The sequence below is a fragment of the Ctenopharyngodon idella genome, chromosome 20 (assembly GCF_019924925.1).
Source record: "Ctenopharyngodon idella isolate HZGC_01 chromosome 20, HZGC01, whole genome shotgun sequence".
NCBI lineage: Eukaryota > Metazoa > Chordata > Actinopteri > Cypriniformes > Xenocyprididae > Ctenopharyngodon > Ctenopharyngodon idella.
The window spans coordinates 27,222,303-27,799,018 of record NC_067239.1 but is presented as its reverse complement, the minus strand read 5'-3'; the positions used below and the strand labels follow the sequence as shown (position 1 = coordinate 27,799,018).

Here is a 576,716-nt window from a genome sequence, read left to right as displayed (position 1 = left end):
TTGAATCGTTTCCTTCCTGTACAGACAATGCTCTAATTTGGACCGTCCCATGACACCCTAAAGGCTGTCTGTCCTGGTACTGCTGCTGTCTGCCGCTCTGTTCTGAGATTTAAAGTTTGTTTAATCTGTCATTTAAAAGTGCATCATTAATAAGGAGAAAGAGCAGTGAATTCCAAAAGAATTGGTATTTTTAATGAGGAGGTATGGTCATTTTTAGTTTGTATTAGGTTGTAACTATTAGAACGGTCTGACCTCAATAATTAAAGCTTGAACCCACCCAAAGGAAGTCAGAACAAAGGCTGAGACTTAAAAAGTCCATATTATTTTAATGTAATTACATAACAGTTGAGAAAATAAGCAAGGTAAAAAATATATTTTGTCTTCCTTTTTTTAATGTATCACAGTATCCACTAAAATATTAATCAGCACAACTGTTTTCAGAATTGATGATAATCAGAAATGTTTCTTAAGCAGCAAATCAGCATATTAGATTTCTGAAGGATCATGTGACACTGAAGACTGGAGTAATGATGCTGAAATTCAGCTTCACCATGTATCACTATGTATTTTACAATAGTACTGTTTTTGCTCTAGATGTTGCCTTGGTGAGCATATTTCAAAAATATTTAAAAATCTTACAGACTTCAAACTTTTGAACTTTAGTGTATTTTCTACATTATTCTCTCTCTTTTTTTTTTGTTGTAGATAAAATGCCATATAATATAATATAATATATATATATATATATATATATATATAAATTTTTTTTTTTTTTTTTTTTTTTTTTTTTTTTTTTTGCATAATTATGATTTCCCTTGTCAGTTTTTTTTTCTCCATTTCAAAAAAAAAAAAAAAAAAAATACTGTTGCTGCGTCCCAATTCGCATACTATCTGTCCTAAATAGTATTTGAAATTAGAATTAGTATGTCCCAAATCGTAGTATGTTGAAATGAGTATTCCAAAAATACCCGGATGGTCTACTTTTTCCAGTTAGAATCCGAAGTGCAGATCCGTGCACACTCTAACGGCTAATATTGCCCATAACCCATTGCGCTGTGGACGAGGATTCGTTTAGAACTACAAATACGAATAAAAAGTGTTAAAAAAAAAAAGATGAAGGGGTTTGAGTGATTAATAATCAGTATCTAACCTGACAAAAAGATATTTATTAAATGTTATCCACATTATATTTCATCTGCAACAGCATTGAACTTTTATAAGGATGCGTTTGGTCATCAACTTTTAAATGCATGAGATGAGGAGAGTTCTCCACATGAAAGACCCATGACTGGCAGATCAACATGCGACTACATTTCTCTCTGAAACAGGTAGGAAATTAAATTTGGAGGATTTTAACTGTGACAAGATGATTGACAGGGCAGTTTAAATGGTTACAGGTTGCTTAACTATAAGCGACAGAACGTCCGTTAAAGACGCAGTTATGACAAAGTAGTATGTCTCAAAGCTTGCATACTCTTCTGCTACACACTCAAAAGAATGTACTTTTTCTTCACAAAAACATTGCAAACTTTTAGGGCGTAGTATAAGTAGGCGAATTGGGATGCAGCTTGTGACTTGTGCTACCGATGTCAACCACTAGGGGAGGAATTGGGGACAAAAAGGACAGCACAATAAACTACACTCTGGCTGCATCCGAAATCACATACTTTCTTGAGTAGTTACTTATTTTCAATAAGTACTTACTTTGTGAGTGCTCTTAAAAAAAGTATGTTCTATGAATGTGTGTAGTATGAATGTAATCTGGTTGTACTAAATTTGCCATGTTGTCACTATCACGTGACCTACCAGCGTCAGTTTCGTCGCTTCACTGCCATTCACAAATCCTCTCCCGTGGCTTCATGGGATAGTAAAGTGTCTATGGTATGCACTCTTCAGAATCTCGCTGAAAGTAGTAGGTCATCTGCCTGCTCTTTAGAGTACTGTTAATTCAGACAGACTACTCTTGTCACATATTTTTTTTCGCCTACTATATAGTAGAGAAGTATGCGATTTTAGATGCAGCCCCAGTTTTTCCTGAAATTCATAAAGTGAGTCCATCAAAAATCGCTTTAACAAAATGTAAGCTATGATGTTTTACCTCAATACAACCTGAAGATAATATATAAAGAATGGACATTTATGAGCTGTAAAATTGTAAAGTCTGCCTGGGAAACATGTTTAGTTTCTAAAGTTGTCAGCAAGATTTAGATGTACTTCAGTCAATAATGTTCAAGACCACCTCAGAGTGACTGAACCAACGTACTGTGTAATTATTTCACTGAGAGTAAAACATACTACTTCTATTACAGCCTGTTTAATAATGATGATACTACTAATGACAATTAAATTATGATTACAATTATCATTATTTGTGTTTTTTTCTAATTGCAGGTTAGATTCAGTGAAGCAGTGGAAATTCCAGCAGTAGCTATCGTTTTCATTTTCCAGGTACAAAAAATGTCTGATTACGTCATTTTGTCATATTAATATACCGACATTTCCATTTCAAAACCAAATGAATGATTCTTCCTCATCTTAAATTAGCATGAGATGGTTATACGATATAAAATGTCTTCTGCATTTCCAAATCCACTAAAAAAACTGAACTCTGCCAGGACGTGGCTCTTTTACAAGAAAATGCAGCAACCGCAAATTGCGCTCAACAATTCCAGTGCTCCTGGTGCTGACCACTTTAAAAACGTCCTGCTTCAAGATTATAAATGCTGTTTGATGGCTCCTTCATTACATCCCGAATAGAGGGGGCGTAGTCAGCAGGCGGGTGTCCGCCATCTTGTGGGGTCAGGAAGGGTTGGGGATCTTTTTGATGTGGGCGGGGACTTTAAGCCCCCATCACTACAAGGTTCTGAGGTCTACTACAGGAAGTACACAAGGGAGCAGGGATAATAAAAAGACAATCGCATTACTCAGTGTGCAGTCAGAATCTAAAACATTAAACAGGGTTTGAATTTGAATCAGTTTGAATTTGAATCAGTATAACAGCAAGTGAAATGTACTAATTCAGCAGTGTTGCAAAAGAGAAGAATTTCACTAGTCCAACATACACTAAAAAAAAAAATTGGTGTAGAAACAATTTTTACTCAGTAATTGCTAGTAAACTTAAGAATTAATTACAAAGAAACTGCAAGTAACACTAAATTAAACATGAAATTTTAAAGTAGAAAGACTGAAATTGTATTTTCTTGTAAAACGTATATATACGTAAATATTTGTTTTAAAAAAAATTTGTACAGTGTATAACAGAAATTTTCACTATTTGTGCTTATTTATTTAAGGATATGTTTATATGTTTTATTATTTCTTGATGTGTAGAATACATGATCGGTTTCCTGAGCTGATTAGACATATTTTTACTACTTAAACTAAGTTCAATACTGTCAAAACAAAACTGTTTTTAATTTTGCCATACAGCACGACAAGATGTCTTCTTTCAGATCACTGTATGAAAATAATTATTATCATAAAAAATTGAGTCTATTAATTAACAAATTGGAACATTCTGGGAAACTAAGGCTCCTTCACCCTGATACATATAATGACAGTCGATTTATGAAATAAAATGAATTTTATAGTAAATATATTTATATGATAAATATATGCAGTACACATAAATACATAAACTAAACACACACACATATGTACACACATATATGACATATTTATGGGTAATTAATACTAAAAAAGTGAAATGTGGTTTTAAAAACAGTTGATGAATTTCATTCAATTTTGCTTGTACTTAAATTCAAATCTGAACTACATTTGCTGACTCAATTCACATTTAATTCAAATTCAGTTCTGAATGACACACAGCCCTGCTGTAAACATGCTCTCATGTCACACGTGACGATCAACACCATTGACATAAACGGATGACTAAATAATTTCTATTATGTAGTATGGATTGCTCACCAAACATGTACAAAGAGCCCATTGTCAGCACCTCTCATACGAGTGTAAACACTCTAAACATAGAGATGTGCTGCTGTAATCAAACTCAGTTATCATCACGCTCTGACATGAGCCACGTGTTTAATAATCGTTTGATCACATGATATCTATAGTGATGATTCTCCAACTTGCCACTCTTTCCATGGCATCAGTGTGTTTCGATGCTCTGACCCCTGGATCTCAGTCAAATGCGTGGGATCAGTAGGTCAGAGGAGGTCCTGTGGGAATGACGGTTGTCTCTTAGACTTTTATTGTCTGCTGTGAGACATGCTTCCAGTAAACAGGGCTTTTAGTTTGGTAAGTGGGTTATGAGGTCAACATTGGCCAGCTCAGAATAGACGGCATACAGCACCCACTCAGGTTCAGTTCAGTGCTCTGTGTCACTCCTGCTATTTGCTGTTTGGATGATTCAGTTGACTAAGCATTTTCCCTTCACTCTCATGTCTAAATAACAGCTCTCTTGCTTTTCAATCATAGATTGCTGCCATATGCGAGTCCGTTTGCCCATTTTTCTTTAATGCCGTTTTTTTTTTCTCTACATTTCTCTGGGCAATTATATTTGACAAATCATTTAGTCACTCTCTTGTTACCACTCTCTTATACCAAATGCAAACCAAAATCTGGTGTGCAAAATAGCCCAAAGCAAATACATAAATAGACGAATAAGTGGTAATTAAGATCAAGACCTAGAACTACAGCTGTCAATTAGGATTTTTGTAGTCATTTCTGTGATTGGTTGACATAAATATATAATCATCATCATAAGATCTCATATAATATATTAATATTATATTAATATATAATAATAAGAGCCCATTAAACTGCTCCGTTTCACGTTGTGGCCGCATTACCACCTCGAGTGTGCATTATGTCCTATTAATTCAACAGTCATCAATTAAGCCGCTTATACTACCGTTACCACAGTTCAAGACGCTGTTTAGATGTTGTATTTCAAGGCATTTGTCAGATTTTTGTCCTTAAAGGGTTAGTTCACCCAAAAATGAAAATTCTGTCTAGATCTGCACGATTCTGGATAAAATGAGAATCACGATTTCTTTGGTTTCAAACAGAGATCACGATTCTCCCACGATTCTGAATATACAACCAAACAAAATAACTTGTAATTTACTAGAGGTTCTGACAAAATATAAATTGCTGACTCTAATTGCTGGAAAATGTTTGAATGAATTATTTAAAAATACATTTTTGAAAAAATGTATTAATTTTTGAATTTTTGGAAGTAATTCAATGACTCATTAATAAATACTTGTTTCATTGCTGGATGAATCAGGTGTTTTTGAACAAATCTTTTGAATGAACGATTCAATGACAAATACATTTTTTAACAATCAGTTGTCGCCACCTAGTGGAATTAGATGTAATTGATACAACCGTTATTTGACGTGCCAAGTTCGTTTTAAAAGGTAGTTTGCTCTATTTTGATCGCTATCGTAGACATCGGTGTTTAAATACTAACTTAAAACTTATATCTCAGTACTTCTGTGATAATGTGAATATTTGAAACACGGAAATAACTGTGTGATTCAAAACGGCTCTCTTTGGCTCTGGCAGCACAAACACAGATTTGAACGTTCCGGTATGATTTTGTCAAAGGTTTAACAGACGCGGGAGAATCGTTGTCATTAATAAAGTAGGATCGCGTGGGTGCTTGAATCGAGATTGCAATCTTTTTATGATTAATCGTGCAGCTCTAATTCTGTCATTAATTACTCACCCTCATGTCGTTCCACACCCGTAAGACCTTCATTCATCTTCAGAGCACAAATTAAGATATTTTTGATAAAATCTGATGGCTTAGTGAGACCTGCATTGACAGCAAGTTAATTTACACTTTCAAACGCCCAGAAAGCTACTAAAGACACATTTAAAACAGTTCATGTGACTACAGTGGTTCAACCTTAATGTTATAAAGCGATGGGAATACTTTTTGTGCGCCAACAAAACAAAATAACGACTTTATTCAACAATATCTAGTGATGGGCAATTTCAAAACACTGCTTGCTGTCAATGCAGGCCTTACTGAGCCATCGGATTTTATCAAAAATATCTTAATTTGTGCTCCGAAGATGAACGAAGGTCTTACGGGTGTAGAACGACATGAGGGTGAGTAATTAATGACAGAATTTTCATTTTTGAGTGAACTAACCCTTTAAAACGCTTGTTTGTAGGACTAATTTCTTAGACATCTCATCCCACGCCTCTGTTGCTAATTCCAAAACCTCATTTTAGAGATAGTAACGGAGGCTTGAGCCATTGATAGCCGACTAATGCAGTTATTAATGCACTTATTAGAGAGAGAGAGAGAGATTAAGCGTGTGTGAATTACCTGAGTCTGTGCATCTCTCAACAGTGTTCGGCAGCAGCATCTCTAATAGCGAAACTGTAAGTTTATCTGCTTCAAGAACAGTCCGTTATTACCTCGCTATCAGAAATGTCCTGTAGCTTTTAAGCTACTAATCTTTTTACTGATAAAATTGTCAGAGCAGCGCTGACAACACGTTTCTGTGTGAGTGTGTGAGATATGTGTTTTGTGAGTATGTGCTTTCTGTACATAATAAAACAATTTTGTTGCAAAAAACATGGAAATAATTTGTCATTTTCATCCTATTGTTTACTATATTTATTTGCTTGGTCAGTGTCATTGTGGGTTTTGGTTCTTTTGCGGTTGTAGGCTGTAAGGACCTTTGAAATAACTGAAATCATTTGATGAAGTGATATGGAACTGTAATCCGGTCAAGACCTGCCTGGAACTACTTTAGCTGTGCGTTTCCCTGAAAATAATTGCACACCTTAGAACGTTTGTCAGCCAATCAGATTCAAGCATTTAACAGCCCTGTAGTATAATAAATGTTAAACAATTCATCTCAAAGATGAATGCACATTAACTTGAGCAATCCTACTTGGAACACATTAGACTGATAGAAAGTCCTAAATTGTTCAGGAGGAGATGGGGTGGTTCCTCATGAATTGCATAACCTTTGTGATTTACTGCAAAGTCTGAGAGAAGTAATTCCGCTATAAATCTGTTAAAATATATGTGGGCTGGAACCTTAATAATAGATGATTATCCACTACATTGCATCAGTGAAAATCCAGCCCCCCTTCCTCAAAAACTCAGGGACAAAGGGACTTTTTTCCTTTTTTTCCCTTCCTAAATGTTCCCATGTGAAGCAGCACACAGAGCCAGTAAGTAAATGAAGGGTTTTGCGTGGAGATCTGAAAGAGCCTACAGCAGTGATTGATGGGCCACAGGAGGGTGGGGAGGTTCTGCTCCTGACAGAGAGAGCTCATCCAGGCTCTGCTGGAGATCACAGGGGCCAGAGCGGCTCTCCTTGCCCCACATGGCCGCACGTGGTGTGGGAGAGAGCGAGCGAGATGTGCCTCATATTCAGTCATTTATCCCCACCCAGAGAAACTCAAGGCTCTCCAATTTATAATGAGTATCTGGAGAGCAGACGAGACCACAGAAGAGAACCTCAGCTAGCACAGCAGGAAACACCTTGAGAGGTGAATTCTGGGAAAGATAGTAGAAATAGTGCACAGACTTAAACTTCCTATTTAATGATTTTGTGGCACTATAGCTGGGTGTCTTTATCCTCTTTACAAATGAACCCATCTTCTGTAGTCTGGGTCGTATATTCTTTACTTTGTATAGTTTTGTTAATTTATTTATTTATTTATTTATTTTTTTTTGATGATGTCACATTCATGTTGTCATCAGTGTTATTTTAGTATATATACTACTATTGTAGTTATTGCAGATAATATTTTGAATTAGATTTTTTTATATTTTCTGTTATAATTTTTTTAAATTAAAGTTTTAGTAAGTTTGTTGTTTTTGTCTTTTTATTCATTTTAAATATCTCCATATTCAGTAGTTTTTAAGTTCTAAGTTTTAGTTATTTTAGTACTTTAACTTAAACTAAACGAAAATGAGATGTAGCTGAAATGCAATAAGTTTATATATGATATTTCAGGTAATGTTTATTTTATTTCAAGTAATGAAATTTTGGATTTTTTTATTTATTTTAGTTTTAGCTTTAGTTTTAGTTAATGATAACCCTGGTTGACATTTACTTAATTTGCCTAACATCTTCTAACTTTTTTTTTTATCTTTTAGCCGACTAGATTTGGTTGTATAGTTAGTTGCTTTTTCTTGTTGCCAATGGCATTTATCATTACTATAGAATCAGTATTTCTATTTATCACCATATAACTTCATAGAATGGGGCACTTCTGTCAGCTATAAAGTTTGTTTGTCAAGGACACAATAGTGTGAAACGACCCCTTTGAACGAGCAACCATCCAATTATCATCTCTGACCCTTAACCACTATGCCGCACCACACCATGAACCGTAGAATTAGAACTGTGCAGTTACAGAACTGTGTATTTTGCTTTTTACAGGTCTTGTTTGACATAGAGGGAAGAACTTGGGCAGCAGATTTATTTATTTTAGGTAGTTTAATGTCTGAGATTGTTGTCTCTGGCCTTTAATTGCTCTTTCCAGCAAAGGGTCAGTGAGTCAACTGATCATTTATGTACAGACTCAGAGATTTTATCTTGACACCTTCTAAATTCATGTTCAACACAATTTCACCCAAAAATGGACGTAGAGGAAACTATACTTGGGTTGTAAGGGTTGTGACAAACATATGTGTGTAATATAAATATATATAATGTGTTTTAAAATGTGTGTGTCTAACGGTTCTGTATATCACTACACAACACCCTTAGCAACCAGTCTTAGCAACGTAAACTGTATGTTCTCAATTGATATTGTTCATTGAAACGTACTGTATTATGTAGAAGAGTATTGTGAGAAAGAGATTAAGTGAGCGAGTTTATTACCTGCATTCAGATTTAGTGTTTTCCTTCAGATCAGTCCTATGTTCATAATAGAATATCTTTTAAATGTCCGATGTATTATCTTGTCCTTTTAACAGTTAAGGGATTTTCCCATGACTGACAGCATTTGTCAGTTGCGTCTTGTTCCGTGTTCACAACAATTCAGTCTTTTCAATATAAAAGTCTTCACTACTGACTGGCACACTCATAAAGACAGTCTTTGCCGCCATCTAATGGCGTAATAATGTAACTTCTGTTGCTGTTCACGGTCAGGGATTATTTTTTCCGGTGGAAGGAAGGCTGCTACCCTGCTGCTGCTGCCGCTTGAGCTATGGTTGTTTCTGCTAATTGCTCTGAAAATGCTCATAAAATTAAGGGAAACATGCTCCTGCTGCTGCTTCTAGAGAGAGGGTGACATCTCGTAGCAGATCTAGGCAGGTGGTGCTGGGGAGGCGGAAGGGCTGTGTGTGTGTGTAGGTATGTATATGTATGTCTTCATAAACACATTTTATATGTATATAGACTTTGATTTGGCAGGCAAAATATAAAAAAGTTGTATTTTAAAGCAAAATTTCTTCACTTTTATTAAGACCTTTTTCTTTTGTACAATCTCCAGGACATTGACACCACATTCTGTCCATTTATTATATATACGTGACTCAGTTTTGTCTAATAATATCTGTTTTTATATATTTTTTTAATGTATTTTTTTTCTTAATTTCCCTCATGATTCATTTGAGGTTTTTCAGCCTGAGGACATGACACTGCCCTGCACTTGCTTTTGTTGATTCAGTCATAATTTAAAGCCAAATGTCCAGCTCTTTGAGTAGGCGTCCCTCAGAATTAGACCACTATTTATTACATAAGACAAATGGTTGCTTTGATGTGGGTGAAAAGAACTCCCGTGTCTGGTCTGAGCAGGTCAGACAGAAGGTCAGCTCTCCCTCAGGGTCTCCATGACCCTCACGGCTGCCAAAAGCGCACAGGTAAGCAAAGAGGAAGTCCTTACAGTCATTGGAACGCGTCCATGAACATGTGAGGCCCAGCTGTGTGTGTGTGTGTGTTTCCACCTGGACAAAGACTGCACACGCTGTTAAAACTCCCACTCAAACTTCCAGTTCCTGCTTTTAAGGAAATTCCTGGTCTGGTGTTACTTATAACTCTAAAGATTTATTTCATTTTCAGAAAGCAGACCCAATGTTCTTTGAAAGAGCTGGCATCACGTTCCGGTGAGGTATGAATTTGCTTTTATTAATTTATCATTAGAATTCATTTGCTTTTATTAATTATTTTTAAAGTAAGCATCACATACAGTGCACTCCAAACAATCAAAGCAAAAGTGGACAATATCAGCATAAACTGGACAATATCTGTTTTAGGGGTTGACCGATATGTGTTTTTCAGGGCTGATGCTGATACTGATTATTACAGCTCAAGTAGACCGATAACTGATGTTTTGAATCTATCTATCTATCTATCTATCTATATATATGTCTGATGTAAAAATGAAAATTAATGTCAAAATTAAGAATAACAAGGGCTCTGACTTTTAAACATTATGAGAACTGATGATAATAACATGAATATTAATAATAATAATAATAATAATAATATTAAAAGTGTAGGGAGCACCCAGCAGCATTCTGTAAACATTTTGTAAAACTTAAAGAAATAAACAACCACAAGCAACGAATAAGTTCTGTCAGAGGTGGCTGCATCAGAGCCAAATAGCGCTTTTCAATATTAAATTATTTTAACGGCAAATCTGTTTTGAAAATGGCTGATACCGATAGCCATAAAAATGCTTAATATCGGCGCCGATAATCGGACGACCCCTAATCTGTTTGTGTACTAACTTTAAAGGGTTAGTTCACCCAAAAATGAAAATTCTGTCATTAATTACTCACCCTCATGCCGTTTTACACCCGTAAGACCTTCGTTGATCTTCGGAACACAAATTAAGATATTTTTGTTTAAATCCGATGGCTCCGTGAGGCCTACATAGGGAGCAATGACATTTCCTCTTTCAAGATACATAAAAGTACTAAAAACATATTTAAATCAGTTCATGTGAGTACAGTGGCTCAATATTAATATTATAAAGCGACGAGAATATTTTTGGTGTGCCAAAAAAAAACAAAATAACGACTTATTTAGTGATGGCCGATTTCAAAACACTGCTTCAGGAAGATTCGGAGCGTAATGAATCAGTGTGTCGAATCATGATTCGGATCGCGTGTCAAACCGCCAAACTGCTGAAATCACATGACTTTGGCGCTCCGACTTTGGCTGCTAGCATTCTGATTGGAGGATCTCAAAACATTGCCCACAACCTATCTAAAGTATCCAGACAGAAATTTGTTGTTCATTCTCAATGGGAAATTTCCCAAGCAACATTGCTCGGCAACACTGCTCAAAAAGTTGCCCCAAGTATCATCACCTTAACCCTAATTGTATACTAAGTGCATGTTGTTATTTACTATTATTCAGTACTTAAATGTATAATTACAATATATCAAGAGCACCTTAAAATAAAGTGTAACTGAAAATCTTTATTCCTGGTCTTTAATGGTAATTGCAACATACTTTAATGCATTAAAGAAATAATATGCACACCAAGAAATAATAAGGATTTATGCTAATATTTTCCAAAACCCCATGTTGAAATGCAGGGTGTTTCCAAACTTTTGGAGGCCACTGTAGGCTCTTTCGACTTGGGCCAATAAGTAACCACCTAGCAACCACCCAGAATACCTTAGCAGCCGCATACGTAGCAATGCCCTGGAAACTACCCAGAACACCCTAGCACCATGGCAGTGAGTTTTGCATGGGCAATAAATGTAAAAATCTACTTCACATAATAATGTAACCCACACGTCAAAGTTACAGCACTCTAAATTTAATTTAATATGACCGATTTTTACTCAGTAGATCAAATGAAAAATGATGAATATGTTAAATGAAAAGTTGAGGAAAACCAGTCTAGAAAACAAATCTGTATCATGTGTTTCACATCATTTGGTTATTATTGTTTTTTTGTCCGTTTGTTACCCACAAAATTTAATTTAATTTCTCAAAATGTAGGATTTTCTGTGTGGTAATTTACAGTACAGTTGGCATCGGCTTACAAGCACCAACCCAAACATACTAGAGACACTTATGTAAACATGATTTTTCCATGGAAGTTCTAAATTAAATCATTCAAGTATTGACTAGTATATGTATATTGACAAAAAAAAAGAACTTATCCAGATGATGCCAAATGTGTCACTTTCAGATTTCACGCAATTTTGGACCACTTGTTTGAGCACGAAACACAATGCCCTATACGCTTGCCAGACACAAGTCAATTAACTTCTTAGGTTACCCTTCTTCTGCTTTTCTTTCAGCCGATGTACTTGGAAGCGCTCTGTATAATAAAGTCAAGAAGGTTTATTCTTTTGGGAATTTCATCTGGTTTCAGGGATTTAATTTTAGCGGCTGCAGACGTTTGCTGTGAGGCTGCATGCAGTATCTTACTTATTACCGAGGGGCCGAAGCCACGCACAGACTCAAAGGCTCCTGGGCATTAGAAGGGCGGTGTGCAATCCTCCGAGCGCCACCGTAATCCAGCTGCCATCATCCATTCTGGCGTGGTTTAAGATGAAACGTCCCAGCTGTCATCGGCTCTTTGAGGTTTCATTTTTGTATTTGTTGTTTTTCCCACCTGTTCTCATTTTTTTCCCGATGCGTGCATTGATAATAATTTTACAGCAAAGGATGTTATTTCCAAAAGCATCACTCTGCATCACTGTAACGTTTTGTGGTTACGCCGCTGATTGAATGTGGCACCCAAAATTACCTTGGCCTGGCTGAGGTCATTACGTACGCCGCCATCATTTAGGGGCATGACTGCGCAGCGAAATCTAACTCGCACAGAAAGTATTGTTTTTGTTTCGGCATGGGAAATTAGCAACAAAACCTTGTTCTGCGATTTCAGCAAGGCTCAAAATGTGCATTTTCTTCTTTTGTTAAAAATCAGTCAGACCGTGTTTAGTTTTGTACAAATGTAAAGTAAATGACGGCATGGAAGAACTATTATAACTGAACAGGAAGTCAATGAATGGATCATTTCATGCTAGTGCAGTGTGAAGATGTCAAACCATAACTTTTATGAAGATTTAAAGATTAAAACGAGACATTAAAAATACTTTCTGGTAACTTGTTTTAAAATTTTGCCTATGCAAACCATATCCAAAACTTTAAAACAAGTTTTCTTCTTTTTTTTTATCTTTTAAGGCCTTTATGTTGTCATATACCTAAACTTGCAAACCAGATGTGCATATTTCATATGGAAATCATTACAGCAAGTGATAAAAGTTCACACCTTATGTACTTTTATTGTTAAATACAGGGGTAGTTGATGCATAACAGGTCTATGAGCTGTTTTAAAATCAACATTAAGATTTAAGGTTAAAATTTGCATGAACGTATCAAAATGTATATTTTGTATATGCTGTAAGTATATTTTAAATTCTGTAACTGTTCTGTTGTCATCATTTTAGTCACCTTTTTGCCTCTTAGTTTGTTTTAAATGGCCTGCCTGTGGAGTGACAAATGGGATTTTACAAGTCCAAATATAGTCTCTCAATTAATGAACTGTGTTTGTTATAACTCTGCAAAAGCAATATGCTATTTGATATAGTTTTAGATGGAGTTTAGTATGTCACATCACAGGACGTCAACTTCCCAGAAGTCAAGTTCCCAAATTAAAGCCCTTTTTCTACTGTGATCATTGCTGGAGAGTAACTAACTGAAAGTAGTGACACTGCTAAGTAAATGTTTTTTGCGTGACAGTAGTTTAATTGGTTTAAAAACTTTTCCAATGACAACAAGTGAGCTTAGGCAATAATATGATTATTGGACTTTCTGTGCGATATACAGTACATTACGGTTTTTTTAATATTTTTGAAAGAAGTCTCTTCTGCTCACCAAGGCTGCATTTATTTGATCAAAAATACAGTAAAAAACTGTAATATTGTGAAATATTATGACTTTTTAAAAGAACTCTTTTCTATTTTCTAACTGTATATGCTAAAATGTAATTTATTCCTGTGATCAAAGCTGAATTGTCAACATCATTACTCCAGTCTTCAGTGTCACATGATCCTTCAGAAATCATTCTAATATGCTGATTTGCTGCTCAATAAACATTTCTGATTATTATCAGTGTTGGAAAACAGTTGTGCTGCTTCACATTTTTGTGGAAACTGAATTTATTTAATGTACCTTTGCTGAACTAAAGTATTATTTAATTTCAGTCAGGACCACTTCTGAGAATAGTAAATTTATTGACAATCTGAATTTGGCGAAAGGCTTAGGCATCAAGGGGCTCAGCTGCCATACTAGACAGTTAAGATACATCCTTAGCCATAAATCCCCCAGCCTGACAGTAACCAAATATTTCTTAGCTATATACAATGCAGAAGAGATACAACAGTTACAAATGATTGACAATGTTCTAAGAAGATCCAACGCTGTATAATGGAGGTACTAGGAGGTGAAGGGGTGGTGGTGGGAGCAAATGTCTGTGTGACAGACTGAAAAGCGTACGTTTGACTGGGCTTAAATACGATTGATTAGAGTAGGTGGAGTAATTGATCAGCTGAGCGTCAGCTGATGTAGTTAGCAATCAGTGGTCTGCCTGAGCTACGCTTGAATTCCATTCGGTCACTCAAGCTCCATTTCTTTCTTTTCAAAAAAAAAAAAAAAAACTTTTTTTTTTTTTTTTTTACTTAACCCAAACTTTTGAATGGCAGTGTATCATGATTTCCAAAAAAAAAAAAAAAAAAAAGTTTTCAACATTGATTATAATAAGAAATAATCTTAGAATGATTTCTGAAGGATCATGTGACACTGAAGACTGGAGTAATGATGCTGAAAATTCATCACAGGAATAAATTACATTTTAACATATATTCACAAAGGAAAAAAAAATCTTTTAAATGGTAACAATATTTCACAATATTACTGCTTTTACTGTATTTTTGCTCAAATAAATGCAATCTTGGTGAACAGAAGAGACTTCTTTCAAAAACATAAAAAGACAAACACAAAAAATGACCACAAAAATGATCATTTTTGTGAATCAGTTCATTTGGACAATTAATGTAACTATACCAAAAAGTATTTACACAATATTTTAGCTCTTAAATACAGTATATATGGTTCATTACTTTTTCAGCTGTATTTTTTTTTTTTTGTAGTTATATTTAGTGTATCTTTAAGTTTATTGCTCTCTCCCTAATGTATTTACTGATTAATCCATTGAAACTTTTTTTTTCTCTCAAAAATACACAGCTCTGATTATATTAGTTTTTTTTTTAACTGATTACACACATTTTCAAAACTTTGCCTCCTTTTTTCAAAACTTTACACACAATTCCAAGAATTGCACACACAAAATGCAAAATGCCTCTTGCAAAATGAAGCACTGCATTCAAAATACACATCATATACACACAGTTATTCAAAACCTAAAGCTCTTCTTTCATGAGCTCCTATGTACATTTCTGTACAAGATTGAAAGTCATTGGCAGAGAGATGTTGAAAATTCAAGGTAAACATGAAAGTAAGATTGAAACCAAACTATTATTTTTTTTTTTTACTGTAAGAATTTGTGGTTGTGAATACAGTATTACACAGTACGAAAGAAAAGAAATACATTAACAGTGTGTAGTTGGACAGAAACATTGGTTGAAAAAGGAAATCAAGATACTTCCTGTTAGATTTTTGTGTGTTACATAGAGAATTGTGTGTTGTGTTCTGCAAAAAGTGTTTTATGAAATTGAAAGTCGAAGGCCAAGAATTAGTGTTTGGTTTTGCAGATTTGGTGTGTGGTTCTGGTGTTTGAGTGTCAGGTTTCAGAAATTCTGTGACGAAGTTTTTGTGTGTAAGCAGTTGAAAAAAAACTGTAAATGATAGCAGGCCTATATACAAGATATATCCCACTGCTAGTTACCTGCTGTTTGTTAGTAGTTCGTAGTGTAGTGAACTAACTTTTCCAAAGGTTGACTGTAGTTTAGCTAATTTAAATATTGTGAAACTTGTAACTTGGCAAGATAAAGTTTCAAAGTAGCTTTCCAACACCTCAAATGCCACTGGGAATAAACTGGTTAAATTAAATGACTTTTATACCTAATTTAATTTGAACAAACACTCTCAATTATTTTAGACTAACTGTTTATCTCAATTTGTGTGCAGGTGGTTTTCAGGAGCCACATTGTGATCTGCAACCTCCTCTGACCTCACAGAACATAAGAAAGTGTCATTTCCATCTCACACGGCTTCACCGCGCTCAAGTAGAGAAGACGGGAGTGCTTGTTCTCTGCTAGTGTTGCGTTAAACCAGTGGAGAAAACTTTTCATGCACTGCTTCTGTTGCTTGAGAGAACTTATAAGCTCTCAGGGACTCACCGAGACCAAAGGTGATTCAAACTAGTTAAAATAACATCGCCACCCTTAATAAGGACTTTTTGTGCTAATATTTTTACTCGGACGGGAGAAAAAAGGCTCAGTCAGAGTGCTGATATGTTTTGGTCTCCGTTCAATAATTTATCATTTTTCATTGCACATCTAAATTTTCCGTTTCCCAGCGACACGGATCCCTGCTGGAAATCAGATGGTCATTTATGGCGTCGCTAATTTGATTTAAAAATATTTTAACACGCTCTGAAAATACAAAACCGGTGCAAATTGACACAAATTTATGGGGAATATTTTATGGTAATACACACACACATACACATACAGTAAGTCTGATCTGAAAATATTTGGGTCCACTGCACTGTTACACAGATAAAATCACAAACCTATTGGTTAAATATCAAACAATATTTTGACATGCGAATGGAATTTTCCATGTTTTGGTAGTTTCAAACTACAAGGTTTGTTTTTCCACCTAATAAAAACCGAATCGCACTAAAGACACACAAAGGAGCAGCTTTTAAATCACGAGTCCTGACCAGATTCTGCTCGAATTAATGCAGCAATCATATGGAAGCAATCTTTATGAACCCCAGTAAGACAAAAAACAGGAGTTAAATGAGGACCATCTTCTCTCTCAAGACCTCTCATTTGTTTGTATTGCTTATTAACTGAAACGCCTCATTTATCAATGTCAGCGTTCGCACAAAATGATAGCTGTCCTCATGTAAATGAGTAAATCTGACGAATGGTTCAGAATTAAGTGGCTGCGTTCTCATGAAATGCGCACTCTGTCGGTGGACTGACCCCGGTAAACCACCCACGACCAGGGTTTTTTTTCTGTCGGCATTTGAGGTGGAAAACTGTCTGAGAACGGTGTGAAACTGGACGGATCTGGCACAGGACGGGCCCCGTTCCGCACCGCGTAATGCAGCACAGAGTTGAGGTGGTTAGGACTGACTCTAAGTGAAACCCGTTGGTTTGTGTTGCTATGTAGTCTAATTACTGTCGGCCTGGACCTTCTTTGTGTTAAACAGATTAACAGAACAGAGAGCCAAACCACTGCTCTCCACAGAGTAAGTGATGTAATGAGATGACCTGACTATTAAGATAAAGCCCAAAACATGCACTGAATCATGCTGAATAAATCAGAGATTTTTTTTTGGTTCATTTAAATCCCAAAGCTTCATATGAGAGAGAGAGAGGATGTTTTAGGAGAGCATATTTCACAAAAGTGATATTTTGAAGATATTTTGAGGATACGTGTCCATAAAAGGAAAGTCGGAAGTCAATGGAGTCCAATATTTAGTGCACCCCATAGACATTCAGAGTATCATCTTTTGTGTTCCACAGAAGTCATGCAGGTTGGGAAAAATATGACGGTGAGTTAATAATGACAGAATTTTCATTTGAGTGAACATAACATTTTCCAGTAGCATAACAGTATATCAGCTGTTATCAAAAACGTTTTGAGCTACTTTTGCCTAGTGTAGCGTCACAAAATGTTACTTAAAATCGAAAGCATTCTTCTAAAATTTCCACACTCATTAGGAAGGCTAAGTCATTTTAATGAATCGCTTGTTTTGAGAAATGATTCACTCATTTGTTCAATGAATGAATTTTGTCTTTTTTTTTTTGCAGCAATACTCAATATTGTAATATTTATTAAAATAATTTAATGAAATTATTTTTAACTAAAATAATTTAGTTACATTCTGCTGCCCACCCCCCAATTGAAATATGAAGCATTTGGAAGTCTGATTCATTTTAATGAATCGCTTGTTCGGATGTTTCATTTAAATGAACGATTCACTGAATTGTTTAGTGTAGCATTTTATGCTTTTTTTTTTTTTTCTTTTTTTTCTGCACAAATAATACTATAATATTTATTTAAATAATTTTACAAAAATTAATATGTAGTTACATTCTGCTGCCTACCTCCAAACTGAAAAATTAATTTATTTTTAATCTACTTTTTATTAGTAAATAGCCATTTAGCTAAAAACTTTTTTCAAAATTGTCAAAGACTGTAAATTATTAATAAATTGCGAAGTAGCAGGGACAACATAAGATTAGACTAAGAACCGAAAATCATTTAATGCAACATTATTATTATTATATAAACAATTATCCATGAATTTAGAAAAATTACACAAAGTTTGTTAAATACTTCAGCTTGTGATTTTTAAAAGTTTGTAAAAACAAACACACAAAAATGTACTGCATAAATGCTGTTTAATACGGAGCCCCGCACATGACATGCAGGAAAAAATAGTAGGCTAAATCATGCGCACGCTTTACTAAGTCGTTCCCTTGAATTATAAATCGTGCGCACAATTTACTTATTCGTTCCCTCAATTTATAAATCATACGCATGCTTCACTAAGTCGTTCCCTCGATTTACTAAATTGTTTGCACGCTTTACTAAGTCGTTCCCTCGATTTATAAATCATGTGCACGACTTGCTAATTCGTTCCCTCGATTTACTAAATTGTGCACACGATTTACTAAGTCGTTCCCTCGATTTATAAATCATGCGCATGACTTGCTAATTCGTTCACTCGATTTATAAATCATGCGCACGACTTACTAATTTGTTACCTCGAGAGAACAAAATAGTAAATCGTGTGCACAATTTAGTAAATAGAGGGAACGAATTAGCAAGTCGTGCGCACGATTTATAAATCGAGGAAACAACTTAGTAAAGCATGCCCACGATTTACTTTTTTCCCAGTGCATGTCATGTGCGGGGCTCCATAGGTTAACATTTTCATGAATAATTTGATTTTTTTTTTTTTTTTTTCTCATAAGAAATGCGAACCACATATGAATGCCGTTTTGTAGCATGTGTTGATATCTGTTTAGGCTTACAACCGTCACAAAAACACACCACCAACTTTGAGGACCTTTTTTTTTTTTTTTTTCTAAATTGAAATTGTGAACAATAGCATGATTGTGGTCTCTTCCTCTTCTGTTACAGAAGGTTAAGACTTTTTCTCCCTGTATTTGTTATTCCCACTAAAGCTAGCAAGCTGCATAAATGGCCTTAGACTCCCTGAACCGGCCCTACAGGGCCAGGAAAAACCCAAAGGAGCCAGACAAATAAAAAGCAAAGAGCTAAGACGCCGCCGCTCGGCTCTGAATCTGGTTCCTGTCAGGGTACATCAAGGGAACACCCGCAACGCAATCTCCAAATGCTGCCTCCCCGTAACCATACGTGTCTCGCTGACAAGACGACTGAACCATCGCCAGCTCTCCAAAAAGGATGGCTTTTTTTCCCCCTTCTTCTTCCACCCCTTTATTTATTCCTTTTCACCCTCCCTCTTTTCTTGGAACTGACCCACTGAAGATCAATTCTGGATGATCTGATAATTATGCTGTCAGTTCCAATTGCCATGTGATGAAGTGAGAAATCGGACAGAGAGTAAATACTAAAAGGATTTCAAGCTTTCTGTACGTGTGTGGGTCCCATATTCACAAGCAAACGAAAGTTGTCTTACTTGTTTAAGACCTGTTTCGTAAGCTGATAAATCACCATTTAACAGATGACATCTGCTAGAACATTGATTTCTTTGCCATTTCCATTCATTAAATGACACATCATTAATAACTGTTTTTTAAAGTTATGGTTGTAGACTTATAATTAGAGATCCTGATATGTGATTTAACCACTAACCCAGGCTATTATATGATTATAGGTTCAATCCAAGAAGGTCTGTGATACCTGGAAAGAGTTATCCGTTAGCATTCCTATTCATCTCAATGGCAGTTCCTCTGCTGGTGCAGGACCCTCGAGAGTACACAATTAAATATTGATGTGAACAGCGAACTGATGCCAGGTAGTTTGAGCCATAAATGAGGTAACAAACTAATGTTTGAAGGATGGATGGATGGATGGATAGATGGAAGGAAGGATGGATGGATGGTACAGAAATACAGAAGATGGATGGATGGTTGGATGGATGGTACAGAAATACAGAAGATGGATGGATGGATTGATGGATGGATGGATGGATGGTACAGACAGAAAGAAGTACAGAACATGGGTGGATGTAAAAATGTTTAAAGTAATGTTTGATGGATGGATGGATGGTACAGACAGACAGAAATACAGAAGATGGATGGATGGTACAGAAATACAGAAGATGGATGGATGGATGGATGGATGGATGGATGGAACAGAAATACAGAAGATGGATGGATGGTGCAGACAGAAAGAAGTACAGAACATGGGTGGATGTAAAAATGTTTAAAGTAATGTTGGATGGATGGATGGATGGATGGATAGATGGTACAGACAGAAATACAGAAGATGGATGGATGGATGGATGGATAGATGGTACAGACAGAAATACAGAAGATGGATGGATGGATGGATAGATGGTACAGACAGAAATACAGAAGATGGATGGATGGATGGTACAGAAATACAGAAGATGGATGGATGGATGGATGGATGGATGGAACAGAAATACAGGAGATGGATGGATGGATGGATGGATGGTACAGACAGACAGAAATACAGAAGATGGATGGATGGAGGTATGGATGGAACAGAAATACAGAAGATGGATGAATGGATGGTACAGACAGAAAAAAGTACAGAACATGGGTGGATGTAAAAATGTTTAAGTAATGTTTGATGGATGGATGGATGTATGGATGGATGGATGGTACAGAAATACAGAAGATGCATGGATGGATGGATGGATGGACTGACAGACGGCACAGACAGACAGAAATGCAGAAGATGGATGGATGGATGGATGGTACAGAAATACAGAAGATGGATGGATGGATGGATGGATGGATGGATGGATGGATGGACTGACGGACGGACGGCACAGACAGACAGACAGAAATGCAGAAGATGGATGGATGGTACAGAAATACAGAAGATGGATGGATGGATGGATGGATGGATGGACTGACGGACAGCACAGACAGACAGAAATGCAGAAGATGAATGGATGGATGGATGGACTGACGGACGGACGGACGGCACAGACAGACAGAAATGCAGAAGATGGATGGATGATACAGAAATACAGAAGATGGATGGATGGATGGATTGATGGATGGATGGATGGTACAGACAGAAAGAAGTACAGAACATGGGTGGATGTAAAAATGTTTAAAGTAATGTTTGATGGATGGACTGACGGACGGACGGCACAGACAGATACAGAAGATGGATGGATGGATGGATGGATAGATAGATAGATAGATAGATAGATGGAAAGATAGATAGATGGAAAGATGGAAAGAAAAGGAAGCCAGTTATGAATTCTGAATTTTAAGAAGTCACTTGAGAAACATCAGCATTAATATATATTGCTTGCATAAATGTATTTGATCAAAATACACAACTACTTTTAAAATAATTTTTTGGGGACAGGAGTAGTAGTTACGGCATCTACCAGCAGGGGCTAACTGGACCATGCTAACCATCCCAGGTAAAGATCTCACACACGCTGTCTATTCTGTTCAAATAGTTTGCTGTATAGGAATATGTAAATTAGATTGCACTGGCTTGCAGGTGGTTAGAGAATAAGACGCAGGTTTTTGTGCTGGAATCCTGTTCATAAAACTGGCACAACTATATAGAGAATTCACTCCTTAGCCTCAGGGTTTACTTAAGAGACTGTCCTTCCAATTAATGAACTGAATGTTCTCTTGGAAGAATATGCCAGTATGACAAGTAACAAAACAAAATCTGTACTAGAACATGCTGTTCAGTCAGTTGCAGCTGTAGAAAAACAGGCAGAGTGGATGTACACAGTAGCCAGTGTGAGCGCATTGGTGTTGGACTGATCTATGGCCTGTACGCTGGCTGGATTTGTTTAACCCTGAATGTCAACCGGTGCTGTCTGGAGCATGTGTGCAGGTAATATGTACCAGATGACTAGAGTAGCAGCCCAGGCAGACTGAATACAAAGCGAGTGTGGAGAAGAGGGTTTTTTTTTTTTTTTTTTTTTTTTTTTTAAACCTGACAGCAGGTCAAATCTCTATTCAGTGAGGCTGAAGTAGCATGTAATGGACGATGTGAATTGCTGCTTGAGTTTTCAAAGATTTAAAAAATATGCTAAGTATAAGAGTTGTAATAATTATGAAACAATTAATTCCATGTTTACAGTATAATAATTGGCTATTTAATCTTACAAAAATCGTCATGTTGGACATGTAACATAATAATCTCATCATATAAATGTTACAGGTATAGTCCACAATTTTTTTGCAGTTCACATACATATGCATCTACATGCAAATACCATAGTATTTTTGGATGCCATCAATGTACCATATTAAAAACAAATTTATTAGGCTACAAAACTTTTTTTTTCTTCTGAATATTAAACATTATTGACATCTTCGGCATATTTTTGTGCTGCGCTCAGAAAGGGTGATTATACCCTTGGATTGGCGAATAAATGTTTGCCCACTAAACTGAGAGTGGGTAGGGTGTGCCAACACACCTTGGTCATCCATGTATGCCAGCCAGTGTCTGAGCAGACCAACCACAGTCTGGACGGATGAACGACCTGCTGTTAGCAGGATGTGCTAAAGAGGATTGCCCTTTCCATTTTGCATATTCATCCTGAATACAAATAAATAAATCTCAGAATCCAAACATTCAAGGGGCATCTTTGGCAGTCTAGGCGACCACCCAGACAGCCACGGGGTTGGGTTTTGAAACCCTCACAAACATCCAAACAAAAATAGCAAACAAGCGTAGATCCTCATGACGCTTTGAGCTAACGAAATGCGATAGAAATAGTAATGAGAAAAGTTTGTCTTTAACAGGATGAACAGCCCCCATTGGTCTATCTCTGGCTAAAGCTGCTCTATGAAGTGTTTTTTAGATGTTCATTCAAAATGTCATACCTCATATTCTAGACATTGTGCATATTTGTTTAAAAAACGATTGCATACAATGCCATACCAATTTAAAGGGATAGTTCACCCAAAAATGAAAATGATCACATAGTTTACTCACCCTCAAGCCATCCTAGATGTATATGTCTTCTTTCAGATGAACACAATTGGAGTTTTATTAAAAAATATCCTGGCTCTTCCAAGCTTTATAATGGTAGTGAATAGGGCTTGAGATTTTAAAGCGCTAAAAAGTGAATCCATCCATCATAAAAGTAATCCATACGACTACATGGGGTTAATAAAGGCCTTCTGAAGTGAAGCGATGGGGTTTTTGTAAGACAAATATTCATATTTGGCGAAAGAGTGACCTCTGACCCTACATTTGACGTAGAATAGCGTAAGCTTAGGTGAGAGTAGACGCCTCTCACGGTTCAAACAAATAGGGTTGAGTAACAAACTCAAGCTACTCTTCTCTTATATCGAAACCTTCCTGATATTTCTCTTTAAAAAATTGCATTTTAGACTTCTAATTCATGACCAGTGTTTTGCTCTTTCCTCTGCGCTTCCACGTTCGTCAATATGTCAGGATGGATGGATGCGTCAGGTCAAAAGTTACTCTTCCGCTGGAACTCGACTAGTGTACGGCTGTTGCTGAAAGTCAGTTATTATAGTTTATAAAGTTTTAAATATGGATATTTTTCTTACGAAAACCCATTGCTTCACTTCAGAAGGCCTTTATTAACCCACTGGAGTCGTATGGATTACTTCTATGATGGATGGATTCACTTTTTTGGGCTTTAAAATCTCAAGCCCCATTCACTACCATTATATAATACCATTTAATATAACTCTGATTGTGTTTGTCTGAAGGAAGATAGTCATATACACCCAAGATGGCTTGAGAGTGAGTAAATTATGGGATAATTTTCATTTTTGAGTGAACTATCCCTTTAATCTTTATTTTATATCACTAACTATTTTTGGTTTCTCCTTTTTTAATTGCAATCAATACATGAACTGAATAAATTATAGATAATAATGCTTAATTACATATTCATCGTAGTGACTGTTTTAGGGTGCACATTTGATAACATCATCAAAGTTAACAAACTTTAGATTAACAAATTCATCAACCAAACTGTCTTTACAGTTCATAAGTGTGTGTTGATGACTAAATGTAATTTGTATACTATAGTTCATCACAGTACTACAGTATGTTCAAAATACAAAAGACCAGAACTTTTCCCTTTTTAATTAATTCTTATATATTAATATTAGAAATTTCATTGATGCTTAAGTTTAATTTTTAATGTTGGCATGAAACTGAAGTCTTGATTGTCCTTGGAATTGATTGGATGGTTGTGGTTTGCTATTAGTGGATCTCATGTGAGTGACAGGTTGCCCCGCCCTTGCGTCAGTAAACACGTCATCAGAGAAGAGAAGAGATGTCGCTGCAAGAGGGAGGGGGGAGTTATTTTGATTAAAAATTATGAGGGCACACGAATTTAAAAAAATAAATATGTGCACAGATAAATCATTTATAATAAATACTGCAATATTGCTTTAAAAACAAGAATTGTCAATGTTGATTTCATGGTGACTTTAAGAAATCAGGTCAACTGTTTGACTAATATCTGCATTCAGTGGCATACATTTGTGAGTGCTAGACAGAAATGAGTCTGAGAGTTTCTCGAGATTGCTCCAAATGGTTCTCTTATTGCTTTAGTCCTCCCAAGTGAGTTGCATTTCAATATTACCGTCAATAAATTTGCAGCCAACAAAAAGGAATTAAACTCAGTAAAACGCCTAGCGCTATTAGTTTGAAGAGATAGAATACAGCTCTTCCAAGCAGTCCATACAGCACATCATCTCCTGTGGGTCAAATAAATCTCTACGCCATGCTTTCCACTCAGTAAAACGATTTAACTTTACAGGCGAATGTAGCATAAGAAAGAATGAAAAAACAAGTGGAAAATTCAAGAGGCAGAAAAGTCAAAGTCGAAAGGAGCACAGTCTTCAGAGGCACTTTACAACCCAACTACTTGTAATCAAAAAGAGTCTTAGCAGTGCATGTTTTACGTGAACATTTAAATGCATTAATCATGAGCAAAGGCACGAGGGACCTCACTCCATCACCCGCTGTAATTTACAGTGCTGGCCCCCCAAGAAGGAGGAGAAAAAGAAAACACAAACTAGGCCCATGGGTTTGATAAAGATGTTAGGTGATGAAAACTGACTTAAAACTGACTTGGCCAACTTTTGCACCTGGCTCCAAAGGAGCAGCTAAGCAAACTTCCTTTTCCCGTTGTGACGTCTTTTTTCATACACGTTTCAGCCTGTAAATGGACAGGACAGCTACAAGTGCTCGGCTACATTTGGTCAAACCACCACGACTCGATCAACAGAACCGCTGTTTTTGCTGATCACGAAACTTTGCATAGTAATTTGACATACGCACCTCAGTGAACACAGAGGCCGTGCGCCATCTGTGAAAGCGCTACGAGTTTGCTTGATTTCATTTACACTGTCATTTTTGTCTCGTAATGTAATTTGATGGAGACACTGCCTTCTCTGGTCCTTAAAAGCGTGTCAAGGGAATTTATTTTCCTGTAAAAACAATTTCCTCATTGTGTTGGTTCTAATGACTGAAAGACTTCCATAAAGCAAATTCGACTTCGACTTAATGAGCTGAATTTGTTTCCTCTGAGTTGCTCTGCTAAAACGGCAAAGTATCATAATTAGTTTTTCTGATTATTTGTCATGTTGGTAAAACTACTTTATGTGGCAGGATGCTTATACAATCTGTACATTATGGCTTAGTTTTTTCTTTTAAATCATGTCGCTTTTCCGTTGCAAAGCTGTTTTATTGATTATATTTTCCCTGATAATATGCTATGTTTCATTATGCATTCATATGTTCCTACTTAATCCTAATTACAGTTTACAATGTTTGAGTGATTTTTATCTGAATATAATTTAATACAATTTTATATTTCTCTCTTTCACTTACTGACGAAGGCAGAACCCTTTTAACAGTCATACAACATAATGAAGAGTTATAGATGTATATATTACGTGTAATAAATGTTTCTATGTATTTTATCAAATCGAAGTCCCGTTTTCTACTTGAAAATACAACTTTATGGTGGCATTAATGTGCGTTCAACTCATATTCCAACATAACTTGAACAATCAAGCATGAGTCAGTTTCGAATCAGAGCTACCCTTTTCCAATTCAACTGAATTTTTTTTTTTTTTTTTTTTTGAATCAGCTCAATTCAGTGATTCATTCTGAAGTATTTGAACAGCTCACTTTCAGACTAAAATGTTCAGAGCGGTTTTTCACTAAATGTGTAAAAAACAAAAAGTGTGTTGGATGAGGTTGACATTTGACATTTACATACAATTAAAATTAAACCTGCAAATGCATTATATCATTTGCCAGTGATAAAGAAAGTTTTTTTTTGTTTTTTTGTTTTTTGTTTTTTTTGGAGTTCAACACCTGCATGTGAAGCAAAAGGTAAACACATTTTCTGAGAAAAAGATAGCACTATACAAGATAGCACTATACAACGAAGCATTTAAAGTACCAAACTGTGCCATAATTTGACTTTTGCTTTAAAAGGTTAGTTCACCCAAAAATTAATTACTCACCCTCATGTCGTTCCACACCCGTAAGACCTTTGTTCATCTTCGGAACACAAATTAAGATATTTTTGATCAAATCTGATGGCTCAGTGACGCCTCTATTGTCAGCAAGATAATTAACACTTTCAGATGCCCAGAAAGGAACTAAAGACATATTTAAAACAGTTCATGTGACTACAGTGGTTCAATCTTAATGTAATGAACCGACTAAAATACTTTTTGTTCACCAAAAGAACCCCCAAAATAAGGACTTTATTCAACAATATCTAGTGACGGGTGATTTGAAAACACTGCTTCATGAAGCTTCAAAGCTCTTTTGTTTCGAATCAGTGGTTTGGAGCATGAATCAAACTGCCAAAGTCACAATTTCATTAAACGAGGCTTCGTTACATCATGTCTTTCGAAATTTCAATGGTTCACCACCGGGGGGCGTAACTTTGGCAGTTTGAAACACATTCCGAACCAATGATTTGAAACAAAACCCTTTAATAGTACAGGCTTGTAAAAACCTGAATACATGAATATAGTAATAATTCAGTTCCAAATTCATGCTATAGTGAGTAAACACTTTTTTTTTTTCTAAACATTGCATTGTTTTTCCCCCTAATGAACACATAATTTTAAAATATATTATCAATATACTCATTATATATTAACTTGCCAGCCACCACCAGCATTTCTGATAATTATCACAAAAATTTCATGTCCCCCAGAATATTTTGTTGTATGAATATCTGAACATGCAATATATCAAAAGAAAGAACAAAATCAATTTTAAATTAGCTTCATTTATCAACACTTGAATATGGGTAAGTTTCATGAAAAAAGCAACATCTTGAACAAAAAGCTGAGAAAATCTACAACGTGCATAAGCAATGCTTTTATTGCTTGTTTCTGCTCATTTTTTGCCTGTGTTTTGATTCGGATATTCTTTACTCTTTCAGAAGATGTGTAATAGTGCCCCCTACCATATAACAGTGAAAGCACAGAAAGCCAGAAATTTGGTGGGGAAGCTGATTTTTAATATTTCATAATTACAAAACTATATTATTTTAATTAAAAGTATTAGTTCACTTCAGAATTAAAAATTCCTGATAATTTACTCACCGCCCCCCATGTCATCCAAGATGTTTGTCTTTCGTTCTTCAGTTGAAAAGAAATGAAGGTTTTTGAGGAAAACATTCCAGGATTTTTCTCCATATAGTGGACTTCACTGGGGTTCAACGGGTTGAAGGTCCAAATTGCAGTTTCAGTGCAGCTTTAAAGGGCTCTACATGATCCCAGACGAATAATAAGGGTCTTATCTAGCGAAACGATTGGTCGTTTTCAAATTAAAATTTATATACTTTTTAACCACAAATGCTCATCTTGCACTGCGATGCGGCATGCATTACGTAATCTTGTTGGAAAGGTCACGCGTGACGTAGGCGGAAGTACCGATCCAATGTCTACAAACGCCTTTTACAAAAAAAGGTAAAATTTTGAAGTTGAAGGAGAAAATGAAATGGAGTTTTTCGCCCTACCGTGGTACTTCCGCCTACCTCACGTGTGACCTTTCCAACGTGATTACGTAATGCGTGGCAGATCACAGAGCAGAGCAAGACGAGCATTTGTGTTTAAAAAGTGTGTATATATATATATATATATATATATATATATATTTTTATTATTTTTTTTTTTTTTTTAGAAAATGAACAATCATTTCACTAGATAAGAGCCTTATTTCTCATCTGGGATTATGTCGAGACCTTTGAAGCTGCACTAATTTTGACCTTCAACCCATTGAACCCCAGTGAAGTCCACTATATAGACAAGAATCAGGGAATGTTTTCCTCAAAAACCTTAATTTCTTTTCGACTGAAGAAAGAAAGACATGAACATCTTGGATGACATAGGGGTGAGTAAATTATCAGGAAAATTTAACTCTGAAGTGAACTAATCCTTTAAATTCTTAAATTATACAATGAACAAGTTTAAATGTAGCACACTACTTTTGCCATGTTACTTGTAGTGTAACTACTGAAACATTAGCTTTCAATTTAGCTTGAATAATATTTCTGTAGTGTATTATTTAGCTTCGAGATTTTAGCTTTTAGATAACTTTTTTTTAAGTTAGCTTGCCCTGAACAGTATGCTATGATTCTATCAACTGTTATGCATTTCACAACACGTCTCTGATCTTCAATAGCAACACTGGTAATTGCAGTGTTAGTTCACATTAATCAAAGTGTCAGCGGCAGAGAACTACAGGCTTTGTTTTGAGAAGGGCCTCCACCTAGCTTCCACCAGAGTGCATCTATTAAGGGGTTAAATAAACACTATTTGCTAATATGGCCTTTATTGCAGCTTGAGTGGAAGGAAACGGAGTCACCGAGTGTTTGCAGTGCAGGTATGGAAGCAATCTCTTGAAAAAACGCAAACATTGTGGACTGTCCACAGTGTTTGTGTGAGTGTGTCTGTGAAAAAGACAGATAGAGGGAGAGTTGATCACTGAAAAGCTTCTGCAGATGCTGCTGTGCGCACTGTCAGGTTGAGGGCTGGGGATGATTGCCACATCTGGAGTGAATTTATCGTATAATTCGGCGTATTACTGGTGCAGTCTCCATATAAGTAGCATGACCACGTTTACAGTCCAGTCCGTAAGCCTCCAAGTGCCCTCTGCCCTACGCTAATTTATACTTGTACAGGGTGGAGAGAGCACAGAATTTATTATAGTCTCTAAAGTACTTGAGTGAATCATTCAAAAACATGCTATATTTCACCCGCAGAATCAAAACAAAAACAAAATATGGTTATTCTCCTTACTGCAATACCATATATTTAGACTTTAATACTTAATATAATGTTTTATTTGTTTAAATTTGCATCAGTTAAAGGCAGTACAACAAATACTTAAAGGGATAGTTCACCCAAAAATGAAAATTCTGTCATCATTTACTCACCCTCATGACGTTCCAAACTTGTATGAGATTCTTCTGTTGAACACAAAAGAAGATATTTTGAAGCATGTTGGTAACCAGACACTTGACTGTAACGGGTAGCCATTGACTTTCATAGTATTTTTTTGTATGTACTTCCGTAGTATTTAGTCAATGGGTGCCGTCAACTGTCTGGTTTCCAACATTCCTCAAAGTATCTTCTTTTTAGTTCAACAGAACTAAAAAGAACAACATAATGGTGAATAAATGATGACAGAATTTTCATTTTTGGGTGAACTATCCCTTTAAATATAAATAAATACTATAAATATAGATAACTATAGTATAATATACTATAAATATAGCATTTATATACTATAAATACTATAAAACTATACTGTATAAATACTTTTTATTTTACATTTAAAATACTTTTTCAATTAAATTAATTTATTATTAATATATCAAAATGATATTCTTTCACATTACAGTAATGAGAATTTGAGGGAAAAATGGCTTAATATTTATGAAAATAATGTCACAATGTGGAGGGGAAAAAAACGTAATGGATAAAACACTCTCTAGATTTCTCCACAATAAAGTCATCCGGCTGATACTTTTATCCTGCACCAATAAAACCTGTCTAATTCTGTCATTAATGCCCGCATATTTCCAGACATGCAATGATTGTAATCAAAACTCCAAATGTCTGATTGGTTTTCTTTGGCGTGTCAGTATTTGTTTTGACTGGTGAGATTCTTTGTGGTTAAACTCCATGTTCTCTATCATCCAATATCTATTTTATCAGTTAATTGTTTTTGATACACATCCTTTTATCACATTGTGTGCTTACAGGGAGAAAAATGGATGATTTCCAGGCCTGGATGGAAAACTCCACAGGTTTCATTCAGTTCTACACAACCACCGCCGTTTGTGTGTTTATTAAATATTTTGGCTTTAATTTAAGCTATGAATACATGTGTATTACCCTCGGCTAACTTAAACACATTTTAACACTTTATTTTTTTCCGCAGATTTACCTTCCAAAAACCGTTCCTGCAGATTCTGCCTGTGCCTGTAGATCTCAAAGTCTGTTTATACTGCTAACCAAAGAGTGCTGTATCATCTGATCCATTTCATCCTTATAACAAACAAAAAGGAGGCCCGTCTGTGCCTGGACTTCTTTGATGAGACGCTGTTGTGTCTGGCTGATGAGGTAATAATGAGGGTCTTATAATGTTGACATATTAACACAAGTTCATTCCTGCACGCGGCAGCTTGTTTCTGCCAACATTCAAAGCAGCCAATGTTGTGACGGGGTTATGAGTTCTCTGTGGAACGTGGCGGGGCAGATCTCCCCTGGAGATTATGTGTTATATTCTCCTCCAAAAACACTCTGACGTGTATAAATGAAGATGGATTTTGCAGACTATTATTATTATTATTGTTTACTATGAATTATTATTTACCATGTCAACTGAACATGGTGCTAATGACCCTTTTTGGCATCTTCTAGCATGTCATTTGTATTAAAATGTAATATCAGGTGATGTTCTGATGCATCAGACATCAGGAATGTTGACAAGGCCCATGGGCTAATTTGACAGACTAATTTGCCACAGCAAAAACACATACTCAGACATAAAAGGTAGAGCTTCATTCAGTGGGATAGGCAAAAGTCTCGGCATGCCCAGATGTGATTCTGCGAGAGGCAAGGGGAAAACAGTTACCTTGCAAAAAACATTGGCACGCTGTAAAAGTTGATCATATTTAATGAAAAATACAAAACTTGCACATAAGGAGAATGAAAAATCTCTCACTAACTTTATTCAGAGTGGATAAAGTGCAAAATCCAAAACTGCCCCAAAGTGAAAACTCACTTTTCATTACTTTTTGAGCGCACACACCTGAAATTTTTGGACTTTTTGATCCCTGGATAGGTATTTGGCACAGATATTCTTTTCTTTTTTGTCATTTTAATGGGAAAATAATATGAAAATCAGTGTTTGATGTATGCCTTACTAAAAAAAAAAAAGTAAAGTATGGGATTACTCTGAATTTTTCTGTAATTTAATTACAGTTACTTCTGATGTAATTGCATTAAATACTGTATAGGGGTCATTGACGAATAAGGTTTTTAAAAGTGTAAAAAAAAAACATAATGGAGATATAATTAATTCTGAAGTTTTATTAAGTGTTAACAATGGGATTGTGGTTTTTGTAATCAATTAACACTGCTTTTGTCATTTTTTTTTTACAAGATGGACAAAATTTGTCACCAAAAAAGTCATTCGGTTTAAGCAAAATTTCAGTTTTACTGAATGACACTTTTGGTTATACCGACTGACGATATTTTCAAACATTGCTAACAGGCTGATATCTTGCTAGTTAGCTAGCAAAAGGACAATCAAACATTTTATATTTAGTACAAGTTTTTAAAATATTCCAACATTTTCCATGTTTTATAGCGGTTGTACCGAATGACCTGATGTTTCAGGACGTGCGTATGAGCAAGTGAAAACATGAAAGAAAGTTAGTTACTAACTTTCATGAGAGAAAGTTAGTTACTTTGCTTCACGACCATGTGATCCTTTGCAGGTGTCTGAATGATGTCACATCCTGTCACATGATATTGACTGTATGACTTGAACCAAAATGGTCCCTTTATATTGGTTACTCCAAATGACATCAATGAAATTAATTTTTCCGGACATTCTTTCTCATAACAAAGCAACGACTTCTACACATAATTTTAATACCTTTTTGCACTGTTAATATATGATGTTATAAAATCATGCCAGAATAAAAAATATATACATTTATTACATTTTAAGATATTTTAATCACAAAAGAAATGGCTGTATTGGCCTTTGGAAGGTTAAACCGATTGACCTTTTGACACTTCAAAATCTTTAAAATACCTTTATATGTAGCAAAATATAATTAAAACCTTTTGGATTCAATAAAACAGATCTTGTTGTACTACCTTACATACTTTGGATGTCATATCTTGGTTTTTTTATTGTTATTAAGGCCTTTGGACAAAAAAAAAAAAAAAAATGACGCGTCACGTCATTGGCCCATAGACTATAGAACAATATGTAAAATAATAGTGGATTTAACATCAAAATTTAACATTTAATTTGATAAAATTTATGTTTATAATGTAACCTTCTCCCTTTACACACTTTGGTCAATTCAAGAATAATTTATGCAATTTTATATTATTTATTTGAAAGAATTAAAAGAGCAGTTTCATCTATCCTTGTATTGTTCAACTGGTCAATGTTGATATGGGATTTAGAAAGTAATTAGTAATAAGTAATGCAATACATTTTAGAGAGATTAATTAGTACAGTAATCTAATTAGACCATTGAAGATGTAATTAGTAGCTAGTAATTAATTACATTTTTACAGTAACTTACCCAACACTGATGAAAATACAGGAAAAAATGGTTAAACTTCAATTTTTGGACCATATGTGCATCCATCCATCCATGAAAATTTTTGTCCTCTATTTTACCTTTTTAGGTACATATCAGATTTTAGAATTTCATATAGTTTGGTAACAATCAGCTTGTGAACTATATAAAGGCACAAAAATGCAGTTTTTACAATGAATATCTGGCAACCACTGTTGCCATCTAAGCTGGTATAATGGAAGTGGTTTGTGAAAGGACTGTCCTGTTTAATTGATGTTACTTCTAAAAGTGTTTCCAGGCACATGGACATGGATGTGATTGCGTAAGAAGAAAAAGATTTTCCAGTTTTCCTTAAATAGGAAAATAGTCATTTAAAACAATGGTTTGCCAGCCATCTAGCAGGTGATGAATTGTTTCCTGACAAACTGAAGATGCAGAAAACCACATTTAAAGACACTCATATAGGGTTTAATTAGAGACCTTCAAAATAAGGCAAAAAACAATATGTCATTAAATGGCGGTTTCTTAGTGCACAGCATTTAACAACCATTCTTAAAAAGACAAAAGTAATTTAATGTGAATATATGCACAAATCAGCCAGGATGTGAACCAGCCACCAAAGAAGAACTTTAAAGTCTTTTTCTTGTTTTGCATGTTTCGTCGCCTCCATCTGACTTTGACTTCACAACATGTACTGTAAAAGTGCATTGTTCTGTTTCTTTTTCTCCATTGTAAAAGCAACATAACACATCCAGCAAACTTGTAAAAGCCTTTTAACTTGCCGTAAATAAGAGAAAAGGGAAGAGTTAATTGGGAATGTTTTTTGACCTTTAAATGCATGTTAAGATCTAAGACATTCTTTACGCTTCAAAAAAAAAAATGAATTGAGAAAAAACAATACACATCTCTCAGGGAATAATAAAAGACGAAAGAAAAAGTAAATATATCCAGTTGAATCTATTCTGAGCTGAATTTAAAATCCATGCAGGAATTTGAATTAAGAGTAATAAAATAAGGCAGGCAAACCGGAAAAGCACACAAGTTTTCATGCATATTGTTCGTTTGTTATCCTTACGGGTAGCTTTTTTTTTTGAAGTAGCTTCTTGGTTAAGGAAATATTCACACACAGGTGTGGAAATTAACCATGCATGCCACCCACACGCCGCCTCTCTGCGCTGCCCAGCGGTCGGATACTTGCTTTGGTGTGTTATGGCGGCAGTATGGTCGTGTTTATCCTCCGTGTCTGGTCTTTTCCAGTGACTTTTCCCTCTCCACTCAAAACGCTCTTAATATTAAAACACTTCAGACCATTTTACAGAGTCAAACATTACGAGATTTGTCTTTCAGGACGCAGGAGAGACCCAATGTGAGCCAATTAAGATAAACACAGAAGTGGTGACTATGCGGAATCGCTGGAAAACTGTAGAAATGGTCTGACTCACTTCTCTTCCCTGTGAAATGAAGCGTTTCGAGAAAATGAGCATCAAAATATACATTGCCGCCTTTGAAACGAACACTAACCCGTTCTCGGGCTACATAACTCAGCTGGTGGTCATGTTCAAACCTAACGCGGGTGTGTGTGGAACAACTGAACATGCTGTAAATCTGAGTATGTGTTCCGCGACTCCAAACACCGTCAGCTAAAACTGCACTCGGTTTACATTTATTTCCATCTGAGAGAGAACCTTTATGGAAATAATAGCTGTTCAGGGGTTCTGTACAGAATCTTTGGTTCAGTACAGACACTTACTGTTATCATCAACAATCATTTTTGGCTCCTTTTTGGGGTTTGAACTATAAGGTTCTTTAGAGATTAAAAAAATATTTGTGTTACATTATAGGTTTTTCAGACCATTATATTGGTTTCTGGGTTCTTTAAAGCACCAGAACATGTTTTTTTCTACTAGAAAATAAAGAACTAGAGAATAAATGTTTATGTGGAACTTAAGAAGGCTGTAAAACCCTTTTTGATTCTAATTGGAACCTTTTTTGGAACATGTAAAATTACACTCTTAATGCACAATCCAATTCACGTTACAACAGCGGTTTTCAACCTTTTTGGCTCCAAGGCCCCCCATCATCCACAACAATATTCAAAGACCCGACTTTCCTAGTTTCTGTCAATTAAAATTCAGGATCTCATAAATTTTAAGAGCTGAATGCTGAATGGATCCCGCTCTGTTTAACCAATGGATTTATATGAGTTCTCCATTTGTATGTGATCTACTGGGAAAAGTATTCAATTATTTTCTACCCGATTAAAATGTTTTAAATCTTCACTGTAAACCCTAACGCTCAAAATACTTCATTGGTTTGAGTAGGACAAACTTAAATTAAACAAATTAGTTCAGTTAAATAAAGTGTTATATAATGTTTTTTGTGCAAGATTAATGGCAAGGGAGATTTATTAGTGATTAATGTTTTGTTATGCTAATTTAGAAAAGTTTCTGTTTTTGGAGAGTTACCATCATAGTGACAAGTGGCGCATGCTGCTTGGTTTGAGAGCAGGTAAATTACATGTTTTTATGTTGCTGTAATCATTCAGTAAGTGCTATCCCATGCTATTGTTAACATGTTAGCAAATTAGCAAGTTGGCATTTTCTGAATTAGTTTGTTATAGCTAGCAAAATATTTACGTTGAGATAACCTGATAATTTCAAGTTAAATGTATAAATTAGTGTACTCAAATATTTCAAGTTAAGATTAATAAAAAGATTCTTACTGTAATTTAAAAAATTCTCATTCAACTTTTTTGAGTTCTGACAACTTATTAGGGTTTACAGTGAAGTAAATAACCCATTTGATTTGCAAGAACTCAAAATAAAAGTTAATTAACTAAATCTTTTATGTTAATTGCTATCAAAATGTATGAGTTGGCTAACTCAGTACTTCAAGGTAGGAGCAATTAACATGCATAAGTACTACAAATTCAAAACTTGATAGTTCTGCTTGCTTAAAATTAACACCATCATAACTCAAAAAATGTATTGTAACTGATTACCTCAAATTTTTAAGTTAGCCTAACTTATTCGGGTTTACAGTGTTGGCATAACAAAAAAAAAACAAAAAAAAAACAAAACAAAAAAAAATCGTTATAAAAATATGACTTTTCCAAGTTTAGAAATCGCAGTTTTAAAATTAGGTCATCTTATATATCCAGATTTTCCAAGACTGAGAAACCTGCTTCTTTATAGTAAAGAAAAAAAGAAGAAAAAGAAAAAACATTGTTAAAGTGACCACTATTAATTAGAATTTTTTTTGATTTTACTGAAGTTGTTTTAGCTTATTTTAATGCTTGTTTTGTGTTATTTTATCTTATATTTTTGGAGTTTTACTGAGGCCCCCTAGTGGGCCCTGGACTACTGGTTGAGAGACTGAATTCATTAGAGACTGAAATCATTTTTAAATGAACTATAGAAGCTGTTTTTTCACATTTTGATACAGTTTTAACTTTGCAGTAAGACCATATTCAATTTTGCAGAGATGCATAAACCAAATAAACTTAAAGGGATAGTTCACCCAAAAAAAATGAAGATTCGCCCTCCTGGCATTCCAAGTATGACTTTTTTCTGTGAAACAAAAAAAAAGATGATTTTGTTTGTTTGTTTTTTCTCCATACTATGAAAGAAAATGGGGTTGAGTGTTATTTGGACCCTAAATATCTTTTTGTTTTTTGCAGAAGAAAGTTTGGAATGACATGAGAGTGAGTAAATGTTGACAACATTTTCATTTTTGGGTGAACTATCCCTTTAAGATGAGCAAATCGACACATCATTGCATGTCTATAAAGCTGAATATACAGAGGATCTCCATATGTTATGGCCTCTGGCTGTTCACACATCATGTTGGGCGTTCGACATTGAGTACATATGGTGTTCTGAGACTGTTTCTTTTGATGCTGCACATACACAAACCCTCCCACTCTGGTTTATAGATCAAACTGTTAACGTTGGATGTGTCATGCCACACTGCTCAGCAACAGAGATGTTTTGGATGTATTTGTTTTCTGTGATCTTGAAGGAGTTCATCAGTAGATGATACAGTTGTTCGTTTAAAACGCACAGTGTAATTTTAATCAAGGCATCATGATCAATGTTGTATCTGGACCGTAGAGGTCTGGAGGGCCGAGACGCCAGTGAAAAACACTTGTAAGCTATAATTTGTGTTCGTAAAGGATGTTAATCATAGTCCAAGTGTGCTGTTATGTGCCATCAACGCACGATGAATGACTTTGTATCAATAAATGGTGTTTTTTGGCAGATTTTTGTAGTAGCCAGTGAGTGGTAAGCCTCACGGAGTTCTGGAGACTTTGCCAGTGTTTTGTCTATGGAGGAAAGCCCCGTAATTCATAACAGTTTTGTGAATTTCTCCATTTGTTAGTCTGTGTGGCTTTTGATCTGGCACAGCTACGCACAAACAGGCTTTGACTACAATCATTCGTTTGTCTTGCAGTGAAACACAAGAAGCCGAGAACAGCACCGAAAATGCAAAGGCCTGTTTATAGTCTGTACTGTATTTATGAGAGCAAGCTGATGACACTGATTTGATTTAAAAGGCAGACAACCTAAGGAATTATAGGAAATGAAAAAAAAAATGCATTTAACCCTCTGGTGCTGTTTGGCCATTTTTGACGAAAAAATTGTTACATTTTGTTATTTTGTAGAATTTTAACCATGGACATGATTCAAAAAGGTTAAATGGTCCTAAAAAAAGTCACACTTGTATTGTTCGCGGTCAGAAATGGCCGCATTGGAAATGGGAGACGAATTTCATCTATTGGAAACATTTGGTACTGCGCCCCAAAAAAAACTTACTGAAAGCTCATTTTTTGAGATATCAACCTTAAATTTGGAACGCAGCTTGTTTAGATTTATGGCTTTGATTTTCTCACAGTTGTAGAGTAAAACGTGTTTTGGAAAATATATATTTCATATAAAAATTAAAAATTTTTATGCATTTTTCATAACAACAAATGTAAAATTTTATAACTTTTTTTCAAGTTCACTTTTTAAAATGTTTTTTTTCACTTAATCTGCCAAGTGTTGTCTTTAAAAAGAGACCAAACTTAAGTCTGTGCTCGAGATTTATGACTCAAAAAGAAAATAAATGGATTATAACTTCTGCATAAATATGATTTGGTACCAAAAAATCCCCTAAACATACAAAATATGAATTAAAAAACATTATCAAACTAAAATATACAGTAGTACAATCATTTCATTGAAATAATAAAATAAAAAAAAAGGTCATTTTTGACAGACACGCAAACAGTACCAGAGGATAATATAAACAGGGTAACATACTTTTTTTTTTTTTTTTTTTTTGATGCACAATATTATATTGTGTTAATATTGTCTAAATGTATGTATGTGCTACACACATTTAATATTTTATTTTATTAGTGTATATTTTATACATTTCTTGTATTCAAATACTACAAATACTAAAGATATAATTTTTATATATATATATATATATATATATATATATATATATATATATATATATCATATGAATATATTGTTATGGCTACTGTATTTGTCTTTTAACATGAAGAAATATTAAAAAATATATTTTTTTTTTACCTATTAAGATTCTTCTCACATAAGCTGTTTAATCTAATTGAGACATTTTTTCAATGCTTTTGAATATACTGACCTGAAAAAAACAACTATTTTCTATTTTATTTATTTACCATTAGTTTTGAGACCTCTTCACCCAGTGATAATAAATGCAGTGTCTGCAGTATGAAGACTTTTTGTTCAGTAGAAAAATCACTTATTGCTTTGCTATGGTTATTGCAAAGTGTTCCTCCACCATCATAATCAGACAAAAGCTTGCGGTCTCCAGGGATCTTCATCCAGTGCTCTCCATAATTATTGTCCGGATTGCATGCCGTCTTGATGGGATGAAAAATCTAAACTGTAACCAACAGGAAAAAATTGCATGCGAATCATCTGAAGTAGAGTATTGTATGCCTGCCCTATATTACTTACAAATCACTGGCTGCCTGCTGCATTGCCGTTCTACATCTTCTGGTGATTTATCGGTTCAAACTTCAGCTATCTATTGAAAACATGTGTCTCATATTAAAGTCTTCCCCTCCACTTCAAATAAATCAAGCATACTTGACACTCAAGTTTATTGAAGCCATATTACTCAGAGCCAAGCAGAGACGGCTGCCTCTTAAACATTTACATATTTGGGATGACAGAATTTTTAGAAATACAAAATTATACACATTTAAATTAGTTCCATGAAGCCAGATAGATTCAGTTGCAATTAAAGTGACACTGATCAGGAGTGCAGCCACAGTACGAACAAGACGCCGTGCAGTTGGCTGATGCCGTATTTCCACTGAGTTGACAGAAACGAGCACAACAAACAAAGCGTAACTGCCAAAGCAGACCTGCGGTCTCTCCACAATGACAACGGCTGGAGTAACGCTGCCTCTTTGAACCGCTGTGCTCTCGCTTTGCATTATTATTAATGGGCTAATACGATTATGGGGCTTTCAGCGTATGAACGCCTCACCTCATTAAAAAGCTTCCTGTGCAAATGTCTACGGTCCAAATCAAAGCGTGTCATCACCTTATGTTCATTTGTTATTTTCACCCTGCTCCAAATTCAGACAATCCAACTGCATGAATTCAATAGGCTACATTCACTGCAGGCAAAATATCTTTTACATTTACTATAATATAGTATATTACTATAACATATTTACATATGTACTATAATAGTGTGATGGGCGCAATACAATGCTGGAGATTAGGGTCCCAACATGGACCACAGCATGATTTTTTAAAAATATTTATTTTTTCTTTTACTATTTGAGGGTTTATTTTGCCGTTGCTGCTTTTGTTTGTAGTTTTTTTTTTAAACCTCCTGTCACCATTCTTGTGTGATGAAAGTTAATGGTAACACTTTATTTCTATGGTCTACTTTAGACATTCCAACCCAATCTCACGGCAATTCGTATGTATTTTATGAGGTGGCTAATTTGTATGAATTTGTACGTTTTCGCTCATACGAATTTATAAGTTTTTTGCTACATCGTACGTATTTTACAAGTTGCCAAATTTGTATGAATTCATACAAATAACCTACCCCTAACCCCGCCCCTAAACCTACCCATCACTGGGGTTTAGACAAATCATATGAATTTGTACAAATTTGTCACCTCGTAAAATACGTACGAATTAGTCGTGAGATAGCTTTGGACATTCTAACTATGCTGGGTAATGACTGATTATATATACTCTGAATTACATAATCAGATTCCAAAAATTTAATAATTAGATTATATTCCTAATAAATACTCATAATCAGAATACAGTTACCTTTTTATTGATTACATGATTACTTAATATTCACAAAATGGCAGTAAATTATTCAGAATTCATTGATTCATTGATCTTAATTATACTTTTCTATCTATAAAATTTTCAATTTTTCAAACTTTTTCTCAAAAGTTTTATGGATTTGCACACAGACTGGCTACTAGTCAGGCAACTATATTTACATGAAAAATTGAGACAGCATAAAGAAATAAATTATTTTTGTAATAAATGTAATGTACACTTCAGGTTGTTGTTAAAAAAAGTCAATCGTTTTTCTTTCTCTTTTATCAATATGGTAAAAGATTATACTATTCAAATCCACGTAATAAACATTTAAGTTAAAAGTAATCAAAAAATAGTCTGATTATATTACCTAATATGTAATGTACCTATAATGTAAAAGATTGTTACTAACTACAATTTTTGTCAAGTCATTTGTATTCAGTAATGGACTACAATTAGTAAATAATCGACCCAGCACTGACTATACAAGTAACTTCGCAACTACATGTCAACTTATTATACTAACCCGAACCCTAACACCTAACCTTAACCTCTACAGACAGTCTACTAATACTCTAATGAGAGTTAGTCAGTTTACTTTAATGCTATTTTACATATTTTATGACTTCAGGTGAAACATTTTACACCATTATGCTACAGTGCAGTGTTTATTATTTTATTTTATTTTATTTTATTGTTTAATTTGCTGTGTTATGGAAGAAAATGCCAGAGCATTTCCAGTAAAATACTGCATGCCCTATTTTATTATTTTCCCCTAGAATTTTTTAATTTATTATGATTGATATAAGCTAACAGCCTGACAATGGTAATCTTGGTTCATATTAGTGACGATGGAGGCCTTTTGAAGTTTCTCCTGTTTGGTGCCATTCCATTAAATATTATGAAGGCTGTCAGTTAACGCTGAAATACCATAGATACGCTCTGTCCAGATAAATAAACACAGATAGCTCCTAGTGGCGGACGTGAACGGGTTATTTTGTTCGCTTCACCGGCCGGCTCCAGTTATATAGAAATACTGCTTATTTTGGTATGTTTCAGAATATCAAACTCATGTCTGTTAATATTAAAAACAGACATCAGAGCTGCACGCCATGCTGTTTTTCTTTGGCACTGCTTACGATTGTGGAGAAAAAGGGGCAAAAGATGTATTTAAAATTCCTTTAGAAAATGTAAACTGCTTGATTTATATTTTACACTGGACTTGTTGAAGTTCAAGAGGCCTTGGATGTGAGCTGCAGAGATAAGTAGTTGAAAACCCAACTCTTGAGTAAGCCCACCCCAAAATAGAATGGTACATTCCAAACCAATATAACAGTGGCAATACACCATCACACGACCACAGTAAATGGTAAAATTGTTGTGCGTCCATTCTAAGGCACGCCTAAAAAAGACCACTTCATCCACACGCGCTACCGCAAGCATCAGATAGCACTTAAAAAAAAAATCCCTCTTCCTAATGTATGACTAAACATGCTGGCCAGCTCCAACAGGACAGTGCGTACCGTATGAGTTTACCCTGTCTCAACGCAGCAAAGCTGCCATCCCTTCAATAACAGGATATGGTCACAGTTTGCAATGCTTGAAATGCACTTAAATGGCATTTTAATGTTTTTCTGCCCACTTTCAATGGCATTTTGGAATTTGAACTTCGTTTACTGTTTAGCCAAGTTTGCTATGCCGATCCATTCAGCCGAGCTGAAATGTGATTTAAAAAGGAAGAGGTTCTTATTACAGGCGAAGAGAAAACTCAATTAATACCGCCATTAGATTACTTCCAAGCAAGAGGAAAAGGACCGACCTCAATAGGTCATGGTTTAATGCTGTTAATCGTCTGCTCTATAGCATGGCCTTGATCTGCATACTTCTGGTGAGGTTCTTGGGAGTGTCTAACCCACAGCAAAACCAGAAATATATCTGCACCACAGTTGGTCTTCAAACCACCCACTTAAAACTTCCTTTAAGGACAAAGAGAACCAAAATGACATTCGCACACCAAGCAGAAATGAGCACATATCTTGTGCCAGTGTTTTGATTTATTTCTGTTTTGTTTTTGTTTTGTTTTTGCCTTTTACCTAGCATTGGCTAATTATCTCAGACCCATTTTTTTTTTAGAAAAAATTGCGTGATGCGTGATGTCTTTGTAAATCTAACTATAGATGCTTACACGCAAAGTTATGCTTTATGGGGGTTTATTTTTATTTTATTTTCTGCTGACCAATATTGGTGTTTTTATATATATGTATATATGGATGAACAAAATCTTTTTCCACTGAATATTCCTTTTCACTCAAGAATATGTCATATTAAAAGTTAAATGTGTTGTGAATTCTGTTTCATGTTGTTTTCAAAACCTAATTTAAACAACTGTCAAAGTGTTTTAATGTCTTTTAATCTGGTTTGGGATTTGGCACATGGAGATGGCCCTGCATTTAAGGCTGGCAGTGGCCCACCCTCACAAAACAAACAAGAACGACAGACTGTTTTTCTTACAGTTACTCCTGATCTGGCTGACATAGTAGAATCTTATATTAGCAGTTACAGTATTAAAGTTATGTTGTAATTAAACTCATTTGTAAACAAAATATACACTACCATTCACATATTTGGTGTCGGTATTTCTTAAACTATTTTTGAAAGAAGTCTCTTATTATCAAGGCTGAATTTGTTTTCTTCTTAAAAAAAACAGTAATATTGTGAAATAATATTACACTTTGTACATTACTGAGACTGTACAGCATCACACCACCACTGTCATCCAGACACTAGATTCAGTTCTTTAAAATGCTGAAAGTCCACTTGACTACACCACACACACGGTAGAACCAAAAATACTATGTATATGTATAACATGAGAAATCAAGTTATACATTATCCCATCATAGGCCCCGCCCACTGACATTCAGTTGCTTAACAGCTGACAAATATAACCCATTATAATCACTGACGCTTTCTACACTGCATACAGTATACAGATGCGTGTTCAGTTTCTGACATACTCCACACACTTAAGGACAAATGGAAGAGTAAAGGAACGTTCGCTTTGACGCGTCCAGCTTGTTTGCATCTCTGTACAGACTTCAGAAGGATCCCATTGTCGGAAACAAGTGGATGGTTTATTTTAATGGCGTCCCGGTTCACGTCAGAGGATTATATGTTTGTTCTGAGCATTTTGTTTTGTAATGGAGGCACAGTGTAATGAGTATTCACAAAGAAACGTTTGTTGACAGGTGAAGCAGTCAGCTGTATTGAATCTGACAGCATCACAAATCCCAAGTAAATGATTTCATAATGCTTTGTTTTGGATAATATTATCAAAACACTTACGTGCAATACTGCACTGATGTTAGCCAATAATAAGTGGCCATTACTGACAAGCCTTAAAGGAGCTGCCCCTTAAAAATAAAAATTTCAGACAGAGGGTCAGAATGAAGTTTGAAAATAATCGTTTTTCTGCATATATATTTGTTTTTGTTTTTTTTTTGTGCAAAAACTTTATTAACAGTCGCACTTTAGTTTATGGTCCAATTCTCACCATTAACTAACTATTAACTATGACATTTGCATCAGTAAGCCCCTAAACTGCTTGTTAATAGTTAGTAAGGTAGTTTTTAAGTTTAGGTATAGGGTATGATTAAAGGATGTAGAATAAGATAATTGGAATAAGGCATTGATAAGTGCTTTATAAGTACTAATAAACAGCCAATATCCTAGTAATATGCAAGCTAATAAACAACTAGTTAATAGTGAGAACTGGACCCTAAACTAAAGTGTTACCTTATTAAAATTATAAGTGAACTTGAAGGAACATATTAAAATAATTAAAAAAAAATCAATTTCATGACCCCTTTAATAAATAAAAATAACTTTTTGTATATTTCTCTTCAGGTGTATTTCTCTGGCAGAAGCAGAACCCTACTGAGCATGTGCACAGTGCGTGTCATCAGTCCAGCTTATTTCTGATTGAAGTAATTGAGTGATTCAATTGCTCCCAGTCCCCCCTGCACCCACTACGGAGTTAAAACGAGCGGTAAGCCAGCAGTCCATGTACTCATAAAACAAAGCTGACGGTAGATTTATTTCACAGACGTGATTAACTGCACAGGAAAACTGCACATTCAGTGACTAAATGTTGAAATGGGCATTTTCGAGAGTCCAAAGTGAAGAATTGGGCCGTCGAGTATTATCGTCACTGTATTTCATAGTACAAACGTGTTCCATTCAGCAATTCTTCATTAGCCTCACGCCAACATTAATTACACCGTCTGCATTTAACTTGAGTAATATATTGTTAGTCTGCGCCATTAAACACACATCTGTAAATCACGACCGATGATGCCGAGTGAGGACCTCGAATGGCTGGTGAGACGATCTTTGAGATACCATGTGGATGGATGTTGGACCAGGAGTCGCTCCCTGTTGCCTGTTCCTGATTACTCAGATTTGCCAATGACTTTGTGGGCTTACTGAGATACCGGCGTCTCTCATCAGCTCTCAGTTCACTACTGACTGCTGACAGCATTCAAACCATATGTGAGGTGAAGACATAGAGGGGGTGTTATTGACTGAGGAATCACCTTGAATCACTGTAAGTGTTACTGGAGCATTAGAGCTGAGTCTAGGTAGTCTCTCAGAGCCAGACGGTACAAGGCTGTCTATTTTACAGCTTATTTTGGCCATTTATTCTCTTAGAAAAAAGGTTCATTGGGGCTCTATATAGAATCGTAAGGTTCTTGATTCAATTTTAAAGAATATAAATGAAGTTACAAGTTCCCAGCCAAAGGGAACACTGATCATCATAATGGTGACAAACAAAACCATTTTGGGAAATCAACACCAATTTATGAAGTCAACTTATGTGATGTTCTCTCAAAATGTTCTATTGTATTGACAATTCAACATTCAAGATGATTTTGGAAAAAGAGTGAATGCAACTAAGGAGAAAGATAACTGCAGAAGTGGAGGGAATGAGTGAACATTTTATTGAGAATAGCCCCGCCTTTTTTGCTTGACAAAATGCTACTCAAACCAATCAATGAATCTTAACTTGGGTTTTCTAAGTAACAAAGGCATAGTATGTGAATAGTATAGGTTACTAGATTTTTACAATTAAGGCATTAAGTAAAGTTGTTACTAACTTCACCGATTTTCAACTCGCTTTGTATTGTTACAATACTGGTAGTATATGTAAATTACCAATATTTACTTGTTCTCCGTGTTACCTGGACAAAGAAATTCATGTTTATTTGTCAGCTCCAGGTCTTTCGTGAAAACTACCGATTATACTTCCGCATTTTTGTATTCCCGCCTACGGACAGTCAGAAAGGGTGGACAAAATTTGCATTTTTTTTATTTTTTGTCGGTTTGATACTCAGTCATCTACACAGCAGTGCAACATATTAAATAGACTATACTTCCATCACATACTTCATGTATGTCAAATTAATTGCACCGTCTTCCCTGACTATAGTCTAGTCTGCTTTGCTTGTTTGTTTGTATACAGGATATCAGGTTGTGTAATCCTTTTGAGTTAAGTAACAGGACAGAGATGTGAGGAAAGAGAGCATCATATATTGATCAGAGACGGAAACAAGCTTCCTTCTTCCAGTTTCCTTTCAATCTCTCCATCTCTCTTAATTCAGTCTTAGCGACCACATTACCGCAGAGTGTTTACTGATCAATTCAAGATTTGATTTACCACAAAACCAACAAATCTGTAGATTCACGTAAATGTTATTAGTGCCACTCAAGTTTGCAGTTAGAGTCTCATTCGCTTTTATTCGTCCTCGATTAGATTTGACAATGCGCTAGCTGCGCTAGTCCATTAGCACGGTGTAAACAAAACAAGTGCTTCATTGTGAGTGCAGCTCTTTCCCAGAAAATAATGCTGAATTATACAAAAGTCTTTTTGTAGAAAAAGTTTTATTTGGTGATATGGATATTGAGGGGGGAAATGGGATTGTGAAAATAAATGGGTGATTCTTTAGCTTTGGCCACTTTTAATGTGTCTTAGGGTTGATTATTTATTTTATAGATTTTTTTTTATATAAAATATAATACAAAATAAAAAAATTGTCATGAAACTGTGAATTATAACATTTAAGAAATTTATGATAACCTAAAAATATTAATAACATGGTGGGAATGTTCATGATGTTTCAGAAAAATTACAGAATTTTCTTGTAATATAATGTATGTGTAGATAGCTGTTTTACATTGTTAATGAACAAATGAAACTATGTGAAGTGTGTTTTAAAAGAGTTTATTTTCTGAAAGGGACAAAATCGCCAATAGTTCAAGAAACACCAAAATATGGCACTATATCCAGTGTTAAACAGATTAAATGGACAAACAGAGTTTTCAAGACATCACCAAGTACAAATCTAGTGAAGCGCATGAAGATTTTATTGCAGAAGTCTTACAGCTCCCTTAACATTACTACAAACGTCTGTTGAGTATGACCAAATGACTGAGACCTGTAATACAATCATGGAGGGAAATTAGTATTCTCCTGACTACTGAAAGAGAAATTAAAGCAAAAAGGAAAACCTGAAGTAATAAATTTTCATACAATCAGACTATTTTAAAAGTCAAATGGCCCTCATTATGACCACCCAAGAACTAGGTGTCATTTCGACTTACTATGGACCTTACTGAAGATTTTCACAGAAGCATATGAGTTCTGCCTTATTGACCACACAAGTAAGTGTAATCGTAAAACAGGGAAGATATTAAAAGGAATAAAATAACACATTTCCTTGAAAGGTTAGCAATAATGGAAGGTTCTTTTGAAATGAACACTGTATCCGGAGTCTGCAGCCCTCCAAGGTTTGCCCTCACACTTCCAAAGCAAGCAATCCAGGAATATCAGATCCGTGCTCAATTCTTTCCCAACAAAGAAAGATCCATTTCAGCAACATTAAATGTGACATGCAGACAAACTTTAGAAAGAAAAAGAAAGGCGCTCAGGTTCAGTGTTGTCGTAGTCTTTTGTTTGTCAGGTCAAGTTGATTTCTGTGTTTCCTGGTGAGATGCTTCAGAGAAAACCATTCTGCATTGTAAAAATGTGGTGAAAAGGTTATGAGAACGTTTTTATCCTATGGACTTAATACAGAAGATGTCAGGTTCTAAATTAAATACATATTTGTAAGGGATAATACATGACTAGCTGTGCATTAAACCTTTTTAATTCACGATGTGAAGGAGGGGTGGTTGCCTCCGTGGGGCAGCGTTCATAACAAGTTGCTGTGCTGCTGAATGTTTCTGTATGTTCTCAGCGCAATCTCTGATCTCTGATCCATCCATCCATCCATTCATCCATCCATTCATCCACCCATTCGTCTATTTATTTGTCTATTTCCATCCATCCATCCATCTATCTGTTCATCTATCTATATATCCATCTATTCTTCCATCTGTATAGCCATTTGTTTATCTATCCATATATCCATCTATCTGTATATCCATCATCCATCCATCCATCCATCCATCTGTATATCCGTTTGTTTGTCCGTTCATCCATCCATCCATCCATCCATCCATCCATCCATTCGTCTGTCTGTTCGTCTCTATATATATTATCCATCTGTATATCCATCAGTTCATCCATCCATCCATCATCCATCTGTTTGCCCGTTTATTCATCATCCATCCATCCATCCATCCATCTGTTCATCTATCTGTTCATCTATCTATATATCCATCCTTCCATCTGTATAGCCATTTGTTTATCTATCTCATCCATTCATCCGTTCATCCATGCATCCATCCATCCATCCACCCATTCGTCTATTAATTTGTCTATCTCCATCCATCATCTGTATATCCATCTATCTATCATCCATCCATTCATCAATCGATCCATCCATCCATCTGTTTATCTATCCATCCATCTGTATATCCATCAGTTCATCCATCCATCTATTCATCCATCCATCCATCCATCCATCTGTTCGTCTATCTATATATTATCCATCTGTCCACCTGTATATCCATCAGTTCATCCATCCATCCATCCATTATTCATCTTTGTCCGTTTATTCATCCATCCATCCATCCATCCATCTGTTTATCTATCTGTTTATCTATCTATATATCTATCTATATATCCATCCATTCTCCCATCTGTGTAGCCATTTGTTTATCTATCCATCTATCTGTATATTCATCATCCATCCATCTGTATGATATACATATTACATCCATCCATCTGTATGATATACATATTACATAGATATACATATTACATTATTTAAAAACCTACATATAATACCACTGAAACATTCCAGTTTGGTCTGGTTTAGTTAAAACATGATATATTTATGTTTTTAGATACACTTACTTGCAAGATCAAATGTTTTGGTTACATTATACCTTAAATGCAATGTAAGTCTCTTTGGACAAGTGTCTGCCTAATACATAAATGTAAATGTATTTTTTAATTTTGTGGTTAGTAGAACATTTGGTAACACTTTATTTTAGGGTATTTTAACTAGTTGCTTATTTGCATGTATATTACTAGAATATTAGCTGCTTATTAGTAATTAATAAGCAAATATTAATGCCTTATTCTGCATGACCTTATTCTACATTCTTAATCCTACCCAATACCTAAACTTAACAACTAACTTACTGACTATTAATAAGCAGGAAATTAGGAGTTTATTGAGGGAAAAGTCGTAGTTAATAGTGAATACATGTTCCCTATACTAAAGTTACCGAACATTTTTAAAACTTTGTGCTGTGATGGAAGCTGATTGAAACAACCAAAACGAAGATCTTGTAATGAGGCGTGATGTGTGAAAAAACAAGGAGAAATTAGAGTAAAAATCACTCTTTTATCATAATGTCATAAATGTAAATGTGTTATTTTAATTTTACAGTAGGTGTAGAGCATTTTTAAAACTTTGTGCTTTGACGGTGCCGGATTCAAACCAAAATGCAATGTTGTGAAAACGTTTTGTGCTTGCTGCGGTAACTACTGTCTAAATTTGGAAAATGTTCTTCACCCATTGTTTCCTTACCAATGAAGCCTAGTAATACTAACAGAAAGGTGTAAATTATGCGTGAAACTGTGAACTCTTGAAAAGCTGGGTTTTATTACAGGAACTATAATATTTTGTGAGACATGAGCTGGTCAGATTCAGCATCTTGCTTGAAGTTAACCAAACCAAGAAATTCCCCTAAGCTTATTTTTAGTGGAGCTTGGTACATTTTGCATGCCTAAATAAAAACACTAGTTTTTTTCCTCGTCATGCTTTTCTAAATGTCAAGATGAGGAAAAATACTTTTATTTGTAGTTAAAATTAAGTCTGGGTTGAAAGAAGACATTCGAGGGGAAGGAGAGAAACTTGCATATGGTCATTTGCACAGGGTCAGTCATTTGAGGAATGGTCAGCAAACAGTCAAGCAAATATATATGTTGGATCCAGCCTTAAAGCTTTTTGCTTCTCAAAACCCAAATGAGCATCTCATTAAATCAGTAGCAGGTTCATAACAAAATTGCCATAATCATGAATCCATTTTCTCAAAATTGCATGTTAATATAATAAACCATAATGGCATTCAAATTAATTAAAGTTCCAATGAATTTTAGTACTGAAATCCCAAATCCAGTCATCTGTGATTATCATCAGGCTTTACTCCACAGGCTGCCTTCCTTACCCACAATCCAACACTAGCTGAAGGGGTGTCAGGGTTACTGTTGAATCATGATCTCTCAGGGCGATAAAACCGTCCGTTAGTATCTGAACTCCGTGGATTGAACAGACCACCAGAATGGAGGATTGTTGGCACCGAGGCAGACTCTTTGGTGAGGCCATTAAATCATCTTTGCCTGGTTCCATCTCAATATAGCAGCAGAGTAAATATTTGAGTAATACTTACTGAAGGTACAGCTCTGGGCCCAGGCCAAAATCACCACTACAGGCAAAATGACTGAATAGGGAGCATTCAGTATAGCCACCGATCATCACAGAATTCAACATCTCTGTATCCCTGGAGTAAACCAGGAATAAAATGATGCTGGTTTGAGCCTGAGGGTGACAAACTAATCAGAGGAAGGCCGTAAGCCATTCTTTGATGAAGAATGGGTAGTGAGGTGAAAATGTAGTGAATATGAGTGGTGTTCCTCTCACGCTAGATCAATTGTGCCTTCATTTACACTTGGGCTAATAAATATCATTTTGAAACTCTTGATGAAAACTGGAAAATGTATATGTTCTATAAGTGTGGCTTTTGGTTTTAGCTCATGTTCAGAGATGGGAGTAACTAAGAAAAAGTAGTGTGGCAGTAGCCCTGTTGCCCCAGTAATGCCATTTTAAAGGGATAGTTCACACAAAAATGAAAATTCTGTCATTACTCACCCTCATGTCGCTCCAAACCCGTAAGACTTTCGTTCATCTTCAGAAGACAAATTAAGATATTTTTGATGAAATTTGAGACATTTCTGTCCATCCATTGACAGCTATGTAACTACCACTTTGATGCTTAAAAAATGTTCATAAAGAGATCGTAAAATTAATCCATATGAATCGAGTGGTTTAGTCCAAATTTTCTGAAGAGACTCGATCGCTTTATAGAATGAACAGATTTAATTTAGGCTTTATTCACATACTAAACTAAACACAAACTAAACTCTTCCAGGCCTCAGCTACAGTGTTTGAGGGTGGGTCAAAGTAGACGTCATTCACGGGCAGCCAATGAAGACCATAGTTCTGGCATTATGCAAATTTGTTACAAACCTACATAGATTCAAGCATGAAGTGAGACTGGAATTACTGACGACTCATTTCAGGCAGTTCAGAATCGGTTCTTTCTTTTGGGAAACTATAACTTTATTTGTCATGCACTTTGATCTTTGAAACAGACCTTTTACATTCACAAACAGCTGTATTACACATTACATTAAATATAATATCCGGAAAAAAAGCATGATACCGGCACTTTTTCCAAATTACCACAACCACAATGTCTGATTAATTTCAGTGAATCCGTCACTGAATCAGATTAATCATCCCTCAATAGTGTTCACCACAATCACAGCATTTTAACTTTTTATGTAGCACAATAAATATATAGTTAAAGGCTCCTGTTCATTACTACAATTTCAATGAAGTGTTTTTAGCTTTATTCTTTTGAATTTTTTAATTTAATGACAACTTTACTGAGATCATCGTTTTTTTTATTTTTAATTATATAGTTATCTAATATATATACAGTATCTCAAAAAAGTGAGTACACCCCTCACATTTCAGCAACCATTTTATTATATATTCTCAAGGTATATTATATAATTCTATTATAGAAATGAAAATTGTATATACATTGTATATACAAAATTGTAAATATTGTAGTCAGTGTGCAGCTTGTATAGCAGTACAGATTTACTGTCCTCTAAAAATAAGTCAACATACAGCCATTAATGTCTAAATAACTGGCAACAAAAGTGAGTACACCATAAGTGAACATGTCAAAACCGTCCAAAGTGTCAATATTTTGTGTGTCATTGTTATCTAGCACTTCCTTAATCCTCCTGGGCATGGAATGGAAACCTGGGCTGCACAGGTTGTTGCTGGGATCCTCTTCCACTCCTCCATAATGACATCGTGGAGCTGCTGGATGTTAGACACATGGCACTTCTCCACCTTTCGCTTGAGGATGCCCCACAGGTGCTCAATAGGGTTCAGGTCTGGAGACATACTTGGCCACTCCATCACCTTCAACTTCCTCAGCAAGGCAGTTGTCATCTTGGCGGTGTGTTTGGGGTCATTATCATGCTGTTCGGCCCAGTTTCTGAAGGGAGGGCATCATGTTCTGCTTCAGAATGTCACAGTACATGTTGGAATCCATGTTTCCCTCAATGAAGCAAAGCTCCCCAGTACCAGCAGCAATCATGCAGCCCCAGACCATGATGCTACCACCACCATGTTTGACTGTAGGCAATTTTCTTGGTACTCCTCACCAGGGCGTCGCCACACAGGCTGGACACCATCTGAGCCAAACAAGTTTATCTTTGTCTCATCAGACCACAGGACATGGTTCCAGTAATTCATGCTCTTGGACAGGTTGTCTTCAGCAAACTGTTTGTGGGCTTTCTTCTGAACCAGCTTCAGAAGAGGCTTCCTTCTGGGGCGACGGCCATGCAAACCGACTTTTTGCAGTGTGCGGCGTATGGTCTGAGCACTGACCAGCTGACCTTCCACTTCTAAAGCAATGCTGGCAGCACTCATGCGTCTGTTTTTTGAAGCCAGCTTCTGCACCTGATGCACAGCACAAGGACTCACCTTCTTTGATCAACCCTTGCTAGACCTGTTCCGAGTGTAACCCGTCTTGAAAAACCTCTGTATGACCCTGGCCACTGTACTGTAACTCAGTTTCAGAGTGTTACCGATCTTCTTATAGCCTAGGCCATCTTTGTGGAGAGCAACATTTCTAATTCTCAAATCCTCAGAGAGTTCTTTGCCATGAGGTGCCATGTTGAACATCTAGTGGTCAGTATGAGAGAATTGTACTCAAAGCACCAAATTTTAACTGTTCTAATACAAGATACGCAGTTTTGTATGGTCCTATCAAGCAGACAAAAACATGAACATGATGAATAGGACATGTAGCTTTGCATGGTTAAACGACATACAGCTGTTATCACTTAGGGTGTACTCACTTTTGTTGCCAGCTATTTTGACAATAATGGCTGTATGTTGAGTTATTTTTAGAGGACAGTAAATCTGTACTACTATACAAGCAGCACATTGACTACTCTAAAATATATCCAAGTTTCATTTCTATAGTATTGTCCCTTTAGAATATATACTAAAATGGTTGCTGAAATGTGAGGGGTGTACTCATTTTTGTGAGGTACTGTACATATGTTGTCCACTTTGTATTTGGCTACATTTTGTTAGTAGCTTGTAGCTTAGTTTCTGATTTTTTTTTTTTTTTGGATAGTGCTTTCTGTCTGTTTTTCGTCTAATATTTGTACAACTCATTATTGAAATAGTTGTGCAAAGGTTTTAAGTATGTTCAGCAAACTCTTTACTCTTGTACACAAGTATGCTGAAAAAGCACATTTTGACTCAGACCACCTCAAGCTATCTATTTCATCAACATGTTTCATGACAAACGTGTCTGAACTTCAACCTCAAATCTGCTATTTTTAGGTGCAAAGTGTTTATAGCCTTGCATTTCTGTCACACAACGCAGCACAGTGCATTAGTAACTATTATGGCTGGAATTACTATACATTTATATATCAATGTTTAGGATTGACTTGACACGATGTTTCCTTTTAATAATCTGTTGTCTGTGGATATAATTCAGAATTTGAAAATTGTCTCAAATTTCTATCCATGATAGAATTGGCCAAGAGTAACAAGAATATTCAACCCAACTCAAAGATCAAAACAGAGATCAGAAAGGTGACTTGGCCCTGTGACTGGCACTAAGAGTCAGACAGGACTTTAACTCTTAAAGTTAGAGTTGCGTGAGGATCTTCTGTCACATTATGACACCGTCATCCAGTCTCTGTTAAAAGGCTCTTTGAGCAGACAGAGATGTTTTTGTTCACATTATTGTTTACTGCACAGTGTAGATCACAGTGACATAAGGCTTGTTTCTCTGTCAAAGTGAGCTCTTTCAATGAAATACTGTGTGTGGCCCTGCTCACATCACAAGATCTGTCTGTCTGTCTATTTATATATCTATCCATTCGTCCATTCCTCTGTCTATCTGTCTGTCCGTTTTCTATATCACAATATTATATTAGATCAAATACATGCAATCTTGGTGAGCATAAGAGACTTCTTTCAAAAACAAACTTTTTAATGATAGTGTATATATAATTATTTTGAAAACGTTTGCTAGAATGATGTTTCCTTGTAAAAGTATTCTACTTTCTTCATTATTTGACGACTGGGGGAAAAGTTAAAGCTGAAGTGCCTTCTAAAAATTACTGTTTTCAAACAGTTTTCATTCACTTTTCTAGCCTTTTCATTCCTTTTTTCTGTATGTGTCATAACATTTTGTTGTCTCTTGCTATTGATTTCTTAGAGAGTTCATAAATCCAATGTAAAGAGATTCATAAATTACAAAGAAAGGAGTATAGATGGATGTACATAGGTATAGCCCTTAATGCCTTCCAACAAGTAATTAGACTTGTGAAGGAAACTTTGGAAATCATCGCTGAAGTTCCCCAGAGACTCTGGCGTTTTGAACTGCTGTGTAGGTAGATTCATGTTTATCCTGGATAGGATTCTTGATTAAAATGGCAGAGAGTAAGAAATTGGCTGAGTTTGCAGTGGTTAGGCCACCAAACTAAAATATCTTCTTTAGCAAAATAATGTTGTTTCGCTGTTTCTTGACTCTTTTTTCCTTCTTTCGTTCAAAATTTTTGATTTAATTTCAGTTCTAGGAGTTATTTTTAATGCATGTTGTACTTGTAAGAGAGCCATTCGATATTAAACATCCCCTCTGCCCACCCAAACCCCCCCATCCTACGCTGAGGGCGATTTTTATTTTCCTTCCAAGCTGCAACTCCAAAAACAGTCGAGCAGACACCACAAGAAAGGCCCTCTAGGTCACTGGAAGATGTAGACTCACCATTGGACGGCAAAAGAAAAATATCTACTTTCATTCAAATTATACCTTACAGACCATACCGAACAATTCACATCAAATATAAACATCCTTTTGGAAATATTACTTCACATATTGAGTTTCTCTCTCCTTGGATGCGTCGTGGACTTTCTAGAGGGCGAACAATATGTTAAGAGTCCCTCTTCACTGTAATACGGAGGATCTTCTTAATATAGTAGATCCCCACCTTCAACGATGCCCAGTATTTGTATTTGTAGCTCCTGCCAACAGGAACTGCTTGCAAGTGGTGTTTGTTTCCTATAAAAGCATGTTAATTCAGAGGCGGCCACAGTGTAAACTAGCCTGGCGTTTTACAGATGTAGCCTGTTAAACTAAATCACTGTACCTGCCTGTTCGTTTCATATGGCTAAGGCAGGATGTCGAGCCAAGTCTTAACGTGTGTGTGTATATATGATCTCTGTTATTGCAAATTTATTTTTAACATTTTGAAAACATTCTGCCTGCCAAATTGGTCCTTCATTATGTGGTGTTCATTTGGAGATTCTTAAATATTACATCTAAAATTAACTTTGTGGACGGGTGCGGGTTTGGAAAAAAAAAATCAATCAAATTACAAATTCAATGTTAATTCATGCGTTGCATAAAATAGAGGAAGCAGTGCATGTGAAGCAGTTAGTTATTTTACATTTTTCTTTACATTTATTATATGTAAGTATATTCATTTTTCATTACAGTTTATTTTTTAAATGTCATTTTTTTGAGTACACTACCTTTCAAAAGTTTGAGATCAGTACTTTTTTTTTTTTTAAGGAATTAATACTTTTATTTAGCAAGGATGTGTTAAATTTATCAAAAGTGACAGTAATTGTCATAATGTTTCAAAAGATTTCTATTTATTAGTAAATGCTGTTCTTTTGAACTTTTTAATTACCAAGAATCCTGTTTTCATCATTGATAATAATAATAAATGCAGTATGATTTCTGAAGGATCATGTGACACTGAAGACTGGAGTAATAATGCTGAAAATTCAGCTTTGCATCACAGGAATAAATTACATTTTGATATTAAAATAGAAAACATTTCTTTTAAATTATAATCATATTTCACAATATTACAGTTTTTACTGTATTTTTGATGAGCAAAAAATGCTCTTTTTTCAAACGCATCTTACTGACTCCAAACTTTTGAGCGGTAATGTGTGTTACTGTACTTACTGTAATTTATTCATGATCAATTATTTGGTGATAATATTAAGGGCTGTTGTACTACCAAAAGTGGCAGATTTTCATATTTAGATTCATTGAGTTATAAGAGACAATACTAATACTTAAATGTGTGTGATGCATTTGTGATGTGGGTGTGAAGATAGAAAAAATATTTACACTAGAATTGGTAATGAGCTTTGAGCCGCTGGGTATGCCACGATAACGCTTATTGCTTTTCATAATTAACAGACAGCAAAAACAAGCCATAAATTAAACATGTTATTCAAACTGTATGATGCATTTCGCTTTCTGAAGCATTTAAATGTTCAATTAAAAGTCCTTTAAGGTATATTGTGATAATATAGATGTTTTTTAACATATGTCACATTATTTTGTGTATGTAATACAATGGCATTGTTTAGCAACCTTACCAAATTATATTCAGAGATATAGCTACAAGCTATTCTGTTCAACTGCAGTTAATACCTTTTTAAAGTAGCTTGATAAAATTACACTGAAGACATTTAAGAGGGCAAGAACTTTTTGAATATATATATATATATATATATATACTACAACTATTATATGACATAATTTTTTTTTTTTTTTTTTTTTTTTCTCCATTTATCTGGCTCAATTAAGGTGACAACATTAAACTTGAACAGATAAATGTATATGAACAGCAGAAATTGCTTTTAGAAACACAGTATCGCACAGGAAATGTGCTAATTCTTTTTTATACTAGTTCACTGAGCATCAGTTCACTTGTTTCTAAAGCTAAATTGCACAAAACAATATGACACATTATTCAACAATGTCTCATTTTGTCATGTAGCCACTACTTGTTGTGAAAAAAAAAAAAAAAAAAAGGTTGTTAGTGGATAGTGTATATGTTTAATTAGTTACTCCCTTCACTGTGTTCAACTAGGTTAAACTTGAAATAAAATATCTAACACATTCCATACATTCCAGACTTTTGATACATTCTAACTACAGCATTCTTTATCTGTTTAAACAAATACCTACTAGCAGGATCACAAAGCAGCCCAAAGCCACTGCCAGGCAAACGTTTGCGTGCCGTGTGAAACCAGTGAGTCACCGAGCGTGATAGTGGTTTGTCACATTTTTGGGAGGCATCCCTTCTTCACACACCCGGCTGTCAGGTACAGAATAATGTATTGCCTCTTACAGGAATTGCTCATTTGGAGAACAGAGAGGCCGACTCGTTCACACACGCATACTGAGATAGATGCACCAAACCAGACATATGTTGTGTCTTTATGAGTAAGAAACTGAATGAGGTTCCTAGTGAAAAAAAAAAAAAAAAATGTATTCGAAATACATTTATTTTGTGCTAAGTATACTACAAATACATTTATATATTTATGCGCTACATAAAAATACCCTGCAGTTGTATTTTTGGTATACTAAACTGGTATGCTTAAAGTCTGATAATTTTGGACTTAAGTATATTTGATTGTGTTAAAGTGGAATTATTGCAAGTATACTTTAGGTACAGTTTAAATATCTTGCATTTAAAGGATTAGTTCACTTCAGAATTAAAATTTCCTGATAATTTACTCACCCCCATGTCATCCAAGATGTTTATGTCTTTCTTCAGTTAAAAAGAAATTGTTTTTGAGGAAAATATTTCAGGATTCTTCTCCATATAGTAGACTTCAATGGCTACCAACAGGTTGAAGATACAAATTGCAGTTTCAGTGCAGCTTCGAAGGGCTCTACACAATCCCAGACGAGGAATAAGGGTCTTATCTAGCAAAATGATTGGTCATTTTTTTTAAAAGGTAAAAATTGATACTTTTTAACAGCAAATGCTCATCTTGCACTGCTCTGCAATGCGCCACGCATTACATAATCATGTTGAAAAGGTCACGCGTGACTTATATTATACAAAGATCATACAATCCTTATTAATAGTGATATTAAAACACTTTTTAGGCATAATATTAAGAAATGTGCATTGTGCAATAAAGAAATACTCCAAATAAAGTTTAATTATAATTTTATATCTGTAAGTCCTAAGTGATGTGTCAATAAATATGTTAATAGATTTGAAGTAAACCTAATATGAAATAAATGTATTTTAAATATATATTGGTATAGGGTTTTTTACTGGGGTGAAGGGCCTCCACAGTATTATTTATGTTTATTTTATTATTTGTGAATATGTACATTTTTATTTTGATTAGTTATTTTGGTAACACTTTACAATAAGGTTCATTAGTTAACATGAACTAATAATGAACTGCACTTCTACAGCATTTATTAATCTTTGTTAATGTTAATTTCAACATTTACTAATACATTATTAAAATCTTGTTAACATGAGTTAATGCACTGTGAACTAACATGAACAAACAATGAGCAACTGTATTTTCATTAACTAGCATTAACGGAGATTAGTAAATACAGTAACAAATGTATTGCTCGTGTTAAGTTCATGTTAGTTAATACATGAACTAATGTTTAACTAATGAACCTTATTGTAAAGTGTTACCGTTATTTTTATATAATCAGATTCTGTATTTTATTTTTATTTTTTTAAATATGTATTTTTTTCCTCAGTCATTGATTAGGGTGTACACTACATTTGGAGTCTGTTTGGAAATTTTTAAAAATGAAATGAATACTTTTATTCAGCAGTGATGCATTGAAATTGATCAAAAGTTACAGTATAGACATTTATAATGTTACAAAGGATTTCTATGTCAAGTAAATGCTGTTCTTATGAACTTTCTATTAATCAGAGATTCGCGTTTTCCACAAAAAAAAACAAAAAAAAAAAAACTTTTCAACATTGCTAATAAGAAATGTTTCTTGAGCATCAAATCAACATATTAGAATGATTTTCGAAGGATCGTGTGACACTGAAGACTGGAGTAATGATGCTGAAAATTCAGCTTTGATCACAAATATTCAAATAGAGAACAATTATTTTAAATAGTAATAGTATTTCACATTGTTGCTGTTTTTACTGTATTTTTCATCAAATAAATGCAGCCTTGGTGAGCAGAAGAGACTTCTTTCAAAAGCAAAAATCTTACAGACCCCAAACTTTTGAATGGCCGTGTATGTTACTGTAGTTGAATGACATCAGGTGATAATGAGGGTGGTTGTACTACCAAAAAAGTGTCATATTTAGATGCATTGTATTCTAAGACACAGTCCTTCCACATTATAAGCAGCTCTCCTCACATCACCTCAGGGTCAGCAGAGACAGGCTACGGCACGCCAACCAGCTAAGAAGGATGGAGAGGTAGAAAGAGAGCAGGAGGGAAAGAAGTACGCACACATGTCGAGGGAGAAGGCTGAGCATTCACGCCCCCCTTCGAAGCCTCATGACTCATGAGTAGCAGCATCACACCCACCCCTTCCCTCTCCGGAGTGCCAGGAAGAGCCGGCGAACCACGCGTCTTCAGAAGAAGGAAAACAGAGGAAGGCAGCGGAGGAAGGGAGCAAAAAAGTTGGCCCGCACGACTCCAGTGATGTCACAAGCATGTGACCCTGCTTCTCCAGTGACAGTGTTCTGAGGGAAAGAAAAAAGATTTTTTAAAGGCTCGTGCCTCTTTGGGTTTGTGTGAAGGCTCTGCTCACCTCCCGAGCAACCACAGAACCGCAGAAAAGTTCGGCTCTGGATTTTTGCATGAGGCTGCCGGCGGCGCGTAAATGGTTAATTGTCGCCGGTCAACTTCAGGTTTGAGGACCGCACCAACCAGTAAGTACGCTTCAACCGCACTATCCTCTGCAGTGAGCTTGGCTCCGTCCTGTCCAATAGGGCGACAGATTTTTGCATTTTTTTCCTAAACCAGACCTGGTTATTACTTGTGGTCATGAAAATAGTTGATACAAAAACGCATTTCTTTGTGGATGTTTTTTCCTTTTTTGCATCTTCCCCTGGCACGCTGCACACTCCTAACCTAAAAGGCGTCAAGGGTCACCGAAAACCGCAGAGAAGCGAAATTTGGGACCAACGGTGGCGACCATGGCATCTAACAGCCTCTTTAGCTCTGTGACCTCATGTCAGCAGAACTTCTTCTGGGGTAAGTGCCCAAGGATTTCACCCTGCTTTTGACCGTTCCACGCGGTAGACTGTATAATAAGGAACTGTGTTTTGAGAAGCAACAATCATGTGTTGATGTTTACAAACATTCGGCTAGGCCATGCCATCGTAAAGCCTGACTGCATGTAGGGAAGCTCAGGTGCTGAAGTGTAATTTTAAACGTAATGCATGCTTTTTGGGATATGCTTCAAAAAGCAGGAGAATGAAATCCAATATTAAGGCAAATAAGTGAATGTTTGATATAGACTGTTAGGTTAGTGGGTGTGTATAAGCTGAAAGCCCTGAAGGGTTACAGATGCGAAAGTCACCTTAAAGTCTTCAAAAATTGAGAAATGCACTAGATATTCTTTGCAAAATGTATTTAATTAAGAATACAGTGTGCACATCTTTAGTAAGCTTCTTTCTCAGACTGCTTGGCTGTTGGTGTGTGTATATATATATATATATATATATATATATATATATGCACACACACTGTAAAAAAGAATTGTTGGTTTAACTTAAAGTAAGTTACCTGGTTGCCTTAAAATTTTGAGTTCATTGAAATCGTATTTGAGTTAATACAATGAAGGCCATTTGATTTAATCAACAAAAACTCAAAATATGTTATATGAACCACATTAAAGTAAAGTAGCTTCTGTAGTGTTCAAGTTTAGGTATTGGTAAGGATTAAGGGATGTAGAATATGGTCATTCAGAATATGGCATTAATATGTGCTTTGAAGGTACTAATAAATAGCCAATATACTAGTAATATGCATGCTAATAAGCAACTAGTTAAAAGTGAAAATTAAACCCTAAAATAAAGTGTTACCATATGTATGTATGTGTGTGTGTGTATGTGTGTATATATATATATATATATATATATATATATATATATATATATATATATACACACACACATATATGAGCATATATTTGAAATATGAGCATATATTTGAAATATTGGAAAATAAAGCTTTTTTTAGTGATGCTCACTGAAAATCCTACTCATTTATAATTTATTATGTTTGTTGACACCTGATGCTGAGCAGCAATATACAAAAAGAGTGTCTGAAATTGTAGGAAATATAAAAACATTAAATACACAAGAATAACAGGCAAGCACAAATCCATATTGTGCATAAAAAAAAATGACTTTCCCATGTCACGGAGGAGAAGTAAGGGAGCCCATTCATTCTGATCTATGGGTTTTGCCGATTCCTCCAAGAGAAATGTTGTAAAGCCGTTTTCGAGTCTGAATGTCTGCTTTCCAAACACAGCTGTGCGAGGCCTGCTCCCTCAGCACGCGTGCTGTTCTCTGCCGTGTGCGAACGGGGAACCGAGAGCCACTTGCAGCAATCAGCGCCATCTATTAGCATGTTAACCTCTGACCCTCTGCATGCTCTCAGGGGTGAGAGTAGACCAGGATGAGAACAGGACGGGGGGAAAAGTTTAGCGCCTGCTAAAGGAGAGCATGTCTTGATTGTGGCTAGTGCAGATATGTGCAGATGTACAGTAAAAGACCACCTGAGACCCTCACTCTCCTCAGTTTATGTGTGGTTTTATTTTATGCAGAGAGATTTTAAATAGCTATACTTTATATTTAATTGAGAGTAGCATTACCTTAACATGCTTTAAATTTCCTTCATGGAAGAAGTTACTTCTGTGTGAGATGTTAGAGAACCCAGATATAAAACATTTATAAACATGGGGGGGGGGGGGGGGGGGGGGGGGGGTACTCTGAAAGTACAAGTCGACTTTGTGACTCAAGATTAAATCTGATTAATAGATTTTGATCAGTTTTGATGGACATATTATTAAAAGAATTTGATGGGAAAAAAAGATTAATTTTATTAATAGATAAAAGGTTAGTATTATTATTTTACACATACAGCATTGAGGTATCTGTAAAGTTTTTGTGTCTGTGGCTGTAAAACTCTTTGTGTCTGTAGTAGACAAGGGCGCCGAATTTTGATCGGTTTGACTTGCATTCCACATTTTATATATTTGCAAATATATTTAATAAGTGCATTTATATATTTAGCAACATTCTTAACTGAGATACTTTTAAACTTTTCTTGTGAACTGATAAATGTCATGACCAGTGAAGAAGAAGAAAAAGAAGAAGGGAAAAAAAGAAACCAGACCCAAACAGACACATTATATTTCATTCAGGCTCCACTATTGAGAGATTTGGATTTAATTAAGTAGAAAACATTCTCTGTAACGCTGCCTAATGGCAGATGGGTGTGGAGTAATTGTCTACATGTGTGGCATGAGACAGCCTCGCTAGGTTCCTCCAGGGCATATTTTGTTGCTCGTTATCAAAACCGAGCTACGATATTGACAATTATCCCATGGTAGCAATTATCATCTAGCGAGAATGCAAGAGAGATATTTTAAAAATATAGACTGATGAAAGAAAAGAAGACGGTTTAGTGACTCTCAGTCCATGAGCATTCCAGAGAATCTCAAATAATTTGAGACAAGTATTAAAAGACAGCTTCTGTTGCATGCATCGTCTGCTCAGATCCCGCCGCCCGCCGTCATTCCTGAGACATCTTAAAAGCAAACCAGACTTGCTTTTTCCGCAGCAGTGCCAGAGCAGGGAAGCCCTCTCATCAATAGGTAATTGAAGTGAGGGGAAAATCTCTGACCCTGAGCTGCAGCTTCTGTGAAAGAGAGAGGATCATCTAAAAATATCATCAAAGCCATATTCATTTAGAGCTATTTAATTGTAGCTGGCGAGCAAACATGTAATTTCGACAGCAATTTTTAGATATTGAATGGTCCTTGGGGTGTATTCATTCGCTAATAGTCAGGTAGAGTTTTGTGTGCACACTACGCCTTTTGTGAAAGGACTTTGAGGTTATAGTCTCCTCGATCACTGTTGCCCAATTCTATAACTAAAATAACATATAAATTATAAATTAAAATTTTATTGACAAATATAATTACATTTATGAAAGTGAGGCTGGTTTGCTTTTGAGATGTCATATGATAGCCGGTGGTAAAATCTGAGCAGTTGCCTTTTAATACTAATAATTAAATTAATTAATTTGTTTTTCACTTTGTTTGCTCTGTTCCCGTTTGCCTGTGTTCCTAATTAGTTTCCTTAGTTTATTTTTTCTGCTGTAGTTTGTTTCTACGGTGAAGGCCCCGAAATACTCATGGCGAAGTTCTTTTTTATTCTTCGTTTCACGAGTTCACACTTACAAATAAGTCAGATAAAATAAATGGTAAACATATTTGGCGTGCTGTCCGGGGAGAGGGCTCCGAGCTCGGTATTTGGCCCGAACACAGAGTACCCCCCCAGTACTTCCACCCCCCTATTTAGGTTAGGAAGTAACCAAGTGAGTGTGAGGAGACGGGGTGGTTTCGAGGATTCATGGGTGAGTTGACTGTGGTTATATATATGCCTGTACTCATTCTGATTGGGTAGATATGTTGATTACTGATTGTTGACAGTTGGTTGAGATGATGTGATAATTAGATAGCTTATTTGACTTTGTTCCTCCCGAACTACGTTAATAAAACATCATTTAGAGGTAAAACGAAGTTCGAAATACGTGAGTATAGCGATATATACTGTTATCTGACCCCGCCCACACTGCTGACAGCGACGTTTAGATTAATATGTAAATATGTACTGCGCACTTTCCTCTTAGTAACAAAATTAACACAACGAAAATGAGAAAACGGCAAGTATTTTTTGTAGAAAGCCTAAGAAAAGCATCTGATCAACAACATGTATGTTAGCACCTGCAAATTAGCACTCCAGTAAAGTCACATCGCGTTTATTTATATGACATTTTATTCAATAGATCGCTTAAAAGCAAGCAGCTTTACAGTATCAAACATGAAAAACACATGTCAGTGCCTCATTTCATCAGAAGCACAACTTCATTTTCTCCTATAAAGCGACTCTCCAGTGTGTTCATGTTTTCACTCGCGGAGATCTTACCTCGACGGACTCATCAGATGAAATGAGTCAGAAGAGTTCCACATGAAAGAAGGAGGAGCCTCAGCGCACACCTCCTATCACGTTATCATCACGGACCAATGGTAGTATGAAGGTGTTTTGCAGCCAGAGTGAACTTTTCCTGAGAGTTCGCTTTGGAGAGTTTCCGTTTCAAAGGTAGAGGTACTGATCCAGAAAAGCTTAGGCCGAAAAGGTGTGATGTCAGCAAAACACTAGGTTGAGCCTTCGTTCTCCATTGCGCCATTGAAAAGTCATGTGATCGCGATTGGTGTCCAAAGACTATAAAATAAAACAAGACGCATCACTTGTATTGTTTTGAATGGGAGTAAGTGCACCGTGCAATATGGCGGAATAAGTCCCGCCTTCTTAATAAGAGCCAATCACTGATTGGTAAAGTCGTCGCGTCACTGCAGCAGCCGTTAGAAGCTCCGGTTCCTATAGTCAGATGCACGCTTCCTATAGAGACACGCACTTAGGACTGCGCATGCGCATTAGCTTGATCCGGCCTGAAAAAATACAGGTTTTTTTGTCATGATTCGAGCGTTTCGAAACAAAATTTATGAGACAGTTGTTGTCAGATTTCATTGGTGAAATCAAATATGAAATTTAATTGAAAGCTTTGCAAACAGCTTTGAAGAATTTAATGTTTCCCCATTCAAAGAGATAGGAGCTGCACTTGCATGCCTGGGTGGCATTTCAAAGATGGCCGTCGAGTGAAATGACTTGTCTTAAAGGGTCTTTGGTTGACGTCATTCGCCACTGTAGCTTTTTCAGTGACGTACGACTCGCATTGACAGGGGAATATCTGATCCACATATGAATGAGGCCTGAAATTGATCTGTGAATATCGGAATCCATGTGCTTTTTCCCTACTTACACGTTCATGGATCATATCTGATCTGTGCCACATGGGAGGGAATAAAATCATAACTGGGTCACTTGAATAATATAATGTAAATGCGGCCATGGAGATCCAACATTTTTACTTTTGTGTTTTGAAGAAAGAGGGTCATACAAGTTTGGAACATAAATTTCCTTTCAGAAGTCCACTGAAATTAGTCCAAGCTAAAATTATATGCAATAGTGCCCTAATAGTAGGTTTTTATGAGATAAATAGGTAAATAAATAATGAATTAGATAGATAAATAATAAATAAAGTCTGTTAAATTTTGATTAAAGAGTTACTCTACACTTTGGGTGAGATGTATTATAGTGTCCGACACCGGCCTTTGATCTTCCCGATGAAGCTGGTAGGAACTGATGAATGAGAAAAGGAAGAGGTAATTTGATTAATGCACTTAGTCATACAGTTGAAGAGCATGAAATCGATCCCTTTTGTCATGGTCAGAACATATGCACAGACTGAGCTCCGGAAATTACAAAGGTTGGACATATAGCGTCACGATGCAACAGGTACCATCTCTTTAATTTGGTTCAATTACCAGCCGACACACCCCCTTAAGGGTAGAGGTGTTAAATGGATCAGTTGCACACCTGAAGAGTAGTTTGTTGGCAGTGGGACACCAGTACTGGCAGCAGACGCCCACACAAGCCTAATGCTGTAATCTGAGTGGACCAGTGACACGAACAGGAAGAAGTAAAAAAGGCAGGGATCACCTTGCGCCTCTGAGCTGGTGCAGCAGTATGTCACAAGAGACAAACGGCTAGATCAGACACCACCCATCTGCTTCGGTGGAGGCCTTTGTGTTGTCTTCACCGCCGTCGTCTTGTTTCCTCCCACACGTTTAAACGCGATAGCTCAATCACACTCGGCACAAAAGGCCCTATCTGTTGTAAAAACCCCCTTGAATCACTGACATGCCACCTGCGCTGTGTCCTGCACCGGACACAAAGGTTTCTGGGAGGCGTTCCCGCCCACAGCAGCCCACACACACTTTCACAAAGGCCGAAATGAAATATGTGCGCGGCACAAAGCCCAGAGAGGGAGAGCACACACCTTGGCACTGTGTTCGGTAATTGCCTTTGATGTCACACTAACAGTGTTTGAGGTGTCTTGAGGGATGCTGGGAAATCCATGCATGGGGAACGAAGGGGCTGGGCTCTCTATTCACTTTTACTCAACACGTATTCAGACAGGACAGAGAGAGAGAAAGCCTCCAAAACAGCACTTTAAACTTCAGTCACTCATGAGGAACATTCGTGTTTGCCTAAATAGGTCTGTTACACTTCAGCAAATCTTGTGTATGTCCTCCTGTGTTTTATTTTAGATGCTCTTTAATGTTCTTTGAATAGTAGGGGTAAATATGCACAAGCAGCAAATACTATACTCTTCAAAGCAGTAACATATAATTACAGCACATTAGTTGATTTGTTGGTGGCGTGCGTGCCTCTGTGTTGTTTTGATGTGTATGTGGGAAATGGAATTGTCTGTTCTCTTAGGCGAGAGAATGGCAAAACACTGATTTAACAAGAAAGTTCCCAGAGGATTTAAAGCATATTGTGAATTTTTTTTTTCTTTTTTTTTTTTTTTTTTTTTTTCCACATTGGCTCTCTTCCAAAACTTAGTGAGCTGCCTCACTGCCTGCTGGCTACATAGATGGCATTCTAACCATCAAACTTCATAAGTGGATATTTTCTAACATTCTGCATAGGTAGAAACTCATGGGATACCATTAAAAAGTTTGGGGTTGGAAAGATTTTAAAAGAAGTCTCTTATGCTCACCAATGCTGCATTTATTTGATCAAAATATAGTAAAAACTGTAATATTGTGAAATATTATTGCAATTTAAAATAACTGCCTTCTATGGAAGTTTGTTTCCACCACTAAATAAAATAATAAAAAAGGTAATTGCGAAATTTTCTCTCACAGTTCTGACTTGTTTCTCGCAATTGCGAGTTTGCATCTTACAATTCTGACTTTTCTAAGAATTGCGAGATTTTTTTTTATGACACAATTCTGACTTTATAACTCACAATTCTAACATTATAACTCACAATTCTGACTTTATAACTCACAATTCTGACTTTTTTTCCTCAGAATTGTTTATATCTCACAATTCTGACTTTATAACTCACAATTCTGACTTTATAACTCACAATTCTGACTTTTTTTTCCTCAGAATTGTTTATATCTCACAATTCTGACTTTATATCACACAATTCTGACTTTATAACTCACAATTCTGACTTTTTTTTTTCTCAGAATTTTTTATATCTTGCCATTCTGACTTTATAACTCACAATTCTGGCGTTATAACTCACAATTCTGACTTTATATCACACAATTCTGACTTTAAATCGCAATTCTGACTTTATTTCCTCAGAATTGTTTATATCTCACAATTCTGACTTTATAACTCACAATTCTGACTTTATAACTCACAATTCTGACTTTTTTTTCCTCAGAATTGTTTATATCTCACAATTCTGACTTTATATCACACAATTCTGACTTTATAACTCACAATTCTGACTTTTTTTTTTCTCAGAATTTTTTATATCTTGCCATTCTGACTTTATAACTCACAATTCTGGCGTTATAACTCACAATTCTGACTTTATATCACACAATTCTGACTTTAAATCGCAATTCTGACTTTATTTCACACAATTCTGACTTTTTTATCACACAATTCTGACTTTATAACTCGCAGTTGTTAGTTTATATCTCGGGAATCAGAATTGTGAGATATAAACTCGCAATTGCGAGGAAAAAAGTAAGAATTGTGAGATAAAAAGTCGCAATTACCTTTTTTTTTTTTTTTTTTTTTCATGGTGGAAACAAGCTTCCATAGTTTTCTGTTTCTGTATTTTAAAATGTAATTTATTCCTGTGATCAAAGCTGAATTTTCAGCATCATTACTCCAGTCTTCAGTGTCACATGATCCTTCAGAAATCATTCTAATATACTGATTTGCTGCTCAAGAAACATTTCTTATTATCATTAATATGAATATTTTGTGGAAACCGTGATAATTTTTTTTCCAGGATTCTTTGATGCATAGGACAGCATTTGTTTGAAATAGAACTCTTTTGTAACATTATAAATTACTGCCACTTTTGATGAATTTAAAGGTACACAACTTTTTTTAAAACAAAATGTATATAATGAGTGAGTACATCATGAATCCATCTTCCAAACCATGTTTTGTCTTATCCTGAATCATTGCGGTATGCCTATAATAAGTGTTTATATCCGGACTATTTTAACCGCTGCGGAGTAGCCCAGTACCTGCGTGACTCGTCATAGACGTAAACAGAGAGAAGTAGCTCTGGCTACAGTTTTCTTCCGCAAGACGCATGCAGTTTTGTTTATTAACCATTAGAGTGTGACCAGAAACATGTGAACAGAAACTCGGCTATTTTCCTCGAACTCTTAGTGACGACAGATACTCTCTGTGAGAAAATGCGCTTCATGTGTTTTTCTTCTTAATGTCTTTTTTTTTGTTCTTTAGAAGAAAGACAATATTGTCTTGGGAGGATTATTCTTGACATGCATAAATATGCTTTCTCCAGTCATATTTTGGTCTCTCAATTGTTATGTGCCACAGTTCAAATTAATCACAACTTAAAAAAAAACAATAATCTATGGGAACAGTGTATTAAAAGTGGTAATTGTTGTTAGTATAAGATAAAAAAAAATGACTGCCAAAGACTGTCAAGACATAAATTTGTCACCAAATATTGTCCCTCCTAAAGATGCTCACAACTTTATATGTTTGATCTTACTGACATCATGTTGGTTTGCAATTTAACAAGATCAGAAATTTCTTTAAATCACAAACGAACAGAAGACCCTCTGTGGAAACAAAGCAGCTTGTTCTCATCTGAATTCAAATAGTCCTTAAAACAGTCCCACATATATGTGAACACGCTCTAGCCACATGTTCATACCAGCCTACACTTGACCACCGGTATACACACTCAGCCCACGCACTGCCCATGACCTTCCCCTACAGGCACAGTGGAATTTATCTCTCTGGTAAACAGCAACCAAATGGCCGCTGGGACACTCCTCGGGGCTTCAAAATTACAGTACGGTTAACCCAAGTCTAACGAAGCCAGCTCTTTACTGCTATTTGCCTTCACCTCGACCCTGTGGCGACGTTTCGTCATGCTGTGTGCAGTTCTTTTTGTGTTTGGGTCTACATACTGTAGCTATTGATTCCTTGTCAAGTAATTACGTTCAAACTAGGGCTGTCAAATCGATTAATCGCATCTAACATAAAAGTTTGTGTTTACATATTATGTGTGTGTGTGTGTATATGAGTGTGTATATATATATATAGATGCTTATTTATTTATGTGACACATTTATTACATAAACTTTTGTTAGATGCAATTAATCGCGATTAATCGATTTGACAGCACATCTGACATAAGTTTGTTTACATATTGTGTGTATTCATATATATAAATAATATATATAAATATTATATGTATAATCACATATTATGTAAACAAACTTTTATGTTAGATGCAATTAATCAAGTGCTGTCAAATCGATTAATCCTGATAATCGCATCTAACATAAGTTTTACATATCATATGTGTGCGTGTATTCATATATATAAATAATATATATAAATATAATATATATATAAGCACATTACGTAAACAAACTTTTGTTAGATGTGATTAATCACTATTAATTGATTTGACAGCACTCGATTAATCGCATCTAACATAAGTTTGTTTACATATGTGTGTGTATTTATATAAATAATATATATAAATACAATAATATATATAAACACATATTATGTAAACACAAACTTATGTTAGATGTGATTAATCGCGATTAAATGATTTGACAACTCTCGATTAATCACATCTAACATAAAAGTTTGTTTACATATTGTGTGTGTTATATAAATAATATATATATAAATACAATAATATATAAACACATATATTACGTAAACAAACTTTTATGAGATGCGATTAATCGCTATTAATTGTTTTGACAGCACTCGATTAATCGCATCTAACAAAAGTTTGTTTACATATTATGTGTGTGTGTGTGTATGTATATATATATATATATATATATATATATATACATACACATATTATGTAAACAAACTTTTATGTTAGATGCGATTAATCGCGATTAATCGTTTTGACGGCACTAGTTCAAACATTATAGCTTTCCTCAACTGGTTTTGATTCAGGGCTTAAGATAGTGTAGAAGCAAACTTGTTTTAAAAATGTACATGAGATACTAAATAAGAAAAGTTGCATATCATTTGCATTTAGTGTTTTATTTTTGCTGTCATCAGCAAACCAATCAGAACAAACCTGCACTTGTTGTGTCGAGAACATTTACACACTGATTTCACTGGTTGTGAACCACTGATTTATAGTTCCTCGAGGGGAAGTTCATAGGAGGCTACTGTTTAATGTTTAGGTACAGAAAGTTATCACCCTATTCTGTTTTGTTGTCTGATTTATTTTCAGTTAATTGGTGAAAATGATGTTTTTATAAAGATCAGACAGTCTGGCCCTAGAGCTCGTTACATAATAACATGTATAATTAGTGTGATTGGATCGCCTCCAGGGCTTTTAATCAGCAAAGTAGCTGATTTAATTAGACTTAGATGTGTTGCACATCTAGATCAAGATCTTAATATCTTCAAGAGATCTTCAAGAGGATAATTAAAACAATTATTTTTTTCTAGTCACAACATCTCTTGTATTTTAAGATGCTCATATTTTTAACACATCAAATGTATTTTTATCCTTTCATATTAATAATGTTAATTAAATTATCATGATGTGTAGAGAACGAACATATGATCCTGTAAGACTGAGCAAATTTTTATAATTCAGAAGTTTTATTGTTGTTTAACCCCCCCAGTTTAGGAGTTAAATAAAACTAGTAACACAACACAGTGAATTTGAGACATCTGAGATCCCTGCAGTTAAATGCCAAAGAGTCATTTTGTTCAATTCTGAAAATGTCTAGATTGCACTGGTATGTCGCAGGCAAACCACAGGCGTATCACTCCTAAAGTGCTGCGATTACCAATAATATAAATTCTCCCGATGGGATTCGGGAAGTCAGTCAAATGTTCCTTCACGAGTTAAAATTCTTCTGAGTTTGGTTCAACACCCTAAATTAGATATCATTTGGATTTCAAAATGTGGCGCACATTTTGGCTGCTACAGAAAAATCGCTCAAACTTTTGTATGAAGCAAAGACTTTTGTTTCAGTATAACTGCACAAAAACAGCTGCAAAAGTAATTAATCATTTCAATCTATTGGAACCCGTTCACTTGTATATTATCTTCAGGGGTGCTTCAAGAATATCTGGATGTCATTTTTGTGTGGACAGAGAATGGGCAACCAAAACTTTTTATCATGCTCTGGATATAGAAAGAGATGTCTATATACTATGTTTCTTTTTTGGGACTTCTAACAGGGAGAGAGTTCAAAGAGGTTGAATATAATCTGTTCAGACTGGAGTCGGTTTCCGAAAGAAAATATTCCCAAACCCTAAAGTCATTGTGGCAGTATCATTACCCTATACTTGCAGTAGCATTTTCTCTCAATTACCTCCCTGCTATCACATTTAGCCTGTTGCAGTAACCATCACGAGAGTCGGAGACTGAGAAGACTAATTTTTTTCCTTAGGTTTTTGGGTTGTATTACCTTTTTCCCTTAAGCACTGGGAACGACCAACTCTAGTTGAAATGTCTTGAAAGAATAGAGAGCTGGACAGGTTCGCTCCCCATGAGAATGATTCGATTTCGAGCAAACAATGGCAGCCTTATTTTTATGCATAAGAAATATCAGACTAGTAGCCAAGCAAATCACCTGGTTCCACAGATTTTTGACGTCCTGGAATAATTCATTTAATCCACTGCTGTGCACATATGGCCAGGTTATATTTTACCCCCTTCCTAAGGTTTACGTTCAAGAGAAAGCAACTTTTTGCAGCTGCGGTAATATCCCAACTTTCCCTTTTTTCCCTTTCATCCAGACTTTTTCTTTTTTAAACACCTGAGCACAAGCCCTCCTGCATCCAAACAGGGAAATAAAGCCAGTGCTGTACAGCAGTGAGGTGATAGGTGATAGCTCCCTTGCGAGTTGCTTTCTGGATACCTGCCTGTTTGGGTTGTCCTCTAGTTACTCAATCCATCAGTAGTTCACATTATACAGCCAATAAATCATCCTCAATCTACTGCGGGATGAGGTGAAATCCCCCCACATAAATCTGTTATTAGTTTTACCTTGCACACAAAATAGAACTAACTGACTGTGGATACATGAGAACAGTGTAATAACTATAAATATTTTTCAACTATAACCAGGCCGTTTCAGAGAGGAAGTAGACCCGTGCAATCCACAGCGGAAGGGGAAAGTGTGAGGTGGAATTCTGAAGGTTAATCTGGTCCAAAATAAGCACGCTCTTGTACAGAAGTGATACCCGACCCTCGTCCAGGAGTGCCTCGTGTGAGGGTCTGCTTTAGACTGATCCCTTGATTATTCCTCCGACTCTGCTGAATAAATCACTAATCCACACTCGCTCAATTACACAGCAGATATCAGGTGGAAATGCAACCTAACCTAAGCATGTAAAAGGAAGACCCTTTTTGTAGGCTGAATGTTTCTTTTTTTATATATGAAATTACATATAGTTCCCACCAAAAGTGTTTGAAGAAAATATCAAAACAAATAGCATTGCAAAGCTTTGTTTTTTATTTTATTATTTTATTTTACTTGTTACATTTATTTATATATTTTGCTGTTGTGCTGCACCAAATAGTTAGAAACAAAGCCTTGGCATAATTAACTGTTTTGCATCCCAAGCAACACACAGTAAGGCCGTGTGTCCACCAAAGCATTTTTAGCCGAAAACACTAGGCGCTCTGCTGAAAACTCCTAGTTGTGGGCGCTTGAGAGCGCTTCAGCAGTGCAGCATTTTTTTTTTAGTTGAGACACTTTGCTTGCTAAGTGTTACTAGTATCTCATTTCACAGATAGTTTCTATATAAAAATGTCGATACAATGTAAAGTGTTTGCTCTGGCTCTTGCTTTAGATTATTTTGTTCCGTTATTAGGCCGTGTGTCCACCAAAGCATTTTTAGCCAGCTGAAAACGCTAGGCACTCTGCTGAAAACGCCCAGCTGTGAGCGTTTGAGAGCGCTTCAGCAGTGCAGCATTTATTTCAGTTGAGACGCTTGGAATATCCACGGCACTGTTACTTGTAACTGATTTCGCAGATAATTTATTTCAGACTAAAAATGTCGACACAATGTAGAGTACTTGCTATGTATGTTCGGAGACCAGCAATATTAATTACTCATCCATTTTTTTCATTTTTCTGCTTGTTGATGACGTTGTACAACAAGAATGTTGTGACAGTTGGTCGCTTTTGTATTTGTCCCGCCCCTCCTCCACTCTGATTGGACGGCTGGCTAAAAAGTGACAGTGATGAGTGCAGCGTTTTACTCAAAGTTGAACATTCTTCAATTCAAGGCGACCGGTAGAAAACGCTGAGCGCTCAGCGCTTGAGCGTGTAAAAGACACTCGGCGCCTCGTTACGCTCCTGGTGTTTAAAAAACGCGGCGCTCTCATTGAAAACAATTGGAAAAGTATGTTAGCCGCTGGAAAAAAAACTCTTTGGTGGACACACGGCCTTATGCTTGTTGTTATCATCTGTTACCGTAGTACAAGCAGTATGTAGCGGTTGGTCGGTGTGGTATTTGTCCCGCCCCTCCTCCACTGTGATTGGAGTGACAGTGATGAGCGTTGCGTTTTACCCAAAGTTGAACATTCTTCATCTCTCAGCAACTGGTAAAAAACGGCCAGCGCTCAGTGCACAGCATGAAATAGACACTCAGCGCCTCATCACGCTGCTGGCGTTTTAAAAACACAGTGCTCCCATTGAAAACAATTGGAAGAACACGCTATCCTCGAGAAAAAATGCTTTGGTGGACATGCGGCCTAACGGTGTGGTTGAATGAACCAGTCTTTTGCACAAATCGGTTGATTGAATGATTCAATGACTCACTCATAAAACGGTCACTTTTGTTCCTGAATGAATCCGTGATTTGAACAAATTGTTTGAGTGATTCAATGACTCATAAAGTGACATAAAAACTATCTGAAATCGCATACTCTCTTGAGTAGATGCTTATTTTGAATAAGTGACTACTTTGTGACCACTACAAAAAGTGTTCTATACAGTGTAGTATGTATTTGTGTAGTATAAATGTAATCTGGACGTACCACATTCTCCATGTTATCACTGTCATGTGATCTACCAACGTCAGTTGCGTCGCTACAATGCCATTCATAAATCCTGTCTTGTGGCCTTGAGGGATAGTAAAGTGTCCAACGAATGCACACTTCAGAATCTCTCCAGAAGTAGTAGGTTATTCGGGTACTTTTTGCCTGCTCTTTTATTAGTACTGTGAATTCAGAGTTTAAAATATCTTGAATCCATTTTTTATTTTTTAGAAATCTTTAATGTATGTTTTGTGATATAACATTGTTAAATGACAATAGTTATGTTTTTGTCAAAAAAAAAAAAAAAAAAATGATCAAACAGCCTACTGTTGCTTTGGTTAACTGGTCATGTGAAGACGTTTGCAAGCAGCAGGTGAAAATACATGCTCAAGCTCAGTTTATATATACATAATATTTTTTGTTTCAATATTTATAAAGAATGTATTTTTACCTGCCCCAAGTTCCCATTATAAAGTAGGCCTCAATGGAATGTCAGTGTGGCAAGATTCTCAACACACAGTTCACTGTGGGGAACTGAACTGATACACAACTAGTCGCATGCTTGCTTTAAGTCGGGGAGGATAATAAATCTCCGAGCTGTCACCATAGCAACGGCCCTCAATCTCTTATACTTAAGTGTTACGGGTATTTTAATGGGAGCCTTTGTCACATATTACCAGCCTTTTTATTCCGCTTTTCCCCCTCACAAGCCGCAAAAGTTCCTTTTCTGTTCCTATTTTTATGTACAAGTGATCTCAATTAAGGACCTCCATGAAGGCTAGAGGCGGCAGACAGTCATGCCAATGAGAGCAAAAAGGAAATTGTCTTTGTAGCCTGCAACCCCCCCCCCCCAACCCAAAACCAGCCCCCACTTCTCCATCACCACCACAGGCCCCCCACTCCACTTTCCATAACGAACACAGCGCACATCCAAAAAAACGTTGTGTTCCTGAAATTCGTGACCAAAACACGGCTCCAATTTGCACTCTGAGCCAGTTCTTGTGCCTCACTGGCAACTCAAATACTGAAGATCTCGTCTGCAGTGATGATGTCACTGACCAGTCAATGACAAAACGGCAATTATAGGCTCAGATTAAATCTGGGGGTTGAAAGGATGTTGAGAAGGTCTTCCTGATGAGGTAAGGCCATGAATTCTGCGTACGAATCATCACCGTCCCGCTCGCGCGCGCGTATGTTCTCGTGAAGCGTGCCAAGGATGGAAAGTAACTATTTAAAATTGGAAGCCGCCATAGCCCCATCAAATTGCTCCCCACATAAAGCCATAATTAAGTGTCTCAAAAAATGCACCACTGTGAAATGGAGCCCTGATCCAGGGACTTAAGTGGCTGTACTTTTCCTCTCAACCGTCGAAAGAATGCAGGACGAGAAAGAAGCGGAGAAAAACACTCATGTAGCACGTTACATAATTCCAGGGCTGTATGAATCTGAATTGGAGTCATTTGGATATCATTAAAGCCCTGGAGCTCAGTGTCTCTTCGTGTTTACATTACCAGTCAACAATGGTTTCTTTGTCTCGTGTCATCACTTATAATTCGCCGTGAGGGGGGCAAGTGTTGCTGCCGGATTTTTTTGCATGACTACTTGTCTGGTTGTGTTGAAACCGGCCTCTTGCAGCCGTTTCTGATGAGCAACCCGCGCTGGATTACGCTGTCAGCTCGGCGTATCACGACATCAGCAGATAAGGGTTCGGTTACGTTCGGCTTATCACATCATCAGCGTTTGAGCTGGTTCAAATCCAGCTCGAGTGTCTGGTGACGAGCAGCTCGGAATAGCGCGCGCGTGGTAATCCCGGGTTCTTGCTCGGTGGATGCCTTCTAACCCCTCATCTTTGTAGCACATCATAGCCAGCTGTGTGGGCTCCGTTTGGCTCATTAGGAGATCAAACGAGACGCCCAAAAAGAAGTGGGCAGAGCTCTCGAGGCACTCAAATCACGTGCGTTCGCTCCACGCTGATATTGCTGGCAGATGGCGGCCATACTGTACCGGCAAAGTGGATTCAGATGTGATAAATGCTCTTTGATATCTCGTGGTGTATATGATTTAACACGCCTCTCTGTTTAGACATGTTGACAGTTGCTTTATTTCTCTTATTAAGTTTTATTTGCATCATTGTTTCATTGATAGCCATGAATCTCACATGCAGGGACTGTTTGGCATCCATCTACGAGGAATTATTAATCAATTTTCATCAAGATTGATTTTATTTCCCAAACAAATCAGTGATTGAGATTTGAACAAAAATCAGGCAAACTGTTGGAATAATACCTTTGTGAATTCAATTATATCTACTCTGATTTATCTTTTTGGGAATTGAAAATTGATCTTTAATAACGTTGGGCAATCTTGAACACATTTTTGGTGCTCAGGGCAAACGGAGAGGCATGTAATTCAATCGCAACTTGTATAACTCAACCAATTTTTTCTCTGTCTTAACGATGTGCCAGATGCATGTCAGTGCTTCCTGAAGCTTTTTCTATGCCTCCCACATACAAAAGACTCGCAATGTACCCAAGAGACCATCGCCACCCCCACTCATGCCACCCTGCAAGACTTTCATACAGTTTATGCGAGCAATACTAAGCTACTTTACCTTGTTTTCTAGCTGTAGTTATGAATATGTATTCCTAAACAAGCAGTCATCACTTTTGATTTTGTTAGTTTTGCAGTTGCTTTCGGTTGGTTTGTTGTTGTTTTTCATGACAAAATGGCAAATAGGATCTGAAGGTGTTTGCTGGAGGATACTATATTGTAAATGTCTTGGTTGTTCTTTATGTTCTTTCACATTTTTTCTTCTCTTCAGGAACATGTTTAAAGCATATGCTTTTCCGTACTACTGAAATATTAGGTTAAGCTGAAGGAGGTCCCAAGACAAACATTCAGCAAAATTTTGATTGACGGCTGTCACCGAGTGAGCCAGTTTGATTTCTCTTGCAGGGTTCTGCCAAGGATAATTAGATGCTTTGTTTATATCCTATTTTGTTTATTGGCTGTGTCTGTGTTTCCATCAAAATTATGGACCTATTATTCCAATGATTTTTTAAATGTGTGAAACATATTGCAACACTTATGACTTGAGTTAATCACAATCCGTGAGCCTGTCGAGTCAGAGGGAGAGATTGCCATCTACAGTATCACTGAGAGATGAAGAGTTAGGGTTATTAGATGACATGTATTTTAGTTGCACTGCCAGAACGTGGAAGACTGTGTGTGGATACTTTGAGAAACTCAAAGGGTGTTAAAACTGCAGCCTATTTAGTCTGTGCTTTATGGGGTAGAAGTGTGTGTTGAAAGTGTATAATATGATTCAGAAAATATTCTGCCATTATGGCTCACTCAAATTATCCCAGCATGTTGCTCTGTGAGTCACACTTTCTTAGACTGAGATATGAGACGTTTTCAGTTAAACTCCATTTCAGTTTCTTTAATTAAATGCTGTTCTTTATGGATAGGATTTTTTTTTTTTTATAAGATGTCACGTGTTTTAAATGTTATACATTTAATAATTATAGTATTTGTCAGCCAAAACAATAATTTGATATTTTATGTTCATTTTTACGGTTAAATAAATTGTTTTACTGTTAAATTTTGATTTAAAAAAAAAAAGCTTAGAATATTAATGGCAGGATCCGTTGTGACAATATAGTTATTGGGGCATGTTGTCACAAAAAGGTCAACGTGTTTTTCATGGGCTATAATAGTGAAGACATTAAATTATGTGCCTTTATTAAGACATGTGACAGCAGATTACCAATACAGATATAGATATAGCCTATAAAGTGAAATCGGTAGCTTACTTTCTAAAATTCTAAATCTACATTTGAAAATTTCCAATTAGCCTTTTTCCAGTGTCTGAAAAAACTCAACATACTCAATATAAGTCAATATTGTGAAGTTCTTCTTAATCATCATGTGTGGTTTTTCATTTTTGCATGCATATTCCATTGCCACTGTGCATAAAAGTACCTAATGTCCTTTCTGCGAGTGATTTCGTGGAAAACAAAATTATATGATATGTTCATAATTCAGTAATTGAATCTATTCAGGACCCACAGGGACAATTTCCCGTTTCATTTCAGACAGAAGTGATAATAGCAATGCAGTTTTAATCTTTCACATGCAGGCAAAGTTATAGACTAAAGATATGCATGATCATACTGTTGAGTTGACTTCAGTTGAATTTTTTTGATGTGATCGGGACATCACGTGTTTGAGTGGCATCACTCTAATGATTGCATGATGCTGGAACTATATGAACCACACAAAAGAGAAATCCCTGTCTTCAAAGACCAACCACATTGGAAGCAACAAACATTTCGCCTCCTGAGCTCTTTTCATCCTCAAAGCTTAATTTGATCCTGCGCTCTCCAGGGAGCGCTATTAGAGAGAACTTCACTGATCCTACACACCAGAGACAAAACATCACCTTATATTTATTATTATCGAGGCTAATATAACACATATTGTTTATATGAGATGAAATCCGACTGTCTGTATACATCTTTATCCGGAGTAAAAGCGATTGCGTGATTACGCGCTCTAGTGACGCGGATAACACCCACGTTTTCTGTTATTTTTTTTGTTTTTTTTTAGACAATTTGTCTAATCCACTATGATAAGATTCATACAATCTTAAAACTTTTTTTCAGAGACCTGACTAAACCGTACACATTCACCTTGTGGCGGTGAATTAAGCGCCTTTTAATACAGGAAACGTAGTTAATGACGACTGCGCGCAAAGCGCCAATTGAAGTCTGGTTGAGTGTGTGTAACCCGCAGCACTTCCCAAACTCATCAGACTGCAGCGCTGAGCGCACGGAGAGGGACTGACGGCGCTCCATATACGCAAACAGAGGACATAAGTTAGTCTTCGGCTAATTTAGACTGTTGTGATGCGCATTCCCGTAGATCCCAGCGCCGGCCGGAGGTTCAGTCCGCCGGTGTCGGTGAAGATGAATGATGTGAACTCGAGCGCAGGACAGCAGCAGCAACAGCAGCATGACAGCGCGGTGGTGCCAAGACTCCGCGCGCAAGAGAACCGCTCCATGGCCGAGATCATCGCCGACCACCCCGCCGAACTGGTTCGGACCGACAGTCCAAACTTTCTCTGCTCGGTTTTGCCTTCTCATTGGAGGTGTAATAAAACCCTACCGGTTGCGTTTAAGGTAAGAACTTGTTTTAAAATATTCCTCTTGGAAAATGCGTTAGTCTTTATGACTACATAAATTGTAGTAGCTAATTTATTAGAGTGACTTTATATGTCATAGTTATGTGCTAGCTATAATGTAAAGTGTTTCGGCGATTATTGTGTGTTAGTTTTTAGGTTGGCATAACTTTGTCAAGTGAAAAATGTGAAGCTTGTGCTTGTCAAATTTTCCATGTTTTAACACTTCTGACTGCACTGAGAAATAAGAATAGAATTACAATAATATAATGTCTTAATTTAATAAAACATATTTAAACATTATTAATAATACATAATAGTGTAGCATGTGCTAGGAATTGAGATTACTTGTATATTTTTGTTATTATTTATAATACTAATTTCTTTGCTATCCCTAAGGCTTAAATTTAAACAAAAAGTACTTCATATAATTGTATTAATTTCAGTCAGTTTTGCTGAATGTGTCTATTTTGTCATGGATAGTTAGTGTGTCAGTCGACTGAATTGTGCCTTTGTACCATTTATACTCTAGTAAGAGTGTGTGAACAGAATTTTTTTCTTTATAAGCAGAGGAGACTTTACTGGAACAAAGCTTCATTTAATAAGAAATAATGACACTGCTCTGGCATTATTCACTGTTTGATGTGCAATTCTGGCCTGTGGCAGAATCATTGCTCTTGGCTCATGTTTATGGTCAGGCCTGTGCAGGTGTGGTTAGCTATTATGTAATTGCCAGATTAGTAGCTAGATTAGTAATGATGAAATAGAATTTCAAGCTCATATGCAAATATATCGCTTTAGGTGCAATATGCTGACTCATGTACCCACTGTACTAATGCAGTCTGATTCAATTTTAAAATGTTAAATAACAATAATGATAGAAAGTCAGACGGCATAGACATGCAATAAATTATTTAATAAATTATTATTTTTATGTCAACACTGTGAAAAAGAATTGTTGGTTTAACTTAATAAAGTAAGTTACCTGGTCACCTTAAAATTTTGAGTTCAGTGAAATTAAAAATTTGAGTTAATACAACAGAAACTCAAAATATTATGTTATCTGAACCACATAAATTATCTAAGTTGATTTGATGAAAGAAAAAATGTTGTGATAACAAATCATGAAAATTATTTTTTTTTTTACAGTGAACACCTTCAATCATGCATTGAAACCCAAATGCATTAAAAGTTAAAACTTTAAACAAAAAAAATTCTTTCCATGTTAAATCTGCATAAATACAAACAATCTTCAATTGTTTGCATGTAATCCTGCTATTAAATAATAATCAGAAGTCACAGGATCTGTCTGAAGAAGCTCTTGCATATGCGCACATGCACTGTTTGAAGCGTTGCATCATGGTCCTGTCCGCAGGTGGTGGCCCTGGGAGAGGTTCCTGATGGGACGGTGGTCACAGTGATGGCTGGGAATGATGAGAATTATTCAGCTGAGCTCAGGAATGCCTCAGGAGTTATGAAGAACCAGGTGGCCCGCTTCAATGACCTGCGCTTTGTGGGTCGAAGCGGAAGAGGTCAGTCCACTTTTTGAGAAATATTTAGATAGTTTTCTGATTGTTGAAATTATTTAAGTCCTTTATCATGCAGGTTACATTGGGAATGTATTTATATCCAGGGTGGTTTGCATTTGTGCAGAAAATCAAAATGAGCTTAACTGTCACTCAAAAATTTGGCCACACCTTTTTTATTATTACTGCTTTCGTGTTAGAATATTGATTGCTATCAAATCATGAAATATCCAAAGTGTTGGAATGATGTATGGTAAACTTCATAAAGTAAGTTACCTGGTTGCCTTAAAAAATTTGAGTTAATACAATGAAGGTGATTGGTTTAATCAACAGAAACCCAAGATATTGTGTTATCTGAACCACATTAATTATCTAAGTTGATTTGACAAAAGAAAAAATGTGATTACAATTGTGATAACAAATTATGAAAATAATTTTTACAGTGTATTTATCTACAAAAGTATTTTGCATAAACTTTTACATCATAAGGTTTTGAACATCATGAGGAACTTCAGTCAAGCATGTTCAAACAATGAACAAGTTTACTTCTGTTTAAACAGGCTTACCATATTCCAGATTACATTATCTCAACCGTGCGTTTTTCTATTAAGAGTAATCATTTTGTGTTTATCTACACTTGCGCAATGTCATGTGGAGAAATCCTCCAGGGAGATTTGGTAACGGAGGCACGCGGTCACACCGGGACACATGACATTCTTAGAATAATTATAGTCAGTCTGTGTACTGAGCTATCAGTTACGAGCCAACACCGTTGTGAAACCACATCACCGCATTGGCGGTAAGAATGCACTCATTAAATTACAGGTCTGTGTGCGTTCTGCACTAAGGTTTCTCATACCATCGACGGCAACTTAGGTGCCTGTGTAGCAGTCTTTTGTGTGTTGGATAATTTTACATATTGCTTAGATCATTTTTTGGGGGTAAAGCGTTAAATTCTGTGCTTTTAGAATCACTGCACGAAATAAAAAAAAATTAAAAAAACGATTTTTCCAGTCTGCCATATAGAGCAACATTCGGGTTTCAGAAATAAAAACTCCAATTGTTTTCTCCATAGAGAAATTTATAAACAAACCCTGAGCTATGAGGTTGTTAATCAATGGTATTTGTTTCAGTTGAAGCCGTCAGCCTGTCAACTAATTTTTAAAATAATCGTGTTTAACAGCGGAATTTGTGGTGGAAAAACTACATTAGCCATGATGCTGTACAGAAAATTTCACCAATCAGAGAGTCGCCACAAGCAAAACACGCCAAAAGAGCTCCTAGCTCCACCTACTCTCACGTGAATGGTGTAACTGAGCCTTCCTTCTCCCTCAAAATACTTAAATATTTGTGTGTGTGTGTGTGTGTGTGTGTGGGTGTATATATATATATATATATATATATATATACACACAAATATTTAAGTATTTGAATGCCAAATTTGAGTATTTGAATGAATATATATATATATATATATATATATACATATACATATACATATACATACATATATATATATATATATATATATATATATATATATATATATATATATAACTTAAAATATATTGTTTTTAAATATATAATCAACATTTTTAAATGATGAGTACTTTCATATTTATGTACCATTTTTTTTATCTGGTTATGCTGTTCGCAATGCTTCATGGGATTGTAGTTTTTCCCCTCACTAAAGCCGTTAACAGTCTTGTACCTTTGTATTTTTGTCTGATTTTCAAATACTTTGTTGCTTTAAAATTGAAGTTTGTAATGTATGGAAGCTTGTTTCCGCCGTGAAATAAAAAATAAAAAAGGTAATTGTGACTTTTTATCTCACAATTCTGACTTTTTGTCTTGCAATTGCAATTATGACCTTTTTTCTCAGAATTGCGTGATATAATGTCAGAATTGCGTGATATAAAGTCAGAATTGTGTGATATAAAGTCAGAATTGTGAGATATAAACTCACAATTGCGTGTTGTGTCCAATTGATAGGGAAAAAAGACTGACGTTTTTTCTCAGAATTGTGAGTTTATATAATGCAGTTCTGACTTTATAACTCATAATTGTGTTTATATCTCGCAATTCAGAGAAAAAAAGTCAGAATTGTGAGATATAAAGTCATAATGGCGTGATGTAGTCACACAAGTCACAAAAAACTTGCAATTTTGACTCAATTCGGACTTTATAACTCGCAATTCTGACTTTATAACTCGCAATTGCAAGTTTAAATCTCAATTTTTTTTATTCAGTGGCGGAAACAAGCTTCAATAGTTATGATTTACCTCATAGCTGGTTGGCTTGGTTCATGGCTTAAAACGCTTTAACAAAGACTTTTTTCAAATCCATATGGGAGAAATAAATGGAAAAAATATTTCCGGAACAGCGCAGCTGAAAGTCAAACAGATAGCCACGCCCCCAAACTTTGGTTGAGCCAAATTGAAAACACTTTTTGAGACAGACCAACCTGCAAATAGCTTATTTATTGTTGTCCCTGCATGGGGAAAAGTGAAGAATTACACGCAAGAATTAAATAGCAACAGGAATCTTTTGGCTCCTTGATTCTTAAAGCTTCATGATTTTTGACACTTGAGATTTATTTGATTTTCAGAAGATTCCAGGGCAAGATGACATGCCATATATTGTATTACCAATATGTTCAAATTATTTTTACATTATGAGAGCCATTTGGTCGTATTTAATTATATTTTATGATCATAAGTCTTATGAAATCAGTGTCAGCAGATCTGTGCTTCTGTGTGGTGCTGAGATTCCACGCGTCTTGCCAGCTGTTTCCCAGCCTTGCCAAAGTATTCCACCCACTACTTCCTGTCTCCCCAGCAAACCAGGGGCATTCATGAGTAGGAACCATTGGAGCGTCACGTTAATACCTTGTTCCCCCGTGTTAAACCACCAGAGAGCACAAATTGTCTGGAAACAGTGTTTAGGGAAGTGAGCTGTCTAGATTGCTGATGATGCCACAGTGTAGCGTTGCACAATTTCCCAGCAGCCCACTGTCCTGTTTATGATCTCCTTTGTGAGAGCATTAAAATAAAACATACAGTTATGCTGAAGTCATTATCGCTAATAGCAAAATCTTTAAATATCCCCTGAATTATAAGCTCAAGGAGCTCAGTCTTGCTTTGACACCGAGTAAAGCCCTTAAATGTTTCTGTGTTTGCACAGGGAAGAGCTTCACCCTGACGATTACAGTATTCACAAACCCACCGCAAGTGGCCACTTACCACAGAGCCATTAAGGTCACGGTGGACGGACCGCGGGAGCCCAGGAGTGAGTACACCTTATATTACATACGGCTGTGACTAACCACATCCATGAGGCCTGTCATCACGTTCACCTCTCTGTTGGGCCGCAATCGCACCTCATCAAAGGCTTGCGGTCATTCGGTGCATGTGCTAGTGATTGATTTATTTATTTTTTGATTTCTGCCTCAATCGGTTTGTCATGAAATCATTGCCGAAGAAATTCTCTCTGAGTAAGACAGATTGATGACTTTAATTTTGCTTTGAACAGACTGGAGACTTGGTTTCAGGATTGCTCTTACTGTAATGGGGACTAAAAGTATAGTTATGATTTTTCAGTTTTATGTTTAAAAATATGAAAACGTACCACAATCCCTTCCATGACTAATGCTGAATTCATTGGATATATATACTATAATTTCTGAGAGCGAAAAGGGATATTCAGTGGAATAATTTTGCAAAGTTGTATGTGACGAGAGAGGAAAAACTTCACGTGGCTTGTGTTCATGAACGGATCACTAGATTTGGTTCTTTTCAATGAATCAGTTGAGCCAGTTGGTGAATCAAACACTGGAGTCATTGGACTGAATCTGTCAGACAACTCACTTCCTCATTGAATCGTTAGTCTAACTTACTGAACTGCAGATGATCATGTCCTACTTCAAATGAGTTGAGAGATATTACTGTGATGTGTACTTTTAGAAAGCTAAAAGTAGGTTAGTGAAACCGAAATCAGGTTATTCTGATTAGTTGTTGACATGACATGTGGCATAGTTAAAGATACATATACATAACAGACATTTAGAGTCTTGTTGTAATAATTATAAAGTCAACATGAATCAAAATTGGTATTAATATTTTATATGAATATTATTATAGGTATTAATATAGATATTAAGGTATTAATATTCTAGGTATTAATATTTTTCATCAGTGCATGTATTTCCAGTTATTATTATTTTTTGGTGTGTTGAATCTTCAAATATTATATATATATATATATATGATGAAGAATATTAATACCAGTTTTATCATTTAATATGAATATATAAATATATAAAAATATATTTTATATTCACACATATATATATATATATATATATATATATATATATATGTATATATGTATGTATGTATATGTGTGTGTGTGTGTGTGTGTGTGTGTATATATATATAACATGTATTTCCAGTTATTATTAATTTTTTGGTCTTTGTAATCTTTAAATTAATAAATTTATATATAAAATATTTGAAGATTTTATATATATATATATATTTAAGATTTGAAGATTACATATATTTTTAAATATGTAATCCTTTTATATAAATATTAATGTTTAAATTAACATTTAAATGTTATTTTAATAATATATAAAATATTAATATTTACTATGACTTTACATTTGAAATTATAACATTTAGGTATTTTATTTAGAATATTTTAAGTATTTTTTTGTGATATTTTATTTTTATATTTTATATATTAAAAAAAAAAATCCTCCAACATAAACTCCTGTGGGAAACACTGCAATGAACTGTGCACAGTAAGACCATAAATATGCATCTACAAAATAAAGAGTTCATTTTGAATTTTAAATTGACTATAGAAAATTCATACTTTTCCAAGTTGTTTCTGGTAGCCGGCTGGTCTGTCAGTGTTATCTTAATCAGCTGTCTGTCTGAGCGTTAGGTTAGTGTCTGCACAGAGGTTCTACCACGGTAACATTGTGCTTGCATCAGCTTGTTTTAATGGCACTTATAAAACAGCGGAAAAAAATCTACTACATCTGTCAGTGCCAACTGGTCTGGCAAGCAGCTGTTTTACTTTATTATGAAAAATATATACTTTCGTCTTGGCTTAGAAATCAAGCCTATCACATCCCTAACAACATTTCTGCCTCTCTTTTTCTCTCTGAATTTCAGACTATTCTCAATGAACACATATGGTACGAGTATTTAGAGGCACTTAGACACAACGGCTGTATATGGTCTTGATTCTTCATTGTATTACAATGGCCTCTAGCAACTACAGGCCTCGTCTTTGATGTTGAAGACTTCCTCTATTTCTGCCTTATCTATAAGTGAAGTTTTTGAAAGGCTTGCAGGCCGTGTTATTGTGCGTAGGAACAGATGAAAGGGTCGGTGTACCAGAGGTCTTTTACAGGGGGCTTTTTTGTGTAGTGCTGATCTGATATTGTAAAGCTCCTGTCTCGGCTTACAATATGCTGTCAGATTGCAATTAAGAATACCACGTCTGTGACAAACCGAAAGATTTCACATTCTACAGTTTTAAAGTTTAGTTCATAAATTCCACAGTATTGTCTGTATACTGCTTATTGTTTTTTAAAAGGAGAATGTGAAAGAGTATGCAGTGTTAAATATTTCAAACACTAGTATGCTACATGACCTCATTGTGTTTTATATTTAATTCAGTATTACCATATACACACTGCAGATAAATTCGGTTGTCAATTCACCTTTTAGTGCTTAAAGAGGTAGTTCACCCAAAAAAAATTATCCCATAACTTACTCACCCTCAAGCCACTCTAGGTGTAAATGACTTTCTTCTTTCAGACAAACACAATCAGAGTTATATTAAAAAATATACTGGCTCTTCCCAGCTTTATAATGTTAGTGAATGGGGCTCAAGATATTGAAGCCCAAAAAAGTGAATCTATCCATCATAAAAGTAATCCATACAGCTCCAGGGGGATAAAAAGGCCTTCTGAAGCAAAGTGATGCACTTTTGTAAGAAAAATATCTATATTTAAAACTTTATAAACTATAATCACTGACTTCCTCACTCTTCCACCGGAACTAGACTTGCGTACAGCCGTTACCGGAAGTGATTATTGGGATATTAAAAATGCATCGCTTCGCTTCAGAAGGCCTTTATTAAAGGATTACTACACTTTCAAATAAAAATTTCCTGATAATTTACTTACCCCCATGTCATCCAAGATGTTCATGTCCTCCTTTCTTCAGTCAAAAAGAAATTAAGGTTTTTGGTGAAAACATTCCAGGATTATTCTCCTTATAGTGGATTTCAATGGACTCCAAACGGTTGAATGTCAAAATTAGTTTTAGTGCAGCTTCAAAGGGCTTTAAATGATACCAGATGAGGAATAAGGGTCTTATCTAGTGAAACGATCGGTCATTTTCTTTAAAAAAATACAAATGTATATGCTTTATAAACACACATGATCGCCTTGCAAGTGCTTCGCCATTCCGCCTTCCGTATTCTTCAAAAAGCTTATGCTGTATGTCCTAAGCCTTCCCTATTCTACTCACGGAAAAAACGGAACTGGCGCGCGCTCGTTCCGTAAGTTGAATAGGATCCGGATGAATATTGTTGGTGTTACAGGGCTTGAATTGCGGGGTGGGATTGCACGTATTTCACATAATTTTACTCATTCCCGCAGATTTTGTTCATACCCAAAGTGTGTGCACTTAAAGCCGCCTCTCAGTACTAAATTGAGTTCTTTTTCGCTGCTTATTGCACTTAAACAGTCACAAAATAGCGAGTATTGAGAAAGTATTGAGAAAGAAACGCATGTGTAACAGAATAATATGTCCGAAGTAACTGTAATAAAATTGACTATTCATTGTGAGGTGTAAAATACTGTAATTTCTTTCTTACGTTGCAATCTAGCGGTTATTTTTCTTAAATGAGATTGCCTCGATAATGTATGCAGCCTTCAAAGGGTGCAGCCCCTGAATTGGGACACAGCCATTGTTGAAAAATCTCTCGGCTTCCGTATCCCAAACAAAACGCATTGGTGGGCGTGCTCTTTCTCTTGTTCTGGGTGATGTGTGTGTGCACGCTTATCAGGAAGAAGTGCCTATACAAGGAATTCCGCTCTGTTTTGACGTCATACAGGCCATACTCGAAAAAAACTCTCCGAAACCAGAAGTAGTGTATTTGGCACAGAAATACTCCGTCATACGTCCAACTCATGTTTTGAAACTTTGGCCATGTCTAGCATGAGAATGCAACTCTTTAACAGTGTAAATAAGTCAGAATGCATGAAATAGCATTACACCCCCCCTTTAATAAGTAACTACCTGTAGATAAGACAATTTGGTGTGTCTGTCCAGTGTACTTGTAGAACAAAACGTCAAAGCATTGTCAAGTTATGTTTACTGCAGGCTTTATTTTACTCATAAATCGAAAACCCCATTTTAAAACTCCATAAGAAAATCTCAAAGGAACCAGCGACGAATTAGACTTTCGGGTTCTGACGTCATACCTGCATCACTCTATGATCGTGTCACATCCTGTCTACTGAGATACTTTAATCTGATGGATTTTTGAAGGCAGTATAGATGTGTCCTTCGCTGCCTTCGATATCCCACAATCCTGTGTGTTCCATTCCATGACAGTTGAGCTAAAAAATAAATATGGCATCTAAATATTGAGAATGGTGTCCAGTTTGTGTGTAAAATTTAAATACCAAAGTCTTGAAGCATCTACAAGAACTTTGCAGCTGTTTGGAAATATTCTGAACACTTACTGCAATTAAAACGAGTCTTAAAGAGAGCAGTCATGCAACAAATGCAGCTATTGCATCAATTAAACAGAGACAAGAGGGAAATAAACGAACCCAGAAATAAATGAGCAGACTCAGACATCACCTGCGTCTGAGCATGTGCAGATGTCCATGCCATCCTTCTGGGACTAATCACGTGCCCTCTTAATAATTTCACATTTCTCACTCCGCACTGATTTTATCGAAGAACGCCTCATTTACAATTCTGCCTCATTAAACCTCAAATTGGTGTTAATGAGTATGGTAATTTGGGAAGAGGCCCGTCTCGCACGTTCAGACAATGCCTACAGTGTGCCGTCAGAATGTCCTGATGGAACATCTCTATGTGTTTATATTTTTTGAGAATCATAGAAATAACTGTAACATGTTTTTGTACATAAAATTGTTATTATTTCAGTCAAAATATCCTCATTATGTCTAGTACAGGTGGCTGTAATGTTCGTTTGGGTCGTGTTTTTCCTCGTTCACCACACAGGCCTCATTCTGAGGCTGATATCCAGTACAGGAAGTGTATTAATGTGTTTGTGTATTTAATAGATCTTGATGGGTGCCATATGAACTGTGAATCAATAGGGCCAGGAAAGCGCTAGACAATGAGAGCGTTGAGTATTTCTCTGTGACAGACGTCTCTCAGTGAGTTTGCTTCTTGATTGGCTCACACATGGGGTTTTCTCTTAGCCAGTACATACACCTGTTTTTTATTGCAGTTGTATCATAACAGTGCTGGCCTGCTGTCTTAACATTTGAATCAAATTATGGAGAGAGTGTTTTGTTATTTTAAAGGTTATTTCAAGAATGAGAGTCACGGATATGTCGCAGCTACTTGTTGTTAAATGGCTGCCGTACTGTAAGCTGACGAACATCTGAATGGAATAAACAATGCTGATATTTTGTTTTGTTTTGTTTTATTATTATCGTTTTTTAAGATTCAAGGTCATTGTTACTACATGTATTAATTTGCTGGACAACTTTGTACTTTATTTCTTTCCATTATATTTTTTATATATGAAATAACTCCATTAATAAAAGTAAACAAAGTTTATATATACACTACCGTTCAAGAGTTTGGGGTTGGTAAGAGTTTTTGATGATTTTTGATGCTCAACAAGGCTGCATTTACTGGATCAAAAATACAGTAAAAACAGCAATATTTCACAGTAGTGGTATTGAGTAATATTATTAGAATTTAAATAACTGTTTTATATTTTATAATGAAATTTATACCTGTGATCAAAGCTAAAATTTCACCATAATTACTCCAGTCTTCAGTGTCACATGATCCTTCAGAAATTATTCTAATATGCTGATTTGCTGCTCAAGAATCATTTCTTATTATTATCAATGATGAAAACAGTGAAATTGTGATATTTTTTTCTTTTTGATGAATTTAAAAGTTTAAAAGAACTAAGCTGCGACATCAGTATAAATTTCTTTAAAAAAAATCTAACTGACCCTAAACTTTTGAGTGGTAGTGTATATATTTTTAATATTTTTAAAATAGTCCTTTTTTTAAAGTATCAATTTGTCCTGTAATTAAAGTCATGTCTATTTTGAACTGATATATTTATACATTTGAAACTATATGTACAATTTGATTACATAAATATTATTCATTTACCCTTCAATGTTGTGCTAAAACATCAAAACTGTACTTTCCATAGAACATAAATGCTTTTATGTCATATTTTTCAATTTACTGTAATTAAATGTTATTTTATATTTTTTTAATATATTATATCGGTAACACTTTACAAAAACGTTCATTAGTTAAACATTAGTTAATATATGAACTAACATGAACTAACCATGAGCAATACATTTGTTACTGTATTTACTAATCTTCATTAACGTTTGTTAATGAAAATACAGTTGTTCATTGTTTGTTCATGTTAGTTCACAGTGCATTAACTAATATTAACAAGATTTTAATAATGTATTAATAAATGTTGAAATTAACATCAACAAAGATTAAAGGGTTAGTTCACCCAAAAATGAAAATTCTGTCATTTATTACTGACGCTCATGCCGTTCCACACCCGTAAGACCTTCGTTAATCTTCAGAACGCAAATTGAGATATTTTTGTTTAAATCAGATGGCTCCATGAGGCCTACATAGGGAGCAATGACATTTCCTCTCTCAAGATCCATAAAGGTACTAAAAACATATTTAAATCAGTTCACGTGAGTACAGTGGTTCAATATTAATATTATAAAGCGACGAGAATATTTTTGTTGCGCCAAAAAAAACAAAATAACGAATTATTTAGTGATGGCCGATTTCAAAACACTGCTTCAGGAAGCTTCGGAGCATTATGAATCAGCATGTCGAATCTGCAGTTCGGAGCGCCAAAGTCACGTGATTTCAGCAGTTTGGCAGTTTGACACGCGATCCGAATCATGATTCGACACGCTGATTCATAACGCTCCGAATCTTCCTGAAGCAGTGTTTTGAATTCGGCCATCACTATAATAAGTCGTTTTTTTTTTTTTTTTTTGGCGCACCAAAAATATTCTCGTCGCTTTATAATATTAATATTGAACCACTGTACTCACATGAACTGATTTAAATATGTTTTTAGTTCCTTTATGGATCTTGAGAGAGGAAATGTTATTGCTCCCTATGCAGGCCTCACGGAGCCATCGGATTTAAACAAAAATATCTTAATTTGTGTTCCGAAGATTAACGAAGGTCTTACGGGTGTAAAACGGCACGAGGGTGAGTAATTAATGACAGAATTTTCATTTTTGGGTGAACTAACCCTTTAATAAATGCTGCAGAAGTGCAGTTCATTATTAGTTCATGTTAACTAATGTTGTTTACTAATGTTAACTAATGAACCTTATTGTAAAGTGTTACCATTATATTTTATATATACGTGACTCGTGCTGGCAAAATGAGTCACAATGAGCAAATTTTCAAAAATGAGTTATTGTCATTCTCACATTCTCTATTAAAATCCGACAAAAAATGACTGAGCTACACCTGTTTGAAGTCGATAGAGTCAGCAAAGTCAATTTTGAGAAAAATCGAGGTTCCAAAACAAAATCACCTAGCAACCATACCTTAAAATCCCTGGTAATACCACCAAATTTAGCACAAACCAACTCAAAAGCCATATCTATAGGAAAAAAATATATACATATTAAAATTGTTTCCCATGATTCCACAATTGTTTGATTAATGAAACAGACAGCCTATATATTAAGACCTACTGTACCAAAAGGATCTAATATATTGTTACACATCAGAAGCTTTTCCCCAACAGTTAACCAAATGTTCACTTAAGACATAACAGATCATTTTTGCATGAATACTCGCCAAGACAGATTTTTTGAAATACTGTAATTCTGTGTATATATCGGGATTGCACGCTGTCTGAGACGTCTTTGTGTGTGCGCTTCGGATCTGTCAGTCAGTGTGAGTAAGATTGTTTTGTTTACATCAGCATTAGTTTGAAAATCACATTTCATTGCTTCAGACTCATGATATTGAGAAATTGCTATAAAGTTGGAATGCTGCACTTTAAAATGATACCAAACTTGTGCTGAGGGAAACGCCAGTCGTCGAGAAGCGAGCAGAGAAAAACTGCATTTTTCATGGTCAAAGGAAAGGTACCCCTCTCAGAAAACATACAAATAGATACGTTTAGATATTTAATTGCTATTTGGAGCATTGGGATCACTAGGCAAGGGCTTAATGAACTAATTTTTGTGAAAACCTCAATTTCGACCAAAATTGACATTTTCACTTGTTTTGCCTGCTGCTCGAAATTAGCCTGTGTGCATTCAGACTCATTTTGCCAGCACGGGTCACATATGATATTTCTTTAACTTGTCAGCAGTGCCAATAAATAAGAAATAGAAGTGTGATTTCAAAAGCACTTCAGCATGTGTGTTCCTTGTACGGGTGACTCCAGGAAAAATAGGGGTCAAATGTCATGTAACTTAAAAACAGCATTTTATTGGTTACGTTAAACTATGCCTTAATAAATCCAACAATGCAATATAATGTGTATATTTGCAAAACATTGTGCTTTTCTATCTTTTGCCAAATGAAATGTCTGTTCTCTCAGAATCAAATCCATGGCGTTGATATTGTTAGTTCCTGGCTCTAGAAGAAAATTCCTTGTGCTTGTGGGGAAATTATTTGGTCCCCATGAGGAAAACAGCTTATAAATCATACTAAGTGATGTTTTTTGAAAATGTAAAAATGCAGAAAGTTTTCTGTGATGGGTAGGTTTAGGGGTAGAGGATAGAATATACAGTTGTACAGTATAAAAAATCATTATGCCTATGGAACATCCCCATAAAACATAGAAACTCAACGTGTGTGTGTGTGTGTGTGTGTGTGTGTGTGTGTGTGTGTGTGTGTCTAATAGCACTCATTAAGCGTCATTTGATCTAATAGTCGGGGTGGAGTTGGTTAAACTAACATACCTGTGTAATTATGGATTCAGTGTTAGACTGTCACTCTGTGTAACACCTATAGGAAGTGCTCTATGCATCTTTGTCTTTCCACAGCTCAATCACAGCAGTCAAACGGCACGACTGTTAGAAGTACCAGAGACCGCAAGTAAATCTGCTCAAAATCCCCTTTCAAGCGCATTTGCTTGAAGCTAAAATCCCAAATCTGACACATGAGTCTCATTGTTTTGACAATCTCACACATCAACAAGTTGAAAGAGGATAATAATTTAGCCTTAGCAATAACAGCAGCTGATATTACAGCACAAAAAAATGCCAGATTTGGCCCGTCACAAGGCGCTCCTTTCAAAACAGACCACACAAGACTGATAGACATTATTTAAGCTTACAATGAATGTAAAAAGAAGTCGGTTTCACTTAGCAGAGGCGTCACTTTGGGGCGAGTTAAGTTTACAATGGGAACTGCTCACATAAAACCAACCAAAACAAGAGAGGAGAAGAAGAGAAAAGCAGAACCGCAGGCTCGATCCGTTCAGCCTGCGTGTGAAGGTGCCAACCACCGAGGTCGCGGGCTCAGGCTGTGCGTGTTTGCATCTGATTTGGATAGTTGCTGCGTACATCAGTGCTGCTTCATTAGAAGTCGAGGAACGCTGATGGCGCCCTGTTCCGAGTCACATTGCTTTCATATCCGCATGGAGGTGATGAAGAAGTGTGCCTGCGGTTTGAAAAGGGCTGAGGGCCTTGTGCGTCTTGTGAGTGTGTGTCTGTACCCCTTCCCTGCTTGGCTTGCCTCCTAAATGCTGAAATGTAAAGACCACACAGACACCTGGCAACACTCCACAATAGCCTGGCTTTTTCCTCCCACTTTCCTTTTTCTCCTTCCCCTCACTCTTTCTCTGATTTTCTTTTCCAGTTTATTCCGTTCTTCCGCTGACTTTCTCAAAAACCCTGTTGATGACGGCCGGTGATGAATTTCCATAATTTCCGGGCCGCCCCAACTAGTGCATGTGCGTTGTCCAGACGTCAGTTCGATGCGAAAGATCTGTAAGATGTCTCTAAAACATTCCCTGTCGAATGTTAGAATGACGTTCAGCAGATGTTTTTGTGACATTTGCAGTGGCTTCGCCCACAGGTAGTGATGTCATATACGAATATTTGTTTTGGTTGAAATAGCATCCCTGACAGCAGAAGCTGATTTTACCAAATGCAACATGTTCCTGGATCAACATTCCAATCAACCGATCGGATTTGAGGGACAAGTTTACAGTTTATGTCAAGTTTAGGCTTACAACCAGGGTTTGGTGCTTCAGTGTTATTCATCTATCATTTCCCTCTGATTTTAGGGATAACTTATGGGGAAGGTTAGGTTTAGGGGTAGGGATATGGTTATGATTAAATTTTCGGATAGGAATGTTGTTGCAGGATCAACAAAATATGTTGACACAGGAACGCATCTAACTCTGCAAAATCAGGACGTGCGACGGAGACAGATGGTGAAAATGTTTTGGGTTATTTTAGACTTCACTCAAATACTAATTTTCTTTATTTTGACTTTTTTCATGCTGAAATATTACGCCTGACACAGAAAACATGAAAGAGAAGCCATTCCACAGCAAAAATACTAGAAAAAATATATAAAAAATGTCAATATTTTTTGGTTTATATATATATATATATATAATTTTTAACTTTTAAATTGTATTTATTTAGTAGACATTTGGCATTTTGATTTCATCTTCCTGCAAGTCACAGTTTAATTGACACTGACTGTGGCCTAAATTCATCAGTTCCTGTGTCCATTGCTCATTACCATCGGAATTCGTTATCGGATTATCAGTGTTTGTTTAGATTTCCTTGTCCAAACAGCCTTTCATGCTGTTCTTCGAATCGTCCAAAAGCCCTCGGATCATATATTTCACACTCATTTCATTTTTTTCATCCATTGTTCTTGGATCAGTTGATATGGCCATACAGACTCCCCTGTCATCAAAGGAAGCCTGAAAACAGGAATTACTCCATTATAATTCTTTTTGCTCTGTGATTCTCAACCTGAGATAAGATCTGTGTCAGCTGGAGACTGGGCCACATCCCACAGGGCCATTTAAACATCTGGAATGAATGTGTTAGCGCTTCCGCTCTGTGATTGGACAGGGAAGTGCTAGCTATCGAAAATCTCACTCCTCTGGCTGGGGGATGACAGGAATTTTTGGGACTTTCCCTCCAGCAGTGATTTCATCTGGTTTCCTGGCTCTCTTAAATACATCTCCTCATACAGATGATGTCCTTGTGCTCATTCCTTTACTGTATGTCACTAAGATATTTCGAGATCCTTAAAATGTCATGAAGCCCAAATTTCAGCAGGGGTAAGTTCTCAATACAATTTTGAAAAATGCACCAAAAAAGTAGACATGGAAATCTGTGGTCCAGCCACTAATTATCAAGTTAAAACAGCAACAAATCCACAAGAATACACATATATCAATTCATATCTCTAAGTTTGTATTCTGCATTGCTTTTCCTGGATAATTTTGACATTATTATAATATTGATTTAATTCACAATCACAAGTAGTGTTGTCACGGTACCAAAATGTCAGTAGTCGGTACCAATACCAGTAAAATTTTGCAGTTCTCTGTACCAATTTCGGTAACAGAGCAAAAACTTTAAAATATTTTGTCCCATTTTGTCTCATCCATTGGTTATCACTGTTTATCATCGAAGTTTCTGATTCAATCGCACATTTAAATATGGTTGTCAATCCAGACACTTGCAGTGTACATAGCAGCATTAAAAACTAAACTTGTATTCAGATAAATGGGTAATAAACAGAAAGAAAGAGAAGAGCCTTAGTTTATAATCACTAAGGCAGTAATTCTCTGTCATTAAAACTCCCGTTATAATAAAAAAGCTGTCCTAACTGTACAATGAATCCCTTATTTGCATCGTGTTTGCACTTTGTTGGTTATAATGAAAGGATTTGCGAGCGTGTGACTCGCACTGAACAAAACAAAACTTTGTGCGTTTTATTTTTGACAGTTTCCTTTATTATGTTAGGATAGCATAGAGTCGACAGGAAGCAAGGTGGGAGAGAGAGAGGGGGACGGGATCGGGAAAGGTCCGTGAGCTAGGATTTGAACTCAGGTTACCTGAAGCGCAACAACGCTATATGTCGGCATGCTGCCCACGAGGCTATCGGCGCAGACATCTTATGTGTTTTTATGCAGTCTCTTAGCACTACAGACTAGCAGCTCTGATGGGCCATTGCATTCACACCCTCAACAGATATGATTGTGATTGGCTACAATGCTCAACTCTTGTAAAAAAAACAAAACAAAAAAACACTGTAAAAAAAAAACCTTTGACGGTCAGAAAGCACTCAAACAAACATGAAAGAAAACAGCGTCTATCAGCAGGCACCGAATATACCTGGTACTACCGGCACTGCAGAAATGCTGGTACCATCAACTTTTTTTTTTTTTTTTTTTAGTACTGGTACATTTGACAACCCTACTCACAAGTAATTTGTAATGTCGAGACTATCGCCGTCAGAACGGGAGACAAACCCAGAAAGAAGCAAATCTTCCATCATGCATAACTATTAATGTCTCAAAATCATGCGTTAGTGCTTAATTGTCATTTTAAACCTAGCCATTATCTTTTTTCACTTTTTTCTAATTTTTTTTGATTGAAAAATAGAGAGAGGACAGGAAGTGATGGGAAGAAGAGGAAGAAACAAAAGCAGGAAATGTTGCAAACCAGACACAACATCCTTTAACCACAAGTCCAAAACTCCAGCCAACAATTTTTCTCAAAAAAAGAATAAATATAAATGATATACTGTCATAGCTTTTCACATAATTGTGAGGGAGAGACCATTATTGAGTTATGAATTATATTTTATCAGATGTTCTTTATTCAAAACTGACTTCCAGTGTCAGCTACCCTGAGGCAACCTGTTGGGCTCAACAGCACAAAGGTGCTTGTGATCTCTCTAACACTCGTTCCTGGTTTTGTATTTTATCCACACCATTGGGATTGAACCTAAAACCTTTGTGTTAGCAGCCCAGATTGTTAACCACTTGGCTGCCCCCACCCCCGAGAGATACTTCTTGGGCGAGCAAATGTAACCAGATACATTATCCAAACTGAGGTGGCTACAAATTCTCCATGGACAGAATCAAAAACAAGCCACTTAACATTCCAGATGTCTTGCTGAAAATTCCCATTGTTTTGCAAATTTATCTCTAGCATACCTATTACCTGTATGTGGTCTGCTCCGGTGATTCTCAAAAATGTATATATCACCCCTTGCAAGTCTTCAGGGAGGCTTTTGCAGACTGGATCAGATTCAGTACGGATGCACACTGAACACTCTAAATTTATTGGTGATTAGAGTCCGCTGTCTCTCGGAGCACAGAACATTGTGTTTTATATGAATCACTGTAAAATAAAGCCGCACAAAGCACATCTTTGTCCATTTTATTTCCCCTAGCAGGATTTATGTCAGTATCACTGTCTGGATTTAGCTTGTCACAAAAAATTCTAGTAGACAAATTGGCTTTGTGTGAAAAGGTATGGTTTGCTCAAATGCTGTACTTCCTGGGAGGTTGAATTATGCTAGCTTTTAACTTTTACATATGTCACATTGCTTGCAAGTTCAAAGGCGGAGTGCAATGCAGCAATGTCCTGAAGTTACACTCAGAGTCAAACTAATGATTTTTCCATTAGCTGTAACGTTTTCATTGTGGTGAAATACTTTATTATTGTGTCTCTATAGTATTTCATGCTTCTACAGAAGACGTGCGTGATATTAAAGGTGAAGTGTGTAATTTCTGCACCATTTGGGGAACCAAATAGAAGTAATGAATGAATGTTTTTAGACAGGTTTTTCCAAACACTTTTTGTGCATTTGGTTTGTAAATCACACTGCAAAAAATTATTTTCTTACTCTATTTTTGTGTTGTTTTCCAGTACAAAAAAATATTTTAAAGCGAGATACATTTGTTTGAGAAGCAAAATGACTTAAAGGGGTGGTTGATTATGATTTCACTTTTTTAACTTTAGTTAGTGTGTAATGTTGCTGTTTGAGCATAAACAACACCTGCAAAATCACTAACTCTAAAATTTACATAAACCCTGCCCCCGTGAACATGCAGCAAAGGGGGTGAGGCCATGTTGGGCTGCTTTAGAGAAGAGGAAGAGTTGTTGTAGTAGAGTGTTGTTGCCATGCCATCATTTTACGCTGGACTGCTTCACAAACGAGGGTCAATTCAACGCTGGATTTGCACAAAAGATTAACATGACGGCACATGCTAGTCGATGAGTTGAATCAACTCCACAGCAACTACATAAATTTATCCACTAACAGTTCAGAAAGTCCAGTTTCATTCTAAAAGTTGTGACTTCTTCCTGAGTCTCTCCATCAGTGTCCGACTCCGGTTTGAACAATGTAAGGCTGAACACCGTTACTGACAATCCTCCTTTTGGTTGTGTGAGATTCTCCAGCTTTGTTGTTGTTGAGCAACCGAAGCGCGAGCTGTTAAATCTCCACCCTCTTTTGGAAAGTGGCCAGGAGCAGCAGCTCATTTGCATTTAAAGGAACACACAAAAACGGTGTGTTTTTGCTTACACCCAAATAGGGGCAAATTTGACAAGCTTTAATAAATGATCTGTGGGGTATTTTGAGCTGAAACTTCAGACACATTCTGGGGCATTACAGGTCCCCTTTAAGATATTAAGTCCTGTTTTTTTAAATGAATGTATCAGAATTAGGTGAGTTTATGCATAAAAACAAGTAAAAACATCTGTCAATGGGGTAAGAAAAATCAATTTAATTCAAAGGGAAAATCATATTTTTGCAGATAGTCCCACCCCCCCCAAAATGGCATTGTAAGTTGAGAATTTAGAGTGAAATAACTCCAGATAACTCACTGCAGACAGTGAACGTGAAGAGAAATAACATAATCACAGATTTTTGAAGGTGCTGACAGTTAAGCACAGATTTTTTAGAGTAGCTGAGATGAAAGATTGCCCCTCTAAATAGAGTTACTTAGAGTTGTCTTTGTATATTAAGATAGGAGAAAGTATTTTAAGATTTAAACTGAACATACTTCACCTTTAAATACAGGTTCATATATTCTAGACATACTAAAGTACTTTAATGATTTGATTATGAAAATTTTCTGAGTGTGTTTGCTGCTTCTCTTTGTTCTCCTGGCACAGGTCGGTTAGTCAAGATATAGAGGTAGCTCGTTCTTTTGCTGCCAACTGGAGCGCTGCCAACTCCAGCAATAGTTTTTCTCTTTCTCCTGTTTGATATTTACTTTACGGCCTTCTCAGAAAAAACTGCTGCAGTCTGAGGGAGACACTGGGCCATTTTAATGTGGAAAAAGGGGCTAGTTGTGTATTGGGCCGCGCTGCTGTCTTATCCCTCCTCTAATTTGCCGAGAATAGACTTGAGGCTATAGACTCTTAAACGCTCCTGTTATAGCTTTCCAGAAAGGTGCTGGCCAGTGTCATCATGCATCCTACACAGAGAAAGCACATACGGTCTTGTATTATAAGGGTTTCGTCTTGTCTGGGAAGGTTGAGTGTTTAATGTGTGCCAACAGAATGTTGTTATATGCCAAGCATAGCACTTCATTGTCAAAGCCAAATCCCCGCCCTGATGGGACAGATTAATAGATGGTATTTTAAGAACATGGAATATGTAATATTTGACTTTTTTATGGAAATGAAATTAGATTCGGTTTGATTCCATATGGCAGAGTCACGGTAGATTGTGGCTTGAAAGACTCAAATGCCATGGGGCATAATGAAAGCTCTTATAAAGAGGGGAAATGGAACACCTGTCTCATAGTGAAACCTATGCCATACATATACATCATAGATTGGCTAAGTTTTTCTACTAGGAGATATAATCAAGACCCACCAAAAACTTTTTTGAGTGCAGGCTGATTGGTCTTTAACATGCAGTCTGCAAGCAATCACATTATTACCGCAAGGCACAAGCTGATTGGCCTCTGCTGATCCTGCAGCCAATGAGATTGCTCGCTCAACATTTAAATTGTCTGGTTCATTGTTTGCTGTAAGCTAGGACTAGCTAGAGTTGTTCTGAAACCCTCCACCTCCCCCAGCTCCACCTGCCTTGATCTGCTGTGGATTTATGCGTCTATTTATGCAGCAGCATCATATCTTACATCCTCACAGCAGCAATAATCAACAGCAGCAGCAATAACATATTCAATATTAAATATTATACTGACTTTTAACACTTACGCAATGTCATTTAAAGATTGTTGTGAATACATTTAGGATAAGAGTAAATGCGGTTAATTAATTTCTCAAATTATCTTTATCCGTAGTTTGTGAATCTTTTTGAATGATTCAAAAGAACTCGTTCATAAGAATCATTTGTTTGTGAAATGGACTACATGATGTAGTTTTGATTTTACATGCAGCCTGTGAGGAGCAGAAGTGCGAGTAACAGTGCTGTAATATGCGACGCACTTATGGTGTATCTTGTGAGAAATATGTAAATACAACTGATGATGTGGTCAGCAGTTTTATTAATGGCAGTATGTTGATTGCAGGGCACAGGCCAAAGTTGGATGACTCACCGAAGGCCGGACTGTTCTCCGACCGTCTCAGTGAACTGGAGCGTATCCGGCAGACCACCATGCGGGTTACTGTGCCAACGCAAACTCCACGGCCCTCGCTTAGCAGCCCCAACTCCTTCACACCTCAGGGGCAGACACAGATAACAGGTATGAGATAGAAACGCACTGCGTATACTATTCTATTCAGAAAGGTCCACATTTAATGGTAGGGTAGGCTATTTCGGAGTGGCTAGCAATATCAAGCTAGCTTTGAAAGCATGAGATCCCACCCTCCCTTCAGAGCGTCTCAAAAGCCACGCCTCCTCCAAAACACATGAACGCACAGAGCAGACTCTGCAAAGGCATTAAATTATCTCACGTCTCAAAGCACATAACATTACAATAATAATGAACGTAAACAACTTACAGAGCTCTAGTTGTACCACCTGACTGCTGCAGATTCATTTCGGTGTTGATAGTGTTGACATAGAAACGCAGAAATCCGAGTCTGAGGTTCTGAACAGTGGTAGAACTTCATGGGTTGCCATCTCAAAATTCCGGTTATGACATGGCGTGAACGCAGCAAAAGATCATTGAGCTGATGACGTGTGATGTCTGAGCGAGCAGGGTGTGCGGAGGTATGGAAATACATATGCTGATAGGCAGGTAGGACATCCTATCATTGCATTTGGACCGAATGCAATGATTGTATGAACATTTTTTGGTCCCGAGACTTCCACAGAAGATATATATACATGTTTTAAAATTTAGACCATTTCTATTATTGATTGTTTAAAGAAGTGACAGCAAAAAAAAAAAAAAAAAAATTACAGTATATTCATTTTATTAAAAGTAAAAAAAAAAATATATATATATATATATATATATATATATATATATATATATGTGTATATGTGTGTGTGTGTGTGTGTCTGTGTGTGTAAACATACATATTCAAAATACATATATGTATGTATGTGTGTGTGTGTATCATATTTAATTACATTGTGATAGGCTACACCATCCATGGTTTGGAGAATGGATGAATGTATATCATATTTAATTATTTACATTTATGCATTTGACAGATTATTTGTATGATCTGCACAAAAAACCACATGAATGAACCAAATGATCCTTTAAGTCACCACTAACCTGTCAGTCACAATTTTTGTTTCCTTCAAGTCAAGTCATCACTTGCAGCGATTATATTTACTCATCCACCCAAGCATTTCAGCATATGTGGTGTGTGTGTGTGTGTGTCACTGTTAGTTGTCTATCCGTCTCAGCACAAAGTGGTTTATCTAAGCTGAAATCGCACACTGCAACATGATGGACAAGTGGAAACCGAGTGCGGACAGCCTAGGGCAGTGCGTTGTGTCACTGTGAGAGAACAGGATATCACCTGTCCTTAATTACTGCTCGGAGAGCGCATGTCCTGTACTCTGGGTCCTGTTACTGTACTGCTCCAAACTCTGTATGTACAAGCCAAGTGACTGAATCTGAGAAGGAATGCACTGCACCTTGTTGACTTTAGCAATTATATGCTTGCTTTTAAACTGATACTTGGCATGACAGAGTGGTTGAATTATGAGGCATGAAATATGTCAGCTCAGACAAATATTTGTGAGCGCATTCATTTAAATGATTTACCCAAGGGATCATATTGTATTTGCTAAGCACACAAGGCAGAAAGACAAATATAAATAGATCAAAGAATGCAAACAATTAAATTTTCAGTTTAATTAATGTCATGATATAATGATTATTTAATTGCATATATCAGTGTTTGAGATAATTCAAATACAGTGGTGTGCGGTAGTGTTTAAAATGAGGAGGCAAAGTCCTCACAGTTTTTTATCAAATGTAAATATATGTCCTTCTTACGCTTAATTTTACTGGTTAAATAAATATAACATAAAAAAGAGAGACCAAATACAATTCTATTTTGTATTTTTACACTAAATATGCAATGTTCTCTTTATTAAAACCAGGTATAATTTTCATCAAGTTGGTGTTTTTACGCATTTTTGCATTTATTCCAAAATTCCATAAGTCGTCATGTTTTCAGGCCATTTAATGTTTGATTTTGACGTGACATAAAGCAGTAATATCTAAGTGGCTGAGGTGCTTACTTACTTTTTTAATTAGTCTTCCCATTAATGCAATCATTGTCTTCAAAAAACAAGAGGCGGGATTTATCTCACTAAACAATCATGTCCAATCATAACCGATTATATCCAGTCATAGCACGATGGAGGCATTGCCGCCTCTCACGTAACTTTGCCCCATTCATTCTCACTTACCCCCCATCAAACTCACTGCACGCTTTAGGGGGTCTGTTAAAAGTCAATGGGATCAGCGAAGGCAAGCCTCCCGCTGTAACTTTACCTGCGGGTGTTGCTGTTGGACAGTGATACTTTATAAAAATGAGTGACTTTTACACTTCTTATAATGTCACATTTTGTAATATTTGCATTGTTTGTGCCTTTAGATCCACGCCAGGCTCAATCTTCCCCACCTTGGTCATATGACCAGACGTACCCATCATACCTGAGTCCCATGGCCTCCCCCTCTGTGCACTCCACCACTCCACTCTCGTCCAGCCGGGCCACGGGGCTGCCCTCCATCAGCGATGTGCCCAGACGCCTTCCAGGTAACCTCCAGCCTCAGACCTACAGCAGGTGCGCCCCCTACCCCTCGCGTCCGACACTGCAGTGGGCAGGGGGGTGGGCACGTGTTTTATGGTGATTTGCACATGTAGAAAATTTGGGGTTTGTGTGATTAATGAATCTTTGATTAAGCACCTTTTGAAAGATATTTGAAAATTAAGGTGTGCATTTACTAAAAAAAAATTAATATTTTAATGACACATTTTATAAGAAATTTTTAAAAATCTTAAATTTCACTTTTTTTAAAAACAAAAATATCTCTTAAACTACATTTACCACCTATCATCAGACAAATGGCTCTAAATTTTGTGAATGATCCACATTTGAGCCTCATTTGCATAAAAATAAACAAAGAATTACAGTAATGCAGTCATGGTGCTATTTGCTATTATAGTTTGTATTAATATTTTGAACTAACTTTTGTTTTTATATTTTAATTTCAATTTTAAGTTATTTTGTTATGTGCTTTTGTCATTTTTTTTTAGTGAAAAAGATGCAGGTTTTTGCACTGAAATGTACACAAATGTGTTGCAAATATTTGGTAAATTCGCTCCTAAATGTGTTGGATGAAAGTTTAATCAGATTAATGAGAAACACACATGAACCTAAAAAAAACAAAAAAAAAAAACAAGTGTGGCTTCATTTTGGAAGGGCTATTTTGTGAAATTATCATTTTTCTGTAATGGTCTGTCAATCATATTAAACAAATCATAGCTTTAAATTTCAGAGTCATAATTCGTTAGAAACACAATCTCAAATTCGCTCAAATTTTATTAGGTAATGGTCCTGTAGATTTGTAAACGGAGCCGGTTTTAAAATTGGACTGCGCCATGAGTGTATTTTTAAAACTCGGGGGAAGGAAAAAAGGTTTCCTTTGCTCCTCTTTCCATAGCTTTGATCCTGCATAGTATATCGTTAATAACAGACCAAGACATAATAACAGGCCAGTGGCGGGCAAATAAAGCCGCTTTATAGCGTTACGCTTCCCAGAGAACCTTTGGGGAATGGAAGGCCACTCAGTGCCCGAGTTGCACCCCATAAGATAATTTGACCTTGTGTGCCCTACAACACACCTATATACCCTTTAAAGAATAAATGTAGACAGACAAGTTTCTATTTCCAAACACCTGTTTGAGTCAGTGCCAGGTAAGTGTTTTCATCCTCTGTCATTTACCGCCATACTACACCCTCGCCCATTCCTGAGAACCTGGACAGGCTTAAAGTGATTAAACAAGAATTTCCCTCACCTGAGCACTGGCTGGCAGGTTCTGGATGCCTGCCACCTGCCTGTCGTGTTTAATTAATTTAGGTATATCATCCTTTCATGTGATGCTGGCGTATGTGAGCTTTTGTTAATAATAGCTTTGATGTCAGATAAGGACACAGCTCTTTGATGTTTCCCACCACTTGACTGTAAGATTAACAGTGCAAAAATTCATTGTTGATGTCTTCTGTAAGATATAAAACACTTCAGGAATATTAGTCTTTTAACACTGCAAGTGTGTGTTTGTGTTGCAGTAGCGGTAATATACTTTCGTACTCAAGGGGGCGATAGAGTTACCTTCATATGTGACATTAAAGGCACAATATGTATGATTTTTGCATACCAAAAATACTAGAACAATGTTATATTTTGTTGACTTGTGTACTTAACATTATTCCAAATGTTTCCAACAATGTTTAATTCCAGAGAAATACGCAATTTTAACCAGTCTAAAGGCCCGTGTCAGTGCGTCGCATGTCAATGACGTCATATCCATGTTACTCTCAATTTCTGGTTTTACTTTTGTAGAAACCATGGTAACACCAAAGACGATTTAATATATTATGTGTTTTATTAGACAGGTGAGCAACTGCTTGGAGACCTTTTTATCAACATTGTTATATTGCTCAACACCAGGGTTGCCAGGTTTTCACAACAAAACCCGCCCAATTGCTACTCAAAACTAGCCCAATCGCGTTCTGGGGGTAAAATCTGCGTTTTTGGCGGGATTGCCCTGGTAAAATTCACATTCCAGGGTCTAAATATCATGTTAGTTGGGGTCGCTTCAACCCACGGACATGAAAAACAACCCACGGCAACAGTGATAAAGTAGGAAAACCGCGGACTTGGCAACACTGCTCAACACTGTTAGTGTGAATTGTTTGAATCTCTTGTTTTCTTGATTTACCACAAGTAATGCAATTCACCACAATGTTTGTACATTGCACCAGAGACAACAATATTTTGTCAAGTGGCTAACATAGCAAAATTAGAAAGAGCTTTGTTTGTAGTAACAGTAATACAGCATTTTCTTCTCCATACAAAATATTTTAAAATTAATTGCATGCCATTTAGCAACACAAGTCATCCAGCTTTTATTAATATGATATTTTAATATCAATCTAGCTTACTGCAATGTGCAACAAGTAGAGTAATAACATAACTTTCAACACGCTCAAATGTATTTTTAGTATGATTGTTTTGACCAAAGTCAAGTCAAATAAGTTTTAATAAAGTCAAATAAAGTGACCTGTATGAGTAGTAATTCAGCACTTTGCGGCTATTTCATTAGAATGAAATAAAATAATGTGATTTTAAGTGATCAAACGTAACTGTGACAAAGTTCAAGTTCAGGGAAGAAGGAGGCGGAAACCGGCAAATGTTAAGCGTAACTTTAGTCGCAAAATAAACATAAACAACAAAACAAAAGGAGCGGCAGCTGCCGACTGTGGCATATAAACATAATAAAAGCTCCAGAGCTCCTTCATGGGACTCGAGACCGGTGTGTCGCGCAGGTATGTGTCTTACGTTAGCATTCACTCCATCAGCCTCAATCCGCTCCCGCGGCTCTTGGAACCACCCTGCTCTATATCACAATACCGTTAAAAAAACTTAAATGCATTAGCACGTCCATGAACATGAGTCCCATCAGCTGTGGAGGTGAAGATGACAACTCCCATGATTCCACGCTCATCCACGCCATCATCAAGATACGTCTTTATTGTTTTGAATAAGCGACCTAGCAGCGAAGCTTACATACTTTAAACTTGGGTTATTGTGTTATTATTTAAATCATTAGCTATAAGCATTTTAAAGGTAAAGTGTGTAATTTTTTGTGCCACAAGTGTGCAAAAATAACTGTTTTCAGACAGGTTTCTGGAAAACTGCCATTAATTTTAAGGGAAATCAGTCTACCAATGTCTTGCGTATTGTCTCCAGTCTCCACATATTAAACTGAGAGTTATTTTTACACACTTTAACATTTACTTTAAACTAACTTTTTTTTCTTTCTTTTTTTAACTGCTGCATGACAGTACCTGAAAGACAAAATTTGTAAATGATAACAGATTATGCTAACATCTGCTAGAGCAGCACTTGACACAAGCACAATGCAAAAAAACTTGTTGCATTCAGTGTTATTTTAGTATTATTTATATACTGTTGCAGTTTTTATTAATATTTTAAATGAGCTTTTATTTTTATATTTAATATTTGATTTGATTTTTTTTTTTTGTTACAACATTTTTTTTTTTACATTTCTAAATAGTTTTAATTTTAGTTTTATTTAAGTTAGTAATTGTACTACTTCAACTTAACCTTATCAGACAGTTAGTAAGGCAGCATTTCAATTTTTTGTTAAGCTTTTATTTTATTTCAGCTTTGTTTCAATAGAAAAAGAAAAAGTTTTTAATAGTTTTAGTTAATGATAACAACACTAGTTACATTATGAATTGAGGTCTGATTCATTTCAGAAAATAATAATGCATGAAATCGATCTCGAAGCATGTGTGTCCATATACTGTCAAATTTAGGAAGTTAGAGGCTTAGCTTTTATAAAGGGTAATAATAGGGTAAAAACTACTGCACTGTGTTGTATGGTGACATCATACCTCATGTAGACGTGACTTAAACTTGTAAACTACCCATAATTGTTTGGTTCACCTGAAACTAATCACTCTTGCCAAATAAATCATTAGCTTTACAGGCATAGCATCTGTTTTCAAGACCAGCGCCATCTCGTCTATGGATTTTTGGTGACTAGCACCAGAGAATGTATGTAAATAACTTTTTTTGCTTTTATCATATGGCCTTTTATTCAGAGCACAGGCTCTCTGTGTAGCCCGGGGCAAGAGAACTATTATCGTCAGCCGCTCAAACCAAAGATTTTGAATATAAAAGAAAAAGGGGTTGGGGTGTAGAGGAGAAAGGAGACACTGCTAGCATTAGCGACAAGCCTTGTCTCCGCAAATCGCCCACATTTAACCATGCCACCCAGTCGGCCCACAGGCGCAGACATGGTGACAAGAAAGACGCCGTGTGATTTATGAAAACAGCTCCGCGCCAGGGAGGCGAGGCCGTTTCTTTTTGTTCCTTTCACCCCTTGGCACTAGCGTTATAGCTACAGACCATTAGTGGTTTTTGATTTTTGGAGGGAAATAAAGAATATGTTAAGGACAGAAGGGCAGATGGACAGTTTTTGCCTGGGTTTATAATGCTGAAGATACCAGAAGCCCACAACAGTGCAGACGTCTGTCTCTCTCGCTACGATGCTGTTTCGCGCCCCTCTAAATGTTTCCAAATGTGTGACCGATTATGCATCCTGGTTGTGTTTTATGTGCGGCAGCCAAGTGATGCAGAAACACACACACACACACACACACACACACACACACAAACACACGTACACTTTTGTATGCACAGAAACAATTTAAACATGCACACAGAATACAGAGGCATATAAATAGCCCGGAGACACAAATGAACTGAGACATATAACCGCACACATGAATACACATACACATGAACTTGTCTGTGACAAAGAGGAAAAACCACAATGAAGTTAAACCAACTAATCGATAAACTGTTCTTCTCTGTGTGTAATTTAAAGTTAATGGTTGTTTTTTAATAGCTACATTCTGTCATTTAAATTCAGTTTTACCTTTTATTTAAATGTAGAGTGTTTTATTATTTAAATAAATTTGTCATATATATATATATATATATATATATATATATATATATATATATATATATATATATGTAATACATTAAAAACAGTAATATTGTGAAGTATTGTCGCAATTTAAAAGAACTGTTTTCTATTTGAGTCTGTTGACTTAAGTCTTCATTGTCACATGTTTAGTTAGAAATCATTCTAATATTCTGATTTGGTGCTCAATTATTATCCATTAGTATTGCCACTCGATTATTAATAATGGTTCTTATTATTATCAGTGTTGATAAAACAGTTTTTTTTGCTCAATATTTTTGTGGAAACAGTGATACTTTCTTTTCGGGATTCTTTGATGAAAGAGCAGCATTTCTTTGAAATATAAATCTTTTGTAACATTATAAATGTCTTTACTGTAACTTTTGATCAATTTAATGCCTCCTTGCTGAATAAAAGTATTAAAATCATACATAACCCAAATTTTTAAGTAGTACATCGCCATTTCCACAGAAATATTAAACCACAAAAACTGTTTTCACTATTGATAATAATAGGATCATGTGACACTTAAGACTAGAATAATGATGCTGAAAATGGCTGCTTCAGGAATAAATTACATTATTATTTAGTGCATTTTTCAAAAAAAAAAAAAAAAAGGAGCCTTGGTGAGCATAAGAAACTTATTTTAAAAACAATTTATATACAGTAGATACATGTCAGTGTATGTGTATGCATACAGTGTGTGTATGTATGTGTGTGTGTATATATATATGTGTGTGTGTGTGTGTGTGTGTGTGTGTGTGTGTGTGACCCTGGACCACAAAACCAGTAATAAAGGTACATTTTTTAAAATTGAGCTTTATATATCATCTGAAAGCTGAATAAATAAGCTTTGCATTGATGAATAGTTTGTTAGGATAGGACAATATTAGGCCAAAAATCTGGAATTTGAGGGTGCAAAAAAATCCTTAGCAATGCATATCCACTCACAAAAAGTCCTTAGCAATGCATATCCACTCACAAAAATAAATTTTAGATATATTTATGGTAGGAAATTTACAAAATATCTTTATGGAACATGATCTTTATTTAATATCCTAATGATTTTTGGCATTAAAGAAAAATCGATAATTTTGACCCATACAATGTATTGTTGGCTATTGCTACAAATATACCTGTGCGACTTATGACTGGTTTTGTGGTCCAGGGTCACATATATATATACATATATATACATTATTATGTATACATATATATATATATATATTATTATTGTGTCATCATGTTGTTCAATTCTGTCACTTCTGTAGTAGTAGTAGTATTTCAATCCTTCCATCCTGCTTTGAAAGTAACCTCAACATTTGTTTCCTGTAGGTTCGACAGATTTGAGTCCTTTTCCTGGCCAGTTTGAACGTCAGTTCCCCGGTTTCTCCTCACTCACTGAGAGCCGATTTTCCAGTCCCAGAATGCACTACCCGGCGACCTTCACGTACACGCCCACCCCGGTCACCACGGGAATGTCTCTCGGCAGCGCTCATTACCACACCTACCTACCACCGCCGTACCCCGGCTCCACCCAGAGCCAAAGCGGACCCTTCCAGAGCAGCAGCACACCCTATCTCTACTACGGCGCCTCCTCTGGCTCCTACCAGTTCTCCATGGTTCCAGGAGGGGACCGATCGCCCACCCGGATGATGCCGCCTTGTACTAGCGCATCCACGGGAACCAGCCTGGTCAATCCGAACCTCCCGGTCCAGGCTGACGGAGGCGGGGGGGTGGAGGGAGACGGTAGTCATAGCAACTCCCCCACTCTGCTTAATCCTGCTGGTAGAATGGACGAAGGCGTGTGGCGGCCGTATTGATCGGAGCGTGGAACAAACGGCATGGTTTTAAAGCACAAACCTTACTAGGATTTTCATCCTATCTCGCTGAGCTACTTTCCCTCGCTATCATGAGTATTTATGAGCCTGTTGAAAGGGAAGTATTTTTTACATTACATTGAACTTTGTTGTTGTAATAACATTGCTCTGGACTTTTTGACCTCTGGGATTCATTGTCACAGGCAGGAGAATTTGGAATTGAAGGAATAGAGATGGATCGAGTATTTCATTACCATCATGTTATTATTTACTTGTCTTGGCATGTTTTTAATATATCATTTAAAGCACTGAACAACATCTGTATGACAGTTTGTGATCAAAATCTCTTTTTTGTGCTTTTTTAACTTAAGCATTTAAGTTATACGTATTTGATAAAAGGATTTAAAGTAACTTATAAAGCCATAGATTAATTAATGTATTTGGAACTTGAGTCATAGAGGGAATATTTTTGTAAAGCATCTATGTTCAAGTTAATGCAACTAATTTAGGGTAATTTAAATTTATGTGCCTTAATTGATCACACAGAGTTGTATGTTTAAGTCTAATGCGTTTAAAACGAAATGGGGTCTCTGTGTCTAAGTACACTACATTTGTAAGCAGTTAATATTGCTTGGTACCAAATGCTCTTTCACTGTTTGAAAGCTTTAAACCAAAGAAACAGCCATGGATGCTCAAAAGTGTTTGCCAATGTGCTAGATCAAGCTTTCTTTGAGTAACGTGCATGTGCTGGGATAATTTATTTAGCTTTTATGTTGCTTCGTCAAAAGTGGCTGCGGTTTCCAATGAGGGGAATATTGAAGTTTCTGGATATATATTGTACACAGATATTCTTTTCCCAATAACTGGAGTGGTTCATATGCTCAAAAAAGAGGGGGTAGTACACTTATGGCACTATATTACCCATTACAACAATGCAGCGGGAGTAAATCCCAGTGTTTTTTTATTTTATTTTATTTGGTATGTATTTTTAATATAGGTTAAATTTACACTACCATTCAAAGCTTGGGTTCTGTGAGATTATTTTTAAAGAAATTAATACTTTATTCAGCAAGGATGCATTTAATTGATCAAAAGAGACAGATTTCGATATCAAATAAATGCTGTTCTTTTGAACTTTCTATTCTTTAAAAAAATTCAGATAAAAGAAATGTATCACAGTTTCCACAAAAACAACTGTTTTCAACATTGATATTATTATGAACTGTTTCTTGAGCAACAAATCAGCATATTATATATACAAAGATGGCACACTCATATTACTATGAATGGGAGAAAGTGCAAAGCGCAATATGGCGGAATAGTCCCGCCTTCTACATTAAAGAGCTAATCAGCAGTTGCTAAAGTAATTTTTTGTCATTATTTGAGCATTTAGAAACAAAATTTATGAGATAGATTGCATTGGTGATTTCAAATATGAAATTCAATCATAAGCTTGGTAAACAGCTTTGGAGAATTTGATGTTTCCCCATTCAAAGAGATAAGAGCTGTACTTGCATGACTAAAATGGCTGCCTGAGAGGCGTTTCAAAGATGGCCGCCACTTTGATCAGAATGATTTCTGAAGGATTATGTGAAAATCTTACCGACCCCAATCTTTTGAATGGTAATGTAGCTAAATTCTATTCCATGGATGGTACATTGTCAATTTTTCCAATGAAAATGTTCATTATCAGGTTATAAGTGCACAAACTAGCTTCATAATTTCAGATTATTAGTATTCCGTTAGTTTATCCATCATCGACAGATTAACGTACCCAACTGCAATAGTGTACCAGAGTTATATTTATCTAGTGCCTTACAGTTGGAACTATACAGACCTCAACAAAGAACTGAAAGCTTTCCTCAAAGCAGTGCTTTAAATAAAATATGGCTTGTAAAGCCCATATTTAAGCAATTAAAAAACCAAAAGCTCTTAGCTTGAGCAGGATGTGTTTTTGTCCTTATTTTCCTGAACATTGGTCCAGTATTGCATCTCTGGTAGGACTGGTCATGGTTCATTTTCCAGGCCCGGTTCAGCATTCCTGGTTCCTCCGTCATCCCGACGGAGACACTGCTTCAAATCAGGGCGTCTGCCTATAAATTTAAATAGCTGTGAGTGTGTACGAAATGTTTACATCCTTCAGAGACCATGTTGTATATTACAGGAGGTAAATACACCACCCTAGTTTTGTTGAATTATTATCTCATTTCTTCTTTTGTAAATTAGTATTTATCTGACAGGTTAACCGAGGGCAATTTGTAGCAAATTTGTCTCTGGTTCTTGCATGCTTTGTTTCCTTTGCACATCTGTGTTTAAATTATCTTGCTTTTCTTCCCTGTGAAGCCTGTTCTCTTTTATCCACGGATAGAAAAAGGGTTTAAGGGGAAATTATCATGACAACAGTGAAAGAAATTGGCTTTTTTTGATTGTTGTATGTTGATTATAATAGTTTTCTTTGTAAGAGAAATAAAAAGAGATTTTGCAATGATCTCGTCGGTCTCAAAAGTAGTATTCTATCATAGTTTCCTGGCATTACTCTGTTCCTCTTTAAATATATCATCTCCGTCATTAAACTTTCTCCTCTGTCTCTTTTCCCCAGTTTGACGTTGATTAAAAGTCACATTGGGGCTTTAGGGAAGACTAATGGCCAGAAGTCCATGCGCTGGGTTGTTCCATTTACATACAGTTTCATTGCCTTATCAATGAACCTTGAAGATACCTGGCCGGAGATGAAAGCTGGGAAGCAGCTCAGGGTTTGTGCACTACTGTAGAACGCACTGACTTGGAACAAAGTCTGGATCAACATTTGCTTTGGATGGTCCTGGAAGCGCACGGCTGGTCTCAGTGCTGCGTTTGTCTCTCTGGTAGTGATGTCTGTTAAATTGGGGCTGTTACACATTACTTGAAGACATAACAGGCATAATCAGAGAGTGATCCATCTCCATTTAAACCAGGAGCCTTCCTGGGATTTCCATGAATACGAACTGAGTGGGAAAAGCACGTTTTAGGTTCACACTTCAGATACATCCAGTAATTAATGAGCCAGAGAGCACAAGGTCCTTTATCTGCAACAAAGAAGTTGTTGAGAATGTTTTAAATGTACCCAAATTAGATTTTAAATCCCAGATTTTCAATGTGCTCCAGACTTTTGGACCCTGCTGTATATTATTATTAAATACAGTGCAGTGAAATCTGAAGTAGTGTTGGGTGTGTTGAGTATTAGAGAATGTGCTGTACTGTACCTGATACCATATTGTTCTTGGTCAAGCAAAATTCCCCCAGATTTTCACTTTGATATCAATCTTTCAATTACTGTCTACTAAGTAAGAAACAAGGAGAAAGAGAGACATTCCACCCACAAAGCAGTCAGCACCTCTGTGTCAAACAACCGAAAGTCTGTAAACGGTCTGTGTTTGAAAGGGCCCACTAAATATATTGCATTCTACTAATATGCCCACCAATGCTGCAAAAAATTAATTCTCTTAATCGGTACTTCTGTCTTTGCATTAAAAAATGTCTAAAAATCTTTAAATAACTTTAAACAAATAGTTTAAACATACACTACCACTGAAAATTTTGGAATAAACATTACTCCAGTCTTCAGTGTCACATGATCCTTCAGAAATCATTCTAATATGCTGATTTTCTGCTCAAGAAACATGACTATTATTAATATTGAAAACCGTTGTGCGGTCTAATATTTTTGTGGAAACCGTGATACATTACCATTTAAAAGTGAAAAGAAATTAATTTTTTTATTCAGCAAGGACTTGATCAAAAAGAACAATACAGACAATAATGTTATAAAAGATTTCAGTTTCAAATAAATGTTGTTCATTTGAACTTTCTCAAAGAATCCAGAAAAAAAGTATCATCTTAAAATATTAAGCAGCAAAAACAACACTGAAGTCCATCAATTCAACAGTGATGATAATAAAAACCATTATTAATAATTGAGCACCAAATCAGCATATTAGAATGGTTTCTGAAGGATCATGTGACCCTGAAGACTGGAGTAATGATGCTAAAAATTCAGCTTTGCATCACAGAAATAAATTACATTTATATTTTACATTACATTACAAAACAATTTTCACAATATTACTGTTTTTACTGTGTTTTTAATCAAATAAATGCAGCCTTGGTGAGTATAAGAGACTTCTATTAATGACTTATTAATTATTCCAAAACTTTGGCCGGTAGTATATTTCAGGTAAATTTACCTGAAAATCAAAATAAGATATTAAGTTAATATATTCATTTTCCTGTTTCCTATTACCTAGTCATTTTTAAAGTTTTAAGCACAAATTTGGCACAATTTAGTGACATTTATGCTTAAAACATGATTGAAAATCTATAGATAAATATTAATTTAATAATCCTTCTACCTGAAACTCTTAAATTTAGTTTTGTTGGTGTAACCTAATATATTTAGGTTGATTCAGTGATGTCAAATAATACTGCCTTTATTCTTTTTTTTTTTTTTTTCCCCCAGAGTAAAACAGCTAGACACTATTGTAACATCATCTCTAAGATGATTCTTAGCCAACACTTGTGTGAAACAATCGTCTCTGTTAGTGTTGTTTTTAATAATCAGATTTAACACTCTGAAGAGGTCCAGATACAGTCAGCTGCGCCATCTAGTGCTTTAATTTCACTGCTGTATTCCAATTTTGCCTTTTGGAGAAATTGAGCCATTGCTCAGCATGAGCTCTGTGTTGTTCTTGTGCAAATACTAATTCATATAATCTTACATGAGAGGGTAAAGGCTCCTAAATAATCCATGATCATTGCATAAAAGATAAAGTACATTTATTTATTGAGCATGACCTCTATAAAGTTGTTTTCAGACAGTTCCAAGGTCAAAGTGCTTTTAAATATGACATATTTAAGAAACTTCTGAGCAGTTTTGGTAAAAGTACACTCAAACCCACCATATGATAATCAAGGTAGTGGTGGACCAATCGGCTCTGATATCAGTACCATGGACAGCTACCAGATGAACAATAGATCTCATTGTTAAATCTATATGTTTGTGCCAGGAGGCTTGAGTTATCTTTCATCTAACTTGTCGAAGGCCGCTCAATACAAGTGAGCGTCTCAGTGAAGATCGACTTGCATATGATGGACAGAGTTCAGCCACATGCCAAATATTCATGCAAAACAGCCTTTTTCCATAGGATTGAGCCAAACACTAAAATGTGAAATATTTGGAAAGAAACTCCATCTTGAGTCTCGGCCAGTCACAGAGGAGCAAAGACATGTTTCTCGTCAAAGAAACGGCCCTATAAACCTTTTGAGGTGACTGAGTGTTAATTGAGAACTAATGAACTGGTAATGCAAACCGGTCAAATCACGTTTCCAGAGATCTCGCATGATGAGTGACATATAGTCCCGGTGACATTATACCTATTATTTCTGATACTGTATTTTGGAAAACGCTGGAGCTGATGTTGCAAGCCAAACCGTTTTATCGATGCCCAGGTCTGGTACTCATTTAGCCCTGTCTCCAAATATCCCAATGCATGTTATTATATTAATGACAGATTTTATGGTTTATGACTGGAAAGTCAAACTTTCTCGATTTCCTGTGGAGCTTGTGATGATTTATATGGCTGAATGATAAAACGAATTCTCTTGACAGCCGAGGACTTGCTAGAGCTTCTGTGGGTAAAGCCGGGCTCAGGAACAGCAGATTGAGCTCTTATGTGGAGAGATATATCGCATGATGGAGCACCGAGAAGAAAACTCGGCTGTCCTGGTTTCGTATGCAGGCACCAAGTCATGTCTTAAATGAATTAGGGTCCTCTCAAGCGCAACTGTCTCCGCAAGCAGCCACATCCTGCCACTACAGGAAGAGCAACATTTCCATACTTAAATGAAAAACTGAAATGACAATCTGTTTTTACTGAGGCTGTAATCACCCTTTCTGCTCACCATATGATTCCATGTTAAAAGCTAATGAAGAAAATCTCTTTTACAGCTCTGGCTTTGATCAATCAGTTTTGAGGAAAATAATAATACAGCAGACTCCATTATTCAAAATGAAATATATCTGAGTAATAAATGTCTCATCTGGAAATTGTACAAAAAAAAAAAAAAAAAGGAGAATAAAAAACTATACTGACAAAAGGGGTTATTCTATGAAACAGGTGCCTTTTTCAGTTTGACAAAGTGAATTTAAAAGTACGATTCTGTAGGATTTTCAACATATAGCTACAAAATAAATAATGTGTTTATGTGTTAGTTTGCTAACACATAAACACGTGGGAATTTAATATATTTTAAAACAACGTAATGCTGGAATTTCTGAGAATTTTCACTTTTCAAATATCAGTTTCTTACTATACAAAACCCTTGTTATTAGCGACACCGGTGGCCGTTAAATGAACTGCAGCTAGCAACGTATTGCTCGTGCTCGTGAGTCGTGCACAGAAGTAACTGAACGTGATTAGGCCCCGATATACTGACGGCAAATTTCTTTTTTGTTCTTCGCTTAGAAGTAGCGGTTAGAAGTGAAAAGAAATACCTTTGCAGCGATAACCAACATGAAGACGCCATCCATGCTGCTGAGAGCGACGTTTAGATGAATATCGGCGAGAAAACACTGCAGCAGTTAAGAAAGCATTTGATTATAGCGATGTGGATATGTTTGCAGAAGCTCTGTAATTTACCGGCATCATGTCGACAATGAGGTAATTAAAATTACACTGTTATGATTATTTGAGACTATAGACTATATAGATATGACTGTGTGAGATTGAAATAATCCATTTTCTTTGCATAACAGTACACAATGGTCCTTTCAGCATCAGTGTAGCCTGATTGAACAGAAGAAATTCTCTGGAGAGAGCGCGTAAACGTCATATCCCTTTGATTTTCCCGGCAAAAACGTCCCGAGTCTTTCACATAAAAATCAGTCTACAGGCTTTCATAGACAACCTAGGAAGTCGGGGAAGGTCTCGTTTTTTAAGTTTAGCTACAAGCTGTTCACGTATTGCCAATAAAAATGCAATTAATACTTGAAAATACATTAAAAAGGGGACAAATATGATAAACTCAGGGTTACAACTTTTTTAATAACAAATAATACAAATTAAATACATAAAATGTAACACATATTATAAAATAATAATGCAGCAGACTCCATTATTCAAAATGAAATATATTGAAATAAATGTCTCATCTGGAAATTGTACAAAAAAAAAGGACAATAAAAACTCAGTACTGGAAAAAAGGGGTCGTTGATGTATGATTCTAAGTTTGATAAAGTGAATTTAAAAGTACGATTCTGTAGGATTTTCAACATATACAAGATAAATAATGTGCTTATGTGCTAATGAAATGCATTGTGCCATCTTAAAATAAATACATACACTCTTAGAAGAAAAGGTTTAATAGAGTTCAAAATAGAACCCTAGGGTTCTCGACTCAATTTTAACAAAGGAACGAGAGGGATACAAATGACACCCGTTTTGTAGAATAACCCCAAAAGTATCTGATTTCTCTGTGTTTGTGGATCTGGAGCAGTTCTGTATGACAGGGTGAGTACTAAACCCCACTGCTCTGCTTTGATGTCCAGTTCGTCTGCCAGACTGGAGCTCTGCAGAGCCAGAAATCCCTCTGGTTAGGTCGTCAGCTTTCTACTGAAGCCACAGGCGTGTGCCTGTCAGATCAACCATCTCCATCAAATCCCACTGCATGTCAGTCACATGGCAACTTCATTACGATTGTGAGGAAAAACCTGATATTTTGTTTCTCCAAGAAAAACCTGGATTTATGTTTCTTCCACTTTGTCCTAATAAAAATGATATAATGCATTTATGTCAGAATTCTGGAGACCAGTTCATTCTACTAGACCACAAATCAACAGTAAACTTTCATGTGATCCTAAAAACTAAATATTACTGAAATCCAGAGAGGAACTGCAAACATACAACCAAAATGAGGCTAAATAGGGTGACTTGCAAGAGTCTTAGAAGTTCAGCAATAATATATGGTTTTGTATACTCAATAAATCTGGCGATATCCATTTTTTACTGTTGCGAGCTTTAGAACTGACTGTTGTTTATACGGTCAAGTCACTCAGACACTACCAGACGCTCATTCAAACATTGATTCATTCTCAACTGTCACTGATTGTGGTAATTTAATACTTTGTTCATCTGGTTCACAGTCAAACCTTTGTTTGAACACACTAGTGTACAGTTTAAGATGTGTGTCTGCTGTGCCACAGACACATTGGTCAAAATGTGATTAGAATGTTGTAAAGCTGTAATACCTCCATCTGCTGGACATGTTTTGCAACGGCTAAATAATAATTAAAAAAATAAATAAATAAAACGAGGGTGATGAAATAATGACATGAAATGATTTCTTTCCTTCTTTACTAGAATTAGTAAATTAGAATTAGAATTTCTTATACTAAGTGTCAAATGTAGGCTAATAGCAACAGAAAGAGCAAAAAGCTGCAAGAAAAACCAGAAAGGCCTAGCTTACCTTAAAGTCCCCCTTAAGTTTTTGAATATGTTAGCCTTAATGTTATGAATAAGCCGGTGTGTTCCAAAACAATGACAAAATTCCCATTTATGAGATATAAGCATTCAAAACTTACAGTCTCTCACTTCCTCTGAAATGGATCACGGATTTCCATGACATCACATCACACTTCAGCTTCTCATTAAATCTTCTGTCCAATCAAATGCTTTCTAGAATCTGAAGTCCTGCCTCCTCCTACACTATCAACAGACACTGAAGCTGCGGGTGAAATCGGTCATTTGTTCACACATTTACTAGTTTCTACATGGTGAATGGCACATAGTGCAATATATAGAGAATAGGAACTGATTCAGACAGTGTAAATATGCTTTCCATAGACACGAATGAAGTCCGTTTGTGTGTTAGTATAACGTGAACCGCCGCAGCGCGAGCACAGTCTGCTCTGGCCCAGAGACACAAGAGCACAGAGCAGATCATATCCGCGAGTCGGCTCAGACCACGAAAGGTATCGGACCCATCTGAAAGAGGAGATTAGGAGGATAAACGGTTAGATATTAAAAGGAAACAGAGATTTTACTGAGTTTAACCGCTCTGGCCGAGCTGTGATATAAACGAAACGCTATTGGCTATTTTAAAAAAGGGGCGGGGCTGTTCGATATATCGCCCTGTCTTCCTGTTTCAGTTGAAATTACGTCAACACATTGAATAATACTGCGCGTTCCAAGACACTTCAGCGGGCCTTTAAGCTAGGTTTTAAACTTGGCATAGGGAAGTGACTAGTTTGCTGTTACAATACCTTGTACAGTTCATACTTTTAAGAAAATGTAGCTGTTAAGACTGTTGTAGAAAATCCTTTGGCATTTGGTAAAAACTAAAATGTGTAAATATCTAATAGTTCACACCAGGGTTCACGACACTCAGGATCACGTGACCATGGCATAAATAAAAAAGTTGCTTCCATGAAGAAATGACTGTGGTACAGGTAAGTTATGTACACTTCGCTAGCAGGCTAAGGCTAGAGTTTTTCACTTGTTAAAGACACATTATCATTTAAAATTTAATCGAGCATTTAATTTCGAATTAAAAACAAAACACATATTTGAGAGAGACTTTACAGTGAAATAACGAATGTAAATGATGTAAATTTGATCTGTTTTTCACACAAAACTATCACAATATACAGTATCTCACAGAAGTGAGTACACCCTCACATTTTTGTAAATATTTTATTATATTTTTTAATGTGACAACACTGAAGAAATTACACTTTGCTACAATGTAAAGTAGTGAGTGTACAGCTTGTATAACTGTGTAAATTTGCTGTCCCCTCAAAATAACTCAACACACAGCCATTAATGTCTAAACCGCTGGCCACAAAAGTGAGTACACCCCTAAGTGAAAATGTCCAAATTGGGCCCAAAGTGTCAATATTTTGTGTGGCCACCATTATTTTCCAGCACTGCCTTAACCCTCTTGGGCATGGAGTTCACCAGAGCTTCACAGGTTGCCACTGGAGTCCTCTTCCACTCCTCCATGATGACATCACGGAGCTGGTGGATGTTAGAGACCTTGCGCTCTTCCACCTTCCGTTTGAGGATGCCCCACAGATGCTCAGTCCATCACCGTTTACCCTCAGCTTCTTTAGCAAGGCAGTGGTTGTCTTGGAGGTGTGTTTGGGGTCGTTATCATGTTGGAATACTGCCTTGCGGCCCAGTCTCCAAAGGGAGGGGATCATGCTCTGCTTCAGTATGTCACAGTACATGTTGGCATTCATGGTTCCCTCAACGAACTGTAGCTCCCCAGTGCCGGCAGCATTCATGCAGCCCCAGACCATGACACTCCCACCACCATGCTTGACTGTAGGCAAGACACACTTGTCTTTTTATTCCTCACCTGGTTGCCGCCACACACGCTTGACACCATCTGAACCAAATAAGTTTATCTTGGTCTCATCAGACCACAGAATATGGTTCCAGTAATCCATGTCCTTAGTCTGCTTGTCTTCAGCAAACTGTTTGCGGGTTTTCTTGTGCATCATCTTTAGAAGAGGCTTCCTTCTGGGACGACAGCCATGCAGACCAATTTGATGCAGTGTGCGGCATATGGTCTGAGCACTGACAGGCTGACTCCCCACCCCTTCAACCTCTGCAGCAATGCTGGCAGCACTCATACGTCTATTTCCCAAACACAACCTCTGGATATGACGCTGAGCGTGTGCACTCAACTTCTTTGGTTGACCATGGCGCGGCCTGTTCTGAGTGGAACCTGTCCTGTTAAACCGCTGTATGGTCTTGGCCACCGTGCTCAGTTTCAGGGTCTTGGCAATCTTCTTATAGCCTACGCCATCTTTATGTAGAGCAACAATTATTTTTTTCAGATCCTCTGAGAGTTCTTTGCCATGAGGTGCCATGTTGAACTTCCAGTGACAAGTATGAGAGAGTGAGAGCGATAACACCAAATTTAACACATCTGCTCCCCATTCACACCTGAGACCTTGTAACACTAACGAGTCACATGACACCGGGGAGAGAAAATGGCTAATTTGTCCCAGTTTGGACATTTTCACTTAGGGGTGTACTCACTTTTGTGGCCAGCGGTTTAGACATTAATGGCTGTGTGTTGGTTTTTTTGAGGGGACAGCAAATTTACAAGTTGTTATACAACTTATTTACACTGTTATACAAGCTGTACACTCACTACTTTACATTGTAGCAAAGCGTCATTTCTTCAGTGTTGTCACATGAAAAGATATAATAAAATATTTACAAAAATGTGAGGGGTGTACTCACTTCTGTGAGATACTGTAGTTAAATAAAGATGTATGAAGCTCTGCTCACACAAAAGTCACTTTCAAACCAAGTAGTTTTATGTTTGTCAGCGCGGCGAATTCGCGTAACCAACTTGAACATGATGAGTGAAATCTGACTGGACAAATTTCACAGAGTAACGGTAAATGTAGCCGCACATTCATTATGTAGACAAGAGCAGCAGAGCTACTGGTACAATCCTTCTAAGTTTTCTCTTAAAAAAAAATAAAGGTTCCAAAAGAGGGTTTTTGCAAACATTTTGGGTTACCCTAAAAATCTTTCAGTGAACAGTTCATAAAAGAACCTTTTTTTTCTCTCAGTGTGAAGTACATTTAAATAATCTAAAGAACATTTTTCCAATATAAAGAATCTTTTGTGCAATGCACAATATATTTTCTTCAACAATAGATGCCCTTAAAGAAAATACATTTTCTTTAAGAGCGTAGAAAAAAATAAAACTCAATTTGAATGACAACATTTTTATTTTTAGTTTAATTAAAAAGTAGCTAATTGACAAATCCAAGCATCTACTCTAGAGACAGTGAGCCACTGTCTCTGTAGGGTCTCCTCCTTGAGGACTTGTGAATCACTTGAGTCTGTACAAACAGATTAGAGTTACAGCTCTGAACCAGAGTGAGACATGTTTGACATTAATGCCGCATTGTATATTATCAGAAACGCTGAATGTGGACGCAGAGATCCAAGGCGGAGAATGTTTAAGAACTAATTACGAACCAGCGAGGCACAAGTCCTATAGCATATTTTCTTACTTGTGTGGAAAAATATAGCAGGCTCCATTTATTTTTCTGCACTGTTATTTCTGGATGGCTCCTACTTCGGGTAAATAGTCCCGTTCCCTATTGTAAATCTGACGGGCACAGGTCTTGGGAGACTTTTGAGGCTCTTTTAAGGAAAAATAGAGACAGGCTTGGATGGCTTTTGGCCATAATGAGAGAGTGGAAGTAAAGGGAGAGCTTTGATCCATGGCCTGAAAGCTCATGTTTAAATCTGTTAGCAGACATCACTCATCTTTGCCCAAGGATGAAACGACCAGATCAAAGTAGGTTTCTTTGCATTTAATGGACAATGAAACCCAGTTTAGATGTCTGTGACATACCATCAGCTAACGTAATGGCTCTATCATCACGTTAAGTAAATATACAGTATATACCTTATATATATATATATATATATATATATATCATCTTCATAAATGTATCTAGGCAGATAGACAGATAGATCTAGTTCAATGACATCCAAATACATTTTCTGAGTGGCTTAAGTGTCCAAACACACTCAGAATGATCTAGAAACCTAACCGCAAAATTAGCACTCATCATTCAATTACAATAAATATCCATTTCCTTAGAAACGGCTCCATAAAACGGTATCAATTAGCAAAAACGTGTGCGCAGGGAAAAAGAAATAATGCAAGTCAAACTGTGAAAATATTATTTTATTCATAGAGCTTCATTCGGAATAGGCCTCTCTGGCGCCACACTCTCATTTCATATCAAACGCTTGTCCAAACCACACAAGAGCAGGAGCTCCACAAGGACCTATCATGGGCCCTATGATATTCCAGCAGTGTTAAGTGGAGAGGAGGAGACCTGGACGGACGCCCGATCAGATTTCCTTATTCTCCATTTCGGTGGACCGCTGTGTGTCGTGAATCTCCTTTCCACCTCAGCTCATTAATTTCCCATAAACGGGGTTGTGAATAAATATTTAAGTATGATATATCCAGCGTTGATTGATGTTAAACACTTTGAGATAAGACAAAATGATATGAGTTCTGAGAAATAACAGAGGAAAGTCTGAACAACTTGTACTTTACAAAGAAATTACATGAGGCAGTGAAGAATTGAGAATTTTTTGTAAACCGTTTACGGAAACTCTGTTAGTGGCTTTTAATAAGTAATAAAAGAGCAGGATATTTAGCTAGAAATGATCATTAACAGCATTAATATGCTGTATTTGCCACACTGCATTTCTTCTAATGAAGGCACATATTAAATTAGATCCTCATTAAATCATTCATTTAGTGCGCATTCAGAAAACAAAAACCTATGAAACACGTACAAAAACCAGAAATCATATTTGATTAGTTTTAGAAGCTGCTTAGGACAGACCAACTTTTCTGCTTTAAGTTTATCCTGCAGCTCACATTAGATCTTTGCATGCATTATACACAAATAATAATAACAACATAACGGAATGCAATATTAGAAGTGAAAGTGAGCAAGCTTGTTCAACTGTCATGTACGTATGACTGATAAAAAAATCAGAGAGGTTATGTAATGCTCTGATCCTTGAGTACTGGGACAAGGCAGGTTAAACACAAAAAAGTTTACACTAACATTTACAAGTTTGAGATTAGTAAGTTTTTTAAAAGAGAAATTAATACTTTCATTCACCATTAAATTGATCAAAAGTGACAGCAAAGACTTTTACATTGTTAAAAAGCATTTCTTTTTCAAATAAATCCTTTTGAACTTTCCATCCATCAATCCAGAAAAAATGTATCACAGTTTCCTTAAAAATATGAAGCAGCACAACTGTTTTCAACATTGATAATAATAAGAAATGTTTCCTGAGCAGCAAATCAGCCTATTAGAATGATTTCTGAAGGATCATGTGACACTGAAGACTGGAGTAATGATGCCAGAAATTCAGCTCTGCAATTACAGCATTTTAAAATATAATAAAATAGAAAAAAAGTTATTATATATGGTAATAATATTTCACGATATTACTGCTTTTACTGTATTAACAATTGCAGCCTTGGTGAGCATAAAAACATTTTTTTTTTTTTAAATCTTACCAACTTCAACATTTTGAGCGGCAGTTTATGTATCAAAAATATTTTGGATCAATTAGTGATCATATTTGATTCATTCTGATGCAGTGGAACATGTTTTGTCCCATATCTCAAGAATCAGTGCATGATATGATAAATAGAAGGAAACAAGAAGAACTGTTGTCTATGCTGAAAAAAAGAACAGAAAAAAGTAATGTGAAGTCTCTTTAAATAGAGACAACAGCAAAGTTGCTTAGGACGATATTTATATGAGCAACAGATAAATGAGAGCTGGTAAGTATGGGCTGATATTTTGGATTCACATCTGAGTCGCAGTTCTCACAGACAGGCAAATGAGGTGTTTCATAATTACTGTATATCAGAGCACCAGTCCTTAATTCAATGGATGATTGATTATCAGGGCCCTGGATGAAAGAAACTACTAACTTGTAGTTTGGGATCAATAGTTTTGAATTACATGGAAAACATCATCTTTTCCCAAAGAAAATATCTACCCCAAGTCTGGTTGAGTCAAATTTGTTGATCCGTTTACTTCTTCAGCCTCTTAGCCACATCCTGATATGCCATTTCGATCTCGTTGTCTGCGGCACAAGTGTTGGTGAACTCTTCTTGTGCATACGCGCTGTTCAGATAACGCCACACTCCTGTCAAATCGCTGGAAATGTCATAGTTACGATATTTCTTGGCAACGACCTGCAAAAAAATGGATGGAAAAATAGAGCAATGAAAATAATTCAGTTTAAAAAGAAATGTAACCTACATTTGAAGATGCTTTTAATTTGACTTCTGTTTATGCACCGCTGTATCTATACGCTGAGAGGCCTTTTCACACCAAGAAGAGATACACAGCTTTCTTTTTAAGAGTGTAACATGCATTATTATGGATGGAGGTTTTGCTGATAGCATAGCCCCCTGCTGGTAAATGCTATAACTACACCATATGGCAGCAAACAGCATCTTTTCTATTGACTGTCCTCCATGAGTCCAAATTTCCACCAAAATTGCCATTGTGATGAATGAGATGCTAACGGATAACTCTCTCCAGGTATTGCAGACCTCCTTGGTTACCCCCCAAACACTGCAGGCCATCTGCTAGTGACAAGTCCCCTTCAGCGGTTCAGCTCACCTTCACTATGTGGAGCTTTGGCAGCAGGTTGCAGTCTGCCAGAGTCAGATCGTTCCCGTCCAGGAACTTGCGGTTGGAGACCTTCTCCTCCTCCATGCTGTCGGCATCTACCTCATCAGGCAAGGCACTGTTCAGGTAGTCGTCCAGCTTCTTGAGTGCCTTTGTCAAACCCTTCTCCAGAGCTAACAAAACATCACACTTCTTTTTAATTACCAGTGTTTTTGCACAGTATTTGATTGTAAAATCAGTTGCCAAGAATTCTGAAAACATAACATGTAGGAAGACATATCATGGCCATATTCCAGGATGACAAAGCCAAAATTCATCAGGCTCAAATTGTGAAAGAATGGTTGGGAGGGAGCATGAAGAATCATTTTCACACATGAATTGAGTCCAGACCTTAAATTCATTGAAAGTCTTTGGCATGTGCTGGAGTAGACTTTACAGAGTGCTCACCTCTTGCATTGTCAATACAAGATCTTAACCAAAAAAATGATGCACCTCTTGATGGAAATAACATCACAACATTTATTTCCATCAAGAGGTGCATCAATTTTTGAGTAAAAATTTGTAAAATTGCGTGAAATGATTGTGTGAAAATGATTCTTCATGCTCCCTCCTAACCATTCTTTCACATTTTGAGCCTGATGAATCTTGACATTGTCATCCTGGAATATGGCCATGATGTGTCTTCCTACATGGTTGTTTAAGAAATGTAAAGCTACACACTCCATCAATTAGGGTTAGAAGAACTGTTCCCAAACATATAACATGCTAGAAACATAATAATCACTGTAATAATGATCCAATCATAGACTTTAAATCCAAACAGCGACTTTTTTCTTTTTGGCTGGGCAGTAAATATATTGGTGACCATATGAGATTTGGTCAATATTAATGTTTTTAAATATTGGTGTTATTCTGATTAGTTTGATATTGGAAGCACGTGTTTTTTTCAATGTTATAATATTAATACAATATATAATATTTAATATTATATACACTATCATTCAAAAGTTTCTGTAAAATGTTTTGGGTTTTTTTTATGTTTTTGAAAAAGATTTATTTTATGCTCATGAAGGCTCCATTTATTTGTTAAAAATACAGTAAAAACAGTAATAATGTGAAATATTATTATAATTTAAAATAACTCTTTTCTATTTTAATATATTTTAAAATGTAATTTATTCATTTCTTATTATCAATATAGAAAACAGTTCTGCTTAATATTTTTGTGGAAATCATTCAGGATTCTTTGAATAGAAAGTTCAAGAACAGCATTTATTTGAAATAGAAATCTTTTGTAACTTTATAAATGTCTTTATACTGTCACTTTTTATCTATTTAATGCATCTTGCTGAAAGAAGTATTATTTTCTTTAAAAAAATGTTCTGGCCCCAAACATTTGAAAGGTAGTGTAAATATTAAATATTTCTATACAATAAATTCGTTTTTTTTTTATTATTATTATTATTATTATTAAAAAGTATTTTCTTTGTCTGCCAGGTTTCATATGTACATTGTTTAAATTCTGGCAAAACTGCAAATATTTATAATATCAGCCATCATAGGTTATTGCCTATTGACCACAACAAAAATTCTAGTTATCATATCAGCCAAAATGTCAATATTGGCAGATCCCTACTGAAAACATGACCACTAGTCAGAATTTAGTGGTAAAATACGTAGGTATGTTTACAGCACAATGGATTCCATATAGAGTTAACCGAATTTAACTTTGCCCTGTTTCAGTGTACTGACCAAAACACAATATATCCATTCATTCATTCAATCAGTTTGATCCAGTTTGACATGCATACCTTCATTCGCATCTGGCTTTGTGTTTTTTATGAAAGCTGAGAACTTTGCAAATATGTCATTCCCAGCTGTGTTTGACTCCCTGTTCCTGGCTGCAAGTTTGGGGTACCTTGGACACAAGGAAAGGTACATAGAAAAACATGTGTCAGTATTCTTTACAGTTCTAGTTCACAGTGGTTTAATGTGATGTTTAATACAATATACATTACAAAGGGGGAAAAAAATCCTTAGAGCTGCGGTTCTTAACGGGTGGGTTGTGACCTAAAAATGGGTCGTAGGCCATGGACAATGGTAGGCAATGGTAAAAAAAAAAAAAAAAAAAAAGATTAATAAAATAATAAAATAGATAATAAAAAAATTAAAATTAAATTTTGATAACTTGTCCTATTCATTTTCACAGGCTGTGATGCTTGCTAGCTACGCCATTCTTAGTAATATAAATAGATTTAAAGGTTTGATGTTTGTTTACTTTTGTATGCTAAACAATTTTGGTGCTGTGTTTGGGTCCTGAAGCAAAACCAGTTGAGAACCGCAGGTTTAGAGTTTCTATACAGCCATCTCAAGTGTATTTGTAAAAATGAGCTTACTTTGGTGGTGCCAAAACCTCCTCCAGGAACTCCTCGATCTTGTTAATGTCTGTCTTCACCTCACCGTTATAGGTCAGGAAAGGAGGGTGAGTGCCTGGAGCCAAATTGTGCAAATCAGCTGGTTTCCTGAACAAAAAAAAAATTATATATTTTATGAATCTCTTCATTTTATTAGTATTACTCAACCAGCTCTTGCACTACAGAAAAATGTAGATAGATTCTTTTTAAATTAGATTAGATTCTTTTTCTTTTAACTTCACTTTTTCCATTCTTTTTATTTTTCATTTTCATATTTGCAATGAATACAATTTTGAACTATATTTTCTGGATTAAAAATGGATTATTATATTTTAACAATATCAATGTTTAATAACCTAGAACTGTCTGCATATACATATACTACTTTTTTTTTTTTTTTTAGGTTTTTCCATTTTAATGTCCAATCAAAATGTTATTGAATAACATAAACGTGGCATTTGTTACTGATATTTACTATGCAGATTTCATGTCATTAGATCTCAGATTAATAAAGTTCTCACCTCTTGAGGTCGACAGTGGTGACGTTGAAGACCACACCTTTGAGCCAGAGGATCATGAAGAGGCGTTGGGAGAACGGACAGTTTCCGATGCTCTCGCCATCACAACCAGCCTACAAACACAAAGATACATCTTTACATATATATCACCTCCTGCTATCAGTAAGTCTTCATTTATCTTAATGTCAGGTAACATGTTTGAGACCAGTCCTTATGTTCTAGAGGGAAGAGAGTGAATTGAGAATAATGATAAAGTGTCATAGCGCCCCCTGCTGCTGCTTTAATGTTTTGATAGACATTGAGAAAAGAGTTTACCTGAAGTCAAACTACAAGGAAATTTTTAAGTAAATTTGTAAAAAGCCTTTATTTAGTCATGGCTTAGGCAATTAAAATCAGTTAACCACACATCAATGCCCTATGGGTAACACTTTACTTAAAGCCTTTATATGTAATGCATTATAAAGGTATTTTTGATGCCTTGTAATGCACCTTATAATGCATCGTATGTTCTCATGAATAATTGTAACCACAATTATAATACCTATAATTATAATTGAACACCTTTAGAAAGTATAATGCATTAAAACACATGACAAACAGACAATTTCAGATGTAACAAGGAATTTGCAAATATTATAATGCATTTTAAGTTTGGTTACATTTATTCATGAGAACATACAATGCATTATAATGTACATTATGAATACCTTTATAATGCATTATACATAAAAGCTTTAAGTAAAGTGTAAAAGGGACAGTTCACTCAAACCTGTAAGACTTTTGTTTATCTTCGGAACACAATTGCAGATCTTTTTGATGAAATCTGAGAGATTTCTGTCCCTCTATAGACAGCTATGCAACTGACACTTTGACACTTCGAAAAGTTCATAAAGAGATTGTAAAACTAATCCATATGTATTGAGCAGTTTAGTCCAAATTTTCTGAAGAGACTTGAATGCTTCATATGATAAACAGATTTAATTTAGGGTTTTATTCACATATAAACATTGATCAGTGAACATAAACCGACACTGCTTGACACACGAAAACAAACCTCTTCCAGAAGGTCAAATGTGCTGCATAACACGAGAACGAACCTCATTGGTTCTCACACGTCAATCAAACATGATTGAGCTTCCGTTTACCACAACTGATGTGTGAGTTGGTGAATGTTTAAATGTGATTAAAAGCCTAAATTCAATCTGTTCATCATATAAAGCGATTGTGTCTCTTCAAAAAATGTGGACTAAACCACTCAATTCATATGGATTAGTTTTATAATTTCTTTATGAACTTTTTAAAGAGTCAAAGTGGTAGTTATGTAGCTGTCTATGGAGGGACAGAAATCTCTCAGATTTCATCAAAAAGATCTTCATTTGTGTTCCGTAGATGAACGAAAGTCTTACGGGTCTGGAACGACATGAGGGTGAGTAATTAATGACAATTTCCATTTTTGGGTGAACTAACCCTTTAACAATCTATGTTCTGTATTAAAGGTACAGTAAGTGATTTCTGAAAAATACTGTTGATATTTGAAATCAACCCAAACAAATACACCCCTCCCTTCATTGCTCCGCCCCCAAAATGCACAAACACGCAATGCAAGATTAGATGTCTTAATGGATGGATGTCTGAAGCAGAGCAAAATAATGTTTTGTGAAAAATAAAGCGAAGACGATGAACAAATGACAAGGAAGAGCAAAAAATGAACATACAGTACACAAGAGAATATAAAAGTGAGAATGCACACCAACTCCAGCCAAACAATGACACTCAAAACTGTCCTGTTACTATAGCTAACATCACAACAACAGTTTCTGTGAAACACTGCAAAACCAATGTTACTCATGTATAGAGCAGAATAAACTCAACCTTGGCACCCGTTTTCAGGCCTTCCCGCTTAGGTCTCTCCAGCGCTGGAAAGCTTTTCAAATATTACTGCAAAATATACTGACATTTTCTCTTTTGTAATGTCTCTCAGCCATCTCTTTTTCTTCAAATCTCCCTCTTGCTCACTCTCTCTCCTCCCACATTATAAGTGGACACGCCCCCTACTGCTGATTGCTACAAGTATGTTGTAGTGCTTGGGTCCGACCCACTTTCAATAGCATTTTTCAGAAATGTGTATTTGTAATTCAGAAATCACTTACTACATGTAAATATATGAATACCTAATCTCAGAAGACATACGAGAGGTTTTCCAATAATTGAAATGTATTGCAGGTGAGCTGTGTTCCTTGAAATGATAAAAATATGTTGTTGTTATTATTATTATTATTATTATTATTTCTTGTGTTTTGCTTAGATACAAACAATTTCACTCAAAAACTCATAGTGTTTTGTTTTGTACATTATTTTGTACAATGGTACAAATTATACCTGTGGTTTGGTGGGATTTTGTTAAAACCTACAAAACAGTTTTAACCATAAAATTATTAGGGCTAAATAATTCATCCTTATTCATAATTTCGTGAAGTAAATGCCTTAACACATTGTTACTTTTTTTTTAATTCAGGAACAAAAAAAATATAATTTAGTTTATTTACAATTAAACATTTTTTTTAAGTTAATATTGTACTTTTGTTTAACACATTTTATTTATTTATTTATTTATTTTTTACAAAAACTCTTTTTAGATCATTAGATTGGCAGACCCCTGCAGTACCGCCATTCACCCCATAGAGGTCGCAGTCTCCCTTTTAAAAAACTCTGCCTTTAGGCTAGACGCTACTAAATTGGGACAAGCACCAGGAACAATTGTGCTTATGCTCATTTTAAAATCAATTTAAATGTGAAATTTTTGGTTTTTTTAATTACTCAAAAATTTGTATTACAAATATACAAATTATACAGTTACTCTAATTGAGCTTATTCTGTGATAAACACTAAAGTCCCTCATTATGGAGAGTATAAATGACCCCAATGCAAATGTCATTCACACTGCTACTGTACATCTCTGCAGTAGAATAGATCAGGTGTCCCAAAACAGTGGCAACGCTAGTATGAGACCAGCTATAGCTTACACTGTGACATAATACCCAGCACAATATGAATTATGCACACTGCATTCATTAACCACAGTCCTGGATGTGAGAAGAACATGAGGAGCGTACTGTCAAATATATAATAGGTATACCAAAACCGCTAGTGAAAATACTTTTGTTGCATCTTTTCTAATTTAATACAGTTTATTTTATTACAAGGTTTGAAAGGAATCAAAAGAGACAATGCATTGCATAACACAGTCAGATAAATGAGGCAGATGGTATGTGAAAGGTCAGGACACTTCCAGTTCCACTCATCTGTCCATTCTGGCAAATTCAGAGCAGACAGAGGACTGGAAGCAGAACAATGAGCAGCTACAATCTAGAATGTGCAGGACAATAGGCCGGTTTGCTATAGGACCGGTTGCTCTGTTGGACGGCAGTTCAGGGCTGTAAACAGACCGGGGTGTGACTGACTGACAATGCCTTGTGTTCAGTATTTATGCTGTTAAATACAAAGATTAGTGCCTGTATGAGGATTGTTTGTTTCAAACATTTTCTTTTTTATTTAATTATTTAAGTTGCTTCAGTATAGCTGCCATTGGCACATGAGATGCATCCTCCAATTTAATCAAATGACTTTCATCATAATTGCTTTGTCAGTGTATGCATATGTTTGCTTTCTCATAAGTGAATTTGCAGAAGCTATCAATGATAGCCGCCTACAAATATTATTATACATTGCTGACATTTCACATATTGTTCAGATCTAATACATTTGTTGCATTATTTGCAATGATGGAGATTACTTTTAAAAACTATATTTATTTTATATTTGTGTGTGATGAAAACAAATTGTAGTCTAATAATGGTTGCAGATCTTATGTCTACCTTTTTTGTGTTGGGCCCACTAAGGGTTAAAAACAAAGACAAAATCTAGGTGTGCATGATATATATTGGTACCATATTGGTTATTGGACAATATTATTGTATTTAATAATATTTTTATAGTCAGTATTTTTTATTTAAATTTATAGGTGTTAGTATTAAAAATGTATTGACCAATTTTGAATATTTAATTCTGCATGCTTATTTCCTTCATAAAGTTATCTTAAATCTTTAAAAACACCAATAATTAAATTTAATAAGACTGTTAAATGAAATCTTTAGCAAATCCATTTTTCATACTGTACATTATATATGTTGTGTCACTTTTAGCATTTGAAATGCCAGATTTTAGTTTTCAGTGTTTTATTTTTAATTAGTATAAAATAGTATGTTTTATTTGGACAAAACAGTATTATTTTCAGCCATTTATCAGTTATTAGCCACAACATAAATAGAATTATTAGCTTATTGGTATGGGCCAAATTTGTAATATCATTGCATCTCTGAAAAAAAAAAAAAAATCAGAATGCGAAGTATATTAGGGTATATTAATCTGTAAACCAATGTGCGAGAACTACTGGCATTCAAACATCACTCTACTTACAACCTGGTCATGGCCCTAGTCAAATATGCACATGTTACTCTAGAACAACTATTGAGTTACACTGACATCACAAGAGCTTCAGAACTCCATAAAAATGCCTTTACTTCTGCGTACTCTAATGCTAGATTTTTCCTTACCTTGACAAATAACTCAATATCAGGTTCTTGACCGTCTCCCATTGTAGACACTTTTGATTCAGGTACCTCTTGTGATCTGTCACCTACATCCTCCCAGCAGTATTTTGCAGATATTTTGGGGTAAATGTCAACATTTACCCTCGCTCACTTAAATTCTGTTTGTTCTGTTCTTGACGGGCAGCCAATGGCACTAGGTGTTGTGATGTTAGCTCAAACCCAGATGAAAGGTGAATCTAGCTCTCTCCCAAATAGGGATGATGTAAAAGAGAAGGAATAGGTGAGAGGCTTTAGTTGGGGGTGGAGCTTTACTTTGCCCCGCCCCTGCCACAAATAGCTCTGATGAGCTTGAGTGACAGATGAGAATACACCAGAACTATGATGTTGAGAGATGACCTTGAAACATCTATGGAGATTTACATTTTAAAACGGGCACTCGATTCAGTATATTTAGTTCATGCATATATATTACATGTAAACACAGACAATTCATGAATTTCTCATCAAAAAGATAAATAAGCTCCTTGTAAATAAGCTTCTTGTTTAGAGTCTCGCCACTAAACTCGTGCGCCATCTTGTCCCTGTATAACTATGTGACATGTTCATGGCCCAGAAACTCAAGAGTAGAGGAATGAGCCGCATGCATTTTTAATGCAGTCCAAGTCACAGGCAGCACGCTGGCAGGCAACGGCAGGTTATATTTGATCATCATGTGGTGCCCAGGAGAATAAGATTCCCTGTTAAATATTTTATGAGCTGGCTTTGGTTTATAGCGCGAATTTGCGTTCAAAGTTTTCGGACGTGACTGATATGAACCTGTGAAATGAAGAATACTCATTTGGCTTCTTAAAATATAGCCGACTATCCTAGATATGAGTGAAAATGATATGTGAATACTCAACAAGTAAACCACCATTACTATGTGTGGCCCATTTTTTTAGCTTCAGAATTTTAGCAGTGACTGTGGTTAAACTTTTACATGCGTAGTGCATTACAGTGCAACTTCTCTCCAATATTGCATGCACCTCTAGTGATACTGTGACATTTTCAGGTAACACACATACTGACAAAACGTTCAATCTTGAATGTTCTGAAAGCCGTTTTGGATAAATATGTTGCCAAATGATAAAATAAAAATGTAATAGACAATATGCAGTTAAAGGAATGGTTCACTTTCAAGTGAAAATTGCCCCAAGCTTGACTCACCCTCAAGCCATCCTAGGTGTATATGACTTTCTTCTTTCTTGATGAACACAATCAGAGTTATATTAATAAATATCCTGACGCATCCAAGCTTTATAATGGCAGTGAACGGGATTGACGAGCATGAGCTGAAGAAAGTGCCTCCATCTACATCTATCTATCATAAACATACTCCACACAGCTCCGGGGGGTTAATAAAGGCCTTCTGAAGCTAAGAGAAGCTTGAGGTAATTTTCATTTGAAAGTGAACTAATTCTTTAAGATAGACTATTGACACCTGTTGGTATTATATAATACAACATTAGTCAGTAATTAACTGCTTAGAGGCTGCAGTCTTTAGCCTCCTTGTTAGCGCACCCACCTCCCACACTGGAGACCCGGGTTTGAAGCCCGCACAGAGCAGGGCGGGAGATTTAGGGGGGTGAGTGTAACAGAGGCCAGCTAGTAAGAGCTGTGCAGATAAACCTCACTCCCCTTGCCTCAAGAGGCGCACTAGCAACTGACATTAGAGGCTGCAGTCTTTAGCCTCCTTGTTAATGTGCCCACAGAGCCTGAGCTTGATCCCAATCTAACATCTCTGGAGAAACCTGAAAATGTCTGTCCACCGAAGGTATCCATGCAACCTGACTGAGCTTGAGAGGATCTGAGGAGAAGAATATAGCAAAGTTTCTCAGGGGAGCGTGAAACATTTGCGAGGGAACACAAAGGTTTTGCGAGCAAACGCAAAGTTTCTCTGGAAAACAAAACATTTGCGAGAGAACACAAAAGCATTGACTTACTATTTTTCCTCCCATCTCATATTTCCACCACCATCTACTTAAGGATGAGTAGTGATTAGAAACAACACACTACAACTGCTGTGTCTTATTAAAATGATCCTGCTAAATGGTCTGTCTTAAATCTCATTATATTATGCTTTTACATCTTATTAAGGGCCCTAGTAATAAAGTCGTTGAATATGAATTGAATATGGACATTATTAACATCATCACACTCTAGGAAAAGAATGTGTGAGCTAAAAGCAGAAAGATGCATTGGCATTTTATCAAAGTCAGCTAAACAGCCCTCTCTACTGGAAGAAATTACAATATTCATGGTACAATGTAGGATGCAGTTTTAAGCGGTAAATTATTTTCCTCCTTTTTTAAAATATACTGTCTATATATACTGTAAATATATGCATGACTATTCATAGCAAGTAACAATGATTCACTGTTGTTGTAAATTAAACCGGACACAGGAAAGACTAACAGTGGCTTAACATACAGTAAATTCCCAGTAAAATATATTTTGTTAATCACTTTTTGATGTAAAAGCAAATAGATTTAATTTACTAGTTATTCAAACGCCCTATAACCTCAGGTTACTTCACTGATGTGTCCAAGTGCATTATAAGATCACCTTTCACCTTAGATGCGTTGGAATAGGAGTTAATTAATGCCAGTGAATGAAGAGATTCAGAGTGACTCCAATGAAATATTCTCAGTAACAGAGATACCCTTAGCATGAGTCTCAAACTGAGCCACCTTTTTTTCCATGGCTCAGTTCCCAACAGGATCAGTGTAATCACTGCAGTGAATATTTAACTTCTGCATGGTACACATTTGCTGGAGTGTTTTGGCTGAGCCAAGTTGTTTTCTTTATGGCCTATATAAGGCCCTTTCACACCAAGAACTGATAACTATAAAGATAACTATAATCATAACTATATTAGCGTCCACACTAATGGACAATATTGTTCTGTTTATTATAAGTGCGTGCTGCAGTTTTGTCGGCTGCCGCTTTAAATGCTCAAGCTGTTTAAAGCCTCAAGCTCTTTAAAGGAGGAGGGATTCTGATTGGCTGTCAATGATATCATTCATCAGCTGGAAAAAAGGTCGTTCTAAAAGTGATTCCAACGATATTGTTTCTCTGTGCCGTTATCTTTATAGTTGTGGTGTGGACTCTGGCCGTTATCGTCCTTGGTGTAAACGGGCCCTTAAAGGGTTAGTTCACCAAAAAATAAAAATTCTGTCATTAATTACACACCCTCATGTCGTTCCAAACCCGTAAGACCTTTGTTCATCTTCGGAACACAAATTAAGATATTTTTGATGAAATCCGATGGCTCAGTGAGTCCTCCATTCTCAGCAAGACAATTAACACTTTCAGATGCCCAGAAAGCTACTAAAGACATATTTAAAACAGTTCATGTGACTACAGTGGTTCAACCTTAATATTGTCACCATTATGTTCTGTTTATGGACTTTCTGTTTGTTGTCATTCCTGTCTCGTGTTCCCTGTTCCACATTGCCACCACTCATCAGTCACCATGGACACTAACAATCTTCACAGCTGTCTGTCATTTACCTTTGTGTATTTAAGTTCCAGCCTGAGTTCAGTTCATTGTCCAGTATTGTCAAATATTTGCTGTCGCCTGTCTGGGATTTATATTAAACTTTGTTGTATTGAACTTGAATCTTCTGCCTTCGTCTGAATCCCTGCAAGTATGTGACAAATATTATGAAGCGATGTGAATACTTTTTGTGCGCTAAACAATATCTAATGATGGGCGATTTCGAAACAAAAGATTTGTAAAGGAATGAAGCAGTGTTTTGAAATCGCCCAGTCACTAGATATTGTTGAATAAAGTCGTTATTTTGTTTTTTTGGCGCACAAAAAGTATCCTTGTCACTTCATAACATTAAGGCTGAACCAGTGTAGTCACATGAACTGTTTTAAATTTCTGGGCATTGAAAGTGTTAATTATCTTGCTGGTAATGGAGGCCACACTAAGACATCGGATTTTATTAAAAATATCTTAATTTGTCTTCCGAAGATGAATGAAGGTCTTACGGGTGTGGAACAACATGAGGGTGAGTAATTAATGACAGCGTTTTCATTTTTCATTAAAGTGGTTTCAGTGAGACTCAGGAAACAATACTGATGCAACTGTACCCTTTTTAATAACAAGAGTAGACAAACTGTAAACATAAGAAGTTTTAATTATGTCAATATTGAATCTAATCATTAACCACCAATATCTGTAACATTTAAAGGTGGCTATGTCAATTTAAATCATAATCATCTGCCTTCAGCAGGTCATTGTGGTGTTTAAGCACAGCCAATAAGATTAAACTCATAACCAAGGCCAATATTTACTTGACAAATGCTGTTTTGTTAGCAATCATTTATGTGAGTTCTCTTTCAGACTTTGTAACGAAAGCGGTCTGATGTTGTGCTACTCAACAACAACTTACACTCTTTTATTCCTTCTTTTTTATGACTATATGTGGCAATAAAATAGTTATGTAATGTTTGAATTGTTCCTAAGGGTTTCTTAAGGACAAAACCTTTATCATGCTATGTTCACTGGTGCATCCATGTCAGTGTATCTCATTTTCAATCATGAACCGATAAAAATAAAATTCTTTTTGATGCCATTGTTGGTGTGATATGTTTGTCATGGAATGTGATATAAGCATGAACATGAGCCTGAATCACAGTTGCTCAGTCGGCTGAGTGACCGTGTCATGTACACAGATTAAATTGTTCCTCAAGTCAGGAGTTCATCCTGGTTTCCATGACTGTACGGAACCCCAAGTTAATGATTATTCATATTGCCTGTCACAGTGAACCTTTCAAAGAAAAATGAACGGTGACGCAATCAGTTCAGGAGGTCTAACTACTGACATACACAGGCTGTGAACAAGCACAGAAACTTTTGAAAGCTCTGTTGAAGTTAATGATCAAGAGGAAAATGGTATCTGAATGAATCAAACCAATCTTTTCTGTAAGTTTTAGGCCATTGTGCTTAACATTGATTTTTATCTACCGAATCATTAACTGCTTGAGATATTTACATCCATAACTTCTTTTAAGAGCATTTCAGTCTTTTTTTTTTTTTTTTTGCGTCATATAATGCCACCTTTACAAGATGTAAAATAAGTCTCTGGTGTCCCCAGAGTGTGTATGTGAAGTTTTAGCTCAAAATACCCCACAGATCATTTTTTATAGCATGTTAAATTTGTCACTTTGAGGGTGAGCAAAAACGCTGTTTTGGTGTGTGTTCCTTTAAATGCAAATGAGCTGCTGCCCTCAATAAGAGGACGGAGTTTCAAGAGCTGCGTTAGCAGCGCCGATTACCTCACACAGACCAGCCTGGTCTCATTGTTAATACGTAGGTATTAATACGTAACTTTCAAAGACACAAAACGTACATTTTTGTACGTTTAGAAAGGTGCTAAAACGTACAATATTGACGTAATTATGGCACTAAAACGTAAAAATACTTACGCTTTTACAGCGAAAAAACGTAAAATATTTACGTATCTTTCATGTCATAAAGATATATGTATAATTTCCATTTTATCGTTTTGTAGATAAATGTAAGATCCCTAAACCCCATCCCGAACCTAAACCTACCCATTTTATACAGAATGTTAAAAGAATAAAACATAAAGAACAGAAATGTGTAGGAAAATGACCATTTTAGTAAAAATATAACATTAAAACGATATTTTGAGCCACTAATCCTACACCTACCCCTAAACCTACCCATAACCATTTCTTTAAACTACCTACTGTTATAAATAAAAGAATGACAGATAAACAAGCGTAATCACAATAATTTATTTTTTGGGTATAGGGTATAGGGTACAGAGCAGAATTTAACTTATTAATCCATGAAAATATGATAAATTCGGCTTCTCTCCGTGAAGGCGCGCACTCATTTCAAATGTCAATTCACTGAAACACGGCATTTCGCAATCTGTGACGAAGCAGGTGAGAACCAATGAGCGTTCGATATCAGTGCCGTAAACCATGTCGTAACGCTTCTCGAGGGTGGCGCTACTTTCAAAATTGAATCATAACGAGCGCGAGCTTTGACGGTCGCTTTTGCTGAGAATGAAGATGAAGATTGATGGATAAAGGGCTGAATTTGGATCTGTTCCTTACAAACATATGGCTTCTAAAGATTTTGAGAACAGTGAACAAATAAAATGGATGTGATTTGTGAATTTATGTTGTGCTTTGGTGTATCTTATGGTTGTATTGTCAGTCGCTGCATAGGAGAAAACGCCTTCTGTGTCTCACAGCAAACAAACTAAATATTACAAAATGGTTAAACAATTACAGAAATTTTATTCATAAGGTTTCAAATTGTAGTCTTGTTTAACATTATGTAATCCTCCGAAACGAGCAGCACAAGTCACGAACAGAAATGTTATTTCATATTATGTAGATGAGTAAACTGCTTTCAATAAATTCGACTAAAAACATCGTTAAATCATTAAAGCCACGATTTTAATATTAATACATAGGAATTAATATACATTCACACTTTACGTTACATGATTTACGTTTTTTTTTTTTTTGCTGTTAATACGTAAGTATTTTTACGTTTTAGTGCTATAAATACGTCAATGTTGTACGTTTTTGTGTGTATGAAAACGTAAGTAAATGTACGTGTGGTAGAACCACACTTTACGTAAAAATACACACGTTTTCTCATGAGATTAAGTTGCAGCGACTCACTGAAAATGTCAGAAACTGTTCAGCCTTTTATGTTCAAACCGGAGTCGGACAATGATGGAGACACTCAAGAAGAAGTGACAACATGTAGAATGCAACAGGACGTTTCTAAATGGTTAGTTGAATTTATGTAGCTGATGTGGAGTTAACTATCTTAAAGTCATTGATTAGCATATTCTGTCATCTATAAATCGCTCATGTGGGAACTGTAGTAAGATGCCTATAGAGCCAGAGAATATATGCTGCATGAAGATAGAACAGTAGTTTAGTTTAATTACGGTTATAACTTATGCTGTCATCTTGCTTTTATGACATGCTATTGCATTTGTCTTACATACTGTATTGCAATAACATGGCCTCACCCCTTTGTTTGCGTGTTCTCGGGGGCAGGGTTTATGCAAATTTTTAGGGTTAGTGATGTCACTAACCCAGGAAGAAGCTCGTTGTAGTCCCTACCAGCCCTTTGTTGTAGTCCTTAAACAGAGAATTCTTTAAAAGAAAATATCTCCCTTTGCATTGAACTTTGAGCGTCATAACTTTGCAGATGTTGTTTATGCTCAAACAGCAACATTACACACTAACTAAAGTTAAAAAAGTGAAATCATAATCAACCACCCCTTTAATGTCAAAACCGTTTTTAATTTAGATAATAATATAGTATGAATTCATGATGCAAAGAACCACTAGCCACTGTTTCCCAGATGAGGTGTGAGAGATATTGTGATTGAAATGACAATGCCACATAAAATTTAAGAAAAATTAACAAATAACAAACTAATTTCAATTTGATTAACAAATTGTGTTGTGATTATGATAATTATGAATATTATAATGTGTTATAATTTGTAATATTATTTTTTAAAAAGACTAATTTGTCTATCTTAATAATAATAGGCTAATAATAATGTGATAAAATATGAAATAAAGTGCCTAGAAGAATTTTGAGTGTGGATCACAGCTGTATTCATGTATCTTAAAAAATAAAATTAAAAACTAAATTACGCTTTATTTAATTATGTAAATATGCTTAAAAATGTATAACAAACATAAATTAAATCTAATCAAATGTCATTTAATTTGTTGTTTTGTTGTCCCAAAATATATTAATTTTATTTAATTTGGCATAAAATAAAATATAGAATTATAAGTATTTAACATCTGAGTTTATATACTAAAATTGAATTTGTTATGCGTTATTAAAAGATATAAGATTAGAGTAACCTATAATAATTTAGTAGGTAAAATAGGGTTTCAGCATAAAAATGATCAAGTGAATAATTGACATTCATTTTGTCTTCACACCGTCTTATATGGTCAAAGGTAAGCAGAAATATGACAAACCACATCACTATCACAAACCACACCCAACTGACCTTTAGACTCTAAAATATATTAACGCCAACTTTAATACTTTCTTTAAAATAAGCTAAAAAAGTTCTGGTTATGTTATGCAGTTGTCATAAATGCAGCCCTAAATAAACCAACAGCCTTTACCTTGACAAAAAGCGCGATTTCAGGCTGGGTAGGGTCGGTAACCGCAGTGGTCTCCTCCACGTCGCTGTTCTCCACGTTCTTCAAGCTGTAGTCAACTACCTCCTCAGGTTCTGGAGATGTGTCTTCTGGGAGACTGTAAGCCATAAGCAGGTCTTCGTGGACCAGTGAGGGCTGGTCATCACAAGGGTCTCCAGTTCCCTCTAAAGATGAAGACCTTCCAGACCCGTATCCATCTCCATTCTGCAGAGACGCCACCATTATCTCGCTTTCGAGCTGCTCTCCTCGTTCACTGGAGGGTGAAAGCTGAGCGTCTTCCTCAGTTGTTTCTCTCATATCCATGTAGTCTGGAGTGCTGTAGATCGGTTCCTCATGCGCGTCTTGATTCTCATATTTCGGCTCTGTGTCACTGTTTATATTCTCATACGGCTTCTCATATGGCTTCTCATATATGTTTTCGGTCCTCTCGTTGATTTGTTCATATATGTTTTCTTGGACGTTTGTGGCCATGATTAAAGCTCGTCCAGAACTTTGGAGAAGTGCGAGGACGTCTGGAGAAATGGGAAAGTCAAACCTCAGCGCTCACCTGTTGCAGCGGAAGATGACAGATCACTTATAAATGAACTTTGCTCGATGACTGTCATAAAATGTGAGCAGTAAATAAGTGGCTCCCCGCTGGGTCTTCATATCCTCTTGAGATACCAAAAAATGTTGGCTTTTTTTCATATATATTAGCTACATTTTTATTTACTTTATGTATATAAGTTCAACACTAGGCCACAAATCATAATGGCCACACCCTAAACGTTTTGTATGACACAAAATCTTATCCAGCAGAGATTAAAAAAGCGGCATATCATGTGATATTAAAGAAATATGTCATAATAAACCAAAAAGAATTTCTGAATCTCAATGGTTGCTTTTTGTTTTCTAAGGTTTTGCTTTAAAATTCACCTTCTTCACCACGCATAACAGTCATGTCAGCGTAATATCACACAAGTAATTCTCTGGTAGTTATGAGTCATTTCTGAGCGAAGTCCAGGGAATAGTTTATGTTTAAACACAGATGCGTTTATTCTCCATGTTCTGTTTTTGCTTCAGTACATGACAGTCTTACCTGTTTTAACGCAGTTTGTGTGTGTGTTGTTTTTCATTCTCCCTGGTTTTATTTATTTGCTAAACAACAAAACCAAAAGCCATCAAAACTTTCTTTGAACGTCTGGAAACGACAATTTCCAAACCTCTCCGAACATTAGGATCTCCTACACATAGCTGTTTAGATCTAGATTTACTATTTGATTAATTATTATTTGTTGTAGAAAGTATTTGAGGGTATTTCTATATATAAAAAAATATATTTTTATATATATAAAAAAAATAAAATAAATTCCCTCCACCTAGCTGACATACAGTAAAATACAACCTCAAAGGGAAATGCTCAGTTATGACCACTAGGCGGCAGTAAGTGATCAGGAATAGTGAAATGAAAAAAAAAAAAAAAAAACATCTCACACTATAACAGTTGTAACAGTCATCAGGTGAGATGATGTTAATTGCATTTTAAAGATGCTGGGAAAATATCCAAGAGGCTTGTATTTTCATATATATATATATATATATTAGATTCACAACATTATTACTTTTTTTGACATTTGGATCATTTGAATGTCTTTAAATAAATTCAAATTTTTCATTTTGTATGTTTGAACTGTTTATATCCTCAAATAATATTTCATCAGGGAAATTCTAACAAAACCTCTGACCCCTCATGGTTTATTATCCATATGACCTTTTTGCAGGGGGTCTTTTGGCCATTAAAAGTATAGTTCATCCAAAAAATGAAAATTATGTAATCATTTACTCACCCTCAAGTTGTTCTAAACATGTATGAATTTCTTTCTTCTGCTGAACACAAAAGAAGATATTTTGAAGAATATGGTTAACCAAATAGTTGATGGGCCCTAAAAAAAATACTATCGATGTCAGTGGGGCTCATCATCTGTTTGGTTACTGACATTCTTCAAAATACTTGAGGGTGAGTAAATGTTGACAGAATTGTCTTTTTTTGGGTGAACTATCCCTTTAAATCTTGCACGCCATCATATCAGCCAAGTAGTAACACATTGGATGCTGTATTAAGTGTGAGTGTTTGAGATTTGCAAATTCACTTCCCTAGAAGTGGATGTTTATTTACCTTTTCTGTGATCATGTGAGAGAATTCTGTTAACTTTTGTTGTACACTCTGCTGAGACCTGAAAGTGGTCACATTCACTATCACTGTACAAATCTGTTTACCATATTGTCTTTAGTTTAGTTTCTTTCTGTGTAAATAAAGCGAGGTGGCCACACAGGAAGTGCACAGCTAAAGGTGCGGCTCATCCTCTCTCATGTCAGAAACACAAAACACAGCAAAATAGCCTTTGCGGGTATGTCATGTGTATGCGTTTGTGTGCAGACACCATTTGCTATGCAGCATGAGAGTTTTTCCCTTTTAAAAAAAAACCCTAATTAAGCTCTAAAAGTGCTTGTTAACCTTGTACAAAAGAAACCTCAGTCAAAAAAAAAAAAAAAAAAAAAAAACACTTTAATCTAGTTATGAGTACATGACCACATAAGATAGATAGATAGCAAATAGATTAATATAAGTATATAAATAGTTAATATAAATTATAAAGTACTATTATAGTGATTTTCATATTTATTTACCACCATACATTTACATTATACTCAAATGTACTACATGTTCAAAAACATGGTAAAACATTATCTGACATTTTCTAAACTATTAAATGTTATATGTGTTTTCCACATTCCTGCATGCTCATGGTCACGGACTTCACTGGATGAGCGATCTGAGCATGAACCATTGAGGTACCACTGAGTTATTTTGCCGGGTTTTTGTGCGACAGGTACATTTTTCTCCTTAGTAATCACCCCAGCAACAACAAACAGCGCCGCGCCGGCCAATGAGCTTGTGCAGCCGCCTCTGTCCTCACTTCCTCCGGCTGCGCTGCGCTGGGTTTGGCTTGGCACCATCAGCCAGCACGCAGCCATCTTGGACTGAGCTCTATCTGGACTGGCAAACCCACACTTCGGGATGGGAGGAATTTAATCAACCTGGAGTGATTTAGAGCAGATTGTCTGGAGCTAGGGGACGAGACTGCGCATTCGGAAAGCTTACATCAAGATCCAGAACCGGTTTTAAGCGGACGCCCCCCTCCCCTTTTCCTTGTCTGAAAGCTGTGTGCAGTTTCTGAGGGGCCTGTGAACTGTTTGTGCTTGAGTTTACAATAGGCACTTTTTTCAAAGTTTTTTAAAGTAATACAGTGCAGCATATTGGTTATGACCTGTTGGTTGCCAGATCTTTGTGGAGAGTTGCTCCTTTGTGTCACCGGTGACCTGTTGTGCCGTTATGCGTCTGGATAAATTATTGCATTAATCTGGATCTTTTATTCGTGCTGGAATTTGGTTTTGATGTCGATCGAATCCATGATCTTCATCAGCTGGTGCCCGGCAGCTGTCCACCCTGCAAACTGAAGGTTGATGTGATCAGACAGACTTGGACTGCAAGATCCACTTTGGAGATAAAGACACATTAAAATGTCAACTAGAACACCACTACCTACTGTCAATGAGAAAGATACAGAAAACGTGAGTATGAAAAGCCCTATTAATAACATTGAGGTTCGCTGGGATTTGTGTGTAGTATTTCACAGCCTTCATTTGATTGGTTGCAAATTCCTATTCACTTCTAAACTTTGGAGCGTGCATACGCGCGCTACATGTGTTGATGAAACTATCAGCATGATTGTGAACGTATTTCCTACAGTTGTGACATTCTCTAATAGATGTTTTTACATCGCTCCATAGGCAAGTAGTCTGATCCGTCGATGTGACAGTTTTAAAAGAATAAACATCGAGACGCATGACGTTGTGACTCACGCGCAGCTTTACTCCGCAAAAGAACTGTCAAGTCACCCTCACGCGACTTCCTGTAACAATATTTCCGATACACTGATGCAGACTAACGATAATGTTTCCTCTAGAGTGATACAGTGTAGCAAAATTTCTGCTAGAGTGACAGTTACACTGTAAAATGATACATTGTAATGATGAATGATATATTGTAACGATTCCACTAAAATGATACATTGTAACGGTTTTCGCTACAGAGGTGCAGTGTAACAGTGTTTCCTGTAGTGCGAAACATTGTTTCAACTCCGTTGTAACCTTTTTTTGCTACCGTAATACAGCAACAATATTTCTGCTACAATGTAACACTGCTACAGTGTAACAATATTTCCGATACACTGATGCAGACTAACAGTGTTTCCTCTAGAGTGATACAGTGTAGCGGAATTTCAAAGTGATAGTTACACACTGTATTTTCACTAAAATAATACATTGTAACAATGTTTTCGCTACAGAGGTAGTGTAACAATGTTTCCGATAGTGTGAAACATTGTTTCAACTCCATTATAACTTTTTACTACCGTGATACAGTAACAATATTTCCGCTACAATGTAACACTGATACAGTGTAACAATATTTCCACTACAATTTTACAGAGTAACAATTAACAATTGTTTTCCACTATAATGATATTTAAAAGTATTTCCAATACATCATAACAGTGTTTCCACTACACTGATAGAATGTAACATTGTTTTCTGCTGCATATTGATACAGTGTGGCAGTATTTCTGCTAGTGATATTGTTACACTGTATTTTTCACTACAGTGAGTAATACAATATTTCCGCTACAGTACAATGTAATAGTGTTTCTTGTAGTGTGAAACACTGTTTTTGCTCCTGTGTAACGGTTTTGTTAACTACTGTGACAGTGTAACAGTATTTCCACTACATTTGTAACGTGTAACAGTATTTGTAACCATGTTTCCATTACACTGATACAATGTAAAAAAAATTCTGCTACATATTGATACAATGTAGTGTTATTTCTGCTAGAGTGATATTGTTACACTGTATTTCAACTGCAATGATAACTATTTACGGTTACACTTTATTTTACGATGTCCTTGTTACTGTGTAATTATAAATTTAAGTACAGAGTAATATTAATTAACAACATATACTAGGGTTATGGTTTTTCCGATACATTGTAACAGTATTCCTTTGCACTATAAATTTACAGAGTAGCAAAATTTCATCCATAATGATATTTGAAAATATTTCCAATTCAGCGTGAGCGTAACAGTGTCTCCACTGCACTGACACAATGTAACATTTTTCTGCTACACTTGTGTGTTCCACACAGCATAGCACATGCACTGGAGGAAACTGGCATCTTCTTTTTAAGTGTAAAGAGAATTCTCAGGTTTAAATTTGTATGAAAGTATAAAGGTGTATAAGTGCAGGTTATGTGACTGGTCACTTTTTAAGTTTTTGTTTTAGCTGTAACTTTTCGCAGCTCACGTAGATAATCCTGCGTTATTTATTTAAAAGTGGTAAATATTTAAAAGTACAAATATTTAATATTTAATGTACTGTCATTGCTTGACATGTCACATAAACTACCCATTAACATTTGGTAATGTAGTGTTTAAATTGCATCCATAATATAACAAAACTGGAAATAGAATATTGAATGCCCCACTTATTTTTAAAGCACTTTGAGTTACAGTATAAATTAAGTTTATTGTGCTGGAGCTGTAGCTCTTGTACGTCATTGGTAGAAAAGGGACACACAGATAAGCAAGAAGACCTTACCTGCCTTATCATGCAGTCTCACCACTGGTTAGTCCTTGAGTGACGACTATTCCCTTCTTTGGTACCCAGAGAGAGTTAAAGAGCGAGAGAGAGAAAGCTCAAATCATCTGCACCCGTCGGACCTCTAACGACAAGTGTCGGAAATGTTTTCATGCTCCTCTGAGCATCGGTTTGTGCCAGTCGATCAATGAGCTGTCTGCATCACAAAAACAGACCGATTGTCAGTTTTGATGCCATTCAGATTGCCAATGCTAGAATGAAGGGCTCCCACTCTGTCAAGAGGCACCGCATAACTATAGTAAGTGCTAATTATTAATTTTAATTAGGCTGATTAAATTTAGGATAGAGGGAAAAGGCTGTTAGTAATGAATCTTTTGTAATGTGCAAAGCCATTCAGAGTCAGAGAGGAAGCAGATTTGTTGACACAGGAAGGTTTTAATGTATAATGCACTTGAAACCCGTCCAGGCTGTGAGGTTTTAGAGCATATTTGGGAAATGTTTAATCAGAATTACAGTAAATATTGTGATTAGCCCCCTTTAAAAGGTGTAAAAACGGACTGATTGCATTGTAACACTTTGGCTGAATGCTGCTTTGACTGAAGCTGTATTGAGACATTTAAAGTGAAACTATGTTGAGATCTTATCAGCAGCAATAATGTTTTATGGGTGGCTTGCATGTTGCGATAGAGAAATATCACTCTGTGCTCTAGAATGTCCTAGATGAGAGCATTTGTCCTAGAGGGAGAATTTAGGACAGTCTTTTTAAGGATCTCTCGTGGTCCTAAATAATGATTTTAAATGGTTTTGCTCTGTAAACGTCAGTTAACATAGTTTCAGACTTGGCGCTTGATGTTTTTTGTTAATGCAGTCATTAATGCATGTAAGATTTAAGTGTTTAATGTCTTATTAGCCAAGAAAAACAACAGACTCAACACCTGCTTTTCTACAAATCATCAGACCTTTTTCTAAGATGGCAAAAATGTGTTCTTATTTCATCTAATCAAGTTAACCAGTTTCTATTTACTGTGTTATTCATCGAATGAGTCTGCTGTTTTTAGTTACAAACAATAGGTGCCATATTACTTAAAGCTCAGATGAATCACATAAATTACAGGGTGGCACAATGCTCTCATAATACAATTTAAAATGTGCTTTCCAGAGCTTCTTAACATATTAATGCATAGCTTTTTTACCATATTGGTTGGTTTAAAATATCAGTGTGATTTACGACATACTTTTTTGCTGTTATATTCACTGTGTAATGTGACATATTTCTGAGTGGGAAGAAAAAAAAAAAATTCGTTGGAATAGCATTGGTGGATTAAGACCAGAAAAATATGTTAACAAAGTAATTGGCTCACTATTAGTTTATTGTAATAATGTTAATTGTTGTGGCTTGAGGATCTGTAATGGGAACTGATACTGTGTTCCCCATATTGTGCATTTGTTTGTAAGCAGTTCCTGTAATTGCTTTTGATTTCATCCTTATTCCTGTTACCAGTATTCTTAGGACATGGGTAACTTAATAACCAACAGCATAATGAGTCAGGTAGCTTAAAATTGGATGCATCATCATATAGAATGATGGTGTAATGATTTAAATTACTCACAGATCGGTTTTAGGGTCACGGTTTCGGTTCCATCTCCGCAGTAGTGGATGCGTCTAAATGCACGCTTACGGATTACATAACCTGAGAATATTTGTTTTTCAGCTGAATTGGTTCATTTAAAAGTAGACATTTCGTTAGATATATTTTTCATGTCTGTGAGGCAAGTTTACATGGAGTTCGGTTCTTTTTTTCGGCACACTCAAGTTCACAGAGAGAGACAGCCATAAAGTTGCTACTAACATGTTTCAGACATATTTGAGCTCGATTAATGTAAGGCGAGCGTTTGGATGTCCTGCCCGATGTACTGTAATTACCACATAAACCAGCTGTTAACGATCTGTCTGTCACAGACTGCGTGACTTTGCCACTTTCTGTGAATTTTTTTTCCTGCGACTAAGCGACAAATAAAATTTTGGTCGACTAAGCCTCTTCTCGTCGACTAACAGTTAGTTGACTATTAGGGGGCAGCCCTATATACAATAGAGCAAAGATACAAATAAAAAAGGTTTTCAGGTTTTTCAGGTAGGTCTAACAGTAGTTTTCAGGTACATAAATTGAATAAAGTAATCAAATGTAAAATAACACTCATATAATCATCACTGTATAAATTAAATAAAGATTAATCCTTATTAAAGTTATTCAGTCAAGAGCAGTGAGTGATTTCATTGTCTTTTGTTGTTTGATTAACTGCTGCTGTCACTTTAAGACACAATGCATGGATCCACTATACTGATACCGTACACATGCGTTGTCTTTCTCTACTGTTTATGTTCACTTAAGACATATCCGACTATGTTTGCTAGCATATTCACCAAGACGGGCAGATTGACATAATTTTGTGTGAATTTGTCCATTCGAGTGCAAGAAGAGAGCTCAATTTAGTATTCGCACACTGCCTGAGATGCAGCTTTCCGAATGTGTGCGCGCACAAAACTTCTCACACAGCGCGCACAAGTTTTCTTTCGTGTCTTCTTGCATTTGAATGTTTAAATCGGCAAGGCTTAAAAACGTGCAAATGATAATCTTTTGTGACGACGCAGTCCTTATTGTCAAGCCCTGCCCAGCGCTTTCGTTATTGTTTTGTGTCTGTCCAAATTAGCACTGAGTGCCTGTTTAAACACAGAAGGCAATGTGTGCTGTTTCAGTGTCACCTGCCCTCGCACGACACGCTATTAAAGGGTTAGTTCACCCAAAAATGAAAATAATGTCATTTATTACTCACCCTCATGCCGTTCCACACCTGTAAGACCTTCGTTAATCTTCGGAACACAAATTGAGATATTTTTGTTGAAATCCGATGGCTCCGTGAGGCCTGCATAGGGAGCAATGACATTTTTTTCTCTTAAGATCCATAAAGGTACTAAAAACATATTTAAATCAGTTCATGTGAGTACAGTGGTTCAATATTAATATTATAAAGCGACAAGAATATTTTTGGTGCGCCAAAAAAAACAAAATAACGATTTATTTAGTGATGGCCGTCAGGAAGCTTCGGAGCATAATGAATAAATGACAGTATTTTCATTTTTGGGTGAACTAACCCTTTAACACCCTGGTGATGACGGCGTAAAGGAATGGTCATATTAAAGCACATGGCACTCAAAGGGTGACTGTTTTGTCCACGTTTTTTGACCGCTGCTGTAACGTATTGGGAAGCCAGAATGTTCACAGACAGGACATTTACAAACCCAATTCCAAAAAAGTTGGGACACTGTACAAATTGTGAATAAAAAAGGAATGCAATAATTTACAAATCTCATAAACTTATATTTTATTCACAATAGAATATAGATAACATATCAAATGTTGAAAGTGAGACATTTTGAAATGTCATGCCAAATATTGGCTCATTTTGGATTTCATGAGAGCTACACATTCCAAAAAAGTTGGGACAGGTAGCAATAAGAGGCTGGAAAGTTAAATGTACATATAAGGAACAGCTGGAGGACCAATTTGCAACTTATTAGGTAAATTGTCAACATGATTGGGTATACAAAGAGAGTCTCAGAGTGGCAGTGTCTCTCATAAGTCAAGATGGGCAGAGGATCACCAATTCCCCCAATGCTGTGGCGAAAAATAGTGGAGCAATATCAGAAAGGAGTTTCTCAGAGAAAAATTGCAAAGAGTTTGAAGTTATCATCATCTACAGTGCATAATATCATCCAAAGATTCAGAGAATCTGGAACAATCTCTGTGCGTAAGGGTCAAGGCCAGAAAACCATACTGGATGCCCGTGATCTTCGGGCCCTTAGACGGCACTGCATCACATACAGGAATGCTACTGTAATGGAAATCACAACATGGGCTCAGGAATACTTCCAGAAAACATTGTCGGTGAACACAATCCACCGTGCCATTCGCCGTTGCCGGCTAAAACTCTATAGGTCAAAAAAGAAGCCATATCTAAACATGATCCAGAAGCGCAGGCGTTTTCTCTGGGCCAAGGCTCATTTAAAATGGACTGTGGCAAAGTGGAAAACTGTTTTGTTGTCAGACGAATCAAAATTTGAAGTTCTTTTTGGAAAACTGGGACGCCATGTCATCCGGACTAAAGAGGACAAGGACAACCCAAGCCTGCATCTCTGATGGGATGGGGTTGCATGAGAGCGTGTGGCATGGGCAGCTTACACATCTGGAAAGGCACCATCAATGCTAAAAGGTATATCCAAGTTCTAGAACAACATATGCTCCCATCCAGACGTCGTCTCTTTCAGGGAAGACCTTGCATTTTCCAACATGACAATGCCAGACCACATACTGCATCAATTACAACATCATGGCTGCGTAGAAGAAGGATCTGGGTACTGAAATGGCCAGCCTGCAGTCCAGATCTTTCACCCATAGAAAACATTTGGCGCATCATAAAGAGGAAGATGCGACAAAGAAGACCTAAGACAGTTGAGCAACTAGAAGCCTGTATTAGACAAGAATGGGACAACATTCCTATTCCTAAACTTGAGCAACTTGTCTCCTCAGTCCCCAGACGTTTGCGGACTGTTATAAAAAGAAGAGGGGATGCCACACAGTGGTAAACATGGCCTTGTCCCAACTTTTTTGAGATGTGTTGATGCCATGAAATTTAAAATCAACTTATTTTTCCCTTAAAATGATACATTTTCTCAGTTTAAACATGTGATATGTCATCTATGTTGTATTCTGAATAAAATATTGAAATTTGAAACTTCCACATCATTGCATTCCTTTTTTATTCACAATTTGTACAGTGTCCCAACTTTTTTGGAATCGGGTTTGTATATGATGCTATGCTATCAGGCTTGTCTCCTTCACTTGCCATGCTTATATAATGTTTTCAGCATTGATAAGATGTATATAATATATTTTGAAAGTTATGATATAAAATGAATAAAAATATTTAAGATTCTGCTCTATTTAGGTCATGAATCAAATAAATAAACATGAATCAACAGTGACCAGTACAAAGTGAAGCACAAATGCTGTTTGCAACATTTTGGCACCTGCCTTTCCTTTTCTAAACTGTGGTAATACAACTAAATGGGTATTGATTTTGAAAAACAGCTGATCTTTCTATAGAGTTATTGATGTCATGTGAATCATTGCTGGATGGTGCTGATGCTTTCATCGTTGTTTCAGTGCAGCTTTTATGAGCTTCTGTTATCTAGTTTGGACTCTAAATCTCATTCTGTAGTTTAAAGGAGTAGTTCAACCCAAAATGTAAGTTCTGTGATCATTTACTAACCCTCATATTGTTTTAAACCTGTCTTCTGTGGAGCATAATAGGTGATTTTTCAACGATTCCTTTATTTGTAGAGCAAAATAGATTAAGTAGTGCTCTGCATGACTAATGGTCATGTCTAAATTAATAGTAGAACTAAAACCTATGCAGTTCGAATGTCAAACGTAAGTAATATTGACCCATATCTACTAGTACTACCCAACTATAACCCCAGAGCTCTTTTCATAGCATGACTCAGTGATGCAGGCAACATCTTGTCGATCTGTCTCCTCTCAGGTATTGTTTCAATCTCCAGCCACGTCATACCTCATTTCCTGCAGCCCGTATTTAGAGACCTTGTTCATTTTTCTTTATCCCGACAGCACGTGTGCTGTGGTCTGTTCATCTACATTGGATATTATTAAGATGTCTGATAATTTAAGTCCCTCTGTTCCAGATGGACCGGCATTCTGCTTGAAAACGTATCATAGATGATTCCTCACTGTGCGAGCCAATGGTGTCATCGCTGCCTTTTGTTTGCTCAGTGATGCTGACATGTTTAATAGATTTTTACAACCATGGCCACTAATTATCATCGCTCATCCATTACAGTTATTGATTCAGTGAGGAAGCTGGGTGTTTTTTGTCTTTAGAGCAATGCCGTTTGAGATGTTAACATCTTCATCAGTGGAGCCGAACTCACTATTTTACATTCTTATAACTTTACATTAAATTTACATTACATGACTGTCACTTATAACTTTTGTTCACATAAAAACTGGTCTAGCACTGGTGTACATTTCTAGAAATTAGTTATACTTGACTGGCAGGAAGAAAAAAAATCATCAAAAACAATCATTTTGTAAAAGCACCATTTCTAAAAGGATGCAGCTTCAGTATTTTTCAGCGAAAGAGGAAGTCAAAGCAGAAATCCAGGATATCGTCTGACATTTTGTCCAGATTACTTTATTTACATGTCTCCCTTCCTATGAGGGGAAACTTTTTAGGCACCACAAACAGATGTAGACTGGAACTCTTTGACTGGCACGGTTCACAGATATATATCCTTGTAGGGAGGAAATGAAGATATTTCCCCTGGTGAAGCTCCTCTTTGAGGTTGTCGGGTTCAAAATATCTTCATGCAATCAGCATTTGACATTCCCTGTATTTTCATTTGGCTGGCATTTAACGGTTGTCAGACTACCAAAACAAATGCGGTTATACAGAGATCTCCGAAGTGATTAGAATTTTAATCAAACCTTTCTGACACATTCTGAGAATTTATCTAATCTAAAGCTGTTGAGCTGTATGGAAGTCAATCATTCAAAAGTTTGGGATCGGTAAGAATTTGTAAATGCTTTTGAAAGTCTCTTATTCTCACCAAGGCTGCACCTATTTGACCAGAATTACCATAAAAATAGTAATATTGTGAAAAAAATTGAATTGAATCTGTGATCAAAATTGAATTTTCAGCATCATTACTCCAGTCTTCAGTGTCACATGATCCTTCAGAAATCATTCTAATATACTGATTTGCTTGTTTGAAGATATGAAACTTTTAAACAGTAGTGTAGTTGTCTTTACTAATCATCTTTTTTTTTTTTTCTTCATCTGTCTCCAGCACACATCACACACAGATGGGCGAAATGAAGTGGCGTCCCGACCCGGGCGGTCAGGGGCCCGCTGTCGGAACTCCATTGCCTCCTGTGCTGATGAACAGCCACATATTGGCAACTATAGGCTCCTCAAAACCATCGGCAAGGGCAACTTTGCCAAGGTCAAATTGGCACGACACATTCTTACAGGACGAGAGGTGAGCTTTATCAAGATATGAATGGAGAAACTGGTTGGTTATAAAGTTTTTCAGTGTCATAGTAGCACTTTATGTAGAGGTAATTTTATATATATATATATATATATATATATATATAATAGTCAAACCAAAATTTATTCAGACACCTTGAACATTTCATTCATTATTTCAGTTTATTCACTATAGTTTAAAAAATGGTAATAAAATATGACAAGATCTCAGAGTTAAACTGTGTCAGAAAAAAAATCATCATAATTATGTCAGATAACAGTTAAGCAAAACATGGTCAGGTCAAAGTGTCTGAATAATTTTTGGTCCCAAATTTTTATCAATTTGACTGGTAGTCCACTGTATGAAGAATTTTTGGGTATAATATGTCACAGTTTACTTTATTTACTTTATGTGTCTGAATAATATTTGGTTTGACTGTATATATAATGCAAGAAAATGCTATTTTGTAAGTATAATCAAACCTTTTTTACATTAAAAATGTCACTATGGAAAAAAATATGTATGTATGTATATGTATTTTTTTTTTCTTTTGATATTGGGCTAAAATAAATGGAGCCCTGTACATCATGCGGGAAAAAAATATGAATAGCATGGCAATGAATTAACAATTTGTTCCCACAAATTAATAATACATCAGCACGTTTTGCTAATTCGATCCCTCGCTTTAAGTAAATCGTGTGCACGATATAATGATTCATTCCCTTGTTTAATAAATTGTGGCCACATTGTAATAATTTCTTCCCTTGTTTTAGTTCAATCAAAACAAGGGAACAAATTATTACAACATAGCCACGATTTACTAAAACAAGGGAACAAATTATTATATCTTGGCATGATTTAGTAAAACGAGGAAACTAATTATTATATTGTGCGCATGATTTATTTAAAAGGAGGGAGCGAATTCTTAATTCGTGGCCACGTTTATATATATATATATATACATTTTTTAATTTATTTTTTTATTTATTTTTTGTCCGCAAGTCATGTGCAGGGCTCCGTAGAAATATGAGCCGGATTTGTTCCTGACTGCTTTTGTGGGATTCACTCTGATGTTAAGTTGAGCTGTAGAGATAAAACCTTCAAATTGATGCTCTTTTACTGGCTTCTTGTCAGACCTCATTGAACAAAGCAGTAAAATGTGTTTTTTTTCTCTCTTCTCTCTTTTACCTGCAGGTGGCCATAAAAATAATTGATAAGACACAACTTAATCCTACCAGCCTTCAAAAGGTAAACATTTTAGGATTTCTGCTGAACTATAAAAATCCTGTCCCCCGTTCATTCTCAATCTCCCTTATCCTTCTCTCTTTTGCTGGTTTAAGGACAAGAGTGTGGAAGAATGGTTCTTGTAGAGCGAATTAAACATTAACCAGATATGTAGATAGCATTGCTGTACTTCTTTGCAAGTTAGAGGGACAGCTGGCTTTGGAACACTGTTTTTTTATTGCCTATTTTTATAATCATCATAGTTATCGTTTTGATTTGGCATGAGTTGAGTTGACATGTTCATTTTCATCAGCACAAGATGCAGACCACAAATCAAAGGGACTTCTGTTCAGAGTGGTGCATGATGGGAGAGCAGTAGCTGATGGAGGAACCCTCAGTGGACTTGGATTTCAGAGGCAGCTAATTATAGCATAAGCCGAGAAATCAGAATGAGAGGCTCGAATAATAACTACACATTTGCAGAGTGCTTAGATGGGACACTTTCTTTGCTTAGCTTAGGTCTCCTGGAGTTTGTTGCTTCTGATGTCATATTTCGTGCCAAAAATTGTGACCAACCTCTTTTTTTTTTTCTCTGGATGGATCATATAGATCACATTGTCACATTGAGGCCAATGTGAGGTGTTGATGTTCTCTTCGACTGTCTGCCCTTTTCCCTATAATTAGCTGGCACTTGTTTTTCCAGGCCATTGATTTAGGCCGTTTTCCATTTGTGAGCCGATTGACAGTCCATGGCTCAGGTTGTGTCTCTGGAGGGGAGGTGATGATTAGTTTGGGGCATAAGGGGCAAAGACTGGGTATGACCCAGTCCCAGTGCAACCCACTGCTACCCTCAGTATGTATTTCTAATTAAGAAAGTAGGGGTATGACCCCAGCATCCTGGCCAAATTTGCCCATTGGCCTCTGTCCATGATCATGGCCTCATAATCATCCCCATAGATAAATATACTGATTGGCTTCATCACCCTGTCTCCTCTCCACCAATAAGCTGGTGTGTGGTGGGCATTCTGGTGCAATATGGCTGCCGTTGCATCATCCAAGTGGATGCTGCACATTGGTGGTGGTTGAGGAGATTCCCCACTTCCATATGTAAAGCGCTTTGAGTGCCGAGAAAAGAGCTATATAAACGTAACAAATAATTATTATTATTATTATTATTATTATTAAGATCTCAATTGCTGTAATAACTTGAGTTTATTAATGAGGTCCTGTGACCTGTCAGTAAAAAGCATCTTGTCATAGTTTGTTTCATTTTACAGTCTGTTCTTGATTGAAGGCATGAAACACGTAACTCATTTTCCTTTAAATTAGTAGTGGAACAAAAATTTAAGACCATATGTGACCCCGGACCACAAAACCAGTCATAAGGCTTAATTTTGATTTATACATCAGCTGAATAAATAAGCTTGATGTATGGTTTGTTAGGATAGGACAATATTTGGCCGAGATACAACTATTTGAAAACCTGGAATCTGAGGGTGCAAAAAAATCAAAATATTAAGAAAATCACCTTTAAAGTTGTCCAAATGAAGTCCTTAGCAATGCATATCCACTCACAAAAATAAAGTTTTGATATATTTACGGTGGGAAATTTACGAAATATCTTCATGGAACATGATCTTTACTTAATATCCTAATGATTTTTGGCATACATTTTTTTTTAATAATTTTTAAATATTTTTACAAATATACCTGTGTGACTTATGACTGGTTTTGTGTTCCAGGGTCACATATGGAATGGCAAATGATTTACTAGATGAAGTTTTCGGAAGTTGTAGGCTGATATGGGTTTTTCAATGGCTGTGTTGTGTTGGCATATAAGACCAAGACATATGTGTGGTATTAATATTTGATTTTCACAAATTGGTCTCATTAGTATCAGTTAAGTTATATTTTATTTAGATTTTTATATATATATTTTTTTTTAAATTAATGACACATTTATTTAAAAAATAATACACTAATTTGTGGAAATAAACATTTATAAAACATTTACTTGAAATTCACTAAAACGATTTTTTAAATGAGCAAAAAATGTGGGAACATCTGTTAATTTTGCATATAATACCTCAATTTTTCTCACTAATTTTAAATATGGCTGATATACACTACAGTTCAAAAGTTTGAGGTCAGTAAGAGTCTTTTTTTAATAAATTAATACTTTTATTCAGCAAGAATGCATTCACTTGATCAAAATTTACTGTAGAGATGTTTATAATGCTACAAAAGATTTCTATTTGAAATAAACATTTCTTTCTATTCTGCAAATAATTTTGAATCTTGAACACAATAATTTTCAGCATTGATTAATAAAAAGAAGTGTTTCTTGAGCATCAAATCAGCATATTAGAATGATTTCTGAAGGATCATGTGACACTGAAGACCGGAATAATGATGCTGAAAATCAAGCTTTGCCATCACAGAAATAAATTGCATATTAAAATATAATAAATAGAAAACAGTTTGTAATAATATTTCACTTAAATACAGCCTTGGTGAGCACAAGAGACTTCTTTCAAAAACCTAAACTTTTGAACAGTAGTGTACGTTTTAACACGACGAGACTATAAGCAATATGACTAGTTTGGTCTAAATGCCTTGGTTAATGAAAATTCAAAAGTCAATTCTTTGGTGTCAAAGTGTTTCGTTGTTGTTCCATCATAGTATACTTTTTTTGTTTGGATTATTTCTCTCACCCTCTGCAAAGATGTTTGCCATCTCTGCTTATAACTCATGTCAGCGGGAGTGTGTAATGACTGCCCGTCTGTTCTCCATAGTCCTGGGCAGGAGGCTGAGTCATTATCATTGCTGATTCAGACCCTGCAGCCGTAACTCACTTTCACTGCTTGACATTTCATAGCTCTGATATCTCATGTCTGATCTTTCGTATCATAACGGGGAAAGGGGATGTTGGGGTAGTGGTAGTCTCAGCCTCAGATGTCATGCCACGGACCGTTGGCTGATAGTCTGATGCATAAGGTACACAAAATGGGAAACACTTCAGGAATTTTGAAGTCCTCATCTGAGTGGTTGAATTCTTCAGGATTTCCAGGAGACATCTGTGTCACGTTCTTTTATGGTCCGCCTGGAAACAAAGCCGTTGTGACACCAAACCTCCTTAATGGAAGAAAGCCATCATGTTTACAACCGTGACAATTAGGGGTTAAACGAATCGTAGCTGATTCGTGATCCGTACAGACCAGGCCCCACGATTTGGCACGCATATGTTTTGTGGATTAAATGCTAAGGCCCTGTTTCCACCTGGTATTAAGATGCATTTTGGTCTATCGGATCACAAGTGGACGAGGGAGACACAGAACCATTTACACCTGGTTTTTTAATCCGTCTCTTTTGTCTACTTTCAACCACTTCTGTCCTGATTTCTTCGAGGGGTGGGTCTATGGACAGTTAAATGTATGGGCTTTTTCAGATCTTTCGATCTAATGGTGAGACAACATTGTGCTTGATACGATTTGTCTTCAAACCAAACTTGGGTCTTCAGTCGACAAAGTTTAAATCCCGCGCTTCTCATAATGTTTATGCATTAGTTCAGTAGGCAGAGAGTAGGTGGTTTTTTTGTGGCTGTTCAAACACATTCGACCCCCTGAGCATTTACACTACAAAAGCAATCCAGTCGAATGCGTTTTCTTTACCTCTGGAAGTGCTCGAAAGTGGACAAGCTCAAAACCTTTCACACCCCGTTTACATCTGTATTTAGCGTCGCCCACTTGTGATCCGATCGACCAAAACGCATCTTAATACCAGGTGTAAACAGGGCCTATGTTTCACCATCAATTCGGTACTCGCATGCTGTTATCTGTGTGCATAGTCGAACACACACACACACAGAGAGGTGATTCCTCTTTCGCATTTTCATGCGCTTGAACGGACACACACACACAAAATTGTCAAAATACCTGTCTCGGCAAGTATTCTTGTAAACGCAGTCGGTTATTTCTTAAGTGAGTGTAAACAGTTCTGAAAGAAATAGGGTGTGTATCATTATATTGGATCCGTGCATTCACACTTAAAGTGACAGCAACCTATAAATACCTGCTGCTGTCTTGTTATTAATGTTAATCAAACAACAAAACACAATTTTAACAAAGAATCTGTTTTTAATTTATATAGTGAACACTGTAGACTTAAATTAGTTAGGCTTGTGGTTTTTGCTGTGTTATCGAAGTACTTAAAGTGTGCTTTAAGTAATAAATGGATCCCCAATTGCCAATTTCTTTTTTTTTTAAAAAGTGATCCGTTCCGTGAATCAAAAACTGTAGTATGACCCGAGCGTGAGTTTTGTGATCCATTGAACCACTAGTGTCAATGAGCATTTATCAGGATCAACTAAACACTGGATTTTCAAAAGGATGTGAAGTTCACAGGGCCATTGTTAGCAGTAAACTTGCACAACATTCTTGAATGAATAACTTATTAGATGCATGCTGGCCTGTTATTGTAGGCACATCGACTTTACATTTTCATGCCCCTAAACATGATGGTGAATAAATCAAACTGTGATTGGTTGCTTTACATTTCGGTCAGACATCCTCCCCTGGGCGTTCCTTGGCTAATGAAAGCTGTGATAGAGTCCAGACCTTCTGCTGCCAGTCTGAAGATCTGGCTATACTGGACTAGGGTAGTGGTAGCCTAATGGGTAAGACAATGGTTTGGATGGCAGTGCTAGAATTTGTTTAAATGTCTGACCTGCAGATGGGTGCAGTTGAAGAGAGACTTTCCTTTTTCTTGTTACAAGGTGCCTAGACTCCTCCTTGTGTACTTTATTTAAACACCAGGGTTTCTCAAGAAAAACTGGGTCACAGATTGCTTGATAAAGATTCATTCTTGAAATATTTTCTTTAAGGCGATAAATACTGAAACGTTTTTTCTTCTAATTGACTAGAAGAATTTCTGAATTCAGCTTTATCCTTCGGTCTTATCATATTTTTCACTTAAGCATTAGATTCAGCATCAGTTGCAAAAACAATCTTTTATAATGGCAGTTTATCTTTGTAGGGATCTTGAGTGTTGTTTGTTGTGTAAGTGGATTGTTGTTTTCTTCTCTGGACTTGCTAATGAGGCCCACATGTGGGAGTGAATAGGAAGCAATGACCCCGTTTGGTTAAATAATAATATTGTCAGTAGTGGATGTCAGTACTGGACTGCCACAGACAATGGTATGGATGGCAGTGCTAGAATTTGTCTAAATGTCTGACCCATATTGCCATAGTCCATATTAATCCCTGCCAAATAAAGATATTAATATCATATTAATGCTATAGAAACATTTATTAAAGGGATATTTCACTCCAAAATGAGGTCATCATTTACTGTAGGACTTTCCTATCTTTTGTGGAATACAAAAGAATATATATTTTGAAAAAAATGCCTCAAAAGTCAGTGGGGTACAATGCTGTTTTGGTCTTCAATGTTCTGCATACAGGTTTGGAACGACATGAGGTTGAGTAAATGAAGACAGAACTTTAATTTTAGGGTGAACTGTCCCTTTAATTATGTTTCATGGTTGGTTTCGGATGTTTTTAGCTGTTAATATATTTACAAATAAAGACCGCACCAAATCACAATTGGAGTTTTGTGGCGTGTAGTTCATCGCTGCTTGCTTTCAAGTCATCTCTATGCTAGTGTACTCCTAAACATTGACAAAATAACCTTTTGCATGTGGTTAAAATGTATAGTCTTTGTCTTCTGGGACAATGGAGCAAAATTATTAATGATACACCTTGAATTTGAGGGCATATACGTTTTTTATTTTATTTATCTAGCATCTAATACCACATTATTATTATTATGTATAATAATAAATGTATGTATTTAATTGGGGAGTATATATATTTTCTATGTAACATCTCATACCACACCATTATTATTATGATTTTAATGTATTTTTATTTACTTGTTTGTTTGTTTGTTAGAGTCTTTAAACCCCAATTAAAAAAATCAAGTGGCATGTTCATATTCAGGATACTTGTGATACTTATCAACACTTTGCGGTTTATCACTAAGCAAAAGGCACTCTGAGATCATATTGCTGCTTACAGTGCAATTTAAAAAAACATGCAATGAATACTAGATATAGAGGAAAATTGCTATGCTTAATACTGAGTCAGTTTTTACACGTCTTGGAGCTGTTTCATTTGGCACGCAGCGCTTTGCCGTTAACCTTAATATTTAAATACAGCATCCACCCACACACCTCAGGCCCTCTCACAGACAATGACCACTTCTGTGCTTCCCAGAGCTTTTTCTTCTTCGTCTCTCACCGATGCCGTTTTTATTTGCGTTGGTGCGACCTCTTACGCAACCGACGAGAGTGGGAAGACAGCCTCTGGTGCTAGTTCCATCTCCTCGTTTAAAATTAACCTCTTTTTATGTACGAATATCAGTTGGAATCAGCGATAGCGATCCGATCGAGTCAAGGTTGAGAGCACGGAAGCACGCCGAGCTTTCAATAGCTGAAAGAAGCGGGTGAACGTCATCGCTGCGTGTCTTCAGATCGTGCATGTGGGCGTACGTGGGTGTTGATGTAAAGGAGAAGTTCCGTTCAGCGATCCCAGATGATTTTTTTCTGCCATCGGTATCCTAGAAACTCACATACAGCTTTCTTTCTCGCAGCTAGTGAATGAGGAACATCTGAGATCAGGAGATGTGAATGAAAATGGGATGAGTCACCATTTCTCTGGTAAAGAGAAGACCTTAAGTTAAATCTGAAGTTCAGTCTTGATCACATCACTCTGATTTGGCCTAAATCAAAACCGGCCAACGCCTGTTCAAATATGTTTATTTCTGGTGTGGTGCACAGATGGTTCAGCCTCTCCTTTGTCTGTGGTCGTGAGGAAAGGGAAGGTGCCTAGGGGTATTTTTTAAAGTACAGGTGCTGTTCTGGATGGGTACTAGGACTGCATGATCTATAAAAAATCAAATTGATATAACAGTAGAACAATTGTCAAATCGCGCAGGCTGTGATTTAATTAAATAAATATATGTGAAATACTGCATGCATGTAAATGAACAAACAGTGTTACGCTTCATTCTGAAACCAGCAGCACATATTTTTATTTGCCGGCAACCCGTCAAAATAAAAGCTTGATGGTTTACTGTTAGAAAATGAAGAAATTAAGACATTTATTTAGTGAAATGCTCCCATTTATAGTTCTCTAGTGAACTAACATGCCGTGGACACTAAATGACTTGCCTGAGGTAAGTGTAATGCTATTATTCTCAAGCTGTTTTATTGATGTCTTTCCGCGGTTTAAACACTGGTTGAGAGATTACACGTAAACATATCTATGCATGGATCGTCTGTCCTTCTTCTGCACTTTTTCCTGTTGTTGCAGGTTAGCAAACAGTGTTGCATTACCGCACGCGCCCCCTTCTGGATTGGAGTGTTGATCACCTATGACTGACTGTATTCTGTGATCTGTCTGTATGCACCGAACCATGATTGTTCGACCCCTAGTATTGTAATTTTACCGTACAGTTTTGTTTAATGTTTGTATTTAATTATAATCACAATCAAATCATAATAATTATAGCTGCGTTCGTGCCATGTCGTAATTATGAGATTTTACGTGTAAAAAAACTTTCACGTCCTTGTAGAGCTCGAAATTACAATTTATAAGCAGGGGATTTTCTGTGAGCTCCTACTTGTAGCACATGACCGCTGTACCACCTGATTACCGCAGATTCATTTAGGCGTTGATACTATTGCCATAGAAACGCGTAATTCCCAGTCCGAGGACATGAACAGCTTCGAGTAGAACGTCACATGTTGTCATCTTGAAATTATGGTAATTACGACATAGCGTGACGCAGCTATTATCATTTAATAGTCATATTGTATTTGTCAAAAACAGTGGGAATGCGGCCAATGAAAACTCTTTTTTAAAAACTCTTCACTTCATGGTTACTCAAAGAGGTTTGAGTTGGTTTGTGGGAAAAGCATACCCAAGTATTCAGGTTTTTCCTGAATCATTTAACCCTACAAGGATTTTGCACTCAAATAAAAGTAAATAAAAGTAAAAGTCATATTTCATAAAAAATACTATATTTTAGTTTTTATGCAGATGCACTTCTCCAAAAAACCAACCCACTCACTCTAGAATGATTAATTCCCTATCCCTATATTTTTTCATATCACGATAAATATCGCAAAAAAACAAAATATATATTTTTTTTCCAATATTGTGCAGCACTAATGGCAAAGCAAAGGAAAGGGAATGTTTACAAACCCACAAAACCACTGCAGTCTGGCTGCGTTTTGCGGGGCTTTCGTCCCGCTGGCATTGACCTAATTTGTGCTTGCATCATCCAGAAAGCAATGCATCTGTGCAGGTCCATGTGTTACTTGTTTGACTTATCATGTCTGGATTTGACCTGAGATTTTGTAACATCTGGATTGGTTATTATTCCTGTCCCCTTTTGGTTTGTCAACTGAAAATATGTATTAAAATAAAGAGCATGTTTAAGTGAATTACTTTTTATTAAGGATGTAAAATGTACAAATGTGGTAGCAAAAATCCACAAGCACAAAGGCAAGAATTTTTGGGTCACGCCTCTAGCCAGACATGCAAATCTTCAAGTGGCTACTTTGTTCTTTTTTAATTCAAGGTTTGCCAACTGCTGATATCCTGGACTTCCCATTTCCTGTTTTTATTCCATCAACCAGATTTGACTTTTTATCGTGAGTTTCACTGGTGTGCCTTCCTCTTACAGCGGCACATAGAAATTGTATTTAAGCAAATTCTCACTGCAGTTTTTAAAAACTAGTCATATAAAAAAGAATGAAGTACACAGGACATCTTTTCTACCTGAGGCAAGGCACTTGTGTCTGATGTTTCACTTTTTACGAAAAGAACATGCATGAATTTAAAAATAAAGTGCAGGACATACTTGATGTTAAACAGAGTTATTAAGCACAATAAGGCATGAAAAAGATCTCAATGTGCTATCGCAATGACTGACACACACCCGAAGCACTCACACAGAAAGACTCCTCTCTCAGACAGCGTGCAATCCTGAATTCACTTGAATGTTCAAAAACACAAAGAATTATTTCAAAATATTTGTCTTAGTGAGTATTCATGTAAACATTGTCAGTTATGTATTAAGTGAATATAAACAGTTGGGGGAAAATTTTGATGTGTAACATTATATTAGATCCATGTATTAGGTCTTAATATAATAAACCTGTTGCTGTCTGTGTCATTAATATTAATTAAACAACAAAAGAAAAGAGGGAATCACTCACTGATCTTGACTGAAGAACTTTTGTAGCTTTAATAATACATTTGATTATTCAATTTCTGTATTTTTTTCTTATCTCTTACGTTATCTCTTACAAAAATTACTATATTGTGATAATTAATATAGTAATTATTATTAATAAAAGAATTTACAGGAAAAGATACATTGTGACGCATCGAGAATCATTCTATAATTAAATCATTTTATAATCAAATATTACTCTTTGGATCATGAGGCAAGTAAAGATTCACACCTAATTATTTTTCGCATTCTGATAGGATATTGACAGTCAGATTCATCCATTTATTCTTCATTCTTTATAATTTCTTTGTTTATTTAATGTTTTTTTCTGGTTTATTTTGAGTTGAAGTTCTGTTCACATCCCCTGATTTTCATGAGATTCACACAGGCACTTTATTGTAAGTGAAGGAAAGGTATAAAATCATGTCTTGTCAACTGTGATCTACGCTTGTTTCACAGAAATATTTATCATAAATGTAATCCCAAATAACCAAAAGTTTAATCCCATGTGTCAGGGATATGTTGAAGTCACATTAGGACACTCTTTCAGGTCTACACACACACACACACACACACCGGGATGGCCTGAATGCATTTGTCCCATATTCGTTTAATCATCATGTCTACCCGTGTTTGAAGAGAAAAGGGGCAAAGGTGTCAGGATTATGCAGGGGTCGGTCAGACCACATCGCATCCTGTCCAGTGCAACACCACCCAGATGGGCTGAAAGCCCTCTTCTTCTCTTATCCGTTGGTGTCTATCCTCTTCTTGTTATTGTTCTGTTTGTGTGTCGAGGATGGAATATTTTCTTCATTTTGTCTGCCTCTCGCTCTGTGGGAAATTGTTATTAGATGCCAGACATTACAGGGCACAGGTTGTGTTTCCTAGGTTGTAACTCCAGCTGCTCAGACACATTTGAGTTATTGTCTCTGATGCTTACTATTTAGATGAGATTTGTTTTTTTAAACCACATTTGAATTACAGTTTACAACATAAGACGATACATGCATGCAGTGCATATGGACTGGAGTGAAATCTGTAGTTATTTCTAAGATAGGAGTGTATAGTCCTGGATGTGAGCGTTACGCAACATATGCTCTGGATGTGTGCATAAATGTGATTAATTGTGTCATTTTACTTATATGTACACATATTTTGATGGACTGTGATGTCTTAAACTCCTTTAGGACTCTTACTTTTCACTTCAGTCTTATGAAAAGATCTTTAATGTAGCGAGACCAGGTTTAGTTTTAGATTTTTTTTTTTTTTTTTTTTTTTTTTTTTTTAAAGATAATGCTTAATATTTTTTCTTACCTTTTTATTTGTTTTATATATATTTTATTGATATACTTTATTATTATATATTATTGTTATTATTATTATATATTTGTATATTTTTATTTACTTTTTCCATTTTTCACTTTTTTCCCACCATAAATGTAGTTGTTTTAGCTGGTATGGCGTTAAATTATAAACAATCAATCAGCCATTATGCACACTACCCTTTAAAAAGATTGGGGCCATTCAGAATTTTTGTTTTTTTTAATACTTAAATTTATTATTTTTTTAATAACAAATTAATACTTTTATTCAGCAAGGATGCATTTAATTGATCAAAAGGTGACAGTAAACATTCATAATGTTACAAAAGATTTCTATTTAAATAAAATGCTGTTCTTTTGAACTTTATATTCATCAAGAATAATGATAATGCAACACAAGTAGTGTACATAAGTGATTTATAAAATGATGTAAGGAATTAATTACCAACACCTGTAGATCAATTGGCTCTATTAGAACCACCAGTAGTATATATTTTTTTTTAACCCAGAATGTTGGAAAAAAGGTCCTAATAAAGGTGCACCAGGCAGCAAAACACATTATTCAGCCACGGTGTATTTAGCTTGAAGCTTTAGTTACGGTATTCGACGAAAGTTAGGAGAAGCATTGTGAAAAGATTAATATACCACAATCACAGACATTCCTATTTGTGTGGGATTAGATTTCCCCAGAGTTAACTGAACAACAGTAGATAATTTGCGCCTTAATTTTACCAAGGTTGTGCGAGGGAAAAACACAGCCTTGTTTGATTCAGACAGGATTAAAATCACAAATTTTGTCTGTGAAACTCAAATTTACCTAATTTCGTCATGGCAAATGAGTCGTGTCCAGCTAAAGCTATGTCCCATTGTTAACCAGAATTGTGGCTTTCCTCATTTGATTGACATCTTTTAACTCTTTCAAAGTCATTTTCTACTGTACATTGTTATAAAACTATGCTTGAGCGTACAGTATTTCTTTGAAATGTGCCTTTCATTTCAGCTCAGACGTGTAATGTCTTTGATCTTTGTTTAGATTCAGGTTGTTGTTTCGGCTGGTATTTAGTCTATCTTTTGGTTATTTTCGTCTTGTGTGTGCGTCTGATGGAATGAATGACTTGTGAACAGTTGGTTGTGATCAAAGCAGACCGATTCTCCAGCATTGCTACACAGTGTTCAAAACAAACAACTCAACATCTATTCTACACCTAGAAGCTCCATACTTTTACAACGAAGGAACATCTAAATATTTAGATCTTGAAGTTTCTATTTTGAGTCCCTGAAGTTTTTTTTTTTTCTAGCATGTCTGCATTTGCTGTCATAAAAACTGCCTAATGTAATTATTCATCTTTTTCTGTTTAAGCCTCTAATATGCTGACACGCTCTTTGTTGTTAAAAAGTGAGAAAGAGAACTTTGTGCCTCCTCAGAGAACAAATTTAGACTTGTCATTTTTTGTGTTTATTTAGTGGTGGTGCTAAGGCAGGAATCATTGTTACCAATGAGGGGTTTGGATGAACAAAACCTTAACATTAAATATTAAAGAGACAGTTCACCCAAAAAATGAAAATTCTGTCATTAATTACTCACCTTCATGTTGTTTCAAACCCGTAAGACTTTCCTTCATCTTCGGAACACAAATGAAGATCTTTTTGATGAAATCTGAGAGCTTTCTGTCTGTCCATAGACAGGTACACTTCAAAAAGTTCATAAAGAGATCGTAAAACTAATCCAAATGAATTGAGCGGTTTAGTGCAAATTTTCTGAAGAGACTCGATCGCTTTTTATGATGAACAGATTAAATTTAGGCTTTTATTGTTTATGAATGTTTATATGTGAATAAAAGCCTAAATTTGTTTGGGTTTTTGTATGTCTGTTTGCTCTTTGATGTTATTGTACGTGTCTGTATTATTTGAAAATCAATAATTTTAAAATGTAATAATATTTCACACTTTACTATATTTTTGATCGAATAAATGCAGCCTGGGTGAGCAGAAACGACTTCTTTCATTAAAACAGATCTTACCGACCCCAAACATTTGAACACTAGTGGTGTATATACTAAAAAAAACACTCAGAACACGTTAGCAACCACAAAGCAATGTTCTGGCAACCACTCAGAACAAGCACCACTCACTTTTCCTTAAGAAAAATATACAATGTAATTATTGCCTCTGTTTCTTTTATGGCTCTTTTCTAAAAGATCCTAAAACAGGCACTTAATGAAGCGCTAAAATGTAATCAGGAATATGTCATGACAACCAAGCAGGCATTCTGTTTTTGCCGCCAAGCATTCCAAGCACTTGTTTTAACTCTTTTCATGAGCCATTTGAGAGTGTTTCATGTTCTCAGAAGTGGAGCAGTATGAGGAACGGTAACTGCTGTTTGCATGCACCTTAAACGGGGAAATGAGCCATAGAGGAAGTTAAAGACACAAACACGTTAACATGCTGGTGAGGGAAGGTGGGCTCTTGTCCAATTAGGCCAGCCGAGAGATCCCTCTGAGCGAATCTTCTAATGTTCTGTAATTATAATGTTCAGTAATTGTGATGGAGGTCTGTGTTCATTCACCCATTAGTGTGTCCAAACTTGTATATGCTGCCCAAACTTGTTTTATATTACTTTTTAAGTGTCCCTTTTCATGCTGTTATTCCCATAAGCTGTTTGATTATCAGGTGATGGTAAATCTTGACTCTCTTCTTCTTCTTCTTCTTTTTATGGGAAGCTCTTTATAACTTGCCCCAATAACCTGGTTGGCAGCCTGGATTTATCATAGGAGGGAAAGAAAATTAAATGTTTTAGGAAATAAATATCACCCTGGCAATTCAGTGAGCTCTTAAAGCTGCCTCATATCCTTCATCTGTGGATTATTTTCTTTACCTAAATGTGGGTGCGTGTGTCCCTTTTTTTTTACACTATCCTCTTCTAAATGTACAAAAGTCATCTGAATTGGGTGGACAGTGTTTTTTCTTCTGCTCGAGAAGGAACTACATGAGATTTGAGCTCTGAATGTCTACTAAAGTGGGAAATATAGTTTGAGTCATATGTTTGTGTGTTGTGTAGCACGTGCGTATTAAGTTTGACTTCCTGTTGCGGTTTGTGGTTTAGGGCCATTCTGTTTGATAGATCATAAAGTCATAGTGCTCAAAGAGAGATGTTCCTCTTTTTTAAAGTAAACAAAGTTGGGTTTTATGTATTGTTTATGTTAAAGCGTCCCTGTTTTGTTTCAAAAGTGCAGGGAAAATTCATTTGGCATGAAATGTCCCTTTTAATGTAGTGTGTTTGTTCTTGTGTACACTTGCATAATGAGTTATTGTACATTTATCTGTCCCTTAATAGGCTCTGACACTGTACATACTCTTGAATCGTTCTGTACAATAGGGGTTTTAGCACCAAGGAGCCTTTTCATAGTTCCTAGAACTAATGGCGGAAGTACCTGCTTTTTGCCGTGTTCGCACCACAGGAACTGGGAATGATTTTAGTTCAAGGAATGCCTTTTGGGGGAACTAAATTAGCTCCTACTTCAGAGTACGGTCTAACCCAGCACTACAGGAACTACTAGTGACGGAAATGTACGCTGATTGGCCGAACGTGTTGCCAAGTCTGCGTTTTTCCCCGTTTTTCTTTATCCTTGGGTTGAAGCAACCCCAAATAGCATTATATTTAGCCCCTGGAATGCAAATTTTACTAGTGGAACCCCGCCAAAAACGCAAATTTTACCCCCGGAACGCATAGCAATTGGGCGGGTTTTGTTGTGAAATCCTGGCAACCCTGTCAAACAAACGCGAACCAGTGCCATTTTTAAAAAAAGATGTGTACACACACAGATTATAGCCTGTATATTTACTCCACTAACTAACTCTACGAACATGGAAAACGGTGATAGATGGACCTCTCGCGTTGGAGAAAATCCAACGGGACTTTGAGGGGACCAAGCAAAACATGGTTATGTATTTCTGCTCAGCTAGCGACATTGGGCATCAGCCACACGGCAAACACTAATACTTTTTCATATACTGTCTACTTTCATTGTATAACAGTTCTGTCTAATAACGTATTCTGTTAAACAGATCATAAACTAATAAAGACAGAGAAAGGGAGCGCTGTGTGCTCAGGCTCTGCCATTCTCAGTGCCGTCAAAATGAGTGGCCGCGGCGTCAAAATAAAAGTCACAACAACAAGCGCGGCTTACGTCATTTCAGAGTTCCTACTGCCGGTGCGAATGCAACCAGGAAAATGGCCCAAGGGCAGGGTTGCCAGGTCTGTGCAACAAAATTAGCCTAATGGCCAGTCAAAAGTAGCCCAAAATATAGCCCAATGCGATTTTCTCCATGCGGGCAGCTGAATTCTCCACTGAATTTGTATGTCTGGGTGGTGATTTGGGGCTGTTGAAGCACCAAAATCGTACGTACAGGGGTGGAAATCAACCCTTGGAATTTTTTTTACCCGCGGCAAACAACGGACTTGGCAGCACTGCCCTAGGGGAACACTCTGGGAACCACCCTGGTGGCTAGTTCCTATAACTTCCCAGTGTAAAAGCCTCTTATGTAGTCAGTGTGTGTATATGGACAGTATTGTTGGGATTTTTGACCAACATATGGATTTATTGTGGAGTGAGGGGGACTAAAATAGCCTGTAGCTATGTTTATAGTGTTTATAATGTTTGTAAACATTTAGCTTTATTTACTGGTATTTTACATTTCTGAATGTATTAATAAAGTGACTTATACTTAACTTATCTGTTTTTTTTTCTCTCAAAAACGCATATTTTTTGACCATGCAGCAAATGTTTTAAAATATCTTGAAAAAATACTTAATACCTGTTAACGTTTAACCAGTTAATTATGAGCATCCCTACCCAGCACTGTTTGTGCTACCCACAATTTGTGAATTATTGGCTGCAGAGTGCTTGAAACTATTGAAATTTCAGATATTTACACCCCAAAATTGTCCATTTTCCTATTCAGTCTAATTATTTATCATTGTGTCTATGCAGTTCATAATAATTTAAATCAGTGTTGTGATGTGAACCGCTTATCTATATTACCGCAGCAGCTCATGCGCTACAGATGTGTATTTGTAGTGGTAAAAACTCTTTGTGCAGTGTGGACGGCCCCTCTCTTTCTAGGTCGGTACAAATGACTACATCTCTGTGAGCTACTTCCTGTTTATGAGATGTGCTGAGAGAGGAGGGGAATGTGGGGTGATTGTTGAGGGACTGCTGAAGTGTTTCCTGTTTCTCCACTGCCAGTTGCCTACTGCTATCCAGAGTGACCAGTGTGCGATTGGTGTTTGTACAGTGGTGGGCGGGGCTATTTTACTAACCTCAGGAAATTAGCTTGCATTTTTGCTTTTCCTTCAGAGGCCCATCATCACAGCATCCTTTATCACTTGATAGTCTATGGTAACTAAAACCTTTGTTTCCAAAATGTGGTTAAATAATTATGCTACAAATACACTATCGTTCAAAAGTTTGGGGGCAGTTTTTTTGAAAGAAATTAGTACTACTATTTAGCAAGAATGCATTAAATTGATCAAAAGTGACAGTAAAAACATTTATAATGTTGCAGAAGATTTCTATTTCAAATAAACTTTCTATTAACCAAAGAATTACGAAAAAATGTGTCACGGTTTCTCAAAAATATTAAGATTGATAATTATAAAAAATATTTCTTGAGCAGCAAATCTGCATATTATGATTTCTGAAGAATCATGTGACACTGAAGAGTGATGATGCTCAAAAATGTGCTTTGCCACCAAAGAAATAAATTACATTTTAAAATATATTCAAATAGAACATTTGCATTGTAATAATATTTCTCATTATTACTGTTTTTTACAGTGTTTTTGATCAAATAAATGCAGCCTTGGTGAGCAGAAGTGTTTAAATGATAGTGTATATGGATTTTTCTTATGGATTTTTTTTTTTTTACCCCAAATTGTATTCTGGAGAAATGTATCAGGCCAAAAATAGCTTATTTTTGCATTCAAACTGATTCTTTGTTGGAAGTAAAAGCATGAATTGGACTTCCCGGTCTGCTGTCTTTGAAGTCACAGCTCAGTATAGTTGTTAGTAAGGAGTTTGTTATTGTGCACATTCCATCAGCCAATCAAACGTTGTCATAATGTTATTTCTCCAGAGTGGTTAGTCACATGGCATTTACTACTCAGGTGATTAATTCAAGTACTTCACTTGGTCTGATGGTAGGAAAATTCCTTACAAATATTATTTTATAATTAATTGCGATAGTGTATTAAATTGACAGGCCTACATTTAATGCTTAAAACCTGATTATGCAAATCTTTTTGGCTTTTAAGCGAATAGACCAGCACAGACAGAAACCTCTTCCTGTCACTTCAGAAGATCTGAGTAGAGATGAGCTGTTTTCTGTGGTTTCCCAAACTAGCCTGTTTGTGCTTATAAGACTCAACATGCATCTGTGGCCCTTTTCATGGGTTCTTAATCTCACTTCACTGTTTTTTTTTTGTTTTTTTTTTTGAAGTTGTAAATAAAACAAAGATTATTGCAGTGTATATACCAAAAAAAAATACTATTTCAGTCTTTCTCAAAGTTGATGATAAAACAAAGATTATCAGAGTACATTTTACAAGAAAATACTATTTCTAGTCTTTCTACTTCAAGATTTTGGTTACTCTGAGATTCCTAGATGGCATCAACCAATGAACAAACAGACATTTGGCCTTAAAATACTACCAACCTGACTCATTCTGCCTCCTCATGACTGTGTCTGATGAATTGACAACATTCATGCAACTTTATCTTGGTTTTTCCCAGGCGTAGCACCGTGGGCAAAGGCAGAGGGTCTTCAATGATTGCAAAGAGAAGCATCATCACTTTGTGAAACTCTGAATTATTCAGCAGTGCTGTTGTTTTTTCCCACAGAACATCATTGAGAGTATTCATTGTGAAACACAGGAAGTAGCTGCCACCTCAGGGCATGAGAAAACCCACACATTTTTAGAGAGATGCGCATATGGACAAAAGTGCATGCTGCAATTGCGCTTTAATGCCACAATAATGAACATGTGCATGGTAACGCACATGCATGTGAGCGCTTTTCAAAAATACTGCGCTAATTGCTTGTAGGCGTGTTACAGACAAGATTGCATCCATTTACAAAAGTGCATGCATGCGTCTTAGAGAAAGCTTTCCTCTGCAGGCAATCTCAGTGCAACTGCACACCTACACACCCAGCATTAAGCACTTGATGTTGAAGAGCATGACATCTACACCATGTGTTATTTACAGGAGAACGTTCAGTCCACCTAGAATTTAATGAAGTAGATGGGTAGGTTGTCACCTTCATCTCATTCCAACACTATACTGGTCATTTTTCCCCTATTATAAGTGATTATAATTCATGTGGGACTGGAGATTTCAAGCTTCAAAAAGGATGTATCATAGAAGTCTGTAGATTCTGAAGCCACGTGATGTGTGAGGAACAGATGAAAATTTAAGTTATGGTATAAACAATTCATTCTTCGGTCACACTTTATAGATTAGAGTCCAATTCTCACCATTAACTAACTATTAACTATGACTTTTGCCTCAGTAAACTCCTTAATTACTGTTTATTAATAGTTAGTAAGGTAGTTATTAAGTTTAGGTATTGGGAAGAATTATGGGATGTATAATATGGTCGTGCAGAATATGGTCATGCTTTATAAGTGCTAATAAACAGTTATCCTAGTAATATGTATGTTAATAAGCAATGTTAATAGTGAGAATTGGACCCTAAACTAAGGTTACCCATTCTTCTTGTCTTATCTGATTGATGCAAACACTTTATTTATTTATTTATTGAAATTATTTTGGTATTTTCATAAGTTAAAATTTAAGTCATTATTCACTGAAAACAAGCCATTCTTCTAGTCTGATCTGATTGATACTACACATATGCTTTAATTATTTTATTTTATTTTTTATTACATTGTTTTAATATTTTCACAAGTTGAAATTTAAGTCCTTATTCATTAAAAACAAATTGCTCTATTCTGATCAAATTGATATTACACATGCTACATTATATTCATTTATTAAGCTGTTCCTGTATTAAGTTTTATTATTTTCAGAAGTTAAAATTTATGTCATTATTCACTGAAAAAAAATCATACTTCAAGTCTGATATGAATGATACTATGCATACGCTACATTTTATTGATTTATATATTTAACTTATTATTGTTTTGAGTTTTATTTTCATGAATTGAAATTTAAGGATTAGGGTTTATGACAAACCTTTTCCTAATAGAAAATATAAATTATGTTTTGTATATTTAGCTTATTGTAATCTCAATTATTATTTTGCATTTAAGTAGATCATAATAACATCATTTTTAATAGTGTTTTATAAGTTCTTTTTATTGTGAGACAATAGTTTGAACTACTTGGGTAGCATGATTAAAACTTTTAAATCACTTTTTAGGATTTCAAAAAAAATAATGCCATGAATAATTAGTTAATTTTAATTCTTATCGTACATAGTGATTCTTATTTTATATTTTTCTCATATTTTTTTCTCCTAAACACCTAAATGTGTCAGCGATGAGTGTTTGTTTTACACTCCCAGCAATGTGCTGTGTTGACATCTAAACAGGAAGCTCTGGGTGGCCTTTCGCAGTTTGTCATTCCCATCTCCAATACTACTGATGACTCATCGCTTATGATCCGCTGATGATGTTAAACAGCTGATGTTCCACCTCAGAGCAGCTCCGTTCTAGACGCCATGCCTGTCTACGTCTGGATGGCTTCCGCTCATTAGCGAAGACCTCGCTCTCTTTAATTAGCGTTCTGTAATTTGTGGCTGCGGGCTGAAACTACTGCTGTGCGGTCTTTTCTACAACATGTGCTCCCAGCATCTCGCTTTCTGCATGTCATAAGGAAAAGCCCTAGACCGTGGTCTCGGTAATCTGTTTTGCCAGTTTAAACACCATCAGCCTGTTATCATTTCTTTCTTTTTTTCTTTTTTTTTTTTTGCTACTTTAATATGTTTTAAAGATTTAGGCCTGGTTTCACAGACAGGGCTTAGATTAAGCCAGGATTAGGCCTTAGTTTAATTAGGGCATTTTAGTAGCTTTTATAAATGTGCCTGGTGTGCATCTTGAGACAAAAAAATGGCACTGACATAATTTAAGATATATCAGTACAAGTTACTTTTAGTTAAGACAGCTCAAATATGCATTTTAGTCTGGGACTAGCTTAATCCTTGTCTGTGAAACCGAGGGTTAGTGTTTTAAATTTAATTAAATATTTCAATATTGTTGTCATATCATCCAGTCAGTGTTAATACTGTTCAAAACTCTTAAATACACAAAAGAATTCTTGTTTTATTCTTGAGTCAGACAAAATTAAATTCAGTCAAATTTAGTGAGTTCATTCGGGAAAGAATTAGCAAGTCTAATTCAAACAGAAACTGATGAGTTTGTGAATTTTTATGACTCATTTGTTAAAGGCATAGTTCACCTAAAAATTATCCCACTCACCCTCAAGCCATCCTAGTTGTATATGACTTTCTTCTTTCAGCCAAACACAATCAGAGTAAATAATATCCTGGCTCTTCCCAGATTTGTAATGGCATTGAATAGAGCCCGAGTTTTTGAAGCTCCAAAAAGTGCATCCGTCCATCATAAAAGTAATCCATACAACTCCGGTGGGTTAATAAATGCCTTCTGAAGTGAAGCGATGGGTTTTTGTAAGAAAAATATCCACATTTAGCTCCTCTTCTCATATATCGAAGATTTCTTTAAAACGTCTAATTTTAGACTTCTAATTTTTGACCGGCATTTTGTTTTGCTCTGTCCTAAGTCATACGTTAGGTCAGAGGTCACCCTTCCTCCGAAACTCGACTCTCTTTTGAACGCACATACGGCCGTTGCCGAAAGCCAGTGATTATAGTTTATAAAGTTTTAAATATGGATATTTTTCTTACAAAAACCCATCGCATTTATTAACCCACTTGAGTTGAATGGATTACTTTTATGATGGATGGATGCACTTTTTGGAGCTTCAAAATCTCGGACACTATTCAATGCCATTACAAAGCTGGGAAGACGCCAGGATATTATTTAAAGTAACTCCAATTGTGTTTGGCTGAAAGAAGAAAGTCATATACACCTAGGATGGTTTGAGGGAGAGTAAACTATGGGGTGATTTTCATTTTTGTGTGACTATTCCTTTACTTCAGTAAAGGGTTAAACATGCTGATTCGAACAGAAACTGATAAGTTTGTGAGTCTTTTTGACTTATTCATTACCACTTTGATAATTTAGTGAAGGACTCATACTGACTCTCATTAAACTCACGAGTTCTGGGGTCTTTTTAGCGGATTCACCATTTTGATAGATTTGGGGAGTTAATTCAGTGGAGGGTAATCATACTGATTCAAACATACATTTGTGAGTCTTTTTGGACAATTCATTACTGCTCTAATAAATACAGGGAGTTCAGTGAAGTATTCGTCAGGCTGATCAAACGAATAACTCATGAATTTCTGAGTCTTTTGGCTGATTCATTTCAAGAACCGGCTCATGAATTGTAATATTGTATCACACTAATTTTTCTGTACGGCTGTTTTGAGAGCAGCCAACGAAGACATTGTAATGTGTTACAGACATGTTATGTTGCCTTTATTTACTTATTTTGTCTCATCACATATTCAGTGAAGTCTGCATATTTGAGTAAAATATGATTTCTTTTGCTGTGGCGCTGTAGATTCAGCAGCAGCAGTAAAGCGGAGCTATCTGTGTGGAAAATAAACTGCACAACGGCTGTATGAACAGATTGTGTTACCACTTTTCATGCTTAAAGTCACAGGCTGTGTATACTGCTAAATTTAGTCTTTTACGCTCTGGCCTATTTAAATGAGATGCCATTATTTAGATCTGCCGTGCTCGGGGCGGCTACTGTACTGCGGCGCTGGGGTTCAACGGCCACAAACGTACACTTTGATGTCAGCTCAGGTTATTCTAGAGTGCCTGACCGTGTCCACATGTTCTGATGTGTGAGAAAGCATGTTTGTACTAGTGCTTTAGTATAGATTGCTGGGTTCAGAACATTGCTGGCTGACTAAGAGCCTAATTAGCCCTGCACTCAGAGGCGGGTATTGATTTTCGGTAGTTTCTTTTTGTGCAATGACTACTGACTATTGAACTCTGTGAAATGGACACACAACGTTTTGTACCTTTCACTCTTTCTCATGCTTTCAGTCTTTTCGTATGTGACTGCACGCGTCAGAGTGACGCACTGGACTTTTGAAAATAAATGGGGATGAAAGAATCAGAAGACTGGAGTAAACAGATATGTGGCGATAACATAAAGAGAGAAAGATGGAATAGGAATAGTATTCTCAGTCAATTCTGAATGGTGCACAAGCTTTGAAGTGGTTCCCACCAGGGAGCCTCAACAAACTTCCAAAGAGGCATCAAGATGACTTAAATTTATTTAAAATGAGACAAAACAGGCATTAAAATAAGTTAAAACAACTGAAAATCAAGCTATTGTTTAGTATTTGGTTACTTTTTTTAACAAAAATACATATTTCTATTTATGCTATGCTCTAAAATATTTTATTGGGTAGAGTTGGGGAGCCTTCAAATATTGTTTTGGACAATGGGTATGGAAAATTATTTTTCGCTGAATCGAACAACGAGTGTACTATACCTTTTCTTAATGTTTCCACATATTATTTTTGCCTGCTGAACGATAAACCAAAAATCCCATAGACTTACTTTAAAGGGAGGATGTTGAGCTGTTTTTAGATACCAGAAATTCAGAATATCAGAGACTTGGTGGTGAGCTCTTTTGACCCAGTAAGAAACTACCTAGCAACCACATAGAACACCTTAGCAACTGCCTACACTACCATTCAAATTTTTAGGGTCAATAAGACTTTTCAATGTTTTTGAATGAAGTCTTGCTCACCAAGGATGCATTTATTTGATCAAAAATACCATAAAACAGAAATATTGTCACATGATCCTTCAGAAATCATTCTAATATTCTGATTTGGTGCCCAAGAAACTTTTCTTTTTTATCAATGTCAAAAACAGTTGTGCTTAAAGGGATAGTTCACCCAAAAATGAAAATTCTGTCATTTATTACTCACCCTCATGTCGTTTCACACCCGTAAGACCCTCATTCGTCTTCGGAACCCAAATTAAGATATTTTTGATGAAATCTGAGAGGTATATGACTTCAAACTTAATTTTATGAAGCAACGAGAATACTTTTTTGCGCAAAAACAAAACAAAAATAACGACTTTATTCAACAATATCTTCTCTTCTGTGTCATTCTCATACATTGTTTACATCCAGCGCTTCCAGGTTCTACATCAGAACGCCGACTCATTATTGGCCGGCTCCTGCATCAGCATCACACGCATACGTCGTGCTGCTCACGTGATCTGCTTTGGCCAATACTGAGGCCAATACGCTTCATAAAATTAAGGTTGAACCACTGCAGTCACGACTGTTTTAGCAATGTCTTTACTACCTTTCTGGACTTTGAAAGTGGTGGTTATAGTGCTGTCTATGGACGAGTCAGACACCTCTCGGATTTTATCAAAAATATCTGTGTTTCGAAGGGTGTTATGGTTGTGGGACGACATGAGGGTGAGTAATTAATGACAGAATTTTCATTTCTGGGTGAACTAAGCCTTTAATATTTTTGTGGAAACCATGTAACGTTTCTTTTAAGATTCTCTGATTATTAGAAAGCTCAAAATAACATCATTTATTTGAAATAGAAAACTTTTGTATTATTATAAAAATCTTTCCTGTCACTTTTGATCATTTTAATGCGTCCTTGCTTAACAAAACTATTTATTTCTTTCAAAACAAATCTTATAGACCCCCAAACTTTTGAAAGGTAGTATACATCACCCTAGAATTGGGACTGAGTTTTGCACACCACTTTTCATCAGTGAATGTAAAAAAAAAAAAAATCTAGCTCATCCTCATAATTTTTCTTTTTCTTTTCTTTTGCAGCTCTTCAGGGAAGTAAGAATAATGAAGATTCTAAATCATCCAAATATTGGTGAGTTGTCCTACAGTAATCTGTTTTTAGAAGCTCGCTCTCTCTCTCTCTGTAGAGGGGTTTGGGAATGTGGCACACAAAGCGGACTGTAGTGGAGGCCTCTCTAATCCCCTGTGCAGGAACTCCCTCTGCTTTTCCCAGAGCCGCCACACCGCTCCTATTCAGACAGCCGACCGGCTCCTCCCGGCAGCACAAAAGCACTCCTGTATGCCTCTGTGTGTTCCATTGTTGAGCATCCATCATCTGACGGACTGCACATGCCTCTCCTCCCCCCTCCTGTCTCATGATGTCATCTCTGTGTGGCCCCTCACTCACCCCAATACCTTTATTGCCCCTCAGCGACCCCCATCTGCCATTCCCGGACATGAGCAGGTGTTTGTGTTCATGAAAGACCCTTGTTTCCTATTTTAATATATGTAGTTTTAGCTCTGGATGCTGACTCTTCACTAAATCTTGTAGCACCAAGCCAGTAAGATAAAAAAAAATAAATAAGGAAATTAATACTTTTATTCAGTAAGGATGCATTAAATTGATTAAAAATGACAGTAAAACATCATGGTTTCCACAAAATATTAAGCAGCACAACTGTTTTCAACATGGATGATAATACGAAATTTTTCTTGAGCACCAAATCAGCATATTAGAATGATTTCTGAAGGATCATGTGACACTGAAGACTGGAGTAATGATGCTGAAAATTCAGCTTTGCATCACAGGAATAAATTACATCTTAAAATATATTAAAATAGAGAACAGTTATTTTATTTCACAATGTGACTGTTATTATAAAATTTTTAAATATTGATCAAATAATTGCTTTTGTGAGCATAAGAGACTTCTTTCAAAAACATTTTCTGAAAGAAAACATCTTACCAGCCCCAAAATAGTAATGACAAAAATAGTAAGTGTGCTATTAAACATTGTTAAATTAAATAATATGCAAAATTAAATAAGTGGCTTTTCTTTTGCCACTATATTTTATACAAATTAAAATATGATTTAATAAATTCTTTTTTTTATTTCATTAATGGCATTACTTTTCTTTACTTAGAATTAAAAATAATTCTGTCGCAAAACTGTATGCAGAACAGAATCTTGTCTGTAGAATAATAGAATAAATAGAATAATTGTTGCAGCCCATTTGAAAACCCCTGTTTGCTTCATTATAAAACGGTGACCACATAATAAAGATATATATTTTCAATCAAACGTTATATGCTCCAATCACACAAGGCTTTGAGCCTGCAGAATGCCAAGCTAGACAACTTCTAAGTTTGTCCAAAAGTTTAGGCTGTGACCTTTTAATTGTTTGTTGATCAGGTGAATTTGCAGGTTAGAGTTCACACAAATGGTTTGGTATTGCATTGGATAACAATGTCTTAGCTTACGTTTACAGTTAACCTTGTTTGCATGTGCTTCAATCTAAATGGATTATGAAACCAATGGAAGGTTTGCAGGAACTCTTCTTTCACTGTGACTTCACAAAATACCTTATCGTTTCGCATACAAATCACTGTTTTAAATCATTTTGTTAAAAATCTTGTGTATAGTGTTTGTGAGACTGGGAGAACTTTGTTTGGCAACACATTTGATGAGATCTATTTTTCAAAAAGCAGTATTTAACTAAATATTTATTTCACTACAAAAAAGGACCTCTGGGAACAATACAGTACAAATTGTTTCTTTCAACCACTTCACTGAAACAAACCATCCAAACGAACTGATCTGCAAAAAATGAATCAGATTCCCAGCACAGGTGAAAGTGTTTGACGCATTGTCGGGAAGATAACGTGTTACCAGCGAGTAGGAGGGAAGGTAATTGTTAACTCCCAGCTACGGCCCACGCACTTCCTAACCTTTCTCCCTTCATTCAGATTTTACCTCTGTCAGCCTCCTCACATAACCTCTGTATCTCAAAGACAGCCTTTCTCCTCACTCGCCCCTCATTTGATCGTCTTTCATTTTCGTTCAATGAATGTAGAGCATCTTTCCAGGAATTGGGAAATGCAGGGGTTGTCATGACAATGCTTGCTTCCGCTTACACATGCGATGCCCTTTGCTATTATCAGCACGGACTGTGGCGGTACATGCTCGGGTATCGTCTCCTCCTGCCTGTCCTTGGGCTGTCGAGAGTACGCTGTCTGGTCACGCGTTATCACTGCCCCAGGGATGACCTACTTTTTTTCCTACTCTCGCAAATGAGGGAAAAAGGCGGAGTGGTTTGCCAGAAGTGGATGTGGGTGGCGTTGATGTGGATCTGGTTGTGTCAAACGGGGAGCCTGGCACAATCAGGGCAGAGCTAAATGAAAGCGCTCGCCCTTCTGTTGTTCCCAACCGGCATAGTTATTTTTGGTCCGTTGAAAAATTTCTGTAGACATATTTGAAGAATTGTTATGCAGTTCTTGTAATCTATCAATCATGCCTGACAAGCTCCAAAAAAAAAAAAAAACCTCCCATTAAAGTTGACCATACTTTTTTTCTCACTTTATTAAGTCTTCATAAGTGTTCAGAAGCCATTCAATAGCTTTTTGTGAGAAACAACTGAAATTAAAGTCTTTATTCACTGATGCGCTTAGTCATGCCAACAGTACACTTTTTCAGCAGCCTTGGTTTCAGAAGTATTTTTCCATTCATTTGTCCATGAACTCGTGAACAAGACCCTGAGGTACTTGAACTCCTTCACTTGGGGCAAGGACTCATTCCCTACTCGGAGCAGGCACATGGTTTCCTGCTGAGAACCATGGCCTCAGATTTAGAGGTGCTAATCCTCATCCCAGCCGCTTCACACTCAGCTGAGAACCGATCCAGTGAGTGTTGCAGGTCTTGGACCGATGATGCCATCAGGACCACATCATCTGTAAAAAGCAGTGATGAGATCCCCAGCCCACCAAAGGGGACAATGGAGCGGGAGATTGGCTGGAGAATCGGAGCAGCGGTGGCGGTACTATAGTCGCTTTACCGCACCATTGTGATGAAAAGAGAGCTGAGTCGTAAGGCAAAGCTCTCGATCTACCGGTCAATTTTTGTTTCTACCCTCACCTATGGTCATGAAGGCTGGGAAAAAAAGAACTAGATTGCGGGTACAAGCAGCCGAAATGGGTTTCCTCAGGAGGGTGGCTGGCCACTCCCTTAGAGATAGGGTGAGAAGTTCGGCCATTCGTGAGGAGCCGCTGCTTCTTTGCGTTGAAAGGAGCCAGTTGAGGTGGTTCGGGCATCTGGTAAGGATGCCCCCTGGGCGCCTCCCTAGGGAGGTGTTCCAGGCACGTCCAGCTGGGAGGAGGCCTCGGGGAAGACCCAGGACTAGGTGGAGAGATTATATCTCCACATTGGTCTGGGAACGCCTCGGGATCCCCCAGTCAGAGTTAGTTAATGTGGCTCGGGAAAGGGAATTTTGGGGTCCCCTGCTGGAGCTGCTGCCCCCGCGACCCGATCTCGGATAAGCGGTTGAAGATGGATGGATTTTTCCCTATAGGGATTCCTGAAAAATCTTTATTAAAGAATTATCAGCCATGAACCAAACCAACCAGCTATGAGGTGAATTACATTAATACAAACTTTGATATGAATCAAAAAATATTTGGAAATCGGACAAAAAGACAAGACTGTGTACTTATGTAAGTATGTTTTTAAAAGAAGCCTCGTCTGCTCACCAATGCTGCATTTATTTGACTAAAAATACCAAAAAAAATCCAGTAATATTGTGAAATATTATTACAATTTAAAATAACTGTTTTCTATTTGAATATATTTTAAAATGTGTGATTTATTCCTGTTATGATTCTTCAACATCATCCATCACATGATCCTTCAGAAACATTCTAATATGCTGATTTGATGCTCAAGAAACATTTATTATTATCAATGTTGAAAACAGTTGTGTAAAAAAAATTCAGGATTCTTTGATGAATAGAATGTTCAAAAGAACAGCATTTATCTGAAATAGAATCTTTTGTAACATTATAAATGTTTTTACCTCACTTTTGATCAATTTAATGCATCCTTGCTTGATAAAAGTATTAATTTCTTTCCAAAAAAATTAAAGAATTTCTTACTGACCCCAAACTTTTGAACGGTAGTGTATAATGTTACAAAAGCTTTCTGTAGTTTATATAATATATAACATAACCTGACAGATTTATGGTGACCTATTTTCAGAATAGATGAAGTTTTGTTACCGGATCACTAAAGCTTTAGTGCGTGTTTGTGTAGAGTCGGAAGTCAATCATCGCTGTCACAGAAGCAGAGCGCTGCCTTCACTGGCATTTACAGTGTTACTAAATTTAGTGTGCATGTTGGGAGTACATGTTTGATGTTGTGTGTCGTCGGGTACTGTTACTTAAACCTGGCCCGTCACTCACATTTCAAACAGCGTTCAGTTACTGTAACGTTTTCATGGCATATGTCTGTGCAGTTGTAGCTCTGCAGGCACACTGTGAACTGAATTATATTTCAGCTCATTTATATGCTTTAAGAGAAACAATGATTAAAATGTTGAATCAAAAGGTTTTAGAAAATACTATATTTTAGGAAGAAATGTCCAGGTTATATTCCAACCTAAAATCAAAAGAATAAAGTTAACAGTTAAATTTGTTAATTCATTAGGTGTAATGAACTGCATTTATTAATGCAAGTTAATGTTAATTTCTACAATTTGACATTCTTAACATTGCAAACTGTATAAAAGAACGTTAGTTTATTATGAGCAAACATGAATTTAACAGTGAACAATAGCATATTTATAAATTAACATGACTGTTGAAAAGCAATATTTAAAAAAAAAAAAAAAAAAAAAATTATTTAGCAAGGATGCAACTTCCTATTCATTATTGTTTCCACAAAAATATTAAGCAGCACAACCGGTTTCAACATTGATAAAAATAAGAAATGATTCTTGAGCAGCAAATCAGCATATTAGAATGATTTCTGAAGGATCATGTGACACTGAAGACTGGAGTAAAGAAAAGTCTGAACATCAGTAACCAAAATCTTTTACTGCGCTGCATCCACAAAGACAGACAGCTGTCATATTGGCCTGCAATACAAACAAAAATGTATTTTGTGCACTCAAGTCAGAACAATAAAACCAGCAGGATAATGATCATTGATTTTAATGATCAATGTCTCTTTCTCTGTCTCTTTCTACAGTAAAACTCTTTGAGGTCATAGAAACAGACAAGACACTTTATCTGGTGATGGAGTACGCCAGCGGTGGTGAGTTTGATGAAGCTAATGTGACTGCTTCTTATGTTATGTAATCTTGTGCAGACAAGCCCGTAATTCTACATAATGAAGCATATGAAACTGAGAATGTGCGTCTCTTCTCTCCACAGGGGAGGTGTTTGACTACCTCGTAGCACATGGACGCATGAAGGAGAAGGAGGCCAGAGCTAAATTTAGACAGGTACAGTACTGCAGTGTGCTCAATACAACCCTGTCCCGCCCTCTCGCTCTCACCCGGGCCGCCCTGCCCATTCACATGGCTCTTGGTTGCCATGGAAATGGCAAGCTGTGAGCTGCAATTGGTTGACGCTTGTGTGATTGGCGGTTGATCCTGTGTGAAGGGTTTCCCAGTGGGTTGAATGTGTCCCATATACTCGACTTTTGGTTTGGGGTCAAAAACTAATTATGGTTTGAACAGTTTAAGAACCACTTGTGGAAAACCACAAGCCCTCGTCAAAACTAATTTGCTGACATTACAGTAGTGTCAGAATCTGAGAATTTCGGAGTGTTTGAAATGGGATAATGCAATTTTTTCATTATATTTACTGGGCATATTGTGCATGTTTTCTCTATGCATAGGATAGGATACCAAATTTCGACAAAGTCCTCGGTATTCAGCAAGAAACCCCTAAACCAGACAACAATGCATTGCACTCAACTTGATTTCAAGTGTGACCAATCAAATGTATCTATAATAACAGCAATTTGATAACATCCAGGGTTTTTCCTGGGTCAAAAATGGTCTTCGGTGGTGACAGACATGGTCATCCACACAAACAGTAAAAAGTGCCCTACCCACGTGATCTGCGAGCCCAATACTGACAATAAAGTACCCGTCACTCTCACTGTAATTCTTTCTTGCTAATCTGTGATTTCATAGCTTTGTAAGAGAAGATGCTTCTTTGCTAGACCTGAAAATTATTTTGGGATGTATAATAATAATAATTAATAATCAGTATTAAAAAGTAGCATTAAAAAGTTACTTTAACTAATAATATAATTTTCTACCATATACAATTGAATGCACCTAGCTAACAACAACTTGCTTTGTTCTGGTTTCACCTCACTCCAGTCTAAACTAACTGATTTTATAGGTAGGCCTAATTTACTACACATTGTCATTTAAATAACCTGAAAATACTGTGGATTATTAAGGCTAATTTTACTAACCACTCTTGCTAAATGGGGTAAGCACACTTATGTTCTCATTTCAGAGTTGTTCGAGTAAATGATTCGTTATAGACCGTGTGGACAGATCAGTTGTTTTCATGATTCATTCATGAAATGAGTCATTAGGTCGCAAATCAGACGTGGACGCGTTGCGTGCGAATCACGACTGTTATTAGGACATCGCAAAAGATTTGTCAACACAGAAAACACTTCATCACTGGATAGGATTTTCTTTTTGTTTACTGAAAGTGTGGTTTATGTCAGCTGCATGTGCGGGACGCCTGTCAGAGAAGATGAGGTGATGTTCTTTAGAGGACTATTCACACCCAGCGGTTATTCAGGAAAAACATTCTCCGAATGCGCCTCGTGAAACATGAATTCGGTCTTCCGAACTTTTAGCATCGTGTTAGTTGATTTCGATTATTATGTGCGAGGTAGAGAGAGAGCAAAAACCGTGCTTACTTTGAAGACAGAGAGAGTTCGTGCGCACGAGGGAGGAGCTCTCTGCTCGTTCTGTCCGTCATCTGCATCACTAATAAACAACTCTCAATAACTGATCAAATAAGGCTTTGGCAGAACAAAAATTTGTTTTGGCGGCCGCCAAAAAATTTTCAATGTAGGAAAAACCCTGACATCTCTTTCTTGACTCATTATTTGACTAGAAATTTGAAATTTATGGCATTTGTACACAAATTTAAATGAGATGTTATTCTATTAAAATAAATATCCCTATATATTTTCATTATAATGATCTGAAGCTACTTCCTAAGTTAAACACTCAACATAATGAGACAACAATGTGGCTAATAGCTGCTTTAAAGTGCCTCTATTATGCTTTTTCAAATATTACTTTCATGCAGTGTGTAATATAGCTGTTTGTGAAAGTGTTAAAGACCTACATGACAATGTAACAAATCTGCATAATGCCAGCCTGTTGTCTTCATTGGCTGCCCACGAACACTGTAGTTGTAGCTGAGGCCTGGAAGAGTTTGGTTCGTGCTGTCTCTGTTTTCAGTGCTGCAAATCCACTTTGCTGCACTTTAAAAGGATGAGGTCTCATGCTGTAATTGATATAGTAAAACCGACGCCATCGTTACTGTTCATATCACTGTGTATCAAGCGCTGAGGAATCCTACGGAGCTGAGATGGTCCTCACTCATCTAGATCCAACTCCTCCCACTTTACGTATCCCTAAACCTACCCGTCTCCACACCCTGGTTCTAGATCCAATTCCTCCCACTTTACATATACCTTAACCTACCTGACTCCGCCCCCTGGATCTCGAATGTTCTGCAGTGAGGGACTACTGACAGATTGGGCCACTTGACCAATCAGAGCAGAGTAGACTAATCACAACAGACTGGGCCATCTGACCAATCAGAGCAGAGATGTTTTTGTCATTTTAATTATTTTTAAAAAAATATATGTACATAGTTTTGATTAAGTTATTATTATCATTATTATTAACCAAAAAAAAATTATTATTATTTATGTGAGTTGAAGCCGTTATCAATGTCCTAGATTATTTATATTGTTCTACATAAAGGTGGTCACGTTTTATGGTTAAGATCACTTGACCAGCCGAATACTCACTTTATTCGTAATAATCCCATAAACGTTTGGTTGTGGAATAAATTAATCATGGTTGATAAATACATACAGTGATATTAGTAGCTGTAAGCTTTTACTTTAGCATTTACTCAAATGTGCCATCAACAAAAAACATCTCCAGGTGTTTAGTGCAGTGAGAGAGCTCTAATGAGACGGTCACCCACTGACAGCATCATTTGCTCCTTTTAATTACCCGAAGACCCCTCTCAACCTCCCTCCTTCCCAATGCGACCCATTGGTCTAATGGACGGGTACGGTGGGTTAGCCTGCAGCTGATGCAGACATCTGTAGTCATAGAGATGGGGTCTCCCTCTGGCTCCCTCCCTCCCATCCTCCTCTCCTCCATCTGAGCCCTCTGCTGCTGTGGAGACAGCTTATCTGGGTCAGGCATGAAGCACCGCTGAGATTTTTGAGCGGAGCAGAAAACGAACAGATTCTTCCACCAGCCAGAGAAAGAAATGGTAATCTGCCCCTCTATCTGATGTCTGGGACACTATCCATGGATAGAGCTGCATGAATATTAAACAGTATCAAGAATGTTATGAGAAGAGAAAACCACAATGATAATGAGCTATAATTTGGGAGCATTACACAATATAAAAAGTAACATATATATATATATATATATATATATGTATATGTGTATATATATATATATATATATATATATATATATATATGTTTCTTTTGGGGGAACTAAATTATCTCCTACTTTAGAGTAGGGTCTAAACCAGCACTATAGGAACTATCAGTGACATAAGTGTACGTTTATTGGTCAAACGCATGTCAAACACCGGCACCCAGCATTTTTAAAAAGCCGTAAAAACATATTTACTTCACACACATGGAAAACAGCGATAATGGCATTTACCTGCTGTCTGCGGGGTTGTGTTCTTTTCTCAGCCTCGATGATATGTAATACTGAAAGTTGTCATAGGAAATTTCGTCTCTTAGCCCTACTTTTTGCTCTTTCAGTCGCATAAATTAATGCGTTTACATTCCATCTCTGTTATCACGAAATCCACGACACAACAAACAGAGCTCCGTTCACGGCATCTTCCATCCAAATGCTGCGCTTAAAGACGTCGCTGTCAGCCGCTTCAGAGTTCCTATTGCCGGTGCGAATGCAACCTGGAGCATGGCCCGTGGGAGAAATTAGTTCTCAGGGAACTATCCTAGTGGCTAGTTCCTATAACTGAGTTCCTAGAATTATTCAGTGCGAAAGCCCCTTATAAAATAGATTTTTTTCTTAAAACTTAAACTTTAAAACAATCTTCACATAAACCCATACTAATAAATGTCACATTTACCTGTGTCCTTCAGTATATCTGGGCTCAATTTTTTCTGTTGGCCCAGTCAGACCGGTTCAGATTTTTACTTGCCCTGTAAAAATGCACAAACGTTATTGTTTGCATTGTTTTTGACCCATATAACCTTGGAAAAGATTTTCAGGTAGGTCAAAAAACTGAATACTCAAACAATGCACAGTCTTCACTGCATAAATTATAACTTAAATATAGATTAATCCTTATTAGGGATGTAACAATATCAAAATCTCACGATACGATAATATCTTGATATGAAGTCCATGATACAATATTTATTGCAATATTTAAAAAAAAAAAAAAAAAAAGATAAATGAAGACTTTGTCAGTTTGACTAATAACATTAACTAAAAATGAACTGCATTTCTACACCATTCATTAATCTTTAACGTTAATTTCAACATTTACTAATACATCATTAGTTGTATTTGTTAACATGAGTTAATGCACTGTAAACTAACATGAACAATATGAACAGCTGTATTTTTATTAACTAACATTAACAAAGACTAACAAGTACAGTAACATGTATTGCTCATGGTTAGTTCATGTTATTTAATACATTAACTAATGTTAACAAATGAACCTTATTGTAAAGTGTTACCACAAATTCAACACAAATTGGATTCATAAAGATGTCACTGTTTCTGAAAGAATGATTCAGTGATACAGTTTTAACAGTAATTTGTTGCCACCTAGTGGCGTAACAATGCAATCGATATATTAGTAGAAGCATTTTCAAAAGGTGATTTATTCTGTTTGATCGGTAACGTAGACAACCGCGTTTATCTGAATAATACACCTTTGTATACTTCTGTGATAATTGGAATATTTGTACCAGAAATGATACTGTGTGTTTGAAAAGATTGTTTGTGAAGCTGTTTATATCTAAATATGACAACTGTTCTCTAGATCAGATTTGAATCTCGCAATTTTATTTTTGTCAAAGGTTTAATATAGCCTACACGGGCGAATCGTTGTCATTTAGGAATTAGATCATGGGTGATGAAATCAAGAACGCGATCTTTTAAAGATTAAGAGTGCAGCTTTGTGCACCTCTCTCTCTCTCTGCATTGATATCTGACGTAAATGAGTAGCGCAAGGGCTTTTCAGTGCATTCATTGTTATAATATTCATGAGGTGAGACATCCCTATTAAAGTATACGCTCCTTGCACTTTGTTCTGGATAAGAACCGGTTCTCGGTTCCCAACCCCTTTACCACTTCCCTCTGTTCTGCTCCAGTGGGCTTAAAAAAAAAAACTACACTTTTTGCCTGGAAGACATATTGTTTCATACAGTCGTGTGACCACGATGATATCGAGACAATTTTGCTATCAAGATACCACGATATTGATAATACCGTTACATCCCTAATTCTTATTAAAGCTGCAAAAGTTATTCAGTCAAAAGGAGTGAGTGATTTTCTCTTTTTCTTTTGTTATTTGATTAACATTAATGACAGACAGCAACACGTTTATTAGGCTGCTGTCACTTTAAGACCTGCCACACACCTGGTGCGGATCTGACACGCATCCCATTTTCTCACAACTCTTTAGGTTCATTTAAGTCTGCATTTATCTAATTTAAGACTGCTTACAAGGATACAAGGATACTCGAAAAAACAGGCCTTGCATTTTGGCATAATTTTGTGTGTTTTTGTCCTTTCAAACACTGTCTGAAGCGGCTTTCTGTGCAAGTCGTTTATTGCATGCATTAACGCATTAATTTTGACAGCCCTAATATATATATATATATATATATATATATATATATATATATATATATATATATATATATATATATTAATTTTGACAGCCCTAATATATATATATACATACACACACACACATTCAGGATTCTTTGTTCAAAAGAATAATTATTTTAAATCGAAATCTTTTGTAACATTATAAATCTTTACTGTCACTTTTGATCAATTTAATGCTTTCTTGCTGAATAAAAGTATTAATGAAAAAAAAAAATCACTGACCCCAAACTTTTAAATGGTAGTGTTTGTTAAATTTTGATTTATTGCTGTATTTAAGAAGAAACAAGGTCCCTCAATCTCACACCCAGATTCTGAAGCGTCAGGCATGCAGCTGAGCAGTCAGTTTCAGCAAGCCTCTCTCTCGCCCCTCATTTATCATCCTGGACCATGTGTCAGAACCCACAGCGCACATGCTCCCCCGTCCAATCAATGGCATTCTGGGAAAAAGCGATGATGCCAGTTAATGTGGCGTATTGGCTGTTACACCACACCCTGTCTGTCATCCAATCAGTTCTGTCTCTCTCTCTCTCTCCACATTCTAAAACTCCTTTGTCTCCTTTTCTTCTTCAGATTGTTTCAGCGGTTCAGTATTGCCATCAAAAACACATTGTCCACAGAGATCTCAAGGTAAGGTCACTTGAGTGTGATTGTTTCATCTTTCTGCCCCAACAAACACTGCTATTCTGTCAAAAGCCCTACACGTAGATGCTCCTTTTGTACCAAAATGGGATTTAAGTCAGTGCTTTGGTACAGAACAAATGATCAAATCAATTAGTGGCCATGTCTCTGAACAGGACAGAACATAAGCAAGAACCCCTGCTGATCCTGCTTCCTCTTTCCCGTCTCCCTTGCGTCTGCTTTCCCCCTCCAAGTGTCCATGCTCCATTACACACTTTGTTTCCAGACTGATGCTCTGTAAATGATGCATGAGGCCAGTGTCAGAGTGAAGCGTTTAAATGACTCGTGTGAAGGAAGCCAGGTGGAAATGTGGGTCTTACTTGACTTACTTGTGTTGTGTGCTGCCACTTTCACTCTCTGTACCTGTCTGTGTTTATGTAGGTTAGTAAGGAGTAACTGTAAGGAGCCTCTTAGAGAAATGACATTTACTTTATGCATACAGTGAGGTCTAAAGCTGGGATTCAAAATCAAATTTAAGCCTGGAAATAAGCAGCAGATTTCAGGATTTTTTCATAACAAAGAAACATTATGATGTAAAATAGTGCTGTCAAATTATTAATCGCATTCAAAATAAAAGTCTGTGTTTACATAATATGTGTGTGTACTGTGTGTATTTATTATGTATATATAAATACACACACATGCATGTATTTATTTAAGAAATATTTACATATATATTTATATTATATTATATATAAATATAATATATTTTTGTTAAATAGATACATGCGTGTTTATTTATATATATATATACATAATATACACAGTACATACACGTATATTATGTAAACACAGACTTTTATTTTGCATGCGATTAATCGTTTGACAGCACTAAAGATTAATAAGAAATTTTTAAGATATTTAAGAAACTTCTTTCTTTCTTTCTTTCTTTCTTGAGAAATTCCCATTATTATTAGTTATCTTTTTATATTGTCATCACTATTTATTTATTTGTTTGTTTGTTTGTTTAAAAAATAAAAATAATATAACAAAAAATTTATCTTCAAGCAGTTTATATTTTAAATGTGTATAAGACAATATATGTGTGTATATATACTTGAAATATTTTTAATTTGAAATAAAATATTTTTAATTTGAAATAAAATGTAAATAATGTATTACTTTAAAAAAAAAACATTCTGGTTCTTAATAACAATGCAACAAATTTTAATGGCCCTAAAATTATTATTTACTATAAATTCATTATTATTTATTACTATTTAAAATGTAATTTAATTAATAAGTTAGTTTAATTATCATTATTATTTCTTCCTTTTGATATTGCATTTTTAAATATGACGCAGACATGTTCTTCACAGTTTTCATAAGATATAAGAATCTAATTGCATTTCATTAATCATAAACTCCCACCGAACAAACACAATATATTCAAAAAGAGATTCCTTCAAATTCTCACTCTTTCTGTTGCTCTTTCATGCAGGCAGAAAACCTACTGCTGGATGCAGATATGAACATTAAGATTGCAGACTTCGGTTTCAGTAATGAATTTACTATTGGGAACAAACTAGACACGTTTTGTGGCAGCCCGCCGTATGCGGCTCCTGAACTTTTCCAGGGCAAAAAGTATGACGGGCCGGAGGTGGATGTGTGGAGTCTGGGGGTCATACTCTACACACTGGTCAGTGGATCACTGCCCTTTGATGGACAGAATCTAAAGGTTAGTGTGCTCATCCCTGAAAGGTCACTTTTGCCCTCTCAAACCTTCACAGAGAATCATACAACTGAGAAGCCTGTGGATTTGTGTAGTGACTCATGAAAAATGCTGCATGAAATCAGAGATTTATTAAAGCATTTAAGCCATAAGAGGTTATGCATTATAGTGGTTTTAAGCACAATGCAAAGGAGAATGTAAAATCATGCAACCTCTCGTGGCTCATTACTTTTTTGAAATAGCAGTTATAGTTAAATTATGACTTCTAATAAATATGCGGTCATGATGTGCAGTCACAAGTGTGCATATATAGGCTATTTGACTTCAGATCTCATCCAATCAGATTTTACAGCCGAAATTATCTTTTTACCTGTAGGAACTTCGTGAGCGGGTGTTGAGGGGCAAATATCGAATTCCCTTCTACATGTCGACCGACTGTGAGAACCTCCTGAAACGCTTCCTGGTGCTGAACCCTGTGAAACGGGGCACACTCGAGGTGAGAGAAATGAAAGTTTCACAAATGAAGTAAAAAGAGGTGCGTTATCTTCAAAAAATGCTTGTGACTAAATAGAATTTAAATCCAATTTGTGTGATTTTTTTTTTTTTTTTTTTTTTTTTTTTTTTTTTTCCTAACTATAAATATGGGCCATTATATATATATATATATATATATATATATATATATATATATATATATATATATATATATATATAATCTTACAGAAGCCCAGGGAAATGGCACCCCTATTGTTTGAGGACTGTAAGTGAAGGTTATTTGCGGTTCACACCAGTGATGCACATGCAGAATTATAGGTCTATTACAGGAAACTCAGACTTGAAATGACGTCCGCTAATGAATAATTGAGGATTTTAGAGACGTCTCTGTGCACTCAAGCATGTGTTGTACCACTCCCTGATAGTTATGTGGCTTTAATATGGGCCACTTTATTCAACACTGCAATGAAAGTGATGAAAACTGATGAGGAATTAGACATATATATGTGTGTATATTTATGCATATACATGCACAGATCTAAGATTTAAATTTGTATATTTAAAGTCCCCCTGTAGTCAGTAATTTTATACCTTTAAACTGATCACCAAAATGACATTTAAACGTTTTTTCCTTGAAAAAAAAATTTCTTCATGCCATAAATTAACTTAAATGTAACTCTATGCCTCATTTAGTGTACGCAGTTATATGAATATGCAAATTAGCCCCACCTCCATTCACTCACACCAGTTCAGACATCCACTTGTCGACTATCATTTTGACGTGATTGGTTACAGAGTAGTTTGTGATGTCAGAAACACCAGCGATTTCAAACCACGGGTTTGAGACTGTCTTTGGTTCACTGCAGTTTTAAAGAGAAAATACTCAGCAAGGGTGTTGACTTATGAATTTGCACATGGTTTGTCTTAAAGCATATTAAAAACACCACATAGACATATAAACAACATTAAAAACTTGATTTTCACCACAGGGGGACTTCATAGAGTACTGCTTTGTACAGCAGTGTTATTGCAAAAAAAATCTGTCACATCTTTAGGGAGCAGATTGTATTTTGTGTCAGCAATCTTCCAGTTGACCCACTTTAAAACATGTATTTGGTTTCCTGCATAATCATGCATATTCATGATCTAGCAGCACCTCTCACACAGCCCTGTGAATGTCTGTTTCAGCAAATCATGAAGGATCGATGGATCAACGCAGGCTGTGAGGAGGACGAGCTCAAACCGTTTGTGGAGCCGGAGCTCGACATCTCGGATCAGAAGAGAATTGGTATGAAAATCAACACTCTTAAATGCAATTATTTGTAGAAAATAAGCATAAAACTGTAGGACAGGGGTGTTCAAAAGTCCAAAATGTGACATTTTTATTTAATTTATATTCTGAACTTGACATACATAAAGAAAAAGCTTTATTTAAGATTATTCTGTTGCTTCAGGGTGATTGTGCCAGTAATGAGTTCCTACTGCTCTCCTATGGCTACAAGCTGCTGATGATCACATGTTCCTGACTGTGGTTTCCGCAAAATTGTTTTGAATTACAAAGCAGAACTCTTGGTTTTAAATGTGAAACTTGGCAGTTTTTTCAGAAAGTAGGAGAAAGGTCATTAGTTTATGAAACATACTCAACGCAAGTATGTGAACGTAACTCTCCTAGCTACACAAACTTGATTTCATGCATCATTGAATTCTGTCAGACCGCAATGCATAACCCATTACAAGCACATATTGCATTTTGCTATTAGCATCACTTGTCTTTAGAGTCAGTTTTCTGTCAGGTCAACAGTTTGAAGAGAATCTTGCTCAACAAGTTAGTTAAAGTTAGTGAAGCTGTTGACATGTTTATAGTTAGCTACTCTACAGTTTAAAAGTAAGAATAGGTAAGATTTTTCTAATAATAATAATAATTAATTCGTTACATTTATATAGCGCTTTTCTGGGTACTCAAAGCGCTTTACAAATGTTTTTAAAAGAAGCATCTTAAGCTCACCAAGGCTGCATTTATTTGATCAAAAATACAGTAAAACAGTAATATTTTGAAATACTATTACAATTTAAAATAAATGTTTTCTAATTTAATATTTTTAAAATGTAATTTATTCCTGTAATGGCAAAGCTGAATTTTCAGCATCATTACTCCAGTCTTCAGTGTCACATTATCCTTTAGAAATCATTCTAAAATGCTGATTTGCTGCTCAAGAAACATTCCTTATTATTATCAATGTTGAAAACAGTTGTGCTGCTTGATATTTGTGTAGAAACTGTGATCTTTGTTTTTGAAAGTTCAAAAGATCAGCATTTATTTGAAATATAAATCTTTTGCAACATTATAATTGTCCTTACTGTCACTTTTTATCAGTTTAATGCATCCTTGCTGAATGAAAGTTTTATTTTCTTTCAAAAAAACAAACAAACTTGAACATGTATCTAGTAATGTCCAGTTTAATTGCACATTTGAAGGCAACTCTATTGCCCCCTTGAGTACAGAGTTTTGTTACTGCCACACTAAGACAATCGTTTATGTACTTGCTTACTTTCTGTTTTTAGCTGGATAGACAAAACAGAATCCAAATTTACAGACATAATAACATCTTTCCCGCCCACTCATCATTTATTTTTATTAGTGAGTTTTTGTGGGAGTGAGTCAGGGCTTTATGGCTCACGAGTGCCATCAGGGGAGATATTTGGGTTCCCTGCATTGCATAACGTCCTACGAGCACCCTTTTTTTTTTTGCTCGGCAGAAGCTGTTAGTCTGGCATGCTTCATTCAACGTGACGCTGATAGTGGCTTGTGTGCCTCTGGGTTTGAGCAGAGTGCAGGGGTCGATGGTAGCTGAGGTCAGACCGGCCCCGTTCTTTCCACTGCTTCTGCTGCTGCAGGCCCGTCTGCCTTTCAAACCCTCCATTGATCTCTGAGCCCTAGTTTTGTGTCCCTAACAGCATTTACTGCTAGTGCAGGAACAGTTCAATTGAGCCGAGGCCGTCACATTTAGTCTAGCACATGAAACTGTGATGACAATGGCATTGATTGAGAGTGCTTTTTTCCAGGTAAAACTAAAATGATACCCGAAATCACTCTTTTTTTTAATTTGTGAAGGACACTCACGCTGAGAGACAAAGTAACCAGACATCATTCATGAAGAATCTGGAATAAAACTTATTTTTGATGTTCAAGGTTGGCTAAAGCACACAGCTTTCAGCTACATTGCTCTTTATATATCAGTTATGTTTCTGCGCAAATATGGAAAGAGTCAAGATGCACAGGTTTTATCAGTCTACTTAAAAAATAAATAAATAAATAAATATATATATATATATATATATATTACAAGGTACCACACTGTTACAATGAGCTTTGGCCATTGAAAAAGTCCTCCTCCTCCCACAATATGCTGGCTATACGTATCCCGATCTTCAAGCAGAAGGAGCTGGATGGTATCATCAATCCACAGTCTGACTTGTGATGCAGCCTGGAATAATTTGCACCATGTTTGTTCATTTGGCCATAGGAGAACTGAATTGTTGAATTGTTTTTAATAACCTGTCGGTACTGTATATGGTTTGTTGCAGATATTATGGTGGGAATGGGCTACTCACGGGAGGAGATCCACGAATCTCTAACCAGGATGAAGTACGATGAAATCACGGCTACCTACCTGCTATTAGGCAGGAAGTCCACTGAGGTGAGTTAGTTTACATGACGTTTTAGAGCTGTTTGGTTGCGCAGTTGGGGGTTAAAAATTTAGCATGCTAAAGGAGAGCATACACTACCGTTCAAAAGTTTTGAGGTTTTAATATTTTTAAAAGAATGTTCACCAAGACTGCATTTATTTGATCAAAAATACAGTAAAAAAACGTATAATTTAAGTAATTTATTCATGTGATGTCAAAGCTGAATTTTCAGCATCATTACTCCAGTCTTCAGTGTCACATGATCCTTCAGAAATTATTCTAATATGCTGATTTGATGCTCAAGAAACATTTCTTATTATCAATGTTGTACTGATATTTTTGTAGAAACTGTGATAGATTTTTTTTAGGATTCTTTGATTAAGGAAAGCTCAAAAGAACATTTTTTTTTTTTTATATATATTTTGTAACATTTTAATGTCACTTTTGGTTAATTTAATGCATCATCGCTGAATAAATCTTACTGACTGCAAATATCTTATGTAAGATATGTTTTAGGGTAATTTGGCACAACTAAATACTGTTCAACAACTACAGAGTGTTTCTGAGGACGAATTAGTATCTGGATGGAATCTTTGAAAGCTATGCAGGAGTTTTGGTTTGTTTGCAGAATTATAGTCTTTACTTTTGGAGATTTTTACCAGAAAAAAGTACCTATTTTTTCCTCATTTATATGATATTATCTATACAGCCTGTCATGGAAATCCTTTTTTTTCCCAGTGAGTAACCACTTAGTTGCACTCTGCTCTATTATTAATTTGGTGTCATCGATTTTAGATTTATCCACCCATAAAGGTCATGTTGGTCAGACAACCCTTTCCTGCCTAAGTGGACAGAATAAACAGTATGAGCTGCAGTGTGTGCTAGTCTTTATGCCCATAGTCAACCATCTGGCTATATCTGATTATGGATGTTTTAGACTTCTAGCATGTCAACTGGCATTCTAAACCCATTTCACTGGTTATTCTTATCAAGCTGGATTAGCGAATTATATTCGCTCCTTTCCCACTGCGTACTAATCCTGCATTTGCTAGATGTCAGTGCTGACATCCAGACATAAGAAAAAGAGTCTGTCTCACACAGTTTATACATTTTGTTTTGTCTGATCACAGTTGGAGGTGAGTGATTCCAGCTCCAGCAGTAACCTCTCTCTAGCCAAGGCCAGACCCAACAGCGAGCACAACAACGGCCAGTCACCATCTCACCTCAAAGTCCAAAAGAACGTCTCCTCCAACCAGAAACAGCGTCGTTACAGTGACCAGGGTGAACGTGCTTTTTGATCTTTACGTATTGGCTTTTGTAAAGCTGCTTTATATCTAAATCGAATTTGTTTCATAACTGATGAATTTTAATAATAATTCCTTACATTTATATAGCGCTTTATAGCGCTTTTCTGGGTACTCAAAGCGCTTGCTGCAATTTTGCTGCATCTTTATTATTGAACTGGACTGAATCAACATTAAACTGAATTGGGCTGAATAACAACACTATTGTCTTCTGTAGAGTTGCTTTATCACTGAATTGAACTTATTTCATAATTGATGGTTTACACCATTAATGAACGGAATATTTGATTAAGTTTGCATCATTGATTCTGTTATTTCCATTTATAACTGCAAAGCTGCTTTGAAACACATGGAAGATTGTTTCCGCCACTGAATAACAAAAATAAAAAAGGTAATTGTGACTTTTTATCTCACGATTCTGACTTTACATCTCTCAATTCTGACTTCTTTTGTCAGAATTGTGAGTTATAATGTCAGAATTGCGAGATATAAACTTAAAATTGTGAGAAATAAAGTCAGAATTGCAAGTTATAAAGTCACAATTGCAAGTTATGAAGTCACAATTGCGGGATATAAACTCGCAATTGTGATAAAAAAAAAAAAGTCAGAATTGAGAGATAAAAAGTCACAATTACCTTTTTTATTTTTTATTACTTTTTTATTTTTTTATTTAGTGACGGAAACAAGCTTCCATAGATATAAACTGGCAATTGCAAGTTATAAAGTCCAATTATGAGGAAAAGTAGTAGTTTATGTAGTTTATATCTCACAATTCTGACTATATAACTCACAATTCTGACTTTATAACTCACAATTGCGTGTTATAAAGTCAAAATTGCAAGATATAAATTCACAATCCTGAGAGAGAATAAAAGTAAACTCAAAATTCTGATTTCATAACATGCAATTGCGACTTTATGTCACAGTTCTGACTTTATAACTCGCAAATAATCGCAATTTTTTTATTCAGTGGCGGAGACAAGCTTCCATAGAAACAATTTATATTGTATAAAGAGGTAAATAAATATAGGTGACTTGACTTGGCCTGACATAGTGCCTGCTTTGAGGTCTTTGTCTTTCTAATCTCCATTCTTCTCCATTCACAGCTGGTCCAACCATTCCCTCGGTGGGTTACCCCAAGAGAAGTCAGACCACTTCTGCAGAAAGTGACCATAAAGAGGAGGGCAGTGCACAGGCACGTAAGTCCAGCTCATCTGGAAGCCGTGGCATGGCTCCACCCAGCCCCATGCTGGGCAACGCCAACAACCCAAACAAGGCCGACATTCCTGACCGCAAAAAGAGCGCTGGTGCCCCTGGGGTAAGTTACTACCACCCAAGATCTTTTGTAATGTTATTGTTTGTATGATAAAATCAATTTGAATTTAATCCAACAAGTTGGAACAGCGTGTTGCTCATATACATATATCCATTTACATTTATGCATTTGGCAGATGCTCTTATCCAAAGCGACTTACATTGCATTATATCAATTCAAACATTCCCAGGGAATTGAACCCATAACTTTGCCGTTGTTTGTGCCTGCTTTACAGTTTGAGCTACAGAAATTCTTTAGTTATTAGTTATCATTTAGTTATTTTATTAATCATTAAAACTCACATTACAACAATATCCAGCAGTATTATCAGTTTGACTGCACTGACACTATAGGATGAGAAAACTTGAACTGAATTGAATGATGTCTTCTGCTTTATAAATGAATAAAAATATATATATATATATATATATATATATAGAAATTGATGAAATTTGAAAAATTATTGAACTGAACTGAATCAACATTGAACTGACTTGAACTGTTTAATGACATTACTGTTTCAGGTAGAGCTGCTTATATCAGTGTTTCCCAACCCTGTTCCTGGAGGCACAAAAACACTATTTTCCACATTTTCCAACTTTTCCTTATCAAACACACCTGAATCAACTCATCAGCTTATAGTAGAGACTCCAAGAACAGAAATAGAGGGGTCAAATAAGGGAGACATCCAAAATGTATACTGTTGGTGTGCCTCCAGAAACAGGGTTAGGAAACAGCTAAATGGCTTACAGCTAAATGGAACTTTTTTAATAATGAATGAACTTTACACAGTTATTGAACTGAATTGAATCAATACTGAACTGAATGAATCCAAATAATGACTAATAATAATGACGAATAATAATGAATCTGATGTCTTGTGTAGAGCTGCTTTACAGCAGAATTTGAATGTGTCTCATATTTGATTGTTTTTTTTCCCTGTTAATACTGTGATGCTGCTTTGAAACCATTTATATTGTATAAAATGCTATAAAAAAAAAAAATAAAGCTTACTTGACTTGACAACATGTGTTTCTGCAGAGCAATTCTGTGTCTAGCAGTATGACCAGGAGAAACACGTACGTGTGTAGTGAGAGGACTGCCACAGACCGCCACGCCGTCATCCAGAACGGCAAAGAGAACAGGTGAGTCCCTGAGACCTCTCATTTTTAGGTCAAATGTTATAAATCTCTCTCTTCCCTTTAACAACAACAACGGATTACAGGAAATGCCTCCGAGTTAATCAAAACAATGAATGACAACAAGAAACATCTTGCATCTTTTCATCCTCAAACGACCAGATATTTTTGATTGTCAAAATTTGTTGTCATCTACAGGTTTCTTGGTTTTTGTGGAGCTTAATCTGTTTTTTTCCTTATGCAGTATTTGAAGATGGAGCTTTGTTTTAATACTTTACATTACTTTATCATGTAGACCTTAGACTTAATTGCTGAATTTTACTGCTGTAACTTCTAGGGCTGTATAATTAATCAAATGAAAATATAAAAATTGCAATATGGTATCCACTTACTAATTTACAAAAGGCTGTGATTTTAATTAAATAGTTTTTTTGTGTTTTTTTGAATACCCTTGACACTGTTTAACATGAAAGCCACTGTTTTTGTGCCTTTTTCTTCTTGTAGCCTTGATATCTCAGCAGAAGCAATATGAGATAAATGCTTATCAAATCACAGTTGAAATTTTTCAAAATATTCATAACATACTTCATAATTACAAAATTATATAATATTGTGTAATATTGTTGTGTATGTATATGTGTGTGTGTATATATATATATATATATATATATATATATATGTAATATTTATAATGTTTAACCTAATTGTGCTGCCCTAGTATCTACCTAATATTCCATAATTTATTGGACATATTATAAGAAAAATGAAATGACAATGCTTTATATTAAAATATGACAATATTTTTTCACTAATCGCCAATCTGTCCTCCAGGCTTAAATATACGCAGTGCAAATTATAGTGGTCAGAAACACTTAATGAGAAAGAATTATTATTATGGTCCATAGTGTTGCAATTGTGTTGTCTAAGCATTTTTGAATATATTGATGAATATTCTGGTGGAAGGTATGTGGAAAAAACTTATCAACATGGAACATGGTCCCTCCTGGTTGATTTGGGATGTTTGCATCAGACTTTTCAGTTCACAAAGAGGCCTCTGTCCTGCTGACTCAGGCCAATGACGTGCCACAAAACACAACAGTCAACCTTGCTGTGCCAGTCTGCCATGCTGAACCCGCTTAGAGAGAGAAAGAGAAACCATGTGCTAAATCCCATATAAGGGATACGTAAAATTACATGTTTTTAGAATTGAGTCGCTGGGTTGCCTGAACACCTAATCGACCAGTCTTAAAGTGATAGTTCACTCAAAAATGAAAGATTTATCATCACTTACTCAACCTCATGTAATTCCAAACCTTTATTTGCTTCTGTTCAAAAGTTTTGTTTTGGGAAATATTGATCAGCACAACTGATTTCAACATTGATAATAAAAAGAAATGTTTCTTAAGCATCAAATCAGCATATAAGAATGATTTCTGAAGGATCATGTGTCACTGAAGACTGGAGTAATGATGCTGAAAATGTAGCTTTGCATCACAGGAATAAATTACATTTTAAAATATATTAAATTAGAAAAGGGTTATTTTAAATTGTAATAATATTTCATAATATAAACGTAAAATATTTACTGTGTTTTTGATCAAATAAATGCATCCTTGGTGACCAGAAGAGAAAACATTGTCAGAAAACATTACAAAATATTATCGACCTCTAACTTTTGAATGGTAGTTTTCATTTCTTTTTTCTGTTGAACACAAAAGAAAATATTTTGAAGAATGTCTCAGTGTTGTTTTGGACACCATTGACTTTCATTATTTGAACAAAAACAGTTGAAACATTTTTCAAAATATCTTCATACAGGTATGCAACAACATGAGGGTGATTAAATGATGACAGAATTGTAATTTTTTTAGTGAAATATCGTTTTAAGGAATCCCTGTGTAATCAGATGCATTTTCTGATGGGGCGTTTACATCAGACACATTCATGTTGACTTGTCAGTTTTTGGACGACTAGTCGGCCATCCGTATCCTATATTACTCTCTCTTTATGCTTTTCTCTACTCACGGTTTTTCTCATTTGCTCTGCTCTGTTCGTACGTATATGTCTGATCCATCCCAATGCTGTTTATTTGCCCGTCTGCCTTTGGCCAGTCTGAGTGAAATGTCGGGATGTGTCAGCACGAGTCCGACGGCTTACGCTGTGGCTCTCGCCACCTCATCGGCCTCGGTCCGTCTGCGCCACCAAAAGGCCACGTCCCTCTCTGCCTCCGGTCACACCTGCCGCGTCACCTTGCCGCCCGACGGCACCTCTGACCTCTTCAGGCCCAAGTAAAAACGAGTTTAGCGTCTGTCTCTAATCTTAGTGTGTCTCTTCATCGCCTGACCCCTCTTCCTCCTCCTCCTCCTCTCTAACGCCCTCTGACCTCTCTGCTGTCTGCGTCTTTGATTTCCCGTCACCCTTGTCTCATACCTCTAGTGTTTCAACCAATCAGGGAGGACTCGTCATGGAGCTTCCGGTGCGTTTTAACATTTGAGGAGTTTACGCATCTTCCCACTCAAACCGTTAGCTAACTTCCTTGTGTCTAAACCCACTAATATAGGATATAAACTCCATTAACCTAGTAAAAGACTAGTGGAAAGACTGCTGATATGTTTGTTTTGATCATTATATGTTCAAAAAGCATCTGTACACAGATTATGAATTTTGATGAGCATAGATTACTAGGATTAAAATATGGTCAAGTCACTATTATTGATGTTTGTTAGTTTGAAATAGTAACAATTTACAAGGTTTCGTTTGTTAACAGTTAATATATGAACTAACAGTGAGTTTTGTTCATGTTAGTTCACAGTGCATTAACTAATGTTCACAAATACAACTTTGATTTTAAAAATGTATTAGTAAATGCTGAAATTAACATTAACTAATAAATACTGTAGAAGTATTGTTCATTCTTTGTTCATGTAAACTAATGTAGATAACTAATGTTAACAAATGAAACCTTATTGTAAAGTGTTCGAAATTTTAAACTAACTTATATAGTGTTATATATGTCACTTTAAAATTTCACACTAATAAAAATCTATAATAGTGGCTTGAACATATTTTAAAATAAAGATAAAATGTATTGAAACGTTAGTAGGATATATTCGTAGTTAATGTGATGAACTAAACCTGTGGTTACTCTGTTAGCACACCTGTGTGAATTTAAGGAGAACTGACTTCATACATCCACTAAAAATCACCAAAACACTGGTTTATTTTTTCTGAAAAAGATGTACCATCATTTGTTTGCAGATTAATTGTACTGGTTTGATATTTTGCTACATTCTCATTATATTCAATGACATTTTTAACTTTGCCTTAAAGGGATAGTTACTCTAAAATGAAACTTCTGTCATCATTTCAGTTTTATATTTATCTTTTATTTTAATAATTTGATGTGCTTTTGTCTTTTTTATTAGCTTTTTATATATATATTTTTGTTTGTTTTAATTTAATTTTATTTTTAGTGATTCTAGTACCAAGGCAACATTTACATTTTCTTTTAAAAAAATTTAAAGTTTTTTTAATCAAATATTTATATTTGATTTTAGCTTTATTTCAATGAACAAAAACGTTTTTTAGTAGTTTTAGCTGAAACAATGCTGCATCACTTACTTGCCCTCATGTCATTACTCGCTGATTTTCCTATATCGTCATATTGTGACCCTGAATTTTCTCTCTTTAGTACGAGCGCGGCTCAGACGACTCAGCGGAACCCTGGTTCCTCCACCCACAGTATTAGTAGCGCGACTCCCCCGGACCGCCTGCGTTTCCCACGAGGCACGCTGAGCCGCAGCACTTTCCACGGAGGCCAGCTGAGGGAGCGACGCACAGCTACCTATAATGGACCCCCTGCCTCTCCAACCTTATCGCATGACGCCACGCCACTCTCACAGTCCCGGAGCCGTGGATCAACAAACCTCTTCACGAAGCTCACATCCAAGCTCACACGCAGGTAAATGAACGCTTCATGCTCTCAATACACAACAAACTTTCCAATGCACCTTTGAGAAGTAACTATTACCTATGGAAGTCAGTTTTCAGTGGAATAAGAAGAAAAGTGTTCATTTGGAGTTTGGGAATTTGAAATATGCAAGCATTAGAACGCAACAGTTTGATAAGTGCTTCGCGTAGCATGGAAAAAGTGGTTCATAACTGGAAAAGATACACTATTTTGTAAACAGCTACTATAAAGTCCCCCTGCAGTCAATAATTTTATCTCTTGAAAGTCATCTTTGATAATCAAATTAAAATGTTTTTTCATTTGAAAATAATTTCTTCATTCCTTAAAACAGCTTGAATGTAACTCTACACCCTTGCTTTATTTAGTATATGCAGATCTATGAATATGCAAATTAGCCCCGCCTCCACTCACTCACACCAGCTCGAACTACTGTAGTAAAGTCTACACAGTGGCATGTGGAAGTATTGGTTTAATTCAGCCATAAATGTTTGAACCAGAAACTGATTCAGAAGAAGAAGTGGAAGAATCAATTATACAGTTTCATCTAGTCAATGTATCAGAATGGTAATGTGCTTTATGTATCGCTCTCTACAACATCGGACACATAACGGTAACTGATATGATTAGACTTTGGACTGACTGTTATGAAACGGCTAATAATGTGTTGCTAATGTTACACAAACCATGTTTCCGTTTGCCATCTCAGCGTCAGACAGCTGTCTTCTAAAAATCAGTATACTTAGAAATGCTTTGAACATCATGGAAAGTCAATGGAGAAAAGCCCCGCCCCGCACGGTGATGGGATTGGTTTGTGGCGGTAGGAAATGGGCGGTTTCAAAACATGTTTTTGAGACTATCTTTGGTGCACTGCCGTTTTAAGGAGAAAATACTCAGCAAGTGTGTTGACTGATGAATTTGCACATGGTTTGTCTTAAAGGCACAATATGTAAGATCTTTGGATTATTAATATCCAATTAAAATCAGTAAAACCACTAGAACAATGGTATATATTTTTGTGTACTTACTTGTGTACTTACATTATCCCAAATGTTTCCAAGAATGTTTAAATCCAGACAAATAAGCAATTTTAACCAGGACACGGACCATGTCCGTGCGTCGCCTATCAATGACATCATACCCACGTTACCCTTGATTTCCTTGATTTTATTTTGTAGAAATCACGGAAACACCAAACACACTTCAATATATTATGTGTTTAATTAGACAGGTGAGCAACTGTTTGGATACATTCATTGACAGAAAACTAATCATGTTATATAGCTCAACACAGCAAGTCTTATTGTTTAAATCTCGTTTTCTTGATTTACCCTGAGTACCATGTTTTACCATGACTAATATCGATCTAGCTTACTGCAGTGTGCAACAAGTGTCTCATTGTAGCTGCTGAGCGAAGTAGCATTATAACAACTTTCAACACACAAATGTATCTAATATGATCAAACAGTGCTGCGTTACTCCACATACCCATGACCGGAAGAAGCGAAAGCACTCGTCTGCACTCGATTCCACGAAATCAAGGCGTTATCAAGCTACACCTTTGTTTTGAATTGCGAAATTTACATATTGTGCCTTTAAAGCATATTAAAACACCACATAAACATATAAACAACATTAAAAACTTGATTTTCACCACAGGGGGACTTTAAAAATGTAGTTAAGTTAGTAGCTTTGCAAAATTTTAAGTTACTTCCCAACACTGGATGTTACACAATACTTTTGGCATGTCAGAACTATATACGACGTTATCAGCTTCATCAGATTCCCCCTATATGTCCTCAAGAGACAACACATCTACTCCAGATGTTGATCGATGTCTCTGTTTTCTGTTTCTTTTGTAGAAATATGTCATTCAGGTTTACCAAAAGGTAGGACCCTCGATGGGCTGTGTGCAGTTAACCAGAGCTGAAATATGCAGTTTAACTCTTAACCCTACCGTGAAGATGTTTTTCGATTAATTGCTTGTCACTCACCTTTGACACACTGTCTCTTAATCGGAGTGCAACTGAGCATGCCTGAGACTTCTGCTGTTTTCTGATGAACAGCACCTGAAGACAATACTAATCACCCATGCATGCCTGTTCATAGGATACAGCTGAGCACAATAGATTCATTAGTCTCCTTACAGTTTTATACATTAGAGCCTCATTTTCCATTCACGCCTTTTGTCCTCGAGGAAGGTTGTGTGTTTTTTGCATTGTTAGATAACCTACAGCGTACAGTAGTTCAGTGACAGCATTCTTCAGTCAGCTATGAAATATCCAAACCTCTGAACTTAAATAATGATGTTTTTCTCTTTGTTTATATACGTATAACTGAATTTCATGAAAACATGCCTGGGTCACATTTAACCTTAAAATTAAGAGAAATTGTATTATTACCTTTTTTGGACCATATACAGTCAAACCAAAAATTATTCAGACATTTTTTTATATTTTTGATTATATTTTTACTAGTGGGTGCAGGACACTATAATTCATTTATGTAAGTGAGGGTAGCAAAATAAAGTAAACTGTGACATATTATACCCAAAAATTCTTCATACAGTGGACTACCAGTAAAATTGATAAAAAATTTGGAACCAAAAATTATTCAGACACTTTGACCTGACCATGTTTTGCTTAAGTGTTATCTGACATAATTAAGATTATATAATATAGAATTTTTAGTATAATATAATTATACTAAAATATACTATAATTTTTAGTATAATATAATTATATATATATATATATATATATATATATATAATTTTAGCACATTTTCCCCCAAATACTCACTACTATAATGCATCTGGAGTCTTATTACAGTGATGCATCTCTTTTTTTGTGTGTGTGCATAATTTCCATTATTCTTATTATTTTTATATATATTAAAAATACATTTCAATTGTAATATATGATTTTTCTTTAAATCTGCTTAAATTTATAGTTTAATCATATAACACTATAAATAGTATTATAAATTAAATCACTTTTTGATAATTAAATCACTTTTTGCCTTACAGTAATGAGAATACATTTTTACTTTATTACAGTTATCAGTATTTAGCAGGAAAACTTGAAAATATTGTGCAAAAAATCATTATGGTCCTAAAATAGGCTCCATTTTCTTTTATACAAAAATATTATTTATTATTCCTTACTTTTGTTGTGAAATTTGATGTGAAATACTGTGGGGATGTTCTTGACAGGTTTCGGCAGAGATTTATATAGGTCATCGTGAATGTGTACTGTGTTATATCCCTCAGAGATTCACCTTTAAATATTAATCTTTTCTGAAGATGAGGAAATGAAAGCATTAATACATCTCCTACGACACGGTAACAGACTTGCTCTTGGTTGTGTAATTCAGGCCACCCTGCTGGGCTCTTAATTTAGCAGCTGACAGATGTGGCGATTGAGAGGTGTTCTTTACAAGATTTCTGGAGTTAAGGTACCAATATTTCCTGTTGTGACAACCACCCTTTCCTTGTTTCAGCCCTCATGCTCCAGAATCCACCTCTAGAAGTAGCAGGATTTTCTGATTCTGATTTTCCAGCTCTTCCTTTTTGACCTACCCAGATGAATTGTTCCTCTAGGTGGTCTCTCAATCCCAGCGCTTTTATTCCCGCCGGTCCTGTTATGACTTCAACTGATAACAGTTTGCTTTTCGATGGAGAACTTCTGATTTGTGTAATCCAGAAGTTGGTCAGATGTCCCTTTAAAATGACAGCAAATAAAGACTTTGTAAGCTCCTGTTCTTTATAAGTGAGAGAACTTGGATTATTTTATTTGCAGCATGTTTATTAAAGATGTATATAAATAAGTTAATATAAAATAAATATTAAAAAAAAATCCAGGACATATACAAGGTAAACTCTACTGACAGCATCTGTGGCCAATTGTCAATTAACACAGAAAATAAATTGTACTCATTCCTCAGTTTGTAAAAAAGTATAACAAATGTGTTTAGTGCTGGCAAAACTGTGAATAAAATTATTTAAAATCACTGCATATTTTAAATATTATTTATATTTTATTAAAATAATATTTAAATTATTTATATTTTTTTTTTTTTAAATATGGGAAATATGCATTCTCTGCACATTTTTAATATTTAAAATATGTAGGGATTATAGTGTGTAGTTATAGCATCTACAAGCAGGGTTTTTCTTTTTCTTTTTTTTTTTTGTCACAGATGCTATCAAGAGATCTAAAGTTGTATTTAACCCGTAATATTCCTTTCAGAAGTGGCATGATGCTGCAAGGAAGCTGTCACAGTGGATGTTGATCTGTTTCACAGTTTACCTCTAATTGTTGCCCCATACGAGTACTTCTCAGCCACCGTCCTCTGCTGCACACTGCCCAGGCCGCTGCATGACCTCTCCTAATCTCTTTTTCATGTTCTACTCTGTAGAATGGATTATAAATGTCCTCTTATAACTGAATATATCTGTATTTAATGTGTTTTGTATTATGTAGTATTAATGTCATAAAAAAAAGAGAGGGTTCAGATGTGTCAGTGTCACCATACATTTAGAAACAGCCCATCATATACAGATGCCTATGAGAAAATAAGCATTTTTATTCTAAAAAAAAATAATAATAATTTGTGCATGTTTAAAACAAATTTGTCCATATCTAAACTGATATATCACATACCATTCAAAAGTTTGAGGTCGGTAAGATTTTTAAATATTTTTGAACGAAGTTGCTTATGCTCACCAAGTCTGTATTTTTTTTAATATACAGTAAAAACTGTAATATTGTAAAATATTATTACAATTTAAAATAAGTTTTTTTATTTAAATATATTCATGTGATCAAAGCTGAATTTTCAGCATCATTACTCCAGTCTTCAGTGTCACATGATCCTTCAGAAATCATTCTAATATGCAGATTTGGTGCATTTATTTGAAATTAAAATCTTTTGTAACATTATAAATGTCTTTACTGTCAATTTTGATCAATTTAATGCATCCTTGCTGAATGAAAGTATTAATTTAAAAATAATAATTATAATAATAATAATACTGACCCCAAATTTTTGAACGGTAGTGTACATGTTGGTGATGAATTATTAAATAAAAAGCAACTTTCCCAAAAAGTAAAGTGTGTCATGTGGTTGAGGTAAGTTGTGCCAGCGGCAGCTTTCAGCTTTATTCTCATTTCAGTTGAGAGCAGATATCCTGAAATATTCATTAATATGCTAAAAAATAATGAATATTAAATATTAATAATTAGCGATATTAATTTCACAGCAGTCTCATTTCTCCCTGCCTTGAAGAGAGCTTGAGAAAAAATTGGCACATCTTACCCCACTCTGCCCCACATTTTCTCTTTTAAGCAATTGTGCATTTTTTTTAAATTAATTGCGAGAAACCCCTTTCTTTTAAATCTTTCTTTCCAGGCAGAATGAGTTCAGTTGTGTCTACTGCATGGAAACTATTTAGAACAGGAAGTTGAATCATAGGGTACAGGAAGGGTATCTGTAATACCCTCTATCTGTCCACGAAGGTCAACTTTAAGTGCATGTCCAATATTCCTCTCCACTTACACAGGAAATTGTATCTGTTGGTGGCGTTTTCTCCTTACTGTCTTTGGTTTTCTATCTCTCTTTTCTCCTAGGATGTCTGAAATGCTATTGTTTTCTTATCTTTCTTTCCTTTATCAGTGAGTCTCAGATTTTCTTGCCTCTAAACTATTTTTCTCTTTTTCATCCTGGTCTTTAAAGAGTGCCGGCAGAATGCGATAGAAATGGGAGGTATGAGGACTCAAGGTGAGACAGGACATCTGGTTTTACAGTTCTGAATTTACACCATCATTTCCCATTTTTTGTTTGCGTTCTGGAGATTTAGTCCAGTTAAAGCCTGACATTATTCCACAGACTTAACCCCATTATGTTCATTAATTCTCTACAAACACTAGCATCTGACTTCCCTAAGAATTCCCTAAGATCGAGTGCATTGAGTTTAACCAGTGAAGCTTATGTGAGTCTCAAAAGAACCAATAAACTCAAAATCTGTTCTGTGAATATCAATATATTCTGATGTCACACAGTCAATAAGCATTTGGTTGCATTGGCAGATAGTTATATTGCTCTGCCCCCTTGTGGCAAGAAAAAGGAAGTACAACTGGATTATTAGGGCTGTTTGCTAAGGTCATAGCAATGTTGCTCATATTTAGAGATATCACTATATACTAACACTATATAGCATCCTATAGTGGATTTTGTGGATCTGAGCTTGGAAATGTGACCAGTTAAATGCATATTTTTTCCTTTATATCCTTATTTTTGCACCCTTGAGTTGCTCACTGCACTGCTTCTGTATCTCTGCATGGTTATTTTTGTGTTCACTGCATGTCACATGCACCCGAGTGGTTCAGTGCATGACGTGTTGTTACTGAAAACAGTGAAAATTTGTACAGGAACTTGTTTTTGTTATGTTTATGTACACACACCAGTATCTTCACCTGAAGGCCTGAAACGTATGTGAACGCAAACACTACGCACGCTGCGCAATCTCGCTGCGCTGCGCTGCGCAATCTCAGCTTTAATGCCGTTGTTTCAAAAAGTGACCAAATACATTTTGTAATGCAACACAAGTACATTATATTCTCATTGGCATTCTTAACAAAATGGCAGGAATTGACATAAACTGTCAGATTGTTATAGCCACTGTAATGCAAGAATGCACACAAAAAAAAAGCAATATTTTTTCCATTAATTAAAAAAAAAAGAAATGCATTTATTTGATTAAAAATACAGTAAAAACATATTGTAAAATATTATTACCATGTAAAATATTTTAAAATATAATTTATTCCTGTAATGGCAAAGCTGAATTTTCAGCATCATTACTCCAGTTGTCAGTGTCACATGATCCCAGTGTTGGAGAAATTTACTTTTAAAAGTAGTGTGTTACAATATTGCATTACTCCCTAAAAAAAGTAACTAAGTTACTTTTCATGGAAAGTAACTTTACTTTTGTATTACTTTTTCTCACCTGGACTGGTTTTCAATAACAAAAATTATTTTGCCAAATGTAAAGGCCCTTCAACACCAAAAGTAAAATGAATAAGCCTCAGGCTGAAGTAAATGAAGAAAAATTCACGCCTGTACAGTAGAGGGCGCAGCTCAAACAAACCTTTCAGCTGTGCTGCTATTCTGGATTGAAAGAGAACAATTGGTTCATCAAAGGTCAGCAGCAAAGACACTGGTTAATAAAGTGAGATTAAATACATAAAGTATATTTGTGTTATTTAACATATTTAATCATTGCAGGTTTGAGTAATATTCTGAGTTTGCATTTCACTGTTTTTATTCTTTCTATAACTTGCGTTACTTATTTGAAAAAGTAACTACTACTTTAACTACTTTAAAAGTAATGCTTTACTCGTTACTTGAAAAAAGTAATCTGATTACATAACGATCCTTTAGAAACTATTCTAATATGCTGATTTTCTGCCATCGAAAGTTCAAAAAACAGCATTTACTTGAAGTTGAAATCTTTTGTAACATTGTCTTTAATGTCACTTTTAAGCACTTCAGTGTATCCTTACTGAAAAATATTTATTTCTTCAAGAAATAAACTAGTGTAGATGATTGTAAACTAAATAAAACTGTAACTGTACATTTAAAATACATTAACATTTTTCAAATGAACAAACAAAAATGAAAACTATAAATGATTAAAATGAAACTGAAATTAACAATCAAAATACAAAAAAACTAGTGAAAACTAAAAATTCCCTGCAAAGGGATCAGTGCATTAGCCAAGCATTCACATGTGCGTTTGTCTACTTGCATACGTCTCTGGCCTTAAAGGGTTAGTTCACCCAAAAATAAAAATTCTGTCATTAATTACTCACCCTCATGTCGCTCCAAACCTGTAAGACCTTCGTTCATCTTCGGAGCACAAATTAAGATATTTTTGATGCCTCTCTGATGCCTCCATAGACAGCAATTTAATTACCACTTTCAAGGTCCAGAAAGTTACTAAAGACATCGTTAAAATAGTCAATGTGACTACAATGGTTCAACTTTAATTTCATGAAGCGACAAGAATACTTTTCAAAACAAAAATAACTTTAAAAAATAACAATTTCATCTCTTCCCTGTCATTATCCTACGCTGTTTATGTTGTAAACACAGTGCAGCACTTCCAGGTTCTACGTCAGAACGCCGGCTCAGTATTGACTGTTTTAACGATGTCTTTACTACCTTTCTGGGCCTTGAAAGTGGTAATTAAATTGCTTTCTATGGAGGGACAGAAAGCTCTCAGATTTCATCAAAAATATCTTTAATTTGCGTTCCAAAGATGAACGAAGGTCTTACGGGTTTGGAAGGACATGAGGGTAAGTAATTAATGACAGAATTTTCATTTTTGTGTGAACTATCCCTTTAATGTTGTCATTTTCACACACACATCTACATACATTCACAGACCAACCAAATGCATATTTCTCTGATTGTTCTCTCTTCTCTCCTGCAGTCGAAATGTGTCTGGGGAGCAGAAAGAAGAACATAAAGACGCCAAACCCCGCTCGCTACGCTTCACCTGGAGCATGAAGACCACCTCCTCCATGGAGCCCACAGAGATGATGCGTGAGATCCGCAAAGTCCTGGACGCCAACAACTGCGATTACGAGCAGCGTGAGCGCTTCCTGCTTCTATGCGTCCACGGCGACGGCCACGCCGAGAGCTTGGTCCAATGGGAGATGGAGGTGTGCAAACTGCCCCGCCTCTCGCTAAACGGCGTCCGCTTCAAGCGGATATCAGGAACATCCATCGCTTTCAAAAACATCGCCTCAAAAATTGCCAACGAACTAAAGCTGTAAGGGAAAAAAAAAGTTGAAAATGTGAAAAGGCAGCAAAAAGGACTAAGGCACAAAACTAGAGTAATCAAGCTGTACATTCTTTTTGAACAAGTAGCAGATACAAGGATTGTTTTCCTCAAACACTTACAAAGTATGTACTGAAGATATTGTATAGAATCATGCCTTAGGCAATAATTTCCTGCATCTTTGAAGCATTATTAATATTATTATTGTTGTTATTGTTATTGTGTATTATTATTTCAAACTGTAGGAAAACAAAATGACAGTTTTATTTCTTTTCTTTTCTTTCGGTTTGTTTATGCACTACTGCAGTAGGTGCCCCGTGGGGCCAAAAGATTAACAGCCGTGACTGAAAACATGTATTCTAACCAGACAGACAGAAGAGGGATGGTTAATCGCTCCAGTATTTCTCTTTATCTTTCCGGCCCTCCTCCCAATATCCTTCTTGATTGCCAAAACAAATGGTTAATGTTGATTTAGATAAGAAACTTATTTGCACATTTTCCCTCAAAAGCACCACATGTGCTATTCATCCATTCCTCCGCTTTTCCAACCATTTTTTCCTCCTCAACCCACATCCCGCTTCAGGATATTCCCACCTGTTTTCTAGTGCTACACATGGCTGAAGATGGCCTCCACTGTGGGTCAGGATCGACGGGCTACTGCAATGGAACGTCAAGAACGAGATCGGGAATGTTTTCCTTCCTGGTCCGTTAAAGTATTAACAAAGTGTTTTTTTAAACGTCTGAGGCGATGACGAAACGCTCTCAGGTGTTGTTGTAATGTCTTTGCTTTGGCTCCGGCCCCCAGGGTGCACCATAGAGTCAGATGTGCTGAATCATTCTGGGACACGGTCCAGTTCAGAACTTTAACTTGCCATTTCTAGGCTTCAGTATTCACTCCCATCCCCAAGAACCATCGGCACTGTTGTTATTATTATTTTGTTTCAATGTTTCTGTTTGTTTTTTGGAATGTAAATAATGTACCTTAGTTTTGCAGCAACAGCATATTGATAAACTTTTTCTTTTTCTTTTCTAAGACTGGCTGTGAGTCGGAAACTATGGAAATTAATGTAACCCATCACAGAATAAGGTTAATCAGTGTCTCCATTAAAACAACTGAAAATCAGTGATTTGCAGAGTGGCTTTTGTTGGACTGGTTTTACAAGGCTCAATTCAGACATATAAATGTTAATTATCAGTGAAATCACAGGTGGAACATTTCATTTCTTTTAACGGCTCAATGACTACATAAATATATAACCAAAAACATAACCAAAGACTACCTCTACATGATAAACCCCAAAACCATGACGGTCATTGCATACTTGGTCCTCTATTGCCCTTTAAATGCAGTCATATTTAGGAGGTTTTATTGGAAGTGAAATGTCCTGTGATTTAAAACATTTAAGTCATGATGTTGTGGCCTTAATCTGGATCTTATTACTCACAGTTTCCAAGCATAAAGTCTTGGTCTGGATCTGGGTCTTTGTTTAAGGTCTCAAGCAAGTCTATTTCTGGAAAATAGATGATAATTACCTCAACCACAGGTCAGCAAGGTTGTCATTTACAGAGAATTTGCAAGAATCCCATAGCTCTAAATTGCAACTTGGCTACTGTAAAAATGAGCTCATGGATTCAAATGAATGCTGCAATAAATTCATTAAAATCGACATCTTGTTTCAAAGCTGGATCTTTTGTAAAGATATTCATGTGTAGGCAAGTAGGCACAATTTATATGCCAAACAAATAATTTAAAAGATCAACAATGCAGTCAAATGTGTCCAAACTTTATATTATTATTAGTTATATTCTCCAAAATATATTTGGAAACACAGGAATAGGTGTATAAATCTGTCTAGGGCAAAAAAATAATAAATTGCTATTTTTGAAGATTATGTTAGTCTGTCACACATATCTTTGCAAGCTGCCTGTCTCCTCATATATCACCTGATTCCTTATATAATTTCCAGCATCTTATCTATTATATAACAGCTCTTCAAACTCATCAACGCTTTTCCCAGAAAAGCATAGAGCCCTGAACATCCATGCATCTGTCTACAGTTGAGTGAACTCATGCAGATCATCATTCCCCTGCCTGTGCGATCCACGAATACAGTTGTAATTATAACGCAGTCGTGTGATTAAACTCTGACATTTCCATCCATGATCCGACTAGCCACGCCCCATTTTCTACGAGTGATTCCTTTTCGCGAATCGGTTCAAATGAACAGTTCATTTCAAAGAACCTGTTCAAAATGAATTCATTTACATCATGGCGTATTACGTCAAGGGCGTCCTGACAGACAAGCGTTTTTATTATTAAGTTTTATGTTATTTATTAAAATCACTACTATGTAAAGTGTTTTAATAAAACTGTCGGAAGTCCTCTGTTCATATGTTCGACAGAGTCGGTTCTCGGTTCAATGAGTTGTTAACTCGAGAAACGCTCGTTTCGGTAAATATCGTTCAGTTCGATTCAGCATTTCAGTCCGAATGCTGAATTAATTGCTCAGTCAGACTAAACACTTCAACCCTCTCTTGTGAACCTATTCAACCGATGTGTTAAAAAGATTCTACTCAAAAGAACGATTCGAATCGAGCATCGCTATGGTTGTGACCACGCCCCCATTGTTTCTCACCCATCAGGGGGAGTTTTGCCAGAAGGATCGAGCGTTGTTGTTGTAGCTGCTGTTTTTGACAGAGGAGACTCATCTCGTTTCTTTTTCTCGATGTTTCTTCAAAGCACCGAGAACGACATGCGTTTCAAACCGTCTCGAGAGCGACTGTACAGCGCGCGCTGCTGCGGCTGCTGTCACGTGCGGACTGGAACCATTATCCTGGGTACCTGGTACATGGTACGAAGCTTAAAACACTCATTAAACGTCGTCTTGTAGATTTTAACACAACTGAAATATATCAGTAGTTATCCCCCCGTCTTTTAGAGGCGTGTCTGTGTTTTAAAGTGCGACTGTGTGGATGTTTTTGGCTGGCTCAACCATTTTAGCTCGATGTTTACGACTGCTAGGCTAACTCAGTGTTTTGAATTGGAACTATCAACAAACAAGACACGTAAACGGAATTAGAAGTATTGAGTTTTTATTAAACAAATCATAAGGATCTTACCTGTATATTGAAGTAGGACAATGTGATGTGGAGATAATATTTAAGTGTTAATTTATATTATATTTGTAGATAGCTAACAAGCTAACCGCTAGCTGAGGCCTGAGGTTGCATTTACTTCACTGTCATTGGTTTGAAATTCTGTGCGTTGATCATTTACACTAAATGTGTTTAAAGTAAATTATTTATAATTATATAGCTATTATATATAAGAGGGTAAGTTATTTAATTTTTGTTTCAAATAGCTCTATATTGTATGTTGGGTGTCAAGTAGATTGTAAACAAACAAAACTAATAAACGATAATGAAGTGTTGCTTGGCAAGTTTATGAATACTTTTGGTTAAAAATGGTACTGTTGATGAAAAAGAAAAATCGTTCTGCCACTGTCAGTGGTAAATGTCATTGTAAGTCATTGTGTCAAAGTCTGGGTGTTTCCAGAAAAAAAACAGACCAAAGGTTTTTATTGAAGATTGACTGGTTTTTAATATAACATATATATATATATATATATATATATATATATATAACATAACATTAATATTTTTTTTTTTTTTTTTTTAAGTTATACATATATTATTAGTAAAAAGTGCAAGGCATATGTTTCAAGACCTTGGCCTCTTTTTCTTGTTGAATAACAATTACCAAATATACAGGAAGTAACATGACAGTGAATCATCTGACTTTCTGTCATATTAGACTCGCTGTCATTTTTGATTTCAATGTTATGTCTTACTATCTACGTCATCAGTACTTTCTTTGCTAATATAATCTCTGTCCAAAGGTGGTAAACCTGTTGATGGGTATTCTGTTAACTGTGGCAGTAACTCACCCTGAGAATGTCCCAACTGTTGACCTGCAGTATGAGGTTATCGAGCATTACTTTGCCTCAGACAGGATGTCAGGTATGTTATGAAATTTAAGTCATTAAATGCCGTAATACAAATACAGTATTGTGTAATGCTGTATTTTTTTGTGCCACGTATTTATATTTAAGTATTTATTTGTATTTAAATGTAAAGTTATAAAATCTAATTATTTGTTTGTATTTTGTAAAAAATTTTTATATTTCTTCTATTTATATACAACATGTCTTTTACCCCTGTAGAGAATGCCTGCGTGGGCTTTGCCATCTCTCTCCTGATGCTCACCATTAGTGCCATGATGGTGTATGGAGCCATTACTGTAAGTTTATATGATTAGTATGCCTTTAATATTTGATGTTGAGCAAAATAAAATATATTCTTTGGCGCTGTTAAAAGAGATGTCATGATGCACATATACTAGGGAGTTAAACATAGTAAACATTCTCTGAATTTTAAAGGCAATACACTAAATTTCCTCCATTATCACTGTCGATGCGGAGTAAGTTTGATGGGTTAATGTATTGTGAGAATAATGCATTTCACCATTGTGTTCGTCTGTACTTCACAGTCTTGCTTGATGTCATCTTTAAAAAACAGGTTGGATCTGTGAACGTTTGTTTGTATAGTAGTTTCTGCTATGAAATCATGAGTTCACTGCAGTCAGTGCACATTTGCCATACCTGAGCTTATTACCTCGAGTGAACATTGAGCTTTAACCGTGTTTTAGACCCTGAGTATCCTCTGACCGCAAATTTTAGACATTATAGGCAGTGAAATGCTGTTCCGGTAGAGTCACGTCCTTGTCAGATCTGCTAATAGCTCCCTTTCCATAATAGGCATTCTCAGAACTTAGTTATTCAGCACAGCTCCTTTTATTTGCTCAAAACTGGATGATTCATTATTCCCTGGAGTTTTACAGGTTTGCATCAGCATTAAAACGGTGAGGAAACAGTCTAAAAACGTAAGAGGAAAAAAGCCCACCTTATGACTATGACTGTTATTTTCTCCTCTCTCACAGAATCGTGATGGCTGGCTCATCCCGTTCTTTTGCTACCAGCTGTTTGACTTTGCACTGAGCTGCCTGGTGGCCATCAGCTCCCTCACGTACCTGCCCAGAATCAAGGACTACCTGGACCAGCTGGTCAGTCTGCCCTCTACTGCCCTGTCTCTCACGAGCCTCTGACACTAGAAGTTAATTTAAAAATGTTTAACCTAAAATCTCTGTCTCTTTTAGCCGGACTTCCCCTACAAAGACAACCTGCTCTCTCTGGACTCCAGCTGTCTCCTGCTGTTTGTGCTGATCTTCTTTGCCATTCTCATCGTCCTCAAGGTAGATATATGATCCTCGCCTGATGTTTCCAACACTGAATCTGTACATATTTTATTTATAAGATCCAGATTACAGAGACTACTAATGTGTTTTGTTTTTTCAGGCCTATTTGATCAACTGTGTGTGGAACTGCTATAAGTACATAAACAACAGGAACACTCCAGAGATTGCCGTTTATCCTGCTTTTGAGACCCCACCTCAGGTATGTCTATCTTAACACGGTTCTCAGTCTGAACCTAGGCTACTTTGAGTTCAGTAGATGATATTAGATTAGATACTTTATTGATCCCTCAAAGGGGAAATTCACATATTACAGCAGCACAATATAAATTATAATACATAAAGAACAATGTAAATTTATATATTTATATATTTTATATATATATACACGTATATACTATACCAACAATACATTGTATGGGTCAAAATTATCTATTTTTCTTTTATGCCAAAAATCATTAGGATATTAATTAAAGATCATGTTCATTTTTGTGAGTGGATATGCATTGCTAAGGACTTCATTTAGACAACTTTAAAGGCGATTTTCTCAATATTTAGATTTTTTTGCACCCTCAGATTCAAGATTTTCAAATAGTTGTATCTCCACCAAATATTGTCCTATGCTAAAAAAAAAAAAAACATACATCAATGGAAAGCTTATTTATTCATTAAATTTCAATTTTAAAAAATTGACCCTTATGACTGGTTTTGTGGTCCAGGGTCACATATAATGCCCACTTTTTTGCAATCCAATCCTCTCTGTAAACAAATTCCGCTTTTTTCTGTCAATTTTGCCATTTCATTAACAGCATTTTGTTCTTGTTTATTAGAATATTATCTTTTGAATGCAAAACTTTAATATCTGTGTTGTTTTAGTATTGTTTATCTGCTATATAAATAATAATTTGTACAGTATATAAACTGCATTTATATAATATTTTGAATTAGCTTTTTTTAAATATATTTTTAGTTTTCATTTTCATTCAGCTTTTGTCATTTTTATTAGTTTATTTATTTATTTATATATAGCTTTAATATATTTTTATTTCAGTTTTAGGTTCAGTAATTTTAGTACTTATTTCACTTAGTTGTCAAGGCAACATTTCTAATTTTCATGTAAGTTTTTCATCTGATATGTATATTTTATTTCAATTACCAAAAACAATTTTAATAGTTTAAGTTAATAATAATACTGCTCTGTACAGTGATTTCTCTTTTGTTGGTCTTTCATTCTTAAAAAGGAGAGCATCCTAATAACCTCTCTCATTAGTAACAATGTAGCCCCTTTAAATACACCATTACACACTGTGACAGTAGATGGCGCTCTTTCCCTCTGAAAGAGCTTTCAAGCAATGTTTTTTTCTAGACTCCTTAACAGACTGGCAGCTGTATAGTTTTTTGCTTGTTGTTACCAAAGGACAGTGTGCTGTGTTGTTTTGTTCAGGTAAATGACTTCAGACTGGCTTTATTTTAATGTTGTATTCTTTTTATCATAGTACATCCTTCCCACCTATGAAATGGCCATGACAATGCCAGCGAAGGAGCCACCTCCTCCTTACATGCCAGCTTGAATTCCCCCAACTGGTTTTCGTCAGTAAAAGCCAGTGCAGACACCCATCTTTGCCTTTTGATCCTGCCTTCCATTCCAACACATGGAGGGCGTTTAGACTCCCAGCATCCACTCATCACATCAGCAGCTTACATATTCGCATAGACTTACCCATGACTATTTCTTTCGCATGACTCTCGTAACAGCTCGTCACTGCAGATCTATTTTTGTAAAACTATAAGAAAACAGTTGAAGCGGTACGGTGTTGGGGAAGAGATCGGTTGTGGCAGGATTTATTTTTAATTACTTAGTGTTGTATCTGAGATATGAAATGCCATTCTCTTTTGTGGACATCATGACTCGGGCTCTGCAATAAATTGTGCTTATGACAGAATTATATAGTTAATTCATAGTCAATTACTAATGAAATGATTCTGAGATGGAGCAGATAATCTGTCGCGTGATGTTTTTACCAATGAAAGCTTTCACTTTACCTGCCATCTTGAGATGTTTATTTTTCCATGCTTTTCAATGCTATATTTTGTTCCTGATGTCTTACTAGAGGATGTATTGTGAAAATCAACATTGCCCTACAACTTGAGTGGGCACTTGCATTTAAAATCACCACCCTTGGCTAATAAATCTGTTTTGCTAGATTAAAAATATGTTTAGACAATCCAGTGTGATGGTTAAAATATATATTTTTTCCATTGTGTACTTTAGTAGTGGACTTAGGACTTTCATTCTTTCAAAAGTGAAAGAGCTCAAAGCACTTTTTATCTTGTTTAAATAATTAGTGTGTGTGTGTGTGTGCGTGTGTGTGTGTGTGTGTTTTCCATCCATTGAACCATTGTGCACCATCATGTTAGCAGCTGTCACAGTGATCCGTTGTCATTGTAACTGCTGGGAAATTCTGGTTAACACACAAGAGGAAACTTTCCTCACATGATTGACAATGATATAGAGTTAAAAAAGGAAACTGCTAGTGCTGTATAAATCAATGGATGCATGTTATTTTATTTTGTGGTCTGTTTCTTTTCTTGTATATGTTCTGTAATCTAATTACTTCAATAAACATTTTAAAACATTGAATCTGCCATCAGACTTTTTTTCCCACAGTGAACATTTGGTTCATTAGTATTAGCCTAATCAGTAGGGCTGGGTATTGACAAATTTCATGATTCAATTCGATTTCAATTCACAAGCTTGCGATTCAATATCACTTATTTTGGATATATATCAGGTGTACAGTACATGACAAATTTTCTCAAAGAAAAAAAATCTATCAACTAATGCTGTAAACTATACATGGGAGTCAGTTTGGTTATTATTGAAGATTAAAATTAACAAACACTTAAATTACACTCAAGGGAGTTTTTGGTCACTTAATATGGTTTTCCTGAGGTAAGTGTGACGTTACGTGACATTGTTTACAAGCTGTTATACTGACGTCTTTCCGCGGTTGAAATACTGATTGAGTGATTACACGAGACATGATACTGATTTCGGTAAGTTGTACTCTGTCTTTACCTTCAGATGTTCATTCATGTTTATTTAGCGCTAAGTTGTATTAAAGCGGAGGGGATTTACGTGCGCTTCGCGCTGCCGCTCATCTTGAAATGAGGCGATACAGCGATTCGTCACGCCACATTAAAGAGCGCCAAAACGGTTTATTTTTTGAATTTTGTAATAAAATGGACAGAATTTCTTATCGAAAGTCACAAAGCTTATTGCGATTTATTGGATGGCAGCTCTACATCCGTTCATTCATCACAGGACAGAATAATCGATTCTAGGGATTTAAGAATCAATATCAGTTCGTAAAAATGAGAATCAAGAAATCGATATTTTTTACCCAGCCCTATTATTCAGTTTGCCCTCTTACATGTGTAACTGTAAAATATGTGATTAAAATAACTGCCTGGCTATTACATCCTTTATGAGGTCTATTGTGCAATATAATTTGCACAATTCAGATTTGAGGTGGGGCTCCCCCTCCTAAATTTGGATTGGACAGAAATCTGACACGTTTTTTCTCAGCCCTTTAAATGTGCAGTCTAGGATGCTGTCAGAAGCATACTGGTGTCAGACAAACCTGAAGCAGACTTGAGAAGAACGCAAAAACAATGAAGTCCTTCATTGGGAGTTTGGTATATTGCTTCTCCCTTCTGTTGGTGGATCTCTGTGAATCCTATGACCTTAACAATCCATCCTACCTTTTGGCCCAAAGTTATGCTCAAAGAAGAAATCATGCACTTCCACACCGGACACTGAGCCCAGCAGGTAGGTTTCTGAACTTATACCACTATGTTAAGTCCAACTGACATGTTGACTAAGTAATTGTGTATTATTTACATTTTCAGTGTTTGCATTGTATCTTCAACTGCATCACTGCAATGGAACATTTATGGTTTCATTATTTTACTTGATGCATTACAAAAATTATTTGTTGACTTTGTGCATGATGTAACAGCAATATGAATGCAACGTACCGGTAATTTATAGTGAAATGCACAATGTTAGAAATATGTTTAGTGCATTTATAATAGAATATGTGAAAATAAAATACATCCACATTTAAGCATTGAAGGGCTAGTTCACCCAAAAAATAAAAATTGTCTTCATTTACTCAACCTGTATGACTTTCTTTCATCTGTGAAACACGAGAAAATATTCTGAAAATTGTCTTGCTGTTCTATTGTCTAAACAATAAAAGTTAATAGTATCCAATGTTGTTCAGACCCCAACATTCTTCAAAAAATCTTCTTTTTTTGTTTCACATAAGAAAGAAATACATACAGGTTTAGAACCACATGAGCGTGAGTAAATGATGACAGAGTATTTTTTGTGCAAACTATCCCTTGTGTATGAATGCTACGAAAAAAAGAGTTTGTGGGATATCTGAGTGGCATGTATTTTAAAATGTTTAACAATGAGGAATTGGGGCATGTATTGCAAACAATGCCAATTGTATTTGTTTGACTGATTGCCTAATTTCCTGTTCCTCTTCAACCTTCCGATGGTCCGTAGTATACAGGACTAAATACTGGTTAGATGGACCTGATCACCCTCACAAACAGAGGAGGAGGATTTTGCACCATCTTATCCCAGTAGCTTATCCAGGACCCACAGCTCCTTCTCAGCTCAAAGTTTATGACTGGCTCAAAGACATACCAACCACAAAAGTTCATAATACAAATAAAGACCAATCTTCACCTGTGGCACACAAACAGCTGAAAGGTGAATGGGCACCAATAGTTTGTCGAAAAGTTCAAGATCCAGAAAAAACAGTTGTAGTTACAGGAGAATCAGGGGAAAGGACAGGCGTGTCAGTGGTGGTGTCAAATCAACCACTTGTTGTTCCACAAAAACTGTATTCAGGTCCAGAAAAATCTGTGGTTCAATCAACAGATAACCAGCCATCCTTTTCGACAGTTGCTCCTGAAACAGATTTTCACCCATCAAAGCAATCAATGATGCATTCCTTGACTTTGGGAGTCTCGCAATCTTTAAATCTCTCCCTGCCTCAGAAATCCATGCCACAGTCCTTGTCAAAATTGGCACAAGATCCATATTCACAAGGCATTTCACCCCAATCCCTTCCAACCACTACCTTGACACCAGAGGCATATCCTTTCTTCGAATCCCTGCCAACATCCACCCCTACACCAGAGACATACTCCCAGAGCACTTTATCCCAACCCTTGCCAAAGTTCACCTATACTCAAGAGCCGTATCCTCAAAGAATCCCACCCCAATCAGCATTAAATTTTACTGACACACAAGAGCCGTATGCCCAAAGTGCCTTCCCCGAATCCCTGTCAACATCCACACTGACACCAGAGACCAATCCCCAAAGCGATTCACCCCAGCCTGTGCCAATATCCACTCATAGATCAGGGCCATATTATCAAAAGATCTCATCCCAATCTCTGTCAACATCCAATCTGACACAAGAGGCACATCTTCAGACCGTCCCACAAGAATCATTACCAGAGGCACCAGGCAGGATTATTACCCATGGCAGGATAGCCATCACAGGGTCAACAGGTATAATTCCATGAATACTCTACTGCTTGGTTTAACCCTCCATCTATTCATGCAGGGGTGTCCAATCCTGCTCCTGGAGGAACAATGTCCTGCCATTTTTATCCAACCTGCCCCAACATACTTGCCTGGAAGTTTTTAGTAATCGACCTTGTAATAGATCTTGATTAGCTGGTTCAGGTGATAATAAGGATTGGAGCTAAATTCTACAGGACAATAGCCCTCCAGGAGCAGGATTGGACACCTTTTACGTAAAAGCAGTAGGGATCTTAAGGTTTCTTTGTTTCAAAGGTGGATGAAGCAAAATGACATTAAAAGGATAGTTCACCCAAAAATGAAAATTATCCCATGATTTACTCACCGTCAAGCCATCCCAGGTGTATATGACTGTCTTTCTTCAGACAAACACAATCAGAGTTATATTTTAAAAATATCCTGGCTCATCCAAGTTTTATAATGATAGTGAATGGCGCTCCTGATTTTGAAGTCCAAAAAAGTGCATCCATCCATCATAAAAGTAATCTCCAGGGGGTTAATAAAGGCCTTCTGAAGCGAAGCGATGGGTTTTTGTAAGAAAATATCCATATTTAAAACCTTATAAACTAAAATAACTAGCTTCTGGCAGGCCTATGCAAATCGACTTGCACCAAAAGAGTAACTTCTGACGCGATGTATGACGTGGGATGTAGGAGTATCGTAAGCTTAGACACCTCTTGCGGTTCAAACAAATACGGCTGGGCAACAAACTCAAGCTCCTCTTCTCGTATATCCAAATATCCAAATCCTCCAGCATTTCTCTTTACAAATTCTTGTTTTAGACTTTTAATTCGTGACCGGTGTTTTGCTTTGCTCTATCCTTTGCGCTTCCACAATGCGTCAGGTCAGAGATTACTCTTTTGGCAGAAGTCGATTTGTGTAGGCCGTCTGCCGGAAGCTAGTTATTTTAGTTTATAAAGATTTAAATATCGATATTTCTCTTACAAAAACCCATCGCTTCAGAAGACCTTTATTAAGCCCCTGGAGCCATGTGGATTACTTTTATGATGGATGGATGCGCTTTTTTTGGACTTCAAAATCATGAGCACTATTCACAAACATTATATAGCTTGGAAGAGCCAGGATATTTTATAATATAACTCTGATTGTGTTCATCTGAAAGAAGAAAGTCATACACCTAGGATGGCTTGAGGGTGAGTAAATCATGGGATAATTTTCATTTTTGGGTGAACTATTCCTTTAAGGGCCCAATTATTTGTTCCTTATTCCTTTCTTATTCCTGTTGTAGGGCACCTTACAGATCAGTAAATGTGACCTTTCATATTCCAGAAGCATTCTAGTATTCCAGTGTGTTGAAGTATGTCATTTTGCCGAGGTCCAATGGTATTTGTTTTAGAAGTAATTTTAAAAGCGACCACACTCAATATTAGTTAATTGACTAATCTGATCTAATCTAATCTAATCTAATCTAATCTAACTAACCCTTTTGTTTGCATGCAAAGTATATGCTTTACTCACTTTTACCATTGCACTGCGTCAAACCATATACCATCAACTCTAAATCTGGTTGTTTTACTAATCCTTTAATGGACTAAAACACCAGTCTTTATTATATCATATAGACATTGAGTAACACAACTTCTAAAGTGCTTAATTTCTACTGAACCTCTCAGCAACAGATTCACAGTGTAGGAGCCGCCCGTTGGACCTGGTCTTCATCATTGACAGCTCACGTAGCGTGCGTCCAGGTGAGTTCGAGAAGGTCAAGATCTTCCTGGCTGACATGGTGGACACTCTTGATGTTGGCCCCGATGCCACACGTGTTGCAGTAGTGAACTACGCCAGCACGGTCAAAATCGAGTTCCTGCTGAAAAACCATCTTACGAAAGACTCTATAAAGCAAGCCATCAACCGCATCGAACCCTTGGCAGCAGGCACCATGACTGGTATGGCCATCAAGAAAGCCATGGATGAAGCCTTTACTGAAAAGTCAGGTGCGCGGCCTAAATCAAAGAACATCTCAAAGGTTGCCATCATTGTCACCGACGGACGTCCTCAAGACCAAGTCGAGGAGGTGTCGGCTGCAGCACGGGCGTCAGGGATTGAGATTTACGCCGTTGGAGTGGACAGGGCTGACATGCGGTCACTGAAGCTCATGGCCAGCAATCCACTTGAGGACCATGTGTTCTACGTGGAGACCTACGGTGTTATTGAGAAGCTCACCTCGAAGTTTCGGGAGACATTGTGTGGTAGGGTTAATGCAAAAAAAGGGGAGATGGGGTTCTATGTCCTTCCTTTTTACAGGCTATATCTCAATCCTTGGGAGTGGGTGATGATTCATTCTCTGGAAACCAGCTGGGTCTGAACACCAAATTTAAAAAAGTAATTTTCATCAGACATGAAAACAGTTCAAAATACATTGTGATCATTTGGCATTATTGTGTTTTCCAGAAGTTTGAATCGTCGGATCGCAACACATTCTGAAGGAAATCTTTCTTCAGTATGTGAATGCTGATAAAGTCCACCGATCATTCGAAGAAGCATTCTTCTACGTTTGGCTCATTTGAATGCTTTGAATCAGCTAATATATCTGCTTTGCATCCAATTTTTGTGGAATGAAGGTCTTGGAATGGAATGCTTTTCAAATTTAATATTGTCAATGTCTTTTCACATTTGTTGTTAGACTAGTGTACTTCAAGTATGTTTTTCATAGAAACCTCAGATAATTGAAAGCTTTGAATATCTGACTGACTGTTTGTGGATAATTAAAACTGTTTGTCTTTTTCAGGACGAGAGTCGATCTTTTGGACAATAAAATTGCTCAATCAAGTGCTGCGCTAGAAAAGTGCTTGCTAGTTACGCCTTCAAAGTGTACAAACAATTACAAACAACTGCCTAGTGCAGCTGTCAGCTAGTCACCATAACATATTGATATAAATGCTAAATGCTATGCAAACTAAGGGCTTCAAATTTGCTGAATAATTTTAGAGCCAATAAAAGTCCCATAAAGTTTCTAGTGTGTCTTTAAGGGGCTTTACAGATATTTTGAACAACCCCCCCCCCTAAAATAAAAGCAAGATGTAATGAAATCCAGGCAGTTGCTTGCCCATGAACTTACTCTTGCTAGAGTGGCCTCATCACTCCAGTCGAGTAATGAAAACTTGTTCCAGGTATGGACGCCTGTGCCATGGGACATGACTGTGAGCACATATGTGTCAGCAGTGGCTCCTCCTTTTACTGCAAGTGTCGGAAGGGCTATATTTTGAACGAAGACCAGAAAACATGTTCCCTAAAACGTAAGAGCCAGCAGATTATGCTAACTGCTTTACTTTAGATTTTGAAGACATACTTAGTACAAACATATCTGATTTGATCTAACAGCGACTAATTTAAGCTCAATAATAGAGAATGCTTACATTGCAACAACACTTGCAATTCTATTTGACTAACCTGTATAGCTAGCAATTGCTTGCCAGCTTTTTACAAGTGTTCTGATTGTATTACTTGATATCATATAATGGCAAGTCTATGATTCATTCATCTTATTGTGTGTTTGCTAAGTTACAGGTTACATGAATATGTTCCAAAACTTAGTGAGCTGCCTTGCTGTTTACTGCCTACATAGGCAACTGCCTTCCCAGGCAACATTCTAGAGAATTATGTTAACATGCTAAGCTAACAATGCAAATCTCCAATAAGCATAATGTTTGTTAAAGTTGTCTATTTTTTTCTACATGTATTGAATGGGCTGCTGCCTTAGATGTAGGTGAAAATTATGTATTTTAGAAGGCAGCACAATCTTGTGGCTGATATGTGATTTGTGCCTTAAAATGCTTTGAGCAGCTCACTAGGTTTTGGAACAGAGCTGTAATTTAGCTATGTGTGTGCAATGTAACATTATTTTTCTCACTAGCAGCTGAACTCTAGCCACTGATTCAACCCATGCAAAATCACTGTTGAATTACCATGGACTTTCCTGTTCTGCACTGTTCCATTGCCAAAACAGTACAGCAGTAACATCAATGTCAGTGTTTCTGTAAATCTGAGACAGATGACAAACCAGAGGCAGATTGTATTTCTGGGGCAAATGGAGCAGATTGCATAGAGGTGTATTGGTTATATCTTGGTTTGAAAATGCCTGGAAAATTTGCATAAGATTTTTTACCTTTTCAGCTAAACAAGGCAAATTTACTTGAAAAACAATATTGCATAAAATATTAAGACTTGTTTTCATAGGTTGTTTCTTGAATATAAGTGTAATTTGTCTTACTGCACTTTTACTTAAAATGAGTAGGGGGGGAAATCTGCCAGTACAGTAAGGCAAAATGCACTCGTATCAAAGATACAGTCTTTGAAAATAAGTCTTTATAAAAATGCAATCTTGCTTCTCAAATAATTTTTGTTATTTATATTAACTAACCTGAAAAGAAATTAAGAATAGGATTGTTTGCAGCGTGAAGTTCAAAGCTTTTATTTTTCTGATAATTTCCGATGATTTCATTGAAGAAGTTAGTATTGAATTAGTTTATTGCTTAGAATGAGACGGTAAGCTTGGCAATGCTATAATCAGCGGTCCACATAACGAGTGCGCATGCGTGGTAAAAATAAACGATGCGCAGCAGAAACCGTGGAGGGAAGTGCTTTTGAGTACCGACATTTTTGGGGACAGGGACACGTTTACTTATTGGAGTACGATTTTTCTCCATCTCTGGTAAGATAGCAATCATGATGATAAGGGTGTTCATTAATTATTAGGGGTGCAACGAATCGTAGTTGATCCGTATGGCCCATGCGCATGGGATTCGCGGATTAACTGCTAAGTTTAACCATAATAGAGTGAAAGTTTATCATTTGGACGTGTTTTTTTCTTGCCACTTCACACATTTAAATGATTTTAAACGCGGAAGAAGAGGCGAAAATCGGGACTCTCGCGCTGTTATCTGTGCGCACAGCCGCACACAGAAAGAGAGAGAGGGAGGCGCTCCAACACCGAATTGATTCCTCTTTCGCGTTTACTTGCGCTTAAAAAGACACATACATACAAAATTATGTAAAAATTAACCGTCTCTGCAAGTATTCTCTCGGTTATGTCATAAGTGAACAGTTGAGAAAGAAACCGAATATGTGTCAGTATATGCATTCGGTCTTAAAGTGACAGCAGCCTAATATTCCTGCTGTTGTCTGTGTCATTAAAGGAACACTCCACTTTTTTTGAAAATAGGCTCATTTTCCAACTCCCCTAGAGTTAAACAGTTGAGTTTTACCGTTTTCGAATCCATTCAGCCGATCTCTGGGTCTGGCGGTACCACTTTTAGCATAGCTAAGCATAGTTCATTGAATCTGATTAGACCGTTAGCATCTCGCTCAAAAATGACCAAACAGTTTCAATATTTTTCCTATTTAAAACTTGACTCTTCTGTAGTTACATGGTGTACTAAGACCGACGGAAAATGAAAAGTTTTGATTTTCTAGGCCGATATGGCTAGGAACTATACTCTCATTCCGGCGTAATAATCAAGGAACTTTGCTGCCGTACAATGGGTGCAGCAGGCGCAATGATATTATGCAGCGTCTGTGACCCCTGTGCTTGCACAAGGGAGCGTGCCTTGTAACCATGGAGACATTTGTGAGAGGCGCTGCGTAATATCATTGCGCCTGCTGCAGCCATGGTACGGCAGCAAAGTTCCTTGATCATTACGCTGGAATGACAGTATAGTTCCTAGTCATATCGGCCTAGAAAATCGCAACATTTAATTTTCCTTCGGTCTTAGTACACGATGTAACTACAAAAGAGTCAAGTTTTAAATAGGAAAAATATTGAAACACTTTGGTCATTTTTTAACGAGATGCTAACGGTCTAATCAGATTCAATGAACTATGCTAAGCTATGCTAAAAGTGGTACTGCCAGACCCGGAGATCGGCTGAATGGATTCGAAAACGGTAAAACTCAACTGTTTAACTCTAGGGGAGCTGGAAAATGAGCCTATTTTCAAAAAAAGTGGAGTGTTCCTTTAATATTAATAAAATAAAAAATACAGCTTTAACAAAGATGAACCTATATTTAATTTCTACAGTGAACAAATAGTGTTATTTTAAATTTAGGCAGCTTGTAGGATAAGTGTGCCGCGTAAAGTGCGAGTACCAAGCAGCATCTCTAGGTGCTCCCTTGAGAACCAGACCAAAAAAAGTGATGTGCACCCCTGGCTATAATGACATTTCCACATTTTCATTTTTTGAATGCCCAAAACCTACAATGGAAAAAATCCTTGATGTTTCACTTGTTTGTTTTTAAAGAAATTACTGCGTGTACAGCATTGTCAGTGTTAATGTCCTATGGCTTGTTCCAGATATGGACGCCTGTGAAATAGGACACAGCTGTCAACACATTTGTGTGAGCAGTGGCGACTCTTATCACTGCAAGTGCCGCTCAGGCTTTGTCTTGAATGATGACATGCAAACATGCTCCATTAGAGACGCTGGTGCTTACGGGAGTGGCGACAGTGTACACAGAAACAGAAAGAATGATGGCGACCAAAATGGTGAAGGTAGTGCTAGTGAGTTACAATCAGAAATGGCTATGACTTTATTCATGCCATTTCGAGATCTGAAAATCATATAAAACTCCATCAAAGGATTAGAACTAGTTTGTGATCTGACTGCTATTGGATATTATTATTGTTTTAACAAAAAGTTCTTAAAATGTTAACTTTGAATGTGTCCCAGTGACTATTCTAGAAGTAGAAAAAAATAATCACAGACCTATTGGCCATCACTACGGCTTATTTCAGGTGCGGATGCCTGTGCGTTGGGCCACGACTGCCAACACACTTGCGTCTCCAGCGGTTCTTCATATTACTGCTCGTGTCCCCCTGGCTTTGTCTTGATGCAGGACAAGAGATCATGCTTTAAAGCCAGTGATGCTGATGGTGATGGTAGTGCCAGTGAGTTTTCTGTTTTAGACCTTCATAAATGGTATTTTTATCATACCATTTTATGATAGGTTTCTTTAGCCAGCTGAGGATTATGTAAATATGTTTGTTGTTAAAAATGTAATATTCTTTGAATGAGAATCTCACATACCGGTGAATAGTTCTATATTCTTGTATGTGTTGCTGAGGTTTGTTAGCTTCAGGGCTCTAGAGTTTTAACTGATTGCAGGTCTGGACTACTGTGCGCTGGGTCATGAATGTGAACACATTTGCGTCAACGACGATTCTTCCTATCACTGTGAGTGCCGGCAGGGTTTTGTGTTGCAAGAAGACAAGAAAACATGTTCCAAAAAACGTAAGAGCTCAACCATGTGTCTTTCTATGCAATAGACAGAGAAAATAGCAGGAATAAAGCACCACTAAAAACATTATTCTCTGTGTGGTGGTGCATTATATGGTTTTGAAATAAGCGGTGGGCAATGCCTTACACACACTACTGGTCAAAAGTTTGGAATAATTCACAATTTGTTTCTTATGCTCACTAAACCTACATTTATTTGATCAGAAATACAGCAAAAACAGTCATATTGTGAATTAATACTACAGTTTAAATAACTGTTTTCTATTTGAATGAATTTTAAAAAGTAATTTATTCCTGTTGATGGCAACGCAGAATTTTCAGCATCATTGCTCCAGTCTTCAGTGTCACATGATCCTTCAGAAATTGGGATCACTAGGGAAAGCTTCATCTGTCAATGTCTTGTAATTTCTGACATGTTGAGTCAGTTGAACGCTGATTCAACATCGATGTAAACTCATAATATGTAACACTCTCACAATGTTGTGAGAAATTCAGAAATGAACAACATTGGATGTTACATAGTTATTTATGAAATAACTTTCACTTCGGAGTTGGGGGGTAGATGATTTGATCTGTAATTATTACCCTAAATTCAAATCACCCTTTGCGAGGCTGTGATATTTCTTGTTTGACTGTGATGTGAAGAGGTGAAGGTGGAGATTGTTCAGGACCCTTGCATGTGTGAGGCCCGACTGGCTTTCCAGAGGCAGACACAAACCTCCCTACAGGACCTCAACGCCAAACATATCCTTTCTGTCTTAGTGGAACTACATTTCCCATAATGCATTCCTCTTAAATGAATAATTCACCCATTTACTCAGCTTTTTGACTTCCATGTTTATTTCTGGAAATGTTGCCATTTAAACCCTTTAACCTTAACAGCCGTTATACTTGCTGCTGTCATAAGAAAGGTTGAGCAAATGGAAAACATGCTGGGACACATGTAACGGAGCAACTATTTGTGAGTAGGGATTCTCTGATATGATTTTTTATTGGACGTTATATTAAAAACAGTCTTACTTTACTTCTCTTCATCAGGGTCCACACGTTCAGTGAGCTTTCAGCAGTCATCAGCCAAGCTTAATCACAAGCCACAGTGATCTCAAGAACCTCTTTACGGCTTCAAAACACCTGGAAAACAGCTTCACATATGTTCACAGATCACTGTCAAGTCCCAGAAATTAATATTAATTGTATTCACATATAAATGAGAGCTTAAATAATTGATTGTGTATGATGAGTAATGATGTGCTTTTGCTCTCCAGAAATGGTCAGTAGAAATCTTTTCATTTAAAAAGACTAAATTATGCAATCTATTGTAATCTGTTTTGCTTCGGATCATTATCTAAGGTGTACTTTTTATTGCTCATGTCAAAAAAGTTCAATATTATTATTGTTTAATCTTATGTAGACTCTCAAATATAAATAAAGACATACTGTAATGTACAATATTTATAATCAAGCAGTTTAATCAGTAATATTCATTACATTAAAACTTGAAATACCTTAATAAACAGTCTCAAAGTCTCTTTGTCCGGTTCATAATATTTGCCTTGATTTCAAAGCACATGGTGTATTGAAACAGTACAGACGTCCCTATAGAAATCATTATCGCATAGTTCAGCTAGACAGACTATAGGTTTAACAGTAAGATGTCAAAAAGTCTGTCTGTCTGCAACCAATGTGAGATGTGCCTAAATCAATATCTCAAATATTACAGACCAACTGTAGACCTTCAGTCTAGCCATAGACTAAACAAGGGTGAACTGCACGAAAACGTGTTCTTGACAAGCTTTGTGAGATTGTTACTATTTAATCCCACATATATGTTATACAAACATTTGAACATCCCACAATATCGGACAGATTGAGAACATCAAGGTCCCTCTCTCACCCCAAATGAATCCTATCTAAAATCGATTCACAACTCCCTGGCATTGGAGCGTTTTCAGTATCACATCAACTGATATTTCTCCATCACATGTGAAAGCAAACAGAGAAAGTATTCATCTGGTTGCACGGAGATGGTATGAAAGAGATTTTTTGAAGAGGAATGATCAGTGCCCATCTGACTGCTCAAGGCTTTGCTCACATTAGATTTAAGTGACACGTGTTAATTCTCACAGCAAACACCAATATTTGTGTCAAAAGTGTGAGCAAAGATCATTCGGTTCAGTGCAAAATCCATCTACCAGAATATGAGGTCTCGAAGTTAACCGAGATCTGGGTGAAGGTGCACTAGGCGCCATTGGTGCATTTCAAACTGCTCAACTTCTATGATTGCAATGTGAGACATTCACAACCGTTTTGAAGTACACAGCGGCCAGTATTTCTGCTGTCTGAACCTTGACTGGCACACTTTGTTGGTCATAAATTCCCTTCAAAGCATTCCCTGTGTACACATATTCCTTCCACTTGCCCCTCAAAACATCTTTTCTGTCAAAGACTGGGTGAAAAACAAGTCTGCTAAAGATTTTCACATCCTAACCTCACGGGTAAGCATGGAGCTGAGAAATTCCCCAGCAAATCACGAGTTAAAAAGGTTAGGTATAAAAATGTTATCCTAAAAGACAGTATATATTGACATAACCAGAGGTGAATTTCTGTGCACAGTTGTTTTTTGTAATTGTGAAGACATTCGTAGAAATGCTAGACACCTCACAGGAATATTTGCAAATGCATTTCTTAGAAGTAAAATTAACAGTATTAGTCAAAAATGTGGCACTTTGGAAGTTCACTCAATTTATATTAGTGGTCAAACATGCAGTTTTAAGAGCGCTAATTATTACACTCCAGCTCAGAAGGGGACGCTCGCATACCGCCAGTGCACAGAAACATCCAATCAGATTGCAGCAAACGATCTATCGCTCATGAATATTAAGTACGTTCAGTGACTGGACGTTCCAGGAAAAAGTAAAACAACGTTAGTAACGCACTAATTAATATTCATAAGTTGACTGCCGACAGTAGCGCGTCTCATGGAGGACAGCGAACTCATAATCCTACAAAAAGCACATGATGAGTTCAACAGTAAGAATTTTAAACGAGCAGAGGAATTATACACAAAGTTCATCGAGTCCTGCACCAATTCCAGGTATCAATGACTATAATTTTATGTGAATAAATTATTTAGGAAGACACTGCCAGTGTAAACATTAGCAGCATAGACTACATATAAACTGTGAAGTACAGACATAAAACACTATGATAGCTTGCCATTCACTAATAATCACATGTTTCATATATATATCTCTAGAAAATGTAATGCTCATGATTTGGCCATCGCCTATAATAATCGAGGGCAGGTGAAGTATCTCAGGGTGGATTTCTATGAAGCTATGGATGACTATACTTCGGCCATACAGATCAACAGCCAGTTTGAAGTGCCACTTTATAACAGAGGATTGATACGTTACAGATTAGGTAGGTACAAAGTTTAACCATAAGGCTGTAGATTAAGTATTTTCCTCATGCATCCCACCTTGCTTGTGAAAAACTCTTGTTTGAAGATAAACATGCTTAACAGCTTAAACTTCTTCTTCTTCTTCTTCTTCTTCTTCTTTTTCTGTCAATCTGTTGTGTTTCACTAAGGGGTACTTTATGATTTTAATGTGTTTTTCATCCCAAGGCTTTTTCAAGGAGGCTGAGAGTGACTTTCGGAGAGCCCTGGAGCTGAATCCTGATTTTAAAGATGCTAAAGAAAGTTTGAGTCAGACACTCCGGGACAGCGAAGAAAAGCTAAAGAGAGGCTACTAATGAGAGCAAATCATTGAATTTTACATAGCTCATCTGAACCAAGTTGATTGAACTGTTGAATCAACAAAAAGTTATATTGTCATGGACAATCCAATAGCATGTGATTGTGCCGTCATGAGTTTAAATAACATTCAAACATGTAATGTTTCTATTTGTATAGTGATATGATTTTATTTATTTTTTTTTGTCCTGAAAATGTGAGTGAATACTGTTCTGAATAAAATGCATGACAGTGTACATTTTACAATACTTTGAATAATTGTTGATTTATCAGTTCAGAAGTGGTGCAATAATTATGTATATATATTTTTAAATAAACATTCTTTGAAATGTGCATTTTGCCTTTGTTTATGCTTTTTGTAATCTTGTTAAAATACATTTTGTTGAATTTCACAAGACCTGACAAGAATATGCCTGGTGCATATTTAACTTCAAATAAAACAATCAAAAGTTATATTTTAGATTTTGTACTATTTTAGGTAGATTTAAATAGAATTTAGTTACAGTATGGGTTGTATTCTCAAATTAAAAACCACAAAGGAAAAACTACTCATTACTGCTATTATTCATACATTGCAGTTTCTAACTAAAATGGTCTAAATTTATTTCACCTTTCCAGTAACATATACTGTTACTAGAAATACATGGCTGGTTTCACAGATAAGGCTTAAGCCTAGTCTCTTAGGCTTAAGCCTAGTCTTAACTGAAAGCAACATCTTAAAATATGTCAGTGCCATTGTTTTGTCTCAAGATGCACACCAGTAATGGTTTTTTTTTTTGTTTTTTTTTCTCTCTAATACATGTTAATAAAGGCTTCTTAAATGTCCTAATTTATTGCAACGATCATTGGCTGGCTCAGCTTTCATTCAGAATTCCTCTCTCTAAATACTGCAGCATAATAGTTAACTCATGACACCTGAGTTTTAGTTGATGATTAGCATCACCTGTGCACAGTATTTGGTTTGTTTATACATTCCTTTTCAGAAATCTTTATGAGTATTGTTTTCAGCTCTTGATCTTGAAGGCTTTAAATTGTGGTGGTTTCTGTAGATCTTGACCACCTGAAAACAGAGGCCTGTTTTTTTTTTTTGAGCAATGATGTCATGGCTTATTGGGATTTGGTAAGTTATATTCTCTGTTGAGAATGCTTTGTTGCTTTGTTTTAGTGTTTTTTTTTTTTTTTTTTTCATATGTTTTATTCTCTTTCAGTACTTTATGGCTGTTGATGGTTGTGGTTTTGGCACAGAGGAATTTCAATGTTGTATCGCCACAGAAGAATTTCAATGTGGTTCCAGCACAGAATTTCAACCAAAGTATGTTTTGTATGTGTGTGTATATATGTGTGTGTGTGTGTGTGTGTGTAATTGTTTAGGTGTGGTGGGTCACAATTGCCACTGATGTCTACTTTCCCTCTGTTTCTCTCAAATTATGTGTTTTTCAGGAACTGGACTGAAAACCGATTGTCTGGGAAGTTATATGCGGCTAACTGTAGATAAATCTCTAGCTTTTGGAAGTCTGGTTGAATTTGATGCTATCAGTAAGTTGCCTGTTATATTGGAAATCAAGATGATTGTAATCTATATTCATGTCTTAACTTTGTACTTTTTCCTTTTCAGATGGCTCCCAAATTGAGCCTATAACGCCAAGCCTGGCTACTAAATGTGGCTTTAGTATAGACTCTGATCCCTGGGGAAACTACAGAGTCTTTGCATCTCTCCTTAACTGTTTTGCAGGGAATGAGGTAATTGGCTGTCTTTGGCCTTAAACAATTGCTGTATTCTGCTATCTTTCACTTCTTTCTGTTCTCCATTCAGGATGATCGTGTGTTTGATATTGACATGCGTGTCCGGGTGCGTGGTGTCAAAGCGGAGCAAGATGTCTTTCAGGTGGAGAAGACCTGTACCTATGACCAATGGGCCCCCCGTGAAATTCTTTGCGATCGGAATTATATGGAGGTAAATCTTTGGTTTGCTTATTCCACAAAACATCAAGCAATAGTGATTTTTAGATATTTGAACAATGGTTCCTCCTAGGTTTCCGTTAACCGATTGCCGGGGGAAATTACAGCCATGCGTAGGCAGCCCAAGCTGGCCCGAGATCAAACAATGTTTGATGACCAGTGGACTGATACGGTTTCTGAGGTACGGAGATTCAGTTCTTGTTTTGTGTTATCTTTGCAAATGTAGCTTGGTCACATTGCACTCCTCACCTTCCAGGCTATTACCTCCAGATACAACATCTGGCGGATGGTGTTTTTCACACCTAAACAAAAAGCCATGGTGTTGGAAGATGCCCTAAAGACAGGATATGGAGTAACAACAACCAAGTCTCGACTGGTGCTACGAAGTGGTTATGACATGCCTGAGACCTATGTAGAAAATGTGAGTGGAAACTCTAGTGCTACCTTCATTAGTTTGCTAAGAGCTAGAACTAAGGTTGTACCTGCTCTACAGGTGAATGGAGTGCCAATGAAGATAATCAGGGTGACTACCTACTTCAAGAGACAGTGGTCCGTAACCATGTTGGATACTGTTGCTGCATGTCCAACTGGTATGTGTATATTTTCAGGGTCCTTTGTTCCTTATCCTGGAGAGCCACTTTCTTTCCTGAAGTGTTACGTTCCAATTAAATACATCCAAGTCAACTAAACAAGGTCTTTGGGTTTACTTAAATTACAGCTAGGTATGTTGGAACAAAACTCTTCAGGTAAGTGGATCTCCAAGACCAGGATAGAGCAACCCTGATCTATTGCTTCACTTACAGGTGGACTTTCTTTTACGGATGAAATGATCACCTGGTACTTCCCCCAATTTAATCCACTAATGAGTTCTTCTAAGACAAGTATCCTTGGGATGTACATGGGAATCGATGGAAAGCAAATAAACTCTGCACAAATGACCGCTAGAGGATATATCTTGACAATAGAGGACTCCAATATTGTAATGAAGATTCCAATTGGTGGACCAGATGGCTACTACAAGGTTTGCTTTTTCTTGAATTTGACTGCTGTAAGTCTTGAGCTAAAGCTAATGGTTGTATCCTTTTGTAGAGTCATGCTGTGAATAACCAGTACCACATCAGATACAGCATCGAGGCAATGCTGGAGTTACTGTGGAGTGAGGGAGGCTTGGATGCTACTAGATACACAGTCCTCTTCCCCATCAAGACTCCTCTTATGCCTAGACCACCCCAATTTGTTGACTGTGAGTGTTGTGGGTTCTTTGATGTTCCAAGCAAGTGTAATTGGTGCCACTAGCAGCATCAAATAACATTGCAAAAAACTTCCAAAACAAGGTTCCCGCTGTCTTCCTGAACATGTATTCTTGCACCATTGGCTAAGCCAATATTTTAATGTTTGGCTTGGTTTACATGCGCTAATTGATAATCCATTTGGTGTTGCTAGTGTAGCAGAAGTGGGTTGTGTTGTGTTTGTGTGTGTGTGTGTGGGTTTTTTTTTTTTTTTTTTTTTTTTTTTTTTTTTTTTTTAAATATTATTGGCTGGCTTCTTGACATCCTTTCTCTTGTAGTCACTGATATAGACCAAAGGATGTTTGATGTGCTCTTGGGTCCTTTCCTTTACGATGTTGAGTTGGTAAACATCACCTTTTCCACTGGAGTACTTACTGTGGCAGAGGCCAATGTGAGGGGATTCAACATACAGGAACAGCGCTTTCAAAATGGCTCCAAGGCGTTTCGACTAAAAGTCCCCTTCTCTGATCCTTTTGTTGTGAAAACTGTGAGTGTCTAATAATTTAGCGAGGCTGTTTTGTTATTGCCGTTTCTGATCTGCTCTTTTTATTTTTTTTCATTTCAGCAAACTGATCTATTGGTTACGGTTTATAGTCTTCCCCTTATCTACGGTTTTATGATCCTCCCTAAATACACTCCGTTCTCCTACACTGCAAGTGTTGATGTAACTCTTCAAGATATCAGTAAGTGACAATTTGGGGATCAGAAGACATTTCTTACATACTGAAGGGACTGGTTGTTGTTGCTAATGAGTTGTTCCCCATCCAGTTCTCCCAACTGTGGGTGGGACCTGTGATAAGGAAAAGTTCTACATAACGATCTCGTATGGAAATATGGGCAAAAACTTTAATATTATGCTGGGTACGCGTGACCTGACTCCAGCCCGGAGAGCAGAGTATGGTGTAAAGGAGAACGCTACTCACATGAGCTTGGTGGTGCCTTTCCTAGCCTTTGACGTTGCGTTTGAGGTATGACTTTCCTTTGTTACTTTTTGTTTACTTTTTGCTGTGGGGTGGGTGGTTTTTTTTTTTTTTTTTTTTTTTTAAATGTTTCGCATTACTTTGCAGCTGATGTACCCATCATCCTTGAGAGCACGGCTTGATGTATTGCTATGGGAGCCCATCAACAAATGGTCCCTGAGTGACTTCTCCCTGGCTTGCAATTTCCCCATGACCATGACTGGTATGTTCTTTTGCATGGTGTTCTTGCAAGTTATAACCTTTTTAACGGGCACTTTCCATGGCATTTTGCATTGAGAATAACAATGGTTTTGGCATGACCTTTTCCAGAGTGTTTCAGCAATGGCTCCATGTCAGCCCTTGCAGTAAAGGTGGAATCCGTACCTCAGCTTGTCCCCCGTCAACTTACCCTGAGAGATCCCTCATGCAGACCCAAATTCAGCAATGACCGCTTTGCCTACTTCTCTTTTGAGGCAAACAGTTGTGGAACCACAAGAATGGTATGGAGGTGATGCCTTTAGTTGCTCTAGTATTAAACATGCACCCTCTTATGCTCCCGTCTCTCCCTCAGTTCTATGATGGCATCTTGATGTATCAGAATGAAATCACTTTGGGTAACGGGCTACCAGTTTACCAGCAGGGTAAAAAAGAACCCACCAGTCCTCCTGATCCAGAGTATCGGTGAGATGGACTATACACACCATTTTTGTCTATATATCATGCCTGCTAATTGTTGTCTTGAAATTGTAACATGTTCTTTCTCTCTCATTGTTAGAGTGACCATGTCCTGCTTTTACACTCTAAATGATACCCAGACAATTGCTTTTTTCACAAAGCCGCGGGAAAGTGAACCTTTGCCGGAGACTGGTTTTGGGGAGCTGCAAGTTGTGCTGAGACTTGCTAGGGGTAGGGTAAAGTGCTGTAACAACTTCAATGCCATCTGCTGAAAGACCCAGATATACTCTGTGAAGTCCAAAATGACACCTGTGCAGCAGGATACTTTTACCGAACATCCCAATGATACCCACACTAAGAGCAGTGTCGATCACTTTCAGCTAAAATTACTTTTAAAAGCAGTTTTCTCAAGTGTTCACATTTTCTCTGGCCCCAACTGACTGAACAAAAGTGAACTGGAGAATATTTCCGCAAAGGCCTTGGAGTACACCTACCCATTACGTAATTGCCACTGGCCAATGATGGTTCGAAGGTTCACTCCAGATGGTAAAAACCCTTCTGAAAAGTTTGCTTTGGCAAGTTGTTTCAAAGCCCCGAAACTAACTTTTGTTTTGGCCTGTTTTTTTTTTTTGTTTTGTTTTTTTTTCAAAATGTCACACCAGTTCTTGGATTTCACTTGCAGTATATCTGGGCCTTAAGGCCGCTACAATGGTGTAACAACTCTAAGCAAATTAACTCTAACTCTGTAGTAGCTAATGTTAAACTTTCAAGGTGCAACTAAAACTGCACATCCATCTTTAGCAGGGGTAGGCAGCTTGTCCTGGTGTGTTTTGAGCTTAACGGTGAGTGTCCACTGGTACAGAGCGGGTGGAGCAGAGCGAGCGTTTTCAATTCATTCCTATGGAAGTTGAGCTTCACGCTCGTGAGGTGCATTGTGGGATTGTGAAGCTCGACTTCCATAGGAATGAATTGAAAATGCTCACTCTGCTTTGCCTGCTCTGTGCCAGTGGATACTCACTGTTACTCTGCAGGAAAGTGAATGGCAAGGGCCAGAGTTGATCCCTGCTCTTGAGTGATCTGGTCATGGAAGGATGTTTTTGTTAATGCCAAATTTAAAACCAATTTTAGCCTGCTTGTTCATGAGATGACTAGGTCCTAAAAAATGTAAAACATTCTATCTTGCTTCTAAATCTAGTTGTCTGGGGGAAAAAATTAACAAATGGCGGGAAAACGTGCTCTTCATGGATCTTGTTGCTTTGTCTCCCTCTCCATCCAGATGACTCTTTTAATAACTTCTATGTAGTGGAGGATTACCCAGTTGTACAGTACTTAAGAAGTCCTCTGTTCTTTGAGGTGGTGTTGCTTCAGTCCACTGATCCTCAGATAGAGCTAGTCTTGGAGAACTGTTGGGCTACTCTGAAAGAAGGCCGGAACTCTACTCCAAGATGGGACTTGATTGTAGATGGGTAATTCTTTTTTTTTTTTTTTTTTTTTAAACCACTTTTAATTGACCCTTTGCTAAGCCTTTCCTATTAAATGTTACTGATCAGTCCTACATAAGCGACAGGTTGTGGCCATCCACATTCCACAAACCTTTATTTCTAAAGCGAGGGTTGCTGCTGCTTGTCAACTTTAAATGTTCCCTGGCGCAGTTGCAACGCATGCAGCTAAAGCAAATTTAACTTATACCTTACATGCAGTGTAAGCTGCATGAAAGCATTTAAGTGCATAAATGTAGGATTGCTGTGGAAGGACATGGCTTAGAAAAGGACCTTTTTAAAATTTGCTTTGTTTGCATCCATATATTTTTTTTTTTTTTTTTTTTTTTTTTTGACAGCTGTGTGAATCTGGCTGACCACTACCAGACCATTTTCCACCCTGTGACTCCCGGTGCAGTTCCGTACCCATCTCACATGAAACGCTTTGAAATCAAGATGTTTACTTTTGTGCAGAATGGTGTCATGTTCCAAGATCAGGTAATTATATCTTATCTAAGAAGTGATTGTGCATTTGGCTGTATCACTAATACTACTTCTCTCTCTAGATTTATGTGCACTGTGATGCTGTGCTCTGTGATGTCAATCAGAATGATGTTATCTGCAAGAGACAGTGTCCGTCTCCCATTCCTTTAAAAACTGGAAAGAAAGGTATGCTCCTGTTCTCTCTATATATATCTATATATCAAATATTTGGAGCTAGTATGCTAAATTGTCCATTTGGGTTGCAAAATCTATCCAATCTAACTGATCCCCCTCCCCGTGACAGTACGAAGAGCTGCTACTAATGCCCAGATCCAGAAAGCGCAGCTGTCAACAGGAAAAATACTGCTCTCTGCCTCTTAGTCAATTTGTTTTGCAGTCTTAATAAAGTCTCCTTCAAAAAGCCTTTTATCTTTGTGTTTCCTGCAGTTTGTCAATTTCAGCCTAATGTGTAATTGGGCCATTTCTATATGGCACTGACTGGTTAAACCAAGGGAGAATAACACCATTAGAGCTGTAGTACTAATATTGTTAACCTATAACTTGGTATTACATGGATGGTCACATTTGAGTTCAGTTTTCTCCATGGAGCAGATGCTCAGATCTGAGCAGCTTCACAACTACAGCATTAATGGCAGACAATAAGTAAATTGGAATAGGAATTTTGTTCACCTAGTTTCCAAGTCTTCTGCATTGTTACTTTAGATTTTGCACAATCATTTCACAGCGAAAGCTCTCTTCCTACTTTAGTCCACATGTGAGTGATAAACAAGGCTGTTTGAGATTTATTCCTATAGTAACAAAGTTTATCAATTTCATCTACATTGTACTCCCCTCCCTTTAATGTGTATTCAAGAAACTCTAATCAAATCTATTTTGAATCATGAATATTGTTGTATGATGTGGTGATGGCCAGTGGTTACCAAAAGTTGTAACTTGGGGGTCATTTACACAAGACAGTTTTCAACTTGACAGAACTTTTTGGCTGTTTATTTACACTACAATGGCATTTTAGGGGCCAGAAAGTGCAGACTTCTGAAAACTGGTTTCAAAGTGCAAGTTTTTGATAATACTGTTTTTATCATACTGTGAACTATTAAAAACATGAATTTGTGAACCATGATGGCATGTGTGTTGTGTTCAGTCAGTCCACCTTATTTTTCAAGTAAGGTGTTTTCTGTAAATGTGCAAGATTTCTGATTTATTTGCTGCTATAAGGAAATTATGAGAAGAATATCAAAGTGCAGTAAACTGTAAAACTGCCTGCTCTACAAATCAGCGTGTTTATAATTAAGACAATACATTAAAATAATATGGTAAGAAATACCAGTTTGCAATATCAAGCAGCATAAGTACAAAAACAGCTAAAAATAACTGGAATCTAGGTAAAATGACACTGGAAGCCAGATACATTGGCTGCATCCAAAAACAGAAAAACATTGCCTTCGGAGGATGCATTCCAAGGTAGGAAGACATCAAGGCATGTTTGAATCAAGTTAGCTTCACTTCCTGTCTCATGAGATGCCTTCATCTGATTGATTTTTGAAGGCTGCGTAGATGTATCATATGCTGCCTTTGATATCCCACAATCCTGTGCTTTCCATTCTGTGACAGTTGAGCTAAAAAAAATATAGCATCTGAAAGTTGCAGTTGGTGTCAGTTTGTGTTTAAATGTATGTTTTTGACCATTGTTTTCCACTTTTGATGTCCTTTCTAGCGAGAAATTACTATTGTAGTACTTCAATATTTGCTTAGATATCACCAAAGCTCATGCTATTTTTCTGTAAATCATTAAACTGTTACACTGCCTCATAAGTCTGTCCTTCATGTGCAAACGCTGCCTGCAAAGTCATTGCCTGATAGGCAGCTGACTTGTTGCCTCGCTGACCTAAGTTTTTGGATGCAACCATTAAATTTACAAATGGCAGCACCCGCTCTTACCTGAAAAATAAGGTGGATAAGAGTGTATAGTGTTTCTTTACAAAGTGACATTGCAAACTACTGGCCTGGCATGCATAATACAGCATTTTTAGTACTTTTTGTGGATCTATGATTTTTTTTTCAGCTGCTTGTAATTTTGTGCACTTCCTGTTGTTTTTTTTTTTTTGCAAAAGGGAATCACTTAAAAACAAATTTAAAAGTGGGACTTTTAAAGAGGTTTCAAATGTTCATTTAAAAGGTAAAGCTCCTTATCTTGTATGTGTGTTAGGAGTGGAGACCTTCACACTTCTGCACTTATCTTTGCTGAAGTGTGGTCTGGGTGCCAGACTCATGACAGTGACACTTCTACTTCCTATTCCACCTAATGTACCTTCCATTTTTGGGTGGCATATACATCTTTGTTTATTGTATAAAATGATCTTGCTTACCATTTCAAATCAGTTTTGAAACGTTCTGATATTACAAAAATAGCAGAAAAGGCTGGGATCAAAAGTAGTGATTGATATTTTGTGTGGATGACTCTGGCCATCAAATTTCAAATGCTCAAAAGAAATCCCTTCACAAATTTGATGTATGTTTGTTGATTGTCTCATATTTCTTAAATGTAACAACACTGATTAGAACAAAAAAGCTTGACTGTGGGGTGAAGGGACATTATGAGGGAATAAAAGCTTAGGAAGCAGAGCAAAAACAAAAGGAAGTCATTAGTCAGAGCTGAATAAAACACTTGGGCACATGGAGCCTCCCTTTCAGACACACCTCTGATAACATCTGTCTGTAAGCACCGCTTGCTAGTGTATTGATATTTATGATCTATTTTCTTCTTTCCCCTTTAAATGTGTTTTTGGGCAGCCACTGGTTATAAAAATGTATTGAGAGAGAGATATCACAGGCGAAATACTTGTTCCCAAACCTGTGTCAGTATGAAGTGAGCATGCATGTTGTGTGACTTTTGTCATGCTGGGCGATTTATATTATAAATAAGTTCCTTACGCTACATTTTAGAGTGTAAACAAGTGTTAGACTTTGGCAGGGTCAGGAAATATTGTACAAGGTCACCGAACAGCAAATCCTCAGGCCGGATCCTTCATGGAATCTGAGTCGTATACTTTTATGATGCCTTTCTTTTGACATTTTTTGTTGATTGTACATTTATCGGCATGCTACATTTTTATACTGTTGTGCAGTGGTTAGGGTTATAATATAGTATAATATAAATTTAATGTGCTTTAATCCACTTGTGTTTTGAATAATGTCAAAGGTTTTGATGAAAACCTTCAAAACGAGGTTGGATTTTATAAGTATGGTTGCACTTGCGTTGTCTCAAGGATCGTTTAACGATTAAAATGCGACACAAGTAATTACATTTATTTTATGGAGGCAAAATAAACAGCAATAATTACTGGGTTTGCATTATTGCATTTTATATAAAGACCTACTTAGGTTAATCAATACAAAATTGTGTTATCTTTGAAGGATATCATTTATTAAACAGACAACTGCTAACTTTTTTAAATTGTTAATTTAGATGAGTTTTTTTCTACATTAAAAAAAAAAAGTAAGAGAGAAGGAAAAACTCTAGACAAATGTCTAGACAAATGATGCCAACAAATTTGTGACATTAAGTGCAAAATGTCCCTCGCTAATCCCTCTGTCTATGGAGGTATTTTGGAGGTGAGAAAGCTTTGTCTATCAAAGATGGCAGCTGATGTGTTAATGGCTGATCATTAGCTGCTGCAGTTGGCTGCTTCAAAAGACACAGACTTATGTTTGATGTTTCCAGATGGTGATATTTTTGAATAGGTGAGTTAATCATTGTGGCCCTGGATCTGATCAAAGTTAAAAATGTTCATCTAGTGGAGGCATTTAAAACAAGACAAAAGAGGATTAAACATTAGCATTATTGCAAAAGTACTCTAAATGTGTTTTCTTTAGTTTAGTTTATTGTCATTTCAGCCCCACACAAGTATTCACTGGAGCAAGATGTCATTTCACCAGGTCTGCAGTGCAAATTACAGATGAGACAAAGAATACAGACTGTTTGGACCCTTAATGTGTTGTCTGTGTCAAGAAAACCTGTCTGAATCATTGTCAGACTGCATGAACAGTTTTTACATTAACTCTACAGGCCACTGGGACAAATTTTATCAATATGATACAAGCTTGTTCCATGCCATTCAAAACAACCAATGAAAAAAAAATTAGAATAAAGTTTTAAAATACTTTTTCTTTTACTTTTTTTTTTTGTCACAGGGGTTGTTCTTTGCTAAAACAGATTTTAACTGTGACAGCTACTTTAAAACTTGTAAGTTTATGTTTCTTACCATTCCCTTGCCATTTATTTTTGTGCTTTTTATATTTTGTTTTGCTCTTTTACCCTTGTCCCAGACCCAGACTTTTAATTTTAAAATATGAATTAAATTATAAAAAAAAACTCTAATATAAAATATATATCACAAAGTAAAATTAAAGTTTTTTTTGTCAACATAAAACTGATTTTTATCATTTTAAATGATTCCCCCTCCAAATCAGTAGTATAAATTTCTCTAGGCTACAACCATTTTTGTTGGAAACAGTGATATTTAAATAAATACATTTAAAAACAGAATTCTCCTATGATGCATGTCTACAAAAAGTATATTCTAAAAATCTACAGGGTCCAATGAAAGACCCATATAAACATCTAAAGCATTTCTACAAGATATTGTATAAAATGCTGAGCAGTCTGCAGGAAGTGCAAGGCTGCAAACTGAAGAGCTGATCAGGAAAACATCTCAACCCAACAATACACGTACATGTTTTTTCAAGTCATGTGTATTCGGGTGGAGATCCCATTAAACTCACACACGAACCTTTTACAGATGCAAATGGCCCACGAATGTCAAAAATTCACACCTGCGTCCTGCCGCCCCTCAGCTTCACTTTGATCAGCTCTGAGGGAAGGCTGGCTTACTGGGTATATAATGCCATTCGAAGGGAAGTCAAATTATTGCAAACTGAACACGAGTAGGACTAGGTTACAATGGCAGTCGTGCATGGAAACCTTGGGAATGGACACTTAAAGCAATTCCAGCTGTTTCCAACCGCAGATTTGGAAAGGAGGACTAACATGCACACAACAGGTGGGTGTTTACTCAGGGATATTTCTTAAAAAGCATTTGAGAGTGATCGAGTAATCAATTCGTCTAATTTAAATCATTTTCATCCGTGTTTCTGTTCAGATTACGCAGCTCAAGACAAGATGAAGTTCCTCAATGGCGCCTCCAGGGCGGACAGCGCGAGCTTGTTTACGCACCGCAGAAAACGTACCAACTTCACGCAGCAGCAGATTGACGTCCTAGAGAAAGTTTACTTGGACACCAAATACCCCGATATTTATTTAAGAGAGAGACTTGAGGCACTGACCGGTTTGCCAGAGTCGAGAATTCAGGTGAGATTTCTGTTTGCAATCTTCCTCAGGAAAAGACCTGCTTAAAGGATTATTTCACTTTCAAATGAAAATTAGCCCAAGCTTTACTCACCCTCAAGCCATCCAGGTGTATATGACTTTCTTCTTTCTGATGAACACAATCTGAGATATTTTAATAAATATCCTGATGCATTCGAGCTTTATAATGGGAGTGAGCGAGTATGAGCTGAAGAAAGTGCTTCCATCCACATCCATACATCATAAACATATTCCACACGGCTCCGGGGGGTTAATAAAGGCCTTCTGAAGCGAAGCAATGCGTTTGTGTAAAAAATAAGCTTTTTAAGAGTTTTACACTTTCTTCGTACGTTGAATACAGAAAGCAGTCTGGCGGAAGCTAGATATTTTACTTCATAACTTGTTAAATATGGATATATTTTTTTTACAAAAAAGGTGACGTTTGACACAGATCTGAGAATTTGTAAAATCTAAAGTAAAAAAAACAAACATCATCCATGAATGTAATATGCTATGTATTTAAGTTTATCTAGATGAAAAATTTAATTAAAATGTAAACCGTAAAACAAAACATTATTTTGTATGCAATTAAAATATAGTAGTCAACATTTGAAGTGGATCGAAACCTTTCAAAAAAGTTGTCCTAAAACCTTCTTTTTAGGACAACTTAGTTCTTGGGACAACTTTGATGAACTTTTTTGATCCACTTCAAATGTTGACTACCTTATATAACAGCTTGCTCCAACATTTATGAAAAATACCCTTGTCCTGAGAACAGTTCAATCATTCAGTTTTAGTAAAAGTGTGACAACAAGCCCCGTTTTCCTCTACATTTGTCTGAATTTATGCCAGTGTAGTTTTGTTTCTGTTTACTTGTTTGCCCTATTACTAAAAATGTTGTAGATAACGCTTGAATGGCATCAGGTTCCTAAACAACTGTGTTCATTTTCTATTCAGGTGTGGTTCCAGAACCGAAGGGCAAAGTCACGGCGGCAAGTGGGAGTTCCTGTTCCCAACAAGACCGGTGGAAATATCCTGACCACCAACAATCTCCTTATGAACCAGTTTATGACACATCAGAACCACACCGGCCTGGAGACACAAAGAACACCAAAGTTTGTTGCAATGGACAACTTCAGTCAACAGATGATCAACTCTTCAGAAGAGAAGATCTGCACCATGAAAGGTGACATATATGACCCGACCACGATTCCATGCATGTTCAGCAGAACCGAGGAGAACCAAATCAAAGCAGATCATCTGAGCGTTGTGGTGCCACGCAATTACGCACAGCAGTATCCGAAGGGACATGGGCAGTTCACGGCCGCAAGCCATGCTAAGTCTACAATGAAGCAATTTTTGGTGGAGTACGACAACTTCCCACCAAACAAAACCATTGGGCCGGAGATGAAGGTGGTTATTCCACCTCTTCCATCACAGAATAACTTCATGATGTCTTCATCATCCCCCAAACATGTTGCCTGTTCTGTCCAAAACATGCCAGTCAAGGTCCAGCCAGGAAGTTTTGGAACCTTTTCTCCTATCAGAGCAAGTGAAGCTGTGGAGTTCTCAGATTCAGACTCGGACTGGGAAAGAGAAGCCATTTTTAATGGGTTTATTTAGCTTTTTAAATTTTAACACTCACAGACTTTATCTGAAGCTTTGAAGAACATTTAAGGTTTGAAAATCAGATATTTATTGTATATTTCAGATATTATTGTATATTATGTATGTGATTATCAAACAATTGGGGGTAAAAGGGAGACATTCTACATTCATAATAAAAATCTCTATAAACCACCAAAATACAGACTCTGAGCCTTTATGAAGATAATAGAAATCAATTTATTTACAAATGTTTTGTTTTCATGCATACACTTACAGGTTAAAAAACCCCACAAAACTACCGCATTTAAAAACACACCAGTGGGGCATTTGGGTGATTATTTCTTCTTCTAAGGACAAGACAAACTGTTTCATTCCACACAGCTGTCTATTATAGGACTTGTATAAACAGATTGGTTGCTTTGCAAAAATACCTAAATCTGGCAAGTCAAAAATGTCCACATTACCCTATATATGATCAATTTATTGATATATTTTGAGTGAACTGTACAGTTATCTACAATGTACATATTTAAAACATACAGAACAGTTTAAAACAGACAGAACAGTACCTCTTCTCTCAGGACACTCAAAGTTAAGCACTTCGAGAGAGAGACAGAGGAAATAAAATTATGCAAAACGATTTCAATCAAACAAACAAACTGCACCAATAAGTAGTGTCACTCAGCATACACCCTAGTTGGAAACCAGCAATAATAATAAAAATAAAGGGAAACTTAAATATAAAATTGAGTGCGAGTAACATCTCAAATTATGTCAAACATTTACGTCTACAAAACAAAACTTCACACTCCGTTTTTTTTGCTAGCTAGTCGAACATCATCCAAGACACTCTGGTGCCTTCGGGCATGGAATTTGAACACTACTTTTGCAGGTACAGTTACTGAACACACATTCTGACCTTTCATAACGTCAAACAGAACGAACACAAAAGAACAAAGTGGTGAGCTGAAGAGGTGAGTCGCTGTCTGTATTTGAGATTAGATTCTCAGGGGGCGTGCAAGTTTATTTCAGTCACGTTCTGTTGGTGTTGTTGGCAGAGAAAGCATGGAGGTTACCTAGCTGGCTCAGACCACTTTGTATGTGTGCTACATGGATCTCCACATTATCCTGAAAACAACTGCAGAAGACAGATTATTGTAGATGACAATGTTTTAAAAGCAAAGCACATGAATGTTTTGAGTTCTTTTTAGATGGGAACTGAACTGTGTGACTGGGAAATGGGAACAACAACAATGATGTAATATAAAAACTTAAAGGGTTAGTTCACCCAAAAATGAAAATTCTGTCATTAATTACTCACCCTCATGTCGTTCCACACCCATAAGACCTTTGTTTATCTTCAGAACACAAATTAAGATATTTTTCATAAAATCCGTTGGCTCAGTGAGGTCTGCATCGCCAGCAAGACAATTAACACTTTCAATGCCCAGAAAGCTACTGAAGACGTATTTAAAACAGTTCACGTGACTACAGTGGTTCAACCTTAATGTTATGAAGTGATGAGAATACTTTTTGTGCACCAAAACAACAAATAACGACTTTATTCAACAATATCTAGTGATGGGCGATTTCAAAACACTGCTTCGTGAAGCTTCGAAGCTTAACGAATCATTTGTTTCGGAGCATGTATCAAACTGCCAAAGTGGTGAACCATTGAAATTTCGAAACACTTATGATGTAACGAAGCCTCGTTTACTGAAATCACTTGAGCTTGGCAGTTTGATACACTCCGAACTACTGATTAAAAACAAATGATTCATTAAACTTCATGAAGCAGTGTTTTGAAATCGTCCATCACTAGATATTGTTGAATAAAGTCGTTATTTTATTTTTTTGGCGCACAAAAAGTATTCTTGTCGCTTCATAACATTAAGGTTGAACCACTGTAGTCACATGAACTGTTTTAAATATGTCTTTAGTAGCTTTCTGGGCATCTTCACTGAGCCATCGGATTTTATCAAAAATATCTTAATTTGTGTTCCGAAGATGAACGAAATTCTTACGGGTGCAGAACAACATGAGGGTAAGTAATTAATGACAGAGTTTACATTTTTTGGTGAACTAACCCTTTAACCCTCTGGTATTGTTTATTTGGGAGTCACACTTGTGTTGTTTGTGGTAAAAAGTGACCAAACACCTGAAATGTAACTTTTTTTATTTTCAGTAAAATCAGTGTAAAAACTTTTGTTCAATAATATAGAATATATCACATGAATTTGTTCCTAACCTCATTCTTATTTTATTGAATTTGGAGTATTCTAAATGAGTGGCCGCATGCACAAGGTTAGTCATTTGCATAAAACATGCCAAACCATGTCCGTATAAGGGCTTTCCGTGCACGCTTTCCTTACAGGCTTATGTCACTTTTGTCAGAAATGCCGCTGTTTATAGACGCGCTCTTGCCTGATCCTCAAGCAAAGCCAAACATGCCATTTTCACCAGTTCTCACAATAAACAACTGTGATACAGACCCAGATTACAGACCTCTCATGAGCCAGCTGTACATAAGCGTATATTAGCGTTATTCAGAGAAACCTCACAGCTGAACATAATCACTGTATATGATACATTTTTTTAAAGATTAAATTGTATTATTTACTCATTTTATTATATAATTTTATTTATTTATTATATAATTATATGGATTAGATAATACAATTAATGTAACATACTTAAATAAAATTAAAGTTGTGTTAGAATGAAATTCCATATTTATATAACTTCTTAACATGATTATAAGGCTGTACAGAGCAAGTGCTTTTTTTGCGTATGAGTGCTTTCAGTTGTTCCTATATTTTGTCGTAAATTTAGAATGATTTTTACTACGAAATTTTTGGTGAATCATGATTTGCTCTTAAAATTGTTCCTATGCGCAAATTCACGCACATTCGCATGCTTAGTTAATGACACCCAATGCCTTTAAAATCCAATTTTTGAAGGCAGATTAGTGACATCTGGTGGTCATAAAAAAAGAAAAACATCTGTAATGCCATGGTGTAACCACTAGATTACTATATAGTTATATATAAAAAGACTTTGGATATATATTTAGACATTCTCAAACACTACTTTTTTTGTCAATGTTTAGATTTTTTTTTTTTTTTTTTTTTTTTTAAATGTTGATTTGAAGTGTCAGTTTTTGCATTAATATTTACTAGTCAAACCTGGACACAGAGAAAGACATTACAGCCACACCAGGGTTAGTGTCACTCCTTCATTGCTGTGCATTTTTCTGCATTGTGGCCGATTTATAGATTGTACACACACACAAAAAACATTTTTACGACCATTTAGTTTTTTCAAAACAAAGTCACATAGCGACTGCCATAGTCACAGAGTCACAGTCACAGAGTTTCGTACCATTCTGATGATTTTCTTTTTTTCTTTTAATTAACAACACCAGAGGGTTAAACGCATGCATGAAAAACAAAGCAAAACTAGTATTACCTGAGGTTGGAGTCATCTATTGAACTCTTTATGTCATTAAGAGAGTCTGTGAGTGATTTGAATTCAAACGAGTTCAAGTCTCCCCCTTCGGCCAAACACTGCATTAAATAAGGAGAGAAATATGATCAGGATCAAAAGTGAAGTACATATGCATGTAAAAGTGCTTGACAGAGCAGAACAAACAACTTAGTTAAACTAGTATTATTAAGCTGAAGCATGGCAATCCTGGCTCACAAGTTCTTGGTCTGTGCTCTATGTAAATGCTTTTTAGTGATAAGGAGGAGCAAAAATGATTTTCTCCTCAAAAAATAAAAAAATGTTGTTGTAAACGACATGCAAGGGTGAACAGTATAGTCTGGTACCCTAATCTGCAGGAGGAGTGCCGTGAGACGAGAGACAAGCTGAGTGAGGCCGGGGCTCTGGACGCGCTGTTCTCCATCAGGCAACGCGTTACTCAGACGCACAACGTCCTGTGACTCTTCTTCACAGCGCCGTCGCAGCTCACTGGGCTGATCTGCAGGCTGCATGCCCTGATCTGGGGCCAGCTGAACAGAGATGGCATTTGAATGCATGTTTTATGTCCAAAATATTACAAAGAAAACCAGAACTGAACATCTGGAAGTGAGTAAGTGTGGTGGGTGGAAAAAAACAAACAAACAAACATACGTACCTCATAGCAAAACTGCTGTACTTCATGGAGGACTTTGTTGAGGTCTTTATTAAGCTGTTCCAGGTCCAGCACTGTTGTGGCATATCTCTTCTGCAAGTCCAACCCAATCGGCATGGAATAGGACTTCTGCAGCGGAAGAATGGAAAAAGTTACTTGGCGTACAATCTGTGCACAAAAACAACTCCATATCAGCTCTTTTACTGTCAAGCACTTTAAAATCTTACCAGTTTCTCAGCTTCTGTGTTCATCTCCTTCAAATGCTTTATATGTTCCTTTTTAATCATGAGGATTTTGGACAGGCGTGTCTAGCAGGAGAAAAAAAAAGATTAAATTCTGTGTAAAATGAATGCCAAGTAAATAGATAACATTAGTGATTGCAATTCTCACCACTTGCACAAGAAACTTGACAGGAAATCCACCCAGTGTCTCTCCATCAGTTCCTGTCAGTTTACTTCTCCAGGGAGACTGACTAAACAGCGGGTCGTTATCCTGGGAAGAAAGCAAAGAGAACTACAATTATTTTTCCTAAACTTTTTGTTGGAATAATTATTGAACATCTGTTATTTGTGTCAGTGGTTCTCAACTGGCTTTGCTTAAGGACACAGGTTTTATATTGAATCAAGTGGGTACTCTGCATAGCACCAAAATTGTTTGTCATAAAAGCAAACAAAAAATATCCTTAAAAAAATCAAACACTGAAATGAATGAATGGCCCAACACTATGCAAAATTATTCATATGACATAGAATTGGCTTAAAGATTGAATGTTTGGATTCTAAATGACTCCAGAATTGTTTAATGTATTTGGCACTCAATTATTCACCACAGAAAACACCTTGTGGTCAGAACAAACTGCACATTGTTGCATTTAATTATTGGCATTTAGCATTGTTTTATCCCTGCAGACATGCAACCCTAGGAGAACAGACTTTTTTTGGGTCATGACATCACTGACTCAAGGAACTCATCTTTGAAAGTCTCATTTTACCATTAAAATGGACTGGGTTGAGCCTGGATAGGATCCACGGGGTGGGGTCAGAAAGTTCTGGAAACGAGGTGGCCGCTGTTTCTGAGCAAAAGCAGATATGGGCATCGTCTCATGAGGTTCATTACTCTGGAAAGAAAGCATTGGAGCGTGTTAGCCATTAAAATCAAATAGTAAGATTGGATTACACAATTTTTTTTTTTTTTTTTTGATGAGAGTTTTTTTTCTTACAAGCACTTCGTAGTCAGGAACAGTGTGTGTGCCGAGCCCATTTCTGTCAAAGGTCACGCGATATGTTGCTGCACTAGTATCCACTGCATCAATCTGACCAGTAAACAGGCCATCATGGACACCCCTAAGACGAGCTAGTGTTTAAAGAAAAAAGGAAAAGGAAAAATTTATCTGTATTCAAAACATTTCATTTTGCAAAAAGGCATATCTATGATTTTCTTTGGTTCTAGAAGACATTAATTTGCCTAAACAGTAAGCAAAGAAATTATGGTTCTAGAGTGCAAAACTTGGAAAACTAAATGACCACCTGATCAGGTACTGATTCTTTCTTAACTCACATTCTTAAGTCTATTTCGAAATGTTCTTTTCACATCTGCTGATCGTATAAGATTATGGCAGATATCAAAAGCGTATAATCAGATCCTCACCTGTAACTTTAGTGCCGATAACCAAGGGCAAAGGAATCTCATCTGGCAAGTCTTTGCATAAAGACATATCTGTGATTTTCCTCTGCTGCAAGAGACGCATCTTCTGCCTCTTTTGTTTCAGAGCCATTCGTTCTTCAGCGAAGAATGCTGAGGAACATCTGAAAAACATAATATATTAACACACAAGTCCAAGCATTTGAAAGCAAGACATTTGCGTTCCAATGCAGCTTTTATGTGCAAGTACAGATGCAGGGCTTGACATTAACTTTTTTGCTCACCATCCACAGTGGCTAGTGGTTTTCCAAAGTTACTAGCCACTCAGCATTTTCACTGGCCACAATTTTGATATCAATACCATGGGGAAATAGTGACATATAGATGTAGGTATATTAGGCTGCTGTCACTTTAAGAGCTGATGCACGGATCCATTATGCTGTTACACATGCATTTTCTTTCTCAACTGTTTATGTTAACTTAAAACATAACTGACTGTGTTTACGTGAACACTCGCCAAAACCGGCATTTTGACATTATTTTGTGTGTATTTGACTGTTTAAGCACAATAAGCAGTGAAAATGAACTCAGTTTAGTACTGAGAGGCTTTATGTGCGTACACTTTGGGTGTGAGCACAAAATCTACGGGAATGAGTACAATTATGCACAACACGCAATCCCATGCCGAAATTCAAGCCCTGTAATATCAAATATATTCATCCAGAGCAAATGAAACGAGTGAGTGAGGGGAGGCGGGTTTGTATGTCAATTCCCTGTGGGAGAGATGAGAGAGCGAGTATTGTATATCTATTCTGTGGGAAATGAACATTGGAAGTGTTTCAGATATTTCAGTATCAATATATATATATATAAAAATAATAATCGATATTTTTGACACTACTAAATTGCATTTAATTTATTTCAGATGCCTTTTTAAAAGACTGCAATTGAAAAATGTATATATTATATATAAAATTCAACCCACCAAAGTGGCTAGTAGGAGTGACTGGTGGGTGTTAATGTCAAGCCCTGTCTAGATGTATACATATTATAATTGTAAATCATTAGTCATGTAAGTTATAGGCATTTATTGTGATTACTGTATAAGGTTAAAAAAATGAGGAGCCAGTTAACCTTCGAGGTTTCCCCATTAGTCTTCTGATTGTTCCCCATTCAACTCTGGTCAACTTTCTGGTCTTTAGATTGGGAAAAGACTCCTTCAAACACAGGCAGAAATCATTGTCTCCTTCAAATAAAGGCCTAAAAAAAAAACATGAAAAAGCTGACATTTGGAAAGACAATTTAAAATATTAGTGGTCAATCAATATGCTAATATAATGCTGATACAGACACAATACAACTTAATGTTAGCAAATTGCATGTATGTAATTTTACGTAATTTATCTAGAATTTTTTTTTTTTTATTATTATAAATTGACATGCACTACTGTTAATCAACCAAGCGGACTATTAAAGCAAGTCTATTACTTTTTCAATAATCAAAATGATTACAAATTTAAGAATGTGAGTATTATCAGCACAAGAACCGCACACAGTGACTGGAAATATAAAGTATGCAGAACATACCTGTCAATATTTGAATAGAACCATTCATATATGCACCATTTGTGCGCTTTGGGCAGTTTGAGCAAGTTTCTTAGTCTCAGTCCAATTTTCTGTGAAGCCCTTTTGTCTGGTGTTGTGACGTTTGCAAGTTTCTGCAAAGGCAAACATTCAAAATGAACATGTAATTTCACAGATCTTCATGTCAAGAGATCTATTGATCCTTCTGATTAAAAATACATCCTGGATGTTTCTCTCTCACCTGAGGCACAGTGGTGACCCTCTGACTCCTTCTGGGAGATCTGGAGGCGAGAGGCCGCTCCTCATCCTCACATGACAGTCGACTCCTCTTTGAGCTCCTTGTTGGCTGAAGGAGATAATAAATACTAAGATGCAAAACTGCTGCCACTGAAAGCAAACCTGGAAATACAGCAACGAGTATGAAACTTACCGTTTCCACAGAAACGTAACTGCTCCGTCCCCTGGTGGTCTGTGATTTTGGTAAATTGTTCTTCTCATTTAGAGTATTAGACAAACTTCCTTCTGTAGAAGAACAAAACAACAGTGCCAACAATTACTCAGCTGTGGAGGGGATGTAAAGAGGCATTTTGTGATGATGTGCATTGCAATGTATTTATGTCAGAAACAAAAGACTGACGTACCTCTTAAACTTACAAGAGCTTTAGCTGAAGAGCCTGAAGATAAAAGAGCACAAAGAGTTCAATATATTTCTACATATATAATTTTCAAAAGCAACATACGATTAAGAGTTTGAAATAAGTCACCCAGGATGAAGTCCTAGATCATATTTCAGTTACGGTTTTATTTATCTTACACCTCAAAGCTAACAAAGTTGAAAAAAAGAAGCCCAAATCATTAACAAAATTGCAATCATGTATCAATAATGCTCTGGATAATTTTTTTAAATCTCTCTCTCTTTCTATACAGTGATTCTGTACATATTGATCTAGAGCAGTGATAAATGACACAGCTTGTGGTTTATGGTTGGATCAACCTGGTTGATTAAAATAATAATAATAAAATAATTATTATTTTAGATCACCAACCATGGTGATCCAACCAGAAACCACAGATAATATGTTTGTAACCATAAGATGCTTGTAGTACTGACTACATTACAATGTGTCATTTATCACTGCTCTAGCTCAATATGCAATCACTTTATATTGCAAATATTAACAGTAAAAATGATCAATTAATGGCAATGATAACACTTGAAGAGCACAGCTGAGGAATTACATTATTATCTACCCTAATGCAATAAAAACAAAGCATGTATATATGACAGTGGAACAAAAACATCCACTGAGAACTATTTTGATGAATCATATAAAATCCAAACATCACTACTGCATCATACAGAGAGCGTATTTTAACATAGGAAGAATGCTGTGAACATACGTAAAGTGTTTGTTTATCATATGGAGAGTGTTTTACAACACAAACAGACTGACACTGACAAAAACAACAAAACCCAGCAGCTGTCATCGAGTTACGACCCAATAAATGTCTATAAAGTTCAACCCTGCACGTATTGTAACCACCACGCTACTACTATCAGCCATAAGGCTAGTTTTGATTATAAATAAATGATTATAACGGTATTTAAAGGCGAAAATCTCTTCAGGTATGATATTTATTTATAGTAGTAGCCTCTGAAAGCTAACTGTTAGCTCGTTAGCCTCAGCGCTAATAACTTTGCGTCTATTTTAACACCACTCATAACATGGAAAAACACTTTAAATATATGGCGAGTAAAATGAGTTATAAAGCGCTTTTAAACTGGACACATGCTCGGCAGGAGAGTAATGAAGGTTTAGCGAGGAGTTCGTTTTTTTACTCACTCTCGTCTAACAGCTGCTCGAGCTCCGCCATCTTGAATTAGCCGCGCCGGTTTTTCAAAGGCCGAGTGCCGCGATGCATTGTGGGACAGAGAGGGCAGTTCAAACAAACACTCCACTGTCTGCGCTCACAAACTATTAAAACATTTTAGATTTCAGATGCATGGTATAGAAAATGAGAATCTTTAGATACATTAGGACTGATCAGGCAAGTGTTTTTATTTTTAGACAGTTTCTTATTTTCATAAACAGGTTTGAAAAGGTTTAGCTTCGGAATCTGATCCCCATAGGACTAGGCATTAGGAGAATTTGCCATAGTTCAGCGGTTCTCAACCAGGGGACCGGGACACATTAGAGGACCTCAAGATGACATAAATGATTTAAGTTATATATATATATATATATATATATATATATTTAAATATATAAATCTATATATATATATATATTTTGATAATATATATATATATATATATATATATATATATATATATATATATATATAATATAGATAATATATATATCAAAATATAAAACTATTTAATTGCAAAACTTTTATGAACTTTATGAACTTCCTGTTTGAAAACAAGCAGCCTTTCAAAATTACAGCAGAACATAGCAAAGAAATTGTAGAGCTTATATGAGGGACCTTCAAATAGTAACCACAAGTAAAACCATGTTGTTGTATCATTTCTAAACTTTAAATAACTTAGTACCATGGTGCTTTTTTTGGTTGATTCTTAATAGATTTAATGCAATTCAAGATATCCACCAACATGCTATAGTTTTGTAGTAAACCCAAAATAACTTTTCATAAAGATTTGGTCAGAACAGATGCTGTGTATGCAAATACTGAGCAATTGCAATTATAATGTACAGAAATTGGGTAGTCTGGTACATTTTAGTTAAAACCAATTTTATTAAAACCTGCAAAACAATTTATTCTTATTTATTTTCTTTTTATTATGGAAGTGTTTGACAGAAATAAATGAGCTTCAAACAAAATAAGCCAAAACCCGTTTTATTGATGATGCAAAGACGTTTATCGGGATGCGAACAGCTTCTTGTCCACAAAAATTGTGGAGCAACGTTTACAAAAAAAAAAAAATTACAGGTGTGTGAGAACAGCAGCAGCATTTGCTCTTAGCTTTTCATTGCCATTTTAGTTGAACAAAGTAGGTTTTTGCATTGGACAGAAAACTGAAAAGCAAAACTGGGATAGTTCACATTTAGCATACAAAATATTTGTCCATACATTGGCAATTCTAGTAAAAGGTTACTCACTTACGGCAGGCTATATCCTAGCTTACAACATTTTTTTTTCTAAAACTGTACATTTTCTCTTTTATATAGTGAGAAGACAACCAAAAACATGTACACTAGATGTGTTACAGTTAACCTGATTCCAGGTTTAGCAAAACTATTAAAACAAAGAAAAAGTCTATGAAACAATGGAAGACTGTCTACCTATTATTGTTGGTAGCTTACAAGAAAGATCTCCACAGATAAGTCCAATCATTTCTGCGAACATATACCAAAGCCTGCAACATTTGCAACAATGCAGTGATACAATTTGTGACTGCAAATGAAGATTAAGATATAGCCACTTAACTTACTCCAAACTAACAGACTAGAGCAACTGAGAATGCTGCCAAAGCGCTAGAGAACTGATTTAATTGTTTGTCAACCCATATGCTGCTTGGTCTTGGTGCTAAAGCTGTAGCAGTGGGCTTCAGTGGCGTCCAAAAGCCCATCCACATGGACAGATCTCACCCGCTGTCTCACCAGAGAGAGGTTTGATAGTTGAAGCGAATCTTCAGCAGGTATTTCAGGTTAACCTGAGCAATATCATACACAATGTACCTGAAGGAAAGTTTGAGTTAAGGGAAACACAGTGGAAGATGATAAATGTGAAGTTATATGAATATAGGCAGTGGCTAATAGCAGAGATGATATTTACACTAAGTGAAAATAGCAGTATTTTCTTTACACTAAGTGTAAACAGTTTTTAGATGCAATTTATACTCCTAACCCTACACATCAAACACTTTATTCGCGCTCTGTGATGCGCCACGCATTACATAATCAAATTGGAAAAGTCATGCATGATGTAGGCAAAAGTACTGATCCAGTGACTACAAAGCAAACGTGCAAAAACTAAGTCAAACGCCTATTACAAAAAAAAAAAAAAAAAAAAAAAAAAAAAAAGGTAAAAGAATGATGTCGGGCGATTTTGAAGTTGGAGGAGAAAATGAGATGGAGTTTTTCATCCTACCGCAGTACTTCCGCCTATGTCACGTGTGACCTTTCCAACACGATTACGTAACGCTTGGTGCATCGCAGAGCAGGACGAGCATTTGTGGTTAAAAAGTATATACATTTTTTTTTTTTTTTTTTAGAAAATGACATTGTTTCTCTAGATAAGACCCTTATTCCTCATCTGGGATTGTGTAGAGCCATTTGAAGCTGCATTAAACTGCAAGTTGGACCTGTTGTACCCCAGTGAAGTCCACTATATGGAGAAAAATCCTGGTATGTTTTCCTCAAAAACCTTAATTCCTTTTTAACTGAAGAAAGAAAGACAAACTCATGGATGACATGGGGGTGAGTAAATTATCAGGAAATGTTCATTCTGAAGTGAACTAATCCTTTAAATAGGCACTTTAGTTTCCATTTCTCAAATATTTTCTTAATTTAATTTTTTTAAAAACTCCTATCTAAGCTGATGTGCGATGGGAAAAGGGAGAAGAATGAGTTCCGAAAAAAACGGTTGATCACGTCAAAAGCTAGCGCCATCCGCCTTACGCTGTTACGAGCAGGATTTCTTTTATAATTTTGTCTGGCTCAATCAGACAATGGTGGGCAGAGTTAGTGTAAACTGCATCTGCAGATAAAAGATGGGCCGTTTGCACGGTGTAAAATAGACACTCCGATAAATATATTTCAGATGCACATTTATGTAAACAGATGAAAGACAGCAAATAATCCAGAAAACCAAAGGATACTCGTTGTAGAGCAGACTTGTGTCATCAATGTTTGTGTTGGTGCCTTTGCCCAGGGGAACGTCCACTCCATTCAGAGATACAGTAGCTCTTGGGTCCGGAGCAGTTCTTCCCAAACCTTCAGACAGCAAAAACATGTTAAAAACATTTCTGTCAGAAACAAAAAACAGAATAACTACAAAAATAAGTTTTTCCAAATGAAGAGCCACCTTACCTTTTACACTGTGTTTACCCTTTGGTAACTTTGTAATGTGTGAGGCCTTCTTCAGTTCATGCCTTTAGAGTAGAAGAAAAATCAGAATCACAGCAATGATGACAACAACGAATCATCAAATATCCTTTGCCTTTCTAATTTCCAAGTGGTGACAAACACTACTGAAAGAAAGAAACTAATACTTCTGAGCAAGAATGCATTAAATTGACAGTAAAGACATTTCTAATAAAGAGCATCTCTCACATGTTTCCAAGGGCGACCTCTCCTAACAGAATGAGGCCAACAGGATCAGCCTGGGACGTGTGGCAGTAGTTTGCACTCTTCGACACCATGTCAGCAAAGTAAACACCTTTGCCAAACATGTAACCTGTCTGTATTAAAAGATCACATAATCAGTATAGATATCATAAATTATGCATAAATAAAGAAAGAAACGGCTCTAATTGATTAAACAGTAAGAAGGTTTTTGCCAGACAGAGGCAGCTAATGGCACTTGAACTTACCACTGGAGCCTCAGGAGGAGCAATACGCAGACCCTGAGACAGGATACCTGCGTAGTTGGTGGTGCGGGAGCCGTGCCACAACAGCTGCCGGTTGGGTAATTCTTTAAAGGGCCGGAAACGCTGGTACTCACCCTCCCTGTCGATCTTAAAGATCTAATGATACAAAAACACAGTAGTCAGAGATAATAGTGTGTTATTTTACAGCTATGGTGTACTCAGTGCATTTATGAAACAATAATTAATGCACTAGTTAACCCTGTAAAGTCTGACATATGAAGAAAAAAAAAAAAAAAAAAAAAAAAAAAAGTCAGAAATCAGTTTTTTTTTTTTTTTTTACCTTTAGACAAAACATAAAATCCAAAAAAAAAAAAAATCATAATTATTATTAAATAAATAAAGTATGCATGTGTTTTGTTTTGTATTACATTTGATACATCAGGCTTTTATGGCTCATATAGTATGATATAAGAGTCACATAAAATATATCAATTTTATTCAGAGACCCAAACTGAGCAAAAATATGCAATTTGGTGCATATGCTGATGTTAAAATAAAATAAGATGACATTCTGATCGCATGTAATGTAAATCAGTGAAATCTTCGCAACAATATAGCAGACTATTTACATAAAATGCATATCAATATCAGTTGACATCAAATAATGTCTTAAGATAATATTTATACAATGATGATTAAGAGATGTACAAAAAAGTTCCTCAAAAGCCTGACATATCATATTTGATACTCACATTTTAGCTTGATTTTTCTAAAAAAAATAAAATAAAAATTATGTATGGATAATCAAGTAAACCTAAGATGTTTCAGTTATATTGAAATATTACTAACAATACAAAAATTATTGGTAACACTTTACAATAAGGTTTCATTAGTCATCATTAGTTTTGGTTAACATGAACTAAGAAATAATACTTATGAAGCATTTATTGATATTAGTTAATGTTAATTTCAACATTTACTCATACATTATTAAAATCAAATGTTTTTGTTAACATGAGTTAATGCACTGTGAACTAACATGAACAAACAATGAACAGCTGGATTTTTATTAACTAACATTACCAAAGATTAATAACTACTAACAAATGTATTGCTCATTGTTAGTTCATGTTAGTTAATACATTATCTAATGTTATCAAATGATACCTTATTGTAAAGTGTTACCAAATTATTCTTATGTTTACTTTTACAAAAATCATTAAGATTTCAGAGCAAAAAGACGAGTACCACAACCTGAAGGAGGACGTTTTTAGAATTATACAAAAGGTGCTTTGCTTGTTAAAAATATAAACTATTAATCAGACAAGGTATGTAGTAGATTGTGCAAAACAGGGTTTTCAGCAAAGTTTAAAGGCCTCAGAAATTTGTGTATCAAATGGTACAGTAAGGTTTTTTGTTAATCTTACCTCTTCAACTTCTAATGTGTAGGTGTTGTGTGTAGCAGCATGTGTGTTCTTCACATATTCTAGGATAAGCTGAGCCTCATTTGATGACTTGTCAACCACCTATAAACACAAAATCAGTATCAAACACTAAAGCTTGATTGTATAATGTTGGCAAGTAAAGGAAAATTCACTTAAAAAGAAATTTTACCTCAATTTTGGTTTTGAGTTTCTCATAGTTAAGGTCAATGGGATCTTTCTTATTGTCCTCCACTCCTCCCCGTAGCAGGCTGTAGGCCACCTCAATGTCCAACAGGTTGTCCAGCATCTGCACCTTTTGCTATAATGAATATGCAACAGGTTTAAGCAAGACATCACAACAAGACTGCTGCCATGACAATTTTTTCAATAGTTGCCCAAGAAATTACCTGTATGTAATCCACGTTACTCAACAGTGGTGGTTTCTTCATACCGAAGTCGTGAGGTATAAGTGTGTAGAAGCGATTGGACAGGTCTAAGATCAGTGCTTCTGAAGCGCTATCTGCCACAGCCTACAGAAATAAATGAGAGCGAACAAGGAAGTTAAAATAAAGGAGTGCATATTTGATTCTATTTCATAACTTTTATTTACAAATAGACTGATGAACTGGGCTTTTACTCCAAAAACATGGTTTCGGACTCACTAAGACCAACCTGTTGGACCTCGCTCAGAAGGGAATAGGCACTTTGGATCTGCCGCTTGCTTAGTTTTCCCAAAGGCATCTTCTGCAAGTCAATCTGTAGGAGAAATTACACCCAGTTACAATCGCATCTATGACCACAGATATTGCATTTCTTAATTTTGCTATTAAAAAAAAGGGAAGTTAGCACACCTCAAACTCAACCATGGCTTTCTTCATGCTCTCTACATCAAAGATCATTCGGATGAGGTCTTGGATGGGTTTGGCCAAGTGGGATTTGGCGCCTGCACTTGCAGTCAACTTCTTCACAGCCTCCTCATCCTGGGTAAATGTATGTGAAAAAGGTCCATAACTTAAGATTATTATTAACTTGTTTACCCTAATAATGCAATTGGGTCTGTTTTGACCTGGAAGAAGTACATATTCTCTAAAAAAGTTTTAGTATGGGAACCACAGTTTGGTAATGTGTCAAAACTAACAAAATACATATTTTATTAAAAAAAAAAAAAAAAAAAAAAATTATATATATGAAAATATATATATTTTCCTAAATATATAACCATTAAAAAAAAAAAAAAGTTACAACCTTTGTATTTGGGACCATTTTGACCCATGAGGCTTCATGATGTTATGCAGATTTTTTTGATCTCTGTGTTAGATTTGTCCCAAAAATACTTTTGTAAAATATATTTGGCCTCTTTCCCATATATCTCACACACTTTTAGGACTGTAACAATATATCATGATTACATTTGTAGGTTCTTTACTGAAAGAGCAAGGTCCAAAAATCTAGTTCATTCTTTCTGACTTTTAATTCACGTTAACAGGCACTACTAAAACAGTAATATTCACAACGATGTATGCACAATTCTGTCCATCAACAGTTCTCTGGCTACATATTGTCCCAGTTCTTACCTGTCCGTAGTCAATCTCGAGAGGGTAAAACTTATTGGGGTATTTTGTGAAGTTGCTTGATGCCCAGGAATTCCCTGTCTTTTCCTCATACACGCTGCAGAAATTATCCATAGCCGAGTTCTTATCATAAAACTTGTCCAATTTGTTTCCCCCAATGGTGGTGCCGACTCGACCCCATGACCTGAACACCCAGTATCTGAAAAAGCATCAAGCATGCTCAAGAAAAGTGGAAATTGGTGCAGCTGCTGATATAAAATAATTAAAAGGTATTTCTCTTATAATAAGTGCACATTACAAAAAGCTTGCATTGATGAACCTACATTTATTGTACCCTAAATTCACACTTTTATAAGAGAAATGCCTTATGGGAAACATGCATAAATATACATACATTTTAAGGTTTTGAAGCAGGTGTTGGATAAAAATGCTGCTTGCAAAGCGCTTACTATTAAGTCTAAGAAACTCATATATACAGTATGAAATTTCTATGGATTACATTTAAATCGACTGTATAATGATGAACAAAACGATGCTGTGTTTAGGATGAAATTATGTTTTTATAACAGTAATCCATATTAAAATCACAAAAATGGGTGGGGCTCACCGTTTCTGGACATCATCCTCCAACAGCTGTAATTTGTAGTACGAGTTTGTCCCTCTGACAATGTCCACGAGACCCAGTGTGGCGCTGTAAATTTTCCCATTCTGATCCAGAACGTGAGCACAGTTTTCCAGACCTGAGCAGTTAAATCATGATTAAGGCATTGCACAATCAATACATATCCAAAAATAGTATATAGACTCTTGTGTGAAAGAGTTATGGGAAAAAACACTCAGTCTCACCTGAGGCAGGATCTACTGCTGCCCCTCCTTTCACTGTAAGTTTCATTTTCTTTGATTTGCTTTCACCTGGAGGAGTAAGAAACAGTATTATTCAGCAAAAAGTATTATATGCTGAAAATCATTTAGGTGTGTTTCTGAAAACTTTCTGACAGTGCATTTGTGCATGTATATAAAGAAAAAAATCTTCTAACAACCCTAGAACAAAAATACAACAACTTCAAAAAAAAAAAAAAAAAAAACCCTGTTTATTTCTTGATGAATGTCCCTGGATTTATAATTAACTCTTTGCCCGCTACTGTTTTAAAAAAGTTAGCAGCCTCCACTAGCGTTTTTGATCATTTTCACAAAACTTAAGGCCCCCAGAATATTTTGTTGTATAAATATCTGATTGTTGAATGCAATATATCAAAAGAAAGAACACAGCCTCTGCTTTATGAAAATTTATAAAAAAAAAATAAATAACAAAAAAACAAAAAACATTTTGAACAAAAAGCTGTTTAAAAATTTTATTTTTTTTAAAAACTTTTTTCAAAGACTACAACGTGCATAAGAAATGATTTTATTGCTTGCTTTTTCGCCTGTGTTTTGATCCGGAGATTCTCTTCTCTTTTAGAAGATGCGTAATAGTGCCCCCTATCGTATAACATTGAAAACATAGAAAGCCTGAAAATTCCATCAATGGTGGGGAAAGAGTTAAAAGTTGATAATATTATATACATTATAAAGAAAATATTTTTATAGAATATAGAATATTATAAATATATTTGTTAAAAAATTATATAACATTTCATATATAATATTTAATATATTTTTATTAAAATATTAATATCAAAGCTTAATGAAATCCCACCCAAAGTCATTTCCATATTTAGTTTCAATCTGAAATATTTTATACTATTGAAGTTAAATGTGTTACGAAAATAATGAAATAATCAAAAATAAAATCTCATGCAAAAACTTGCTTCATAAGATGTTCTGCAGGAAAATTAAAATACATCTCTCTAACCTTCTTCCTCTTTGACTCTGCCGGTACTCTTTGAGGAATGAGCTCCAGTGGATTTGGAGGCCGCGGTTGCAGCCTGGGTTTCAACTTTAACTTCAGCACCCCAAGGGGAGATGCCGTGCAGAGAGATGAGCTCCTGGAGGGCCTTGCCGGACTCCTTGATGTCAGTGAGGAAGTCCTCTGCCACCACACGCACACCTGCGTCTCTCACCTCCTCCATCTTCTTGCTCATTTTTTCAATCTCCTCTGAGACACAAGAGGAACAGAGCAGGTTATTAAGGAGTTTCGAAGTGACACACGCCAAAAAATAAATAAGCTGGCACAAAATCAGAAGGGACAAATTTATTAATCGGCAAGTAGAAGCAGACCACTGATTCCTGTGAGAACATACTGGCCTATATAGGACACCTAGTTAACACGCACACCTCATTTTGTATCATACACTCTTAAAAAAGGTTCCAAATGGGGGTTTTCGGAGCGATGCAATATAACCACCATTTTTGGTTTTCCAAAGAACCTTTTTTCTACTGTAAAGAACCTTTTGTGCAATGGAAAGTTCCATGGATGTTAAAGGTTCTTTATGGAACCATCAATGCCAATAAAGAACCTTCATTGTTAAGAGTACTGGGCATAACTTACTTTAGTACTTTAGCTAAACACAAAATCTGTCTACATAGCAAGGAAGTTCACAAGAGTTTGGATAAGAGCTAGAGATTCACTCACTCTTGCTGCTGAGGCAGAGAGCAGCTTTGTTGGCAGTGCCTGTGATTTTTCCTCCCAGTTCTTCCACTGCATTTTTCAGCTCATCTTTGTTCTTTCGAAGTTTTCCCACAGCCAGCAGCTTCAGTCCAGTCAGAGGCTTATCTAGAGAATACATTGAGAAAAAAAAAATCTTAGTTTATACCCATAAAAATTGAAAGAGCATAGTAATCCTTAACCTGCTTGCCAAATGATCAGTTCCTGAGAGAATAATAAATAATACAAGCGATAGACTAAAGCTGATTGTTTGAGATCAGCCGGGTTTTCATCCACATATTTTTATGTGCATTTTGGGGCATTACATAAAACATTCAAAATGTCAATATCAAGATGTAAATAAAACTTTCATAGTTATGTGAACTATTCGTTTAACTAAATAACACAAAATAAATGTAGTGTTCATTTAATTTCAGCAATATTTGTCAGTATTATTGTTAAACTATAACTATTGAAAACAGTTTTCACTAATTGAAAAAAAAGCTGAAATTAAATATTAGATGAAATATAAATATTAGATGTTTAGTTAGTTTTTATTTTTATATTTTCATATTTCATTTTAGTTCATTTTTTTGTAATTTTTTTTGTCTTTTTTTAGTAGTTCTTGTTTTCCTTCTTTAAAATAAATTTCTAAACAATTTTTATAAATTTTTACTTCAGTTTTAGTTACTTTAGTACATCAAGTTAAACTAAATGAAAACCAGGAATTTTGCGTTGGCAACTAGCTGAAATAAAATAAGTTTAATTTTTTTAAGTTATATTTTAATTGAAGTAACAAAGGTTTTTTTTTTTTGGTTTTAGATACAATAATAATAACCCTGGTACTAAAATTACTAAAACTGAAATAAAAATTAAGCTAAATAGGAATATTAACAAAAAAAAATAAAAATAAAAATGACAAAAGCACTTAAAATGATGACAAACACACGAAATTCAAATAAAAACTGAAAATATACAAGTTAAAGCTAATTCAAAACATACTACACTAGCATATGAATAATACAAAAATAATTTTGTGTACATCTGATATGCTATCATTATTTGTGTGGGCATCTGCTGTTGAAAGACACATACTGATCGACCACTAAACAAACATCAGTATTTCTCACTGACCTGCAGGCACCTCTGTGAGGTTGTTACTGGAGGAAGTGGACATGCTCGGAGCGGCCGAGGTTGCAGTAGCAGTGGCAGACGAGGGGGTGGGGGCTGCAGGTGGGGCATCTTTGGGAAACACACGGTCCTGCCGTTTGAACTTAAACTTCTTCAGAAACGGAATCTCACTGAACTCCTGAGGAAGAATAATGTTGTTAGGAGTCAGGACATGATAGGATTAGGATGATTAAGTGCTGAAAAATAAGACTACAGATCTACTAACCTTAGGAGTGACCCAGTCTTTGCGATCAGGTGTCTGAGTCTTGAATACACACTTGGTCCATGCAGAGATGTCTCCAGTACAGTAGTATGCATCGCTCTTAAACACTAGTTGCCCTTTGCAAGTCTCACAAGGCTTCAGGGACCCAAACGCCATGCAATCTGATAGATGGTCCACAACCTGTCAATTTTTATTAAAGAAATGATACACAAAGTCATAAAGCTAAAGTGAAAATGGTCAAAGATTCTACTTGATATCAGTCTTTTGATGCTGCTATTGAAATTGCCAGTCAAACAGTGAGCATCAGGTCAAATCTGGATGTTTGTCTGTATTGCACACTTACATTTGACTCCCCAGAGGGAACTTCCTGATTGTTAGCAATAAGCAGTTCCTTCATGTCACTGATGGAGCAGAACTTCTTTAGCTTGTCTTTAATTCCCCAGACCAGCTGGCTTTGCTCCTAGAATACACCAAGAACCAGACAAAAGCATTTTTAGACTGATATATTTTCTAATAGTTACAGAAAAAAAAAACAAAGAGCAATCTGATAAATGTTGGGAGCCAATGCTAGTTGAATTTCTACAGATGCCACAACTGATGTGATAAAATTCATGTCGTGACAGTGGGGAAAAGAGTGCTAAATGCAAATAATAAAATGCAACTAACTATATAATCATTTTAGGATAGAAAAACAAATAGGGTTTTGAATGTCTAAAAGGTTACAAGCAAAGTGTGAACTACATTATATTGGTGTAAATTCATTTGTTACTAGATAAAAATGATCCACAATAATCCATACCATGTTACAGATTATATCAGAACACATCTCATACCTTCAGTTTCAGCTGCAGTTTTTCATCTTCTTTCTTCTGTTTCTTAGAGACTCCTCCATCAACATCATCTGCCTTTCTCTTCCTGAGAAAGAAAGGACATTTGTAAGAACAAACAACAAAGACGACCAGACGTGCAAGTCTAAAAACGCTTTGAAATAACATTGTATTTTCTAGTGATGCCATTTCGAAATAAGGACATTACTTAAATATGCTGCAAACAACCAACTTTTCAATTCAAACTCTTGAGTTTCTTGATTTTAAATGGTCAACTGCAGTATTCACTTGTTAAATACTTCTGCATAATGATGCTATTCCCAATTACAAAGACGCTTTTGTTAATTTAAATAAAGCTGAAATACATAAAATATAAATATTAAACGAAAAACTGCTACATTGCTCCATTATATTGATGTAAATAGGATATTCTCATTGTAAACTTGAAAGAAAAAAAAAACCTGATCCATGATCTGATCACCTGATCCAAATGGTGAAAACTTTTCCACCTTGTGGATTTGAGTTAATCCAACAGAGAGAATTTGGTCACCTCTGAGCTTGTGTAGCGGCTCATCTATCAGTGGACTTCATTAGAAGATTATCAGTCCTCTGAGTCACAGTCATGTCTGGACAGGCTCCTCTATCCGATGGCCATCATAAAGCCGATCATTAATTAATCACCTCATGACAAACAAGCTGATCTCAACATCACCACTGCGCCTACTTCCCCTCCATAATGTAATTAACGCCCATTTGGATGGCGATAATGATGACCCATAGCGGGAAAAACACAAACAAGAGCATTTTTCCCATTAGAATGAAAGGCTTATAAAAGCCCATATCACAGTGTCGGGTGAAATACAACACAGAGAGAGAGAAAATATAAATGAATATAGATGAGGCAATCTTTTGCTAATGGATGGAACATTTCCAAAGAAGTCAAATGCACTGGCAGACAACGAACGAGTGACATCTCAAAGCAATAATATATGAAGCATACACGACAGAGACTTGGTATGTACATCAATAATATTTACTTTTAAAAAGATGTTTTGTAATTTAACATTTCACAATTTTAAATGATATTATTTGTTTTACTTTAACACATAGTATTCAGGTTCAGACATTTTTGATATATTTTTACTAGTGGGTGCAGGACACTACTAGTAAACTTACTTACATTTATGGATATCTTACTTACATTTAAGGATAGCAATACATTTATGTAAGTGAAGATAGTAAAATAAAGTAAACTGTGACATGTTATACCCAAAAATTATTCAGACACTTTGACCTGACCATGTTTTGTTTAAGTGTTATCTGACATAATTAAGATTTTTTTTTTTCTGACACAGTTTAACTCTAAGATCTTGTCATATTTTATTACCATTTTTTTAAACTATAGTGAATAAACTGTATTAATGAATGAAATGTTCAAGGTGTCTGAATAAATTTTGGCTTGACTGTATATATGTGTGTGTTTGTGTTGTTAGTGTTGTCACGATACTGGAATTTCAAACTTCAATACGATACCTTAAAAAAATATTGATATTTGGTACCATTTTCAATATCACAGGGAAGACTGCCATAATAACCACCATACAGATAATGTGTTCTCTCATAATTTTTGGATAATTTGGGCAATTTTGTTGCAATAGCTTACACAGAATAGGGAAGGTTTATTTGAACTGTTATAAATAAATAAGAACAAATAAACAAATTGTGACCAATAGCACAAATAAATACAATAGAGTAAAGAGATAAAAGAAATAAACATGGATCTAAGTTTTCCCGTTGGGTCTAACAGTAGTATTCAGATAAATACAACAGAAATCAAATAAAGCAATCAAATGTAAAATAACACTGGATAATCTTCATTGTAAAAATGTAATTCAGATTAATGCTTACAATTAATGTAAGCAGATTAATGCTCTTTTATTAACATGGCTGAAAGCAGCATGTTTATTAGGCTGCTGTCACTTTAAGAGCTTATGCACAGATCCAATATACTGTTACGCAACATGCGTATTCTCTCAACTATGTACGTTTCAAAACTTACTGTATTTACCCGAATACTTGTCAAGAGAGGCATTTTGACAATTTTGTATTTATTTGACCGTTTAAGTTTATGATTTGAGTTCTTGATTTTTTTGATGGTTTATTCAGAAGGTCAATTCCTCATTCAAAGGCATGGTAAAGGCAATCAGACAAATCATTTTAATACAAAGCTAGACACGTGTCGATATTCGGTAATACGATATATCACGATAATGAATATGCACGATATTGTTATCATGGGCTTTTCAAAATACCGCAAATAATTATTTATTACGAATTATTCAAATTTTTATAATACATTTTAAGAATACTTTCCCCATCAACCGTATAAAATGCACAACACCGCTGTATGCTGCGACAAAGGGATGCGCACTCAGATGTAAACAAGCCCAATATGCATGAGAAACACATGGTGGAATGAGTGAAGGTGATACGCTGAATAAAATTGCACATTCACCCTCTGACAGCAGAAATGCAGCGGTTACCCCATAAACAAAGCAGCTGCAGTAGTAGTAGCCATTCAGTTTTTTGCATTCGCAATGTTGTTCATCACAGCACCAAATACTTAATACTTAAAGACTTAATAGGCTATTTATTTTCAAACTTAAATTTTTTTTTAATAAATGTTAAGGTTTGAAAATAAATAGCCTATTAACGTTAAATTGAGACCTTATTGTAGTGTTACCTGTTGTTCTTTATAATTCTTTTGCACTTTAATCTGTTTGAAACATTTTACTTTATCATTTTTGTGCATTGCGTTATTGTATTTAAATGTTCAGAGTTATTTTTGTTATAAGAAAGAGTTCTTAAACCTGTTATACTATAAAACCGCTGTTATTGCAACTTATTTCAGTATTGTGATAATACCGTATACCGTGATAAAAGCAACATGAAAATTTGATACCGTCACATGTCTATAAAAAGCTTAATATCTGACCTTCGATCATCCGTTTTTCTTCCTTGCTTGATTTTATGTCTACAGGTCAAAATGAATGAGTCTATCACCAACTTCACTTTCTCGCCGACTCTGCTCTACGTCAACACGACTTTTATGAATGTCACCTCTTATGAAAATAACACATTTGTGCAGTTCACCTATGGTGTGTCCACCATGTCCACACTTACGCAAGGTAAACTTACACAAACTACCTCTACTACTGCTACTACTACTACTACAACTACAGCTACAACAACAACAGCTGCACCCAACATCCTAGCATCCATAAACCTGCCTTACATGATAGCCGAGCTTGTCATAGCCTTGCTCTCCACAGTGGGCAACCTGCTGGTTTGTGTTGCGGTGGGACTAAATAGAAAGCTCCAAACAGTTACTAATTACTTCCTGGTGTCGCTAGCAGTGGCGGATATATGCGTGGGTTCCCTGGCGATCCCCTGCGCCATTATGACGGACCTGGGAATTCCACGGCACAATCTGTATCTGTGTTTGCTAATGTTATCTGTGCTCATCATGTTAACCCAGAGTTCCATCTTCAGCTTGCTGGCAGTCGCTGTGGAGCGTTACGTAGCCATTTTCATGCCCTTCCAGTACCACCGGCTCATGACACCTCGCAACGCAGTGCTGGTCTTGTGCGTCACTTGGACACTGGCCTTCCTGATCGGTCTGGTGCCGTTGATGGGCTGGCACAAGCCTCCGCCTGAGACGGGCTACTGTTTCTTCGTGTTGGTGGTGGATATGACCTACATGGTCTACTTCAACTTCTTCGCCTGCGTCCTGACCCCACTGGTGGTGATGTTCCTCATCTACGCGCAGATCTTCGTCACGGTCAAACATCAGATGAGGAGGATTGCAGCAGAGCGGGGTGGCGCAACCAACACAGAGGGAACGGCGAAGATGAAGAAAGAGATGAAAATGGCCACGTCGCTCTTTCTGGTCCTCTTCCTTTTCACGGTCTGCTGGATTCCACTACATATCATAAACTGCTTCCTGCTGCTGTGCCCATCATGTCCCGTTCCCCTACCGCTGCTACTAACGGCCATTATTCTCTCCCATGCAAACTCGGCTGTTAACCCTTTCCTCTACGCCTACAAGATGAAAACCTTCAGAAAAGCCTTCAAGGCTATCTTTCTATGTGGCAGGGGCATCAGTGATGGTGATGAGCAGCATGATGATGGGGGACGCAACAACACACAAAGACCCTGAATGCTAAACACTTAATCTAGTCCTTAGGTAAAGACTGAAAAGAATGTGTAAAACCAGACCTGTATTTTGTATGCAACACTCTTGTCCATATATTTCTAAGAAACATTCTATAATTTGAGAAAGAAAATACTATTTTTTACTTACGACAAGGGCTGCACGATTTGGGGGGGATCAAAAAATTGAGATTTTTCTGATAAAAATTGTGATTGCGATTTAAAATGCCATTTAAACAAAAAAAGCTCCATAATATTAAATATTAGCAGGTGCGATGGCACCTACTGTCGTTCTTACTATTATTCTTCTGTTTTTTTTCTTCTTCTTCTGCTCTGGAAGTCTATGGCAGCCAATAGAACCGCTTGCGGGAAAATTATGAAATTTGGCACACTGATAAAGGACAGTCCCAACATTAACCACAGCTAATTTGGAACATCTAGCTCAATCCCTCTAGCAGCACTTCCTGTCCAAAGTTTCACTCACATTTATGCTAATAACTTTTGAAGCGTAGGGGCTAGCGCCCTATGATGTCATTTTCCATCATGAAAAATTTTCCGCCATTTTGAATTTTGCGAAAAACCTACTTTTTCGAACTCGTCCTAGACTGTTTGTCCAATTTTCATGAAAATCGAATCAGATCATCTACGGACCATGCTGACAAAAAGTTATCAAACGCTTTTTGATAAACCCAACCATTCTCGAATAATGCACAAATGAATTTGACGAAGAGCACACAAAATTGGACATGAGGCTATATCTCTGCAACACTTTATCGTATTCAGACCAAACTTGATACATGACATCACAAGCATGACCTGAGGCTACATTCAGTGTTAGTACATTCACCTACTGGTCAGAAGATTTAAAAATACAAAAAATAACTTATAACTTCTGAACATTTTGCCAAAAATGATAAGAGTTAGATTTGGGGCAGCATGCCAAGTCAAATGATATCCAATTTTCCCATATCGGCCATCTTGGGTGTCGGCCATTTTGAATTTTTTAGTAAAATGCTTTATTTTATGAATGGATTAGCGTATCACTACGAAACTCGGTATGGGTCATCGGCACGATGCCCTAAAGGAGCCTGAGAAGTTTCGAGCCAGCAACACTTATTCACTTGCTTATAACTTTAGATTTGGCATTTCTGTAGATTCCTGAATCCTCGCCAAATCCAACTATACTAATACATTCTAGGTTTCGCCTTATGGCTTGTGCAACATTGTAATTTAGCGTTTAAACAACTTTTGCTTATATCTTCGAAACCGTTAGTCCAATCGAGACAAAACCACTGTAGGAAAATCAGAAACATAGGTCGTTGCTAATTTGCTAATGGCCAAATGTCAAAATTTTAATAGTGTGGCAAATAAATGCAATCAAAGTCAGGTGTGGGTCATTTTTTATGTGTGCATACATATAAATGTGTATAACTCCTAAACGAAATTAGGTATTTTCACCAAATTTGACACGGTTATGTATGGGGGCACTCTGAGGAGACAAAAAAAAGCAGTGGGACTGCGCCACTTGGTGGCGCTATAATTGAACAAAACATGAAATTTGCTTTAACTACAGTACCGTTGGCTGATTGACTTCAAAATTGACATGCAGGGTCTTTGTCTTAGTTGCTATCAATGTCCATTAAGACATTGGTGTATCTTGAAAAACATGGCCGTCTTTTTAATTACAAAATTACAAAAAAGATCTAAAGCTGTAACTGCAATGGTTTTGCATATTGCTGTATTTTATGAATGCATTGGCATATCATTACGAAACTCAGTATGTCTTTGGCACCATGCCCTGAAGGTACTCAAAACGTTTCAGGGGTAAAAAATTGTGTCCCCTTGTGGTAAAAAATTAATGAAATTATATTATAAGCAATTATAATTCATTATAAATCACTGTACTTATGGGTTTTCAACCCTTGTGCTTAAAACTGTCTGCAAATTTATTTACTCATTTTTGCAGCTGGTCTGCTGATAGCTTCCTTGTTTGCTTCTGTTGTGCTTGGCCCCTTAATTGCTGCTTGCAGCTATATATATTTTGATTATGATTATAAATATTTACTAAAAAAGTTAAAATAAGAAATATTACTATTGTAATATTTCACTGTAATATAAAAACTGTATCTAAGATCATTTTATTTTAAAGTACAACTTTAAAAATACAATAGTAACATGTATGCCTGTATTAATGTTTTCATTTTAAAATATTAAAGATCAAACATTTATTCTGGCAAATAAAAAACAAACAAACAAACAAAAAAAAACAGACAGCCCTTAAAGAACTTTTTTGTTGACAACAGCAAGTGCTTCTTGTTACATATTTGGGTTAGTGCACAAATGTAACCTAAACATACAGCACAGAGGTGAGTTCGTGTGGGGTAGCATTTACTGCAAACTGAGCTGCTCTAAGACACTGAAAACATGTGAAAACGAAAACATATATATGCATTTAATTAAACAGCAGCAATTGTGATTTGATAATAGCACTGATCCATATTGTAATTTCAGTTTTATTCTGATTAATCCTGCAGCCCTACTAAAGACCACAGACAGCAAAAAGATATTGAATGCTCACCCTTCATTCTTCACTGCAGGAAGTCTTTTCTTTAGCTCCTCCTTGTCTTCATCTCGTAGAGCTCCGAAACCTTTGAGCTGGGCGGCACTGTACTCTGGTTTAAACACTAGTTCCTCACGGCGGCTCACAAAGCAGCCAGTGTGGTACCAGCGATCTATCAGACCAAGCTGAGGTTTCTCTGGGTCCACGGTCTTCTTTGACACACGGATATGGTCCTGAAAATCAGCAGGGAAGAACAGATTAACTTGTAACTAACTTGTTGTGTTTAAAAAGCATCATTTGTTAAACAAAACGTAATGCAATAAAGATGTACCTTTTCAATTTTTTGATCACATCCCTTGCAGGTGCTTCTGTTGGATTTGGCGTACTCCACTGCAAAGTCATTCAGTGTCTTCTCCCCTTTAGCTGCTCCCTTCTGCTCTCCTTTCCCTGCAAAGCAACAAGGATTAATTAATTAATTTAAGCCTTAGTGACTTAAGCCTAACTGCTTTGCAGCCCATATGGCAAATTAAACAAAACAAAATCATTGCTTAGGTCAAAAGGAACATTATTTTAAAAAAATCACCTCCAGTAGCACCTCCGCTCTCAATAGCTTTCTTCACTTTCTCCTGGTCATCCCAGCGCAGGTCAGTAAATCCGGATATGTCAGAGGGTGACTGTACTGCAGCCCGGAGCCAAAAGCAGGAAAAATGGTGCCAGTGAGGCACTTTGCCATCAAACATGGGAGACTGTGAGAGACAGACATGTGCCGGATGATTAAAAATCATCCAGAGTAAAACACTAGTTCCCTGTAAAATGAAACTGAAAGCACATACTAACATAATTTCACAGCAGTCAGCAGACTGGTCATTTTTTGGTTGAGATTTTAAAGTAAAACAGATCATGTTTAAACATATTTTGTGTATTGTACAGCTCTTTTGTTTGTCAATTGTGTTACAGTAGTCTATCATAACCAAATATAAACATATATGTTTTTATTAAGTCATGAATCCAGCTACGAGGGATGTGAAATTCAGTCATTTTAAACTCATTGTTTCTTTTGGGCTTCACTGTATTATCAATTCATTACATTTGAAATCACTGTTTATCTCTTGCATTCCATGAATACTCCTCATTTAAACTCCTCTTGGGCCTGCGAAATATTCATACAAACGTGTAATGCAATTACATTAACAACACTATGCATCCAAGAGCATACCTGCAAAACCAAACGGATTTACACCAAAATACTGATGTTTAATAGCAGTATTGGGTCAAAGTTGCACATAATTCATTACCTGCACCATAATGGCCATTCTCAGCGAGTCCTTAGCAATGTTTTCTTTGCATTTCTTGCAAGAGGCGCGTCCACTTTTCGCATATTCGGCTTTGTAGAGCTTGTCGTCCTTTGAATCAGCCATTTCTGCAGATATAACTGTGAAAAGTGGACGTTTTCGGGTTTAATTCTGGTCAGACAGGCCAACAACTACAATGCAAAGAGTAATAGCACTCAGTCCGCGTGCAGAAGCACCCGCGCAGAATACCAGCCCAAACCAATCGAGTCTACATTCCTCTAGTAGAGAATATGCGCAGACAGTGTTAATCGAACTCGAGCTACCTTTCCGACAACAGGATGTGTCCGAAATCGCACCCTATACTCGCAATCACTATTCCCTACATTAGTCCATTGATATATTTCACTTGAAGGATTGTATGAAAACGTCCACAGTGGTTTCGGACACCACTACAAATGGCTGTCCCCTCAAACAGTGCCCTATTTAAGGGTATAAGAGGCGATTTCGGACACAGGCCGTGTATTTTTAGTGACATGTTTTAAACATTACGACACTTGTACGTCTGCAGTGGTGGTATGTTGTTAATGATAACTTTCACTCCTTCTAACTTGATAACCTGCTCATTCTTAGAAGTAGTGATGGGAGAAACGAAGCTTTTCGAAACTTTGCTTCACAAAATGATTCACTCGAAACGCTGGTGACGCCTGCTGGTCAGAGCGGTGTAAATGCACCGAAAACGTTTCAAACATGTATAAAAAAAAAATCACCTTTTACAAATTAAATGCAAATGTTTTATTAAAATGTAATCTATTAAATGCAGTTAACAAATCATATAATACTATCAAATATGAAGAGTCAGTATAATATGTGTTATTTAATTAAATTATAAGGCTTGCTTTGTTTGTTTAATGGAGAGCTTGGTTAATCAGGTCAATAAGAGATTACAACGAACTACAACTCTTCCTTTTTATTATGACAAATGTGTCATTAAAATGTCTACAAATGTATAAAAACTCAGATAAAATATATACATAGACACTGTTTCATTGGGTCACAGAGAAACATCTACAATTTACATTTCGAAGATCGTTTATTGAAGTCATGTGACTTGGGCAGTTTAATGCGCGCTCTGAATCACTGGTTTGAAAAACATGATTCGCAAAGGTTTCGAAGGTTTCACTTGAAATCTTTCTGTTTGAATTTTAAATTACATAAAATAACTGTGGTCAATAACTATAGTATTTTGGCGTGAACTAGTTATCATGGTAAAGTTTTTGTTAAGGGATGGGATGGGCCAACTTTGATATTCTGGAACTCAACTGAGCCTGGATTTTTATCATGAAGACGAGAACAGAAAAAAGGTAAATACATTATTTATTTTTTTATTTCATTCATACATATAAATATAGGCCTATGCAAAATGTTCCATTATGCAAATTCACGTAATTCAATGTGTACTAGAAGAAAGAATACCATGGTGTTATCATGGTAGTTTTTTTTTTAGAGGAATATTAGACAAATTCTACAAAAAGACTGCAAAATTAGTTTGTGGTGAACGTGTGTGGGTGTTAAGTGTGACATTTTCTATTTTAAATAAGATCCTCTGATCATTAAACATTAGTTATATGAAAGTATTTCTTGGTAAATAAAGGTGTATGTGTAAATATCCCCTTTAGCACACATTACTGACTACAGTTCAGTTCCAAGGCAATATAAAATGGCTGTTACACAGGTACATTTACATTTTAAATGGCATTTACATATATATTAACATCTCAGTGAAAATCAGAAACAAACCTCTGATGTAAACGCAGAAAAAGCAAAGAATAAAATATAGACGATTAACTTATAAAACTATATTTTAACTTTAAAAACAAATATTTTACATTTTCTTATCTTCTTTATTATTCTTGTGGGGTACAAAATAATTGTAGTGATCATGAAACCTACAAAGAAGTGACAGTTTAGTACACAATTTGTATCTGTGGTACATATGAGGTATTTTATGCTGTCATGGCAGGAATAAGGAACAATTCTGTAAACCGCCTTTTTCACATGATTATCTGAACGTTTACATTGGCTGTAGCAAAGTAAAATATATACCTGCAAAGTCTCATTAGATTGTTTCATAATAAGAAGTTCCAAATTCATGAGAATATAATTTCAATAATTCCATTATTCTACTTGTGTTCTATAGACAAGTCATTATGAGGATATTATATGATATTTGAGGTATCCTTTTGAAGATGAAGGCAGTGTCTCAACTCAAGTTACAGTGAATCCAGGTTTGATGTTTCACATCATAATTTTAAGTGGCTAAAGTTGCTGTTTGGCAGAGTGAAACCTCCATTGGTACCTCTCTGTTTCTCTCTGTGAATAGCCTGTACAAGGCCAAAGACCACAGCGGCCAGGGTGGTCCTCCCACTGCGTCCATTCTTTCCTCTGTCTGCAATACCGCTGCTTGCCATCTGACGCCTTTTGGTGCTGATGAAGTACGTTCGGACACGTCCCTTTCTCTCACTGACGCCCTTGATGTATATCTCACCACGTAACTCTAGCACGAAGCCCCAGTCTGCTAGAATATTACGTGTGGCCTCAGGGACCTGAATCCTTCCACTGACTCCAGTACTGTCCATCCGGCTTGCCAAATTCACTGTCATGCCCCAGATATCATACTGGGGTTTGGTGGCACCGATGACCCCAGCAACAACAGGGCCATGGGCAATTCCTAATGGGTATATTGACGTTACTCATATTATATACTCATTGTTATTGTCACAAATGATAGGTAACTGTATATAGACTTCATAGTCAGAGTAGACAGCATATTTAAAAGGACAGATTTTTTTTTTTTGTACAAGGAAAGCATACAGGGTCTGTCAAGATCCAAAAAGCCTTTTGAAGCCATTCAATGCTAATTAATTTAGCGGAATTATTTCTTAAATGCGACATGAACCAAAACAAGGCTGTGAGAGACAGAAGTACAGTCTGATCAATATGTTATACAACCCATATTTGTTATGGAAATGTACTGTGATTGACACACAGGTACACAACAATACTACACAATATTTACTTCTATACCTTACAGTGTCATTTGCATCAGATTAGATATAGCATCTACTTTGACTGAGGTCTATTCCACAAGCCATTACCATTTTGTTAGCTTGGTTTACCTGATGATAAACCAGATGCTGCCATGTAGCCGGTTGATTTTCTCAACAACAACAAAAAAGACTTCTCTAACACCTTTTCCAGAGAGAACCAAAAACAATGAGGTCTTGTGTAAGATAGATGAGAGATAAAACATCAGCAAAAAAGTTTAATCAAAGTCCTACCTCATCAAAGTCTGCAATGATCTCATTGAGCAGTCTGAGACACTCAACTCCCTCGTGTTTGATCTCCTTCTGCTCATAGTAGTCATTAAAGCCAGCGATGGAGGCAAACATCACCCCCACCTCATCATAGCACTGAGAATACAGCTCCTGAGAGGACAAAGACATCATATAAAGCTTGGACTTTTATTTGGTCTTTGTAGTTTATTAGTTGTGCGTCATTATTGCTTATCCACCTTATTTTGCAACACGGAAATAAGCTATTTTCTGTGAATGTATGAGACTTCCATAAATAATTAGAAGAATTACTATTTGCACTACAAACCAGTGTGTTTATAATTACGATAATAAGTATTAAAATAATATAGCAAACACCAGTTTGCAATATCAAGCATGTTTTTGTACAGGTCAAATAACTGTAAGTGGATGCCTGCTCTTATGTTAAAAATATGGTGGATTGGATTAGGGCTCGACACTACCTCAAAACTGCTATGGACCTTTTCTCATTTGTAATGTCTCTCAGCCGTCTCTCTTTCTACACTCAAATCTCCCTCTTGCTCACTCTCTCTCCTCCCCCATCATTAGTGTATATTATTTATATTTATATATTTTTTGAAAGGAATTAATACTTTTATCCGGCAAAGATACATTAAATAGTTCAAAAGTGACAGAAAAGACATTTGTAATGTTACAAAAGATTTCCGTTTCAAATAAATGTTCTTTTGAACTTTCTATTCAAATAATAAAAATATGTTTTAATCATTGATAATAATAAGAAATGTTTCCTCAGCAGCAAATCAGCATATTAGAATGATTTCTGAAGGATCATGTGACACTGAAGACTGGAGTAGTGATGCTGAAAAAAATTCAGTTTTGCATCACAGGAATAAACTACATTTTAACATTAGTTATTATATTAAAAAATATAAATATATATAATTATATATAAATATAATATACATGAATATATGAAAAGTGTTAAATAAGGAAAGAACAAATGTTAAAGTATATGAGCATATGATTTGTTTGTTTATCATCTACACTGTTCATTGACTCACTGCTTTACTTTGACTTAAACACTTTCAGAGATATAACACTGGATAACACATATCAGATCTAGTAACATACAAGTATGAGTTCTTGATTTCTTTTTACCTACTGACGGTTTATTCGGAAGGTCAATTCCTCATTCAAAGGCATAGTAAAGTCAATCAGACAAATCATTTTACTACAAAGCTTAATATCTGACTTTCATTCATTGTTTTTCTTTTTATGTCTACAGGTCAAAATGAACGAGTCTATCACCAACTTCACTTTCTTGCTGACTCTGCTCTACGTCAACACAACTTATATGAAAGTCACCTCTTATGAAAATAACACATTTGTGCAGTTCACCTATGGTCTGTCCACCATGTCCACACTTACGCAAGGTAAACTTACACAAACTACCTCTTCTACTACTACTACAAATACAACAACAGCTGCACCCAACATCCTAGCATCCATAAACCTGCCTTACATGATAGCCGAGCTTGTCATTGCCTTGCTCTCCACAGTGGGCAACCTGCTGGTTTGTGTTGCGGTGGGACTAAACAGAAAGCTCCAAACAGTTACTAATTACTTTCTGGTTTCGCTGGCAGTGGCGGATATATGCGTGGGTTCCCTGGCGATCCCCTGCGCCATTATGACGGACCTGGGAATTCCACGGCACAATCTGCATCTGTGTTTGTTAATCTTATCTGTGCTCATCATGTTAACCCAGAATTCCATCTTCAGCTTGCTGGCAGTCGCTGTGGAGCGTTACGTAGCCATTTTCATGCCCTTCCAGTACCACCGGCTCATGACACCTTGCAACGCAGTGCTGGTCTTGTGCGTCACTTGGACACTGGCCTTCCTGATCGGTCTGGTGCCGTTGATGGGATGGCACAAGCCTCCACCTGAGACGGGCTACTGTATCTTCCTGTTGGTGGTGGATATGACCTACATGGTCTACTTCAACTTCTTCGTCTGCGTCCTGACCCCACTGGTGGTGATGTTCCTTATTTACGTGCAGATCTTCGTCACGGTCAAACGTCAGTTGAGGAGGATTGCAGCAGAGCGGGGTGGCGCGACCAACACAGAGGGAACGGCGAAGATGAAGAAAGAGATGAAAATGGCCACGTCGCTCTTTCTGGTCCTCTTCCTTTTCACGGTCTGCTGGATTCCGCTACATATCATAAACTGCTTCCTGCTGCTGTGCCCATCATGTCCCGTTCCCCTACCGCTGCTACTAACGGCCATTATTCTCTCCCACGCAAACTCGGCTGTTAACCCTTTCCTCTACGCCTACAGGATGAAAACCTTCAGAAAAGCCTTCAAGGCTATCTTTCTATGTGGCAGGGGCATCAGTGATGGTGATGAGCAGCATGATAACAGGGGATGCAACAACACACAAAGACCCTGAACGTTAAACACTTAGTCTAGTCCTAAAGTAAAGACTGAAAAGTTCCTTCAATCAAAACAATGGGAGTAAAAACTAAATTCTAAGGTGATTGAATGTGTAAAATCAGACCTGTATTTTGTCACTCTTGTCTATATATTTCTAAGAAACATTCTTTAATTTGAGAGAGAAAATACAATTTTTTACTTACGAGTAGGGCTGCATGATTGGGGGGTCAAATTGAGATTTTTAAGATAAAAATTGTGATTGCGATTTAAAATGCCATTTAAATAAAAAAGGTCAGGGTTTGCTGTGCTTGTTTGTAGAGCTGCACAATTTGGACAAACATTTTGTGATTTTATATCAATATAACTATAAAATAATAATTATTATTGTAATTATGATTATAAATATTTACTAAATAAAAAATATTAAACAAAATAAGAATTTTAAAATATTAAAGATCAAACTTTTATTTTGGCAAAAAAATGCAGAGAGCCCTTAAAGTCTTTTTTGTTGTCAACAGGCAGTTTATAAGTGCTTCTTGCTACATATTTGGGAAGATGGTTGGCACATGTTATGTTCAATGCAAATTATAAGCAACCTAAACTCACAGCACAGAGGCGAGTTTGCGTGGGGTAGCATTTACTGATAACTGAGGTGCTCTGAGACACTGAAAACACGTGAAAAAGAAAACAGTGACACACTTCACTCTGAAACATGCATCGCATATATGCATTTAATTAAACTGCAGCAACTGTGATTTGATAATAGCACTAATCCATATTGTGATTTCGGTTTTATTCCGATGAATCGTGCAGCCCTTCTAAAGACCACAGACAGCGATACTTTGCTCCTGTTATGACAGATCCACACAAAATCTTTTAAGCTGAAATGGCTACACCAACCTTTCTAGTTTACGTAAACAGGTATGTAGCATTTTTTGTGAAGCTAAATAAAGCAAAAAGCATCCTAAAACAGTGCTCATACAGTTTGAGGCAACATGACAGCAAAAAGAAACCGAACACTCACCCATCATTCTTCACTGCAGGAAGTCTTTTCTTCAGCTCCACCTTGTCTTCATCTCGTAGAGCTCCAAAACCTCTGGGCGGCACTGTACTCTGGTTTAAACACTAGTTCCTCACGACAGCTCACAAAGCAGCCAGCGATCTATCAGACCAAGCCGAGGTTTCTCTGGGTCCACTGTTTTCTTTCAGTTTGTGTACAGAAGCACCCGTGTAGAATACCAGCCCAAACGAATCTAGTCTACATTCCTCTAGAGTAGACAATATGTGCAGACAGAGTTAATTGAACTCGATCTACCTTTCCGACAACAGTGTATTTTTTGTGACGTTTTAAACATTATGACATTTGTACGTCCACAGTGGTAAGAAGCAGTGGTGGTATGTTGTTAATGATAACTTTCATTCCTTATAACTTGATAACCTGTTCATTACTAGATGTAGTGATGGGAGAAATGTTGAGTTATGCATATAACTACTGTTCCCAGAAGGAGGGAAACGAGGTACAACACATGACTATGGGATATCGCGCTCTTGCGCAATCTGCTGAAGACACCTTTATTCACACCAATGACACATGACGACGTGGCCGGGGCCACCTACCCATCATTCCCTTTGTTCAGTCCAGCTCTTCACCAAGCCTCCGACTGCACGGGGCCCAGAGGTGTTGTACCTCGAGCTGTGGCAGGTGGCCTGGCCTACGTCGTCATGCGCCATTGGTCTTTCAGGCGTGAATAAAGGTGTCTTCAGCAGATATCTCAAGAGCGTGATATCCCATTGTCATGCGTTGTACCAAGTGAACTGACTGAATGGGAATGGAACAAAGCTTTTCGAAACTTTGCTTTGCAAAATGATTCACTCGAAACGCTGGTGATGCCAGTTGGTCAGAGCGGTGTAAATGCACCAAAAACATGCGTATAAAACACCTTTTACAAACCAAATCAAATGCAAATGTTTTATTAAAATCAAATCTATTAAATGCAATTAACAAATCATATAATACTATCAAATATGAAGAGTCAGTATATGTTGTTTAATTAAATTGTAAGGCTTGTTTTGTTTAATGGAGATCTTTGTTAATCATCCCAATAAGAGACAACTAACTACAACTCTTACTTTTTATTATGACAAACGTGTCATTAAAATGTCTACAAATGTATAAAAACTGATCCGAGTTCAGATATAGACATAGATACAGTTTCATGGGGTCACAAAGAACCATTGACATTTCGAAGTCTCGTTTATTGTTCATTGTTATTATTAAGTCACGTGATTTAGTTTCATGCGCGCTCTGAATCACTGGTTCGAAACAAATAATTCGCAAAGGTTTCGATGCTTCACTTCAAATCTTTCGTTTGAATTTAAAAATACATAAAATAACTGCGGTCAATAACTATAGTATTTAGGCCTGAACTGTAGTTATCATGGTAAGGGATGGGATGGGCAAACTTTGGCATCTGGGAACACTACTGAGCCTAGATTTTTATCATGATAAGATGAGAACAGAAAAAAAGATAAATACATTAATCTATTTTTTATTTCATTCATACATATAAATATAGGCCTATGAAATCATTCCATTATGCAAATTCACGTAATTGAATGTGTACTAGAAGAAAGAATACCATTCCATTTTCCGTGGAATGTTAGACAAATTCTACAAAAAGACTATAAAATCAGTTTGTGGTAAACGTGTCGTGTGGGTGTTAAGTGTGACATTTTCTATTTTTAAATAAGATCCTCTGATCATTAAACATTAATTATATGAAAGTATTTCCTGGTAAATAAAGGTGTACATGTAAATATCCCCTTTAGCACACATTACTGACTACAGTTCAGTTCCAAGGCAATATAAAATGGCTGTTACACATGTACATTTACATTTTAAATGGCATTTACATATATATTAACATCAATCAGAAACAAACCTCTGATGTAAACGCAGAAAAAGTAAAGAATAAAATATAGATTATTAACTTATAAAACTATATTTTAACTTTAAAAACAAATATTTTAGACTTTAAAAAATATTTTACATTTTCTTATCTTTATTATTCTTGTGAGGTACAAAAGAATTGTAGTGATCATGAAACTTACAAAGAAGAGACAGTTTGTGCACAATTTGTATCTGTGGTACATATGAGGTATTTTATGCTGTCATGGCAGAAATAAGGAACAATTCTGTAAACCGCCTTTTTCACATAATTATCAGAACGTTTACATTGGCTGTAGCAAAGTAAAATATATACCTGCAAAGTCTCATTAGATTGTTTCATTATAAGAAGTCCCAAGTGAAATTCATGAAAATATAATTTCAATAATTCCATTATTCTACTTGTGTTCTATAGACAAGTCCATATGAGGATTTTATATTATATTTGAGGTATCCTTTTGAAGATGAAGGCAGTGTCTCAATTCAAGTTACAGTGAATCCAGGTTTGATGTTTCACATCATAATTTTAAGTGGCTAAAGTTGCTGTTTGGCAGAGTGAAACCTCCATTGGTACCTCTCTGTTTCTCTCTGTGAATAGCCTGTACAAGACCAAAGACCACAGCGGCCAGGGTGGTCCTCCCACTGCGTCCATTCTTTCCTCTGTCTGCAATACCGTTGCTTGCCATCTGACGCCTTTTGGTGCTGATGAAGTATGTTCGGACACGTCCCTTTCTCTCACTGACGCCCTTGATGTATATCTCACCACGTAACTCTAGCACGAAGCCCCAGTCTGCTAGAATATTACGTGTGGCCTCAGGGACCTGAATCCTTCCACTGACTCCAGTACTGTCCATCCGGCTTGCCAAATTCACTGTCATGCCCCAGATATCATACTGGGGTTTGGTGGCACCGATGACCCCAGCAACAACAGGGCCATGGGCAATTCCTAATGGGTATATTGACGTTACTCATATTATATACTAATTGTTATTGTCATAAATTATAGGTAACTGTATATAGACTTCATAGTCAGAGTAGACAGCATATTTAAAGGGACAGATTTTTTTTTTTTTTTTTTTGTACAAGGAAAGCATACAGGGTCTGTCAAGATCCAAAAAGCCTTTTGAAGCCATTCAATGCTAATTAATTTAGCTGAATTATTTCTTAAATGTGACATGAACCAAGACAAGGCTGTGAGAGACAGAAGTACAGTCTGATCAATATGTTATACAACCCATATTTGTTATGGAAATGTATTATGATTGATACCCAGGTACGCAATATTTACTTCTATACCTTAGAGTCTCATTTGCATCAGATTAGATATAGCATCTACTTTGACTGAGGTCTATTCCACAAGCCATTACCAACACGCAGCTGGAAATTGTTTGAAGAATGTTTGTTGATCTCTCTCAGGGTCTCCTGCATAGCCAGAGCGAACAGAACCAACTCACTGAGATGATGTAGGTCATTCACAACACGAGACTGTCAGGATGAAGTACAGAACAATTATGGTGCATAGATAGTTGGAAATTACAAATGTAAAATATAGCTGCAAGCAGCGATGACGGGCCCAAGCCCCAGCACCACCGCCAACCCCAGTAACTTCAGGGCAGCTATGCACGATAGGCAACATGTATTTAAAGCGGGTAAATGTAAAAAGACTAGTATGTCAAAGTCGTTTGAATATGCCACATTTACTGCAGCCAGCTGGTGCCACTATGACTGTGAACGGTCACATCCATTACATCATTTAAATTTAGATAAACTGCATGTAACAGGGTGTCATAGGTCATTATCTTTTGCATCTCAAAATGTTGTGCTTCCAGACGTAGTTATGTTAATGTCATTTTATATTTTTATTAACCTAATAAATAAACTAATTATATAAAAATATATTGTCAGGGCACTACAAATGAACAGGTTATATGACTTTGTTTTGTTATTCAAATTGATATTATAAGATAAGGCCTAAGAAATATCTTACCCTAATGCAGGCAACTGCAGACAGCAATGAATGAGTTAAACACTAAGCCATCAAGAGTGTAAAATAGACTCTTTCTCTTTCTCTCTCTCTCTCTCTCTCTCTCTCTCTCTCTCTCACACACACACACACACACTTTTTAAGTCCAGATGTATTTATCTTAAATTATTTTTATATTTTTATTAACCTAATTATTAAACTATTTATATAGACATGTTTTAAACGCACTATAAATGAATTGATTCCATGCCTTTCTTATCCTGTAATGCAGGCAAAACTACTCGGCAATGAATGGGTTAAACTCTAAAACATCAAGAGTGTAAAATAGACACACAAACGCACAGAGGCAAAGTAAGATCTAAGGAACAGTTGTAAACTGTTTACCATTCAGTTAAATACAAATGCAATATCTGCTAAAAGTATTATGTCTGTACAGTTTTGTTAAATGTATATAATTAAGTAGGTTAATCATATGAATGGGGGGGTGGGGGTGGGGGGGTCTTTCTGTTAGCATGTTTTACCTGTTTATCAGGTGATAAACCAGATGCTGCCATGTAGCAACTGCCAATGGTTTTGATTTTCTCAATGTCCAAAAAATATGATTCCTCCAACAACTTTTCCAGAGAGAACCAAAAACAATGAGGGCTTGTGTAAGACAGATGATAGATAAATATCAACAAAAAAGTACTAACTTTCATCTAAGTCCTACCTCATCAAAGTCTGCAATGATCTCATTGAGCAGTCTGAGACACTCAACTCCCTCGTGTTTGATCTCCTTCTGCTCATAGTAGTCATTAAAGCCAGCGATGGAGGCAAACATCACCCCCACCTCATCATAGGACTGAGAGTACAGCTCCTGAGAGGACAAAGACAACATAAAGCTTGGAATTTTATTTGGTTTTTGTGGTTGATTAGTTGTGCGTCATTATTGCTTATCCACCTTATTTTGCACAATTTTCTGTGAATGTGTGAGGCTTCTGAAAAATTAGTTGCAGGTTAGGGATCGATACAACCTCAAAACTGCTATGGATGTTAATGATACCTCAAACTATGCAGGTTGTTGAGGTGTGATATTTCTAAGCTATTACTGTTTTCACCTGACGGATGATAAGATCACCCTAGGATCATGGGAGCAAATTCTGCACAGGTAAGTACCACTCACATTTTCTTTAAGTTTAAAATTAGCTCATAATTAATATCATCACTGATAGTATCTTATATATGACTCTGATATACCTGGTCATGTCTGTTCCTCTCTAGGAAGTGACGAGCAACATGTGCAGGCAGGATGTTATGCAGTAGACACTCATTGTGTTCCCTCAGGTCTCTCATCTCCTGCACTTCCTGCTGAGCTTGCAAACGCCATAGGAAGTCCAGCCTTGTTGTGGCCTCCCACTGAATCAGAATGAGATGGTACAGAATAAGGATATTAATTACATTTTTCCTATGTTTTCCCATTCCCTGCCAGATAATGAAATACATGCTATAGAGAATATTATGCTTCAGAACAATTTGTTGTCAAAACTGAACACTGAAACTAAAAAAAAAAAACCTGAAAATTTCATACCCGTCGTCCATTGTAGAACACAGCTACGATGAACATTGCCATCAACAGAATTGAGACTCCCTTTCTTCTGAGGTAGTGGGACCTTATAAGTATAAAATGCAAATAAACGTTAAGTGTATGAAAGTAGTTTTTAAAAGCATTTCTAAATAGTGTGTTAGAGATTTATCATAGACACGCACCTACTTAACTGCTTCTGCTCTGGTTGTTGTACATACAGCATGTGGAAGGACACTTCGATGAAGTAAGTATAGATGGCAACCACCAACAACAGAATAGTCAACTTCAAGAGAGAGCTCAGCCTCAGGAACACAGCACAGGTCACCATAGAAACCACCCCACTCAGAATGAAGAACTGTATATATAAGTATGATAAGCATGAAATATAATAACAGGTAGGTGAAATCTTGACAACAGAACTGTTTATATAGAAGTCACACCTCTGGATAGGTGCAGGCAGTAAGCGTCTTCTGGCTGGTCTGATATTCCTCTGTTTCACTGGTGTTTATTTCTCTTGTCTCAGTAGAGTTACACCATATCTGAATAAACACAAGATGAAAAATTACAATAAATGGAGCCAAACTGTAATTGTAAAGCCCAATTTTTATCCTCCAACAATTAAAACATACTATAGGGCTTTTCACACTTTAAATAATTAACACCGAGTCATTCTAAACCCCGGGTAAACGGAATCCTGGGTTATCTTGCTTCATGTTTCACACTGCTCATAATTTAGCCGGTGTTAACAATTAATCCTGGGTATTTATAAGCTAACTTTTCACATTGTACATTCCTAAATCCTGGGTTAACATTCTTATTTGCATATTTGCGGTGTCAGTGTCATTGATTGCATAAACAAAGCATGCAACCTGTTTATATAGACTGCACTATCGAGATTATACTGAATGGACATTTCAGACTATAAAGGTAATGAAACAGTCTCTTCTTCATTCAAATTATAGCGTTTTCTGTCAGCATTTGACATTTTCCCTCTCAAACGCTGAATTCACTGTTTATATACAGTACGCAGTGTTTCCGTGACTGTCCAAAGCAGGCAATATGAGTAGGCGATTGTGTGTCTGTTGCAAAGCATCTAGCTGTAACATTCTAATGTTGCATTGTTTCACACTGTACAAGTTTGGCACCGCAATGTAGGGTTAACATCGCAAAAGCGGTGCTAACTCTGCTCCGGAGCAGGGGTTCATAAGCAGTGGGTGGCTTTTAACCCCTCTTCATAAGCAGGGTTAAAAGCGGTGTTTAGAATGACTGGGGTTAAGCGCAGTGTGAAAATCCCTTATGAGACCGTTTAAGTAATTTGACCTGGTAAGTAGTCATTTAGCACACTTTTATCCAAAGCAACTTAACAAAATACAAGGTGAGCAGGGTTAAGTGTCTTGTTCAAGGGTTGTGTCTAGATAACCCCTTCCAAAACATCTTGCGAGATTCACATTCGACATTCATACACAGTTTATTTAAAATCCCACAGTAATTCTATCTCTAACCCTAACCTTGGTACTAGGAGCACATGCAAATCCCATGAGAGTTTCACAGAACAATGTTTACCATCTCGAAACAACCTTTGTCAAGGACTCGATGCTTGAATCAGCCAACCATCAGTTACCAGCCCTGAGCTTTACCCACTATGCCACACCATCCAAAAAAAAAACCTACATGTTATGTTTGGGTATTGCTCTAGAGGCAAATTGATGACATTTACCACCTAAAATGCCATCATAACCAATCACAGAATTCAAAATTGAGTTTTTTAAAATTGCACAAAAAATAAATTCATGCAAGTCTCACCATGTCAAAGAGGGCCATGCCAAAGTTAATGGCTATAGCTGTGACAGTGAGAATGTTCCGCATACTGTTGTTTTCATGGATCCAGCAGCAGAACTGCTGAAGGATACCAGGAGAATGTTTGAACTCTTCAGCCAGGACCATCACAAGCAATAATAGATATCCCAGCAAGAACAGACAAAACTGTAATGCTGTCCAGTGATACAACCTGCAGATAAGACAATGAAGACAGTGGAGAATGAAGGTGAAGCTTAACACATAAGCTCTATGTAAAAGTGACAAAAATATAATCTTATTCACGTGATAAACATCAGTTGACTAGACTCTTTACCTGGGTACAGGGATGAGGGCTTGGACAGTCATGAGGAGAAGAAACATGATGAAGGAGCATACTAAATTGGTTTTAAACATCTCATCCCTCACCTGTGAGAACTGAACCAAGGAGCAAAATATAAACAGTCAGTTTGTGGATTCAAAAGACACCCTTAGGTTTAGAAAGAAAACAAATCTTTGGCCACATACACATTTCAGTAACTTCATGTTTTATGATCAATCGGATTGCTAAATGATTTTCATGATGGTCTTTTCATGATCTAGACCAGGGGTCTTCAGCTCCGGACCTCAAGATCCACTTTCCTGCAGAGTTTAGCTCCAACCCTAATCAAACACACCTGAACAAGCTAATCAAGGACTTCAGGTATACTCCAAAGTTGCAGGTAAGTGTGTTTAATCCAGACTGGAGCTAAACTCTGCAGGAAAGTGGATCTTGAGGTCTGGAGTTGAGGACCCCTGATCTAGACTATCCAAACCAGTGTTGTTGTAGTCCAAGTCAAGACAGAGACCAAGTCATGTCAAGTCAGAGTTAAGTCCACATGCTCCTGAGTTTGTGACCAGACTTGGTCTCGAGTCCAAGACAATATTTTTTTTCACATATCACATCACATTCTGCCCCATGTACCTTCTCCTCAATGTGTGTATCCTTAAACACCAATGTGGCTGGAGTGATGTGCTCCTGACGCATGCGCTCACTGCTGCGGAGATCAACTGCATGCTCTATCCGTTTGTTGATCTCCTTGGACGTGGATCTGCACACTGAGGATGTAGGAAGTTGTGTGTAAGAGCCACTGGAGAAGGAGGCCAAGATCTGCAAGGTTAAAATTCACCAGAGAGGTAGACCCATTATACAAGAATTGGAAATCATCTTCAGTGTTTTTCTTTGTTCTACTGATAGAGAGCCATACACAGTTAATATCAATGATGTTGCTACATGGAACCTCTTTGTTCCAGGGATGGGTTTTTGGATGATCTGCTTTAATTTCATCTAGGTCCTCTTCCTTGTGGCAGATAAGGAAAGTGTCAATTTTGTGTTTTCGCAGGAACTCATTGCGTTCATATCCACGCCCGTCCTCTGTTTGGTAGTTCCCATCCAAGCAGTCCAGAGTAGCGCGTGAAATGTGAATGCGTCTATTGATAAAGTAGACAGTCAGAAGAGAGTGTTACACACAGAAGCAGTTCCTTGTAAGTGAAACTGTTCAAACATTAGTAATTAGTCTGTTTAAAGTCTTGGAGCAAAGATTGAGGTAATGTAACATTGGAATGTCTACCCCCTCGATAAAGTTTTGGTCACTCACCCAGGGATCCCCCCTGCTTCAAGCATGTTGGCAATGCCTACATCCCAGGACCACACATCAAACTGCCATTTTTGTAGACCAAGAACCCCACAAAGAACAGAGCCAGAGTGGATCCCAATCCGCATATCCATGTCAAAGTTCAGTTGTCTCCTTATAGATCTAAGAATATACAGATATAAATCATTGATGCCTGTACAAATAAGCTCAGAAGGAAAGTAAACTAATATTAGTTTAAGTCACAAATATATGTAGAGCCATTGATTCAGATTTCCAGAATTAGGCAACCAAAACGATGTTCACCTTATCCAGCGTTACAGTTGTTCACTTCAATCATCTAAAGCACATAATATTTCCAACTCTACAGAAACTCTCAGAACATGGTTATACAGGGAATGGCACTGTGTCGTACCGTATAGTGCTGATCATAGCTAGTCCCATCTCCACACAGCAGCGGGCATGTGCTCGCTGAGGCTCTGGTACTCCAGACACACAGTAGTAACAGTCCCCTAAGATTTTTATTCTCAAGCAGTCATATTCCTAAAAAGACACACATTGGAAATATCAACCGAACACATCTTAGATGAGTTTTAAAATGCACTATAGTGTTTTGTCAGTGATTTTTCAATGAGTGAGATATGAGTGAGTGAAGTGACCTGTACGCCAAGTACGGTGTCTCATGTTTGGAAATTGTGCTCTGCCTTTCACCCATCCAAGTGGACAGAGCAGTGAGTATTGAATACACACCCAGAGCAATTTTCTTTTTTTTTCTTTTTTTTTTTTTGCTGCAGCACCCAGGGAGCAATTGGGGGTTAGGTGCCTTGCTCAAGGGCACCTCAGTTGTGGGTAATGTGGAGAGTGCTGTTTATTCACTTCCCCCACTTACATTTCCTGCCGGTACTGAGACTCAAACCCACAACCTCCGGGTTACAAGTCCCGACTCTCTAACCATTAGGATACAACTGCCCACAAATTAAGACACTCTATTGGAAGCTCTAAAATCCCAACTTCAGAAAATCATATAAAATCTGAAAGCTTACCTCAGCTAGCCGGTCAAATTGTCCAAAGAGCTCATTGAGTAAGCGCACTAACTCCTGAGCGGACATGTTCATGGATAATAGTGTGAAGCCCTTTATATCAGCAAAGAGGATACTGTGAAGGAAAGATAATAAGTGAGGTAATGATAAAGATTAAGTAGTGACAGTGAGAAATTAGTAATATTTTTTTAGTTCAGTCATGAATTGCATCTTTCCATGAGGACCAAACTGCAAATTACATTTCCAGTGACATTAGGGTGTTAAAGACAACATAGACATTACATTCTTTAGGTGATCCAAATGTTTGTTTGTTTTTTAGTAAGTTCAAATGATCTCCTCTAGAAAATAATATTTCATTAGGAATGGAATGGTCATATTCTATTTATCCTTGCTGTATAACTTATCGCTGAAACATGTCCTGTTAGAGGCTATGGGATACCTGACATCTTTGTACTGATGGATATATATTTTGTGAAATTGCTGAGGATCGAGGTCATCATCCATAGAAGTCATATCAGCAATCATCTCCAAGGCAACAAAGCGGGGTAGGATCGACAGCACCAAACGCTCCTGAGGTGGGAACAAAACCTGACCTCAGATATTCTTACTGAACCAACTTTTACACATATACTAGATGTGTTCTTCCAATCTCTCATATTAACGCTAATTTGTTACCATTACTGGACAAAAGATACTGGAATCTCATACAGACTTTAATTTCTCTTGCCTGTCTCTGGTTTTCCGTTTCTAGTTTCATGCGGCCTTCGATGCAGCGGCGTGTCTCAAGAAAGGCTTGTCTCTGGGACCGGTCAGTCAGGTAATGAATGAACAGACCCGCCACGTTCATGCATGTGTACAGTAAAGCCTTGGCGAGAATCTAAAGATAGAAAGGCCAATTGAGAACAGCTCTCTCAGAAAGGAAAAGGAAATTACTGTACCTGGGAGAACTAGAGCTAGATTGGTAAATGATTTGTTTGGTTAGACAAGCAACTCATACATCCATCACCATATACACCTGTCACTGACTCATCCATATATATATACCATCTATCCATTCATGATCCATCTCTACCTTTCTTAGTAGTCCCACTTCACTGAGGTTACGTATGGTCTCTGCAATAAGGTGCAATATGGAGGTGAGTGTGCCAGCTCCGATAGCCCAGAGCAGTGACAGTGGCAGCAGAGTGTATGTGGCAAACAGGGTGAACAGAACATACCAGGATTGGTCTCTTTCCAATCCGTATGCCAGCCCACCCAATATCTGAGCAGTCTGTGACAGCCAGCTAGCCATACCAGCGTAATGCAACCATCTTGGGGAATGTGAGCGTTTACAGGTGAGTACCAAAACACACAGGGCAGTTGCGCAGGCCATGAAGAACCCTGTAAACCAGCCCAGCAGTATGTCCGAACCGTCCGGTGCCATGGCCAGGTAGAGCAAAAGGAGGTGCAGTTTGGCAGCTGCATCAATAATGTTCGTGACAACTAATGAGGTTCTTCTAGTGTGTGAGGAATGGCGCTGGTAGAGTTTCTCGAGATCTTTGGATTTGAAGATGTGTCTCAATGTTGGCACATACACCCCATGGATGATGTGGCCCCAGTGCACAAAAAAGTCAGCATCACTGACGTAGTCCGCAGAGGCTCCAGTCTGCGTACTAGATGAACTGCCGCGTTCCCCGAAAAAGGATGGATGAACTCTGGCGACCGAGGAACGCCGTTTAGTCATACCCCGTGATGCTTTGTTGCGTATCTGTTGGTTGATTTCCTCAATATAGGCATCAGTGACGTGAATCTTCTGGGCCGGCTCCATGCCGAACTGCTGCCTCAGCCCCCGTTGGCTGATGATGTGTTTCACGGCGTTCTGCCACAGCAGTTGTTTGCGCCGTACACCTGGTGACATTGGAGTGGGTATGCAGGATGGTGGCTGCATCTTGTGAATGTCAGTCGTGTCACTGAATGTTACCATGACAACCACAGGCTTATCTTGCCACCATTACCCATGAGATAGGAACTCGCTGAATCTCCTTTTCAGAGAGGAGTTTAGGTGGCCCATTCAGGGTCATCTGCATCTGAAAATAGAAAAAAAAAAAAAAAGGAAATTACAGCACATAATATGTATTTTCTCTAAAGCCATAAGCAAATTCTTGTTGCTTGTTGCTAACTGCATTAGTTGAATGTATTCTACAGGTGTACAAGTAACAACATTTTACTGCATTGTTGACACATCAGGCTGATTAACTGGACCTGTGATGTCACCCTATGCTCTAAAAGAGGCTGCCAGATTTAGTACTGAGCTCCGTAATACTGTTAGCTGCTATAAACAATCCCTTTCTGTGTGGCTCTATCTCACCGTACACAACCCGTCCCACACATGTGATCCAAACTTAAACCAGCTCTTACTCAGAAAGCATAGATCAGTTTACAGATTTCAGATGTAAACAGAAGTGATCAACGCAAGAGGTATTTTATGCAATCTTTACCACAATGTACAGTACAGTGTAAATGTTGTTTCTAAAACTAGATAATAAATTAAAAGCAAAATGCTGGTATAAAATTCTATATACAGTATTTTTTGTAGTAATTCTATATAAATAAACATTTATTTTTTACACTAGTATAGAAACTGACTGGAAAATATTATAACCTACACATTAGGATTTTTTTCTGTAATATATAAATATACAAAAATTATTTTAATTATTATATAATTATTTAAACATATAAATAATGTTAATGTATATTTATACATCAAAATAGAAATATATATACATCCAACATTTCCCATAATTTTTTTATGTATCAATCATGAAGCACTGGAAATAATAATTAATTTGCTTACCTGTGAAGTAATAAACTTCCCAACACTTCTTTGTACATTTTGCTGCTCTTTGAAAAATCCACTTCTTCACCTCCATCAAAGAGTCATTCCTTTGATTCTCTTCATCCTAGATATTGTTGTTATGCACAGCATTCTTCTCAAAACGCAGGTAAAGAAAGACATAGGCAAAATATCTACGCAATCTATATACCAACTTGGTGAAGAAAAAGCACAACACGTTTTTCCAATTCAATGAGCTGAGAAGCGATCAACAGATTGCCACGCCGAAAGCGAGACGGAAGCTCAAGTTTCCCAAATAGGATTACTTACTCAGCACTCATGCCCTGGCTACTCAAAGCATCCATCACTGACATCACATGATGCACAGTAGAGAAAACCTGAGCTAACAAGAGCCCTTCAGGGTCAAAGTTCAGTACCTTAACACTTCTGGGAGATTTCTGTCAATAGATCTCTCATGAAATAAGATAAAAGGGTAAACGATGTAAATGCAAAGAATACAAAATACGTGCAGACAGGATGAAAATCCATGTAAAATGACACATACAATTTTGACACGACATTTATATTTAAAATAACAGAGGCAGGGCAGAGGAGTAAAAGATATCAAAAGAAAGCATGTGATTGGCTGAACTGAGCTAAGCAGGTCAGTAGGATCAGTTAATGTTGGCTATAAGCTGGATAAAGTGCTTGAGACAGAATTTACTAATTGTGCACTATGCACAAGACTTCAGACAGTGACCTGATGAGGAGAAAGTCTTCACAAGGCAAAATCAGGAAATACTAAACAATGCAAACTAAAAGGTAGTGACTCAGTGTCAACTAGCACAACACTTGCTCCCTTACTATTGCTGTACCAGGATACAGTAATGGTTTCAATTGCTGATTCATGACACATGATGTACCATTTACTTATACATATATACTTAGATACATACCATGATACTGTACATGTCCAAAACACCACAATCAATTACAATGGTACTACCTACTCTTTTATGTGAACCCTTCAGTGTAATCATATATAAATGAACGAGTTTGTCCATAACCATCGTTCTGAAATAAATAAGTGCACATTCTTGATCACACACTTCCTGAAGTAAACGTGAATGGTACTTGCCTGCGCTAAACTTGCTGCCAAGACATTAGCAGTTTGTGGGTAGTTGCTACAAGGGTGTTGCTAGGAGGTGACTAGGGTGTTCTGGTTGTTCATTCACTATGTGAAAATAGTCTGATTGCTTAGAAAATAAGTTTAATACTTAAAGTTGGGGATTTCTACAAACACCTAAACCTAAGCAAGTAAGGCTTGCCTTAGCAAGCACCACTAATGTTGTTTCACGTTAGGAAAATGAGGAAAAACCAGACAGAGAAATATGGGTAGACTTATTGAACACATTGACCATATGGTCACCATGGATGTAGGCCTACTGTCATAGCTAATCACAGATAAAGCTAGTCACAGAGCCACAGTCTTTATCTACAAAATAGTGCATCACATTAATGGAAATGAAAAGTAAAAAAAAATGAGTGCTTTTCATGCAGCTTCATTACTGGGAGAGGATGAGATTTTACTGTGGACTGTGGTCTATGGTGGGCTCTAGAGGGACTTAATCAGCATTAGCAATGGTAGCTTGGCTCTAATGGGATTCCCAGAGCTCACTAATCAGTTAATACACACATGATTCAATCCAGTCCTCCTTAAACAGCAGCAGATCTATCCTGAGCCCTATACGTGTTGCCAGGCACCCAGCTAAGGCTTCAAAACTGCTATTTCTGATCCTGGCCAAACCCCATCTGAGTTAAACTTAGCAGTTACTTTTCTTGTGCACAAGGAGGTCAAACCACGTTTTGGCGAACTAGTGTAACAGAGGCCAGCTAGTAAAGAGATGTGCAGGTAAAACCTTAGTGCATTAGCGACTAAGGCTGTGGTTTTTAGCGTGCCCGCCTCTCATGCTGGAAACGCCGGTTCGGATCCCGCTTGAAGCGGTGTGAGTAGAACCAAAGGGATTACACTTGCCAAATGAATTATGCAAAATGTTGGCTAGAAGTGCACCTTGCTGATGATGATGGATTCTTAATCACTTGAAAACTGCTCCATTTATCAAAGTGGGATCCATTTATGACTTTTTAAAATAATATGTGACGAGTTGTCAAACAGCAGTGGATCCATTTTTGCCTGCTATGAAGTGTACTTAGTTCAATTAGGATATTTAAATATCTTTTATAAACGTTCACTAGAGAAAAAAAAAAACATTACTGGTGTGCATCTTGATACAAAACAATGGCACTGACATATTTTAAGATATGTCAGTACAGGTTGCTTTCAGTTAAAACAGCTCAATCACGCATTTTAGTCTAGGACTAGCTTAAGCCTTATCTGTGAAACCAGGGGAATGTATATTAACTGAGTGCATGATTTGTGGACACAGTTGACTGGCATGCTACAGACAGAAATATACAGTAAGAAAGAAGATAACATACTAAAGTAGCAGAGAGGTTAAACTGGGTGAGGGTGATTTAAGGTGAAGGAGAGTATTAGCTCTTCTAAAAACACTCCTAAAGAAAGTGGCTCCTGGCCAGTGTAAACACACACACACACACACACACACACACACACACACACACACAAATCATTTGAAACATTATGTTTCAGCAGCATAATGTCATGATGTTATTGTTGCTTTTGAATATTGAACTTAATTTCTTAATCTTAATTTAACTAAAGTGTTGACAGTTTGAAACATATATTTTAATGATATTTATTTAATTTAGATTCAAATCTAAATGTTTCTAATCTTGATTAAGAAAAATAGACTGAGAATGTACCTGCATTACCTGCAAAATTTCAATGGTCAAGCCTTGCCCGGCACCACTTGCATGACATGCTGCCATCAGGTGGTTGTATCAGCTGTGCTTCACAATGCATCACTGCTCACGTGCCAGCCTGACATCACTAAAGAGAGTATCTTCATCATCATGTCTTCATCTGTAGCTTCAGTGCAATTAAAAGCCTTCGCAATGATTCCAGGAACCTAAAGAGCCATTTCTCAGAAAAGTCAAAAAACAACAAAATAGAAACTGGTATTTCAATGCATGATGACTTATTCTGGAAGTGTTTAGCTATTAATTTGAATTTGAATTATTATTGTTCTTAATAATAAAAAAAATAAACTGACACTTCAATGCATAATGAATTCTTATGGACATGTTCAGCTATTAATTTTAATTCACATTATTATTGTTATTAATAATAAAAAAATAGAACAGCAACCAACGCTTTAGTGCATGATGAATTAATTTGGTTTTTCTAATAAATGTCAAAAAAAAAAAAAAAAAAACTATTACTATTATTAAAATTACGTAATGCATGATGAATTAATCTGGAAGGGTTGAGTTCCTCTATGCAGCTTTCCTGTAATAGTGCAGCTCTCAGAGGAAGTGTGTGAGTCTGAATCACTGTGTGGAAGGACTGTCATTCACATGAGAGGCAGTGAATTCGAGTCACTTATGTTTATTTTGGCTCGTTGACGGAACATGAGAGGAGCTTTATGTTCTACCAGACTATGCAGCTGAAAACAAGCGGTGAGGAAATAAAAAATATGAGATTAAGGGTTTTTTTTTTATATATATATAGTTATGAAAGTGTTAATATGTCAAACGAGCATGTTCAAACAATTTTTTTTTGTTTTTTTTTTTGTAATAACTGTACATATTACATACCCTGTCTAGACAGTTAATTTCTTAAGATGTTCCTCACATTATTTGAGGATTATTAAGTCCGTTTATTAACTGAATTAAAAGAAAAACGCTGTTAAAACGTGGTTAATTACTAAAATTTTTACATTCGCGTTTTGTTAGAAATCGCTCACAATAACAGACTGGAAAGCTACAAGAAAAACATTTTTCACAAAAACGTTTACTGATATCATAAAACCCACAAACACACAAACATGTTGTTAATTGTACCCAAATGTAAGAAGTGTAGCGGGATCTGTTTTGAAACTCATCTATGTGCTTCAGCGGTAGGCCCCACACCAGCCTGCGGCTTTCCTACTGTGAGTGAACGGAAAGTAGCGTCCTTGTTTGGCGTGAAGTCCGGCTTTGGACCGCTGGACGCCGGTGCGTCGCAGTAACTGGTTGAGTGCAAGAGCGACATCTGGCGTAACTTGGAAGCCATCATGACCGGTATGAGCTTGATTCTACATTATCCAAGGTTCAATGCATGTGAAGTACATACATACATGAAACGCATAATAGAATGTATATAACTGAATGAATCCCTACAAAAATTAACCATGGTAAACTAGTAACTGTAGTATTTACTATAACCTAATTGGAAACTGTTTACGACAGTACATTTTTAAAGGGTTAGTTCACCCAAAAATGAAATTTATGTCATTAATTACTCACCCTCATGTCGTTCCAAACCTGCAAAACCTTCGTTCTTCTTCGGAAAACAAATTAAGATATTTTTGATGAAATCCGAGAGGTTTTTTGTCTCCCATAGAAAGCAATGAAATTACCACATTCAAGGTCCAGAGAAGTAGTAAAGAGAAAGACATTGCTAAAATAGTCAACGTGACTACAGTCATTCAACCTTAATGTTATAAAGCGACGAGAATACTTTTTGTGTGCAAAACCAAAACCAAAATAATGACTAATAATGATTAAGGTTAAACCACTGTAATCACATTGGATTTCATCAAAAAATATCTTAATTTGTGTTCCGAAGATGGGTTTGGAACGACATGAGGGTGAGTAATTAATGACAGAAATGTTATTTTTGAGTGAACTAACTCTTTCAGGGTGAATAATATTTGGTTTGGTTGAATTTGGCTGTGCTGTTGGAGAAGTTTTGCAGGTATAAAACATCTTTATTCAGGAGTTCTTTAAAAGGCTTTTAATTAGCTTGCTGGCATGCAGAGTATGTAATACAATTGTGTTTAATTGTCCACATCACTCAGTGTGTCTGGTGGAAGCATTTATGGCCAATTTCCCAGAAATGAGAAATGTCAGTGCATAAACACCACATCTTTGTCAATGAAAGTTTTAGCAGATCTTTAAAGTCGGCATGAATAGAAATTCACCCTATCTATTTTCTAAATGCATCTCAAGGATCTTATTGGGAACAGTTCATCTATGCTTACGTTTATGTTTTGCATTTGGCCGAAAAAGTTCCACGCGCAGATTTAGCTCATGTTGGTCATGGACATTTGCTGTGATGACCAACAGAAAGCTGCATGGAAAGTGTGAGCAGTGCTTTATACATCATTATGCTATTAACAATGGAAAATTGACCTTTTTTGCCAGCAAAATTTTGCCAAAATTTTATCCAGACATTTAGTTTGCATAAACCCGCCCCTTTCTTACAATCAACTGCAAGATTGCATTCGGATCTGCCACCATCCAATCAAAAACTGATGGACTGAATCACGTCCCCACCCTAGCAGCCCTACATTTTTTTCTAATTTGATGATCTGTTTGGATGTACACCACAATACTTAATAAAAGATCTGTTGCTACTTCCATCACATTATGACTTTATGGATTCTGCAAACTTTTTTGTTCTTTTGTTCAGATTTTGAGTATTAATACACCCGCTGATAGTAGTAACTGGAAGCATTTGTAAATTATAGTCATTTCCATTCTGCAGAAGTCTCTGGAGGTTTGATTTTTGAAGGTTTCTGCTGGTGCAGATTTCTTTTGGGCCTACTTGTAGTCTTGTTTGTAAGGACAGTCCTTGGATTTGGCCAGTTTGCATTTCTCTCTCTTTCACTCTCTCTCTCTTTCTCTCTCGTTCTCATTAATAAACATCTCACTGACACAATGAGTTCCACTATTCCTCCTCCGTCATTGTCTCAATAAACTCCAGAGAGAAAGAGAGTGTGGGAGCTTGTCGGACCGAGGAGACACTGTCAGTGTCAAGGCAAGTGAGACAAGGCACAGGAATCTGTCCAGCGTTGAAGGAATGCCGTGAGCTGAACACCCTGTTAAAACCCAGTGATTAACTTTAAAAAGAGAGACCTGAGGAAGTGCAAGAACGGGATGCTTCACAGAGGATTTAGTTTGCCTGCTTGTTTTTTGTAAAAATCTAAATTTTGAAGGATTTAATAATATTATTTCAGTAGTGTTTGGTGCGAGCATTTGAGAGTTTCTAATTTGTTTGATTTGACTTTTTGAGTATTGGATCAACAAGTTAGTTTGCTAATTTGCTTTGTGCAGTTTGTATTTTAGTACATTAGAGGATAATATGAGTTGCAAGACAACAGGCTGCTCTTTTATTTATGTTTATTGATTATTTTCATTTGTTAGTTTGTTTAGATAACCAAGTGGTTATCTAAATATTTTCGTGACTTTAAGAGTTGTTTGTGAGTGTGGGAGCTGATATTCTTATGCCCATGGCTGTCCCGGAACCTGTTGCCACCCGGAGGTTGGCACTGGACTGTCGTACCCTGCTGGATCACCGCCCGAGCCGTGGTAAGAGGTTCTGTCTCTGCCAGGATACTAATGTATTCTTCTCACAGAATCAGATTTGGTCAGTATAATGCCATTGTGCTCATGGAGCAGCTCTAGGGTAATGTCATTTCACATTTAAGTATTTATAAGTATATATAATTTCTAACTTAAATGATTAGTTCACCTCAGAATAAAAATTTCCTGATAATTTACTCACCCCCTGTCTTTCTTTCTTCAGTCGAAAAGAAATTAAGGTTTTTGAGGAAAACATTCCAGGATTTTTCTCCATATAGTGGACTTCAACAGCTACCAACGGGTTGAAGGTCCAAATTGCAGTTTCAGTGCAGCTTCAAAGGGCTCTACATGATCTCAGCCGTGGGTCTTATCTAGTGAAACGATTGATAATTTTCTAAAAAAACAGAAATGAATATACTTTTAACCACAAATGCTCATCTGGCACTGCTCTGTGATGTACCGCGCATTACGTAATCACTTTGGAAAGGTCACACATGATGTAGGCGGAAGTACCGTGGTAGGGCGAAAAACTCCATCTCATTTTCTCCTCCAACTTCAAAATCGTCCGACATCGTTGTTTTACCTTTTTTTAAAGGCCTTTGAGTTAGTTTTTGCACATTCACTTTGTAGACACTGGATCTGTACTTCCGCCTACGTCAAACGTGACCTTTCCAACGTGATTACATAATGCGTGGCAGATCACAGAGCTAGTGCAAGACGAGTATTTGTGGTTAAAAAGTATATACATTCTGATGTTCTTTTTAGAAAATGACCGACCGTTTCGCTAGACAAGACCCTTCCTTGGCTGGGATTGTGTAGAGCCCTTTGAAGCTGCACTGAAACTGCAATTTGGACCTTCAACCCGTTGAACCCCAGTGAAGTCCACTATATGGAGAAAAATCCTGGAATGTTTTCCTCAAAAAACGTAATTTCTTTTCGACTGAAGAAAGAAAGACAAACATCTTGGATGACATGAGGGTGAGTAAATTATAAGGAAATTTTAATTCTGAAGTGAGCTAATCCTTTAAAGGGACAGTTCACCCAAAAATGAAAATTCTGTCAGTGTGTGAATTCATGTGAAAAATGTCTGAAACCAAACAGTTGATGGATCCCATTGACTTACATATTATGAAAAAAAAAATTACTATGGAATCTACTATGGCCGATCAACTGTTTGGTTTCCGACGTACTTCAAAATATCTTCTTTTGTGTTCAGCAGAAGAAAGAAATTCTCCTGTATTTTAAAATACAGGAGGCACAATAGAGGTCTGGGGATCCCTTCCCCAGGATTTAGTTTTTCTTTTTATTTGCTTAACTGTTTAAAATGATGTTTTTGGTCACTTTTAGACAGAAAATGTAAAGAAGATTTCTCATATATAGCACAACAATATAATTTCAATAATTTTTGAAGCAAAAATTTTGGGTAGGCTCTGCCTCACTTGTTTCCCCTGACGAGTCGCCACTGTTTGATTCCTTGATTAAATCTTTTAAAAGAAATTAATTGTACGTTTTTAGGTGAAAAGACAAGTGTAAGAATGTTGTCTGCCAATGCAAAATGCTCTGCAATCATGCAAGATTGTTGTGGATGGTTGCCAGGGTGTTGCTATGCAGTTGCTAAGTTGTTCTGGGTCATTGCTAGACTCTGGGTGACTGTTAAGTGGTTGTTTACTAACCTAAGTCAAAAGCACCACTGTTTCTTGCAAGTGATGACAGTGCAAAGATACCTGGATGCTGCAATCCTGACAGATTTATTTATTGCGTCGTCATGGAAACACTCATCTGTGACTGAAACTTGGCATCTGTGCTCCGGTTGGTTTTAATTAAGCACATTTAGTTGCTAATTAGGCAAGCCAAATTCTTGTGTAAATGTCACTTGGCTGTTAGCAAGCAAATATCTTTTCAAGATCTGCAGATGACAGTTCTGACAGGTTAATATTTTTAATCTAAATTCTGCTAAAAATGTCTGCATTCACAATTGATCCAGCTCTGCAACAACTGGTTTCAACTGGATATTTTCTTTTTTGTTGTCTGTTTGTTTGGACATTTGCCCAAATTTGACATTTACATCAGATTTGCTTTGACATTCTCAAAAAAAAAAAAAAAAGAAAAGAAAAATGCCATTGTTGTCTAGCAGTGTTTATTTATATTTATATTATTGTGCTATGTATATTTTAAATTAGCTTTTATTTTTATATTTTCAGTTTTTATTTAAATTTTAGTGTCATCAATATTGTTTTTGTTTTTTTAAAAGCTTTTTATTCTATTTAGCTGTAATTTATTCTTCTTTCATTTTTAGTCATTTTAGTACTTTTAGTAGCCGATTTTATTTTTTTTATTAAATAATAATTTTTAAAAAAACTTTTTTCAAGTTTTTCATCTAATATTTATATTTTACTTCATCTTGAACAAAAGTGATTGTAATAGTTTTGTTTTAGTTAATAATGATGACACTGGATATAGTCTAGTTTTGATATTGTTTAGATACAATCGCAACATGTGTTTGTGAAAATGTTTCAGATAAGATGGCTGTCATTGTTATTACATATCTAAGGCAATCTAGTGGCACTGCCAGCAGAATTTTTTGCATGTGTGAAAGCCTACACATTAGCGGTGCTGTTGTATGTTTTCCACAGCACACACATGTGAGAGGAGGAGAGAGTCTGTAGGAGGAGAATGATGGATTGCAGGAGGAAAACCATGCAGTTTGAGAGAGAGAAAGGCTATGTTTGGAAAAGCATACTAACATACTGCTCTAAAGCCCTATTCCGGTGGTAATTATTTCTCAGAGGGACGTAATGTAATTTAAGCATTTACAGATGGTAGTCTGCGATTTAATTGCCATCTGATTCGGAAATGTTAGTGTTTTCTCTGATGTCCCTGGAGAAAATTCCAGGCTGAATTAACTACTGTTTTTAGACAAACTCTAAGATCGTGTGGGAATTTAATTCCCATCTGAATTAATATCTCTGAGTTTAGAAGGAGGAACTGATAGAAAAATCTTTTTCGACCACTGCTGATATAGCCATTCACACTTAAAATGGATGAATTTTCTATCTTTTTATTTATTTATTTATTTATTTAATCATTTATTTATTTATTTATATGGCTCTCATAAAGGCCAGCTGTTTTGAATATTTGAACAATTTATGATTTATATGAATATGAATAAATTTATACATATTTGTATTATGTATACAGTAAATGAAAATAATTAATCTTTACTTGTATTAAAGGGGACCTATTATGCCCCATTTTACAAGATGTAAAATAAGTCTCTGATGTCCCCAGAGTGTGTATGTGAAGTTTTAGCTCAAAATACCCCACAGATCATTTTTTATAGCATGTTAAAATGGCCACTTTTTGGGGGTGAGCAAAAACGCGCCATTTCAGTGTGTGCCCTTTAAATGCAAATGAGCTGCTGCGCTCGGCCTAAGAGGGCAGAGCTTCAAGAGCTGTTTCTCCCCTGTCAGGAGTCAGTCAGGACGTGCTATAATGTCAGAAAGTGCGAATACATGCTGCATGGAGATAGAACAGGTATAGTTTAGTTTAATTACGGTTATAACTTATATTGTCTTCTTGTTTTTATCCACTATATTAGTACAAGCCTGTTTACAGATGAGTTTTAAAACATTTATTGTACTTCACACAAAATATGTCTGTTTTCACTCTAGAAAATCACTGTAAGAGCTTAATAAAACAGTGTGCATCAAGTGTGCATAAAAATACTAATATTCATAAACTCTCTCTCTCCCTTGCATTATCATCAAGATACACAGCGAAGTACACAGAAACACTCGTCACAACTAACAGTAAACAAATATATAAAGACCTTATGCCTTTTCGGGTGGTGCTTAATAAACTGATAAACTTTATATCTGTAAATCAACTCATTTTCTTTGAAAACAAAATTAATCCACCTTGTCTTCAGCGGCTCAGATTTCGGGAGTAAATGGATAGATCTATGTGGATTAATCCATCCAGCTACAGAACACCTAAAACGCTCGGGAGACATTCTCGTCAGTGCAGCAATGGCGGACTGTGTAAACTCGCTGTGAACTCGCTCAGGGCGGTTCTATGTTGAAACGGTAGTGTCTGTCTGTCAACATTTGTGGGCGGAGCCTGTGGCTAATGTGACGTCACACTGCCAAGGATCTGGAAATGCCTTGTTCTAAGACACTGCTTATGATTTATGGGGATTAAAAAAAAAAGGAGTGGTTGGATTTTTATCATTATAGGGTGGTTGTGTACACACACTAGCAACACACATTTATAGCCAAACACCATGCAAAAGTGAATTTTGCATAATAGGTCCCCTTTAATATATAATGTAATATCTAATCCGCACCATGTGAGAAGTAAAATTCCAGGTTCTTTTGTCCTGCATGCATGATCTGAATTCAAATTATTATATTTACAGACATCTTCCTGACAAGTAATTACTGTCCGAATAGGGCTTGTTTCTGCTATTTATATGCTACCATTCAAAAGTTTGGGGCCAGTAAGAGTTAGGAAATTATGACTTTCATGTAGCAAGAATGCATTAAATTGATCAGAAGTGACAGTAAAGACATATATAATGTTTCAAAAGATTTATTTTAACTTTCTTTTTAATATTCTATTCATCAGAGAATCCTTAAAAAATGTATCGAGAGTTTTTCACAAATACTAAGCAGTGTAGCTGTTTTCAACATTGATAATAATAAGAAATGTTTCTTGTGCAGCAAATCAGCATATTAAAATGATTTCTGATGGATCATGTGACACTGAAGACTGGAGTAATGATGCTGAAAATTCAGTTTTGCCACCACAGGAATAAATGATTCTAAATAAATTTTAGGAATTATTCTTAAAAGATATTTAAAAAGAAAACCGGGTAACACTTCAGTATAGGGAACACATATAAACTATTAACTACGACTTTTCCCTCAATAAACTCCTAATTTACTGATTATTAATAGTCAGTAAGGTAGTTGTTAAGTTTAGGTATTGGGTAGGATTAAGAATGTAGAATAAGGTCATGCAGAATAAGGCATTAATATGTGCTTAATAAGTTCTAATAAATAGCCAATATTCTATTAATATGCATGCTAATAAGCAACTTGTTAAAAGTCCCTAATCCCTAAAATAAAGTGTTATCGTTATTATAGGTTGTAGTAATATTTCTCAATATTAGTATTTTTACTGTATTATTTTTTTATCAAATAAATGCAGCATTGATGACCTAAAAATATTATAACATCTTACAGACTCCAAACTTCTGAATGGTAGTGTATACTGTTTGCTGTATACATACAAATTTTTCAGTATTTTCATTAATATCTGACAATATTGACATAAAAAATGGCTGTGTGCTTTTTCTTTCAGGACATTGTAATGTTTCTTTAAAAAGTACATATTTATATTTAAATTTTTGGTAACACTTTAGTTTAGGGTCCCGTTCTCACTATTAACTAGTTGCTTTTGTATGCATATTACCGGGATATTTGCTGTTTATTAGCCAATATCTACCATACTAACTATTAATAAGTAGTAATTAGGAGTTTGAGGCAAAAGTCATAGTTAATAGTGAGAATTGGACCCTAAACCAAAGTGTGACCCAATTCTTTTTTTAAGTTTATTTTTAATGTATTAAGAAATAAGAATCAGCGACATATACTGTCCACTGCACAGTAAGCAGTACACTACTAGTATTTGATTCTGAGCACAACCAGAGAGAGAGATGTTGAGAATGTGGGTGGAGCTTCTGCTGAGAATGAATGAGCACAACCCATTCTCTCCTCCTCTTTCTCTCCCTCTCTCTCTGGCTCCTCCTTCTTTGAGTGGTGATTGGTGAGCAGAAGGTGTACACTCGTGCGTGTAAAATGAGCATTATTCGTTTGAGACTTGTATGCGCAAGCTGGTGCAATAACCAAGGTCATCCCAGCAGCATCATAGCTTACCCATCACTGTCCATTAGTATGTGTGAATGCTCCAGTTTTGTATCGCATCACTTTCAGACGCCAGAGCAGTAAGACCGCATGTGCATGAGCGTGTAGTGTCTCCAAAAATCTCTCTCTAGCTGCATCTAAGACGCTGCAGGGAAGGATTGAGAAGAGAGAGAGCACCTTCACTGACATCAAGAGCGATGTATGGTAAGCGCTAAGCTTGTCTGTGTGTGTGTGTGTGTGTCCTGGAGGCTTTTGTGCATAATAAAGGGAAACTGGAATCTTCCCTGACTGCATTCCTTGAGCACTCAACCATGACTTCTCTTTAGTGCACTCAGTAACTTGTGATAAACGCAAGTGTGGATCTGTCCAACGGATGTTGTCATGAGATTGCTTTATGGTAGGTTTGTTTGATTGCTCTCATGGTAATGGGCTTCTTATTAAGGACAAAGTTTTCTAAGTGCGTGTCCATTTAATCTGCTGGATTGTCTTGGAGATGCCTTGGTTGACTTGGAGACACTGTGTTTGGTGACCCTTTAGTGCGGTTACTTAGTTGTGGTGTTAAAAGATCACATTACCAATGGATGTTTATTGATTCAAATGTGTCAGGACGCAGTTCATCTCCTGTTGACAAGTTAACGTGGCATGTCAGCTAATTATGTCACAGTAGAGCTAATTAATGCAATCATAGCTAACACTATTGCTGTCAGGCTCTTCCTTAAACTGTCAACACAGCCTTGAAGGCTTTACGCTTACGTTTTTAGGAGCACAGTCAGGACTACCTTCTGACAGAAATAATTTCTCATTATGGGGAGATATTTGCTCCCTTAAGTTGAATTCCATGGGCATTTTTTTACTTTTGTAAGTGGATTTTTTTTCTAACCTTAAATGTCATCTTTTACATCAAATTATTACATTTACTTTTATACATTTGTTTAAGAAAGTGTTAAGCGGATTCTTAAATACCTCTGATTGGCCATTGTGTTCACACACTCAACAGATACGTCTGTGATTGGCTACAATGATCAAACAAAAAACAGATCGGAAATTACGCTGTGCACAGACATTGAAAAGCACAGAAACATGTTGTCTCCGCTATCAATGCAATATTTTTTAATAAAATAGTTTCGATAGCATACTGAAAAGTTAAAAAGCTATATGGTAATGTATCTGTTTTTGATGTATTTAAACTTGCAGCTTCATCATTATTATTATTATTATTATTAGAAATGCTGCACAGACGCAGATAATGCACATGCACAACCTTTCTCTATCTGTCGTTAATTCATTTAAATAAATGTTATCTTTCAAAACAACTTTATCTCTATGTCTGATTTAAACTAAAGCATGCAGAATGCTAGATTCGTTGCCTAAATAGCGCATCGGGTGGTTCCTAGCCACCACGCCACTCATTCAAATCTTGCAATCACTTTTCTGGGAAAATGAGCAGCCCTCTCTCTCGTCTTTAATGTCTTCATATTTCTACCGATATTCCAAAGCAACTGACAATGATAGGGAAATATCAGAAGAGCGATCTTATCTGCTGCAAGAGCAAAACATTTATATTTGATGCTGCATTGCCCAGGAAAGTAAAACTGAATTACCGGCTTGTGTGAAATGTGCTGTACAAATAAACAAATAAAAGTTCCTTACCTTGTTTGATGAATACAAACTGTGTTAAAATCAAATATGAGGAGAGATGAAGACTGAAAAACACAAGATAAGATATTTCTGAAGCCTACAAACACACGGTCTGACCAGTAAAACTCGCTGATAAACACTTACAGTCATGTGAAAAAGAAAGTACACCCTTTTGAATTCTATCTGGTCTTTAGCAGGTCTTAAAATTAGGTAAATACAACCTCAGATGAACAACACCACATGACATAATATTACATTGTATCATTATTTATTTAACAAAAGTAAAGCCAAAATGGAGAAGCCATGTGTGGCAAACTAGGTCACCCTATGATTAATTGCTTTTAGAACCACCTTTAGCAGCAATAGCTTGTAGTAATAATTTTCTATATGACTATATCAGTCTCTCACATCATTGTGAAAGAATTTTGGCCGACTTATCTTTACAATGTTGCGTCATTTTATTGAGGTTTGTGGGCATCTGTTTAAGTACAGCTCTTTGAGGTCCCGCCACAACATTTCAGTCAGGATGAGGTCTGAACTTTGACTGAGCCAGCGCAACATCTTGATTCTTTTCTTTTTCAGCCATTCTATTGTAGATTTGCTGGTGTGCTTGGGAACATTGTCCTGTTGCATTACCCAATTTCAGCCAAGCTTTAGCTGTCAGACAGATGGCTTCACATTTGAATACTTTGGTATGCAGAGGAGTTCATGGTCGACTCAATGACTGCAAGGTGCCCAGGACCTGTGGCTGCAAAACAAACCCTAATCAAATGTGATGCTGTGCATTATGGTCAAACGTCTCCACTTTGGATTTGTCTGTCTAAAGGACATTGTTCCAGAAGTCTTGTGGTTTGTTCAGATGCAACTTTGCAAACTTAAGCCATGTTGCCATGTTCTTTTTAAAGAGAAGAGGCTTTCTCCTGGCAACCCTTCCAAACAAGCCATACGTGTGCAGTCTTTTTCTAATTGTACTGTCATGAACTTTAACATTTAACATGCCAACTGAGGCCTGTAGAGTCTGAGATGTAGCTCTTGGGTTTTTTGCCGTTTCTCTGAGCGGTGCACGGTCTGACCTTGGTGAGAATTTGCTGAAACGTCCATTTCTGGGAAGATTGGCAACTCTCTTGAATGTTTTCTACTTGTGAATAATCTTCCTCACTGTAGAATGATGGACTTCAAATTGTTTGGAAATGACCTTGTAACCCTTTCTAGATTGATGGGCAGCAACAACTGCTCCTCTAAGATTATTGCTGATGTCTTTCCTCCTTGGCATTGTGTTAGCACACATCTGAATGCTCTAGACCAGCAAACTGCCAAAACTTCTGCTTTTATACAGTTGGTCACACTTGCTGATGATCAGTTAATCAAAGGCATTTAATCAGCAGCGTCTGACTGCTACTTATCCTCTTCATTCCTATGGAAGCAATAAGGGTGTACTTAGTTTGTCACACATGGCATCTCCATTTTGGCCTAGTTTTTGTTAAATACATCATGGCAAAGTGTAATATGTCGTGCTATTTCTCTGAGGTTGTATTTACCTCATTTTAAGACCTGCAAATAACCAGATGATTATTTGTGATAATTTTTATGATGTCCTGAAATGTAAAACCACAGAATTCAAATAGGTCCACTTTCTTTTTCACATGACTGTATATAGCCAGATCGCAGGACAATACAAAGCTGACATATGGCTTAATACAAATTTATGGGCTCACATACCCCTCATTCGGCAAGAATGTTTTTAGGGCTGCCCCCTAATAGTCAACTAAACGTTATTTCATATTCGCCAAATAACATTTACTTTCTAAACTGTTATTTCTTTCATAAACAAAGCTTTGTACTTAACTTGTGTTCCAATATCCACGTAAAACTGCATACCACCGCCGCTGTTATCCTGCCTCCATGGTGTTGTGGTTGTCACGCTCAAAGGTACAGCCCTACTCTGCGCATTGACAGTAAAGGTGAATCTAATGTAATCTAATGATCAGTGTACAAATATTAATAGATTTTTCTTAATTGAATTGACATCATTACTGATATATCACACACTCGGTGCAATGCGGCGCCAGGCGCAATGCAAGTGTTTTTTTGCTAGTTTCAGCCCGACGCAGTTATCATTTTCATGTCCTGCACCACGTTGTGCGCACATGGGCGTGCTGGTCTGAAAACAAGGTGTGTTCAGGTGTATTGTTGGCACATTGCTATTTTTAGGCAACTGCGCCATTGAACAACTAAAACCTGCTCTAAAGTCAATGGCGCAATATTGTTTTTGTTATTTAAAGAGCGCGTTAGTAATATGCGCCTATATGTGGGTGCACAACGCGCATACACTCTGCTTATTACGCACACAGGGACGCGCAGCAGCACACAAACATGCCAAATATTAAAAATAAAAGGATTACAATGTAAAAGATTATTATTGTGTGCATAAATATAAAAATGCTTTGGTGGAATCCGGCTTGTCCTGTAAATGGTCTGCTCGTGCGCTTTAACCTCGCGCACGAGCAGATCCGTTTTCTCGCTAGAGAAGCATTCAGTTTTTCCGCTTGCAAATTCCGCCATGTAAACAGTGACTCCGCCATGGCGCGAGCGCAACTGGCTTTGGGAGATGAGACTCTGATTGGTTTATTGCACGTTACGCCTAAAACACACCCATTACTCATTAAGAGAATAGGTACAACCCTTTTAGACCATGTGCCGGACGCGCCGACCATTTTTCCCGTCGTTAAATTAGCAAAAGTGGATTTGGACACATCCTAAGTGCACTTGCGCCGTGCGCTTTAGACCATGCGTTTAGATTGTTAGAATAGGGCCCAATGTGTTGTTGGACTTGAAAGCATTTGAAATCATGTTATTGTCTATCATGTGCAGCTGATTCAGGTAGAGGTGTGTGTGTGTATGCTGGAGAAGTCTGCTGAGGCAGCCCCTCTCCCCTCTCGTGTAAAAATAGAAGATTGTAGTCCCTGGCTGTGTGTTATATAACATCACTGAAGGACAGCACAACATCTCCTAATACTGACCCACTGAGCTGTTCACATTGCTCAATATGTGCGTGTATCATGTGAATTAATTATGTAGAAACAATTATAAGTAAGCCATTCGCAGATTGATTCCCCCTGAAAAGTATAAACACTGTATCTCTGGGGTCTTTTTAAAACAATGGAATTTGAGTTTCTTTTCTGGCCAATGGCATGTGAGATTTATTGTGTTTAACGTAATGCTCTACTCTTGAGAGGTGAAATAAAGCTAAATTACTTAATATGTCTCAAACAAGTTACATTTTCCCAAAAAATGACTGTTGCAATAAATGCAATTTGGTTAAGCTTTTGAAATGAAGGCTTCATGAAGGGCTCTAGTGATTATATTGATGTACATTTGTTTCCTATGCTATTTACAGCTATTTACATTTGTTTCCTATGCTGAATACCCTGTGTTATAGGGCATTGTCGAGATATTGTAACGTACCCTGAGTAATCTTGACGAACATATTCTTCCACTGTAATCAGGGAACCTCTACATAATCAAGGCTCTGTTGCAGCTGGGAATGATGTGCTGATTGTGAATTTGCACAGGTGCCTGAGAGAGGAAGCAGGAGGTTTCTAGATTCAGCCTTGAGACTCAGCCTTAAAAGTGCCTCAAGATGAGAAGCACTGATTGCTGATAACTGACAGTCTGTTTGTTTGTGTGAGAGAAAGAGAACCTGTTTAAAGGGGTCATGACATAAGAAATCAAATTTGCCTTGATCTTTTGACATATAAGAGGTCTTTGTACAACATCCTGCATGTTTCGTAGTTTAAAACATCCTCATTATAAACAAAGCATTTATTTAATCAAGCTTGAAAAACAGCCCGTTCTGATATTGGGTGACGTCACACGGGCAAATACATTTGCATGCCTACCTCCAGAGCAAGACATCAACGAATAGTTATACAGAATCACATCATAGACCCACCCACTGGCATTCATTCGCTTAACAGCTGACATTTGCCTACACTACATGTGAGCATTGTGTCGTGTCACATCAAAAGCAATAGAACCCATTATAATCACTGATGCTGTCTACACTGGATACAGTATACAAGAGTGAAATATTGTTCGCTTTGACGCATCGAGTTTAAACATCTCATTGGCGTCTCTGTACAGACTTCAGAAGGATCCCATTTTATCGGCGTCCTCCGATTGTGTCGGAGGGTTATATGTTTGTTCAGAGCATTTTGTTTTGTAAACGAGACACAGTGTAATGAGAGTTCGCAAAGAAACTTTTGTTAAAAGATGAAGCAGTCAGCTGCATTGGATTTGACAGCAGCTGCATCACAAATCACGAGTAAATGATTTCATAATGCTTTGTCTGTAAATGACGGTTTTATATGGATAATGATTTCAAAACACTCGCATGCAATAGCGAGTGGGCGTTGATACTGTTTCCTATGCAATGATCTTAGCCAATCATACAGTGGCCGTTTACTGACATGCCTTAATAAAGGAGCTGGTCCTTAAAAATGGATCATTTCAGATGGATCAGAATCAAGGTTGAAAATAAATGTTTTTCCGCATTTATATTTGTTTTGGGGTTTTTTTGTGCGTAAAACTTTAACATTATAAGTGAACCTCAGGGAACATATTTAAATATTAAAATTGTCTGATATCTTGAGGTCCAGAGGCCTTTAGTTGCTTTGTGTTATCATGGCTTTGACAGAATAAAAGACTAAATATTTATTATATTATGTTTAATTATATTATTATAATATATTTTTATTGTATTTTTATTTATTGTAATATATTTATAATTTATTCTGACAAAAATAAGTAAAAATATATTATTACTAACAATATCAATATTATAATTGATGTTATATATAATTGATATGTAATAATAATAATAATATATAAAAGTGATATATATTATATAGATACAATAATATATGTAATATACGTAATTGGAATTGCGTTTCCAGACATCTAAATGCTCTAGACCAGCAAACTGCCAAAACTTGATTAGCAGTGCCTGTCTGCTACTCATCCTCTTAATTCCTATGGAAGCAGTAAGAGTGTATTTAGTTTGTTACACATGGCTTCTCCATTTTGGCCTAGTTTTTGTTAAATTAACTTTGACACAGTGTAATATGTCATGTGCTGATCCTCTGAGGTTGTATTTACCTAATTTTAAGACCTGCTAATAACCAGATGATTTTTTTAGTTTTTCTTTAGTTCGCTTATCTACAATGTAACATGTGTTTTATTTTAAGTTCTACAGCAGATATTGGCAGGTGTTGGGAAATGCAGTTTTACACCCTGGTTTGTAAATGTTTGAGAGTAGTATTCATAAATATGCCATGATAAATGTAGACGATTATCCGTCTAAAGACATAAATCAAGATCAGTGAAGCATGATGTCTGGACAGATCAGCAGGGAGTCACATCCACTCTCAAATTAAAATTTATACCAAAAAACACCCAAACTCTTCTGGCACATAATATCACAGAATTAATTTTTTTGCACTGAAGTTTATAGATGCTTTTAAATGTGCTGAATCTATACATTTTTGTTTTTCCTTTAAAAGTAAAGGATGATGCATGTATGCTTTTGCTTGAAGCCATGCGGTATCAGAGAGAGGAACAGATTTGTTTCTGCTGCATCCTGTGATGGAGGAAACTGCTTCCTGCTGTTTGAATGACCGTCATTAGCACCGTCTCCTTCCTTCCCTCCCTCTCTAATCTTGTTCCTTCTGTCTGTTTTTAATTGCCATTTTCTTTTCTCTCTCAGTATCAGTCTGTAGAGAATGTGTTCGAATGTATTGATTTTCCCCACAGTTTTGTCCCCATGACACAGTTTGGTTGGCCTGTTGACACCACAAATGAATCGATGGTGACAGTTCTGTCAACATCACAGATTTTGGCACAAGAAAAGGACACAGAGAGTTCACTCTTTCCCATCTGTGGCTAAACTCCTGTGATATCTCAGCCTTGCTGCTGTCCTAAACGCTACACTACAGAGAAACGACCGCTTGATAAAAGACAGAACATGAGCCGTTCTGCTGTCTGAGAGGATTACTGGTGTTAGTGTAGTGTTCTGCTGTGCAATATGTGAAATGCATCATTTGTCGGTGTGGAAAAAAAAAAAAAAAACTTGCCAGACAGCAAGAGAAGGGAAGGGAAGCAGAGACTATATGTGGCCAGGAACACCCACAAAGTGAACACCAGCAACTCCATGAAGTTACACTTATTAGTCATTAGGGCTGGGTATTGCCACAAATTTCACGACTCGATTTGATTTCGATTCACAAGCTTGCGATTCGATTCTGATTCAATATCAATTATTTTGGATGTATATATCAGGTACAGTACATGGCAAATTTTCTCAAGGAAAAAAATCTCTCAACTAATGCTGTAAACTATACATAGGAGTGTTGTAACTGGTATTAAAGCGGAAGAGATGATCAGTTTATGCTTCACTTGAACTGAGAGGCTACAGCGATCTGTCGACACATTAAACAGCACAAAAACGGTATTTATTTTTTGAATTTCATAATAAAATGGACAGAATTTGAAATCTGAGACTTTGTTTCATAGCAAAAGTAACAACGCACAAAGCTTATTGCGATTTATTGGATGGGAGGCGCGCTACATGTTTAGTTCATTCATCAACCAGAAACAGGATAGAATAATCGATTCTTGGAATTTAAGAATCGATATCAGTTCGTAAAAATGAGAATTGATTAAAATCGAGAAATTGATATATTTTTTTATCCAGCAATATTAGTCATTATTAACTACAGCGTTAAACAAAAAGGATGACCCTCTGACCCGGGACAAGTGTAAGAGAATTTCTGACCAGTTTACAGAAATACCATTTGGCCACTGCTGCGAAAAAATATTTTGTAACATTATAAATGTCTTTACTGTCACTTTTAATTAATTTTATGCATCCTTGCTGAATAAAAATTCTATCAATTTCTTTCCAAAAAAAAAAAAAAAACTTACTGACCCCAAATTTTTGAACAAGTAATAGTGTACATCGTTGAGCCAAAACATATGCTTAATATGCTGTTGGTCCTCCACGTGCTGCCAAAACAACACCGACTTGCAGAGGCATGGACTCTACAAGACCCCTATAGATATCCTGTGGTATCAGGCACCAAGACGTTAGCAGCAAATCCTTTGAGGTCCTGTAGGTTGCGAGGTGGAGCCGCCGTGGATCTAACTTGTTGGTCCCGCACATCCCACAGATGCTCACTTGGATTGAAATCTGGGGAATTTGGAGACCAGGGCAACACCTTGAATTCTTCATCATGTTCCTCAAACCATTCCTGAACAATGTGTGCAGTGTGGCAAGGTGCATTATCCTGCTGAAAGAGGCCACTTCCACTAGGGAACACCACTGTCATGAAGAGGTGTACCTGGTCTTCAACAATGTTTAGGTAGGTAGCATATGTCAAATTTACGTCCACATGAATGACGGGACCCAAGTTTTCCCAGCAGAACATTGCCCAGAGCATCACACACCTCCACCGGCTTGTCCTCCACAGTGCATCCTGGTGCCATCACTTACCCACGGCGAAACGGTGAACACGTACACGGCCTTCCACGTGATGTAAAAGAAAATGGGACTCATCTGACCAGGCAACATTCTTCAGGTGACACTTGCCATAATTTGGCCCTTGGACCACTTAGATCTTTATTCCTGCCCATTTATCCTGCATCCAACACCTTGATTACAAAAACTGATTGTTTGCTTACCATCTAATCCACCCAAACAATATTCGCTTCACCTGTGTCTGGTCATAATGTTTTGGTTTCTCAGTGTATGATGGCATTGCAACTCATAATTGTAACTACTGGCCCAACTGCAGAAAACAGCCTTTCTGTTGAGCCTTGGTTGAATTTTAATCATGAAATTCATTCAGTGCATTTACAAAAATACACACTTTCCCTTGTATATACATTTTATACCAAATTTGTGATGTTGGGGAATAAAACTTTGAACCGGTGCAATATGCACAGAAGTATAAACCATGTGGATTGGTTTTGTTTTTTGTCAAGGAAGAGCCAGCTGTGTTTTTATGTAGATTTTTGCTCATATGTGAAGAGTGTTTTGGTGGTGTTTTGCTTGTGACGTTGAGCTGAGGCATGTGAAAACAGAGCAGCCTCAGCCTTGACTAGCCAAGCATGAGGCCAGTGCCTATCACGACAAAGGTTAAAGTTTATGTGCTTAGGCTTCATTGGCATGACAGATAACACTACATCAGCTTTGCCAAACCACCTGCAACTTATAAGCATAATGAATAATAAAAGATGCAAAAATAAAGTTTTCTGCCTTAAAGACTGTCTCTCTATGTCTTTATCTACTAGATGGAGATTTATGTGTGTGTATGAGATGTGTGGGAGAGAGACACAAGTGTGAAACACAGCTGTTTGTGAGGGGGTGGCAGCAGTGGCTGTCAGTGTGGTGCCATCTCTGTCTGTTCATGTGGGTTCAGAGTCACGGCGCAGAGCAGCAACTCCCCTTCACTCACGTGGCAGCAGCTATCAGCCTCCAAACCCATTACCATAAAACCTACAAACCCTAAAGCAGTAGTCAAGCCAACTATGGAAATTATGTCATCATTTACTCAACTTGATGTCTTTCCAAACAGGTGTTTAGCACAATCTCAGTGGTGCTCTATTACATAAAATGAAAGTTGATGGGCTTTTAAGCTCCAAAAAGGACTAAAAAGCACCATAAATATATCATGCAAGTAGTTCACCCGAAGCTATGTGTGGGCTGGATCAAATTGAAATTTTGACTTTCAATGTCTTTATTCAGTGAAAATGTACACTACTCACACTGCTCAAAAGATTGGGGTCAGTATGATAATTTTATATTGATAATTTTTTTTTATTCAGCTAGAATGCATTAAATTGATCAAAAATGACACTGAAGACATTTGTAATATGTCAAAAGATTTCCATTTCAAATAAAGGTTGTTCTTTTGAACTTTCTATTCATCAAAGAATCCTGAAAAAAATGGTACAATGGTTTCCACAAAAAAATATTAAGCAGCACAAATTCAGCAAATTAGGATGATTTCTGAAGGATCTTGTGACACTGAAAACTGGAGTAACGGCTGCTGAAAATTCAGCATTGCATCACAGGAATAAATTACATTTTAAAATATAAATAAATTAGGCATTTTAAAATATAATAAAATGGAAAACAGTTATTTAAAATTGTAATAATATTTCACAATATTACAGTATTAGTTTTTACTGCCTTAGTGAACATAAGAAACTTCTTTCAAAACATCCAAAATATCTTGCAGATTTTAAACTTTTAGAATCCAAATGATAGTGTGTATTCCACTGTTTTTTACAATATATTCTAAGTCTTCTGAAGCCACAGAATAGCTTTGTTTCAGAAAACGGATCATGTTAGTCATTATTTGCAAACAATCTTCCCCTCTGTTGCAGCTTTGAAATTGCATTCCTTTTAGATGTCTTGTTTGCTCTTAGATTTAAAAAATGGCGAGGATTGACTTTGTGATGCCCAATGGCATTGGTTGTCCTGTGTGTTGTAAACAGCTGCATTGCAAAAAATTTGAATATGCTGTATAAAAGAGCTATTTTCAGCAAATAATGATTAATTCCCTTTCATTGTATGCAGAAGAGCAGCCTGAATATGCAGTTTCTCCTTTTGTGTTTTTTACGGACACAAAACAACACATTTGGAACAAATGAGGATGTAACACACACAAATGGGTTCGTTGGAGGCAATGGATGAGTTGAGCAGCAGGGTAAAGCTTTTCTTTGAAGTCAAAATAGAGCAGAAGCTAAAAATAGACACCTTGGCTCTTTTTCCTTAAACATTCATTTTAGTGGAACAGATCAGAAAAACCATTCACATATCGGAACATTTGCCCCTCACTGACGTCATTCAGAGATTAAGGTCTTTCTTTTCTCAACATGAGCAAGATCTCCATGAAATCAGTTTGGGGTTTTTTCAAAAAGGGATTTTATCTTTGCATAGTTTTAAGTTAGCAGTGTGGAAGAAAACACTTCAGGCAAGTTATTGCCTCCAGAAGTTCATTGTTTTGCCTTCATGCTGTTCAGTGGGACACATGTGACTCATCACTGCTGAGATGCGTGGGCCAATTGGATCGCAGATTTTCCCTCTGCATATTTGCAGCCTATGTCAGACGATGTGTTATATGTTGCATGATTTTCCTCAAGGTTGTCTGTGTTTGACAGATGCAGCTTATGCTATTTCTGACCTAGATGAAGGACCATCCACAAGCCCACACACCCCCATTTGAACACATCCTCAGTAATTGAAGTTTGCATCCTTGTTACAATAATGGCTTGATGTCCTGTTGTTGTTTTCACACTGGACTAATGATCCAAGGTCATAGCCTGGAAAAGTGGATATTATGAGCAAAAACTGATTATAGTATTGTCTCAAATTTTGGTCAATAGCAATATATATTTAAAAAGGCTTATCTTACATTTCAAGACATGTTATATGTTTTAAGATGACAGCAAACATGCGTTTTTCCATGTGGGTCTAACAAAACCAGCCCTCGTGAGGAATACTTTGTCAATGTCTTTCTATGGTGTTGATGACAACCCAGAACCCTTTTTATGATGCTATTTGTGGGCGGAAATCAGCTGTCTTCCTAAAATCAATGGCACTTTTCTTACAGAAATGAATCCTTAACCACATTTCCCCTTGATTTCTCTCTCTCTCTCTCTCTCTCTCTCTCTCTCTCTCTCTCTCTCCCTCTCCCTCTCCCTCTCCCTCTCTCTCTCCAGGGGTGTGTGGTTGTTGTGGGGCGCTGAGGCCACGCTACAAGAGACTAGTGGACAACATCTTCCCTGAAGACCCTGAGGTGAGGACATTCTGTCTCTCTCAGCTACATCCTTTTACATTTACACCATTGCAGAGAGTCTATTTACAGTCAAACAACCCTTGTTTGGCTCTCAAACCACCTGTTTACTATTGCATTGATGCTCTTGGCAGATGCTTGCTTTCTGAGACCACTTAAAATAAAGTGCATTTAGTGTGTAAGAGGCAATTACCTACGCAGGTGTCCGAGAATGCGAGCCAGGAGCGAATCGACTCACAGCCTTTGCTGAGACAGAGTTCAACACCATTTTATGTTATTTGCTCAAAAACTATCCACCTGAAAGCTGAGATATCTGAAATGTCTCCTTTTAGTTCTTTTTTTGTGAGCCTATGAGCTGTGGTAGCTCAGTAAATTAGTCGTGTTCAATGTGGGTTAAAACCAGCAGGGGTGGGCGATATGACCAAATTATTATTTTACTATATGAAAAATATAATTTTACGATAACGATATATATCATGATATAGTTATTTTGTGTTATTTTATCTAATTTTTGTAATTAAAAATAAGAAAAAAGCTAATTGCAAACAATAGGACAAATACAATATAACAAAAATATGAATTAAGCACATTAAGTTTTTCAGGTACAACATGTAGGTTTAACAACCTACAGAAATTTAATAATCAAATTTAAAAATAAAATATTTCATAGTCTTCACTGTATGAATCAAATATAAATGTATTCTTATTAAAGCTTAAAAAAAAAAAAAAGTTATTCAGTCAAGATCAGTAAGTTGTTTTCTCTTTTGTTTGATTCACATTAATGACAGAGCAGCAGGTAGGTTTATTAGGCTGCTGTCACTTTAAGACCAAACGCACGGATCCATTATACTGATACACATCCGGTTTACACCCTACTGTTTACTTTCACTGTAGATACTGTATAACCAACTGTGTTTACATGAATACTCCACACATTGGGCATTTGCAGGTCGGTTTCTTCAAGCGTCTTGGAGACACGGCCACAGTTCTTCTGGATTTAGTTTGTCTCAGTTTCATCTGTTTCTTCATGTAATCACAGACAGATTTGATGATGGTGAGATCAGATCTCAGTGTGGAGCATTGGCTGTTGTCAGACTTGTTTATACAAAAATCTCACTGGATTATTACAATTAATAGCAAAATGAATGTTTAGAAATGTGAACTGATATTTCCTACTGACACACTACAGCAAAAGATATAAATAACTGGCTTAAAACCCTTTTTGGGGGGTGAAAATAATGACGTGCCTAAGACTTTTGCACAGTACTGTATATCGTCATACCGCCCAGCCCTAGCGTTACAATAATAATTTTCCAGCTACCAAGCAACTACCACTAGTAACATTCCTCTATAGCACCAAAAACTGTCCATAGAAATAAATGAAAAGAAGTACTTTCCACATCCCCATATGCTACATTATTTTTCTCCATAAAGTTTGGATTATTAAGTGGTTGACTAATTATCCAAGCCTCAACGAGTCAGTTATGTCATTTACAAGGTTATCTAAAATGTTTTAGCTTCAATATTTCATATTTTTAGCAGTGATGCAAATGAGTAGGGGAACAAATGGGTAGGCGAGTTTAGCAAGCTTTCAACATACTGTCAACTCACTAAAACAATTTTAGAGAAGTTGCATTTCTAAATTCATCCCTTTTAAAGCACTACAGCCATCAAAGCACCACTTTTGTAACAATTCTACTGTCTTCATTTCAAGACAATTACTGTTGCTACCTTAGGTCACCTGCTGTGAGCAATATTCCCATCACTATGCAGAATCTGTGTTCTTTTGTGATAGATTTGTGCAATTATTTATGTATTTGAATATGTGTCATTTGCCCTGGTAAAGTGTGTACTTGCATTCTGTCTGCACTATTTTTGAATGCAAATATGCTTCCCATGTAGGGATGTGCAGTATACTGGTACCATATTAGTTACTGGCTGATTTTTGTTTCTATATTGAATATATTGAGTCTACATTAAATGTTTATTTACGCTTGCTCATTTTCCCTTTTTTAATTTTAAAAAAGACTAATAAATAGCTGCTAAATGCCATAACAGGAATAATTTTAATTTTTAGAAATTACTGATCATCAAGATCAAAAAGGTTGAAACACAACTGGATATTTAATTCCTACCTTAATACAAGTCTGCTGTGGTTATTGATGCTTTCTGTGTGTGTGTTTATGTCTGTAGGATGGGTTGGTAAAGGCTAACATGGAGAAGCTCACTTTTTACGCCCTGTCAGCTCCAGAGAAGTTGGATCGGATCGGGGCGTACCTGTCTGAGAGGCTGTCCCGTGATGTAGCTAGACACCGTTATGGGTACTGAAATTCATAAGCCTGATTTGAGACATCCCATCTTATATTTTGTAATACATCTTTTTATCTTTCTCCTGTTACTCCTGCCTGTATTCAGTGTGTGTTTGTCTCTTCAGGTATGTGTGTATTGCGATGGAAGCCCTCGACCAGCTGCTAATGGCCTGCCACTGTCAGAGTATCAACCTGTTTGTGGAGAGTTTCCTGAAGATGGTGCGAAAACTCCTGGAGGCTGACAAGCCCAACCTGCAAATCCTGGGGACAAACTCAGTACGTAAACACTGTTGTATGAGTAAATGAGTAATCTATGGCGTTGAACATGCACCCACATATACAACATATAAAATTCAGTGTGTCTAACCCAATTTATTTTATTCTGTATCACCCAGAACCACCTTAGCTACTGCACACTGCAGATATCAGTCACATATAAAAGCCCCTTTTAAACTGATTTAATTCTCAGTGGCGTTTCACAATGACCTTATTTACCTGGAAATGCTTTAGGACAGAGATGCGTTAGTCAGAACTGCACCCACATCTGTTCTCTGAAAGGTCATTGGGTTCTGCAAAGGCCGCATCCCATAATAATAATAAGGAAATGTAGGATTAGAGTATATGCAATTATTCATTAATTACAGATTTAATATGCAGGCTCTAGTTTAAAATGAGTCATTAATTCATCTAAGTGACAGGGTCTCATCCATCAGTTCTCTGACATTTCTATAATAAGGCATATTATTTTTGTTTTATTCATGGCCTCAGTGATCTTGACTCAAAATAGCTAAATCTATAAATAACCTAAAATATGTCAAATGATAAAAGATGTGAATTTGTAAAAATATTTGTGAATATAGCATCTAAGTATTTGAATGTGCATAAACTAATGACCCTAAACTTAAAATAATGAAATAATGTTATTAATTTAATTAATTTGCTTCCATGCAGGTGAAGTCTGTTCCTCTATATGGATATTTATTTTTCTTTGTTGTAGGTGTCAGAAAACCTTTTATTGCACAGTAATGATGATGAGGTCAACTGGGGTTAATGTAGAACAAAACATCACATTAACATTTAATTATAATACTGTCTCGTAATCACCCACTAGCTGGCCCTGGGTAGAGCAGCATTTGCAGTCTTTTTAAGGAAATGGCTTTTTAAACTGATTTGACTTTGGTTTGCCTGGTTATGTAATTAATTTATTTCTGTTGAATTGCTCTCATTTTCCAGTTTGTGAAGTTTGCTAACATCGAGGAGGACACCCCCTCGTATCATCGCAGTTATGATTTCTTCGTGTCACGGTTTAGCGAGATGTGCCATTCCAGCTATGAGGATCCTGACATCCGCACCAAGTGAGCGAACACATGCACACATCTGACAGTGTGCATTCAATCTAGATAGATGGATTGCTCAGTCGATAGATAGATAAAATAGACATTTAACATTAAATAGAATATACACTATATACTGTACGCACTATCCACCTTATTTTTAACATAACATAATTACCATTTGTAAGTTGAATGTGCGAGGCTTCCGGTGTCATGCGTTTCCAGTTATTTTACCTATACAAAAACAGTCTGTTATGCTGCTTTATATTGCAAATTGGTATTTGTCATCATATTAGTTTAATTTATTATCATACTGGTACACTGGTTTGAAGCACAAATATTTTCACTATTTACTGCACTTTGTTATTCTTCTAGTTATTTACCTATAGCAGCGCTAATGAATCTGAAGTCATTCACAGAAAATTACTCATTTCCACATTGAAAAATAAGGTGGATACACACACGTTTTTCCCAGCTAACTGAGTACTTACTCATCTCAGAATCCGAATGGCTGGCATCAAAGGTCTGCAGGGGGTAGTGAGGAAGACCGTAAACGATGAGTTGCAGGCGAACATCTGGGACCCTCAGCACATGGACAAGATCGTCCCCTCGCTGCTCTTCAACCTGCAGTCTGGTGAAGGCACAGAGAGGTGAGAGTTTTGGGCTTCAACCAGCCTGTGATTGACTTTTATTATATCTGTGCGAACAGGGTGTGTGAAGGTATGTAAAAACATATGTTGACAGACAGGTAGGACATCATATCGTATCCCTCGGACCAAAGGATATGATTGAACGAACATTTTATGGTCCTACGCCTTCCACAGATGATATAAATACATTTAGACCACTTAATGACATCTTGATATAACTCATGTGACTCTATAGCTGCTGTAGCATATTTTACTGGACTGTCTTGCTTTTAATGTTTCTAGTCAATGGTTTTATTAAGAAATTTAAGTAGTCGTTGTTTTTAAAAAATGTTGAATTTCTGTCAGATATTAAACTCAAAGATTTTAATATAGTTTGTTATAAGAAATGTAATTATGTACAGTTTAATTATATTGTATTATTAATTTTATTAAATTATTATTTATTTTTTTACTTTTGATGCTAATATGGCCATTAAAAATATATAAATAAAATATGTGACTATATATATATATATATATATATATATAATATATATTATAGTCACATATTTTATTTTCCCTGAAAATCCAACATAATTATTTATATTTTGTATAACTATGTAGGAATACCTATACTTCCCCAGTTTGGGAACAGTGAGATTTTTTTTTTATGTCTTTATGCTCACCAAGGCTGCATTTATTTGATCAAAACATGCAGTACAAGTACAACACTAATATTATGAAATATTATTACAACTTAAAATGAATGTTTTCTATATTGTAAAATGTAATTTATTCCTGTGATTCAAAGCTGAATTTTAGCATCATTACTCCAGTCTTCAGTGTCACATGATCCTTCAGAAATCATTCTAATATACTGATTAGCTGCTCGAAACATTTCTTATTGTTATCAATGTTGAAAAATGTTGTGTTGCTTAATATATTTTTGTGGATATCATAATACCTTTTTTCAAGATTGTTTGCTGAACAGGAAGTTCAGAAGAACAGCATTTACTTAACTCATAACTTGAGTTAAGATAAGGGTTACAGCTGATTTTCGCACATGTGCATCATTTAAATTTTGTATTGATATGTAAAGTTGTGGCGTTTGAAACCATAATTGACCTACAGCTGCACCGCACCAAATGTGAGTGGCGCATTGTTACATGTCAAACTAAATCGTTGCCATTATAATCCACCATGACCGGTCTTTGTTGATGTGCACCCTGCGCAGCCATAATTACTCCGCAGGAGGAGACTTTAATTGCCCCTTTCTGCTGTTTGGTATGTGCTAATTGCCGTTTGATGTAAAGGGCAGCTGATAATTAACTCATCCTGTCAGATGTGCACATTTCAGATGGGCAGAACAGCAAGGCTGGTTTACTGCAGCCACAGCAATGAACTAAAACACAATGTGTTTGTTTCTAGTAAACTAAACAGTCCAGCATCCTTCTGGATGTGTGGTGAGAGGATTTTAGCTGAAGTGAGAAAAGTTTCTGCAGATTTAGACAGTCGTCATGTGGTTATATAACCGAGGGACCGTGAACAGAACAGCAGGCTGACTGACAGCAGGGTGTGTGAGGGCAGAGGAACAGTGTGATTAATTAATGATGAGACAAACCCTGTGAGACTCTCCGCTCTTTTTCTGACACACACAGTGAAGCTCACACAGGAAGTATTCCTTTATATATGACATATTGTCTGACTTTTGGGGTCCTAAGTTACACAAAAATAATTTTCTTAATCTCTATTTTCTCTAAAAAACAAAACATCAGAACATTCTTAAAGGGTTAGTTCACCCAAAAATGAAAATTCTGTCATTAATTACTCACGCTCATGTTGTTCCAAACCCACTAGACTTTCGTTCATCTTTGGAACACAATTGAAGATATTTTTAATGAAATCTGAGCAATTTCTGTACCCCTATTTTGACAGCTGCGCAACTATCACTTTGACATTTCAGATTTCAAAAGCGATTGTGTCTCTTCCAAAAGTTTGGACTAAACCACTCAATTCATATGGATTAGTTTTGCAATCTTTTTCTAAACATTTTGAAGCATCAATCTGGTTGTGTAGCTGTCAATGGAGGGACAGAAATCTCTCAGATTTCATTGAATATCTTTATTTGTGTTCCGAAGATGAACAAAAGTCTTACGGGTTTTGAACACATGAGGGTGAGTAAATGATTTTTAGGTGAACTAACCCTTTAAGATAAATTTACTTGGGAAGAAAAATATGTATGACATCTTGATATAACTCATGTGACACTTTAGCTGCTGTAGCATATTTTACTGGACTGTTCTGCTATTTACAGGCAATGGTTTTATTAAGAAATTTCAATAGTAGATGTTTTTAATAATTTAAATTGTATACAGTATTATTGTATTTTTAATTTCAGACTTTCAGGCTTTTAAGTTACACTAACACATTTTCTTAATCTCTGTTTTGTCTTGTTTTCTTGGAAAAAAAAAAAAAACTAAACAAAGCAACAACATCAGAACATACTTAAAATTATACTTCAGAACTTACTTAAGAATTACTTCAGAATTTACTTCACAAGCAAATTATGATAATAAAAATTATTATAATAAGTATTATAATCTCCACTTAATCCACTTAATGGATTAAGTGGAGATTAGCCAATAATAATAATAATAGAGGTTATTATAAGTCTTAGGCCTGGTTTCATAGACAGGGCTTAGACTAAGTCAGGATTAGGCCTTAGTTCAATTAGGACATTTAAGTAGCTTTTATAAACATGCCTTAGAAAAAAACATTACTGGTGTGCATCTTAAGACAAAACAATGGCACTGACATATTTTATGTTATGTCAGTGCAAGTTGCTTTCAGTTAAAACAACTCAAACATGCATTTTAGTCTAGGACTATCTTAAGCCTTGTCTGTGAAACCGGGGGTTAAAGTTACAGTATCAAAAACAGACAGTTTAATTTTAACAGTCAGAGAAAATGTTTAAATTATGACGTTTTTAATGCAGAAATCACTGACTAACATTAGAAGTGGACTGCTGAAATTGGTTTATTTCTGCTTTAGGTCTCCTGTTTTATTGAATGTTTTACATGTGGTCTTCTCACTTTTGAACACTCATTAGGTGATTTGATATGTCAGTAGTTTTTTTTTTATTTTTATTCAGCTTCTTCTCAGAAACCCAAGCTCTTTTTCAATTCTCAGTTGAGAAGAGCTGAAAACTAAAAGCCTCCTTTTCTTTCTGTTTCCTCTGCAGTCGCTCTCCCTCCCCGCTGCAGGCCAGTGAGAAGGAGAAAGAAAGCCCAGCCGAGCTGACAGAGCGCTGCTTTCGGGAACTGCTGGGCCGTGCCGCCTATGGCAACATCAAGAACGCAGTCACCCCTGTGCTTATGTAAGAGACCCGCCACATATCACGCCTGTCAAAATAGGTTATGAAAGGATGAGAATATTATTTTTGTAAATCTGTGCTGGTATTGCTTTAGTTTTTAAAGAATAGCTTGATTCTTATAGGCTATATTCACTTAAGATTTAGTAAATTTGCTTTGTAATTCCAGTCTCTTAAAGGCACAAATTGTAAGATTTTTGGATTAAAATATCCAAAAACCACTAGAACAGCATTATATATTTTGTTGACTTGTGTACTTACATTATCCCAGATGTTTCCAAGAATGTTTAAATCCAGAGAAATAAGCAATTTTAACTGCGTCACCTATCAATGATATCATACCTGCGTTACCCTCAGTTTCCAGTTTTATTTTGTAGAAACCATGGGAAAACCGAAGATGCTTGAAAATATTATGTTTTATTAGACAAGGGAACAACTGTTTGGATACATTTATAGACAGGAAACTACTCATTGTTATATAGCTCAACACGTTTAGTCTTATGGTTTGAATCTCGTTTTCTTGATTATATTAATATAATATTCAAATATCGATCTAGCTTACTGCAGTGTGCAACAAGTGCCTCATAGCAGCCACGGAGTGAACGCTCAGAGTAAAGTTATAACATTATTTTCAACACACAAGTGTATCTAATATGATAAACAGTGCTGCGTTACCCCACATACTCCTGACCGGAAGAAGCGGAAGCGGCGACTGGCATAATAAAAGTTCCGCTGCTCTCGAGCCGTGTGTCACGCTCGTCTGTCATTAGCAATCGCTCCAGCTGCCTCGTTCAGCTACAACATCACTCGGCCCTGCTCTGCTTCCTATAGTAACGTCAATAATATCATCCATGAACGTGGTTTCTGCCTGAGTTTCATCCCGATTATTTTCCATCGGCTGTGAGGTGAAGACGTCATCAAGCTACGCCTTTGTTTTTAATAAGGCTACCTCTAGCGGTGAAAAATTACATTGTGCCTTTAATGTTGGCATATTGATTAAGAGTAATTCAAGAATATTTAAAACTTGTCTCAGTTTTAGACTATTTATGAGTTCATAATTAATCTCGCTGCAGGTGGTGTGAATCTAATTTTTCAGTCACTTTTGGCTTCATCTCTCTAGTTCAAGCTCTCTCGGTTCTCTCACCGCAGGCATCTTGATAATCACTCTCTGTGGGAAGGCAAAACATTTGCAGTGCGCTGCTTTAAGATCATCATGTACTCCATTCAGGTGAGTTCAGTCCTATTTTTAATTCAGGCAAGAATCTAAATTTTTTTGTAATTTTAGTCACACATTCAATGTGAATAGTTGTACTTTATTAATATGTTATTATTTTTGCAATTCTGTTTAGTTACGATTATTAGTGATGCAAAGATTATTCTTTTTAAATTATATTTACATTTATATATACATATTTTTAATCACAAATTTTAATAAACGTTTTTAACGTAGTCATTTAAATCTCTCTTCTTTGTCTCTCTTTCTGTCCCACTAGTCTCAGCATTCTCATCTAGTCATCCAGCAGCTCTTGGGCCATTTAGATGCCAACAGTAAGAGCTCAGCCACAGTGCGTGCTGGGATTGTTGAGGTCCTTCTGGAGGCGGCTGCCATCGCTGCCAGTGGCTCTGTTGGTGGGTGTGGAATTACAACGCCGGTTAATGTGAATCACTGTGATAATTATACTAAACATTAAGTAGTGTAGCCAGTATAAAACTTACTGCACAGATACAGAGTGGTATCTTATAGCTTGTGCATAACACATATCACATATCATAACACATACCACATATTTCATGCCTGTGCTCAGTATCTGGGTCACTCTCCCCCAGACGTTAAGCTGCTCCTCTGGGAGAACAGAAGTGTGACATTGCATCTGACCCAATCTAGATTTCAGCCAAAAATATACAATTTATAGCCCGACTCTCCTCTCTGACATCAAGTCAGTGCTCACACCTAATGTCACGTGTGAAAGCCCTGTCACACTTCTTCTGGCAGCACTGCTGCTGACCCAAGGGGCGGCGCCACCTACAGCTCTAAACTTTTTTTGTGTGTATTTAACGCAATTAATGCAGCATCTGTTTTTTCCATCATAATTTGGCTATAGTGTTCCATTATATGATCATGCTCTTATTCACGCAAATGCTTTTAAGCCATTCAAGCGCCACAAGACAAACGAGAACACGCGGTCTGTGAATGTCGTGTCTGTGTGACACATACGACTCCTGCACAGAAAGACACTCTTGCGCTTGAACAAACAATAACACAGAATTATACCAGAATGCTCGTTTTGTCGAGTATCCTGATAAGAGCAGTCTTAAATTAGTTAAATAACGTCTTAAATGAACTTCAAGAGTTGTGAGAAAATAAGATGCAAATCAGATCCACGTTATGTTTGGCAGAGGCCAGTCACAGCAGCCTAATAAACCAGATGCTGTGATGTCTAATGTTAGTCAAAGAAAAAAGGTAACAGAAAATTGTAGCTTTTATAAGGATTAATCTATATTTCATTTATAATCTATGCAGTGAAGAATGTATTTTTGATAACTTTATTCAATTTCTGTATTTCTGTATATTTCCAGATGACTAATATTTAAAAAAGTGGCTGCATATATTATTAATGTGTGTGTTTGTTGCTTATTTTAGGCCCCACAGTGCTGGAGGTGTTCAACACGCTGCTCCGGCATCTGAGGCTCAGTGTGGACTATGAACTCACAGGATCCTACGACTGCACCAACCTCGGCACCAAGATCATCAAGGAGCACGAGGAGAGACAGCTACAGGAAGCCGTCATCAGGACTATCGGTGTGTCTGCGAGCATAATACGACAGACATTTCACAGTCTTCTTTAAGTTTCTTTATTTTTAATTACAATGGTCTGTGTCTTTTGAAATCAGGCTCATTTGCAAACACGTTACCCACGTATCAGCGCTCTGAAGTGATGCTCTTCATCATGGGAAAGATCCCCATTCCAGGCATGCATCTCACACTGCCCTCTACAGGCTCAGGGTGAGCACTGCAGCCACTACATACTTTTTTACTATGAAAATTAGTATAATTAAACATTATTGTGGTAGATAAAAGCATTTATTATACATTACATTTAATAGACATATAATGTTTTCTTTATTTTCATACCATTGCATTTAAGTTTGTGGTAATTGTTTTTTGGTGAAAGTCTTTGCAAATCTCAAACAGAATCACAGTTTTATTTTAAAGCTTAAATGTCTTCACTTTTCACATTTTCTAAGGTGAACATAATTTATTGTGTCTGTATTGCAGGCTTGAAGGCAACCGTATGATCCAAGTCATGCTGTTGAAGTCCTTGAGACAGGTAAAGTCTACCTACTTGATGCCTCATTAAAGAGAATTACATCAAAACAAAGATTTGATGATGTAAAGATAATGTTTCCCTCTTTCTTTTCTTCACTGTCCAGGTCACATGTGGCTTCCAGACGACTAACATGCTGACAGCTCTGCCCAACTCCTTTCTGGACCCATTGTTGTCATTTGCTCTGCTAGAGGATGCAGAAATTCGGCTGCTGGTGCTGGAAATTCTGGTCAGCCTCATTGACCGCCATGACAACCTCCCCAAGTTCTCCACCATCAGGTTAGTGTCTTTACTGCATTTAGGTCTAGGTGTTCTGACCATGGAGTATACACTATTGTTCAAAAGTTTTCCATTTTTTAAAATGTTTTTAAAAGAAGTATCTTATGCTCACCAAGGCTGCATTTATTTGATCAAAAATACAGTAAAAACATTAATATTGTGTTAATTATTAGTAAAGTTTAAATAGCTGTTTTCTGTTTGAATAAATTTTTAAAAGGACTTTATTCCTGTGATGCAAAGCTGAATTTTCAGCATCAGTCTTCAGTGTCACATGATGATAATATGCTGATTTGCTGCTCAAAAAACATTATTATTATCAATGATAAAAACAGTTGTGCTACTTAATATTTTTAAAGAAAATATTTTTATCAGGATTCTTTTATGAATAGAAAGTAAAATGACAGAATTGTTTTGAAAAAGAAATCTATTGTAACATTATAAATGTCTTTACTGTCACACTTGATCACTTTAATGCATCCTTGCTGAATAAAAGAAAAAGAGAAAAACTTACTGACCCCAATCTTTTGAATGGTACTATATGCTGACAAACCAGGGGACTCGAGTGGTCAGCTTCCATCTAAATTGACTCTATTTACTTTCATAATAAATGTGACCCTGGACCACAAAACCAGTCATAAGTCGCACAGGTATATTTGTAGCAATAGCCAACAATACATTGTATGGGTCAAAATTATAGATTTGCCAAAAATCATTAGGATATTAAGTAAAGATCATGTTCCATGAAGATATTTTGTAAATTTCCTACCATAAATATATCAAAACTTTATTTTTGTGAGTGGATATGCGTTGCTAAGGACTTCATTTGGACAACTTTAAAGGTGATTTTCTCAATATTTTGATTTTTTTTTTTTTTTTTGCACCCTCAGATTCCAGATTTTCAAATAGTTGTATCTCGGCCAAATATTGTCCTATCCTAACAGATGAAGTTTTTCAGATGAATTTCAAAAAATGGACCCATATGACTGGTTTTGCGGTCCAGGGTCACAAATGTCCTATTTATTGTGCACCATTCATCAGCGTATATAAAACTTTGTAATTAATAAATTGCCATTAATAAAAGCAAATGTATGTAACCAAAAGGGTATTAACCAATAATAACTTGTCCATTGAAAACCTATTTGATAAAATCAAGCCTCTTCCCACTGAATTTCTGAGTTTCTGAGTTTCACTGAGTTTCAGTTTAAAAAAAATATCATGTCAAAAAAAAAAATCATGTAAAAATAGCTTTTCATGCAGGTGATTTGACTGTTTTACTAGTTTTTCTATGGTTTCATGTGTCACTTTGTCCCCATGCAGTATCATCTCTGATATCTCTGTGCTTAAACTCAAAGTGGACAAGTGCTCACGTCAAGACAACCTCTTCATGAAGAAGGTACAGCATTCCTCTGTCCATTGCTCACATTCCTGTTGTCATTATCATTCTGATCTTAAGTCAGTGCTTCTGTTGAGATTGCATGTATGTCTGAAGGGCGGATGCTGTGTTGAAGTGTTTTGACTGTGATATCTCTGTTTTTAGCATGCGCAGCATCTGTACAGACACATCTACCTGTGCAGTAAGGAACAGAGCAGCGTGCAGCCTCACTTTGAGAAGCTCTACTCACTCCTGGCCCTCATCAGCATGGAGCTGGCCAACGAGGAGGTGGTGGTGGACCTTATCCGTGTGGCGCTCGCTCTACAGGTGTGTTTACACTCCTAAAGTCCCCATGAAATCAAATTTTACCATGAATATGTTATTAGCTCTTAAACAATAGTTATATTTCCATCCACCTATTTTTATGAGCATTTTGGAATATTGCATTAAAAAATGCTGAATGGAAACGGCAAGATGCGCATAAATTCTAAAAATTAGCATTAAAAACTTGTGTATTCATCTGAGTTGGATCAATTTTTTTATCCGATAAGAAGACATGCGCATAAACTATGATGGAAACCCAGTTACCATACCGAATAAATTCCTCGATGCACATCAAAAAAGACTTTGCGATGGGACGGCATAACTGGACCAACCAGTGGATGGATCTTGTTGCACAGTATCTGAAATGCTGTTTTGATTGTTCTGAAATTCCTGAACAAAGTCTGTCATCAAAGTGGTTCAGTATAATTACCTCAGAACTGTTTTACATGACTGCGTTCCCAAACAGCAGGCATCCGCCTCCAAAAGCAAGTTAACATTACCATGTTTATTGTGTTTCGTCTGCGTGCTCTGAGGAGTAGTATGTTATATATGAAAATTATTATATACAGTGGCTTCTCCTACTGCATCAACTTACATTTTTCTTATCGGGAATTGACAATGTTGTTGTCTTTGACTCACTGGATGGAAACGGTGCTTTATTCACAAATGTTTTATGCAATATTCCAATTTTGGTTAAATTCACAACTTTGGATGCAAACATAGCTAATGACAAAATTCACATTTAGAAGATGTATGCATTCAAAATTTACAGTCTCAAATCTTAGAAAGTATGTTAGTCCTGCACACATACAGCAGGGCCACCAAATATGACATTAGAGATTACAGAAATCCGTTGCCTCTCTTCAATCTTAAATATGTGTGTCTATTGTAGAGCTCCTTGTATATGAAAATGATGTGAAGAGTTCAGGGTGAAACCGCTATGAGTTGTTATATAGCTGTAAGGTGTGTTCCTGTTGTGCCCCCTACTGTACGGTTGTGAATTTGCTTTACCTTGTAAATTTGTCATCTCTCTCTTCTGCTCTAATCTCTCTTTATTTTTTCATCTAGTTTTCATTTCAAGTCATGGAAGTTCAATATTTTATTCTTTTCCCTGTGCTGATAGCACAAATGGGAACACAGGAAAACTATATTTGCAATGGTCTCCATTACGCTTCTATAGTTTACTTGCGAGTCACACATAAAAACACAACATGCACAAGAAACAAAACTAAACAATTTATCTTTGTCAGCTCTTTTATGACTTTTTTATTGAGGCTAGGTCATTTTTTCATTAATTTGAAAGTCAAACTGAGTTTTTAAATTAGAATTTCAACTCAAAAATGTGAGTTTTGAATTTTCAAAATTTATTTTTTTGTTTCGTCATGACCTACATGGCTTAACAAGGAATTCATAAAGACTTTGGTTTCAGTGTTTCTTCTCTTCTTCCTGTGTTGCTTTCCATCCAGGACTTGGCTCTGAGCAGTGAGGAGATGTTACCGGTGTATAACCGCTGTGCTGTTCATGCCCTGTCCTCTGCTTACCTCAATCTCATCAGTCAGCTCACCACCGTTCCTGCGTTCTGCCAGCATGTTCATGAGGTCAGTGCCATATAGACGCTGAACACAACCACCAGCTCTGTAGTCACTAAATGTTTGTATTTATCAGCTGTATTGCATAACAATTTAAGTTGAATAAAATGTATCAACCTTTTTGCAGGTGATTGAAATGAGACAAAAAGAATTTCCTTACCTGTTACCTGAGGACGTCTTCATTAAAAACGCAAAGTAAGACAAACTGACAAAATATTGTTTGTACTGTATTTTGGTCAAATAAATGCAAATAAATGTATTTATTTATTTTAAATGTGTATATATTTTATGAATTATGATTTGCTTGTCCTCTGTTGATTTCCCAGGATTCCTAAGACACTGGAGAAGCTGGAAGGAGAGGTGTTGTTCCAACAGGCCAAGATCGCTGAGGTTCTTGGAGGAAGTGGCTACAACACTGAACGACTAGCTACACCTTATGTCCCACAGTTTACAGGTGCATAACAGAGCATTTTGTGCCACATAATATCAAAAATAACTATATTTTAATAGTCACATGGCACACTCTAAATGCACTGCATGTGCCGTTCATGTTGTTTTTAAGAACGCAATGTAATTATTATTGTAGATAAGCAGCTATACAGGCTATAGCCAATGCAATCAAGGCATTTGCATTGCAGATTAACTGATTAGCTTTAGCCTGATTAGCTTTAGTCTAAAATTGTTTCTGCTTATTAGCCGACTGACAGATATTGATTGAGTAAACAGTTGATTAATTCCACCCTCTTCCCTTAGATGAGGACCGGCTCTCAAAGAGAAAGAGTGTTGGAGAAACAATATCTCTCCAGGTGGAGGTAGAGTCCAGAAACAGTCCCGACAAAGAGGAGGTAAATGAAAGCATATAAAAGTTTGGGATCAGTAAGATTTTTAATTTTTTTTAAAAGAAGTTTCGTCTGCTCACCTAGGCTGCATTTAACTGCAAAAACAGTAATATTGTGAAATATTATTACAATTTAAAATAACTTTTCTATTTGAAAATATTTTAAAATGTAATTTATTCTTGTGTTGGCAAAGCTGAATTTTCAGCATCATTACTCCAGTCTTCAGTGTCACATGATCCTTCATAAATCATTCTAATATGCTGATTTGCTGCTAAATCTTACCGGTCCCAATCTTTTGAACGGTGGTGTGTGTGTGTATATATATGTGTGTGTGTGTGTGTGTGTGTGTGTATGTATATATATGCAATTTATATATTTTATATATTTTACCTTGTTCCTGAATGTATCACAATTAAAGTAAAGTAAATATAAAAATATTACATACAAAAATATATATAACTATGTTGTAATATATAAATGTATAATATATAAATATGTAAAATTTATATATATTAAAATATTATATATTATAATATATAAATATAAATGTATATTTAATTTAAATTTAAATAACAAATAGTAGGTTTTATTAGATATAGCTGACTTCTGGGGATGAATTGTTCTGATGTATGTTTTCTTTTCCTACAGAGAACACCAGCTGAAGAAATCACTTTTGAAACACTAAAAAACGCCATCGGTGGGTTGATTTAATGAGAATTGAACTTTCTCTAAATTGTCTCTGCAGATATTTCCAGAATCTGCATGATGTAATCATTTGTATCAATATTGCTTTGTTAACTCCTATATTAGCTGAACAGTGCTAAAGTGCGTTTGTGTGTGTATTCTCCAGTGGACAGTGTAGGCGTAGAGGAACAGGAGAAGGAACGCAGGAGACAGGTGGTTGAGAAGTTCCAGAAGGCCCCCTTTGAGGAAATAGCTGCCCACTGTGGTGCCAGAGTAAGTTAACTCATAGCGTTTTTCCTTTTATTTCATGAAAATTTATGCCACTGTTGTCTTCTCTCACACTGATCAGCTCAAAATTGTCATTTAGAGCTAATATTTGTTCTTCTGTTTCCTCCCAGGCTTCAATGCTGCAGAGCAAACTTAATCAAATCTTTGAAATCACGATCAGGTAGGTTGCAGCACGGATCATTTCAAACATCAGCCGTCTCTGGTAAAGATGTTTGCGGTGATAAATCTTCTTATCTTTCTTGCTTGCAGGCCTCCTCCCAGTCCATCTGGAACCATCACATCAAGTTACGGCCAAACCCAGAGTCGCTCTGTCCCCGTTTATGAGATGAAGTTCCCGGACTTGTGCGTTTACTAGTGCAGCTCAACTCAGGATTCAGGAACCTTCAGTAGCAGCAAGAGGTGCAGGGAGCTGGAGGGTTTTAACTATTAAATTATATTTTTATGTTTTTAATGCAGGAAAACTAAGAGGTCAGCCCTCCTCTATCCTATAAGCCTCATTGCTGTATTGTCCCGTTCCCCCGCCTATGCTGTTACTGTAGACAGTAACTGTTGGAAGAATTTCGAACATTTGGGTTCAGTTACGCTGAGTTTTCCGTATGTACAAATATTTCCCACATATTCTTGGTTATTCTGCTCCTCCATAGCTCACATAGACATGTATTTGGGCAAGTATTGCAGCAAAATTCAACGGGGGCACAAAACCTATTAAGAACATGTCTGGGTTATATTTCACCCCTAAAATCAGAAGGAAGAAATAATAAATTATATTTTGAATTTTTTTTTTTTTTTTTTTTTTTGCAATGTGACATTGTTTTCATGACAATTAATTTCAGTGCTGATTTCAATTACAAATCATTTCATTACAGTCATTCCTTATTGTAATAAAACTATAGTAAAATCACCGGTATTTAAGGCGGTATTTATTATTTTGGAAGTGAATAGTATTTAATTGTCATAAAAAATAATGTTGTGATGCAAAAAAATCTTAATAATCATAAAATAGGCTTCATTTTGTATATATATGTGTGTGTGTGTGTGTGTGTGTATATATATATATATATATATATATAATATACACACACATATATGTACATATATATGTATACACACACACTTTTTTTATCGTACAATAAATTATGATGAAGAGGAGTTTTATAGAGAAAAAGGTGAAACTTCCCCCTTTGTCATCTCATGATAATTTGTGACAAATCAAGCTTACAAACCTTTCTACCACTTTCTACCAGAGTTTAAATCCTATTAGTATCAATGAAGCCCATTTATTACACAACACGTCTCTCGAATGATTTTTACTTGTTGGTGCTAATTTTTGTTCCTAGTAGTTTGAACATTTAGTGAATTAACTTTTTATTGTTTTCTTTAAACATTGGAAGCTTATTATCACAAAGTGTTCTCAGTCTGTGTAGATATCTGGAGTTTGGATCACTGGAGGTGACTGTCTTATGTGTTAAACACAGTTAAGTGGTGTTAAGGAGCTCTGGTGCTCAAAAAACTATTTAATTAACACTTTTTTCTATTTATCTAACCATACTCATTTGCATTCATCTGTAACCTGCTAAGTTGTGCTTATTTTTGAGTGCTTCCGCACAGTGTTGTGGCATTAGACAATTTTTTAAATTATTTTTATTTTGTAAACATAAGCATAATTTTTACTGTGTATATAAAGTTGTGTATAAGGTCTATGAATATATGTAAATAGCTGTTTATTAGTTTTAGAATGCTCTGGTTTAGTCCTTGTTTGGTCATTGTCTGAATGAGAGTGTGTATTTCCTCATAAAGAACAAATCAATATGACGCCTTCTTTTTTATAGAGTTTGCAAAATTCATAGATATGTTTTTGTGATTGACTGCTAGCTCCAGGGTTCAGAGGAAAATGAAGAAAAAACAGTCTATCAGGAAAGGCAACATCGCCATTCATCACACTCCTGGTCAAACATATTTTTTTGATGTCATTTGAATTACATAAATCTCTACAAATATCCCAGATCATCCCGAGAGATATTTTAGGGCTGATCTGCGTCTAAACGTATAATAGTTTAAGGATAATATACAGCCGGGGTTTATTTTGCTATTGTGACCGTCTGACTGTACATTATCCTGCTTATTACATCCTGCTAATTACCAAATAGAAAAATATATGGATATGAAATATTCATTCTGAGTGGATATTATTTAATTATTTTAATTGTAGATTAGCTTCCTTGTAGATGTGCTAAGAAAAACGTCCATTAGCAACAAGACCTGCAATACAACAATATTACAATATTAATTTATATATAGTATTTTTAATCTGCAATCCAAGTTATGTTTTTTTATGGACTAGTTAGCTAACATATTTATCTACAACGTAACAAGTCTTCCTGTATTTTAAGTTCTCTCTCATCCAGCTCTTTGTGTTTCTTACCAGTTCATTGTTCTTCCAAGCTATTTCTTTCTTTCTTTCTTTCTTCTAGCCACCTATCAAAGATTTTATCTTCACAGTAAAATTAAGTTGGTAACTGTTTTGAGTTGCCATTGAGCTATTCTAACTTGTTTTGGTCTGAAAAGCGAGCGTGTGGTGTGATACGAAAAACATACTATGGTCAGATTCACAGTTTAGCGGTCATTATACAAAATTTCTCCTATTGGCTAATAAGAATCAAGTATTTTAGAGGCTGTATAATAAATTATATTTTTACTATTTGATGGAAAACTTTAAACCTGTAAGTGTGAAACCTTCCGTTTTCCTCTTGTCTTTCAAATTATTCATGTTTAGCTAGCAGACATTTGTGTGTTTCTGCATATTTTAGTCCCATTATGTGAAAGGACTATTTTTTGTATGGCTGTGGATTTTATAGTGCCATTAACTGAACTGCTGTGCTTTTTCTAGAGGATTCTCTCAGCATGCTGTTATTTATGTCATCAATTGGTGACTGCATACAGTATATGTTTTAAGTATTACAGATTAAATCATTTTTGCCATGAATTCATTATTCGTTTATATTACACAGACAGAGCAGTAGATATTTTAATGATCCAACAAAAATAACCAGAGATACCTAAAAAGTAAATGCTCTGATTCCTGTAGTCTGTAGTGTCTTTACCCTAGTATTAGTCACTGCCGTCCTTAGTATTAGTATGCATTTGCTATATGAGTATTTCCTTGAAATGAATCTGAAGTGTAGCTCTTGCCCCGATTATATCTGTGTAAATGCTCAGTAGTTCTGTAAATACATCTCACATTTCTTCAGCATTGGAGTTCAGTAATGGATTTAATGTCTGTAAGAATGGTAATTTCTGGGCTGTGACGTGTCAAAGTTTGTCATTTATTATGTCTTTGCAATTTAAGTGTCATTTCTGATGTAAATGGAGTCTTAAATTGGAGAGCTCTGTTTCTGAGCTGTGTGTAGCACTGATGAAATATCAATCACAATGTCTGTTTCTTTTTCTAATGAATGAAAGTTTTCCCTCTGATTTGTTTGTGGTTAAACTGCAAATAGACAATAAAACATTTTCAATACAATGCAGTGTGCACATTTGAAATGTTTTGCCACAAAACTCAAAAAGCTTTAAACTGGGAGTTATTTTAGGCTGATTGTTTTAGACTGATTTTTTTAGACTGTCATATTTTGATCAAACTATTATTGTAGACTGATTATTTTAACATCTGAAGTTAGGGGTGCTGAAACTTTGGAGTTTGCCAGTGACCTTACGCTGTGCCTTGTTTTATTCTTTTCATGCTTTCTTGCTCAAAGGTTTTCCTTTCATTGTTCAGCAAACGCAATCATATAATTTGGTCTTGGAAGGGTTTGAGGAAAAATGTCTGAGCTCAAATCGAGATCTCTTACTTTTAGACTACAGGTTTTTTTTTTGTAAGCAAAATGTAAGCAAATGTCTCTATTTGCTGTCCAGGAGAAACAAGATTCGATTTTTATAAAGAGATCTAGTTTGTGATTTGTGATCTGTTTTATTGAAATCTGTCTTTATTTAAAGGGGTGCTTCACCACTGGCAAAATGGGCTTTCAATAAAACTTGACTGCCTGTAGAAAGGTGATTTTTTTTTTTTTTTTTTAATTGGTGCTACCTGACTAGAGAAAACAGAAAAAAGGCTGTTGTCTTCCCTTTTGCCAATTAGGAAGGAAAACTTAAACACCCATAATGCACTGGGCATGTTGCCATCGAAGGACACTCCCACCAGTCTGCTATGGATACGTTTACCAGAGTCAAATAGCGCCTTGCTTTAGTAGCAGATACTTCTAGGCAAACTTTTAGTCATAATGGGTGTCGACTTTATTGTTCTCGGGTGCAAGAATTCAGTGAGTAAACGTTTAGCGCAAATGAGTTACTTTCGGTTTCCAGTGAAGGATCCAGTGGATCCTTAACCATTGTAGGCAATGCTTAAAGGCTGCAAAGAACTGTAAATGAGAACGCTGCGACAGAAAATCTGAAAAAACTCCATGTTTGTAGTCAGCATTTTAAACGGAATGACCATGAACACAGTATTTCAGGTCATGCGGAGGGGAAAAACTGCCTAAATAATCGTGAATTTCTTGGTCCAGGTAACGCGGAGAACAAGTAAACATTGTTCATTTACACTACCTACATTGTAACAATTAAAAAAAAGAATAAAAATGCTCAAAGAATAATATTAAGGCTGGCCCACACTAAAAGATTTTCAAAATGTGAGAGACCACAAACATGATGATAAAAAAAAAATCAGATTTAACAGTTTTGTTCCTATAGAGTGTGGAGTGCCGCAACATGACCAAAATGGCACAACACACATAAACCGATTCTATTCACAAACAACTTGACTGTGAACACGGGAAATCTTGCAAATCTCTTGCAGACAAACTTTGACTTTAGAGTAAACAAACATGGTGGACGACCGGCAAGAAGAAATGGCAATAATAGTGTTTGGACTTCTTTTTACAGAAAAATTGTGGGAAAAAGAAAAAGGTTTGGATGAAGTCGTGTTATGCCTCCATCTTCCATCAGCTCGCTTTCTGATTGGGTATCATTTCATTACGCGTTTGTCGTCTGGGTTCCCCCCACACAACAGGATTTCTGATTTGAGATCGTTGCGGCCCTGACGTTCTTCCAACCAGATTAAATCACTCTTAACCCAAGTGTACCGCACAAGTCCTGAAAAGTGAAGCCAAAGCATTTCGAGCAGTTCCTAGTGGCTGGCTGCAGTATAGGTCATCAACCCCACCCTCACCATGTAATCGAATGGGATGCGAGCCGAACTAAAAAATCCAATTACACTTCAATTAATTTTTACAAAGATGGTTTCTGTCATTTTAGCTAGTTCTTATCACGCAGACGTATGTTCGAGTGTTCATTTTTCCAATAAGTTTGGATTTAGTTAGTTATTTGATGCTATAAAAACGAGGTGAAACGTCATGATTGACAGCTGTGCTTGCGATTGAGTCTGTGGTAGTATGGGTGGGACCTTGATACTGTGGCTCCACAACTGCGCAGACTTGGGCTCCAAGCGATGTAATCGGAAATGACCGTTACTGGGATATTTTGGCTTCATTTTTCTATAGTGGAAGGAAGTGGAGACACATTCCCTATCTTTTTTTACAGTCTAAGTCTATACTCTTAACACACCTTTCACCACAGGAAAAGATAATCGTGATTTAGGATTTTGGAAGGGGAGAACTGGGCCGAAAATCGGCCTGATTATCTTGTAGTGTGTGGGTGCCTTTATGCACAGATGCCAAAAGCCAATAATTACTGTCAATTATGGCCCATATTATGAATCTATAATGTTATTATAAATCTATAAATATGTGGTTTTGCTTTTTTCCTTTTACCTCCCGATTAGAATTTTACGTTAGACATCAAAACATTATGATATACAGTTAAAAAAGACAGATGACTATGTAACTCTTTTATAACCTGGCATAAAGAGTCCAGTTTACTGAGGAAACCGAAAAAATCCCTTATATTGTCTGCTTCCCATATGGATCAGTTCAGACCAATCGACAAATTGGCCACTCCAGGATATATATATTAACCATAGAAACAGAAATTCACAGCTGGCAACATTGCAAATTCAGTTTAATGTAGTTCATGTACAGTATATTACAGTAAAGCATTTCTGAATATCCTTTCTTTTTAAATCCCAGAGATGATCAGTACAGTGCCGTGTGTCTAAATGAACTGTGAATATCAAGTAATGAGTATTTCATTTTTTTTTTTTTCACAGGACACTAACATTTCATGCCCTGTACTTTTGGTTCAGAGGAAAATTCTTTTTTTTTTAAATAAGGTAGCCGATATTAAGGACACATTTAAATGTTTTGACACCAAATATTCTCTCCTCTCTTAATCTCTGAACGGCTGTCCGTCTTTAACAATGACGTTTCGTATGAGTGTGAGCAGTGGCTTGTTGGATTGATCTGAAAAGGGCCTCATGAAGCCTCCGTAGCGCTTGTCAGGTGGTGCGTTCCAGCGGAAATGGGTCATGCGATACTTCCCGTTGTTCTTTACATTGTTCCTGTTTTGAACATGGAGCTTGTCTCCCTGCCCTCGCTCCACCCGGATGCTTTCCACCAACTCCTCTGGTTCCACCGGCTCCTCCTCCAGAGCGCCATTAGTGAAGACTTTGACAGGTCGACGCTTGCGGCCCATGGGTTTGCCCCAGCGGAAGTGCTCCATGGAGTAAGACCTCCTCTCATCATTGTGAGGGGTTTCTCCAGTGGGGTCTTGAAGCTCGATCGAGTCAGGAGACAGAGCTGATAAGAGCAGGGCCAAACTGAGACTCTCTTCCTCAACCTCTTCTTCACTGTTCAGCTGTTCAGATGAAGACACTCGTCCGTAATTGGAGGATTCTTGTGCAGATCTGCACTGCCTGATACACTGCTGCACAGTCAGGACAGAGTACAAGAGGACATAGATACGTTAACCATGGATGCAGCTTTTGTTAACAGACATTACATTGTTTATGTGCATTCAAATTGTTTAATTTGAATCTTTTCGTATGTACTCATTATATAATTGGCTGAATCTCATGAAGCTTGTTAAGAATATATTGGAAAGAAAATATTAGAATATAAAAAAATAAAGTAAATCTCATTACCATAATGATTAAAAATTATGATTTTTAAGTAGTGTTTATGCATTCATTATTTAATGTACACCTTATATGCTGATTTATTGAAAAAATATTGTATTAATTTATTTTTGTACTGTGAAAGGAATCATCATTGAGAATGACCAAAAATGATAATTTTTATATATATATATATATATATATATATATATATATATATATGCATATTTATTTTTTTCTTTCTGATTTTTTTCTTTCTTTCTTTTGTGAAATTGACTCAGTTACTTGTTAATGAGAGATTAATGTTATCAAATTTTTGTTAGGTTTGTGGTCTTAGCGATTGCTCATTATATAAATATGACTTTATATGACTGAAAACACTAAAAATTAATACAAAAAATTATACTAATTGTGTGTTTTATTCTTTTATTATAAAATTATAAATGTCTTCACTGTCACTGTGATCAATTTAATCCATCCTTGCTGAATAAAAATTCTTTAAAAATCCTTTCTATTCATCAAAGAATCCTTTAAAAATGTACTGTTTAAAATAAATATTTCTTGAGCAGCAAATCAGCATATTAGAATGATTTCTAAAGGATCATGTGACACTGAAGACTGGAGTAATGATGCTGAAAATTCAGCTTTGCCATCACAGGAAAATATAAAATATAGTATTAAAACAGAAAACAGTTATTTCACAATATTACTTTTTTTTTTTTAACTGTATTTTGAATCGAAGCAGCCTTGGTGAGCATAAGAGACTTCTTTCAAAAACAATTAAAAAATCTAACCGACTCCAAAAAGTAGTGTATATCTTTAAAGTCATGTTATTAATGCATTTAAACGCATCTTACCAATTTTTGCTCATTAGATTTAAGGCCCATGCAGTCTATCAAATCCAAGCAGCGGCCGTCTACATATGGGCTGTGGAAACACAAGACTGCTGCAGCCAAAAGCCAGGAAGGACAGAGCATCTGAAAACAAGCAACAAGACAAAGATCTCATCAGTTCTTCCATCCCTCGGGTATCATTCGCATGACTCAGAATGGAAAGCTGCAAAGAAAATGGCTGATGCTGAGATATATATAAAGTCAAGGACGAGTTTCATTGCTCAGGTATTTTACTTGAATCGCCTTTGATTTGATTGCGCTGAATGGATCACATGGCCTCCCCATCATCTGTGCACTGAGGAGTCACTGAATCACAATGATGGCGTGTGGGCAGGTCGCATACGGTTATGAGAAACGGTTATGAGCTTTCAGTCTTTTTTATATTTAACCAAAATGTTCTGTGATTGGTGACATTTGACTGTTCAGGGTGCTTAAAAGAAAGAAGAGAAATGAACTTAAAGACTTTTATCTACTCTGTTCATTCATTTGTACCTGGTCTTTTATGGCTAACCTACAGCTTTTATAATGACGTCATGACACACACACAGATCTGAGAGGAAGTGGTCCATTAATATCACACCACGACGTCAACAGCAGTGTTGTGTCAGGGATGAAAAGACAGCGCTGAAATAAATCTGCTTCAGTTTGCAGACTCTCTAGTCTTGCGGTTTGAGACTCATTAGACTGTCCATGAAAGTTCACCAAAATTGGTTTTTGGAAAGGACGATGACTCAGTTCTTGTCTGAAAACACTTCAGAATTATAGTTCAAAAGCCTCTTATGATCCTGTTATATATTACACCATTTCACAGGGGAAGAAAAAAGGTCTATGAATATTCTCTAGAAAACAGAAAAGTGGATCAAGTTATTGAATTTTAATTTTGTCTTTATTACATTATTAGATATTGCTTGATGATTCACCCTGGTCATCCACACTTCAATTTATAATAATATACATTTTTAAAGAACCACACATATATGTATGTATATATATATATATAATATATACAGTCAAACCAAAAATTATTCATTTTTGATATTTTTGATATATTTTTACTAGTGGGTGCAGGACACTATAGTTCATTTATGTAAGTGAGGATAACAAAATAAAGTAAACTGTGACATATTATACCCAAAAATTCTTCATACAGTGGACTACCAGTAAAATTGATAAAAATTTGGGACCAAAAATTAAGACACTTTGACCTGAACATGTTTTGCTTAATCTGATATAATTAAGATACATTTTTTTCACATTTTAACTCTGAGATCATGTCATATTTTATTACCATTTTTTTTTTAAACTATAGTGAATAAACTGAAATAATGAATGAAATGTTCAAGGTGTCTGAATAAATTTTGGTTTGACTGTATATAACGTGTATGTGTGTGTGTTCATGGTTCTATATAAAGGTGTATCATTTTAAATAGAATGACTAAATTTAATATCTTTCTCATATATCTGTATGTGTGTGTGTGTGTGTATATATATATATATATATATACATATTTAAATATGTAAAAGGCAATTATTTAATAAAGTAGTATTAATAATTTAAAATAATCATTTAAAATCTATTATTATTTTGCAGGGTTTTTTTCTTGAAACATTTTTTGTCAATAAAATTCAATTGAGACATTTTGAAAAGCTATAGGTTTGCTTCACATAAAATTCATCATAATACATAATAATAGTCATAATGCATAATAATAGTCTTAATACATAATAATAACAATAAAGTTATTTAAAGTTATTTAAATAAAATTAGTCATTCTCAAGATCATCAAATATTCAGTAGTTTTTGTCTTTAATTTGAATTCCCAGTCATGCATGTTTCATTCAATTTGCATCATACCTCTAGATTTTAATTGTAAAGTTTGGATTATGTTATTTAAAAAGATAAATGACACATTTTCTGCGACACTGTTCATAAATAAAGCCTTATAGACAGATGCAATATTAACCAGTGATTTAATTGTTCAAATTCTAATTCTTCTTACCTTTCTTAATTTGTAGATGAGTTGAAGTTCTGAATCTTCTCTTCTTTGGGTCTCCAGTCCGTATCGAGCTCACCTCCACTGCTCTCAGTTATCACTTTTTTTTCCTAGCGTCTGTGAATGGATCTCTCTCTCTCTCTCTCTCTCTCTCTCTCTCTGTCTTGTTCTCTCTTACTTTCTGAATGAGCTCTGGTCTCTTATATACTCACAGGTGCATGGCAACCCCTCAAGGCTGGAAGATGATCAGGTGGGTCTCTGCTGAGGTGAGTGAGGGGGTGGATGCACTGGGGAAATCACTAATAAAAAACAAACCTTTCTAACTTTTTGTTCATCTTCATTCCTCTCTGTTTTTGAAACATTAGAACATCCACAGGATGTGGCAGGTGTTTTATGGATCGGAGGCTGCGGTTCCGAGTATTTGTGCCATTTGAGACACCTGGAAAGTAATGGGATGCTATTTTAGTAAAAAAAAAAAAAGAACTCTCAGATTGGACAGGAAATTGAGGTAAAATGACGTCATTTCACATCAAAGATTCCTTGTCATACGGAACAGCATATAAGCAGCGTGCAAATCGATCAGACTGACCAGATGCATTATATAAGCTGAACAATTATTCTAACTTAATTTCTCATCTCTTTGTTGTTTCTTTTCTTAATCAAACCTATTTATGCCCCAAGGTTCATCAGCAGCAAATGTAATTACTATTGGAGGAAAGGTAATGTTGTGTTGTCGTGGTAACGCATGATAAATCAATTACTCTCTTTTCACTCTCACATGCTCACACTAATTCACTAAAAGAGAAGAAGTCATTTAGAAGAAAAAAAATACGATTTAAGAGCAATTAAAAACTTCATCATAGCATTGTTTTTCAAGGTCTGGAAATGCTCTATATTTGATAAATGAAGGATGATTGTAAAGAGCTTTAAGTACTAATGTAAGCACAAACATTTTTTTGTTACTTAAAACAAAAACTTGAACTGAAATAAAATACAAAAAAACCCTTCAACTTATTTCAGCTAGCTGTCAAGGCAACATTTCTCATTTTTATGTAGTTTAATTTAAAGTGCTAAAATAACTAAAAACTAAATAATTTTATTGTTAATAATAAACCATTTTAAAAAATATAGACATATTTAAAAAAAAAAAAAGAAAAAGAAAAAGAAAAAAAACTAATACAAATAACAAAAAGGCACACTTTTCACAATTACTGAAAATGAGTAAAAACAGAAAATATAAAAATGTAATTCAAAATATTAACAAAAAATGTAATAGTATATGTCAATGATTCTGAAATTACACTGGCACGTAGAGAATGTGTGGAATATTTAATTATAAAATGTAAGTCAAAAACTTATGTGCAGGTTTGTGTATATATATGTATATGTATATATGTATATATGTATGTTTATGTATATATGTATGTACAGTATATATATATATATATATATATATATATATAGAGAGAGAGAGAGAGAGAGAGAGAGACACACACACCGAACTATACACTGATAACATTATGAGCACTGACAGGTGAAGTGAATAACACTGATTATCTCTTCATCACGGCACCTGTTAGTGGGTGGGATATATTAGGGAGCAAGTGAAGATTTTGTCCTCAAAGTTGATGTGTTAGAAGCAGGAGAAATGGGCAAGCGTAAGGATTTGAGCGAGTTTGACAAGGGCCAAACTGTGATGGCTAGACCACTGCTCAGAGCATCTCCAAAACTGCAGCTCTTGTGGGGTGTTCCCGGTCTGCAGTGGTCAGTATCTATCAAAAGTGCTCCAAGGGAAGGAACAGTGGTGAACTGGTGACAGGGTCATGGGCGGCTCATTGATGCACGTGGGGAGCGAAGGCTGGCCCGTGAGCTCCGATCCAACAGACGAGCTACTGTAGCTCAAATTGCTCAAGAAGTTAATGCTGGTTCTGTTAGAAAGGTGTCAGAATACACAGTGCATCACAGTTTGTTGCGTATGGGGCTGCACAGCTGCAGACCAGTCAGGGTGCCCATGCTGACCCCTGTCCACCGCCGAAAGCGCCAACAGTGGGCACGTGAGCATCAGAACTGGACCACGGAGCAATGGAAGAATGTGGCCTGGTCTGATGAATCAAGCTTTCTTTTACATCACATGGATGGCTGGGTGTATGTGCGTCGCTTACCTGGGGAACACATGGAACCAGGGAAGAAGGCAAGCTGGCGGAGACAGTGTGATGGTTTGGGCAATGTTCTGCTGGGAAATCTTGGGTCCTGCCATCCATGTGGATGTTACTTTAACACGTACCACCTACCTAAGCATTGTTGCAGACCATGTACACCCTTTCATGGAAATGGTCCCTGGTGGCTGTGGCCTCTTTCAGCAGGATAATGCGTCCTGCCACAAAGCAAAAATGCTTCAGGAATGGTTTGAGGAGCACAACAGTGAGTTTGAGGTGTTGACTTGGCCTCCAGATTCCCCAGATCTCAATTCAATCGAGCATCTGTGGGATGTGCTGAACAAACAAGTCCGATCCATGGAGGCTCCACCTCGCAACTTACAGGACTTAAAGGATCTGCTGCTAACATCTTGGTGCCAGATACCACAGGACATCTTCAGGGGGACCAACACAATATTAGGAAGGCGATCATAATGTTATGCCTGATTGGTGTATATATATATAAAAGTAAAAAAAAATAAAAAATAAAAAAACAAAAAACTACAGCAGAAATTCTGTGGCGTTCCTATTTATATCATGGTGCTCGCAAATGACAATGTTGGGTTTGATTCCCATGGAATGCATGCACTGATAAAATGTATACCATGAATAGAATGTGAGTTGCTTTGGATAAGCAGATGCTGCACTTTTAATGAACTGTAGATCAAATGTGCTGATGGTTCAGCTATTATATTTGGGTTCCTGTCAAAAGCAGTCGCTCACCTCGGGCCCTGAGAAGATCAGAATAATTAGTTAACAGGATCTGAGAGTCTCTCTGTGGAAGCACAGCCTCTAGAGGGCTGTACAAACACAACAAACTTTACATGTTGTGCAACACGCTTCACATTTCCAGATGAATACATCAGTTTTAACTTAATTATCATGCAGTGGGTCCAGCAGTCTGAGACCACTAGAAAATGCATTTTCATGACAAATTACATCATAACGATTTGTTTTCCACTATGATTTGATTATGATCCAAAGAGCATCTTGTGCTTAAAATGGATAGATAAATAAATAAATACCCTGAAAATCTGAACTTTTGTACAAGAAGTTCACATGGTCAGTGACAAAATGGTGAATCTTAAGTGGTCTCAGACATTTTGACCCCACTGTACATTATATATACAGTCAAGCCAAAATTTATTCAGACACCTTGAACATTTCATTCATCATTACAGTTTATTCACTATAGTTTAAAAAAAAATGGTAATAAAATATGACAAGACCTCAGTTAAACTGTGTCAGAAAAAATGAATTATGTCAGATAACACTCAAGCAAAACATTATAACATTATACGTGTGTGTGTGATGTAGACTTATTAACTCATTGAAAATACACTTTAGGTGCATTTATAAACATAGGCATGCAATACATTAATATTAAATAATGTAAATATTATGTATTATTGCATTTATTATGTGCATTGTTGTAAAATGTACATTTCTTTGTAAAATATGTAAATCCATTATTTGTTGAGCTTGTTGATATAAGGCTTTTATGACTCGTATAGTATATCTTATGTTTACTTTGAAAAAATCATTAAAGATTTTACAGCAAAAAGACAGTTTTTAGAATTCTATATTAAATGGCCATCTAAATCAGAGGACAATAAACATGTAATAGATTGTGTACAACAGGTTTTCTTGATCATTTAGATGCCTTATAAAAGTTATTAATGATACAGTAGGCTTTATAAGTATAAGTTTAAGCATTGAGTGTATTGATTGTTAGTAAACATGTTTTGAATGCACAATACCATCAACACTTTTTTCTAGTATGAAATAATTTGGTGTATTAATTGTTTGTCCATCTGATGTAATTGTTCAGACCTCAGCATATAGAGTAAGGATAGTCTGAGTGTCTGTTGTTCAGTGCCTGGATTGTCTCTCCTTCCTTTCTTCTAACCAGGAATCCAATTACACAGGATTACAAGGATAAGATGCCCACTCTGCAACACATAGGGTGTAGAAAGAGAGAAAGAGAGAGAGAGGGAGAGAGAGAGAGAGAGGGAGAGGGATGGCAGCATATGTCTATATTTCCTCAGAAGACAAACAAAACATCTCCGACTACTGAAACAGGTAAAGATGAAGCCTTGTAATTGTTTCCCTGTAGAGTTTGCTTGCATAATCTCTGCTGATGACACCTTTTGGAAAATGTTGCCGTTGCACGTAGTTGATCGTAACAGTGTGTCAGCAGTGCGTTCAACAGCTTTGCAAATAGTTTGAGATATCTCTAATGTGAGATGGTGTGATGCATGAGTTGTGGTGTCATGGGTAAATCAAATGCCCTCCAAACAAACATATGTATACTGCATGTACACTTGTAATCAAAATGTCACTTCAGAGATGTAGGATGCTTTATCAATATAATTCATTCTCAGTGTTATTATTTTGTTTATACTGCAGTTTAGTGGCTCTCAGGCATTGCTCTGTAATATGGTTTGGCATATTCAGCATTTCTCTGTTGGATCTAGTGCACTAGGCTTGGGCCAGAGCCACAAGGTGCTTTGGTAGACGTGATACTTTAGCATTAAAAGGTCTGCTTAAGGTGTTGGTAAAGTATGGGTCAGCTCAAGGCACTTCCTGCACGTTTTTCCTCCTGAAGTAGACAGAATACATGTACATGCATTGATTTTGTTTTTGTATGTAGATTATATATGACTGCAACAAGTTCCTTAGTACAACAAAAGGTTGTTTTCTACAATGTATACATTTAGCATATACAGTATCCCATAATGCATTTGAAGTGTATGTGAAGTGTATAAATCACTTGTTTTTCTAAAGTAACACTGTCCAACAGCGACAACCACAGGTGTGGGTGTCTCATACGAGAGTCTGCGCCTCCCCTGAGTCCATTGAGTTTTAACAGACCCCCAAAGAGTGCAATGCCTCCATCGCGCTATTAATTGGATATGATAGGATATGATTGATTTATGTGATAAATCCCCCCTCTACTGTTTTCGTGCGTGTTTGCAAATCGGTCTAAATGAACAAAATGATGGTGTTAATGGGAAGGATAATTAAAAAGTAAGTAAACAACTCAGCCATTTCACCGCTTTGTCACATCAAAATCAAACTTGAAATGGCCTGAAAACATGACAATTGTGGTGGGTTTAGTGAGCAATCAGCTTGGTGAAAATAAACGTAGCCTACATCTTTTTGAAAATTTAAAGGGGACCTATTATGCCCCTTTTCACAAGATGTGTCTGTGAAGTTTCAACCCCACAGATCATTTATTAAGGCTTGTCAAATTTGCCCCTATTTGGGTGTGAGCAAAAACACGCCGTTTTTGTGTGCGTCCCTTTAAATGCAAATGAGCTGCTGCTCCCGGCCCCCTTTCCAGAAGAGGGCGGAGCTTTAACAGCTCACGCTTCGGTTACTCAACAACAACAAAGCTGGAGAATCTCACGCAACCAAAATGAGGATTGTCAGTAACGGTGTTCAGCCTTACATTGTTCAAACCGGAGTCAGACACTGACGGAGAGACTCAAGAAGAAGTTACAACTTTTAGAATGAAACTGGATGGTTAGTGGATAAATTTATGTAGTTGCTGTGGAGTTGATTCAGCGCATCGACTAGCATGTGCCGTCATGTTAATTGCAAAAAAAGCAGCCCAACATGGCCTCACCCCCTTCGTTGCATGTTCTCGGGGGCAGGGTTTATGTAAATTTAGGGGTTTGTGATGCCCCCAACACAGGAAGAAACTCGTTGTAGTCCCTACCAGCCGTTTGTTGTAGTCCTTAAAAGTGATTTCTGTAAAAGAAAATATCTCCCTTTGCATTGAACTTTGAACGTCATAACTTTGCAGATGTTGTTTATGCTCAAACAGCAACATTACACACTAACTAAAGTTAAAAAAGTAAAATCATAATTAACCATTCCTTTAAAAATGCAGAAAGTTTTCTGTGATGGGTAAATTTAGGGGTTTGTACAGTATAAAAATCATTATGTCAATGGAATGTCCCCATAAACATGAAAACCCAACGTGTGTTAATGATATAATAAATTAATAATTGCATTATTTTTATTTTATATTAGATTAAATAAAAAAAAAAAATAAGACAGTTAAAAAATAAACAAGGAATAGGAAAGTAGAAGGAAAAAGTATATTAAAAACTGACTTATGGAATAGTGACTATATGGTATGTGGACACCACAGCATGTTCTTGTTGAGCATTTATTTTCAATTTTTTCTACATTAATAGGGCGTTGGTCCTTCCTGACAGCTTCAACTCTCCGAGGAAAGGTTTAGATGTTGAACATGTCTGTGGGGATTTGCTCCCATTCAGACTTGAGCATCATCAGTGAGGTCAGGCGCTAATGTGGACTGATAGGTGATTTGGGAATTCAAAGTTGAGCCCTGGGCTTTGCGCAGTCATCTTATTCCACACCAGACAAAATAATTTTTATGGATTTTACCGTGTATGTGCACAGCATCAGTTTCAATATCTTTTAAATAAATGCATTCGGTTTGATAATTTGTCATCTAATGCAATAACATGCAGACATTTTTAGTTGTCCAAATACTTTTTTTCAGGGCCGTTGTACATGTTTAAGCTGTTTTTGTTGAGATTTTGACATATTTCTCTAACTGTAATGGATAAGGGTGTTATCGTTTGAAACTAGACGCCTACTTCACTTATTTTTAGCGTGCCCATCCTCTTTGAGATTAAATACTTTCACTGCTGCTGTGTTCTTGAACCCACATAAGCACATAAAAAAGTGACACAGGTCATGAAAGCACCTTAACCTGTGCCTTAATCAGGACAACCAGGCTGACCTCTAATACGAGTAGCGACATGGCTATAGATGTGTTTGTGGGATTTCTTTCAAATATCACATTGAGATTGTATGACAGATCATGTACTTTTTTCCCCTTAAGCCCAAATCCAAAGACCGCATCTTCAATGCAGTGTGATTTTTGACAGCTGACCTATAGTTCTCTGACAGGGGTGCATTGATCACACCGTCAAGTGCTTGAAATAAATGACCTATTAATGTTATCATCATAGACCATTTACAATCTGGCCAGACTTTGTTTTTCAACTTTTTCGAGTGACATTAAAACAGTGTGTGGGTTGTATAACTTAATGCTTACAAATCTCAGCTTATAACCCAAAGTTATATTTGTTTGAGCCCCAGAATTGGTGATTCACTATATCTTTATGCAAGGCACTTGCAATAAGAATAAGAAAGTGGCTGCTAAATAATAATTAGATTAGAAAATGTAAGTGGTGCTTACACATGGACTCGGTGCCATGATATTGAAGTTGACCTAATAATTTTTTGTATGATTTCTCATGTCTCTGACTAAACAATATTACTCTGATTTTTGCATGATTTCTCATATTTCTTATGTCTGTGATATTCTTGTCTTTACCTTTATTGATCCAATAAGCAGCCTTCAAATTTGTAAACATGTTGAAATGCTGTGCATGTCAGTTTATCTTGTTGCAGTTTGTTTCAAACTTCTTTTTGCATCATGTAACTGTCAACAGTAATATTTTTTAAAAAAAATGAGATATAAATAATCATGAAATAAAAGTAGTATATTTATATATGTAAATAATAAATATTAAAAATATAACAAATATCTGAATAAATAAATTCTAATTATTATTTATTCCATTTTATTTAATTAAAATTTTTTTGCTACTAATACAGCAAAAATGAGTTAGTTACACTCAGCGGCCACTTTATTTGGTTGCTAGTACCAGGTTAGACCCACTTTTGCCTTCAGAACTGCCTTGTTTCTTCATGGTATAGATTCAATAAGGTGCTAAAACATTCCTCAGAGATTTTGGTCCACATTGTCATGACAGCATCACACAGTTGCTGCAGATTTGTCGGTTGCACATCCATGATGCGAATCTCCCGTTCTTCAACATCCCAAAGCTGCTTTGGATTGAGATCTGGTGACTGTGGAGGCCATATGAGTTTAGTGAACTCTCTGTCATGTTCAAGAAACCAGTTTGAGATGATTTGAGTTTTTTGACATGGCGCGTTATCCTGCTGGAAGTAGCCACTGGAAGATGAGAACGCTGTGGTCATAAAGGGATGGACATGGTCAGCAACAATACTCAGGTAGGCTGTGGCGTTTAAACGATGCTCAATTAGTACTAAGGGGCCCAGAGTGTGCCAAGAAAATATCGCTCACACCATTACACCAGCAGCAGCCTGAACTGTTGATACAAGACAGGATGGATCCAAGCTTTCATGTTGCTTATGCCAAATTCTGACCCTACCATCTGAATGTTGCAGCAGAAATCGAAACCCATCAGATCAGGAAATGTTTTTCCATTCTTCTATTGTCCAATTTTGGTGAGCCCATGCAAACTGAAGCCTCAGTTTGCTGTTCTTAGCTGACAGGAGTGGCACCGGTGTGGTCTTCTTCTGTTGTAGCCCATCTGCTTCAAGGTTTGATGTGTTGTGTGTTCAGAGATGCTCCTCGGTTGTAATGAGTGGTTATCTGAGTTACTGTTGCCTTTTTATCAGTTTGAACCAGTCTAGCCATTCTCCTGACCTCTGACATCAACAAGGCTTTTTCACCCACAGAACTGCTGGATATTTTCTCTTTTTCGGACCATTCTCTGTAAACCCTAGAGGTGGTTATGTGTGAAAATCCCAGTAGATCAACAGTTTCTGAAATACTCTGGCACCAACAACCATGCCACGTTCAAAGTCACTTAAATCACCTTTCTTCCCCATTCTGATTCTGAGTTTGAACTTTAGTAGATTGACCATGTCTACATGCCTGAGTTGCTGCAATGTAATTGGCTGATTAACAAGCAGTTGACTAATAAAGTGGCCAGTGAGTGTAGTTTAATGCTTTTGGTTTTGTTTTCAGGTAAATTGCATTGGAAACGGTGACAGCTGAGTCCTAGACAGCGTTCCTGCGTGACAAGCTCTTCCCAAGACTTGAGACTGGAGGTCAGAGAGCTTGTACCCTGGCCTTCTCCCCCAGGGTCCTTCCAACAAGGTGGGAAAGGGGGGTCAGCCAAACCGACCACATGGAGGACAGGCCTCTCTCGCCCCTCTTGCTGGCCATATTGTTTTTGGTAACATGTGCGAGCGAAGATGACCACTCACTGCACACACATCAGGTCAGTACTGCTCAGTGTGGTGAATACAGCAATCAGGTCCTGGAGGACGGCATGTGCCGACTCATGGCCACGCTGCCCCAACTGGACGACCAGCGCTGCCCGGACATGTTCCGCTGTACAGACGAGGTTTCATACTGGCTTCATGAAAATGAGGAACGCAAACAGCAGATTCTGGCCCTGCGCGAGACAGTGTCAGAACTTCAGGAGGAGCTTCGCAACCACCGTCATCGAGTCAAAGTGTTAGAACTACAAGTGAGTCCAAGAATCTATCTATCTATCTAATATATATATATATATATATATATATATATATGTATATGTATATATGTATATGTGTGTGTATGTTTAAAATGTGTCTAACTGTCTTTAGGGCTGGCTGATTCATCAAGGTGTTGGAGAAATATTATAATTAGATTAAATTATTCATAATTATTCTTATTATGAACAAATAATATTCATAAAAACAACAATTATAAATTACAATATAAATAATTTTCTTCTAAATTGTTCTAAATTAGTTGTTTAATTATTCTAAATTATAAATATTTATAAATAATTATAATTTTGTGCAGCAGTATCTTTTTTTTTTGGTCCTTCTGACTGCTCTTAATGAATTCACAGGTACAGCAAAGGAATAGAAAAATATGATATTTCACATCTTCCTGACCTGTACCTGACTCAATGCCCTTAATAACCTGTGGGTCAAGCTTTTTCTGATTCCCTGATTAAATTTGGAAGCATTTGGTTACATGTGGCCTGACCTGTTCTCACTTATTCTATTTAAAGAACTGCCCATCTATACAGTAAGGCAGGTGTAAAAAGTACCTGCAAACCATACTTGAGTAAAACTAGAGATACCTTATAGTGAAAATGACTCAAGTCACCAATTCCAATACCACTTGAGTAAAAGTCATAGAGTATCTTATTATAACAGTGCTTATTTTACTTGTACTGAATGTAGGCTTAAATATGCATAGGTTCTCCACACCTCAAAAACATGCCAGTGAAAAACAAGAAACAGTTAATTTGTGGAAGAGAGCAAATCACATGTTTATTTTCTAAAAATGAAATAAAACTGAACACCCTAATATTGCAATAAATCAAGGTCGACACAACATCCTCTTAAACGTCTACAAACACTCAGGTCTAAGTTAAGCTCAAGTGCTCAAAAAGGGCATAAGTAAAGAAATATCCTTCAAAAAGGTCTCTTCAATATAACGGATCAATAAAATAATATGAAGTAAAATGAGGACAGCCATGTCCTCATCTCTTTATATGAAACACCTGTGATACAGCAACTACCTGCTAATGCACTCACTTTCGCATAAAGTAGCCTTGTTTTTTGGGTGAGTAAAGGCAAAACGCACAAGATATAGTACCTTCAATGCCCTGTAGAGGGCGATTATTGTTTCTTTTGTAGCAGAAATAAACTGCTGCAGAAAAAGATAGGTGCCATGCAAGATGTAACGAGTCATTGCCTTACTAATTACAACTGTATTGGAGTAAAGAGTACATATACTTGTTCAAAAATGTAGCCAAAAAGATACTTAAAGGTACATTATGTAACTTTTGGCCCTCTAGTAGGTTAAAAAAACAAAACTGCATGCATTTTGCAGAAGTTCAAGAACATTGTTTTGGTTGTGCTTCAGCTCTGCTGGTTATCCTACTGCTCAAAACATCACTACTAGGCTTAAGAGATATAACCAGTTTAGATGGAAAGGATCTCAAGCTGACTAGCTGAAGATGTTACTGTAGCTATACCCATTATAAACATGGTACTTCCTTGAAAATAAATTCCAGCACAGCGCTACAACAACCATAATGAAATGACCCTTCACAATAGATAATAATGAACTTTGTTAGAGAGCTACATATAGAAATTTAACGTCATCGCTGTAAAGCTTTTACAACATTTCAAATCTCTCACTTTTTGCCATCTCCGAAAAGTCCAAGCCAATGTTTATTCTTGTTTTATTACAAGCTCTGTCGCGTTCTCTTTTTGCCAGCAGACTCTCCGCAACTTTTCTCTATTTACGAATATGACGAGACACGCACAGGCGAGTGACTTATGTACGCAATTTCCCACGAAAACCATCCCGACAGGTCTAAAATATAAACACTTACAAATAGGCTTACCATAGTGAATAAGGGGAAAACAAAAACATGTTTTGGAAGAAGAACTGATGATGTAGTTAAATTTTGTTAATTTTGAACAAAAAAAGTTACATAGTGTACCTTTAAGTGGAGTAATTAATTACATTTACTCAAATACTTTACACCACTGCAGTAAAGTACCTTCTGACTTTTTACGTGAGGGTTAAATCAGAAATGGATCATACTACAATAATTGAACAGCGTGCAACAAATAGTAGATTAAACAAATCTGTATAAAAAAGAAAAGAAACAAAAGAAATCTGTCAAAAATGTAGTGCAGATATGTTGTTTTTGCAGTAACAAGTTATTTTTCACACAGTTTTGAATCTCCTATTGTACAGCACATGCATCTTTACTGCCTAGTGAGCTGTGGTAGTCAAACAAACTTTCGTCTCTCTCATGTGTAGCACTGGAATATCCAATGCATTCTATTGAATTTTTCATTGAACCATGGAGTACCATATACATATACATGAATTTCAGTATATTTCAAAGCACCATACTATTATCATTTGATACTATACCATGGTACCATTACAGTGCTTTTGTATTTTCCAAATTCCTCGGAGTACTATTATACTAAATATGGTATATCATAATTGTTCAATACCATGGTATACATTAAAGTACCATGGTATTACCATCTGATACCATCACTGGAGCTTTGTTGTACAGTAAGTGTCCCCTTCGAGTGCTTCTGTAAATTCCATGTTGCTCCGGCCAACTCGGCTTGGCGGTTTTCAGCCTAAAGTCTCCTTGACCCGAAGGCTAACGGGATTAGCACAGGAGACCTTACCTCTCTCCACGTGCCTTCATTAGTATGCACCCTTAAGCTCTTCATGCTGTTAAACGAGGGGATGATTCACAGCTCACACCCACACGGCCAGATCCTGTCTGCCTCTCCCTCTCTGCTTTTCACTCTTGGCTTTACGCAAACACACAATATGCTGCAGCCTCTTGAGAAGGTCTCATTCTGCAAAGCTAATGGGAATTGTTCTTCTGATCATTTTTTTTGATTGAGAGTCGGTCGTGATGTTTGTCTATTTGACCTTTCACAGAGTGAAGAGAAGAACCGCAATAATTCATCTATTGAGCAGCGCTTGCATGAGCTGGAAGATCATTACGCCGAGGCCACGACCCTGTTGCACATCCAGGGCTCTTTGATCTATGACCTCCAGGCCCAGATCCATAACCTTTCCCTCCTGGTGGAAAAAGTCAGACGTAACCCTGGCTGCATGATCAACATAGTCCGCACCAGCCCGCTGCTCAATGCACAGGAAGCCCTGCATCCCGGTAGGCCACGTCTGGGAATTTGGAAAAGCTTCCTTTTTAAGCTGCATGGTTATATCCTAACCAATCAATATGCAAAACCAGGACTTACTGTTAAATGAATAGTTCACCCAAAAATGAAAATTCTGTAATCATTTACTTAACGCCGTGTTGTTCCAAACCCGTAAGACTTTAATTAATTTTGGAAACACGAAAATATTATTAATGAAATCTGAGAGATTTCTGTCCCTCCATTGAAAGTCTATTCACCCAAAAATCTGCCTCTTCAAAACATTCATAAAGAGATTGTAAAAAATAAATCCATATGAATTGAGCGGTTTAATCCAAGTCTTCTGAAGAGACTCGATCGCTTTATATGATGAACAGTTTGAATTTAAGCTTTTATTCATATACACCATGTACAGAATTATTAGGTAAGTTGATTTTATGATCATATTTTTTTCCCAAGCACATTTTACCAATTCTAAACCACATCAATCTTAATAACTACTATTCATTTTGTATTTAATCATTTATAAGTGATATATGATTGTTCATTAAAGGGTTAGTTCACCCAAAAATGAAAATTCTGTCATTTATTACTCACGCTCATGTCGTTCCACACCCGTAAGACCTTCACTCATCTTCAGAACACAAATTGAGATATTTTTATTTAAATCCGATGTCTCAGTGAGGCCTACATAGCAACGACATTTCCTCTCTCAAGATCCATAAAGGTACTAAAAACATATTTAAATCAGTTCATGTGAGTACAGTGGCTCAATATTAATATTATAAAGCGACGAGAATATTTTTGGTGCGGCGAAAAAAAACAAAATAACGAATTATTTAGTGATGGCCGATTTCAAAACACTGCTTCAGGAAGATTCGGAGCATAATGAATCAGCGTGTCGAATCCGCAGTTCGGAGCGCCAAAGTCACGTGATTTCAGCAGTTTGGCGGTTTGACACGCGATCCGAATCATGATTCGACACGCTGATTCATTACGCTCCGAAGCTTCCTGAAGCAGTGTTTTGAAATCGGCCATCACTAAATAAGTCGTTATTTTGTTTTAGTACCTTTATGGATCTTGAGAGAGGAAATGTCATTGCTGGCTATGTAGGCCTCACGGAGCCATCGGATTTAAACAAAAATATCTTAATTTGTGTTCCGAAGATTAACGAAGGTCTTACGGGTGTAAAACGGCACGAGGGTGAGTAATTAATAACAGAATTTTCATTTTTGGGTGAACTAACCCTTTAAGGTTGGAAATGAAAAACACCTTATATTCAGGTGTGCATAATTATTAGGCAGGTTTTCTTTTACAGGCAAAATGAGCCAAAAAGAGATTTCACTCAGACTGAAAAGTCAAAAATTATTAAATGCCCATGAGAAGGATGCAATACTAATGTGTGACCAGTGGACAGCAAAACGTTCATTGGGTCAGCAGGGTCAGACAAAAACAGGTGGAGGAGAAAAGATACATGTTAACTGCAAAAGAAGTAAGGTGAATAATTAAGTGTGAAACCATCAGGAACCCTTTAGTCTCCAGCACCACCATTTTCCAGAGCTGCAACCTACCTGGAGTCTCCAGAAGTGCAAGGTGTCTGGATCTCAGAGACTTAGATTAGGTAAAGAATCCTAAAAAATGACACCCACTTAATAAAAATCACAAGCTGAAGTGTTGTAAAATACATGAAGACTGGAAGATGAATTCTTCAAACAGTGGTACAAGAGGATGGTGGTGCTGGTCCTTCAAGAGTCACTCTCAATCTGTCTATAAAAAAAAAAAAAACAGTCTTCAAGACCTGGAATAAACTGCTCCATTCATATGGATTGTTTTTTTCGCACCTTTATGACTTTTTTTTGGTCTTCTAAGCTTTGGTGTAATATCTCTATTTGTGTTCTGAAGATTAACCAATGTCTAATGGGGATGACAGATATTTCATTTTTGGGTGAACTATTCTTTTAAGATTTTGGCTAGTATAGAATCATGGTGAGTTACTGGCATGAACCAACAGAGGGTGACAAATCATAGCACAGTTTATCAGACAGAATCTGAATCAATCATCTTTGTCGCATATAGTTTAATGAGAACTGAAATCAACATTTTTGTTTATGTTAATGTGTTTTATGTGTTTTTCACTCCAGAGGTGCAGCATGTCAGGAACTGCCCCATCGACTGTGCTTCCATCTACTATAATGGAGTGCGTCGTTCTGGGATCTACACCGTTGTGCCCTCACTGGGGGCCATGCCTGTGGAAGTTTACTGTGATATGGACACAGACGGTACGAAACCACACAACACAGGCAATAATGACGGTCCAGGACTCAACAATAAGGATGAGCCCAGTATTTTGTGCCAGTTGATGGTCCTGTTGGGCCAGTTGTTATTTTTATGCTGCAAACCTATTTGATTTTCTGTGGCACATTGACAATTCTGCTGAGAAAAAGTATATTTTATATATAGCTATTATATATATATATATATATATATATATATATATATAGTTTTCATGTTAATTTTAGTTACATTTTGAGTTTTTTTTTTCATTCATTTTTTTTTTTATTGCTATTTTTATTTTTATTTCAGTTTTTAGTTTTAGTTAGTTTTCGTTTGTTATTTATTTAGCTGTTAATAATTTTATTGCTTCAACTTAAACTTATTTCAGTTTATTATTGCCAAGGCAGCATTTTTAATTTTCTTTTAGTTTAAGTTTTCAAATATATATATTATTTATTTTATTTCAGCCTTATTTCACTTAATATTTTATAATAGTTTTAGTTAACCACCCTGATTTATACATTTGTTTTTAGTGCTTGGACCAGTGAAAATGTTGGGAAAGTACAAATCTGAACATTTGCATTTCGCACCCACTAGACCAGAAAATGCTTATTTTTGTTTTGCTAGAAATCTACTGTGGATGAGTCATTGTTTTATTTTTATATTGTTTATTGGAAAATTTTGAGACTTACCATAGCAAATGAAATTCTGGTAATGAACATTTAAATTACTTCTCTTTTTTTATGTCTAATAAGACTTCAGTTTTGTGCTGAAATTGCACCAGTGGGGCACATGAGGAACCTCTCTGAGGCTTAAAATAGCATGTGCAATCTTTTTGATGACCTGCAAAACACTATAGTATAATTGCTGTGGTCATAAGATGAAACCTAAATGACCTGGCATGTCCATTAAACTCATAAAAAAGAGATTTGATTCTGATTCAGATTTGGACGTATATTCATTTTACACTTCCTCCCTAATAAAAACATTCATTTGATCATTCAAGCACATGCATAATGTATGTCTCAGGTGGCGGTTGGACTGTGTTCCAGCGTAGGCAAGATGGCTCTGTGAACTTTGACCGCAGCTGGAAGGAGTATAAAGAAGGGTTTGGAGACCTGCACACCGAATACTGGCTGGGAAATGAGCACATACATGACCTGACCAGCCAGGGAGACTATATGCTCCGTATCGACCTGGAGGACTGGAGCGGGAAACACAAACACGCTGTTTATCAGAGTTTCAGGTGAGGCACATTAATCACTGACTGACTGGAAGGACTTCAAATGGATGCACAGTGTTCAGTAGTGACTAAACATCTGTCCTGGTAACTAAAAACAATTCAAACCCTTGATGAACTGTCAGCATTGTGCTTGTGAGGAATCCATACTTTGTCTGTGCATTTGCAGTGTGGAGGACGAGACCACTCAGTACCGTCTGCATGTGACGGGCTTCAGCGGGACAGTGGAGGACTCCTTCAGCTGGTACCATGACAAGCAGGGCTTCAGCACACCCGACACGGGCAACATCTGTGCCGAGATCTCCCACGCCGGCTGGTGGTTTAACCAGTGTTTCTACGCAAACCTCAATGGCATCTACTACAAGGTATGATGTGGCCTGTTGGTTATAGACCTACTGTAGGCTGTTAACTCAAAGGTTGTAGTGTTAAATCATGAGCTGATGCTGTTGTCTTTGAGAAAGACACTGAACCCCAGGTTCACTGCCTACAATATGTATTACTTTGGCAAACTACTTTTCTGCTAAATGTAGAATAATCTAATGTAAAATCTTTAATAATTTGTCATTTAACCTGCATGTGTGTAATATTTTTGTCATATTTTAAAAAATCTTTTTTTTAAAAATTAAATGCAATTGCATTTAAGTTATTGGAAATGTAATTTTTATGATTTTATGAAATGCATTTTTTATGACTCTATTATGAAAACTGTATATTAACAAAGTATATTAATAAAAAATACACGAGCATACATATCCTTATTATTATTTTCTGAAACTTGATTTTTTACATTTGCAACTTTTTCATTTTTTTCCATCAAATTAAATAAATATAATTTGTTGAAAACATTTTAATGGAATTAAATAAAAATTATATATATATAAATTTTTATTTAATTCCATTAAAATGTTTAACAAATTATATATTTATATATATTAAATAAAAATGAAATTATATATATATATATATATATATATATATATAAAATATATACACACACACACCTGAACAAAATCTTAAGACCGGGGGAAACATTACAAATATTCACATTTTGCGCTGCTGGATCATAACCGGGTTGTAAGTATTGCTTCAAAATGCCAAAAGAAGAAACGGAAGCAAGAGACAAAAAATAGAGAGTAGGCAGTTTATTGAAAACTGCATTTAAACTCAAACAGGCTGTTCATCAGCGGAACCTCTCTGAGGCTTAAAATAGCATGTGCAATCTTTTTGATGACCTGCAAAACACTACAGTATATATATAGTATATGCTGTGGTCATAAGAAACATCATATAATGATTTTCAAAAATTTTGAAAACTTGTTTTTAAACTTTTTCTTTCTATTTGCAATTTTTGCAAATTAAATTTGAAAAGATCAAAGGTTCAATTTATTATTTGATAATTTTTTTTGTCATGAGGGTCTACAAAAGTCTTCTCTGTGATATCATTTCCTGTTTTATGGAATTTTTGTCACATGAACAACAAAATGGCTTTTTTGCAAGACAAAGTCTATTGGCATACAAACTCAGGACTGTTAAACCAACTAGACATTTTTGACCTAAAAAAAATCCCAAAATGAATTGTAGAAAAAAAAAACCTCATTATAAAGATGTGCATTCAAGTGATTGTCTGAATAAATGCATAGATTTAAAAAGTGACAAAGTATAGATACACTCACGTGAAGCTAAATGATCTTTGATGATGTCTAAGTAATGTTCTGTCATCCTGATGGATAGGGCGGCCGCTACTCTCTGAAGGGGAAGAACCCTCTTGGTCCGGACGGTATCGTTTGGTACACCTGGAAAGATTCTGATTATTACTCTCTGAGGAAGGTCAGCATGATGATCCGACCCAAAACCTTCCGACAGCATCTGTCACCCTGAATCAGGCCCGACCAATGAGCTCGGGCCCATACGTCAACCAGCCAATCACAGTTCTCAGAGCCACAGCGATGTAGGATGGATGGAGAGAGATAAACATGTGTATGAACTGGCTCATTTCTCTGAATGTATTCAAGGAGGCCATTTTTTACAGTAGGTTTATACCAAAGACCAGAGAAGGACTGCTGCTGAAACAGTAAAGTCAGTGTTTGCCATTCAGTCAGCCTAATATGTATGTTACATGCCTATATTTTATATACCCATGGATTTAAGATTTAAATAAACATTTTGTTGACTTATTTTATAAAAAATAGATTTCATTTCTGTAGAGTACATTGGGAGAAAAGGCCCTTATTTTATTTTCTCTCAAAACACTAAATAGCAACAAACACCTCACAGCAGTTTCTTAAGCACCTGGCATCATTGCATGATTACATGATTAATGATACATTATTTAATCAAACATAAGTTTGTGGTGTGTAAGATTTTTTAGCTGCATTTATTTGATCATAAATACAGTAAAAGCTGTAAAAAAAAAAAAAAAAAAAAGTCTTTACTGTCACTTTTCATCAATTTAATGTCCATGCTGAATAAAAGTATTCATTTCTATAAAAAAAAGTGTTTGTTTTGAAATATTGCATAATTATGTAGAATCCCTTACATTATCACATCTACTTTGACTGGGGGAGAAAAAAACATCATAAAAGGATAGTATTTGGGGTAAAAAGTCCCAAAAAAAGCCAAAGACCAAAGCCAAAAACATCGTGGCTTAAACAAATTTCATTTGTGAAATATGCCTGTAATAATAATGTAGGTTCCTGATGTACACTCTAATCTACTAAAAGCAAAAAATAATATAGTTAAAAAACAACTGAATATTTTATAAAATACCTGAGTTTATAAAAATGCCAAAAGTGATTGAAATAAATGGGAAATGATAACCTTTGTCGAAGTGGTTATTTTAAATATGTAGGACTTTTTTTTTTATTTCTCTGCTATTATAAATATGCATTGCAGAATGATTTCTGTTCTATCGTGAGATTAATAAACCACAACATCACACAGAGAGGTCTTATTGGTGTGTAAAGCACATTCAGACAAACAACACATCTTTTGAGACAGACTCATTCATATTCTCCATAAATACACAGCTGACTCGCGAGTCTCACTGGTCTGTAAACCTTAAGAGCCGACTCGCTGTTAATAAACAGTGTTGTTAAAGTGTCACACTGCTGATTTTCAGACCACTTTGTATTGTTTTGTTACAATGTCGGCATGTAAATGAACAATGTGTACTTTTTCTCGTCTTTTGGCAGCTTCAGGCCTTTCATGAAAACTACATTTACATTGTCTTTAGCAGACGCTTTTCTCCAAAGCGACTTACAAATGAGAATAGTAGAAGCAATCAAATCAACATGAGTACAACAGTACGTAAGTGCCGTGTCAAGTCACAGTTTCATCAGTAAAGTGCTCGTAGCAAGTTTTATTTATTTATTTTTTATTTTATTTTATTTTTTTAAATATATACCCAAATAGATGGAAAAGTACGGAGCCCCTACGTGGTGGTGGAAAAAAATTGGGATGGGAGGAAAAAAAAAAATTCAAAACTTTCGCGTTCCCCCGATAAACTTTGCGTTCCCTCGCAAAGATATTATCGTTCCCTTGCTGTGAGCTCGGACAAACACTTCCTTTTTAATGTCCCGCTGGCTGGCAGTAGTGTTTCAGTCAGCTCCTTATGTTAATAATGCACACAAATAATGCGCGACTCAGAGTTTGAACTTGTTGGACTCAATTATAAAGAAATGCAGTCAGTGCTTAATTAAGTCAAGGAGTTCAGTAAAGTTGCCGATATATTCACAGATTCGAACTTCCCGGATCAATAACTCGTGAGCTAAACGTTGTTAAAACACAAATGCAGCTATTTCCAATCATAGTAACCTAGACAACGAGCTACAACAACCCAATTTTCTTCAAATGTGCTTTATAATATATAAATTGGTCTCTATGAGCAGGCGGCGGAGAGACAAGTCTGAAGGGACCGTCTGAAAAGTGCAAAACCCCAAACCCTTTTGCTCATTTTATATTATGAAACATATAAATACTCAGTAACTTCACTGTAACACTGTACTGTCACCAAATTCAGTTAACACATTACTGCTCTCCTGCTGGTTATAGGTACTACAACACAGTTTGGCTAGTAGCACATAAAGGCCTTTACACAAATTATGTTGGTGCGCAGCTTACATACAACAGCTTTTGTATGATAATTGCTTACTGAATATGATGGCATTACAATTTATTTAATATTTTTACTAATAACAGTGAAGTTATTGATTTTGTTTCATAATAAATAATCATAAAAGTTATGCTTTTTTTTTTTTTTTTTTTTTTTAAATCAAACTAAATGTTCCAGTACAACCAGCAGGAGAGCAGTGACATATGAACTAAATTTGGTGACAACACAAAGTTTCTCGGGGGAACGCAAAAGATTAGATTTTTTTTTTCTCCCATCCCAATTTTTTTCCACCACCACGTCCCTTTAGGGGCTCCGTAAAAAAGAATAGAAAATCGAAAAATTAAAGTAAAATATAAAAAAGTGCGTGCTAATATTACTGGGTCAACTGGGTCAAGTGTTGACGAAAAAGATATGTCTTTAGCAGTTTTTTGAAAATGGCTAAAGACTCAGCTGCTCGGATAGAGCGTGGTAGGTCATTCCACCAACCAGTAAGAGACCAGGAGAAGGTCCGTGAGAGTGATTTTGTGCCCCTTTGGGATGGCACCACAAGGCGCCGTTCACTTGCAGAACGCAAGCTTCTGGAGGGCGCTTAAGTCTGAAGTAGTGAGTTTAGGTATAGTCGTGCAGAGCCAGTGGTTGTTCTGTAGGCAAACATTAGAGCCTTGAATTGGATGCGAGCAGCTATTGGCAGCCAATGCAAACTGATGAAGAGAGTTCGTTAAAGACCAGTCTTGCTGCAGCATTCTGGATCAGTTGTAGAGGCTTGACTGTGTATGCTGGAAGGCCTGCCAAGAGAGCATTACACTAGTCCAGTCTGGATACAAGAGCTTGGACAAGAATTTGTGTGGAATGCTCCGATAGGAAGGGTCTAATCTTCCTAATGTTGTACAAGGCAAATCTGCAGGTAAACAAACTTTCCTAGCAACGACACAGCACTAAAATCAAACTAGAAAAGTCACAAAAACACTTACAGTATGTAGATCCTGTTGCTTGACTGCTTCTCTCTAATAAATGCTAAATTACAGCTGTTTAAGTACTATAAGCTGGCTTTGGCCACGCCTTACTGACTCAGAGCGAAACGAGAACAAACGCGGCTTGCCACGTGAATACAGTAAACAAACTTTCCTAGCAACGACACAGCACTAAAATCAAACTAGAAAAGTCACAAAAACACTTACAGTATGTAGATCCTCCTGTTGCTTGACTGCTACAGATTATTCTTCCGTGTTTTTGTATCCCCGCCCATGGACGTCGGATTGACAGAGGGTTATTACTTAGAACAGTTATTGTAAGATTAGGTCTTATTTATTTTTCGTCAAGGTGTTCTCTCCATATTTTGCAGCTTTTGCCTATGCCTACAACGCATTGGATCCTGCACTGGAAACCAAAAAGAAACTCATTCACACTAAATGTTTGAATTCTTGCACACAGGATCAATACAAATCGACATCATAATGACTAAAAGTTTGCTAAGAAGTATGTCCTACTGTAGCAGACTTGTGGGAGTGGCCTTGTACAGCAACATGCTCAGTGCATAAATAATGGGTGTTGAAATTTTCCTACCTATTTGGCAAAAGGAAAGAAAACAGCCTTTTTTCTTTGTTTTCTCTAGTCAGGTAGCATCAATTTCCTTTTTTTTTTTCCACCTTTCTACTACACAGGCAACCAAGTTTTGTTGAGAAGTACAGGTGAAGTCCTGCCTTAAACTGGTTACCAAAACCACACAGTCTAGGGGAGCTCACTAGGATTTGAGACATGAGATGTGTTTGAAATTGACCCCTATACCCTCATTTACTATTCCCTAAATTACTACACTAATATAGCCGAATTGAAAAACGAATGAGCGAATTCAGACACGAATGCATTCGGCACGACCCTCACAGTGCATTATAGGTATTCTCTAGCAGTTGAGTGCACAGACATAAATAAATGCATCGTCTATGGCTGAGTGCACATCAGCTGTACACTTGTTATTGCAGTGTATTATGGGATTGGATGAGTGCACTCGATAACGTTTGGACACCACTACAAATGACAGTCCCCTTAAATAGTGCCCTATTTAAGGGTATAGGGTGCAGTTGGGTTTCCTGTTACACTGCATTCATTTTTAGAGACACATACAGAAAAAAATGCATTGCATGGCATACAAATCAGTATTTATTAAATCATAATCTCAATTTTGTCATTTTGTGTGCAAAAGACTTGCAAACACTGCTATACATATAAAATATATGAACAACTGGAAAACATGCACCTGACGGAGTATAATTTCATCTTTACGGGATAAGAAATTGGTGATAATTGCACTGAGGTGGAAGCATCAAACTGAACACAATCTCTGTTTGTAATTTGGCTTTGGGGAGAGAGAAAATAACTGTAATGTCAATGTGTCTTATGGGGGGAAAAAGGACCAGCCCTCCTGAAATCACCTCCAGAACCTTCTAATGAAAACAACTGGATTGCTTTTGGCTGTTACCAAATACAAACAGGATGATGCATCTGAAAGGCCGTAGTAAAGTGCAGTGGATAAAAAGCATGTTTGTTTTTTTTGCAGGATCTATACAAAAAAAGGCACAATGAAACTAGGCTTATATGTATATGTTCAGATCACTTGTATAAAAGTAGTACATTACGTCATGTCTCTCTCAATGCATGTTCATATTTATCTTATATCAAAACTATGAGGGTCATATAACAGAATGAGGAACATCCGAATCAACAACTAGACATTTATAATAATTAAAGCCCCATATAATATGATTCTTTAGACAATCTGTAGCTGCTTTTTAAAAACACTTGAACTTGGCCAGTTCTCACGCAGAAGCGTGCTTTCTGAGACGCTATCTTTGGCCTGAGATCGAAAGGATATTTTTATGGCACTGATATCATGACAAATAACAGGAATAGAAAAAACAGAGCGAGAATAATCGTGTAAGAGGAACAGAGAAAACGAAGAGAGAACGAGGCAGCTTCCGGGTGGTCGCTCCACCATTACATAGTAGTGAACCGACTGTGAGCGTGTCGTAGTTTCTCTGCAATCTGTGAAAACAAGCACCATTTTAATGGCTTTAACATTTCCATACATGGTTTTAAACTTTATGGATGTTCTTTAACTTTTACTATTGTTTAGACACTTTACCATCTCATAGAATTTGACTTGCTCCTCCAGGTACTGCTGCATCACCCTGTTGTAGTCATAGATACGGTTGCTATGGAAGTGGTTCATCTCCGCTGCACAGAGGACAGATGTGTCAAATTCATTAATTAAAAAGTTTCCAGCTCTGTTTGCAAAGGCTTGATCACAGATGCATACAAACACCGGATGACAGATGTGTAGTGTTGGGTCTGTGCATTACAGGGTTCACACTCTTTCTGTCCAATGAATTTACAGGATTTTCTTTCTTTTTAAATAAATTATTATTTATAGAATAATACTATTAAGTATCTCCAGACTGAGATTCACACAAACCCCTACAACCCCTGGCAAAAATTATGGCATCACCACACTTAGAGGATGTTCACTCAGAGTTTTTACTTTATAGCAAATAAACAAATCAAAGATATGACACAAAAAAGGTTTTGTTCAATAGCTTAACATTCTGGCTTCAGGAAACATACCTCAAACAAATCCACTTTTGTTATTATTATTAATGGCATGTCTTTTTCCAGAGCAAGTAGAGGAAAAAAGTATGGAATCACTCAGTGTTGAGGAAAAAAATATGGAATCATCTGTTAAATTTCCATTTTAAACAAATACTGGGACAAGTCTAAAAATGCTAATTAGTCAGTAGTTAAAAGGGAGTGCTTGCACCTTAATGGGTTGTTTGACTTGGCTAACTGAAATAAAACATGGCCCCAAGAAGAGAGTTCTCAGCTGAAACAATGGAAAGGATTATAAAACTCCTTCAACAAGGAATTTCAATACGGAGTATGGCCAAAGAAGTTGGTTGCTCCCAGTCAGCTGTGTCTAAAATTTGGTGCAAGTATAAACTAAATGGGAAGGTCATAAAGCAAGACATACGGGCAGACCAAGGAAGACGTCAAAGCGTTAAGACAGAAATCTCAAAGCAATATGCCTTTACAATAGAAAACGCACAACAAAACAAAAGAAAAACAGACAGAATCAGGAGCCAATTTTTGGGACAGAACTGTAAAAAACCAGCTTGAACTTACATATAGAGCTTACATATAGAAAAGCCAAATGAGTACTAACACGCAAACAAAAGAAAACAAGATTACAGTGGGCTAAAGAGAAGCAATCATGGATTCTGGATGATTGGATGAAAGTGTTATTCAGTGAAGAATCGCGAATCTGTATTAGCCAAGGAGATTACGCTGGAACTTTGTCAGGTGCCGTTCTAATGAAACCTATAAAGATGACTGCTTGAAGAAAACAACTCATTTATGATATGGGGGTGCATGTCAGGTAAAGGACCAGGGGGAGATGACAATCATTACCTCAACAGTAAATGCACCGGTGTACATTGAAATTGTGGACACTTTTCTCATTCCATCGATAGAAAATAGGTTTGGTGATGATGAAATAATTTTTCAGGATGATAATGCATCTCGCCACAGAGCAAAGAGTGTTAAAGCTTTTCTTCAGGAAAGGCATATCAACTCAAAGACATGGCCAGCAAACAGTCCAGATCTCAATCCAATTGAAAATTTATGGTGGAAATTATAAACACTGGTCCATGACAAGGCTCCACCCTGCAAAGCTGATCTGTCAAACGCTATTCGAGAAAGCTGAAACCAGCTTGATGGGGAATATTGTTTTTCATTAATGAAGTCCATGCCTCAAAGAATTTAGGCTGTCAAAAGCCAGATGAGCAACAATTGTTTTTTTGTTGATGATTCCATATTTTTTTCCTCAACATTGAGTGATTCCATACTTTTTTCCTCTACTTGCTCTGGAAAAAGACATGCCATTAATAAAAATAAAAAAAATGTAAGTGGATTTGTTTGAGGTATGTTTCATGAAGCCAGAATGTTAAGCTATTGAACAAAATCTTTTTTGTGTCATATCTGTGATTTGTTTGTTCGCTATAAAGTAAAAAATCTGGGTGAACATCCTCTAAGTGTGGTGATTCCATAATTTTTGCCAGGGGTTGTAATTACAATAGAGCTTTTTTTTTTTTTTTGAAAGAAATGAACTTCAATTTAATGCATCCTTGCTAAAGGTATCAAGTGTGACAGTAAAACATATATAATACTATAATTTATAATATTATAATACAAAGAATCCTGAAAAAAATGTATTATGATTCCCTAAAAATTATTAAACTGTTTTCAACATTGATAATAATAAACGTTTCTTGAGCAGCAAATCAGCATATTAGAATGATTTCTGAAGGATCATGTGACACTAAAGACTGAAGTAATGATGCTGAAAATTCAGCTTTGACATCTTACAATATATTCAAATAGAAAACAGTTATTTTACACTGTAATAATATTTCACAATATTTCTGTTTTTACTGTATTTTTGATCAAATAAATGCAGCCTTGGTGAGCATAAGAGTGTTACAGGATTTATTAAAATATAAGAATTTGTACTGCATTTTACTGTGTATATAAAATATCTAATAAATACGTACATTAAAATACATAATAATCCATCCACCTATTTTCCACAATCGCAGGTAGTATAATAAAATACAATATACAATAAAACAATATAATCTAGTAAAATAATATGAGAAAACAACACATACATTTAAATTGTGCATAAATAGAAAAATGTATATTGAATCAAGAAATCCTGGTCTGAAAATTAGAAATTCCCTATTATTTCCAGGTTTTCCAGGCTCGTGGGAACCCTGTAATTATATTTATTGAGCCTGTTGAAAATTATAGTTATTGTTCCTGCATTCTAATGTGCTAATTAGTGGAATTATGACTCTCCAACTTGTGTAAACCATTCACATCAAACTTGTTATTAGTTATGTACTAAACTACACCTCAGTTACTATATAATATTTTAAAGGTGGTTAATGCTTTTTGGGGTCAGTGCAAGTAGGTCACAATACCTTGCAGAGCGTATGACATGGTGCTGGCACGTTTAGACATGGTGGTCTTATCTGAGGAGCTGATTTTACCGGTGGCCACTAGTTTATCGCCTTCCTTTACCTTCTCTATGGCAGCCTGTGCAAGAGAAAGAGGCCTCAAAATGCAGTAAGCCAAGTGAATTCTCCAATATTCTATGCTCCCGTCCTCTTATTATAGATTCAATGGCTCTGTTCAAACACTTAGTGAGCTGCCTAAAAGGTCACTTACGCCATTATATGATGGTTAGGATGCTCACTAGGTTTTAAAGCAGAGTGTGTTTCTATAAGAACTGCTAATCTCCAGGAAGACATGGTGAGAATAATAGTTCTTTCATTCACCTTGTGAACTCCAATAGTGTCAGGAAAGCATCCCAGCAGACCTTTGTACTCATTGTTGGTTTCCATGAGGAAGTGAAGGTCTTTCCTAGGCTAGAGAGAGAGAGAAAAACAGACAAAACTGAATGATTGAACCAAACAGCGCACAAACACACCCAGGGTCACTTCGTTCAACCACTCGTGGAACGTTCACGTCACTCGAACATATATGTATGTATGCGCGCACACGGATGTGCTCTTACAGACAGGAATTTGAATTCAACTGGACAAGAACAACCATTAACTGTGGAGAAAATAGCTAACTAAAACAATTAATTCCCTTACAACTAGACTCAGTGTAAACACTAATATACTACAAGTTGTATCTGTATGTTATTCAGCTGCATTTTTAAACTTAATCTTTATAGACATGTTCGGTTTCACTGCTAGATCACATGAAGGCCCTGTTTAAAAAAAAAAAAAAAAAAACATAAAAATCTATTTAAAATACATTTATTTCATATTAAGTTTACTTCAAATCCGTTAACATATTTATTGACATCACTTACGACTTACTGATATAAAATTATAATTAAACTTTATTTGGAGTATTTCTTTATTGCACAATGCATAATAAGGATTGATAAGGATTGTATGATCTTTGTATAATATCAGTCTTTAAATGAAAGATATTTAAAGTGTACCCAAAGTATACTTGCAATAGTTCCACTTTATCACAATCAAATATACAGTATTTAAGTATATCTTTAGTTGGACTCAGCACTACTTCCGCACAATTAAAGTGCATTAAGTACAAAATTAGTTGTTCCAATTGAGCAGACTTTAAGCATACCAGTTTAGTATACCAAAAGTACAATTGCAGGGTATTTTTATTTAGCACATAAATATGTAAATGTATTTGTAGTATACTTAGCACAAAATAAATGTATTTTAAATACATTTTAGTATTTTTTTTTTTTTCACTAGGGGGTTAACGGAGTTCTAAAAATATTCAATGCTACATTGACGCCACAGGAACACTTATCAGACAAGTCCTTCCAACAATCACAGTTTGGAGGCCAAAACAACAACCAAGTTTTCATTCATTGCATGTTTCATTCATTGATAACAATGAAGATGAATAACACAAGGCTAAATGATCATGGACGAGCATGAGTCACAGGCTGAACAATCACCGACTATGGCTTTCTCCACCTATATAGCAGCTTTCAGGCTCCTGATCATCCTTTCTGGGTTTATTTTGAAATTACCTTAAATAATCTACTGTTCAAAAGTTTGGGGTCAGTAAGATTTTTTTTAAATATAAAAAAAAATCAGTACTTTTATTTAACAAGCATGCATTAAATGTGACATTTATATTACAAAAGATTTCTATTTCAAATAAAAGCTGTTCTTCTGAACTTTCTATTCATCAAAGAATCCTGAAAAAATGTATTGGGTTTCCCTTAAAAAATATTAAGCATCACAACTGTTTTCATATTAGAATGATTTCTGAAGGATCATGTGACACTGAGGACTGGAGTAATGATGCTGAAAGTTCAGCTGTGCATCACATTGCACAGAAAACATTTATTTTAAATTGTAATAATATTTCTCAATATCACAGTTTTTACTACATTTTTAAACAAATGAATGTAGTCTTGGTGACACTTCTTTCGAAAACATTTAAAAGAAAAAAAATCTTACTTACCCCAAACTTTTTGAATGGTAGTGTAATTTCTTGGTTGCCAAAAATGTTTTGATATGCAAACAGCTACATTTCCCCTATCACGTAAGAGGTTTTAAGACAAACAACTTCTTGAAAACACTGTAGAACGTCTCAGTTCTCTCTTATATCAGGGTTTTCAATACCTGCTCCGCCACCATCTGAGCGATCTCCTCATAGGTCTTTCCTGCTGCCGTCAGTGCGTCTGTGAGCGCAGCCTCTCCTGTGGGTCAAACAGAACCACACATTCAAGATAATAAAAACAGATTAAAAGTTGAACATCTAGACTGCTGGTTCAAGCTCAAGCGAGGAGACTGAGGAGGGTCACGATCTTGCTTTATCAACATAGTGCCCTTGTCTAATCTTTCAGGGTGGCAGTACCTGCAAATAATATACTACTTATACAAAGTAGCTTGGTACAGAAAAAAAATGCTAAGTAGCATTAACAAGGAACACGAAGGTGTTCGATAAATTTTCTCAGGACTAGAAACAGAGAATATTTTTTACGTCATTGACTTCCTTTAGTAAGAGGAACTGAATAGTTTCTGATACCTTCATATCCACTGCTGGTGAACACTGAGGACAGGTTTTGGAAAGCTTTGCCAATGCGTTGATATTCCTTTGGAAGTGCTGAGACAAACAAGCATAACAGGAAATAAGACTAATCAGCCTGAGACTCTTGAAAGTTGAAGTATGATATGATATTTCATTTGTAGAGATTTTTATAAAATCACAATACACTCCATCAGAATATAGTTTTTCAAAGTTGGACAGTGAAATATGAGGCATGAACAAAGTACAAAATCTCAGAAACAAGCAAATTTGGCTCTTTTTCAATAAAGTGCCAGTTAAAGGAAATGTGGAACCATATGGGGGGGCCTGTAAGATTTTGTGATACTGTTATTTTAAAATGTAATTTATTCCTGTGATCAAAGCTGAATTTTAGGCATCATTATTTCAGTTTTACTTCTTAAAAAAAATAAAAAAATCTTTCATATACATAGTGCAACTTTAAGTGTCATAACAAGTGATACTCACGGCCTGTGCAGCGTTTCCAGTGTTCATTTCCTATTGTCAGCAAGTCTTTCACACCGTCGTCCATTGCCCTGGTAAAACGGTTGAACTGTTCACACTTCTGCTCTCTAAAGGCAACAAGACAACATTGATGAACATCACCATCAAGAGGCTGCTCATTATTAGCTGGCAGACAATCTTAGACAAGCAACAAATCAGCTTCTGGCTGATCATTTCATCTTACAAAAGATCAAGCTAATAACCATCTTGGACCAGCTAGAAGCCATTTTAAGCTGGATTGTCCACCAGGGAAGTGATCCTAAAGTGGGCTGTAGGACTTACACTTCAATCAGGTCAAGGTCTGGCAATGCCTCAGGCTCTATAGTGGAGAAAATCATGACGCCGACAGTCTCGTCTTTTTCTGCTTTTCTCTTTCCCGTTTTCCAGTCCTGTAATACAGACGTGTAATAAAATACTGTAACAACAACGGCTTTGTCTCAAAACCTACTAAGCAACAAATTTAGATGAAAGATGGAAAGATTAAAATTGATTAGTCAATAGCTATACATTATTTAATACTAAAAACATTCTTACCTTCTCATCTTTGTAGGTGAGAAACAGCTGGAAGACTTCACTGCAGGAGATAACCGGATGCCGGCACATTCGCGACATCCAAGCCTGAAGCCTCTCCATACGCATTTTTATAAACTCCTCCTCAAATCGACCTAAAAAGGGGGGCATTAATCAATCTCATTTTAATTTCAAATTTCTTTACAGGGAACAGTATGTAATAAAAAGTGCTTACCTGTCACCTGTTTATCAGGCAGGCAGGGGATTGGAATCGCTGACCCAAATTTATCCAAAAGCCTTTCATACAACCAATCGAAGTGCTTGTATCTGTGATTGACAGGCTTGTTTGTGGTCTGCAAAAGGATGGCATTAAACATCATCAGCTGGAATGAAGCCATTTAATTTAAACATGACTGTTTCTGTACTTACGGTAGGCGTGACTTGGTACTCAATGTAACTCTTTAGGCCGTACATTTTGGTGCCCTTTTTGGGGTCAGCGACAACACAGTCCAGCTGGTAGTCTGGATACGCCCACACTGGCCCAACTTCTCCCATCTGAAACACAGTGTATATATATATATATTCATTCATGTCAGATGACTACTTTACAGAATATGATACAGTAAATACAACCCTTGATGAAGCCATGAATACCATTTTAGTACACTATTACAACAGTAAATAAGTGATATTACAGTTACAAAGCATTATCAATCAAAGAAACAATACAATAAATGGCACACAGTAAATGATGACTTACATAAACAGGCAACTTGGTTCCTTTGGCGGCCTGTTTGGACAGCAGATACAACTCAGGACCTGATTTGGAGAAGCCAGGGAATCTGCAAAGAGAAGATGCGGCTTACAAAGGACAAAGCATGAAATGATAAAAAAAAAAAAAAAATTACAATAAACCACAACCTGTTATTGGAATCAAGAAAACTGTGAAAAAGCACATCAATTGGAAAACATCTTATACAGAACGATTTTTAAATAAAATAGTAGTGAAAAGTGTCAGGGGTACACATGCGTTACGTAATCAGATTACTTTTTGATGTAACGGGTAAATTTAAAATTTACACATTAATATTTGATTTACTTTACATTACTTAAAAAAGGAATCCACATTACTTTACAGTTTAATTAATTTGCTTATACATCTTTTAAACTAATTAATTAAAAATCTCTTCATAACATAGTCACTTAGACTTGCACTTGTATGTGCGGGAACAGACAAAAAGTACAAAAGTAACATAACACTTCACTTTCAACTAAATATTGCAATTCCTCCTTGTGGCAGTTCTAATTAAAGGGTTAGTTCACCCAAAAGTGAAAATTCTGTCATTAATTACTCACCCACCCTCTTGTCGCTCCAAACCCGTAAGACCTTCGTTCATCTTCCGAATACAAATTAAGATATTTTTGATGAAATCCAATGTCTTAGTGAGGCCTTTATTTCCAGCAAGATAATTAACACTTTCAGATGCCCATAAAGGTACTAAACATATTTAAAACAGTTCATGTGACTACAGTGGTTCAACCTTAATAATTATAAAGTGACGAGAATACTTTGTGCGCCCAAAAAAATAAAAAAAATAACGACTTTTCAACAATATCTAGTGATGGCTGATTTCAACCACTGATTCGAAACAATAGATTCGTAAAGCTTCGAAGCAGTGTTTTGAAATCGTCCATCACTAGATATTGTTGAAAAGTCGAGGCCTCACTGAGACATCGGATTTTATAAAAAATATCTTAATTTGTGTTCCGAAGATGAATGAAGCTCTTACGGGTGTAGAATGACATGAGGGTGAGTAATTAATGACATAATTTTCATTTTTAGGCAAACTAACCCTTTAAACCAATTAGGCCACTGATAACTGGACAATGTACATTTTCTGTTTTCAATATTTTAAGTAAACTTTAAATTAATAAATATGGTGTAAAATAAGTTTTAATTTGAGCAGTTTTGTGTGCATCATTGTTTGTGTATCATTATGTGACTCTTGGATGTGTCTCCAATCTGTGTTGTGCAATCCGACTTACTTATTGAGGGCAATTTTCATGGATGAACCATGAGCTCCACCTCTGTTAATAGCGCCACCTTCTCCAACCTCAGATTCAGCATAACCACCCGATGACTTCACATCATCCCACTCCTCGTCCCATTCATCGTCTTCTGCACCTATAAACAGTCATAATACACACTTCAAACATACTTCAAACTAAAAAGCACTGAGAATGAGGTGTTAGTTAGCCAAACCCAAGAGTCAGGACAAATCGAACATGCTATCTAACTTTTGACAAAAGCTTTATTGGTCTAGATTTGTGCAAAAACTTATAAATTACATATAAATTTATGTATGATGGATAGTCATCATCATAAGATTGAAAGTCTAGGTTTCTCAGAACAGTAAAACAATAAAATTAATTTGAAAAGTAGTAAAAACACATGAAGGAATGCTAAAAAGTTTCCACGTCAGTTTTAATGTGACCATTTAACAAGAAAGAAAAAAAAAAAAAAAAAGAAGTTTCAATATGTTAGTTAGCCACACTGGGGACTGTAGTTGAAGAATACACAACCAAATTCACAGCAAGAAAAACCCTTAAAAAACAAACATTCTCATACGCATACACACTGTTCAGCTCATGCAGCTTGTTATTAAAACCACACAGTCCTTACATGAATTTCATGATTTACCTGAGAGCTCAATAAGACATGGGTAGGGGTAAATGTCTTCAGAAAAGAAGGAAAAGATGATTTGTTATTATAAAACAAGCTTCTTTTTAACAACAAATATCAGCTCTACATATTCTAAAGTGCACTAAAGTGCACTCCATTTAAAACTACTAAACTGATTGTGCAAACACTGAGGGTAAAAATCAAACCATATTTAATTCCTAGAATTTTGTGAGTGGGTGAGTGAAAGAATCATATTGCTTTATAACAATAAATCAGTTTTCAGTGGAAAACATCTCCAAAACAAATCTCTGTTTATCTTGAAGCTGCATTTTACAGCACAGGGAAAATGTGAATTTCAGCTCCTTATGGCTCCAAAATTAAACAAATGATCTTCCAGAGATAACATCACTGTTGGCAAAGTTTAAACTAACACTAACACATGACTCAAAGTCACAGATGAGATCACTTAACCACGCCCACGCCAACTAGTTGTAAAACAACTGTACAACATACTTTCAAATAAAACAATGCATACTGAATGCTACATATTCCACAAAGCAACTTGGCTTTCGCTTTTCTGGTGTCGCATGAACCTAAAGCAATATCATCTGCAATTTTTAACATCTTTTGTGCCTCTTTATATGACTGGAATATAATGTTTAAGCAAAAACTTTCTTCATTAGTGAATACTATGCAACTTATACAAACATTAGGAAATATACAGTAAATTCTGCGCAGTATGTTAGTGTTCCATTAACGCATTCTTACTCTCTTGTAAGTTGTTTTGGTAAGAAAGAATCTGCCAAGAACATCCATGTAACACAATACACAGCACTTTGGCTACTCTAAAATTACAGAGCCTTCCTATTTTCTAAATATGCTGGACTGAAACCCTTTAAGAGGAATGTAACAGCTCACAGGGAGGAATAAACATTATGACAAGTATTTATGCCTTGTGGCTGTAGTGTTCGGTTTTCCATTTAGGCATAAAAAGACAAAATGAAATCATTGCAAATTATTACTTACAATATATAACATTCATAGATCCCATAAATTTTGGCCAACGCATTTACAAGACCTTTTCTGTTGTTTGCAATTACTGAGTAAGAACTTTTAAAAATCTTTCATGTCAAGTTCAACCGATTCATTGACATGAACCCACTCAAACAAATGATTTGCTTACAATTCAGACATCACTGCGGCTTGTGCTTGCAAGATTTACTCTTCTCAAGTGTGAACTCTTGGATAGATCATAGCTAGAAAAATGTGATCCCTGAACATCACAGTCCAGCTGAACAGATATGAATGATCATATCATATTCCTTTGGATACTTTGGACTTATTTTCCGTATTTTGTCATATTTAGATTGGAGCTGTGGCCTAACAGTTAGTGCTCACAGTCCAGGCATGTTGAGTATTGGTACTCTTACAGGACACACAGGTTCAATTCTCTCCTTAATTTTATGTCCTCCTGTCTGTACTGTCTCCAAAATCCCCAAAATACAATAAGAAAAGAATCATATTTGGTTTATGTTCTAGATTCATTTGCTTAGACCAGTGGTTCTCAACCAGCTGGCCAGGGCCCACTAAGGGGCCTCAGCAAACTTAAGGATGACTTGATTTAAAATAAGAAAAACACAAATTAAAAAGCTAAAGCAACTAAAACTCTAAATATTTCTCGTTTTAATTTACTCCCTCAACAACTGTTTCTTTTGAAGAAACAGGATCCATACAGCATTGGAAAATTTGGATATTTTGATATGATGTTGCCTCATTTTAAAGCTAGGATTTTAGACATGGAAATTTAATAAAAACTTTAGCTATAAAGCTATAAAATTCACTCCCACTGTTCATTCACTACGCCCACCTACATTTCCTGCTGGTACTGAGAATTGAGCCAGCGACCTTTGGGTTACAAGTCCGACTCTCTAACAATTAGGACACGACTGCCCGAAGAACATTTAACTCTTAATACTTCAGAAATCCTAATAATTATTGTAGCTACTTTTTATTACTATTTTTATTACTATTCAGCTACTTTTTATTACTATATTTATTTTTATAGGTCCCACAGATTAAAATTCATCTGAAAATAAAACTAGGGCTAGGGGGCTTTCAAATTTTGTTGTGGACAATGGGATGCCTTGGAGTCAAAATGTTTGAGTACCAATGGTTTAGACTGAACAATCAAACATGGGTCTATCTGAGTTGTTACCTGGACCCTGGTAGGCCTGCGGGTGCCCCTGTCCTCCAGAATGCCATGCATTACTGCTGGTTTTCCCCGTCTCTGTGCCCTCTGGTTGAGCCGGCCAGTTATTAGAAAACCCCCCAGAGGCATTATTGTCAAACGCTGCCCATGGATCATTTCCATTACTTGTCTAAAAGAAGGAAAAAGAACAAATTCCTCAATTATCACAATTGGTAAAAAAGACAAAAAAGGGGACCTATTATGCACCTTTTTACAAGATAAGTCTCTACCTCACAGATCATGTTTTATAGCATGTTAAAATTGCCACTTTTTGGGGGTGAGCAAAAACACACTGTTTTTGCGTGTGTCCCTTTAAATGCAAATGAGCTAGTGCTCCCACGTGCCGTTTTTGTGTGTGTCCCTTTAAATACAAATGAACTAGCGCTCCCTCGTGCCGTTTTTGTGTGTGTCCCTTTAAATACAAATGAACTAGCGCTCCCTCGTGCTGTTTTTGTGTGTGTCCCTTTAAATGCAAATAAGCTGGTGCTCCCGGCCCCCTTTCAAGAAGAGGGCAGAGCTTCAAGAGTTCATGCTCCGGCATACCGGCAACAACAAAACAGGACAAATCTCATGCACTGAAAATGTCAGAAACTGTCAGTAGTAGTGTTCAGGCTGAAAATACAGCGTTGAAAAGCAAAACGTATACATTTGCCGCAAATGTATAAGACTTTACCAATTTTCTTTAGGAAATTTCCTTCTAAATGAAATTTAACTACGATGTCCTCAGTGACTCAGATGGTGGGAGTCTATGGAGACTCTTATGTTCATTGGTACATCCCAAAACACAACACTTCTAATGCCTTTTTGGCGAAAAAACTGTATAACTGATTTATGGGAGTTATAAAAAAAAAAAATGAGCGAGTGGATTTTTACCAGTATAGGCTGGTTGTTCTCACACACACTGCGGACACACATCTGTGTTCAAATACCTTATAAAAGTGAATTTTGCATAATAGGTACCCTTTAAATAAGAGCATTTTCACTAATGGTCTCAGAACAAAACTCTTAAATTCTTTTCCATAGCATAGCATAAGTCTGCCTTGAACATAAAGAAAAACACCTTTGTGATTTCCTGTTCATTCAATTCATGTTCAGCCGGTTGAGGTCAGCCACACATTCTTTTGTCTTGTAGATTGTATGTATGTATTATAAATGCACATGATCACAAGCTTTCATAACACAAGCCACATGTATTGTTTGCCTTTATGTTAGACATGCATTTTTGACCATTCCCTGCCTACCAGCGAAAAGTTGAAAAGAAGAAAAAAGCCCACTCACATCCGATGACAAGTGCTCTAATAACCTTTGGTTGTTATTATTATTATTATTATTATTATTATTATATTAGCCTGAAAAACACTATATGGGCAGCTATTTTCAGATGTCGGTCGATTCAAGGACTTCTAAAGAAAGCCCAGGAAATGGGAATATACGTACATAGATGGACATGTTGAATAGAAAGTGATGTTTACCTTCCTGATGGATGCTTGGGCTTGTCAACACTGAACAATTGACACTCAATGGACCTCTGGCTGGCCTTGATGACACAAAAGCCCAGAGCCACAGAGATAGAAAACATAAGCTCTGTGTCTCCGAATCATCGTCATCTGGCTGCCCGCACATACACGCATCATCCAGACTTCATTCATGTTATAATCCCGTCATAATCAATAACACATTTCAGGAACTCTAAGCACGACAAGCTGCTCCGAGCACAACAAGTGATTTCTGGCAAATGCATGCCAAATGATAGCTGCAAATATCATTCTGTTATTTTACCACAGTCGACAACAGACATGCATCAGACAAAGTCCAACACTCTCTGTTTGGTTTCTACTTATTTGCTCATGCAAAAACCACATCATGCATCAAGAATGTCGCACCATGCTGCGAAAGACTGTTTTAGAAGGTGTTTATGTATGTGCCTGGAATTAGGAATTTGGAAATGTTTGTTTTCCTCCTCATCTGTAAGCTGCTTTGGATAAAAGTGTGTGCTAATGTAAATGGAAAATGTAATAGTTCATTTGCTTTTTTGAGAAACTTAATTTAATAGAGGGCAAGTTGTGGAGTTTTTTCACAAGCTCACAAATACAAATTTATCAGTTTGCAGTCAGTACACGTGGCTAAAAAGAAGTCTAGATCATTTAAAATCTTGATAACAGAACAGCTTTTGGTTCAGTTCAACAAACATATGAAAACTGAAACTGTGACATAAATAGAAAAGAATTACAAATAGTTCTGTAACATAAAAAGCAGATTCTGCAACATAAATCAGAAGCAGCTATCCAACATATAACTGAATCATTGATTGCATTTATGTTTTAAAAGCTGGCAGACTATGATGTGACCATTTAGCTGAAACAGTGCTGATCAGTTTGATCGATGTATGATTTGTAGTGTGATCAATGGGGTCTGATTCAATCTGAACGCATTCAGACGCCAATAACAGGGTGTTTAGGTTTTGGTCTTGTTAGTGAGGGCTCCATAATCGAGCATGCATGGCCCCCGAGTCCATGCCAAATGAATTTTGGGTACCTCATCTGGAGAGGTGGAGGAGACGCCTGGGGTGACTGGGGTTTCCGGCTGAGCTACATCCACCTTAGGGGAAAGACGTGACATCATCATAAAGCGCCTGAAAGGGAAACCTTCCTCATCAAACCACTGATTTGATCAATAGCAGAGGCACAGACCTGCACTGAAGGGATTACAATAGAGACATTTCGAGATATGGCTTATTTGTCAAATGGTTTTGAAAGCCGAGTGCTGACTAATCAGCATCCACTTGATTTATGACACATTTCAGACAAATGCTTGTATCATCAAAACTCAACCACAACTCAAGCAGTCTATGCCTCAGATGACCTGCAACAGTACTCATAAAACACCAGCTTTTATTGTGTTTTCTGTACAACTTTTCACAGACACTGCTGCACCATTATTTCAACTAGCGTTTTTTGTAACGGCCTGTTGTTGTAGTGTAATCCATTTCAGATAACCCTGCTCCCCAGTGAAACACACTCTACAAAATACTTAGGCCTAAATTTAAGATGTATGTATTTGAACGGCATCTATTTGGATTACCAAATTTAATCAGTCATACATAACTGAAAGAGGTAAAAATAAGTAACTTTTCTGTACTAATAAACTGAATGCATTTTAAATACACAATAACCAGATTCATATTAATCAATGAATCCTCAAATTTGTTTAAATTTTAACTAATTGAATATTGTTTGGTATATTAGCTAGATATTTTAGCATGTTAAGTATAGATATTTTTCTTACTCAAATGCATCGCTTTGCTTCAGAAGACCTTTATTAACCCCCTGGACCCGTGTGGAGTACGTTTATGATGGATGGATGCGCTTTCTTCAGCTTCATACTCGTTGTTTCCTCTTCACTGCCATTATAAAGCTTGGATGCATCAGGATATTTCTTAATATAACTCTGATTGTGTTTATCAGAAAGAAGAAAGTCATATACACCAAGGATGGCTTGAGGGTGAGTAAAGCTTGGGGTAATTTTCATTTTAAAGTGAACTAATTTAAACTTAAGTTCATTAGTTTGTTTATGTTAAAACAGTGTAATCCAAATGGGTGGAAATGTAATATGCAATTCAAATACATAAATCTTGAATTTAGGCTTACATTTTTTTTTTTAGCACATAGAAACAAAAATATCTATATATGACCGCTTTGTGTGTGTGTATGTGTGTACGACATTCTGTATCACTATATGACCCACCAATAAAAAATGTCTCTTGAGAGAGCTGACTAATATTTATGCCTACAGATCACAGGGAAGTCTGTGGTTAACAGTGCCACACATTTCACAATGACTCATAAATATCTTGCATTGCTGCTGGTTTCACATCTGTTATCAGAGATCTATCGAGCACATGCAGACTACAGATAACAGGTTAAAGTCTGTCCCTTGACTAGTCAATCAGCTTCAGGCTTTGATATAACACCATAATTGTTTGTCATCAGGGGGTGATCAGATTATGAATCATAATTCTACTATACAAGTACTGACAAGCTTTTGAAACTTGAAGACAATATGAACAACATTGATCCTAAATACGGAAACAAGTTTTTTTTTTTTTTTTTTCTTTAATCAAAATATAATAGCTTTCTATGCCTCTGAGGCTGATGGTTAATATTAACCAACTAAATGCCTAAATTAACACAAAAACATGAAAAGTGCTTACCTGACCCTTGTGAAAAAGAAGTGCACTTAATTGTGTTGAATGAGCACTTGTAGTGTACTTAAAATATTATATTTTTAAAAAAAACTGTACTTGAAGATAAAATATTACTGAATAAATGGCAACTTAAATGTACTTAGAGTACACTTTCATGACTATATTTCTTAACACACTTTAGTAGACTTTTAAAAAGTGCACTTTGTAATAAAATCAAATTAAAAATTGTATTTCTTTTTCACAAGGGTGCAGAACTAAAGGTTTTCTAAGTGTTCTAATACATTTCACCCTAATCAAATCATGATATTATTTCCTGCTGAATGTTCTGAAATGTGTCACTTAAAGGGTTAGTTCACCCAAAAATGAAAATAATATAATTTATTACTCACCCTCATGTTGTTCTACACCCGTGAGGCCTTCGTTCATCTTCGGAACACAAATTAAATTATTTTTGTTTAAATCCGATGGCTCAGTGAGGCCTCTATAGACAGCAATGTCATTGAACTTCTTAAGATCCACAAAGGTACTCAAAATATATTTAAAATATTTTGTTTCGAATCAGTGCTTCAGAGCGCCAAAGTCACGTGATTTCAGCAGTTTGGTATTTTGACACGCGATCCGAATCACTGATTCGAAACAAAAAATTTGAAGCAGTGTTTTGAAATTGGCCATCAATATATATCGTTGGAAAGTCGTTATTTTGATTTTTTGGCGCACAAATAGTATTCTCGTCGCTTTATAATATTATGATTGAACCACTGAACTCACATGAGTTCAATGACATTGCTGTCTATAGAGGCCTCACTGAGCCAGCAGATTTCATCAAAAATAACTTAATTTGTGTTCCGAAGATGAACGAAGGCCTTACGGGTGTAGAACAACATGAGGGTGAGTGATAAATGGGTTTTTGGGTGAACTAACCCTTTAAATGGAAGCTAAATGATAGCCGTTTCATGTTGTCTTTAATACCATTAAAAACTATAAAAACTGGCCACTGGAAACAAATGCTGTGCAACTGAAAGCGATAGCTGTCAAACAGCTTTCCACTCCTCAAAATACTGCTGATCAAATCATGTTTTCTCCGAAAAACAAAGCAGCATATGAAAAGACTTCAGCCCACTCAATGAAATCGTCTGTCTCAGCACTGAAGGCCAAACCCACATTACATCACTAGTCCAAAGACTTCACCCTGTACTTTAATTAAAAATCATTATCCTCCACATTTGGCCCCTCGCTGATCCTCTGAATAAGTTACACAGGATGTTTTATCCTCAGACTTAAAGTTTGCTTGCACACACATTTTTACATTCTGAGTAAGACATTTTATGCTTCGGAACTGGAATCTCCCTTCCTGCTCACTTCCTCTCAGGATGTTAAACAGCAGGAGAAATGCACTGAGAAGGAGTGCTACATAAGAGAATGAACAGAACAGTTCAGGACCTATTCACATGGGAAATTTACCATCATGCTCATGGTGGCTTACCTGTGCGGTGCTGGCTGGGGTTGGCACGTGACTGTCGAAGAACGAGAGATCGAGGGGGGCTGCATTTCCTCCAGAGGTAAACGGCTTAGCCTGGTTAATCTAGAAGAACATGAAAAGATGAAGAGTCAAATAAGACAGAATTAAATAAGTGTGTCATGCTTTCTGTTATTTGAGACTAAATAAGTATAAAAAATATTTTATAGTATAATAGTAATAATTTTAGTTTATAATAATAGCTTTAATAACAATAAATTAGGAATAAAATCTTAAATTCGAATGATTATTTAAATATTTTATTTTTATTTTATATTTATATTTTATTTTTTATTTTTCTCTGCCCCCTGAAATTTCCTCACAAACGAACATTTTATCTGGGAAGCAATGTTTAGTGTATTGCTGGTATCATATGTATTGATAGATGCATAGACAAACTTGTTCCCTTCAAGTCCAAATTGTTTAAAATCTCCTCAGGGTACAAATATCTTCATAATTCGCTGCTGAAGTTTGAGAAAAAAAAAAAATGAAACATTTCGAGAGAACAACTTTTACTAAGGCCTCAAATATACCCATAAAAAGGCCATGGATATACTAAATGTATCTTGATCTTCAAAAATAAGCCTTGATTGACTTTTTGTAAGTCCCTATCATGAGGAAAATTGTGAGATTAACATTTTTGTTGGGTATGGTAAAATATTCTGCTCATTTTGATAAGTGCTCATTTTCACAATTGAAAAGTGGCTTGCCCCTGGATGACTTTATATGAAAGTTTGGTCTAGGTCAAGGCCTATTTTTCTTTATTTTTCCTACTTTTCATTTTTAAAAAGAACATGAAATAGCTTTTGCAACCCATTTACTTCCATTTTTAAAAAAAACATCAGAATCCAAAAACATAAAAAACAGCTTTGGGTGCCAAAGAATGTAAATTTGTAGAAGTGTGAACATGCGGTCATTTGTCTGGCTTTGAGAAAAGAGAAATGAAGGAAGCTCATGTGTTTGTACGATAGTACAGCTGTGAGTTCAGGTCATGTCTGTGGCCAGCAGAAGCAGAATCACTCCACCACCTATTTATACAGAGAGTAAACTGTTTACCAGGTCTCCATGTGCATTACCGCCTCAGGATAGCTTTATAATGTGATTTTGTTCAGCTACACAGAATGATACACTTAAAAACAAAGATACTGCTGCATTGAATGTTCAGATTTATGTATGTTTTTGTAGCTTAATTTTCAATAAATGATATTGGTGGAACTCTTATTTCAAATGTTAATGTTAAATTTCCACACTATGTAATATATGGTAGCACTAGCACATTAATTCAGCCTTAAAGGGATAGTTCACCCAAAAAATGAAATTTCTGTCCTCATTTACTCACCCTTAAGTTGTTCCAAACCCGTATGAATTTTGTTTTTCTGCTGAACACAAAAGATATTTTGAAGAACATAACCAACCAGTTGATGAACCCCATTGATTTCCATAGTATGGGGGAGGGGGGGGGGATACTATGGAAGTCAATGGAGCCCATCAACTGTTTGGTTACTGACATTCTTCAAAATATCTTCTGTGTTCAGCAGAAGAAAGAAATTCATACTAGTTTGGAACAACTTGAGTAAATGATGAATTTTCATTTTAGGGTGAACTATCCCTTTAAGCTTGGAATTGAACACTACACTATCACACTTAAACTCTGGCTGGACACAGGAAAAGAAAACACTTCCTGTTGATCAAACAGGTCACATTCCAGCAGCAACAGTTTCTCTATCCTTTTGGTATTGAAACACTGCCATGTGTGTATTTGTCCATGAGGGAAACAATCATAATAAAATTGTATTAAATACTTTATCATACATAGTGAAAGCCTAATATATTGCCCAGACAATTAATCAGCTAATATTTGGCTAATATTTTGAAATATTAATTGATAAACAGAAAGCTGAACTTTGAATTCTGTTTTCAAATATTTTAGTATCTATTGTGTAAAATAAATGTTCTCTTATCTTGTTATAGCCACAATCATCTCAAAGATTTTTTTAACATTTATATTGCAAAATATTACAATTTTAAAACTGTTTATATTTCATTTTAAAATGTAATTCATTCCTGAGATGGCAAAGCTGAATATTCAGCATCTTTACTCCAGTCTTCAGTGTCACATGATCCTTCAGAAATCATTCTAATATGCTGACTTGCTTTTACTATCAATGTTGAAATCAGTTATGACGCTTAGTATTTTTGTGGAAACTATGATACATTTTTTTCAGGATTTTTTTACATTAGAAATCTTTTGTAACATTATAAATGCCTTTTTTTCTGTCACCTTTGATCTATTCAGTGCCTCCTTGCTTAATAAAACTAATAATTTCTTTCCAAAAAAAAAAAAAAAGTCTTACTGACCAAACTCTTCAAAAGTAGTGTATACACATATGAAAAAGTCTTTTGGGTGACCACTGCTTACCTCTATATAGTCCTCTGGTACCAATCCGACTTCTCCTCGGGAATTCCTTGCCTCGATCCATCCTCCACCAACGTTCTGGGAACAGAAGGGAATGGATCAGCTTTACAGAGAAAGATTTGATCCATACATACACATGCAACATCTCGGAGCAGACATGGAGAGCCGGGCGTTATGAAACATTATGCATGTGAAATAAACTCACCTGATTGGTTATTGTGATTGTCTCACCCTCTCGGACCGACAGCTCATTATTCCCAGGCTCTGCCGTGAAATCATATAAAACCTGTGCCTGTGTGGAGGTAGAACAGCAAGTAAAGCACATGCATATACAGACACCAAATGTGTTGAGACATGTTAGCAATCATTTATTATTAATGGAACAGAACCAGCTACACTTGTTCGGTTGGATTTTTTTGGACAGTATTAAAAGCACATGACCTCAGCATCAACCCGATTAACGTTTAACTCACACTGTTTCTGGAAGTAATCTGAGGGCTGTTTAGAACTAAATCAAATAAAAAAATATTGAATCATATATACCAATAATTTTTTATGCAAAATAGTATGTCCTATTTTTTCTTGCTTTCTTATTGGGTGAATTATAACCTGGACATTTTGTCATGAGATTCATCCATAAGGTCATAAACTAAGGTGATGGAACTCAAAACTGAATTATATAGAGCACGTTTTTGTGATAAAACTAAGCATACAAATGGTCACCAAATACAATCTTTCCACAGGGCATAGAGGGGGAAAAAACACTTTCCCACAAAGCTCCCGTTATTCTAACACACATAGAGCCAACACAGAAACACACACATCCTGAAGCTATCGAAACAGCAAACAGTGAGGTCTGTATGAACAGTAAGACAGGGTTTCTCTATGTAGGGATTCACAAGTCACGACTCCTCGCTGCCCAGACATAGAGAGTCTGTGTGTGAGAAAATTCACTTCTGATTCAAGTGAAATACATCACTTAAAAAAAAAAAAAAGAAAGCCAGTGATGGCTGGACCACTAACCGCCTGATGTCATAAATGTGCATGACCACTTTCACAACAAGTCTTTAATTAGAAAACTAGTGATGATGAATAGAAATTATGATGAGTAAGACAAACAGAGAAAGAAATATGAGGAAGAGAGATCAAATTACAGAGAAATTCATAAAGGCGGGATTGATAAATCAGCCTTGCAGCAGAAGTGAGCTTCTGACAGCATGTGTCTGAATCCCTCCATCATTATTAGAAACATCTTCATATAGACAGTCAAGGGAGCAGAGCTAAGGATTAAGGGTTATTACATTACAAGTAAAAGTAAAACCTTAACCAAAAGATCAATGACAAAGTTATGAAAAACAGGAACAATGACAAAACCACACAACTTGTGTAAATGCAGCTCACCAAGGATGAAGTAATTTGATTTAGGGGACATTTAATTGAATAATAAAGTCACATTTGACATTTTATTTTCAATATTGGCTTATTTGTGGCAGTATTTTTTCCCACTTCACTGTTAAAAAAAAAAAAAAAAAAAAAAAAAAGTAGCCAATTTTCTAGGTATGTACTTTTTAACAGAATTCTCCCCCTTTTCATAAAAATACCTATAGTTTTACAGATATTTGGTGTAATTTAAAGTTTTACTATCAAAATTACAGGTAATTAATCAACATAAGATATTATGATATTAAATATTATGGTTTTAAAGGCAACTTATTGTATTTGTACATATAATATAAAATAATAAATAAAACATAGTTTTTGCTTCAGATTTTTTTTTTTTTTGGTTGTGATAAAGAAATTAGTGTAAAATTACGTATGTATATGATATATCTCATGACTTGAAACTGAACATTATTCCACTGAAAATTTACATTCAGAAAGCTGTAAGCTCTCACTTATATGGACAATTAGTTAGTGTGTTGGTTCTATGATTAACTAATCTCGGTGAATGATTTACATTTCAACTTCATATCCCAGCATGCATCACAAATGACGTCATGACCCCACTAAAATGTCACAAGACCCTTAATGATCCATATTTTCCTACGTTTACCAGAAAGCCCTTAAACGCCGTTAAAATAACATAAAGAAGCCCATTTCGGAGTGTTAAACGGGTCGATTTTGTTGCTTGCGACAGTTCTAAACACTTATGAGAAAATTAATCGGCGTGTGTTTGGAAATACTTTGCCAGTTCAAGCCTAGTGTGATCTCTGTGCAAAGAAAAACAGATCAGTCACAAACTTGAACCAAAAATACGCCCTTACCTTCGTCTCCATTATACAAACATTAACCAGTCATTACAGAAACCTGTAGTTTAATGGCGATAAACACTCTCTTCTTCTTCTTCATCCAGACATTTCTCTTCTGCCAAAAACGATCCTTCTCAAACTAGTTTATTTACACCGCCAAATTACACTTCATCCGCTTGTTCGACCCTAACAGCCTCAAATCAAGCGGGTTAGTAATGTGTGTAAATCCAAACTCGTCGTTTTTCCAACAGTCATGAGCTGCTCAACTTCACTGCAGCTGTGTGTTACACATATTAGTGACACAACCGGAAACAAACTCAACGATCGAGCACTCTGAAAAAACGACACACAGCTGCTGTATGCCTGTGTATGTGCAAAAGAAAAAAAGTATTATTAAAAATAATAGTACAAAAAATATTTACATAGTGTATATAATACATAAAAAATAACATATTTATTGTTATGGTTATCATACAGTATATAAAATATACTATTCACTATATAAATCGTAGGCTATTCATATAATGTGACTGTAGTGTGAGACTTTTAGACTTATAATAAGAAAAATGTCCTAGTATTAAATGAACAACATAAACACAAAAACAAAGTCTGTTTTGTTCAAGTAGGTATTTAAGTAGTAGGGTCCGCAGATGTTTTAAGTAATGATTCTGTCAGCTTTTTGAACTTTGTCAAGTTCAAACTGAGGGACGGGCTGAAATGACAGACGTGTGAGTGTAGAGCGGCCTCTAGTGGAAATGAGATGTATTTCAAAAATACATGACAGCGGTAAAACAAGCGTTTAGAAAGCCAGTACAAAGTTGGATTTTTTTTTTTTTTTTTTTTTAAATAGGCGTGGCTTGTATTCGGTATCTGTTTTCATCTAATGTTTTAAATATTTATTTATTTAACTTTCTTTTAATGTATTATGCTGCTTGAATGTATTGTAGGCTTTTGTGTTTATTAGACAATCGTGGAGATCATATAGATCGGTACATTATTACCGTAATACATTAAAGATAGCCAAGATATGTGCAATTAGAGCCGACTAGTGGAAAACAGAGGTTGTGCACTTTTTGACCAATGATGCACACAGAACAGCCATCAGCAAACTAAAGGAGTTACATACTTCTTTAGGGCAGCCCAATTTTTACCCCCCTTTTTGTATTCATTTGAAATGCCTTGTCTGTTTTTAACCAGGCCCTGTTCCACATAAGTCCAAACTGTAAGGAAATTGTAAGTGAATGATTTTATGATACATTTTGGCCATTCACTCTTATTGTAGTCTACATTATAAATATATAATATATAAAACTACAAAAAATGGTGATTGGTCCAAAAGCATCTAAATAAATACATACATACATAAAACATTACAATAATTTAATGTTTTAAAATTAATTACATTTTAATTAAATGTTTTCATAAAATATTTATTTACTTATCTATATATTTATTCATCATTTATTCATATGAATCCATCTCTTTAATGAGTTGTGTATTGTTTTATTAGAGTTTGTTTAACCAAACACTTTCTTATATCCGTTTTGTGTAACTTAAAGATTTTCAACTATCTTAATTTGGTGGGGTTTTTCTCTTAATGCTCTTTTGTGAGAGGGAAAATTGCATCTGTGTAGGAAGTTTATGCTTATTCCATTCAATTAAGTGAACTTAGCCTTTATTCCAAAATAAATATTAAAATTTTAAAATTCACTGTCTCACCATATAGAGATGTGATAAAAAGACAACACACACCCTGCATTATTCCCTAAAGTATTCTGTCTATTCCTTTCATTTTTACGATAGAGGTTATGACCGCTGCTCCTTTGCTTTGAGAGGGGATACTGAAAAAGGGCAAAACCAAAAATATTTACTTTAGCTTATGTAACATTATTAATGAATTATTAATTGCTACAATTCTGTGCTGACTGTTCATCACATCTCCAAAATAAATAGTTTTGTATGTAATGTTTGTTCACTTCTATAGAACATGAAAGGTGCTTTTGATGGTTAATGGCAACCTCTCTTGTACTACTTGTAGACTTTAGGCTTCCCTAATAATAGAGAAACATCAGGTCATGTGGAACCTGATTCACCAGATCAAGTTGTTCCTTGTTTTACTGTAATAGGAAGCTATATATATATATATATATATATATATATATATATATATATATATATTATATATACTGTATGTACTATATTGCCAAAAGTTTTGAGACGCCTGCCTTTACGTGCACATGAACTTTAATGACACCCCATTCTTAATCCATAGGGTTTAATATGGAGTTGGCCCACCCTTTGCAGCTATAACAACTTTAACTCTTCTGGGAAGGCTTTCCACAAGGTTTAGGAGTGTGTTTATGGGATTTTTTGACCATTCTTCTAGAAGCGCATTTGTGAGGTCAGGCACTGATGTTGGCGAGAAGGCCTGGTGGTCTCCGCTCTAATTCATCCCAAAGGTGTTCTGTCGGGTTGAGGTCAGGACTCTGTGCAGGCCAGTCAAGTTCCTCCACACCAAACTCGCTCATCCATGTCTTTATGGACCTTGCTTTGTGCACTGGTGCGCAGTCATGTTGGAACAGGAAGGGGCCATCCCCAAACTGTTCCCACAAAGTTGGGAGCATGAAATTGTCCAAAATGTCTTGGTATGCTGAAGCATTAAGAGTTCCTTTCACTGGAACTAAGGGTCCAAGCCCAACCCCTGAAAAACAACCTCACACCATAATCCCCCCTCCACCAAACTTTTTTTGGCACAATGCAGTCAGGCAAGTACCGTTCTCCTGGTAACCCAGACTCGTCTATCGGATTGCCAGACAGAGAAGCGTGATTCGTCACTCCAGAGAACACGTCTCCACTGCTCTAGAGTCCAGTGGCGGCGTGCTTTACACCACTGCATCTGATGCTTTGCATTGCACTTGGTGATGTAAGGCTTGGATGCAGCTGCTCGGCCATGGAAACCAATACATACATTTATATCTAAGTATATATGTATGCAAATTACACAAACACCCCCCCCCCCCCCCCCCCAAGGCTATTGTGTAATTTGCACCCTGGTTACAGACCGCTTACAAAGAGGGCTGTTACAGTGCACTACAGAGCAGTTTCATGTACACTACCTTCTCAAACGTCTTACAGAAACACTGTTTGTCAGATTTTGAAAAGGTAACATGGACATATTATCTCTTGTCCTGCTCTTGCTTTCAGCCCAGTGGTCCTGCGCTCAGGAAGACCCTCTTCTGCCTTTCTCTGAACACCTGGACCCCGAGCACAATGTGAGGCTGAAGTGGGGCTTTGATGAGATCCAGGGCACCATCTTGTTCGAGCTCACTGTCAACACCAGCGGCTGGGTCAGTTTTGGCTTCAGCCCCAATGGAGGAATGACTGGAGCCGATATCGTCATTGGAGGAGTTGGATCGAAAGGCAGTTACTTCACGGTAAAGTCAAAGACTGACACTGATGTCAAAGTCACTGACAGTGGATACTTTATATTCTTGATTCTGATTCATATATTTATTTCATATTTAGTTAAATGAGTATCTCTAATATAAATTCTTTTAGTCTTTCACATTATCATTGATTAATAACTGTCGTTAAGTCACTTCAAGTGGAGTTACAGGCTTAAATTCTTGATTCTGATTCCTACTGATATTTAATATGTAAGAAGTAACGTTAATTAAATATAAGATTTTATATTATGAACTACTTATTTAGTTTTCTCAGTCTCTCTAAGCTGGGATATTTTGGACGTTATTTTATAAGTGTGACAAAGTCAAAACCAAGACAAAGACTACTTTTGTATTAGACTAATTTGAATTATAATTGTAACTAGATTCTAAAATAGATGCAAATGTTGATAAATTAACCTGATATTGTAAGTGTTTTAGCCTACTGAAAGTCAAGCTATTAAACTGATTTGAACTAGATTGGGAACTGTACATTACAATAAACATAACTACAACATACAGATCATAAAAACACCTGTTGCTACGTGTACATACATCTTTGTTTTCCGTGTTCAGGACCGTCATGCTGAGGGGAATTCAATACCAGTGGTTGACCAGCAACAGGACTACAAACTCCTGTCTCTAATCGAGTCCAACGGGAAAACAGTCATGAAGTTTCAGAGGTCCATTGAGTCTTGTGATGAAAATGATTTACCCATCACTGTAAGCATACATAACCACTGAAAGTGTTTTTTTTTCTCCCTATCCATTACAAAGAAAAAGCAGTTCAACAACACCAGAAATTAACGATGCACCAATAGTTACAACTTTTTAGTTGATACCAATTCTTTCGTTTTTGGAACTCGCCAATACAAAATATCAATACCTGTATTTTTTTTTTTTGCATTTGTAATTTTTAAAACACTGTTTTTCAGGTAGGTCTCAACAGTAGTTTTCAGGTACAGAAACTGAATAAAGTAATCAAATGTAAAATAACACTGCATAGTCTTCACTGTATAAATTAAATACAAATTAATCCTTATTAAAGTAACAAACATTATTCAATGAAGACCAGTGAGTAATTTTCTTTTTGTCCTTTGTTGTTAGACAACATTGAGGACACAGACAGCAGCAGGTATATTAGGCTGCTGTCACTTTATGAGGTGCACGGATCCAATATACTGTTGCACAAGCGTTTTCTTTCTCAACTGTTTACGTTCACTTACAACATAACCGACTATCATTCATTAGGACACTCACCAATACAGGCATTTTGACATAATTTTGTGTGAATTTGTCCATTCGCGCACAAAAAGATGTGAAAGAGAACTCAATTTTGTGCGCTGAGGCGCTGATTTCTGGTGAGTACCAAATTGAGGGTTTTTGTTTTGTTTGTTTGTTTTTGCGTCTTCTCACGCTTGAATATTTAAATGGACAATGCTTAAAAACACGTTGAAATGATAAACTTTCGTGACAATGCAGTATTGGCCCGACTGGGAGAGTGACAGTTTCGTCTGTCCTGAGTGTCATTCACGCTGGCCACAGCAGTCCTTATTGTCAAGGCATGTCCAGTACAGAGGCACAGTAATCACATGAAATTTTCCTTTAATAACGTAGGGAACCACTTGTTATACATAAATCACGTAACAGTTCATGTTTTTGCTGACATATACGATTTAGTTGATGCATGTGTGCTGAGTGAGTGATCAGCAATCAAGAGCATGCAACAGAAGTGCCTGCCTGCTCGCTCTCTCTTTACCATCAGTTAACGCTAGTAAATTGTTCCTCATTTTACTTTCTTTGCTATTGGCATATCCGACCCATCTACAAACTACAAACGCGACAAGCCCGCATGTCTGTGCTGCTGAATGCTCAATCCACTCCACGTGTTTCGCTTATCAGCTTGTGCACAGCAGCTATTGGCGTGAATATTACTTTTTTAAATTAGTATCAGTGTATCCCTACCATGGCTACCAGAAATGTAACCCTCACCTTTCATTGCATGTAAACAATGATGGTGGGTGGAACTATGGCATTAAAAAACAAAACATCTTGGTTACTAACGTAACCTTGGTTCCCTGAGATAATGGGAACAAGCATTGCATCAGTCTTTAGCTGTTGCGCTGCGCAGCTCCTTGAAGGTGGTGGGGTCCTGGCCAGACTTGTCCATGGACCAGAGGAGTTTGGCCTGAAAGACCTGCAGGACCACTATTGTATGGAGCGCGGACCCAGCTTGTCCAGCAGCGGAGTAGGCCCGACCTTCTAGGGCCGAGGTGGTCCTGCAGGGCTTGGAGGGGTGAGCAACCTTAATCTTCCATTCCAGGGATGTGGGCAGGCAGAGATGTGTGGCCACGGCTTCCTCAAGGGGGGGGAGGTTTTACTTTCTTTGCTATTGGCATATCCGACCCATCTACAAACTACAAACGCGACAAGCCCGCATGTCTGTGCTGCTGAATGCTCAATCCACTCCACGTGTTTCGCTTATCAGCTTGTGCACAGCAGCTATTGGCGTGAATATTACTTTTTTAAATTAGTATCAGTGTATCCCTACCATGGCTACCAGAAATGTAACCCTCACCTTTCATTGCATGTAAACAATGATGGTGGGTGGAACTATGGCATTAAAAAACAAAACATCTTGGTTACTAACGTAACCTTGGTTCCCTGAGATAATGGGAACAAGCATTGCATCAGTCTTTAGCTGTTGCGCTGTGCAGCTCCTTGAAGGTGGTGGGGTCCTGGCCAGACTTGTCCATGGACCAGAGGAGTTTGGCCTGAAAGACCTGCAGGACCACTATTGTATGGAGCGCGGACCCCGCTTGTCCAGCAGCGGAGTAGGCCCGACCTTCTAGGGCCGAGGTGGTCCTACAGGGCTTGGAGAGGGTGAGCAGCCTTAATCTTCCATTCCAGGGATGTGGGCAGGCAGAGATGTGTGGCCACGGCTTCCTCAAGGGGGGGGTGGGGGGGGGGGGGGGGGGGGGGTCTCATTGGCACCATCAATGGAGATGAAGGTGGCGGACGCTGAAGAGTGGACGCGAACCAAGTAGGGGGTGTGCCACGCCTTGGTGAGTCCTTCGTGAACCTCCGGGAAGAACGGTGTAGGTCTCTGGCGAGGGTCCCATTGGCGGCACCCCGGCAGGAACCACTCATCAAGGTGGCTGCGAGCTCCATTCCAACTCGAGCTTTCTCAACGGCCTTCATGAAGACGCGGATGAGCATGCCTTCCAGCCCAGTCCTGGCGTCGCCTGGATCCTTGGGCAGCAAGGAGGCGGAATCCCCCCCGAAGCCCAACCACTTCTTCGCGTCGGAAGCTGTCAGCGACATGCTGTCATCAGGGAAATCCTCCAAATGGGACCAGACGCCAGAGCAGCTTGTCTTGGTGAGTGTGGCTTCTTCATGGGCTTTCCTCAGACAGGCGACGCACTCACTGTACTCACTCGTGGCATGACATTTTGCATCAAACATCACAGGAAATTTGCTCTTTCAAGCTCGCCGGATAGCCACAGAGGAGAAGTGCTGAAGCGCCTAATCCGCTGCAGGGCGTCAGCGAGTAGAAGGCTTCTTTCTTCGCTGTCTTCGGAGTCTAGCGAGAAGATGATCTTCGCTCTGACAGAGAAAGTTTCTGAAAAAATGCCATTCTCAGCCTGCTTATATAGATGGGTAGCCTCGCCCGTTTTGGCGGGCTGAAGCGCCATAGGTTTGTGCAGTGCACATATGCGATTCAATTTGGCTTCAGCATTCTCAGAAGAAAGGAGTTTCCCCATAGAGTCAGCTAAAGACTGACGCAATGCGAGTGAACCATATCAATAAGGGAACCAGCAATCTAAGGAAATCCGCATGTCAGTCCTCAGGGATCAGGGTGTTTCCCTAAACTCCACTCCCTAAACAAAATGCTTATCTTGTTTGTCAAAATGCTCTCAACTGTAGGCCTACTTCAAAAACCCTTCTTAAACTGAGAAGATGGACTGTCTGATAGAACTCAGAAATCTTTAATTTCTAGATCAAACAAATTGCTGTTTTCAGTGGCCATTTTGCACACTGCAAACTTTTGTGAGTGTCAACCGCATTTAACTATATTGTGTAGGTGGCCAAAGAGCTTCTCATTTTCCATTTAGAGATCAAGTAAAAGTGTTTTGTTTTATTGCATGATAAGAATCTTCCCATGAAGCTGATCTATGCATACGGACAGAGTGATGACATCACATACCATAAAAACCGAAGGGGAACGAAGGAGGTGAACCTGTTGAAGTACATGCCTCGTGTCAACCCTCCAAACAGCAATTATTTCGACGTGACTATGGTCAATGTAAGAGATTTTTACATTTTGTTTTTGCCTGAAATTTAATATTTAACACTTCCTGCCATTTAATAATGCAAAAATTATGCTAATAATTGAGATGATTAAGAAGAAAGTAGTGCATAATATTCATCTAGATCAAAGCATATTGTTGCAAATGCATGTTTTGAACATATATTCACTACTGTTCAAACTTTTTGAAGTCAGTAAGATTTTTTTTAATGCTTTTGAAAGAAGTCTCTTATGCTTACCAAGGCTGTATTTGATCAAAAATGGAGTAAACATGTAATATTGTGAAATATTATTACAATTTAAAATAACTGTTTTCTATTTTATTATATTTTAAAATGTAATTTATTCCTGTAATGGGAATGTATTTTCAGCAACCATTACTCCAGTCTTCAGTGTCACATGACCCTTCAGAAATTATTCAAATATTCTGATTTGCTGAATTAAAGTAGACTATTAATTTCTTTTAAAAATATCTTACTGGCCACAAACTTTTAAATGGTAGTGTAGGCCTACATAGCCTACTGTAACTGTAGCCATCATATGATGATCTCAAAACTTGGCACCAATCATGCAAAAATAAATGAATTAAAAAAAAACAAGTATGTGTGAACTTTCACTTTACATGTTACTTGAGATACTTACATTTAAAATCATTTCAGTTCACTGTACCAACCAACCAAACCTACTATCACTGCAAGGTCATGAGAGCCCCGACTTTTGATCGTAAACAACACATTTATCGTGTAAGTGAGTCTATAAACTTCACACACATGATCTATCCACCGATCTGTCGATCATCTTCATCTCTGACTTACTTTCATTATCTCCAGATTGAGCCGTTTATCACAAACATTGACCTCGTGCATCATCTGCTGCTGTACCGCTGCCCGCCGAATGTGACGCAGCCGTTTGAAGCGGAATGTTACACAGGCAAAGGGGAAGAGTGTATGGAGACCGTTGCTGTGTGGGGAGTTGGCGGAGGGGTCAGTGTTTTATTTTTAATGTGAGAAACAACCAAATTTAAGCCACTATTCACTTCAGTGAACTGTTAACCACCGTGACTAGAAAATCGAGAATCGGGTCAGTTTGATTCATTCAGTGAATCATTCGGACGGGTTTTCTGAACTGTTCACCGAAAATATCTGCTTCAAAAGAATGATTAATTTTTAATTTTTATAAACAATATTACTTTATTATGGAAATACTATTCATATATTTACAGTATATGCAAAACTTGAGGTGAAGTTACTGAGTGAACCTCTATCTAACCTTTTAATTTTGTGATTTTTTTTTCATGATGATGTTTTTCAAGGCTTTTGAACTCCCTGAGATGGCAGGACTTCCAATTGGAGGAAATGTTGGTGATTTTTTCTACAGGCTTGAAGTGCATTACAACAACCCAAATAAAAATGCAGGTCAGTCAGTAGGTTTACAATGTAAAATATCACACTTTGATGAATATTTAAAGTCAGCATGAAACGGAAGTTGCAGTAGTCTTTTCTTCCCATTGTGAGACATATATCCGAGTGAAACGGCTTCTCGAATGAGAAAAAATGTACGGGGTGACTTGATCAGAAATTCATTGGATCGTTGTGGTTTGCCAGAGAGTGCAACAGGTTCCGGAAGTACAAACTCCATTTAATTTCTCCATAGGGAATTTAAATAGCCTTACTGTGATTGTAGTTCTTTCCCTCACTAAAGCCGTTAAGTCTTGTACTACAACAGTCTTCTTGTAGTTTTGTCTGATTTTCAAATACTTTTTTGCTTCAAATCAAAGTTTGTAAGGCACCTCGTAAGCTGGCTGGCTTGGTTCATGGCTTAAAATGCTTTAACAAAGACTTTTTTGAAATTCCTATCAGAGAAATGAATGGAAAAATACTTCCGGAAACAACGCAGCTGAAAAAGTGGACAGGCATTGTTCCACTCTATTGCTGCGATCTCATGTGAGTGACAGGTTGTCCTGCCCCCTTTTGATTTCATGGTGACATAATAAAACAATATTCCTCTCTACACAGGTCGAGTTGATAACTCAGGTCTGCGATTCTACTACACATCTGAACTCCGTCAGCATGATGCAGCTATTCTGATGACAGGGCTTGCCGTGTACCCTGGGTACGCCATCCCACCCAACGCCAAATCCTTCCTCACATATGGCCTGTGTGACACTGCTAATATTCCAAAGGTACATATGTATTAGCTTCTCACATTCTCATAATCAAAGGCAGACTCAGCAGATGACTGGATGATCTGTTGTGCTCTGTGCTCTACAGGTTCTGGAGACGCCACATGATCTTCAGGTGTTCTCTGTGATGATGCACACACACTTGGCTGGACGGAAGGTGCGAGTCGGACACTTTAGGTACACATTTTTGAACAATGACTGACTTAAAGTTCACCTGAAAGTAATGTGTGCTTTTCTTTCTTCTGCGGTGCATAACCTAAAGTTACTGTAATGAATTAGTCTTTTTGTAAATTCTTATCCTCTTCAGAGGAGGAAAACAGATCGATCTTCTAGCTGTGGATGAAAACTATGATTTTGAATATCAGGAAGTGACAAACTTGGGCAAAACTAAGACAGTGCAGTTGGTAAGTGCTAAAAGGTTTAAACTATTATATATACAAATTGTCAATAAGTGAAATTAAGCAACTTTTTGGTCTTACAGGGTGACCAATTGCTGGTGGAGTGCACATATAACACTGAAAACCGCAACACACCCACATGGGTTAGTACATTAGTGCATTTACATAGAGGCTCATAGTGTCTTTTATTCAACAGCATGTAGTTTCAGTGTTGGGGAAAGTTACTTTTAAAAATAATGCATTACAGTATTGCATTACTCCCTGAAAAAAGTAACTAATTGCGTAGCTAATTACTAATGAATAGTTTCCTTTTTTATGGAAAGTAATGCGTTATGTTACTTTTGCATTGCTCTTTCTCAACTGGGCTGGGCTTCCTTGTTTGTATTTTAATAACAAAAAAGTTCTATGTTTGGCCATTGAAAAGGCCCTTTCACACTAAAACTGAAATGAATAAGCCTCAGGCTGAAGGAAATGCAAATTCACACCTGTACAGTAGAGGGCGCCACTGAAACAAACCTTTTAGCTGTGCTACCATTCTGAATTGCAGAAGAAAAGGACACTCTTATGCTGCCTTCACATGCTATCGGGCTGCGTTCCACTCCAGTTTTAGACACGCACTCGCAAACTTCCCTAAGCACTTCCCCTCGGGGGAATCCCTGCCGCCATTTTGAAGTGCGTTCCACTTCGTGAAGTGGACGAGGGAAGTCGCTCCCTCGATTTTGACCAGGCAGCTCCATAACCCACAATGCAACACGATTGTGACGTCACCGCATATCGCATTTAATTTACCTCACCACAAACAACTCTATGATATATTAATATTTTTTTTTAATATTTAAAATGCACATATATACATATAGAATGCTGCATTAAACAATTTTGTAAGGGGAAAAATTAAATAATAAATCAACTCCGTAGCTAATTCCAAGTGATCAAGGGCTTAGGACGTTCCAATTCAGCCCATTGCAAAGGTTCTGGCACTCGTTAGTCGGATTAGTCGGCACTCGTGCAACGTAAGCATTGACGTACATCTGAGTCAACAAAACTGAGGGAAGTTAGCGAGTGAAGGGCACAAAAAAATGAACTGGAATGCAGCCTCGGAAATGTGATAATTCCCAAGTCGTGATTACGAACTCATCGCATTCCAGTTCCGAAATGGGAGGGCGTTCATGTGCAATTTTTACTTAGGAAATTCGTATTTACGATAATTCCGAGAGCACATGAAGGCAGCATAGCAAAAATAATAATAAAAAAATCATATTTATTTAAAGTAATTTTTGCTTAGTATGGTTGAATTGGATCATCGAAGGTCAGCAGCAACGACATTGGTTCATAAAGTGAGATTAAATACATAAAGTATATTTGTGTTATTTAACATATTTTATTGCAGGTTTGCATAATATTCTGAGTTTACATTTCACAGTTTTTATTCATTTTGAGGAATACTGAATCTGTTTTTGTGTAAGTGAGATGAGTAAATGCATGTTCACATTTAGTCTAGAACTACAGTAACCATTATGTTTACACAGCGCACACAACACCTCTGCCTCTACTCCCAATTTCTCTCAACATGGTGACAGCAGAGGTGTCAAAGTAACTTGCGTAACTTATTTGAAAAAGTTACTTTTAAAGTAAATTTAAAAGTAATGCGTTACTTTACTAGTTATTTGATAAAAGTAATCTGATTATGTAACTCGCGTTACCCCCAACACTGCGTAGTTTCACATTTCACTGCTTTTGTATATATTAATTATCTTTAATTGTATTAATGTCTAATTGGTCAGAGTATGGTGGACATTGTTGGAAATGTCTTCTGATGTGTTGTTGATATGCTTATGAGTTTTAATTCCATTCCACGCTCTTCCCCTGCATTTTCCTGTTGGCTATCCAATAAAGACACAGATGGTATGGATGTGTAACTCCCTTTTTCTGCCCACAGGGGGGGTTCTCAACTTCAGATGAGATGTGTTTGGCCTTCCTCTTCTACTATCCAGCTATGAATCTGAGCAGTTGTTGGAGCTTCCCTGATATAGAGTCTTTAAGTTCTGCAATGGGAGCAACAGATATAATGTAATCTAATTTAAAACATTGTTTTAATGCATTTAGCTCTTAATATTTGCCCTAATGATAATGTGGCTTATATTTGATAACTTTGCAGTACCTGGATCTATATGATGTACTTTAAGACTTGGAATGACGCAGCTATCAATCAGTACCAACAAACACTGAAGACAATCGATCAGCTCGCCATAGTCGTTGACTCGTTTGTAAGTGTCCACACCTCTACAATATGAATGAAGCCTTTAAACATGCTTCTGTGCTGACCTCAGCTGTTATATGACACAATTTTCCATGTGTATTTCCAGAACAACTGGTCATACAAAACAAGGACGATTCCTGATCTCAAAGTCATCCCACCTGCACCCTGCATGAGCGGTTGTGCCATCAAAAGTGTTGCTTTGATATCGCTGCTGCTCTGTTTGGCAGTGCAGTGGGCTTCCTCATGAAATGTTCATGCAAAATACTAAACCTGATGCAACCTGTTGATCTTTCATTGTCTGTGATTAAAAGTCAATAATTTTAACAGAGCAAATAGGCTACTCCTGGCTCACAGGAACAGAGTTGACAGCAACCTAAGAACCAGAACAACAGAAAATTGAGCAAAATATATCTAACTTTAACGAATCATATCAAGATCTAAACTGACTTTACACTTCTATTGGTTTACTTTCAGATCATTTTATAAATAAATAAAATGTGTATAAGTAAAATGTGAATAAATAGAATATTTCCAACGTTGAATTGATGATTTTAATGATTTTTAAGTGTTTTTAGTGATTTTTAGTGTTTATGCAGTGGTATGTCAGATAAAATGGTAGACGTGTGCATAAAGTGCCTTCTAATGAAAATAATAGACACTATCAACTCCTTGCTTAAAGGGATATATCACTAAAAAAATATAAATTAATCCATCATTTATTCATCCTTGTGTCTTTACAAATCTGTATTGCTTGCTATCTTCTGTGCTGGAAGTGCATTTTTTGAAAAGATATCAGCACGTACAAACATAGGAATTTGAATGTTGAAGATTCATTGTATAGAGCAGGGGTGGCTAATGTCGGTCCTGGAGAGCCACAGTCCTGCAGAGTTTTGCTCCAACCCTAATCAAACACACCTGAATGAGCTAATCAAGGTCTGAAGGGTTGTTAGAAAGCTATTGGCAGGTGAGTTATTATCAGGGTTGGAGCTAAACTCTGTAGGACTGAGGTTCTCCAGGGGCCTTTACCATGAAGCCAGATTAGCTGGCTAGCCAGGTAAGTTTCAGATTAGTTTGCGCCGATCCTGGGTTTAAGGTACCATGAAAGTGACTTAGCTTTTAGTGGTGTTCATCATCATAGTAACTTACGCTTCATGGCTAACCTGCTCCAGGGCAGGTTTTGTTCTGGATAAGAGATCTCAAACCTAAATTGGACCAATCAGATTTGAGCAAAGTGATACTGACACATTTAACGCAATAAAGTCACTCCTCCGGTTTGTCTTCCTCCAAATTAAAGGTCACTACACAGCAAAATCCCCAGAGTTAAATCAACTCTGCTCAGTACATATGGTCCCTTTCTATATAGTGTTAAAGTAACACTGAAGCATAGTTAAAGTTAATGAAGTGATTAATTAAGTGATGATTGAGCATTAGTGATGAAAACCTGCTGTTAACAAGCAGAATCACTGAACAGAAACACAAGAACTACAACTGACTTCCAGCCACAGCCTAAGATGAACTCAACTGAAGATAAAAGAAATTAAATCTCTCAAGATCTGATTAAACAACTCCACAAACAGCATATTATCTCATTAACTTTAACTCTGCTTCAGTGTTATTTTAACTCTATGTAGAGAGGGACCATATGTTCTCTGAGCAGAGTTGATTTAACTCGGGGGATTTTGCTGTGTATATAGTAAAAGCAAGTATTTAACGATGAAAATGTCTGGCTTTAATGATTATTAGAATTATTTTATGATTTCTATAATTATTATATGATCTATATTATTATTATTAATCCATTACACACAACCAATTTTAGTATAACAGTTATTATTAAGCATTTAGTTTAAATGAATATTAGTATACATGTTTGAGTCTCTATTGCTATATATTATCAACTATATAAACTAACTTCACAAGTTTCACTTGCACTGATAGAGCAAGATCATTTCTTTTATTTGTCCTCTTTCATGGACAAGTATTTTCGTCAGTGTAAATGCATTTAAATTTTTCATTTTCTTCAATCTCTTACCTCTTAAGCAAAAGAGTTTTGAATCGCACTGGCTCTCTCGCGAGAAGTGAATCACAGTTTCTCTCTTGCAAGGCTGCAAGGCATGTGATTGGCTGTTTGCCATTGATGTCACGCATTCATGTGCACACACTCCACAAACTCAGGATCAAAGCCTGAGTTGACAAAGAAAGTTGATGATCAGCATCATAGTACCAACAAAGCCGGATTGGAGTGGTTTATAACCCTGAGTTTGTTCAACTACCATCATGGTACAGGCTCCAGGACCGATATAGGCCTACTGTCATTTTCTGCTCGTCCGGCAACAACACAACCTTGTTTCTGCAGCGACTTTCAGCATGTTGTCTGACATTTACATTTTATATGGTGTGAGAGGCGGAAATCACATAAACCATGCAAAATCCGACCAGAGTAGTCAGACTGAAACAGATTTCCAGAATTTGAATAGGATTTCAAACCATATATGAATGGAGCTTGAAACTGATTTTTTTGCTGTTCACACTTGCTAAATATGATCGGATTTCAATCGGATGCTCCAATAATCAGATTTGGACCGACAGTCTAAAGGCTTTGGCTATGTTCACACTGTCAGTCCAAATACGATTATTGGAGTATCCGACTGGAATCTGATCTAAGTTATTGACTGTCCTCATTGTGTATCACAACTGTTCAGATCCGATTTGTGTCCCATGATGCTCTTTCATTTTCAGGAATATCTGCATTGGTTTCTATAGCAATGACATTGTGTTGGTAGGTATATGCCAAAAACAACAACAACAACAACCACAACATGGAGGGGTTTGCAATACTGCCCACTGCTCTGGGTGTGTGTTCATTACTCACTGCTGTGTGCACTTGGATGGGTGAAATGCAGAGCACAAATTCCAAGTATGGGACACCATACTTGGCTACACATCAAGTCACTTTCCCTTTTTATTCCGAGCTGTCGTCTCCGCCAGACTCAAAATATGTCTCTGTTTTATTGTAATTTTCTGCTCGTCCTGCACTTTGCAACAACACAACCTTGTTCCTATAACATCGTCTGACATAGGATAGGATAGACTTTTATTGTCCCAAGGGAAATTTGTCTTGAACACATACAATACAGTGTCTGCTGTTTAAATAAGTAACATAATACATACATACAGTACATACGTAGGCTGTCACCCATACACAAGCACACAAACACAATACCTACAGTACATACACACAGAGTGCCATCAACCAACCGACGTTTACGTTTCATGTGGCGTGAGAAAGTCAGGCTAGTTCTATAACTATTGATCTATGAGACCGAATGATGACCATCACCACAGATTTACCTTGACTGGTAAGTATATATATATATTGCAAGAAACATAGAAATGTACTTTTTTGACAGAAAATCACATTTTCCTTAAAGGGAGCCTTTAACTATTCATGCTCAGTGTTTTACAATAAAAGAGTAACATCAGGTGATGTGGAACCTGATTTACCAGACCTGAGTAAGAGGAGGGGAGCTGTGACTCAGGTGAGGAGGGGTGTTTCAGACCGCTTACAAAGAGGGCTGTTACAATGCACTACAGAGCAGTTTCATGTACACTGCCTTCTCAAACGTCTTACAGAAACACTGTTTGTCAGATTTTGAAAAGGTAACATGGGCATATTATCTCTTGTCCTGCTCTTGCTTTCAGCCCAGTGGTCCTGCGCTCAGGAAGACCCTCTTCTGCCTTTCTCTGAACACCTGGACCCCGAGCACAATGTGCGGCTGAAGTGGGGCTTTGATGAGATCCGGGGCACCATCTTGTTCGAGCTCACTGTCAACACCAGCGGCTGGGTCGGTTTTGGCTTCAGCCCCAAAGGAGGAATGACTGGAGCCGATATCGTCATTGGAGGAGTTGGACCGAAAGGCAGTTACTTCACGGTAAAGTCAAAGACTGACATTGGTGTCAAAGTCACTGACAGTGGATACTTTATATTCTTGATTCTGATTCATATATTTATTTCATATTTAGTTTACCGAGAGTATCTCTGACATAAATTCTTTTAGTCTTTCACATTATCAAGATTCAAGACTGAGACTGATAACTGTCAATAAGTAACTTCAAGTGGAGTTACAGGCTCTTCTTTATATTCTTGATTCTGATTCATACTGATATGTATTTAATATGTATGTAGTTAAATGAATATAAGATTTTATATTATGAACGTCTTGTTTAGTTTTCTCACTAGCTCTAATCTGGGATATTTTGGAAGTTTTTTATAAGTTTGACAAAGTCAAAGATGTATTAGACTAATAAGTTGAATTATATTTGTTTCCAAACTAGATGCAAATGTTGGTAAATTAACCTGATATTGTAAGTGGCCTATTGAAAGTCAAACTATAAACTGGTTTTAACTGGATTGAGAACTGCACATCTATAAACAAACATAACAACATACAGATCATGAAAACACCTGTTGCTATCTGTAAATACATGCTGGATTTCTCTTTGTTTTCCATGTTCAGGACCGTCATGCTGGGGGTAATTCATTACCAGTGGTTGACCAACAACAGAACTACAAACTCCTGTCTCTAAACGAGTCTGACGGGAAAACAGTCATGAAGTTTCAGAGATCCCTTGGGTCTTGTGATGAAAATGATTTGCCCATCACTGTGAGCATACATAACCACTGAATGTGTTTTTTCGCCCTAACCATTAGAAAGGAGAATTAATTTAACAACAACAGAAATATAATCCTCCCTTTTCATTGTATGTACTTATTATGTTGTACTTATTGTATGTATTTATATGCAGTTTTATTCAGAAAACAATGATGATGGAACTATGGCATTACAAAACAAAACCAGCAATGTAAGGGAATCCGCACAATGTCAGTCCTCAGGGATCAGGGAGTTTCTGAGAACTCCTCTCCCTAAACAAAATGCTTATCCTGTTTGTCAAGAGGCTCTCAGTTGTACTTCAAAAACCCTCCTTAAACTGAGAAGATGGACTGTCTGATAGAACTCAGAAACATTTCATTCCTAGATCAAACAAATAGTTAAATATAAGTTATCAGTGGCCATATGCACACTGCAAACTTTTTTGAATGATAACCTGCATTATGTAGGTGGCCAAAGATCTTCTCATTTTCCATTTAGAGATCAAGTAAAAGTGTTTTGTTTTATTGCATGATAAGAATCTTCCCATGAAGCTGATCTTTGCGTATGGACAGAGTGATGACCTCACATACCATAATAACCGAAGGGGAACGAAGGAGGTGAACCTGTTGAAGTACATGCCTCGTGTCAACCCTTTAAACAGCAATTATTTCGACGTGACTATGGTCAATGTAAGAGATTTTTACATTTTGTTTTTGCCTGAAATTTAGCATTTAACACTTCCTGCCATTTAATAATGCAAAAAATGCCAATAATTTAGATTATTAAGAAGAAAGTAGTGCATAATGTTAATCTAGATTAGAGCATATTGTTGCAAATTGTTGGCCAATAAGTGAGTGTGAATTTTCACTTTACATGTTACTTAAGATACTTACATTTAAAATCATTTCAGTTCACTGTACCAGCCAACCAAACCTACTATCACTGCAAGGTCATGAGAGCCCCTACTTTTGATCGCAAACAACACATTTATCGCGTAAGTGAGTCTATGTACTTCACACACATGATCTATCCACCGATCTGTCGATCATCTTCATCTGTGACTTACTTTCATTATCTCCAGATTGAGCCGTTTATCACAAACTTTGACCTCGTGCATCATCTGCTGCTGTACCGCTGCCCGCCGAGTGTGACGCAGCCGTTTGAAGCGGAATGTTACACAGGCAAAGGGGAAGAGTGTATGGAGACCGTTGCTGTGTGGGGAGTTGGCGGAGGGGTTAGTCTCTTCTGTGAATGTTGTTTTAAAGTATTTTCATGTGAGAAACATCCAAGTCTACGCCATTATTCACTTCAGCGAACTGTTAACCACTGCGACCAGAAAATCGAGAATCGGATCAGTTTGATTCTTAAGTGAATCATTCAGACCGGTTTTCTGAACTGATTCAGCTGGTTCACTGTATTTATATGCAAACCTTGAGGGAAAATTACTGATTAAACCTCTATGTAATTTTAATTATATGATGTTTTTCAAGGCTTTTGAACTCCCTGAGATGGCAGGACTTCCAATTGGAGGAAATGTTGGTGATTTTTTCTACAGGCTTGAAGTGCATTACAACAACCCAAATAAAAGTGCAGGTCAGTCAGTAGAGGTTTACAATGTAAAATATAATATTTGATGAATATTTGATGTCAGCATGAAACAGAAGTAGCGATAGTCTTTTCTTACCTTTATCTGAGTGAAACGGCTTCTTGAATGAGAAAAAAATGTAGGGGGTGACTTGATTTTGTCCATCAGGAATTGATTGGATTGTTGTGGTTTGCTATAGAGCGTAACAGTAAGTTTCCGGAAGTAAAAGCTCCATTTAATTTCTCCATAGGGAAATTGATTTTTAATGATAACTTATAAAACTTTAAACAGCCTTACCGTGAGCTACAAGGTTGTTAATTGATAGTATTTGCTTCTGTTGAAGCTGTTAGCCCGCATTATTTCAACTTAGTCTTAAAATAATTGTTTAACAGCAGAATTTGTGGTGAAAAACTACTATGATGCTGTATAGAAAATTCCACCAATCAGAGTCGAACCATGAAGCTGCGCAAATGATGTAATCGAGTTGGTCTTCCTACGCTCTCAAAATATTTAAATATTTGAATATATATACATATTTTGCAATAAACTTAAAATGTATTGTTTACATATAAGAATGGAAATTAATGAAAAAATACTTCCGGAACCAATGCCGCTAAAAAAGTGGGCGGGCGCTGTTGCACTCTATTGCTGCGATCTCATGTGAGTGACAGGTTGTCCTGCCCTTATTTGATGACCATGATGACATAATAAAACAATATTTCTCTCTACACAGGTCGAGTTGATAACTCAGGTCTGCGATTCTACTACACATCTGAAATCCGTCAGCATGATGCAGCTATTCTGATGACAGGGCTTGCCGTGTACCCTGGGTACGCCATCCCACCCAACGCCAAATCCTTCCTCACATATGGCCTGTGTGACACTGCTAATATTCCAAAGGTATATATGTATTAGCTTCTCACATTCTCATAATCAAAGGCAGACTCAGCAGATGACTGGATGATCTGTTGTGCTCTGTGCTCTACAGGTTCTGGAGACGCCACATGATCTTCAGGTGTTCTCTGTGATGATGCACACACACTTGGCTGGACGGAAGGTGCGAGTCGGACACTTTAGGTACACATTTTTGACCAATGACTGACTTAAAGTTCACCCGAAAATAATGTGTGCTTTTCTTTCTTCTTTGGTGCATAACCTAAAGTTACTGTAATAAATTAGTCTTTTTGTAAATTCTTATCCTCTTCAGAGGAGGAAAACAGATCGATCTTCTAGCTGTGGATGAAAACTACAATTTTGAATATCAGGAAGTGACAAACTTGGGCAAAACTAAGACAGTGCAGTTGGTAAGTGCTAAAAGGTTTAAACTTATATATATATATATATATAATTATTTGCAATAAGTGAAATTAAGCAACCTTTTGTTCTTGCAGGGTGACAAATTGCTGGTGGAGTGCACATATAACACTGAAAACCGCAACACACTCACGTGGGTTAGTATATTTACTCAATAAGAGCCTCATAGTGTCTTTTATTCAACAGCATGTAAATGTCAGATTTCACTGCTTCTGATTATATTGTCATTAATCATATTAATGTCTAATTGGTCAGAACATGGTGGACATTGTTGGAAATGTCTTCTGATGTGTTGTTGATATGCTTATGAGTTTTAATCCCATTCCACGCTCTTCCACTGCATTTTCCTGTTGGCTATCCAATAAAGACACAGATGGTATGGATGTGTAACTCCCTTTTTCTGCCCACAGGGGGGGTTCTCAACTTCAGATGAGATGTGTTTGGCCTTCCTCTTCTACTATCCAGCTATGAATCTGAGCAGTTGTGTGAGCTTACCTGATATAGAGTCTTTAAGTTCTGCGATGGGAGCAACAGATACAAAGTAAACTAATTTAAAACATTGTTTTAATGCATTTAGCTCTTTATATTTGCCTTAATGATAATGTGGCTTTTATTTGATAACTTTTGCAGTGCCTGGATCTATATGATGTACACAAAGACATGGAATGACACATCTATCAATCAGTACCAACAAACACTGAAGACAATCGATCAGCTCGCCATAGTCGTTGACTCGTTTGTAAGTGTCCACACCTTTACAATATGAATGAAGCCTTTAAACATGCTTCTGTGCTGACCTCAGCTGTTACATGACACCATTTTCCATGTGTATTTCCAGAACAACGGGTCATACAACAATGGGACAATTCCTGATCTCAAAGTCATCCCACCTGCACCCTGCATGAGCGGTTGTGCCATCAAAAGTCTTGCTTTGATATCGCTGCTCCTCTGTTTGGCAGTGCAGTGGGCTTCCTCATGAAATGTTCATGCAAAATACTAAACCTGATGCAACCTGTTGTTCTTTCATTGTCTGTGATTAATAAGTAAATCAATTTAACAGACCAAAGACTACTGGCTCATAGGGACAGACTTGTCAGCAACCTAAGAACCAGAACAACAGAAAATTGAGCAACATATATGATATAACATTTTTAATTTTAAAAAAAAAAAAAAAATCATATCAAGATAGAAATGGAATTTACACTTTACTTCCATTGGTTTACTTTCAGAGATAAATAAAATGTGAATAAATAGAATATTTCCAACCCTGAAATATAATTATAAACATTTAACTAATAGATGTGTTTATGCAGTGTTATGTCAGATAAAATGGCAGACGTGTGCATATAGCGCCCTCTAGTGAAAATAATAGACAACTGCTTGCTTAATAGTGCAGTATATATCAATAATATTGACAGCTAGTGGTTGAAATGGGCACTGCAGTCCAAATTCAAAATATACTGTAGCTTCAAGCAGCGATGATGGGCCCAAGCCCTGGTAGCTAAAGGAAACCTGTGCATAGCAGGCAACATACAATATTAATTTAGTTTAAATCAAACAATGGCCCGGTTTCACAGACAGGTCAGGATTAGGCCTTAGTTCAATTAGAACATTTAAGTAGCTTTTATAAATGTTCACTAGAAAAAAACATTACTTGAGACAAAACAATGGCACTGACATATTTAAAGATATGTCAATGCAAGTTGCTTTAAGTTAAAACAGCTCAAATATGCATTTTAGTCTAGGACTAGGCTTAAGCATTGTCTGTGAAACTGGGGGAAAGATTTTTTCCCCCCATGTCATTAATCCCTCGCCATGGCAACACTGTTTGAGATATCCTATTATCGCTCACAATTTAGCATCTTCAGTGTCTTTGTTTCATGTTGACTGAGTTTGATTGCATGAATCTTCTACGAGGAGTACTTAAAAACTCAGTCCTTATTATTAAAAAAATCCACATTCAAACCAAAATATCTGACTTCCTGTTGTTTGGAGCTAATGACTGTAAACTAGAAAGTTCTCCAGCTTAATGAGAACAATATATGTACCGAGTTTGGTGACTGTAGGTAAGACTAACCCCCCCAACTTTTGCTACCCCTCCCATTTCTAAGGGTTGTGTGTCAAGTTTCATGCTATTTGAAACATGCTAAAAGCCTCAAAAACACCCAAGAATATTATAAAAGTTTGACGTGTTGCCATGGAAACAGTATTTAAGCTATCAAGAATCCTTTCACAGGTGTACATCTGCCATGTCTTGACAACTTTGCAAACCTAAGACCTGTTGCCATGTTCTTTTTAGAGATAAGAGGCTTTCTCCTGGTAACACTTAAAAACAATCCATACTTGTCCAGTCTATTTCTAATTGCACTGTCATGAACTTTAAAATTTAACATGTTAACTGAGGCCTGTAGAGTCTGAGATGTAGCTCTTGGGTGTTTTGCGATTTCTCTGAGCAGTGCACGGTCTGACCTTGGTGTGAATTTGCTGGGGCGTCCACTCCTGGGAAGATTGGCAACTCTCTTGAATGTTTTCTACTTGTGAATAATCTTCCTCACTGTAGAATGATGGACTTCAAATTGTTTAGAAATGGCCATATAACCCTTCCCAGATTGATGGCAGCAACAATTAAGAATAATAATAATAATAATAATAATAATACGTTTAATTTACGCGCTTTACAAACAAAACATGAACACAACAAAAACAGAAAAACACAGTATACAATACAGTATACATATAAAACGTCACAGACAATCATGGTATTGGAATCAAATGCATAGTCCGGAGTGAGACAGATAAAATTATCTGACTAAAAGTCTGTGCAACAGGAACAGTAGAAAAAATATGCAGCAACCAAGGTAGTCCTTCGTGGAGCGGCACACCAAGCAAATCGCGTCAAACTACGCCTCAAAGTTCGAACACCACAGAGTCCAAACAAGTGCAAACTCCAGGACCTCAAGCAGCAAACGGGAACACTCAATGATAAATTGACGTCCACCACAGAGCCCAATCGAGCGCAGAGCACACCCCAAACAGCAAGCGGGAAAACTCGACATACGACGTCCACCACGCCACAACATACTCCCTCAGGGATGCAGACATTCCGTCCGCAGTATCCACACCACAAACATTGCCAGGTAGGCCAGATGAAACACCAAACAAGCGGCACAGTGGGGCACACCACCTCTGCGCACCAGCGGCAATCATAAAATGAATTGTACAGTTGAAGTCCAGCTGAAGTGTGTAAGATGTAAAAACACATTTTAATAAGACAAAAACAGACAAACAGCTCGGTCTCTTCTCTAAGATTATTGCTGATGTCTTTCCTCCTTGACATTGTGTTAACACACATCTGAATGCTCTAGACCAGCAAAATGCCAAAACTTCTGCTTTTATACGGTTGGTCACACTTGCTGATGATCAGTTAATCAAAGGCATTTGATTAGCAGTGCCTTACTGTTACTTACCCTCTTAATTCCTTTTTTGACAGTCATGCACCTTTTTTGTTGTGTTAATCTCATTCCTTTCTAATAATAATCATGTTCAGTGTTTTACAATAATAGAGTAGAATGTGGAATGTGGAACCTGATTCACCAGAGTGAGAGGAGGGGAACTGTGACTCAGGTGGAGGTGGAGGTGGAGGTGTGTGTGTGTGGGGGGGGGGGGTTACAGACCGCTTACAAAAAGGGCCGTTACAGTGCACTACAGAGCAGTTTCATGTACACTGAAAAGGTAACATGGGCATATTATCTCTTGTCCTGCTCTTGCTTTCAGCCCAGTGGTCCTGTGCTCAGGAAGACCCTCTTCTGCCTTTCTCTGAACACCTGGACCCCGAGCACAATGTGCGGCTGAAGTGGGGCTTTGATGAGATCCAGGGCACCATCTTGTTCGAGCTCACTGTCAACACCAGCGGCTGGGTCGGTTTTGGCTTCAGCCCCAAAGGAGGAATGACTGGAGCCGATATTGTCATTGGAGGAGTTGGACCGAAAGGCAGTTACTTCACGGTAAAGTCAAAGACTGACACTGATGTCAAACTCACAGTGGATACTTTATATTCTTGATTCTGATTCATATATTTATTTCATATTTAGTTAAATTCTTATATTTGCGTTTCTTAGTCTTTTACATTATCAAAGACTGAGACTGTCAATGAGTCAGCTGTGGAGTTACAACTAATTTTATATTCTTTATTCTGATTTGTATTTCATATTTAGCTAATAAATTCTTGTGAGATCATTAATACATTTGACAATGTCTGAGAAGCTTTTTTTTAAGGAATTATTTAAAAATATAAATTTTTTGAATTCGTAAATAAAACAAGAATTATTGCAGTACCTTTTACAATAAAATGTAATTTCAGTCTTTCTACTTCAAAATTTTATGTTTAATCCAACGTGTTACTTGCTGTTTCTTTGTAATTAATTGTGAAAATTACTAGAAATTTCTGAGTGAAAACTGTTACATATATATTTTTTAAAATGTATAATTTTATATAAACTTATAAGTGTCAGTGTTTTGGCCATTTAACTGGATATTTCCAGTTAGTTGGTTATATGTAAACAAATTACAAAGCAAATATCACACAAACAGATGTTGTTATGAGTAAAAATGATTTTTCATGTTGTTCAGGACCGTCATGCTGGGGGGAATTCAATGCCAACGGTTGACCAGCAACAGAACTACAAACTCCTGTCTCTAAACGAGTCTGACGGGAAAACAATCATGAAGTTTCAGAGATCCATTGAGTCTTGTGATGGAAATGATTTACCCATCACTGTGAGTCCTGGAACATTCCCACACTACCATGTTTTGAAAGACATTAATACTTTTATTCAGCAAGGACGCATTAAATTGATCAAAAGTGACTTTAAAGACATTTATAACGTTACAAAATATTTCTACTTCAAATAAATGCTTGGACTTTCTATTTATCAAAGAAAATGTATCAAAGTTTCCACTAAAATATTAAGCAGCACAACTGTTTTCAGCAGTAATAATAAATGTTTCTTGAGCAGCAAATCAGCATATTAGAATGATTTCTGAAGGATCATGTGACACTGAATGTGACACTGAAGACTGGAATAATGAAAATCCAGCTTTGAATCACAGGACTAAATTACATTTTATAATATATAAAAAAAGAAAACAGTTATTTTACATTATAATAATATTTCACAAAATTACTATATGTTTCTATTGCATTTTTGATCAAGCAAATGCAGCCTTGGTGAGCAGAAGAGACTTCTTTCAAAGACATTTAAATATCTTAGAATTGGGGAGTAGTTAGGATTAGAAACTTTAATAATAGTATCAACCTTTTTTAGAGATTAAAATAGTTAAGGTTTCGGTAGTTGAACAAATATCCAAGCAACAAATGATGCAAGAACACGTTCTACCTGACACCTACAGTACAATGAGCAGGTAGGAAAAATGTACTGTTTGTTCCTGGAACTGGTCTAATGATAAACAGAACACCTACTTATTGAATTTGTTATTCCTTTTTCTGATAAATTACACCCAAGGCATGTGTGCAGTCTACGAACTGTGATGCACCTACAAAGAAAAGTACTCATAACACCGTCAGTTTCACTCTCCCCTTTTATTATGTAGTACTCATTATCCAGAAAACAATGTAAAAGGAGGAACTATGGCATTGATAAAACCCACAATGTAAGACCTTAAAAGTGCCGTAGGTATCCTCTTTCAGGTACCTTTCACTCCCATACTGGAAATCCACACTGGAACAAGGACATTTGTACCGATTCTGTTTGTTTAGGGACTCTCAGTTGTTCTTAATCTAAAGCTGCTTATGTGATGTACTGTCAAACTGAACTCAGAAACCCTGAAACTACTAGCTAAAGAGTGTCTCATTTTTCAGTTCAGATTTTCCAGCTGGTATCTGTGGATCAGATGTCTGTTTTGTTTTATTGTATGATCAGAATCTTCCCATGAAGCTGATCTATGCGTACGGACAGAGTGACGACATCATGTACCACAATAACCGAAGGGGAACGAAGGAGGTGAACCTGTTGAAGTACATGCCTCGTGTCAACCCTCCAAACAGCAAGTATTTCGACGTGACTATGGTCAATGTAAGAGATTTTTTACATTTTATTTATTTTAGTCAGTTTCACATCCTGCCTGTTTAGAACAAGTGTTTTGGTTATTGAGAAAATGTGCAGGGCTGGGGGTCCTCCAGGACAGGTTTGGGAACCACTGGTTTAGAAACAGACTACAGTGATTTTAAGAACAATATAGGGCTATATATATATATACACATTTATGCAATTGGCATTCGCATTAAGTGACTTGTATCGCATTTAAGGTACATTTTATCAGTTCATGCATTCCCTTGGAATTGAACCCATGACCTTTGTCATTGCTAGCACCTGCTCTGATGTTTGAGCTACAGGAAAAACTTCCATCTTACTCACGTTTTTGGACGTGCGAGTATGCAGTTACCTGATTTGCATAATATCTTTATTGAACTGGGTGCTAAAACAATATAGAAAGCACAAACAAGTCAATACGACTATCAGTGGTTCATTCTTAGTGAATTCCCCCATGATGCTCTTTGATTTAAAATGCCTATTGTGGGAACTTTCACTTTACATGTTAATGACGTTTACGATCATTTCAGTTCACTGTACCAACCAACCAAACCTACTATCACTGCAAGGTCATGAAAGCCCCGACTTTTGATCGCAAACAGCACATTTATCGCGTGAGTCTATGAATTTCACACACGATCTATCCAGCCATCTGTCGACACTCTTCACCTCTGAGTCTGACTTACTTTCATTATCTCCAGATTGAGCCGTTTATCACAAACTTCGACCTTGTGCATCATCTGCTGCTGTACCGCTGCCCGCCGAGTGTGATGGAGCCGTCTGAAGCAGAATGTTACACAAAGTTGAGGAGCGATGTGTGTATGGAGACCATTGCAGTATGGGGAGTTGGCGGAGGGGTCAGTATCTGTCTCTGTTGGTTGTATTTTCTCATTTTTAAATGACTAATATGGAACATTTGTGGGTCCTATGAGCGATCAAAAATATTTTGGTTTCATATCCCTTTCTTTCAGACTTTTGAACTCCCTGAGATGGCAGGACTTCCAATTGGAGGAAATGTTGGTGATTTTTTCTACAGGCTTGAAGTGCATTACAACAACCCAAATAAAAGTGCAGGTCAGTCAGTAGAGGTTTACAATGTAAAATATCACACTTTGATGAATATTTAAAGTCTTTTGACATGAATAAACAATACTTTCCTCTCTACACAGGTCGAGTTGATAACTCAGGTCTGCGATTCTACTACACATCTGAACTCCGTCAGCATGATGCAGCTGTTTTAGGGAACAGGGCTTGTAGTGGCCCCTGGGTACGCCATCCCACCCAACGCCAAATCCTTCCTCACATACGGCCTGTGTGACACTGCTAATATTCCAAAGGTATACATGTATTAGCTTCTCACATTCTCACAATCAAAGGCAGACTCAGCAGATGACTGGATGATCTGTTGTGCTCTGTGCTCTACAGGTTCTGAGACGCCACATGATCTTCAGGTGTTCTCTGTGATGATGCACACACACTTGGCTGGACGGAAGGTGCGAGTCGGACACTTCAGGTAAACGTTTTTTGATAAATGACTGACTGAAAATCAAAATGAATAATCATTTACTCGCACTCATGTCATTCCAAACCTGTGTGCTTTTCTTTCTTCTGTGGAAGACAGGAGATGTTAAGCAGAATATTCATGCTGCTTTGTTCCATATAATAATAATAACTTTTATTTGCTTTTATAAAGTTATAAAACTTTAAAGATAGAAAAGTAAAAGGTTTGTTTGGCCTGACAAAAATAAATTGGAACAGTCTGCCAGAGTTTTCTTATTTTTCAAATAACAAAAAAACACATTAGAGGAATAGTCACCCAAAAATGAAAATTATCCCATAATTTACTCACTCTCAATCCATCCTATATGACTTTCTTCTTTCAGCCGAACACAATCGGAGTTATATTAAATAATATCATGGCTCTTCCCAGCTTTGTAATGGCATTGAATAGTTTTTGAAGCTCCAAAAAGTGCATCGATCCATCATAAAAGTAATCCATACGACCCCAGGGGGTTAATAAATGCCTTCTGAAGCAAAGCGATGGGTTTTTGTAAGAAAAATATCCATATTTAAAACTTTATAAACTATAATCACTGTTTTCCGGCAATGGCCATATGCGTGTTCACGAGAGTCGTTAAGACCATTTTTTGAAGGTCTCGGTCTTGTCTTGGTCTCACACTAAAAGGACTTGTGAATTTATTTCAAGACTGGTCAAGACCACAACTGCGGGGATATCGCTAAATTGCCGTTGCATTGTCTGATTTCTTTGTTAACATCATTAATTTGATTGGATGTAAAACTTCCTGCTTCAAATGCAATCAATAACTTATTTCTAATTTCATTAATTTTGTTACTGTTGTGCCGGGTCAGAAATCACCAAGGGATTGTGTCAAAAATGTCACCAAAATTAATACAAATGCCCACAAAATTCAAGATATGATTGCAAAAAAGTACTTGTATAAGATCTTGATATTTATATTATAACATATGATATAATTAAGCAATATCACAAGAAAGAGGGCTGTTTTTACAAATATTAGCACAATTGCAAACACGATACTGATTTTTTACAAATGTTCAATAAACAAAATTTTACTTTTAAAACATTAATCTCAACATTATTTATGCATTTGTAATTGTACCAATTCAGATGCAACTTCTGATTTCAATTGATTGGTAAAAGCTCTATATAGTGTCTTAACAAGTTTGCCTGCCTATTCAGTCTGAATGGTTAATGGTAAAACAAACTTGGCTTGCTGTCCGCTTGCTGTCGGCTTGAGCTCCGAGTTAAACCCCCCTAGTACTGCGTACAGGGAGAATAAGAGAAATAGAGGAGGAGACATTAACAGTAAATGTGGATCTTTCAGGTGAATTTGGAGAGTGCTAGTCTGGTCTTGGTCTTGACACACAATGGTCTTGGTCTCGACTTGGTCTCGGTTTAGGTGGTCTTGACTACAACACTGCCTTCAGCTATTCCATCTATCTGGTCTATTCACTCGGATATCCACTATTATATGCTACGTCTATTCACCGTGGAAGAAATCTTACCTCATTAATTATTGTATCCTGTGATCCGTCTCTGACTAACCTAACTATATGCAATGACTGTACATTACATCCTGTAATTGCTCTGTTTAATTGTCGGTCTCTCACGGATAAGGCTACTATGCTCTGCGTGTTACCAACTGAGAAAAACCTTGACTTCATACTACTCACTGAAACATGGACTCTTAATAATTATCTCCACCTAAATCTCCTCAATCCCTCTGGATACAGTTACCTAGCCAAACCTCATTTGACATCTAGGGGTGTTGGCCTGGCTGCTCTCTACCGCAGCAGCATCCCAGTCAAGACTATTGACTTTTATGTGACTTTAACATTTGAATATTTAGTTCTAAAAATTTCTGGTACATCTGCGATGCTTGTGGTTCTCTTGTATCGTCCGCCCAAATCAATGTATAATTTTTCAGTGAACTGCATGAACTATTAATTCTCATCTGTGCCATGTCCCCTTACTTGGTGATTTCAACACATGTTGATAGTGATTGTACAGAATCCCGTGAACTCATGTCAGTGTTTGAATATTTTAATCTTGTATAGCACGTCGATTTTACTACCCACTCAAAAGGTCACACACTAGACTTGGTTCACACTGCTGGTCTACGTAATGTTTCCGTGCTTGGTTCTCAGATTGGACTGTCTGATCGCCTTTTCATCAAACTAAACTGTGAAATGCCTCTTCCCCGCCTTAGGCTGAAATCCACCATATTATACCGTAACCTCAATTCTATTTATCCATTACTCTTTTCTGAATCTGTACAAACACACCTCTCTGAAATTACTGAACACTAGCTCCCTTGATATTATCCTTGTCAAATATAATACCTCTGTTTCTACTGCCCTTGATATTCACACCCCCTTAAAAGTAGATTTCTACCTTATACACATGTCTCCCTGGTTTACTCCTGCACTTCGCGACCTGAAAACTGCTGGTCATCGTCTTGAACACGTTTACAGGAAAACCAGTTTGACTGTGCACCTTACTGCTTACAAGGACCATATTAATTTATACAATTCTGCTTTAAATACTGCAACCTCTAGTTACTAACTCTACCCTTATTAGTAATGCGTCCTCTCAACCTAAAATGACCTCTCCCGTCTATGACCTCTCCTTTACTCTCACACCTGGTACTTTTACTGACTCTGACCCTCCAACCCCTGCTTATATCTCTGAGTTAATAAAGAAATCAAACGGGTCTCCCTGTCATCTTGAACATGACATGGCCAATTATAGACCAATCTCAAATCTTCTGTTTCTTTCGAAGCTGCTTGAGAAAGTGATTCCTACCTGTCTGACCATCGGCATTACATCTCTATCCGCCAGGCTAAGTCCACTACTGCCCCTGTCTCACATGGTGTTCCCCAGGGCTCTGTTCTTGGGCCTTTACTTTTCATCATATACATGCTTCCGTTTGGTAACATGGCTCTAACGTCCATTGCTACGCAAATGACACCCAACTTTACATCTGTTCTCAACGCACTGCTCCTTACCCCACCAAATCCATATCAGCTTGTATTGATGACATAAATACATAGATGATCAGTAATTTTCTCTGATAAAACAGATCTACCTCTTGTTGGTTCTCCTCAGATTACATCCCGTTTCTGTGATGACAATGTTAATATCGCTGGAGTCTGTGTTTGACCTTTCACCACTTTTAAAAACATCTAGGGCTGCACGATTTATCGCACAATATGGAAAATAACATTAAACGCAATTATCGCTTAAACACGATTCTTGGTGCGATTATTTTTTTTTATGCGCAGCTTATAAATGAAGTATGGCTCCAAATGCTAATCTATCTGAAAGCACTGCGAGTTTGAGTCGCTTATAATGTACATTTGAAAAAGCAACATCAAACATCTTTCCAGACATGAGAAGCATTTATTAACATCTTGTCCAACAAAAGACAACATTTAATAACATGTTTTTACTCCAAACTCACTTCATAACGACAGCTAAGCATCCTTCTGTGAGATGATGTGGCTTCTTACACAGAATAAGGCAGTCGTGTGTTTATTAGTCATGTTTAATCAATCAAAGCGTTTCAATCTTCTGTTTATTCAGCTACAGTGATATGACGTGTGTTATCTTCTTCTGCGGCAGGGCATATTTAGATTTTCTGCATGAGAGCGCCCTCTGGCTTTCAGATGGAGAAGCATTTACTACTGATCACAGAGCTGTACAGCTCTGACAAGCTGCGCATAAAATACAAGCTGCGCATAAAATTACGACTATTATCAATGTTGAAAACAGTTGTGTACTTTTTTTTTTTTCAGGATTCCTTGATGAATAGAAAGTTCAAAAGAACAGCATTTATCTGAAATACAAAGCTTTTGTAACATTATACACTACTGTTAAAAAGTTTTGGGGTCAGTAAGAATTTTTATTTTTTTGAAAAGAAATTAAAGAAATTAATACTTTTATTCAGCAAGGATGCATTAAATCGATCAAAAGTGACAGTAAAGACATTTATAATGTTACAAAAGATTATATTTCAAATAAATGCTGTTATTTTGAACTTTCCATTCATCAAATAATCCTGAAAAAAATATATTGTACACACATATTTTGTACAATTGTACACAATAAATGTTTCTTGAGCAGCAGATCAGCATATTAGAATGATTTCTGAAGGATCATGTGACACTGAAGACGGGAGTAATGATGCTGAAGATTCAGCTTTGATCACAGGAATAAATTACTTTATAAAATATATTCAAACAGAAAACAGTTATTTTAAATTGTAATAATATTTCACAATATTACTGTTTTTACTGTATTTTTAATTAAATAAATGCAGCCTTGGTGAGCAGATGAAACTTCTTTTAAAAACATAAAAAAATCTTACCGATTCCAAACTTTTGACCAGTAGTGTACACTGGTTACCCGCACGCTTTCATATTCAATGCAAGATACTTCTTATCGCATTCAAAGCCCTCTGTGGTCTTTCACTGCTCAAAATGTCTAAAGGAAAAAAACAAAACATGTTAAGTATGTTGTCTATTTCAGAGGAGGAAAACAGATCGATCTCTTAGCTGTGGATGAAAACTATGATTTTGAATACCAGGATGTGACAAACTTGGGCCAAACAAAGACAGTGAAATTGGTGAGTGTGAAATGATTTGAATCGTTGAACAACTTAACATTTGGCTTACTTTACGGGAATTTCAATCCTGTATCAAATATATGCGATGCACATTGCCATACACTTATGTTAGTTGAGTATAATTAAGTAAAATAAAACAACCTTTTTCTCTTTCAGGGTGACAAATTGCTGGTGGAGTGCACTTATAATACTGAAAACCGCACCACACTCACATGGGTTGGTACAAATATGCAACTTTTCTTTATGTAGCTTCACATTTAATCTTCTTCTTTACAGTAAAATGCCATTTTTTTGTCTGCCCACAGGGGGGGCTCTCAACTTCAGAAGAGATGTGTTTGGCCTTCCTCTTCTACTATCCAGCTATGAATCTGAGCGGCTGTATGAGCTTCCCTAATGTAACTACTTTAAGATCTGAGATGGGAGCACCAAGTCTAAAGTAATTCACTTATAAACACTAGTGTCACCCGAATGTGATTCATGAATGCATTTAGCCCTAATAATGACCATTTATTTGATAATTGCAGTGCTTGGAGGAACATGATGTACAACATGACTTGGAATGACACGTCTATCAATCAATACCAACAAACACTGAAGAGAATCGATCAGCTTGTAATAATTGCTGATTCATTTGTAAGTGTCCACACCTCCACAACATGCATCAAGCTCTCATTCTTCTAAGTTGCCTAAAAGTGTTGTGAATGTGTATTTCCAGACAAACATATCACGCAACACAGGGACGATTCCTGATCTCAAAGTCATCCCACCTGCACCCTGCATGAGCGGTTGTGCCATCAAAAGTCTTGCTTTGATATCGCTGCTGCTCTGTTTGGCAGTGCAGTGGGCGTCTTTATGAAACGTTCATGCAAAATACTAAACCTGATGCAACCTGTTGATCTTTCATTGTCTGTGATTAAAAGTCAATCAATCTAGATCAGGAGCTCCAGGCAGCTCCACCCTCAATAACAACCAGAAGAAAATCCTACAAAATTTACGTTTTATATCAGGGAATGTCAAAAGTGTGTTTTTCAGACCTAAATCAGAATAATTAATAAAATCTTAAAGGGTAATAAAAAATTCTATATTCAATATGAATTTTTCTAATATATCCTTTTCAGCGCATGTTAAATAAACAAGCTAACACAATAAAACTACACTGATATACATTCAATAAATAAATAAATAACATGCATTCATGTTGACATACATTGAGAATATTTTTTCATAAAAGTTGTCATTTTTAAAAAAGTTTGATATTTTGCTGTTTGATTACTTGTTTAATTATTTTGTGTTTTGTATTGATTAATTCAAACATGCTTAAAAACAACCTTGGTTTTACCTTGTTTTCAATTTTTTATTTGAAATTCATTGTGATTTTTGTGGGGCAAAGTAGAAAACTGGGTATAACTGTTCTGATATTTTAATGAACAAAAAATATAATTAGTTAAAATGCTAAAATTATATTTTAAAAATAAAGGATTTTTATTTAAATGTTGTTCACTATCAATATAATGTACAATTGCTTTTTGTAGCCGAGAAATATTCGCTAGAGCAAAAAGTGTGACAACTAGCCCCGGCCTCCGTATCCCATGTTAATCTTTGTTAGTGTACTTACATAAATCAAGTAGTAGTATCCTGTTATGCAATGTTGGTTTGACAGTCACACAGGACACGCCCTTGCAGCCCGATTCATTCTCCAGGTTAGTGGCTTTATAAAGCTGATGTGAAGAATCAAAGGGCATTACAGCAGCAGCAGCAGCAGCACTTCATCTAAACATGTCGTGCGCTCTCGTCGCTCCACCGAACTTCTCGTGGGTCGAACCTCACAAACTCGCCGGACTGGCCTGTCCTTCAGAAACTCAGCATTATAAGTTCCTGGTGAAGAATGGCATCAAACACCTGGTGTGCTTGTTAGAATCAAAACCACCGAAGTATGATACCTGTCCAGAGCTCATCCTGCATCACATCAGCATTGTGGACTTCACGCCACCGAGTCTGACTCAAATACTGCGATTCCTGAGCATCGTGCAGGACGCCAATGCTAAAGGGGAGGTGAGGATGGAACACTTTTATAGTGTTTTACAGAATAGGTGATCGAATTAAAAGTCTACAGCTTCATTTTCAGCCATTATCTATCTATGTAATGTGTTTTTGTACTTGTCCATTTCCTGAGACGAAAGGTTTCTTCCGCAAGCGGGCGCTTGGCGGCACAAACACGTTATTTTATTTATTTATTTTTTTTAAATTACTACACCAAAAAGTATAATCGTTCAAATCTATTTATTTTAAAAAAAAAACGTATTTTACATACAAATTGGATTACGCTCCAGCAATTTCTATAACGTTTTTAAACAAAATCCTTGTTCAATAATCATGAATGAATAGTTGGTCGATGAACCAAGCGCTGAGAAAAGAAACGGGTGACACGTGACACCGCTTGCAAATTTGAAATTGAATTGACATGTATATACAAACCAAATGTAAATTTAAATTAAAATTCTTTTTCAATTTTAAAATTCTTTAAAGTTCCTTTTAATACGAAAAATTTAGTTTGTACTTACCTTTATGAAAAAGAGATCGTTATATTATCTCAATTAATTTATGCCCAATTGTTTTGTTTTTCCGCAATAAAAACATAAATGTAAAAAATATGGGCAACTAACACTGTCAAAATCAATTTTATATAATTATAATGCTTAAGTAGCCTACATGTTATAAAAACACATTTATATTGTGATAAGAACTACTTATCTGTTAAGCTTTATATAGTGTTTTAATGTCCTATGTTAAAATATTGTTATAAGGGCCAGCAAAATGTCAAATGTTTTCATAAACTGTTGTCAGCCAGATGAAACCTGATTTTGGCCCTTTCTGATCCTCAGGCCGTTGCGGTTCACTGTATGCATGGTCATGGCAGGACAGGGACCATGCTAGCCAGCTACCTGGTGAAAACAAGGAACATTTCTGGTCTGGAAGCCATCAAAGAAATCCGTCGACTTCGAAAAGGGTCCATTGAGACAAAAGACCAGGAGATAGCAGTGATAGAGTTTCATAAGTACATTCAAAAGGGTTCTTAAATCCACACCTACATACATTTGATCTGTACATTGACAGGTGTGTGTGATCAATGTTCTTCAGCTGATCCTGGTGTTAGTCTCTCTCTCTCTCTCACACTCACACAGTAATGTAAGACTGCAGTGTTATGAAGAGACAGCATGTGTTGTACACCCTTAGAAAACTAAGACAATAAAGAACAACTGCTTTGTGTAACCTAAACTACTTCAAATAACCAATGATTTGGGTGTGTTGGTTAATACACAAAACATGAACCTGTTCAGCTGTGCTCTTACTGCTTTACAACTCTGGTAGTAATACACAACCCAAACTAGGATGCCACAATTACAGCTACATCATGTTACATGTTATACATCATGTTATTTCTATTGAACAGTCCAGTTAATCTTGAATGCAGTGTGTTAAATGGGTCAATTATGCTTATGTTTGTATTCAGATCTATTGATGTATTGGAAAAAAAAAAATGCATTAAAAGTAAAGCTCATTCACAACAGCTTGATTTCACCTTTTCTAAATTAAAATTTATAGTGATGTTTGAAGGGCCAAGTAGAAAAATGGGTATAACTGTCCTGATATTACAATGAAAAAAATACAAATAAAAGGATGAAATTATATTAAATATAACAATTTATAATTAAACCCCCAAATATTGTCAGCATATTTATTTTTTAAACAGTTTTTACAACATACAAATAATTTGTCTGCTTTTGTAAAACAAGCAGAAACTAAACAATTCAACTTTTTGTGAAATATTTAAAAATATATTTCAAATATTGAAAAAAAAAACCTTTGTAAAATTTGTTGAAATTATATAAAAACGTAAAAATAAATAGTGTAAGCATTATATTTTTTCTTAAAAAAAAATGAGTAAAGCTGTATAAATATGATTAGATAATATAGACAATTTTTCTGATTTTTAAAAATGAGTAAAGCAATATAAATGATAAATTCTTCTTATAAAATACAGACAATTTTCAGATTTTTTGTAAAATCGTATTTATTTATGATTTACAAAAGCCTATGTAACAACCATTAAAATGAATTCATCTTTAACCTAAAATGAAAACACGACTGTGTGTGTATATGTGTCAGTTTATGTTTCTCAAAGTGGCAAAAAAGAAAGGATATTGACATTACCCTTATGCATCATTTGAATTTACAAAGTTTGTGTTCTCTGGAAAATTATTTACACAGGCGCCAACAGGTCTAGACTATGAATGAAAAGACTCGGGTGCTTCAAACTGAAGAGACACGACCAGATCCTTGATTTAAATAAACGTCCGCAATACTGAGCTGAGGGAAGCCGTTGAATGCACAATGAAACAGCGGAGAGTGGCCTAGTGTGTCAAAAGATGCGTTTAATTCTCACGTTTGTCGCTCATCCATCAAATTTAACCTGCAGATTATCCAGACTTATAAATACAAGCAAATCCGTCACTATATCAATAAGGTTCAAATAAATACCTGCTAACCAAAAGGCTCCTGCATCTCGTTTATTTAAATCATCTCTTTTTAACATTATGCTACCATCAAACCTGCTTCGCCAACGTCAGAACTGCGGACTACACATCGTCCGCTTCATTTAAACACAAAAAGGAAAATCTGGGAATTAGAAAATTCTAAACATTTTATAAAAGTGGTAAACCTCAGCGCTCTTACGGAATGACAGACTTGCAGATGGTGTAGTAAAAATATTCAAGAAAAAAAACGACTACATTCTCAAAGGAAAAACTCAATTTCACAAATGTTGCTAACAAGGTTACGAAAGCTCGTTTCTGAGCAAAATAATTTTAATGCAGACACGAGACATGGCGGAAAAGTGCCTGTGTATCCATGAACGTGGAAGAACCAGCCGGAAAAAAAAATCAAAATAAACAGTGCGACAAGATAAACGTGAGCCTCCTATATAAGTTTCATTCACACGCTACTGTTGAGCTGTTGAATAATACACCGGGACCGACACGAACCCTGTTCTGTACTGAGAGCTGTTAACATTGGTCTATTATATCGGCACTTGCTTTCAAAAGAAAAAAGAAATAGTGGAAAGATGTAGAAAGAGAATAAAATAACACCATAAAATATCCCACATTACTGCCTATTAAAAAAAATAAAATGAGCAAATGCGTCATTTTTCAATAACATTTCACAAACAAAAATATACCCCCTTCATGTCATTTCAATTTTCTTATTAATATAATTAAAACAATTTACAGTGCTTTATTATAATATATCTTTCAAGGGAATTTATGGAATATCTTCTCTTATTGCAGCTAAATGATACTTAATTGTCCAGTTATTCAATAAAACCCAAAAAGAATGTTTGGAAATGACAGGGAAGCCATAGCTGGATGTGTTTTGTGTATTTTTTTTTTCCAGGGATGGATTACGTATTGGCAATTAGTCCTCTTCGCTACTGCTTTATGTTCAGTTCGTTCTCCAGTTCCATGAGCTTCCGGGACGCTTTCACTTTATTCGACACTTCTTTTCCCTGTGAGAAGAGTCTCTGGCGCTCCTTAAATGTCAGATTTTCTGGAGCTCCGCCTATTGTGTTCTCCTGATCAGGGCCGCTGCAATTAAAAACAATCATATGTAAGCAAAGCAGGCTTAAAGAAATAATACACCCGGAATATGAAGATGCTATTAGTACTCACCCTCACGTGGAACACAAAAGCATAGAATGCAAATATCATCCAATTTTAGATTTAAATGTTTCATATCAAATTGTATGGAAGCTTGTTTCTGCCATGGAATAAAAAAAAAGTAATTTTTTTTCTTGTAACTGCTTGTAATTTGGACTTTATAACTCGGAATTGTGAATTTCTATGTCACAATTCTGGGAAAAACAGTCAGAATTGTGAGATATAAACTCACAATTCTCTCTTTTTTCTCGCAATTACAATTCTCACCTTTTTTTCTTATAATTGTAATATATAGGCCTACACTTGCAATTTAAAAAGGTAATTGTTAATTTTTATCTCAATTCTTTTATCTCAATTCTTTTTTTTCCTCACAATTGCGAGTTTACATCACAATTCTGACTTTTCTAAGAATTGCGAGTTATAAATTTAGAATTGTGAGAAAGTCAATTTTTTGTAAAGAAATTGTAAGAATTTTTTTTAATTAAAAAAAAGGTAATTGCAAGTTTTTCATCTCACAATTACAAGAGAAAACTACAAGAGGAAAAAAGGCAAAATTGTGAGAAAGTGTCACAGTTACCTTTTTTATTTTTTATTCCGTGGCACAAACAAGCTTCCATAGATAGTACCATGCTAGGTTTGATGTTATGATGTAAAAATTTATGACAAATTTTGGCACAGATTTGTAATGAATGCGAATTTGAAAGCTACACCTAAGTCAAGTTTTACACCAAATAACAACTTGACAAAATGAAAAATTTCTAATGAAATTTCTGACTTTCCTCCCAAAGTTATCGTATAGCTTCAGAAGACTTGAAATACAGTGTATGAGTCAAAATGACTATTTCTATGGCACTTTAAAGGTGTTTTGTGTCATTTTTGAAGCTTGACAGCCTTGTTCCCCATTCTATATATATATATATCTTCATCTTCATAACACATAGCCTATAAGTGCTTCCCACACTTTACTTGGGCGGCCGTTAATATACCTGGGCGGCCCACCCAAGTAAAGTGTGGGAAGCACTTATAGGCTAGGGTGAAGTCAGCTAAAATGGGCCACGTTTGGTAAATGATTTATAATACCATCAAATAAGCTATGCATGAGATCTAATGATATTTTCATAAATTAGCATGGGTCTCTTAAATATATATGTATTTTTTAAATGTGAAAAAGTAATGTTTTAATATTATGAGAGTTAGAATATCAGCAGGTCCCTTCTTGAGCCATGGCACAACATTCAGGTAAAATGGGCCATCTGTTCAGTTAAAATGGGCCAATATAAAAAGAGGCTGAAATCATTTTATTTTTAACAGTAAATTGACACTATTGTCTTTAGTGTGCCATAGCAACAACAATAGAAAGTTGAACAAATATTTCATTAAAAATGAACTGATCATGTTGTATAGGTATGTGTTTCTGTGCATTGGTGTCTTTTGAGTGAATGTATGCGTGTATGCTTGTCAAATATCTGTCAAACGTTTTGTTAAAGATTAGAACATCTTTGACAAAAAAAAAAAAAAAAAAAAAAAAAAAAAAACACTTAACATTTCCTGTAGCTATAGGTCTTAACATTGTACTGTACTGACATCTTCCTTTCTTTCCCTTTCTCTTATCTCTCTGTTTCCTTTCTTTGCTTGTCCTCCTGCCACACTGTCTGCAATGCCATTTTTTTTTTATTTTTTGTATTTGGTTATACAATAAATTGTATTTAATTTAATTTCCATTTAATTCATAGTAAACTATTGTAGTCTCTGCCTGGGATGCTCTCCCTCAGGAAGAAAAGACTAAAAACATTATTTGACACATGATATTCAATATATACATTTTACTAGCATCAGTAAAATATGTGTCCCATTCACTGAGAGAGACACTATATGACAAAGCAAGGAGAACTCTACCATTTAAATGCTGTAATTTTGCATAATTTACTATGTAGTTAAAATTAATTTCAATCAATGAAAATGTTGTTAAAAATCACACATTATTTGTTGTTTGTCACATGTAGTGGACCATTTTTGTGCCGTGGGTAATAGGAGGATTTTCCAACCGGCTACCACCACAAGTATATTTCAAACCTGTGGGAAGCACTGCATATACATCTTTTGTGTTCCTCAATAGTAAGGTTAAGTTATATGGGTTTGGAATGGCATGTTTTGCAATCAAAAACACCATTTAAAGCATTGATAAATGTCCTAAGTAGACGGGTTCTTCTATGTGTTTGGGTGGTGGTTCTACCACACCTAATGCTGTGAGCTCAGAGTTCGAGGGTTAATGATGTTTGTGGAGGCTTACAGGAATACCACAGCTTATGGTCCAACCCAAGCATGACATCTTTGGTTTATATACATCATACAAACGTTCTGGGTTTTAAGAAACATTCCAAGTGCATGATTGTGTTACTCACCCTTTCGTCCACTTCTCTCGCGGGTCCTTGTAAACTTCTCCTGATCCTAGTCCTGTTGTGTTTCCAGTGTACGAATTAAATCCTGTTTCAATTTTGTCAAATGGTAAAAAAATGTGAAATTCACATGAAATATCAAGAATATAATTTCAAAAGCGATTAGCAAGATAATTGCAAAAGCTGCTGGGCTCATAATGGTGGTGAACTGTGTATGAATATATATGTATAAAGCGCTTTTGAATCGATTAATCGTGATTAATCGCATCTAACATAAGTTTGTAAATTTATATACAGTTTGTAAATTATATATATATATATATATATATATATATATATATATATATGTGTGTGTGTGTGTGTGTGTGTGAGAGATTATGTATGTATGTATGTATATATATATATATATATATATATTATATATATATATATATATATATATTTACAAACTTATGTTAGATGCGATTAATCATGATTAATCGATTTGACAGCACTTATACAATTAAAATTTATATATACATATACTGTACAATACATATTTTTTTGTCGACTTTAAAACCCTACATCCCCATCATAGACCCTTAAATCTGTCTAATACAAAGACTGTTCAGTTCAACCATACATTGGCCCAGCAACTTCTGTTCTCAAAAGACTCCACAGACCAGAAGCTGAACAGCGAGAGGAAAGCTTGTTTAGTTAGTGTTAAAGCATTCCAAAGCACACCTGACACAAGGTCTGTGGATCACAGGTCAAAGGTGGAGGTCAAGCACCAGCTGCTTCCAAACTTGTCTCGAGTTGAGGAACGTCTGTAAGCAAGACGCTCCCCAGCTCCGCACGACTGGCCTTTATGGCGACCCCCACCGCTGACCTACCGTAGGCGTCGTCTGAGGCTCACGTGTCCTTGTGTCTGTCAGGGCAAAGGGATGGTCCAGATTGAAACGCCAGTTTGCTTCTAAGCAATGAGGTGCAAGAGCACCACCGCAATCCAAATGCATGTTGACGGTTTCACTGATTGACTGATAATGGAATGAGTTTGGGCCGGAGGGAAAAAGACACAAACACACTGACTTGTGAACCAAAAAAAAAAAACCGTCTCCACTGGTGACAACCAAGTACTTCAAGAGCAAAAGAGGGCAGCTGGTGGTTTAGCCTAAAACAAGTGTCTCGAAAAGCAAAAACAAGTATATAGACAAAAGAAAAGGCCCAATTAGAGGTGAAAGATTTTGTTTCTGAGGCCAAATGTGTTTTATTTTGTGGTTTTGAATGCAATAAAAAATGTCTGTATTTTGTTTGTATGTTTGCACAGAGCTGTTCAGTTTGTATTCATAAAACCTGGAAGACAATGAGCACTGATTCCCTTGAAGAACATTTAAGGGTTTGTAATGGAGGTTTTTGATTTATGAGCAAGTTAAGATCTGTAGTTCACATTACTTTGAGACTTTGTTTTGTTGCATAACATAAATTACAGAGTCAGACCTCAAAAATGAATTTTGAAACCATTGTGTGAAACAAAGTTGGGACATAAGGACTAAAACAACTCATCAAACATGAAAACTCATTTTTTTGTAGTAGTTATAGTCCTTATGATGAAAAAGATCGCTATATATATATATATTTTTTTAGGGCTGTCAATGTTAACACGTTAAGGATTTTGAATTAATCGCATGCGTTAACAATTTAACACAAATACTTTACTGAAGCATGTGAAATTGCGTCATTAAGGTAATTTTACGTCACGCAGTTAGATGATCTTAGATGTCCATGCTGATTACATCAGAGATGGCAGAGAGGACAGAGAATTATTTATTCCAGTGTCTGTTTTGCTTTAAAACACAAACTCTCTGTCATATTGTGTCATTGTATGTGAAGAGCGCGAGCCCTGTTCCTGTCTGAACGGAACATCAAAACTTCCCACTGCTGTATGGCCAGATGATTTCTCGGCTGGATAAAGCGTTTCGCTAGTAAAGTTGAGATAGATGAGGATTGCAATCAAAGTAAAGACGATTGTGGTGACGTACAGAAGCACACGTGAGTCCGTTATATTGACGCGCAAACAAACCATGTATGAGTGCGCTCTCGACGCACTGATCGCACATTGTCTTTATGCACAGACACATTTTAGTACATTCACGTTGTTTTCACACACATTCAGGATAATGTTTGGATTTGTCCTGTGTATGTTGCTGTGTACTTTAGTAAATATGCAGATCAAGGCGGTTGGTTTAGGTTTTTTGGCATCTCCATGTGGTCCTGTTCAGTATCACAACTTGACTTGTCTAAAATGTAAACAAGCTCTTTGCTGTTGCACATACTATACACTGTGAATTCTGAAACGTTTTTTGCTGTGATTTTTTTTATGGGTTTTTATGCTTTGGTGTACATAAATGTATGAATTATGTGGATTCGTTTGGTGTCCTTTTGGAGTCTGAAAGTGTACTTTTTTGGAAAGGCACCTAAATTTACCTTGAAAACAGTTTTGTGAGAATCACACTTCACTCTGATGGTTTACTTTGTTGGAAATAGGCAATGATAGCAAAATGAACAAGATAAATGGTGTATGCTTAATTTCAGGATAAGTGTGCGATTAAAAAATGTAATCTATTGACAGCCCTAATATATATATATATATATATATATATATATATATAATAAATAAAAATATTTATTTTTAATAACAGGTGTTAATACCATACAGCAGTAAATGTACACTTAAGGCATTAATATGAACCTTTTAAGGGTAAATAAGTAAATAACTGCCCCAGTGACAAGCTGCTATACCCCTAAAGGTACAATTTTTGCACTTTTTTTCCTGAGTGTATGGGTCTACTTTAGGTACGGCTGTGTGGAAATAATATTGTAGTGAAAAACTTTTAAAGTAATGTTGACCAAACCACTTTTTTACTCAAATCAAAAAATGCTTACTAAAAGTAAAAACCCATTAAAATCCCCAGGGAAACTAGCCTACAAACTGACATCATGACTGAACAACTCATGAAAGCCAAAAAAATAACTTTTTACTAAATTTTCTGATTTTGTTAATGAACTTCTATAACAATAAAGCAGAAAATTAACATTAAAGGCTGAAAGTCCACAGCTAGTGATCCTTTTTGCTCAGAGACTTGGTTGTTCCAGCAGTTCGGTGCACCTTCTCAGAGAAGGTGATGGGAGGGGCTGTGGAATCCCACGATTCCATGCGGCCCAATGTGAGAGGAAGCAGGGGAGGGTGGGTGGAGCCAAGCAAATGATGATGGCAAACACGCATACATATAAAGACAAACTGGACAGCAAAACAGCAGACAAACAGAAGATAAGAGTGAGAACTACAACACAGCTGAAACCAAGCAAAATCAATATTGCATCAACACTAAATCTGTTCCAAAACCTGGTGAGCTGCCTTCTTTTGAGACGGAACCTCAAAAGTGACTGATTTGAGGCGCTCTTTATAGGCAGCACTCAAAATGAAAGCATTTTAACAATGTAATAATCTAATAAACAATTTATATTACACATAAATATTGGTTAAGTGTTCAAGTTATTATATTTTCAAAAAACATTTTTTAAATTAAATACATACATTTAAAGTGATTGTATTTTAATTAATTTTATTTAAATGTATTATTATATATAATAATAATAATAATAATTATTATCCAAATGATATTTTTAGGATTTTTTTCAGCAATTAAAGAAATATTATAAAATAATATTTAAAGGAATACTATTATTATTAACATTTATTTTAAATGTTAATAATTACAATATGAAATAAATATTTATTTAAACATATTACAATATTTCTTTAATTGCTGAAAAAAATCAAAAATATAAATTTAGACTAATAAAATACTGACTTTATCAAATACATCATTACACATGCACATTATTATTATTATAACATGCATATGTTTATGCATATATATTCATATTATTATCATTATCTACATGTTATTTTCCATACATTATTTTTCAGTAATGAGTGAAATATTTATAATTAACATTTAAAATACATATTTATTATTATTATACATACATACAGTTACTTACTGTTTACTATTATTATTACTACTACAATATTTAACATTTCTCTCAACTCGTTTATCATCTCAGATGAACTTTAACTCATTGCAATGCATTCTGGAAAGACAAAGTTTAGAAGACAACATTTACCTGCAATGTCTTTTGTCTAAACAGGCAGCTTACTAGGTTTTGGAACTGAATCTAAACGTAAAGATAAAAACTAAAGGGTGTGTATGAAATATCTGCAGTGTACTACAGTGGTGGCAACATATCACTAGAGGCTGTTTGATTGAACTGGTTTTGGGTCCATGAGGCTTCAGCAGTGTTGCAGACAGGAAGAATGATGTTGATTTGGTAAGAGACGCATAAAGCAAAGCAGCAGTGATTGATTCATGGTTTAAAAAAGCTTCAGTCAGTCTGAGCAGGGAGGAATACCGTGCTTTTTATTGGCTGATTGATGCAAAGTTAGTTCCTCGGTAAGCGTAAATGCAAATCTGATCACAACAGGCCCCAAAGACATTAAGTGGAGAGGAGCTTTGTGCAGGTTACATGCAAGGTCAGATACACTGGGCATCTTTGTGCAATAGGGTTGAACTGCTTTTTTTGCACATGACTGTTTAAAAGTTTCACATCTGATATGTTCAATAAGTTAAATAAATATGTACAGACAATTGCAAAAAAAAAAAAAAAAAAAAAAAAAAGATAAAAAATAAATATATAAGTAAGTTTGAGAGAAGTTAAACAAAGACTTTGTAATTATTTTTTCCTCAAACTGTACTTGGTGAATAAAATAAATAAAATATGAATATAATACAATATATATTTAAAATAGTATTCATATATATTTATTAATATTAAAAATTAAATAATTATAGAATATAATAAAACAATTATAATTAAATTATAATAAAAAATATCTTTTCGCATCATTTTTCAAAGGTACAACTTATTTCCTTAGGGATACAATTTTTATGAGGGAAGAAATTCTGAACTTATGAACTTGAACTTGAAACTGATATAAAAGTATTTTAAAACTAGTGTACTAACACATCTAACACTTCTTTCCCAACAGTTTGACTCTACTACATGCACCGATTTAAAATGAACACTTGAGGGTGCCAAATCCAGAAACTTTTTCAATTTTAACAGGACTGTACGCACCAAGATTGCTAAAGGTCACTGTGCTAACAAATTCAGATGGATTTTAAACAGTCAAGCACAAGAAAAGCGCCTCATCCAACAGATCTTTTCCCCGTTGCCAAGTGTAAACAGGACTGAGGAGAGGTGCAGTGTCGAGCCCACCACTGCAAATGACAAGAAGCCAGTGTCTCGTTCCCTGAGCTGATAATGGATGAGCAGGCGTCTGGCCGCTGAGGCCCGGGCCTACCCCAAAGCAAATCACACACACATGAAACGGCTGGCAACACCAACAGTACTTGGACTGATTTTGGACCGCACAGCGAATCACGAGGTCTACTGACTGCTTGTACGGCGCTAGGATGATTCGAGGAAGAGGAATTCGGGAGAATAGGTGATCGGAAAACAAACAAACAAAAATCTAATTACTAATTAAAAGGAATATTATGGGTTCAATACAAGTCAAGCTCAATCGAGAGCATTTGTTGCATAAAATAAGTGATATTTTAAAAAATAAATAAATAAGAATAACAGTAATAATACCAATAAATTGCATTTAGGTTATGGTTAATGTTGTTCTGCCGACTCAAGCCAACAGTCTGGAAAAATATTTGATCAACTCATGTAAAGTTACACCAACCTTTCTGGTAGAGCTGCACGATTCAGGATAAATTGAGAATCACAATTTTTTTTGATTCAAATAGAGATCATGATTCTCCCACGACTCTGAACAGACAAGAGACAACTAAACAAAATAACATGTAGCCCTAATTTACTAGAGGTTCTGACAAAATATTAATTGCTGCAGTCTATTTAAAAAAAAAAAATCGGTTTGAATAAATGATTCAATGACTCACTCATAAATCCTTCACTTCTTTCATTACTGGATGAATCAGCGTTTTTGAACGAATCTCTTGAATGAATGATTCAATGAAATACATTCAGTCACTTGTTGGCACCTAGTGGCGTAACAATGTAATTGACCGTTCGTAAAGACCCGCCCCTTTTAGTTACTGTTGCTATGTCCGACAAGCCATGCCACTCTCACGCCACACATCATGTTCTCACATAGTGAAAAATACATTGCGGAGCAAAGAGGACACTAACAAGTCGACAGACAACACAGAGCAGGTTACTTTTGATATGAAAGAGTCTCAAATTTTGTAATTTTTAAAGAAATTTAAACAAATACCGTTTTGTGGCTCTTTAATGTATCGCGACAGAATGCCTCAGTTCAAGCGGCTTGTGAACCGATCATCTCTTCCTACTAGTTAATTTATACCATCAAATAAACATGAATTAACATCAGAAGGAAAGTTGTTTCAAATGCGGAAAGACGTCAGTACGCACCATTTTTCAAGTTCAAGTCCACCGACGTTAATCTTTAGTAATCTGTACTCCCCTGACTGCTTTGTCGGTGGATTCTGCGTTATGATTGGTTAGATCACCTGTCAATCAAACTTCCGGTGAAGGGTCAATTGATTTGAAATGCCAAGTTACTTTCAGAAGGATTTGATCTATTTTGATCGTTTCTGTAGATTCCATAGATCACATCAGTGTTTATATCCAAGCTAAAAACTTTTACACAGTATTTCTGTGATAATTTGAATATTTGTAACAGAAATATCGATACTGTGATGTTAAAAAGATTGTTTGTGAAGCTGTTTCATACCTAAACATAATAACGGCTCTCTCTGGGTCAGCGGAAGCGCCAACGCAGATTTGAATGTTCCGGTGTGATTTTGTTAAAGGTTCAACAGACACAGGCCAATCGTTGCCATTTAGGAAAGAGATCGCGTGGATGTTTGAATCGAGATCGCCATCTTTTAATGATTAATCGTGCAACTGTACTTTCTGGTATTCTTGTTTGAACAGTTTGCAAAAGGTACTTTAGTTTGCAGGCTTTTTTACAGTAGTTGTGTCATCATGACAACAAAGTTTGGATACAACTTTACATAGACAAGGTGTAAACCTCTTTCTGGTTATTATATATGCTAAAAACGTATAACTTTTTTTTCTGGATTTTTCACTTTTGATCATTAATGCATCCTTGCTGAATAACAGAATTGATTTCTTTAAAAATAAAAACATCTTACTGACCCCAAACTTTTGAACGGTAGTTAAAAAAAAGAAAGAAAGAAACAAGTCGATGATATATTCTATAATAATGGACAAATGCTGTTAACTGAGCTCAACTTGTACTGAACATTCCTTCAGAAGGAGGGGGAAAAAATGAGAAAAAAAAGAAAAAGAAAAAAAAAGATAAAAACCAGGACACATGATTCGATTGATTGGCTATGATACTACGAAAATTTACAGATAGAAAGGTAGAGGGAATATGGAAAATGTAGAGCGCTGAGTCTCCATTGGAAAACAGGAAAAGGAACAAACGAACACCAAAAAAACCAAAACATGAAAACGAATAAACCAATGGAGGACGAGTGGGCTGAGATCGGGCCCTTCTCTCTCCTCGGCGTCTCTACCTTTCGAGTTGGCTGATGGGATGAAGCTGGGTTTGTTGGGAAGGAGAGGGGGCTGCCCTGCCTTGAGAGCAGTACTGTTGGCATTGGCCGCTGCGGGCAGCTGGAATGAGTTGGACAGAAAGATGCCATCTGAGACGGGACGGGGCTTGCGCGCGGTTGGCGGCGGCTGGGGCTTTGGGGCGGGCGGAAGGTCACCGTAGGACTTCCGGGTGGCCGAGAGCTTAACCTGACCTGTTAGGCCTGCATCCTCCTCATCCTCCTCCTCCTCCTCCTCATCATTGTACGAGACAAACTTGGCAGTGTATATGGTGTCGGGGGAGGCGACCTGGGTTTTGAGGTAGGAGGTGTTTCTCTGAGGCGGGGGCGGAGGGGCACTGTTGTTGTTAGTGGTGGGGGTGCTTGCGGGTGAAGGGGGCTGGTAGTCCCGGGGAAGGGGGGGTCTGTACAGACCAGGCTCGTCTGGCGTTAGCAGCTTACGCTCGGCTTCCTCGTGCTGCCGGCGCCGCTCTGCCTCCAGGCGGGTGTAGTACTCTTCCTCCTGTCTCCTCTGAAGGGGGAACATGGGAAGAGCTGGTTAGAGCTGCCTAAGCTAGTCTGCGCCGCTCACATTGACCACCAGGGGCACCGGCGAGGCCTGGGTCAAAGCTAACGGTACTCTTGCTAATGGACGCACCAATGTAGTAAAGCTACATTGTAGTAGAAGAAATGTTTGATGTAATGTGCTTCTGAGTGAATTAAGTAGCTAAAACTTACTCCTGCATGTTTGGGGAAAGTGGGCCAGTGGTTTCAACAAACACAGACTACACTGCAAGCAAGCAACAGCACAAACGAGACATAAAATCAACAATACTGCAAGCTTGCATTGTCGCATGTTGCATAGAGAGCTTTGTTATTTGTAATGCGGGTAGTTTTTGCAAGTTCAGTGCACATCGCAGCTTAATCTGGCCAAGAACCACCCATATGAACAGGAAATGTCCGGCTTTGACATGAAAAGCAAGTTCATCTGAAATAGTTGATACCACCAAAATAGATCAGCATGAAGATTTTAAATATTTCCATCAAAAATTGATATATTAAAATATTTAATAACAAAATTATATAATCAACATCAAACATTTAAATATTTATAAAACAATTAAAATGACTTAAATATTTAATTTAGTATTTATTTTATTATTTTAATTAATCTTAAAATAATAATAATATATAATTGAATAATCTAATAATTTATGATGAATATTTATAGCCATTTTATTAAGTAGCATTAATTTATATATAATGGTCCACATTCACTTGTATAGAAAAAAAATTGTGGCAACAGATTATTTCATGGACATAAAATGAAAACAAAATGATTCTGTTCTTGGATTTAGTTTATTTGTGCATAAGTGTTTCGAAGATTTCACTCCAGTGATTAAAAAAAATGCTAATTGCATGAACACACTCTAGTTTAGTTGCATTGTGTTGCGTGCTTGCAGTGCAGATACTGTATAAGACTTGCATTTGATTGTAAGCACACCAGATGGCACCAAAGAGGAACAAGTCTCTACAGCTGACATACGCGTCTGGTTCTAACTGGAATGGAAAGACTGGAGCGTATGATACTGTTACAAGCTCCCCTTGAAGGTCTGGCTGGCATTTGGTGGTTTAACTCTGGAGAAAAACACCCAGTGGCTGGCTGTTCTGGTCTGGATCCCCTGGGTTAGTATGTGGTGGGAATGTCTCTTATGAGAGCATGTGGAGGCAAAACACACATGAGCTAGTTCAATCTGGGACGGCCTCCATGAAAACCAAGGTGGGCCCATTTCCAACAGCACTTCCAAGCAATGTTGTATGGAATGGCTATGGCTGCCCAACAAAATGCTGGATTGTAGTGTAAAGATCTGATTCTCATGCGTTTCTTTGAAGGGGATGGGGATACATCACAAACACATGAGTGGAGATGTTGTGAAGACATGCAATTGGACATCACAACTGGCCTCTAAAATTACCAGTGGTCTGAAAATGACGCACACAGGCACAAATAAAATTGGATGGTCACATAGTGGAACGATGTTTTGGTCACATTTTAGATGGAGAATGTAAATTCAGACCACTGGTAAGTCGATGACCTGCTGAGGCATTCCAGAAGTGTAACACATGGGAGTTAAACAAGCTTAATTTAGCCTCTGACAGTTAACGGATCATTACTAACTCCAGAACTGCCGTAAACCTTATTATTATCAGCACGCAAAGTACATAGATACACATTATTTTAAATTAAGCACAAAGGGCTGTGATATTGCACAGCCTGACGTATTAAACATCAGCTGCTGTCTTTAATCACGCCCACTTACAAGATTGCGAGGAACCATCCACATGGAAATCAGGCGAAACCTTGAAAAAGCTTTGCATTAGCATGAATAAACATGGCTGATCACATATGTCTCCTTCAGGTAAATATGTCGAAAGACTGATTTATAAAAGTACAGAGAATGTTTTGGGAACATCTCACTATAATTAACCTGACTAATCAAAAGCAAGATTACAGGTCTGGGACATTGAAATCTACCTGCTGTTGTCGAGACTAGTGTTTAAGGCCTGGTCGAGGGGAAAAAAAGACAAAGATAATCTGCGTCCCATATGAAGTGTGCTAAAACATGCCTCCAAATGCACATTACACAAAAAAAAACTTAACATCTGCATGCTGCATTTCTTGACTATGAGTCCTTTGTCATTAGAAACACCTTAAATAAACGCATTTAACTACATATAGAAAGTTCCTAGTTGTCGCTGGTCCGTTTCGATCTCAATACCTTCTCCTCTGTCTCTCGTCTGGCTCTCTCCTCCTCTCTCCAGCGTCTCTCCTCCTCCTGTTTGACTCGCTCTTCTGCCTCACGCTTACGGATTTCCTCCAACTGCTGTTTCCGTCGTCGCTCCTCGTCCTGTAGCTGAGGTGCACAATACATAATCGAGTTTAGAGAAAAACACTGGACCACAGAGAAGATGGATCGGACTGACTGAATTTGCCATTTTAAATCCTGTTGCTAAACCTAAACGATTGACTAAATTGATCCTAAATCAAACTGATGACAACCTAGAAATCTGGAAAAAAAATTTGTGCTTGCCTGTTTTATTGGTTATTAACTAAATGTCATATCAATTTAATCCTAAAACTACTGATATATTTAAACTAATCTTGAAAACTGGCTTTATTAGTAATTTTGTTGGTTGATTTTGTGATTTTAACTTAAACTCCCAATACCATTCATAATTTTGGGGTCTATATTTAATATTTAAATTTAAGACAGTAATCTAGATTAGATGTGTGTAGTTGTTTTATTTATTAAAGGCACAATATGTAATTTTTCACCACTAGAGGTCACTTATTCAAAACAAAGGCGTAGCTTGATGACGCCTTGATTTCGCGAAATCATGGGTGGTGTTGTCTTCATGTTTACAGCCGGTGGAAAAGAATCCGACGGGACTTGGGCAGAAATCATATTCATAGATGAGCTAATGTATTAAAGAGTTATTAACATTACTGTAGTATGAAGCAGGGTGTGGCTGAAAGCTGTTGGAGCGGAATGAGGCCGCTGGAGCTAATGAGAGACGAGCGCGACACACGGCTCGAGAGCAGTGGAGCTTTTATTATGCCACAGACGACCGCGTCAGCTTCTTCTGGTCATGTGTATGTGGGGTAACACAGCGCTGTTTTATATTAGATACATTTGTGTGTTGTAAGTTGTTATAATGCTACTCTGTGCGTTCGCTCGGCGGCTACTATGAGACTCTTGTTGCACACTGCAGTAAGCTAGATCGATATTAGTCAAGGTAAAACATGGTACTCGCGGAGAGAAAAAAAAAAAAAAGAGATTTAAACAATAAGACTTGCTGTGTTGAGCTATATAACATGATTAGTTTTCTGTCGAAGAATGTATCCGAACAGCTGCTCACCTGTCTAATAAAACACATAATATATTAAAGCATCTTTGGTGTTTCCATGGTTTCTACAAAATAAAACCGGAAATCGAGGGTAACGCGGGTATGATGTCATTGATAGGCAACGCACGGACACGGTCCGTATCCTGTTTATTTCTCTGGATTTAAACATTCTTGGAAACATTTGGGATAATGTAAGTACACAAGTCAACAAAATATATAACATTGTTCTAGTGGTCTTATACAATAAATCTTACATATTGTGCCTTTAATAGCTCATTTATAGACTAGCCTGCTGTGGTGAGTTAAAAAGCATCCTGTTGAATTATCACCAGTAAATTTGCTCATGTGATCACTGTGATGAGAGGTATCGTGCATCAAACACAATTCACACATTAAAGAAAATGACATGCACATACACGGTTGCATGCAAAACAACTTACTGACAGAAAAGCTCCATCATGTCTAAGGAAAATCATTCGAAAGGTAATCCAAACACCTCGATCAAACTTCATACACAATACATATACAATACTCGAAATACAAATCATGGCCATACAACTGTTCCATCCGAAATCAGAAGGACATAAACAGAGACACGTCCAGTAGTCAGGATAGGGGAAGAGAAAACCCAGCACCAAAAACCATGGAGAAACGCAGAGCGGCAAAGCGCCAGGGTCAACACAGACACAGAGAGCAGTGATGAGTTGAGTGGAGGAAGAAACAGGAATGGAGGAGATCACGGCATGGTAATGAGGCCCACATGCAAGCAAGCTCAGGGCCGGAGAGACCGGGTTGGATGAAAACATGCACCAACCCACCCCTCATGATGACACTGCACTGAAACAACGGCTGCCGAAACCAGCAGAGCTTCATCATGTTCGCCAAGAAGGGAAAAGATCTTCCAAAGCTTTCTTTGGAATGAATTTGGTGGTTTTCTAGGTACAAATGTTCATGTCTAAGCCTAGAGCACACTTCCAGACATAAGGTTGCTATCCTGAGCACATTTAAAGCTGAAGTGTGTAATTTTTTTGGAAGTTAAAAGGAATATTTAATACAGGGTAAATGCAAATCGACAGCATTTATGGCATATTGTTGATTACCACAAAAGTTAATTTCAATTTCTCCCTCTTTTTCTTAAAAAAACAAAAAAACAAAAAAACCCTGGGTTACGGTGAAGCACTTACAATGGAAGTGAATAGGGCATCAAAATATCCACTGTTTCAACAGTATAGCCACAACACGTAAACAATTTAGGTGGTAACATGATTTTAGTGTGGAGGAGAAAAAAAAAAAAAAAATCAAAATCAAACTTTTATAAGTTATGTCCAATTTTGCAATTTTATTAACATGGCACACAATATCATAAACCCCGAAATGACAGTAAAATGAAGAATAACTTTTACAGCTCAAATAACACACAAGCTTAAGAATTATTTTAGTGCCTTTTATAAAATTATAAGCTTAATATTCCTTCTTTTAAAGCCTTCAAAAAGTGGCCTCATTAATTTCCACTGTAAGTGCCTTTCTTTCTTTCTTTTTTTAAGAAAATGAGGGATGTCAATTATTGTAATTATCTTAATTATTTTAATATTTATTTTTTTTAAAGAAAAATGATGCGCCAAAATTATTTTAATTTTAATAATTATTTTATTTATCAAAATTAAGCATTCATAGGTAAAAATATTTTCAACCTCAACCAATGAAGGCGAGACCATTCGCCCAACCAATGGAAGATGAAAACTAATTTTGAATATAATAACTACAGTATTTATTCCATTTGGTGACACTGGCTTAGAAATGACTCACTTTAGCTTTAAAAAGGTATTTTCTATGATGTCTTTCCTTACGGATCCATTCGGCTCATTTCTAGACATTGTTCCAAAGCAGCAGTTTTCCAGTGGAGCACAATGAACATCCCAAGATGGAATCCCCTGCTTGAAAAAGTGGTACATCTCTCAAAATAATACCCATGGGTAAAGGAGCCACCATGGCCGAATGAAGGGGGGAGGTAGTGAACAAGAGGAGACACAGGTGGAGCCGAAACAGGAAGAGAGGTAAAGAGCGTAAAGAACATACCAAGTCTAGTACAGAGATTGCTGGAACAGCAGTCTGCTGCAGGAGAAACAAAAACATACAGAGCAACCAAAGGGGTGGGAGAGAGAATAAATAAAGAAGTAAGAAATAAAGAAAAGGAGGGGTTTTAGAGAAGATAAAAGTAAAAAAAAAAAAAAAAAAAAAAAAAAAACCATTGGCGCAGTGGGCCGGGACGCAGTGATGTGCTGCCAGGAACATTCCAGGGCAGTATGGGTCTGATTAGTGCCAGCGGTCCACTTCTCTCCACAAACACTTGAGATGGTGAGGAATTTCCCCATCATTCCACGTCCCCCCCCACTGAAGCATTGGCAATATATTTCCTTCAAACACACACAGGATTGTGTTGACCTTCCCTTTGACGGCTCGACCTGCCAACTCCTCAGAGATGGAGCGATATCAAAGTTAGCTTCGAGCAATGTGCTGCACACAGCAGCATCTCAGGTGGACGCTGTGTTTCAAATGACAGCTGCTACGGCAGGTGTTGGAGAAAAAAAACGTTAGTGGACTTCAGGGGGCTGAAGTTTGTGCTAGCGCTGAACGTCTCAGAGACTTGGAAAGCACAAGGAAGCCATTTGGAAATACAGAACACATACCAGCTCTCCAAGAAGCCAAGAGCCTGAATAAATCGCACTGAACTTGTATGTTTTGACATTAAAGGCTGTTTCCTGAGCACAGATTAAGCCGTTAGTTACTAATAGGGCTGGGCGGAATATCTAATATTTACTATACATTCATCAAATCAATCAATCAATCAATCAATCAATCAATCAGTCAGTCAGTTAGTCAGTCAATCAATCAATCAATCCACCGAACTGTCATGTATGTGTACCGTTACACCCCTACTATCTATCCACCCATCCATCCATCCATCACCATGTTTGTGTACCGTTACACCCCTATCTATCTATCTATCTATCTATCTATCTATCTGTCTGTCTGTCTGTCTGTCTAGTTACTAACAGAATCAATGTAGTTGATTCTCCACCCTGGTCAGAGACGAGGCTTAATATGTGCCAGGAAAGTCCTTGCATGTATATATTAAATGTTCAAGTCTTGTTAGAAATTGTTGTTAGCACATTTCAATTGATATTGATTCTAATCCTAAAAAGGAGATTAGCCAGTAGCTACAGGTCAGAAATGGTTCCGCCACTGATCTGTTTTTAGAAGTTAAATGAATATCAAATTTTAAATGACAGATGAGATCAGGAGAGATGTACTGATCTGGACGGGGCAGGTTGATGCTGGTGCAAGCAGTGGAAACGTGTCCAGTGCTTGGCATCATAAAGCCCTGCTTCTCCCCTCCGTCAGCGCAGCATATATCAGCAGTGCAGCATGGAAAAGCAATGACATAGGCATGTTGCAGGAGCACATGGCAAAACATTCATTATAACAGCGGAGACTAAAGCATCACGCAAGGATTCCCAGGTTAGTTGATAGCGATTCCATCACCAGTCTGTCCTGCTGCTGACTGCGGTTTCAAACGTAATGCAAAAGAGACCTGCACTCAACTTCAAACAACACTGCAGAGGTTTGCAACTAACAGATGATTCAATCTGTTCAGCAATTGGAAAACACATGTGCAAGAGTATTCAAGTAGAACTAGTTCTTTTTAAAATCGAGTCGTTCCAAAGCAACTGAAAAACAACATTAACGCTCTGTACAAGCGTGGGGAAAAAAAGTATATCACAAAACCATTCATCAAGCTACAGTAACATTTTAAGTACTTAAAGTCAACATGAAAAGCATCACAACCCATTTCACTTTTGTAATGTGATGCATTTCAGAAAGAGGCACGTTATTGAAGTAAAAAAAATAAATACAAAATTGGCGAGACTTGATTGTATACATAGGGATATGACATAGTACTTTTCCAGTTGCTTCCAATTACTAGATATGATTTTGTATGATTTTTTTTTTTAGATCATAGCAAATGCATTCACAAAGTAGTTTATTATTGACAAAATTCTTTTGAGCCAAGAATAACTAGAACAATTTATATTCAACAAATATTTTAAGATCCGACTAAATTTCTTGATTTTTCCAGGCCTGGAAAACACAATTTTAAATGTTTTTACTTGACCATCAGAAAGCTGTATATTACTTTATCATTAAAACTTGCATTAAAGCCGAAATGGGCAATTTTTTTTTACATTAAAATACGTTTTCATATAGCTTAATATGCAGTGACAACTAGTATGGCTATTGGCTACTATTATTTTCCCTGCCCACATGGCTCATATCCACACATTTCAGAGCTGGAATAAGTTATGACATTTTGTTGAAAGATTACAAAGACTTCTTCAGATTAACGTGCCCTGATAAATCGTTCACAATAAGACCAGGAATGTGCATTAAGAAAGTAAACGAGGTCAGTTTTGATTTCATGTTGACTTTAGCTGTTTTATATACACATAGCAAACTATAGCTATCTCTTTTTTTCTGTGTCTGCTTACCCGTGCTCTCTTCTCTGCCTCCAGTCTCTGCATAATTAGCGTGGTGTCTACATCTTCGTCATCCTCCTCCTCCTCATCCTCCTCGTTCTGCTTGGACTCCTGCAGTCTCTTCTGAAACTGCCATTCCAACATGAGTTTGCGCAGACGGTCGTTCTCCTCGGCCGTGCGCTCAGGCTTGGACTGAAGCTCCTGGATCTCCTTGTCCAGGAGGTCCACGATGTGAAGCTGCTGCTGTTTCTCTAGTTTCTCGCGGGCGTCCCTCTTCCAGGGGTCGGGCGACAGGCTGTCACTGGCGGACAGTTCCTCTTTGCTGATGGTGATGTATTGCAGGTCGCGTCTCTCGATGGTGCGAGGCTGCTGCTGAGGCAAGAGGTCACGGATTACCGTGTCCTGTGGTGGTTGGCGGGGAAGGCTGGATAGTTTATCGGGCCGAGTTGGTTGTGGAGGCGGCGGTTGGGGCGGCTGGACTGGGGGAAGGTACGGTTGGGGTACCTGCACTGGCATGGGGGGCTGTGGATGGGGCATCTGTTGGTGCTGAGGAGCGGGCGGCAGTGGGCCGTGCTGGCTGTTGTGCATGACGGGGCCGGGGCCGGGGACGGCAGGGTTGCGAATCTGCACCAACTTCCTTTCCTGGTCTCTTCTCTTCCTCTCTCGCTCCTCTTCGAGCCGGGCCTTTTCCTTCTCATACCAGCGCTGTTGCTCTTCGCGCTTCTTGCGATCGGCCGCGGCCACCGCCTGTTGCTGTGAAACAGATGGCGGTGGAGGGAGCGGCATGTCTGGTTGTGGCTCATAGTCATAGTGTGCAGGTGGAGGAGGGGGAGGAGGGGGAAGGTCAGAGCGGGAAGGTTGGGAGACACCCACTGGGCCAGAGTGGGGTGCTATCGGGGTTTTCCAGCGGCCAGGACCACTCTTGTGGTTGCCCTGGGACCTAGAGCCGGAGGACGACGAAAAGTTGAGGTGCTCTTGGCTGGAGGTGCTGGACTCCACCGAGGAGGACGTCTGGTGGTTCCAGTGCTCGCCACCACCTCGCTGGTACTCAGCCTCACGCTGCTGCTGCTGCAGGTGCATCAGGTCTTCCTGGCGCAGACGTTCACCTGGGTACCCGCCCGGCATGTCACACAGCTCCTCCTGAGAGCGCGCCACCCGCTAGCAGGGCACAACAACATAGCAGTGAGATTCATTTCTCATTTTTGTGCAAAAAAAGTCACAGTTAAAGGGATAGTTCACCCAAAAATTAATTATCCCATGATTTACTCACCCTCAAGCCATCCTAGGTGTATATGACTATCACTTCACTTCAGAAGCCAAATAGATTATATTTATGACGGATGGATGCATTTTGGGGGGCTTCAAAACACGCCCCCATTTCACTACCATTATAAAGATTGGAAGAGCCAGGATATTCTTAAATATATCTCAGATTGTGTTTGTCTGAAAGAAGATAGTCATAAACAGCTAGGATGGCTTGAGGGTGAGAAAATTATGGGATAATTCATTTTTGGGTGAACTATCCCTTTAAAAAAAAAAAAAAAAAAAAATTGCGGACAAATATAAATTATGACTACACAGGAATTACATGCGAACTTTTATTTAATGGACAGGTTCGACCAAACCAAACTAGCAAATTCCAAAATATATTAGTATGATAAATAATATGTTTTTAAAAGATTTGTGTGTCTTAAAAACAAAAAACAAACAAAAAACAAACAAAAAAAGAGACACTATACACTACCTTTCAAAAGTCTGCGATTTTTTTTTTTTTTTTTTTTTAAGAAGTCTGTTATGCTCAGCAAGGCAGCATGTATTTGATCAAAAGTACAGTAAAAACAGCAATATTGTAAAATATTTTTACAATTTAAAATAACTTTTCCATTGTTATACATTTTAAAATTTAGCTTATTCCTGTGATAGCAAAGCTGAATTTTCAGCATCATTACTCTGTCTTCAGTGTCACATGATCCTTCAGAAAAACATTTCTTATTATCAATGTTCAAAGCAGTTATTATGCTTTATATTTTTGTGGACAATTTGCTGTGATCAGACTTTTTTTTTTTTTTTTTTTTTTTTTTCAGGATTCTTTGTTTGATAGCATTTAAAAAAAAAATTTGAACAGAACTCTTATAATATTGTAAATGTCTTTACTGTCACTTTTGATCAATTATTGCTTGCTGAATAAAAGTAATAATTTCTTAAAATGGAAATGAAATGTACATAAACAACATTTTACTACAGAATACTGAAATAATAGTAGCTAGCTACCATATAAATAGTGGTATTTACTGTACAGTGCTGTTTAAAAAAAATACTGTGGCACTGCCAGTGTTTTGAGATGCTGGTGTCATGATATTACTGTCACCAGGACACCATGTAGCACTCTTATGAATTCTCTTCCTAAAAAGGCTAACCTGCATAGCCATGCTGTTGTTAGAGTGGTTATCCATAGGGGGGAGAAGCTCCGGTTCGTTGTTTTGCCAGGGCTGGCCAGGGCCCATCCTGTCCTGAGATTTGGAGGCTGGGAAGGTGAAGTACTCCCTTGGGTACGTTTGAGTGGGGATCGGATACGCCTCTGGACGGGGTGGAGAAGGCTCCTCCTGTTGGACAAACATGGTAAAGACAGATTAGACTGAGCTGTGAAAGTCTATACTCCCTTTCCATATCTTTTTAGTGTTTTATTATTGGTTATTGCTCATCTAAAAAGGAATGTAGAGCGTGAGTTAGCATGTACATGTATAAATCAAAGGAACGTGAATCAAAGAGTGATTAGCTGAACAGATCGTGGTTACAGACATGATTAGGATTAATTACAAGAACAATACAACAAACAGCCACGAATCAGGTTTCTATTAGGCATCTATTAGCCTGTGGTTTCAGAGACAAAAAATATGTTCTGGTGATTTGATTAAAACCAGAGACTTCACACGCAGCCGACACAACCGCATTACAACACATTTCAGCATTAACTATTCTTATGTACTTCTGGATGTAAGGGAGTATCTACCTAAAAGAAGTGGCACTTCCAGCTTAACTATATATTTTAGCAGCATGTCACAAGCTCAGCTGTTTACAAAATAGTTTAGCTTCTCTAGTAGTGAGTCATTCTTCCAATTAATTGTGTAGCGTGACAAAACTCTACAATTCACTTTCAGGTTGGTTCAAAAGGTTCATTGCAATTAGTCACTCAGCAGTGTTCCCAGATGTCCAGTGTAGCAAATTTACGTCATTTTTTGTAGCAAAATATTTAGTCAAACACTGCTATTTATAATGGTTTTTGATTCAGATATACAAAGAAAGTTGCTGTTATTTTCCCACTAAACAGCTTCAATGTAGCTGAAGTGGCCACTTTTACTTAGCAAGTTAGGAAATAACTTACTAGGGATGGGAATTGTATGGAATTTAATATTGACTCTTAATGATTCCTTAATGTGTATGTTTTTGATTCACTAAAAAGAACCAGATCATAAGTGTTGTTTGTTTGGGAATGGGTTAAACTACACTGGTCATGCTGTATGTTTTTGATTTGCTTCAAAGGAACCTGTTCATTAGAGTAATTTGTTGGGGAATCATTTACACTGGTCATGCTGTGTGTTTTTCAATGTGCTAAAACAGAACCAGTTCATAAGACTCATTTGTTTGAGAAGCAATTGGACTGTATTTTTTCACATTCTCATGTATTTTTTTGATTCACTAAAAAGAACCAACTCATAAGAATCATTTGGACAACACAGGTCACAATGCCAACAGCAGTATTGCAAACACTCTGGATTCACTGGGGAAAAAGAGCTTCGGCACACACATGCAACATTCATCTTACAGGTGCTGATGATTGTGTCTACTCACATCAGGGCAGAGGTTTCCCGTTGAGACTGACGTGATCTTTCCTGGGGCTCCAGGGTAAACAGGCTTCCCACCTGGACTCTGAGCCTGGTCTTTAGGAGAAAAAAAAAAAGTAGACATTAATAGAATGTCACCACTTAAAATAAGCAAATATGACAAGACTTTGAAGTGGCACACTTACTAGCCACATTTGGGCTGGAGCGGTGGTCTGCACGATTCTTCAACAACCTGTCCTCCTTCTTTGGTTCAGGATAGGTGTCCCACGTGCCCTGGGGGCTCTCAGGAGAGCCATTCTGCACAGAGTTGTTGTAGAGCTCAAAGCCCTCACTCTTTGGTCTCAACTTTCCCTTGTCTCCACGTCCACGGTCTGATGCTGCAGATATGAAAGAGAAGCTTGAATGAGACAAAACTCAGCACTGGGAATGTTCCCATCTCTCTGTAATGGGGGAATTCACCCACAACACACCAAGTCAGAAACACTACCAGACATGTGTCGAAAGCATTTAGATTTAATGCAATTCTTGAACCATTTTGCGAGTGACTGGGAATGCTGCGGGTGCCAGATCCACCACATTTCCACCTCTTTAAAGGAATTAGTCACACTAGCACGCTGAGCGGCAGCCACTGATATTTTTAAGCAGGATACTGCAGCTCCCACAAGTGTGCCTGTTAGAGCTTTAAAAAGGCCATTTTATGCTCTTTTTCAAGTTTGTTTTTGGCGTCTATTAGAATAGGTTTTCATGCTTGAATGTTCAAAAAACAAATTTTTTTTTTAGACGCTTTCTACCGTCTCGTTCTCTGTGAACCTGAGCGCGTCAAAAAAATAAACCAAAACTCAGTGTATACTTGCCTCACAGACATGAGAAATGTATCCATAGAAAGCTTGAAATGTCAAGCGATTGTCAACCAATTCAAGTGAAAAACAAATATTCTCAGATTATGTAATCTGTATGAAATGCTATAGGCGTGAGATGACGAGTCAGCATCGTCGACTTAATCTCTGCAGCCGAAAACACAGAAAACATTATCAAAAAATTATTCATAATCATTACTTTTGCTGGTGTGCTGTGGAAAGCTTTATGCGTGTGCTTGAGCGCTTATTAGGCTATGTATTATATATAGGAAATTAAAGGCTCATTATTATGATTTATATGGCTTCTTAGTTTGCACGTGCGATTAGTCGACTACTTGCTTAAATCACTACTAGTCGACTAGAAAAATCTTTAGTCGAGGGCAACCCTAGTGTGCTTTGATTGCTTCAAGCGTGTTTCGGAATTGTCACACCCCTTACTGTAACCGTGTATGCCATTGGGCGAGAATATTGTGATGTTCAAGTTTCCAGAAGAAAACTCAAGACTACAATTGAGGCGTTTCAGGGAGTTCAGAAACTTCCTGTGGAGTGGACTTTGTAACTTTGCAGACCTTTTTCATGTGCAAATAGCAACATTACAGACTAAATAAAGTTGAAAATGTAAAAAAGCATAATAGGTCCTCTTTGAATAAATATTCATGCTGCAGTCATGCGGCACGTGCTTACCGCGGGGCATCATGGGGGACGGCTGGTTGAGGAGCGTGGCCAGCCCATGGTAAATGGCTCCCTGTTTGGCCACCTCGAGCGTTACAACCGAGCCTGTTCGTGTCATCAATTCTGCCGCCCTACAAAACAGAGACATCTTATGAGTAAAAAAGCAAACTATGATGAATGAATTTCATGTTCAAAGCATTCATGTGCAATCCCACAGTCCCATGAGAGATTATTGAAGAGACTAATCTCATAGAATGTCTGTTTGGATTTGCTGTAGGCTAACTGTAAACAAATGCCTCAAAGAGATGGACGCTGGAACGAATCCCAAAGGCAACTCAAGTTGTGTCCATTCACAACTGTTTCGAGCCATATGCTTCTCATTTAACTCAAATCCACAGATTTAAGAGTTTCATCAATTCCGCGGAACCATCTCAAAACTACATGCAAGACACATAAACGCAATTTTCCTGTCCCATTTTGACAAAGGTGCTTTGTACTGCACAATTTTAGAGCTGTAAATGTTGAACTAAGAATAACAACACTTGCAAGTTAAATCCAGGATAATTACACGACAAACCTCAGTGTCAGAAATGAACTTCTCCATTAAGGGTCATTATTCATCTCTCTTTAGGAGCATTTTTTATTTTAATGAGTGCATATTTGTGTAAATGCGTATAAAAATGTAATTCTTCATGCAAAATCATTAAATAATCCTAATAATGAGACTTTCCTCTTGCAGATAATATTAAATCAACAAAAAACATAGGCACTTATTGAAATGTTAAATTTCAGGGGCATTTTTGCCTGAGCACTCCATGCTCTAAAAACCGAGAGACGTCACATTTTGATCTTACGCCAATTAATTGTGTGTATTAAGATAGTCCTTGCTTATGTGGTGTAATAAAATGGTTTTAGAATGCAACCCTCCTGTTTATTTAACTGAGAAGCACGTTTTTTTTCAATGTAGCCGGATATTACATGCTTTACCTGTAAGTCCATTTCAATTTTTTTAAAATCCCATTCTACAGACATCATTATTAAAAGTCTAAATGCTCCAGAATTACCTCTCCTGCGAGAGACCGACCAAACTTCGTCCATCCACGCTGAGCAACTGATCTCCAGCAGCCAGACGCCCATCCTGAAGAAAAACATTCAAAAACAAAAGAATCAAATAGTCATAAAACAGCAAAGTTGAACTACCTCTTTACTTTTTATGAAGAAAAAAAAGTATGATTTTTACAGATTTTACAGTTTCATAGTTCAATACAAATCCCTAATTCCAAGTTTAGTGCTAATTATTATAATAATAGCGCAATATTAATGACACTAATTACGAGAAATATCAATAGCAATGCTAGCTGCTAGTGGTTTCAAAAGAAATGAGGTCACCGCATCTGCATTAGCCTATAAAGAACATTAAAATATAAACCAAACCAAACTCACCATGTCTGCCGCACCTCCTTTGACAACAGACTTGATGTAAATACCAAGTTTGTCCTGTCCGGCACCCTAAAAAACACAAAACAAAGAGCAAAACAGTCTATTAGCACTCTGAGAATGATCTAAATGTTATTAACAGGCTCCACTAGTTCTGCTGTGGAAACCGCTGGACGAAGGAACCAGGCGTTCATTCATGAAAGACTATAAATCTGGAGCCAGCAGTGAAGACATTCACATAAATAAACTCATTCATAAATTCAGACCAGATCTGAGCTTCTTTTTGTTCAAACTAGCCATGTTTAACCCTCTCAGAGTACTTCACCCTATATCCCAGGTCAGAGGTCATCATCTGACATGGGCCATCTGGCTGCTGGACTGTGCAACCATTGAGATATCAGCTCGACCTAAATGCCATTGCATGCTTGAGAAGCAATGTTCAAAATAAAACCTAGTAATTAATTTCAGGATAAAACAATGCATTCACTGAAGTACTTCCTGTACACTTGAAATGGTAACACCACACAATCTGTAACACTCACTTAGTCATAACATTTATAACACGTAATGCTCCATAACTGGAGTTAAATGGTCTGTTCAAGGCTTCAAGCTGACAGAGCACCAGTGACATGAGCTTTAAAAGGGTTTGCTTAAGGACTGCGGTTTTAAGTTAGTAACATTTGTTTTTTCCGATGGCTGGATTTGCTATTTGAGCAAGCAAGTACCCAAAATCCCCTGGTTGCTGCCAGCGGTTCTATTTTGGGGGGATCATGCTAAAATTTAGCTATAAAAATAAGAGGTCTCTATTAAATTCCCAGCTATCTCAGTTGTTTTCTCATACAGAAACACAAACTGCTCATACTCATTCCACCTGACAAACTAATAACAGCAAAGTCTGACCACAGCAAATTGTCCACAACAATATTGAGCAGCACAACTGTTACATTAAATGATTCTTAAGCAGCAAATCAGCATATTAGAATGATTTCTGAAGGATCACGTGACACTGAAGACTGGGGTAATGATGCTGAAAATTCGGCGTTGACATCACAGGAATAAATTGCATTTTAAAATGTATTAAAAAAAAAGAAAAGTTTTTTTTAAATTGTAATAATATTTCACAATATTACTGTTTTTTTACTGTATGTTTCATCAAATAAATGCAGACTTGGTGGGCAAAAACAAAAACAACAACAACAAAAAAAAATAAAAATCTAACCAACCCCAAGCTTTTGAATGGTAGTATAGTGCACAAGTCAAATGGACTACTGGAAGCTTGACAATCCATGTCCCCATTCACTTTCATTGTACTTAAAAGAGCAGGCTAAACATTGTGCTAAATAACTGTGCTGCTTCTGTTGTGGAAAATGGAAAGAACTTGCTTTAAATCAACATTTCTCTTCTATGTTTTAGCAGCCCGATATGAACTCTTTCCAAAGTACAATATTTACATCTAAATTCCAGGCCAGATGTTCACCAATGTCCATGCCACACTCCAAAAGATGCTTTCATGGTCATAAACCATTTACTAAATGGCACACCACCCATGTCTACAACACTCCCACCATGCTGGAACTGTTTTTCCCCCTGGCTTCAGCACTATATATGAAAAACCCATGCTGATCAATACAGGACCGCCACGAGTTTTGAGGAAAACACCTACATTTACCATACAATTTAGCCTCTCTGAAAAGATTCAAACCCCACAAATGTCACATTAAATCACAATCTACCTTCAGCAGGAACACTTAAACCAAACCTGTTCTGGCTGTCAAATGGAGTTTGATGCTTATTGGGTCCAAACTGGTAAAGTTTAGGTGCACTAGGTGCCTCATTCTGAAGAACTAAAAAATACTGTATCTTCAAATAGTTTCATTAGATAATTATGTTATACTCCTTCCTTTAAAACTCCACCATACCAGATTGGTTAACTCATTTTCAGAGGGTTTGGTTATCACTTGATTTGATTGGTATGTGCACTACATTGCTCATAAGCACTAAAAACCTAAACGAAGCTGACCAGAAGCAATGGATCAGGAAACCCAGTAACAAAATCTGCCTGGGAAACAGCAACGTCTTTTATTCTGCCCTCTGAAATAAAGCCAATGTTAGCCACAGACCCCCATAACCCACTCACATTACACTGGCATAAACACACCCTACAATTCAAACACACCCGTAACATGAACACCACACAAATATCACCCAGAAATCTCAGTTAATCTTCATGACTTACCCACAAATATAAGAAAAATATGAATCAACATGCACTGTGTGCTAACAGGCCCCAAAAATGATTGAGGTCATGCCAGTTCTAAAGCACTCAGCCAAAGTGAATTTTAATAATGAAAATATTTTTTGTACAGTCTGAAAAAGTGAAAAACCATGAACTTCCAAAGAAAAATCTGCTGCATTAAATCAAGGGTGAGGTAATCAAATACAGATTGACGAGTAATTTGCATGTAAATCACATGAGGAAAATAAAATAACCACAAAAAACAGGGTTATTATAATATAAAACTATCCACAGATTAATTGAAAAAAAAAAAGAAAAAAAAAAATCAACTGAAATAATATATAAAAAACAATTATTTTGTAAGCTAGTTGCCAAAGGAACATTTTCCATTTTAATTTAGTTTAAGTTGATGTATTAAAAAACAGAAATAAAAAATAAAAACTATACATATACATAAAAATTGATAAAAACAACAACAACAAAAAACAACAAAATTACTAAAACTTTAAAATAAAAATTAAAGAAGAAGAAAAAAAAACATTCAAAATATTAATAAAAGCCATATTAGTATCTTAATGATACTAAAATAACACTGCCAATAACACCATCAAATAGCTACAAAACCGGTCTAGAACAAGCAATGAAATAATGGAAACAGTAATGGAAAAAATATGCAATCAGAAATCATAAATCATCTTATGGTCAGGATGAATAAAAACAACATACCGCTATGTGCTCTGCCTTAGTATAGCACAAGTAACTTCTTTCCTGTATGTTATGGGTGTGATGTGATATGATCCTGGACAATGGCTCCTCCTCATAGGGAGTACACACAACAACAGGATGGGGGTTTTCCAAAGCATCGGCGGGAATGCAAACCAAGTGTTGGAAGACTGCTTAAAACTGTAGTATACCCAAGCTACAACATACTGATGATTGAAGTTGTTAAGCTACCATTTAAATAGTTAGAGACATCACAAAGTGCAAACATTTAGCAAACCACATTGCTAGGAGGCAAAGGATGCTAAGGAGGTAATTAAATTACTGGTCTAATAAATGGTAACACTACAATTAGCCAGAAATTCTGCATATGCCGTTTTACAAAGGGCATCAAGGCCTGCAACATAATATCTAATGCAACATTGGAAACTGAGTGCTAGGGCTGGATGGTATATCAAGTTTGTACGATATATCGATATTTTTTTTTTTTTAATAAACCATATAGAATAAGGCAATACAATTTAAATCGATACACAGTAGTTTGATACAAGCACATCTGAAAAATAGTGGAGGACAGAGTGAGCTCCACTTTGTGACGTCTCTAAATTTTTGCACTTTGTGATGTCTCTAACTATAGAGACTTAACGACTTCTGTATGTTGTAGCTCAATATGTTATATATGTATAGATTGTATATGTTAAATAAAGTTGTTATTTTTGTTTTGTTTCTGCGCACAGAAAGTATTCTCGTCGCTTCATAATATTAAGGTTAAACCACTGTAGTCACGTGGACTATTTTAACAATGTCTTTAGTACCTTTCTGGGCTTTGACAGTGGTGGTTAAAATGCAGTCTATGCAGGAGTCAGAAAGCTCTCGGATTTCATCAAAAATATCTGTTTGTGTTCCGAAGATGAAAAAAGGTCTTACGGGTTTGGAATGACATGAGAGTGAGTAATTAATGACAGAATTTTCATTTTTGGGTGAACTAACCCTTTAAGGACTTAAGAATAACTAATATATAGTTAACACATGCTGTTCTCCATGTTAGAAAGTCATGCAAATATTTCCATTTTACTGTCAGAACTGGACGAGCCTTCTGCAAGCGATTTTCCACTAAACTTCACAGACTTCAGTGAATGAGCACCGCCGCGCATGTGCAATAATTCTGACTGAAATATACATTTTGATAAAATATTTGAACATGAACATTGTTTGTAGGACAAGACTGGGCAGGACTATGAAATAACAGTTTTTTAAAAAATAAATAAATAAATAAATAAATACATAATTTTTTTAATCTAAATAGAGAAATGCAGAAAATACCGATTTATATTGTAAAAAATACAGAGATATAATTTTTTAGCCATATCGCCCATCCCTACTGTTATCAACAAGAAAGCTGAAATACAGATATGCCAATGTTGTGCAGGTGAGCAGCTTCTCATCTGCTGTAAGGTCTCAACTTGTCTGAGTCCTGAGGGAGATACGTCGCCTGGCAAAGCTCAAAAGCTTTCTGATTAGACTTTGAAAGTATGTATTATGCTGTGATGAGAAACAACCGTTCAAAAACCAGTCTCTCCACATTAAAGAGTGAACCTGCGGTGAGAGACATATGAGAAGCCCTAAGCTTGAGTTCTGAGGCGGGGTGGTTTGCATGCCTTCTGAACACGACTGATGCAGGACAGGACAGGAGCGCAGGCCCAGCGGGAGAGCAAATGAGCTGACCTATCCTCAAGAAACTTGCGTTAAACTTGCTTTGATCAAAGCTGGAAACCCTGGCACGCAGAGCATGAAATGGAGTAACGTCTATAAAAGCCACTGATAAAAAACAGATGCATGTTAACAAGAGAACTAATTGCTACTGTTTTTAAAACAACAAGTGAGGAGATACTGGCACAGAGTTCATTACTGTTTAATAGAAGGCCAAAAGAAGTAAATTCAACTTAGAATAGGGCTCTGTTCTTTCTAAAAGAGACTTCTTTGTCACTAGAATGTAAACCTCAGCAACAGAAGAGGATGTTTGAAATGTTTCTATTGGGAATTTTGTCAAATTTATTGAGCTCTCTTCCGAAGATTTTTTCTTTTGACAAATCGTTAGTAGAGTACTCAAAGCATACTCTAGGCAAGTACACAAGTACAAAATCTAATTTAACATGTTTATTCATAACAAAACACAAACATGTGTTGCATTCTCAGTGTTACCGCAAGGTGGCGCTAGCATACGCTGTCTTTCATGGGCACTTTCTCTTTAAGGTCAACTATGGATGCAGAATTGCAATTAAAAATTTTATGAAAGGAAGTAAAAAATTGACTAAAATTCATAACTTTCAAGGCAAACTTTGAATGTTGAATGTTTATTGGCCTCAAAAGATTTATATCTGAAGGTTTATAGGCCTTACAGACAGAATGATAGAGCAGTGATAGAACTATAGAACAACGATGGCATGATAGATAGATAGATAGACAGATAGATAGGTACAAAGAATGACAGACAGACAGATAGATAGAATGATAGAATGACTACCAGATAGCTCATATTTAATAAATTAACTTTTAATCACCATTCGATCAGAATTAAGATGTCAGCTGTTACTCAAAACAACACAGAACCACGCCTCATGCGCGAGTTCAACACCCTTGCATAAGTGTGCATGTTGCAGAGCGTGTGTTGTGGGATTGTATTCTAGGTGTGGTTGTTTTTGTGCTCCTCTTTCAGCTCAAAAAAAAATGAGGTAACACTTTATTTTAGGGTGACGTAGTTACACGTTACTTCATGTACTTACTATAGTAATAACAGTAAATAACACATAATTACAAGAAACTAACCCCAAACCAAACCCTAACCCTACAGTAAGTTCATGTAGTTAATTAATATTCCTCAGTACTTATTTTAGTAAGTACAATGTAACTGTGCAGCTAGTAGACATCTCGGCATATCCAAATGTGAACGTGAACACTTCATGTTGTAAATAATATTTTACAGGTGCTAAACCCCTTGTAAGCAAAAACAGAAACCGTTATTCACAGCAGCAGTTTATTTGTGTTTCAGTGTGTCAGAGGGTAAAGGTCAGTAAACTTGGGGACAAACTGAGTCTGTTTGCTTGGGGCCTAGCATTAGCAACAAGTACTTCTTCACACACAACGGTATACCACAAAAAGACACATTTACACCACAAGCGGTTGTCTGGCATAGTCGGGCATGCATAAAAACGCTTGCATCTGCAGTGCAGACATCAGACATTAACAGGAAAGTGTTGAAGTCTGGAGGTGTTCGCTGATAACAGTACTTTGAGCAGATGCTCAAACCACAGAATTCCAGCTCTCTTTGATGGTCCTAAAACCACATGCAGCAAGCAAACAAAGTGTACAGCTTCTTGGTCCCACCCTGACGCTTCCTGTCTACGGAAAAGCTTCCCAAACCTGCCATTGCAAATACAGGAAATTGGAAGCCCAGCTTAGGCAAGACGAGTGCCTTGCAACAGAGGTAGAATTGAACTTCAGTCCTCGTGCTCCCCCCTCTTCAGTTTCAAAACACTCGTGGCGTACTATCTGGAGACCGTACCCCAAACGCAGAGCTTCCTGTTTAAGGTTTATGGTTGTGGATGTGATTGGCAAATCAAGTCTTCAGGGAGCTGCACGTGTAGACATAAATGGCTGAGTGTAATTTGTTAACAGCCCCAGGGAGTCAAGGCAGTGCCTGACCTCTGACAGAGATGGTGGAGTCCATGGTGCACTAGAAAAACAAAAAATACATCCATTCACTGAAACTTGACCCGCCACATAATTTCCTGCCCCGATTAATCACCCACAACAAACACAGCACTCTAGAAAAAAAAAAAAAAAAAAAAAGCAGCCGGGACAGTAGTTCGCTCCTGAACGTAGCCTGTCCTTACTGTCACGTCTAGACGGATGGAAGACAGATGGACTGCTCAGGCTGTCGGCTAATGGTGGGTGCAAAATATCATGACTAACACAAGAGGCTTTCAATAATGAGCTGCTTTCAGCCGACGAACTTCATCACGTCTGAGTGGCCTCCATTCTGGCTCTAATGATCTGCAGACTCTTGGGCTACTTGCTTCAGTTAAGAAAGACCAAACAAAGAAGTCTGTCTTCCTTCATGGTCCTCTGGTGGTGCGTTTAGAAGACAGCTCCATTTCTGGACACAAAGGAAACGTCTCTCCTCTGAATATTTTGCTGTAAAGGGACAGAATTATGTCCAAGACATGAGTCATAGCTTAATTTGAGGGTTTGGTTTTACGTGCAAGCTTGACATCCTTTGCTTCAAACATAACAATGTCTTGAAGTTTTACTAACTAACTGACTTGTAGTCCTCTCATGTACTAAAACAGTTCCTTCCTGGACGACACATCTGCAAACTTTTAAATGGAAGATAGTCTTCCAATGGGTCACAATTCCTGACTCATCCCTTCTGTTATCTCTGTCAAAGTATGAAATGTCACATCTTGATGAACGCAATCTGACAGTTTGAAGCATCTCTATTTGGACAATTGTAGGGGCTTGTCAGGTTTCATTTTGCCTCAGGACTGAAGTAAACTAGTTCTTGAGTAGAGTCTGCACACACACCTGTCAAAAGATCCCACCCCTAGCCACTAGAAAGTGAACACGAAGTCCTAAATCCTTATAGTCAAAAGTCTTGTTCTCTTTTGAACCTGTGATCTAAAACAAAGTGTCACAATGGTTTCACTTTATATCAGTTCAGATTAATAAAAGATTAGGAGACACAACGTTCAAGAAAACACCATGTTCGGCTCACACTCTGTTCTCCACTCTCAAGAGTCCTCAGGAAATTCAGGCTCGCGTAAGGGAGTCACACATCCTTCCATTGTTGTCATACATGAGATCAAGAAGCCCACAGAGAAGGAAGTCAGTGAGCTATTGTGCTACAAATCAATTACACAAACAAACAAAAAAAAAAATCGAGTTTTGCTTTGAGAAGTTGGGTTCTGCAATAAAAAAAAGAGTGTTCCAGGAGGCTTTGATTCTTGTGGAAACAACTTATTTTGGTGCCGAAGCAAAATTCAGTGGGAAAATGTCAGGTAGCCACTCATCAGTGTGAAGTACGGAGGTCAGGATTTCCCTTGTTCTTTCCCCTGAAACTCAACACCATCCCAAAAGAGCTGTTATCGCACAAACATCTGCAGCCTGAGAAAATCAAGCCCTGCAATGGTAGCACGGCCATCCAGCTGGACCGACCCCACTGGATTGTTTGCAACAAGTGATGAGTCACTAATACTGGGATACATAACGGGGAACTCAATGTTCAGAGCTTGTAATCATTATCCCCGTGACCCTGATTACAAGATACCGCTGTGCTCAACCACGCACATCTGAGGTTAAAAAAGTAGAAATGCACAGTACAAAGTTATCTCAAATGAACAGAATGAAATGGAGATATGCACCTTTCTACAAAACTGTAACATTTGCTTTTACGAGTGTTTTTGTACATAAACCGATTTAGTTTTAAATGTGTGGCGAGAGCCTATAAGAGAAAATTTACCACCTGTACAACGTGTATGTGCATGTTTGTGCAGTCTGGTCGCATGACTCTGTTTACATTAGCAAAACCTTGCTTTCTAACACTTGATAACATTCGCTGGAATTAATGTGTGAAAGTGTCTCATCTGGCATTTATAATAAACTAATTATGAATTATTATGAATTAAAAATTAACCAAGATTAATGAACATTTGTTCATTTGTAATTCATGATCCCCAATGCATTTAAATAATGTTATGAAATTGAACCTTACTGTGAAGTGTCACAGGAAGTGACGGCAAACTATAAACAAACTAAAAACACTCTGATGTCTTTTTAATACACTATTAATCTCTCAGCGTTTACTTGCTCACTCTCCCACATTAAAAAAAAGAGACACACGCTCCATGTCAAGTGGTTTCTTACCGGCTCCTTCCTCCCGACCACAGAGAACCACATGGTACTGCCCTCCTCTCCGGAGTCGAGACTGAACTGAGGAATCAACTAATAGCGGTCCAGGAAAACTTATCCAACTCTTTCAAAGCAGGCAGGTCTACTGAGGAGCGACTCCTGGGCTACATTTTAAACACCATATGCAAATATCTGAAGCCAGTGTAGGAAATACCACATCCAGACTGTTATGCAAGAGAAACTCCCACAACTCACTAACAGTTAGGTGAAGTTTTAACGCTGCTCCCAGCTGCGTCCCAGCTAGCTTCACACCGGGACAAACCGTCTCTCCTCTTTAGATCCTCCCCTTTGTCCCTGAGCGTGCCTTACACCCCTTATTCACTCCTCCTTTCCTTCTCCTCCCATTTTTCACTCCTTCCCTCCCTTCTTTTCCTCCAGTCTACCTCTACCAAACTTCATGCTTCCTCAGAGACACTAAGAGATGAAAATAGAAGCAGTAAAGGGGAGGCTTTGCTATGAAAATAAACAGTTCCTGTTAGCCCCCTTCTCCACCTCCCCTGAACCTGACGCACATCTGGTGGGGAAAAAAGGTTCTTCTGTCCACCAAAGTGGTGAAACAGCCTACTGAACTGCAACTGTCTGTTCCATAAAACCCACTAAGAAAAATGAACATTTACTTGCGCAGTAACTGGTTCGTGGTCTAACTGCATATAGCAGTCATTACTAATAAGAGTTTAGAGTATAAACAAAACTTTACATGCAATGTTGACATCGAAACTGATCTTTCTATGCTGACGAGAGCAACTGGTGGAAACATGCCAGAACACTGTGCCATAAACTCAAACAAACAATTGCATTTTGTGAAAGTTGTGACGACCCAAAAGACATTTCCTTCTGCTGAAAGCAGCAGACTAGAACAACGCTCTGTCAGACACGGAAACAGAAATGATTTGCTTATGACTTTGCTTTGAATTTGAATGTTTGTCAAGCACACAGACCAGCTTGTGACTGAACCAAATCAAATGTGTCCTTTCAAAAGCACATGCCTGTTTGGACCGTCTGTTATGATCTGAGCCTGGCAAACTATGCCACACCTTTACTGCCCACTCAGCTACCAACCTCAGGAACCAAAATGGTTTCTCAAAACCTCTTAAAACTGCATCAAAATGCTATCGGACCTAGATCAGAGCCAAAACCAAATGCCCTTCTCAAGGATTTAGATAATTTAATCCCTGCTACAGCACTAAGACCCCTGCAAGAGGAAGAAATTGAAAGTGGGGCAATATTATACACCCCCAAAAAGAAATAAAATAACTGTCTCTTACCTTGGCTGCCACAATACTAAGGCCCATCCCATTGTGTTTCTTCAAAGTCACGGTCACAATTTCCGGTTCCTTCCGCATTGGCTGTGGAGAGAGAAGACAGGTGAGTTTACTTGTGAAAAGTACTGTATCTTCAGCTTAAGGTCCACACTGCTTCTGCGAGCTGTTTCTGGTGGCCGTTCCTAGAGCAAACTGAGCTAAGAGGAGGAGGAGGAGGGAGAATTAGGGAGGTTCTGCCACTGCTGGTTCTCAGAGCACAGCCGACCGCAGAGCGAAACGGCGGGCTCTGGAGACGAGTCAAGAATGAAAGCCACATGCGTCGGCTCCAGAGTGCATCAGGCCTCAGTAGACTCGCTTATGCACAGGCCGGGCCTGGGAGAAAGACCAGCTTCCCACAGAGGCACGGTGCCACAGCCTTTCCTTTAGAGAGCCTCACTGCGTAAACGCTGTAAATGCTGCACATGGCACACATTCATTGTACAGGGAACTTCAGCTATGTTACCCATCCACATTGTTGAGAACAGCTTGGGGTGGGGGCAGAATTGGTTTAATTGGTTGGGGAAAAAAGAAAACTCCCTGCATGCAAAAGGTAAGAGGGCAAGTGTCTTTAGCATGCTGTCATCAAAAAGATTATCTGGGACAGCATGTTTTTAAAAAGTGTCAAAAAATAGTGTATTTTACTTCTATAATGTTTCTGAGTGAAAGAACATTCAATGCAGAAAAATAGGGGGGGGGGGTCCACATTATTATTAATAATATTAATTATTATTATTATATAATTATTATATAATTATTATTAATAATAATGTGGACCAGGATACATACATAAACAATATATTGGCAAGAGTTTAGAAAGGCAGCTATCAGCTACAACAGTTGCCTAAAACAGTGTCTGAATAACTATTTTGCTATTGGTTTAACATTTTTTCTGGGCCAAGATGTCTTGATTATAAACATCTTTTAGCTTTCAAAATAATGTGTGATGAATCATGTACAGTAAGATCAGGAATGGCAATCAATTTTGATTTTCAGGTCAATCTCACATTTACAATGTGTGAGTTTTAAGCTAAGAATTGGTCCTGGGACGGCTGTAAGAAAGGGATGTGGGTGGGTTGGTCTGGTACACGACCAAGCTGCGTTCATCAGTTTTCTGTGTGGTATTTAAACGTGCTCCGAGCTCCAGCTTGGTCTAATGTGGGGCAGACCAACATTATGTAAAAATAAGTAAATAAAAAATATGACATTATGTAAAAAAATCCTCTTACGTAAAAATACGAGAGACCGTAAAAAACAGACTAATTACAGGGAAGGAGGAGTAATTAAGGGCTTTGCGTGTTCAGGGTAAGGAGAAGGATATTATTTACAGCCAGTCCTATGGTCAAATATTGGCCTCTGTGGTGTAATTGGTGTTGGCTGGAATCTAAGTGAATGTAAGTCTGACAGAACACACTAGCAACTGACATAAGACATTCCTTGCCGTTATTTATCTATCTATCTATCTATCTATCTACTCTTCAACCCATCTATCCATCTACTCATCCATCCAGCCACCTTTCCATTTATCTATTTACCCATCAACCCATCTATCTACTATCAACCTATCTGTCAATCTACTCATCTACCCATCCATCCATCCATATACTCATCTACCCATCTATCCATTTATTCACCCAAATGGCATTATAACTTACCAGTTCTGATGTGTCAGCTGAGAAATGACTGTCGCAATCGGCTCCTTCGAAATAGATGGTCCAAGTTCCCGGAGAGCGTGGATGAGGGATCAATCTACAGAAACCTGGAGGAGAACAAGCAGATCAGAACATATCCACCAAATGTAAACTTGAAATCCACTGGTCTCTCACTGTCTTTGTCACACACCTGTAAAAACACACACACACTCTCCCTCTCTTGCAAAAAACAAATACTGATAGGAATGGCAGCAAACAGACTTTTCTACAGGACCTTAACAAACCACATTCCATTGACATCGCGTCAGCCTTAAACAAACAAACGCAACAACCACTGATTCACCATCCACCTAATATTCATTGTGCACACCACAATTGACATAAAACACTGTGAAACTCATTTAGTGAGTCGCAGCAGTCTGTTTATTATCTCTACCTCTCTGGCAAAGCGGCTCTAGGAACTCTTGGAATCCGTTGGGTATGTTCCGCACCACATCGCACGAGTAGCCGTCCTCGGGCAGTAGGAAAGGCAGCTGGAGGTCAGGGTCCTCTTCCAGCTGTACTTCCCGCCCATCGCTTCGGGCCAGTTCGTCCGCCGTGTTCTCGGCCACAGCCACCACGTGATCGATCAGCTCCTGTGGGCATGAAGAGGACAATGATCATGATGTTACATAAGAACTCAAGCAAAATGTGACGTGCTGCTGCTCTTCTCCTCCATCCAATGTTGTATATCTTTGTAAAGTGAGTTTTGGAAAAATACGGTGCAGGTTCCAGAATGGCTAACATCAGTTACAGCACCTTTTACAGTAACAAGTGTGATATTTCAATCAAACAAGAAGGTCATTTTATGAGAATCCCTGAGGTTGAAGCAGAGCTACTGTAAAAGCTGTACATCTGGTTCGGTTTATCTCAAAAAGGACACATGTCATCAGACCAGGACTACACATCCCAAATGAGACAGTTCACTTACAGGAGGAATGTAGGGTTCATCGGGAGCGCAGTGGTAGTTACTCAGCAGAGCGTTGAGCTGCAAAGAGTTGAGCTTGAAGCAGGTGTTGTTTATGTTCTGCACGTCTTGCATGGAGTACTTGTCCATGGTGAGGAGGGTCGTTGCCTAGAGAGACAGAGGGTCAGTCATCTAATTAGGACAGTGGTTTTTAAACCTTTCAGGACAAGTACAACTTTCAGTCAAACCAGAATATCACCTAGTAGTCACTATACCAATGTTCCCTCTAAGACAGAACATAGTCTATGCATTAGGGTGTTAGATGGACAAATCTATATTAAAATTGTTTATATTAGAAAATATGAATAAAATAAAATAAATATATATTTAAAAAATGTTAATGAAATGAAATATATTAAATTAAAAAATATTTCAATAAAAATAAATAATAATAATAATCTGTATTTTTAGTATTGTAAATTGTCTCTGCATACTTTAAAAAACATACAATCATATGTTTGCACTAAATTTGCTGTAATTTTTTTTTTTTTAAATCACTATTTGTCATTTGACAACAATGACACATTTAAAACAGCACTTCCATGGTATCATGATTGAATTAAAATATTTGTACTTCTAAAAGAAATCCACTGTCACACTGCAAGAGAATTCAAGTGAACTTTCAAAATCTGGTTATGAAAAACTGTCAAAAACATAACACATTAAACATACAATTTCTCTTATACATTCTTGCACATCTTAAGCTAAAATCTTGATGTTGGGAAGTTGCCTTTGTTAATTATCAACTACCCCTACACTGGAACACAAAAGATTAGTGAAAGCATGAACAGGCAACATAACCTAAGGTCACATTTTTAGAAATGACACATGATGTTCCTCCATCTTATAAAAAAACAATCATTATTTACACAACAGACTAAGCCATAAGAAAGCCACTCAAAACAGCTCAAGGGATAATAATCCTGTTGTGCATGTACATGCATGTTTTGCTGATGCTGTGGGGGTAAATGTTTGCAAAAGAATAGAAAGAGCTTGTTATGTGGATGTGCCCACAAGAAAAAAGGTTCATAAATGGGGCAATTCATGTCTCGATTGTGTTTTAGGATTAGGTTTAGTTTATAGCAGTGGTTCCCAAACTGCGATACGTGAGGTGACAGAGGGGGTACGCAAACAAAATACTGAGTTTTGCTGTTCATTTAATTCTACCCCACCTTAAAATAACATTAAAACCCAGCATGTATTTCTAACAGGCAAAATGCAGCACCTAGTGTAAAAACGGGAAAATGGTAGCACTGTAACAAGTCAAATACATGACATCCAATCAAATTACCTCATCTTTTGCGGTCAAAGCAACATTTTTTATTTAAAACATTATCTCATAACATTATTTATGCCATTGTAATTGCATTCAGGCCACCTCTTAGCAACAATAAACAGTGTGTAAATACATCTAGATGCTGTTTGTGCCACTGCAGTGCAAAGATGGATTTTGTTGATACTCATTTCATTTGATTTAAATTATTGATTTAGTTTAATTTATTGCTTCATTTATTAAATGTATCATTAAATTAATGGAATTTTCAGAATTTGACACAACATGACATACATTTAATAGGGTTAGAAAAACATTACCTTTATGTAGGTAAAAAAATACACCTGAAAATCAATTTAAGGGGGCAAATATTGTCCCTTAATGGAAAAGTTGTGACTGCAGTCTAAGTTGAAGAAAGGGGGTACGCAGAAGGACGTTAAATGCCACCATTCTAAAAAGTTTGGGAACCACTGGTCTATAGAAATGCAATTTATGAAAATGCTGTCAAATATAGTAAAAAAAAAAAAAATAAAAAAAACCATTTGGTCCAGATAATGTCTTGTTTAATGTCTAAAAATGACAAAATGTGTCTGTAATGGTTTGGGTTCGGGTGCAGTAAACATAACTAGTTTAAACTAACTTATAATAGCTTAATTAAAAACAGCAATAAAAAAAAATAATTCATAAATAAAAATGCAACTCTACAGAAGGTCTTGATAAGTGCAAGTATAACAGTACATATATTTGTGTGTGGTACCTGGACTATGCGGCTGAGGTGACAGTCTGCAGCCAGCTCCAATCCCTGTTTTTCAGCCCATGCCTCAATATGGCTGAGCTGCTGTCGTAGGATGGCACCCCAGTAGTGTGAGCACAGGCCCGAGTCGGCCTCCGTCACCAGCTTGTTAAAGAGCCACATATTGATGAAGTGAAAGAGCTGCGAGAACAGCTGGATGGTGAGGGCCGCGTTGACTCGGCACCGCCGCAGAAGGGACATGGCGCCCGTCAGAGTGTGCAGAACGTCGTCTGTGGCAAAATTCAGGGCTTTTTAATGCAGTATAAACAGAAAAGGTACCATCATTCGTATATTTATTTTATTTGCAATTAAAATGGTGCAATGTTAAGGAGCTATTGCTATTAGCTGGGACAATTATTTATTAAATGCATGTTTTTTTTATATTTCAGTTTAATCTAATGTTTTTTATGGGTGGTCCCTGATGTGCCTCACATTTAAAAATAGGTTCCCTTGTGAAAAGGGTTGGGAAACCGTTTTCTAGAGAACTGGAAGCTTACTGTGTAGCTTAAGATGTTGACATTGTTCTAGTCAAGTGGGCATGTTTGTCTATTTGTCCTACTTAGTCTACAATAACCAAGATAAGAGACAATTTAAGAAGCTGTAAATTCCCGTAAAGAAACTGAAATATCACTGTTTTGGCCAGAGCACTTCTGCTGTTGAGTTTCAAAACCACCACTAGGTGGTCCCACAACTATTTCAATTCATTTCCAACTAAGACAAAATATTTTTCATCCTTTAAACACAAGTGTACCTATCTACTTATATTCATACATGCCAGGTCAAAAAAAATCTATGGTTGTGCATCTGAAAAAGTGAGCTTGGGTCTCTGCTCACCTATCTTGGGCCTCTGTGGGTTCTGTTCATCGGGATCTTCCAGGAAAGCTGGCATGTAGTTATTCAGATCTGACTGCAGGCAATGCACCAAGTACCTGCAGGAAGACACATTATTTATTGTCCATATTTATCCACCAGCAAGGGCCTAAAGGAACTTCCTGTAGAATCCCACAGTAAATCTGAGACCTGGCCGTTTCACAAACCGCACGGCCCGCACAAAAGCACAGTTGTTTCAGCTGGTCATTCCAGTGCTTAATGAAACGGAGGCCCTCCGACCGCATTGTTTGTGCTGAAAACCGGCCCCAGGACCGTAACTCTTTCTCATACACCCAAACTACAGCTCAGCCAATACAAGCCAGACCCAGAACATTCCTTACATTCAGCACTTCCTGCCACCTGATAATGGTTACAGGAACACAGCATAAACAAGGTAAAATGTATTTTACAAATCACTTCTGTAACTGACCACTGACCAAATACAATACTGTTTATATGACATGGAAATAGTGCTGAAATTTATGTATATATAAATTAGAATTTAATACTTAATTAAAGTTTAAGTGTACATAAATATATAAATTAAACAATTGTTTTTTAATGTTTTTACTTTTTTTATTTTATTTACACATACATACATATATATACACACACATTATATATATATATATATATATATATATATATATATATGCTAGTTGGTATTTTATATTACATTTTAGATTTTATATAGCATTTTATACAGCATTTTAATATATATTTAATTATATGTTGACAGCTTAATAGGTTTTTTGACAGAGCTAATGTTTTTTAAGCATGAATGTGCATGTGCGTGCAAGCACTAACTTGAAAGCCATCTGAACCAGATGAGCGAGGACATCCTGTGCGTCTAGCGTGATGCGACTCAGATCCTTGTCCTGCTTGATGAAGTTCAGCAGCTCAGAGGCGTTAGCCATCCAGAAGGCCAGAGCCCCGGCGATGTTCTTCTGCTTCTGTGCAACGACAGACGAACACAGAGATGGGCCGTTACACACAGCTAAAATGAAACAATCCAACATACAAACAAAAAAGAAAAGCGTTCCAGCCATGAGAAGCACTGAGTAGCACTCCCAGGATAGACATGTGCCTCTGTCCAACCCTCCCGGCCTCCAACAACCAGTCACCGCGTCCAGACAGAGTAGAAATCATTCATGTGTTAGAGTTAGCTCAAGCTAGGCAGGACTGACTGGGAAGCTGCAATGACTGGTTGCTCTGGATCCCACATCCCTGCAACACAGAGAGGGGATACACACGGTCCGGATCCACCCGGAACCCTGTGTATTCCCGCACACGTCTATCCCAAATAATGACGACGACAGCAAACCCCCCCCGCCCCACCACAACCCTCCCGAATACGTCATACTGGCCACAGAACGCATCCATAAGAACAATGACGTTAACCACAGACATGAAGTCAAATGAAAAGGAAATTAAAAGTTTCCAAACAAAGCAAAAGAACATGGGGTAGTCTCTCATCCACACTGAAGTGCAGTAAGCAGAGGTCAAAAATGGAAGATGCCACAATTAAAATGTTGCCGCAATCAGAGTTTGTTTTTTAGTATCACATGGTCCAGGTTGAGTCATAATGAGGGGTTATAAACGATTGCGTCCAGCTGTAGGAGGAGGGATTACTTAGTTGGCTTGGGTTGTTTGCTTTCTGTTATGGGGGGATAAAAGAGGCATGGAAGACGGAGCAAAGCTGACAGATAGAACAGAGAGAGAGAGACAGGAAGAATGAGACGCCTCCCTAGCAGTGCGAACTCCTACCTGATCACCTTCAGCAATCTCCTGTAGAGATAGTAGGTGTTGGGGGGGAGGAGGAGGGGGAGACAGACATCCGACAGGACAGAGAGAGAGACTGTCAACAACAGCCATGGCATGGACAGAATTCACAGGCATGTAAACACAGACATTCACGCTCACACAGAACAGGTCATAACATCATCTTGCACCCACTGCCGTACGGGACGTTCTGACTCCACGTGGTGGGATCAGTCACATTGTAAGGAACCAATTATCCAGTGCAATTTTACTCCCTTTTAAAGTTGCATATGTACTGTTGCTGCCGGTACAACTGTTTTTCTTTGATGCCAAGGATAACACTTGCTGGACGGCACTAGATAAATGATTTCAGGAACGTTGCAGAAATGTTTATGTAGATACAGGGGAAAGTGTTTTTAAAAAAAGTTGCATGAGGTCATTCACACTACTGTACTTTTTTTTTTTTTTTTTTTTTAAGAAATAATACTTTTATTCAGCAAGGATGAATTAAACGGCTCAAAAATGACATTAAATACATGTATGATGTTATATTTCTTTCAAATAAATGCTTTTCTTTTCAACTTTCTATTTGTTAAAAAAAATTTATCAGTTTCTACAAATATATTAAGCAGCACAGCTGTTTTCAACATTATCAATAAGAAAAAGAACTCCTAAAAGGTGAAAAAATTACTTTAGCAAAATGTACACAATTTAAAATATCAGACTGATGATATAATTTCCTAGAAAAGTTACTAAAAAAAAGCATCCAAATTAGGAACATCCTAACGTCTTTCTATTTAAAAAAAAAAAAAAAAAAAAAGACAGGCCATGAAAATGAATTCCCTCTTTCTTTCTCAGATTATGTTTCTCATCTTCTAAGGTTAAAAATGTGAGGCTTAAGATTTTGGATTTCCAGAAAATACAGAAAAAGAAAATCAATCTTTAAATTAATTATAATACTAATGCTGGTTCTTAAAGACCGGCATTATTTAAAGAAACTCCTTGTAACCAGACCTTATTTGGGATTCAGCATCTAAAATGAGAGACAGACTGTCTTTTATATTAACGGATGCAGTCTGTCTCTCATTTTAGGTGCTGAATCCCAAATAAAGTCTGGTTACAAGGATTATGGAAACGTAATATTTATTAAACAACTATTTGCATTTCAATATTGCGGTTAGCCTATGAGATATATAGTTTGAACACCTGGGTGGGCCACTCAAAAAAACTGCAGGCACTGACCAAAAAAAGAACATAAACAGAGAGCATGTGGACCTCATTTCTGAGCTGTAAAGAGGCGTTCACAGTCATTTGTGGTGGCAAAATGATGAACGTGAACATTGGCAATGCAACGAGGGCATGTGCAGTGACTTGACACAGCTGAGAAAAGTTTAACTTTATGCAAATGAGCAACGACGACTCATCGACGTCACTGTGAACCATTTCATTATTCTGTAGTATTTGTCTCATTCAGTCTTGTTCATGATATGATGTAAAATGCACTGCTGATAGATACACTACTGTTTAAATGTTTGGAGTCTGTAAGATTTTTTTTGTGACAGTAAAAATTAAAAAAAAAAAAAAAAAAAAAAAAAAAAAAAATATCAAATAGATGCAGTTCTTTTGATCTTTCTTTTTATCAAAGTATCCTGAAAAAAAAAATGTATCCACAAAAATATTAAACAGCACAACTGTTTTAAACATTGATAATAATCTGAAAAGTTTCTTGAGCAGCAAATCAGCATTGATTTCTAAAGGATCATGTGACACTGAAGACTGGAGTACTGATGCCAATAATTCAGCTTTGCATGACAGGAATAAATTACATTTTAAAATATATCAAAACAGAAGTTATTTATTTTAATTTGTAATAATATTTCCCAATTTTACTGTATTTTTGATCAAAAACATTTTTAAAAATCTTACAGACCCAAAACTTTTAAAGGTAGTGTATACAAACACTTTCCCCTGCAGAAGCAGCAAGAAAATCTTGTCAAATTAGAACAACTTTGTTGCATGAACCAGGTAAAACAAGGCACAGAGACACAAACACACACACACAGACATTTCACATACAAACAAACACAGGGGAAACACTGAGTGCAGTAGTTTAAGCACTGTTTGCTGAGGCAATGACCTGAATCGATGAAAGCAGAGTGAAACAAGCTTTAACGCTACAACTACAAAAGCATGTATAATGTAACTCCACAGACAGATCTCTACATCAGAGCTACAGCGACATGTCAAAGTATAAATAATAAAGTTATAATATAATAAAGTTACACACAACTCCCGTTGAAAAAAAATAAGGTATCAGAGGATAATTCAAGTAAAAATTGCCGACACCCACCTGGATAACTCCTTCCATCATGCTCACCATCTTATTGACAATGGCGATGACCTTGTGCGTGCGCTCGGAGGGGCTAATGTCGGGCCGGTATTGGCTGGACATGACATAACGGCAGGTCATGTACAGAACGTAGGTGGGAGACAGCTTGAAGTGCACCGTTGAGCTGTTGGTGTAGTTAATGATGGCAGACAGGAAGGCATCTTCAGCTATGGGGGGTAATCATGGGATAAGGGAAACAAAAGGCGTATTAATTGGGATGGAACAAGAAGCTTTAATGTATCAGAAGAGTGCTAGATTTTAGCATGCCCATTCATTTTAATGGCAGTTGCATGGCTGGTGTGTGGGGTTGCTTTTTTTTTTTTTTTTTTTTTTTTGAGCCAGTCACCTGAGCTGTAAATGCCATGTTACTGTAAATATCATGCTATATTAAAACTGGCAGTGAAAAAGATGTGAAAACCAACTGTAATATAATATTTAATTATATTTAATTTTGCTATATTTAATATTTAAGCTTACAAAAAAATGTTGTGGATCTTGCTTTTAAATGCTCTTTAAACACTGCTCTGCCACATCAGATTAAAAGACTGAATCTAACAACATACCACATAACCCAAAACATAGCTTAAAATAAGACATAAGATAACACAACACATACCAAAGCATAACACACTACTACTAAAACAACATATAAAAAAAAACAACACAAAACATAACACATAACTTAAAGGTGCAGTAAGTGATTTTTGAAAAACGATGTTAAAAAGTAGATTCGACCGAGCACCAAAACACACTAGTAGCCAATTAGCAGTAAGGGGCGTATACAATCATGACGGGGGAGGAGAAATAGCTCAGCGCACATTAGCAGAAAGAGTAAAGAAAGAGATAGATGGCAGAGAAAATACAAAAGAGGAAAAAACCAGGGGAATTTAACTTTAAAAAGAAGGATTACAATCAGGCAAGAGTTAGGACCCGAGTTAATATCAGAGAAGCTTTCCAGTGTGAGAAGGCCTGAAAACGTATGAAGAGGTTGCTTTATTTCTTCTCGATACGCGAGTAAAATTGGTTTTGCTGTGTTTCACAGAACTAAGATATGTTGTCTTTTGCTTGAATATACTTGTGTGTCATCTTCGCTTGTTTGTTCAGTTGCTTTATTATTAGAATAAGCATTGTTTCAAGCATCGGCTTCCGAAGTGTGTCCGAAAAGTGAGATAACATACTCCTAATATTTGTTTTTTCTTTTGGTTCCCCTTTTAGTGATTGCTATAACCCCTTCATCTTGTCAGATTTGTAATATATTAGTTATCTGACCTATCCTGTTATGTAGGGAGTTGTTCATGATGGTGTTTTTTGGGATGGAAGGGATGACTTTGCCATTGAAGGAGTAGAGGAGCTAAATAACAATTAGACATTCGACCTGAATTATCATAGTAACACAAATTGCTTTCACTTATAGATGACATCATACCCTCGGGCTGTGTGGCATAGCGTGTACGTGAATGTGGGGGCAGAGGCATCAAGTGTTGTGATCCTTTTGGGTAGGGGCATGTTTGTTTTGGTGATTTCAAATATCAACAGTGTTTACCAGAAATCACTTACTGCACCTTTAAAATAGCACATGACATATAACACATTTAACATAAAATAATACAACATATATAACATAAAACAACATATAACAATTTAAACTCAGGTCTTTGTGATCTTATTTTGAGATGCTTTCAACTAAATAAATATGTAAATTGGAATGTATAAATGCAAACAAAATATATAGTGGCTAATTATTTGCTGTGGTTTGTGATGTGCCAACTTATACCCTGTGGTTTTTTTATTTATTTTATTTATTTTTTCTCACACAGAAGAACATCTCTGTCTCCTGCCAACAAGTGGCATGGTGGGACAGTTATATATTATAATTCTTTTTATGAACAATGATTTTTCCAGAGGAAAATTTAGAAATAAAATATAAATTATCTCGAACTGACTGAACACTGATAAAACAGGTTCTCTAGCAGTCATCAATACTTTCCATCCATTGATCTATGATGCAGCTAACCATTAGTGATTTCTATTATCAGCTTGCTGATTTGCTATGTAATCGGCACAGCCAATGAAAGCACAGCTTTGTTGTGTCTGCAACACCCAGGAAAAGCCAATGGCAAAACATGTACACAAATAGAAACTTAAAAAGCCACCTCACACCAGACGAAACACATGATCCATGACCCAGTTAAGGTCAGAGGGCACAAATAGAAAGGAAAACAGCACAAATCGATCGGTTTTGCTTTGTAGATGGATGTAGTACTCACAGTTTTCCCTGAACTCGATGCTGGCTGGCAGAGTGAGCTCTGGGCCATCCTGGGACCTGCAGGGAAACAACTGTTGCTCGATGAACCAGTTAAGATAGGACAGATTGACACCACTGTCTACAGACGCCCACCGCTCCAGAGACCCCGCTCCTGTCCTGCCGTACAACATCCTGTCACAGATGTCAAACTGTGCTGTGCGTGTGTGAATGCGTGTTCTCATCTCCACTGGATTATTGATGACAAGACTGAAGCCAGGTGAGCGGCGGGCTCAGGTGTCTCAGGTTCAGACAGAGGGACAGGGTTAGGTTACATATAGAGACCTGTACCCGGCACTGACTCCACAGAGACCCTCACTGAATGATAGCTGATGTGCACAAAACCTGCTGTTACTAAACTGAGAATGCAACTGACATGGCACTGTTTCTGTGTCAAATACTAAATCTATTTTTTAATCACATTATTTGCACTAACTGCAGAGGAAAATTTGCAGAATTCTGAATGTATTTAAAGTCAACATCACATCAAAATCACCCAAATAAACGAAGATGGCCTTATTTTGCATAATTCAATATTAGAATAATAATGAATTTTGCAAAAAAGGCTAGCAACATTTATCAAAGTATTTATAATAATAAAATAAAGTGCATTAATAAAACAATATTTTCATTTTCATTTAATTATTATTATTATTATTATTAATGGTTATTATAATAATCATTACTTTCTGAATAAATGTCCCTGGCCTTATTTTGCAGAATTCATAGTTATTCTCAAAATTATCTGAATTATTCCTTTTGGAACATTATAGACATACACAAAAAGATTCTATCATTTTCAACTAAATATTCTCAGAAAAAAAATACATATTGTGAATTGAAATCACATTGTGAATGCCAATGCATATTTAAAAAAGGTTTAAAATTTAAAATTAAAATTTGTTAATCTGACAGGCACTACATTCTTATTCCCACCAAGATTTTGCTATTTATATTACATTATATTATATTATATTATATTATATTATATTAATTATATTAAATTAATTATATTATATTATATTATATTATATTATTTTTCAGACTTGGAAAGGGGAATAGTGTGTGGTGCACAACCTTACCCAGTCTTCACAAATCTGAAATAATAATAACATATTTTTCAAAAGTGTGAGGCTATTAGCTAACTAGCTAGGCTAGGCTGGTGGTGTACTATCTAACTTTAATAACATGATCACTTGCAGTGGGCAATATGACCAAAATCTTATAAGCAACACACAGCAAAACAAATACTCTTTTTAGTACTATCAAGCATATTATACTTTTTATTTGCTCATTCATCCATGTTTCTTAATCGCTTCGCCCAGACAGTCCTTATGTGAGACAGAAATTATGTGAGACAGCAGATGAGAAATGTTCACTTTTGCTTTGTTTCACACATGTGTGACAAATAATGCATTGTAACTTTAATTAAACTAGGGATAGTTCAATCAGATAATTATAATACATTACCTTTTAATTCCTGCGATTATTTTGCGGTGAAATGGCAAATTATGTATGATCGCTAAAAATGCGACATTTTGTTGATTTGTTGATTGCAGAATAGCAAAAAAAAAACTGGAGGGACTGAAAACCTTTTTTTCTTTTTTTTTTTTTTTTACATTTTACTAGGAACGTCAAGGGTAACTTTTTTAGTTAACAATTGTTCTTTTTTCAAATTTTTCTTTTTTTTTTTAACAAGGTTTCATTCAGTTCTGCTGCGTAATGTCTAAAAACTGATCAGAACAATAAAGTCTGAAAGATACAAATAATTTGTCGTACTAAATAATTGCGCTTATCATTTTGTCTTTCTGAAAAATATGGGAATGATTGTGATTAAATATTTTAAATGATTCATGGTCTAAATTCTCACCTTGTGGGGAAAAAAATAAAATAATAATTTTGCAGTTCAGGCTTGAAAAAATACGGCTCGACTGTTAATGGGCCAAGTCCTTACCTTCCGTCCTGTTTGCTAAAGTCCTGCTGTTCTCCTCTGATCATGGGCTTCACCAGGCCTCTTTCACTGTTGTTTCCTGAACGTTCCATCTCCAGCTTCCCTGAGCTCTGAAACCACCAAATATCCCATGAGAGATACATCATACCACACACAAATACATGCATAGAGATCCAAATGAAGCAGGCAGATGTGACACCTTGCTTGTAGGGAGAGCAGAGCCACTATGAACGTCCCCGTGAAGGTCAAAGGTCGTCTCTGGGACACTTCTGGGACAGAGAGACAGACACAAAAAGAAGGGGGGTGAGTTAAAAGGAAAAAGCAATCATTTCAGCAGATGTCATGAAAGTAAACAGTGTCCGTGGCCAAACAAACAGACCTGCACACGCTCTAAAACACACAATTACATTAAACCTGAGCTGAATGGAAAGTCAAACAACAGCAGCGACCCACAGCCTCACGAATACCCGGATACATGAGATTGTGTGTGTGTGTGTGTGTGTGTGTGTGTGTGTGTGTGTGTGTGTGTGTGTGTGTGTGTGTGTGTGTGTGAGAGAGAGCTCTGAAGACAATCAATAAAGCGCCAACATTCTTACTAGGCTAAATGAATAAGCAGGAATCCTACAGCCTAAAGATACACCCGCACAGTGTTTGAACAAAATTATACAAACGAAAAGTACCGTAAATGACAAGATTAGAAGGCAGCAAACTGCTACCGTGTTCAACAGCTGTCAAACAGCTGTCTCCAGCTCTCTGCGTTCAGATAGGGACATAATCTATCCAGGTATCATCTATACTCCAGCTTGGGTGTGGGGCAGTTTGTTCAAAAAGCTCAGTATGAGCAATGACATTTCCTGCTAGAAATGGTTTATATATTAAATAACCATGTGGTAATGTCCGTTTTGGATAATCCAGAGAATTAAATACTTTACAAATTAAAGGTACAGTACTTTTTTTTGGAACTTGATGGATGCAAACCAAAAGATATGATTATTCTGATAATATATTAAGCTTGGCATCAGTGTGAAAACAGCTTTATGTTATGTAACTCCAAACAGTACAAGTAATATACTTAAAATGGTAGTTCTCATTCAGATCAATGGAGCCACAAAAAACAGCCTGTACTGTGATGATTTTGAAGTGTCAAGTGTGACATTGTCAAACATAAAAAAAATTACACCTTACATCCCTTTCCTATCTTGACTTCGAGACACATCTTGCTCTGTATTTTCACTTTACTCCATGTTTCTCACTCTTGCATGTAAATAACGTACAGCAATTCTGCTCTCTGATAGTTTACAAATTGATCTACTGTCGTATTAACAGAAAAGCAAAATTGTTCAAAGACAACCTAAAGCATATATCATATCCCATAGCTACTGAAATATAAGATTTAGATGTGCATTGAAGATGCACAATGCTCCTTACAATATACAATATAAACGCAGAGATTTTTTTAAATGAAAATAATACTTTTAATCAGCAAGGATGCATTAAATTGACCAAAAGTGACAGCAAAGACATTTATAATGTCACAAAAGATTTCTATTTTCTGTTCTTTTGAAAAATGGCATAGTTTCCACAAAAAATATTAAGCAGCATAACGGTTTTCAACATTGATAAGCTTATTAGAATGATTTCTGAAGGATCATTCAGGACACTGAAGACTGAAGTAATGATGCTGAAACTTCAGCTTTGCATCACAGGAATACATTACATTTTAAAATATATAAAATTAGAAAACAATTATTTTAAATTCTAACAAAACTTAATATTACAGTTTTATGTTATTTTCGATCAAATAAATACTGCATTGCTGAGCATGAGAGACTTCTATTAAAAACATTTAAAAAAAATCTCACAGTCATGAACTTTTGAACGGTGGTGCATTTAGAACATTTCTTTGCATTAACCTGCAGTTTGAGTACATTTTTGTACATATTTGTACAACACAAAATCAGAAAAATCAGATATTACAAGGACTGAGCTCTTGTCTGATCCTTCCCATTAGCAAGCTTCCCTGTCCTGGAATGAGGACCGCTGTAATCCAGCGGAACATCAGGACATCAGATTAGAGATTTCTGCTTACCGTCACAAACACGTTCGCTAAGAGACGACATGTTTTCACATCAAATTAATGCAGGAAATTAACCTAATTGAACCTAGACATTACGAACGAATGGCCTGAAATGAACACAGATTTAATTACTGTGCATTCACATGCTTGCATGCCAACAGGATCTGCATGGAATACATGCCCGCACAAAATTACTTTGTAGAGTTGCAGAAAAAAAGTCAAAGTCAAAGTCAAAGTCAACATAAGAAACAGGAATTACAACTCTTAAAGAGCTTTATAATGCAACTACACATGGCATAGCTCACATGTTCTAACAGACAGTCATAATCAAAGAATAAACTATTACTAATGAGGAGGGTTTGGAAATTAGTGTTATGCAATTAATGTATCATCTCTTTTTTCCCCCATTTCCTGAGGCTACGTTTGAATTCACAAGAATTCATATTATCAGGGCTTGACATTAACATCCGCCAACCCGCCAAATGTGGGTGGATTACAGCAGTGGCGTGTAATGCTGTCACTCCTACTAGCCACTTTGGTGGGTTGAATTGTATATATAATATATACATTTTTCAATTGTAGCCTTTTAAAAAGGCATCTGAACTAATAAACTAAGTGCAATGTTGTGTCAAAAATATAGATTTTTTGATACATAATGATGCTGAAATATCAGAAAAGCTTCCGATACTCATTTTCCGCAGAAAAGATACATGATACCAGCTGCACTTTCTCGCTCTCTCACTCCCCTCACTCACTCGTTTCATTTGCTCCGGATGAATATTGTTGATGTTACAGGGCTTGAATTTCGGCGTGGGGTTGCACGTTTTGCTCATAATTTTACTCATTCCCGCAGACTTTGCTCTCACACCCAAAGTGTGCGCACATAAAGCTGCCTCTCAGAACTAAATTGAGTTCTTTTTTGCTGCTTATCGTACTTAAACCGTCAAATACACACAAAATGTCAAAATGCCGGTCTTGGAGAGTATTCACATAAACACAGTCAGTTATGTTTTAAGTGAATGTAAACAGTTCCGAAAGAAATTGCATGTATAATGTGCAATGCACATTGCATATAAACAGTATAATGGGTCCGTGCGTCTGGTCTTAAAGTGACAGCAGCCTAATAAACCTGCTGCCAGATTATGAGGTAATATTAAAAAATATCTATATGGGGGTTTCCCCCCCTCCATAGTATCGATGTCAAAATTGTGGCCAGTGAAAAGTGTGGCTAGTAACTTTGGAAAACCACTAGCCACAGTGGCTGGTGAGCAAAGATGTCAACCCCTGCATATTATATATAACATACACAATTTACTGATTTTACTGTATTTTTGATTAAATAAATGCAGCCTTGGTGAGCATCAGTAACTTTTCAAAAACAAAGTCTTACCAACCCCAAAATTTTGAATGGTATGTTGACAACACTACTAACAACAGCATTTGTCCGTGTTTTTTTTTTTTTTTTTTACATTTCATTTTATTTAAATTTTGATTTGCGTGTGTGTGTAAAAATTACATTAGTGAATCTTTAGATACAAGTCTGAAAAAACCATGTCAACTAACCACTAAGAAGAAACTATGTTTAAGAGTTTAACGAACACTAATATTTAAATACGCATTTATTATTAGATAAACAAAAAAAACCCTCAAAATAAAGCACGCTTATAATTAAATCAAAGTTAGTGGATAATAAACAATGCAACAAATCTTCATAGTCACCTGGTCACTCAAGTGTACAACTCACATAAAACGTGCATGTACTCACCAGGACAGCTCTGTACTCCTCTCTTCCCTGTCTGATATGTGTTACAGTGAAGTACACTGAAGTGTGTGTGAGCGTCACTACTCTCCGCCCTGTCTCAAACACACTTCACCAGCGTTTCTCTCTGAAATGACACTGGGACACACCCCTCTCCAACCCACGCTGATCAGATTATAGAGTCTCTCTCCGCCTGTGGCCGACATAACCTTCCGCTCACCCTTGCCCTGTCACTCTTCTAGCCTCTTTTCCAACAATTCTCACGGTAAAGGCTGCGTTTAAGACTAGAAATCCGAGAGGACAGTCACTGCAGAGGACACCCACGTGCAAAACTCTTAAAACTCCTGTTGCCATGGCAGCAGAGCATCCCATAACACAACGCACACTGGTCACAGATATAAACGTCATAAACAGAGAACAAACAAACGAGAATGTGCACATAAGACACTTAGACATCTAAATACTGCCATCTAATGGCTCCACAAGTGCAAACCATCTCATGAAAAACAGTGACATATTAGTACACTTCTGTTGCATTTTGAAGTCAACCTTGAAATGTTAATCAACCTTTCTTGCAGAACAAAAACAGCCATTATATAAAGGTGCTATCATTATATTAAAAAAAAACATTCACTGTTTTTCCTGACTCCACTTTCTCATTTTGTAGCTCGTTTTGCAACTTTCACATGTAGAATGAAAAATGACAAATGATGCTTTGCACAAATTTGAGATGTGTTGTGAAAGCGAGCTGACGCAATAAACAGGCTCTCCTAAACTGTAGTCATATGTAGATTTGACAAGTCAGATTAATTTAGGTGAATCGATCATACAAACGGTTCATGTGAATCAAACAGTTCAAAAGAATCAACTCATTTGATTCCCTCTGCAGAAGTCCAAGGGGTTTTATACACCATTTTTGTAGTTAAATGCTGCTATTTGACATGTTTTTGGCTCATATATAGAAACTGAAGTGTTTTTCTTGTTCCAATAGTTGCATATAGTATAAATTTATCTGTTAATTCTCATGCTGTCCTAAATAAGATCCTCCAAAAAAATTACAGTTAAGACCATAATACATTAAATACTTCATAGTTAGCTGCTGCTTCTTTTTTTTTTTTCTTTTTTTTTTAAAAGAGTAGCTTGTCTGCAGTTTAACTACTAAATAAGTAGCTTGGCAAGCTTGCGTTTCAAAGAAGCTTCCCTAGCGCTGTGTCTAATGTTACACAGAATAACAGATGGTTCATTGTGCAACTCTGTCACTGCTGGTCAATAATAGATTCATAGTAGTCTACTGTCGTCTATCGTCAACCTATATTAACACCTCGCAATATATTAAAAGTTGAATATACAGTATATTCACGAATGCATACAGTATAATCTCATAAAGTGAGATATATATATATATATATATATATATATATATATATATATATATATATATATATATATATATATACACACACACATACACACACACACACACACACACACACATCTCTAATCTGCTAAACAGCTCTAATCTTCTAAATGTAACTATAAGTCATGAAGCTATTAAGATATAAACATCAACATCATGTTTTTTTGTAAAGCTGCTTTGAAACTATGTGTATTGTGAAAAGCACTATATAAATATGACTTGATTTCTGACTTTTGTATGGTTCTCTGAGTTCAAATGTTTCTGGACACATTCAAATCAATTCAATGTAATTCTAATCAGCTTATATTTGTTTTTCAGCTCTACATGAGTGCTTTTAAAAGGAAAATGGCTTACCCTGATTTGTGTCTACCCTTCATCATGGGCCCTGGGTCTCTCTTGGACATGCTGTGGTCATAGCTGGGGTCTACAAATTTGAAGACGTGAGTGGCCCCGAACTGGACGGTCACGCCGCTGCGCAGAACCGTTGTGTCAGAGATCCGCTGTCCATCCACAAACGTCTCAGCGTCCAAACTGACAGGGGTCACAGTCACCAATCCGTCCGCGTGCATCAGGTCACAGTGGTGAGGCAAAATCCCAGGCCCAAATAGCTGCAGTGTGGAGAAAATCAGGGAAGTTTTAGGTCTATGGATGCGTTTTCATTGTAGTACACTGCAGCTCCAAAGTTGTCATTTAAGAGTTTTCCTTACCTGGATGCTTCCATCTTCACTCCGTTCAGATCCGACCTCAGTGAGGCTGTGCTGTAGTCGGTAGAGTTTGGGTTTATCCCTGGAGTCTGACCCATCTGCAGAGCAGCCACAGAGCAGTGAGACACACACATTTGTGTTTTCTGCAAACTCATTCAATTCAAAACACAAGCATGTGCACGTTGGCACAACCCATTTGTGTCAATTCTGTGCTTAAGGCCATGTAATTAGGGATATGCAAAACTACGTTTCCAAATTCGTCTAGTCAATGGGAAAACTAAACTACTGCATAATTAGGCTGTTTTCACCCCTGTATGTAAAAACGCAACTCCTCCGAGAGGGTGTTTCAGGGTTGTACAGTATGCTAATTAAAGCACAGCCACTAAAAATATACTCCCGTTCAAAAGTTTGAGGACACTAAGAATTTTTTTTTTTTTTTAAAGAAATGAATACTTTTGGCCTTGGTGCGCATAAAAGACTTCTAAAAACACGAATAAAATCGACACCAAACTTTTTATTGGTACTGTATATAAATGCTGACCTCACTAATCAACTAGTTGGTTCTTGAATGACTTTTCGACCCTCATGACACACCCTTACTGTAATAATTGTCAGGTAAATTCAATGAATACTATGCAAAAAATTTATTTTTCATTTATCTGAAATTGGAACTTGATCACAATTTTGGGATTTTTGCGAAGAAACAAAGTACTTTTTTATAGGAAATCTGGGTTATAAATGATGATGGGATGGTTAGGTTCATATTTTAAATATTAGATTAGTAAGATGATTGGCAATTAGGAGTTATAAGCAAAATGCAAAGCACAAACAGTAAAAGAAGGAAATAAGTCTTTATAGAGTAATTTTACTGAGACATTCTGTTGAAAAATTAAAAAGACAGTTTTTTTTGTTTATAATAACATGCACTTATGAATCGTGCAAAATAAAACCAGGAACACGCATTAAAAAAGTAAACAGTCCATTTTAATGTCATGTTGACTTTTAGGTAAGGCATTTTAACCATGAATACATGGTAAATAATACCCTAAGATATTTAGCAATTATGTAAGAGTCTAAGTGAGCAACGCTGCGAACTTTCTACCAATACAAGGAACAATGTGCTATAAAACTAAATGCTTTACCAGAAAATACCACATCCATCTTCTCTAGTGCCAACAATCAGCCCACATAACTGCACACATTACTTTTAGGGGACCAAAAAAAAAAAAAAAAAAAATTGCAAATAGGTCAGTTTTCGCTTTGCAGAAGTGTTTGTAGTTTCTCTTTCCGAGTGTGTGAGAGAGAGGTAGAGCTGGGGGAGGGGTGGAGGTGCAGGCAGGTTTGTGTTACCTTCATGATGGCGGTAGTAGTAGGCATAGTGACTCCCTCGCCCTAGGACGGAACACATGCACAGGAGCCAGGAGCAGACAGAACGGCGGGACACACGCCAACAACACGCCAGAGAGAGAGAAAGAGTGAGCGAGAGAGACAGAGAGAGGAAAAGCCAAGGAGTACCAAACGCAGCAAGAAAGAGAAAAAGCGGCATAAGCAAGTGGTCAGTCTGTCTGCTGACACAAACTCCAAAGATGAGTAAATATGTCAATCAATTTCCAAGCCCCAAAATGTGTTTCCAGAACCCTCATGACTGCCTCTACACCGTATCTACACCGGAATGCGGTTGATGAACGTCCTGTTTCTATTTTTGATGCTATATATACACAAATATATAGGGGTGTAACAGAACATGTATTCACGGTTCAGTGCATGCAGTCAGACGACGAATACATTTGTCACAGGCAATCCACACTCCAATCCAGAAGGGGGCGCATGCGGTAATGCACCGCTGTTTGGCAAGTCATTTAGTGTCCACAGCATGTTAGTTCACTAGAGAAATGAACTCTAGAGGGGAGCATTTCACTAAATATATGCACTATATTAGCTTATACTGTATATTCATTATACTTACTTTACCTGTTAGTAATGTCTTAATTATTTAATATATGTTTTTTTTTTTTTTAAAAGTTGTCATGAAAACAATTTGTTCAAAAACCACTGTTTAATTAAAAAAGAAAAAAAAGAGAAATTTTATCTTTAGTTTTCTCCCCCCTGCTGTACCGAACCCGTACCGAACCCATACTGAACGGTGACTTCAATAACGAGGTACGTACCGAACCATCATGATTGCGGACTGTCACACCCCTGATATATATAACCCATGTAAAATAAAATTATGCCAATGGATTTCCATTTGAACGCTTTCTTTGTAGGCAGCCTTAAGTTCCTGCAGTCGCGATGCGACGTCAGTCACTTCCAGTGTAGACACAGTGTCATTACACATCAGGAGAGTTTCTGCTCAACTATTTGCAGTTAAAAAGCATTGGTTATAAACGCAGTGACAGAGTTAGTTGTGGACCGTAGCAGGGGGAGGAACAGTATGCAAGCAGCAGTTAGACTGAAAGACAGCGTTAGTGAGGGTCAGATCTACATGATGTGAGTTTCCAACTCTAAAAAACATCAACTTGACTGAAACTAAGGTGTATTTTAAGGGGTCTCACTAGCTGACTCTACAGCGGTCCATAGACTGAACTCAATTGTTGGACAAAGCTCTACTCAAGTGTGAATGTCAGTGGGCAATTGGTGGGCCGCTCTTCATAGCTGTCATATCAGTGCAACTGAAACTCTAGAGCAGGCTTAGATCAGCATGACTGATCTACGAACAGCTCTGCTACCATTCAATGACACACAAAAGCCTCTGTTTCTGCTCTAATTTTCCTCTTAAGTGGATGTGATGTCGTTGTGTATGTTTGTGTGTGTCACCTGGGCTCAGTTCAACCAGGTAGGGCAGTTTCTCAGGAGGAATGGATCCATGCTGCCCCATCCTGGTGTCAGGCTTACGTCCTTTCCTTGGAACGTAGTCTGGAGGACGCTTTTTCAGCTGGAATACTAAGGCCTCTGTAAAATGGACAATTTGGATGTAATAGCACATTAAAGTCAACAGGGTGTGGTACAAGCTGATGTAAATGAGAGGCTTTTTTATTATCCAACTCCTCCTTTAAATGCAATTTTAGCATGTAAAAGCAAGAATTTATAACTAACAAAGTGTATCTACACTACCATTCCAAAATTTGGGGTCAATAAGTTTTTACAACTGTTTTCAACATTGATAATAATAAGAAATGTTTCTTGAGCAGCAAATCAGAATATTAGAATGATTTCTGAAGGATCATGTGACACTGAAGACTGGAGTAATGATGCTTAAAAAAAAAAAAAAAAAATCCGCTTTGCATCACAGGAATAAATTACATTTAAAATATATTAAAACAGCTATTTTATATTGTAATACTATTTCACAATATTACTGTATTTACTGTATTTTTGATCAAATAAATGCAGCCTTGATGAGCATAAGAGACTTCTTTCAAAAACATTTAAAAAATCTTACCAACCCCAATCTTTTGAATGATAGTGCAAGTTCAAAAATAGTCTAAAATCTGTCAGAAAATGACAGCAGAATAAGAAATGGTGTGTGTGACTGACCTTTATCACTGGTCCAGTCTCTGAGGATCTGCAGAGGGCAATCTGTATCATCTAGGATGGTCTCCTTCACTGGTTTATCATTTACATGAATCACCTGCACAAAGTGAACATGCACACACTTTAAAAATAAAATTTTGTTGCCTAGAGAACTAATAAAGTTTGACTTCTTTGGCAAAGCACACTAATATTTCACAGTTCGCACTCCAGGCAGGCAGTAGACACCTGTTTTAGTGACAGATACACACTCCCTGCCACGATTTAACAGCAGCTTTATGGACAAGCCGTGTATGTAATTAAAATGGGCTAGAGTGATGGGAGAAAATATTACAATGGCACACTTCTCTCAGAAACTCTCAATGTGATTGGCTGAGATGGCAGCTGAAAAGAGCTGCTGAGCAACGGCGCCGACAGCCCAAGGTTGACGCTGTTGTATCAGCGATGTTTGTCATGCGCTGACAGCAGAGATTAGACCGGCCACTTCAAGCATATCCTGCTCTCCTCCTCTACACTTCCTCGTCATCCCCACGTATATATATCTCTATCTCTCGCTAAACGTGTGCAGGCGGGGCACCCTTGAACTGCACAATTCAATTACTCTCAGCTGAAGAGGTGAAGCAGATGTCAGATCCTGGCTTTAATCTGGAAGACAAATCATGCAGTGGCCTGATGAAATATGCTGGATTTGATCACTGGAAGAGGAGAGATCCACCGAGAGAGCCGGACACGGAAGGGACATTCAGTTTGATTAATAACTCTACAGCAAACCAACATGGTATGTGCAACCACAAAAATTCTGAAGTTTCAAAGATTTCAACAAAAGGTCCATCATCATTAAAATTCTACATATGCCTTAAATGTTCATTAACTACACATTTTGGCTACATTTGACACATTTTATTAGGGATGCACCAATATTACAAATCTGGAAAATACAGATAAGCCAATAAATATGCTGTAATATCCAAATTCGATAATTTTGTCAACATCTGTGAAATTGAATATAATATTAAATATTAAATCCATCCTGTCAATTTTTAAAACACTGTCGATGCTGCACCATCAAATTTATCCTAGGGAAGTACAACTCTCTGAAAGCACCCCCTCGGAAAGCTAACAGTGTGTTAAACCTCACCTGGGCGATACAGTAATCTTTAGGGTTTTCCTTCTCAAGACCGTATTTCTCCAAGGCCTCGGCTACAGCAAAGTCAGCCATATCAGTAGTTGAGAGCAGGATGGTCTTGTAGGGAATGTTGGGCTTCAGACTATCAGCGTAGATCCTCAGAGTCCCTCCTAAATGAGAGAGATATTGTCAAAGAGAATTAAGAACTAATAGTGTAGATTAGCAGTAGACTGATATATCGGAGAGGCCAATTAATCAGAAGATACTTGGCTTTTCCAGATTATCAGAATTGGCTGATAATCACATATATTAACTTACATCTACCTTGTGTCAGCTCCAAAGGCAGACAGATATATTGGCATGGCCAATTACTTGTCATTTTGAAACCTTGCGTCAGCTTAAAAACCTACTGACGGCATAGTCAATGTATAATGCCGATTTACGCTAACAGAATTAGCAGAAATTTTGCTCCTAAAACACCCTCCTATATTCTGAATAATCATTTTGTTTGTGCCCAATGTAGGTTGTAGGATTTTATAAGTATCGCAGCACACACAGCGTGAGAACTCAAACGTCCTCAACACTGGGATCTAAACCCCGCCGCATGCTTGACTAAGCCTCTTTAACCAGTTCACACACTGCTTAACTCTTGCCGGACGGCGGGAATATGATGAGTAACTGGGAAACGTTCTATGTGTGTCACATTGAGGATTTGCCTCTGGTCTAAACCCTCGGCAGCAGACATACGTTATTATCCTGATTACATAAGCTCGGAAAATCTAAATATCCGTGTCTGTCCAGAACAGAAAGGCTATTTTTGGTGTCGGTGTAAACAGAGCTAGAATATAAAGTTTTATGTTGAGGCCTGGAATGGTTTCCCACTTGAAAGTAGGTGGTTCTTTGGCAAAAGGTCCCAACAAGTGCAACAGACCTGCCAGGGTTCTGATTTAGTGCTCTTATTATAAAATTACAGTTTACAGTATCACATAGAGACATACTGCTGACATCATAGCCCATTTTGAATGAAAAACAAACAGAAGGACTTTTTTTCTTTTTGAACTGAATGATTTCTAGATCCACATATAGACCTTGTGCGCCAGAGAAACGAGCATGCAGCCACCTTTAGAATTTTGTGTTTGAACTTCTGTTTTTGCGGTAGCTCTGCATATTCGGTTAATTCACAAATTCGTAAGATATTACCTTCATGCTGTGGAAACACACACCAGATAACAGAACACAATGTGCACAGTGCTGAAAAGGGGCGGGGCTACATAAGGTCTATATAGCATTAAAATAATATATTTATTGTTCAGAAATGCTGAGAATTCAACTTACAATGAACCAAAAATGAAATGTGCATCATCATGTTTTTATGCTCATGTTTGTGTTCCATATGCAAATAAGCTCTGTCATGATTGGCTAACCTTTTCGCATGTGAAATGAGTAACAACGCATTCTACTGAATAATCCGCTATGTAAATATGGGTGTTGGTATGTGATGATAATGATAATGGGTGTTGGTATGTCATGCTGGTATGTAGATATTGTTTATGCCGTACAAACCTGAGTCCGGCCGACCATCTCCGCTGCGGAATTCCTGCATCCTCTTCTCCAGCTTCTGTTGTCGTCTCCTTTTCATCACCACCTCGGGGTTAGAAATGGTCCTTGTGAAACTAGTCTCTGGCATGTCTTTATATACCTCAGCAGCCAACCTGGAGTTCTCTCTATCAGGAAGAGAGCCATTGACAAAAAATACAAACAAATAAGGTTAAAGACGGTCACAGAAATGAGCTATCCAGCACAACACCACAGAAAGAGAAAATAAAAATGTCCTTTCATGAATGTTTAGAACAAGTGAAACAAAAAAAGCTGAGTGGATTTAGTTTTAAAGATGCTCTTATATGATTTACCCACAAACTGAGTCTTACTAAATCCCTTTTATTCGACTTTGCCTTTATGTGCCTGTATATCAAACAAAGCAAATCCTAGTTCTCACCCATCCTCGCGGTTCAGTGTGAGATCATCTCCATCTGGAATTCTGGAAAAGGCTTCCTTCTCCCTCTTCTTCTCTTTCTTCTTCTCCTTCTTGGACAGTGTTCTTTTGAAGTTTTGGATCACCCCCTCCTTCTCCTTCTCAGGGCCATTTGTCAGTGCTCTCTGGTGTAGAGATTGAGAGGAAAAATAAAGAGAAAGAGATGTTGAGGAAAAACTGCAATGGGATATCAAGTAGAGTAGGTTATGGCTAGAACCACACGGATTTTAAGCGAAATAGGAGAATTAATCCGGAAAATTCCTAGCATCCTTTTTTATGTTTATTTGTTCTTCCCTTATTGGAACCATATTCTGAATAAACTTTTAAAATTAAACTGCAAACTTTTGATCTGATATTGCTTTCAGTTTCCAATTGGTTAAGTACTTTTAAAATACTTCTATATTAACTTTTATTATAGTACTAACGGTTAACAATATTATTAAATTATTTTATTTTTTTAATTTAATATTTATCACAATTATTTGTAAAAATTAACTATTATTATAATACTAATAGTTAATATTTTTCATTTTAAATTACATTTTTAAATTAATATTTAAATTATTTTTAAATCTTTTGCATTATTAACTATTATTATTATTATTATTAGTGAGAGATTAATGCTGAATTATGTGGAACAATGCGTTTCATTTGATTTAGTTCTCAACACAGCTGTGTGATTTTGCAATGCATCATAGGAAACATGTTACAGGGGAATTTCAAAATATTGCATTCTATGAATGAATAATAAAGGTCAAAACAAGGATTGCAGAGTTCATATTCAAGCATCCTGAACAAGTTACTCTACAAGAGAGTGGGCAGACAGATGTCACAACACCACTTCAACTCCACATCATCAAATGGTTGAGCTGAAAGCAACTGAATAGCTCATTTTAAGAACATTTAAAAGAAAAACATAAAAGCAATCCTTCCTAAATTACTGAGATGAACCACTTTTTGCATGCTCCTGGTTATAATTATCCACCTTATTTTGCAATGTGTTAGTTAGTTATTTCTGTGAATGTGTGAGATCGATTAGCTGTTATATAGATTAACTACAAGAATAACAAAGTGCAGTAAACAGTAAAGCTATACAAACAAGTGTGTTTAGAATTAAGATAATAAATTAAAACAATGTATCAAATACCAGTCTGCAATATTAAGCACCCTAATGGACTGTTTTTGTACATCTAAAATAACTATAAGCAAATGAAACCGGAAGCCGCACACATTCATGTTATAATTAACCATATCTGGTCTTATGTTAAAAATAAGGTAGATAGCAAAATGCATTCTGATAGTTGCTTGTTTTTGAATAAAAATCAGCTTTCGTTCATCTTTTGCAAATTATCTGCAGCAGACAAATGCAAATGTGCTGTTCTGTGTGAGCAAAGGTTTGTGGCAAATCTAAGGTGACAAAAACATGAATACAACAGTGACACTGGCATCATCTTATCCTAAAATGTTAAGTTTTAGTGGTAAACAGTTGCCACAAGTACTTATGTTAATGATTCAAACATACCACGATTCAGAGGGTGGTATCCAACTTTAATTCATAACGAGCAATCGAACCAAGTGTGAAAACAGCATAAAATGCAGAAAATTGTTGAGATCTACCACCCACACACCTAAACACACATTCTTGCAGACTCAGATAGTCCTAGCTCTAAGTTTATGTCTCTTTGGGGAGTATTGCTGCACACAACACCAAGAGCCACTGAAGTGAAGAGAGAGAGAGACAGATGGAGTAAAACGAAAAAAAAAGAAAAAAAAGAAAAAAAAAAAGAAAAAAAGAATTGATCTGCTCCAGTTAAGCGAGGAAATGAAGTGTCTGCTGATGCTTGTGTGTTTGTATGTCCTGAGAGGGTTTTTAACTGACGTGCAATGGGCCGGCTTGCGGAGAAGATCGTTTTAGGGGCCGCCTGAACAGCAGGGGACTAAAAAAGCTGTTCCAACATAACCAAGAGCAGAAAACTCAACAGCAACAAACACAGACAACCTCAGTGAATCATTACAAAACTACAGTTCCTGCATTTAAGCAGAACAAACCACAGAATCAGGCTCTGTGAAAGTGAGTTGGAGGGGTGGGTTTGTTTTCGATCTTTTGCTTCTGGTCTCTCATCCACGTTTCCTCACCTTGGGCATGATGTCGTTCTCGTTCTTGAGCACGAAGCGGCCCTCTCTGTCATCTTTGTTCCAGTTCAGCTGCACGACCAGTGGTTTCTCGTCCAAGTCCAGTTTCCTCTCTTCTATCACAGAGACAGATTATGCCAGTCAGAAATTCACCTCTCTCAGACTTTAATCAGAGAAGACTGAAACAAAAATGAGGCTACAGTCCAAATGGGTCTCATTCTTTTCTAAATTATTGCATTTAACTGAATGTGATATTACTCAAAAAAGAGCTTTTACAGAAATGTGTTCTGCTCATGTTTTGTGAATGAGACCAAAAGTTATTTATGGAAATTTTGAGAATTACAGATAATTTTGTCCACTTGAAACTTGAAGAAAGTCACACATGTTGAATGGACTAGAAGTAAACCCAGTACATTGGATTCAATATTTATTTAGACAAAAAAAGAGGCCTTTCCTGACATATCGTATATGCAAAAATTATATTAGAAAGTTCCCTAAAAATAAAAGGAAGAGCAAATATGAAACGTGCCATCAAATGCAACCAGATAAACTAAAATGTATATATTAAGAAACATACTCTGGAAGTATGCAAATACATGCAATGTTTCATTATGAACCACATTTTGACAACAACAAGAAATCGAGATTGTATTGCTAAGTGTCAGCATGCATAATCTTACCGACCTCAAACTTTTGCTTCTGAAAGTATTAATTGTTAAAAAGTCACAAAATGGCATTTTTATGGGGTGTTTTTTGTGTTTCCATGACTCACCGCCACTGACATGGACCTCATAGAGGGAGTATTTAGGAGAAGACAGCATCCTCATGTCAGGTCTGAACTTCTCTGCCAGCGTCTCGATCACATCCTGTGTGGTGGCCGTGCTGGACACTCGGATACACTTTGTGGCGAAGTTCCCCGCCACACGGTCCTGGAAGTAAAAGCGCATCACGCCATGGAATTCCAAATCCTGAAAGAAGAAAAAGAATACAACAACAATCAGTTCATGTGGTTTCAACCCTCATCCCTCTACACTCAGTATATGCACTTTTGAAGAGTAACATTCAGATTCACATTCAGCCTGCCACAAAAGTTCATCTCTTGCCCATCTGCGGTTAAATCTAGCAGTAGGCTACATCTGTACCATCTCTGTTGTGTGAAAAGACGAGCAGCTCTGTGTGGCAACATTAAACTCGTAACCTGCAGCGGAGGCTGATATTTGAGCTGGCCGAGCAGGATGTATCTGGGACGAGAGGACAGCAGCCTTAGGACAACAGTGAAGACGTGCTTGAAGAAGCCTTTGTGTCTGTATAATAGAGGAGCAGGCTATCAGCATTCACTGATATTGTCTGATTATACCACAGCAATATGAGCATCAAGAGTGTTTTACACTCATCTCGATGAGCTGTAACACCACACCACATATACACAACTCATTCACACTATATGCTGTCGTTTCCGGACACACCCGACCGCACGCGTGCTTGTGTGCCACAGTGTCTTACAGATGAGATTTCTGGACCCTCAGGGTCATGATGCGCACTTACTACTACTTTTTTGTGAGATGAGTTTTAAACAGACAAGCCCCAGTCAAATTTTCTTCAGAATATTTTAAAAAGAAAGTTAATAATAATAATAATAATCATTAAACTATAATGATGTCATAGAGATCGTGCCACGAGATCTCGCAAGATTAAAATGTGACGAGATTTCTCATCGAGTTGAAAAGCTCTCATGATATTGCCATGATGAAACGTGAGGGTGAAATTAAAATAGAATATGCCACCGCTGTGTTTACATTATGCCTCCACTGTCATTTTGCTTTTTATAGAAAAACTGTTTAATTCAGTTGGATTCATTGCACAACAGAGCCTAAACATCTGACAAATAGCTTGTCTTGTAGAATGCGCGCTCAGTACCGCCACTCCCTGTTCACACAGTACGTGCGAAAGCAAAAGTAAAACGCGAGCGTGCATTCAAACACGATTTCATGACCCCGCATTTTCAGAGCGGCTCCCTGATACATGCAAATATCTCCCAATATGAAAGCGATCTTCTGGGCTATGTAGTTGTAACCATCTCTTTGCTCTTTATCATGCTTGAAGAAAAAAAGAGAAGCCAGTCAGTTGAGTTTGTGGCAAAACCTTTCACAGTGCTTCAGTATTGTTGTCTTTTACTTCATATGATAATTCATACCCAGAAAGTACTGAAATGACATCAAATGCACCTGCATATTATTTTTCCTCGTCATGCATTTCGTCATTGAGGATTTCTTAAAAATACCGTGTAAAAATCTTGTCTCGTTCTCGTGAACTCAATTTTTTGTCTCATCTCGTCTAGTGAGCTGTTTTGTCACACCCCTAATCTATACCATAATGGAAAAGTAGATAAAATTACATGAAATAGCCATTGCAATGCATTTAACTGCTATAATATAACACTTCTTAGTTAAAACAGAATATTTTGCAGGAACTTCAAAGAATTCATAAGGATTTGATTTGGGGCTGCTGCACCTTTTGACCAATGAATTTTCCTGAATTTCCCAAAATCTTTACAATCATGGAATTTTTCTTTTGGAATAATATGCACTGATAAATAAACTGAAAAATGAGACCAAGAACCTTTAACAAGAAAATCATTTTTTATAGCACTTTTCACAACCCATGTTGCTTCAATAGCCGATTTAGAGAAAGAAAAAAAAAAAAAAAGTGCATTGATGTATTTAATGCCCCCAATGAGCAAAGAAAAAAAAAAAGACTCCTATGCAGTGGAGGGAAACAAAGGAAACAAAGGCTCATTTCTGAGCATAATAAATACATGAAACACAGATAAGGGAAAACATTTTGGGTTTCTAATTCCTGAAACGTGAATGTGTGCGCGAGAGGTGTGACTTCAAACATCAAGAGAACAAACGCCATGGCAACCAGAACAATGAGTGTCAGGAGAGTCACCATGTGTTTCCTCAAAACACAAAGGGCCATTTCCTGTCAGCTATAGCGTGTACACCAACTTCAGCCGGTTTGATTCGATCTGTAACAAAAGGCCTAATAAAGAAATAATCAACTAGCATTACAGTGAATTTACCACAGTTATGGGCCGCTGCTAGACACAATCACGATAAAATATAAAAATGAATAATAAAAATAAAATGAAACAAAAATGTAAATAAAATAACAAAATGCATCACTTAAAATGATCACACAGTTTCTGCCAATCTCATGTTAAATTTTGAGTACATCTAGAGTAACAATGCATCCTTCATATCTCCGAAAAGTCTTTAGTTTTATCATATTTATAAAAGATAGATACGCTATACCGAGTCTTTCAGAAAAAAGCTGAGCTCCTGGGGGCGTGCCTGCCGTCAGTGCCGTGGGCGGAGCTAAAGAGTCACGAGCATGCGCAGCTTTTGCGTAGAGATCGTCTGCTAGTTGCTACATCATTATAAATACAAAGGAAACAAAAACGCTCGTGGTGTTTACATTTTATGCACTTGTGCGCCGATTGCCAACAAAACAAAGACATCTGATGCAGCTTTACTCACCACCGGTGATCTGCAAATCCAGCGCCGGACTGGGACTTGTTTACAAAGTACTCATCACCGAAATCCCGGGAACAAACAAACATACATGCACAACTCCGTTGCTGCCCTGGAAAAACAAACTTCATCCACTGTTCCCTTAATGCTAGGTTCTTTGGGAAGCTGAAAAAGGTAATCTTTCCCTCACAACCAAAAACACACTCCTTTGGTGACAGGAGCTGCGTCTCATTTCGGAGGCTGTGTCCTTCGGAGATCGCATTTGAAGGCTGAATACTTCATCAAGGATGTCATATTTAAGAAAAGTAACCGTAATAAAATTGACTGATATTCATTGTGAGGTGTAAAATACTGTAATTCCTTTCTTATGTTACAATCTAATGCTTATTTTTCTTAAATGAGATTGCCTCGATAATGTATGCAGCCTTCAAAGGGTGCGGCCCCTGAATTAGGACACAGCCATTGTTGAAAAATCTCTCGGCTTCCGTATCCCAAACGAAGCGCGTTGATGGGGTTCTCTTTTGACGTCATACAGGCCATACTCGAAAAAAAAACTCTCCGAAACCCGGTCTGAAACCAGAAGTAGTGTATTTGGCACAGAAATACTCCGTCATACGTCTAACTCGTGTTTTGAAACTTTGGCCATGTTTAGTATGAGAATGCAACTCTATGTAAATAAGTCAGAATGCATGACATAGCATTATACCCCCCCTTTAACACTTACAGAATTTTTCCACCAATTTTTTATACATTAATCAGATTTTACAACCAGAACGGTTCAGTTTACCATGCTGGACTGTACTAGACTTCATATAGTTCAATTATCTAGCACGCACAGACACAAGAAGACAGCTCGAAAGGCAGGACAAACTCTTCAGCTTCACACAAGAATGTCTTTGAAGCACAGTAAGAGGGTTTGCTGATGAAAAGGAGACATATGAGTGCTTCGGCTGACTGTTTGCCCCCCGCCGTCCCACCTTTGACCTTGGAACTCTAAACCCTGCTGGAGAAAACTCATCCCAGCTTTATCATCCTGCATTCAGAGAGACACACAGTCTGAAGCCCTGCACTGTGCCGTGGAGCTCATAAATCAGTTATGGGGTGGGTGGCGGCCTTTCATCTCTTATCCATTTGAATTTCAGGAATTCCGAAGTCGAGTCAAACCTTCCATCCAGGCTGCTATCATCACGCTCGTCTGCTGAGGACCATAAATGTGTCAACTGTCACCGCTTTCGGCATATGGAAAAACACGTGTGGAGCAACTGGAGAAATATCAGAGGTGGAATTTGAAAAATTCTCAAAAACCTTGACGATACCTGATCCATTCAGGGAAGTTGGGTCCCTTGGTGGTGGTTAAACTCCAGTTTTCACGCATTACGGTTTTCCAGAGGTGGAAACTGCACATTTGATAAACCGCACGCTCTATGCATTGAAAGATCCTTTCAGGCACAGTGTCAAAAAAAATTACATTTGCAGGGAAGTGCCTATGTATGTAAGAAATGGTGAAATCATACCAGCAGGGGGCGATGACAGGTTATTACAGCCTTCATGCAAATCACCAGACAGTTTGACAACTACAAGCTTATGAGCTCATAGGTCTATCTCAAAGTGGAGAAAAGCATAATAAAACATGTCAGTGGAGAATTTCGGTCAGGCTTGTGGCGACCCGACCTGACGATCACTCCCAGGATAACTCAAAACACATGGGACTGCAGCCACCTCCCAATTCACACACCAGAAACCATTTTTAAAAGCCTTTATCTTCCCTGAAAGTGATGTTTAGTGAAAAAGAGACAAGATTTTTCATTTTCAGATTAAAAAATATGAGTGATATGCATTGAAATGTGGTTGCTATGATGTTCTGGGTTGTTTCTAATTTGTTATATTTACATGTGGGAGATGCTATAATTCAAAGATACTTCATTCAAGGTATCCTTTATCAGTTTACGCATTCCCTGGGAATCAAAAACATGATTTTGGCATTGTTAGTTCCATTCTATTCGGCTATCTGCCCCTAAAATGCCTTGTTCAAATCAGCCTGTATAAGCAATAATATTAGTGAAACTTGTCTTTGCCAGTAGGTTCCAAAAAATGCTGTCATCAGTACAAAACAATAGCAGAGAATGCAAACAGGCTAATCTGCTCACCACACACCGCGTATGACTAAAGATTTCCATGTACCAAACCGACAGTTCTGACAGTTGAGATAGGACCGAGTCAACAACTTCAGCCTGCATCCATCTGCAGCGTCTACATACAAGAATGGCCTTAAAGGCCACAGGGTCAGTGTTCATCTCTGCTCGAGCGCAATTAGCATACTAATAGCCCAGCTCTGTTCTTGACTGTCAGGCTCACCGACGTGCAAACAGTCTCCTGCCTATCAATCTCTATAAAGAGAAACAAAAATCAAACACTTGTAACACCAGCAGGCCTCGGCTGGCTGCTGTAGTTATCAGTTTAAAGGGATAGTTCACCCAAAATTGAAAATTCTGTCATCATTTACTCACCCTCAATCCAAACCTGTATGAATTTCTTTCTTCTGCTGAACACAAAAGAAGGTATTTTGAAGAATGTCGGAAACCAAACAGTTGATGGGCCTCATTGACTTCCATAGTATTTTTTTCCATACTATGGAAGTCAATGGAGCCCATTAACTGTTTGGTTATCCATATTCTTCAAAATATCTTCTTTTGTTTAGCAGAAGGCAAATTCATACAGGTTTGGAACAACTTGAGGGTGACTAAATGATGGTTTAATTTTGGGTGAACTAATTCTTTAACTTCTGCTCCACCAGAACTACCTCAATGAGTTCAAATGAATCATACCATGGAAAACAATACTTTTCTTGCTCTTTTGAAACAAAAGTATGGATGCACAATATATTGGAACTATATTACTGACTTTTTATGTTCAATGTTGGTATTTGGCCTAAATGTTTATGCTTAAATGCAACCTATTTTCAGATTTTAGACTACTTTAGCTGTCATGTAGCACTAACTTAAAACTATACACTATAATCTTGCACTATCCCTTTATCGCTTTAAGAGCACCATTTCTGGAAAAATGTTCCATCCTCGATTATAGGAACTTCATCTCAATTATTTAACTTTCTCGTTAAATCAACTTAAATGCATAGCATTAAATAATCTCAACATCTATATTTCATATAGTACATTAAAATGCTGTGATACCTAAATATAGTTTAGCTTCACAAAATTGTTCTGAAAATGATTTTATTGATATTTTTAACAAAATAGTATAGGTTTTTAATATTGGCTATAATTAAAAAAATAAAGAAAGAAGGTAATTTAGAAAAAGTCTTAACCACTAACAAATTAACATATGGCCACCCACATTTAAATATTACTCCGTATTTAGTTTTTAGCAACTTGTCCGTGTCTTGAACAACAGTGTGATCTATGCAGAGGTTTCTGCTAAAAACAACAGAGGACACTTACATACAGAAGTATTAAAAGTACAGTAGCAAACAATGTTAAATTCTAAGGGTCTGTAGTATAATAGTCACCAATCTTACAATGTTTCTGGTGCAAGAAACCTTGACTAACATTATAAGTAGACTTCAAAGAAAAATATAAAATGTTACAACCGGATACAATATGTCCCCTTTAATGTTCCCATAATTAAAACCTAGTAAAGTACTAAAGAGGTCAGCGGGGCCATATTAAGTTGGTTTAAAAATGCAGTTAAGCAGAGAAAGCACATTCCTGCGTATGCACCTCTCACCTCTGACAGAGGCTGATCCCGGGGGAAATCAATGTGTTCAACAGGTCTCTGACCTGGATTAATGCAGTGGGCTGTTCAGAGGGGCGGCATTAACCCCACGTCAGCAGGACACCTCGTTCGCAGAGACAGAGGGCAAATTCCCACCACATGATTAACTCAGACAAACGTTTTGCTGATTTTAGCCCCCACAGAAAATGTCTGGGCTGCAGAAGAAACTAGTGAAATATTGTCATAACAGAGAGCACTAGATTCAAACTTTTGCTCTTTAACAAAAGAAATTAGAGTTAAAAAGGAAGCAGCTGATTTTGCTGTCCTAAATCAGATGAGGAAAGACCAAAGCAGAAGTTGAACATCAAATTACATCTGAGTTTACACAAGACAAGCAGAAAAACACTACGTAAACAAACTCTAAAGCCTTATAAATACACATACTGTACAATGAGAGAGAGAGGAATGACAGAGAGAGATGGAGAGTGAGATAAGCTAAAGAATGTCAACCCAATACGAGTGAACAGGAAGAGGAAAAACTGGACCGCACAGAGAGAGAGAGAGAGCGAGAGCGAGAGAGAGAGAGAGAGAGAGAGAGAGAGAGAGAGAGAGAGAGCGAGAGCAGGTCTGTCCTCTTCCTTCTATGACTCTGAGGGAAAGAGAGCTGTCCAATGTCATATCACACCCCATCTCATTTCAAAATCCTGAGAGGTGAAAGCAGGAATTTCAGGCAAAGCATGTGCACTGCACGTCATTTTTAGTGTTGGCATTTGTTCTAAGAAACAAGTGACAGGAAGGGTGGAGCAAGGATGGACTTATGATCATGCTTCTGTATCAATCAACAAAGCAGTGTATAAAAAAATAAAAGAATAAAAATAATTAATATTAAATAAAATAATTTAAGCAATAAAATAAATGTTATATAAGATAAAGAAATGTTTTGGCTAACACTAAAATAATATATACTTTCTCAATTCAAAAATGGCTGTCGTTTAAAGGGCTATATGTAAGAATTCTCATGTATTAATTGCCTTTTCATTGCTAATGTGTGAACTTGTAACAAAACTATGTAATGAAAAAAAAAAAAGCCCTTTCCTGACTTCCTATGCTGCCAAAGCCTGTAGACTGATTTTTATGTGAAGGACTCAAGATGTTTTTGCCAGGAAAATCAGAAGGATGTGAAGTTTACAGACACTCCACAGAGCATCTCTGTTCTGTACTGTACTGTACTGTACTGTAATGTCATTGTGTAATGGAAAGAAAAGGGACTCATTCAAATTATGGACTCACATAGGCAGATCTATATAGTATATCTATAGTCTCAAATAAAATTTATTCTCAAACTAACAGAGTGTCATTTTAATTATCATCTGTTGACATGATGCCGGTGAATTGCAGAGCTCATGCAAACATATCCACATCGCTATGATCTGCTGCTTTCTCACCGCTGTCATTTTTGTTGTGTGTTTATTTTGTCATCTAAATGTACTGGGACGTTTATTAAAAGTATATCGCTGCAAAGGTATTTCCAACTTCTTTTTATTTCTAAGCGAAGAATGAAACCGAACTTTGCTGTGAGAATATCAGAGCCTTCAGTCTCTTGTCCGTTACATGTGCAAGCACGAGGAATACGTTGTTGGCTGCAGTTCACTTAACGGCCACTGGTGTCGCAAATAACAAGGGTTTCTGAATTCTACGTAGACCGTTTAACAAGTTATTTTTGATTATTCCAGGTAAACAAAGACAGAATGTGCCATTCTGGCAGAGCCAACTCAATTTAGTTCATTAGAAATGACTAATCATCAGGAGATGAATGTGGGTGGAGATGTTACTATCTATGAAACTATTACAGCACTGTTTCTGGTATAGTGTTAAATGATTCACACACCCATAATGCTTCGTTCAATGTGGTGGATGAAGTAACCGTGTACTCCACAAAGGCTGGGTCAGGGTTTATTCTCAAGTCTGTGACAGAGTTGTCAGATAAACAATGAGCCATGGATGAGGTAAGCGTGTGGAAATGCAAAACATGTGACATCATAGGAAGATAAACACCACAGGACCACAGCCTGAAGCGACAGATCTATAATCACAGGTTTAAAAGTAGGTTAATCACAGTGTGCTTTTTAAAACATAGCCACTGAGTGCAAGAGGACTGAAAAAAAGTGTTTTTTTTAAAACAAAACTGACATTTCTAGAGGAAAATAACCCAGCAAATCTACTATTTTACTAAAGAAACTAAAGAAACAGGCAGCACCTGAGCCTACAAACTATTAGAGAAACATAGATTTAGAGATATAGAGTTCATACTTTGTAAAATTAGTCGCTGAAATGAATGTATAGAAGAAAAAATTAATAACTGGTTACTGCTCAGCCTATAACCTGGTACAGAAGATTAATATACAGATTGATATGGGAAAAAAGCCCTGATATTAGCTGTTTCCGACTTCCAAAATAATAATAATAATAGTATTATATTATATAGTCAGTAAAATGTATAGAGTCGGTTAGTAAAATGTCTGAACTAATAATTATGAAAAACATGAACCAAATGTCAAATGCAAAGGCTAACAACACAAAATGAGGACGACGAGGTGGACACATCTGCCGGCGAGGCAATGAAAGCATCTGTTCCATTTGACATCAAACCAGCACTGTTTAGTTCTCTGAGGAGCCCTAAACAAATGTGACAGAGCTGAGAGCAGGAAACAGAAAGATGCTGCTTTGAAAACAGCCATATATTAAAAATGGACAGAGAATGGGAACAGAGGGTAGAGAGCAGTTGGTATGTGAAGTTGGGACACAAAGAGTGTAAGGACTTCTGTTACTTTCATGTTTTAACCGACACGGCTTGCGTGTTATCATTCTCCAAAGCCCTGAGCCTGTGGGACTGTCCTGATTAACACTAAACTCTGAGTGAACTTCCCTCTTTACGCACAGCTCTAAATAAAACACCATATTCAAAGACTCAAAGGATCTTCCATATTCTAAAGATGCAAAAATGATTGACTAGTAAAAAACTGTGATGTAAAAATGTGTTTATAGTAGTCACTAAGTATTCACTAATGGAAAGACCAAATGGAGCCAATGGTGTGCATTTGGATCGGGATTATCTTTTTAATGATCACTTCACGTTTAAAACTAAAGGAAATACTTAATTTTCCATGTGCACAGTCGTATCCGCACAGCTTTCAGTATAAGTGTAACAGATGTAGGCCGGTAAGAGCTGGACTCGGGTTAGAGTCCTGCTTAGAGCGGGTGGTTCGAACAGAAGGCTTTAACCGCGGAGGAGCAAGGACCAAAACTAAGACAAAAACGATGGAGAATGATTTCCTTTTTTGTTTACTGTTCTTGGAGCTTTGTTTTGTATTGCTCTTTCTGCACTCTTCTTCGACTACTGCACCTAGTGGACTCTTTGGTCTCAACATTCACCTTGTGCATGCACTGTTGTGTGAGTGAACACAAAAATTGGGCTACACACGGACTGTGTGCAGACGTCCGCAGGCCCTACTGATGACAAAAATTGTCACACGGTCGGCCGAAATATACTTTGGGCTTAACATTTATTTCCATTAAGAGTTGCATCAATTTTTGGTCAAGATCTTGTATTGACTGACTTTTTTGGCCGGGCAGTGTAGGTGACTTTATTGGCATCAGCCAATATTTTTACTTTTTATTATTATCATTATCGTATCAGTCTGAATCGACTAATAATTTAAACATACTTACTTTATAATTCCAATTTACAAAGATATAAAACTTTTATAAATTGTTTGTAAATAATTGAAAAGTTTTGAACTTTTCAATTATCTTTTTAAACTGTTTTTAACTGATTAAAATGTTTATGTCTCAGGAAAAGTTTACATTTTTAAAATATTGGCCATGATATTGGTTAACAGTCCTAATAAACCTAATTATAACACAAAGGTATAGCTAAAAAGTTGAATATTGGTGTATCCCTAGTTTCTATGGTACCATGCAAGCATTTCTCCATACAGCTTCTGCCAGAGATTACAAAGCTTTAATGCAGTAACAGCAGTTGTAGGACCATAAAGATCTTTTTTGCCATACATGAATATTCATTAAGACATAAACACATACTAATATCCCTATACACAACAAAATTACACTTAAGTAAGATTATTCAATAAAAAAGCAATGTTAGATGCAGTATAAATGAGCAATGATGCTAAAAGCAGCCAAGTAGCTTGTTTAAAATCACCCTGCGTTCAATGTTCTAGAGCTTCAATTACAGACGCAGTAAAAGCATCAACCTTTCTTGAGATTTTTAAACCTCACGCTTTACAAGCCCAATCAATTCTTTACATGTCCAAACATCTTAAAGTAAAATGCTGAGCTACAGGAGACTCTCCACTCGGTCCAGAGAGGGCTGTGAATTTCTGATGGAAATAGACCATGTCCAGCTATAAACAGCCTGCTTGCATCCCAGAATAGAAACATATTTAAGCATCCTCATGGTTTGCCCTGCTGGCAGCTGGCAGATCTGGCCAGGAGCTCGTGCTGAAGATGCTGTTAACCCCCCGCGGTGGACGGGACGCTCAACAGTGAGCTGCTGATAACAACACCTCTTATATATCACCGTCCTGAGAGAGAAAACTGACAGAACAACTCTAGAAAACTTTTGTGAATTATCACTTTAGGACCGCTCATAATCGCAGCCTCTCTCTCTCTCTCTTATATATATATATATATATATATGCTGTGTGGAATAAAATAAATGTCATGTATGGCAGATTATTAGGTTTTTAAGAATACTACAGAAGGGTTTTCCACCTAATTTCATTCACAGCAGTAGTGGGGAAAGAATTTATAAATGAGCAGACTCCTGCTGATTGGACCAGCTTTCATTCTGACCAGCGTTCAGGCGGGAAGACTAATCCTGATGCTGTCTGAGCTGCTGTTAGCATGAGTGTGTGCACCTTCTGACACGCTCCAACGCACACCAGTCACATGACCAGTCTTCCATGGGGTCTTATGTTCTTTTGCGTTTATCCATGCAAACAAATACACAGGTGCATTTAAAACAATGACAGGTTTTAGGGTTGGACGGGTGGACAAATTTGTGGGTTATTTTGTTATTTTATCTAATTAGAAAAGATTAGTACTTTTACGTAATTACAAAAAGGTTTATTACTTCTGTAGTATGGCATAGAAGAGACTACAAACAAGAATATCTGCTTATATCGGCCAAATCAGCAAACATTGATAATTATAATGATTAATAATAATAATAAATATGTAAGAAATACTGCTAATTAATATTAATAATAATGAATAATCCATAACAACAATAATTAATAATAATGACAAATAAAAGAAAATAATGAGAAAGAAAACTAAATCCTACAAAGGAAGTGATGTAATTCTTAAAAGCATTCTCACTCTTGATATCCCAGAGCACGGACATGTGACAAAATCTAATTTTGTGCAAGATAAAGCATGTTTTGTGTACTGGTCAATCCAACTAAGTGGTAATTAGTTTTGTTTCCTCAGGACATGAAAATGTCAGGCTAACTAACCAATTAATTTGGATAATCTCTGTAAAAAGCAAATCTCTTAATCTATCAAATCAGCCTGACTCAATAGCAGCCCCATGTCCTGACAGCACACCAGAGACCACCTGTTCCTCCGTATATTGAAACGTGTGTGTGTGTGTGTGTGTGTGTGTGTGTGTGTGTGTGTGTATCAGTGTTAGCCTGGGCTAAAAACTCAGCTGCTAGAAACACCAATGTCACACTTTCTTGCAGCAGAATAACACATCTGGGTCTCCATCTGTCACTCCAATCTCCGAAAACACACGGACATGCACATACACTCTGCCTAGGACAATCTTCTAGATGCATGTAACCCATTCACACTGGGGTCTGGGATCAGGTTAGAATATAGCATGCGTGTGTGTGCTGTTTTCTATTAACAAAGGATTTAGAACAACCACATGACTAGTACGACAACATTACATGCAGATGAGGCCAGGCCTGCTTGGCCAATCAGCTCAGAGCTGCAAGCCTGCTCAGCCAATTGGGATACAGTACTTTTTCCCTTCACCTCATCCAGGTCTAGCTGTTTGAGAAGGGAGTGGCTTTGAGCCAAACACAGCCCTGTTAAATCTGATTAGCAGCTTGTTTGTGTAGCAGGATTAGGCGTTCCTCGTGGTCTGGCCCTTGTGGCCCAAGCGTTCCTCGCGGTTCGGTTTAAAAGCTTGAGGACGTGTGCGAGAATAAAGAGTTAACCGCATTAATAATGCACGATGACCACACCCTTCCCCCATGATTTCCAAATGGTAGTCTAGTTAAAATCAGAGATGAAGGTAGGGCTGCACTTATCCACCTATACAACAAGGGCAAACTGGCAAAAGGTTTGGGAATGGACCATAGACGGCATATTAAATTTGATGCAAATGAGGGAAAGAAGTAAGGTCAACAGGTTGTGGTGTTCTGTACCTTAGTGCAAACCGTTCAGTCGATAAAGACTTCTCTTTATATTGCCAAAAAACATCAAGTGAAATTTGGAAAAAAATTAGTTGTAACTCTGAGTTGGAAACAAGAACATTAAGATTTCCTGATAATTTACTCACCCCATGTCATCCAAGATGTTTGTGTCTTTCTTTCTTCAGTTGAAAAGAAATTATTTTTTTTGAGGAAAACATTCCAGGATTTTTCTCCATATAGTGGACTTCACTGGGGTTCAATGGGTTTAAGGTCCAAATTGCAGTTTCAATGCCGCTTCAAAGGGCTCTACATGATCCCAGATGAGGAATAAGGGTCTTATCTAGCGAAACAATTGGTCATTTTCTAAAGAAAATAACAATTTATATACTTTTTAACCACAAATGCTCGTCTTGCACTGCTCTGCGATGTGCCACGCATTACGCAATCATGTTGGAAAGGTCACGCATGATGTAGGCGAAAGTACCAAGCAAGTGTTTACAAAGTGAACGTGCAAAGACTAAGTCAAACGCCCTTTACAAAATAAGGTAAAGCAACAATGTCAGATGATTTTGAAATTGGAGGAGAAAATGAGATGAAGTTTTTCAACCTACCGCAGTACTTTTACCTACGTCACACGTGACCTTTCCAATGTGATTACGTAATGTGTGGCGCACCTAAGAGCAGTGCAAGACGAGCATTTGTGGTTAAAAAGTATATCAATTTTCAAATTCAGTTTTGCTAGACAAGACCTGCATTGAAAGCTGCATTGAAGCTGCATTGAAACTGCAATGTGGACCTTCAACCTGTTATATACACATCTGTTATATAACATCTTGGATGACATGGTGGTGAGTAAATTATCAGGAAATTTTAATTCTGAAGTGAACTAATCCTTTAAGTTAACATATTTGTGACATGTGACTTAACTGTATGTCTATCCTTCGCAAGCCTTGTTTTCCTTTGTGTCCAATTAAATTTGCTGTTTATTCTTACTAAAAAGGAAGGTGATCCATTTAAGACAAAGTGCTTGATGAGAGATGCATCTTTAACCAGTGGACATTCACTACCAGTTATCAATTTTTGGAAACAGGGCATCCCTTCCCCCCAACAACAAGAATCCAATAATGGCCTCTTGCCCTCGTGTTCAATAAAACACAGTGCTTGCACAGAATTAACTCAGTTCAGCAGGATCTGGACACAACCCCATCAGACAATACCACACAAACTTGAATATACACACCAGGGGTGAGCAACATGTTAAAAGTTTATGAAAATATTATTTTGTTGACTATAGGCCTGTCATGATTATATAACCACCAGATTGTGATTTAATTGTACATTATCTCACAGTTAAATCGTTAATCCCAATTATTTTTATGACAGTGTCCACTTGACTCTACTTAAAAGGAAATATTTTAATAGTTTCTACTGTTTAAACCTCAGTAGTAAAAATGGCAATATCGAGGTGAATACCTGTGAACCGTTTCAGTAAATCATTTCAAAATATGTCCTTTTTTTATTTTATGTGAGTCTGATAGGGTATAGAAGAATTTGTTGAATAAAGTCGTTATTTTTGTTTTGTTTTTGTGCACAAAAAGTATTCTCATCGCTTCATAACATTAAAGTTGAACCACTGTAGTCACGTTGACTATTTTAACAATGTCTTTAGTACTTTCCTGGAACTTAAATTATGGTTATTACGTTGCTTTCTATTGGGGATAAAAAAAAATAATAATAATAATTAAAAAAAAAAAACTCTTGGATTTCATCAAAAATATCTTAATTTGTGACAGACATTTTGGGTGAACTAACCCTTTAAATTTGTGCATACAAATAAAAGTAGCAGAATAGTACTGCATTCATTTACTGAGTAACGATGTGGAAAAATTACACTTCCGCTCAAAAGTGTAGCATAAGTTTCTTTTAATTTTAAGATTTTTTTTTTTTTTTTTTTTTTTTTTTTAAATCAAAAGTGACAGTAACGATATTTATAAATGTTACAAAAGATTTCTATTTCAAATAAATGCTGTTCTTCTGAACTTTCTATTCAAAGAAACCTGAAAAAAAGTGTCACGCTTTCCTCAAAAATATTAAGCAGCACAACAGTTTTCAAAACTAATAAGCACCAACTCAGCATATTAGAATGATTCTTTGCCATCACAAGAATAAATGGCATTTTAAAATATATTAACTCTTTTCATGCCAACCACTGCCAACATTTTGTTTCATTTTCAACTTTCATGGCCCCCAGAATATGTTGTTGTATTGATATATTGCATGTTCAGATATTCAAAGAAAGAACAGAGCTTCTTGCTTTTAAACAAAACAAAAACGTTTTATTCTAGCTTCATGCATTCTTTTTTATCAATACTTGAATGCTGGTATGTTCCACAAATAAAAGCAACATTTTAAACAAGAAGCTGAGAAAATTGCATTTTTTTTGCAACATAATTACCGTCATTTAAGGTCCAGGAAAGTACTAAAAGACTAAAGTCTTAAAAGATTGTTAAAATAGTCAACATGACACACAAAATACAATGTGCATAAGCAATGCTTTTATTGCTTGTTTCTGCTTCTTTTTTTGCCTGTTTGGATCCAGAGATTCTCTATTCTTTCGGAAGTTACATAATAGCACCCCCAACCGTATAACAGTAAAAATACCGAAAGCCGGAAAATTACATCAATGGCATGGAAGTCGTCATCTCAAAAATGACGGAAAGTTCTGACAATAGTGGGGAAAGAGTAAAAAAAAAAAAAATCCAACCATCTATTTAATTTATGTCACTGTTATCGCCATCAACTCCTTTCAGAGAAAATGACAGGAAACGTCCACTCAATTTTCTGCAGAGTAAGAATCAAAGTAAAAACTTGCTTAAGTTTGACCACAAAAACAGGCTCTGTCGGCCCAAACGTTCAACGAAACTCAATGATAGCGGATGACATTGAAAACATACACCCACGAGGAGCACGACCACCATTAGTCGTTGAGCCGCAGCCCTCATTTACAGCGGGGACCCGGCAGCTGTTATCAGTGGGGTGATTTGGAGCCTGTCTAGTAGGCTTACAGTCGTTCCAGTGTGATGGGCTGAGTGCTGACGGCTGCTGACCTAGGGACAGTCTCTCCACGGAGAGGAACAATGAGGTTCTTTCAAGCCGAACACTTGTTGCTTTCTTGCCAAATCCCCCCCTGTATGAGTCAACCCCTCCCCGAATCCTCAACAAGATAGAGAGTGGTTTCGGTCTCTCTCAAAAGAGAGGGAAAGAAAGAGCGAGAGAGAGCAGAGAGCGAGAGAGGGAAGAATAGTTGTAAATCCAACTCTTACAAATTCCTTTCCCAATACACGCAGTCTACAGTTTGGGAGTGGTTTGTCAAGGGTCACTCTTAACCACACGGAAAATAAAGCGAGACAGACACTCTTAAAAATAAAGAGTTTTCGCAGTGAGAAACATTTTGGGTTCCCCAAAGAACCTTTCAGTGAACAGTTCTTAAAAGAATCATATTTTCTTAATGTGAAGAACATTTTAGTTATCTAAAGAACCTTTTTCCACTGTAAAGAAAGAACGTTTTGCACTATGGAAACATTCCATGGATGTTGAAGTTTCTTCATGGAACCAATGATGCTAAAAAGAACCTTTATTTTTAAGAGTGTAGGAAAATTAAAAACTTAAGGGACACTGATTTACCAACAAGAATGTGGGCTGCACATCTCGAGCGAGTCAGTCAAGCCTATCCGCAGAGCTATTCCTCCTTGGAGACAGCATTCAGCTATGTGCTGGTTAGCACAGTCATGCAGGATAAATGGCAAGAGGAGAAAAACAAAAGACCTGGTGCATGCTGGGATACTAGAGAGTGGCGCTGATCCTGTGCCCAAGCTCAATGCTTGAATTCAATGAGGGGCACAGAGTCATGACTGAGAGGTGAGAACGAAGCCAAGCTCATTTCTCATGTGTGACTACACAAAGCACACAGGAAACATGGATGAAAGTTCACAGAATAGCCACATCCTGAGGGCCCAGACGCCACCCTATGGGTCTGATGAGTGAATCCATGTATTTGGCTGTGGTTCTGCAAGCATGTGACAAGCACGACAGTGATGCATACAGATTGATTGTACATTCCAACAACTTGCCTCTCATTTTTCCCATTTTGGAAGTAAAAAGTTGCTTAAAATGACCCTTAACGCAGAAGTCTAGACCTCCCAAAAGCATCTTCTCACAGCTAAGAAGGGTTGAGCAGGTCACAAAGAGTGACTAAACAACTAGTTGATTAATGGTCTAGTGGTTTTTAAACTTTAATTTTTTTTAATAATAATAATAATAATAATAAACACTACCATTCAAAAGTTTGTGGTCTATAAGATTTATTGAAAGAAGTCTCTTATCCGAGGCTGCATTTATTTGATCATAAATAACAACTATAATATTGTGAAATATTATTACAATTTAAAAGAAATATTTTCTATTTTAATGTGTTTTAAAATGTAGCATATTCCTGTGATGACAAAGCTGAATTTTCAGCATCATTACTTCAGTCTTCAGTGTCACATGACCATTCAGAAATCATTCTAATATGCGGATTTGCTGCTCAGAAAACATTTATTGACACATAAAAAGTTCAAAAGAACAACATTTATTTGACATAGAAATCTTTGAAGCATTATAAATGTCTTTACTGTCAGTGATGTACATGAAGATTGTACAAATTAGACAATGTAATGTGTCTTTGTTGAACAAAAGTATTAATTTCATTAAAAACTGTAGTGTATTTTGACAGTGTATTTTTGTGAGTTGTGAGCTCTCTGAATACTACACAGGTGTCTTTCCAATTTGCACAACCAAATTTTAAGCTTGTTTCCATCTGTGTGTCTAAACTCACTGGGTCTCCATAGGAACTGATAAAACCCGAATACCTCTGTGGATTAGGGAATGTTCATGTCGGAACAGGAACTTGAGAAAACAACAGTATGCAAAATCAAGAGCCAGCCCTCATGATTACTGCATCAACACTGCATGTTTGCAGGGCGTTAAATGACTCAATCAGTCATAGCAGTGCATGTCAGCACTACAGCAACATTTCAGAAACTGTAATGGGCAACGTAGCTCTTATAACAAGAAAAAACTGGTATGCTTGAGCATTCGGTCCATTTTAGGGACACATATAGTGACATTACGTCTTGTTTTTGGTTTAGATATCCTTGGTCCGTGTTGAGTTCATATTTCAGTCGACCCACCCCAGAGTTCATTGGGAAGCGGATCAAGACCCACCTCAGTCTTGGTCGGCTTATTTGGTGCGCATCAGGGTTCAGATAGCAGCGTTCGCACTTATTCAAATGAACCACACTAACAGAGCAATTACACCAGAGTTTGTTTAATTAAACCAAACCTGCCAAATGTGAACACACCCTAAGATGCTTAAAAATGTTGTCTAGATAGGCTAGAGACAGGCAGACCTGTTGGTGCTCACAGCCTCTGTTATGTTTTGTACCTCTCCCTATGTTTTTTGTACCTGGACACCAAACTGAAATCTCTCAATCTGCTGTTACAAAATATTGCCAAGGTTTCTTGAAGTTATATGGAAAACAGCTGCAGCAAAGCAGGCAAATAGTCTCAGACAGGATAAGTGTAAGCTGAGCATCACTCTCCAGAGACCTTCCATCAGGGCGGAGGGTGAAGGGGGCAGGGCAGGTCTCTGGGGATCTCTCCATCACCACACAGCAGGAATAGGCAAAGGAAGAAGAGTCCGCTATCGTCAGCTCTCCACTCTCCCAGAGGAACACAAGCGCCTGGCCACTATCCCTCACGTCTACACGTCCTTCAACGACAAAAAGGAATCAGGCTCTGGCCGCCCTTGGCCTGCCGAGAGCAAGAGCCCACATGTAATCAGGATGTTGCAGAGGACAACATCGAGCTGAATTCAAATATCTGGTAATGAGTCTCAGGCTATGTTTAGATTAATTCTGGATACATTTGAAAACGCAACTTTTTTCTCTACATTTTTGGCCTTCCGCTAGCATGGAGACATAATTTTTGTCCTATGAAGACTGAGCTTTTTGAATATGCTCTCTCAATTGATTCAATCTTTAAAATTGAAAATGGCATATTCACACTTTAGTGTGGACTAAAAACGGAGGTATTTGAAAACGATGCCGCATGTTTAGTCAAGCGATGCATACTGTACCCATAGATATGGTTATTTCGGCACTGTTGTGCCTGTCATTCATTTTCAAAGTGTTGTTAAAAATAAATGTTAATTTGTACAATCTTCATATTATATTCCGGCAAAGATGATAGAAAATTCACTCAGAGATGACATCCTTCAAAGATGATTATTGCTGTAAAACTTGCAGCAAAACACGGGCAATTGCATTTTAGACAATATATGGAATAGCGATTTCTGTGTAGACGAAATCCACTGTAGTGTGGACAGATGTTCCTGAAACTAAAATGCTGTTTTTAAATGTATCTGGAATAATGTAGATGTAGCCTCAGAGTAAAACAAAAAAATCCTTGCTGTTATGGCTTCCAAACCCCTCCAGGATAAAGTTACAGCGCCGAAGGCCTCAGAAGTCCATTTGGCTTCCATCAAAACCATGGAATGCTGTGCTGCAAACAGACAGGTGTGCAGAAGTAAAACAACTTAGGAGGAAGCACACTCTTGACCTTTTAATCACCAAGAGCAAACCACAATTTCCTCTGCGTGGAGAGTTTTGACTCAGCAGTCCTGAGGCAAGTGGGCAACACCCAAAACTGAGGCTCAAATACTAATATCTGCTTGGTTGCATTGAGGCCTTCACAGTGACAGCAGCCCCCAACTCAAGCATCTACAGCTCAAATAATTGTCCCATGATGGAGAACCTTCATTGTATTCCTGCTAAAAAAGTCCTATAAACAACAAACAGCATGACAGTCAGTTTTTGTGCAGCTCATTTATCATTGGTGCCACATTGGACCACAAGTGGTGGTACACGGAGAGTGCATTTCTGGTTACTGGAGGCACCCTGGTGGACGTTGTGCTTTGGGGTCAATGTGGTCCCACAGCTGTCAGAAAGCCAAACCAGAGGCATTCCTTCCTCAAGGGCACACTATGGCCTGGAATCCTGTAGTCTTGCATTAGCATTGCCATCAATTTGAAGCCAGGCCAGCTGACCTCTTGTTTAAATACTGCCACATCAGCGGGCACATTAATCCCTCTATCAATGTCTGCTCGCAGGCAAACAACAAGACCGTAATCATGTGAAACCAGGCCACTACAATCCAGTACTTACAAACAAGACCGGATTAATGATTAGAGTTTTTTTTACTCACATTGAGTCAAACTTCTCTTAAACAGGCACAAGCAGCAGACAGCAAACGTGTTAATCAAGATAAAATACAGACTTTGCTTGGGGGAGATGGATACTCATTGCCAGCAAACGCTTCAGCAGTTCTGATTATCAGATAGTAAGCTCTGATAGTGTAAATAATCTTTAATGTGACCGCAGCCTTTCCTAAACTTCTCCAAACTTCTCAGGTACTTCACTGTTTCACATTTCACTTTCTGGTTATAACCCTGTTCAAATGACGATGCATTTTGGGCTGTTTGATTTGTGTGAAAACCACCTTTTGCAATAAAGAGTACTGGTACTATTTTGCTTAAATATATATACACATATATTATATATATATATATATATATATATATATATATATTAAAAAAAAAATAAAATAAAAACACAAATCAATTGTTTAAATGCTATTGTAAATTGTAGATCAGCATTAGATGACAACAAAAAATATGCACAAATAATGAAAAAATAATGCACAAATAAATATCCAATATCAACTGATAAATTATAAATAAAAATATATATATATATAATAAAAACATATTTAAAAAAAAAAAACTAAATTTGACATGTATATTATACATACATCACATAACCAATATGGTACTGACATATCATGCATCCCTAAAAACAACCGAGTTCAATAGTCCTTTGGGTTAAGACAAAGTTCACCCTGTTCTGATCAATAGCAAATAGCTTTTCTGTAGCTATTTGTAAAACAGGAATGTGAGTCTACACCTGAAACCAAACCCACAAAAAAAAAATTCCACAGAACATATCCATTTCTTCTTCCCCAACGCTTGTGCTGTTTTTTTAGTACTCATGCTTGCTGCATACTACTTCATAAGCCTAGAGCATTTCATTCATATAAATGTGGACTTCTTTGTTTTGAATCCACCAGAGGATCCAGGCGGTTTCCTACAGGCAGACTGACAAGGGATTGTGGTTCAGCTGGTTTACCAGCCTCTTGTTGTCCTTTTCTTGTTTGAGACAGGAAGAATAATAGCCGGTGGTGTCATGAAGACAAATGTCATACAGCTTTTGCCCCCTACCTCCTGAAATGGACACATGATTGGTTTCCTTGGCTTGTTTACAATGGGGGAAAATTACTATTTAATTTGGAGGGAAGTCACTTCAGTATTCCCACAACTTTTGTCCAATGAATTTCTATGAGTTTTCCATGACATTTCCAGCATTTTGTGATTACTGGATGAGGAGGATTAAAAAATATCATTCACATTCCGAATGATTCACTGACAGATTCAATGAAACAATTCAAAAGAATGATTTCGCTTACAAATCAGACATCACCAAGGTTTGCGAGTTTTACTCTGCCCAACGGCAATATCTTGCTGAAAAAAAAAAATCAAGGGAGGAAAAAAAGAATTGTTATATTATTATAGGAATAATACTTTTCCCATGATGTTTAAGATTTGCCCGGCATTTTAAAATTCCCCTGGTTTTCCATGATTGTGGGAACCCTGCACCTGCAATGGATGGTACCGCAGACATTTTTCAATTGCAGATTTCCTGGAAAGGGAAGAACGGTTTGTCTGGACATTCAGGAAGCTGGTGCACCAATTCCAAGCAACTTATGTAATTGTGCACCTAGACTGACATCTTCACTTAAAAATGCTGCTGCAGTGATTTCACATTAAAAAATAAATAAATAAAAATCGCCACTAGTTAACACTGTTGTTTTTCCTTTAACAGGAAAAGGAAGGCCACACAAAGACATTCAAGCAGCCTGCAAAGTTTAATCCATCTTACAAAAAGGGCACGTCTGAACCGAGATCATTTGTGCAAAGTATTGACAGGACGCCCAAGGTCGGAAGGCCAATCCATACATCCTCAGTGGCTGTCCTGCAATACGAAGAAAAGAAACAAGGAATGTTTAGCAATCAAACCAAACTGAAATACTTGACTTGGGCTACTCAATTGATCGAACACAAAATGCATCTATAACAGCATTCCATCCAGTCAGGGTCCAGAAACGAGAACAAAATTCCTTTGCTTTTCCTTTCCTCCAGGCTGCAGCACTATATCATGCCCTGTTATCGGATATATTTACCTGTTCGTCTGGCAGCTGTCACCTGATAAGCAGAGACAAGCAGCCAAGCCACTGAATAATGCATCGAGCTCCAGCGTTCTACATCTCGCCAACAAACAGGCCCTGCGGCTTCCTCTCTGCTAGGCCGAATCAAGCCAGAGACATGAATCGAGAGAGTGTTAATATTCGCCCATCTCTTTGTGCATTATTAAAAGTGTGTCAAAACCATCTTCCAGTCAGTAAAAAAAAAAAAGACAAGGACTTTCAGATAGCAGTGACTCAGCGGGAACATCCGTGTCCTCCGTTGCCAGCAATGATTTACTGAGGTAGCAAAAAGAAAAAAGGACTCTCCTGTGTGTTGACATGAAAGAGAAAGTTTGCCTGTGTAAGTCTCCTCAGCTGCTATGCTCCGCATTTAAAAACCTCTCTCTGGGTTTTCCCGAGTCACATGAGTTTCCAGAGTCATGAGTCACATCTTCCCATCCAACTAATCTGATTCTAATCTGACCGACTATATTGGACGAAGTTTAAATAAAAAAGGAAGTGTCAGCTCAGAGATTAAGTCTTTCCTTTTTCTTGTCTGAAGACACTTCAGAATTCAAGCAGCATCACGTTCGCCTTTATCCTGTCAAGAGATCGGCTCTTTCACCTTGAACACCTGAAAACACTTAGCCTCAAACAGCTAGCGAAGTTATTCAGTCTTGTGCTTCCTCCGAACACCTGACCCTTTCCTAAAACGTTCCCAAGACTAGCATCAAGTCATCTGGATAACTGCATAATTAACTTGATAATTGGCATCCATTATTTCTTCGCCAGATTAAAGATGAGGAAGGGAATTAAAAGGGAAATCACGTTGAGCGAGAGAGAGAGACTAAGCTCTCAAATGTGTTGTGGTGTCATGTGATGGTATAGCAGCAAAAAAAAATTTTTTTTTTTTTTTTAAATCACTTCACTAACCTCAATCAAAGTAATTGGGGAAATAAATCAGACAGCTATGATAAAATATCAAAGCTTCCGCATGCAAGCTCACAGCGCAGACCCAGGAAATAATGGAACAACAGAAACTATATTTCGTGAAACATGCTAGATATGGTGCTTAAGGGCGTCAGATACGAGGAGAAAGACTCAGCTGTGCAGAAGGACAAGAACCTCCGGACAAATCAAAGCAGGGGTGTGACAAACGGCACCCGACACCAGCTGTGGTCATATTGTTTTTGAGTAGAATCAACATGATGACAACTTTTGATGGCCTTCTGTTCACTACTGATGAAACATTAGCGGTCAAGGAGCACTGCTGCTGCTGCAGTTGTTGGTATTAACTCTTTCCCCGTCATTGACAAGTTATCTTGTCTTTTATGAGAAAGCGCTTCCCCACCAAAGATGAGATTTTATAGCTTTCCATGTTTTCACTGTTATAAGGTAGGGGGCGCTATTACATATCTTCTGAAAGAGTACCGAATCTCCTGATTAAAACACATGCGAATAAGATGCAGAAACAAGCAATAGCATATGTAATCATCAACATTAAATATAAATAAAAGCATGTGAACTAAAACTGCCTAACGCTGTTGAATGAAACCTCGACCTAGGACGAGCTTTAGGACTGTGCAAGCTTTGGGGCTGTTTATGGTCTCGATCTTCTCCATCCATGTTTTGATCATTGTTCTGAATCTGAACCAGACATAGTCTTTGACAAAAAATGCGATTCTCTTAGCTTTTTGCTCAGAATGTTGCTTTTTTTTTTTTTTTTACTTACCCATATTCAAGTGTAGATAAAAAAAAATAATGCATGAAGCTAGAATAATTTTTTTTTTTTTTTTTAAGCAGACAAACACAAAAATACAGTAGTCAACATTTGAAGTGGATCAGAACCTCTCATCAAAGTTTCTTCTTCTTAGGACAACTTCAAATGTTGACTACTGTATTACGGGGGCCATGAAATTTTTGTGAAAAAGATCAAAAATGCTGGTGGTGAACAGCCAACTTTAAAAAATGCTGGCGGGGAAAGAGTTAAACTTCTGCAATTTGAGTTCATTTTGACCTCATTTCAAGATACACATTGTATCTGCAACAATTTCACATTTTATGCACTACAGGGAAAATCTAAAGACACATTTGGTAAAATGTGTTAAGTGTTGCGCGCTCAGTTCGGTTTAACGAAACAAAGTATTATTGAATAATCATTTTATACACAATCTCAGAATGGTCAAAAATCCTCAAATAGCCTGGCTGATATATCAATCTATCATTAATTAAGAAGAAGAAGAAAAAAAAACTGCAACGAGTGGGAAATGTGCAGAATTTTTTAAATGTTGCTTCTTTCAATTCCACAGAAATCTGCTGAGCTTTCTTCTGAATTCTGCATGTACAGATTGCATCTCTTGATCACGACATTGCAGTGTGACTGCTGTGAATTTTAAGCCAGAGTAAATTCACAATCACTGTGTCTCAGATCACATCTGATTACAACATCAAAAACCTGATACATTTGTCATTCCAGAAACCATCTAATGTTCCAAACACTTTCTGATACAAAAAAAAAACTATGACAAACTATGAAACTATGAAAAAAACTGGTTTCAGGAACAAGTAGCACACATTCTTTCACACCAGCACTGGCACGTATAATCATTAACCCTTGATGATTTGTAATGATATTCATGAGTGTATATCTTATCCCTGGCTGTAATACAACGGAGGAAGAAATGACAACAAAAAAGCAGAGATTTTTTCTGCACCTCACAAGTAATTTCTGCATCTTCTCACAGGATGAGTAGAGGAGCTTATCCCCTCCTCGTACCAGGCCGAGACGGGACCACTGAAGTATGCGCTGACCGGGACCTGACAAACCCAAACTTTTCCTTTCACAAAAGACCACCACATGCACAGAGAGCACGGATGATACAGCCAAAACCTTCAGCCCCTCGAGAAATAGTCTGAGACAAACCCTCTGGAATTTGGGAGGGTTAATTTGCACAATGGAAAATACTTTGATCATGCAGAAATAATTTCAGTACACTCACTGCATCACTTCTTGGCTCATTCTTTTGACATTTGGGAGTGTGACTGTGAGATTGTGTTGGCAAACTCTCTAGTTTCGCTGCATTCTGATGGACCAATCCATGCGATTTGACACCACTTAAGTAATGGTAACAAACAACAGCTACGCCTTTTTCTAAGAATTCAGAGCACTCTCTTACTGGCCACTTCCTTGTGTCACTGTGGAAAATTACATGTCATTTAAAGCAAACAGCTTATTCCTAACCTTTCCTGGTGAGGTTGGGCTGAGAAATGCAATATAACAAGAATACTTTCGAAAAGCTTTCGGTTCACGGTTCAGAATACCCTAAATCTCCAAGCTAAAGAGATCAAACATGTTCAGCACTTGATAAAACATAATACTCCCAAAAAAGACCCAAACTGACCAGTGACCACATATGGGCAGAAAAAGCAAACCATTCATGCCTGATTCAGGTAGAATATCAGAGAGCAAACACCATAATAGGACATTTCTTCTCTACAGTAGCAAGTTATTGTTGGAGATATACGCCAGTTTAAGCAATCCCAGCAGAACCTAGGAGGTCCAAGAGCACAATCTGGGCCCATTCTGCAATTTCCACCAAAAAAAAAAAAAAAAAAAAAAAAAAAACAGGTGGGCCTCTTAAAAGGATAGTACACACAAAAATAAAAATAATTTACTTGCCTTCATGTCATTCCAAGCCCATTTGACTTTCTTCTGCAGAACATAAAAGACATTTTGAAGAACATTGATGGGGTCCAAACAACATTGGATCCCAATGAATGAACAAGAAATATTTTCAAAACATATTCATTTGTGTTCCACAAAAGAAAGTCATACAAGTTTTGAAGGAAGTTTTGGCATGACATGAGGGAGAGTAAATTATGATCATTTTAATTTTGGGGTGAATTTTCTCTTTAAATCTGAAATAAAAAGTAGATACATCAAATCTGTCTGCAAATGGACGGTGCTGCAAAGCTATTTTAATTCATTTATTGTTCTTGTTTGTCTGATAGAAATTAACAGATCTTAGATTAATTTTATAACTTCTGACCATACACATACACACCCACTCCTGATGGCAAAAAGACAATAGATTAAATTACTTAAAATTAAACCATTAAAACAGAATCCCAAAAAACACGGAATTTCACATTTAAAAGTGTAATTTCTGTAAACTTTTAATAAATTGTTGTTTCATGTGGAGTACATTTTTGATGGATGGATGCACTTTTTTGAGCTTCATGCTCATTGGTCATGTTCACTGCTATTATAAAGCTTGGACGCATCAGGATATTTCTTAACATAACTCTGTTCATCAGAAAGAAGAAAGTCATATACACCCAGGGTGGCTTGAGGGAGAGTAAAGCTTGGGGTAATTTTCATTTTAAAGTGAACTAATCCTTTAATTAGACATGCTTTTTGATTTTATTTTAAACATTAAAAAAAGTCAATGGAAAAAAGTGGATGTGACATTTAAACAAAGATCACGATACAGCAGGTTTGTCATTCTGCTCTCATGTCAGTAGAACTGCAGGCCACTTCTAAAAGAGCTCAACAGATCCAACAGCACCAGCTCAGTTTGATAGAAAAGGGCTAATAGTGGGCCAGAGGGAACAAGAGGAACACTCACCATGACTAAGGAAGTGTCAAGTCTGAGCTGATTTACAGCACAGGCCGCCCATCTCACCTCTCTGAGGTTATTGGCAATGGCAGGTGGGCAATTTAAAGTCCTGAGATTGAGGGATCGCTTTGCGTAAATGGGCGACTTAAAAGCTAGCAGAAACTGTTAAACTCAGTATTTTCAAATCTCCAGCTGGAATAACCATTAAGCAAACCAATGAAGTCAGAGCTAAACCCTTTAAATCCAGTCCCATGCTGAGCGCCTACTGTTACAAAAAGCATCTAAAATAAGCCTTCAACTGCTTGTGTTCGATCCGTGTAAATGAGAAGTGCAAAAAACAGCACGAGAAATGATGCAACGGTCAAAGATGTCTATATGACTGTGTACAGCTTTAGCAGCAGTGCTTTGAAGGGGATGAATAACTATGGTTTTTACTATGCAAATATAATATAATATATTATATTATTGATATAATGCTCGATAGTTTCACTTAAATGCATTAAAATGTAAATAGACATGAAACCACATAAGTTTGGTTGCATGAGCAACCCTCAAACGTGTACAAATGATTGCCGCGCCTGCTGGCGATGAGGCGATAAATAAAAAAAGGACATGGATTAATCTAACAGCTTATTACACAACAGAAATAAACACGACAACAGACAGTCAGTGCATTCGCTAATAAATCTGCATGTTCCGCATGTCTCTCTGTGAAGGAGTGCCATAGTTTCGTCTACTACGCAAACTCAAACACACGTGATGCACACAGTGTTTTCAGCATCTGCGTCTCAATATATGAAGACATGAACTTCATCTCCAGAGCTGCTTCTGAGAGTCATTTCACAAGCTTTTTACTGTTTTATTTGAGAAAAAAATACCATCAAATACACACTGAAACTGAAACTAAAAGATATTCACGACGAAACGTCCAAATAAAAGTCCGGTTTAACTTGAAATTATGACTGAAATATATTACTATTGTATACTAAAATGTAATTCTTAAAGTGATGATAATAACATATATATATATATATATATATATTTTTTTTTTTTTTTTCTTTTTTTTTTTTTTTTAAATATCATACAACCAAGATATTTTTTTCACCCATGTTTCAATTTATACAGTTCTGTTGTGCAATATCTTATTTGATAAAAAACACTAATAACTAATAACTCAAGGTTTTGTTGTAAATTAATTGTTATTTTTCATTTGATTACATTTTAAAAGATTGACTAAAATTGTTAAAGATTTAATAATTTATTTAATTATACACATTTTTTTATGATAGATTTGTATTAAACCATAAAACAGGATCCAGAAAAAAATAAAACATAAAACAGAATTTAAGGAAAAATAAAATGGATTTCATGGGCCCCTAAATTAAAAGGTAGCTCATCTGTGGAGTTTAATTGTGAACAAACAAGTTATGTTTAGATTCATTCTCAAGGACTACCAAATATGTGGGAAAAAATGTGATAAATATCAATACTGTATGATATGGGAAAAATATTGTGATTGTCACCAAAAAATGAGATTCATTAAATTTATCAAAAGGAGCCTGAAAAAAGGATCAGTTTCCAGAAAATTCTAAGCAACACACCTGTTTTTAACATTGATAATAAGAAATATTTCTTGAGCAGCAAATCAGCATATTAGAATTACTTCTGAAGGATCATGTGACACTGAAGACCGGAGTAATGATGCTAAAAATTCGAGTTTGTTATCACAGAAATACATTTTTAAAACAATTTAAATTAATTTTTATTTTAATATGTAATATTTTACAATATTGCTGTTTTACTGTATTTTTGATCAAATAAACACTGTCTTGGTGAGCATAAGAGATTTCTTTCAAAAACATTCAAAAAATGTTATCAAACCTTAGTGTAAACTAGTCAATATTATCGAACAGCTAGCTCTTGGATGAATACTCACCCATCATGACTCATCCCAACTCTGAAAAAGCAGATAAAAATGAATAAATCATCCTCTCCGTCTTCATCTCAATAACAAAGAAAGTCTATTTTCACTTTCGAGAGTCGAGAGGGACCAATTAGGACCTTCTGAAGCTGCGCCCTGACAGCCTTCTAAATGTAAAGTGCCAGTCGGTCTTTTTTTAAAAGTCTTGTCTTGGCTAAATAAATAAATGATAAATAATAATCCACCTCCCCACTAGCAGCTTGTGTTCACAGGCTGACATTAATGCCAGAGTCTCCATGCGAACGCAGCAGGAGTTTGTAGTGACTGTAATTTTACTTGTCAGTGAGAACATCCTCTGAGCCCTGGTGGCTTTAATTAGTTGAGCAACACTGGCAGACGAAGACACCCATGAGACAAGACACCTGAGACCACCACGAGTCCAGCCGGGCACGTTTTATCAGTGCCGACAAGCACATCTGGGGGGAAAAGACCAGAGTCCGGTTCAAACATGGGCGTCAATGAGATTAACAGATTAATAGCAGTTCTTTTTCACAAATTAGGCCAGATTGTTGTCATTTGCAGACCACATGAACCATACGACAGATGTCTGTTTTCCAAACAGCTTTTAAATGAACCAAACTCTGACGTCAAACAGAAAGTGTGAAAACACCCTAAAATGGTTGGTTGCCTTTTAAACAGCACTTGTTTCTTCAGTCCTGAATCTGATCTAGTTGACTGTTTACTAGGATTGAACTTTGTCTTTTCCAGCTTTATGGTTTCACACAGCTCATTAGATGAAGTAATGCTGCCAACGTGTGAGGAAAAGGCACTCAGCACTGACAAAAATAGAGAAATATGGGGGGGGGGGGGGGAATGGGATGAGAATGGAGGAGGAAGATCAGATGAAGATAAGCACGTAGTTCAGCAGAAACAGGAATAAAACTAAACACCATTTAGAATAACATATCTGAAAAGGCAATCCATTAGCACCTGCTTGTCAAATTGAACTATAAACTAAACTACTGCAAGCTCAGCAATCACTGCATGTAGTTCTCCCAGCTTGATGGAGGCAATATTTACAGATTATATCAGATGAGTATGAAGGCAATCATCTCACAATGACTCTCTAAAAGCAAATTGGCACTCCAGACATTCAGGAACAGTCCAATAATGTGCTGCTTTGACCCTGCTGGGAGGAAAACCATGCAATGGTCAGTTAAAAGATTAATCCACCTACATGAAACAGAAAAATAAAACCATCAAGGTGATCACAACAACCCAAAAAGTTGTAGTTTAACTACTAGCTATGAAAGACTCCTCTCTGAGCTTTAGTGTTTGGTTAATGATCATTTGAGTCACACAGGAACATTTCAAACTAGAGTTTTTCTAAAATAACTATAGCATATCAGTTTAAGATTTCATGAATTCTTTAATAAAACTTCATCTATTTGATCTACAGCGTCAAAAGCCACTTAAAAAAAAATTAAATCTATTATATTACCAAAAAAAAAATACAAAAAATATCAGTGCATAAATAGTATCTGTTATTTACACAGATTTCTGTGTTTCATACAAACCACCACTATCACTACAATTCCTAAACCAGCACAAAATGCTGTTAAAACTCTTATGTCATAATTTTGTGCATGCTTAAGCCATTAGCAGGACAACAACAGTTTACGCAAAAAAAAAAAAAAAAAAAAAAAAAAAGGGCAAACCTAAATTTTTGCCCATTAACCTGATTTTGCTCTGCATGTAGGCACCTTTAGCAAACGTCCTGGCAGTTTCTTCACCATGAACATTTGAGCATATCTATTTACATTCTGACATCAAAAATTCAAATCTAAATTTTTGCCCATTAACCTGATTTTGCTCTGCATGTAGACACCTTTAGCAAACGTCCTGGCAGTTTCTTCACCATTACCATTTGAGCATATCTATTTACATTCTGACATCAAAAATTCAAATCTTAAGTAAAAGTCTTTTTTGTTGTTGTTGTAAAGTTATAGAACAAGCTGGTTCTCAATACAGGGTTCATACGCATTTTTACAAATAAATTTCCATGACATTTGAGGCAAATATTCATGACCTACCGTTCCATGAAACGTCTACATACACATATAAATAAGATAAGAATAAAAGTCCATGTTCAAATTTACCACGGGATATCTTAACTAAAATTAAGCTATGTGGTTTAATACAAAAGAAGTACAAAAGCTGCAACTTTGCCAGACGTTCCCCCTTGCAGAGAACATAATGTCACGTGACGGATTGACTGAACATTAAGTATTGGAATTTGTTTAACCAAAATGATCAATTAAACACATATTCTATTATACAGTTATTTGTAAAACAAATCTCGATGACTTTTCTAAAACCATCTGGGTTCATTTATTTTTCTAAAACTTTTCCAGGCCTGGAAATTGCTATTTTAAAATTCCATGACTTTTCCAGGTTTTTCCATGACTGTACGAACCCTATCAATATTAATGTTTGATAACTATCCACAACTATTAAATGTCTAAGCCAAAAAATGGTGATAAATCTACAGTAACGGCTATACATGAAATTAGTCGATACAGTAGTTGGTCCGTATCCTGATTTTTATGGTTTTTAAAAGTTAACGTACTGCACATTCCTAGAAACTTACAAAAAGCATCACCTGCAGATGTATACAATCCATACCAGCAATAAAACAAGCCCAAAAAAGGTTGTTTTACGAAGCACAGCAAAGACGAACCGTTACCTCAACATTCATATGCTTTAAATAAAAAAGGTGATTGGGAAAAAACCCTGACGTCCAAACAGATATGCAAAGGTGTGAGAAAAGATAAATTTAAAACCCAGAGAAGATGATGAATCATGGAATTATGCTCGCTCTCCACATCCCTGGTTAATAACAGGGGTGAGGCTGAGTTCATTTGTTAATAATCTGCGCAAATGCACAGAGCAATGAGACGGGTCAGCCTGCGGGTCCAGATATGTGCGGCGTACAGGAACAACATCAAGGTCTCTCTCTCTCTCTCTCTCCCCATGTAGTATTTGCTTTTTCCCTAGAGCACTTCTGTGAGGTCTTAGCCAGCGGCTGCATTGGTTTGTGTGAATCACTGTGGATTGTGATGCCAGGATTCTTCCCTGAAGGTTATTACATTGAAGCATTCATTTTCATATCTGCACAAGAATGAAAGTATCAAGTCATTGTACAAGACTGATGCAAAACCAAAAGCAGCAATCTCTGAGGCTACAATATTATAAATATAAAAGTGCATTTAAACAAAGTTAAAAAAATTATATAATTTTAAATATTGTGTGTGTTATGTTTATTTAATATAAACACACACACACACACACACCTTACAAACTTCAAATACAAAACAAAAAGTACCAAAACCATAACGACACAACACTGATTAATATACAGGGTTTCTAACGGAGCGAACCTAAATTAAAAATATTGATTCTTGGTGATCTTAACTATTCATTATTATGAGATAACATACTGATTTTTTTTCCCTCCACCTTTATTTAGATGGTACTAGTATTTTGGTTACCTAGAAACTGAATGAATAATACAGCAAAAATTAAACAACAAGTAATAGTTAACTACACTGAACACCGTTTATTGTAATATCTCTGATAAAGAGGTATTCCTATTCAGACCGGCTGCTGCCAGGCCACAAGCCCCGAATCAATCATGGGTGGGCCATGACGGCAACAGGAGACCGCAGGGACGTGTTCTTTCTGTCATGCCTGCTGTAACTCAGGTCAAATAATGACTCCTTAATTCAGCAATTCTGCAAGACAAGCCAAAGTGCTCAGCAGGACAACAGGGGAAAAAATAATGAAAGGATATACTTAAGGATCGAGAGGCTGTTCTTCATCGGCGAGACTCGACTATGAAAATTACATTAATGGACTTTCACAAGATTTTTCTGCTGATATATTGCAGTATACTTGCTGAAATAACATGTACGTCATCAGAGGTTTAGCTGAGGCAGATGCTCTGCAGAACTGAGTCAGACTGAGGCTGTGTCGGTCAAGGGCAAGATGGAGGCCACAAGGGGCCGAGCTTGCAAAGGAAAGGACGTGTCTGCAGACTGCAGTGGGTCAGCTCTGGGGATGACATGAGCACGCTTCTGCTGACAAAAAACAACCATGAGCCCATGAACAGATCATTTGAATGATAGGAATAGGACTGTTTTTGGAGAGGAAAGGGAAGAAGAAAAAAAAAAAAAAAAAAAAAAACATACATACATATAATCAATTTTCCAATTAATATAAATGGGTCAATGACGTGACGGGTCATTTTTTTGTCCAAAGGCCTTAATAATAAAAAAACAAAGATATGACATTCAAAGTATGTAAGGTAGTACAACTAGATCTGTTTTAGTGGACCCAAAAAGGTTAAAATTATATTTTGCTACATATAAAGGTATTTTAAAGATTTTGAAGTGTCAAAAGGTCATTCGGTTTAACCATCCAAAGGCCAATACAGCCATTTAATTTGTGATTAAAATATCTTAAAATGTAATAAATTTTTTTATTCTGGCATGATTTTATAACATCATATATCAACATTGTGCAAAATGGTATTAAAATTATGTGTAAAAGTCATTGCTTTGTTATGAAAAATGTCTGGAAAATCTATAAAACATCGAAAATGTTGTTATATTTTAAAAATTTGAATTAAATATAAAATGTATCAGCCTGTTAGCATTGTTTGAAAATATCGCCATTCGGTATAACCAAAAGTGTCATTCGGTAAAACCGAAATTTTGGGTAAACCAAATGACTTTTTTGGGACAAATTTTGTCCATCTTGTAAAAAAAAAAAAAAAGACAAAAGCAGTATTAATTGATTATAAAAACCACATAATCTCATTGTTAACACTTAATAAAATTTCAAAATTAAATATATCTCCATTATGTTTTTTTTAACACTTTTAAAAACCCTATTTATCAATAACCCAAATATTCATTTGAATGATATCTATATTAATTCTTAAAATCCCAAGATCAACGGTTTCCTGACAATAAACAACTAACAAGTTTAGTCAGTTCCTTTTTAGTGAATCAAAAACAGACTGAAACCAGTGTAGTCACATTCACAAACCAGTCGATCCTTTGAATAAATCATTCATAAAGACTCATGAACTCAAAAGTTACTGTTTGAATCAAGAACAAGTGATTCTTATGAGCCAATCCTTTGAATGAATCATTCAAATAAGACACACAAACACAGAAGTCAGTTGTTTATAATTCAGTAGGGGACTCTTAGGAAACAGTCCTTTTAATTAATCATTCAAAAAGACTAACACACATTACCTTTTGAATCACAAACAAGTCACTTTTATGAGCTGTATCCTTCAAAAAGTCTCACAAACTCTAAAGTTAACGTTTGAATCAAGAACAAGCGAGTCTTCTGAGCAGTCCTTTCAATGAATCAGTCAAAAAGACTCAAACTTAAAGTTGCCGTTTGAAAAAGTTTGATTAATCACTAAATTTACCATGCTAGATGGTTCCTTGTATAATTTACAACATTAGCTGATTGGGAATTTCTTTCATATAAAAGCAAAATAGACATATCTAAAACATGCCCCAATGAATTGGAAGCAAAACTGAAATTAAATTGAATATGAATCATTGAATCAAATTGACAATCTCTGAATCAGAACTGAATAGTAGTGCAGACATCCTTAAATTCATCTTTTTTAGACAAAATGAAATTTCACTACAACAGTCAAACAGAGGCCAAAAATGATCAACAAAACTTTTTGTTGTGGTCACGGCTGGTTAGGACACTGCGTTAAGGTGAAATCTTGAATGAGACAGTTAAACCAATTTAGACACGATAAGACTCTCAATCTATTTAAGGGTCTTATCTTCAAGTGGTGCTGATCTCCAACTAGGCCTACAGCTCTGAAGAAATTCCAGCACAACCAAAAGATCTTCGCTTATCATTTAGAGATTAGCATAACATCTGCCACCTCTCGCAGAGAGTGCCGCTATCATGACTCACTATCACTGAACTGAGACAGTTTGTGAACTACACTAACCAGAAGTTCTCTCTGTAACAGCATGGATTTTTGTGGCCTAATAAAGCAGAGATAAATCTGTCAGACCCCAAGACTTTTCCAACCACGCCTCTCAACAGAGCTGGATTTACAGGTCTCCAGAATCAAAACATCAAACTCCTCAGAACCAGAAACAACATCTCCTTGCACATGACGACAATGTCTAGTCCTACTTCACGCGGCTCATCCGGGGCGGACCTGCTTAACAAACCTAAACAGCTGGTGTGGTCCATTTGATAGGCCGCAGTGGACTTTTAAAAGAACAAAAAAAAAAAAGCATATATGAAGTCTATCCACATGGTTTTGCTACAAGCACTGCCCATCACCCTTCAACATCCTGACAAATGAAGCACAGCTCTGCCAGATATTCACTAGAGGAAAAGCCAGCCCATTTGCTGAGAGACCATTAACCACAGCAGCTTGTAATGCCATTAGCTTAGTGTGCTTTGTTAAACAAAGAGACATCCTCGCCCAGGTCATAGACGACAGATTCACAGCTGTGCTGGACTGCTGCCCCTGAGATGATTTGGCAAAAAGAGCAAAAGACAGACAACAGGTTTCAGCTGATCACCTAAGATGTCAACATAATGATTATCAGATATTTATGGAAGCTTGTTACCGCCACTAAATAAAAAATAAAAGGTAATTGTGACTTTTTATCTCACAATTGTGAGTGTACATCTCGCAATTCTGACTTCTTGTCAGAATTGCGAGATATAAACTCGTAATTGCGAGTTATGATGTCAGAATTGCAAGATATAAACTCACAACTGCGAGAAATAAAGTCAGAATTGCTCGCAATAGAAAGTTATAAAGTCCAATTCTGAGGAAAAAGACTCTTAAAATTGCGAGTTTATATCTCACAATTTTGTGTTATGAAGTCAGAATTGCAAGATATAAACTAACAATTTGGAGGAAAAAAAAAGTCAGAATTGCGAGTTTATATCACACAATTCTGACTTTATAACTCGCAATTGTGAGTTTATATCTGGCAATTGTGAGTTTAGAAAAGTCAGAATTGTGAGATAAAAAGTCGCAATTATACCTTTTATTTTTTACTCAGTGGTGGAAACAAGCTTCCATAGATATTAGAAGACATCCAACACTGCATCTTTACATATCTTAAAGGTCCCATGGCATGAAAATTTCACTTTATGAGATTTTTTAACATTAATATGAGTTCCCCTAGCCTCTGCTTTGCCCGCCCATGAGAAAATGAGCTCTCTCTATATATATATATATATATATATATATATATATATATATATATATATATATATATATATATATATATATATATATATATATATATATAGAGCAAATCAGAGCAACATGAAAAGCCAACAACGTAGGCTAGCATTAGCTACATGATAATACGTTTTAAACTAAAATTTAATGATAATTAATTTTAAACTAACCACTCTGAGACGTCCTGCTGTAGCCGCTGAGTTGCAACTTCTTCATCCAGTGCTTCTCCATCCGGATCGGATTCTGGGTCGAACTGAAACGCTTGAACGACTGCGGGTCTATGAGCCATTGCGATACATCCACTGTCAACATTACCGCATGGTACCGTGGCCGCAAGCTGGTTAAGACCACACCCACCCTCCACTTTGCCCCGCCTCTCTCCTCCTCATTAGCATTTAAAGCTACAGACCCAGAAATGGCACGTCCTGAGGAAAGCTCATTGTTGGACTGTCTCGTAGTGGCTGAAATTCTGCACCAAGGCTGAATTTCGGGAAAAAGACTTCAGATACAGTACTAGGGACCACTTAGGCCTATATAAAAGCATCCAAAAAGTAGCATGTCATGGGACCTTTAAATTTAGTTATTCTATAAACCAACATAGTTACATTCGTTAACAAAAACAGCTTCAAATTATGCCAATTTTGAGTTTAATAATTTTAATAAATCAAAATTTAAAATATAAAAGCAGTGTAGCAGTGTATCTATTGCAGTGTAGACTGTAGTTTAGTAAGAACTATCTGTTCAAAAGTAAAACATTTTAATATTTTTGAAAGTCTTTGCACATCAATGCTGCATTTATTAATAAAAAAATACAGTAAAAACTGTAATATTGTGAAATACTGTTACAATTTAAAATAACTGTCATAAAATGTAAAATAAATTTCTATTTGAGTATATTTAAAACGCAATTTATCTTACTGACTCTAGACTTTTGAACAGTAGTGTACATCTACATTAAAAGCATCAAGTTGCAATGTGTTCTTCCTTATCTTTTTATACATGACTTGTTTCGAATATGTCCTGCCTTGTAATTTTGGGGAAATTAAGGTCTGCTCTTTATTATGTTTTATAAAAAACAATCTTATGGTTAAAAAAAAAAAAAAATCCAAACATGTTTAAGCAGAGCTTGCGGGGAGCTTCACACCTGCCTGAGCTCCTCAGTGGCCATTTGCGTTCACTGAGGTGATCAAAATACAGAGGAAAAAAAGTGGAAAAATGTACAGGCTATCAGTGTTGCTGTCCCCGTCACGGCATTAGCAGACAGACACAGGCCTCCACCTTGCTCTTTTTGCACCATGTTTTTAAAATCAAGGTTGCGAAGCGTGAATTTCAAAAGGTACAAAGGAGACTTTGATCTCACTTACTACAAAGTCAGAGAGGGAAAGAAAAAACGTTCACCAAATCATAGTGACGTGTTTTGGAAATTTTTAATTCAGTGCTTTAATACCCTGCGCTTTTTCAAAGACAACCTCTTAAAGTCCCCCTGTGGTGAAAATCAAGTTTCTAATGTTGTTGGTGTTTTTAATATGCTTTAAGACAAACCGTGTGCAAATTCATAAGTCAACACTATTGCTGAGTATTTTCTGTTTAAAACTGCAGTGATCTAAAGACAGTTTTGAAAAACACGGTTTGAAATCGCTGGTGTTTGTGACGTCACACACTACCTTGTAACCAATCACATCATTGTGCCAGCGGGCTTTAGCATATCATTAACCATGACTGCTCTGAAGCAGAAGAGTCTCAAGAAGCCAGGTTATCCTGGTATATTTTTCTGTTGATATTAAAAAAAAAAAAAAAATCTGGTAGATTGAGCAATATAGTGGGTGTATGATGTATATTACTATGTTATGATGAACTATAGCATATGCCTTTCTCCACTGATGTTCTGAGTTGTTGAAAGCCTTTTTTAAGGATACTGATTTTTAGAAGGCAGACTCAGATGGCGAACGGGAACATGGTTTGTGTAACATTAGCAACACATTATTAGCAGCTGTTTGATAATGTAGTCACGCAAAAGGCTAATCATATTAATTACAGTCATGTGTCCGACGTTGTAAAAAAAACGATTCCATTGTGCTGCGTTTACCTCAGTAAGTTGACTGAGTGGATCTCTGAGCTCGTTCGAGGAGGCAGGGCTAACTAGCATATTCATAGACCCGTGTATACTAAATGAAGCAAGGGTGCAGAGTTTTTTTTTTCCTTAAGAAAAAACATCATTCTCAATAATCGGCTATCGGTATCGGCAGAGAAATTTAGTATCGGTGCATCTATAATTGAAATACTTAAAAATATACTGGGAGGATACTAAACTATAATGAGCCTGCATATAGGCGTAATAGCCTATATAGCGAGGCAAGTATATGCTGAGTTTCGTTTTTGTGACGCACTCTAGTTAACAGAGACCAAGATGGCAGAAAGCGCATCCTGTTGGTTTTCTTTATTTTCGAAAAGAACATTTTGTTGTTATTGTGAGTTTACAAAAATAAAAGACCCTTTCAATGATTTCGAATGATGTATTACTCTTATCTGTATGACCAATAATGGTGACAGCAAAGCCGTTTATAATGTTACAAAAGATTTCTATTTCAAATAAACACTTCTTTTGAACCTTCAACATCATGTAAAGAATCATGAAAAAAATGCATCAGTTTTCACAAAAAATATTAGCAGCACAACTGTTTTCAATATTGATAATAATAAGAAATGTTCCTTAAGCAGCAAATCAGCATATTAAAATGATTTCTGAAGGATCATGTGACACTGAAGACTGGAGTAATGATGCTGAAGATTCAGCTTTAAAATCACAGGAATAAATTAGCTGCATTTTAAAATATAGAAATCAGTTATTTAAAATTGTAATAATATTACTGTTTTTACTGTATTTCAAGCAAATAAATGCATTCTGATGTTTAAATTTGTCTCAAACAAAATAGGGTTGATTTTGATTTCATGTTGATTTTTAGGGAAAAAAAACTTGGATGCTGTAGAGATGAGTTTCTTTTCCAGACAACCACCTATCCGGATCCTAAGTTCATACAAAAATGTGTAGTTTCGGAGAAGGCCCAACACTACTTGACCTGGCATGGTGTCTCCAGAGTAAAAACGACAACAGTTGTAAAGCAGTTTTTAAAGAACTCAAAGCCGATGACAGTCTTTCCGATAAAGGGCCTGTTCCACATCAGTATCGGTAATGAATGCCAGATGCAAGTTGTCATCTCTTGTGGATTCATGTCCTTCGTCACACCCGCCCCTCCCATCACTGAGAGCTCAGCAGGAGTAGAACAGCTGAGCGAAAGCATCTCCTTTCTGAGTAAATATTTGCTGAGGGTGATCAATGCATGACTACATACAGAGAACTGTGTCAAATTATGTCAGAAAGTTCCTGCAAGTACACTGTACACTTAAGAGAAACCAAAACAACCAAACCTATAAATAACCCATGAATCAAAAGATAACAATATAGGAACACAATTCTAATATCTTCCTCCTTTATTTCAACATGAAACATATGCATGAATCTGCCGTTAGTGTTTGCTCTTTCATTTTCAGTCTGCATTGGTGGAGTTACCAGATATGAAACAGAGCGGGTAGGTGTTATTTATTACCCCAACAACTGCAATGTCACAAATCAAGCACGGCAAATACTTAACTGCGATGACAGGTGCGTTAATAAATGGGAGGACCAAGGTTAGGCCACGGCATTACAGTAGTAGCATTGTAACCAGTGCGATCACAAGGGTGCCGCTCCATTTACTGTCTCCTGAGCTGGAGTAATTTACCTCAGTCCTGAAATCTTCCCACAAGGCCACTGGGCCTGATGAGAACTGCCCCTTCAGCTCAGACTGGCAGTAAATTGAGGGGAGGAAATAGTCCTGGGCAGTTAAATAAAATCCAGTGGTTAAGTGGAAGAAGATTTAAATGCTCTACCGATCACAGAGTGGGAGGAATTTTTTTCCCTTGACACTTGCAATTCAACCATGAGTCATGGGAGGTTACAAGGATCTCTCCCTTCATCGTGGACACACCGTGTCATTACAGCTGAAAAAACACAAACCTGTGGTGCGACAGGACAAGGGATAATCAGACAAGAAAATGACACACTCCAGAATACAGTCAACGTGAAATCATGGGCGTTACGTCATGTAAACTCAGTCATAAAACAAGGTGTAGCTGTCTAGATGGTTCTAACCATTTAAACAAAAGGTCACATATACATATACTATTTATCTTAATGTCTTTTATAAAAATATCATCTACAATAACAAAAAAAACTACATGTCATCATATGAACAACTAGTCAGTAATCACACTAATTAAAGGTTAACTTTAAATACACAAAACTTGCTTTGTTTTGAGACAGACATCACTTAAAATAATGAAAACTTGCATTCAGTGAGTCTGATTCAGTGACCACTCTGATAGATTCATTGAAGGATTCATCAGACTGATTCAAACCAGTGTTTTTGAAGATTCAATAAAGATGAAAGGGTTAATTCTTGGGGATTTGAACAAACCCTTAAGGATCACGTGACACTAAAGACTGGAATAATAGCTTCTGAAAATTCAGCTTTGCCGTCTGAGGAATAAATTCCATTTTAATACACATTCCAATAGAAAACAGTTATTTTAAATTGTAATAATATTTCACAGTATTACTGCTGTAACTACATTTTGATCAAATAAATGCAGCCTTGGTGAGCATAAGAGACTTCTTTCAAAAACATTAAATCTTATCAACCCCAACATTTTGAATGGTAGAGTGTGTATGTGACATTATTTGTATATAAATCAGCAGAAAAGTTGCTTTAAAGCCTTAGAAAATTATTACATTCTTATATTTAGATTTATCATTAGAATACCGTGCATTGATGAATCACGAATAAGACATGATAATGATAACTTGCAGTTCAGTGAGTCTGAATCAGCGACCACTTTAAAGGATTCAGTTCATTCAGTGAAGGATTCGTGAGACTGATTCAAACCAGTTTGTGAGTCTTTTTGAAAATTAATTTAAACATTAAAAGGTTTAATACTTAGATGGGGATTTAATCAAACTCTTAACTCCAAGTACAAGCCATAGTAATATGCTAGCCTTAGCAAATACTAAAAAGCATTTAGTCTACCCCATAAAATTCTCTCCCAAAATACCAACTAGAGAGGACCATGCCAAAGAATGTCGCCATCTATCTAAATGGTGCACAGCGAGAACAACAGGGCCTGACAGAAACCAGTGATTGTTTTTCACAGGACCACATTCAGTTCGGTCTAATAGCCCAAGCAAATGACAGACAACTGAGACAAACACTCTCTATCCTAACTGTATAGACAAGTCAGGCACAAAACGTGCTTTCTAAACCGGCCTTCACTGGTGGAATACATCCCAATGGGGTCTGGGTGGTTTCTAGGTGATTGCTTATTGGTTCAAGTCAAAAGAGCCCACCCACAAGTTTCCAGATTTGGCTTAGGTTCCTCATTCAATGCAAGTCTATGGGATTTTTTTCAGATGCGTTATTATCCATCAAGTGCAAAGTGAAAGTCTGATCACTTAGATAAGATACAAAACTCTTCTCTTCAATAAGCTGCATGATTTGAGTTATCAATCAATCCTTTGCAGAAACAGGGTGGAAAGAGTTATATGTCTGAGTTTAAAGGAATAATATAATTATATATATATATATATATTTATATTTTTTTTTTTTTTTTTTTTTTTTTATAAATGCTGTTCTTTTGAACTTTCTATTCATCAAGGAATCCTGAAAAAAATGTATCACAGTCTCCACAAACTTATTAAGCAACACAACTCTTTTCAACATCGATAATAAATGTTTCTTGAGCAGTAAATCAGTATATGAAAATTATTTCTGAATGATCATGTGACACTGAAGACTGGAGTAATGATGCTGAAAATTTAGCTTTGCTATCACAGGAATAAATTACATTTTCTTATATACTCAAATAGAAAATAGTTATTTTAATCTGTAATAATATTCCATAATATTACTGTTTTTACTGTATTTTTGATCAAATAAATGGAGACTTGGTGAGACTTCTTTCAAAAACATAAAAAAAAACAAAAATTTAAAAAAAAAAAAAGACTAACCCTAAACTCATTTTGTGTTTCACAGAAGAAAAATAGCTCCACTTGACTCTTCCTTTAACATTTAAGATTAGGGATTTTGAAAACACAAAAATTCTTTTTGCATTTTGGAAAACCTATGGGACATGTGCAAGCTCATAGGTTTGACAGATCCAAAACAGTGTGTGTGTGTGTGGTTCTGTGTGATTGTGTGTGCATGTGGGAGTGCATGCAAACAACAGTATCGGGTTGAACTAGTGACAAACACACACACACCAAGGCCTCTAAATTATGCAACAGCGTACAGTCCAATTACATCCGCCTTGAGCGGACTTATACGGTAGGGAAAAAATTTTTGCTGACGCATCCAATTATGCCTGATTAATTCACAATTCATCAGGAAGCAATGATTATCGTTCAGATCGCATCCATATTTTAATTTCGAAGGCTTGCTTTAGCAACATTAACACACAGTATGTGACTAAACAGTGAAACTTTGCAAAGAGGTGAAACTCTAACCTCGTTTAAACTTTCATTACGGCCACACACTGGGGCGATGAGCTACTCCTACAGTGAATGAATGCAATGACTAAACAGGGGAATTCAAGCCACACAACGAGGGTGTGCCTGCCGTTCACTTTAAATAGTTTATAAACAAACAACACTGTTCATAAATGCCTCAAAAGCCAAACCAATCCAACAGCTCCTTCCCTGCTTGTCCATGGAAGCTAGACTGCTCGTTCCATATGGAAGTGATTTTTTCAAGCAGGATTTCCCCAAAGTTTACGCCAAGCACTACGCCACCCACCAGAACCAGACAGTGTACAGAGGATCATCAGATACCGAGCCGACCGCACCCCCACACCTATAACCACAAAACCACCCAAACGGTCCGTAAACCTCGTCCGTCCCTGCATCTGCAGCCTGAGACGATGCTCACGTCATGCTTGTAACATCCATACGTGTGATTTCAGATTGGGCAGAGCAGGTTTCATAAACAGAAACAGATGAAGTGAAGACATCTGTGCAGGGAGGAGCTGCCTTTCATGTCGAAAGACATTCTCTGGGGTCGAGAAGGCTGTCTAGTTCAATAAACATCTGAGGGGCGGTGTTGTACTTGGAAACTCTCTCCTGCAGAGGTCATCTCCCATACATGCATTGTCTACTTGTTACAATATTATTGCTCTCGGTAGGTAATGCCCCCCCGGCTCGGGGCCCTAGCGGGGTGGAGAGCTACAACGGAAAGGCCCGGACGACTGCCAAACAAAGCACTTGCTCCGCTCAGGTACGACTGTTACAATGCAGAGAAAAAGATCTGCAAATTCAAGCTGGATTTAATATTCAAAAAATGTTAGTGGACTAAAACACAAGCTAAGATTGTTTATTGGCCTTATGGTGGTCTGCATGGAATAAACGCAGGAAATGAAGGCAGAACTGATCAGAAGGATTGTCCTCATTATTAACTAGCCAATAATGTCACAGCCTGACAACAGCTCAATTTGCTACTTGCTATTGCCAGTCGGTTGTAGATGGTGTTGGAAGTACTTTTGGAGAGAAGTACTTTTTAAAAGTGCTAAACGACTAAAAGCCACAAAATGATTTATTTCACAGAGCGCTTTAAATGAAAAATACAATATGCTCTTTAGTCAGACCTCCAGAACGTTCCACATTATATGAATAACATCGTAACACATTAAATGTTAAAGGGTTAGTTTACCCAAAAATGAAATTTCTGTCATTAATTACTCACCCTCATGTCGTTCCAAACCCGTAAGACCTTGGTTCATCTTCGGAACAAAAATTACGATATTTTTGATGAAATATGAGCTTTTCTGAAGCACACATAAGCAGCAATGACATTGCACCTTTTGAGGTCCAGAAAAGTATTAAAAACATTGTTAAAATAGTCCATGTGACTACAGTGGTTCAACCTTAATGTTATGAAGCGATGAGAATACTTTTTGTGCACAAAAACAAAAGAAAAATAACGACTTTATTCAACAATTTGAACTGTTGTCATACGTCGTGAACTCAGTGCAGGCTTCTTTGTTTACGTCCGAACGCCGGCTCAGTATTGACCGAAGCTGAACATGTGAGCAGCACAACGCATTGATGTGATGCTTGACGCAGGAGCCGGCCAATAATGAGTCGGCGTTCGGGCGTAAACACGAAAGCCTGCACTGCGTTCACTACGTCAACTGCGTATCACTACAGTTCAAATTGTTAAATAAAGTCGTTATTTTTGTTTTGTTTTTGCCCACAAAATGTATTCTCGTTGCTTCATAACATTAAGGTTGAACCACTGTAGTCACATGGACTACTTTAACAATATCTTCACTATTTTTCTGGACCTCAAAATGTGCAGTGAAGTTGCCGCCTATGTGTAGTTTAGAAAACCTCAGATTTCATCAAAAATATCTTAATTTTTTGTGTTCCGAAGATGAACGAAGGTCTTACGGGTTTGGGACGACATGAGGGTGAATAACTAAAAGGTTAGTTCACTCAAAAATGAAAATTCTGTTATCATTTACTCCCCCTCAAGTTGTATAAATTTTTTAAAGAATGTTTGTAACCAAGCAGACCTCGCCCCCCATTGACTACCATAGTATTTTTTTTCCTAATATGGTAGTTAATAGGGGACGAGATCTGCTTAATTACATACATTCTTCCAAATATCTTCTTTGGTGAACTATCCGTTTCATTTTTGGGTGAACTAACCCTTTAAGATTTGAAAAAAAAAAAAAAAAAAAAAAAAAATTCACATCATTAGGGCTGCAGGATATGGGGGGAAATCTAATAGAGATTTTTCTAAAAATAAATAAATAAATAAATAAATAATAATAATAATAATTATAATTATTATTCCTTTGAAAGCTTCAGGTCTGCTGTTCTTGTTTGTAGGGTTACTTAATTTGGTCCAAAAGTTTGGAATTATATATCAACTTGAAAAAATAATAATAATAGTTATTATTATTATTATCATCATATAAAAAAAAGTGTTAAATTATTGTAATAGTATTGTAATATTTCACTGTAAAATAAAATTGGAATATTTAAGAAAAATAATATAATAATAACTTTTTATATTTTAAATTACAATACTAATATTTCATTCTCATTTCAAGTTTGGGAATACGGTTGATTCATGTTGCATTCCCATATACACACTATAAGTGACCCAAACAAAGCACATGCAGAGATGAGCTCATGTGGAGCAACATTTACTGCGAACCGAGCCGCTCTGAGACACTGAAATCATGACTAGATCATGAGCTGCTCGAGTGTAAAAGAACTCATTTTGATTAATCAGCTTCACGCAGCCCTACATATAGTTGCCACTGGAAAATTGCGTCACAAAAAGTTAGTACATTTTTCCTCAGTGAGATCGAGTAGATTCGGGAAACAGAACATCCTCTCTAAGCCCTGTGGTTCTTCCACGCTAGTCTGGACCATCAGTCATTAGGCGTTTCCTGGGCTGTGATTTAGCTGAGCACTTTCAGACAGCAAGTAGCTGACAGGGCCGTCCCCGTTCTCCGTCCCATGAGAGCAGGAGGCCTTTCTGCTGTGGTTGAACTCTCATTCCAGTGTTATCTTAAGGACAGCACACACACACTCACAGGATGGCTGTGCTTATCTCCTCTGTCCAACACAAACAGAGAGCTGACGCTGTGGTCATTTTCCCTCAACCCCTCTCAGCAGCCGAGCTCAGCCCCCATAATTCAGCAGAGATTACGAGCGCCGAGTTCCAAGCATGGGTTTTTTACCCATATACATGGTCAACTTAATCATTAGATGTTTGTATGCACTAATTTTGACAAAAATCCTGTAAAATACAGTGAAATGGATTTAAATACTATAAACAGAGCAATACTACAAACTTATTCTTAGCCAAAAGCATCCTTAAATGCTGCAGAACGAGGTCATATAGGATCAGCTATTAAAGGAACACTCCACTTTTTTTGAAAATAGGCTCATTTTCCAACTCCCCTAGAGTTAAACAGTTGAGTTTTACCGTTTTCGAATCCATTCAGCCGATCTCCGGGTCTGGCGGTACCACTTTTAGCATAGCTTAGCATAGTTCATTGAATCTGATTAGACCGTTAGCATCTCGCTCAAAAATGACCAAAGAGTTTCGATATTTTTCCTATTTAAAACTTGACTCTTCTGTAGTTACATCGTGTACTAAGACCGACAGATTCAATGAACTATAATAAGCTATGCTAAAAGTGGTACCGCCAGACCCGGAGATCGGCTGAATGGATTCGAAAACGGTAAAACTCAACTGTTTAACTCTAGGGGAGCCTATTTTCAAAAAAAGTGGAGTGTTCCTTTAAACTGCACAACAATGGCCATTTTCAGTGCAACACGCATTACAACAACAGTGATATCAGCCTGTATGATACGGCCTGATTGTGCTCTGAGAAATCTGAAGTAATAATGCAGCCACTGCGCCGTACCATGAACCTTTTAACGAGCTGAAATTATGTCATAGCCACACATTCTATGATGCAACATTCCTCAGACCAACCAAATGTAAAGCTCTATTGTGCTGAACTAAGGACAGGAACACTATACCTCACAGTTTCCAAGATAATATACAATCACGGCCGTACGGGGAGCGCGAATGAACCAACACAATGTGTAGTGAATGAACACCCTATTTCGACTGAGTGATGATGTTTAGACAATGAGTTTGACCTAAGGCTGGAACTAATTTTTTCCATTGATTATTTTTTCTGGATAATCTATTGTATATTTACTGAATAGTCTATTAATCCTTTGGTTAATGTATTAATAAACAATAACTAACTAATCTATGCATGAACTTTTACCTAATGATACTATTTATGACAAAAGATAAGGTTTATGCAGTGTAGGCCTAATTAGGAAAGGTGTTTTCTATGGCTGGGTTCAGTCATTTTTTGGGATTCAAGCAACAACTGCTTACAAATGTGAGTCTTGAAATGTTTTGTTCACATTAAAGTAGCTGCTTGAATATGTTCATTCAGCTGTGTGATCAAACAGCTAAAGTCGCAACTGCATTCTAACTAACTATAGTAACAGTGTCAAACATGGCGGTGTAAATTTAACTGAAGTTTTACAATGATTGGCAACGCGTTATTAAATAACTGAGTCCAATCGAGGTGCAAGTTCATCCATTAGATATTTTAAATAACCAACCACAACATTGAATGCTTTGTAACCAGTTGCAGAGAGCATGTTTGAGCCACACGCATCACACCCACTGCAGTTCATATTAAACTGAATGCTGTGTGAACGCAGCCGTATTGAGCACAAAATATGGGACTGACAGCCGTATTCTAGTGCCGTGTAAAAACTTCACTATTATAGTCCAAACACTCATCATTTTGAGGTAGGAGAACCCTGGGATGTTTTCTTTTCAGATGCTCCTGCATAGAAGTTGTGCTGCTGTGCTGTGGTATGCCATTTCAATTTTACAGAGCGTGCAACGAATCGACGCATTCCACGGAAATCGACTCATTTACATAATTGTTATTTTCTGTTTGACCACACAGAAAATAAAACTGGCCCTGTATGTCACTGAATGAGTTGAAAGTGTGGAACATTCCAGAACAATAAAAATGGGCCTGTGTGCCTCAAACATGGAATTTCCACTTGCTTAGTTATGGGAGTCCTTAATTATGAGAGAAAAAGGCTTATTCCCATCAACCTACTTATTTGACATTACAGCTAATCCCACCAACATTCAATTTTACTTTAATTATATTTGGATTAAATTTTAATCTGTATAAAAATGTCTCCATCAAGGACATGGCAGCACAGTGAGAGAACAATATTAAGAAATCATATATTTAGATATGGCTTACATTAGTAACAGCACCATTTTATTTTTATACGTTTTTTTAATAAAATAAAATAATGGCATTACCATTTGATGCATAACTGCACCATGTCACCACCACAGTACTTTCTGTAACTGTAAATACTAAAAAAAAAAAAAAAAAAAAAAAAAAAAAAAAAATGGCAAAAACAAGAACAGGTCTCATGAACGGTCAAGAGAACTTGGACAAGGCGTTCCAGCCTGCTCGCCAACTGAAAGAGAGTTTCACACTCATGGGAGGACACATGCGTAGTGTAACAACAAAAGATGCATTCCAAAATGTGCAACACGCCACAAAATATTTGGCTAAGCTTTGAGGAACATTTGCACTTTAGAAACAGACTTTAGGAGGGCGTGATGGGTCAAATTTCTCAACATTTCTTCTCATTTGAGAAAAATTCTGCAACAAAAAAAAAAATGTATATTCACACCTAAAATTAGGATATTCAGTGAGTCTGGGAAATATAAATAGAAAATGAACTGAAATAAATGGGTCTGTCTGTGGTTGTAAATTGATGATAAAGCATGTTGGAAAGAACAGCACAAACAGACAAGTCAACAGCTCTAAAAAGCCGTCTGATCCTGTGAGGTCACCTGTGTGAGACTACACATGCATACACACAAACACACAAGGCCAGCGGGTCTGCGCACAAAGGGTGTTTGTTGGAGGGAACGATGGCCAATCAGGTCAGCCCTGGAGCGGCCACTGACTGACCATCGGGGCCTCCCGGGAGATTAATAGAGACTGACAGGCCAAGGCCAGGGCTGGGATCAGACCTCCCATTCTCAGGACATCCATCGAGTCTAACGACAGCCATTCAGCACTGTGACAATAAGGCGATTGTGTGCACAAACCACAGAACCACCTCACAAAAATAACAGGATCAAAGTCACTGGGTGGATGAAGGAAATCTAGGTGCCTTGATCTTGGATTATGTGTATAAGGTAACGCATTATATGCATTGCTACTTGTAGTCCATTTTATATCCAAAAAGATATGCAAGGCACTAATTCATATTTGTAACAAGCTTGCTTAAAAAATTAGGCCTGAAATTTGTGAAATTAACTAAATCAATAGCTATGTTTCTATCCACTTATTTTTATGTGAATATCAAATATATCAAATAATAATAATTAAAAAAAAACAACAAAAAAAAAAACACGCTGGATGGAAACACCAAGATGCGCATAAATTCTAAAAATGCCCATGAAAAAACCTATGCGCGGATCATTTTGGATGGATACATTTCCTGAATACTAAAGTCAACTCATGTGACTTCAACAGAGAAGTCAAAAGGATGTGATTGGATAACTGGATGACATCATCTCACATGACTGCGTTCCCAAACACCAGGCATCCGCTTCTGAATTCAAGATAACTTGACAACGTTTGTGTTTCATCTGTGCGCAAGTTATTTATGATGTAGGAATAAATTTACTTTTTGCTACATTTTATTCTTATAATATAAACATTTCCATTATGGGAAAACAAAGCAGTTAAAATTGCTGTTATCATACATTTCGAAAAAATTAAAGGAAATGTCAAAATCCCGTCATTCTCCTACGCTGTTTACGTTTAGCGCTTCCAGGTTGTACATCAGAAATCAGTATTGACCGACGCTGTACACATGAGCAGCACAACGCAAGTCGGTGTTCTGCCGTAGCACCTGGAAGCGCTGAACATAAACAGCAAAGGAGTATGACGGGAGAGAAGAAATTGTTGAATAAAAGTCGTTATTTTTGTTTTGTTTTTGCGCACAAAATGTATTATCGCTTCACGTGGATTATTTTAATGATGCCTTTACTACCTTTCTGGGCCTTGAATGTGGTACTTGCATTGCTTTCTATGGGGGATAAAAAAAAAAAAACCTCTCGGATTTCATCAAAAATATCTTAACTTGTGTTCCAAAGAAAAACGAAGATCTTACGGGTTTGAAACGACATGAGGGTGAGTAATTAATGACAGAATTTTTATTTTTGGGTAAACTAACCCTTTAAATTAAACATAACTGAAACCTAAAAACAATGCAAGTAGTACTGATATTTTTATATAAACAATAACTTTAATGTGATTACTGAAAAATTAAAGAATACTAATTTATAAATCAATTATCAAAATAGCTGCAGCCCTACTTCAAGTTGACACCCATTCTAATTCTCTGTTGACAACCTCTCATGCTGAACTTGCACAACAGAGCCGATTAGCTGTTTTCAGCACGTAGCTGGGAAATGAAAAGCTGTCCTGCAGAAGGGAGGGTGAAGCACATGTGTGAGCGAGTGGAATGCAGTCGCTGTACGAGGAGGAAAAGCATGAGAATGGAATACAATGATTCCGATAGGAACCCCACCCTCTGCACCACGTGAGGCCACTTGTTATGATTCAACACCCAGCCTTTGCACACGAGCTCATTCAACGGCTGCAGGTTCAGAGAAAAACACCAGACAAAAAGCTCAACAAAACCTGAACCTGTCACAGAACTTACTGTAGTTTCTGCAGGAAATCACAGAGATTTATAAACCCTGATTTCTTCATAAAAAGATTCTGAATAATAAATGAACGCCAAATGACTTTAGAGCGGATCAGAACTCGCAGTATATCTAGGGAATTGCTAAACATGGATATTTTAACAACCTCATGAAATCTTGTAGCTTTTTGTCCATGCTAGTAAATTCCTAAAAGTTCACAAAAAGACAAGTCTATATTAATTCTGTTCTGGCAAAATGGACCAAAAATATTTAAACACATTTTAACGTTTTAACGCTTTACTTCCTTTCCCATTCATCAAATGTTTGCAAAGGAAGTTGATTGAATTTACACATTTTAAAAGTGTCTTCATCGCTTTCATGCATGGTACAAGTTGTCAAATGTGATTTTTGTAATGTTTTAAACTAAACGCCACTGGCAATTTTAAACAAAAATATCTCACACTTCCTTTCCTGTTTTAACAGGAAATACGCCAACACAGGGAGGAAAAAAAGAGCTCTAACCATTTTATGGGAGTTTTTGTGTTGAGATAAGAGACAGTTCAAAGACAAAAAATAAAAGACGGAAAAAGCACAGATACTCTTGATGATGTCCCCAAAAGTGCATTATAATCCCCTCAGATTAGGATTTTTAAATTACTGCTGAGGGAAACCTTGTGAGTTTTATACCTACACAATTACAGTGCAGACTGCAGTAATTTTTTTATTTTTTTTCTCAAAAAAAGAAAATGCAGGCTCAGATTGTGCACATTTAAAAGGCACGAAAATCACCATGGAGATGATTTCCCAGAGAGCCACACGCTGTTGAGGTGACAAGCCTCATAATTTCTAATACGACATTTTCATACCCAACAAAAAGTTGCATCTTTTAGCTTGTGAACCCCATTAACACAAAGACTTGAGTCTCTGATGAACTGAGAAATCAGAATTAAAGTTCATACAATACAGTATGCAGCACTGTGTCCTAATGCAGAGCTTGTTCTGTAAAGAGGTCATATCTAATGTTCTCTAATATTACAGAGTTTAAAATTACACAAGATGACGGTTTGTACACAAGAACACTATTATGCTTACAAATGCTACATAGCCACTGCCTCCATTAACAGTTATTTATCAGCAATTGTGCATAAAAAAATACTGTCAACAAGTGTAAATGGTGACCACATTAGCACTGGTATTATAAATTAAATATATTCAGTTAAAAAGCTTCAACCATGATAAAGCAAGAGAGAGAGAGCAAGTCTGTATACGCAAATATTTTCTCATGTGCACAAGTGACACTGAACTATCACCTGCTGGGAACGGCCAATCAGGTTAAGCGAAGATAATACTAGCATGGGAAACCTGATTTGATTACTGTTTCACATCACCTTTACCCTGAGTTACACATTCTTAGTAGAATATACTGACTGCGTCACAGTCCTATTCAAACATACTCTTCAATCCAATTTTGATGCACAAAAACTAGAGATTGATGAATATTGATTTGTTTTATGCTTAATTGTCCGATAAACAACATGCAGAACTGATATTTAATCATTTCTGCTTTTAGGCACTAATATCCAAATTATTCATCATTAGCTTCTGCTTTACTTGACTAATACTTTGCATTAGGGTTTTCACAGTCTAAAATTTTCAGTTGTCTGTACCAATACCAGTAAATATTGCGGTTTTCAATACCAATTTCAGTACCAGAGCAAAAACTGTTAAATTAAGAACTTTTAAAAAAAATTGTTGTCTCGTTTTTGTCTTGTCCGTTGGTTATCACTGTCAATCATCTCGATTTCCGATTCAATTGCGCATTTAAATACGGTTGTCAATCCAGACACTGCAGTGTACCTAGCAGCATGAAACACTTGTATTCAGATTGTGAATGGGTAATATACAGAAAGCAAGAGAAGAGCCTCTCTTTATAATCACTAAGGCTGTCAATCTCTAAAGCACAAGCTCACTGAATCTCCCTGAAAACTCCCATTAAAAAGCTGTCTTAACTGTACAGTAAATCTCTTATTTACAACGCGTTTACACTTTGTTGGTTATAATGAAAGGATTCATTAGTGCGGCTCGCATTGAACAAAACAAAACATTATGCATTTTCAACGGTGTTAAGTGGATTCTGACTAAAGCCCAAAGTATACTTGGGTTTTTTTTTACGTGCCCGCTAGCATATACGTACGGTCAAACACGTAGCCTTTCAAAGTATACTCCATTTGAGAGAATGCGCAAACACAGGCGGTCGACATGTGCTCTAGGATGTTTCATCTTCGTTGAGTGTCTGTGCTATTTTTCTCCAGAAGTTATGACCAATACAAATAGCTTTGTATTCTTTTAAACTAAAGTCGCAGCTATCTTGTCAATGTGGGCATCTGTTGTTGTTGAGGTCTCCGGTATTTTGTTCCGTCTCTTTAGTTTCATTTTCTACCATGAAACACCGGCCCGGGCCAGTGTTGCCACCTTGTGGAACAACTGATTAGTGCAAACCAAATTCAATGCGCATGTGCGACCTGTGCGTACAAAGTACAGTACACGCATTCTATAATAGTGATGAAATTTGCGTCACACACACTGTGTGCAGACCCTCATGTACGTATATAAACTGAAGTATACTTTGGGCTTAACTTCTTTACTAGCACCTCTGATAGGCCACTGCATTCACGTGCTCAACAGATATGATTGTGATTGGCTATAATGCTTATAAAAACATTTGTAAAAACACGCTGTAAAAAGAAAACCTCAGCGCTCAGAGAGCACTCAAATAAACACGAACAAGAGCATTTGAAAGCAGAATCTATCAGCATGTCCTAAATATACCCGGTACTCGGTACTAGCGGCACTACAGAAATGGCAATACATTCAACAATTTTACTGGTACTGACTGGTACCAGTAGTACCTATACATTTGACAACCCTATGCAACCAAGAATTAATTTAACCAGTTTTATTGGTACTATACACCTGTCCAAGACTCTTAATTTAATTAATGCTGCTTAAAATAAGTATTTTGGAATCTCAACATCACATCGCAACACCTTGTTCATCTATGTTTTGTAGCATGTCTAAATTTAGCAGTGAACCCTATATTAAAGAGTTGTAAATATCAATTTAAAATATTATGGGTCAATCTCTAGCAACAACAAAACTTAGTTTGCTTTGCTAGCTAATCATTTCCATAATCTTTTCTTGTCTTTTCAGCAACGCAATGGGCATCCAACACTTGCCAAAGCGGATGTCACAGAGCCAGTCTTAGCCAGTATGAGACACATGGGAATGGAATCACAAGGATTCAGTAGGGTGGGGACAGTGAGGGCCATGCAACTGTTTCTGGTGGACATGATACAGATGCAAATACAGGAAATGATGGCATGCATCATTTTGTTCCTCCATTCTCTTAAAACCACGGCGTTGACGGGTAAAATGCTTTGTTTTGTATTTTGGAATCAAATTTATTTCATTAAACCATTCATTTCAAACAATTATCTTCTCTTAAAGCTCAAATAATCTTATAAAATATTATGAAAAGCGTCATCTTTTAATCATCTTATCTTGTAACTTTTTAATTTATCATATAAAAAGCGATGTGACATTTCCATTTAATCACTTAGTAGGTGCTTCATCCAAACACAAATTACAAACAAACAACATCGCAAGCAATTTTTAATAAACGGAGGGAACTAAAAGGAAGCGAGCAGACTTCATTAAGACTATCCACACATATTCTAACATGAAAAGTTGTGCATAACAGGAAGATGCCACATGCAAAACCATCCCTACTACAATCCCAGAAAACCAAGCTGATAAATTATGCATGCAATAAATGACTAAGCTAGTTAAACACACTTGCTGCTTACTTATTTAATGTATAACAAGGCACTTTTAATGTCTGCCTAGAATCTCCAAATATGATCTGTAAACACACTGCAATCCCAAAGGACTGTGATATTAAAACTGACAATGAAAGAACAGCAGAGTCCATCCTTACATGAATGCAAATGCAGTCCTAATGCAGGCATTTAACCTTCTTCTCAATAAAACTTAGAATATCCAAGTGGACAAGCATACATGTTAGCATTACAAAATGCATATTTTCATGCATGCTTCTATTGTGCTGTGCTAATATGCTTTAAAATGAGGTGATGTTAAGAGAAACAGACTGATAATCAGAATCTCTCCATCTTAACGTCTGGTCTACTGATTTATGACATCATTTGTGTCTCCAAAATATAAAGTAGCACCAGCACCTTTCAATTATACCACTGCACATTCTACAGTAAACAACAATGTTTCAAAGGTAAAGCAACCTACTTATTTAATGGGTTGTTTACATAAATTACTCCTTACATAACAGCAACTCATTCTCAAGTGAGAAATGCAAAGCATTTTACACTTAACATCCCTAGCCACAGCCCAAAACGAAAAGATAAAAATAAATATGCAACCATATAGATTGCAAAACAACACTGCATACAGTATGTCATGACAGAACCAATAATAATAATTATTATTATTATTATTATTATTATTATTATCAGAAAATGCATTATATATATATAAAAACTGAATATCTACGTATTAATAAATACAACATGTGCATTATATTTATGCTTTGCAAATAGAAATTCTCAATAGAAGATCTGCACATTAGTTATGTGAAAGAATAATCAGTACTGGCTGTAAAACAATTATAATATTAGGCGATCTAGTCACTATACATTGTGCCAGTGAATAAAATATGACAATAGAAGCAGGCTTGCAAATCGGCTGTCACAATTGGTTGGAGGACTAGACGATTACGTCATCATTTGCTCTTCAACGCTCCTGCTGATCTTAGGAGTTTGTGCTCTTAAAGGGGGTTCTCAGAGGGGTTCTGTTATGCATTGTCCAATTCTTCCTAATCACCCTCTACAGACCAAAACAAACCTAATCTGGGCTTTTATTATGTCACATCAGCAAGTGCTCCAGGGGCTCAATATCACTTATGCATGAATTATTAAGGGCCAAAGAGTATTCTCAGAGCCTATGGGGGTTTCCAGTAAATCAGCAGGAGAGACCCCCGACCTGATGCTTTACCCCCAACCCCCTTCATTCAATGCATTCATGCACTGCCCGCCTAAAAACACTAATTCCCTACCAAAAGTGGCTTGCAACCCAATGCATCTGCAGGTGCCAAAGTACAAGAATCTACGCAAGAAAACCAGTGCGTGTTAAACACCCCATTGATCGCGCGCGATTGTTTGCTAGATGCCTCTAAAACACGCTGATCTAATATTTAAGCAAAAATAGTCATGCATTCTCATGCACCAGAGTGACAACATGCATGACATTCAATGACGCTTGCGTTTTAAATATCTGTGTGCAAATAAATGCACAACCACCGCTGCATTTCAGGTTACATCATTTATATGGCTAGTTTCTGACCGCTATGTTGACCACCGACACATCTACAGATATATGTTTATTACATTCACGTACCATCTACAACCTCAAGCAACATCATCCAGCTCTATTACGCAGCTGGTCTGATCTAATCTGACAGTTTTGCATGCAGCTCTGCTACAAACTGCAAGCACCGATTTTATCCCTGTAAATGAACACCGGCTCGTGCACGGTAAGAAACGTTTTAACGTACAAAAGGCCAATGCAATGTTCAACAGCAACAGGGACCCAGCTAAAAATGCTCGCGTCGTATTCATACCAGACTATTATGCTTTACTTCACCTTTATAACAGGCATAACCTGTCATTAACGGACTCAAAAATACATTAAATAAGTCATAATAAACCTCCTGTCGCCACTTAATCATTTAAAAAGATAATATATGACATATCAAGCGCACGTTTCTTCACTATAACAATCTCGCGTGCTGGGGGAATGAATCTCGCGGCACGGACAGCCAGAAGCTCGTGCGGCCTGTGCTCGCTCGCGGCTCCGCGGACTCACCTCAGTCGGTTGGCTGATCTCGAACAGGTCGAGCCGGTTGGCGTTCCAGTGGTTGATGATGTCGGCGAGTTTTCGCCGCTCCTCCTCTCGGCTCCCCATTCTCAAATCCCGACTAATTCTAGTCAGAGAGAGAAACAATCTGCCTATTTCCTCGCTGGTTCTGTTTTATCCAGTCAAACGGGCTTCTAATCCGACGACCTGAAATAAAAGTAAATCTGTTACACCCAGAATCTGGGCTTTCAAAAGCGGTTTCTGTGGTAAGTGTCGCTCTTTCCCGCAGTCGCCGGTTAATGCACCTCAGCTCTATCGTCAACCGCTTCTACTGTTTCCGCGTTCCCTGCTCTCGTTTGTCTTATCGCGCTCCGTGCGCGCTCCCTATGGCAAAGCGGTGGGACTGACCGGAGCTGTGCGCGCGCCCCCTATACTCCACACAAAATTCACGAGGGACGCTGACGGGTACGCGCATAAAAACAAATAGTGCCAGGCACTTACTTTTCTCTCCATTCAAAGTGCTTTATTGTGTACGCGGATGTCGTTTGAAGAAATTATACAAATGTTTGCGAAACCTGCTGGGTAGTTTTATTTGAACTATTTTTTAATAAAACTATTATTTAAAAGTTACTGTATTGCTTGCTTAAACTGAACCCAAAGTATGTTGGAAATTAACATTTATTAGGCTAACATGTTTAATAAATTAACATTTATTAAGTTTAATGAATAATAATTAAACAATAAATATTTATTAAATTGCTTATTAATAAATGTTCACCTTTTGATTATTATTGTTGTCTCTAGTAATTATGTGTCTGATTTTTAATTTCCTACCTTTTTTGGGTTCATTTTAAGCCAGCCATATAGTAACTTTTAAACAATAGTTGGGTTAAATAAAACTGCCCAGCACCTTGGGTAAACATTTAACTCAACTGTTGGGTTAAAACAACCCAATCGCTGGGTTTGTCCATTTTCAACCCAACTTGGGTTGTTTTTAACCCAGCATTTTTAGTGTATATTTAAAAAAAGATTAAAAAAAAAAAAAAAAAAACCCTATAAAAATAGTTTATGCATTTGGAAGCCACAAGGTTGCTCAGTCAAACGGCATCATGATGGGCCTGACATGGCCAGCTGTGCACATCTGCAAAGCAATCAGCTCAATGAAGCAGGATGATCCACCATATAAAACTAATTCAATATGAGCCTGTTACATCATCATAGAGCTCTGTTCCTTTGTGCACCCAAAAAGTACTCATTTCAATACAATACACTAAAAATCTGAAATCTGAATCTTTTTTAAATTAGTGGTGCTTTCCAAGATACGGGTTTTCAAACCCCTTGGCCCAAAGTATTAAACATTATGTAACTCATTCTGAACCATGTGGCTAGTTTGAGTGACTTACCTATTCACATTCTTCAGATGATGTGAAATACTTTGGTTAGTAAACTAAATGTGGGTAACATGTTAACACAGCACAAGGACCCAAAATAAAAGGCCAGACAAAACCGATACAAAAAAAGCATCTCTCATTTACATTTTGTCTGGTCTCAGTTTTACAATGTTGGAAGATTCTGTCTAGCGCTGCACTTTGGTGGTCTGGAGAGCTAGACATCAATTGTCCATTTGAAGGGCAAATTAAAGAGAAGATAGAGTGGCAAATAAATCATGATTTGCTATCTAACTGATACGTGCTTTGTGAGTCAGCTTTCTTTGTGGCAGCTTTCTTCACCCCAATCTATTTCATATTGATGCAGATCCTGGGGCAGAAACTGACAAAGCACAAATGGAAAGATCTTATTAAAAGTGCTGTAAGTGATTCTTTTGAATATCATACATAGAATATACATGACAAATATCACTGAAAAATGTGTCCTGGGAAATCACAACTGTCTCTGTGACAGTGAAAATAATCAGAAAGTAATCAGAAAACTAGCCTCTCTCCCTATAGATTATTTTAAGTTTTCAGGCAAAATATCCATTATAATGTAATATTTGCAATTATATGTAGAGATATGGAAAATTAAATAAGTAAAATAAATAAATGAATTGCAATTTAACGCATACCTGCAAAAAAAAAAAAAAAAAAAAAAAAACATTTGTTAGTGCATTTTCTACCTATTGTCGCCCAAGCAACACACTGTAAAAAATAATTGTTGGTTTAACTTAAAAAAGTAAGTTACCTGGTTGCCTTAAAATTTGGAGTTCATTGAAATTAAAAATTTGAGTTAATACAATGGCAATTAATTTAATCAACAGAAACTCAAAATATTATGTTATCTGAACCACATTATTTAAGTTGATTTGACAAAAGAAAAATGTGATAAATCATGAAAATATTTTTTTACAGCGTAGTCGCACTTATAATTAATTTCGTAAAAAGAAGGTTTTTATTTCCTCTGTTGCTTATCATGATCTTGCATCCTGTAAATAATTTCCCTGCCTCTATTTTAGTGGTGATATGCGGTGATATGTAGTAGTGAGGTCAAGGGTAACAATAAGCAAATCACAGTGTCTCGAGCTGCAATATCTGTGGTAGAAACAGGAAGCTTGTGGGAGCCAAAGCAATATGGTTTCCTGCTGCGGTTTGCGGAGCCTCTTTTTAACACCAGTTTTATTTTATCTCCTTCTTCCACACATGTAGATACACACACTTACTTTAAAGCTGAAGTTTAAGGCTGAACTTTGAACTCAGAAATGTTCTTCTACAGACATCTGAAAGCACTTAGAGGATCCTTATATCTGCAGCCTTCTTCTGTGATAAGAATAGGTATTATACTGTTCAGAAAAGAAAGCTCATGATCTGTGCTCTTGCAATAAAAGCAGAGGAATGTTCATGCTGCAGGGTGGAGGGGGAAGGAAGGTGCAACAAGGGTGACATCCTGCATCCTGATCCCTCCTGCTGCCTCGCATATATTATCTCATTATATTCATGTAGACAATTAAGCATCACTGACATCAGAAAGACGATACAGTATGTTGTCATGCCAGATCTCTAATTGGAAGTTATATATTCATAAGGATATATTGCACAAGGGATAAAAAATGTAATATATATTATTATAATATATATATATATATATATATATATATATATTAATATACAGTAGTGGCCAAAACTGATGTAAATTTATATCTTTACCCTTTATTTAAATATTATTAAAGACTTGTTTAAGATTTTGTAATCATATTACATAAGTGTGCTTAGAGTCAATTGTTTTCTTTGTGATAATGTAATGAAACATGCCAAATTGTGCGGACATAATTTTTGTCCAGGCTGTCATACAAAGAAATTATGAATACATACAAAAACAAGAGAGAACCAACAAGATATTAATAACCGATTATGTTAGTAAATGTATGCTTTTTGCAAAATGTATGCTATCAAATAAATACCTTAACCAAGTCTAATGTTTTGTTTTTCCTTCATATTCAAATTCTGCATTCAGATTTAGCATTTTCCTTCAGGTCAGTCCTATGTTCATAATAAAAAATCTGTTTAAATGTCCGATGTATTATCCTGTCCTTTTAACAGTTAAGGGGTTTTCCCGTGACTGACAGCGCTAGTCAAAGCATTTGTCAGTTGCGTCTTGTTCCGTGTTCTCAACAATTCAGTCTTTTCAATGTAAAAGTCTTCGCTACTGACTGACACACTCATAAAGACAGTCTTTACCGCCATCTAATGGCGTAATAATGTAACTTCTGTTGTTGTTCACGGTCAGGGACTATTTTTTTCCGGAGGAAGGAAGGCTTTTAGTGAAACTTTACTACATGAAAGTTGCATTGATACATATTTTTGGCTTTAATATTTGTATTATGTATTGTGGTAACCGTTTTATAAAAGTGATAAGGTACTCGAGGCTGTGAATATCGTGCCTAACAATGCCCTTCAGCCGTGACTTATTCACAATACAGCACAGCCTCTCGTAACTTATTGCTTACATACACACACACACACACACACACACACACACATACAAATATATATATATAACACACATAACAAATATATATATATAACTTGTAGGGTCATAAAAAACAAATATCCCCTCCGGACATCACTTTTGGCCACTGCTGTATATATTAAAATGTATATATTGAGCAAAACTACTCCAAAACTATAGGCTAAAAATAAATACTATATATAAGTATAGTAATAGAGTTTTGCTCAATGGATAATTGCTCTACATTTTATTCCCCAACTGAATATTTCACTGCAGTAAAACTGGTTGTGACATGCTGATATAACTGTAAATGTGTGGTGCTTTTCTTGTAAACCCAGGCAAAATACAAAGTGGTGAATAAGAAGTTAGGAACTCAGCGTCTTGAGAAAGTTACTCTTTAGGGACAAAAAATGAAAGCAGATGTTACTAAATATGACGCACCCTGAGCTTCTCTGGAATATCATCCATGATTTAATAAACTCCATCTCTTTTTATATCAGCTTGTGCACAATGGTAATGCATCACATTTCCACATTAAATATTTCATGGGACCGGAAAAACATATTGTGCATTTAAAGCAAAAAGAGTAAAAGCATAAATGCATTTATCTGCTTTAAAGGGATAGTTCACCCCAAAATGAAGATTTTGTCATCTACTCACCCTCATATTGTTCCAAACCTGTATGAGTTTCTTTCTTGAAATCTGAACAAAAAAGAAGATAGTTTTAAAGAATGTTGGTAACCAGACAATTGATGGCACCCATTGACTTCCATAGTCATTTTTTTCCAACTATGGAAGTCAATGGGTGCCGTCAACTGTCTGGTTACCAACATTCTTCAAAATGCCTTCTTTTGTTTTCAACAGAAGAAAGAAACTCATAAAGGTTTGGAACAACTTGAGGGTGAGTAAGTAATGACAAAATGTTCATTTTTGGGTGAACTATCCCTTTAACTGCTAAAAAACATTAAACCATAGCCATTAATGTATCAACTGAAATGTTGTCAACCTATTTTACATCCATAATGTGACATATTTATGAGGGAAAAAAATGAGAATTTTACATCATAATGACTCATTTACAATAACACCAGACATTTGTATTTTACCTCCAGGTGCTTCAAGTTACACATGACTAACCCAGAGCCAAAAGCGTCTAAATGGACAACACAATAAGAAACATCTCTGCTTTGTCTCACTGATCCACCCAGTCCATCTGTAAGTCATTGAACTAAAACCCAATGAGACTAATTACCCACTATCTACTACTCACGTACATCACATTTTCACTGAATCTCACATAAGACATCAAGCTCTATTTCGAGGCCTAAAAAAAAGAAAAGAAAAGACAGATCTGGAATAAAACTTAATGCACTCTTGTGTCCATGCAGTGGAGTCAAAGCTTATGTATTTAACAGTGTGGAGGAATGTGTTGAAGCATTTGACACACTCAGCATATTCTGCAGAACTATAATTACAGGTTCATCCTGCTTTAGTTGGCAGAGTGCAATATTTGTGTAGTTCTATGTCAAATTATTTGGCTATTGTAAACTTAAGCTCTGTACTTCTCTACATTTTGTCATTTAACATATACCCCTGGTTTCACAGACAAGGCTTAATCTAGTCCTAGATGCATGTTTGAACTGTTTTAACTGAAAGTAACTTGCCCTGACATATCTTAAAATATGTCAGACCCATTGTTTTGTTTCAAGATGCACACAAGTAATGTTTTTTTCTAGGGCACGTTCATAAAAGCTATTTAGATGCCCTAATTGAACCAAGGCCTAATCCTGGCTTAATCTAAGCCCTGTCTGTGAAACCAGGCCATAATGTGATATTCCTTAACATAATATCAAACTACCCATTTTTACAAGATAATTTGATTGCTACATGTTACAAAAATGCACAAAAAATACAGCCAGCAGCAAACAACAACAATGGAAATTAACAATGCACTTTTTGGACAATACAACTCAACTAATCCAGCTAACAGGGAACATTATCAGAACGTTCCTGCAAAGTTCTCTCAAAGTTATGAGCAAATTCTTCCAGTAATGTTAATTGAATGTTCAAGCTATCTAGTTATTTAATTTGAGTTAACCGGCCTTTAATAATGTTCTCAAAATGTTACAGAATGTTCAGAGAATATTCAAAAGTAACATTCCCATAACGTTCGAAGAACTTTCATAAATAACATTTTAATAACCTAATGGGAGCAGTAGAAAACTCTTAGAAACAAAACTCTGTTTTGTTTCTAATTCACCTTCATTTTTAGGAGTGGCCCACAAGGCCTGTTGGGAAAACATGCAGTTTACACAGCTGTCCCACACATCCTAATGATGATGAATATTTCCATCACACTGGAAACTGGTTTCAGTTGTTCCTTTAGTGCTGTTTAGGGGCAAATCCAACTTTAGCAATACAATAATAGTCTGAATAGATTCTTGTACTGTGTAACTGTTTTTAGCGAGTGTTAAAATAAGAGATAATCACACTCACAAACCAAATACATTATTAAGGGGAAAATTACAGCTAGAATGTGGCAGTTTACTGATCATTTTCTGTTTCTATTTTCTTTATTTTCCAAATATATCAACACAAAGACAATGATAGGAACTAAAAGCTATTTTAGGCATTAATATAATTAATATAAGGTTACCACACATATATTTTAATTTCCATATACAGTAAGTATAGTAACAGTAAGTAACTTTCTACTTTTGTTTTTTGGTAGTTGACATGTTTAAACAACATTTTTCCAACCCCTTTTTAACCAATGACTTTCCAAGACTTTGCGGATTTAAAAGCCGTGGACTCATTTGTCAGTTCCGTGGTAGTGCCCGATCAAATTTTCAAGGCTGATTGAATGTAAAAACCTTCAGTGTTGAGGTAAGGTAGCACAGACTTCCTAAGCTAACAACCAAATGTTCGCCAAATTGGAGCAGCACTCCAGTTAACTGACACAAATTGCCAGCTCTTGGCCTGTGATATAGCGTTCTGCCGGCACAGCTGTGTTTGATATTAGTGTGGCTTTACAGTGAGACAGCAGAGGCCTCGGCGCCCACAGAGCCAGAGGAAGTCTTCAGGGGAAGAGTCTGCTCTCTACAGCTCCTTTTCAACCCACTTATTTAGTGCAGATAGAGGCGGTGGGCAGTCGCCTCCAGTCCCTGAGGATGCGCTCTGGCACGGAATGCCGTTTCCGTGGCGATGGCTTGGCAATAGGGAAAGCTTCACCTCATTGAGCCTCGGTGCTTGTCAAGTGGCAGACGTCTCCGCATCTGCTTAGCCGTCTACACAAAAACAGAGAACCCTGCTAGTGCGCTTTTATGAGAGGCTGCTCCACGCTGATATAATTCAGTTTACATGGGACAAACAATAAGTCCCTCTATCTTGCATTCAACTGATGTCTGTCGAATCGGTCTGAAGAGGACCAGCAGTTTAAACAGAACCGTAAAACATGATGGGGGACGATTCATGAGCAAGTGAATAAGAGATGCCTTGAAGTTGCACCTGTTAATTGCATTTACCATAGCAACCGGTGCAACTTTTGCATCTGTGGTGGTGTATAAGAGAGAGTTACCACCCACACGCACACACTCAAGCACAGCTGAAAGAAATCCATCTAGCAAACCAGCAACTTGCAAAGGGCTTACATTTTAGCATCTGATTAGTTTACTGAAACAGCCACAAACATTAAGGTTTTACTCATTTGGCATATTGAATTCCTATTTCAGGCTTTTCCATCTGAGACAAGCTAATTTTGAGCTAATTTGTCTGGAGTGGAAGTAGAAAAAGTGCAGTATGTTGCATATCAAAAGAATTAGTCTGATAATGCAGACTGTCTAGAGTATACAGTTTTCAGATACACGAGGGAATCTCGCATTCAGAATGTACGATTGAAGATTAAAGGAAGGGTAGAGCCAAAAATTTAAATTCTGTCATCATTTATTCAGCCAAACCAGGGAATGATGCTTTCAAGCTTCAAAAATGATACAAAAGCACCATATCAGTATGACTAATGCACTATATTCTAAGTCATGCGATTGATTTGTGTGAACACACCAGATTTTATTATTAACTGATCACTTTTAGCTCTATACCTGTTTACACCTGGGATTAAGATGCATTTTGGTCGATCGGATCACAAGTAGACAAGGGAGACATACCAGTTGTTTTAATTTGTCTCTTTTGTCCACTTTCAACCACTTCTGTCCTGATTTCTTCAAGAGGAAGGTCTATGGGTGGGTAAATGTATGGGTTTTTTCCAGATCTTTTTCCTATCGATCTAATGGACAAAATAAGCTTGCGCAATTTACATATAAACGCGACCGGAGATGAAAGAAAAACATACAGAGAGCAACAGCCTCTCCAATCTTTCGTAAGTTTATCATAAACCAAACTTAGGTCTTTAAAGTTTAAATCCCGTCTGGTTAGCGCGCTTCCCATAATGTATACGCATTAGGCCAATAGGCAGAGAATATAGGCAGTCTTTAGTGGCTGTTCGAATGCATTTGACCACATGAACATCTACAATACGAAAGCAATACGGTTTTTGACCAATGCGTTTTCATCCCTGTTTACACCTGGTATTAAGATGTCGATCAGATCACAAGTGGACGACGCTAAATACAGGTGTAAAAGGTTTTGAGCTTGTCTACTAATGACCACTTCCAGAGATAGTCAAAAATTCGACTGGATTGCTTTCGCAGTGTAAACACTCATGTGGTCAAATGTGTTCGAACAGTCATTAAAGACATTATGGGAAGCACACTAGCCAGATGGGATTTAAACTTTGTCGACTGAAGACCCTAGTTTGGTTTGAAAATGAAAAACGTACCAAGCACAATGTTCTCTCACCGTTCCTGATTTCTAAAACCACCTCGGTCTTGCGGCTGTCTGAGCAGAAACGAAAGCTGATGTTCTCCGTATGTTTTTCTGTTGCCTCCGGTAGCGTTCATGTGTAAATTGCACAAGCTTATTTTGTCCATTAGATCGAAAGATCTGAAGAAAAAAAAGCATACATTTACCCGCCCATAGACCCTTCCCTCGAAGAAATCAGGACAGAAGGTGGACAAAGGAGACGGATTAAAATACCAGGTGTAAACGGGTAAGTGTCTCCTTCGTCCACTTGTGATCCGATCGACCAAAACGCATCTTAATACTAGGTGGAAACAAGGCCTTCGACTATCCCTGCAAGTGGTCGAAAGTGGATCAAAACTTTTTAGATCCTATTTAGCATCGTCCACTTGTGATCCGATCGACCAAAACGCAACTTAATACCAGGTGAAAACAGGGCCTAGAACTGAATTATTGAATCAGTGAGTTGAACTCAAGCATCAAATGAGCCAAATTCATAAATGAATCATTCAGACTGGTTTTGTGAACTGGATGAACCAATTCATTGAAAAGATATGATTCAAATAAATGATTCATCCATTTACAAATAAGAGATTGCTCCTTCTTTCGTGAACTCTCAAAAAGAGCTAGAGCAGATGTCAAGATTTTCAATGAATAAGAACTTTATTCTGTAATCATTTACTCACCTTCAGGTTGTTCCAAACCTTTATGACTTTTGTTCTTCTGTGGAACATAAAAAAAAAAAAATATATATATATATATATATATTGAAGAACATTGGAGTCCAAAGAACATTGTATACAACTTTCATTTTATGGGAAAAAACAAACAAACAAACACTGAGGCATTTGTGAAAATACAGTATATTCATTCCTGATCCTTTTCCACAGAAGAAAGTCACACAGGTTAAGTAAATGATGACAAAATTTTCATTTTTGGGTGAACTATCACTTTAAGAGAAAGTGTGTTATATTTATAACCATATAGGGCATCCCACTGACAAGTCCATGCAATTACTCACAACTCTTTGTTTTTTCCATCAGAGGTCAAAGGCTGGCAGATTAACTAAATCTTTTACAAACCCTCAAATTCCTCTGTCACTGCGCTGCTCTGGAATGTAGCATTTGTATTTTGTCTTCATGGCCTAATGGTCCACAATTGCTGTCCTGACACTGCAAAAAAGAAAAAAAAAAATATATATATATATATATATATATATATATTTTTTTTTTTAAACTGAATTCTGAATCATACATGGACAAAGATATACAGAGAAGAAAATTAAAACCTGCAACAGAAAGTAATCTATAGGCAACTATTATAGACAAAATTTGAATTGTTATCTGTGGGATTAGAACCGTTAATCAATACATTATGAAACATCATACATTATAAAAGAAATAACACATTACAAATGCTGTGAATATAAAATCTGTGCATGATAAAATATTCAGGGTAAAAGAGAGATACTTTTAGAAGATGCTAATGGTAGTGCTTTGAATTTTTGCTTCAATAATAGGTTCCCACCGGCTGCTACTTCTCTTTACAGTCAGCAGACAAAAGAAAGCTTGAGGAACACAAATTTCCCACAGTTCCTTTTCCCAATAGCTGCAGCGAGCGTCGACTGTAATTTGTCAGCCCAATTAAAAGGCCATTTTGGGAAGTAAGAAGGTGCAGAAAGCCACACTCTTTTCTCTACACCGAGCTGAAATAAAGCTGTCAGGACTGTGTGCTGTGAAGAGGAGCGTAAGAAAAAGGGGGAAATGAATAATTCATGCTAGTTTTTTGTCACAGTTAAACTCCTTTTCTGTCTTATTTCTTTCTTCCTGACCTTGACACCACTCATTCAGCAGAAAATCCCGTATTTAACGCCTCGCACATGATCGCTAATATGTCTTCTGTCTGTGTCATTCATGCAGGCCCCCTATCTGACTCAATTCTGAATCACACATGAACAGAAACATCCATTGTAACTTTGTCTCATCATCACTATCACAGGTATGATAAGGTGTTTGAGACAATGGGTTTTGTATCTAAGCAGATTCACTCATTCGAATGAATGCTCATGGAATTTCATTCATAATTTAGAACCAAATGGTATAAAGAATTACATTAGAATTAAATTACACTGAAAATTATTTTTAAATTATTATTTAATTATAATTACAATTTATCCAGTAAGATATTACCTTATTTGAGGCCTTTTGATATGTTCCAAATTATGATAGAGATAGCAATGCATTCGTTTTCTTTAGGAAACCTAAAGGCAGGGGTAAACCTACACTTAAAGGGTTAGTTCAGCCAAAAATGAAAATTCTGTCATTAATTACTCACCCTCATGTCGTTCCACACCTGTAAGACCTTCGTTCATCTTCGGAAAACACAAATTAAGATATTTTTGATAAAATCCGATGGCTCAGTGAGGCCTGCATTGCCAGCAAGACAATTAACACTTTAATGCCCAGAAAGCTACTAAAGACATATTTAAAACAGTTCATGTGACTACAGTGGTTCAACCTTAATGTTATGAAGCAACGAGAATACTTTTTGTGCGCCAAAAAAACAAAATAATGACTTTATTCAACAATATCTAGTGATGGGCAATTTCAAAACACTGCTTCATGAAGCTTCGAAGCTTTACAAATCTTTTGTTTCGAATCAGTGGTTCGGAACGCGTATCAAACTGCCAACGTCACGCCCACCAGTGGGGAACCATTGAAAATTTAAAAACACTTATGACGTAACGAAGCCTCGTTTACTGAAATCACGTGACTTAGGCAGTTTGATACACGCTTCGAACCACTGATTTGAAACAAAAGATTTGTAAAGCTTCAAAGCTTAAGAAGCTTAAGAAGGGAGTTAAGAGGCAGAGGTGTTATGTGCGCTGTGTGAACATGATGCTTATTGTTCTAAGCTAAATGTGAGCATTTTCTCTCACTTGCACAAAAACAGATTCATAATTCCTCAAAATAAATAAAAACAGTGAAACGCAAACTCAGAATATTACTCAAACCTGCAATAATTAAATATTAAATTACACAAATATACTTTATGTATTTCACACTGTTCTCACGCTCTCACGCAACACATCCATTTTATCACACAGTGAAAAAACATCACATGATGTAGCAAAGAGGACAACCGACAACGCGCCAACAGACAAGACAAAGCAGGTTGCTTTTGATTTGAAACAGTCCTAGCTTTCAAATTCTGTCAATTTTATAATAAAATTCAAACAATAAATGTCATTTTGGCCTTCTTTCATGTGGTGTGACAGAGGCACGTGAACCGATCTGTCTTTCTGGTTATTAGTAGTTAGCACCAAATAGGCTAAACTAAAATTAATGAACATCAGAAGGTATGTTGAAAGATATAGTACAGCTTACCGAAATGTATCATGTCTCATGTAATCGTTCAATGAGTGTTCCAACCGCCAAAAGACGTGAATAAAACAAGCTTGTGACCAATATGTCACATAAAACCAATGAATATAGCATGTTAGTTAGCTAGAAAAAACTCTAAAGATAATTTTGCTTACATATTTATTATATTTTGACTCTTATATCATTAAAAAATATTAGCTATAACAGTAGGCCTATTATAAAACCGCATCATATTAATTGTATAAGAATTAGTTGTTAATTTTAACCTTTAATAATAATACCAGCTGACAGGTTTCCCTCTATGTTTACAGCATTAGTTGAGAGAGATTTGTTTCCTTGAGAAGAATTAACTGGAATTTACTTAACTAACTAAAATTCACTAAAAATTATCTTGATTTGTGGACAGGCAAGACAAAACAAAACCATTTTGAGGCTTGAAGTCTGATTTATCCCAACAAATGGAAACCCTCATCCTCTCCCTTCCTGTCTTTCTCTCATTTGGGAAGATGAGGTTAGGGGAAAACAGGGAGGACTGGTGGTGAAGCACACACATGTCATCGTAAGCCATTTCAATTTTGCTAAATAAAGACATTTTTTGTAGGGTGTCAGCATCTCTCTGCCATTGTGCATTGTGCTGGGACCAGCAACAGAAAATGCCCTCCAGATCTACATCCACATCAGCAAACAGCAAACAATGGGCACCCTGCGAATGACTCACGCCTGTCATCGGTAGCTATCAGCAGGAAAAACCCGTCTGGCCTGCTGAATCACATACATACAAAGGAAAACAAATGAGGCTGTGTGGATCATGGAAACCTGGTGGCAAATGCCTGAATGTAACAAGCACCAGCGCCTCCTAGCATTAGAATCACATCATGCACTCATCTATTTACAGTCAGAGTTGGGCAAGTTACTTCCAAATTGTAATACATTCTATATTACTAGTTACTGTCATTTGAAAGTAATTAGTTACATTACAATATTACTGTCTCTGAACTGTAATGCGTTACACTACTTTTGAGTTACTTTTGAGTTACTTTCACCAAAATAACCACAGACGTACATTACCGGTCAAAAGGGTCTGCTCACCCAAGGCTTCATTTATTTGATCCAAAATACAGTAAAAACAGTAATATTGTGAAATATTTTTACAATTTAAAATAACTGTTTTGTGTTTGAATATATTTTAAAATGCAATTTATTTCTGTGATGGAAAAGCTGAATTTTCAGCATCATTACTCCAGTCTTCAGTGTCACATGATCCTTCAGAAATAATTCTAATATGCTGATTTGCTGCTCAAGAAACACTTATGATTGTTGTGTTAATTTATGATTGATGTAACAGTTGTGTAAAAATTTTTTCAGGATTATTTGATGAATAGAAAGTTCAAAATAACAGCATTTATCTGAAACAGAAAGCTTTTGTAACATTATTACTACCATTCAAAAGTTTGGGAAAGTTATTTTTTTGGAAAGAAATGTAAAAAATTTAATACTTTTATTCAGCAAGGATGATTAAATTGATCAAAAGTGACAGTATAGACATTTATAATGTTACAAAAGCTTTATATTTCAGATAAATGCTGTTCTTTTGAACTTTCTATTCATCAAATAATCCTGAAAAAATTGTACACAACTGTTTTCAACATTGATAATAATAAATGTTTCTTGAGCATCAAATCGGCATATTAGAATGATTTCTGAAGGATCATGTGACACTGAAGACTGGAGTAATGATGCTGAAAATTCAGCTTTAATGATAATACGTTTTGTTTATATAGCGCCTTTCAAGAACCCAAGGACACTTTACATGAAGTTGATAGATAACATGAACACATATACAAGTATACAGTCAGCTTTGCCAACACAGAAAAAAAAAATGCATTTTAAAATATATTCAAATAGAAAACAGTTATTTTAAATTGTAAAATTATTTCACAGGATTACTGTTTTTGCTGTATTTTGGATCAAATAAATTAAGCCTTGGTGAGCAGAAGAGACTTCTTTTAAAAACATTAAAAAATCTTTTGACCGGTAGTGTATGACGGCATACAATCCTAAAATGTAGTTTATCGCTGCTCATTATACATCCAGTGGAGGGCGATGTGGTATCGCATAATGACTGTGTAGGCCAGTGATCCTCCAGGGGGGTTTGGAGATAGGCCTAACTTAAAATTAATTTAAATATATTAATATAATTCATTAATTGTATTATTAATACGTTAAATTAAATATTAACAAACACCTCTCTGCTTATTCTGCTCAACACATTTAGTCTTATAGTTTAAATCTAATTTTCTTGATTTTTTGCGAGTACCATGCTTTACCATGCCTCAGAGAAAAATACTATTTTGTCAAGTAGCTAACATAACATAATCAGATGCAGCTTTATTTTTAGTAACACTAATACAGCATTTTCTCTATCATACAATACATTTTAAAATTAATTGCACGCCATTTATCAACACAAGCCATCCAGCATTTAATATGATATTCTAAAATCGATCTAGCTTACTGCAGTGTGCAACAAGTGTCTCATAACAGCCACTGAGCGAACGCTCAGAGTAACGTTATAACATTTTCAACACACTCAAATGTATCTAATATGATAAACAGAGCTGTGTTACCTCATACTCATGACCGGAAAAGCGGAAGCAGCGCCGGCGACTGTGGCATAATAAAAGTTCTGCTGCTCGCAGCGTGTGTTGCATTCGTCTCTCGTTAACAATCGCTCCAGCGGCCTCGTTCAGCTCCCACAACACTCGGTCCTGCTCTGCTACATACTACAATAACGTTAATAATCGCATCCATGAACATGATTTCTTCCCGAGTCCTATCCCAATTCTTTTCCACCGGCCGTTGAGGTGAAGACCACGTCCCAAGATTCCTCGCTCAAACTTGGCGTCATCAAGCTACGCCTGTTTTGAATAGGCCTCTAGCGGACAGAAAATATTACATATTGCATCTTTAATTTCGAGTTAAAATGTGTTGTTGTAACGTGAGTTACTGAGATTGTAACGAGTATATTACCCAAATTTTATTAGTAATGCGTTATATTACTGCGTTACAGCAAAAAGTAAAATATTACTGTAATATAATTACTTTTGTAATGCGTTACTCCCTGTTTACAGTACATGCTTTCGGATGAATGTCTCCAGTCCCAATGACTCCAGTAAGAAGTTTCTGAATCAGTACTACAGTAAAGAGGTCTTTAAAGTCAACATGAGAGACTACTTACATTGTTATTGCAGTTGCAATTTTTTACTGTGAATAAAACCTAAATGTTTTTTTTTTTGTTTTTTTTTTGTTTTTTTTTACAAATTTTAAAAATGTCTTTGATCCAGTTTTAATTCACAATTAATAAAATAGAATTTTTTTTTCTCATTAAATACCCTGCTTAACTAGAAATATATCACATTACAAATGTAAAAGTAGTTCCACATTGACTTTAATATCTCAGTTGTCCATTCTAGACAGGAATGAGATTAAATTAGAGGAAACCAATGTTTTTAAGATCTTAGATTTTTCTCCTGAGAAAACTTTACTCCAGCAATCTCACGTCCCCTGCTTTCCAAAAGAGATCTCATCAAAGTCTCAAACTGTGCTCAGCTATGTCAAGACCCCAGAGTCTGTACAGGTTTTTTTTTTTTTTTTTAATCTATACCGTCATTTTTACTGTCTATACTGTCTATTTTTATTTCTCCAAAGGAATTTTAGAAAATAATTTGATACGTAGATGAAATATACTGTAACTCCATTAAGATTGACGAGCTGTAAATTAGCAACTTCTGAGCAATAAGAATTTCTCCAGGTAAGCAAGTGTATTCTCCTTGGCATGGTTGCAGTTTTATATATTTATATTTCAGTCTCTCAGTTGGTCGGCCCATGGAGAGTGTTTTAACTTCCCGGAGGATAAAACGGCTACACTGCTGCATGAATGTCTGACATTCCTTAAGGGATTTGCACAAGAACAGGAGGCTTGAGAAAGGGGGAAAAACTAGACAAACTCCCACAGAGGCACTGCAAAGTTAGTGAGTGTGTAGACAATATCTCCCTCAGGTATTTTAACCTGGTCTGAGAACTTGAGAATACATTTACATGTATGCATTGGCAGACAATTTTGTCCAACACTGCACACATTTTTTTCTTTCAGTTCATGCATTTCCTGGGAATCATACCAATGACATTGTCTTTGTCATTATCTAAATATATAAAAGTCATTGCATTTGATAACAAATGAAATTGACAAACTAATTGTTATTTATTATGAAGAAAAAGAATGGTTTAATGCCAAATTTTTAAAGTTTGGAAGGGCTTAAATGATAAAACAACAGATATACTGTTCAAAATGAATTATTTGGACACTTTCTCGGTGTCAAAAGTCATTGGAACATGTTCATATAGTAGTTAATGTGATAAATGTGTTTACCGAGGGGAACTGACTTTATACAGCCACTAGAAATCACCAAAAACACCACTCTACATAAAAGGTCCTCTGCCCAAGATTTGTTAAACATTGACCTCTAGTGGTAGAACCGGTAGACACAACATCCAGAACGACTTTGGCTGTTAGAAAAGTATACTAACACACTACTTTTATTATTCGGTAGAATATAATATGCATATTATGTTATAAGACCATTTAATAAAGCAAGGGCCATTTTAATAAAGCAATGTAAGAGAGGGGGCAGGTCTGTCAGCCAGTTTTATTAACACTAACTGACGCAGGAACCGAGAGGCAGGAGGTGCTGTTGCCCGTGTTTATGCTTTCAAGAGTTCCATATTTGTGCTGTATGTTTATCCTGGTTAGGTGCTATCATTAGACCACAAACAAAAGGGCACACGCTGAGCAGTTTTGTTAAAACTATTAAAGAATATTTTGTGTTTATTGAAATAAAGCTGAAATAAAACAAAATATAAATATTAGATGAAAAACTTAAACTTTTAAAGGGTTAGTTCACTCAAAAATGAAATTTCTGTCATTAATTACTCACCCTCATGTCTGTCCAAACCCGTAAGATCTTCGTTCATCTTCGAAACACTATTAAAGATCTTTTTAATGAAATCTGCGAGCTTTCTGTCAATCCATTGGCAGTCTACTACCACTTCAAAACTCAAAAAATATATATATTTTTGGATATAAACTTTATTTACAAAATATTAATCTCCAAGGCGCGTTCACGAGAACACCAGTATGCATGCGTATTGTGTTGAATCGCTCTGGCAGACTCGCGCGACACTAAGCATGTGTGTTGTATTGACGAGAGCAGACGTTTTTGCGTGAACGCGCCTTGGAGATTAATATTTTGTAAGTAAAGGGGTAAATTATGTTTTTTGTGCCATCAAAGCACTCGCGTCGCTTCATAAAACTGAAGTTAAAACACTGAAGTCACATAATGGATTACTTTAATGATGTCTTTACTAGGCCTACCTTTCTGGGGCTTGAAAGAGGTAGTTGCATAGGCTGATAATGGAGTGACAGAAAGCTCTCAAATGTCATAAAAAGATCTTTATTTGTGTTTCGAAGATGAACGAATGTCTTGTGAGTTTGGAACAGCAACATGAGGGTGAGTAATTAATGACAGAAATTTCATTTTTGGGTGAACTAACAAGTTGAAATGTTGCCTGGGTAACTAAATGAATTTTAGTTGAAATAATTTTAAGTTGAAGTACTAAAATTGCTAACACTGAAACTGAAATAGATATAAATTAAAGCTAAATAGAAATATAAAAAAACTAATAAAAATGACAAAAGCTCATAACAGCATTACTAAGACTTAAATTAAAATAAAAGCTGAAAATATAAAAATAAAAACGAATTCAAAATATTTAAAATGTTATAAAAGTAGGATATTTAAAATATTCTTGGTTCCAAGCACCCTGTCAAAGAAACCTTCGAGAGATAAAATGTGCAATAATTTTTTTTAATTAATTAATTTATTTATTTTTTAAGAAAAACCCCCAAATTTAGGCTTGTTTACCTTGCCTCATCTGAATTTTGGGAACAAAATTAATCAATGAAAGATTGAAAAAGAAGCCTTACAATGCTCTAAAAATCAAAAACCCTCTTCTGAGCATAATTATAGCAGGTTGTGGGTTTGATTTACAGCTAATTTGCATAATATACAGAATGTCTTTAAAATGTTAAAATGTCAGGTTCTGCTATCTTATAAAATCTGGATTGGATAGGATATAAAATCTATATTATAACACTCTAAAAGCCTATATTGTGGGGACCCCTAATGTACACCACAAGGAAAAATGATTTTGTAATAGAACTAAATAACATCTTATTTCAATTGTAGAAATGGCCAAAGTTTAGTCTGTTATAATTATAATTACCATAATTTAAGAAAAAGAGGCATCAATAAGAGGTAACATAACATATAAATAATATAAAAAGTGTGTGTTTGGTGAGTTGCTTCTTAATCAGATTCTTATTCAAAGACTGTTTTTGTAATGCAAGTTATTTTGTTTAATTTTTAATAATGTTATTGATCTGACTGTCCTGACACTGTTGTATGAGAACTGAACTGAGCTGCACGATGACATCACTGTTTTCTGCAGAACTGCTTATAGATTAAATGAACTTATTTAATAATTGATTATCTTTATAACAACTGAATCAACACTGAACTGACTTCAGCTGAACAGCTGAAATGCATAATTGTTATCACTGTAAAGCTGCTTTGAAACATTCTCTATTGTATAAAGCGCTAGGGTAAATAAAGGTTTAGCCATCAGCTACATATTTAGACCAATAAAAGGCTGTGTTAACTAGCTATAGCACAGGTTAAATGGTCCTGCATGAAAAAGTCACACTTGTGCTCCTTAAAAATGACCATATTGGAAATGAATGGGAAACAGATTTCATCTAGTGGAAATGTTTGGTACTGCGCCCAAACAAAATCTTACTGAAAGCTCATTTTTTGAGACACACTAAATTGTGTGTCCCACCTTTGCTCTAATCGGCTGCATGCTGTGATAAAGCCCAAGGCTGGTAAACAGGAGGTTGCTGGTTTGATTCTCACAAAGGGTGAGCAAATAAACCATTGTGCTCGTGAGCAAGACACTTACAGTAACCCCACTTAACCTTCTTACTGAGTACTGTAAGTGACTAGATAAAGTGACAATTGTCATGGCAAATAAAATAATATCATGTATAAGAGACAAACACATCCAATTGTCTTTCAAATGTTTTATTTTCTTGCAAGAAAAGGTCAGACAGTCATACAGTCGTTCTGAGTTGCTGCTAAATGTGACAACGAAGGGAGAGCTTTTCCTCCTACTTTTATATCTCTCTAACATTCAGAGTCAAAGCCTCTGTCCAATTATAATTTCCTTTAGCTTATTAGGAACATGTTTACCGCATTCTATACCTTGCTCTTTTCTTGTCACATACATCTTTTCTTTAGGTCTCAACACCCTAAACTACATCTTATTTTCCCCATTTACTATCCCTCAAAGCAATTCTAAGTAATGCAAACATAACACAATGTTCCATAAGCATAATAACATATTAATAAAAAGCATATGTATTAATAAAATAGATATGGCCTCAAATAAATCTTGAGGAAATGAGTGAAACGCAGATAAACCTGGGTGGAGTCACTGATGTGTAATTGCGACTTTTACCTCCCAGCTGTCAAGAAGTGATTACATCAGTTTATCACATTATATGCATCACAAACCCTAATCCAGCTGCTAAAACATTATCTAGCGTTGACTGTAAAAGGTGTGTCTGCAAGGGCATGTCACAATAAAAATGAATAAAAATCCTTCTAGCTATCATAGTCAATAAATCTAAATCATTACACTAAGTCTTGTGTAAACTAAGACATGCATGTGTAGTTACGATGAATGTTTACAAAATAATTTGGTGCAGCTTCATGATGCTTTGATGTTTAATTATGAAACATGTTCTTGCAAGTAATTCAATAATAATCTTAAAAATTCTACTTGTGCAAAGATATTGATAATCAAGATAACTTAAATAAAGATACAATGATTACTACATCAGGCATATATTCCTGATAAATTATCAGACTTGCTCTATTTTTAATAATATTTAGGTCATGGTAAATAAGCCTGTAAACATGCATTGTCACTAGAAAAAAATGGAAATAACCCATTAACCCACTCGTTTAAGATATTTCTTCTTATATAGAACCTTTTTGGCATAATGGGTTCTTTAAAATTGAGTCTAGAAACCCTATAGAACCCTGAACCTTTATTTTTCTAAGAGTTTAGAAAAAGATAAAGCTGTACACCACCACGTATCATGTCTATCGACGGCCTTTAGCCATCACTACATTCGCAATATAGCATGACCTCTAGTGACTTCAACACTCTCAGAAAAAAGGTACAAAATCCGTCACTGGGGCGGTACCTTTTCAAAAGGTAATAATATGTACCATTTAGGTACTAATATGTTTCTTTAAGGTACTAATATGCACCATTTGGGGGTAAATAAGGTACAAAGGTATACCTTTTGAAAGTTACTGCCTCAGTGACAGCTTTTGTACCTTTTTTCTGAGAGTAAACAGTCCAACATATTTTTTTATGATAGCAACAATAGTTCAATATTTGTATATAAATAAAGAATACAACCTCATATATAAACGAATAGGATTTCATTGCATAATACATAAGCGTGTGGATGGATTAAACTCTGCAAATAAAGGCTGTAGCAAATCTACACCAAGAAAATGGTTTATGATGTTTTTGAAAGTCTGTTCATTGTGTTATCATGGTAACTGAGCTTAAGGAAGTAAGGAAGCATAAGGAAGTGTGTAGCTGGCTTCTGGTTAAAGATCTGGGCTGGTACCTGAAAAGTCAGGTTCAAACTATGCATAACTTAACCCTTAATCAGTTTAAGGTAACACTTTACAATAAGGTTTCATTTGTTAACTACCTGTACATTAGTTAGCATGAACTAACAATGAACAGTACTTCTTACAGCATTCATTAATCTTAGTTAATGTAAATCTCAGCATTTACATATTATTAATAAATATTTAAGATCAAAAGTTGCATCTGTTAACATTAGTTAATGCATGTGAACTAATTTAAACATGAACATTTTTATAAACTAACATTATGAACAGTTAATAAATGCTGTAAATATAGTTTGCTCATTGTTATTTAATGTTAGTTAATGCATTAATGTTAACTAATGATTCCTTATTGTAACGTGTTACCAGGTTTAAATCCCAAATTAGTTCTGCAGGAAACATTGTGCATGGAAGTTTGCAGAAAAAGCATTTCTCTCCTCGAGCATGTGATAACTAGTTACAACCATTTAGCCTTCTGGTGCTCTTGGGTCATTTTTGATTGAAAAATTTGACATTTTGGTTTTTTTTTTTTAGAATTTTTTTACTTCATGATCGGATGGTATGAAACTTTGTAAAGGTTTTGGCACTTGCTATGTGAACACACACACATACACACAAAATCATGGACATGATTTGAAAAGGTTAAATGGTCCTGAAAAAGAAACAGTCACACTTGGAAACAAATTTCATCTAGTGGAAACGTTTGGTACTGCGCCCAAACAAAATCTCACTGAAAGGTAATTTTTTGAGATATCAACCTCAAATTTGGAACACAACTTAAGATTTATGGCTTTAATTTTCTCTCAGTTTTAGAGCAAAACATGTTTTGGAAAATATATAGGCCTATTTCATATAAAAATTAAATAGGTTTTTTTTTGTGCATTTTTCATAACAATGAACCTAAACTTATCATTTTTTTCAAGTTCATTTTTTTTTCATCTGCCAAGTGTCTTCTTTAAAAAGAGACCAAACATAAGTCTCCAAAGCATTCAAGATTTATGACAGTTGGAAATTTAAGTAGAGAGCCCTCTAATATATTAAATAAAGACACAATGATTACTACATCTGGCATATATTCCTGATAAATTATCAAACTTGCTCTATTTTTAATAATATTTAGGTCATGGTAAATAACCTATTTAGGTCATGGTAAATAAGCCTGTAAACATGCATTGTCACTAGAAAAAAATGGAAATAACCCATTAACCCACTCGTTTAAGATATTTCTTCTTATATAGAACCTTTTTGGCATAATGGGTTCTTTAAAATTGAGTCTAGAAACCCTATAGAACCCTGAACCTTTATTTTTCTAAGAGTTTAGAAAAAGATAAAGCTGTACACCACCACGTTTCATGTCTATCGACGGCCTTTAGCCATCACTACATTCGCAATATAGCATGACCTCTAGTGACTTCAACACTCTCAGAAAAAAGGTACAAAATCCGTCACTGGGGCGGTACCTTTTCAAAAGGTAATAATATGTACCATTTAGGTACTAATATGTTTCTTTAAGGTACTAATATGCACCATTTGGGGGTAAATAAGGTTCAAAGGTATACCTTTTGAAAGTTACTGCCTCAGTGACAGCTTTTGTACCTTTTTTCTGAGAGTAAACAGTCCAACATATTTTTTTATGATAGCAACAATAGTTCAATGTTTGTATATAAATAAAGAATACAACCTCATATATAAACGAATAGGATTTCATTGCATAATACATAAGCGTGTGCATGGATTAAACTCTGCAAATAAAGGCTGTAGCA

At 36.6% G+C, this 576,716-nt stretch overlaps 22 protein-coding genes and 1 long non-coding RNA gene across 82 annotated transcripts; 15 read left to right on the top strand and 8 right to left on the bottom strand.

The window, feature by feature from the left end:
* The first annotated feature begins 59,711 nt into the window (after window positions 1-59,711).
* On the top strand, window positions 59,712-113,063 carry runx2b (RUNX family transcription factor 2b). Of its 5 annotated transcripts, none has more exons than XM_051875610.1 (8): window positions 59,712-60,060; window positions 60,270-60,385; window positions 79,496-79,752; window positions 81,127-81,283; window positions 84,461-84,565; window positions 101,105-101,278; window positions 103,605-103,794; window positions 110,091-110,268. In XM_051875610.1, exons 2-8 carry the CDS (start codon window positions 60,328-60,330, stop codon window positions 110,125-110,127), a joined length of 978 nt encoding a protein of 325 aa, XP_051731570.1. In that variant the 5' UTR covers window positions 59,712-60,060; window positions 60,270-60,327; the 3' UTR covers window positions 110,128-110,268. The 5 variants fall into 5 exon arrangements, with proteins under 5 accessions (XP_051731570.1, XP_051731567.1, XP_051731568.1 ...); XM_051875605.1 differs by having other exon boundaries at window positions 59,718-60,060; window positions 103,605-103,766; window positions 110,091-113,063; XM_051875607.1 differs by lacking the exon at window positions 84,461-84,565 and having other exon boundaries at window positions 103,605-103,766; window positions 110,091-113,063.
* Window positions 113,064-123,322: 10,259 nt separating this feature from the next.
* On the bottom strand, window positions 123,323-142,207 carry clic5b (chloride intracellular channel 5b). 2 transcript variants are annotated; one of them, XM_051875718.1, is made up of 6 exons: window positions 141,591-142,207; window positions 128,773-128,882; window positions 128,234-128,359; window positions 127,649-127,755; window positions 125,829-126,010; window positions 123,323-125,395 (listed from the first exon to the last, which is right to left on the bottom strand). In XM_051875718.1, exons 1-6 carry the CDS (start codon window positions 142,095-142,097, stop codon window positions 125,231-125,233), a joined length of 1,197 nt encoding a protein of 398 aa, XP_051731678.1. In that variant the 5' UTR covers window positions 142,098-142,207; the 3' UTR covers window positions 123,323-125,230. The 2 variants fall into 2 exon arrangements, with proteins under 2 accessions (XP_051731678.1, XP_051731679.1); XM_051875719.1 differs by lacking the exon at window positions 141,591-142,207 and adding an exon at window positions 133,383-133,612.
* A 2,275-nt stretch (window positions 142,208-144,482) lies between these two features.
* Window positions 144,483-214,645, top strand: mark3b (MAP/microtubule affinity-regulating kinase 3b). Of its 15 annotated transcripts, none has more exons than XM_051873956.1 (19): window positions 144,483-145,238; window positions 154,244-154,435; window positions 155,621-155,674; window positions 179,277-179,325; window positions 184,471-184,536; window positions 184,656-184,726; window positions 190,988-191,044; window positions 192,537-192,773; window positions 193,144-193,263; window positions 194,451-194,550; window positions 196,848-196,960; window positions 198,080-198,230; window positions 199,360-199,571; window positions 200,610-200,713; window positions 202,819-202,995; window positions 204,399-204,668; window positions 206,537-206,563; window positions 210,411-210,455; window positions 213,172-214,645. In XM_051873956.1, the coding sequence occupies exons 1-19, from the start codon at window positions 145,188-145,190 to the stop codon at window positions 213,515-213,517; spliced, it is 2,442 nt and encodes an 813-aa protein (XP_051729916.1). In that variant the 5' UTR covers window positions 144,483-145,187; the 3' UTR covers window positions 213,518-214,645. The 15 variants fall into 15 exon arrangements, with proteins under 15 accessions (XP_051729916.1, XP_051729925.1, XP_051729926.1 ...); XM_051873953.1 differs by lacking the exon at window positions 144,483-145,238 and adding an exon at window positions 147,454-147,616; XM_051873965.1 differs by lacking the exon at window positions 206,537-206,563 and having other exon boundaries at window positions 144,487-145,238.
* A 1,472-nt stretch (window positions 214,646-216,117) lies between these two features.
* laptm4a (lysosomal protein transmembrane 4 alpha) lies at window positions 216,118-221,474 on the top strand. The gene is made up of 7 exons (XM_051873968.1): window positions 216,118-216,374; window positions 217,422-217,542; window positions 217,746-217,822; window positions 218,522-218,644; window positions 218,738-218,833; window positions 218,937-219,035; window positions 220,330-221,474. The coding sequence occupies exons 1-7, from the start codon at window positions 216,249-216,251 to the stop codon at window positions 220,402-220,404; spliced, it is 717 nt and encodes a 238-aa protein (XP_051729928.1). The 5' UTR covers window positions 216,118-216,248; the 3' UTR covers window positions 220,405-221,474.
* Window positions 221,475-222,476: 1,002 nt separating this feature from the next.
* Window positions 222,477-233,210, top strand: matn3a (matrilin 3a). Of its 3 annotated transcripts, XM_051876437.1 has the most exons (8): window positions 222,477-222,665; window positions 226,100-226,675; window positions 230,775-230,981; window positions 231,216-231,368; window positions 231,586-231,711; window positions 232,363-232,461; window positions 232,609-232,678; window positions 232,756-233,210. In XM_051876437.1, the coding sequence occupies exons 1-7, from the start codon at window positions 222,509-222,511 to the stop codon at window positions 232,662-232,664; spliced, it is 1,374 nt and encodes a 457-aa protein (XP_051732397.1). In that variant the 5' UTR covers window positions 222,477-222,508; the 3' UTR covers window positions 232,665-232,678; window positions 232,756-233,210. The 3 variants fall into 3 exon arrangements, with proteins under 3 accessions (XP_051732397.1, XP_051732395.1, XP_051732394.1); XM_051876435.1 differs by lacking the exons at window positions 230,775-230,981; window positions 231,216-231,368; window positions 231,586-231,711 and adding an exon at window positions 227,597-227,722; XM_051876434.1 differs by lacking the exons at window positions 222,477-222,665; window positions 230,775-230,981; window positions 231,216-231,368; window positions 231,586-231,711 and adding exons at window positions 223,409-224,432; window positions 227,597-227,722.
* Window positions 233,211-234,641: 1,431 nt separating this feature from the next.
* On the top strand, window positions 234,642-235,807 carry ttc32 (tetratricopeptide repeat domain 32). Its single transcript, XM_051876263.1, has 3 exons — window positions 234,642-234,811; window positions 234,974-235,140; window positions 235,346-235,807. The coding sequence occupies exons 1-3, from the start codon at window positions 234,696-234,698 to the stop codon at window positions 235,471-235,473; spliced, it is 411 nt and encodes a 136-aa protein (XP_051732223.1). The 5' UTR covers window positions 234,642-234,695; the 3' UTR covers window positions 235,474-235,807.
* A 619-nt stretch (window positions 235,808-236,426) lies between these two features.
* On the top strand, window positions 236,427-242,746 carry zpax1 (zona pellucida protein AX 1). The gene is made up of 21 exons (XM_051876262.1): window positions 236,427-236,594; window positions 236,683-236,786; window positions 236,915-237,010; window positions 237,090-237,214; window positions 237,288-237,428; window positions 237,507-237,614; window positions 237,690-237,854; window positions 237,927-238,023; window positions 238,237-238,454; window positions 238,523-238,676; window positions 239,001-239,209; window positions 239,288-239,405; window positions 239,491-239,690; window positions 239,790-239,904; window positions 240,012-240,181; window positions 240,253-240,362; window positions 240,457-240,587; window positions 241,633-241,822; window positions 242,194-242,332; window positions 242,401-242,503; window positions 242,622-242,746. Exons 1-21 carry the CDS (start codon window positions 236,569-236,571, stop codon window positions 242,696-242,698), a joined length of 2,796 nt encoding a protein of 931 aa, XP_051732222.1. The 5' UTR covers window positions 236,427-236,568; the 3' UTR covers window positions 242,699-242,746.
* A 4,324-nt stretch (window positions 242,747-247,070) lies between these two features.
* On the top strand, window positions 247,071-250,038 carry mixl1 (Mix paired-like homeobox). The gene is made up of 3 exons (XM_051875926.1): window positions 247,071-247,398; window positions 247,498-247,706; window positions 248,661-250,038. The coding sequence occupies exons 1-3, from the start codon at window positions 247,299-247,301 to the stop codon at window positions 249,324-249,326; spliced, it is 975 nt and encodes a 324-aa protein (XP_051731886.1). The 5' UTR covers window positions 247,071-247,298; the 3' UTR covers window positions 249,327-250,038.
* lin9 (lin-9 DREAM MuvB core complex component) lies at window positions 249,766-258,643 on the bottom strand. The gene is made up of 15 exons (XM_051875925.1): window positions 258,516-258,643; window positions 257,313-257,345; window positions 257,102-257,193; window positions 256,913-257,017; window positions 256,675-256,805; window positions 256,222-256,347; window positions 255,094-255,251; window positions 254,666-254,799; window positions 254,438-254,563; window positions 253,837-253,938; window positions 253,674-253,754; window positions 253,450-253,575; window positions 253,142-253,324; window positions 252,780-252,877; window positions 249,766-250,449 (listed from the first exon to the last, which is right to left on the bottom strand). The coding sequence occupies exons 1-15, from the start codon at window positions 258,544-258,546 to the stop codon at window positions 250,344-250,346; spliced, it is 1,632 nt and encodes a 543-aa protein (XP_051731885.1). The 5' UTR covers window positions 258,547-258,643; the 3' UTR covers window positions 249,766-250,343.
* An 874-nt stretch (window positions 258,644-259,517) lies between these two features.
* On the bottom strand, window positions 259,518-278,361 carry parp1 (poly (ADP-ribose) polymerase 1). Its single transcript, XM_051875197.1, has 23 exons — window positions 278,095-278,361; window positions 277,383-277,545; window positions 277,131-277,246; window positions 276,818-277,032; window positions 270,034-270,115; window positions 269,544-269,660; window positions 269,204-269,380; window positions 268,942-269,116; window positions 267,796-267,936; window positions 267,076-267,318; window positions 266,070-266,135; window positions 265,831-265,963; window positions 265,227-265,422; window positions 264,504-264,632; window positions 264,325-264,408; window positions 264,060-264,182; window positions 263,843-263,971; window positions 263,656-263,754; window positions 262,232-262,384; window positions 261,972-262,099; window positions 261,729-261,790; window positions 261,518-261,632; window positions 259,518-260,375 (listed from the first exon to the last, which is right to left on the bottom strand). Exons 1-23 carry the CDS (start codon window positions 278,215-278,217, stop codon window positions 260,294-260,296), a joined length of 3,051 nt encoding a protein of 1,016 aa, XP_051731157.1. The 5' UTR covers window positions 278,218-278,361; the 3' UTR covers window positions 259,518-260,293.
* On the top strand, window positions 272,742-274,996 carry LOC127502325 (adenosine receptor A1-like). Its single transcript, XM_051875207.1, has one exon. It carries the CDS (start codon window positions 272,996-272,998, stop codon window positions 274,244-274,246), a length of 1,251 nt encoding a protein of 416 aa, XP_051731167.1. The 5' UTR covers window positions 272,742-272,995; the 3' UTR covers window positions 274,247-274,996.
* Window positions 278,362-279,204: 843 nt separating the features above from the next.
* On the top strand, window positions 279,205-285,382 carry LOC127502326 (adenosine receptor A1-like). 3 transcript variants are annotated; one of them, XM_051875210.1, is made up of 3 exons: window positions 279,205-279,452; window positions 282,709-282,856; window positions 283,067-285,382. In XM_051875210.1, exons 2-3 carry the CDS (start codon window positions 282,715-282,717, stop codon window positions 283,867-283,869), a joined length of 945 nt encoding a protein of 314 aa, XP_051731170.1. In that variant the 5' UTR covers window positions 279,205-279,452; window positions 282,709-282,714; the 3' UTR covers window positions 283,870-285,382. The 3 variants fall into 3 exon arrangements, with proteins under 3 accessions (XP_051731170.1, XP_051731169.1, XP_051731168.1); XM_051875209.1 differs by having other exon boundaries at window positions 282,983-285,382; XM_051875208.1 differs by having other exon boundaries at window positions 282,709-285,382.
* Window positions 279,481-301,760, bottom strand: si:dkey-206f10.1 (adenylate cyclase type 8). 7 transcript variants are annotated; one of them, XM_051875190.1, is made up of 20 exons: window positions 301,613-301,760; window positions 297,650-300,678; window positions 295,886-296,879; window positions 295,541-295,690; window positions 295,253-295,383; window positions 294,817-294,928; window positions 294,189-294,316; window positions 293,780-293,938; window positions 293,390-293,612; window positions 293,107-293,292; window positions 292,480-292,580; window positions 292,152-292,356; window positions 290,789-290,887; window positions 290,531-290,703; window positions 290,352-290,433; window positions 290,021-290,179; window positions 289,494-289,640; window positions 289,306-289,398; window positions 288,168-288,285; window positions 279,481-280,819 (listed from the first exon to the last, which is right to left on the bottom strand). In XM_051875190.1, the coding sequence occupies exons 3-20, from the start codon at window positions 296,774-296,776 to the stop codon at window positions 280,392-280,394; spliced, it is 3,585 nt and encodes a 1,194-aa protein (XP_051731150.1). In that variant the 5' UTR covers window positions 296,777-296,879; window positions 297,650-300,678; window positions 301,613-301,760; the 3' UTR covers window positions 279,481-280,391. The 7 variants fall into 7 exon arrangements, with proteins under 7 accessions (XP_051731150.1, XP_051731155.1, XP_051731149.1 ...); XM_051875189.1 differs by lacking the exon at window positions 279,481-280,819 and adding an exon at window positions 286,896-287,746; XM_051875192.1 differs by lacking the exon at window positions 279,481-280,819 and adding an exon at window positions 286,896-287,746 and having other exon boundaries at window positions 293,423-293,612.
* efr3bb (EFR3 homolog Bb (S. cerevisiae)) lies at window positions 301,669-342,404 on the top strand. Of its 3 annotated transcripts, none has more exons than XM_051875199.1 (23): window positions 301,669-301,831; window positions 322,468-322,544; window positions 324,735-324,862; window positions 324,976-325,126; window positions 326,084-326,205; window positions 326,685-326,834; window positions 330,055-330,189; window positions 331,333-331,411; window positions 331,677-331,812; window positions 332,825-332,983; window positions 333,076-333,187; window positions 333,461-333,512; window positions 333,616-333,788; window positions 335,106-335,181; window positions 335,326-335,487; window positions 336,951-337,082; window positions 337,201-337,268; window positions 337,400-337,527; window positions 337,827-337,918; window positions 338,561-338,609; window positions 338,763-338,869; window positions 338,995-339,044; window positions 339,134-342,404. In XM_051875199.1, exons 1-23 carry the CDS (start codon window positions 301,825-301,827, stop codon window positions 339,237-339,239), a joined length of 2,451 nt encoding a protein of 816 aa, XP_051731159.1. In that variant the 5' UTR covers window positions 301,669-301,824; the 3' UTR covers window positions 339,240-342,404. The 3 variants fall into 3 exon arrangements, with proteins under 3 accessions (XP_051731159.1, XP_051731158.1, XP_051731160.1); XM_051875198.1 differs by lacking the exon at window positions 301,669-301,831 and adding an exon at window positions 303,544-304,123; XM_051875200.1 differs by lacking the exon at window positions 301,669-301,831 and adding an exon at window positions 309,987-310,248.
* Window positions 342,405-344,933: 2,529 nt separating this feature from the next.
* pomcb (proopiomelanocortin b) lies at window positions 344,934-349,007 on the bottom strand. Its single transcript, XM_051875211.1, has 3 exons — window positions 348,838-349,007; window positions 346,802-346,921; window positions 344,934-345,754 (listed from the first exon to the last, which is right to left on the bottom strand). The coding sequence occupies exons 2-3, from the start codon at window positions 346,919-346,921 to the stop codon at window positions 345,218-345,220; spliced, it is 657 nt and encodes a 218-aa protein (XP_051731171.1). The 5' UTR covers window positions 348,838-349,007; the 3' UTR covers window positions 344,934-345,217.
* A 314-nt stretch (window positions 349,008-349,321) lies between these two features.
* si:ch211-203k16.3 (fibrinogen-like protein 1) lies at window positions 349,322-372,062 on the top strand. Its single transcript, XM_051875206.1, has 7 exons — window positions 349,322-353,108; window positions 357,877-358,384; window positions 361,345-361,579; window positions 363,707-363,844; window positions 364,869-365,085; window positions 365,249-365,444; window positions 366,811-372,062. Exons 2-7 carry the CDS (start codon window positions 358,040-358,042, stop codon window positions 366,955-366,957), a joined length of 1,278 nt encoding a protein of 425 aa, XP_051731166.1. The 5' UTR covers window positions 349,322-353,108; window positions 357,877-358,039; the 3' UTR covers window positions 366,958-372,062.
* Window positions 371,330-394,503, bottom strand: snx9b (sorting nexin 9b). Of its 5 annotated transcripts, XM_051875201.1 has the most exons (20): window positions 394,197-394,503; window positions 392,138-392,224; window positions 391,936-392,010; window positions 389,484-389,582; window positions 386,332-386,394; window positions 383,764-383,926; window positions 381,567-381,602; window positions 380,912-381,050; window positions 379,626-379,707; window positions 379,295-379,420; window positions 379,101-379,218; window positions 378,890-379,020; window positions 378,638-378,744; window positions 378,320-378,423; window positions 377,834-377,911; window positions 377,428-377,504; window positions 375,580-375,669; window positions 375,223-375,337; window positions 372,330-372,421; window positions 371,330-372,229 (listed from the first exon to the last, which is right to left on the bottom strand). In XM_051875201.1, the coding sequence occupies exons 1-20, from the start codon at window positions 394,206-394,208 to the stop codon at window positions 372,182-372,184; spliced, it is 1,842 nt and encodes a 613-aa protein (XP_051731161.1). In that variant the 5' UTR covers window positions 394,209-394,503; the 3' UTR covers window positions 371,330-372,181. The 5 variants fall into 5 exon arrangements, 4 of the variants coding, with proteins under 4 accessions (XP_051731161.1, XP_051731162.1, XP_051731164.1 ...); XR_007926817.1 differs by lacking the exon at window positions 375,223-375,337; XM_051875202.1 differs by lacking the exon at window positions 381,567-381,602 and having other exon boundaries at window positions 394,197-394,502.
* Window positions 394,504-397,345: 2,842 nt separating this feature from the next.
* On the top strand, window positions 397,346-407,241 carry LOC127502317 (DBH-like monooxygenase protein 2 homolog). Its single transcript, XM_051875188.1, has 13 exons — window positions 397,346-397,615; window positions 398,201-398,347; window positions 401,778-401,930; window positions 402,593-402,676; window positions 402,764-402,916; window positions 403,246-403,348; window positions 403,949-404,115; window positions 404,204-404,292; window positions 404,423-404,519; window positions 404,597-404,656; window positions 406,453-406,583; window positions 406,672-406,780; window positions 406,880-407,241. Exons 1-13 carry the CDS (start codon window positions 397,349-397,351, stop codon window positions 407,018-407,020), a joined length of 1,701 nt encoding a protein of 566 aa, XP_051731148.1. The 5' UTR covers window positions 397,346-397,348; the 3' UTR covers window positions 407,021-407,241.
* A 3,131-nt stretch (window positions 407,242-410,372) lies between these two features.
* Window positions 410,373-416,295, top strand: LOC127502314 (DBH-like monooxygenase protein 2 homolog). 2 transcript variants are annotated; one of them, XM_051875185.1, is made up of 13 exons: window positions 410,373-410,705; window positions 411,291-411,437; window positions 411,998-412,114; window positions 412,336-412,419; window positions 412,507-412,659; window positions 412,916-413,018; window positions 413,744-413,910; window positions 413,999-414,087; window positions 414,218-414,314; window positions 414,402-414,461; window positions 414,735-414,865; window positions 414,955-415,063; window positions 415,163-416,295. In XM_051875185.1, exons 1-13 carry the CDS (start codon window positions 410,439-410,441, stop codon window positions 415,301-415,303), a joined length of 1,665 nt encoding a protein of 554 aa, XP_051731145.1. In that variant the 5' UTR covers window positions 410,373-410,438; the 3' UTR covers window positions 415,304-416,295. The 2 variants fall into 2 exon arrangements, with proteins under 2 accessions (XP_051731145.1, XP_051731144.1); XM_051875184.1 differs by having other exon boundaries at window positions 411,962-412,114.
* A 1,726-nt stretch (window positions 416,296-418,021) lies between these two features.
* Window positions 418,022-421,860, top strand: LOC127502315 (DBH-like monooxygenase protein 2 homolog). The gene is made up of 7 exons (XM_051875186.1): window positions 418,022-418,328; window positions 418,954-419,100; window positions 420,264-420,416; window positions 420,965-421,048; window positions 421,136-421,291; window positions 421,406-421,508; window positions 421,604-421,860. The coding sequence occupies exons 1-7, from the start codon at window positions 418,062-418,064 to the stop codon at window positions 421,750-421,752; spliced, it is 1,059 nt and encodes a 352-aa protein (XP_051731146.1). The 5' UTR covers window positions 418,022-418,061; the 3' UTR covers window positions 421,753-421,860.
* Window positions 421,861-428,244: 6,384 nt separating this feature from the next.
* dusp23a (dual specificity phosphatase 23a) lies at window positions 428,245-430,172 on the top strand. The gene is made up of 2 exons (XM_051875187.1): window positions 428,245-428,656; window positions 429,487-430,172. Exons 1-2 carry the CDS (start codon window positions 428,381-428,383, stop codon window positions 429,679-429,681), a joined length of 471 nt encoding a protein of 156 aa, XP_051731147.1. The 5' UTR covers window positions 428,245-428,380; the 3' UTR covers window positions 429,682-430,172.
* Window positions 430,173-431,365: 1,193 nt separating this feature from the next.
* afdna (afadin, adherens junction formation factor a) lies at window positions 431,366-554,315 on the bottom strand. 24 transcript variants are annotated; one of them, XM_051875157.1, is made up of 35 exons: window positions 553,950-554,314; window positions 497,388-497,583; window positions 496,619-496,731; window positions 494,447-494,607; window positions 494,014-494,174; window positions 492,463-492,620; window positions 491,331-491,424; window positions 490,611-490,745; window positions 489,144-489,185; window positions 487,797-487,891; window positions 487,444-487,697; window positions 482,036-482,105; window positions 481,840-481,946; window positions 479,851-479,906; window positions 477,545-477,750; window positions 475,201-475,221; window positions 474,241-474,386; window positions 473,398-473,492; window positions 472,528-472,793; window positions 470,462-470,605; window positions 469,928-470,126; window positions 469,495-469,598; window positions 467,807-467,887; window positions 457,625-457,690; window positions 457,246-457,319; window positions 456,194-456,312; window positions 454,838-455,029; window positions 454,660-454,748; window positions 453,228-453,413; window positions 450,823-451,968; window positions 448,352-448,387; window positions 445,147-445,281; window positions 442,352-442,898; window positions 434,721-434,802; window positions 431,366-432,246 (listed from the first exon to the last, which is right to left on the bottom strand). In XM_051875157.1, exons 1-35 carry the CDS (start codon window positions 554,046-554,048, stop codon window positions 432,090-432,092), a joined length of 5,832 nt encoding a protein of 1,943 aa, XP_051731117.1. In that variant the 5' UTR covers window positions 554,049-554,314; the 3' UTR covers window positions 431,366-432,089. The 24 variants fall into 24 exon arrangements, with proteins under 24 accessions (XP_051731117.1, XP_051731124.1, XP_051731127.1 ...); XM_051875164.1 differs by having other exon boundaries at window positions 442,583-442,898; XM_051875167.1 differs by having other exon boundaries at window positions 442,802-442,898.
* On the bottom strand, window positions 462,717-465,123 carry LOC127502318 (uncharacterized). The gene is made up of 2 exons (XR_007926816.1): window positions 464,547-465,123; window positions 462,717-464,307 (listed from the first exon to the last, which is right to left on the bottom strand). It is a non-coding gene; the product is annotated as an uncharacterized LOC127502318 (long non-coding RNA).
* Window positions 554,316-576,716: the final 22,401 nt, after the last annotated feature.

Bases quoted from the DNA above. Each gene is read 5' to 3' on its own strand.
- runx2b (XM_051875605.1), top strand. From the start codon at position 60,328: ATGGCATCTAACAGCCTCTTTAGCTCTGTGACCTCATGTCAGCAGAAC. The intron at 79,753-81,126 runs GTAAGAACTTGT...TCCTGTCCGCAG, and splicing joins CCCTACCGGTTGCGTTTAAG to GTGGTGGCCCTGGGAGAGGT. The intron at 81,284-84,460 runs GTCAGTCCACTT...GTGTTTGCACAG, and splicing joins TGTGGGTCGAAGCGGAAGAG to GGAAGAGCTTCACCCTGACG.
- clic5b (XM_051875718.1), bottom strand. From the start codon at position 142,097: ATGGCCACAAACGTCCAAGAAAACATATATGAACAAATCAACGAGAGG. The intron at 128,883-141,590 runs GTAAAGGCTGTT...TTGTGTTTGTAG, and splicing joins AAATCGCGCTTTTTGTCAAG to GCTGGTTGTGATGGCGAGAG. The intron at 128,360-128,772 runs GTGAGAACTTTA...TTTTTTGTTCAG, and splicing joins ACCACTGTCGACCTCAAGAG to GAAACCAGCTGATTTGCACA.
- mark3b (XM_051873953.1), top strand. From the start codon at position 147,506: ATGAGCTGTCTGCATCACAAAAACAGACCGATTGTCAGTTTTGATGCC. The intron at 184,537-184,655 runs GTGAGTTTGATG...TTCTCTCCACAG, and splicing joins GATGGAGTACGCCAGCGGTG to GGGAGGTGTTTGACTACCTC. The intron at 206,564-210,410 runs GTAGGACCCTCG...TGGTCTTTAAAG, and splicing joins TCATTCAGGTTTACCAAAAG to AGTGCCGGCAGAATGCGATA.
- laptm4a (XM_051873968.1), top strand. From the start codon at position 216,249: ATGTTTCTTCAAAGCACCGAGAACGACATGCGTTTCAAACCGTCTCGA. The intron at 216,375-217,421 runs GTACGAAGCTTA...CTCTGTCCAAAG, and splicing joins TCCTGGGTACCTGGTACATG to GTGGTAAACCTGTTGATGGG. The intron at 218,834-218,936 runs GTAGATATATGA...TTGTTTTTTCAG, and splicing joins CCATTCTCATCGTCCTCAAG to GCCTATTTGATCAACTGTGT.
- matn3a (XM_051876434.1), top strand. From the start codon at position 223,856: ATGATGCATTCCTTGACTTTGGGAGTCTCGCAATCTTTAAATCTCTCC. The intron at 226,676-227,596 runs GTAGGGTTAATG...AACTTGTTCCAG, and splicing joins GTTTCGGGAGACATTGTGTG to GTATGGACGCCTGTGCCATG. The intron at 232,462-232,608 runs ATATCCTTTCTG...CAGCCGTTATAC, and splicing joins ACAGGACCTCAACGCCAAAC to TTGCTGCTGTCATAAGAAAG.
- ttc32 (XM_051876263.1), top strand. From the start codon at position 234,696: ATGGAGGACAGCGAACTCATAATCCTACAAAAAGCACATGATGAGTTC. The intron at 234,812-234,973 runs GTATCAATGACT...ATATATCTCTAG, and splicing joins GAGTCCTGCACCAATTCCAG to AAAATGTAATGCTCATGATT. The intron at 235,141-235,345 runs GTAGGTACAAAG...TTTCATCCCAAG, and splicing joins ATTGATACGTTACAGATTAG to GCTTTTTCAAGGAGGCTGAG.
- zpax1 (XM_051876262.1), top strand. From the start codon at position 236,569: ATGATGTCATGGCTTATTGGGATTTG. The intron at 236,787-236,914 runs GTATGTTTTGTA...TGTGTTTTTCAG, and splicing joins AGCACAGAATTTCAACCAAA to GAACTGGACTGAAAACCGAT. The intron at 240,182-240,252 runs GTATGGAGGTGA...TCTCTCCCTCAG, and splicing joins GTTGTGGAACCACAAGAATG to TTCTATGATGGCATCTTGAT.
- mixl1 (XM_051875926.1), top strand. From the start codon at position 247,299: ATGGCAGTCGTGCATGGAAACCTTGGGAATGGACACTTAAAGCAATTC. The intron at 247,399-247,497 runs GTGGGTGTTTAC...GTTTCTGTTCAG, and splicing joins GACTAACATGCACACAACAG to ATTACGCAGCTCAAGACAAG. The intron at 247,707-248,660 runs GTGAGATTTCTG...TTTTCTATTCAG, and splicing joins TGCCAGAGTCGAGAATTCAG to GTGTGGTTCCAGAACCGAAG.
- lin9 (XM_051875925.1), bottom strand. From the start codon at position 258,546: ATGGCGGAGCTCGAGCAGCTGTTAGACGAGA. The intron at 254,800-255,093 runs GTGAGGATCTGA...TTTAAACACTAG, and splicing joins TATCGGCACTAAAGTTACAG to CTCGTCTTAGGGGTGTCCAT. The intron at 252,878-253,141 runs GTACCAGACTAT...TATTTAATGCAG, and splicing joins CACTCCTCCTGCAGATTAGG to TGTTTGGCCGAAGGGGGAGA.
- LOC127502325 (XM_051875207.1), top strand. From the start codon at position 272,996: ATGTCTATAAAAAGCTTAATATCTGACCTTCGATCATCCGTTTTTCTT.
- parp1 (XM_051875197.1), bottom strand. From the start codon at position 278,217: ATGGCTGATTCAAAGGACGACAAGCTCTACAAAGCCGAATATGCGAAA. The intron at 277,247-277,382 runs GTGATTTTTTTA...GTTGCTTTGCAG, and splicing joins GAGCGGAGGTGCTACTGGAG to GGAAAGGAGAGCAGAAGGGA. The intron at 262,385-263,655 runs GTAAGATTAACA...TTGTATCATTAG, and splicing joins ACACATTAGAAGTTGAAGAG to ATCTTTAAGATCGACAGGGA.
- LOC127502326 (XM_051875208.1), top strand. From the start codon at position 282,715: ATGAACGAGTCTATCACCAACTTCACTTTCTTGCTGACTCTGCTCTAC.
- si:dkey-206f10.1 (XM_051875190.1), bottom strand. From the start codon at position 296,776: ATGGTAACATTCAGTGACACGACTGACATTCACAAGATGCAGCCACCA. The intron at 292,357-292,479 runs GTAAAGAGTCTA...TCTTATCTGCAG, and splicing joins GCCCTCATCCCTGTACCCAG to GTTGTATCACTGGACAGCAT. The intron at 280,820-288,167 runs GTAATGGCTTGT...TATACCCATTAG, and splicing joins CAATTTCCAGCTGCGTGTTG to GAATTGCCCATGGCCCTGTT.
- efr3bb (XM_051875198.1), top strand. From the start codon at position 304,039: ATGCCCATGGCTGTCCCGGAACCTGTTGCCACCCGGAGGTTGGCACTG. The intron at 304,124-322,467 runs GTAAGAGGTTCT...CTCTCTCTCCAG, and splicing joins GGATCACCGCCCGAGCCGTG to GGGTGTGTGGTTGTTGTGGG. The intron at 337,919-338,560 runs GTAAATGAAAGC...CTTTTCCTACAG, and splicing joins ACAGTCCCGACAAAGAGGAG to AGAACACCAGCTGAAGAAAT.
- pomcb (XM_051875211.1), bottom strand. From the start codon at position 346,921: ATGCTCTGTCCTTCCTGGCTTTTGGCTGCAGCAGTCTTGTGTTTCCAC. The intron at 345,755-346,801 runs GTAAGATGCGTT...CTGACTGTGCAG, and splicing joins AATCTAATGAGCAAAAATTG to CAGTGTATCAGGCAGTGCAG.
- si:ch211-203k16.3 (XM_051875206.1), top strand. From the start codon at position 358,040: ATGGAGGACAGGCCTCTCTCGCCCCTCTTGCTGGCCATATTGTTTTTG. The intron at 361,580-363,706 runs GTAGGCCACGTC...TTTTCACTCCAG, and splicing joins ACAGGAAGCCCTGCATCCCG to AGGTGCAGCATGTCAGGAAC. The intron at 365,445-366,810 runs GTATGATGTGGC...CCTGATGGATAG, and splicing joins TCAATGGCATCTACTACAAG to GGCGGCCGCTACTCTCTGAA.
- snx9b (XM_051875201.1), bottom strand. The intron at 392,011-392,137 runs GTGAGTTTATTT...TTCTGTTCCCAG, and splicing joins CAATCACAATAACCAATCAG to AACGTTGGTGGAGGATGGAT. The intron at 386,395-389,483 runs GTAAGCCACCAT...CTTTCCCCTAAG, and splicing joins CCCCAGCCAGCACCGCACAG to GTGGATGTAGCTCAGCCGGA.
- LOC127502317 (XM_051875188.1), top strand. From the start codon at position 397,349: ATGGACATATTATCTCTTGTCCTGCTCTTGCTTTCAGCCCAGTGGTCC. The intron at 398,348-401,777 runs GTAAGCATACAT...TTGCATGATAAG, and splicing joins AAAATGATTTACCCATCACT to AATCTTCCCATGAAGCTGAT. The intron at 406,584-406,671 runs GTAATCTAATTT...ATAACTTTGCAG, and splicing joins ATGGGAGCAACAGATATAAT to TACCTGGATCTATATGATGT.
- LOC127502314 (XM_051875184.1), top strand. From the start codon at position 410,439: ATGGGCATATTATCTCTTGTCCTGCTCTTGCTTTCAGCCCAGTGGTCC. The intron at 411,438-411,961 runs GTGAGCATACAT...TTGCATGATAAG, and splicing joins AAAATGATTTGCCCATCACT to AATCTTCCCATGAAGCTGAT. The intron at 412,115-412,335 runs GTAAGAGATTTT...AAATCATTTCAG, and splicing joins TCGACGTGACTATGGTCAAT to TTCACTGTACCAGCCAACCA.
- LOC127502315 (XM_051875186.1), top strand. From the start codon at position 418,062: ATGGGCATATTATCTCTTGTCCTGCTCTTGCTTTCAGCCCAGTGGTCC. The intron at 419,101-420,263 runs GTGAGTCCTGGA...TTGTATGATCAG, and splicing joins GAAATGATTTACCCATCACT to AATCTTCCCATGAAGCTGAT. The intron at 421,049-421,135 runs GTGAGTCTATGA...CATTATCTCCAG, and splicing joins GCAAACAGCACATTTATCGC to ATTGAGCCGTTTATCACAAA.
- dusp23a (XM_051875187.1), top strand. From the start codon at position 428,381: ATGTCGTGCGCTCTCGTCGCTCCACCGAACTTCTCGTGGGTCGAACCT. The intron at 428,657-429,486 runs GTGAGGATGGAA...TCTGATCCTCAG, and splicing joins ACGCCAATGCTAAAGGGGAG to GCCGTTGCGGTTCACTGTAT.
- afdna (XM_051875157.1), bottom strand. From the start codon at position 554,048: ATGGGGAGCCGAGAGGAGGAGCGGCGAAAACTCGCCGACATCATCAAC. The intron at 479,907-481,839 runs GTAAGGACTTGG...GTTTCCCTGCAG, and splicing joins TTTAGCAAACAGGACGGAAG to GTCCCAGGATGGCCCAGAGC. The intron at 457,320-457,624 runs GTGAGTTTGGTT...GTTTTTCTTCAG, and splicing joins AAGGAGGTGCGGCAGACATG to GATGGGCGTCTGGCTGCTGG.